This window comes from Cyprinodon tularosa, unplaced genomic scaffold (assembly GCF_016077235.1).
Source record: "Cyprinodon tularosa strain WSP-4 unplaced genomic scaffold, ASM1607723v1 ctg7, whole genome shotgun sequence".
Taxonomy (NCBI): Eukaryota; Metazoa; Chordata; class Actinopteri; order Cyprinodontiformes; family Cyprinodontidae; genus Cyprinodon; species Cyprinodon tularosa.
Genome location: NW_024039451.1, coordinates 1,469,157 through 2,013,986, shown reverse-complemented (window position 1 = coordinate 2,013,986; position 544,830 = coordinate 1,469,157). Strand labels below are relative to the sequence as shown.

Here is a 544,830-nt window from a genome sequence, read left to right as displayed (position 1 = left end):
GAATAAGCTTATAACTTTCGATACATCGTATAGTAAGGGGGGGCACTAGTTATCCTAAGCTACTCTATCTCTATAGTTGTAGGCCTAGACTGCTGGAGGGCATAGGCCAATTTTTCATCATTCTGCTTCATTCCATTTCTATTCTGAGATTTTGAAGCATCCGTTCATTGAATTTTATGCTCTTTCTGGTTTTTCTTGTTATAGTAGCTCCATCTGATCTGTTACCGTTTGGCTGTGAGACCATCCTGACGAGAAATGTTAGCTGGGCTCCTTCCGACAACACCTTTGATTATAGATGATAGAGTTGGCCCTGCTTTTTAATGTTTATCCTGTTTCCCTCCTAGGCAAATGTTATGCAATTTTACCAGTTTGATTCAACCAAAAGTTGGACCGAGGTTTTGGAGTTTCCACCAAGTGTTGCGTGCCATCTGGAATGTTGGGGGTCTAAGTGAAAGACGACATGTAGTTCCTGCATTTGGTTTATAGAACGCAGTATGCCGGGATGTGACATCAGAGGGAGAGCTGTATTAAACCATAGCTGTCATTCAATCCCACAAACATATCTATGGGCTCAGCTATTGCCCTGCTTAACTGTATGTGCTCACTTTCAGCCCCTTTGAAATGAAAACTGGCTCAGAGCTCATCTGTTTACCCCTTTTTTTCCTAGAAAAAGCCACCTTTGGAGCTATTCTATTCTAGGGGTTAAAAATATCTATATCTATATATATATATATATATATATATATATATATATATATATCTATATATATATATATATATATATATATATATACTGTACACTACCGTTCAAAAGTTTGGGGTCATCCAAACAATTTTGTGTTTTCCTGAAAAGTCACACTTCCTTACCACCATACGTTGTGAAATGAATAGAAAATAGAGTCAAGACATTGACAAGGTTAGAAATTATGATTTGTATTTGTAATAAGATTTTACAAATCTTATTTATTTATTTTTTTTACATCAAACTTGGCTTTCGTCAAAGTATCCTCCATTTGCAGCAATTACAGCATTGCAGACCTTTGGCATTCTAGCTGTTAATATGTTAAGGTAATCTGGAGAAATTGCACCCCACGCTTCCAGAAGCAGCTCCCTCAAGGTGGGTTGGTTGGATGGGCACTTCTTGCGTACCATACGGTCAAGCTTCTCCCACAACGGCTCAATGGGGTTCAGATCTGGTGACTGCGCTGGCCACTCTATTACCAATAGAATACCAGCTGCCTGCTTCTGCTCTAAATATTTCTTGCACAATTTGTAGGTGTGTTTAGGGTCATTGCCCTGTTGTAGGATGAAATTGGCTCCAATCAAGCGCTGTCCACTGGGTACGGCATGGCGTTGCAAAATAGAGTGATAGCCTTCCTTATTCAGAATCCCTTATACCCTGTACAAATCTCCCATCTTAACAGCACCAAAGCAACCCCAGACCATCACATTACCTCCACCATGCTTAACAGATGGCGTCAGGCATTCTTCCAGCATCTTTTCATTTGTTTTGCGTCTCACAAACGTTCTTCTTTGTGATCCAAACACCTCAAACTTAGATTCATCCGTCCACAACACTTTTTTCCAGTCTTCCTCTGTCCAATGTCTGTGTTATTTTGCCAATCTTAATCTTTTTCTTATATTGGCCAGTCTCAGATATGGCTTTTTCTTTGCTACTCTGGCCCGAAGCCCAAAATCCCGCAGCCGCCTCTTCACTGTAGATGTTGACACTGGTGTTTTGCGGGTACTAATTAATGAAGATGCCAGTTGGGGACCTGTGAGGTGTCTGTTTCTCAAACTAGAGACTAATGTACTTATCTTCTTGCTCAGTTGTCCAACGCGGCCTCCCACTTCTTTTTCTACTCTGGTTAGAGCCTGTTTGTGCTCTCCTCTGAAGGGAGTAGTACACACCGTTGTAGGAAATCTTCAATTTCTTAGCAATTTATAGCATGGAATAGCCTTCATTTCTAAGAACAAGAATAGACTGTAGAGTTTCAGATGAAAGTTCTCTTTTTCTGGCCATTTTGAGCGTTTAATTGACCCCACAAATGTGATTCTCCAGAAACTCAATCTGCTCAAAAGAAGGTCAGTTTTGTAGCTTCTGTAACAAGCTAAACTGTTTTCAGATGTGTGAACATGATTGCACAAGGGTTTTCTAATCATAAATTAGCCTTCTGAGCCAATGAGCAAACACATTGTACCATTAGAACACTGGAGTGATAGATGCTGGAAATGGGCCTCTATACACCTATGTAGATATTGCACCAAAAACCAGACATTTACAGCTAGGATAGTCATTTACCACATTAGCAATGTGTAGAGTGTATTTCTTTGAAGTTAAGACTAGTTTAAAGCTATCTTCATATAAATGTACAGTGCTTTCCCTTCAAAAATAAGGACATGTCGATGTGACCCCAAAATTTTGAACGGTAGTGTATATATATAAATAAATCGGACTCTACAATCAGAATGAATTTTGTCTGTAAAGTACCTTGAGATGTCACATTTGCACTATATAAATAAACTAAATTGAGCTGTGTTGGATCCCTTTCAGAAGCTGAAAAAAAAAACAATCAACTCTCTAAAAGCAACACAAACAAACTCAATCAAACACAAAATGGGGAAAACCTGCCAGGTATGCTGACTATCAACCGAAAGACTTAACTGAACTACTCAGTTTAAAGGAATTCCCACACCTCCTGGCAGACCTCCAGTCTGCCCATATAGGCAGACTGCTCAGTGAGGTGTAAAGTGTCCAGAAAGGTTTAAATTAGGGATGCACAATATAATCGGCCCCCTATCGTTATCGGCCTGTATCGGCCTTAAAGCTGAATATCAGACATCGGCCACCCCACCGATATTTAACCCGATATTTGATCAGCGTCTGAGTTTCTAAAGTCTAAAAAAAAAAAATTCTACTTCTTCTTCTTCCTCAAAAACTTCTTTTTTATAGACTTAAAAACTTCCAAAGACGAGGGAAAAAATATTGATACATTAAAATATCACAATATCTTCATATGCTGATATACGTATTGCCATTTAAAAACACCACATAAATCTCTTTTACTAATGAAATATTGCTATATGTCATCGTTATGCTACGAAATCCCCCGAAAATTCATGAAATTTTGCCATATTTTTATATGTTGATATATTGACGCGGTATAGATCTATTTTACCAACAAAATCTCACAAGAATTTGCAAAATATCACGAGAGTTTGTAACAGAACGATGACATTTCATGAGATTTTGAAAGTAAAATAGATCGATACCGCGTTTTTAAAAATCTATTTGATATCAGCACATGAAAATATATTTGAGTTTATTATTTTTCAAAGTGTCAGAAATGGATAACAAAACTGCTATTTTCAATGACTACTTATTTTTGTCCAGCTTTAACATCAGTATCGATATCGGTTATCGGCTACATAAGTTTTAAAATATCGGATATCGGCCAAAATCCCAATATCGTGCATCCCTAGTTTAAATGTTTAAATGCTGAGAAGTCATACCAACATCTGTAGTTATGTAGAGAAATAATTTTCAAATACACATAAGACTCAATATGACTCATAGAAATTATTTAGGTTTAACAAAATCAGTATGATTTTTCATGATGAAATTGATAAAACACCCTACTGTAGATATTAAATACATGTTAATAGTATAAAGACTCAGTTACCTAAATAGTACTAGTGTGAAAGAGTGTTTAAGTGGTAGTCTATCACTACACCCAGATTTCAAACTCTAAAGCTGTGTCCTAACTGTTGAACACTCTTCTTTCGGTCAGAAAACTATTACTCAGTTTTCTCTCGACTCAGCTGTTGAAAATTTTGTGACATCCACGCTTGATTCCTTTTGCAAGATTTGCATTTTCCCAGTGCATGAATGGGTTAATAGTCACCTGGTGACATTGACATGTACAGCTACACTATATTGCCAAAAGTATTTGCTCACCTGCCTTGACTCACATATGAGCTTAAGTGACATCCCGTTCCTAATCCATAGGGTTCAATATGACGTCGGTCCACCCTTTGCAGCTAGAACAGCTTCAACTCTTCTGGGAAGGCTGTCCACAAGGTTTAGGAGTGTGTTTATGGGAATTTTTGACCATTCTTCCAGAAGCGCATTTGTGAGGTCGCACACTGATGTTGGACGAGAAGGCCTGGCTCTCAGTCTCCGCTCTAATTCATCCCAAAGGTGTTCTATCGGGTTGAGGTCAGGACTCTGTGCAGGCCAGTCAAGTTCATCCACACCAGACTCTGTCATCCATGTCTTTATGGACCTTGCTTTGTGCACTGGTGCACAGTCATGTTGGAAGAGGAAGGGGCCAGCTCCAAACTGTTCCCACAAAGTTGGGAGCATGGAATTGTCCAAAATGTCTTGGTATGCTGAAGCATTCAGAGTTCCTTTCACTGGAACTAAGGGGCCAAGCCCAGCTCCTGAAAAACAACCTCACACCATAATCCCCCCTCCACCAAACTTTACACTTGGCACAATGCAGTCAGACAAGTACCGTTCTCCTGGCAACCGCCAAACCCAGACCCGTCCATCAGATTGCCAGATGGAGAAGCGCGATTCGTCACTCCAGAGAACGCGTCTCCACTGCTCTAGAGTCCAGTGGCGGCGTGCTTTACACCACCGCATCCGACGCTTTGCATTGCACTTGGTGATGTATGGCTTGGATGCAGCTGCTCGACCATGGAAACCCATTCCATGAAGCTCTCTGCGCACTGTTCTTGAGCTAATCTGAAGGCCACATGAAGTTTGGAGGTCTGTAGTGATTGACTCTGCAGAAAGTTGGCGACCTCTTCGCACTATGCGCGTCAGCATCCGCTGACCCCGCTCCGTCAGTTTACGTGGCCTACCTCTTCGTGGCTGAGTTGCTGTCGTTCCCAAACACTTCCATTTTCTTATAATACAGCTGACAGTTGACTGTGGAATATTTAGGAGCGAGGAAATTTCACGACTGGATTTGTTGCACAGGTGGCATCCTATCACAGTTCCACGCTGGAATTCACTGAGCTCCTGAGAGCGACCCATTCTTTCACAAATGTTTGTAAAAACAGTCTGCATGCCTAGGTGCTTGAATTTATACACCTGTGGCCATGGAAGTGATTGGAACACCTGATTCCAATAATTTGGATGGGTGAGCAAATACTTTTGGCAATATAGTGTATGTCATCTACATAGGTATGATAACTTATGTTACTGTGTATTGAGATATGATTTCGAGGAGCATTTAGCCGTAAGATGGACCCTTGTGGAACATGTGATTTTTGTAATCTCTGCTGTGAAGTTATATGCTCATACAAAACAGCTGTCCTTCAAGTAACATTTCAACCAATCCACTGCTGTACGAGAAAGGTTGACAGAGTTTTCTTGTAAAATTGAGTTATCAACAGTGTCAAATACTGCACTAAGGTCCAGTAATACCAGCATTTATACCAATGTCATTGAACACCTTTGCAAGGGAAGTCTCTTTACTGTGGTGAGCATGGAAGCTTGACTGAAAGATGTCCAAAGTGCTGGTCGTTGTTAGGAATCTTTTTAGTTGTTGAAAAATAGCTTTTGAATAATCTTGATATGGTCCTAGACTGTAGCTCTGCAGTTGCAGTTTGTCCAAGTTGCTCTTTTTCAACATTGATTTTATAAATGCTGTTCTTAGGATTTGTAGGGAAAACACTTGAATTTGAAGACGTTTCACTCCCTATCCAGAAAGCTTTCTATTTTAAAAATGTCTGAAGTAGCGCTTAGCTCCAGGTTTATAGCGTGGCCCAAACAAAAGCCTTGTTACGACTTAGAAAACATGCAAAATGAACCGAAAAAACAGGTCCACCCCTTAGTAATGGGGAGTAATTAAGGCCTGGTTGTTGGCCTCTAAAACCCGATACTGGGCCATGCCTCTGAAAAGGGAGTCATTAGGGTCGTTGTTGGCCTGACTGACCAGGCAAGATGTTGTGGTCTGCTGCATGGCAATGATGATTGAGATGATAGCGGGCCAATTCTGCAAGTCAGACCTGCTAGTCACAGTTAAAGAAACAGGACTACACTGGAAACAGGCCAAGCTCCAATATCTTTAAACCAATATGTCAATGGCAGGAGCACAGCTGATATTTCAATTCAGGATGGAGTCACAGCCGAACAGGAACAGACCAGATGAAGTTACTATGATGAGAAAAAGCAGAGAGAACAAAGTTATGATTGGAACTTGACAAATACCACAAAATGAAAGAATAGAGATAGAATGAAGCAGAGTAAGGAAAAGTGTTCCCTATGTGACCCATCAACCCAAAAATAAAGCACTAAAAATACATATCCTTGCTATTTTGCACAAGGTGGTTTGATAAGAAAGGTACAGCCATAATATTGCCAAGGTAGAGCCAAGGAGAAACGTCTGTCTGGACTGAAATTCTCCCCCGCCGGATCAGACTGTTAACACTCTACCTCCACCCACTTCTATACTCACCCAGCTACTAACCTAACAACACTGTTTTTTTTAACTCTAAGCTTTATCAAAAAGAAAAGTTTTAAGCCTAGCCTTAATAGTAGACAAGGTGTCTGACTCAGTGACTAAAACTGGTTGCTTTCTCCACAGAAGAGGAGCATGATAACTACAAGATCTGCCTCCCATTCTACTTTTAGAATTTCTGGGAACCACTAGTAATCCTGCAGATTGAGAGTGAAGTGCTCTGTTGGAAGATCAGATCTGTGGTATAAGATGGTGCTTGGTTATTTAGGACTTTATATGTGAGAAGTAGGATTTTAAATTCTATTCCAGATCTAAGAGGAAGCCAATAAAAGAAACTAAGATAGGAGAAATATTATCTTTTTTTAATCTCTGTTTCTACTCATATTCTGTAATGCCACTTAAGAAAAAATTAAAGAAAAGAAAGTTAACTCCTGCAAATAATTCTGCTAACAAATAAGCTCATAATATGTGATGTGTTTATTTTTTTCTAAAGATCAAATTCAAGCATTTTCAGAGAAGATCTTTGACACATATTTATCTTAGCTGAATAAATGTTCTTTCTTAAATGTAATAGGTAATATGTAATATTAATATCTCTTTAAATTATGCAATTGTTTACATTAATTTTTTGCGGTCAGAGAACTAAATGGAACTAAAAGTCATATTATTTCTCAACCCTACTTGTTTTTACTGCTGGGGGTAACAATCTGCTGTCTTTGGGATTGAACAGCAAAACTGAAAGCCCTGTCTTTATTGTTCACATCTCATTTGCATGTTTGAGGTTTCCTCAATATATCATATAGGAGCAAAAGAGGAGATGGGCCCATCGTCTCTTTTCTTTTCTTTTATCCATTCTTAAATGGATGGACCTCGTTTGATATTATTCCACTGATTATTAACCTTTTAATTGCATGGATTGTTTTGGGGTTCCAAAAACAGGGGCTTTTCTTCCTTTCTAGACATAAAAAAGAACATCACAACATTCTGTACATCACTCTGAGGAAACTTAAAACAAAGTCAGTTTAACAAGCCAAGGCAGCTGCGTGTTTAGAGGTCCATGATTTGAATGCTTCCTTTAGTTTAAATAAACATCCACTACTTATTCTTAGGCTCAGTCCATATAGCAAATCTATGAGGGCACTTCAGCCAAAACTCGGAAAAGCGTAAGCTGTTACTAAAATAAGTGCGGTCTGAATAGTACTATTAGTGAGCAGGGAGGTAGGATAAGAAGATCTCGTAATTCTTGTCATACCCTCAATCTAAAGATAGCCTTGTGTAGCTCCTTGTGGTTTTTCCCATCTATTTTTTAATCCATTCAGTTATTCCACCCTATTTATTTATGTCTGTCCTTCTTTCATTTCTGTATGCTTTTCTGCCTCATTATGCAAATGAGAACGAGTAGTCTGAAGGGGACAGCTTCTGATTATTGGTTAGTTACACCGCATAGTAACTACATGACTATAGGCCAGCCACAGTCACAACTAAGATGTCTGACTATCATGAGGTTATCAGTTAGCTGAGCAGAGGCATTTACCACCTCTATTCATAAAAAGTGTTATGAAGTTCCTGACTGTATTTGTTGTATGGGTCCTCTGAGAGGATATCTGTTTCTGTTACCTGCAAACATGAACAGCTTTAGTTGTATTTTATCCTCGATCATCCCCAACAGAAACTGCTTTCCCGCTTCAGGAACGTGCATTCAGCAAGAGTAGTGAATTCCATCTCTATTTCATTTCTGAACAGTTATGGGGATATAATGATGTTTATCTTTTCTTAAAACAATACAAAGGTATACTTCTAATCTAATTGTTGAGTTAGTGGGGTTCAGGACAAGATGAAGCTTATTTTTCTACTGTTGTATAGTTTGAGAATGTTTGCCCAAAATGAGGATAATCCAAAACTCACTTTATTTAAACATTAATATTCAGTTCTCAACAAGTAAACAGCTATACGATCATTTCAATATGTCTGAGTACTACAGTCTGTGCTGTGATTGCTGTTCAGCTCCAGAATTCCTCTGCTGCAGGGCGGGACTAAAACATTCAATCATTTATTCCAAACCACCTGCTGAGTGGTATATCCTGGTCTCACTCGATTGTGCTGGTATTGTAAAATCGACTTCAAAATAGTGTTTTTCTCTTCCAGCATCTGCTTACAGGGCAGCCTTCGAAATACGTAATAATGTGCTCAAATGCAACCTGTGCAACTGAGTATAGATGGAGCAGAGGCTGACATAACAAAGCTGCTACTTTAAATATTTACAATAAAAGTTGTGTATTATAATGCTATGGAGAAGCAAGAGAGATTAATATATAAATAAGCAAAATAAATAAGCATATTAAAATATTTTAATACATTGCATCATTTAATTAAGGTTTACATTTATTTATTGTATTATTTCGCCTATGTAATTGTATCCCTATGTTTATTGTGATTTATGTATTATTTCTGTATTTGATTTTAAATATGTATGTGTTGGTCCTCAATCATTTTCAGGGTTTAAAGTTGCCAACATAGAAAAACTTCTGGACATGTACTGCAGTCATCAAATCTAATATTATCAAGATTAAGTTTTTAGAATATTGGTCAGAAATTGAGATGAAGAAAGCACAGGTATTTATTGTGGTAACTATTTGCTAAGTAAACTACTGACAAGTATGTGCTTGTACAGGGTTCCTACAGCATAAGGCAAGTTAAATTCAAGACTTTTTAAGACTTTTTAATGCCACTTAAAATAAAAATTTAAGACCAAAGAAGAAACACAAGAAAAACCTGCTTGCGACAACTTAACCCAAAGGTTTATTTTAACATAAACCACTGCACTAATGTTTCAAATTTTGAAAAGCTTCCCATACAGGAAGAAAGCTAAAAACACACAAATGACAGATATATTTTAACAATTATTTAACTGAATTCACAAACTTTATTTTAGCCGGGAACAAAACAAATCAGTTTTAAAGCCACAACATAACCAGTGCTAAGTCTTTTTTGCAGCTATTTTTCGTTTTCTTTGTATGCTTGATTTGGTGATAAGTGGAGGCGTTGCAGAGACAAGGGTGGAACAAAACTGAGAAATATCGTCTGTTTCTCTGTAACTCAATTTTGACGCTTTGTCTGTCGCTCTTCGCATGTGCGAATCCACTGCCTTAATTCCCATCGTTCTGAGCTTGAATCGCTTCTTGCACAAAATACACTGTGCCTCATGCATGTTCCCTGGTTTTAGCCATGGAGAAAACTCTTGGCTGGAGCTAATTTTCATTCCATTTAAACTTGCTCATATTTTCCAGACAAAAAGTTAATGGTGCATCTCACAAATGTCCCGGCCGCAACAACGCTTTTATTGGTTCCGCTATCGGGACGGAACCAATAAAGGCGAGACGTTATTTTTTTTAAATAAAAAAAAAAGGTCAATTTTAATGTTTTATTTAGATTACAAAATTAAATCATGATAAAAATAATCCTATTTATGATGTTTTAAAAAATTAAGACCTACGTGTTGGGAGCTGGAGAAATTCCACCTTTCTCCAGCAGAGTCCGCCGTGGATCCTCTGAGGGAGCCTCCTGCACAGCTGCAGCTCGTCAAGATCATCAGAGGATCCACTACTTAAGCTGTCTTCAGACCTTGCCTCAACGCCGCAGTGTTGTTCCAGTTGGTCAGCGCTTAAGCCTAGATCCTCAGAGTAATTCGATGACTTTTGAATCCAGCTAGGATTCTAACCCCTGTGTCTGTTTTCCAGGAAACCTGTGCCTCCTCTGTGAAAGCTCAGGAAGAGCTAACCTGCCGAGCCGACCCTCTGAGCCAAACCTGAAGATTCACAGAGAACCTCCAAGCAGCTCTGGACTAGAGCTGGGAAACCCAAAGCCAAGGTCTGTTCTAACTAGACGTGAGACGCTGAAGCAGCTAACGGACTCTGCTGATGAACTCTCCTCTAGAACCAACAGTGACTCTCCCAAAGCTAACCTCAAGAACCCTCAAGGTACAATCAGTGAACGTCTGGAAATCAAACCTCTGTTGGCAACGCTAACTGAACTATCTCTCACGCAGACTCCGGTGAACCAGAATCCAGGCCCCGAACCAGAACCCGTATATTCAAGTGTGTTTGTGCATTAATAAAACTCTTTCATCCTTGTGTCAGTCAGCTGTGTTCTGCATTCTTGGGTCGCTTTCAGTGAACCCATCATGACACTACGAAAGATGGATTTGAGACATTTTAATGCCAATTAAGGCCTTAGTTTTATTTTAAAGAATTCAATGCCTTTTAAGACTTTTTAAGGACCCGCAGGAACCCTGTTGTACGTCGTTTACATAGTAAGTAGTTATCCAACTATGTAGGATATGGTAAACTGCATTTCTGATGTGGCTGAGTATGGCTTCTTAGTGCATTGATCCATTCATGGTAGCCAATTTTAAAATCAAGATACAGTGATTCAAACTTCCTCTGTTCAACCAGTCAGTAATAAGGAATTCTGAATCTTATAAAGTATTGCTAGCACCTTCAAATAATGGTAAATGGTTTCACAAATTTTGAAATCAACAAAGAAATTCAGCCTTAAATGAAGATGAATAAAATAAATATTTACAAATAGCTATACAATATGGAGATATCCAAAAATATTAAAAGAAGCAATGTTACAGACAATAGTAGCTGTTTACATTTATAATATAGAAAACAGAAACACTAAGTAAACTTAAATATACAATTTAGTTTGTTAAAGACTGAGTGTTTACTACTCCACCACATGGACAGAGAAGGCTTTGCAGTAATTTCTAACCCTATGGCTGTGTTACTGGGGGAGTGGTGGCCTAGTGGTTAGATCCTGCGCTTGGAATCCAGAGGTTCTGAGTTCACACTGCCACTCTGGTTCCCTGAGCAAGACCCCACACTACTCCCTGGGCGCTGGACAGGTGCAGCCCATTGCTCCCCAAGGGGATGGGTTAAATGAGGAAAGTGAATTTCATTGCTTTGTATTTGTGACAGTGTAATGACAATAAAAATTGAATTATTTTCTCTTCTGTCCTCCTTGTAAGAGGTGTTCTCTACTTTATCATAGCAGTTATTGGTCCCACTTGTAAGCTAGTCACTTAGCAGCTGCTTTGTTTGGTAATTACTCTGTCTAGGCTATAACTAAGTGGCTCTCTCTGTATATGCATGGGTCACACTTGTAGAAGTGTTGTGTAAAATTACATAAGATGGGGTTGGCCTATATGTCCTGTCACACAGAAGATTTTGGTATTTCTTATGGCTCCTAGGCAACAGATAGGAATATTAAGAGGTCCCTATGCTAAATGAACTATCAATTCCTTTTTCTAATTCCTACCTCACTGTCAGCACTGTTCGGACTGTACATCATTGCCATTGCTGATGCTGTTTCACTTTGGCTTAAAAGTCCTAAACGATTTACTAAATTTGGATGGTCCCATACTTCATTTAGCATAGGAAGCTTACAATTTTACAATGTGGTGCTACGAAGCTATAAGGAATTCCAGAATGCTTTTTGTGACATAAGAAATAAGCATGGTCCACCACACAGAAATTAATATAATCTCTTGAGCTGCTACAGTCTTTTTCTCAAGAACTCAGACAGTGCTTTAGCTCTCACGGTCACGTACAATTGCACCTAAATCAGAATTAGGAAAAATGTAAAAATTTTTACAACAACTACATATGATTTGAAACATTTTTATATGTTTCAAGTATTTTTGAGAACTAATAATTTCTTAGTTTTGTTCACCTAAATTTCTTAGTACTGTTTAAAGTGATATTAAGATATTTCATGGGCTCTTCACATTGTGTTACAATTTATTCAATCAACTCTATGAATACACAGTTAAGATAATAAAGAATAATCGCTTTAACTGATTCAATTGAAAATAATTGCTGAGGAGAAATAATGGATGAGGAGAAGAAATAAGAAGATTTAGTCCTCCGACAACAAAGACTTGGAGCTCAAAAAAGATTCTCAAAAGACTGTCGAAAATACCATGTTTAAAAACCTTCTCAGCAACTGGAGAAATCATTTAATTTTAACATACCAGTTCAGTTGTTTTCATTTATATTTATGCAGGATCTAAATATTTCATTTCTGTTCAAATGTAAATAAGTACAGTATTTTTTTTTATAGAAGCCGCTTGTTTATTATGTTCTTGGTTAAATGAAAGCATCTTTTTATTTTGACATTTTCAGGGGTTTCTTTATTTTGGGCTAAACCATATACATTGTTTTTACAGAAATGAACTTCAAGTTCAGGAATCTGCTGTGAAACAACTCTATCTTAAAAAAAGGTCAAGAAGTCACTTGCTTCTTCTTATGTCCCACCTTTGGCAAAAAAAAGCAACAAATATTGGAGATACAAAGAGGTCATCTCATCCTTTTGGGTTTTTCCCTCAAGCGTGTTATGCAACATTTTGTTCATGGAAAAGGTCGGCTCAGTTACAAAGCCCAAAACCCACACCAAAGGGAGTTATTCTCTCCCACGGAAGACACCGTTCCTGAACTAACAGGCTTATCCTCCCTCACTTGTCTACATAACCATGAGGTGGTGGAGAAATACATAACATAACCAAAATTGTATGTGTTTAAAAATTTATGTAGATGTATGGTTAAAAACAGATCCTGTGGATGCAAGGCTTCAGTTTTAGAAATGTTTTTGTTGAGGAAACCATCTTGTGGAGAAATAAACTGTACATCCTTATTACCACTTTGGGATTTAACCATCAAGGAGGTACTTATCATATGCTCCTGAATAAATAATTAATTTCCATGCTATCATCTTTATAAATGGTTGTTTAATTAGCTTGTTGATGTGTGGAATAAAGATTAAATTATTTTGACCCCTCGATCAAATATTGCAAGTGAAGATCTGCTAAAAGTTTCAGAGTTCTTCAGGTCTTAGTTATAGGAAATACCGAAGTTCATGTCAGGAAAAGTTCGAGATGCACAAATGTTTCTTGTTTTGTATGCTGCATCTTATTGAAGCAGCAGCATCTGGATCAATATTGTTAAGATTGAAGAGGCTGAGAGTGAAATATTTGCAAAATCCAAGCACAGCATATCAGCACAAAGACCTCACACAAACTGTCAAACATGGTAATAAATTGGTGATGTTTATTTTTTTAAGCCATCAATCAAGCCTGTTCTCCTCTGTATACCAATGTTTACATCCCAATAACAATGTATAATAGACCAAAATAGTCAGGTAGAGAGATACCAAGAGCTGTTACTGCCTAAAAGTAGTAGTAGATTATTGAATATTAAGGAGCAGTTACCTCTGAAGTGCTCTATTGCCTCCATGCCCCGTCCATGGCCTCTCTTTTTTCCGGGGAATGGCTCTCCCTATTTTCGGCGGGGTATTGGAGCTGGGGTTGGGAAGCGGTGGGGGTTGTGATGCATCTCCGCTTGTAGTGTGGTTCTGCCTGGCTGCCTGCCCTTACCCCGCCACAAGACTTGTGCCTTCAGTCTGTGGGAATGCTGGGGGGTGTTTGGTGCCGGGGCTCAGGTGGCTGCCTCGCTGTACTTGGTCTAGAGGGGAGGACTGCCTGGATTCAGATTGCCTGGTTGCTTTTGGTATGAGAGAACCATATGGATGTGGCGGCTGTGAAGGACTGTGACTGGCTGGGGGTAAGTTGGGCACTTGGGGTGGTTGACTACCTGCTCTGACGTCTATGGGTGTGGGTGTGCGGTTATGGGGGTATGCTGCACAGGGACTATGGCCGGCCCCATTGGGGGGCTGTGTCCGTCCTGGGGGTCGGTGTGGGATGCTGTTTGGGTCTAGACCAGGGATATACAGCTGCTCTCCTCCTTTAAGTGGTGTCCGATAGCCATTTTTTTTTTCTTTAGAGCCCAACCTGATTTAAAACTTTTATAAATTACCACATGTTGTCTTACGGCAGTGTCTAAATATCACTTGCGCCATTTCTGTTCCCCCGAAATCCCTCATCCTCCGCTCCGCCCCGCAGAGCTCCAGACCTCCTGCGCAAAGCAAAGCCTACAGCCTCTGCTGTTCCTCCCCTATTGCTGCACTCTGACTTATCCTCGGCGCTCAAGGAGAGCATGCGCAATATTATCATTAAATTCATAGGAGCAAAACATACAGAAATGAACGCTTACTTTAATATGACATATATACAAAATTCCCATCAGCATCCAGCATATGTGCAGTTTCTGATGGAGATGAGAAATCTGCTCCCTGGTCTGTGGAAATACCAATAGTTTGCATCCAATCTTTTAAATAAACGGTATTAGTTTTTCAAATATACAAGAATTATGCTCTAATGTGTAGTTATTATCAATCTGTTGTTACTATATTTTAATTTGATAAACCGGGGCTTCTCGACGTTCATTTTCCTATTTGCTGCGATTGCAATAGCGGAACTTGACCTTGACCTGGCCGTGCCGAAGCGGAGCCTGAACATTTAGAATATGTTTGGCTCAACCTGCTGCTGTGAAGCAGGATTCTTCACCATGAACAGAATCAAAAATCAATATGGATCCAGGCTCAAAATGAGCCCCTTGATATGTGCTTGAGAATGGCTTCATCTCCATTCAAACCCAGGTTTAAAGCCTTGCAGGGCAGCCTAGAGCCCACTGCTCTCTTTAACCCAGAAAAAACAAAAGTTAAAAAATAAAAATAAAAGGTCAGTTCAGTTTTATAAAACATGTGAATCAGGGAATTGTCAATATACCAAATTGAAAGATTGTTGTTTTCTACTTCAAAAAACACTTTAGATTTTAAAATGGAAAAATGTATATATATATATATATATATATATATATATATATATATATATATATATATTTTTTTTTTATAGTTTTTTTATTTTATTTAAAAATTCAGTGTATAACATTAATGCATAAACACGTCATGTTATTTCACTGTTAAATTCTGTTTAAAGTAACAGATCATTAAATGATTTTCTTAATTCGGACCCTGCTGATTTTTAATTGGTTACCTCGGGTTTAATGTTTATAAATTTTAGTTTCACGTCATGTGGGCCATCCAATGCAGATCATTGGCGCCATCCACATCTAGTGAAAACTAGTGTAATTGGATGAGTCATATAACGCAAACACTCATTGGTTAGCTAAAGGAAATCATCAGAAGCAAGCAGGTGTTCTTCAAACTGCAAACAGGAATTTTCTATGCCATGCTACAATGTAGGATTCAGAAAAAGATATTGAAATGTCTGAAAGGTCGGACACAGGCGAGAGAGTATCGGGAGATTGAGACGAAGACCAACAAGACCTCCCTCATCCTTGGCCCTATGTCAAAGAACTTTTCAAAATTGTCGTAAAATTGAGCTTTCAATTCATATAGTGGCATCTGGCTGTTTTTTTTTAAAGGTTACTTTATACTTTTATTCCCTAAGTAGTTTTTGGAGCACATACTTTTTCACTTTTACTTGAGTAAAGAGGTCAAGTTGATACTTAAACTTTTACCAGAGAGTTTTTAAACTGCAGTTCCTATACTTCTACTTAAGTAATAAATGTGTGTACTTTTGACACCACTGATTTTGTATAATAGTGCATTGTAACAAACACCAGATTAAACACTGGAATTTGCTTAACAGCCGATACCGCAGCGTGTCGTCACAAACCGATAGGTGGCAGTGGATATTTGCCAGTCAGTTCTTTATTTTGACACATAAAACAATATTTGTTTACACGTATAAAAAGAAGTAAAATTAATCTCCTCTTATGATTGAAATGAAAAAGAGGAACTAACAATATAAAAAGATGTTTCCATTAGGGTTTATGCATATATCTCCTCCCTAAATTCAGACCCCTGAGAGTCTGGTATAGATCTACTATCCTTGATTGAAAGTTGTCCAAAGTTTAGCCCAGGGGTCATTTTCTGCCTACTCTCTTCAATTCAGGAATGATTCAAATGTGATTTGCCAGCACAGGTGCCTAATGCAGATGAAGCGTTTGTTTTTTTCTACTCAGCAAATAATGTTTACAGACAATATAAAATCTCCTTAAGAAATCTAAAAATAAAGTGGTTATTGGTTTAACCCGTTTTCTTGAGTGCTTTGAATGCATTTACACAATACAACACAATCAATGCAATTTCTTTCCTCATAATATAAGGGTTAAAAACAAAAACTATGTAGTGTTTAGTACTTTAGTACTAATTCTAATTAATTTATTTACATTGGCTATATGCAAATCAAGTTTAAAGAAGAAGTGATCAAAATCCCCTCCTAATAATTAAACTAGACATAGCATAGCATTTTCAATATAGCCTAAATGATTGTAAACAAACAATAATAACATAACAGGCTGTAAATGTTGGTGACCAGGGTATAAGTGCCCTGTTGGGTTATTAGATGTATGAGTAAGGTATAAGTCAACATATTTACTTCATATAAACAAACAAATAAAAAATAAACTTGAAATCCATTTCTCAATAACACAATAATGCAAAACCATTTAGGTGTACAAACTTCATCCCTTTTTTATAACATTACTTGTATGTGACCTAACTAGATGAACATTACCTGATTAATGAGCCATACATTTAGTATGTAATATTTTTATTTTTCAGCACTCACCTTTCCATGCATCCCTGCAGCTATTCAGAAAAGCTCCCAGACTTCGCATCAGCCAATGTTTGTTCAGGACTCCGCTCTAAACACCGCAGCCTTTCAAGGACATCCTCGCTATTCAGCTGACTGCAACCCTCCAACCCCCTCGCCACCTTCATTCCACAAGCATCTCTACTGCTCCCCTCATTTTTCAGCATCAGGCTCCGAAAGGAAAGACGTCTCTAACCTAGATCTACCTGCATGCGCAGATAAACTGTGGTATAGTGGAAGAAATACATTTCTTCTCCCGGGGTCTTAGCACCAAAGACCTATTGATGTCTTTATGTCAATAAAACTTTGCTTGCTGTTTTTTCTCCAGGTTTAACTTCATTCTAAGAGATGCAGGATTGGAATAAGATTGGCACAATTAAACTGAGATGTGTGAATCAAAAGTTTATCTTACATATGAAGGTGAAAGAGTTGCTACTATAAAAAAATATGATTTTTATGATTATATTTGACAGGGATTGAGCTACTTTAGGCAAGTTAATTGGAGATAATCAAACTACTGGAAAGGGATCAACAAGAGATGGCCAGAAAGACATCCAGTCCTGAGTGAAGGCTCTGCTGCACTTTTAATCCCAGCACTCTGATGAAGCTGACAAGCTCCACCTGCGTAGGCAGCCCAGGTACTCCACCAAGATCTTCTCAGGGGAAGATGCATCACTCACACACACACACACACACACCTGATCCTGACATTATTGTCAGCAAGAACATTCAGGTAGATTGTATATTTCTAAAATCTAATAAACCCTCATGCTCTCTTACCTAGTTTTTAAGTGGGCTATGGCTAGGTAGACTATCTGTATGGATACAAAGTGTGGAGTATATCTGAAAATATAAAATAAAATTGCTGCTACAGAGTCTGTTTCAAGCACGTTCACAGAGCCACTGTATACTGTGAGTCTTTTACATAAAACTAGCGTAAATAAGTTTAAGAAAGCTTTCTATTTTCTATCAATGAAGGATTTGAAAGTTTTATTGCATAGGATAAGATTGCAAAGATGATAATTTATTTCATCCATTTAGGTGTCTGAAGTTAAGAAACAATTGATTGAAGGGAAATACTGCAACAGATTTGACAATTACATGTTGAAAATCAATATCAACACACATTGCACAACGTTTTGTTGTTGTTTTTAAAATAATTTGTAATTTTTACTCTTACAATATCATACACATAGTACAATGATTTACAGCAACTTTCTTGCTTCAGTTTAATAAAAACAATACTACAAACCACATACTACATGCCACAGACAACACTGTTTTATCAAACCTGATGCTTTTTGCCTCAAGGAAAAGCACAATATTTTCAGTAGCTATAATTACATGAAACTATCTTCATGAGGGTTTAATGGGACAGTAAAAATAACAATTTTCTTGGTGCAAAGAATTGAAATGGTTGAAATGTTGATAGATATTTATTAGCATGGATGATGTCACCAGATAATTGGGCCATGCAATAAAATGTAGCGTATTTGTGCTGTTGCTGTTTTTTAAGGATCTGATTTTGGCCCCGTCCACACGAAGACGAACCCTGGCCTAAACGCACAAATTTTTCACCAAACCAGCCTCTCATCCACACGAAGCCGGCATTTCGGGGGTCTGTAAACGATCTTTTTTTTATTCAGCCTTCAGAGTGGGAAGATTTCGAAACGCTGTTTTCGCGTTTCCATCTTTACGCTCTAACCGCATATTTTTTTTTTACACGCATGCGTCATAGCGTCGCCTCTAAACACGCATGCGCGAGACAGTATCACAACAACAATGGCGCCGTTGCTGCTAATGCTACTCACCCTGCTGTCGGGCTTACAACAGAATCTTCTTCTTCTGGAATATCTCCAGGAAGAACGGAGCAATATCGACGACATAGTTCAGCACCTGAATTTGACTTAACCACGAAAATGGACCCGCAGGGCAACCATGTATAAATATTAGTGCGCATGCCCAGCATTTTGTCGCTTATTTTTGCTTTGGCACCACAGCGCCACTTACAGGCCTGGAATACATTTTGCAGCGTTTTCATGCATTCGTGTGGACGCTCACATTTATTTTACGTCTCCGTCTTTACGGCAAACGTTTTGGAAAATATCAGCGTTTCGTGTTCGTTTTGACTTCGTGTGGATGGGGCCTTTGTCTCACTGTACAAATATATGTGTGTTCAGGTATCTGCAGGTTGAACTGTGTCACAGAGAAAGACAGACAACCTTTTCTACATTGCCTTAATCCCTGTTACAACAGTTTACAATCAATTTTCTTTCAAAGAGAAAGTTAATTATACAGCACAGGTGGATATATTCAAGTTGTTATCACAGTACCTTAACATTTCCAGGGCAATTTTGTTAGGATAAGAATCTCTTTGAGTGATTCTGCCATGAAATTAGTTTTGACAACATTTTATCATATTCAGGATGACAAAGAGCTACATCAAATCTAAAACTTTTGAATCAGGCTGGCGTCTATGTTTTTTATCATGTCAACAAACCTGTTATTGTTGCATAATCAACATGAAAGATTTATTCTGCAAAAGTGAACAAGAGACAGCTTCATTATTAAAGCAGTTCCAGGCTTTGAGTTTAACTCAAATTGATAATGCTTGTAAATAGCGATGTAAAGTGATTTTTATAAATCATGTATAAGATTTCTACAGATAGTTTTTCTGTTGCTTTTTTTTGTAGAACAGAAATCCATCCATCCATCCATCCATCCATCCATCCATCCATCCATCCATCCATCCATCCATCCATCCATCCATCCATCCATCCATCCATCCATCCATCCATCCATCCATCCATCCATCCATCCATCCATCCATCCATCCATATTTCTCCCTTTCTCCATATAGGCTAACATTTGATTGTTCACGCTCTCCGTAGTTCCCCTGTAGCGTGAGCCCAGGGCGGCATCCCCGCTTAATAGTTCAGAGTCACAGGGTCCTGCAGCTGAGAAGCCGGCCTCCAAGGTTCCTGCTGCTGAGAGACTGAACGTCAAGGTTCCTTCCGCTGAGACATCTGCCTCCGGAGTTCCTTCTTCGTCGTCGGCCTCCCGGCCGTCCTCCTGAGGTCTTTCTCCATCATCAGCCTGCCGGCCATCCTCCTGAGATTCTTCTTTGTCATAACTCAAATTTTACAATTCAGTCTCAATTAAATTTCAATTCAGTTTATTTTTATAGTGCCAATTCACAACACATGTCATCTCAAGGCACGTTACAGTTCACCATATCATACAGTGGGATTTGAAGGGTTTTTTATAACTGTGGGGTATTAATAGTGTGTTGTGCACCATTTCTGACTCAGGAGAGCTAAAATATAACAAGCTGCTATTATAATGATGTGCTGATGACCTGAGTTTTTTAACTGTTCATTGTTCAATCTTTGTTTAATAAATGTGTTGTTAAAAATCTTTGTCATTGGCCTCTAAGCCATCCTCCAGAGACTCTTCTTTGTCGTCGTCCTCACGGCAGGCCTCCAGACCCCATACTTCATCTCCAGCCTCATGGCTATCCCCCGAGACTGCTTTGTCGTCGCTCACCTTTGATTGGCTGTTTGTGGTTGGATTTGTTTCTTCTTATTTAGTCATTCATTGTTTAGAATATTCTTTAGGTTATATTTCTCAGTTACTCTTTATTGTCCCCTAGTGTCACCTCCCTTCACATTGGTTTTCTTGTTCTTTCTCTGCACACCTGTTCCCACTCACATCATTGCTCCAATCTTAGTCCTGTTAGCCTCCTCACCAGTGTATATATACCCATCCTCGGCAGTTTGTCCATGCTGGATCATCGTCTTTATTTCATGTCCTCATCAGTTCCTGTCAGTCACCTCCCATGTAGCCTGTTCTGGTTCCCCTGTTCTTTACCTGATTACATTGGATTTATACTACTGCCTCCATCATTAAATCCATAAGAAATCAACTCTGCCTCCGCCTCAGCCTTTTATGGACCAGCTACAAATTTTGGCTTACCTTGACAAGGGCATGAGAAGGGGAATGTGGAGTCAAAAGGTCATCTCCATGCCATCTATTTGTTCTGCCAATTGTGTAGATTGGACTCCCCTGTTTCGGTGGCTGGGCAGAACAAATACAGGGCAAGGAGCGGACTTGTTGACTACACTTCTATCACTGCCACAGGGTCAGAGGACCCAAATGCAAGCAGGAAAGAGGCAGCCTTGTGGTAAAGAGTGTGCACTTAATAGAAGAATAAAATCTCTATATAAAATACACAATCATTTAAGAATAAAAATACACATTCATTTGATTTATCATGGTTGTTTTCTTCTTTTTTTATTTTACACAGCAGCTGCACCACAGCCATACAAAGTTCAGTATGTCAGGTTTGGTATTTTGCAGACTACTGCTGAGTTCGAAATTGGAGCTGTGACCTCCGAAGGCCAGATTCGTCGACCAATAACATCATAAAGCAGCTATGTGGAATGTTCCCATTGGAAGACTTCTCAGTTTTTGGCCGAAAAATGCAGCCTTCTTTTTGTCCGTTTTGAAGGACTGAGTCCGGTGAATCCTACGTAGCCTTGCTTATCCCATGATTCATTGCAAGTCCAAGAAAGCGGGCCGCTCCGTGCACAGAGGAAAAAGGGAAATGGAGCCGAACAGTGGTGAATATAATAAGTGCAGTTTAATAAAATGCAAATATGTGAATAATTCCCTCTTAAATAATTGAAAAGAGTTCTTTTGAATGGTTATTGAGTGAGATATGTGGCGGGTAATGTTTGGTTTATTGAAATGTTTATATGTTTTGTTTTTTTTCTATACCAAATTAATCTTATGCTGCACTGTGGTCCTCTTCCACAACATCTTCCTCCCCACTTTCCTCCTCTAAATAAAAATGTATGATGGAGGTGACTCATCCACATCCTCCAACGCAAAATTCTCCTCCTCTTGCATGTTTCCGCTGTCCATAGCGTTCCTTGACCACGTCGTTTCTAAGTCACCAATTTAGTGCTACTCGGTCCCAGTGTAATTTACCATTGGGGAACCTACTAGCACTAAGTTGCTAACTGGTTAGCAAGATGCTTCCGAGAAACCGGCCGTAATCAAACTTGCTTGCTTGCGAACCTTCCACCAACAATCCCTTCAGGGATGTTGATAATTAGTGTTCGTGTTCAATACATATCACAGGTTAAGTTATATTGAAATAATTAAGAACATTTGTTTTCTACTTTGGAGGCCTATAAACATTCAGAAACATGGCTTTAACGGGGCCTTGTACTTGGATAGTCAGATATTTAAAATATTAAGAGTCATGCAGGATCACTTTTCTACACTTTAATGAATCAATAAACAGAGTAACGATCCAAACAGTCTGTTCTGATGGACAAACTTGCAATATGGAGGTGCGGTCTCCAATAAAATCATCATCTCATAATTTCCTCTAGCGATGTATCCAATTGAAACATAAAATCAAGATTTTGCTGAATAATTAAGTCATTGATGAAAAATTATTTTCCTGACAAAGATCTTATGTTAGTTAAAGCTGGTTGAATTATCTCATTTGATATTGTCTCTCTGGCGGGTTGAGCTGCACATTGTATAGTTTTCAAGTTGAATGGTTTAACAATAAACAATAGGTTTATTGTTTTGGCTCTGTTCTTTTTGCCAAGTGTTAAAACTGAGATTTTACATCCATCTTCCTTTTAAGGCCCCAGCTTCTCCTGGAGAAGTACCAGTTATCAGTACCAGTTAAAAGACCAGTTATCCTTTTCAATTTTAGATCAATAGTCAAAAAGCAAATGCCCTGAATATGTGTGAGGATCACAGTGGGGAGCTCACAAACCCACTGGGCAGCATTTAGCAATGCTAACTTTGTTTTCTGGCCTACTCGCCTCGCATAACATTAATGTCGGGTCCCAGGTCAAACACCAAAAATTAACACATGTCCTATTTTAGTATTACATTGAATCAAATCAACATAACAACACAAGTCTAAGAAGACCATAACACCAACATAAACACACTTCCAGGAGGAGAAAAGCCAGCTCAGGGTCAAACCGAGCTTTCCACCTTGGAAATGTTTGGCCAGTGTAAATCCTCATTTTGTCCCTTTCCTTATCTGAAAACTAAGAACATTTGTCCTCATTTTCCTTACTGCAAATCTTGTTTAATTCTGAATAAGGAGCAGTTCTTAATCCTCTGCAAGGAAGAGTAGGCTATGCAGTAATTGCTCCACAGGCAGGAATAAGAGCATCAGGAGCTGGTCACAGTGTGATAGCTTTCTTGCCCCCGTATTACCCAAACAGTTAACTCGCCTGGTGTATTTGTTTCCATGCTTCCACCATTTTATTGAACACAGCTTCTACATGTTTTTTTTCCAACAAGATAAATGGAAATTGATAAACAAAGTTAATGATAATTAAATAAGACTGCAGGTAAAAAGTAATAGCTAACTCTTTTGTATTAAGTATTATTGGCACATATGAATAACTGTTACATAAGAATTTTTTTAATCTGTGCAAAGTACCTTTTAAATTATTAATCTTACAGCATATAGAAGAAGCATGTTAGATAATACAAAAAAGGAAAATATTCATATATAAATGTACTCTGAATGCATGTTTTGCCTCCTTTAATGTGCAACATTTGGCAACCAGAACATTTCTAAATGTTTTTTGTAGCCTTTTTGAGGGTTCTAGCATGTCTCTTGGCACTTTCTTACCTTCTTCTCCTACTATTTAATCCATTTCAAGTTTGCAGTCATTTTGAGCAGGGGCATTTCTGAGGTCTCTCCAAAGCATTCCAGTGGGATTCAGGTCAGGACTTATTGCTGGGCAGTTTAAAGCACTGCTTTTCAACTATTCCTTTGTGCTGCTGGCAATGTTCTTTGAGTCATTGTTCTGCCGCAAGACCCCTCTCTGCTCTGCGTCTTCGTCGCTGATTAACACATTTCTTTCTAGACTTCCTTTGTAGTATTCTGATTTCATAATTTCCTTTCACATGAAAGCGGATAAATCAAAACTGCATAATGACCATGTTTTTTTATGTGTGGGCTTTTATAAGTGACTTCCTTTCTTGTATCCACTGCATGTTTTAGAAATTAATTTTATATTTTATATATATATATATATATATATATATATATATATATATATATATATATATATACACCAAACATATTTTCCAATCTGATCAAATACAGCAGAGACCTTTTATATTTCAAAGTCTTTATAAATACTTTTTGTTGTACCTAATAATGGTTATGTGGTAAATATCGAAGGGCTCATTGTGATCAAACTATACCCACCATGCTTTACAGTATGTTTCCAAAAATATTCCGAAAATGTTTTACATTCTGTAATTACAGGAGCACTTTTTTTTTTTTTTTTTCATTGACGGTGAATTTTTTGACCATTCTAACAGAGGTGCATTTTTGAAGTCACAAACTGATGTTGGTCAAGCAGTAATGACTTTTAGGTTTAGCTCTAATTCATCCCAAAGGTCAAGACTCTGTGCAGGCCATGTTTAAATGGACCTTGCCTTGTGCACTGGTGTACTAAGTGGAAGAGGAAAGGGCAAGCTCAAAACGGTTTTTTTTTTTTTAATGAAGTTAATGTTTGTAGAATCTGATGTGGCGCACTTATAGGAGTCCATGGTGGGAGAAAATGTGCAAACAATTTATGACAAGAATATGAAAATTCTGTTGCATGTGGCCTAATGATATTTTTTTTCATTGTTAAATTTCTTCAACACATATTTAACAAAACTCTTCAGAGATGTGGAATTCACTGTTTCTGTTGATGCCCCACTTGTCACCAACGACTTCAAGTAATAGATGGCGTCAAAAGTAAAAGATAAAGGAAATTAATAAAAAAAATTACAAAGATCCAATATTTTAAAATAAACAGTGTAATCCAGAGAGATGCTCCCTTGGATGTTCAGGAATGTACTTTGTTTTTCTTTTAAAGAAAACATTCTTGCTATATTCTTTAAAGTGTAGTTTTTGTCCTTTCATTTTAAAAGCTTATTGGTAGGTTAAACAGGGTGATATTTTGACCTTCAACAGTGTTTTAAAAGATACTGAGTCACAAAAAAGATCTGAAGAAGTAAGGAATTAAAGAGGGATGAACAATAGTTCCAGAATAATTATAAGTGCATCAAACCTACAGCGCCTTGCAAAGGTATTCACCTTCCCCTTGAACTTTTCAATCTTTTCAGGCTTCAAAATTGAAATAGCTATATAAAATTGGTATTCTTTGTGAAGAATTAACAAGTGAGATACAATAATGAAGTGAAAAAAAATGTACTGGATATTTCAAACTTTAACAAAAAAAAAAAAATGAAAACTTGGGTGTGCAAAATTATTCAATTCCCTTGAGTCAGTACTTTGTAGCACCACCTTTTGCCTCTATTACAGCTGCAGGTGTGTCTGCATTATCTAATATCAAGAGGCTGACATTTCTGCCTATTCTTCCTTGCAAAACAGCTGGAGCTCAGTGAGGTGTGATGGAGAGCGTTAGTGAACAACAGTATTCAGTTCTTTCCAAAGATCCTTGATTCTAACACTTGGATATTTCTATTTGTGACCCATTCCATCATAGATTTGGCTTTATGTTTTGGATCATTGTCTTGTTGGAAGATAAATCTCAATCGCAGTCTCAAGTCTTTTGCGGACTCCAACAGGTTTTCTTCCAGAATTATCCTGTATTTGGCTCCATCCATCTATTCATCAATTTAAACCATCTTCCCTGTCCCTGCTAAAGAAATGCAGTCCGAAACCATAATTCTCCCACCACCGCATTTGACAGTGGGGATGGTGTGTTCAGAGTGATGAGCTGTGTTGCTTTTACATTTGTCTCTCAGGCTGCTTGTGTCAAAATTTAAACAATTTTTTTTATGGATATATTTGAAAAATTGTTTTCTTCCATAAAGGCCAAATCTGTGCAGTATACAACTGATTGTTATCCTATAGACAGTCTCCTACCTTAGCTGTAGATCTTTGCAGTTCATCCAGAGTGATCATGGACCTCTTGGTTGCATCTCTGATAAGTCTTCTCCGTGTTTGAGCTGTACATTTACAGTGATGGCCGTCTTAGATTCGCAGTAGGCTGATACTCCTTCCATTTCAATATTATCATTTGTACAGAGCTCATTTGAATGCTTAATGCTTGGGAAATCATTTTTTTTTAAATCAAAATCCAGCTTTAGACTTCTAAACAACAGAATGTTGGACCATCCTGGTGTGTTCCTTGTTCTTCATGATGCTCTCTGCTCTTTAAACAGACCTCTGAGGCTATCACTGAGCAGGTGTATTTATACGGAGACTTGATTACACACAGATGGATTCTGTTAATCATCTTCAGTCATTTAGGTCAACATTGGATCATTCAGAGATCCTCACTGGATTTGTTTGCCGTTTGTTGCACTGAAAGTAAAGAGGCCGATTAATGTTGCATGCCTCAGTCCTCAAACAAAAGTTTAAAATTTCCAATAAAATTTGCTCCATTTCATGATTGTGTCCCACTTGTTGATTTTTCAAAAAATAATTAAAATTTTATATCTTTATATTTGAATCCTGAAATGTGGCAAAATGTCAAAAAGTTCAAGGGGTGCGAATACTTTTGCAAGCCACTGTATCATGTAACCATTTTTCGACCTTCAGATAACAAAACAAAAAATTGTACATTTATTTCTTAAATTAAAAGTTAATGATGATTATTTAAATGTTGGATGCGATTTAGTACTTCAGGCCAAAGCTGATTCTTTACTGAAAAAAATGGAGCATGTATAATTTGACATGAACTGTGAACAAGCACATCAATTATTCAAGATGAGATCAAAGCTCAATCAACCATATAAGGTCACATGAAAAAACAAACATCCCACCATCCATCGCCTCTGGTCAATTTTCAGTGATAACTGATAGCCAATGATCTTTTCAGATCAGTGTTTGGTGTAATGGAGTGGAAGACATCTCAGGAAATGCAATATTTCTAAAATATTTGTGACAGGTTTCATAATATCTATAAAAAAAAGTTTTTCTTTAGCAGAAAAAAAACTTATTTTTAACTGTTTTTAAGATATCTATGTTGTGATGAGATTGGGCACTGTGAGGTGAGGAAAATATAAAAAAGTTTAAGGGTATAGACACTTGTCATGTACTGTAGGCCATTTCAAAGCTAAGTAAGGTGCTAATCTTGAAGAGCTCTTATACTTTAGACAACCTGTTCCAGTTGTCAACCATTTCATATGGAAGGCTGTGCATATATGATCTGTAAAAGCTGTTAATAAAAGCTTTTTGTGGGACATAGTATTTAGCTTTGCCTTTTGCTCTTTCTGATTGCTCTGCCATGTTAATACGGCAGTGTTTTCCACAAGCCCTCTTAAACTCTGTCAAAATGCAAATGCAATTAATGTATGTTCTGATTTCATCTAGGGGGATTGAAAGTTAGACAATGGTGGCATTCATTATAGCAAAGTCACTGATTAGGTGGGAACAGGTGTATTGTAAACGGGATTGAGGGCTATAAAGTGAATATTATTAGAGCACAAAGTAAAAAATATCACACTTGCACTGTTAATATTTTCCAGCTGCGACAATTTTTTTTTTACACAAAAGTCTCTGAACTTATAAGCAACTAAGAGGTTTGGTTCTACTGTGGTAAAAGTCAGACATTTTCTGTACCTCTACAGCAATAATATCATAGTGTCTGAGAAACAACAGACAGAAAAGGACCAACCACAGCAGTAAATGGGTGAGAACCGTTAACTTGCAGATAAAAAGCCCTGTTTAATCAAAGATTGCAGAGTGAGAGACAGTTTTTTTTTCCCTTTTAAAAATCAAATGGAGGTAACGTGTATTTGCCTCTTTTACAAATATCAGGTTTCTTAAAAAAATAAATAAAAAGGATGATCATTTTAGTCTGCTACTAATATTTATATGCAAATTGCCATTTAAATGACTTGTGCTTCTCTTTCATTTATCCGTCTCCTGGAATAGATAAGCAAAAAGGTGTGAAAACTTTGTTGGTTTAAAGTGATTTAAATTGGTTCAGTTTATCTGGACATCTTTCCTTATAAAGAAACAAACATCTGTATTATTGGTGGTCAGTTGTTAAAAAAAAACAAAAAACACTGCATTTGTCTGATTGTGTGAATCGGGGTTTTCAAGAACAAATATATTGCACTCATGGTGCAGAGGTCTCAACAGCTTATTTGTCAAATATTATACACTTGGCTTTAAATGGTTAAAGAAAAGAGAGGGTGCCCTGATCATTATTACTGCACTAAAACAATTTTTTAAACAAACTGTGGTGAAGCAGTTTATAAATACCTAAATTAAACAAAAATGTTAAAGCCTGCCATCGAAAAATATTGGATAGTATATTGTGGTACATATGCACAAACCTTATAAGCACTTCATATTCACTTTCAGCCGCTGCAAATGGCAGCGAGAAATCCCCAGCAGCCTGGCCGGCTTCAGACAGCTTTCACAAGGGAGTCCCAGCACTGTCGCCCACTGGCATGCTGGGGGTTCTGCTGCTCCGAATTAGAACTACATATTTTAGTACGATCATAACACTGATGAACTAACTGCACAGATAACGTTTTGAGGTGGACTTTATCTCTGATAAATGTGTTAAAACTATTTTTCCAAGTAAATAAAGTAATAAATAAAGCCAAGTTGCTATCCAGCTTGTAACGACAGAAAAGATCGGATGAACAACCAGAACATCAAACTAGAGCATTGAAGTGAACCAGTGTTTGACCCAGCATCCTAATTTTGATCTTTAAGCATTTTTGACGCCCAAACCAGGTTTTGGTTGAACGCATCATTCGCCTCATATTACCCCAAAGCTGCTTATGTTTCCCTAAGGGTTGGGGGAAATGCAGTGGTTACATTTTATTATAATGCACATTTGCTGTGAAAAGCGGATAATCTTCATGATTGTTCTTTCAATAGCAGGGAAAGAGTGTGAATGATCTAAAGGGAACCTTGTTCAGTTTGCTGAAGCCAACAGGATGCAAACAGTGGAAGAGAAAGCTACGAACATCTCAGAGACTAGCATGCACGGTTTATAAAAAGCAATTTTTTAAAGCAATTAGTCCATGAGATCATTCAAAACTGGAGATTTTTGCACAATAGGTATCTCTCACAGATGTTGTTGTGGTGTTGTTAGAGAGAAAAAACAGGGAGATGCAAATAACAAGTGATTAGTAACAAAGCTCACATGTTGATCCCTGAACAGTGACTGTTGTTTTTATCTTTTTCTAGATAATGGAGGGCGAATAATTTATGTCAGACTTACAGTAATAATACGATTTAAACCCTGCATTTTTATGTTCATGCCAGCTTATTGATGCAAATCAATTTTGCCAAATTCTGGACTATTAAACATCACTAAATTTTAATTAACTGAAGGAAACCTTAAAATACATGAAAAATCACATTGGATGTGTTTGCACAGTGTTGCTAATGATACTGCAATAATTTATAACCCAGCAGTTGATCTCAGACAATACCAAATAAGCATTTTTCTACTCCTTTTATGGCATTCAAGTTCACACATACATAAGCTCTCAGTCCTCTGATGGCAGATGGATTTTTCTTTTTCCTGTTGAGGGTAAAAATTATTTTCAGTGGCCTGATAACACTAGAACTCATGGCTTCATCCCCTTTAGAGACAAAGATTAAGTTTCACTTTTTTCAATTTGTGCAATTTCATAGGGGTTAATCTTAATGGAATCTTCATTGTGTGTGTGTGCCTCTGTATAAGTGCGTATGTGGGTAACCTTGTTTGCAGTTGGAGACAGACAGAAAAGGACGACAAAACGAGAAAAGACTACACAACATCAATTGAACAGACAGTCATCAGTATACCATTTGTATGATTCACCAGGGGGAAAACATCTGAGTATAGTTTTGTGTCAAGCAAACAGTCAAGAAAAAAAAGACTGTTATTGTGTTTGTGCCAGATACAGGCATATCTGATCATTTTATTGCTCATCCTGAAAGAACACCTGCGTCCGAATAGCTCTTTCTTATACACTCTGAGAGGCATAAAACACTTCTGTCAAAGACAGCGGCATATCAGAGCTTTTTCTGAAGCATGTTTTATGAATTTGCTGTAACTTGCTGCCTGCCTAGTGAAAAAACAGGATGTTTATGGTAAACAACAGTATTGGGAAGCATGGGCGTAGGTTTGCATAGGGACCATAGGGACATGTCCCTACCAAAATTTTTAACCGACCTAATTGTCCCTACCAATAATTGGATGTGAGCAACATGTTTATAATTTACAGCAGTAGTTGTTGCAGCAGTGGCTTCTTTTCCTCTCACAGCTCCTCTGCCTGGTCTCTCCTGTCCCTTTCACGTAGCAGTGCATGGAACTGTGCTGCGCTGTTTAACTCTACTCTCATTGGTTGTTCTGCCTTAGGTTCCGGCTTCTCTCTCTCTGATTGGCTGTATTCTAGTCCGTGCGTGCTTGGAGCACAAAATGTCAAATTTATTTACACTAGAATGCCGCGGTTACCACAATTAATATTAGGCTACAAAATAAGTCCCAAAAAAAAAAAAAAAAAAAAAATGAATATCATGCACACTAAAAGACAAAACCTTTTTTTTTTCTTTTATAAAACTAAATATTCTGAGTCAGCCAGGAGTTCTGAAGACTGCTGGAAAAAAAGGGCAAATAAAGGCTGTAAGACATCAACATTTCTGATTCTTAGCCACAGCCAACTAAAAAAGAAAATGTGAGGGTTTCCTTTTTACCGATATTTAGTTGCTATTATTGTTTTCATTTTTTGATGACTCTTTGAGGAAGTTCAGGTATAATTATTAGTAGGTGTTATTTCTCTTATAGAGTATAACAACAAGAAATGGCATCTAAACAGCTGCTGTTTTTCGTTTAAAAAGCATAATTAGGGCTCCACATAATAATAGTAATTTAATTGACTATTTATACTTCTAGAAATAGGATAAAGACAAGAACAAACAAAGGAAGAATATTAACATTGATTTTATCTTACATAGATTTCCACACAGTCTATAAGTAAATTAGTACAAACATTAATGTCTGGTAAAAATGCTTGAATCTGGCTGTTTATTTTGGATATTATTAAATTACAGATAAGATAGTGTTATATTGTCTTTTATAATTGTTAAAAGTGATTTTATATTTTAATACACTTATGCTCATTCTCAGTATTGTGTTTGTAGATGATGCCACTAAAAAAGAAAATAGACATAAGGAGCTATTTAAACAGTCAGACAGTTAGCAATATAGGACAATGATAAAAGGTTGTGTTACATTTAATCTTTTACTATTAAAAATGCACTTATACATTATATGATTATACAGATATCCAGTAATAATGATGCAGGGCAGCTTGTAGGTGAAGCAGCTGGCCCTTCAGTGCTTCAGGTGACGTCTAAATAAACCAGGTGATACTAAAATATTTCCACATGAGGAGTTCTGGATGGAGAATATTGACAGACAAAAACATTTTTTTAATCTTATATATTATATATATTGTATTTTTACAATTTTGGTATAATTACAATTTTGGTATAATTACTGATCTTAGTGGGTTGCTCTGCCAGGGAAAGGCACATTTTACATTTATATGATGTTTTAGAGTCTCTATTCTCCAGTTAATGATGAATCACTTTTTAAATTAGGTGACGATTATTGAAATAATTGATTAATACGATTAATTTTTTCAGCCCCAGATAAAATACATGAAATGGGCTACACAGAGTAACTACATCCCAGATGCTCAACTTTTATAGTGAAGTTAATACTTTAATGAATGTATTATTTTGCTTGATACAGAGAGAGCATAGTAGGTAAAAATATAAGAGTGGGGTTTAACTCTGCACAATTCTATATCTTCAAAAGAAAATACTGCATTTACCTTCTCTCTTAGCCGTTCAAATGAAACCATTTTCAAAGTGGAAAACAGTCCTAATTCCACATTCATCAGAGCCGGTGATACTTCAAACATTGATAAACAGCATCTAATGTGTGTAGTGCTTATAAATTTTTTATTAATGTAGCAAAATTATGCTTTTCTCTTTTAACAATGAATTCCTCTTATCAGTACGGATGCTCACATCGAGCATAAAAAAGGGCATGCATATTGCATAGTACCAATGACACCCGACCAATGGTGTCCCTACCAAAGTTCAAATCAAACCTACGCCCTTGTTGGGAAGTGAGACCAAGTCACAGCACTTTTTCTACACATTTAATTCTTGTTAGCCAGTTTCTAATTTCAAGGCATATCAAACCACTAGGTTGTATGTCTTATGATGTTGTGGTTCATATACTTTTCATAAAGATGTCTGAGATTGTGAAATACTTATTTCAATTATTTGGATTTAACTGCTGTAAATTCACCAAGGAACTGATAAAACAATATCACAATCTAATCATTGTTTAAGCCTGTACTCTTGTTTAGGAGCCATATTACTTTACTTTCTCTCTTCGATAATTTACCCTGTTGTCGTGGCATATGTGTGCAAGGCGGCATTTGGTCCATGGGTGGTACTTTGGGTGTGGTGGAATTATGAGTATGTGCAGGTGCAAGCAGAGAAGACTTGGATCTTGCGTAAGGTATGCGTTGGTGAGCAGTCTTCTGTGAAATGTTTGATTATCTCTACTAGAAACACCATTGCATGGGGAAATAAATTCTTTCAACAAGGTAAAAGTCTGTTTTGCTATTTCAGTGAATGGGGCACTAAGTCCAAAGCAAGGGAGATTTGACATGTATCTACTTTAAACCCACATCTTAGCCTGCAGTGGTTTCTGTTATGTTTTGAATTATATACAGTATGCTGTAATTTTTTTTTTTTTTTTTTTTTTTTTATTTTTTTTTGTGGCTTGCAAGCATTCAGAGAAGCGGCACAAAAAAAAAAATAATTGACAATACTGAATTTAAAGAGCTGAAGAATATTGTAGGAAAAAAATTACATCTCAAAGCTGAAGGTAAAAAAAAAAAAAGAATAAAAAATAGGAAAAAGATTTCAATGCAATAAGCAGATTGATGTCACATCCAAAACAATGAGATCTATGGGCAACTGCAATTTCAGACAACAGGCATTTACAGCGGAACTAAGTAAGGTCCACTCTTGGGCTGTCCCTACTGGTGCATTTCAAAAATGTATTGTTGTAAAGGTCGGAGCTCTTTCTGATGCACAAAGCACATCAGAGAAGAAAAACACCAGTGCATACTGCGGTATTTTGAAAACTACACTGTGTTAGATGACTATGCTAATGATAAATTAGAAGCTAATATGTCCCATGGCTTTTCTATCTTCGTTTGTAGTGGTTAGTTAGACTTTAGCCTATGGACAATGCAGCCTAGTGCCTTATAAAAAAAGTATTTGTAGTTTTACATTCGTAATTTAATTTTTGACACATTCAAATGCAAGTTAATATATCAAATGACAATATAAAATTAATTTTAAATAAAATGCAAATTGATCAACAGGAAACAGAAACTAGATATGACCTAACCTTGCAGTTTTTCCAAATATTGCTACATTCATCAAATAAATGCCAACTACAAAGGGCCATCTTTGCGGCTCAAAGATTACTATACTCAGTATAGACATGAGCACCATAACAAATGACTTATATGTCATATAGCAACGTTGCCGGCATATTCATGCCACATCTTTACTTGTGTGATCGTCAGAAAAACGTCTTGTCTGTTTTTTATTTGGTTCTGCCATCCATAATTTGGTAGGAGTAGTGGCATAGTATACGTATATATGTGATGTCCAGTGCTGCAAATACAAAACTTTTATTAAGTGTGTATGGGTCTGCCGTATGAGTGCCGCAAAGCAATTGATATTTCTGCTTGGTTGACAACAGACAAACTTGAAAGTGCTGCATTCGGGCCTAAGACTGTGGGAGGACATGCAAAAACAGAATCATCGCAAAAACTGTCATGTATCAGATTGAGGACTTGAACCTGAATTGAGCAAACAGAAAATAAAGCCACTACAGGTCTCAGAACAGAATCTGTGTGGGAACGAGGATTCTTAACGTGGTTCCAGAACAGCACTGGTTCAGTGGTGCCGTCACTGCTGGCTTGTGAGCCTGCTGCTCACATGAACAGGTGGGGAAAGAGGAACAATCAGAAATTCACTTTAAGGCAACTCATTGGTCAGAGCCAAGAGGGTAAAATCAGATGGAGGTATCCAAGGGGAAGGTGAGAATCAGAAGTCAAGGGCAAAAACCAGGTCAGTGTCCAGAAATCAGGAAGCTGTTCTCTGTGAACATGCATGGGTTCTCTCCGGGTACTCCGGCTTCCTCCCACAGTCCAAAAACATGACTGTTAGGTTAATTGGCTTCTCTAAATTATCCTTAGGTGTGAGTGTGTGTGTATGGTTTTTTGTCCTGTTTGTCTCTGTGTGGCCCTGCGATGGACTGGTGACCTGTCCAGGGTGTACCCTGCCTCTCTCCCGTAGACGGCTGGAGATAGGCACCAGCACCCCTCACGACCCCACTTGGGATTAAGAGTGTAAGAAAATGGATGGATGGATGGTTCTGAGAACAGTCCAATGAGTGCCCTCCACAGTGAAGTACACTCAATGAGGGAAGTGCAAGTGAAGATTTTGTCCCTAAGAAATGGGACACCACTAGTAGTAAAGTTACATCCCAGCCCAGTAGATGGTGGTAATAAGTAGCCTGTACACTTCAGTGATGTGTTCACCTATGTCATGCGTAAACACAACCTGAGTCACAACCTTCTGCATGGAAACTCTGCCATACTCATAACTTTTCACCTAAGATATGCATAATATTGAACAACATTTATATTACAGGATGTAAAAAGTGCATTTATGAGCCACCAGGGATAAATAAAGGTATCACAACCATCTCTACATTAATAGACAGACATGGTAGTATAATTAGCTACAATAACTTTTTGATGAAATATCCAATAAGATACAGGGAATACAGATCAATTATACAGAGCATCCCCAATGGACTAACAATTATTAAAATCATCACAATTTACTCCAACTTTGACCACTAAAATGTTTTTAAATGGACTGTATTTTCTTGGCACCAAATACAATAACAAACACATACAGAACACATTCCAACATTCCAAATGCCTCGCACCAACAGGCAAATTCTACTGGAACTCCATTTTTATTTTAATAGACCACAGCAAATTATGATCACTACATCATCAATACCCCATTAACCATAAATCCATTAAATTTTTATTTTAAAATATTCTTTATAATATCTATCCTACAAATAATGAAATAGCTAAACATCTTGAAATAAATCCAATTCTTCCTTCAGCATTATTGAACCTGAAATAACCCCTCACCTATTCTTCACATGTTTTATAACCACATACTTCATGAAAAGCAATAGAGCAGTACTTATCATAAAAATTAAACTCCAGTATGACCCTCTCTGCGAGGCTATCAAATAAATTGACAAAAGTGACTGGTCAGCTGACTGGTTATGGTGGAAAGCCGATAAGAGCAGTTGGATCTGCACAAATCAAAAGTTGAGTGAATGAGTAATCAGGGTGACAAGATAGGAGCTGAAAGTAGACAAACCAGCACTATTGCTAGAAACATTACCTAAACACTTTGGTTATCCCTAGACTCCCGGAAAAGCTCTTATTAAATTAAAAGGTTACTTTGTTTGGCTTTAAAGCTGTAACAAAACCTAATTTAATAGTTTATCAAATACAGTTTAACATAGAAAACTGAATAACCAAAGCTAGCTTTCCACACATGCAGTTAAAGGTGGCTTAAATAGACCTCCCAAACCTATGCAATGCAAATGTGCAAAGTATTGGATTTTTTTTAAGCTCTTATCACCTATATTGAAGACTTAGTGGATCAGTAAATTAGCAATGCTATTTGCTGATGCAATATCTCTGTTCTTCACCATGAGATTATGGTAATTTCCTCTTTAAAGTGACTCTGTCTCTGCAGTTCGCACTAAAATTTCAAATTAAGTCAACCCCAGTTCATAATGCAGACTAGCTCTTCCATTATATGATTCAATTAAGATATTTCAATGCCCCCCATGCTTTTTAGATATAAAATTTTTAATACAATTAAATCAAACACTGGCCATATTTGGTAGTATTAAATACTACGTAATAATTACATTCACAGAGGCACACCTGATTGAGTAATAAGTAATTTAGAGAGGAATAAATAATCTAATAAGGAGCCTGACACAGTTCTCGAATAATAAGTTACTGTGGTTGAACAGGTATGGTGAGTGTAAAGTCGGAGTGGATAATCTTTTATAATGATCTCCTAATAAGTGTGAGCCAGAAGATGCCCAGGGAGCTGTCAAATAATTATTTTCTGGACAGGCAAGAGAGTCTCGTTGAAAAATATGGCAGGTCAGTCAACTAGATTAAACCATGAGATGATTAACAAAAAAGACTAGCGAATGACTTGTTACAAGACAAACACATTATGTTAGTTACACGGTAAACAATTAAACACAAACTCTTTTTAATTTATCATATACAAATCGAAATTGTCCATATCAGGTCTATAGTGTTATAATACAGCAACATTCAGGAGCTCATAAAATGACTATGCCTTTAGAAGTTTTTATAGAACAAACAGGAAAGACTTATGTATTCAAAGCCCCTTTTTGTTAAAGCATGAAAAATATAATTAGACATTAGAATGTGAATTGTGCACACTGATGGAAGACATTTAAGTATTCATACTGTACTATCTTACATCAAGAGGACAAAGTAGCTTTATATGTTCCAGTTGAAAATACAGACCTATGCACTGTGTGTATCCCTGAGCAACTGGATATGCAGGTTTCAAGCTGTCATGTCGGCAACTGCTTATCATATTTTAGCAGTGCACATGGTGCAAAGAGCAAAAAAAAAAGAACTTGAATACAATCATGTTTTTGATTCTCTCAAGTTTAGTTTGCCATCCTTGTGTGCAAGACGAATGCAAAGCTGGAAGCTGTAGATTTGGTTGCTAGGATGCAGAGTCTTGGACGAAGGAAAAAAACAGTGACAGAAAGTGCCTTTGAACACTGTTATTTTCCTGAGATTGCACACTGACACCTTCCAGTTCTACTACAGCCCCTGCACTGCACATTTACCAATTGTCAAACCCACTGTTTCCGTTAATAGTACAAAGAGCATACAAGGAAAGAGAAAGTTCGAAACTTGTTGGTACTTTAAATTGCTTAGGGTAAGTCAATCATCAAGTGAAAACATATTTAATAATCAGGTCTTGGAAGAGTGCATACATACTTTTGAGGTGTATTTTTCACATTTTATAATGTTTTAACTACAATTTGTTTAATTTTTCTAACATTTTATTTGAAAGACTAACAAATATTGTGTATAAATAAAAGTAGAAACTGATAGTATATGACTTAAATGAAAAGAAACACCAAATTATAATCTGTTTACTGTTAAATTCTCCCACAAAATATTTTACACAAGCACCCCAGTTTGAAGAGTATTTTTGCACCTTTTATGTACATTTTGCAACCATATGATATGTTCTGATCTAAACAATCATATATTTTGTCCAATAGTATGTTTAGGTTGAAGGCTAAACTAGATTAAAGTCTTAATTCTTTTGGAGCCTCTAACTGCTTCCCCCACATGTATTTAGCTCTGTCCATCTTCCAGCTTGGACCTTGAGAGTCACTGAAAAAGAAAGCCAGCCATTTCAAATTTAACATTTCATTCATGCAATTGAACATTTAAAAATGAATCATTAAAGTGTCATTGTATTTATTAACCATGACCCTAAGCACACTGGAAACCAGTTAAACCAATAACAGTTGGTCCTCAAATGTAAAAGGCTCCCTAATTGGTAACTTGGTCAACCAACTGTGCAGTCTTTGGAATTAAAAGGTTTAACTGGTTGCCAGTGTGCTTGGGGACTAAAAGGGTAATGGAAAAGGTAAATGGAATGGGTCAGGTAAAAAGCAAATGCGATTTTAAGAGGAATAAAAAAAATGGATGTTGAAAAATTAAATGGAAATGGAATAAGGAATAACCAGTGATGGGAGTAATGGCGTTAAAAGTTACCTTTTTTTTGAGTAACGAGTATTCTAACTAATTACTTTGACTGTAACTATAACGCAGTTACCATTGCCGACTCGCCGTTACTGTACGTTACTCAGGTCGCACAATGAACCGCCGCCGTGTCATGAGAGTGGAGGATGAGATTGGCTGATGTATAGTGAGATTCCGTCTGTCAGTTGGGTAGGTGGGTGTTTCCGCTGGCGGGTGCTAAAGTACAGCACACACAAAGAGATTGAAAGTGAGGATGACTCCAGCAGCAAAACAGCGTTTTCCATATAAAAATACCGGTGTTAAGTGGAGCTGCGTTTCCCCATCAGATTCGGTTTCCCCTGCATCTCTGCACAGCGCAGGCAGCACGGTGAGAAGGTGGGGGCCGGGTGGTGAGGGTCAGGGGGCGAGAAACGCAAAAGTACTGTAATAGTTACTTTTACTAGTAACTACTTACTTTTATTGTGGAGTAACTCAGTTAGTAACACAGTCACTTTTTGGGAGAAGTAACTATAACTAATTACTTTTTTTCAAAGTAACGTGCCCAACACTGGGAATAACCTTTTTAAATGTGGGATTAGGAAAGTTATTTATGATGAGATCTATGAATTTTGTTTTTTAAATCTTCATGTTGAAATAGGTTTTGAAAATACATTATGGAATTGCAGTAATAATAAATGAATAAAAACAATAAACCTTTAGTGATTCAATTTAAAATTTGCAATTAGAAAATGCTTTTCAAAGTAGTTTTCAAATTGCACAATGAAACATTGCGTCATATTAGTCTGGAATGTCAGGCTAGCACCGCTGGCTTTATTTCGCCATTGATTTGCTGCGTCCCAAAATGATTTTTTTTGGATTATCAGTAACATTTTCTAGTTTTCTTTAACTATAGTTCCTTGTTGCAACTCTTCCACAAAGATTAGATCTCTGTAGCTCCTCCGCTGTTACATTTTAACTGTTCAGCTTAGGTAGTTGACCATTTTTGGGTAGGTTTGCAGTTTTGCTATACTTTTCTTATTTACAGATAATGTACTAAACAGTTTTATGTGTCACATTTAAAAATTTTTTACCTGGTCATGATTTAAACTTTCTCACAGAAAATTTATCTGAGACCTGTTTCCTGTTTTCCTTTGTCCTCTTGGGCCAATGTCTCAGCAGGTTCTTGTGAAACTATTCATAGGTTCACGTTTAGTATAAGTGATTACCACAATAGTGTCCTCATAAATCTGCCAAGAAGTTGATAAGTTGTTCGATAATGCTGCTGCTGCCCATGTCCTCACTGAACCTAGGAAAGTGGAGCATATCACCCCAGTTATAAAGTCCTTATATCGACTCCCATTCGAAGAAAGAGCTCTAAAATACTTATGTCGTCCTGTAACTCTGCGAATGGTTCAGCTATGAAATACAAAACATTACAGCCTTGCTGTCAGTATAGGAACCTCTCAGGTCCTCTAGCTTAAAGCTACCCAGAACCAAACATGAAGCAGCAGCTTGTGTTTCTTATGCCCCAATAATGTGGAATAAAATCCCAGAATATTGTAAAAGCACTGAAACTCTCTGATGCTTCAAATCTAGACTAAAAACTGATTTGTTGAGAATGTGGGCTGCAGGTTTGTAGCACTCTTACCTTGCAGCAAGGGGGTCCTGGGATTGATTCCCAGCCCAGGTTCTTGCTGCATGTAGTTTGCCACCCCGTGCATGCATGGTTTCTCTCTTGGTACTATGGCTTCCCCTCACAATCCAAAAAATATGACTTGTTAATTGTCATCTCTTAATTGTCTTTAGGTGTGAGTATTAGTATGTGCATGGTTGTTTGTCTCTGTGATGTCCTGTGATGGACTGGTGACCTGTTTAGGGTGTTCCCTGTCTTTCACCCATCGACTGCTGGATATAAGCTCCAGCCCTGCCGTGACCCTGATGGATGAAGCAGGAGAAGATCAATGTTTAGAGTGAACCTTGACTGTGCCATCTATACATTATTAGTTAAGTTATATGTCCAGCTTTATGCAGCACTTTTTGTGCCGATCATATAAAATCCCATCAGACACAGAAGAAGTTTGTTGCTGTTACCATAACAAGCTGTTAAAAATATAAATTGGGTGTCATTACAAATGGAAAGATTGAGTTCACTCATTAACCTGGCTTTTTTAAATGGCAGTTTACCATGATTAATGCACCTGTCTGCCATTGTCAAGTAAAGCACTACTTCTCTAATTCACCATTTGGTCTAATAAGCAGACTGGCAGAGATGGGAAGTAACGAAGTACAAATACTTCGTTACTGTACTCAAGTAGATTTTTCTGATATTTTTACTTTACTTTACTACTTATTTTTATGGCGACTTTTTACTTCTACTCCTTACATTTTTACACAAATATCTGTACTTTCTACTCCTTACATTTTAAAAAATTGTCTCGTTACTTTAGTTTTGAATCATTTCAATGGAGTTACCGTTATTATTTTTCACGCCATCAATACCAAATTCAATCTAATTGGATGGGAATCTACGTTGCATTTGACGCACCACTACAAGATGAATCGACAGATTCGGCGGTATTCATTCGCGGCAAATCATTGCAGCTTGGTGGCGGTGGCGTTAGCATAGTAGCATGGACGACGAGATGATTGAAAATGAACACAACGGAGATCTAGTCCTATTGGCAGACATCCATTTAAAATGTAGGCAACGGCATGAAAAAAGTGGTTTCTACTTTTACTTTTATACTTTAAGTAAATTTACAAGCCTGTACTTTGTTACTTTTACTTGAGTAAAGAAGTTTAATCAGTACTTCCACTTTTACCAGAGTATTTTTTAACACAAGTATCTGTATTTTTACTCAAGTACGGAAAGTGAGTACTTTTGCCATCTCTGCAGACTGGGAGCATTAATAATTCCCAGCTGCAGCCGTGTTGGGACAGTGTTGTGTTGATCGCTATTTTAAACAGGACAAAATGTGTGTGGCAGCCTTGTACCTTGCCACAAAAACAGTTGCAAAAACATACTGAGAGATTTTTTTCCCTCTCTGCTTTCGTGAACGTGCTTTGAAAGAAACATATTATTTTGAAAAACCCATGGAAACAGTGAAATCCAGAGGCAAGGTCAAGATGGAGATGGAAACAGAATCTAACAAGTCACCAAGTTCTAATATCAGCCATGTAATCAAAGCATAAGTATGCAGAGTTTCCCAGAACACTTACATGGCATGCCAGAAAATGTCTTCAAAATTATGATTTGGTGCTTTTCAAAGGCATATGAAAACAACCTCTGCAATCAACAAACAGGTCTGCAGGATGTTAGCTGGAAGGAACAATGTTGTTCCTACATGGAATCATCCTGCTTCATTCACCTACAGCTTTACAGTCAGAACTAATCAGACAGACTAGTGGAAAACACAAGGAGATGTTTATTTTTACACTGTGCAAAGCAAATATTGGATCTTATTTTTTGTAGTGTGAGACAACTAATGTGATTTAATTCTGTATATTTCTTTAGCCCCAACATTTACATTGCAGCCCGAATGTCATTTCAAGGCATTTGACATAACAAACATTCAGTTAATATTAATAATAATATTTACACAAATGCAATACCTACATAACTGTCTTTGTTAAAAGAAAGATATGTAAAAGAAAAGCAGTTATTTTAACTCTGGATGAAAAAAATACAAACTAAACTTTCATGTTTATACTAGGTTTGTGATAACCGTGGAAATTTTGGAATCTCTTCACACGGACTGCTACTTCAAATTAGTCTCCAAGACTGCTTAAAGGTATAGAGGATGATCTTTATTTTCCGGTTGGATCATCTAAATAAATGGTCCTCCTAATTATCAAACCGGTGATATGTTTACGTAAGGCCGTCCTACGTGCTCGTCACCAGTTAGCTATATTTTTCTGCGCATCTGTGGTGAGCTACGGTTTCAGATAGTCATTAAAGCTCACCTTTCTCACCGCGGTTCTCTGAAAATGGCCGAGGGTCATAAGAGAAAAAGTGTCAACTAAGTGTATTAGAAGAAAAGAAAGGCCTCAGAATATGCAGATATATCCCGGAATGCTTTGCGCGGAGAGCCCTCCGCTTGTTGTTGTTGTTTTTCTTTAAGTTTTCAGTTTCAAGTTTAGCCAGGTTTTTCCTTGTTTTCTAGCTTTATTGGTGTGTCTTGTTTCATTTAACTTGCTTAGGTTTTTCTGTCTGTCCTCTGTTGCCCCCTTGTGTTCTTTTCTCTTGGCTTCCTCATCAGCTCTAGTCACACCTGCTCTTTATCAGCTCATTAGTCCTACCTTTGTTCAATCAGCCATAAATAAACTCCCTCTGCAGTAGGGCTGGGCGATAATTCAATAACGATATATATCGATCGATAGACGTGTGGCGCAATAGAAAAAAAGAGGGTCGATAAAAGTTCGACAAAAAAACGCAGTTTTCCTTCCTTCTCATTGTAGCCTAGCATGTAGGTTTATGCTAGTCACTACTACCTTCCAACCAATCACAATCGCGGACCCAGGCACGCCGTCACCAAGCGCCGCCCTTTCAAACCACAACACAGAGCACATGAGGATGTCGCAGCAAGGAGAGGCGGAGGAAATTGTTCCAAAGGAGGGTTTTTGTAGTTCGCCAGATTGGCAGTATTTCGGTCATGGCAAGTCGGACAAAAAACAAACCACTGACATCTGTAAAATGTGTCGGGAACCAGTGAAAACGAAGTCTGATAACACAACTAACTTTTTTTATCATCTCGGCCGCTAACATCCGCAGGAGTACGAGCTGTGTAGGCCCCGGCGCGCATCTGCGCTGTCCTCCGAGGAATCTTCGGGAATTTGGGGAAAATTCAGGTTAAAGCAGGAAACTAAGCTGAACCAGGTTCAGCTTAGAAGAATGCGGGCGGGGGGAGGGGGGGCGTCCATTTACTTATTTGTTATATTTATTTTGGTCACTTTTCTGATCACTTTAGTTTATTCTTTGTCAGTATTTAATAACATAACTCAGGTTTTTTAAGTTATTTTTCTTTAAAACAATTATGTTATGGTGAAAAAAGTTGGTTAAATAAAGATTTAATTCGAAGTCTGTGTTTGTGTTCTTTATTAAAATTAAATCATTTAATAATATCATAAAAAGTCCAGGCAGAGCTGCACATAAAATATGGTTTCAAATCTTTTCAATAATTATCGATATCGATCAATATGCATTTTTTTAATCGATAAGCTTTTTTTCTATATCGCCCAGCCCTACTCTGCAGTCCCTCTTTGCTGGTTCCTCGTCTTACCTCTTCTCACCCTGGCTCCTTGATGGTTTTCCCTTGATGTCTCCATGGTTCTGGTTTGTTTTTTATTTTTATGTCGGATTTTTTGGACACCTGTTTTTGTTTAACATTTTAAGTTGGATTTTTGGATTCCTGTTTTTGCTGCTTGATCTCCATTAAACCTTTTAAGAACTCACCCCTGCCTGTCAGCCTCTGCATTTGGGTCCTCATAAAAACCTCCAAACAAATCGTGACATAACTAAGGCACAGCAGAGTGAAGGAGGAGTTACGTATCCAACGGAGCAAAAAGCAGTTATATGTCCGAACTGCCAGTTAACCGAGTTTGCTATAAAGTCCACTATATATTCCCCACTCCATATAGTGATTGAGAAATTTAGGGGTTAGAGTGGATGTTAGGGTTACACAGTAAGCCTATTGTAAGCACAGTGCTTGTCTGAGAGCAGCAGCTTTTAAGCAGAGTGTGCACAAGCAGAAATGGGGTTGTGCATGCTCTCACACGTACATTTTTTTTTTAAGTGGAAGGGTTGAGTCTTCGTGAAAATCTTCCACAACACCTTTACCAATGCCAAAAAAAATTAAAATTTTAATTAAAATATGTAAACTAAAATGTAAAAATTTCAAAAAAAGAAATAGTGAAAACCTTTTTCCTCATTAAAATACTATGAAATATTAACATTCCTTTTGACTAACTAGAAACAGAGGGAACTATGAAGTATGCCGATTCATCTGGATTTATATCCAAAATTCCACCATAAAATATTGTAATATTTATTTAGAATATAGTTTAAGCAATCTGATATCAAAGAAAGGTTTACATTTCCTTTTGGGAGCTCGAACAAAAAAAGAAGCATTTTTCACACTTGTCTGATGGCATGGTTCATTTAAATACAGTTGATCAAGTAGAGAGTGCAGAGACAGCGGATGTTATGGGGACTTTCAAACAGAATGTGCTCTGTACACCGCTGTGCTTTGAAACTCAATGTTTTCAATGCACTGCACAATTTGATCCAGCGTGAGCACAGCATACTGAGTTTTCAGTATACACAAGACAGGTGTTGAGCAAGAATGTATGAGATTGGAATGGATGCTAGAGACTAATGAAACTGTGCACTGAACTTAGTGCATTGCACAAAGAAATGCAGCATATAACAACAGGCAGGGGGTCTTTCCAGTACTGAGTATTACTGCTGACTCTGTTAGTAGTATTTGATACCACTTTACTTTCAGCCCTGTACACAACATAGCTAGCTATTTTAGTTAGTCGTTTTAAAGTTGTTTTGGGTCTGCTAACAACACAACAACCCCAATATTGGTAGCGGCAAATAGTAAATGGCCTGTACTTATATAGCACTCTTTTAAGTCAGGAGACTTCAAAGTGCTTTATACTACATTCAGTTATTCACCCATTCATGCACACATTCACACACTGATGGTGGCAAGCTACATTGTAGCCACAACTGCCCTGGGGCTCACTGGCAGAAGCGAGGCTGCCGTACACTGCTCCTGGTGCTTGACGTCTTGCTCCCTTCATGGAGCATGGAGAACAGGGTGCCTGTCGGGGTCAGTAGGGGAGCTGGCTGCTTGAGATTAACCCTGTTCCCAATTTCTTTGCCCCCCATCTCATTTTTATCCTCACCTGCTCTGTTACACCACCACACACACGTAGGATCTTGGGGAGGAAATCCTCACCAGGGTGTGTCCTCCTATGCTGGTGGTGGCCTATTCCAAAATCTATATTGGCAAAACAAGACACTGTGTAATCAAAATCACAATAAATGTTGTCTAAGTGATTTGTTATTTATTATTTCTTGGACCATTGATGTCTTTGCATTCCCATTCTCATAATAGGGTTTGACCTAACAAGTCCTCCTTACCACATGTGCAGTAAAAGTACAAACTCTGCATTTACTGAGAATTTTCTATTGTGAAGCACAACAACAAGAGAAAAACTGGTGAGTAACTGTATAAATGTGAATTGGGTCCATTGGTTTATAAATCAAAACATAAATCACCAATTAATTACAGTTACTTACACTTAACTAAATTATCTAGCATGAAGGATTATTTTAATATCAGATTAAAAAAAAACAGAACAAACTTAGACTGGGGAAAAAAAAGGTTTAGGTCATATGTTTTCACTTTTAAAGTAGATTTTGGTGTTTGTCTGGAGAGACTGTTAAAGTATTTCTCCTCTGTGAGTGCTTCTTTAAAGGTCACTATTCACACAGTGGTAATGACATGTGTTAATGGATCCAGACAAGGGCTGGTGGGAGGGTGGATTGTGTTCAGAGAAAATACTGGCAGATGTAAAGTCTTGTTCTCTAACTTGAAGCATTTCTTCAAAACCAAATGGCTTTTTCTTCATGGACCATAAAAATCAATACACAGATCAAGCATCTCTGCTAATGGAGCTTTTAAAATAGCCTATAGAATAAAAAGTTATTTTTATGTGTTTATTTGTTCACATAAACAGTTTTCTATTTTAGCCAACAAAAAGAGATTGGATGTGCACCAGTAAATACTGAGCGTGCCAAATTTATTTTGATTCTGACATGTGGTTTTTGGTCGGCAGTGTGGGCAGTTAGATCGCAACAGAACGTCGGGCCGTACAGTGTAAGAAGATGCATCGTGTGCTGTGAACTTTTAAACTCTACGGTTTCGTCGCACAATTTCAGCTGTAGCTGAGTACAATGATTGAAAATATTGTTGTGAAGCACTATGATATTAATAAACTCCAGAAACCTAAGCAAAATCTCCTCGTTGTCTGGTCACTGTCAGTCCAAATTCTTAAAGTAGTGTTAGCCAATCATCACTGAGCAATATTCTTATGGTATGCTCATACTGGACGCACAAAAAGCACCTGGTGCTTTATTTTTTAAGCTTGTGCACATAAACGTCAGACAGGCATAAAGGATGCTCTTGTTTGTCCTGAAGCTCTCAGTAAACAGTTTATTAATGCCTAAATTAACTTAAAATAGCGAAATCTACTGGCAAAACATGTTCGATTTCATTATCCTGGTGCCTGCAGTTTGGATTACGTACATGAAAAATTTTGTAAATTTAGTGAATCAAAATGTCTTTAGTTATTTGGTTTACCAGGCATTAAGCTATCACTCATTACACAGGTCTTAAACCAGCACAAATGCAGCAGAGTCTGTGGTACGCTGCCAACACAAAGCATTGGGTAAATACTTTGTAGGGTTTGACTTCATAATATTAGGCACTTTTATAAGCAACACTGTCACATTTGCATGTCCACAAGTGTCCAGTGTTTCTTTTAAAGTTAAACAAATACTAAAATTTTCTTGTTATTGTTGATGTTTATGACATCTTGAAGCCACTTCTGAAACCGCTAAACGTAATCAAGAGACGCAATGGGAAAAGTTATTTCCGCTGGCTTCTCAGCAGATGGGTTATACCCTGGGTTGATTCTGGCTAACACAATATTTTGTTGAATTGGCTGATTGTGAAATGTCTGTGTGGATAAGTATTTGTCAAAAAGTAAATTTTATTTTCCTTCTCTGCAGTTAAAAGCTGCAACTTAACTTGCACTCAGTTAAAAAGCACTATAGGGAGAAAGGAGAGAGCATGTTACAACTTTGGTCTAACATTAAATATATTTCTCTCACACAGATAGATAGATAGATAGATAGATAGATAGATAGATAGATAGATAGATAGATAGATAGATAGATAGATAGATAGATAGATAGATAGATAGATAGATAGATAGATAGATAGATAGATAGATAGATAGATAGATAGATAGATAGATAGATAGATAGATAGATAGATAGATAGATAGATAGATAGATAGATAGATAGATAGATAGATAGATAGATAGATAGATAGATAGATAGATAGATAGATAGATAGATAGATAGATAGATAGATACTGTACCATGGACTCTCTTTATTGGTCCAATGTTTCAATTACAAAAAACTCAAGTAAATTACATACATATACTCATATACAGCAACCCAAAAGAAAAAAAAACCAAAAGACATAAGTCTACCCCCTCAGAAACTGAGAATAAGCATTTCATTATTTACATGACATAAAACATCTTCACCTCCCCAAATAGAAATAAAATCATTCAGATCTGACACCATTCTATAATTTGCAAACTCTGTCCTAATATATGCCGCCACCAGGTCCTCTGAACATCAGTTCAACTGAACAAACCTCCTTCATTTTATTTCTCCTGGTGAGCCAAATGCTCATCTTTGCCTGACCAAACAGAAAATTAACCAAACAAATATTCCTCTGCTGTGCTTGTGAATATCTAGGACAAAAAATTAACAGTTCATTATTCGTTAAAATGCTGTTTTAACAAAGAGAGGAGAGGAGCCAGTCTGAGGAATCCAATCCAGAGATGCTGTAGTGTTCCCTCAGCCTGACAAAAGGCATACTGACTTCCTGATCTGTGATTAATACGTGCCACATATCTGTTCGTGGCCACGGCCCCGTTCACCACCCTCCACTGGAGATCCACACTGCATCACTCTATGGTAGGTTTGTACAGGGACCTCCAGCTGCCCCTGGGGGATAAACCTGGCGCCAACACATCAAACCACCTGGACTCTGTGAACCCGAACAACATCTCGCTGCTTAGGACCTTTATGGACACAGCATGCAAACTCTTTTTAGATACTTCAGAGAACTTCCTCAGCTCAGGTGTTCTGAAGTATAACAGAAGTCCGTCTACTTTTTCCTGCTACTCCACTGTAGCACAAATGGACAGCTCAGGAAATCCTTCTGTGTGTTCCTCTGCCTCTAAGGCTCTTCTGAAAGAACCAGGAAGACTTTTCATCACCTCTTCCACCAGTTTATCTATGAGGCGCAGAGACTTAGTACCTGTGTCTTGACACAGCCTTGCGGCACTTTTCCATGGACCTGCTGACCTCAGTCCTGTCAGCTTCGTCAGCCCCGTTGCTGTAAGGATCCTCTGAATGCTGTGAGAGTTGAGAATCCTGCTCTGTATGGTTATAGAACAAAGGTTCTTCACCCACAGTCCCATATAACTGAGAGCAATCTCTCTTACTGTTTAAAACTGTTCTCCAGTCATGCAGAACCGACTGGTAAAAACTGGAAGTCTGTGTTGCATCCAGCCTCAAGAGATCATAAGCCAGGTTCCTCACTCTGCAAAGCAGCAAGGATGCCGTTTCTTGAAATTATATCAATTCTATCCATAAAATAAATTTTTCTCCAAAACCAAATGCTTTAAGTGTTTTAAACAAATAATTATGATCAACTTGATCAAAGGCCTTTTCTTGATCTAGAGAAAACAAACCAACATCAAGTTCCTGTAATTGAGATAAATGAACAATGTCTCTAAGCAAAAACAAATTAACCATTATTGTCCTTTCAGGGACACCGTATTTCTGATTGACATGTACAATCATGTCCATACATCCTTTAAGTCTATTTGCCAAAACTTTTTCCAGAATTTTATAGTCCGTGCACAGTAATTAAACAGGCCGCCAGTTCTTTAGGAAACCCAAATCTCCTTTTTTTGGCAACAAGGTCAGGACTGCCCTCCTGCAGCTTGTTGGTAATGCCCCAGAGTCCAAACATCCATGAAAAACTTCCATTAAATCTTTTCAAAATAAATTCCAAAAAGTCTTATAGAACTCTGCAGGTAGTCCATCAACGCCTGGGGACCGACCACAGCTGAGTTGATTCACCGCTGCAGACAGCTCAAACAGCACAAACAGACAGACAAATGGTAGATAGATAGATAGATAGATAGATAGATATTCAAAAAACAAAGCGAATACTCAAATAATACATCTTAGATCTGAATGAATGAAATATTCTCATTGAATAGAGATCATCAGACGTATGCCTGGGCATACGTCTGATGAGGTTGCCGATGTTCTCCTGAGGTATCTCCTCCCAAGCCTGGACTGAATGATCAGCCAACTCTCAGACACTCTGTGGTGCAATGTGACATTTGTGGATGGATTGAGACATGATTTCAAGAACTGCTGACGCACTCAAGCCACAGGAGGTCGAGCAATGTTCTGCATTTAGAGGAACCCAGGGTCAGCTACACCAGCATATGGTCTCACAAGAGGTCTGAGGATCTCATCGCGGGACCTAATGGCAGTCATTCTACCTCAGGCGAGGACATGTCAGGCTTTGCAGCCCTACAAAGAAATGCCACCTCACACCACTTCTTACCCACTGCCAAGACAGTCATGATGAAGGATGTTGCAGGCAGCAGATGGCACTCCACAGTGTCTCCAGACTCTGTCAGACTCTGTATCTTGATTTTTTTCCATACCATGTCACTTAAGTTAAAGTGTTTCAGGAGAGCAATTGTTTTTAGCAGTTAGTGTGTTGGATTGTTTCCATGCTGGAAGTGTTGCGCAAAGGAACAAAAGAGACAATTTTTTACTCACCCATCTAAAACCTTGTATTTTGTTCTGTAGTGTTCTTCCAAATGCCTGAGCTGTCACAGAAGCTCTGATAAGTGTTGATAACCCATTGATGTGTAACATCCTGAATTGTTTTCACAGATAGATGGTTCTGTACCTCCTAGATATTGCTGACACTTTTATTTTGTCATTGGGCTTCCATATCTTCAAAGTGACTTTTTTCAGGATGTCATTTGTCTTCAATCTATTCAAAGTTTCAGTACTCCAAAGTTTTTACCACAAATAACTAACAATTTATTGTACTGGAGAGGACCCAATAATCTCCGGGTATCCAAGAGGCCATTGTTTTTTGCTTTTTTTTTTTTTTGCAAAATTTTGCATTCTGGTGAAAAGCTTCAATTTAAATATATATATATATATATATATATATATATATATATATATATATATATATATATATATATATATATATATATATATATATATATATATATATATATATATATATATATTACATTTTTTTAAGAATTATTTTTTCTTTGCTACTCTACCATAAAGAGCACAATTATATCATAGATGATCAGGTGATCTCTTCAACCCCCACAAAGTAATCATTGTCCTGTTTACTGCTTCTCAAATTATTGCTCTACGTACCTTATTATCAGGTAAGGCGAAGCAAAAAGTTGGGCACATTTTTTAAGCTGATAGATTGACCAATGCTGCGTAAAGTGACACAATTTTAAGATATTGTTTAATAATAATGCTGCTACTAATGTTTTTACAACATGAAGTTCTCCTGTGTTTCTTGCATAAAGTTTTTCACCGATGTTCTTTAAATACCTGAGGTGTTCACAGAAAAACTTTGTTTATACTGGGATCAAATAATACACAAGTCTCTGTTTAAGAAATTAGGCTGAAGTTAGTCTGATTCGCAGCAGTTGCCCTGCGTCGACTTATTCATTTTGGTTATATTTAGGGTTTTTAGTTTCAGAACAGGCGATATCGAAGTTTTGATCTGAGCTTGGGTTAAGATTTTAAACACTGAAGGCAAAATTATGTTAAATCACATATAAACACACTATTTTGATACAATTTTTATTTCTTTCATTAAAATGTTTATATAACATTAGCAAATTCTGTAACTTTAAACATTTTCCTAAATATATTTTGTACCATCAATTTCCATGACTAAAATATACTCTGTTACTGGTGATACCGTTATGATAGTTTTTTGCAAATACACTTTATTTATTGGTTAAATGTACAAAAGTCACCTATCAGGACCAACTTTTCTGCATGCTTAGCTAGTTCCCTGCCTTAATAAATGGTAAATGGCATGTACTTATATAGCTCTATTTCAGGTCAGGAGACATTCAGTCATACATCCATTCACACACACACTGATGGTGGCAAACTACATTATCGCGACAGCTGCTCTGGGGCTCACTGACAGAAGCAAGGCTGCCGGACGCTGGGCCATCGGGCCCTCTGACCACCATCAGTAGTGTGAAGTGTCTTGCACAAATACACAACCAGACTGGGACCGGGGTCTTGAACTGTCAACACCTTGATTCTAGGGCAAACTTCTAAATCCGATGTGAAACAATGAGTGATAAACAGGCCTCTGCACCACTTGGTGGCTGCTGGGCAGGAATGCAATAATCTAGTAGAGATATAAAATGCAAAAAGTGAGTCCCATATTTCAAAACAATGGCTGTATCATAACGAGAGGCTCTAAATGAAAATTTAAGATCCCTTCAAATATTATGTTAAATAAATAAACTCCATATTTATTGCACTAAATTGTCAATATCCAAATTTTAAAACATGAATTAAACAATTAAAGCTAATTGGACTTATTTTATTTAGCAAAAGTGAAAACTGCTAAATGATGTAGAATATATATTGTTTAAGTTCACAGAAGCTGATTTATTACAGGTGCTCTGTCTGATCAATATATTCAAATTTAATGCTTAAATATTACTTAAATTGAAAAATTCTGCCACTGTTAAAAGCTGAATTATTGCAGGTATTTCCTTAAATCCACATATTTCTTCTCTAAATTTTTTTGTTACAAATTTTATGAATATGAATAATTCCAAAGGTGTTTTGTGCCATTTGAAGCTCTACGTATTCTCACTCTGTAACTGCACTGCACCTGCCTGGGTCTAGTAGCAGCAGCACCTGTACTCTCCCCTTATGTCCTCTTCATCAGTTCTGTATATGATTTGTTTTCTGTTAACCTCCAGTGTTTCACAAGGTTGTTGTGTTGCAACAAATTCTCACTGTTTTCCCACAAACTTCATAGGTCCTGTTTTGGCTATTTGTGCAGCAAATAACTCCTCAGAAGACTTATTTTATGATCTTCCACTGTTTGTTTGAGCACATCACACTGTGCTTGGCATTATGTACTGAAGCACTATGCTCTTACCAGGAAGATAAAGTAGATCCCATCAAATGATTTATTTTTCTTGTAAACATGCATTACCTAAAATTTGAGAATTTGAGATTCTCTGTTGAATTCTTCAGTTCTGGTATCAAATAGGGCTGAACAATTTTGCCAAAAATCAAAATTGTGATTGTGATGCAATTTTATTTTGATTTTTCCTTGCACTAACCCCAAGCTTATACAGTAAATGTTTCAGCCCAGGATTTCAGCTTTTTAAAGTTTGCTTACCTAGAGTCCATTTTTACTTGAAATCACCGTAAATATTGTGTTACAAAGTTTTTATTTCTACTTCCATGCATGGACCTGTGAGCCAGCTGCTATGCTCTCTATCTTTGTCTGTGGTGACAAACCCACTTCAAGCTTTTAACCACCTCCTAAAGGACTTGGAGAAATTTAGTGTCTTACTCAGTGCCTCTGCCATTTGAACATTGCATTTTGTTAAATTGTGATTATATTGCAAAGGCAGACCTAGTATCTGAGGTATCCATATTTTAGTATCAATCCACACAACATTGGTGTGCATGCCTTTGGTAGCCTATTTCTTGTAGCAAAAATATATATAAAAAAAATTCCTTAAAATCTCAATGTTTCATAATCAACTCAGTTATTTTCTTCTCAGGTACTTACAGTTGTGTGGAAATTTTCTTTTATTTACATTAAGGATTTTAGAGTACGGGGTATTGGGTAGAATCATGAATTAAATTACTCTACAGCTGATTCAATCAACTTTGTTTTGCTTAGGGCCCTGTCACACCTTGCTGATTTAGACACCGTATGGCTGATGTCTCAGAATCTCCTAAAACGCGGGCATATGCTGAACTTTCTATGTATTTTTTTAATTTTAAGCGTATGAATAGTGTATTCACATTCATAATTTATTCAGAATTTTCACTTATCTAGCTTTCTGAAACAGGGCCCTAGTAGCCCCTGTAAGCACACTTCATTCTGCATCATTATCCTCCTCAATAGCTTTTTACCACCTCTTAAAAGGGAAGGTTTGGGTGTTCAAACAGACACAGACCTATGCATCAGCAAGAACTGCAAGTACTCAGTGTGTGGTGTGTATATTACAGCTTATGGAAGATGCATGATGCAATTCATTTTAAAGAGGCTGTTGTGCTTGTCTTGTTAAGAATTTCTTTTATTTTTTCGAGTAAACTGTAACTGCCACATCATTACTTTTTCACCATTGTGGAGTGTTCATATTATTCAGAGATGTTTATTCAGTAAATTTTAATTGCCTGCAACTGTAGATGTCGCCTCATATTCCACATCTGTGTTTGCTTTGTAAAAGTCCCCTTAAATTTCAAAGCTGGACATAAAAAAAGACAAACCCCCCCCAACACTTTGTCAAGCAAACATGAAGTTAGGCAAGGCTAAAAAAAAACAAAACACAGATGTTCCAGATGCCAGTGATGCCAACTGTTTGTCTATGAAAGAACACTGCGATTTCATGCTGCACTGAGATCACACTGTGTGTGGGAGGACGCAAGGGTGGGTTTCTGATTATAACCAGAGGGAAGACAGCTTGCATATATGACACTCATTATTCCAAATATCCCTGTTTCTGTACGAGTGGTTGGTGCATGGTGTGGCTGTAAAATGCCAGTTAATTGTCAGCACGGATGCCTTCAGTTAACATTCTGCACATAGCTTAAACTTTCTGCTGTCACCTAAGCTTGCTGCCCCATTGAATTTGCAATAAATAACATCATATTTGTGGCTACATAATGCATTCTTTCCTTGACTCAGTACTAATTTGGAATGACATTGTTTCAATTCTCTTATTAGCATAAACTGTAAATGGCATAAAACTGTGCAACACTGAGTTTATTTTCTTACCAGACAGCAAAGACCGCATATTTACCTGTCTGCTTGTGAATCACTCTTGACATCGTTGAAGAAATGCACATTCCAAGCTGCTGTTTGGTGGTGTGACAGCTGACAAGATGTAACGATTTTCAGCCCTTTGGCATTACCTGAATGAGAAACCTATATGTTGATAAAACTGCAATCTACTTCTTCTTTGTTATGGGTGAAGAGCATGTGAGATTTCAAATAGAAAGCAAGCGTATGGCAGTGAGAAAAATATACTGCTGTGATTTGAATCATCAGGCTTGTTGACTCATCCTTCATTCAAAGTGGTGTCATGTTTAGGTTTTCAGACTCTGAATAGGAGCAATCACGGAGGCAATGATCAGTTAAAGGTTTTATTGAAGGTTTGTGGAAGTACAGAGAGGAGTCCGGCAGGCAGGGTTGTCAGGATACGGCTGGAAGAGGTTAGGTGACAGGTGAGCAACCGTTCGGTGCTGGTGGATGAGTGAGGGATGTATGAGACTCACAGAGAGGACGGCTTGGCGTCTGTTTGGGAGGATGGTGTCCAGTGATCCAGCCTATTGGTGCAGGTCCGGTTGGCGAGATCGGATGGTGGTGTCTGAGGGTTGACTGGCAGGTGCGCTCAGGCAGGAGGGCGTCTTAAGGTTCTGAGACCAGAAGCTTCACAGGTTCCTAGAGGCTAACTGAATGGTTCCAGGGCTTGGGATCCTGGGTTCTAGGAGAAGGGAGCAGAGAGGACAGGGTTAGATTCAGGCAAGGCTTAGGTTCAAGGCTTAGGTTCAAGGCTTGGTTCAGGATCAGTTGTACCAACGCTGAAGCATTAACGAACTGACGCCCTCCTCCTGGTTCCAGCTCCTTAAAAAGGGTGGAAATCAGCTGATGAGGAGCACCTGCCCATCCAGCCCTGCAGAGAGAGAAAAAAGGAAAAGCAAAACCCCAGCCTGCACCCAGGACTGGGAGTATGACAGCACCCCCCCTTTAACGGACGCCCCCTGGCGGCCGTCCAGACGAAGAGGACTCAAAATCAGAAATGAGAGTAGGGTCAAGAATAAAAGAGCGAGGAACCCAGGAGCGTTCCTCAGGGCCATAACCCGCCCAATCCACCAGGAACTGGTGGCCTCGACCACGGCGCCTAGAGGCAACAATCTTGCGGACTGTGAAGGCCGGGTGACCATCCACAACCCGGGCGGGCGGAGGGGGCTCGGCAGGAGAGCACAGTCGGCTGGAGGAAACGGGCTTGATCTGGGAAACATGGAAGGTGGGGTGTACACGAAGATGTGGAGGGAGTTTGAGACGGACAGCTGATGGGCTGATAACCCGGTCAACCTTAAATGGACCGAGGAAACGGGGAGCCATCTTTCTGGAAACAGCCTTCAGTGGGAAGTCCTTAGAGGAGAGCCAAACCTCCTGTCCAGGCAAATAGGTGGGTGCAGGAAGGCGTTTGCGATCCGCAAACGCCTTGTCACGGATGGAGGCACGTTCCAGGGCTGCTCGGGTCTGGTCCCAGATTCTACGGCAACGGGAGAGGTGTGATCTGACAGAAGGGAGGACAGAGTCAGGGAAGGATGTGGGGAGGAGAGATGGCTGGTAACCCACAGAAGCTTCGAATGGGGAAAAACCAGTGGCCGCGGATACGTGGGTATTATGCGCGTATTCAACCCAAGCGAGATGCTGACTCCAGGTGTTGGGGTTCTGGGAACAGAGACAGCGGAGGGTGTTCTCGATTTCCTGGTTGAGCCGCTCGCATTGCCCATTGGACTGTGGGTGAAATCCTGATGAGAGCGAGACCCCAGCTCCCAGACTCTGACAAAAGTCACGCCATACTCTGGAGATGAACTGTGGACCGCGGTCAGAAACAATCTCAGTGGGGAGTCCATGAAGCCTGAAGACGTGGCTGATTAGAAGCCGGGCTGTCTGATGGGCAGACGGGAGTCCTGACAGGGCCACCAGGTGGCAGGCCTTGGAGAACCGGTCAATGATGGAGAGGATAACTGTCTTGTGGTTGGAAGGAGGAAGACCGGTGATAAAATCTAAGGCAATGTGAGACCAGGGGCGGCTGGGTCTGGGTAAGGGTTGGAGAAGACCAGTAGGTGGTTTGCTGGAGCCTTTATTTCTGGCACAGACAGGACAGGCAGAAACAAATTCAGAGACATCTTTATTGAGTGATGGCCACCAGTAATACCGCCGGATAAGGGCGATTGTGCGACGAGAGCCAGGATGACCAGAGAACCTTGAAGAATGACCCCAGCGGATAACTTGGGAACGGACTGTGGAGGGCACATAGCGTCTTCATGGGGGGCCGCCTCCAGGGTCTGGTTCGCCCACCAGTGCTTGCTGCAACTGTCTCTCTAGCTCCCAGGAGATAACTCCAACAACGCAGGACTCAGGGATAATGGTTTCTGGGTTTCCGGGGTCTTCAGAGGAGGAGAATAGCTGGGACAGGGCGTCAGGCTTAGTGTTCTTAGAGCCAGGGCGATAAGTGATGGTGAAGTTGAAACGGGAGAAAAACAGAGACCAACGACTCTGGCGGGAGTTCAGACGTTTGGCGGACTGGATGTAAGAGAGGTTCTTGTGGTCGGTCCAAATGATGATGGGTAACTCTGTCCCCTCCAGCCAGTGGCGCCATTCCTCCAAGGCCAGCTTGACAGCCAGAAGCTCTCGATCTCCCACGTCGTAGTTTCGTTCTGCAGAAGAGAAGCGTCTAGAGAAGAAGGTGCAGGGATGGAGTTTCCCGTCGGAGGCTGACATCTGGGACAGAACCGCTCCAACTCCTGTGTCTGAGGCGTCAACCTCCAGAGTGAACTGGACCAGTGGATCAGGGTAGGTGAGGATGGGGGCCTGAGAGAATCTCTCCTTCAGGAGTCTGAAGGCCTGATCTGCTTCTGAAGACCACAGGAACGTCCTTTTGGTCGAAGTGAGAGCTGTAAGAGGGGAAACAATGACACTGTAGTTCTTGATGAACACTCTATAGAAGTTTGCAAACCCGAGGAAGCGCTGAAGCTGCTTTCGGGACGTGGGAGTGGGCCAATCAGTAACGGCCTTGACCTTTCTGGGATCTGTCTTCACCTGTCCACCCTCAAAGATGAAACCGAGGAAGCTGATGGATTCTTGGTGGAACTCACATTTCTCTGCCTTTACGAAGAGTCGATTTTCCAGGAGGCGCTGTAGGACCAAACGGACATGCTGCTTGTGTTGTAGTGGATCCTTAGAAAAGATAAGTATATCATCAATGTACACGAAGACAAATTGATTAATGAAGTCTCTCAGAATGTCGTTTATGAGAGTCTGGAAAACAGCAGGGGCGTTGGTCAGACCAAATGGCATGACCAAATATTCAAAGTGGCCGATGGGGGTCTTGAACGCCGTCTTCCACTCATCCCCCTCTCTAATCCGGACCAAGTGATAAGCATTGCGGAGGTCCAGTTTAGTGAACAACGTGGCTCCCCGAACCGTATCGAAGGCTGATGCCAGGAGGGGAAGAGAGTACTTGTTTTTAATAGTAATCTGATTTAACCCCCGGTAATCGATGCAGGGGCGTAAGGACTTATCCTTCTTCTCAACAAAGAAAAACCCTGCCCCGAGGGGTGAGGATGACGGGCGAATAATGCCTGCATTTAAAGAGTCATTAATGTATTTCTCCATGGCCCCCTGTTCAGACTGGGATAATTTGTAAAGACGGGCCGATGGCAGCGGAGCCCCTGCTAGAAGATCTATGGAGCAGTCATAAGGCCGGTGGGGTGGAAGACAGAGGGCCAGATCTTTACTAAAAACCCGATTGAGGTCGTGGTACTCAGAGGGTACCAGGGACAGATCAGGAGGGACCTCAGGACAGACTGGGGCGGCCGAAGAACGAGGAAGAGCTGACTGAAGACATGAAGCCAGACAACTGGAGCTCCAGGTCTCTATTCTGGATTCTCTCCAATTAATATGGGGATTGTGAGCTGACAAGCAAGGGTAGCCAAGGACTACAGGTGAGTGTTTGGTGGGAAAAACAAAAAAGGAAATGGATTCATGGTGATTACCAGAAGTTATAAACTGAAAAGGAAGTGTCTGTTGGGTAATAGTTGCTAAAGGACTACCATCTAAAGCTGCAACAGAAATGGGAGACGGTAACGTGCGAACCGGGATCTGAAAACGATTAACCAAAGTGGGATCGATTAAATTCTGCTCAGAGCCCGAGTCCACTAAGGCTGAAACATGGTGGCGAGAGTCCTTAAGGTAAATAACGGCCTTTAACTGAAATCTAGGACTGGGGTCTTCAATACACGCGCCCGCCAGTATCCCCAGAGTTACTGGCGGACCTCGTCTTTTGGGCGGAGGGGACACGACAAAAGGAAATGACCGGTACCGCCGCAGTAAAGGCAAAGTTGGCCCCTTATGCGCTTATCCCGCTCCTCAGCTGACAGGTGGGCTCTGCCTATCTGCATGGGCTCCTCGGTGGGCTGGCTAAAGATGGGCCGGGCTTGGGAAGGCACGGGAGGAGCTGAGGGGAAAGAACGCTGTGCCGGAGACTGATCGTGACTCCGCCTCTCACGAACCCTCTCCCTGAGTCGCTCGTCTACCCGAATAGCGAGGTCGATTAAATCCTCAAGACTGTCGGGTTTGTCACGGCTTGCTAGCTCGTCCTTTAATTTCTCTGACAGAGCATTGAAGAACACGGCTTTTAAAGCGCGGTAGTCCCAGCCAGCTTGAGCTGCCAAAGTGCGGAAGTCGACTGTAAAGTCGGCGACCGATCGACTTCCCTGTTTGAGCGACCATAATTTCTTAGCCGCCTCCTCCTCCCCCATGGAGGAGGCGAACGTTCTTTTGAAGCGGTCCAGAAATTCGGCATAGCTGTAATCGTAGATTGTTTCCTCATCAATAAAAGCCTCAGCCCATCTTAAGGCTCTGTCTCGGAAAAGACCAATTAAATAGGAGATCTTGTGGGAGTCGTCAGGAAAAGACCGAGGTGAACGACTGAAAACTAGAGAGCATTGTAAAAGGAATCCCCTGGACTTACTCAGATCTCCAGTGAACGGTTCGGGGGCCGGAGTGGAAATCCCCACGTCGGGCGCAGATGACGCTGCGGGGACAACGGGAGCACTGGCTGCAGGCGGAGGAACAGAGGTAGGTGGGTTTACATTCAGCAAGGTCTTCACATCCTGCAGTTCCCGGGTTAGGGAGCTCATAGTCTGCATAACCTGTGTCTGCTGTTGTATCATGGTCTGAATCAGGGCTTCATGCTGGCCTAGCAGTAAACCCTGGTGGGAAATAGCGCTGCGTAATTGCTCTCCAGAGTCAGCTTGGTCAGTTCGTTCTGTCATGTTTAGGTTTTCAGACTCTGAATAGGAGCAATCGCGGAGGCAATGATCTGTTAAAGGTTTTATTGAAGGTTTGTGGAAGTACAGAGAGGAGTCCGGCAGGCAGGGTTGTCAGGATACGGCTGGAAGAGGTTAGGTGACAGGTGAGCAACCGTTCGGTGCTGGTGGATGAGTGAGGGATGTATGAGACTCACAGAGAGGACGGCTTGGCGTCTGTTTGGGAGGATGGTGTCCAGTGATCCAGCCTATTGGTGCAGGTCCGGTTGGCGAGATCGGATGGTGGTGTCTGAGGGTGGACTGGCAGGTGCGCTCAGGCAGGAGGGCGTCTTAAGGTTCTGAGACCAGAAGCCTCACAGGTTCCTAGAGGCTAACTGAATGGTTCCAGGGCTTGGGATCCTGGGTTCTAGGAGAAGGGAGCAGAGAGGACAGGGTTAGATTCAGGCAAGGCTTAGGTTCAAGGCTTAGGTTCAAGGCTTGGTTCAGGATCAGTTGTACCAACGCTGAAGCATTAACGAACTGACGCCCTCCTCCTGGTTCCAGCTCCTTAAAAAGGGTGGAAATCAGCTGATGAGGAGCACCTGCCCATCCAGCCCTGCAGAGAGAGAAAAAAGGAAAAGCAAAACCCCAGCCTGCACCCAGGACTGGAAGTATGACAAGTGGGTGTTCCCAGTTTAGACTAGTTGGTTAGAGCTACAACCATTCAGGACAGTATAATATGTAATTCTTTTTTATTGTTTTGTTTATTATAAAGGCTTGATTGTAGCTGTCAGGGTTGGTTTATGTTGTGGATCCAAATGCAGGGTAGAGGAGGCAGAGATGGTTCTTGCAGTTTTGAAGGTGAAGTAGATGGTACAAAAACATAAATTCAGAAATAACATGATGGGAACTTAGGAACCAAAAACTAGAGAAGCTTGGGAGAAACATGTAATAAGAAATGAAGAGAATTCAGAACTGAGGGACTGCAGAGCAAGGGCTGCTCAGTAGCGCAGTGGGTAGCACTGCTACCTTGCAGCAAGAAGGTTCTGTGTTCCATTCCCGGCCCAGGGTCTTTCTGGAGTTTGCATGTTCTCCCTGAGCATGCACGGGTTTGCACGGCTAACCCTTTCTGGGTACTCCGGCTTCCTCCCACAGTCCAAAAACATGACTGTTAGGTTAAATGGCTTCTCTAGATTCTCCTTAGGTGTGGGTGTGTGCGTGAATGGTTGTATGTCCTGTTTGTCTCTGTGTTGCCCTGCGATGGACTGGTGACCTGTCCAGGGTGTACCACGCCTCTCGCCCATTGACAGCTGGAGATAAGCACCAGTACCCCTCGCGACCCCAATTGGGACAAGCGTGTCAGATGATGGATGGGAGAGCAGAGCAGGTGAATATACGGGATACAGAACCAAGAGTGAAGTAATCGATTAATTGGGTGCAGCTGTGGACAGAAGCAGCTAGAAAGAAGCTAAGGGGAAAGGAAAGGAGCACAGGGGGGCAACAAAGAGTAAGCAGGGAAAATAGGGTTTCACTGTTGCTAGAAAATAACTTGAATAAGTCTAAAAGGGAGTAAAACTATTGACTAAAAAATAAGGAATACCCAAAAACTAGAAGATAATAGAAGGAAGTGGAGATAACTTAAGCTAGCTGGAAAATATAACCTAAATATAAAAGAAAGGGTAACTAACTAAAACTAGACTAAGGAATAAATAATAGGGAAAGAAGTGCAGAAAATAGATAACATGGAAGACTAAAACTAAGAATTAAAAAATATATATAAATCTTGTAAACACAGAATAACATGAGAACAGAATGAAAAGTTACAAAGACCCAAAATGTCCAGAATGGCAGATTGTGACTTAACTCTTTATAGGACAACTTACCATTTTTGAGCACTTGCATACCTCTTACAAATGGACCCCCCCGTCCCACAATGAAGTCTAGAAGTACAAGATCTATGTCCAGCCATTCAGCAAAAACCCTGCTACATGGCTGACCAATTACGCCTAGTTACCATTTGTATTTAGGTTTATAGACTAAAAAATGGAAGTGCCAGTATCAGCATTAATCCCTCTAAGGTTATGTTGTACCAAAAAATGTGTTTCTTTCAATCTCAGTGTTTTTCATTAATTTCTTACAGAAGCAATTTTGTTATTTTTCTTAATATATTCTGGCAAGTTGGTGTTTCTAGTTATTACATTGACATATATTTTTGCCATCAAAAAATCCATATTTTTTTAATTTTGCAAAGGTAATAAGGTCTTATCCTGGATTCCAATAACGCTATTGGCTTATAAATGTTGATTTTCAAAGTATTTCACAGTGCCCTATAAAGGATTAAGCACTGCCTATAAAGGGTTAAGCATTGCTAAATAGTTTTACTTAGCTATTATTACAGGTATTAGGTATCCCATAAGTAGTTGTTCTTTTTTAAGAAAAAGAGAACTGTATATAAAAAAAAAACACAACTACAGTTTCCTCAAATTAAGAAATCTGCTATTGCAGTGACTCAGCGCTTCAAGTAAATACTGCCACCTGTTTTGAATATGTGATTGTTATTTATGTAAATCCGTCAGTGTATCAGTATTTTTCTTATTTTAAAGTCTAACACTGCAGACCTGCAGCTGACAGCTTTTAGAGCAGGTTCAATAATGTCAATATCAATGACTCAGTGTTGTGGGGCTGTTTTTTTACTCTTTCATTTACAGTTTTGATAACCCATAAAAAAACAGAAAAGAAACCCCGACATTGTATTTTTTTCTGTCTGCCAGTCTTTATCGATTTGTACGTTGGCCCTGAGGCCAGGACATAAAGACTTTCTGTTATTCTGAAATTTTCAGGGCCATTTTGTTGTTGGCTTTTAGTTTATTTTTAAGTTGTATCCCAGGAGTACTCCTAGGCATTAATAATAAAAATGAACTGTTTAAATGGTAAGGTTTTGTCTTTATCTTGGTGAAAAAAAACATTAATGAACACAAATGAAAGAAAAATTATAAAAGTGACATTGGTTGCAAGGACTAACATTTTCTGTTTGTAAAAAAAAAATGGATGCTATAGGCATTTTTCTCGAATACATTTATATGGTTCCCTTTATATTTGTTGCAAATTAATACTTTTATATTCCCAGCTTTTATTAGCATAAAGAAGAGCTGTGACGGATACCTGACTTTGTGAGAACATTTTGTATAATTATCCCTGATATCATGGGCAGCAGCCTTTGTGAATAACACTGTGGAAGTAACTGTTAGTGTGTTTGAAACATTGAAGCGGGCATGTTGATTATTTGAATAGAAAATAGGGACGGAAGTTTCAATTAAACTCAATCTGCCTTATCCATTCATCCATCTTCTTAGAGTTATAGCAGGGCTGGTGCTTATCTTCAGCAGTCTATGGGCAAAAGGCAAGAGCACATCCTGGACAGATCATCACTATCACAGGCAAACTCATAGACATAGAACCATTCACATCTCCGGGCAATTTAGAAGCCCAAAGTTACCAAATGGTAATGTTTTTGGACTGTCGAAGGATTCTGGAGTACCAAGAGAGAACCCATGCATGCACAAGGAGAACAAGCAAAATATGCAGAAAGACCCTAGGCTGGGAATCAAACCCAGGATCTTCTTGTTGCAAGGCAACAGTGCTACAAACTGCACCAACATTCAGCTGCCTAAGAACCTAAATGACAAAAGCATGTTAAAGAATATTAGGCAAGGCAAGGCAAATTTATTTGTATAGCACAATTCAGTACAAAGACAATGCAAAGTGCTTTACATGATTCAAATACAGGAAGATAAAACAGAATCAAAGCAAGTAGGAAAAAATAAAAAATAAATAAAATAAAAAATGCAGAAACAAAAAAAGAATATTAAAAACAGTTGGATTAAAGAAAATATGTTTTAGTTGAACTGTTTAACTAGAACAGTCGAAGGCAATCCTAAACAAATGTGTTTTTAATCTTTATTTAAAGGAACTCAGGCTTTCTGAACTTTTACAGTTTTCTGGAAGTTTGTTCCAGATAAGTGGAGCATAGGAACTAAATGCTGCTTCTCCATGTTTAGTTCTGGTTCTAGGTATGCAGAGCAGGCTGGAGCCAGAAGACCTGAGTGGTCTGGAGGGTTGATAAACTGATAGCAAGTCTGTGATGTATTTAGGTGCTAAGCCATTCAGAGATTTAGAGACTAACAGAAGTATTTTAAAGTCTATTCTCTGAGATACAGGGAGCCAGTGCAAGGACTCTAGAACCGGGGTGATGTGCTCTACTTTCTTAGTCTTAGTGAGGACACGGGCAGCAGCGTTCTGGATCAGCTGCAGCTGTCTGATCCACTTTTTAGGCAGACCTGTGAAAACACTGTTGCAGTAATCAATTCGACTAAAAATAAATGCGTGGATTAGTTTTTCCAGATCATGCTGAGACATTAGTCCTTTAATCCTGGAAATGTTCTTTAGTTGATAGAAAGCAGACCTTGTAATTGTCTTTAAATGTTTTTGGAGGTTCAAGTCTGAATCCAGCACTACACCTAAATTTCGGGCCTGATCAGTGGTTACTAGCTGAAGCGACTGAAGCTGTGTGCTAACTTTAGATCTCTCCTCTATTGGTCCAAAGATTATTACTTCAGTTTTGTTTTTATTCAGTTGAAGAAAATTATGGCACATCCAGGCATTGATTTCTTCTAAGCATTTCCTCAGTGCTTGAAATGGTTCATAGTCACCTGGTGACATGATAATGTTATGGTAGCTGTACCCTTGGGGAACCCCACATGTGATTTTTGTCATCTCTGATTAGGCATAAGGTATTGAGTAAAATTAGTTTGAACTGTAATTTTGTAAGAATATATAATACATTTTTTTTAATCTCCAATATATTTTTATATTAGAGAAAAAGATGGTAAAACTGTACTTTATTGTATGATGCTTTTACAGAGGAAATGAAAAGCTTTCTCTTTATGGAAAATTGCACATAATATGAAGCTGTAATGCTTCATATTCCGTTTAATCAGTTAATCAAGTTTAATTAGAATATTACTATAAACTTCATAATAAGTCAGTAACATACTTTACTAAGTGAAACATTATAGGACAAATAACCACATATTTATTTGATTTAATTGTGATTAATTTAGCATAATTTTAATGAAAACATGACATTTATGATTTGAATTTTATATCACACCAATGGTTAGCAGCATTTTCAACAGAAGCTATACATTATACAGTCTGGATGCCCTCAGCAGCCAGAACATATATTTAACATATGAAGAAAAACAACAGGAAGCACAAAATAATCCAAAAAGGGGGCAGTAAAATATTAGGCAAAATAATAAAAAATCTCCAGACCAACCAAAAAAATGTGTACTTCATTCTGCGTCGCTTAGCCGTGGTCCATAGTCAACATTATCCCTTGTATCAGTCATGGCAAAAGCAGGGGCTACCAGGGATGACTAGTCCTAGATCTTCTCAATGGCGGCCATAACATGAAACAGCAAACACAGATTGTTCTCAACTCACTAAAAAGCAGCCGTTTTTAGGCACAGTCAGTTGGTAAACATCCAGTTTTTATGTGCAGAAAGAGACGTGTTTACATTAGTAAAAGAGAGCAGTGGAGTAAATGAAGATCTGCACATATTCCATGGAGCAAACAGTTGTTTGAATATTATATATGTAGGCACTTAAATTATAATTAGTCAAATTAGTCAAGTTTGACATGTGAGAGAAAAGGATAAATTATATGTTTTGATAAGGGCTTTATAAGAACAACGAAGGGATTATTATTATTATTCATCTCTTCCAGTTTAAATAGTATTATTGTATTACTATGTTACTACTACTACTACAGCCTAAAAATAAACATAAAGCTATCATAAAGATGGTTTTGTGAAAGTTCAGGGAGTAGAATACCAAAAAATACATTTTATCAAGATACTGCATCTCCTTGAAACATGGATGAGGCTAATTTCTAAAGTTCTGCCCGACTCTACCAATTTAATATGGGAAAGAATGTAGCCAGTGATGGAAACAACCAGGTGATGCTAACCAAATAACCTTTTATTTATTCTAGAATAACAGTACATAATTGTTACTAATTTGAACAAAGTCCAGTGATGGAGATGACAAAGATTGCTAAAGAGGTCAAAGATTCAAGCACGTGGGGTAGTGTAGTGGATTCAGTGCAGGAAATAACGATTAAGAAAAAAATAAAAGTACCATTTCTTTCACTTAAAATCATTTATCCTTCCATTGAATAGAAGTGAAAATGCCTTTAAGTTTATCTTGCAAATCCTCCTAAGGTTAAAAGATTTTTTAAGATCAAAAGAAGTAAGACAATTTCTATTTTATTTGTCTTCCATAGACAAAAATCTTAAAAAAATATAAGGAACACATTTTTTAAAGAATGAATACAAACTTGACCCATTATACCATTTGATTTAGCCATGATCTCTCGCATGGATGTAATTTTATGATGTTTCTTTTTTAATCATTGAGTTATGAATACTAATGATTGTTAGTCAAAGTCACTGCATAGCCATGCAAGTAAGACTCGCTGCTATTTGAGTGTAAATGGCTTCTTTGTGAACACCTGAATAAGTTTGCTAAAGTTTTAAAAATGTTTTGATATGCTCTTATGTTTCTTTAGATCGAATATGAAATTTCTTTTCCCTGACCTATTTGCGTACTTTGCTGTTTCTGTTCGATGAATTCTTGATTTTACAGACCATACATCACTATGGAGCCTAGGCGGAAGTTCAACTGCAGAAACTGATTGCTCTCCTACGTCCACCTGCGTCACAGCCAATCAGCTTTGAACCACACTTCCACGAAAGCCAACTGGCATCCAAAGTTCATCTTAAAAGGCCTCTGATCCGTAACTTATCTGCTCCTAGTGCGCAGGCGGTGGTTGCTCTCTGCGACTTCATTCAGATGACACCGTTTCAACCCACCTCCAGCCCCTCCTCCGCCATCATAGCTAAAACTTTATCAGAGTTTCACTACTCCTGGACTCTTACTGCATTCAGCATCTCATTTCAACCGGTCCAGCAGAAGACCGCCAACGGGAAGTTTTTCCTCTCCATTGTCGCTTCATGCTTGCTAATCATGGACAGGTTCTCTCAACCTGTGTAATCCAACTGGACTTCCTTCTTCCAGGTCCCTAAGTGAAGCCCTAGTATCAGCTCACGCAGTCCACTGGATCTTCCCATAAAGCTCAGCACACCGTCTCACTAACCAGCAGTCTACAGACTGACCAACTTCATTTATCTCCACTCCACCACCAGTTTCAGGCCTGGTGGGGAAACAGCACTATTCTTCAATTCAAATCCGAACCCGACCCAACCCATTGATATTTAACCCGCAACCCAACCCGTTAACACATCAAGTAATAGGCTATAGTACGCTGCGCTGCAGAACAGCGCCATTAACACTGCAGCAGACATGTATGCACTGACTGTGGCCTTTTTGGAGGGAAGCCCACACACTGCCGGCAGGGCTTTAAGCTACAACAAGGGTGACCCCAGTGCCTGATTAATATAACATTTCTGATGACCATAACAACACACACGCATAAAAAAAAATCACCAACTACCCGCCCACACTAAAAAAATATCCGCCCGACCCCCGACCAGTTTATTTTTTATTAATTTATTTTTCACCCGCAAAAGAGCATTTTAGCGGGTGACCCGTCAGGGACCCGCGGTACCCGACCCGTTGCAGGACTCTACATCAGACCCATCCTTCAAATTAGGATACATTTGTAGGCTGCATACTGAGTCTTAAATCCGACAAGACCTCGGCGCTGCGCTATGATGTAAAAGGCCTTCGAATCTGACCTTTGGAGGAAACAGCCCATGAATTCGAACAGAACCTACGGGCAAAGATTTTTGCGCCCTAGGGCTGAAATACGTCACTAATCTGACGAAAAATTAAATGACGCTTTACTAGTGATTAAAATTTTAATATTTATCTTACACATCTAAAAAATATTGATTTTGAAATATTTAACATTTTTAATTAAAAATTAAATTATAAAATAATCTATTATTTTTTTTATGTCTTAATCAGGGTCATTGGATGTGAGGCTGCATCATAGCGCCCTCTGTTGACCAGTCGCTACTGGTCTTAATGCATTTGAAACGACAAAAGTATTCACAAACAAACAATGTGTACTGTACCTCCTTATAAAGGGGAAGAACAGCAAATCTTTTAGACAGCTAAATGACATTCTTTAACAACAGCCAAGGGTACTTCAAGGTTTTAGAGCTTTAAAAAAAAAATTCTTATACATATGTACATCTATTGGGAAGTATACACAAATCAATATAAAGTGAAGATGTAAAAACAAAACAGAGCATGTAGCAGGGTTAGATGCCCACCACTTTACATTCTGTAACAAGGAAATGTTGGAAATGTTCTGAAAAACACACACATACACAAACAAAGTTATTGATTGTAGAGCTGAGAGAGATGGAGAAGTTTTAGTTTGGTTTTGAATGTTAACAAATCTGTGTATGACCTAAGGCAACAATCAAGTTATTCCAGACAGCAGCAAAAAAACAACTGTTGGAAGATAAATTTATTTTAACTTTATTATTCTCTGTTACTGGTCACATGTATGGTAGCATGTCAGCCAAAGAGAATTTTAAACACTTAAACTACGATGACCTGATAGGATATACAATTACCTTATATGGTAAAGCTGGGTTCTTGGGTAAAACACACGATACAGCATCGTCAAACTTTGGAAGAGGCACCTCCTGGCTGGGTGTTGCATTTTTGGATAAATTGCAACACTCATGGAAACACATACAAAAAGTTGTCTAAACATACTTCAATTCTTTAATTCATGAATTTATATGTGTTTGTTTTCCAATTAAATTTGATCATGTTATCTTGTATTTGGGTATTGTATCTTAACTGTAAACACAACCACATTTATTGCTAAACATTAAAAATAAAATTTCATTGGAGGTCAACACAATTTCAGCTGTTGTCACAATACTGTGCGTCCAGAATATACAGGTGCTGGTCATAAAATTAGAATATCATGAAAAAGTAGATTGATTTCAGTAATTCCATTTAAAAAGTGAAACTTGTATATTATATTCATACATTACATACAAACTCATATATTTCAGATGTTTATTTTGTTTAATTTTGATGATTACAAATGACAACAAATGAAAATCTCAAATTCATCATATCAGAAAATTAGAATATTGTGAAAAGGTTCAAAATTGATGGCCCCTGGTGCCACACTCTAATCAGCTAATTAACTCAAACCACCTGCAAAAGCCTTTAAATGGTCTTTCAGTCTAGTTCTATAGGCTACACAATCATGGGGAAGACTGCTGACTTGACAGTTGTCCAAAAGACGACCATCGACACCTTGCACAAGGAGGGCAAGACACAAAAGGTCATCGCTAAAGAGGCTGGCTGTTCACAGAGCTCAGTGTCCAAGCACATTAATAGAGAGGCGAAGGGAAGGAAAAGATGTGGTCGAAAAAAGTGTACAAGCAAGAGAGATAACCGCACCCTGGAGAGGATTGTGAAACAAAACCCATTCAAAAATGTGGGGGAGATTCACAAAGAGTGGACTGCAGCTGGAGTGAGTGCTTCAAGAACCACCACACACAGACGTATGAAAGACATGGGTTTCTGCTGTCGCATTCCTTGTGTCAAGCCACTCTTGAACCACAGACAGCGTCAGAAGCGTCTTGCCTGGGCTAAAGAGAAACAGGACTGGACTGCTGGTGAGTGGTCCAAAGTCATGTTCTCTGATGAAAGTAAATTTTGCATTTCCTTTGGAAATCAAGGTCCCAGAGTCTGGAGGAAAAGAAGAGAGGCACTTCATCCACGTTGCTTGAAGTCCAGTGTAAAGTTTCCACAGTCAGTGATGGTTTGGGGTGCCATGTCATCTGCTGGTGTTGGTCCATTGTGTTTTCTGAGGTCCAGGGTCAACGCAGCCACATACCAGGAAGTTTTAGAGCACTTCATGCTTCCTGCAGCTGACCAACTTTTTGGAGATGCAGATTTCATTTTCCAACAGGACTTGGCACCTGCACACAGTGCCAAAGCTACCAGTACCTGGTTGAAGAACCATGGTATCCCTGTTCTTAATTGGCCAGCAAACTCTCCTGACCTTAACCCCATAGAAAATCTATGGGGTATTGTGAAGAAGAAGATGCAATACACCAGACCCAACAATTCAGAAGAGCTAAAAGCCACTATTAGAGCAACCTGGGCTATCATAACACCTGAGCAGTGCCACAGACTGATCGACTCCATGCCACGCCGCATTGCTGCAGTAATACAGGCCAAAGGAGGCCCAACTAAATACTGAGTGCTGTACATGCTCATACTTTTCATGTTCATACTTTTCAGTTGGCCAACATTTCTATAAATCCTTTGTTTTTATTGGTCTTCAGTAATATTCTAATTTTCTGATATGATGAATTTGAGATTTTCATTTGTTGTCATTTGTAATCATCAAAATTAAACAAAATAAACATCTGAAATATATGAGTTTGTATGTAATGTATGAATATAATATACAAGTTTCACTTTTTAAATGGAATTACTGAAATCAATCTACTTTTTCATGATATTCTAATTTTATGACCAGCACCTGTATGGTCTTGTAGATGATGTTCAGACAAAACAGACCTAACATCTAGAGACATGCATTCCATTAGACGATTGACAATCTTCTATGACCCCTAGAACCAAGATGTCAGCAGAAATGCCTTAAACCTGTTATGTGGCCACACCAAAAACACCTGAAATAGCATAAATGAAATCAGCTGCTGCTCTTTAATCCTTGAAATGTTCGTACATTCTGAAAAAAAAAAACTGTTGTAATGACAAAGAGTAGCCTTACTGTGACAGTATGAGGCTACAAACGTGGAAGCATCACATATGTCTCACAGACGGGACATACAGTAACAGTTAACATGTTAAGGCTTTTTGAGCATGACTGATTTGAATTGTTGTCCAAAACATCCAACAGATGCATATTTGGATGGATATTTTAAGAATTTGAGGCTAAGACAACAAGACAAAACTGGCTGATGTGACTTTGTAACATAACATAAGGGATCAAGGTTCCATGCAATGGTATTTAGGTTAGTGGTGTATATCATCATGGAGGCTATGTGGACAGTATGGGAAGCCTTGTGAACATAACACTACATAAAGCTGTCCAAACCATCAAGCCATCAAGTCTTTTGCCTTCTGTAAATGCTCTGTGGTCGAGTTCTGATGCTCCCATTGCATTGCTCATGCCCATCCTGCAGATAAGGTTCAGCAACGGCACCCAACAGCTCTGCAGTTTTGTAGTGCCTGACACCACAAGCTGTGAAGCATTGCATATTCTAACAACAATCTATCAGAACCAGCTGTAACTCAAACATCTTCATCTGTAAGGGTTACTGTAGCTCTGTTGATAACCCATGTAGTCCTCCTTCGCTCTCCATGTGTGGGTCTTGACCCCATAACCCAGTCTTGGTTCACCACTTCCTTGGAACACCTTTTATAGGTGCTACTGTCAGGTTTAAACACCCAAAGACTCATCAAATAAACTGGGGAAGAAGTACAACAGACATTAGAGGAGAACGGACAGAGATGTGTTCAGTTAAAATCTCCTTAAACTCTGAAGCACACTCCATCGAGCTCTCTCGTTTTATTACCTATTGGGAGGTCCGTTGTTGGTCTAAAGGGTGGGGGAAGATAACCTGACTCCGCCAGATGGATTTGCTCCGCATATCCATCTGGAAACCTTCCGTTGAAGTAATTTTGGGAAGGGGCGAAAATACTGGTTAGCTGATTGGCCTATGTTGGTGATAGACGGGCCAAATAAACCAATCAGATCAACGAAGCATATGGCGTACTAACAGAGCGACAACAAAAACACAACCAGTAGCCAGGCGACTCTTGCAGAAACCAGTCGGGAGAAGAGCAAAAACACCTTTTCCTCTGAGAAAAGCCTCTAGAGCAGTGTTTTGCTCTTCTTTCAGTGAAGAAATACTCTGTAATTCCGATAAAACTTGCTCGATAGCCACGCTAACGGCAGTTTCATTGTCTGAAGCCGCCATGTTCTTTAGAGTGAACTGTCGCGCTTCTCGTTGCGTCACACCTCAACCCGCCTCAAAGCCAACGCTGATTGGACGTTCGTTTGGTGAACGGCTCCAAATTTTCTTTAATGGAGAGTCTCCAGACTGATTTGCGAGTGAAACCTTGAAAGCTTGCGAGATCAGGATGGTCTCACAAGGCTAGGGGGAAGAAACAGCAACGTTACCTATGTGATACAAGCATAAGGAGTTTTAAAAGGTTCCTCTTGGGGTCAAAGGCATGTCAATATCTTCTGGTTCAACGAACATGTCTTTCTGCTTCAAAAGCAAACTTGTGGTTTTGCTTCACACTTCTCTATATTTTTTAAAACACAACCCACTTCTCTGGGGGAAGTCAACAGGTGCAGTTTCGTAACCCTGCTTCTACAAAGACACTCAGCACAGAAATTAGTAAAAAGGCCATTCTAGGGCCATTGCGTACAAATAGATATTTCAGTATAAAAGTAGAAAAAGTATTAGAAATAAGTTGTTATGGTTCCTATTTGTTGTTACTCTGAGTTTTCTGTTATCAGTTGTTTTGTTTTTATTTTCCATTATCTTCAAGCATTCTTTAGTTACTCTTTGTTGCCCCCTTGTGATTGTTTTCTTTTCCCTTGGATTCCCTCTTGCCAGTTCCACCCACACCTGCTCCCCATTCAGCTCGTTAGTCCATCCTTTGTTTGGTTGTCCTTAAATACTCCACCTCTGCAGTCACTCAGTGCTGGTTCCTTCTTGTTGCTGTGTTTTCTACTCTGCTCGTCTCTCCCTGGCTCCTCAGACTCGTCTTTACCCTGATGTCTCCATGATTTTGGTTTGTTTTATATTTTGAGTTGGATTTCTGGATTTCTGCCTCTGCTGCTTTTTGGTCAACAATTAAACCTCTCAGAACTCATCCCTGCTTCACTTGTCTCTGCATCTGGGTCCTCAATCAACCTCACCACCCATTGTTGACATAAGTAAGTATGAGATAGCTTTATATACATTTGATCCAACAGCTACCCAGAGTGGATATATTCTTTTTAAACATATTCTTACAATTGTTGAGGTTTTACTTACTACTTAATTTACTCTGTCTAACAGGTTTTATGATGAAGAGATAATCAGTGGCCTCATTTATTAACCTGTCAGTTATGAATAAAGGTATGTTTGAATAATAAACTACTTGCATGCACAAACCAGTACTGGTTCATAAAAAATTTAAGTTTATGCATACCAATGATGCACAGGAGATACAGTATATTATACAGCCTCTCTGCCAAAACGTATCTAAAATAAGTAAATATGGCCCCTAAAAAATCAGATATCTGTGTATACTGCACTTGGAAAACAATAATGAAGATGTTTCTTTCTCATTTGAAGTGTAAAACAATGATTCCATGGGCAGATCATTTTACTTACTTTCTTATTGAAAAAAAAAGTGCAAAGACAGCTATTTTATGTAAAAAATGACTTAATTTTTTTTGGTCTAGCTACAGCTGAGTTCATCATCCGCTTTTCACTTTAGATTAGCCTGTTGCATTTTTTGTGTGTTGTTGAGAAACAAGTATTTCCAGTAAATTGTTCATGGTGACATTGCTTCTTTTAAGAGATGTGCCTGCTGTCATCACACTCCTTAGAATTTGTACTGTGTGAATCTAACAGAATCATTAACTGTCACACAACATGTGAAGTCAAGGTACACTATATTGCCAAAAGTATTTGCTCACCCATCCAAATTATTGGAATCAGGTGTTCCAATCACTTCCATGGCCACAGGTGTATAAATTCAAGCACCTAGGCATGCAGACTGTTTTTACAAACATTTGTGAAAGAATGGGTCGCTCTCAGGAGCTCAGTGAATTCCAGCGTGGAACTGTGATAGGATGCCACCTGTGCAACAAATCCAGTCGTGAAATTTCCTCGCTCCTAAATATTCCACAGTCAACTGTCAGCTGTATTATAAGAAAATGGAAGTGTTTGGGAACGACAGCAACTCAGCCACGAAGTGGTAGGCCACGTAAACTGACGGAGCGGGGTCAGCGGATGCTGACGCGCATAGTGCGAAGAGGTCGCCAACTTTCTGCAGAGTCAATCACTACAGACCTCCAAACTTCATGTAGCTCAAGAACAGTGCGCAGAGAGCTTCATGGAATGGGTTTCCATGGGCGAGCAGCTGCATCCAAGCCATACATCACCAAGTGCAATGCAAAGCGTCGGATGCGGTGGTGTAAAGCACGCCGCCACTGGACTCTAGAGCAGTGGAGACGCGTTCTCTGGAGTGACGAATCGCGCTTCTCCATCTGGCAATCTGATGGACGGGTCTGGGTTTGGCGGTTGCCAGGAGAACGGTACTTGTCTGACTGCATTGTGCCAAGTGTAAAGTTTGTTGGAGGGGGGATTATGGTGTGGGGTTGTTTTTCAGGAGCTGGGCTTGGCCCCTTAGTTCCAGTGAAAGGAACTCTGAATGCTTCAGCATACCAAGACATTTTGGACAATTCCATGCTCCCAACTTTGTGGGAACAGTTTGGAGCTGGCCCCTTCCTCTTCCAACATGACTGTGCACCAGTGCACAAAGCAAGGTCCATAAAGACATGGATGACAGAGTCTGGTGTGGATGAACTTGACTGGCCTGCACAGAGTCCTGTCCTCAACCCGATAGAACACCTTTGGGATGAATTAGAGCGGAGACTGAGAGCCAGGCCTTCTCGTCCAACATCAGTGTGCGACCTCACAAATGCGCTTCTGGAAGAATGGTCAAAAATTCCCATAAACACACTCCTAAACCTTGTGGACAGCCTTCCCAGAAGAGTTGAAGCTGTTCTAGCTGCAAAGGGTGGACCGACGTCATATTGAACCCTATGGATTAGGAACGGGATGTCACTTAAGCTCATATGTGAGTCAAGGCAGGTGAGCAAATACTTTTGGCAATATAGTGTATCATTCAGACTGCTATTGCCAGCCTTGGCAGAATGTGTAATTTGAAGATACAGTATCTGCAATATCAACAATACAGTGAAAAGCAGCGTGCAGACTAACAAATAACAGTAGGAAACAGATCATTTCTACAAAAAACAACTCACCCAGCTTGATATCTAGAAAACTGCTGTTTTCTTTTTGGGCATAAATGCATGTATTCTTTGTTGCAGGAAGCTGCTTTTTTTATTTGAATTATTTAATTTCCTCCAAAAGATTATTGCCAAAGAATATCCAAGCAAAAAGAGAGAGTAAAATACAGCATTGTTGCTATTTTATGAACAAAGGAAACATGCTAAGAATTTTATATTCAAACAAAATATATGTATACATGCACAGATCTGTTGGATATGCACAACATTAAAATAAAGAGCTCCTTTGTTGAAGTTAGTCCAGGTCAGCTTTTCTTTGGTGTAGTGTTTATTTTTTTTGTGCAGCTTGAAAGTGTCCAAACCCAAATACACAATAAAAGTTAGTAATCAAATAGACAGCTGAACCAAGAAAATATATGGTGTATACAATACAGTTTATGTCAACTAGAAAATTCAACATTACTTACTATTTGATAAATGCTAGAGTAATATTTTCATTTTTTTTGTCATTGTATATACAATAGGAATACTATATCTTTAACAATATGTTGAAGCCAAGATCAGGATACAATGGGTTTTTAAATTTATAATATACTATATTTCGGTGAAACAAATAAGTACAAATCAATCAAACAAAAAAGTTAAAATTTAGATTTATTTCAAGGCAACGCCTTAAACACAGTTTGCAACTCAATAAGTCTGAATCTTATGTATATTTTCCAGATGCCTGAAGGTGTCGTGTAATTTGTAATCTGTTAAAGCAGCAGATCAACATGCTGTCTATAGTTGCAGTAAATATCAAATAAACTAATTTATTAGGTTCTTTGTCCCTGAGATAAATATGTTTTGTGCAAAAGTAGAAATGATCTACTGAATAAAGGCAAAATATCCTAGAATATATGTTTTCTGTCTATTAATAATTACTGATTGCTTTTGAATAATTCATACAAACGGACAGCGACCATGAACACACTGCGAAAACTAGCATATAATGATTAAGATACTGTAAGAGCTGGCCCAGTCAAAGTCCTGACATGACAGTCTTTTTTGCAAACTTCTGTAAGCTTCAAAATACTTGATGCTCACTGCTAATCTCAGCCATTTTGCAAAATGAAATTATGACACATTTGCTCATTAAGAGTACAAAGACGGATTTTTCAACTTTTTCATTATCATGCCAGGCTTTTACTTGTAGTACTACCAGAAATTATCATTTTCTGGTGTTAGACTTTTGCACTGCTTTGTTTTAGTCAGTAACATGAAATATCAATACAATGCATAACAATTTGATTTTTAGGTAACAACATCTGCAAGAGATTGTTAAAACTTGACAGGAGTGGCAAAGCATATAACAGTGTGCATTATAGCATAAATGGAACCAAGGTTGTGGGACCCAAACAGTCCTCATTAGCTCGGGGATGTAGCAGCATTTATTTTCCCGTCCAACTCCTCTGACACCTCAGTGTCTCTGGGCGTTCTGTTTTCCACAGGAAAATCTAGTGAATGTGCATTTTTAGTTGTTTTTATTGTCAAGTGGTTGACAAGTTTTTGGTATAATGTTAGAGTAACCACATCCTAACTGTATCAATATGAGACAAAAAAAAGGAGCATTCTAGACTTTGAGTGATATACAGTATAATAGAAATATCAAAACACTATTTCCATTCTGGTGGAAATAAAAAGGAGGTGATGGAGAACTATTAATGCAAGAGTATTTATTTAAACATAGCTCTGCTAAAACAGCCTTTAGAATTTTGGTTTGATACCAACTCCTACTTTGGACCTACAGCTTCTTAAAAAAAAAATAAACCTCCTTTTTAGAAAGCAAGTATTATGTAAACATTGGCTCCAGGATGAGCAGGTATTTTGTCTTTGACCTAAAAACCTGATTAGAAATAAATGTCTTACAAATATCTTCTCATTTGATTCAATTTAGAAGACATACTGCAGCTAAAGTTAGCTCTTAGAAGCAGGAAATTCATCACGCCAGCTCCTTTGGCAAGTAAATAAAATGGAAAAGAAGTTATATACAGGGAGTTGTTCACGCCTCTATAAACGGCATACTTTGTAAATATATTTAAAAATACACTCAGAGGGCCGGATTTATCAAGATCCAATTTTGCGTGCAGTAATTTGCGCTCGCAAAGTGGAATTTTGCGCGAGGGGCTGAACCATGGTTTGCGGGTGATTTAACAAGAGCGATTGCGTAACTGGTGGCAGGTGCAAAACTGTTGGAGACGCCCTATTTAAATGATGGTTTTGCGCGTTTTGTGGTTTGCGGCAAAGTAGTTTGTAGTTTGTGCAAACTAGTGCATTAAGAAATTTTAATCTTACAGTGACACCACCCCCTCCAAAAAAAGAAATATATATATATATATATATATATATATATATATATATATATAAACTTTGGCAACCTTTATTCCCTAAGGAGGTATGTGGCTGAATTTCTACTTCACCGCAGTAAGAAAAAAACACACAAAAAAAAAAAAAACAGGTGTTTTTTATCGGCCTGTAGAAAAATGCACATACCAAATGGCTCACAAGAAGTGACTGTGGATAAGAGGACTGCATTGGCATGTTGCTCCACAGGCGCAGGGTGTCGGGGTTCTCCGGTAGGGCGTCAGGGCGACATGGCATTTAGATCGGACAGCACTTCTGAAAAACGAGATTGGGAGATCCCAGATGCAAAAAAGTGCAATGTTGCAAGGAGTTTCGTGATATCTGGTATTGCGTGGGTCCTCCTTGTGCCTGGCTCCAAATCCATTCGGAGTTCCCCCAACAGCTCCAAAATGGCAATGCTGGATAAACGATATGTTTTGATGATCGTTTCCTCGTTCATTCCAAAAATATTCACACGGAGTGAAAAAATGCGTTCTCTGCGTCTCCTTGCTTCATTTCGATGTCTCCTTCTTGCGACAATAACCGCTGCCATGTGTGCGCAATTACGCATACAGACCATTTGCACCTTCTTTTGAAACATGTTAAATATAGAGTCAGATACCGTTAGCAAAATTGCTTTCAGGTTTGATAAATCACTTTGCGAGTGCTAAATTAATATATTTACATGTTCTCCTCCCACAAGACGCACTTTTGCGTGTAAACGCCCGATATTGAATATTCATTGCAGAAAAAGTACTAAATGGATAAGAGACGCTATTTAGCACGTTTTAAAGACCAAATCCTTTTAGCACGCTGTTGATAGATCAGTTTGTACATTTTTTAGCATGCGCAGTGAAATAGCTCACGTTTTAATACACGCAAACCTTTGATAAATCCGGCCCAGAGTGTAGATAATATATGAAGTATAAATTAATTTATCATGTGCTTAAAGCCTATAGCATATTACTTTCTAAAGGATTAATTTGTACTCTTTATGTTTTTCCAGGTTCAATAAATATACAGCATGTGGTTTTAACACGTTTTTCTGATTCACTCAGTTTCAAATATACGTACCACTGTTACTGCTTTAATAATAGCTATGTTTTTTCACTATGTTTTTCAAAATAACTCTACCACTAAAATAAGGCATTATTTTGTGTTCTTAATGGAAAGCTGAAAAAGGTGAAATTATGTCTCAGAATTCAGTTTAAGTAGTTTAGCAGATTTATACATTCAATACATAATTTTTTTTTAGATTAGTGCACCTGGGTATATTAATAATTATTTCTCTACCAAACATAATACCCAAATTATCTACCATGTAGAAATATGATTACTACCAAAATGTGGCAAGTGAGGTTGACTACTTTATTTTCCAGCATGAACTATAGAAATGTTGAACATAAGAAATCTTCATTATTAAACGTTGATTTAAAAAAACATGGTAATTTAAATGAAGCTTAAAATATTTCAGTTTAAAAATCGTTGTCTTTACTGTTCTGGCGAATACCAGTTTATAAAGAATTACAATTTTATGACAAAGACCTGAATGCTGATGAGATTCAACCTCAATGCGTTTTGGTTATGAAAGCATCAGAAATCAACTGTGCTACTCTTCTTATGTAAAGCCGACATATTTACTAGGACGCACAGGAATATTAGTGCCAGCAGGCAGATTGGTAGTGATGCTGTTTGAGCTCCAGCCCTTAATTGAGCATGCTGCGCCCTGGCAGTGTTCAGACTGCTGCTGAGCTCCGACTTGATGTTTGACTTGTTAATATTGTTATCACATCCGTAATAAAAGGAGATTTTACTACAGGATATTCAAGGTGAGTTGGCCTTCTTTAATTATACATCTTAATGAAAGGCTGTCAGAAAGTAGCCATTACTTTAAACCAGGCATTATGAACTTGTGAGTTTAAATCAACTGCAACTGATTTTTTTCCCACTCATATCTGGTTATTAACATCTTACATCATGACTTGAGTGGTTTCTTAAGAAATCCTTTTTCTCAGCAAGATGCTGTTTTTATTTAGTGCTGATAAGGGTAAGATGACACGTGTTTCAGCTCTTGCAAAAGGGTTAAAAAACGTGTCTGAAAGGAACACAGATATGAGTGTTTTAATGTTCTACAGATTCCTATCTGCTGTCCTGCTAATTTCACAATCCAAAAAATAGCCTGAAGGCCTTTAGCAAAGTTTCATGGAAGTAAGTTGAACAATTCAGAAACATTAAAGGATTTTACTGCCTCTGATTTAAAGTTTTGACTGTATGAGTTTGAGCTCTTAATGTTACTCTTTCTTTTTAAAGAAATATTATTTGCCTGCTCTCTTGTGACAGTGAAAATTTTATTCCAGCAGGATGAAACTTAGAAATATATTTGATTACAAAATTGAGCTCTCTGACACCATGTGATGTTGCTGCCTGACATCTTAAGTGTTTTAATTTTCCTCTTTTTGTGCTATTTAATTTGTTTGTACTGAGAACTGCAGTTGAAACATTGTTATGATAGTCCTTGAATACAGAATACCATACAACTTTTTGAACAACTTTCTCCCAACACCTCATCTATATTCTCCCTGTGTCAGATGGTATTTGTTATTCCTGACATCTAATTCTTCTAAGATAATAAAAGATACAAGTCAAAGAGCTTCTGAGATTCAGAGTGAAAAATTCCTGTCCTCTCTGTTATTCTTTATTTTAATCTCAAAGCAGCACCTCAACAAAAAACTGTATTTGCCCTCACAATTTAAGACCAAAATGTATCACTTCCCCTGTGTGTGATGTTTTGTTTTAAGCAGTTGCTTAAAGCGATCAGATGGGTTTTTTTTGGAAAACATTGTAGAACAAACAGTATCATGAACATCATGGAACACATCAGATCGGTCAGGAAGAATAGAGTGGAAAAAGGGCTTGGTGTTAAACATTTTCTCAACTTTTAAAGATCTCACAGTGCTGTGTTCATTATTATCTGAACAATTAATCTAAACATTTCAGAGCTCTTTTAACTAAGTTGTCCGTAGACCAAAATGACATGACTCCTAACTTAACCTTTTTTGTTTTTGTTCAGTAGATGATTTCTACTTTTGCACCAAACATCTCAGGGACAAAGAACCTGCTCCTTTCATATTAAAACAGTTAGAAAAGCATTTGCTCAGGTGGGTGCAGTGATGGGTTTTGACATGCACCATATTTGCAGCTACACAGGGCAGCATTTGACATGGGGAGTATAAGCACTAAATTAAAGCGATAAATATTACTTGTCATTGGGCCCTGAGAAAGTTTTCAATTGGTTTTGTTGTGCAAGTTTAATATATTTATTGCCCACCCCAGTAGGGGTGCTAAATATTTAATTATTAGTTATTTAATCACATATTTGTGTCAAGTTAGGTGGAGGTATTTAAGGACCCAAACGTAGAGATGAGGAGGCAGAGGTGAGTTTTGCTGATTTAATAGGGACTCACAGGCAACTGAGGTAAAAAGGCAAAAATCGAGGAAAAACACTGAAAGCAACAAAATCCAATAAACATCAGGTGGGCAAGAGAAGAGGAGGCAAGAAAACAACAACAAACCAGCACTGAATGAGGCTCTACCGCTCTTTAAAGCCCAGCAGTGATGAGACTGATGCGCTCCACCTGTGTAAGCTAACCAGGCTCTCCACCAAGATCCTCTATTGAAGGGATGCATCACTATCACTCAAACATATACACACCAGGGTTCCCGTGGGTCCTTCAAAAGTCTTAAAAGGCATTGAATTTTTCAAATTAAAACTAAGGCCTTAATTGGTATTAAAATGTCTTAAATCAGACTTTTGTAAGTCTTCATTTTTAAAACATCATATATAGGATTGTTTTTATTATGATTTATTTTTGTAATCTAAATAAAACATTAAAATTTACTTTTTTTTTATTAAAAAAAAATAATGGCTCGCTATTATTGGTTCCGTCCCGATAGCAGAACCAATAAAAGCGTTGTTCCGGCCGGGACATTTGGGAGATGCGCCATTAACTTTTTGTCTGGAAAATATGAGCAAGTGTAAATGTAACCAAAATTGGCTCCAGCCAAGAGTTTTCTCCATGGCTAAAACCAGTACCAGGGAACATACATGAGGCACACTTGTCTCTGCAACGCCTCCACTTATCACCAAATCAAACATACTAAGAAAACCATACAAAGAAAAATAGCTGCAAAATAGACTTAGCACTGGTTATGTTGTGGCTTTAAAACTGATTTGTTTTGTTCCCTGCTAAAACGTTTGTAAATTCAGGTAAGTAATTGTTAAAATATATCTGTCATTTGTGTGTTTTTAGCTTTCTTCATGTATGGGAAGCTTTTCAAAATTTGAAACATTAGTGCAATGGTTTATGTTATAATAAACCTTTGGGTAAAGCTTTCGCAAGCAGGTTTTTCTTGTGTTTCTTGTGAATTTGGTCTTAAATTTTTATTTCAAGTGGCATTAAAAAGTCTTAAAAAGTCTTGAATTTAACTTGCCTTATGCTGTAGGAACACTGACACACACAGGAACCCTGACAATTTGGACTGTCATATAGTGTTTAGAAACACACACCCTACTGGCTGTGTATTAGAACAACAAATGAAAGTGCGAATCAAGCTCAAATCATGGTCATGCATCCTCTTCTCCAGTGAAGATGTTATTATTAAACATGGAAATAGGTCCTCAATAAATAAGCCATGTGTTTCCATCAAATATATAGACTTGTTTATTTTGCTCTATTAAAACAAAGTGTCAGTAAAACAATAAGAAATGTCAGATCCTTAAATTCTTTCAACAAATGAAATCAGAATAAAAGATTCTGAGATTAATTGTGCCGTTGGAGATTTCAGTTCGGGTTATCATGCTGATTTCTTATAGGTGGGACAATTTAACTTATGTTTAAGAAATTAACTACTGAAAACAATTTGTTGATGAGATAGAATGTTAATGACTAATACGTGAATTAAAAATAGAAAGATGTGATTAATCATTCAGAAATGGCAATCCTTTGTACCCATGATGAAAAAGTAATATTTAAACAAACTCCAACCAGGTTGATTTTGTAGTTGGATAATTGCTTTTTTAAAACTCTGTTTTGATGCTAATTCTATAGTTTCCAAAAATTCTTGACATTTTCTTTTTTTTTTTTCCACAGTTGTAAAATTAAAGACACATGTTTATGTAATTGAGTTGCTTCATCTTGATTAAAGTCGCTGAACAAATATTACACTTTTAAATAGTGCAGAACCTATTCTTGTTAGTTTGTTTACATTTGGTGTGAACTATATTATTTCTGACACATTTCAAAAAGCTCTTGCTTCAGGGTCCTCAGGGTGTCATATGCTTTACAATTTGCAACCCTTTTTAGGGCATAAAAGGGAGTTTTGTAATACCACTGACTTGACAACAGCTCATTAGCAAAATGCTGTTTTTGGCCAGAAAGGGGCATATTTTACATTACATTAAAACGTTTAATTGCAGTTCATGAACAGGTCAGGCTTATTTGGGTTATTTTGGTTAGTGTGTGACTCAACACAACTCCTTTCTAAATATGAGATTACAGACCATAACCTCATCTTTCTCACTAAAGTGACACAACTTAGTGGAAAGAAACAAAGGACAGATCTAGAAAAAACTAAATAAACAAAATGGGCCTCAAGTCTGGAATGTTCTTGTTCTGAGTCCATGTTCAGTTATTCTAGGAACCTCACTGTCTTTTGCCAATAACCGCAACAAGAAAGTGCAGCCTTATATAGTTTAAGGTTTTACAGATGCAGACATAAATTGACTTTTTATTAAGCACATTCTATACTTGAAGACATTGTAAACCAACCTTTGTCGGTAATGATTTCTCTTTGCAGAGTAACTTATTTCATTGAGGTTTGAAAAAATGTTTTCATGAACTGCTCTCTTAATTAGGCATTACGGAATTTTCTAATGATAATCCCACATGTGTCCATAACACGTAACTGCATTACTCTTCTGTTTGTTCTCATTGCTCCTACTCATACTGGATATGATTTTGTTTTTACCTTTTTCTCCTTACCTGAAGTTGCTATCCATCGCTGAGTTGAGCTGGATGCCAGTCACTTCTGAGTATCTACTGTACATAATCCATCTTGAATTTCATATTAATTTATGACTATTAATTTAATAAAATAATGGTTGTTTTCAAGGTCAGACCCATTTAACATCCACACGCTTGATGTCACATCTGCCAAACAGTACGGGGACTTTTGACCAGCAGTAAATTCAGGAAAATGGGGCCGAAACTACTAAGGTGTCAAGCTGCTCATCTAACAAGGGCAGTTTCTAAATTCACAATAATGTGAGTACGGACTTGTGTCCTCACCAAGTATGTTCTTGACAGAACACAGAACAGAAGCGTACTCATGACATTACCACACACTCGGCTCGTCTGGAGCTGCATTTCACCTCATGTTATTATTAGTCTCTAGATAATAATACATTCTTCATTTTTCTTTTTTTTTCCTTTAGTGGAGGAATAAAAATTAAAATAGTGAGATAAATAAAACTCAAAGAACATTTTGCCAAATAAAACCAAAAAAATCTTCATGAGAGTCAGCGGCACTTCACACACGTCTATGCTGCAGACAGGTTGAGGTTAGCCCTGGCTGAGGTTAGACTCAGAGGTCCGCTAGTTGGCACGGTTCCCAATCTGAACTTTTTTTGAATTACGCACTAAATTAGTAAATGGGCCATATAGTGATGCTTAAAAGTATAATATTCTCGCCTCAAATTATCTTAAAACATACTTTCATAGAACAATTTTTTTCCCATGAACATACTGTTGCATTCTTTGGTCTCAATCGTACTGTTTCTGTTCTCAACAGACCTCTGAGACTTTTGCATGAGGGCTGTATTTATACCATAAATGCAAAATAAATCAAAACCATACAATCACAATGCAAACTTTTAGAATCTTGGTATCATAAAAGGACCGAAGGTCATTATGTTGCACTGGTCTGTCAGAAAAATATGTAAAAGTTCTAATGGAAACAATATTTTTAACAGTGAGAAACAGCACTCTTATCTGTTTTTGAAGTAGAGACATGATTCACCTCAAAACCCCTGAAGCATGCTATTACACTGCTATTACAATGTCAGAGTTCAATCAAGAATGGCGATTGAGAAAGGCTTAATATGGCGTTCACATCTTATAGTTATTTTTCAATACCATGCTGAAAAAATAAAACTAACCATACCGTAAATTCTCTAATATTGGCCTGTATTCCAATAGCGGCCGGGTCTCTAATAATGGCCGGTCTCGCTGTCAGAGGAGGTAAATAATGGCCGGTCTCTAATACAGGCCGGGGCTATAAACGTTTTTTCTGGGCATACCTCAACATTATACTTGTGGTAGTAACATACAAGTACCACAGCCCTGCGCAGCTGGACGACAGGCCCTGACTGCTGCCCGTCTGCGCGAGGAAGAGAACAGACACGCAGCAGAACAGGAGGAGCGCGAGTGATGAGGAGATTAAAGGGAGAGATGAAGAGGAGGAGAAAAACTGAGGAGGAGAATTAAACAGAATTGGAGGATTTTTTTTTTTTTTTTTACTTCAAACCAAGCGAGACATGGTAACTGTACTTTTTCAATAAATGAACCTAGTGTTTTATAGGTTCAAATAGACACAAAATCTCATTTTTATTCATTCCACTGGTAGTCTGTTTTGCTCAAATAGCAATAGAGGCCTGTCTCTAATTCTGGCCTCTATCCAATAAAGGCCTGGACCGCGATGCACTTGAGTGAAATAAAGGCCCGGGCCTATATTAGAGAATTTACGGTATTTATGTTTTTCTCCCCTCTCTGCCTATTGCTCTTACCAGTCTGCCTTTGTTTATTTTGTCAAGTGGATTCACACATTCAATACTCGAATACAATGTCTGCCCGATTCTTTTTGTTTCAAAACTAAGGAGGGGCATATCAAAATCCTCCCCATTCAAACAACAACAGTTGTTAGAGAAAGAAATGGTCTTAGCTTGCTTTATATTTGCTAAAGCTTAGGAGAGTGTTCCAGGTTGTAATTAAAAGATGATATACAAATATATTACCTAATTAATCTTTGCCATATTTCCAGGTCTCAGGTATCCACACCATTCCGATTAATCATGAAAGACATTTGCTCTTTTATATTAAGGTGCTGAAATTTGATTGGTTGCCGGGTGGTGATTGATGCAGCAGATTGTCTCCATATTCCCTTTAAGCACTGCTGTGCAGAATACAAAATGAAAGGAGATTATCTCCCATACTTGTTATATTAATGGAGTTTTGCACTCAGTGACAACAGTGATAAAAGCATTAAGCATTTTGACTGATTGAATATTTTGCTTTCACTCATTTCTTTTATCTCTAGTTGCAAATTAACATTTTTGTATTTCAACTTTAGCTAATAACTTACAAGGGATATTTTTAGATCAGAAACCACTTAATAAATACAGTTTTGGGGACAATTCAACTTCCTTTTAAACTTTACCAGAGCTAAAAAAAGATCCATCTAAATTAAAAACAATGTTCTAAATATTTTTCACCCGACTATATTCAGCAAACGTGCCTAAACAGAGTCCTAAGACTGTGTAAAACAAAAACGATTTAGGTCTTTGAGTTTAGCAGGGATGAAAAGCAGCACAAACATGACCACTTTTAATAAATACTCACGTAGTAGAATTAATGTAATCTTTGTTGAGCCAGATGACCCTGCGTTATGACAATACAGGAAGATGCTCAACCCCACATGGATCCTACATTTGTAACACAGACCAGCTGTCTTTATTTCATGGGCAGTTGGATTTTACTAGTACAAAAATATTGCAATCATTATACTCCAAGAGCTGACCACAGCCTTTAAAAGAGAGGGTTTGAAATCGTTATCAAACAGAATGGCATTTAAGGAATAGTGAGACTACAGTGTGGTTCTGAGGAGAAGAAGAGACAAAGTTTAAAGCAGTGCAATATTCAGTGCGTAATTATCAGATGTTAAACAGGAAGACTAACTTGTAGATCCATCTCTTTACAGATGGACTCCTTTGACAATCTGGAAAGAGGCCCGAATAATCCAAATAGGCAGAAATGAGAAGAGAAAAGACTGGTTAGCCGAGGGAGAAGAAAAACAATTCCATTGTCTTTTTAGTGCATATTATCAAATGATCTTATTCTACGAGTAAAAATATTAATTCAATTGGCAAATCACCTTATGTACAGTACCTGCTAAAATTAGGGCGTAAATACACTTAATTTAAAAATATTTGTGTCATGATCTTGGCACTAATGGTTTGTTTTTTTCCTTTGCTCTTTGCTCTCCTGTCTAATTGGTCCAGCGGCTGATTAATGCCGATCATTTCCACCTGATTCCTCTGCTATTTATGTTGTGTGCTTGCCTTCCATCAGCGCCAGGTTATTCAAGAGTTTGAGTGAGACTAACTCTAGCATTCTTTAGTCTGTTCTGTTTTCTTGATTATGACCAGTTTCTGCACTGTGGATTCAGAGTTTTGCTTTTCCACTGTCTGCTCTGTTTGTCTAATCTGTTTTGGACTGTCTCATGGATTCTTCCGGCACTATGGACACTGTTGCTGCTCTGCGTCGGCTGACGCCTGCTCCACTCACTCTCTAGGAATTCTGGGGGCCCAGTCTTGATTCAACACTTCCTTGGAACACCATTTATACCAGTTTGTCTTATAAAAGAATCTGAGCCACAGGCCAGTCAAGATGCTTATTTTAATCCCTGTCCACTGGTTAAAGCAACCACGAATTGGCTCTTGAGCATCAGTACTCAACAGGTGCATATTGGAATAAGGTGGCTTTCTTGGAGCAGTATTTTCTTAAACTATAGAAGGTCAGGCAATTGTGCATTTTTTACCTGCAGAACATGTTATCTGGATACACTATGGAAAGGATGGACACCATTAAATGTTGCTTTAGGTAATATTCTGATAAGACACCATGTGGATGTTATCTTAGCCTTTACTGCATACCAAACAATGCTTCAGATATTAGGTATCCTTTCTTGTAAACAGTATTGCTTGAAGACAGTGGTCCCATTTAGCAGGATAAAGCATCGTCCTATATGACTTTGTGTCTAATTTACTTGATAAATCGCGATCCAATTGATTTCTGGGAGCTATGTTTGAAACCCCAAATAGTACTTGAAGGAGTTAATTGTCATGTTTGGCTTCAGGTGCCTTACCCACATGCAGAACACTCCGAGACTGGATAAAAGTTCAAAAGTTTATTTAGAAGATGGAATACAATAAATAAACAGATCCCAAGGAGAACTCGTCTGGTCACGAGTGGATTCTGAAATGCACACAGAGTTAACAGGTCCAGGACTGGTCACGAGTGGATTCACTGCAGAGGGGGACAGAGGAGTTAGTGGAGGTCCAGGTAATTTGCAGGATGAGAGTGTTCAGGGCTGTACCTGTACAGGAGTTGAGCTGAGCGGCTGAGGGGGGGAACCTTGAGGGTCCAGAGGCTGTCGGCAGGCTGAGGGCTAGGCGGAGGCAGAGCTTGGTTTGAGTGTTGGCAGGTTACCGATTTGAGTTTCCCTTCCGGTTTCTTCAGAGAGCGGGCAGGCAGGTCTTTGACAGGAATAGTTTTCCAGGGTTCTTCAGAGAACAGACAGGCAGATTACCAGCAGAGATACTCTTCTGGGTTTCAGTTTTCAGACAGGTTCAATCTAGGAAGCAGAGAGGAGAAAACGGATCAGGTTCTGGTTTTCAGGGAGTCAGAGATTCAGACAGGCAGGTTGGCTCAGGCTTGCTAACCGTAACTGGCAAACACTCTGGCACTGGAGAGAAGTCCTCAGCCTCTTTAATTACAGATCTCCTGATGAGCAGATGAGCGACAGGTGGTAGCAATCAGCTCCGGCTCCAGGAGATCTAGCACGCCCTCTGGTGGAGAAAGTGGACAGACCTCCAGATCCCAACATTAATGGTTTTGCTCCTGACCTTTCGATGTCAAATATTGCACTAGACTTGTGGAGTACTACAGTTTTTTATGTTTTTTTTTATTTGTTTATACACAAAAACGTGTAGTTTAGGCACAATGAACAAAACATATAACTCATACATTAACTCCTTGAACCAGTTCTGCTGACCTATAAACACAATTCCTGCCCTCTCCTCTCTCTATGTGGTTCTTAAACACACTTAAAAACTACACAGTTTGGATGCATTTGCATAATTTTTAGGAGAAATATATCCTGTTTTACAAAAAGGCACATGCTGTCACTAAAAATGATGAAAACAATATGCCAGACTTAACAAATGACACATCACATAGGAAACACCTGTCTTGCAGTTTTAGGAGAAAAAGGCCCACAGGCGAGACCTTCTGTTTCGTGCAATGGAGGCCAACATTGATGCATGGAAAGATACAGCATAGCTTGTTTGTTTTTTGCTATTACCACAGTACATTAAATTTCATGTTTCTGTATCAGTAACACAATCTTAAGCTTTGTGCAGGTTGCATGTCAATTTGTTGTGGAAAAACAAAATACAGTACTGTTTTTTGTGTTACGAGTTTGTTAAAAAAAACAATAGTAGAAAAAGAAAGTAAAACTTGTGCAACACACTTGCTTACTGTTGAGCAAATATAACTGCAGAAAAACAGGTCTAAGTCATGATTTGTGATTCTCATTCATCATAATGTCTTACACCGAGCTCATTCATGTTCAACACCTCAAACGGAGACAAATTAGACTTTCTGAGAGGAATTTTACATTGTTTTGAAATTTAAGTTTCATTTTACAGGAGAATTTTAGAATTTTTGACGATTGTGTGCATGATTTATGTTTGCAAAAATGTGTGTAGATGTTTAAGAAAAACTGAAAAAGGTCTATGCAAGAGTTTTTAGTAGTTTGTGAATTTACAAATATTCTAACATTGTGTCTTTTGCAAGACTCTTCACCCAACCTCACCTGATGTTGGTGTTCAGATCACTGGTGGTGCTGATTGTATTGTATGGCAGCCTAGCTTCTGTCAGTCTGCAACAGGACAGCTGTGGCTACAATGTAGCTGCCATCAACAGGTGAATAACTGAATCACTACTCTAAGAGTTTGTTTTATGTGACTGTACTATTTTTATGGAACCAATGCAGCTCAGAACTCAATTCTGTAACAAAAACACAAGATTAAGCATGAGAAATAAAAAAAAGAACATATTCAGATGTGTTTATGAATTGATTGGGATTGTTTATGCTTTCATTAAGTTTCTCCTTTATTTGACAGACCTGTGTTTATTCTCGGCCTGCTCCTCTCTGTCTTTTATGTTCTTCATATTAGGCTGCAGCCGTGTCTCAAGATAATGAAAGAAGCAAAGATTGAGGAAGCCTGATGGCTTGGAGATTGTTAAAAAAATAGCATAATTGTGTGGTAATGTGGCCTTTTTGTTTAGTTGTTGCATGTTTTCTAATTTTGGATTTTCTTTATTTTTGAACTTGTTTGCTTGTTTTTAATTTTGTGTGTTGCATGTTTTTTTGGGATTTTGTTTGGAGGCCACATTGCCACTCACACCTGGACACGCCCACAGCAACGGCACAGGTGTTCCCCATCAACCAAGCAGCGTGCCGACTGGGACACTGATTAAAAAGGCAGCTGTTTGGTTGGGGAGACAGACACCGGACATGGGAAGGTTTGGTTGGGGAGACAGACCGGACATGGGAAGGCCGTTCTTGGAGGGAGCCGGACGGAGCGGGTGAGAGAGAAGCAGCGGGAGAGGTTTGGGGACTGACGGCAGGAGGCCGCTGGAGCAAGGTGCAGAGACGCGCACCGGAGAGACGCGCACCGGAGCGAGGTGCAGAGACGCACGCCGGAGGGACGCGTACCGGAGCGAGGTGCAGAGACGCACGCCGGAGAGACGCGCACCGGAGTGAGGTGCAGAGACGCACGCCGGAGAGACGCGCACCGGAGCGAGGTGCAGAGACGCACGCCGGAGGGACGCGCACTGGAGCGAGGTGCAGAGACGCGCACCGGAGCGGGGTGCAGAGAGGCCCGTCATGGAGTGAGAGGCGCGGAGGCACGCTGGGAGAGGCGCGTGTTGGAGGTGACCTCGCAGGCCAGCTACGCTGGAGAGGCCCACATGCGCAGCGTGCCAGAACGAGGATCCAGCGCTGGGGTGGAGGCGCGTGTTGGAGGTGACCTCGCTAAGGCCAGCTATGCTGGAGAGGCCCACACGCGCAGCGTACCGGAACGAGGATCCAGCGCTGGGGTGGACGGTGCCCTCCATTATACCCGCCAAGTGCACGTCTTTTAACAGACTCGCCCATTGACTCTGCTGCTCTTCACCATCTGTGTTTTTATCTTTCTTTTTAATCTTTTCCCTTTTAACTTGTCTTTTTATCTCTTTTTTATTGGATTTTAATCTATTAAACTTTTTAAAGCCCTGCTCACATTCGCCGCAGTCTTTTTGGTTTTTATGTTTTTTTTTTAAGACGATCGCACCTCTCGGGTGCCACAGAATCTGGCGTTGCTGGTAGGATTGCGGGGTTGTGAGCAGTGTTTTAACGGATTTTATTTTATTTATTTTTTTAAAATAAGATGGGAATGTGCTCACTTAGGACTATGGATCGGCCGGGACGGGCCTTATTAAAGTGTGGGGGGATGTGGTAATGTGGCCTTTTTGTTTAGTTGTTGCATGTTTTCTGATTTTGGATTTTCTTTATTTTTGAACTTGTTTGCTTGTTTTTAATTTTGTGTATTGCATGTTTTTGTTTGGATTTTGTTTGGAGGCCACATTGCCACTCACACCTGGACACGCCCACAGCAACGGCACAGGTGTTCCCCATCAACCAAGCAGCGTGCCGACTGGGACGCTGATTAAAAAGGCAGCTGCTTGGTTGGAGAGACAGACACCGGACATGGGAAGGTTTGGTTGGGGAGACAGACCGGACATGGGAAGGCCGTTCTTGGAGGGAGCCGGACGGAGCAGGTGAGAGAGAAGCAGCGGGAGAGGTTTGGGGACTGACGGCAGGAGGCCGCTGGAGCAAGGTGCAGAGACGCGCACCGGAGCGAGGTGCAGAGACGCACGGCGGAGGCACGCTGGGAGAGGCGCGTGTTGGAGGTGACCTCGCAGGCCAGCTACGCTGGAGAGGCCCACATGCGCAGCGTGCCAGAACGAGGATCCAGCGCTGGGGTGGAGGCGCGTGTTGGAGGTGACCTCGCTAAGGCCAGCTATGCTGGAGAGGCCCACACGCGCAGCGCACCGCAACAAGGATCCAGCGCTGGGGTGGACGGTGCCCTCCATTATACCCGCCAAGTGCGCGTCTTTTAACAGACTCGCCCATTGACTCTGCTGCTCTTCACCATCTGTGTTTTTATCTTTCTTTTTAATCTTTTCCCTTTTAACTTGTCTTTTTATCTCTTTTTTATTGGATTTTAATCTATTAAACTTTTTAAAGCCCTGCTCACAATCGCCGCAGTCTGTTTGGTTTTTATGTTTTTTTTTTAAGACGATCGCACCTCTCGGGTGCCACAGAATCTGGCGTTGCTGGTAGGATTGCGGGGTTGTGAGCAGTGTTTTAACGGATTTTATTTTATTTTTTTTTTTTAAATCAGATGGGAATGTGCTCACTTAGGACTATGGATCGGCCGGTACGGGCCTTATTAAAGTGTGGGGGGATGTGGTAATGTGGCCTTTTTGTTTAGTTGTTGCATGTTTTCTAATTTTGGATTTTCTTTATTTTTGAACTTGTTTGCTTGTTTTTAATTTTGTGTATTGCATGTTTTTGTTTGGATTTTGTTTGGAGGCCACATTGCCACTCACACCTGGACACACCCACAGCAACGGCACAGGTGTTCCCCATCAACCAAGCAGCGTGCCGACTGGGACGCTGATTAAAAAGGCAGCTGCTTGGTTGGAGAGACAGACACCGGACATGGGAAGGTTTGGTTGGGGAGACAGACCGGACATGGGAAGGCCGTTCTTGGAGGGAGCCGGACGGAGCGGGTGAGAGAGAAGCAGCGGGAGAGGTTTGGGGACTGATGGCAGGAGGCCGCTGGAGCAAGGTGCAGAGACGCGCACCGGAGAGACGCGCACCGGAGCGAGGTGCAGAGACGCGCACCGGAGCGGGGTGCAGAGAGGCCCGTCATGGAGTGAGAGGCGCGGAGGCACGCTGGGAGAGGCGCGTGTTGGAGGTGACCTCGCAGGCCAGCTACGCTGGAGAGGCCCACATGCGCAGCGTGCCAGAACGAGGATCCAGCGCTGGGGTGGAGGCGCGTGTTGGAGGTGACCTCGCTAAGGCCAGCTATGCTGGAGAGGCCCACACGCGCAGCGCACCGGAACAAGGATCCAGCGCTGGGGTGGACGGTGCCCTCCATTATACCCGCCAAGTGCACGTCTTTTAACAGACTCGCCCATTGACTCTGCTGCTCTTCACCATCTGTGTTTTTATCTTTCTTTTTAATCTTTTCCCTTTTAACTTGTCTTTTTATCTCTTTTTTATTGGATTTTAATCTATTAAACTTTTTAAAGCCCTGCTCACAATCGCCGCAGTCTTTTTGGTTTTTATGTTTTTTTTTTAAGACGATCGCACCTCTCGGGTGCCACAATTGCACTCATTCTAAATTGAAAGACAAAGATCCTACATTTGACTAATTTGGCTTCAGTGTAGTTTGTGGGTATTGCTTATTGCACTTTAGGAATCCAATTCTTTTTTTTGCTTTCCTCTGCCTAAGGGTGCTGTAAGTCCAAACCTCAGTTACTAAACTCTTACGGCTTCCCATTCCTCTAACACCTCATCTTTTTTCTCAGCTTCGTCATAAAGCCATCTGCTCTTGCATGACCAAACCAATGTTTTTACAATTTAGTAAAAAAAAAAAAAGCTTTTTTTTTTTTAACAAAATTTGCATAAAGCGGCAACAGTCACGAATCTACCATCTGTACACTGTTGTCAAAAAAATTACAGCAGATTGATAACCGCAGCAAACGTTCTACTTGGTCAAATGTTGTTGCTGCAACTACAAATGACAAGAGAAAGTTAATCTTTAGAACTATTAAAGATTATATCTGGCCTTTTAAAAAAAAATAAGTAAACTTTCAGAGCACGTTTCTTGTTGCGTTTTTCTATTTAAGGCAATGATAAACTAAACACATTATTTTTTTCAGCCTTTTTTGAGTTTTATGAATAAGGAGAGAATAGAATAATCTAGTGGGTATAAACACAGATTCCACCCGGATACATAATTTAATCAAAATCAAATTGTGTGGAGAAACAAAGCACATCCCATTATTGACCTATCTTTAGAACCATATTTAGGATGAGTTATTCTTAGTAGCTGGTTCTGTATGAAGTTCCTTTCATTGTGAAGAATTTTGGCACATCCATTAACATTGCTACATCATTGATTTCTACCAAGCTTCAGTGGGTGGCATCACAGTTGATTCAAGAATACTTTTATGCACAGAGGAGTTTTGGTTTATCTTAAAGGTTCTATATCCGGCTATTCTAAAGTAAACTATAGGCATATAGAAGATTAAATATTGCCTTTGGTATTACACAGTCTTTATTTGTTATGAAATAGTTTATGAAATAGTTGTCAATAGTTACAATTTTCAGAGCTTAAAGAATCAGTATGCGCTGTCAGTGCCACACAAAGATACCAGTTTGACACTTACTGTAAGGTGTGGGAAAAGAAAGATTTGCAGACTAATCTGTTGATAACAGTGAAGCAGCATTTAATGACAGTAGTCAGAGATGTTAGGAGGATACACATTATTTCATCTTTGACAGACTTTGTTCATGGCTATCCATGGAAGCCTATGTATGCATGTGTGACCTGTTTGGGGTTTCATTTGAGAGTGACTGGGACAGAGGCGGAGCTAGAACATTTTTATAAGGGTGGCCAGGCAGTAACCAATGTACACTGAGGGGGGGGCAGAAAGTGGGTAGGCGGAACCTCAGAGTCGGTCTACACTGATCCAACAGGAAAAATAACAAGCAAAACATCCATAAATAAATAAAATAAAGACTAATTATACTTTCCTACAGCCTTTTTGTAACAAATAGATGCATATATTTAAACATCCATACTTTCTAGATGAACATCTTTTCCAGTATCATTACTCACCTACTTTGATCAATAATCATTATGCATAAAATTGACATTTACAAGTAATATCTGCAATTGATTATTTAATACGTTTTTACTATAATAGTTATCTATGATTTCACTGAAGACTACTTGATAATTTGCAGAGACGCATCATTTTCTCTTTACACCATATAACACAAAATCTAGATCTGAAAAGAGCAGGAATTCTGTTCTTATCATCTTTCATTTTAGTACAGCGGTGTGCATAATTAATTTATTAATTAACAACAGTAGCTACGTTTACATGGACACAACTAATCGGATTGAAGGCCTGATCAGATCAAAAATGTTTCATGTAAACATGTCAGACTGAAGATTCTAATCCGATTCGGTCCGATCGGATCTAAATTTAATTCCGAAAGAGAGAGGTGGTTTTTGCCGATCGCCATTCCGATTGGCGTCCATGTAAACACCCATTCGGATCTTAAGAGTAAAATAATCTTCACTGCGCATGTGTGCGACGTCAGCGTGACGTTTTTCCGCCTTGTCAACAACAGGAAACCACCGGTCGCTCTCGCTCTCGCTGTGAACAACATGGCGGGGGAAGTCTAGGAACGCCGACTTATACACTCAAGTTCATTTAAAGCTGCAGGAAGCAGGAATTTATCCTCTTCCTCTTTTCTCTCTCCACAGCCCACTCGCTCTCCCACGCCGCTTCAATCGCTCATTCTCTACATTTTCTCTCGGACATTTCGCTGCCAAGCGCTTTTTTCCTCCTCTCTCCTTTTTTCTTTCCGCTCGCTCCGAGCGCATCGTTTGTCAGGCCTCCCAAAAACCAGACGCAGACAGAACTGCCAAGTTTGGCAGGAAGTTCTGCGCATGCTTAAAAGATTTAATCTGATCCAACGCTTGGTATATGTATACACACGTCATGATCGGATCATTTCATTTAGTGTCCATGTAAACGGACATTTTGAATTTCCGATCAACCAAGGTTTGGATCGGATCGGGGAAATTTTGTGCATGTAAACGTAGCTAGTGTTTTTCTTGTCAAGTAATTGTTAATGTATGAAAAATTTTAACTTTTTGAATATTCCACTTTAGAGTATTACTGCTGCCATCATCTGTAATAAAGGGAAAAAATGGTAGGGGGTGGCCACAGGGGGGCCAATGATTGGTTAAGGGGGACCATGGCCTGGACCCCCATCTAGCTCCGCCCCTGGACTGGGATGATTGTGGTGTGCGTGAAATAACCGCTATACTGTGCTCCACTTATCCAACAGGTTTGAATAGTTCCTTGTCAGGCAAACTTATTCATTTCAAGCAGTTTGTGCTGACTGAGGCTTCACCTTTACATCTGCTGAAAGCATTTGAGAGAAACTTACTTAAGACAACATTTCTGAATATTTATGATGTACTGAGACTGTTTTTTTGTCCTTGCCTGTGTCTAATTGTGTGGTTAAGAGGTATTTTTCTGTTTTAAACACGATATAAAATTAGGTAAGGAGCACGATGTCACATATGGGTCTCTGCATTTTTTTCTTGGCCATCAAACATTAACTTGTTAGTGCCAATGACTTAGAAGATATTATCTACCAGTTTGCATCCAGAAAAAAAAGCCAGAGTGAGATGTATTTGCCAAATAAAAGCTATGAAATGGAAATGTTGTTTAGTACTAAAATTGTTAATTTTCTATTTTCATTGAGAATAAGTCTTGGTAAAAAGTATGGTATTATTTCATCTGTAAAAATAAAGGACACTTCCCTTCTATATTTTTTTGCATATATGCGAGTGAGTGGCCTCAATAATAAGACATATTATTAGTATTTCTATGAGCATTTTTTTATTTGTATGTCAACATACAATTGATGGTCAATTTTGAAATATTGAGTATATTTTTTGCATATTTGAGATAATCATTCTGTCTTTTCCCAGATGACGGTGATGAAGGGACCTTGAACATTAGTACCGATAGTACAGTTATGTGTTGTGATGTGACTCTTTACATTTCTTCTCCAGGTCAGCAACCTTTAGAACTTTCATTGAGGTGAATATGCTGGTCACGGGAAATAATAATATGCATTTATGGATTGTTGGCCACTTGTGTGAAAGGTTATCACTGGTCTTTCCCCATTTCGCAGAAAGAAAAAAAAATAAAACAAACCATGGTTCACTGGACTTCCAAAGTCTTATAAATGGCTCTTTAAAACTTTCCAGACCAAGATAATTAACTTTTTTCTTAGCTATTATAGAATTTCTTAATTTGGGCATTATACTTTGCTTTTAGATATGTTAGAGACTAATTCATGTTATCAGAAAGGTCTCATTCTAATAAGTTATTGATTCCATAGATCTTACAGTAACCTGGCCTGGCTTCAAAATTTGAATCAAAATTTCGAAAAAAGAGTGGTTTATCGCAGTTAATTCACAATGTTAACAGATGTAATAGCTTTGTACAGTAAGCCATTTTGGTGTGAAGAGCTTTTTGCTTGATATGAAAACATAATCCAAAAATATATTTGTATTATTACAGGTTGTCTAGTCTAATATAAAAAAAAATTGTGATTTGAAGTAGTTATATGTGGATGAAAGCAAAAAGATAAAATAAAAAAAAAATACCTGCCTCTCAATAGGACTGTTAACAAGCTAGGTGAATCATCAATCACAATAAGAAACTCTGGCCATGAGAGAAGGAATTTTACTTGTATCCTAGTAACCTTAAAACTACCACCAATGGTGATTTTTAAGCCGATCACCATGCCAAGAGAAGAGATCTCAAGCGGCATCTCTGTTAAAGTCAACAAGAAAGGGTGGAGGATGGAAAGCCTAATGAAAGAGTGACGCCAAGAGTGCTATCGGTCTTTGTCAGACACGTGACTGACACGCCCCCTAGCGCCATTTTTGTGGTGAGCGGAAGAAAAACAAAACAGCAGAAAACAAGAGGAGAGCGCTGCCAGCAGTGAGGATTATCAGTTAAATGGAAAAGAACAAGAAAACTGAACGGATACCCTACCCAGACAAACTTTCTAAAGCTGCTAGGGAACGATATTATATATTATTATTATAGTGACAAGGCAGATGTTGTGGGCAGTTGCACAGATAGCTGCAGTTATTAGAGCAGTTTGTGCTGCTCATCAGGCTGAACGAAAAAACTTGTCATAATTTTTGCACATTGATAAGTTGCACACTGTATTTGCTGTTCACTTTATCCAGGCCTGTTTTCACTGGGATCTGCAGTCTTCTTCACAGATATCACCTGTTAGGTCATATCTCTACGGAAGACCACAGTGAAAACAAGTCCAGGGAAAATGAAAATCTTCTAATTTAATCTAAAGAGCAATCTGCTATATACGAGGGAGGAAGAAAAAGTAAAACATTTGAAGCTTTGCACTGTTCTGCATTATTTATGTATTTGAGATTTTGTATTGCATTTTCATAAATCCTCTGCTTGATTGAAAAGATAATAACAACGCTTGTTTCAAATTTCAAATCCACTCTTTATTGTACACACATTTTTACAACCTCAGAAACATTGTTAATATTTGAAGTGATGGTGAAACTTATATTTGTTTTGCTGTTATTTTTCAAAAGTAACTTTAAAAAAAGCAAAATTCTATTTGTGTGAAAAGAAGAATAAAAAAGAAGAATAAAGTTGAAACAGTACTTGATCTTGCATTCATTTATTAGCTGGTTTCTCTGTGAAAATTTCAAAACAGTCAATAATCACTGTGACTCTATGTCCAAAGGCATCCACAAACTGATGAGGCATAATTTTGTGCAAGGTGTCTCTATCTGGCCACACAATTGCACGCTTTAGATTTGCATATAAAAATGACAGCATTTCATTGAATGTTCTGTACACTGTCTTTGATGAAACACGGAAGAGATAAGCAAGGTGTTGTGAGGGCAGATCCAATCTCAGACGCATGAAGGTTAACAGAAGCATTTGAAATGGACTGAGAATTTTATTTTGAGCAGACATGAGAGGCCATAAAGATTGCCAAGTTTGGTAGACCCGTATAGTACTTGACTTTTTCATTACTGTCTCCAAAGAAGCAATCAGAGATCTAGCTCATCAAGTTCACGCCGCAGCTCTCTGTTTTCTTCCAAAAGACGGTTCATCTCTGCACACCTGAGCACACACAGGTTACATTCTGTCTGTCCTTCCTGTCCTTTCATCAGCCTGATGGAGCCCCGTTTCAGTTGCTTGCAGGGCATTCTTTTTCAGCTGTTCCCGATAACCACGTCTTAAAGAGCGGTCTGTGTCTGTTGGTCTGATGTCAGTGTGGCCCAGATGCAGGGATGGAGCCCAGTCTGGGTCAGTCTCCATCATCTCATATGCGGGTTGACCTGCAAAGTAGATGAAAGGTTGAGTGTTTTACACATCTACCCAAAACACTATATAAAGCACCTTAATAACAGAGCCCATTAGATTAGATGAGTTATAAAATAAGATATGCTTATGTTTCCCACAGTGGGGAAATTTGCTATACCGAAACAGCACAAGTACATCGGACTAGTAAGGCCAGAGGTAAATAAATAAACTGAAAAGCTTACAGGACGAACAAAGGATTATAATAAATAAACTTAAGTAGATTGCACAGGATGAATAAATGCAGTGAGTTGGCTGATGAGTGGGTATGTACAGTGTTTTTATATGTACACTGTATTTATATATATTTATTCATAAAAAAATATATTTGTATTGCAGATTGTGTAAATGATTATATACAGATAATGCATTATTTATTAAATTTTAGCGGTCTAAAAAAGAAATAAAACAAACATTACTTTCCGCTTCTCTTCCACAGCATGTTTCAGTAGGTTTACATGAACTCCTGCAACTTTATAAGCAAACCATTTCAGCGTGTTGATTTCTGTTAGTGTATATTTATAAGGACTTACCTTTGTGAAAATGCCGAGAGCAAACACGAACATGAGGAGATATTTTATGAAACGTGATGTCTTTCCTTCTTACAGCAACGACCCACGGAGCCCGACGCCTCTTTGTTAAGTCCTCTGTCTGCGGTCCGTATTTTTTTTCCAAGTGGGGAATACGAAAAACCGTTAGGCACCATCTGCTGTTTTCTGTTTAGAATTACTATTGCATCCTTTGACGCAGCACCAGTGTCCCATTATTTCCAAAGAAGCAACTAGAACACGTCTGCTCTCTGTTAGTTTTCTTTTCTTCGTTGCTGCTGTCTCTTCACCACAGAAATGGCGCTAACTACCCTAAATGAATTGCGCTTTTGCGGAAGTGACGTACACTGTCACAGACCGATAGGAAGCAACCTGGAAGATTCTTTCACCAAAAAAAAAAGAACTGCTTGTTTTGGACAGCATGGGGGCCCATATCACAGATTCTGTGAAACCATCCATTAAGAGGATAAACTCGATTCCAGTTGTGATTCCTGGAGGCACCACAAAGCTATTGCAGCCACTCGACATTGTTAATAGTGTGTTCTAAGTAGCACTATGGGCCGGATTTATCAAGATCCAATTTTGCGTGCAGTAATTTGCGCTCGCAAACTGGAATTTTGCGCGAGGGGCTGAACCATGGTTTGCGGGTGATTTAACAAGAGTGATTGCGTAACTGGTGGAAGGTGCAAAACTGTTGGAGACGCCCTATTTAAATGATGGTTTTGCGCGTTTTGTGGTTTGCGGCAAGGTAGTTTGTAGTCTGTACAAACTAGTGCATTAAGAAATTTAAATCTTACAGTGACCCCCAACAAAAAAAATAAATAAGTAAATATATATATATATATATATATATATATATATATATATTTATAAATTGGCAACCTTTATTCCCTAAGGTGGTATGTGCTGCAGTAAAAAAAAAAACAAAAAAAAAACAGGTGTTTTGTATTGGCCTGTGACTGTGGATGAGATCCCCGCAGCATTTGGCACGTTGCTCCACAGGCGCAGGGGGAGAACCTCGACCCCGTCGGACAGCACTTCTGAAAAAACGAGATTGGGAGATCCCAGCTCACGCTGCAACCGTACGCTGGAATGACCCAGATGCAAAAAAGTGCAATGTTGCAAGGAGTTTTGTGATATCTGGTATTGCGTGGGTCCTCCTTGTGGCTGGCTCCAAATCCATTCGGAGTTCCCCCAACAGCTCCAAAATGGCAATGCTGGATAAACTATATGTTTTGATGATCGTTTCCTCGTTCATTGCAAAAATATTCACACGGAGTGAAAAAATGCGTTCTCTGCGTCTCCTTGCTTTATTTCCATGTCTCCTTCTTGCGACAATAACCGCTGCCATGTGTGCGCAAATACGCATACAGACCATTTGCACCTTCTTTTGAAACGTGTTAAATATAGAGTCAGATACCGTTAGCAAAATTGCGTTCAAGTTTGATAAATCACTTTGCGAGTGCTAAATTAATATATTTACATGTTCTCCTCCCACAAGACGCACTTTAGCGTGTAAACGCCCCATATTGCATATTCATTGCAGAAAAAGTACTAAATGGATCAGAGGCGCTATTTAGCATGTTTTAAAGACCAAATGCTTTTAGCACGCTGTTGATAGATCAGTTTGTACATTTTTTAGCGTGCGCAGTGAAATAGCTCACGTTTTAATACACGCAAACCTTTGATAGATCCGGCCCTATGTGTTCAGTGTGAGGTGTAGGTGAACAGCAGCAATAAATCATTCACCAAAACTAGTAGCATGCAAAAAGCACGTTTTACCCAAGGCTGCCCGTGGATTCTGACAGCGTGACAAAACATCCAGGATCGACTACAGATCTGGAAGGGCTGGACTGCTGTGTGATGAAGAGGACACCACCACAGCCCTTCAGAGGGTGTTCGATTCTGACACTGAAAACAAGTTCTTTGGTTTTGAAATCGACAGTGAAGGAAAGAAGCAGAGAGTGGATGACAAAGCCAATCTGAGCCTGTTCTTTTCAGACACTTTGTTGGTTTTAGTGGGCAGGAAGATGACGATGAATTACCGAGGGTTTTAATGAATGACCACAATTAACAGGGGCAGGAATCCAGAATCCAACTTAAAATATAAAACTAACCAGAACCATGGATACATCAGGGAAAACAAGCACGAGGAGTCAGGGAAAGACTACAAGAGACAGGGAGGGTATTTATGGCTGACTGAACAAAGGCAGGACTAACGAGCTTATTGGGAGCAGGTGTAAACAGAGGCTTATAGAAAAGAGCTAGGCAAAACGAAATAAATGCAAGAGGGCAACAAAGAAAAGCCTAAGAACTCAAATACATCAAAAAACACAAGAAAATAGGCAGTAAACCAATAAAACTTGAAAAAAAAAAACATAAATCAGCATGAAACTGAAAACTCAAAGAAAACTTAACAGAACCAATAACAAATCAATAGAATGGATGTTTTCCATACAGCCATCTCTTTCCTGACAATCCCCTTGGTGCATATTCAATGACAAATTGTAATTAAACATTAAAACACCTGCGGCTATTCAGGTGTGGCTAATGTATAAACAAAACAGGATTTTCCTCTAAATTTTGCTTGTGCGTCTAATATTCAGGTGTGCCTAGTAGTCAAGAAAACACAGCAATTTGGATAAAACCTAAAAAGGATTGTTAAACAGTTAAACAATTGTGAACAAATAAACAATTTTAAACAGAAAAAAAATATTTTCTTTGTTTTGTGTTGCTGGTGAATTTTTCAGCACAGGTCTATAAACTGATGACTTTTGACTTAAACCCATCTTTTCAAGCTGTGTGACTAAAATTGTTGGAAAACACCATTACCGGGCATACTCGTCGATAGTCTGCTGGGGCACCTCAATTTTCTCTGTGTAAATGTGTTGTTTATAGCACCCTGTGCTCAAAAAATTACCATATAAGTTTAGAGAGGCAAGATGCAAAAATGTTTTGGGCACAATGCATGTAAAACTGAGCCAGAAGCTGGAGGATGACAGGGGATGCTCACATTTCTGATTCCACAGGCTAGAGCCACAAATAAACCTAAATGAATTGAAAACTGCCCTTCTTTGTTGTTTTGATTATTCCTTATGATGTGGCATTCCCCATTTGACTGAATTTATTTAAAAAGAAAAGGCTATCGGATAAGTCTCGATTAAAAGGTAAATGTCTCTTTAAAGTTTTATAATAAAAGTCCTATCGAAGGACATAAAATGTGTCAGATGACTTATTGTATGCATCAATGCATGTGTTCAGAGTTAGTTAAAGTATTTGGTGTTACAGTTACCATATTTGGTGTTAGATCTCACTTTAAAAAGTGTGAGGTGCTTTGTTTACGAAGAAGGCTGTGATCTGTCCTCTTCAGTATGAACATGTTAGGTCAATGTCATGTTGGAAGACAAACCGAAGACCCAGATTCTGTTGTGCTTTCAACTGTTTTCTTTAAAATTAAAAACAAAGCAACTTAACATATCAATAATCTTTCCCACCCTCCTTAAGAAGTTGTGGCACTGGTGGCACTCTCACTTGCATGTGACAAAATTTTCTTTTGTACTTTTTCATGACATTTCCATTTCCTAAAGCAGTGTTCTTCAAGCAGTGTTGTGCATCAACGTGTTCAATGAGCGACGTTCACTGAATATGTTTCTTTAGTGAACGGGGAACAGAACAGATCAGTTTTAAAGTAACAAATATGAACAAGAGCGACATTCAATGGGGCTGTGTCCAAATGTCCACCCTAATCACTATATAGGGCACTATATAGTGGTTACGCCATTTTTAATGAGTGTTCGAACGTCTAGTGGATAAAAAAGTAGTGAACTCAAAATATCTCACAATGAACTTTGAAAAGTAGTGATCATCCAATGACACTAGACGAGCACAAATATCCCTGAATGCTTTGCGGGGAGAGCTTGCCTCGCAAAGCATTATGAGATTTGCTATAGGCTGACGCCTCTTTTAGGACTGTATTCGCAAAACTATAAGTAAGATAATGATTAAACCTTAATCTCAATTTTATAATAAAAAGATAGGGAGTAGATATTTTTGCAATATGACTTAAACTTTTATTGTCATTTAATTATTTATTGTCAAAATTTAAATTTCGTTTAGAACAGCTTTTCAGATAGTAAATGAACATTTCTATTCCATAAAGTGCAGCAGTGATGAAATGTAAACAGTATGGGAGAAAAAAACCCATCATGCACAAAACAAAAAAAAAAAACAACAAAAAAACATTGATATGGAAGTTCAGAGCATTAATATATATGCTGCAAATATGCAGTACTTTTCGTTTGTTGTTACTGTCATGCTGAGTTTGAGACATGATTTAGAGATTTTTTTTCAACAGGTCAGCAGTCTGATGGTAGTGGGGAAGAAACTGTTGCAGAATCTGCTGAACCTGCATCGAATGCTGTAAAGCATGGAGAAGCAGGGAGTCCATGGTGGGGTCTAAGGGGTCATTGATGATGTTACGGGCTCGGGACACGCAGTGCTGAGATAAAAGGTCTTTAATGGAGGGAAGAGGAGCCCCTATGATCCTCTCTGCTTTTCTCAGTACTTTTCTCACTTTCTTCCAGTCTGAGGCGCTGCAGCCTCCACACCACACAGTGAAACAGCTGGTCAGAACGCTCTCTATGCTGCTTCTGTAGAAGGCTGTAATAATGGGTGGGGGGAGATAGGCTCACCTCAACGACTGCAGGAAGTACAAGCGCTTTTGTGCCCTTTTTCCTAGTGAGGTGGTGTTTACAGTCCAGGTGAGGTTTGGTGCTGGTAACCACCTCTATAGCTGAGCTGTTGATGAGTAGTGGAGCAGGGTTAGGCCGGATCAGGCTGTTATCTTTGCACCAGCCCAAAAACGCTCCACCTCCACTCCGTAGTCCTAGTGTTTGTCATCTCTGATAAGGCCCAGCAACATAGCGTTGTCTGCAAACTTCACAATGTGACTTCTGGTGAACCTGGGGACGCAGTCGTGTGTCACCAGAGTAAACAGCAGGGGGCTCAGGACGCAGCCCGGAAAGGAGCCTGTGCTTAGGGCGATGATATCAGAGGTATTCTGTCCGACCCGGTCTGACTGAAGTCTCTTTGTGAGGACGTGTAGCATCCAATTGCAGAGGGGTGTTTTGAAGCCTGGCTGGTGCAGTTGCCTATCAGTTTATGTGCGATGATTGTGTTGAAAGCTGAACTGAAGTCCAAGAACAGCATCCACACTTGAGTGTTCATATTCTCTAGGTGTGCTAGGCTCAGGTGACAAGCAGAGGAGATGGCATCTTCAGTGGAGCATTTCCGTCGGTAGGCAAACTGGGATGGGTCAAAGTTTGGGGGTCTGGAGACGATGTGTTCTTTAGCCAGCTTTTTTGAAGCTCTTCATTATGATAGGAGTCAGTGCGACAGGTCGATAGTCATTGATTGAGTTGACCTGAGGCTTCTTTGAGACCGAAATGATGGTGGCAGCACTATGGCTGACTGGCACACTCCTTGTGCACTCGACCAGGTATGTTACCAGGGCCTAGGACCATCTTAACTTCACTGTCAGCCTGCCTCTCTAGCCCCTGTTATGCAGTCTCGCACAGCACGGCCTGCTTGTCCAGAAAGGACATTTTGTGACCGAAGCTTCAGTAGGCACTGGCAGTCATAGATTCAGGATCAATGTCTACTTTGTACTGTTCCCACCGGCGTATTTTGTGTATTTGTCTGGAGCTATAGCAAGCCACTGCCTTCAGGCGAACCTATCTTGGATATTAGAGCTAGTTGCCATATTATGGATAAAGGCAGGAGATATAAATGTGCTGAAAACAAGAATAAAAGCCACTGATCCCCCTGAGAATCCAAAATATATATAACAGCACAATAAGACGTATAGAAATCTGCAGTAAAAGGTTAATAAGCATACTTCTAAGTTCTTTTTCTGAAAGTTCTGTTGCTGACTAAAAAGACAAGTTCTTACTAAGGCAAATGATTCTTAACGTGGTAGTTTCCTTTTCTCAAATAAATAAAATAACGTGTGTAAAATAACGTGTAAAATATAAACATTGTAAAATAAAATAGAATAAACTGCTGTGTTGCAAACATTTTTTTAGTCCAGATATAAAGCTGTCAATCCTTCACTGTGTCCTATACAGTCACAAATGCATCAGGCCATAACATATGTCAACCATATGATTTTAAGTCTTTCCTCTAATTAAGGTGCATTAATGATGTGCTGTATTGAACCTTTCATTTGATCTCTAATAATAGCCTGCACAACGGTGTGGGAAGAAAGTATGGAGGCGAGACGGATGGAGCTTTCTTTAAATCAAGCTTCTCTCATTCATCCTAATGATTGAGAGCTCAAAATGCCAGTCTAAAAACTAACATTGGTAATTGTATTTTCAAAAAAAAAAAAACAATGCAGAAGGTGGGGATAATCATATTCAATTAAAATACTATCATACTCTTAATTGGTTCCATGTAATAAAAACAAAATAAACATTTAGCTTAGATAAAAATAATACCTTGCTGCAAAACCTCTTTCAAAAATAAGGTTTATTCTGTGAAAAAGCAAATATCCCACATTGTGATCATGTCAAAGACTAAGCATTTTCTTGTCTTTAATCATCTATGAATTTTTCTGCATTATATCAAAGAGTGCTTAAAGATAATGTGAGCCCATCTGTTCATAAATGGAAATTTTAGTGTAGTTACCTTCAGTTACCAACAGCATAATGAGCCACAGAGCAACTTAAGATCATCACCTTATCTAAATCAGACTGAAAGCCTTAAAAAGACAGTGCATATAAGCAAAGAAAATATTCTTTAGCAGACACATTTTATACAAAGCTTTAAACTGTTTTGACAAGCTGCTCTTTAAAATTGGGAGAAATTATGGAAAACAGCTAAAGAAAGACTTATTAAGCCTCAAGCAGATTGGACTGAGACAACTGATCTATGCAAAAATGAATGACACACAACCAAAATGAGTAGAAGCTCATGAATATCAAGCAGTGGTAGATGAAGTACTCAACAGTAGTACTTGAGTAAAAGAACGAATACTCATAGTCAAATCGTCTTCCATTACAATTAAAAGTTACTCTGTAAAACATCTACCCAAGTAAAATTGAAGTACGTACTCACTATTGAAAATATCTAAACTTTGATATATTCAGAAACCACCATTGGTGTTGATGCGTAGAACCACCTGCTACAAATTCTACACCACCTTTAAAGAACTTCAGCATAAAAAGGCCCCAAAAAACCTAAGGGCAGCTATTTTGCTGATTACTTCTTATTTAAAAACAAACCAAAGAGAAAACAGGAGAGCCTTGATCCTCCTCTGCCTTTTACTATGAAATAGAGGTTTAAGGTTGAATCTATTACCACAAAGAAACTACAACTCTGGTTTGAGAACTCATACTACTGAACATCTTGGCCACATGGCAACAATGAACACCTTAATAAAATGTATACAAATCTTTGCAGACATATTTTTACCCTATACATTTTTTTTCCTTCTTTTTGTTACCTGGCTATAAGATTAGGCTAAAAAATATGTTTATATCTCTACAAGCCATTATAGTTTACTTTCAGGTGAAGACACTAAATCATTGATTTTATTGTTCTCAAGCCTCCTTTATCTAATTTAGTGGTATGCATCATCTCATTTTCTAATTTGGAAGACTAATATCTTTGGCAGCTTTAACTTCCTGGCAGATACGTAATACGTAATTTTCTTTCCTCATGATTTCCATTGTGCAGAATACCTGTCTCCTCTACAGCAATGTTTGCACACATGATAATTCCACCCCACTTATCAACATTGGGCTTTTTTTTTCAGGTCTGCAAACACCCTTCCCCCCAAGTGTAATGATGGACAGTAATCCTTAATTTTATTCAATCAGATGACTGGAGTTTCCCCCCGAAATAAAGTTTTTATCCCTGAGTACATCTAAAAACGAATCCCAGCTTTCTGTATTGCTTTTAGGAGTAATGCTTTTTTATTGTTGTATAACTGTCAAGTCTCCTGTTTTGGCCGGGAAACTACTGTATTTTACCCCAATTTCTTGCCATCCTTCCATATTAGGAGTCTCCCGTAAATTCCCTGTATTATTGTGTTATAAAATTGTACATAAATAAAAAAAATTGTTGTGCGATATAATTAATACTGGAGCTCGACTGGATTAATCAGATGGCTCGCTGCGGATGTTGTAAAATGTCAAGTATTTTCAAATCCAAAGCTCGAAAGGTATATTTTTGGGTGGTCTCTAAGTTCATTTTGGAACAGGACTTCTTTCACTGTGGACAGTTAGACTCTGTTACCATCTCTAACCAACATTGCCAGAACCCCCCACCAAGGGTGGAAAACCCCCAACCACCACAATGCCGGAGCCGCAGGGAGCTTTTCTTGCTTTCCAGCATTTTTTGTTGTTACACTGTCACATTGTGTCTTAAGGGTCTTTGCGAACTCACAGTTCTGAAAAGTCAACCATCATGGCTTATCCTTGGTCATTCTGGAGATCTGGGCCTTTTTTGTGGATCTCCATGATGGCTGCCTCTTCTAATGTGGACCGCAGGCAGCTTCATGGAAAGAGAGAATGAAATCTTGTGTGCTTTGTTCTTTAATGTTCTCAACATAGAGTGGGTTGGCAAGTCAGTCTCAGTCTCAAAGCTGCTCCATGAGCCAAAACTGCATCCTCTTCTCTGGTCATCATGTCAAGATGAAACATGGACACTGGTTCCCAATGCCAAAAACCACAATCATGGCAGATGGCACAGCAACCAGGTACAAGAAAGATTTATTTTCCCCAGCTATGCCTCCATTAGTTTTTTCATTGGCTTCCATGGCACATACAGTACACCCCACATACACCTATGACTTCACTTAATTTTTGTGCTGCTGCGATTAGTGGAAGTAGTTGACATAATCAAAGATGAAAATTTGTCAACGGATATTTTTTTTGTTGATGACTATTTTTTTTTTTGTCAGCCTTTTTATAACCTATTTAGTTTGGTCTGACTGAATGGCTGATCTGAGTTCAAGTAATTCTGCTCCAAAACACTAGTTTTGCTGTGCGCACACCGCTGGCTAATTGGCTCCCTTTTCCTCTCCTGTCCTGAGATTCTGTTGCTGTTGGTTCTGGTTTTGACCGTGATATGAAAATGGCAGTGGTGTGTGAGTCTGAATCGAGGATGGAGGCATCTGCTAGAAGACCAAAAGTATCCAAAGTTTGGGAATACTTTCAGGCAAGTGCTGATCGAGTGGTTTGAATGCTCTGTAATGCTGCGTTCACACGAAGGCGTTGTGGGCACCAAAAACATGCAGACGCAGAAATCAAACTGTGGTCAAGTTGCTTTGCTGCTTCAAGGTTCTGGATCAGGCATCCCCAAACTCGGTCCTCGAGGGCCGCTGTCCTGCAGGTTTTAGATGTTTCTCTGCTCCAGCACAGCTGATTTTAATTGATAGTTGATTAACAGGCTTTTGCTCTACTGCAATCATCATAATCAGCTGTGGAAACCTCTAAAACCTGCAGGACAGCGGCCCTTGAGGACCGAGTTTGGGGATGCCTGCTCTGGATGCTTGGCGCTCTAGTTTTTTTATCTGCTCTGTTCTGTACCTTCAAGCTAGAGAGCAGCTTGGCTTTATTTACTTATGAGTTGGAAAAATAGTTTTATCACATTTTTAACCAACAAAGTCCACCTTCAAACATAATCTATGCAGTCAATTCATCAGGATTATGATCCTACTAAAATATGCAGTTCTTGTTCGGAGCCGCAGAATTCCAGCATGCCATCGGGAGGCAGTGCATCCCCTGCTGGGAGCTCTCTGCAGTTACCGGCCTGTGGCGGGTTTCCTGCTGCCATTCGTGGCGGCTAGACGTGAATATAAAGAGTTTTTAAGGTTTGTGGTTAAAAACTGCAAATACTAGAATATATGCTGATGAAGATTCTCAGTCATCCAGGTCAAAGTCATTCCGTAAAAGTTCAAAAAAAAAAAAAAAAATCCACTGGACTTTCTCTCCTGGAAGCTTTCTCAATTCAAATGTCTGGATCCGCAGTGAGTTTGATATAGACAAGGCCTTGTATCGCTTGGAAACATGCAAATGGAAACCAATGAGTGGGTCGTTTGGTTCCATTGTTAGCCTGTACTATCTGGAAACCTGTCTGTGATTCTGAAGGACGGTCGTTAAAGGGGGGGATTGTCTTTAAAGGCGGGGTTTTTTTTTTCTGTAATACCTGCAACCTGTCTATGATTGTTAAGGGCCGGTTGTTAAGGAGGTATTGTTCACCGGCTGAAGCGGGTAGGTGCTTTAAGTAGGTATTTTACGGAATACTAGAATATACAATCAAATATTTCTTGTTGGCAGATTTGAACATTACCAGGTAACAATCCATTCTTCTGGGTTTTTTTCAACCTTTGGAGTTTAGCTCCTGTAATATTCAGAATGAATGTTGAAAAATGCTATGCATGTGCAGTGACAGTAATTTCTGTGCTTTCGAGATAGCACCAGACTCAAGAAAGGGTTTATGAGCACACAGTATGAATGAACTATTTTTTTTTTTCTTAACTTGCCGTCACCATCCCGCAACTACTCTGCAAACCTCCATCAGTGGGAATTTGTTTGAAAAGTAGTCGTTAAGATTAGTCAACTTATCCAAAAATTTGTCCAAAGATCAGTCGTTAGTGGCAGCTCTACTTAATTTAGCATTCATATTGATGACATTACCCCGACCAAACCCTAACTCTACCCTCAATATATTCCTAACTCCAAACCTAATTTTAAGTAACTTTCTCCATGAGGATCACTTGACTGGCCCCTACAAGTAAGTCTCAACAAAGTAGCATATTCCTGGGAAATAAGCCTTACGCTGTTCCAACAAGGTGACAAATACATACCACATACAGTATCAATTACTAGCAGTCTCACCAAAGGACTGCTAGCAACATCACACAACCTTTTCCCTAAAACCCCTGCATGGAAATGTGAGTAAAGATGTCATTCCACCATTGTGCAGCAAAAATATTCAGTATTGAGGATACATTTTTGGTTTGATATTTATTCTATTCAGTTTGTGGCAGTAATTAAAAACCCTCCTTGGTAACAAGCAGCTGCTTTTCACCTCATATTTCTCTATGCTGCTGGGTTTTTCATATCTTCCCTCTCTTTTCTTGGTTTAATACTTCCACTAATAGCATAATGAGTGGTGGCACTCCGCCTTCCTCTTACTTTCCCACTGCAGCCGCACACAGTCATCATGTCATCACTGCCTCTCCTCCCAGCATGCAGCCAGTAAGTGTCAGTTAACAGGGTATTTATCATTTCAATTTGATTCGCATTGCAACAGCTTCAAATCACACAAAACCACTATCTGTGGGTTGGAGGGGTATGTAGGTGGGTTATTGTGCACTTTCGCTTGGCATGCCTATGTTTGGGAGGATTTCGGGCATCTCCTCAAACCTAATCCGTTTGTTCCCACTGATAAAGCCACATACATAGATAGTTGAGTGGAAGCCACCGACAGGCAGAGAGTCAGTGGAGCATTTTTTATTTTTTCTGTGGTATTGCTGCGCTTCATGTTGCTGTTCTGCATCAGCCAAATGCTGCAGAATGCATCCATGGAAACTCTGTCAAACCACAGTTACCCTGGCGGCTAAGAGAACACTGCTGCTGAAGAAAAAAATAAATTTTTTCGAACCGAAGCACAATTTTCAGGGTGTTGTGGAGGTTATGGTGGAACACCATGGTAACAGCAAGGGATAAAAGGTAATGGATTCCCAAAGCACCACAAATTTAACTAATAAAAACTGTGAAATAAGGTGCAGTAAAAAAAAACATATGACCAACACAGGTAACATATCTTCTGAGATTATATACAGCATAGTGTTAATCCTTTGCATTTAAACTGTTGCTCTGCACATTGCATGCTGCGGAGCGGCTCTCAGCCATCCCACTGCAGCCATGAATACTCTAATGAATGCTGCTGCCTGTTCTCTAGAGAAAGCACCCACTGTTCCACTGTGTCTCAGAGGACGAAGCAAGGTGCTGCTGGCTCGCTCTTTAAAACCCACCACTGAATGCAAAGCCTTTACAAAGCTATCTCAGAGGGATTAATCCACTTCAAAAACCAATTAATATGAACCACGAGTTAAAATTAAGGCAAGCAAAGAACAAAGCGGTAAACAACACAGTTGCTGTCGCACTCTCAACAGCTTCTTTATTTTACTTATGTGTTTGTCAGACTGAGATGGCAGGCCAAAATAGAAAAAAATTACTTTTGAGTAGAAAATTGTGTCAGCAGACAAAGCCAGGTTCATTGGCTGGCGATATAAAAATATTTAAAAAAGTCTTAAGATATAGTTTTATCACAGCAGTATAAGGGAGGAGAAGTCTTTTTCCTTGCACACAGACCTCTTTTTTTTTTTTTACTGTGTATCCTATTTCTGATGCAATAGGGATGCAAATCTGGGTCCCCCATATGAAAGATGCAGACATACCCAACTACACCAAGAAGGGGACTTATTGTGGTAGCATCTCAGTTATATTTGGGGAAACATTCTCATTTTAAGAATTAAGAATCTGAACATAATTATTGGTAAATCAGTTATTGGTACCTTTCATTTCTTTTATTTTTATAAATGAAACTAAATTAGAATAAAACCTTTGGTGGGTACAACTAAGCACTGAAATGTGAAGATGTATTTTTCTAAGTACCTTTTCAAATAACATTTATCTATGATAATGTGTTTTTCGTCATTCTCTCAAGAGTAAACTTGTCAAGTCAACTATTTATTTGTGGTGAAGATCTGACCTACTCAAAATGCTGAGCCCGGATTGTGGCTGCAAACAAACTGAACAAAGATTTTGAATATCAGTGTGGAGTTTGTAAAGCTTAAGAGAAAACATGGAGAAGGAAAAAAAAATCTTTTTCAACTTGCATTAAGGACATTGAGGAAAAATATAAAAGCAATCCCAACCAGATCACTGCACTTTGCACAAAAGTGATTAGTCTGTTGACCCCAGTATCCCATCTAACAGATACATTAATCTGAATTTCTAGGAGGTTTTGGCAGTGGCAAAAAATTACTTTTTATGTTGTGACCCAAAGATCATATTGTATTAGCCATTGTACTAAACAAAAACTCAAATAGAACATGAAATGCAAAGTGAGGTTGAGCAAATTGGATTAAACGCATTTTCCCCTAACAGTAATGATAATAAACCCAACTAGAAAAGCTGTCGAAAAGCGCAGACCTCCGAGCAGCAAATTTTGGCCCAAATTGTGACTGAACACCTATAGCTAAAACACAAAGTGTATCTGGATCATTGCCACATTTAAATGGATAGCTCCTTGGCATGAGGTACACCTCTGGTAAAAAAAAAAAAAAAAAAAAAATATATATATATATATATATATATATATATATATATATATATATATATATATATATATATATATATATATATATATATAGAGAGAATATGTTCATTAGTCGTCAATTGATCCTGTTAAAAAACCGACAACAAGCTTAGTGGATGTTGTTGTGGACCAAAATGCAGAGTAGAGGAGGCAGAGATGGTTCTTGCATGTTTAATGGTTAGGTACAACAATATAAATCCAGAAATAACAGAATGAGAACTCAGGAACCAAAAACTAGAGGAGCTCGGGAGAAACATACAAAAAGGAAATTACGAGAATCCAGCACTGAAGAACTGCAGAGGAGGAATAAGTATGGGAGACAGAAACATGAGTCAAGTTATTGGGAGCAGGTGTGGCTAGAAGCAGCTAGAAGGGAGTAAGGAGGAAGGGGCTCTAGGGGGCATCAAACAATAACCAGTGAAAACAGGGTTTAACTGTAACTGGAAAAGAACGTAAATAAGGCTATAGGGGAATAAAACTAATGACTACAAAATAAGGAATAACGTAAGGGAAAACTAGAGGATAAGAGAAGGAACTGGAGATAACTGGAGCTATGGAAAACATAACCTAAGGATAAGACACACAATAACTAAATAAGACTAGACCAAGGAATAAATAATAGCAAAAATACTGGAAAGCGATAACAAGGAATAGTAAAACTAAGAAATAAAAAATGATAATACAGAATAACATAAAATAAAGCATAACTGAGAACCCAAAATGAAAACTTACACTGAACCAAAAGTCTAGAATGGGAGATCATGACAACATCCCCTTTTTCTTGTGTTTTTGTCTTCAGTAAAATACCTCCGGACCTTTTGAGTCAGATGCGGAGGCTATCAATAGTCACTTCTGCTACCCTCTGGTTTTAACAGGGAAATGCTTGTTCCGACAAATATTCCTATATCACTGTATTCAGATTATTTACTGCATCTTCACTAACATGTAATGGATGGTTCCCCTGGCATGAGGGACACCTGATAAAAATGTAATTCAAATCCGTCCATAACTTTTCAAGTTATCCTGTACAGACACAGGCTGACAGACAAGCACACACAAACTCTCCTAAAATATAACCTCCATGGCGGAGGTAATAAAACAGATAAAACAAAGAAACTTTTTTATAACATAACATTTTCTGCAATGAAAACATGTAGGAACAGAAGGACATTCATATAAGGATTTACACACTGTTACCACTGGAGCCAGTATATGTGGTCGGCCCTGCTGGTAATCAAAATATGCAAGCTGAAGGGTTGAATTTAATCCCTAAATTGGTAAACGTTTGCTCTTAAGATAAGTGATATTATAAAGCGTGAGGTCAACAAGCAAACAATGCTGCAGCCATGCAAAAGCAAAGCCATCAAACTGAACAAGGAGTTCAGGCTGGGGAACTAAATTAGTATCTCCATCTGTGAGTCAATCTGACTTACTGTACAGTAACACACTTGAGCCTCTTACACCCTAAGGGGGTATAAATAAATTTCTGCCTGACAAAAACACACAAAAGTAAATAACTTATAGCCTCAAAGCTATTAGATTTAAGAAGAAACCTTTGGTACGTCTGTAAAGGTAAGATGTCATAGAATGGTTTTCTGGTGTCAGCACCATTGTAGCTTTGACCCTGCCTGAAATATTAGGGACAAAATACAAAATATTTTGCATTTTTTGAACCTCGCCAAAATTTTCTTTGAAATAAACATTGCAAAACACTACCAAAATATTATTTATAGCACAAAAAAGTAGTACAGACTTTTAAATCTAAATGTTGTGTAAAAATATACCAAATTTGGACTCAATCAGATGAATCATATTTATTTTAGAATGGTATTAGTGAGAAATTTCTTAGGCGGAGAGGCCATTTTGGCACATTTATCCATAAATGTCACCAAACTGTGCCAAATATGTTTTTTACATCAATACTGGGGGTTTGGTAAAATTACGAGGTCACGTAGCAGCTGGACCCGCCGGTGGGTCCGTAGGGTTCAAGGGGTTAGATAGCAACCAGCTAATTGAAACCAGGCCTGTAGAATTAAAAGCAGGGCAGACTTCTCTGTCTTGAAAGCAAAAAAGTAACTATTGGTGCTTCTCTTGATCAGCTCTAAAATGTTTTTATAATTTATTTGAAAAACCTTCAATAAGTACAAATAATTATTCTGAGACCAGAAATTTGTTTATGCACCATTTTTATCCGACTAAAATTTTTCATTTCAGAAAGTCCTCTGCTGGTCAAAGTGACTATATATTTATTTTTTGTGAAATGTTGGTAAGGTATTCTGTGACGTACATGTACCTTGGGCTTGTTTTCCAGGAGAATATGAGTTTCTCTAAAGGTTGAAGGACATCAGCAGAAGCTGCAGGGAGGGCACTAGCTGAGTTATTAATGAGATGGATCGAAGCCCTGATTTAAGCTCCAATACATTTAGAAGGCTATATGATTCAATAGTGGCATCAATATTGTTTTATGCTTCAGGGGTGTGGGGCTTTGAGGCTGCCCTGGAGTGTATCTCTGTTCAGAACAGAGCAATGAGGCATTTCCTCTGGGTTCATGAGGTCAGTCCTCGGGCAGCTATAGAGGGGGATGTGGGCTGGGAGCCCCGTATAGTGAAACAAGTTGGAAGTTCTCAGAGTGTGGAATCATTTAGTGCCCTTACCTGATGATAGACTGCCTAGGATAGCTTCCACTTGGGATAAAACCTAAAAGTATCCTTGGTCTAAGGATATTTAGGATACATTTGAATATTTTTAAATGTATATATTTACAATCATTGTTTATGAATCGGTTTCAGTCTAAAATACCAAACCTCAAACAGAAAATATATATTTATAAGGAGCAGCGAAAAAAATTAGGTAATAAATAATCCTAATAATGCTAATTTAAGGAGCAATATAGAATTTAAAGATTACATTTCCAATGAGCTCTTTGTTAAATGTCAATTAAAAAGAGGACCAAGGTGTTTGTGTGCACAGCTGAGAGCTGAATTGCTGCTTCTAGATGTGGAAGTTTTTAAATATAAAGGAATTATTTTAGAACATCGATTGTGTAACGTGTGAGACTTGAATTGAGTGGAGGATGAATTTTGTTTTGTATTGTATTGTCTACTGTATAATAACTTAAATGATTTGTTAGGGAAAAAAAAGAACAATACATGAATCCTGATTTGGTTGGCTGAAGGTCAAATGTTGGGCTGGTTGAGAATGCAGTAGCTCAATAATGTGGAGCAAGCACGTAAACTGAGATTGAAAACTCTCTACCTTGTCACCTTGTAAAAACAACCGGTATATTTGAAATTATGTTAATCTAAGATTATCATTCTGTATATATATATATATATATATATATATATTTATATCCATCCATCTTCACCAACCTATCTGTCAGGGGTTGCAGTGGGGCCACTACCCTTTTATATATATATATATATATATATATATATATATATATATATATATATATATATATATATTTTTTTTTTTTTTTTTTTATGTGTATTGGCCCCACTGCGACCCCTGACGGATAGGTGGGTAAAGATGAATGGATGGATGGAATTTCTTTTGACAAGCTGTCCGACATTTGGTGATTCCTGGCACAAGAGTCTGCTCGACTTGCAATAGCTTGTTTGTGTTTCTTTTGATAAGTCGTTAGCTGCTAAGCAATCGGTTACCTTGACAACAAAAACCTGTTTTCCTCAGAACATCACTGGGTTCATAAACACCTATGCTGTCACATGAATTGAACTTAATTGATTCGACAGTCACAAAAGACTACAGCTAGCTATCTGTATGCAACACAATACATCATCTGTGTAGCTAATCTTATGTACATTTTCTCAGTGCATCACAAAGTCTCAGCTAATTAATTTAATATGATCAAAGACTCTACCTCAAGGACTTATGTGTTTCCTTCTATGTTAACTGGTTCCTTCATGTAGCCTGTGTTCATTTTAGTAGTTTGTAGTGTTCACATTTGTTTGTTTACAATGGACATCACATACAGTGGTGCTTTAGTGTGTTAGCACACGTTCTAGTTTTCAACACCAGTCCATACAGTAGGAGGATATAAAAAAGCAACAAAAAAAAAAAACCTATTACAGATAGATTACATACAGTAGGAGACAGTTTTAAATGTAGGCAAACAAATAATTATATACATGCAGACTAGCTTCTCTAGGGAAATGTTTGGTCCCTGGGCTGCAGCTTGTTTGATCAGTCTATTATAAATCTACAGCAAAGACTGCTTTAATGTTCTGGTTAGAAATGAACATAGCAGTATAAAACATGACAATACTGTGATGGAGATTATTTGGTTTAATAAAAGTGCACTCTAGTTTAATTGCAGTGTTCTGTGATTATTTTAAACAGTGTCTCTAAGAGCTAAATCAACTTCCTGTATGAATTTACAACATGAAAACACAGTGACAATATTTTCCTTGTGGTGAATGATTAACACCTTTCCTTGAAATTATAATCAAAGTTTTCGACATTTACTGATGGTGTGATGCACTGGATTTTAACAGCCGATCCAGACGTCCAGCTTCACAGGTACATAAATTATTAACATCAGGTAACGGAAATGGGGCCTGTTTACACAGTTGTAGTCTTTTCGCTTCACTCTGTGTACTCCGACGTCGAGAATCAAGAATCCACCTTTCGTATTCCATTTTCATAGTTTTTTAAAGTGTTTAACAGAGACGTTAGCACCTCGACGTCGGAGTACACAGAGTGAAGCGAAAAGACTACAACTGTGTAAACAGGCCCCATTTCCGTTTCCGGTGGCAGGGGAATATTGACTATTCCAACAGAACTCAATGGGATTTACAAAATGCTAAATAAAACACTACAGGAACGTTTTTTCTTTACGAAACTTTTTTTTGGAACGTCATTGAACAGCGCTGACGACCCGGTGAGTAGCATATTTAAAAAAAAGAACGTTTAAGGTTGTTTTAAGGACATTATCGGACATGCCCTATGGAAGCCATTCTGAAGCAGCCAGGGGTGGATTCTAAATGAGCCAAAAAGCAGAGACAGGACCAATTGTCAAAATTTTGGTGTCGATCATTCGATTTCATCCTGGACACTACAGAAAATGGGCTAAAAGTGTTAAAAACCGGAATTCTCCTTTAAAGTCTGGTGTATATAGGCAGGGGAGAATACCTAAAACATGCATGACAGTGGCCCCTGAGCACGGAGTTTGAAAACCACCGTGTTACACAGAAGGGTAGTTGGATCTTGAACTGGCAAGGAGATACTTGACAACATAATCATATTCTATGTGCAGGTCAGCACAATCTCTAAACACATTCTCTGCATTCTTCTACTTGAAATCTCTTCCTGAAGTGCAAAAGCTGTCATCCTTGAACATTAATGCACACATTTCCAGCTATTTATGACAAGGCACAATTGTCTGCACCTTTTCTCTCGGTATTAATCATCACAGCTGACTTTTTTTAGAATGAGTTTGCTGACTGGCCAACTTTTTTTTCTGATATTTTAAAGTTCTCCTTTTAAAAACACATTGATGTTTTGCTCATTAGCGCCCAGACTGATGTGCAATTACATGATATTAACAGAAATTCTCTATAAATATGCATGATGTTTTTTGTTACATAAAAACTCAACTTTGCTGTAAAACAAGAACATCTATCAGTATTTTTCAAACGACACAGCTGGTATAAAGTTTTTAGATGTTTTTTGAATCTATGCTGAACACCGGCAAGTGATGGATCCTTCATCACAAAAGTACATTTACTCGTTTATATAGATGTCTCAGCAAGTTTAGTGGAAGAAATCTTCAACCTTCCCCTCACTTGATATGATATAGCAACACAAGAAATCTGAAAAACCAGCTCTATGTTCCAAAAACCAGAAAAATGAAGCCTATATACAATATGGAAAAAGGGTGCACTTCCGCTTTGCAAGGACCATCCTTCCTTTGAGAATCCAACAATTACAAAATCAGATTACAGTATGTCTAAAGATGTAATTACTGTAGGTGTGTGCATTTCAGCAGCTATTATTTTGGTTGTAGTTAGAGTATTGTGACATATCCGAATAACAGCTCAGCGACATAACAACTTCAATTAGATCACTTTGATTCCTGCTATTACTGTGTGGACCTGAGATGACAGCAGTTTTGTCAGTAGAGCACAAACCAATCCTATTTCTATCATCGATGATTGTTCCATGTCATTACAAATGAGACAAAAGTCATAGATGAGCTATCTCAACTACCATGCTCCTCTGCATAGAATCCAAGATTAAAAATCTGTCCAATGAAAAGTTATCCCAAAAAAAAAACACCATGGCCCAATGATGCGACTATGATAACAAACTCTTAAATTCTCCCCACAAAACTATTGTGCATGATCAAAACAGTCTAACTGTCATGTTTCCCTGTGATCTTAACACAGCACAGACGATATTTCCAAAATACTGAAAAGGCTTTCTGCCTTTCAGTTAATCTCTAATTTTTGGAAGTAGTGTTTGTCCAGCAAATTTCTCTAACACTGAAGAGTAGAGCCATTAATTATTCCATGTACAAACTGCTCCTAAGGCAAATATTTATTTTCATAACATGAGTTGAAGTGCATCCCTGCCAGGTGTAAGGCATCGTCCAAGAAAGACAGCAGAGCAGCAGGGGAACAAAGAGGGCAGGGCACAAACCCTCGAAAACAATTACCCAGCCCTCAATGAGGTCTAAGGCTTTAGTGAGAAATTGTATTCCTAAATTTAGCACATACAGTTTGCTAAATTTATCTTCTATATCTTGGTCACATCAGTCGAAGCTGCAGCTGTATTTTTAACTTTAACATTTTAGCAAAAATGCTTTGATTTTGAGTTGCACAATAGAGAAGCTGCTGCCATCCCAGGAGTGAAATCTTTATTTTAAGATTTGTTTTGAATTTAAATTTAGAAGAGTGGGATGCTTATTTGGCTGAAACTGGTCTAAGTTAATCTTTTTTGGCGGAGCGTATTTGTCAAATTCTCTGCCAAGTTGTAACTGGACTGATATTTGGATGCAATGACCTAAAGGGTGTTTTCTGCACAAGTCAGACTGTATTTCTTCAGCAGAAAGCGTGCGTTGGTCAAAGACTCAGACAGCCTTATTAGTCTTTGTAGAAGGCCTCATTTCCCCCTGCATTTTGTGTGCCTACTTATTACATTAATGTAATAATGGGATTTTTTGGAGCTTAGAAGTTTAACATTTTGTCCTAGTCTAGCTGCCATTTACATTGATGTCTTCTGCAAGATTTCATTTTTAAAAAGAATAAACGCCTATACGAAACTCAATAAAAAATTTAATTAAAAATGCCAAAGTCTAATGCAAATTACTGTTATTTTGACAACGAAGTGGATGTATAAAGGAAATATTCACAAAGAACTTTATGCATTTGCTTTTAAAAATTAAAACATCAAATTTCACATGTGTTCCTTAGAGTTTAGTACAAAAGGAGGGACAGAGTAACAGCTTGCCAAATTTACATTATCATCTTGGCTTGATTAAGATTCAAGCTTCACATTTGTTTGTGGGAGGGATGCATTTTTTACATTGTCGCATCTTTTCACCTTCATTTAACATGAGTAATTATAGCAGAGAATGAAGTCACAAACAATTTGTCTATGAGATACTCCATTTTCAAATTCAATTAGCATTACCCAAAGCTTGTGAGCTTGTTTCAACACTTGCCTTGCTGAATTATGCATGACAATTAGCTGTTTGGTTAAATTAAATGTGAAAGCATAATGCTGCTCTCCTAAACCTAAACTTGCAAAAGGGAATTAAGATCTAGAATTAATAAAAGAATGGATAATGAGCATCACTAAAGGAAAACAAATCCTGTTGCCAAAATGAGATCATGTATCCATGTGTTCTGGGTCAAACACTGCATAAAAAGGCCTTTTTCTATTTACCTAAAATATACAAACAAATCAAAAATCAGAGTGAATCATTTTTAAGGTTCAATATCCTCTTTGAATAAGAATAAAAGGAGAAATCAATATATGCAGCATACCCAAGCTGTAAAATCACGTTTGATCACAGGTGGAAGAGCTAGTGCATTATGCAAATAAATTTGTTTTAGGACCATTAGCACTCTCATGAAGTGCCAGCAAGAGTTAGTACAACCCCAATGTTTTATTGCAAAAAGTTGAATCAGTTTGTCACATCTTGATTTCAGAGTTTTATATAAAATGTTTAGTAAAACTTACAAAGACTAGTCCACTGATTCTTCATGTTTTGTAAGAAATAAAGCAGAATTGACATATATATATATATTTATTTATTATTTATTTTTTTTGCATTTTGCAATAGCTTGTCTAGTGGATATACGCTAGAATGTCACTTTAAAACTACAGTAGTAGCCATTCAAAATGTCCCCACTTTCCTTGATGGGCCCTTGACTGGTTCCCTACAATTCCTTTTTAAATATCAATATTTGTAGTAAAATATTCTGTCATGATTTGTGGACAAAAGGATCTAAAGAAAAGCATCGTCTCCCGGTCAGACCCTTTCATTTAGTGAAAGAGTGGAGTCAGAGTAAAATAAATTTGCAAGAGGGGGTCACTTCAGTTGCTGGAAGTTGAAGGGGATTTTGCTGGGAGTTGGAGGGAAATTGGCAGCCATTCAGCTGGCGTTTGACTGGGAAAGGCGATTTTGAATGGCTGGTACTGTTTGAACATGTCATGATTGGTTACAGAGTAAACCCAATATGCAGAACACACACGGAGGCTGATGAAAAGTTTAACAAGGTTTATTGTTAACACAAGCACATGAATATTGCACAGGAACTGGTTCGGGCCTGGGGGCAGGTTCACTGGAGTCTGCAGGGATGACAGTTCAGTTAGCGCATGGACAGATGAGTAATTAGTCTTTGAGTTTGCTGATGAATACCTTGAAGGAGTCCGGGTTTCTCTTTGAGAGAGGAAACTGTTGGGTCCAGAGACTGTTTGTTCAGCAGAGTCCAATAACTGCTTCAGCGTCTTACTTCTGACTTTGAGGACAGACCTTGATTTGGGTTTCCAGCTCTTAGCCAAGAGCTGCAGGGGAATCCAGAGAAGAGTCTTCAGGTTTGGCTCACGAGGGCAGGCTAGGCAGGTTAAGCTCATCCAGAGCTTCACGAAGAAACAGGATTCCTGTGAGGCAAAAAACAGGAAGAGTTAGAATCTTATCTCAACTGGAGATAGCAAGATTCTCAGGTTACTAGGCTCAGGTGCTAACCAAACTAGATCAACACTGCGGCGTTGAGGCAAGGTCTGAAGGCAGCTTAAATAGTGGTGGGTCTTCTGATGATAGGATGGGCCACAGGTGTGTTGGAGGCAGACATGTTCACAAGTCATTTTTTGCAAGTCCAAGTCAAGTCTCAAGTCTTGAGAGCGCAAGTCCAAGTCAAGTCTCAAGTCTTGAGAGCTCAAGTCCAAGTCAAGACTCAAGTCTTGAGAAGGCCTGTCGCAATAATCAATTAATCGCACAAAAAATTCTAATCACTTGATTCATTTAAAAAAGTGCAATAATTTTCGTGCTTGCTTGTTTCTCCTTGTGTTTTCATCTCCGTCACTGAGACGGTATAGCTTAAAGGTCGCTATTATATCTATGGAATTATCATTATCTTGAACTGCTAAATGAAAAATACAATTAAAAAAAGCACACGCAAATTTTTTTTTCCAGATAAATTTTGCATTTTCTTACAGTATTTACCTGACATTTGTGGTTACAACTTTTTCTAGTTTTAGCAGTAAATGTCTGCTCTTTTATTGAAAATGAGGACTGTGGAAAAAAAAACAATCACAATCCTGCCGTCCACGTACTGTTGCGTCAGTGACTTCAGTGTGTTGCACAGGGGAAAAATATGGTTTATGGTTTTCTTTCATTTAAATGTTAGTTTTATGCTTTGCATGTTTGGAGAGGAAGATATGATTTGTTTTTCTTTGTATTTTCTTCTTGAGCTTTGCATGTTTTGATGTTTCTTTTTTATATGATTGTTTTCCTTTATTTTAGACTTTTGAATTTTTCCTGCATGTTGGGTTGTTTTGGTTTGTTTTTCCCCTGTGACAATCCATGCGCACTGGACTGAAGTAGTTGTCTGAGGAGGCGGAGTGCATTAATTGCGCTGCGTAATGCTGCGCTCAGGTGTGAGCAAGGGCTGATTAAAGCCGACATAAAAGGAGTCTGAAGGAAAGGAGAAAGAGAACGGAATCTGCAGGTGACAGAGACGGACGCGCTGCCAGGGGAGATGCAGGTGGGATCCGTGCGCCAGGAGGGCGCACAGATGGCCCAGTAAGAAGTATTAGGGCAGAGGAGGAACCTCGCCTGTAAGTAGCGCTCCCCCTCGCTTAAAGCATAAACAGGAATATATCTTCCGACGGGGTTTTGGCGCGTGGATGCTGGCGTTCTCCTTGCTTCTCTTTTTAGCTGGATCGGTCTGGAAAGGGGTGTGGCACGCTAGGGAGTGGAACAGTGCTGGAGCGCCGCAGAGTCTGTGGATCAGCCAGTGGGTGCTCCTGGCCGATCACTCGCACCAGAAGCAGCATAACAAGCGGAGCCAAACTTCCAGCCTGTGATTTTTAAGGAAAACTCTTGAATTTTAGGTTTTATCAGGAGAAGAAAAGGACAGTTTTATTATGCCACTTTTGCTGTGGCTTTTTGTATAAATAAAACACTTGAACTTGAGTGCTTCACGGTTTGGGTCTTTGAGGGTTTTTTTTTTTTTTTTTTTTTACCTCTTCTGTGTGCGGGTAAGGCGAGCGGCGATCAATCAAGTTAGTAAAACAAAAAACACTTGAATAAGTGTTTTTACACTGGAATAAAATATTGTTCACAAGTCGGAAATCACGAGTCTCAGTCGAGTCTGAAGTCCTTTAAATGCAAGTCTAAGTCGAGTCTGAAGTCATTTAATATGCGACTTAAGTGCGACTCGAGTACGAGTCACAAACTCGAGTCCCCATCTCTGGTTGGAGGCTCAGCTCAGGAGGACCCACGGCACACTCTGCTGGAGGAAGGTGGTACAGCTCCAGATCCCAACAGAACACAAATTAAAGACATAATCAAAAAATGTACATTACAATAGAATTATGAAAATCACTCAGAAGTTTTTTTTTTTTACAAAGCAATTACTTTTCCAGGTTTTACAGCCCAGAAAACCAACTACCGGTAATTAAAACAGATTCCATCACAGCATTTAATGTTGAGTTCAATGAGTTCAAACTTTCTATCAGTTATTGTCAGTCGAGTTACCCAGAAGTTCAGATGTTCTCCTAGAACTTTACTGACATCTGCTTATTTGTTTCTTATATCGAAGGCCATAGTTTTAAGAGAGTTTACAAAGAATTTCAAAACAATGTTTAAAAATGCTATATATGATATTTTTATGGCTTATTTGAAAGTCGGACGTCTAAATACACTTCTACTACAGCTTTTAATGATCTGTGAAAGTGCAAATGAGGTAAGCATCGGAGGTTTACTCACAATATTTGAGCTATTTTAATGTATTGTTATGGAAAACCTAAAAATGCTTTATATTATAACATCATAAAAAAGACTTACAAAACCCCAACAAGTCCTTGAAAATTTTTTCCAGATCATTGAAGGTGCAACATTCATCTGTTCAAATAGATGCATCTTAAAAATAGCATGGGGATGTCCAGTTTTCATATGCCGGGTGGAAGAAAGGGACCAAATCGGATTCAGAAGCCCAGGCTGATGGAAAAAAATTAATTTCATGAAAATACTGATAAACTTAGAAAACACAAAGAATACACACTACTCACTAGAGATCAACCGGTAAGCAGGTTTTTCAGGGCAACTAACTATTATTTTTGGCATCAATCTAACTGATCCAAATATGTGCTGATGATTTTTTGGTTCTGATTCTAAAGGCCAATATAGCTTTTTCTTGTAATATACTTGATAAAGTGCTAACAAATGTTAAACATTTTAATAAAGACACAGAATTAATAACACAAATTAGACAATACATTAACAATGGGTTGTCAATGGACATGATTAATGCCGACAGAAGAAGAAAAATGTGTCAATAATGTTTGCCGCATGGTGTATTGGTCTATCTTTACTAATAAAAACACAGAATAATGAAATAACCAAAATGGAAAGATCAACACAGAGTAGACAGGGCTAAATATAGATAATACAGAAAATAAAAATCAAATTTCAAGACCCTAGATATAAAACTAGACATGAAAGGGAGCACAAGGTCCATGGTACAATAACATTATTTAGCAAATCACGAAGGCCTTGTCATGCTGGCTGAAGCTAGTTAACATAGCTGCATCATCCAAACGGCAGCAAGTTCTGTATCCACGACAGCTCAAATGTCCCTCTTCAAAAAGCAGCAGATAAGTTGTCTAATGACCATCATTTGATTTGAAGGGGAAAAAGCGGAAGCCTTACCAGACCATATCTGTGCCTGCTTTAATCCAGCTGAGGCCCCAGTCCATCTATTCCTTTCCTATCCTACCAACATTTTAGTTGGAAGACTAAACTAAAACGTCTCTTACCTCTAATGGTTCTTACCTCCTCCAATTTAGGCAGACACTGACTTTTGACCTGAAGGGAAAAGCCTAAGAACATTGTTTTTAGATATTTACAGATTCATTTTTGTCATGATTTTTAATGTATTAAAGATTATAGTTCAGGGCTTAACTATCTAAACTGTAGCATTGTTGATGATTAACATGCTCTAATTCTGCATTTGAATAATCACAATGGACAATCTTTTTCTCTTCTGTGACCCTGTGAGCTGCCTCTTGATGAGTTTCACTGCCTGGAGAAAAAGATCCTCTGAAAGCAGATGGTGTGTGTGGGACTCGACAATGTGCAAAAGCTAACATGATAACAATGTAGTAAACAGATGATGGCTTGGACAAGTAGGATCTGAAATAACATGTTTTTTTCCCACGAGGAGAGCAATGGTTATTGAAAGCACGGTTTTGGTAAAAAAAACAAGGTTTGTATCTACTCTGATCTGGTTTGGATTTTTCATGGCTTCTGATTTTAACATGCAGGGCATTATAACCTGCAACAGACTGGAAACTCCGCCTTTCGCCCATGGGCATCCAGACATTGGCAGTGACCCCACCATGATTCTGACGGAATAAGCGGGAGAAGATGGATGAGCCTTAAATATTAACTATCTATATAACAAACACTTCTGATTCCTCATTGTTGTAAGGAGCTTTGAATATATTCATGCCCTTAAATTACAGGATTTGTTCAGACACCTACACAAAGTAGAACATGATGATGAACTGGATGAAAAATAACACTTGCCGTGCATTTCTATACACCCTTCTTTGCTCTAATAGCTCTAATTAACTCCAATGTGAATTTGTGTGATTAATGCAAAAGCAGGTCCATTACTCTGCAAAAGCCATTGGAGATCTACAGGTTGTGGTGGGCGAATATGTTGACAACTGTACCACAAATCTGGTTTTATGGAGTAGTGGCCATAGCTGCAGGTGGTCCATATAAATTCATATATTTTAAATCATATTCAAAACCTGTAGGCAACCTGGGGATAGAGTTGCTCTGGTCAACTGAACGAAAAATAATTTGTTTCAGCCTCATTGCAAACCTCTATATGTGGTAGAAAAATAAGCACTGCAGATGAATACATACCAATAATGTCAAAGGCCCCTTGAGACGTTTGAGTAGGTACATGACATTAACCTCACATAACATAGTGGCACATAATACGTCAGACTTCAAGTTACCTTAGAAGCTTTAGGAGGGCTTCAAACTATGTTCACACATGAACCTAAGATATTCTTCAAAGAATATTAAGTGTTATTCATACTCATATAGTACTACAAAGTTTTGTATTGTGACAATATGCATTTAATAGTTCATTGTCATGTATGAAAATCTTAGACCTCCCAGGTCTTCAGAGATAGCATACTCAGTGTTTTCAGGACAAGTACTAAACAAAGGGAAGCAGTATTAAGTTTCTACTCATCTTAACTCTGAATTTTTTTGAAAACCTGTTATCTACACCGACATGCCCAAGGCCACCAACGCTAGGGACACATTCACACAGTGGTCCTCTAACACTGTCTGAGCAGAAAGGCAATTGGGTAATTGTACACAGAATGGGTGACATCAAATCCTACCTTAAACTGCTGCCTAAGGATAAAGTTAAATACAGGAAGATTGCTCTTCATGCTGGCAGTAATAAAACCCATTTACACAAATCGGAGGTCATTAGTGTTGTTTCGGTATGTAAGTTTTGCAAAATAATTTCGGACTCCATAATTTTCTCTGGTCCTCTCCCTAATCTAACCAGTCATGACATGTTTAGCCGCATTTTGTCATTCAACTGCTGTTTGTCTAGGTGGTGTCCTGAAAATGATTTGGGCTATATTAATAAATTGGCTTTTTTGGGGAAAGCCTGGTTTGATTCAGAGAGAGCGCATCCATCCGTCTTTGAATGGAGCAGCTCTTCTTTCTAGGAATCTGGCCAGATTTGTAGTTTAACACATCTCTCTGCAGCTTCTCTACTGTTACCTACTCATTACTACATCCAAACAGTGTCTTGTCCATGAATCAAATAAATGAGACAAGATTCCTAAAGAAGTAAATTATGATAATCTAATTAAAATTAAATTTATTCCAAAAGTTAAAGCTAATAAATGTTGTTTATTTGACATAAGAAAAACAGTCTGTTAGTTAATTACTTGATTTTTGATAATATTCTTTTTGAAAAACTTGAATATTTTGTCGGAATTACAGGAACAGCACTAAGCTGGTTTAAATGTTTCTTTTATCTGACATATTTCAGTTTGTTCATTAAGGATAAATCTATTTTATGCTCCAGGCTTACCTGTAGAGTACCACAGGGTTCAGTGCTAGGGGCCCTATATATTATATATATATATATATATATATATATATATATATATATATATATATATATATATATATATACTGTATATGCTACCAAGTCGTAGAGTGTTTTCTGAGCATAGGATTAAATTTGGGATTAACTGTTAAACTGTTTATACCTAGCTATAATCCCAATGAAATGAATCTATTACATAGACTACAGGTCATGAAGACATAAAAATCTGGATGATTCTTAACTTTCTGCTTCTGAATGCAGACAAAACAGAGGTTATAGCCTTTAGACCAGAGTCTTTTATCAAAATTAAAAACAGAGATTCGATCTCTCCCGTAAAAGCTTCTCTTTATTGGATTCATATTAAATCCAGAATAGAATTTAAAATCCTCTTTCTCACATATAAAGCCTTAAATAGCCATGCTCTGTCATATATCAGAGATCTAATTTGATCTTATGTTCCTAACAGAGCACTTCACTCTCAATGTTCAGGTTTATTAGTGGTTCCTACAATTTCTCAAAAAGTAGAATAGGAGGCAGATCTTTTAGTTATCAGGTTCCTCTCCTACGGAACCAACTAGCACTTTTAGTCCGTGAGGCAGACACCCTGTCTACTTTTGTGGTTAGGCTTAAAACTTTCCTTTTTGATAAAACATATTGTTAGAGTGGCTGAGGTTATCCTCAGCTATCTCAATAGTTATGCTGCTATAGGTTTAGACAGCTGGAGGACATAGGGACCCCTTTTCATCATTTGCATTCTTTCTATCTCTATTCTCCCTTTCTGCAGTATTCTGTTCTTTTCCTGTTTGGCTGGGACCCCTTCCAAAAGAGAAATATCTCCTGTGCTGCTGCCATTAACACTTTTGTTTATAGATGTTAGAGCTTAGCTGGTTTTTCAGTGTAGTCCTGTTTCTCTTACTATGACTAACTGCATTTGCTGCCTTTCATCCTTCAACATGTGAACTGTCTTGGAGCTTGGCTGTGTTTCCAGGAGAGGGCTGCCTGAGGAGCTTGTTGACAGTTACCTTTTGTATCTCTGCGTCCTTCTGTAGGTCTGCCTCTGTCTCCTTGAACCCAAGTCGGCCTCGGAAGTTGGCAGCTCACACTGAGCCTGGTTCTGCTGGTGGTTTCTTCTTGTTAAAAGGGAGTTTTCCGCTCCACTATCGCTATATGCTTGCTTGGTGTGAGGGATTGCAGAGAGACAATGAGTGTAAATCAGCTGGTTTTCCTTAGATAGAAAACTGAAAAAATCTGACTGTATGATCTGGTTGAATTGTCTCTGTAAAGTGCCTTGATGTGTTATAAATTGGCACTATATAAATAAACTTAATTGAACTGAAATAACACTGGTTCTTCTAAATCATAGTACAATTTATTTTTGGAAATTTTAAATCACTGTGTCTCAGTTATTTCTAACCCGCTGCCCCATCATCTGTAACTGAATGAAACCTGATATTTAAGAACATATCTAGTGTAAAAATGTTTTTTGTTTTGTTTTTATTAAACATTTCTTTAGTTTTATACAATATTGGGTACATTAAAAATTTATTTAAAGCAAAGGCATAAAAGTTACATTTTTCTTTCCTCTGATGTCATAGAAGGCTCTTTGCTTGTGTCGTGTGGGACTGATGCTATATAAACATGCGTTGCTGTACACTGTATTAGTGTAAGGTTAATGTACACATATTTGACCCCTGCTGAAAGTAAATGTCAGATTTGTTTTGACAGGGAGGCATGCACACACATCCCACACCTTTATACCAGCATTCTATTTTATCCTGGATTTAATCAGCCAGTTGGTTAATAGGATGGAGCAGCATCATGATTAGGAAGCTTTTTCTCCATATAATTTATCTTGAAGCTTCCAAGAAGGGAGTCACAATCTTTAAAACTTCCTTTTTGTGTTTATGACGGGCTAACTAATAATGTAAAACTAAAGGGTGAAATGTGCAGTCTTCTTAAGTCCCTCCTCGTTGTCAAAGTACTTCAGTTTTTCTTAAGTATGTTGTAGGATTTTTGTTGATTTTTGTTGCTTAAGAATGACAATTAAAATGTGCTGTTTTGTTGTTTAATTTCATAACATATAATATGGTTCCTATACACCTTTTGAACCAAAAGCTGTGTTCCTCTCCTCTCATTTCTTTGTACAGCCTCCCACATAACAGCCCATATCTGTTTTAAGAAAGGTTTGTGCTGCTCAGATAGTTATTAATTTGGCACGTCAGAGATATTATTCATGCTCCTGGATCTACAGTAGGGTCAAATTACAAAAAAAGAACCACTATTGTGGGATGATCTCAGCACGGATGCCTGGTCTGATCACTCATTTCACACATCTGCTTAGTACTGCCGAGTTCTCATTACCTGCTCACCTTATCCACATGCATTAGTCACTATTTAAAGGAGACCAGCAAGGATTAATCGATGGATCATTTTCTATACCTAAAACTAATACGTTCACTGTGGTAAAAAAAAAAAAGAAGGAAAAAAGATAAGAGTTTTTGACTTCCCAACAGCTGATACCGCACCTAGACGTCACAAACTGGTAGGAGGCAGTACTGTTCTTTGACAAACATGGATGCCTTGAGTAAAGTACATTTATTTGAAAATTACTCTTAATTTAAAACACTTATCATTTATTGAACAGTATGTAATAATTTCATATTTAAAGTAGTTTCAGAAGTTGTAATTCTGAATATGACCAGACTTCTCCTTTAACCAGCCTTCAGACCAGTCATCAGTGCCAGATTATTTTGAGCCATTGGTGAGAGTTATTCCAGTGTTCCTGTGTTCTGACTACCTGATCCTGACCTGTTCTGCCTAAGCTGTCTTCAGACTCCTGCCTGATCTTTGCTTGTGTACTGACTGGAATAATTTCCTGACCACTGAGCCTGCCGTGTCCAGCATGTCAGCCGTACCATGTACTGTACCTGGAACTGTGACTCGACTATGTCCTGGATTCTCCTTTGACACCTCACCATATCTCTGACCTAATGGCTCTGACAACCTACCACATCATCGAAATCAGCTTTGGATCACCCTGTCTACATTCGTCTCCTCAGTTCTGATCTCCTGCCTTTCCTCCGAACAATGATACATCAGCATCTGGGACTTTTTGTGTCGTGGCCGCCATGTCACGTTGACAGCCAGCTGGCTGGAACCATACTCTATCAGACTGAACTATAAGACCATAAGTTCTTGGCTTAGACGCTGATGCCGTTCACTCCGATTCTGTTGTCAATTGTTTGTCTGCCTTGAGTAATGGATCCTTCAGTTTTGAGCTGACATATTGAAAACATGTTGTTAGGTCTTTCTACCATCAATTTAAGAGTATGTAAAGAAAGATATAAGACGCAATATACGGTATATGTGTGCATATGCAGGTTAGAAATGTACATTTGTCTATTGTAAAAATAATGCTCCCCCATATCAGATATTTGATCCTTTTAAGACCCCACATAAAAACATTATTTTGTTTTAATACTTTTTAAAGTTTAGTAGCAGTTATTAAAGTTGAAACAATGACCTTGCCTTGTAACAACAAGTGCTATCCACTTTGGTAAAAAGAGATATAAAGAGTATAAATAAAAACAAATGAGATGCTTCTTGCAGCCATCAACCAGTCTCTGACATCAGTCTGTTGAAAATTTGCAACATTTCTCAAGTGTGTGATGTTTGAAAAGTTTCTTGCCTGTACTGCCAGCCACAATTTAGCCCAGATCATATCAGTAAGATATGATCTGGGCTAAATATAAGTACCTCTTGGGTACTTGCTTTTTAATTGCACCTTTTAGGGCCTCAGTCAATGGACTCACTTCTTTGTGTTGCTTTGATATTAGCCTCCAGCCTTCTTTTCCATGGTGGGTATTTCATCACATGGTTGTTCTTATAGCTAAGCATGTTTAGGATCATTGCTGCTGTGCAGTATATCAGCTTATCGGTGTCAGTGATGGTTGATGTAGGAATTGCTTGCAGGGCTGCATTCACATCTTGTAGTAGACTTTCTGATGATACTTCACTTAAACTCTGTAACTGGCTTTGGGGTTGACTGGTAGACATTTTTGCCATGATCTTATTTTTCAGGCTAGTTGCTGCCTCGTTCAGCATACTTGCACTTATTGTGGCATTGTACCCAATCTCTGGTGCAGAGGTTTGGTGTAAAATCACCTGGGGTCCGGGTTCCCCCTTGCCAGAACAGTGGTTCTGTATCTCGTCAATCTCAAGTTGTGAGAGCAGTTGCCATTTATGGATATTGGAATATTGAGCTAGTAGTTACTTCACCGTGAATTTGGACTGTGGGTTTCAAAGTGACAACTTCTCTCACATCTTTGCATGTAACCTCTCTGACTAGGGTTACTGGAGTAGCAGCATTCCGACAGAGTCCTGTTATCACAACTCACCCATTTCCTTCTTGTTCCAGTAACCCATTTTTACATCATGATATATATATATATATATATATATATATATATATATATATATATATATATATATATATATATATATATATATATATGTGTGTGTGTGTGTGTGTGTGTGTGTGTGTGGCTGAAGGCTGAATTACTTAGCAGCATATGGAGTCTTCTGATTGTAACAGGCCACGGTGGTGTGGTATGACGTAATCGGCCAATCAATCTTGGCTTTGGAGGACGCAGCCGCCAGATTCTTACAGAACTTCTGTCATTAGCTGTTACTCCCCCTTTGTATGATTCTCTTTACTAAATGACGTGGTTACCAAAAAACTATTTTTGCTGCCTCCTAACCTCTGGAAATCTTCTACAAAGGTCTGATCCTTCTTTGCTCCTCTGACCTGTCTGTATGCTCACCCTCGCCTCCCAAATTTATCCACCATCATTCACAACCCCAATAAAGAAGGATTTTCAAAACAAACAAATGCAATCTGTCATCTTTAGAATCGTGGGCTACTCAACTTTTCCTGTAAATTATCTATACAGTAACTGCTTATCATAAGCCATACCAAATTTCTTTCACTAATTTTAACAAATCCACCCTGCTTTCTATCAATTCTTCTATGTCATCCCCCAGCTCTAAATCGACAAGCCTAACAGAATTTACTCTGACGGCTTTTACTTTGGAATAATAAGGTTTTTAACTTATTCTCTTCATGGTTGTTCTCTCTGTTCAGTATTTTACCTAACATTATGACAGTTATTGTTTATGGTACTTGCAGCATTTTTTCTTTGCATTTGTTCGTCTGTTTTTGTGACACCATAACTTCAGAATAGGAAGAACAAAGAGGATGAATTACCTCCAAATTTATTAAATCAACAAAAATAGTTTAAACTTTGTAGAATTTATGATGTTCCTGTAGCGAACACTAAATAGGACCCAAGATTCTACAGGTCAGTGCAACGCAACAGATTTTATTCAAGGGAGAGTGGGTAAAGTTTGGCACTGGGACCGTGCAGGCAGCTCTCGTACTGGAAATCCCCTGTGGCGACGACAACAGGTTAGTGATCAGCAAGAGGAAAAAACTAGCGAGTGGTGAGTCTTTATCACTAACCTGTTACTGGGTCTCAGAGTGGCGGTAGGCTCCCTGATGGGTCCGGGGCAGGAGTCTGTTTGAGGATGGGGCTTGTGGCAGCAGTGGCCATTGAGCAGCGGATGGTTTGCAGAGGACTGAGACTGATAAGCTCCAGAGACCGGTTACTGATTCCATGGTTTGGGTCCAAGCGAAGGTACAGAGGGGCAATCCAGAAGAGAGGTCCAGGTCCGATTCAGGGTCTGTTAACTGGCAGGTTCAGATGAGCACAGGGGTTAGGCAGACTCGGTAACTCGTGGACAGAGTGGGGGTCAGGCTCACAGGCAGGCAATCCAAGGCAGAACTGACAGGCAGGTAGACAGAATCAGATAAGACATCAGGCAGGCTCGGTGAGAAAAGAGAGAAACAGGTAAGGTAACAGGTTGGCAGGCAAAAAGGTTAGAAACACTGGAAGGTACTCAGTGGCTAGTCTGAGACGATCTGGCACTGGGAACAGATCCAAATGAGGTATATATGGAGGTGAAACCACTTAGTGATAATAGCAGGCAGGGTGGAGTGAGCAGGTGTGTCAAGTTGGGAATTAAGCCAGCACCAGTGCTGAGATCGTCACAGTTCCAACAAGACAGTGGTTAAAAGCACTGATCAAATCTTGTTTGGAAACTAATGAATAACTTTCTAGGATCAGCCTTGTTAATACCATAACCTATAGGCTTACAGACGATTTCTTGACTGTAAAAAAGTGAAAAACTAAGTCTGACAAAAAAACAACAACAAAACACTATGAATGAACTTTACCTACAGTGACTCCTCATAAAAACTAATAACTTATACCCGATATATCAAATAAACTGAAATAGTCCATATCGCTTTGCCATGCCCAACATTGACTTAATTAGCATGTTTAACAGCCCCCCCTCCCTCTCCACACCTCCTTTTTTCTGTCACGCTCAGTATTTATATCTAATCAATATCCATGGATGGCACTGAGAGAGCTATTTTATCCATCTTCCAATCAGAAAAGCGACCGCTGATGTCACAGACTAAGGAAGAAACACTAATGCACCATTAACAATTTTTTTTTTCACATTGCATACTGTGCAGCATATTGCTTTGCTGCTGAGAGGTTTGGGCACAGACAAGAAGTGCTTGTGGACACTTATTAGCGTTCAATTTTTTTTTACTGAATCATTGATGAAGATATATTTATATTCTGTTACTTAAACTGATGCTGGCTTGTACACTTTTACAGCTCATCTACTTACGTCAAACTCCTTAGAGGAATTGTGATGCCTGTTGCAGAGTCTGTAGCAAAGGTTCTGTAACACTCATAAATCTGCATTCACATTTCCCCCTGTAGGTCTTGACCAAGAAAAGCACCTCATTAATCTTCCTCAGCTAGTGTTCCCACCTTTCCCCATCTGAAGAGAAGGGTTTAAATCTCCCATCATTTCTCCTATAACTTTAACCCTTTCTCTCTTCCATTCCGATCAGTCAAAAAGCTCAGTCAGTAGATTCCTCAAGTCTGGGCCAGTCGCCAACATCGGTGAGATCAAACACAATAAAATATATAGCAAGACCGTAAGAACACTGACAGTCTGTGTTTTCAAGATGGATGTGGAGAGGAACATCTGCCAACAAATGCATACTAAATTTCTGTTATACAGTCTGTCAACTAATTAGTTGTCCTCTCAATGCAGTTGGTTGCACTGAATTTTTAGGCCTTTTCATATAAAAGTGGATAAATAAATATGCATGTCTTACTGCTTTTTCATATCTATGCACTACTGATTGTTAGTCTATCACACAAAATACTTTCCATGGCCTTCCATATTACCTGCAGTAACTACTGGCCAGTAACTACCTACAGATAAGATAAAGCCGGGCCTAAAGGCCAACAGAGTAACAAAAACTTAGGGATGGTTACTGAAATTATTAATTGTAAATTCATGGATAAAACTTCTCAGACAGCACCTAAATCAAATAAAACATCACTTTAGAATACCTTTTCCAGAAGATTTTCTTTTATTTGATGTGTGTGTGTAAGGATGACTGACAAGTTGGATAAAATGCTGTGCTTTAGGAAACTTGATGGATTTAAAAAACACTCTTCTATTTTATAGAAAAATATATTATGCACTATAGGTGTTACTCAGCAGCAAAAGCCGGCAGTGCTAGTGACAGCTGTAAAGAGCAATATTTCTAAAGACCAGGCAGGGGGGCAGGATGCAAACTGTCTTACTGCTGTGGCAGCTTTTTCTCAGAATGAATAGTTGGTGAACAAACAGCATCACAAAGACCAAGGAACACAGCAGACAGATTGGAAAGAAAGTTGTGGAGAACTTTGTAAGCATGGTTAGAGAATGCGATAAAATACCAAGTTCTAAACATCTCACTGAATAATAACCCATCATCTGAATAATAAGAAGATTGTCCAACGACTGCAAACATACCAATATATTCAATTGATAAAACACGTAGCAAATAGAACCGTAGTAACTGTACAGTAAAAGCTGCAAAGATTCGCAACACATGTGGAAAGATCTTTTGGCAGGATGACTAATAGTAAGCAAAAAAATAAAATAAATGTCATTTACTGAAAAGTGGCAAGAAGAAAAGTCATTGTTGAAAGAAAACTATAAAGTCTGTTTCATAACTCAAGCCCGTTCCCCTCAGCATCACCTTTTTCAGGTAAAGTGACAAGGCACTGGTTATGGACTGGAAGCACCTGAACCGAAAGGTTCCATACACAAAGTGCTTGTGATTGTTTTGTTAATGCACACAGATATAGGACTTGGGGCCTAGGTTCAATCTTGTTCATGCTGGTTTATGTTTTGTTTAATTCTTGTATAACTGGATTTATTAAAGGTAACCACATCAAATATATGCACATTTGCACTGAACATCTGCCCTGCGATAGACGGTCCAGGGTGTATCCCGCCTCTCACCCAATGAAAAGTGGAGATAGGCACCAGCACCCCTCACGAGCCCAGCAAGGATAGGCATGATGGAAAATGGATGGATGGATGTACTAAACCTCCAAACTAAACTGTATTTTATTGATTTGTTGAAGCTGACATGCTCTACTTTACTTTTTTTTTCTCAACACCCGACTTAAGTTAAAATTAACCTAAGAAAATAAATATCGAAATGATAACTTGCTATTAACAATGTCTAATGCTTGTCTCATCTCATCATCTGTCTTCAGACTGCTGTTGGGATTCTGCCGAGTTTGGATTTCCCTTTGGTACCTCTTCGGTTTTTTGATCTTCTGGCCTGGACATCTGCTCCTGCATCAAGTTTTTTCAAGAGTTTTTACCTCTACAGAGATTCCCAGCTGACGAACTGCAGATTACAGAGCAATCAATAAAATGTTTTGTTTTAAATCACTTCTGTTCTGTCTGTCTGAATTCTGGGTCCTACCTTCTGAGCCTTGACACATACATTATTACTTTCTTTAATTATGCCAAATCCCTGTACGTTGGAACATAGCCTGGAATGTTTTGTGTTCAAAATGTTAGGAATAATTAAGAGAATAAACAAAAAAAAAATGTGTTTTATGTTACAAACAACCTTAAGTAAAGATTTGACAAGAATGCATTGCAATAAAAGTAATTCAAACACAAACTGTTAATCATTTGCTGGAAAGATGGCCAGAAACATGAAAATGAACCACACATGAAGAAATACACTCAGGAATTACATAGTGTAATGTAAGAGTGTCACAATGCTGCTTTTACACAGCTGTGTTCATGTGTCTCCAATTGCAGCTTTGCACTGCTGACTACATTTTTTTTGTTTAGTGGAGCAAGAATATAATTGTTTTTGTGGAGAATGCTATGTAATTTGATCCCATTAAGCCCCATCACCAACGTGTTAAATGGTAAATAGCCCACATTTATACATCACCTTTATAACATCATCTGAGTTCTCTAAAGTGTTTTTAAATGTGTTTCTTGTTCATTCATTCAGGAAAAAAAACCTAACACCTCAATTACGAACAGCTGGAAGCAGATATTTACATACACAGTACAGCCTTTGTTTATTCACTGGTTGGTGTTAAATCATAAAAAAAAAAAAACATTTTCTGTATTAAACCAATTAGGATTACTGCAATTAAATAAATCTCAAATATACACATTTCAAATAGTCTAAAATTTCAAAATAAATACAAATATGTTTTTCTTATGTAGTAACCTGATTTTGTAAATCTGTATATTTGACTTTGGTTAAGAGAATAAAAAAAAAACATTATTTTATTACAGAACAAAGTATAGATTTAATGTGTTTAATACATGAAAAAAAAGACTAAAAAGTTATTTTATTTCATTATTCATGTTTATTTTGCATTTTGCATAATGTTAAAGTATAGATGTTTCTAAATTCATAGTTTTATTCTGAGAAAAAATGTTGATTTAAGAGCTACTTCATTTTTTTTCTTTTATGGTTCTTATAATGTTTTTACGTGCACTACGAGTGACCGGAAACGTAGAAGAAGAGAACAGAGAAAACGGAGAGATAAGAAACGAATGGAAGCACGACAGAGACATGGCGCCGGAAGAAAATTAAGTGGCTTGAACTAAGCTACATCAGGGCTGGGCGCTTGGTGCTTGTTTCTTTAGGCTGCTTGGGAGTTGATTCAGCAACCTGCGACGCAACGGAGCGAGCTGAGCAGTGGTTTCCAGGACTGAGCCGAGCAAGCTAAGCTAAGCTAACGTCGGGGCTAACGCTGCTACGTCTGACGGTCTACCTCGTTGAGAGCCGCCCAGAGAAGAGAGACGTGGTGCCGCCAGAGGATCAGCGCTCACCTGAGTTGATGACGACCGGGAAGAGGGATTCTGTTGCACACATCTGGTTTTTTGATCGGGAGGACGAGGATTAGCTGCAGACTGGTAGGATTATTGCATCCAATGTGTTTTCCCACACCTAAGAGCTCCAACGCACGCCAACGGTCTTAAATGCAAGCTTGCTTAGAGAAAAAAAAAACTGAGTGCACTCTAAAAACAAACTAAAACTCTGGGTTAAAAAAAGGGGGTTAAAACATTTTGTGTTCTAATGTAATTTGTTTATTGTCAATTTAATATATTTGACATCTAAAACGGCATCTATTGTGTTTTTTTCATTATTTAATTCAAGCATTACACTGGAAAAAATAATTCCAAGTTAACTGGTATCAGACTTAATTTTTTTTTCTTCTATTCATTATTTCTTCTGGGAGATCCTTTTTATTAAGTTTGTGAGTGAGAATTAGATTTGACCCTAGACGTTGTTTTTTTTTACATCGGAATGTCTCTTTTACCATAGAGTTTATTTGAGTTGGGTAAGAAAAGAGTGTATTTCAGTATTCACTCCCTTTCATCATAACAAGCCGGGTGGTAAAAGAGTTACATTTTTGGGGGCTCGTCGTCCGGGATGTTGTTATTTTTTTTTTGTTATTGTTGTACTAACCATGCATTTTTGGAGTTAGTGTATTATTTTCTCTAAAGCTAAGATATCTGAAATATAACTGACTGTTCATTGGAATTTTAGTGTGATAATTGAGTTTTGGGGTAATTTTTCTTGCTGTGAACAGAGGAAATGGAGGCAGTTGAGATTAAAGCTTGGTGCAAGAGTCATCAGTTAGAACCTTCTCACGCGTTAGTCTTAAGTGGTGTATGTAACGTAACAGATGATGTGTTACAAGAGGTTCTCAGTTCAGTTAAGATTCTGGGAAAGACCAAAATAGTTGACAAACGCCTAGACGTGACCTCCCGGACCAATTTTGTGTTAATCCAGACTTTGGTTAATGTGACTGAACACACTTTACCTGACCAAATGGGTGTTCCGGGGGAAGTTGGTCCCTGGCCTGTTCATGTTATCCCACTAGAAGCTGAAGACCAAGGAGACTTTCAAGCAAAGCTGATGTCATTCCTTGAGCATGAGGGCAAGAGTATGTCAGACGTTAAAGGACTCCTCAACCCAAATCCATCGTCCTTTGATGTGAACACTGCTCTCATCAATGCCATTAGTTCACTTGTTGACAAATGCAATGCCACGCCCACTGATACTCAAAGCTACAGGAAGCTCAGGATGTTTTCTGGTGTGAAACCAACACCTAGTGGTGAAGAGGAATATGACGCATGGGCAGAGCAAACTACACACATGTTGGAAGAGTGGCAATGCAGTGACAGTACAAAGAAACAACGAATTGTAGAGAGTCTTAAAGGACCAGCTGCTGACATAATAAGATTCCTCAGGGCACAAAATCCAAATGCTACTGCAAATGACTATATGCATGCACTTGAAACAGCTTTTGGAACAACTGAAACTTCGCCCGACCTTCTGGTTAAGTTTCGACACACATTCCAAAGTGAAGGTGAAAAACTGTCCACATACCTACTGAGACTTGATAAACTGTTGCACTGTATCTTCAGAAAAGGAGGATTGCAGTTAGCAGACATGAACCGACTTCGTGTTGAACAAGTTGTACGAGGTGCATTACCACAAGACATGATAGCCATGCGCATACGCATGACACACAAACTGAGACCACCACCTTCCTTTAATGATCTATTAAAAGAAGTCAGAGAGGAAGAGGACATGTTACAAGGCAGAACTGATGCAAAGAGTGTCATCATGTCCAAATCAATCACCTCAGTCCCAAAACCAGCACCTGAAAACAAAGCTGATCCTGAAGTTGAGAAACTCAAGAGAGAACTCAGTGAGATCAAAGCTGAAATGAACAACCTCAAGGTGGCGACAGTAGCAACAGTGGCTGCTCAAGCTGACGTCCAGAGTCCCAAACTGGATAATACAACTGAAAACAGACACCCAAGAAACATAACTCCTCAAAGATCTAAGAACACTGATCAGCCTGGAATCTTCTGTTATAGATGTGGAGAGGATGGACATTACATGAGAGAATGTGATGGAGTTGAGAATTTAAAAAGAGTAAACAAACGGCTCATCAAACTGACAAAGAAATCGGGAAACTACCATGGGGCCCAGTAGGGGAACGACCTGGCGTCCCAGAGGTAAAGACACGTTCCAAGAGCATCAAAACTGAGGAAGTAGTGGAAAGCACTATCCCAAAAGGTTTAGTGGGCCCAAGCTCTGCTGTACCAGTCCAGATTGAAGGCGTTTATGCAAAAGCTATACTCGACACTGGTTCTCAAGTCACTCTACTCTACAGATCCTTTTACGATAGATATTTGACACACCTGCCATTGACATCTATCAGTGCGTTACAGATATAAGGTCTCAGTCCTGCTGATTACCCTTACAATGGCTATTTGTCGTTGAAGCTGGAGTTCATGGAAGCTGATGTTGGCGTGACAGAGACCATTGATGCCCTTGTACTCGTCTGTCCTGACCCTGTTGTCAAAGATAATGCAGCTATTCTAGTTGGCACAAACACACCCACAGTGAGGCGGCTCATTAAAAGTTACAAAGATAAGGAGGGAGAGAACATCACAACTGTGAAACACATTCATCCGGCGTTTCAAAAAGCTGTGGCCGAAATGTCAAGGTCCCCACCTGAAGCTGACAGCCAAACACGAGGATCTGTATGGTTTGCTCAACAGAAACCAATAACCATACGTCCAGGTTGTTCAGCAAGGGTCAAAGGTGTGCCAAGGTTTCAAGGTATACCAAGTACTCAAGCCATTTTGGTAGATTTACCGGATGATCCAGCGGAGGAGCCAAGGTTTCCAGATCAGCTCCTGGTGAGACCTGAATTGCAGTCAGCAATTGTTGTGAACTCCAAAAGAATCACTGTTCTTGTTAGTAACTGTTCGTCAAAAGATATCCTACTGACCCGAGGTATGCCGATTGCCCACCTTTTTCCAGTTGATGTGCTACCGGCACCTGCTGTAAACAAGGAGACTGATCTCAAGCCATCAAAGGCACTCACCTCGTCATCTTTTATTTCGGAGCTTCACCTGTTCCTGAGGAATGGAAGGAGAGACTTGTGAGTAAAATGTTGGAACGTAGCAATGTTTTCTCTACTCATGAGTTTGATGTAGGTTGTAGTAAGAGCATGCAGCATGAAATCAAAACCACTGACGATAAGCCCTTCCGAGAGAGATCCCGTCGCCTACCACCTGCAGATCTTGAAGCACTTAGAGAGCATCTGACAGAACTCAAAGGAGCTGGCATAATCACAGAGTCCCGCAGTCCATATGCATCCCCTATAGTGGTTGTGCGCAAGAAAAATGGCCGTATTAGGATGTGTGTGGACTATCGTACCCTCAATAGGCGTACTGTCCCTGACCAATACACAGTACCAAAATCGATGACGCATTGGCATGCTTGAATGGAAGCAAATGGTTTAGTGTATTAGACCTTAGAAGTGGGTACTACCAAGTGCCGATGAGTGAGTCAGACAAAGAAAAGACCGCTTTCATATGTCCACTGGGATTTTACCAGTTTGACAGGATGCCACAGGGAGTGACTGGTGCTCCCGCAACTTTTCAGCACCTCATGGAAAAAACTGTTGGAGATATGAACCTGTTGGAAGTATTGGTCTACTTAGATGATCTCATTGTTTTTGGAACAACACTAGAAGAGCACGAACAACGGTTACTAAAAGTCCTCGACCGCCTACAAGAGGAGGGCCTCAAGTTGTCCTTAGACAAATGCCATTTTTGTCAGTCTTCAGTGTCCTACGTTGGCCACATCGTGTCACAGGATGGAGTGTCTACAGATCCGAGGAAAACTGAAGCTGTCACGACATGGCCTAGACCAACCACTGTAACTGCCTTAAGATCCTTCCTTGGGTTCTGCGGCTATTACAGACGCTTTGTCAAAGATTATGCAAAAGTCGCATTCCCTCTGACTCAACTTTTGTCCGGCTACCCACCCCATGGAAAAAAATCCAAGAAAAAGACAGACCAGGTCTATCTTAATCCATCAGAGCCATTTGGTCATCGGTGGGATGACAGATGCGAAGCTGCTTTTGAGGAGTTAAAACAAAGACTCACTAATGCTCCTGTGTTAGCCTTTGCAAACCCACAACTACCCTATGTGCTACATGTCGACGCAAGTCGAGAAGGACTTGGTGGAGTGTTATACCAAGATCAAGGTGAAGGTTTACGACCAGTCGCATTCATCAGTCGTAGTTTAGCTCCATCTGAACGTCACTACCCTTCTCACAAACTGGAGTATCTGGCTTTAAAGTGGGCGGTAGTTGACAAACTACATGACTATTTATATGGAGCGAAGTTTGAGGTCCGAACCGACAACAACCCTTTGACATATGTGTTGACATCTGCCAAGTTAGATGCCACGGGCCACCGCTGGCTTGCAGCCCTGTCAACATATAACTTCAGTCTTAAATACCGAGCAGGGGTCCAAAACATTGATGCTGACGCCCTTTCAAGGCACCCCCACCCAGACCCATGCCAAGAGAAACAGTGGACAGACATTTCCGCAGATGGCGTTAGAGCAATGTGTCAAGTGTCTCAAGTCAAGAAAAACACCGGACATGACAGAGTAATAGATCATTTAGGCTTGTCAATGGATGCCATACCTAAAGCCTACTGCAACTTGTCCACCCTTCGTTTAAAGGGGATGCCAATCCTGAGTCCCTCCGAGATCTCGAGAGCTCAACAGGAGGATCTGTCTCTAAAAGAGATATGGAGAGCTTTAAAGCACAAGGAAGCACCTCATATCAAGTCAAGGAACTCTGCAGCTTCACTTCTGTTGAGGGAGTTTGGAAGACTAGAACTGCAGCAGGATGTTATGTACAGAGTCACAGTTCCACCTGATAGAAACCGCAGGTCACAGCTCATCTTACCAGAAAAATTCAGAGAAACAGTCATGAGATCTCTTCATGATGATTTTGGACATCTGGGAACTGACAAAACTTATGGGCTCATCAAAGCTAGATTTTATTGGCCTAAGATGAAGTCTGATGTAGAAGAGTACTGCAAAAACTGTGCAAGGTATATAAAAAGGAAAACCCTCCCAAAGAAAATGGCTCCCCTGTTTCACATGCAGAGTGATGGTCCAATGGACTTAGTTTGTATGGATTTTTTATCAATCGAGCCAGACAAAAGTAACACTGAGAATGTTCTAGTCATTACTGATCATTACACCCGGTACGCGCAAGCTTTTCCCACCAAAGACCAGAAAGCTGCTACCGTGGCCAAAGTTCTGCTTGAGAGGTATTTCATCCATTATGGTCTGCCAAAACGCATGCATAGTGACCAGGGTAGAGACTTTGAAAGTCGTCTCATTCATGAGTTACTGAGTTCCCTTGGGGTGGAGAAATCAAGGACCACTCCATATCATCCTCAGGGGGATCCTCAACCGGAGAGATTCAATAGAACTCTGTTGAATATGCTAGGTACCCTTGAGCCCAATGAGAAAAGACACTGGAGTAAGCATATTTCACATCTGGTCCACGCTTACAATTGCACGCCAAACGAAGCTACAGGTTTTTCGCCTTATTATCTCATGTTTGGGCGTGAAGCAAGGATGCCTGTTGACTTATGTTTTGGAACGTCAAGCAACAACACATGCAAAGAAACTTACCTCAAATATGTGACAGACATGAGGCGTGATCTAAAAGCTGCTTACAAACTTGCAGAGTCCTCTGCGGCTAAACAAAACAAAGGAAACAAAGATCGATATGATCGAAAGGTCAAGTTCACACAACTTTTACCTGGAGACAGAGTTCTCATTCGTAACCTTGGCTTACAAGGAAAACATAAGCTGGCAGACCGCTGGGGTTCAACACCTTATGTTGTTGAGAGTCAACTGTCAAACTTACCTGTGTTTCGGCTGAAACCAGAGGATGGTGATGGTCCTGTTAAAATCCTTCATCGTAATCACATTTTGCCTTTGGGACAGAAAGTCTGTTTGGAATCAGAACAACAACCAACCAACACTCCAAAGCAAAGAATACGAAGGAGGAAAAGACCTGACATCAGAACTATTGACAAAACCTCCGTCACAGATCCTGACTTATCAGAACATGGTAACAGAACAGATGTCACAGATTCAGAAGATGAACTGTTTTACGTACCATTTTTGATGCAGGACCAATCAAAAGACAGAGAAAGATCTGAACCGTTCAGTTTAGACCTTGATGTGCAACCTGCGGAACAGACTGTAGATTTTCAAGATGTTCAAGACACCCAGTATGTCGCGAGAGAGACTAGCCCTGACATAGTTGACCAGTCAGACACGCAAGAGACAAGCAATACCGAGACAGAGACTCAAGACTTGATTACTTTTGGTCCAGAGCCTGACTCACAAGAAGACTTGGAGATTGATCGTGAGACCAGAAGATCTCAGAGACTTAGGAAAGCTCCATTTAGACTTACCTACGATTCTCCAGGGAATCCTAGTATTTGCCCTGTAAAGTTTGTTTCTTGTTTCTATAAGTGGATAAGTTCCCCTTTCCCAACTTAGTTTGGGTTGTTTTACTTTATTTTCTACCAAGCCATGAGGGCATGTCTTTATTTTGGTAGGGGGAGAGTGTAGTAACCTGATTTTGTAAATCTGTATATTTGACTTTGGTTAAGAGAATAAAAAAAAACATTATTTTATTACAGAACAAAGTATAGATTTAATGTGTTTAATACATGAAAAAAATACTAAAAAGTTATTTTATTTCATTATTCATGTTTATTTTGCATTTTGCATAATGTTAAAGTATAGATGTTTCTAAATTCATAGTTTTATTCTGAGAAAAAATGTTGATTTAAGAGCTACTTCATTTTTTTTCTTTTATGGTTCTTATAATGTTTTTACGTGCACTACGAGTGACCGGAAACATAGAAGAAGAGAACAGAGAAAAAGGAGAGATAAGAAACGAACGGAAGCACGACAGAGACATGGCGCAGGAAGAAAATTAAGTGGCTTGAACTAAGCTACATCAGGGCTGGGCGCTTGGTGCTTGTTTCTTTAGGCTGCTTGGGAGTTGATTCAGCAACCTGCGACGCAACGGAGCGAGCTGAGCAGTGGTTTCCAGGACCGAGCTGAGCAAGCTAAGCTAAGCTAACGTCGGGGCTAACGCTGCTACGTCTGACGGTCTACCTCGTTGAGAGCCGCCCAGAGAAGAGAGACGTGGTGCCGCCAGAGGATCAGCGCTCACCTGAGTTGATGACGACAGGGAAGAGGGATTCTGTTGCACACATCTGGTTTTTTGATCGGGAGGACGAGGATTAGCTGCAGACTGGTAGGATTATTGCATCCAATGTGTTTTCCCACACCTAAGAGCTCCAACGCGTGCCAACGGTCTTAAATGCAAGCTTGCTTAGAGAAAAAAAAAACTGAGTGCACTCTAAAAACAAACTAAAACTCTGAGTTAAAAAAAGGGGGTTAAAACATTTTGTGTTCTAATGTAATTTGTTTTTATAGTCAATTTAATATATTTGACATCTAAAACGGCATCTATTGTGTTTTTTTCATTATTTAATTCAAGCATTACACTGGAAAAAATAATTCCAAGTTAACTGGTATCAGACTTAATTTTTTTTTCTTCTATTCATTATTTCTTCTGGGAGATCCTTTTTATTAAGTTTGTGAGTGAGAATTAGATTTGACCCTAGACGTTGTTTTTTTTACATCGGAATGTCTCTTTTACCATAGAGTTTATTTGAGTTGGGTAAGAAAAGAGTGTATTTCAGTATTCACTCCCTTTCATCATAACGAGCCGGGTGGTAAAAGGGTTACACTTAATACTGGTAATAGTCTTTGAATTTATTTTCTTGATATTTTTTTATATGATTGGTCTCTTTAAACTTATGTGCTGCATCAAAGATTCTGTCAAGATTCTCACAACAATTATTTAGAATAGGGGGCCATTCCTTAGTAGAGAACTGTATAAACTGGTAGATTTTTAGGCTGTCTAGCTCTCAGGGTTCTTTTTTTTATCATTGCTGCTTTCATAAAATCTACAAATTAATTTAGAACAATTAAATGGCTTAGTTTATTTATCTTTAGCAGATCGAACTATATTAATAAAAGCAGGACTATGGTAACATACAAACATAAACAGCAGATTATACACAGCGATAAATCAGAAAAGGAAAGAATGAAGGTGTTGCAATAACGAGTGAAGTCCAAAGCCCAGTCTGATCGGTATCCAGTGGTGAAACCTCAGGAGAGCTGGGTAGAAATGAATGTTAACAATCCAGAAGAGGAGCGGTTCAGTCTTCCTTACAACAATGTGACAGACTGATTCAGTCAGACAGAAATTGCCTGCTGGGACATAATGCTGCTAAGGGTAGCCCTGCAATCATGATTTACTTGTAATCACAACATGGCCAGCCCAGGCCTCCATTGGCCCTAAGCAAAATTTAATGTTGGGTCCTCTATTTCTGCCAATAATACTGATTCCTGCAATCAACAGTGTGATGATCAGATCTTTAACACCCCTAATATAAAGTTATTGTAGCTCTGTCCATGCTATTTGCAATTTCTACTGGTATTCTTTATCTAGTCTTAATAAAAGTAATAAGATAAATTAGTCTGCATTAAAAGTAAAAGTGTTATATCATTTAAATTCTTATTTTCAACACCAATAGCAATGTGCAAAAATAACCTTAAGTACACAAAAAATGCAATAGCTTTACAATTACATTGTATAAGACCAGACATATATGAAATAAACAATAAAGTTTGAAGCTTATATCTGTTCTTCAAACATAAGCTTTTCTTAGAGAAGTTTACGCTTGTTTATTTTCTGTGTGTCAATCAGTTTCCTATACAGCATATATATATATATATATATATATATATATATATATATATATATATATATATATATATATATATATATACACAAGTATTTGACCTACTGTAGACTTAAAAAAATCTTTATTCTAAAAAAGTTGAAAAACAATCCACTGGACTTGGTTTCCAACTCTGAGGACGTTAAGCTTCCCATCCAGGAAGCATTTTTAATTCAAAATGTCAGAATTTGCTTTGAGTTTGAAACTTTATATAGCAGCCCAAACACTTGTTTTGGCTTGGAAAACGTGAATTAAACCAGAAGAACAGGTCCGCCCCTTAGGAATGGGAAGTATTTGGGTTCTTTGTTAGCCTGCAATACCCAATACTGGTCTATACCTCTGAAAGGGGGGGTTGTACGCAGGCGAGATCTTTTATCCCCTACATGCAGGTCGGGGGCTAAAAGGATAGCACAATAAGCATGCTTGTGGGACAGTGGAGAGGAAAAACTCCCTTTCAACAGGAAGAACACTCCAGCAGAACTAGGCTCAGTGTAAGTTGCCATCTGCCGAGGCCGACTGGGGTTCAAGGAGACGGGAGCAGAGGTACAAAAAGCAACTGTAAAAGGCGGCCCCGTCTAGGAAACACAGCCAGGCAGACGAGCTCCGAGCCAGCTCCCATGTCAGAGGATGAAGAGAGCACATCCAGCCAGTCACAGTCAGAGAAACAGGACTACACTGGAAAACAGGCCAATCTCCAACATCTATAAACAAAGGTGTTGATGGCAGCAGCATAGCTGATTGACCTTCCCCCATCTGATTATAAAATCAGATAAAGTTGGTCTGAAATTGTCTAGGTTTTCATTTTAAAACAAATGTCCCTCATATAGCTTTTTGAAGCTTCAGCACAGTCTGTTGATTCTGTGCAAGAGGAGTGTAGTGAGGTGCATGGTCAAGGATATCAGGAATATGATTGTAATCCCTTTGGAAGAAAGCAATTTCAAACAACTGGCTTAGTGTTCAAAGGATCAGCAGTGATTTTTGATGATTTTGTTAGACTTAGCAGGAAAATCATGTTGATAAAAGGTTCAACAGGTAAAAAAGTGGCTTCTCAAAGATACAGTATATTGGCTCTTTGTTGTAAGAAAACATGGAAGAAATAAAATGATCAAACAATAGAGATAAAATATCTAAGTGTCTGTATGGAGCAGGCTGATGAAAACAATGGCTAAACCATTTAATCAAGCAACCTTTATAAACCCCCAGGGGGATCATTTCTAACCAGGCTGGATCGTACCCAAGGGGCTACTTCTGCTGCTTCACTGAAATCAGCAGAATAAATCATTTTACAGCTTTAGAAAATAAGCATCTATGGTTCCAAGTAACACTGTCTCAGCAAGAACGTAAAATATTTCAAAGGTTGCTTTTCTAAAGAACAGGCTTTGCTTTGGGACTTACCGTAATAAATAATACAATTATCTAATCTGAGGAACAAAAAAATTGTAAATTAGCAAAGTCAAAATGACACAATCATGTCTTCTAGTTTAATAGTAATGCAAGTAGTAGTCATAATATACCCAGAATGCCAACTGTAGTCACACGGTTAAGATACATTTTATTCTGTTTGTGTTCATTTTAATGCTACAGAGCAACAGAGAGTGGTGCATAATTGTGAAATAGAAGGTTAATACCAAATGGGTTTAACAGTTTCCCATAATTGGAATCTAAAAAAGGTGTTTCTAATCTGTATTCAGCCTCTATTGCTCTAGGTCCCAATAATAAGATTTTTTTAGTCCTTTCCAATGGAGCTAGCTCATATCATTATATCCATCATGCTGTAAGGCTACTTTTCTCAGGAGTGACAGGAATGTAGGCTTGAGTCTTTGCTGTTTTTTTTATTTATTTATTTTATTTTTTAATTTAATAACACTTTGAATTTTCCGTTTCTCATCTTCTTATGAACAACAAAGAACACTGTTGTAATGAGCTCAGAATATAGGACCCAATATTCATGGCGAGACAGACAGTGGGAAGATTATGAACATTTATCAAAAACACAAGTAAGTGACCATGATAATCTGACGGAAGATGATTACCCATGTGAGGCACTTACCTGGTTTACCAGTTCAGTCCATCCTCTCAGAGCGAGGCAGGATCCAGCTGATGGAAGGCTAACGAGATGTGCCAGACGCTGCCCAGGGTTAAACCAGATGCAGCAGCCCAAGTGAACAGGAAGGAGTCAGAGCCAGGTCAGGGAAACAGTCCAGAACAGGAAGGTTCTGAAATCCAGTGATTTGTATCCCGTTAAGGGGTTCCAATCAGAACAGCAACAGACAGATCCTGGGTTCCAGGAATCCACGGAGTGTTCAGGCAGGTCCAGGATTCCAAAATTCATACAGAGAGTCCAGGCGGAAAGTTCAGATGGGAAACAGGCAGGCTCAGTGGTTAAGAGACAGGTCAAGGCATGATATCAGGAAAACTACGATACATTAAAACTAGCTACCTCCACTGAGCCAAAACAGCAACAGGGCATGCTCAGTGAATAAGTGACAGGACATGATCAGGAAAACTTAGACAATACTAAAAATCTCTCTCATTACTGATCTCCGAGAACAAGACCATAAACTATGGCAACGAACTCAAACTCAAAAAAGAAAGTCAGAAACAGCAACAATGATCTCGACCCACTAGCTGAGCCATATATACATTGCAGCAGGAGCAGGTGGATAAGATGAGCAATAATTAGTAATCCGGGCAGAGTTAGGCAGGTGAGTGAAATGACCAATTAGGTCAGCTATCAGGGCAGTGATCATGACAACTCTTGAATAGGGCTGAAACAATTAATCGGATTAATCGTCATTAATCGATAATTGAAATAATTGTCAACTAATTTGGTAATCGATTAATCGTTAACTGGAGTGTAGAGACTCTAAAACCTACCTTTAGCTGACAGAGCGACCCACTTTGAGCAGCAATTATATCAAAGTTATAAACAAAAAGATATGTAAACATTTTGCATCTAAGACAAATTTCTTTTTGGCCTGTCAATAGGCTCTATCCAGAACTCCTTAAGTAAAAAATGTTTAGGTTTACTGGTTTGATTTAGCAAAAAGCCTTCTTTAAGGAACCTTTTGCTAACGATTATTGATCGATTAATCCAAAAAAAAAAAATGGACAGATTAATCAATTTGCAAAATAATCGAACATTGCAGCCCTACTCTTGAATAAAGAAAATAACAAAAAATCTGAAATATAATTACTACTCTTTCTCTCAATAAGTAATTTTACTAAAACAATTAAATACTAATCAACCATTCCTATATACACTCCTAAAAGTACAGGCAACAAACATTATTTTTCAAATGATAAAGCACTCCATTTTGTCATAATGTCTAATTATACCTCAATAACATCTTAGTTAAAAAAAAAAAAATGTAGAACTTTTTGTAGATTTGTTAAAAAAGGAAGACTGAAATGTCCTTTTTATCATGTTGTGGAGATATTGCTCTATCTTAAAAATTCCTAACAGGGTTGTGGTGACGTTATCACAAAAAGTAAAAAAAAAAAAAAACATTACAATACTGTATTAAAACTTAGAAGATACATTTCCACAGTGTGTCTGGTGTTAAAGGCCATAATTATGCTTCTCATTCTATTTGTTATTTGCCACCAAAATTATTGTTTGCTTTTCAAAATCAGTTTCAAATACTGCTCAGAAAATGTAACACTAAGGGCACGTTTTTACAGCAGCAGTGTCAAAGAAATTATTCAACATATGGTGTAATTTCATGGTTTGATTGTCTCTTACAAACAGTGGTTGTTGACAGAGCTAAGCACAGTGAGTCATCTTCCCACTGTGCCAGCCGAACAATATCAATTGACTGTCAGTTTGAGAGCAGATTCACTTAGTCTGAGTAATGTGACATGATGGATGAGTAGAAGGAGGTTTTAGACAGAATGGCATTGACTGAAGCTGCTTTCTAGTGAAGATTCTTGTATAAAGAAAGTAATGCTGCTGTCATCAGTCACAAAAACCTGTTATCTAAAGCAGATCTAAAGAGTTTACAAATTATAGATAAGATATGATTAATATACCTAATTCCCCATTCAAGGGAGCTTTTACTAGCTTCCCGGTGACCTAAATTGCCTGATATCTCACTTGATAAACAACAAAACAAAAACAAAACAGGACTATTTGTCCCCTTGAGAAAAGTGCATGGCGTTTACATGTCCACCCTTTGCCTGCATAGGTTCTTTCTAGTTACTCCAGCTTCCTACTACAGTCCATAAACAGTACTATCACAAGGTAGGTAACATGTATGAATTGCCCTTAGGTGCCCATGGTTTCGTTACTGATGTGTTGCCCTGCAATGGAATAGCAAACTGTCCAGAGGGTCCGCCACCTTTCAGCTGGGGATTGGGATGTGTACAAGTACCCATGACCATGACAGATAAGTGGTAAAGGATGGACGTCTACATGAAATAAAATATTGGGGTGACAGATGCTACTGTTGCCACGGTGACCAATAGTTTAGAGGCAAAGACAGCTAATCCACAGCTAGCAACACCTACAGCTTTAGCTAGACTGAGATGAAACATCCAAGCTCCAAAAACACATAAGGAAGATGGCCCCAAGAGAGGAAGCCCTCAGATAATGCCTCAGACAGTGGAAGCTGGAAATGAAGAAACTGGAGGAACCATCACGGGAGGAAAAACACCTGCATCGGATGTACAAGCAACATATAGCTGAAGCAGCTGATATGACCAAATACTTTTAATAGCTAGAGAGGGCCGGGATGAAGGATAGGGAAGAACTAGAGAGGGCCTGGAAAGTAAAGGAGACTTAACTGCAGAGAGGATCATCGGTGCTCCTCTTCCCTCCATAAAAGAGATTTCATGCCAGCACTGTATGTCCAGAGCCCGTAACATTATCAATGACCTCTTACACCCCCACCATGGACTGTTCTCCCCGCTGCCCTCTGGGAAGATGCTTTACAGCATTCAATGTAAATGGTAAATGGCATGTACTTATATAGCGCCTTTATTCAAGTTAGGAGACTTGACCAAAGCGCTTTACACAACATTCATTCACCCATTCACGCACACACTCACACACTGATGGTGGCAAGCTACATTGGAGCCACAGCTGCCCTGGGGCTCACTGACAGAAGCAGGGCTGCCGTACACTGGCGCCACCGGGCCCTCTGACCACCATCAGTAGACAATCCAGGTGAAGTGTCTTGCCCAAGGACACGACGACACTGAAAGTCGGAGTCAGGGCTTGAACTGTCAATCCTTCAATTTGAGGGCAAACTCCTACATCCAACGCCACTGTAGGTCCAGCAGATTCCGAAACAGCTTATTCCCTACTGCAATTAGACTGCTGAACTGTTGAGAAAACTCCACATCATATCACAGACTCTCCATTACACTTACAACACCAAACCAAAACACTGCATATTTGACCCATTTATATTTAATGCTCTGAACTTTTGTTTTTTTATATTTGATCCATGCTGCACAACAAGAAATGAAAATGTTATGAAAGCTGTATAAAAATGAAATTTTGTTTTGTTTACATTCTGTGAATACAAAATGACAATAAAAGTTGTTAAAGTCTGTAGTGCCTGTGGTCCTTGGAGCACTGGGGGTAGTAGCACCCACACAAGAAAATGGCTCCAATGGATACCTGGAAAACATCAGGCATCTCAGTCCAGAAATGGGCAAACCAATCCGTCCGTCCGTCCGTCCATCCATCCATCCATCCATCCATCCATCCATCCATCCATCCATCCATCTTCTCTTGCTAAATCTGTCAGGGTCGTGGTGGAGCTGGTGCCTAACTACAGCAGTCTATGGGTGAAAGGCACTATCCTGAAGTTTATTAAAGACTTTTGGCCAGCTGCTGTGTTGAAGTTATCACCTTCAATATAGCTTTCTCTGAACTGACTGGGAACTAACTGTTCTACCCAGGACCCTTGTCTGTTCACACAGTCTAATACACCAGTGAGCATAAAATTAACTGGAAGAATATAAAACAAGCAGCGTGTCTTGTGTGCTATAAATCAGTGTCAATGACAGTGGAAGAGACAGTGAAGTATTTAATTTTGAATAGGGTCCTGTGAGGGTTGGAGGATGAACAGACTTAAAATGTAACTCTCTCAAGCTGCTCTCGTGCATCATAAAATTCCCAGAGCTGAGTGGAAAAAGCAGATGAAAAGAGAAGAACATAAACACAAGCATGCTTCTGAGGTCGGCTCAGCTTATGAGCTCCAGCCCTGATCTCATATGTCAGCATCAGATTCTGTCAGAGGAGAGATGTGTGCGTGCACATAGCCATCTCTTTTAGTCAGATGCACTGAACAGTTGCTGAAAGGCAATTGTTATGGGTTTGATTTATGACATATTATGGGCAGGGAAATTGATTTGTTTTTTTTACATGAATGGTGTGGGTATACCTGTTTGTCATATTAATGACAGACCACATAGAAAATAGGCTATGTGAGAAACTCTAGGTTTTAGAAACAAAATAAAACATCCACAACTTAACCTGCTGAATATTAAAATGCTTTTATGATATTGACCAGATTGACAGCTTAGAGTTATAAAAAAAAGTGTGTGTATGATTTGCTGCTTTAGTTTTTCTTGAAGGTTAATTAAAAAGAATGTACTATAATGATTACTGAACCTAAGCCGAAGAAGCAAAAAATTGACATTTATGTCACTATATCTTAAACTACATAAATTAAAGATGTGCATTTCTTTACAGTAATTATAGAAAATGTGTTTAACTTCTCTGTCTAAGCATTACATGTTAGTCAATTTTTATCATAAGAAAACATGAGTCTGAAAGAAATTACGTCCCACAGTTGGTCAGACATATTTGTCTAACACTCTGCTTTGCATCTTGGGAAGAATACCCTCTGCATTAATCTAAATGGGCTATATAACAACACGTATCCTGGTAGACATTTTGAAAAGCCAATCATGTTTTGATTTGTATTTCCTTTGCATGTTCAATTTATTCTATCTGGCCTGCTGACAACAGTTTTATCCGCTACCACATTTACAGTTGTAAATCTTAATATATGCAGCTCATTTAAACGTTACAGCACTTTTGGTGTTATTGAAGGAGATGTTGGCTTCCAGTCTCTGCAGAGAAGTCATCCCACTGAGAAATCACTGTAAGCTTGAAAAATATGCTGTAGCTTAAAAAGAATCTGTATGTCAAAAAAGGGAGAGAAGAATGCAGAGGCGCATCTTTATGTATTGTTGTTATCTATGATATTAAAAGTTGATGACCTGGAACTTGACAAGGAACTGAACGAAACCAGAAGGAAATCTGTAAAGGGGAAAGATGTATTTCATGGCACCATTCTACTCAGAAGAGACAGGATTTTATGTATTACACTTTTCTTATTTTTTAAGTTTGAAGATGGACAAAAAGGACACAGATTTAACCCCTGAAGAAACAGAGTCTTAGTTTATTTTTTAAGATTGCAAAATTTTATAGGCAAATTTAACAAATATAATGCCAACCGTTCATTCTGATAGGGTTTACTTAGTCTTATTTGGGCCTTTAAATAGTTTTTCCACCTAAAGCACTCATCAAAGAAAAATATTTTTGTACACCATCACCAACTGTTGGCTGTACTTAGGTTTTCATTAATTTAGCTCAGTTTAATAAAAAAAAATAAAAAAAATCATGTTGTGCTCTGAATGCTACTTATATCTTCTCTCTCTGTGCATCCTTTTTTCTTTTGTGTTTGTTTAGACTCACTCTTGGAATTTCATTTTCCTTTTTACACCTCTGCTGTAAAATGTTGACTTGCTTGGGTACATTACTTCTTGTTTACTATGCATAAGGAATGTAGTACCTCCAGTCAAGTGGTGTCGTTATGGAAAATAACAAAAATTCTAAAGCTTAATAATAGATAGATCAAGCCAAAGGGTAAAACAAAGAAAACCAGTATAGCAAGCTAAGATGGTGCCAAAATGGAATTAGAACGTGTTTGTATGCATCCAGAGTAAGCTTTGTAAAGTCATAGTGCCACTTTAAAGGGGCAGTTTCCTGGATTTTGTGGGTTTATAGTTTCCTCCTTAAATCCAGAATATAATAACTGTAATTAAGCAGTAGTCAAGTTACTTCTAAATAAAAAGCAATTTCTGTTTCCAGCTAGGCTTAAGGCATAGAAATGATACATTTTGTTTTAGCACACTTATTATTCTGACTATTTGAGGTCCTGTATTTTTTTATTTTTTTGTTCTTGTTGTTATTTAAAGTAAGGACCAAAAGGGTTGGTATTGGTCAAAAACATTTTTCTGCCCTTCGTGAACTGTGGTTGTTGCCACACAAAACAATTACGAGGATAAACAGCCCATTATTTGGCTAGCCATCCTGAAACTCCCATGTGTGATACTTTAAATAGCTTAAAGAAGAGAATCTATTTATGTGTTTAAAATGATTACATATTACCTTCTTCGTATTGTTGATGTTTCTAAACTAATTATCAGCTCATCATCCAGGCAGCAACTCTGCCCTGCCACCAAGCCCCTTTGGATCTGCCCTACTTCTGCTTTGACACTTTGAAAACATACACCTTTGGGCAATACAATGTTAATCAGTCCCACTTTTAAAGTGGGAGAAGGTCCTTTAAGCCCTGTCCTCTGGGTGATTTCATAACCCACATTTTAAGAAGCAAAACCTCAACAAAGAATCACATCCAAGTTTGTGTAGCACTTCTGCTCTGAAGAAGTGCACGATCTCATGGCTTTAAAAAGTCATGAGGTCTGAGTGCATTGTCATGTTGTGGGTTTGACAAATCAATGCTCTCAAAACTTCATTTGGAATAAATCGGGTCCCTTGTTTTTAATTTTTTTAAACGGCGTTGAGAACAACTCTGAAATGTGTACAGAATAAACAACTCTATACCCACTACTTCACTTGTATGTATGCATCATTCATACTCGACCTCCCCCCCGGTGTTCCATGTATATGTTTTGCTGTCTTTTTAATATAAAACATCATAGATAATCAAGTATAGAATAGAATGATACATTAAAATACGTTGTGTAAGATTGTACACTTCAGTAATGTCAATACCACAGAGAGAGACCAGACAGGAAAATGCACTCACCCCATGATTGCCTCTTCATTAACATGCTTCTCAGTCTTGATTACATTTTCTAAGCAGTGAGGGAACTTTCAGGATTCAATGATTCAATCTCCAAACACCAATGTGTGCACAAACTTAAAAACACACGAGATCAGTGTCTTAAATTAGAGAAAGAGATTCAGCTCTCAACAATTTTAGCTGAAAGATATTTTATGTTTTTTTTACTAGATAACACTGATGTACAAACAATGTAATTGGAAAAATTAAGTTTTACTGTTTAATTCCCTTCTGTTAAATTCTGTTTACTCATAAAGTACAATCTAACAACAAATATCATTCCAAAGCACTTAAAAAATTTTATTTCAATGTAATTATACAGAAAGAATCAAAGTTAGCTGCATGTACACCTCGCAGTTTATCTAAACATAAACACTGTATGGTCAAAATTAAAGCAATGTAAAGTCAAACTCAGTTTGTTATTGAAAGTCACATTACTTAGCTATTGATACTGAGCCAATTTCATCTACTATCTGATGATCTGAGGGCAAACACAATAAAATGCTTACACAGGACTATTTTCTATGATAGAGAAAAAGTTAGAGAGTTAAAAGCAGTAGTAACTTCAATGAGAGAAATGCAGGTAAACAGATAAGCCCTGATCTACAGTAGTTATCCAGTCCTTATGATGAAAGAGGGGAAATACAGTTAGTTGCACAAAAGGCTTAGTCATTTACTGTGTCCATTTCTTTAAGTCTTTGTTTACAGTTTGTGATAGCTCTAATGTATGTTTCCTGCACTATAAATTTGTGCTTATTAATGTAAATAGTTTTGCACATTTTGTTTCTATATTTTAACCTTTGTTATGGTTCAACTTTGCTGCTTGTACACAAGATTTCCCCCTGTTGTACAATAGTTCTTCTATATATAAAAAAAGCAGTGCCTATGCAGTGCAGTACATAAAAGGAGAAAGTTAAGGGTATAGTGTAGGATTTTAGCAAATTTTTTAAAAGACAATGCAAAACATTGTACCCACTCTGAGAGGGAAGGCCTAGTAAACTTGTGCGAGAGAGTGCACAAGCCCATTTCTCCTTGTGCACGCTTTGTGTAAAAGTTGCGGTTTGCATCGCTCATACTGTACAAGCTTATTTTCCCAAAGAAGAATTGTCATGTTTCCACTGTCTGGAATGGGGACGAGCACATAGGACGGCCTTATCTAAACATATCAGCAGAATGATTGACAATTAGGAGGACCACTTATTTTGATGATCTACCCGGCAAAAGAAAATTGTCCACTATCCTTTTAAGTTATTCACGACAGTAGCTAACAGCGCTGAATTGAATATACAGAGTATACCACACAAACACTCAAACATATTGTCAGGTTTATTCAATGATGATTATAAAGTTAATGTGTGTACATATAGAACATTGAAGAAATTAGATGCTTCACTCTGTTTACTGCAAACTGTCATGCAACGGTGGTAGAAAATTGCTGATGTTTGTGCAAGGATAATCACACAGAAGGAGCATTTTGTCCTATGACCTGATCAATTGCCTTGTCAAAAGAACACTATTCTGTAACCCACCCCATGTGTTATGATCTGCTAATAAAAAGGCTTCTGCTGAGGAAACCCATCAGAGAGCAGATGTGGCTGAACGCGGCTCTCTCCCTCTGCAGAGGCCAAAAATCCCTATTCTGTGCAGACTCAGTTTCTCTTTTATGAACCTACATTTTTGAACGTAACACATATTACAACCAAAAGTAGCAAATCTATCTGTAATAATGGCCCAGTCATAATCTAAGCATAAATCCCACCAATCATATTTAATATATTGAAAAAAAAAAAAAAAAGATCTTCTCAGATGCCCCCAATCCCCCCTTGACCAAGCGTGGTGTAAAGATAAAACTGGGTAAAAAAGAAAAAAAAAAAGACCTACACACTACTGACTAAGGCAGGCTGAATATAAGCTAAGCAACAAATTTCCTTACTTTGAGCCAGTCTGTTACAATACAAAATAGAGTGAATAAATGAAAGTTAACAGTTCTGACTTGGAAAAATTAGAGAAAGTTCAAAGAGGTATAAATACCAACTATAATCAAGCTGAATAAGCCCATAGAATAATTAAGGAAGCCTTGCTGTTCTTAATCCCCTTCTTAAATATCAGGTTTCAATCAAGTAAAGTGTTTTTTTCTGATCCAATAAACAGTTCATTTGTCCATGGTAAATATACTAGTGATTATCATTTTGTCGATTTGATATAATTAAGATTGGGTCCCTGAGTGCTGTTGCCCCCTGAGGGTATTAATCCTCCTTTCTAATTCAGCTTCTTCGTGCAGTTTGAACATTTTAGCTAAAGCTGAACCACCCCTGTAGCGTGCTTGTATTCCGTCTTGGCACTCGCAACCTTTGAAGCCAGCCCAAAACAGATGCCAGCTGGGACTGGCTCCAGCCTACACAGGTAAAGTCCTGTAAAAGCTCCAGAAAATAAAGGGTTGGATGAGTTTAGTATTTTAATGTTTTATTTGTTTACTGATGCGTTTCTCTTGTATTCGGATGTGAAATTACCCAAAAGTCAACTTTTAAACCTCTTTTGGAACTTGCTGACCTCAAGCTTTGGCCTTGTCATTGTGTTAAAGCAGTGAGCGGAAAATGTTTGGCTGGCATTTGATCCTCATGGGCAGGGTCCCATTTGGAGGAATCCATATTTTAGGTTCTGTAAGTAAGCCTGCATCAGTCCTGCCAACCAGCATGTTGTGAGTGATTATTGAGGGGAAGTACGGGGTCAACCTAAATGGAATGAGTCTGATTTATGTTTTCAAAGTCAACTTAAGGTGGTATCTTATACCATACTGGCAATAATTTTTGTGTAACTAATGCATGTGATCTTTTACTAAGTCAAATCAGTCACATCTTTGATAAATAATGATCCAAACAGGGTCCTAGGAGGCTGAAAATTTTACTGAACCTTTCCTTTAGGCATCATCACATAAAAAAACTTGCATGTCATTTCTCTCTCTGGCAATGTTCTTCAAGGATTGTAATCATATTTAGGAATCATAGACACATTTCAAGACATCTAGAAGCCTGATATATTGCATTAGCTCATGTAATGACTGCTCTATGCTGTTATGTTCATATGTATTCTTTGTCATATTTTCAAAGCTAATGGGTAACTACATAGATATGCAGTACACACACCTGCATGCATGCAAATTATGAAAGGATAATTCCTCTGGTATATATGGAATATATGGGCAGTGAAGTGGAATTAGTTCCTGTCTGTCAATTTTGATTGGCAAAAATTGCAGGCAGCAGCCTCAAGGAGAGCTTTGTTCTCTTGGATGTACTACTGAACAAACATTAGGGCTTGCTAAGCTGCACTGTAGAGCACACCCTCAGCTGTTTAGACATGAAACAAGTAAAAACCTTTTCTGGATGCAGGAATCATACTGTAGCAAAACACGCAAACCTCAGATTTCTACCTACATATTTTTATTTTTTATTTATTTATTTTTTTGCAGGCCAGTTTACATGATTTTGAAAAATACACTAAATACAGTAAGAACCAGTCAAAGCAAACACTGATCTGTCTTGATTGTTCTGTAAAACCTTGAATGATAAAGTTTGAAGATGTGATTAGTGTAAATGCTTTGGATCAGAGGAAGACAAATGAATTTGAAAAACATATAAGTAGAAGTGAAGGATTGGTCTTATTTCAAGTTTTTTGTCGAGTTTAGAGAAGTTTCTCTCACATCAGCCAAAAAAGAAATATAGAAATGACAACCTTGTGTTAACTTTGACTGTAGATACGCAGAGCCGGCACAAGACATACCATATTTAGCCACTTGGTAGGAAATCCCAACCATCAGAGGTCCAGTAAAAAGGTTTATACCCCATAGACCAAAAATTTATTGTTGATCTTAATAATATTATTAAAATAGATTTTAAGTTTTCAGTATTCATTTATTAAAAGAAGCTTTATATTTTAAATCTTTATCTAAGATATTTAAGGCATTGGCAAGTTTACTTAGTAAATGGGCAGAAAAGGAGAACTAAATTATACTTGATTGATGTGCTACAGTAACATGGCTAAATTTTCATGTTAAAAGTTTCTTTTAACTCAAATACATCTTATGAAGCAATACCCAGTCACTCCTGATTGCTTCAAGCCCCAAATCTCACTGTGAATCCTTTTAATGGTATTGTTCTTAAAAGGCAGAGCTGTCGAAAACAAATGTTACCAAACTGACAGATTTATGAGCATAACTCAATGTACATCAATGCAATATGTACAGAATCTGAAGCAAGCATAATAATAATACAAGATTTAAAAAAATCATTTTAAATAAACACCAAGCAGAACATGCTCTCTGTTTTTTATTAAGGAGGAAAATCAGGGGGAGTAAATCCTGGACGCCATGAGGAGACGGTGGGCAAAGCTTAACTCAGTGGATTTCTTGGCTCAGGATGACTGCCTCCTGCCAATATAGCAAAGTATTTCGGGCTGAGGACCACTACAGGAGGGAGTTCACTTTTTGATCCCTCTTCCTCCTCCTGTGATGAGTTCTCTGAAGTGAGGATTGAAGTACACAACACCAAAGACAGAATAGATTTGACAGGATTCGGGACTTTAATCTGCAGCCATAGGTCATCTTAGATGGAGCAGTCAATGCAAAGAGGAGCAAAAACAAATAATGACAACTACTCATGCCATCGAGAATGTAAGAAGCATGCAACCATAAAAGAATAAAAAACAAAAAAGAACAAAAAAAGTGCTCAAAGACCTGGATGTGACAGAGAGATTGGGCATGGGGTTCAAGCATTTCAATATCCTAGGTTTTAGTAACTATGACCTAATATTTACGAATATTCATTTTGCAGTTACATTACAACACAGTTTTAGTCCATGTGTTAGATGTATGATTTAACATAGATGCTCTGGCACCTTTCTTAAAATCTCTCTTTAAAAACTAGAAAGACAAAAGAACATGATTTTTATTTGGATCTTCTCACTTCAGGCTATTTCTATTAAAAACAGCTACGCACCCATTATTTGATCTCTCAACCTCCAGTCAGTTTTTTTTCCAAGTCTGGAAGTATGAAAAACAAGCCATCTGAGATACATTGACACCATGCTTAACAAGCAAAATGGTAAAGAAATCAAATACATTTTTAAAGCTGACTGCCTGAGAACTACAGGAAAGAATGGATTCAACAATGACCATAAAGACTAACGTTTGGCCAGAAGAAATAAAAGAACTGAGACATTAACTAAAAGTTCCTTCTTAGATCAGATGGGATTAATCTTTTAAATACCAGGAGGATTTATATAGAAAACATGGTGCCCTTTGCTAAAAAACTGAAAAAAATAAATAAAATAAAATAAAAATGTGAAATATGAGATAAATTAACTGAGACACAAAGGTTTCACCAGACATAAAACCACCCTTATTTTTTTTTATAACAATTTTAGTCATTCTTATCCAAGGGCTGTACTTAGGTGTGAAAGACCATGTATGCAAGAGACCATTTCCTGCGTCTGTGTGCTGGTGCCGAGACAGACTTATGTTCTGTCCCAGGTGTTCCCATGCTCACCTCATTGTCTGCTAAAACAAGCTTCTTTGATTCTGAACAGGATTAAATGGGAGCAAAGAGTGAGTGAAGAATGAAGTTCTCACACAGTTTTCTTCTGGGAAAATTCAAGAAATCACATATCAAAAGAAGGGCCCTTGTTAGTATGTGGTAAAGTTATCCGATCTGCTCAGAGAACACAAACAACCCACACTTCTAATAAGCACCATGGTCAGTTCAGCCCCTATCAAACCATTGCAGAAACAATACACCACTTGAGTTAAATTTGCAATGCACTCGGTTCATCGAACAGAAAAAGAGAAATACTGATTCCTACAAAAATGCTAATGTAATCAAATCAGATCTAACTGGATGCAGGGCAGACCACTGAGCCAATCCGTCTTTGCTTTAGTACCTCCATCACTGGAGCTAAAGTTACTTGAACAAATGAAACTCTTCCCTGTATCCCACCAAAGCCTCAAATTTACACTGTCAGTCAACCCTTTGAACATCACCTAGCTGGTCTACCTCAAATGTGAGATCTTGCTAATTTTAGCAATAAACACAGAAACCTATAGGAATAGACTGAGTCTCTGCACTGCCATCAGAGCGTCACCGCAAGCAAGCCTGTTATCTGTTGCCAGACTTTAACCCCTGCCGCAGTGGCAGCTTTAAACAAACAAAGCCATGTTTTATTTCAGTGCTCAAAACTTTTTTTTCTTTCTTTTTTCTTTTTTTACTAAAAAGTGTATATAATCCCAACAGATATACACAAACACCTTTCAAAAAGAGTGCCATTTCCTGCAGAGTCAAAAATATACCTTTCAGTAGGCTGTCATGCAGAGATGAGTAGGGGATGGAATAGATATTATCCCTCCTGAATCGTATAAAATTATCACAGCTGGCCTCAGTGAAAAGAATGACACTGACTGCATCAAGCCAAGGTTCAAAATGCCTAAGTGTCTCTTTATTTATTCACACACTTCAGAGATTTTTATCTGAAGGCATTCTTTCTACCATTACAAAAACAGTGTTTTTAAGCTGTTTAACATCTTCTATGCAAATCTAGTCAAAACATATTAAAGACATTGTTGAAAAGCTTTGAAAAGTCTTATATATTATATAAAAGTCTTATAAGCTTATATATTGCAAGTCATGTGTCTTAGGGTCAGATCCAAGTCATGGCTTAGTTTTTTAAGAACAAATATATGCATCAAGTCCCTCAGTTAAAAGTTTAAATGAAGGCTTACTGTAAATGGTTGAGTGAAAAGTGCATAACACGGCTAAAGTCATGAGTTAGATGTTTAAGAGGAAATTTAGCTCACAGGTCTTTCAACACAAGACCAATTTAGGGCATTGATCAGGTCTCAACGATCAAGTCTTTCATGCCAAGTGATAATGAAGTCTCACGTCACAAGTTCTGCTTTTAAAGGGCAAGTTTAAATAAGGTTCTGGAGGGATACGTAAAAGTCAAGCCTCAAATCTTTAACGGAAATTCCAAGTCAGGTCATAATCACTACACCTGTTAAAGTGGATTTATCTACAGCTCTGGTCGAAAAAGAGAGACAAATTATCAAAAGCCCTGTGTGAGTAAATGTTCATGTTTCTTCCTTCTCTGCCTCCTGGGTTTCTCTGCTCTACTTTTCCCATAATGGGTATTCTCCTGGGTTCTGATCAATTCAATTCAATTTAATTCAGTTTATTTATATAGAGCCAAATTCCCAACACATGTCATCTGAAGGCACTTTACAGTTCAACCAGATCATACAGTCAAATTGATTCCAAGTTTTCTATCTAAGGAAAACAAGTTGATTGCATTGACTCATTGACTCAAATAAAATCCCTCACACTAAGCATGCTTGTAGCGACAGTGGAGAGGAAAAACTCCCTTTTAACAGGAAGAAACCTCCAGCAGAACCAGGCTCAGTGTGAGCGGCCATCTGCCGAGGCCGACTGGGGTTCAAGGAGACAGAAGCAGAGATACAAAAAACAGCTGTAAAGGCGGCCCCGTCCAGTATTTCCTGGACGGGGCTGATCACTGGTCATCAACCTTGTTTCTGCTTCCTGACTACCGTTTCCTGCATAACCCCTGGATCTGTTCGCATGAACCTTCCTCCTGGTGTTCCACCTTGTTTCATTTCACCATGTAAGCCCAAGTTACAGTAAAACCAGAATGTCAGATCCTGTAGGCTGTTTCTCCTTTAAAGGTTTCACATAAGTTTCTGTCTTATGGTGACAGATTCCTAACAACCTGCTATACTGAGGAGCAAAAATCCAGCATCTGCTTTTTCCCATAGAAATGGAGAAGTGATTCCTGATCTCGCTGCTGGTGACTTCCTGCCTATTTATAAACACAAACAATTGAATGTTCATCTTTTGTGTCCGGCTAAACGTTTGAGTTCTCTTTGTTATCCTTTACCCCAAATGCAACCCTAGATTTATTATCATATATATCAATAGTACAGCAAATTGATGGTGCTTAAAGGTATCTATGAGAATTAAGTTGTTAAATAAGGTAACCGGGCCAGTTTTAAGTGAGGATCCTCAGACTTGATACTTCACCAGTGGCTTAATCTAATTTTTTATTTATCTCCACAATAGTGGAAAGTACAAAGTGTTTTTGTACAAAAAAAAAATAAAAAATGGCACCTAAATAAATGCCAAGATCCTTGGCTACGGAGCTCTTGCACGCTGCCTCTTGAGGCTCAAACTTGAAACTTTTATTTAAGGCTTTGTAGTCGACACTTGCTTAAAAACAAAAAAAAAACCTATTTGGAGTTCAATCATCATAGTAAAATTAAAGTCAATCAAACCAGAATAAATAGCAATGCAAGAAGTTACTAAAATATGAGGTTATTAGATTTTTTGGATTAGATGGGCATTTGTTTGGTCTTTTAAAATGGTGTGGCATACACTAACATCCCCTACGTTTTGAATCACTAATTAAGCTACTCAAAATCAACTACGCGTTTGGAGGCACCCTGGTCTGAGTTGATATTATTTTGAAATAACTTAAAGGTAAGGTGATTAGATGTATATCAAAGGTATACCGGAGGATTATCACTCATTTAAAAGCCCTCTCCACTTAAAAAAAAAAAAAAAAAGCACATGCACAACCCTATACCCGCTCCTGCGACGGAACATATATTAAACACATGCGAGAGAGTGCACAAGCCCATCTATCATTGTGCACGCTCTGTTAACAAGTTGCTGTTTGCATCACTCATACAAGCTTACTTTCCAAAAGAAGATTTACAATTTTTCCCACTATGACAGACTGACCACTGGTAACGCTTTGCTGACACTTTTTCTCTCATGACCCTCTGCCATTTTCGAAGAATCGCGGTGAGACAGGCGAGCTTCAATGACTGGCTGAAACCGTACTTCAACACACACATATATATATATATATATATATATGTGACGCAGAAAAGGATAGCTAACTGGGGGTGAGCATGTATAGACAGCCTTATGTAAACATTTCACCACATTAATTGACAATTAGGTGGACCACCTAAATTAGGTGATCCACCCGGAAAAAGAACCTCCTCCCCTATACCTTTAAGTAACTAACAGGCCATCTGGATAATTGTATTGACAGAATATAACAGACAAAGCAACAATACTCAGTCAAATATAACTAAAGTAGATAAATCGTGACATTAGAGGTTAATTGTATTTTTTTTTTAGGCTACTTATCTGAAGGCATGGGTTAACCCATGCCTTCAGATAAGTAGCTTACTTGCTACTTTGATTACATTATATTGTTAATGAGACTTATGTCTTGAGAACTCAAGTGTAATTTAGTCTGAAGTGTTTGGTTTTGTCTGAGTGCCATTCAAAAGCAAGTTTTCGACTTGAGTCTCCATCTCTATTTTTTGCCACCTATATTCACATCCATTGCAGTAAACTGGAGCTTTGATTACATAATACAGAACTGTTTGTTAAGGTATGATTTCCAATATAAAAAAAAATCTGCCCTCACAATTGAAAATAACCCAAGAGGTTATAAAGAGAAAAAAAGCACAATTTGAACTGTTTTATTGTGAGAAATAATCAAAAGCTAGAAAATGTGGCACCTGTTTTCTGCGGTTGCTTTGTAATGAATGAAGCCAACCATCACTCAGTCCATGCTGCTATGCTTTCCCTGCCAAACGAGTGGGTTTCTCTAACAGGTGTTGCTGTTCATCAAGCAGACTGGAAATACCTTTTCACGTTGTGTTTTGGAAGGCAGTACAGTAAAAATAGATGTGCAAGGAAAGCAGGCATGTGGTTGGTTCATGCAAATGATCAGCCTCTAACCAGGTAGGTGCAAAAATAGGGAGTTTTTTTTCTGTTTAACATCTTTAAGTAATGAACCTAAGGATGTTTTTTCCATTTTCTGTGGATAAGCAGTCCTAATGATGCCCGCTAATAAATGGTTGAATGTTAAGCATTCATCAATTGTTCTATATTTTTTTAAAATTCTTCCTTGCAACCCTGAACTCATTATTGTCAGAAGTTCTAAACCCTGTTGCTTGCGTTTACTTAAATCTTTTACAACGTCAGCTGAAGCCTTTCAATGAGAAGAGCAGTGGTTCTGCTAAGTGCACCTCTGGAATGACAGAGACCTACTTTTTTAAAGGCAGAGCCCAGTAACTTTACAGAATAATTTCAGCTTCTTAAATCCACAAACTCTTTCTGTCTGGTTTGAATCAGAGCAAGTGCTGAAATCTAGATAGACCAGTATATTGAGAGTTGAGTGCAATGCTCTCATTATTGCTAATAAGCATCAACCAGTCTGGCCATCTCACACTCCGTTCTGTAATTTTTTTATTGAATACTATACCAAGATACCTTAACTTCTCACTTTGAGGTGGAAATGTATGCTAAGACAGTGGAAAGCATCATTCTTCCTTTACTATTTCAGAATGTCATGTCATCCAGTTTAACTGCTTTACTGAAATACGAGGGAATACAAGACAAAGACAAGATAGGAAATATGTAGTGTGAATATTAAAAGGTAAAATCCAGAGAGCTGATCCTTCTCATTGTCAATGATTGCTTAATGCTTGGGATTGCAACAAGTTTTAGCTTAACTTCACTTTAACACGCTGACAGATAAACTCTCAGCTGCATTATGTGTTTTGTTTAAAACTGCAAGAGGTTTGGTGGGTAACCAGGCAGATACACAGTATTTCCACAATGTAAACATAAGGGTCTTGAATCAGTGCAAACAGCTCCGTACACGTGGCTTTCATACAACACATTTCTGTGTCCTTTTTCTGACTGGCAGCAATTATTATTACAATACATTTCTTAAAGTTGCTTAAAAGAACACAATAACATAAACAGACGGGAAACATAAAGGAGCTTAATCAGTGTAAATCACACCTCAAATGTGGCTTTTATAAAGTATGATACAAAAGAGAAAGACTTTAGCATTCTATTTAGCATGGTGTTTTATTAACGGCTAACACTTAAAGGAATAGTACACCCAAAACATGATTAGCCTTCATTTTCTACTCACCCCCATGCTGAACAACACTCTGGAGTACTTTTTTGACATCTCAAATACATCTGGAGATCTGGGAGGCTTCTTGCTGTCTGCTGACATGCAAATAATAGAGGTCTATGGCGCCCGAGCCAGAAAGGTCCATAAAAGTCCACAAAAAACGTGTCAATATTCCTCCATACTGCTCGTCCAATGTAATCCAAGTGTCCTGAGTGGGTAGCGTCCATAATTTACTCGAAACAAAGTCATTTAGAATGTTTTAGAGCCTAAACAGTAGTGTATAGGATTTCCTAAAGGCGCGCGCCTGCGAGTTCACGACTCTACGGAAACCGCGGCAGACGAAACCAGATGAAAGTGCGCATTCAGCGTCTGCTCTGCCGATAATGCAAGCGTAGAAGAAGAAATGTGCTGTTTACCTGTGCAAAGAAAGAAACAACGAAAGAAAAATGTCTGAGGACTTCAGTGTTGAGGAAGAGCATGAGTTCTTTGCCGAGCCTTTTCATCTGGTTTGGTCTGCCGCGGTTTCCGTAGAGTCGTGAACTCGCAGGCGCGCGCTTTTAGGAAATCGTAACGCTTACAGTTGAAGCCATTCAAAATGGTCCTTCCTAGCCAAACGCCAGCCCAAGCAGAAAGAATATTTTAGTACACATATTGATGTTTAAAAAGGAAATTTAGGGGACCAGCCAAGGCCCCCTAAAGGAAAGTTGGAAACATTTGAACGGCTACTACTTTATCTTCACTCATGCTCCACAGTGAGACTGACAGTGATTACACTACTTTGGCTACCAGCATACAAGGAACTAAACAGAGAGGAGCAACTATTTCTGCATTACACTGACTCATAATACAAGTAGAAGATAAACCCGGTTACATTAGTAGAGTCCAAAGATGTTTTGATGTCTGTATAATGAGTAGTATTCTAATGTGGAGTAGATGGTGAAGCATTAAAAGACAGACAGGTCAAGCTTTTGGTTTCTTTGGAGAGAGTAGCCTATATGATCGACAACACAAAGAGCCCATTCACATGGAGGTGTAACCGTGAAGATATTTTTTCATTGTAACTGTGTATCCCAACTAAGCTGGGGTTTTGGGACAGTGATTACTTTTGAAACTGAGAAAATCAGTGAAAGCCTGTTTCATCTTCCAGCATGTACACGTAAGCTGCATCTTTTTTTATTTTATATATTTTTTAACAATGATGTAGTTCAACCTACCTCTGTAAGATGCAACTGTAACATGCACCTGTTTACCCCTATGCTGCTGTCTTCAGCTCTCATGAGCCGTCTGTGCATACCCAGTGTTATTGTCAGGAGTTTGAGTTTTATTCTGTGTTTTTTCACAGCATTACCAAAGCATGCATACTACAATGTCTTTATTGATGGTGTGTACACTGTGGACACCACTTATTTTTTAAGTCGTTAGGGAAAATATACCATGTTTGTCTTTGTGTGGACTTTACCTAAGTCTGAGGTGCTTCCAGCAGTGCATCCTGAAGGCAATGCAATGAGGCAGATCCAGGAAAGAAATCTGTTGGTAGACTGAGACAGAGGAACAGAGAGTGTGGTTACCATTGTCATGATTGGTTTAAGGAATCTGACCGACATGCAGAGAAACCACTCAGAGAACACAGGGAGAAGTTTAACAGGTTTGTTTGATGTAATGTATACAGAAGTAGGATCTGGAACTCAGTGAACTGGTGAACCGGAACAGGAAAGTCTGAAGGGGAGATCACAGAGATCAGTTCGGGGACCGTAGGAAATTTGACTGCGGCTTGAATAATGCTGGACAGGGACTCATGTTTGAGGGGGCTCTTGTCAATCCTTGAATCCAATCAGTGTGGGGGTAATCCAGGGAAGGGGGGAACTCGTTGGAGACAGGACAGGTAGACATTTGTTGGACCCAGAGGAGTAATGGAGCGGACTGTCACTTGGATTTCCGATGGTAACTTGATCGGATCATGTGGAGGTTTCAGTGTATTCTGAGTATTTCCTTCCAGGGGGAGAAGGTCCAGGCATTCAGTTTTCACAGGAAGGCTTCCTGTCGAAGAGCAAAGACAAAAACACATTAAAGTCGGATAAACAAAGCTAGGTTAGACTCTGCTAATCTCAGCTTGGCTAGAGTACCCAAAACTGGCAAACACTCTGGCGTCGAGGTAGTGACAGCCCACTGCTCAAATACTCCATCAGTAAAGAACCCACGAGCCGCAAGGGTGCAGGGAGGCCCAATGAGGACAGGGCACCACCTGGTGGTGGAGAGAGAAGAAACACACAAACAACCCACACAAACTGGATTTCTAACAACCATTAATGAAGTAAATAACCACTTGGAAGCAAACTAAATCATGTCATGAAAGGCCAGAGGTAACAGCTGGGTTGACACTCAGGCATCTTTATCTACCATCTTTTTTAACACTCAAACTGATGATCTTGAAAAGAAGACATTTCGGAGTGTACTGCTCATCACCACAGAGAAATCATGACAAAACACAAAACATTCTGATTCCTGACAAGTGAGCACCAAGCAGTTTTCAAGCACACAAGCAATATCTAGAAGTTGGCTAACAAAATGTGTATAATTATCAGCACAGATTGGGATTTATGTCTATATCAAGGTTATTCAACTGGTTTAACCAAGCTTGGGTTGTTTAAGTCTAGAATGAGTTTGTACAATTATCAAATTTTATTGTTATCTGTACATTTTTCTGAGCCAACTCAAATTTAGATGAGACAAACAAAACAAAAAAAATGGGTAAAAAAAAACAGCTGTAAATGAGACAGATGACCTTCAAAGATATTTATATGATCTTCAGTTTCAACATTTCATACTAAAAAAGTTTCACCTTCAGAACGTATCTATACTGAAGTTTGGACAACATCTCTCCAAGTGTTAATATTATTTCTGTTAAATCTTCATTGGAATCTGTACTTTTTTGTAAAAGCTTAGTGTGTTTGTAGAATATGCAATGTATTAATCATTTCAAAAAAGAAAGACTACTTTTTCTTGTGTTATCTAAATTGCTTGATTGCTTAAGCATTCATAATGTCATTATAAAAAGGTTGATTTTTGCTTTGTTTAGGTGAAACTTCTTTAATCTTGATCACTTGTCCTTGCAGTTATTTTATAGCTGAAAAATATTTCAGAAGGTGTGTAATGCTTTGCTGTTCAAAGAATCACACACAGTTTTTTCCTGATTATGTTGGATTATGATCCTACCATCTTATTATCCTTTCAAGGTCCTTAAAATACAAGAAATTTATTTTTTTCTAAACCTTAAAGGCCTTCAGAAGGTCTGGAATGTATACGGAGTACAGTTTGTTTTTGATCATAGGCACCAGTTAAGCAGTTAGCAAATACTGTTTCTGAAGAGCCATCAATAAAATCTCTTACTAATAACTACCAATAAACGCAGCAATGTCAAATCTAACAAAATATCTAAAAGGCATATTGATAAAAGTTTGAATTGTGACTGGCTAAAAGGTGTTCTGGTTTTTAGGGCCCTGGATTCAATTCCAAAAATAGCTTTTTTTCCTGCATTGAGTTTTCATTTTCACTTTATTCCCTTCCACTAATCAAGCTTCCTCCCACAGTCAATAGCATGCATGTTAGGTTAACTTGTCTCTCTGAAGGTCTGAGTGGGTGGGTGGCTGGTTGTCTGGCACAAACATACGCCAAAAACAGATGTTAGGAAAGGTGTCATCTACTCACATCATGACTTTCCTCAACTCACTAAATTGGGGGTTCATACAGTAAAACATATTCAACACAAAGTTGTTTTTATTTTTCTTTATTTGTGAGCAAAGCCTCCTAGACTGTAGGTACGTCTTTCATCAGTCAGTTCTTGCTTCCTGCAAATGCATCTGTGCTTATCCATGGAAAACAGATAAAGAAGACATAAGAGGAACCATCAAAATGAAGGAGCAGTCAAACAGCTGTCCTTAGGAAAAAAATTAAGTGCTTATTATGCCAATCACCACTATAGCCAATATATTAAACCATGTTTGACTAAAGCAGAGGCTGATAACCAGTATCTTTTATAGGTGAAATAAAAGTACCAATACCGAGACATGAGATTTTCTGATAAAAAGCTGACGATTTAACTTGATAACAAACGGACAAAGTAACTGGGGTTGACGCATCAATGTCCTTTTTTATTTGTTTAACGTATTCTTTTTTTTTATTCTCTGCTTAGTGATAAGTTGAGAGCATGCGCAGGTTAGACTTCTGAATTGGGAAAATTAGGGCTGCAATTAATGATTATTTGGCTAATCGATTTATCTGTGTTTTTTCAATTAATAATCAGATAGCAAAAGGTTCCTTGAAGTCGATTTTTTTAAAGAATTAAAAAAGTGAAACTAGAGCTTGTCCACTTGACAACTTTTTTTTATGTTATATGCGAAATATTTATGTCATGATGTTACAAAGTTCTGACCCAAAATGCAGAACACCAAACAGAGAGACCAGGGAAAAGGTCCTGACAATTTATCTATTTTTTATTATTGCTGCATGGCTTTGCTCTGTCAGCTAAACGCATGTTTTAGAGTCTCTATACTCTGATTAACAATTAATTGATTACTAAATGAATATTATGGTATATTTTTCAAAGTAGTGGACAACCCAAAGCAAACAGATATTCCATTGTAGATCCTTTAGTGAACAAAGAACATAATGTTTACAATCTACAGAGGACAGAACCCAGTTGTTGGCAAGAACCTGGAGAAAATGCAAAGTTGTCGGCCGTTTATGTCTCAGCGTGCCGGCCTTGCTTGCCTGGATTCAAAGACTACTTCATATGTGGCCCATGAATGCAGCCTTCTTTTCACCTGGTTGAAGGGTCAGGTCTGGTGTGACCTCTGTAGCCTTGGGTATCCCGTGATTCATTGCGAGTCAAGCAGCACAGGAATTGGAGACATTCAGTGTTGAACATTGTACCTACATTTTAATATAACACAAGTATGTGAATAAGTTTCTTTCTTCTTTTTCTACAGTTTTGTGATGGTTTACAAGTAGCTTTTAGGTGCTCATTACTGCCACCTACTGAATAGGAGTTTTGAACAAACTTACCCTACATCCAGTGAATAATCTTAAAAAAGATCAAATGCAGAGACATAAAAGATACCCTGAATCTAATTGAAGTAATTTTAAAACAATAAAAAAAAATTCTCAGTATATGTATATCTCAACTTTTGATGTTGTCTGCAGTGAATAAGGATATGTTCTAATATTCAGTCACATCATAGTAGTCACAGCTCCCTGTTGCATTCCTACATATAACTTGGACTGTCTCAACAGTAATGTCTATACTTTCTATAATGTCCTCCTCTCCTCCGTCTCTGCTTTTCCTCCTTATTCCATTGAATAAGGGGATGGGAATCTGTAGGATGGGAATTGTAAAGCACATGGTCACCTTCTTTGTTCTTACAAGACAACAGATACAGAACCCCTTAATTCCTTCAGGGGGAACTGAAAAAATAGGTAAAAAATTCATATTCCTAGTGGCAGTTTTTTTCATGATTGATTTCAGCCTCTCTGTATAAACAACTTAACAATTAAATAGTTGGAAACAGCAGTTTCTTGCTTTCCAAAAGGCATACCATAGAGAAAAATAATGTTTTAAGCAAGCAAAGCTAGTTTAAAGACAGCAGTAATGTGTAGGGGGCAGATACAAGTTTACAGTGTTAAAATTTTGCCATTCAAATATGAATATCCTGTGAGAAATTGAGGGCAAAGTAAAAACTGTTGCAATGTCAGATCTAAAGGATTATGTCACACACAAAGAATGGAACGTTACCATATGTGGAGCAATTGTATGTCCACAGAATGTTTTACAAAACACTGCCCCCTTATTTTAGGTAAAACAAATCCATAAACACCCACAATCCAACAATGCAAATCAAAACTATTTTTTAAACACCTCAACCAGGTTTAGTTTGGTAGGAAAATGTTTTGTAGTAAATTGGGATTAACATTCATTATTTTACAAAGAACTATATATTTTACATGGGGGAGTGGCAGCCTACTGGTTAGGAAATAGAGCTTGGAATCCTGAGGTTGTGAGTTCTAGTCCCAGTCCCACAGGCTGCCACTCTGGGTCCCTGAGCAATGACCCTAAACCTAACACTGCTCCCTGTGCGCCGCACAGTGACAGCCCACTGCTCATCAAGGGATGAGTTAAATGCAGAGAGTTAATTTCTTTGCTCTATATTTGTGACAGTGTAATGACAATAAAACACTGGAAAAAAAGAAAAAATATTTAATTATGATTTTGAAGTTTTGCCAAAAACATTGCTTAAACCCTTTAATACACTCACTGTGATATATTGCATGGAAATATTATGCTGATAAAATGCAATTAAAATAAGGAAAGTAATCATTTTAAGCAACTGTAGGGTAAAATTTGATTAAAAAAAACATTCAAACTGAAATAATACTTTTGAGTTGCTGCTTAATCTTGATTTACTGCAAAACTGGAGTTGGTACTTCAGCCGCTCATACTTAAAGAACAAACATAGACAGAAGAAGCGAGATCAGCAGATCTTAAAATGGATGACAACAATATAAGCCCATGGGCTTCACTTTCCCCGCAATTATCAAAACCTGGTAAGCTCAGTCATGGACTAATGATATGCTGCAGGATGTATCTCTGCATGTGCTCTCAACAGATGGAGCCACTTAAAAAAATAACACCAAACTAATCTAAACTATTCTAAACTGAAGTGTTTCCTGCTTTCACTGAAGCCTGCATCTGCATCATTCTGCATAGTGCTTTACATCAGTCCATTCATGTATATAGCTGTATATAGCAGTGCCAACACGGTGCCATTCTCTTGTAAAGAGAAGGGCATTTCAAAGACATCAATCTACTCCCAACGTTGAAGAGGTATTCTGTTTGAGCTCTGAAATTCCCTGAGGGGAACAAGCAATCATCCTCATTCCCACTTAATACACATGGCATCATTTAATGACACACGATTACATAAATGTCTCTAAATTAAGAAAATAAATTAAATCATTAAGAAAGAAAAAATCCAGTTTCACAACAACATAGAGGTTGACAGTATCTAATAAAAAGCTGCAGGACAAAAAAGCAGTATGAGCTGCTTTTTTTCACTCTGTGCCTGTATGAGGGAGCAGCTAATTGAATTTTAATGCATCCGTTTATGCTCTAATGGAAATAATGATGCAAATGCAGGACAAACAAATACTGTGGACAACTGTCAGCCTTATGAGTACACGTTTATGTAAATAAGACTCTGGAAATATAAAAGAGGAGAATATATTAACTCATAACAATATTTGTACCTGAGGGAAAAGGGATGAACTAAAATAATGATTATTTTTTCATAGAGGGAGAAATAAGGATTCCTTGTTTTTTTTATTCTATTTGATCCTTTCTAAGGTTGAATCCCACTTTACGCATTTTACCTACACTTCCCTAGGCTGTCTTCACAGCTGACTGAGAGCGCCCTGTCTCCACATTTCCTAAAACCATTCAAATCTCCCTGGATCATGGCAAAGTTCAGCAATTGTCTACTCTAAGTACTCCCCTATAGTAACATAGGTAAATCTTTTGCACTTATAGACAAAATTTCAAACAACTGATTATATGGAAGGTATCCGAAAAAGTTAGGAAAATCATCTATGACATCATTTAGTGCAGGACCCCATATTGATGGAGATTACGCCATGAATGGGTGGGTGGGTATTAATGCATCTGATTCAGGGGTTCAGGCAATAGTATCACCATCAGAAAAAAGGGGTGGAAGTGCTCATGACCGAGGTTTAACCGCTTAAGTCTGGATTATTTAGAAATCCTGCCCCATGAAAATGTACAACAAAATAGATCCTAGATCGATCAAATTATTTGACAGCTGTGTAAAAGCCAGACAGATATTTTTTTCCAGTTTAAAAAATGTTGGAGATGCTGTGGAGGTATTTCCAAAGTGAATCGTCCTTCGCACCTTAAGGACCTCTGGTCTGGGAATTCTGAGCATAATCCCATAATGAGGTGTACCCTTTTTTTAAACACCTTCCAATACCTCTCCAAGGCTGTGTCTGAACATCCCCCCTAAATCCTTCAATCACTATATAGAGTGGGTACTATATACTGGAGGAGAGCTCTATTCGCAAAGCGATATGGGATATATTAAACTTAAGCGTAAATTTAATCTGGAGGACTCTGATCAGCCTCACCTGGATCAACTGCTGAAGTCCTACATCCAAACCTCAACCAATCAGCCTCTGTACTGCCCCCTTTCTGGAGCCAATCAAATTGGAAGGTCTCCTTCTCCCAGCATCGTTCCTGACATTCCTCCTGCTCACCAGCTGTCTCTTTACCCATCTCAACCTCTTTTCCTCACCAAGAAGTGAATCCTGGGACAGGCTCCATCACATTCATCCTCGGCTTATTCCAACACCAGTGTCCGGACACCGGAAGGGAAGACTAATACTCTCTCACCTAAATTTACCAATCTGATCAACCATGAAATCTGAACACAAGGTTTTCAGCAGGTGGCCCTGCACCAAAGAATTTATATGTTATTCATGTCAATAAAGGCTTCTAATTACAACTTCTCTTTCTGTGAGTCTATCCAGGTTGAAATATTTGCTAGTCTAGTAACCATGGAAGATCATGCTTTTCAAGGTGCATTGTGGGAAATTTTGAGTCCATACTTTTTCATCCACGTTCCGACACTCATCTAAAATGGCTTAACCTCTATATAGTGCCCTATATATTGATTATGGCGGACGTAGTGACACAAGAACACCACATTCCAACATTATCCAGGTTAGTTTAGGTACAAATGTGTCCTTAAAAAACTGCTTTCCTCTATAATCCTGTGAAACTATCTTTCCCAGCACGTCTTTAGAATAACAGGTCTCAATTTGGTACCACTAAAAATGTTCTCTATCATAATAGATAAAAGCAAAGCACAGCTTTTTATACATAACTGAAGGTTTGGCAGCTGTAATTCAAACATTTTTCTTTATGCTGGAATAGAACAAAAATATATATTTTTTGCAACACAACTGGGAAATTTAGTTGTGTCAGTGACAAAGCAAAAGGACAAATGGGAGCATAGAAGCTTCACACATTATGTAACATTATTAAAAACTTCCAATGTATACACAATTATAAAAATCTGCATAAGAAACCAAGTAATAAGACCTTGGAACAGACTGTAAAGTAAAAAAAATAAATAAACAGGACTGTAAACCCTCAAAATAAATATCTCTTGCAGTGCTTGAGAAAAAGTACAACTGACCAATCAAGGAAAATAAAAGATGTTAAGCAGATAAAAACTGTGCAAAACATCTATTTGTTTTTTAGGTAGCAGTGCTGTTATAAAGTCTAACAGCTCCTGAGAGGAAGGAAATATGATTGTTTTTTTTTTTTATTCAGGATGCAGCAGTGTTTCACTTAAGGAGCTCTACACTTCCTTAACTGCTTCATGCATGATAGACATTGTATAACAATCCAACTCAACTGTGCACCTATGTAGCCAATAGACATAAAAAACATGTTAAGGCTGTAATTCTGTCTCAACAAATTACCATAAGGTTTGGTATATTTGGTATATTATGATAACTGTTGCATGTGAGTGTTTTTTTTTTTTTCATTGGCAACATATTCTGTGGGCTTCATAATAAATAAGAGGAATTATATGGGCATAGTGGAGTGATACGCATTTTTAAATACAAGCATTCAGCATCCAAAAATGACATACGATCTTATTAATGTTTCCCTCTGGAGAATGTGAGCAGCTATTCTTTCTGATATTAAATAAGGGCCCAAGGGATTGCTGTATAGGCATAGGGGTGAAAAACTGGGGACTATGATTTATTAGAAATGAGGTTTATGATGCTTGCACCACACTGAGAGATGATCAAACCAATTCCTTTAAAACACAGAAAAATATATACCAAAAATAAAGAAAACAAATATGCAAATATAAGTAAAGGAAAAGAGAGGTGAAATTTTTCCAGCCAGCTGATAATATTCTTTTTTTTTTTTTTAGATTAGAAATCAGAAACCTTTGGAGTATCTTGAAATAATATAGGCTTTTAGGATGAAGTGTTTTTCATGTGAAATGTTACAGTGGAAGGAGAAAGGAGAAAGAGAAATCTTGATTTAAAGTGGCTTCCTAGGCATTGAAAAGGGACTCATATTCACCGAGTCAGAGGAAAACCTCAAATAAAACACATCAAAATCTCTCAGGAGAACAAAGGTAAATGTATTTGCTTTCATGGGCTATGAGTTGTGTCGTTAAACATTATCATTGTTTACAAATACATCATAGAAACAACACCGAAGTATCACATGAAGAGGTTAGTATACAGTACCTGATATGTGTCTAATCAATCAGTTTTAAATGTTAACTTTTTTATATGCAAAGGAACTGAGTAAAAATGTCAAAGACTGAACAAGTATTTCTAAGAGAAGGTACAAAACCTGTTTTCTACCTTATTGCTGTGCAATAAATAAAGAAATATGTGTATGCAGGCAAAAGTTAAAAAAAAAACTTCGGTTTTGTTGCTAACTTTGCAGCTTTCCTTTATATGTAGCAACTTTTTTGACACCCTTGTCTTGACTGAATATCAAAAGGGAGCCAGGAAACAAATCTGGTGGTAGTTTAAGTACAGTAGGTGTCAGCTACTTTCTTTCACCATTGCCCATAGTTCTACAGCTTACAAAATGCTTCTGGTAAGCAAAGCTTGCAAGAAATAAGAACAAAATGCTGGTGTGAAAATCAAATAAAGTGAACAACTGAGGCTAGCAATCGTAAGGAAGCTTCACAAATTTGCCTCATAAACCTCCATCATTTCTGCTTGCAAAGGCCAAACGTCAAAAGTATAGAACAGGTTAAATTTTTTTAAACTCACACATCTTCAGCAGTAGATATTAAATTAGATTTTTTTCCTTGGTTAAAAAATTGTTCCTAGCCTGAAAAATTCCTAAATCAGGTGATGTCAAGAAGACTGCCTGATGTAGTGACACGTTCCTGAGATCAAATCTCTGTGCAGGTGTGGTTTCTCTCTGGGTATTCCAGCTTTTTCCAGCAATGTGTTTTTTGTACTGAGTGTCTCTTTGGTTCCACTCACACTGGTTTGTTGCCCAAATCAGTTTTTCTGGATGGGTCAAGGTGACTAGGTCATATTTTTCACACAACAACAAGATCATGTCAGACCTTTTTTAAATCAAATATGAACTGTTTCCATATTTGGCACTGAATCCACTCATCTCTAATGGTTTGAAATTAACTCCAGTTGGACCAACTGAAGAGGATTTGTTGTGACTTTGAAGTCATGTTTCATCTAAACCTGTCACAGTTTTCAAGACAAATAACAGCTGCAGTAGTCCACTGATGTAAGACCTCATCAATAAATAGAGAGAAACCTTTATTCCCGGGCAAACTAGAAGACTTACCAAAGACACAACCTACATGTACTACTCTGCAGGAAAGGATTCGCAAAGCCAAAGAGGGTACTAAGCATTTATTATTCTGCTCACACTGAGTGTTCTGCCTTAAGGTTCGAGAGGAGAGGTACTGACATAAGCCCTATTTACACTACCCTCTGAAAACCAGTCCGAGCCGAGCCTGGATCAGTTAACCAAGCTGAGCTCGGTTCATTTCGACCATTTACATGCCACGCCAGAACAGTTCCTCGCCTCCTAGTGCCGATCTACTGTACTACTGCTCTCTGTGGGAAACAAGTAAATCAACATGGCAGCGCTCTTAACATTCAGGAAGTTTGCGGAGACTCGAGCAAATAAGGCAGCCATTGGCCAAGTTACTTGACAGTCGGCTTTTGGGAAGTGTATACGAAAAAAAAAGATTTCTAACCAAGGCTTACAGACGCAGTAGGGAAATCGTATGGCACGGTAGGGAAGCTTGTATTTTTATGAATACCATGTTTTATGAAGGTTCATTATTTTGGAGTCTGACTGTAAGGAGGTGACACGGTCTCCTCATGCAATCTTTGTTACCTGAGAACCAAGCCAGACCTGTACTGTGCCGAGCCCTACTGCTAAACTAGTGCCATGTTATCGTGGTTTGGTGGTGTCTGGTGCGGTCTGGTTCAGTTTTGCATGCCATTTACTCTCAAAAGTTATCTTGGTTACCGTGCTGTGTCCGATCTCGGCATGGTTTCAAAAGGGTAGTGTGAATGGCGTTATAGTATATAGTTAAAACACACAAGTTCTGAATGAAGTAGGCCTCCAAAAAGTAATCACACTTCTACCTCTGAGTATTTATACTTCAAAACAAAATAATGGCTGAGACATTTCTCATATTCATAGGGAGGGGGAAAATCAAATGCTTTATAGAAAATAGAAAATGAGTCATAAAAATGTCCCTAATTTGTCTCTATATTTCCTAACCGGCTTTGCCAGCCAATCCTAAAACTATCCATTGGGCGAGAGGTTCTAACCTGAAAACAAAAAAGGAAAACCAGCTTTGCTTTTCCTGCTTAAAAATGCCCATCCAGATCATCTTGGACATGTTGCAAGAAAAACGTTCTACCCACATGTTGTGTGGAAAACAATCAGCGAGAACCTCCAAGACGCAGGAAGAGAGCAAAATGGTGTCATTCACTAATGGGGTGAGATAATATGTATCGGTTCTTCTGGAGTATGTAGGAGCATTTAACAATGAGGGACAGGTTGGCCTTGAGGTGGTTAGCATTAAAGCTGCAGTCTGTTATATTGAGAAGAGAGCAGACTTCGACTAAAAATGTGAAGAAAAACAGGTTTCACGCCACTCCCCCACCCTCTCTGCTTCACTCATGCCCCACCTTCAAGCTCCACCCCTCTCACAGCATCTGCACGGCTACCGCAATCTTCCATTGACATCTTCTTTTTTGAAGTCTTTGCCGTGTAAGCAGTTGTCGGCAGGGGCAGTAAGGGCAGTTTCTCTTTCGCTGGTGGCTGTCGCTCCGCCATGACTTCCACGCGTCCTCCTGACTGCAGCAGCCGGGCAGCAGCGGCAGGTTCAGCGGTGAGAGGGAGGGGGCGGGATTCAGCGTGTGTGAGCTGTGATTGACACTCCATCAGACGCTCCTCTGGCTGTGATTGGTTGTTTTGTCTCGTCCCGAAATATTCTTTCCAGATTGCAATACAGGCAGTAGGCGGGACCAATTGAAGCAGTTTTTTTCACAGGTTACATATCACATGTACTGCTGTCTGGGCATAGGGACAGTTTTAGCCAATATGACAAAAAAAACTGATTTTTAAAAACTTACAGACTTCAGCTTTAAGCTTCAAACACATAATGAAAATCATTGCTAATGGAAAATACTACGTAAGTGGCATCATGGTGCTATTGTTGATTACACTGTATTTCTATTAGACAACAGAGACATTTTTCATCAAAGCTACATCTGGAAATCTATTGCGCCCTACGCAATCTAAGCAAGCTACAGAAACACACCCTGGGAGCTGGGAACAAAATGTTTCTTATTTTCCTATTTCCTATTATTAATACTCTTTTATTATAATCAGGTTTCTGTTTGACACAATATTGGCTCTGCATCTTCACTGCAGTGGTAAGAATAAATTAATATTAGATGATAAAGAACATCCTGACAAAGTATCTACCCTTATAACTGAACCTACAGTGCGATACAATGTGGAAGAAATTATGATAAAATTAGAAAAAGACAGGTGTTAAAAACAGACAAGATCAATTTAAAGTCAATAAATAACACTTACCCTTGAAAGTTTCTTATGATTATACAATAAGCCATCTTGGGAATTTTAATCCTGAGGTTAGAAATGGTAAGTTACTGATTTATTTATTTATTTTCGTGTTGTTTTTTTATTTGTATGAAACTTCTTTCAAAGACTAACATTGAAGATAAAACTCAAAACACTTTTAGAGTGTAGAGGTTAACAAGGTTAAAATGAAAATGAATACATGTAAGTAATGCGGTAATATATCTTCTCTGCCTGATGTCATCATTCAATCTAAATAATTGTCACCTTCTGTCCTTGCTGTTTATAAACCAAGCGTTTATTTAGCTTGTTATTTAGCAGTTGTATTCATGTTTTAGAGAGGACAAAATCTGTTTTTAAGGAGTAGTCAGACTAATACATTTTGCCTTCAGTTTCACTTTACATCAAATTTATGAGTCTTGATCCCCCTAAAGAAGTGCAAAAATGTGTGCTGTAACAACCTATAAGTATCGGATGACTTGTTTTTTATCATCGTAAAACAATCAATTAAAGTGACATCATCCATCAAAATTGTCAACTGTAACATTATGTATGTATTAAATCAAGTAGAAGCTTTACGGATGAGTAAGCCCAAACTATGTTTCAGCAATTCCCCAGAGAGGACCACCTTCGATCAAAAACCTTATCAGAACAGTCTGAAGATGATGTGATCCACCTCTGTGCTCAGAAAATCCCTTTATCGCCTACCTTTTGACAGAGCGGTCAGCGCTGCTGGAGCCCGCAGGAACTCAGGAAGCAAAGTTTACCTGCTGTCAAATGAAATCTCAATCTCACATTGTAACCTTTTGTTTATGGATCCTGCATAAAAAAAAATGACTAGGTTTATTGCAACCAGACAGCACACACATGTAATGAACACAATAATGAAGTGTAAAAGTCAGAAAAGTTGGGAGCGAAAATGTATATTATTTGTCATTGTGTTTCGTCTATCAGTAAAATCTTCACCGATTCCAGAGGAGCATGTCACATGCTCATTAGCTGGTGACTAAGTTTCCTGCCTGCTGTGTGGTGCTGGGAGGATATCACACTTCTCTACAAGAAGGGCTGACTGAAACAGATCAAATACAGAGAAGAAAAGACTAAAATAAGAAGCAAATGTCTCCCACAAAACTCTGCAATTGATTCATATTGTGGTGATGTTAAATTTTAGAAATGCTATGTAGAATCGAAGAAAAATTTTTTCTTTCTTATCTTTTTCAAACACCAAAAAGGCCTTTTTAGGGTATTTATTTGTGCAGCTTTTTACTAATTTCTTTTTTCAGTCCTTCAAGCTGGCCATGTCCGCTTATTGTGCAGTGGGCTTAAAAAGCTGGAGATTCATAAAAGCCTCAACCAAAAAGGAACGATCTGCAAGAAAAAAGGTTGTTTTGCTTTTACTTGAGGTAGAAAGGACAGAGTTCTTTTTGGCAAGGACATTTTCTTATCAAACATGTAATATCAGAAAGCAAACAAGAAAAATGTTCTGCACAGAATAGTTGTTAAGAAAAAGCTGCTAGAACTTCCAAACAAGGGCTACAGGACATGGTGACATTTTGTTTTTTATCCATAAAACAGAGAAAAAATAAAATTTTCACTCAAACTATGTAAATTCTTTCAAAGACCACTACCAATATCAGATTACCCTCAGTTTTAGATTTCTAAACATCGCAGTCATAATAACAAAAGCGCCGATCGAATACTTGGATCAGATATAAGATAAATGACAATCATCCAGCATCCCAGTCCATTCATTTCTATTCTTATTGATATCATAATATGCTGATTACTTCATTGTGCAGAGCAGCACGGCAGCTAGTGAGGTTTATATCTGCTTTTGTTTGTTGCGTTTTTTTTATCAATGTTTGTACGTCAAGCCCAATGCCTTTTGTCACACGGCAAGGTATATGGTTAATTCATTCGACAGTAGTATCTTATATCAGTCAATACTTTCAGCCCATGGATTGTCTTGGACTACATAGGAGGAAAAAAAAAGACCTCTAGTCAATTTGACCCCTTCTTATTCTCCATGAGCTCTTCTTTAGTCTGCTGTCTTCAGAGTTCTGACTTAGACTTGGATTTAGATAAACTTTATTGTAATTTCCTATACACAGAGTGTATACAAAACGAAATGTGGATATATACAGCTTACTGTACAACAGTGAATGAGCAACTCACAACAGTGAAGTACATTACCATTCATAAAGTGCAGCAGTGATCAGAATGTAAACAGTGTAAGAGCAAAAGTCATGGTGCAAAAGGCGTTATATGGAAATAAATAATTATGGTGCAAGATGCTTTAGAAAATTGAGTTGTGTTCTATTTAAAGGGATTATAAAAAAAATATTAGCAATGTTGGTAGTACAATGTATGATATTTTCAAGTGTGAAGCAGAGTCTAGATTAGAGTTTCAATAGTCTTATGGCAGCGGGGAAAAAGGTGTTACAGAACCTGCTGGTCCTGCAGCGGATGCTGTGAAGCCTCTTCCCAGAGGGCTGCAGAGAGAACCGTCCATTGTGGGGTGTGAGGGGGTCATTGATGTTACGGGCCTGGAAATGCAGCATTGGGATGAAATCTTTAATGGAGGGGAGAGGAGCCCCGATGATCCTGTCTGCTGTACCCACCACTCTTCTAATGTTCTTCCAGTCTAAGGCGCTGCAGCCTCCACACCACACAGTGAGACAGCTGGTCAGAATGCCCTCTTTTGTTCAGTAGAAGGTCGCGAGGAACAATTTCTGTGCCATTTTGACTAGTGAGGAGGTTTTCATGGTCCAGGTGAGATTGTCTGGGATTTGCACCCCCAGGAATTCGGTGTTGCTGACCAACTCTACACCTGAGCGATTGCTGAGCAGTGGAGTTTGGTTAGGCCAGTTCTTCCTGAGGTTGACGATGAACTCCTTCATCTTCTCCACGTTCAGGATCAGGTTGTGATCTCTGCACCAGCCCACTAGCTGCTCCACCTCCTCCTAGACCTAGTCCTGGTCGTTGTCGTTTCTGATAAGGCCCACCACCATAGTGTTGTCTGCAAACGTTCTGATGTGATTGGTGGTGAACCTGGGGGCGCAGCCCAGAGGGATGACCTGCACACCAATACCTTGGTTTTATTTAAAACATATTGAGTCATGGGCCTTATCAAACATATTTGGCCCCAGGACAAAAGAAACTACAGAAAACTCGATACGATAAACATTACATAGGCTTGACCCCTTCATACTTCCTGTATTTAACTCATGGACCCTTTGAATTTTTCACCTTTATATGGCATCCCTGTCTGCCCCTGTGTTAAGTCACCCTTTAAACTTTGCCCTGTGGTGTTAAGAACCTCTTTAAAACTCTATGACTCTCATTTCTTATTGCAACCATAGAAAATAAATAAATAAATAAAAATCTATAAACAAATTGACAATCAAAAGCTGTTTTTTTTTCTACAGTATATTCCATCAATGATCCATACAAAAATATATTCTGTTCAAGCCATTTGTCCACCTTGGATGTGAAGCCACTTCACAGTGTTTCATGGGACTGCAAAGGCAATCCCACCTGCTGTTATCTGCCGCTGAAAGCTTTGGACTGCAAAGTGCTTGGTCTGCATTTTTCTTGATTTAGGCACGGCTTATCTCAGGCTTATAGAGATGTCAGCAGAACCCTCTTTTAATAGTGCAAGACTCATAATTCATTACCAAATGTAAGCATCACAGAGAGAGAACTCGAAGGGCTGGGGGTAAATTGAAGGGTGCAATCCTATACTCAACTAATTACTCTATAAAATCAAACCCATTTGCTCTCAGGAGGAAAATAAGTATCAAAACACTCTGCTGCATTTCTGCTTTCATATACCCAAAAGGTGTCATGTCATTTATAACTCATATTTCACTTGTTTTATTATATCACATCAGGAACAGGCCATTTTCTTTATAGTTCAAAGTTTCACTTAAAAAAAAAAAAACAGGAAAAATAGTCAGCTCTAACTGCCTCAGCCTTGACTTGAAACAATTTCAGTGATGTGCGTTTGCTTCCACGCAGATCTCAGCTTTCAAAAGAGGTTTCCCGCTGTTGGCCTTGTTTCTTTAATGATGCTGCCAGGGCTACAAAGCTGAAACATCCAGCTACCTGTCTGTGATAACTGTGGTGATTAATACTCCTTTGATCCGGAGCTGCTGCCCTGTCTGGCTTGAGGATGAAATAGGTGAAGGCAGAAATCCCTCAGAATTGGTCATTTAGCAGGACACCGCTGAAGATAAGCCAAACCAAGTGCTGCTCCTCTCTGCAGCATGCCTCCACACCCTAAGGTGGTCTCAAAGCCAAAATTGTAAACATACAGATAACACCAAAATAAATATAGCCTCATAACTATAGTTGGTAAACAGATAACAAATTGAAGGGAAACAAATGTTTCCCACAGTCTTTCTATGTAGTCCCGCTGGCTGGGATTACTGCTGCCTAATAGTGCCTTGTTTTGTTCTCATGTCCATGGTCTTTTTGTTCCTTCAGCCACTTCTCATCATAGTGCCCTGGTCCCTCGACACTTGACACAAACCTTGTTTGACCGGGCAGTATCTGAGTTTGTATGGTTCTATGTTTATGCTCTCATAGCATGAAGTAGAGGGTTAGCCTTAATGGCCAACCCTGTATGATGTTATTACCTTGTATATGTCATGATTTTATCTAAGGCTCGGACCCACATGCAGTGAAACCAAACAGAGAGACACGGATGAAAAGTTTGATGGATTTTATTGAAGATGATAAACTCGGTGCAGAGTTTCCCTGAACTCTGCTCAGCCGGAACTGGAAGGCGAGGGGAAGACAGACTGTTAGTTCAGGCTCAGTGGGAAATTTGATTCGTTGATCTTGAAGGAGAGGATCTGATTGTTGACTCACGTTTCCATAGAAGTGAAAGATCCTTGACTCCAATCTGTGTGTTGGTTTCCAGTGTTTGTCTGACTCGGTGGAGGGCGGAACAGGGTTTACCCAGAACTCGGACAGAGTAGGGGAACGAAGACGCTGATTGCCACTCAGATTTCCTGCTGCACTTGAACGGGTCGTGGTTAAGGGGATTCCCTCTTTCAGAGAGTAATTTCAACATCCTCAAAGGAGACTGGATCCAAACCTCCTGTTTGAATCCATGGCTCAGTTTAAGACTCAGTTGATCCCTCCTGGGAGAGGAGGTCCGAAAAGGTCCAGTTTGCAGGATGACTTCCTACTGAGAGGCAAAGACAAAAACAAAGTTAAAACTCAGGTAGACAAGAACTCAGTCTTAATCAGTAAAAACTAAGCTTAGCTTGAGTACCAAAAACTGGCAAACACTCTGGCGTCGAGGTAGTGGCAATCAGCAGCTTAAGAGCACTCGTTAATGAGGTAACCGTCAGCAGGTGTGTGAGCAGGCAAACCGGAACCAGGCGCCTCCTGTTGGTGGAAGGGAGACAAACACAAAAAACAAACACACAGATAGGAGCCCTGACAGTATCTCTGATGTAAAGCAGGCTATATATCACTGGTGGACTTCCCCATGCAGGATTTGAAGCCTGGTCTCCCTCATGGGAGCTTGGTAGAGCTCTGGTAGATGACTCGAGCTGGAAATAAAGAAGCCACCCACCCCACCCTGGTGGTCACAACTATCTATGAATACTTTAAGTAGCAGCAGTACCATCATCTCAAATTATGCTTCTAATTTGGAATAATAATTAAACTCATACCTTGTAGTGAAACTGTTTTGTTTTCAATTAATGACAAATTGAGGAAATTAAATCCATCATTTGATCCAATGTGCTACAGTATGATACCATAAATGAGACCCCTCCTGTTTGTTGCATGTGGTGCACTGTGGGAGTTTGTCTAGTTAATAGCATGGATTAAATGTATGAATTCATTTAGAAATAAAAAAAGTTTGTCCAGCTGAGATATTCACAAGTTGTTTTTATTCAGATCTCAGGAGACGCATCCCGTACTAATAATTGCATCATTTTCAGAAGTGTTCAGTATCTGGCATTCTGCAGGGGTGGAGAACATGCAGGGCTTCTTTCTGTACTGTGTGGCTCAAGCAACTGGACTGACCTGTCAAGGTTTTCATTTTAATCTGGTTTATGGAGTATTTTATTTTGAAAAGTATTATACTTTTCAAAAGCATCAACACTCTCCTCCATTCCACTTCTTTCTGCCACAACATTTTACATGTCAAAAGATTATTGAGCTCTTTTGTAATTATTTTAACTGAGGGACTATTAACATAGTTATACTAGAACCTTTTATAACCTCGTGACAAAACTCATGTTCACTTACTAGCGGAGAACGCACATCCCCCTAAACCTCACTCCCTTCCCTGCCACTCAGAAAAAAAAAAAGATAAAAGAAAGTTTGCAGCCTCAAATATTTATTTGCAAATGATCTACATATCTAAATATTGCCGGGTTGCGAAACCATTTATTTCAAGTTAGGCTGGAGTTTCAAAAATATAAAATCTTGAAAACTACACTTACAGTAGGAAATGTATGCATATTTAAACAGAAACAAAAAAGTTCAAGTAAATGATTTTATTTTCTAATGCATTTTCACTTGCCTTCCAAATGGGACAACAAGCAACAAAGCTTGTTTTTTTACATCTGGGACATCTGGAGCATTTTGATTGTTTTGTTCATCATTATATCAATAAATGGAGGTGAGCTGAAAGAAATAGGTAGTGTTACAAAAATAACACTTAAGCAAAAGTGAAAAGTATCATGCATTAAAACTAACATAGAAGTATGGTTTGGTTATTAAGTTAGTCAAGTAAATAGAACTAGTTAATACCCACCACTAATGGTCAGGGAGTCAGAGAAGGCAAAGCTAAATGAAAATATGAAAAGAAGCATAGAACATTTTAATCTATATTAGAGAAACTATATATCTTGTGTAAAATAAATAATAACCTAACATCCTTACTATGCTTATCATTGTTACATTTCAAAGTTCAAATCCACTGCACCTTTTTTGCAGCTTGGCCTGAAGATGAGAAAGGAACCCTGTCTTTGGTCATGATCCTGAGGACATTTTGTGACTTAAGCTCAAGAGATCAGCTAAGAAATAAGATGACTTGTATGAAAATATGAACATGTTTAGGTTTTTTCTTTGCTAGTATTTTGGCTCCTGATGCTGAACTGGTTGGCCACCCAAGGCATTGCTGAAACTACTCATACTGGATAAAGAAAAACCAATGCATTTTAAAGACTAATGTGGTTTTGAGGGAACAATCACATTCAGTTAAAACCATGGGGTCAAATTCCTGTCCTTGAGAGAAACTATCCTGCAGCTTTTAGATAAATCCTTGATCCAACAAATCTGAAATAAACAAATGTCTGTTTGCCAGGCTTCTGCAGAGCTGAAGAATTTGAAAATCAGGAAATTCAGTTACTTTATTCAGGTTTTGGGGAGAACAGATGCATTTATCCTTCAAGAGTATAGGAGTTGGGAATCCTACTTAAACATTATCGGCCTTGCAAAGATGTGTGTTTGTGTGTGTGTGGAGGGGTGGGGGGTGGGGGCGGTTGTGTGTGTGTGTGCATATGAGTACCTGAGAATATTCTAGCTGATCTGAAAATATAACACAAAAAGGGTACCCAAACAAAACAGCAACAATCTGTGAGAAACACAATACAGTTAAGTTTGAAAACCTAAACTGCAGCAAATATGTAAATCAAAACACAATCACCTTTAAACACAAATAATTAGTTTACTACAAAAATATACTTGACTGGAAGAAAATAGAAGGTTCCCTCTCTCTAACCATTCAATAAACATATATCATATTAAGATGTATCATGGTAGATGCGTGAATAAAGATATGTACACAAGATATAGAAATTTTCAGGTGTAGCCATGGTTTTGGCCATTCCTGTCAAACTCGGAACAAAAGGACCCAGTATTCCAGGCGGAAAGACAATTACATTTAATAAATTGTTTATTAGAAACCTAACTGCAGTGCGCAGTGTGGGCGTCTAAGGCAGGGACCTCTGCAGTAGAAGACAGCAGGTTAGTGACCACGTCTATCTGGCGGAGGATGATAATGAACATGTGAGTCACCAACCTGGTCTTATAGTTCAGTCCCAGCCCAGAGGATAGAGGTGGTTCTAGCTGGTAGGCTGCCAACAAGACAGGGCTGGCACCGCCCAGATAATCCCAATTGTTGGCGTCTCTGAGATGTGGGGAAAGGCAGGAGGTAAGAACCGAGCAGATGATGGAAGGCAGGATAATCCAGAGGACAAAGCCAAATCCAGTGTCGAAGATGTGCTCGGGAGTCAGAGCCAGGAGACCAGAGGTCTGAAGAGGTACCAAAGGGAAATCCAGAACAGAGTCAGGGAACAGTTCCAGGTTTGGTTAAGAGGCAGGCAGATATCCTGCAGGAGTCTAAAAAAACAGGTCAGGCAAACAGATCAGAATGGGCACAGGCAGGCTTAGACGTCCAGAGGCAGAAAGGGCCAGGACTGGGCAATCTGAAACACTCAGGTACAAAAGAGAACTCTCACCAAAGGCTCAAATAATCGGGCACTGATGACTGGTTTAGAGGCGGGTTAAAGAGAGGCTGAAGCAGTTGGATAATATGAGTGGTAATGAGAACAGGGTGGAGATGGACAGGTAAATTAAATGAATAATCAGACCATGAAATCAGAATGATTACTCATCAGAAATGATTAATCAGACCAAAATCATGACAATCCCATAGAGTAAAGCCTGGGTTTTGGAACAATAACAAAAACTTGTTTTGTTAAGTTGTAGAGTGATGCATTTGGATAAGAGCAGTGCATGAAGAGATACAGCCAGTAGCAATTTTTTTGGGAGCTGTTATATGATCTTCAGACATACCCAAAAATATCATAAACCATAATAATGAGGTCAACTGACTACCAGAAAATACTGAATAAGCAGGTTACTTGATTAGGGACAGCAATACTTCCTTATGGTAGAGGCATATTCTAGGCTGTCAACACCAAGATTCATAAAACTAAAATTGTTGCACAAAACATTGCTATGGAGTCCACACTTTAACCAGAAAAAAAATTCCTTGAATTGTGCTGGATTTGTCCTATCACTTCTCCAAGATTCTGGAACAACTTCTCTCAGACCCCTCTGACATCATTCCTTGAGGATATAAGCCAATTATTGAATGCAGATTGACACACTACAAGAAATATGTTCAAATAAATAGCAAAACATATTCTAAACTATGATTCCTGAATGCACAGGATATGTATGTGCTATTTCTCTTGAATTTATTGTTTATCTTGATCTTATCATTGTAGTACTCAGACAATGCGAAATACATGATAGGAGGAAGGGGATATAAAGCTGACTGTTATCTGATGTTAATGGATTTTATATGCAGCAGCCAGTGTTTGTATTCAAGACAAATTTCCTTTGGACAATAAAGCTATAGTATCTAATCTGATCAAAATTCTGGATGGGAATAAAGGTTGTTGCAATGCAGAAGCTTATCGAAACCATGCTACAATGGATGTGTGCCATAAACCATACCATCAGAAGGTGTTTTCAGAGGCGCTATGTGTCTGTGATTGATGAAAATACAACTCCTGCTTGGATTTCTCTCTCTCTCCGAATGCATGTCTGCATATCTGTATGTATGTATGTATGATATCTTTTTCTCATGAAATACCAGCATGCTTTTTTTTATTAAATTCTTGAATAATACATACTGATCAATTACAAGCGGTGTTCTATAAGGATTTTATTAATTTTAATCTAGCCTGTCATTTCAATATCAGCCGTTTTTAAAATACTGATCAAATTAAATTATATTAATGAACATATCCTTCTTTTAATATTAAAAAAAAAGAGAAAATATGTTTATAGTCTTGTTGTTTTAATTTGAAAATGCTGAAAATGTACAAGGTTATGACTTTTCTGCGTCCTGTTACACCTTGCTTATAGATCAGATCACTAGAGAAATATGGAAAACGAGTGGAAGCCACAGACGAAATAGAATTGTATGGCCTTTATAAATATTTGATTAGCACACATCTTCTATGTATTAAATTAAAACGTGGGTTTCTTTTTTTTCACAGATTTGCAGAATATTTTTATACCTAAAGCACAAAATCTTTTTCACTACAAAAAGGTGAGGTTACCTAAAGCTTCAAATCTACACGTGTGAGAGCAGTACGGGTAAACAGCAGCATAAGAGTCACAAAGACAAACTGAAGTTGTTGTTTCTGTATAGATTCTGCAACATGCGTGATGTTGGCTTTAATTACAGCTTGTGGGTATAAATAATGTCTTTGTTTGCTGCAGTATTATCAGTGACACCACCTTGCACGGTCAGGCTGCATGCTAAGCATGTGAAGCGGCTGCAGAGTGAGGGAAAAAAAGACAGAACTAAAGATGGTGGGGGATGGGAACAGAGAAGTAAACAGTTATCTTACTGATGAGACTTGAGATGCCTCGTCTGGAGTAAATTACCTCCTGCAGCAAAGGGGAAGCCGCCTGTGCAGATGGGAGTTGCGATGTGAGGGATAAATGGAGAAGAAGCAAATGCAACTTAGACAACTGAGGTTGGAGGTTAAAACAGCAGAGACTCCTGAAGTCTGCAGGGTGGCAGACAAAGCACAGAAGTCTGATTGTATCCTGTATGTGTCTCTGTGTACTACTGTAAGAGTCAACTGTAACACAACAAATATATAGTTATCCTGGCAGAGCTGCGGCTCCACCTCCAGCAATGAAATATACCATAAATATCACCACTTTAGATGATTTCATTTTTTATCTTGTTTACAGCAGCTCTGCATCATTAATAGAGAGCCTGTTTGAAATGAAGATCAGTGGGCTGATCTGCATCAAAGCGTCCTTGATGATGGCACCAAAGAGCTTATCAGAGAAATAATGCAACCTGTATTTATTTAGCATGCACTCTGTGTAAAGTAAGGACAACAGACATCATAGCCCTTGATTCACAAAGGCTATAAAAGGTTGTTCCTGTTGTCCAAAAGAATAAAAATGACTTACAAGCTTAATGAAGATTATGTTTAAAAAGAAATAGGATCTTCAAACTCACACATACTTTCAGACAGGAGATTTTAATCATTAATTTTAGCCCTTAAGCAGGGAGTATGATGCTACTTAGAGCTTCAATAACAAAATCATCTTCAAATGATTGTGAATTCTTTCTAATTCAGAAATCCTCATTATTATACATGCAGGTTTATAAAGATCAATGTGAATATTTTTAAGTAATGATGAGGATCATAAAAGGTTGTTTAACGTCAGAATAATTGGATTTAATTGAGCGTCTTCTGCAAGTTTCTGGACTTTCTGATATATACTCATTGTCACAAACTTGAGTGGACCTCTCAATCTTCATAGTGTCATGCTTCAGTGGCTCAAAGAAGTATAGTTTTTTTTTTTTCAGTCATGTCTCTGCATTTTAATTATAAATAGAAAATGTTAAAAAAGAACTTTTACTCGGTTATTGTGGTACTATGCCAAAAGCATTATTTGGGAAGGAATGTTGTCCATTAAGGTTGTTGTTTTAGGTACCATAGGACCTCAATCGTATGGGGACTAATAAAGACAGTATTCATTTAGACGCAGATGAAGTGCTTTTGTTGCAACTCTCCACAATATGCCAGGCCTGCTTTTAAATGCCTCTAAGCATCTGTACTGCCTCGTGCTTAATTTACTAAAGGAAGTGAGATTATTTTAAGTAACAATGGGCATTTATTTAACCATTTATTTAACTTAGTAAAAATGTTTCTATACTGTTTTTTTTCTACCAAAACACCAAAGTCAAAGATGCTTTTTTCACACACTCAATCTTTAACCTTTTAATGTGTTTTGCTACTTCAGTTAAGTACAAAACGGTTTGCGTGCTTCAGGCAGAGGGAGAGAAATCTACAGCCTCATTCTGTCTTTCAGTTCCGGTTAAGGTAGTTCCATCTCTTGGACATAAAGAACTGGCATTGAGATAGCCACCTAAGAAACACACCTCAAACCGCAGGTGCAGCTTAGCAGCTGGACATTTGTCCTCCATTCATGTCTCTGCTCTAATGGCCCAACCAACCAGTGGAAGTTATAACTGAAACACGTCCAATATGTTATGGTTAGACGCTGATGGCTGCACTTTCTCATAACTTGCTGTAGACTAAGGTTTCTGCCAGGCTCATCCTGACTGCAGCTAACTTAATGTGTGGCTGGAGGGGAGCAGTTTATTTGAGGATGTTGTAGAACCTGAAATACTCAGGAAGGTCGAGTCCTTACATCACTATATGAAATAAGATACGTTTAGGCTTTCATTTTTACCTAAAACCTGTTCTTAGAGGGAAATGAGTTGAGCATATAAAACAAAAGAAAGGAAAGAGCAGAATAAGGGACAAGATCTAACAAGGAGTGAGAATACAGTACAAACTAGGGGTGTCCCGATACAACATTCTTATCCAAAATGAGAGACCAATAGTCAACAACTATAAGAATGAGAAAAACGGACACTGTTACATTAACTAATGGGTTACAGACACTTTAAACAGAAGCAGATGGTTTTTATCAGCAAGACATCAGATGCAGGACTGTAAAATACAATATTCATTTTATTTTTATTTTTACCAAAATCAGAACTATATCTTATATTTGATATCAGATCGGGACATTATCAATTATGTCTTAAAAAGGTAAATATTATTTTTCATGTAAGATTATCTCTCCTGTACCTTGATAAGGCTGTCAGCTCGCCTTGGTGGTCCAATTATAAAAGCACTTGCTAAATGATTTAAGCCATTAAGATTTAAGAAGGCCTGAAGAATTTAAAGTGAAATATTAAAATGAAGAAGAAAAGGAATACGCCGGACACATTTATGATAGTGGCTCAACAGCCTACTAAATATGATGCTCACAAAGACCCTCAAATTAATTTGAAAACATTTGCTTTCTGGATATGCTACCATTTTGACTTTCATGTTCAAGGTCATTCAGACTCAAGTGTCCTGAGTAAGTGTCCTCTGGGCTATGACCTTTTCTAAATTAAATTTTATTGGCTTCTCCTCGGCTGCAATTATGCAGGAAGCCTGACTAAATTTAGATCATCACTTCCAGGCCAACAGTTATTTCCTTATTTTCTGGTGTCCATTAGGTAGAGCACTCATATGTCAGATATTACTTCTGATCCTAACACCATCATGAGGGGACTTAAGGAATCATTATAGTTATTGTATAACATCTCAACTCACATTATTTGAACAGTGTAACCTTGCTATCATAAAAGCCAAGCTTACTTTATGTGACAGGCTCTGTAAAACCTGTATGTTATCAAAGACAATGCTTCTTTCTCATCACATTATAATTGTGACCGTGACCATTCAAGGACATTTTAAAAATAGCCTTGAAGAAGCTCGGTGCTCAACTTCATTAGTGGTTTCTGGTTCAATCCTGTAATACTGCACCATGTGAATTACCTGCTGCTTGTCCAAATAGATCATGTTGCTGTCTCAGGCTGTACAGAACAGTGGGCTACAGTCCAGATAAGGAGAACAGCATAAAGCTATTTAGTTTTAGGGTTTTCAAAGCATCAACCAGGCACACATAAATGAAAATATTCTAGATTGATTGTTATCTTTTAATAAAAAAGACACGAGCTTGTGTATTCTATTTAAATCAAAATGTTGCTTATACTCAGGCTATAGGAAAAAATACAAAATAAGTTGTACCATATATTGAAACAATATCCTAAGCTACACCAAGAAAATCTATGACACACTTATCCCACTGTAACTATTACCCACCTTAATACCTGCAAATATTGAGGATTTGAACTTTAAAAAAGGATTAAATGAAGAGTAAGGAAAAACAATTCAGAGTCTTTAGCTCCTACAGAAATAGAATTAACATTATAAATGATACTGGAAAAACAAAAGCATTTGTCTTTCTTTTGTTTAGATGTTCTATTTTCTATCATGTCTCATTAGTTATATGTCATGGGTTTTATCCTGAATTTAGATCGGTTTCTCTTATTTCTTATGTGCATTATGAAGTACTACTGTATATTTGAAGAGCTTGATGGAAATGGAAAAAATGAAAATCAGATTACTTAGCTTTACAAAGTTTTAACCTTCACTTAAAGTTGTTTTTGAAATTTTTGAAGAAAAAATAAAATAAAATAAAAAAATTAATAAATAAATATAGAGGGGATGGAAACATACACTATATTGCCAAAAGTATTTGCTTACCTGCCTTGACTCACATATGAGCTTAAGTGACATCCCGTTCCTAATCCATAGGGTTCAATATGACGTCGGTCCACCCTTTGCAGCTAGAACAGCTTCAACTCTTCTGGGAAGGCTGTCCACAAGGTTTAGGAGTGTGTTTATGGGAATTTTTGACCATTCTTCCAGAAGCGCATTTGTGAGGTCGCACACTGATGTTGGACGAGAAGGCCTGGCTCTCAGTCTCCGCTCTAATTCATCCCAAAGGTGTTCTATCGGCTTGAGGTCAGGACTCTGTGCAGGCCAGTCAAGTTCATCCACACCAGACTCTGTCATCCATGTCTTTATGGACCTTGCTTTGTGCACTGGTGCACAGTCATGTTGGAAGAGGAAGGGGCCAGCTCCAAACTGTTCCCACAAAGTTGGGAGCATGGAATTGTCCAAAATGTCTTGGTATGCTGAAGCATTCAGAGTTCCTTTCACTGGAACTAAGGGGCCAAGCCCAGCTCCTGAAAAACAACCCCACACCATAATCCCCCCTCCACCAAACTTTACACTTGGCACAATGCAGTCAGACAAGTACCGTTCTCCTGGCAACCGCCAAACCCAGACCCGTCCATCAGATTGCCAGATGGAGAAGCGCGATTCGTCACTCCAGAGAACGCGTCTCCACTGCTCTAGAGTCCAGTGGCGGCGTGCTTTACACCACCGCATCCGACGCTTTGCATTGCACTTGGTGATGTATGGCTTGGATGCAGCTGCTCGACCATGGAAACCCATTCCATGAAGCTCTCTGCGCACTGTTCTTGAGCTAATCTGAAGGCCACATGAAGTTTGGAGGTCTGTAGTGATTGACTCTGCAGAAAGTTGGCGACCTCTTCGCACTATGCGCGTCAGCATCCGCTGACCCCGCTCCGTCAGTTTACGTGGCCTACCACTTCGTGGCTGAGTTGCTGTCGTTCCCAAACACTTCCATTTTCTTATAATACAGCTGACAGTTGACTGTGGAATATTTAGGAGCGAGGAAATTTCACGACTGGATTTGTTGCACAGGTGGCATCCTATCACAGTTCCACGCTGGAATTCACTGAGCTCCTGAGAGCGACCCATTCTTTCACAAATGTTTGTAAAAACAGTCTGCATGCCTAGGTGCTTGAATTTATACACCTGTGGCCATGGAAGTGATTGGAACACCTGATTCCAATAATTTGGATGGGTGAGCAAATACTTTTGGCAATATAGTGTATCTGTTGAATCATTAGCAAACGTCTGGAAGTGTTTTTCCAACAATCATGCTTATTGCCCTGTTTTTTTTGTGTGCTTTTTTTTCCATATGCTTGAAACTCTCTTTCTTTTCATTTACCTGAGAATTTCTAACTCCATCCTCAATATCCTTTTTTTTAATGAAAACCACCCATCAGTCTTTCTTTCATGATGTGTTTTATCTTTTGCTATAAGCATTAACTTTATTGTGGGGATTTTAAATACCATTTAGTCTGGCATGTTTCAGAAATCTTTCTCCTGTCTACTTTTTTTTGTTTATTTTACAATTAGCACATCTGAATTTTCCTAATGGGAAAAAATAAAGCCTTTTGAATTTAAAAGTACATGTATTCTACATTAGATGAATTTGAAATTCTTGCCTACTCTGATGGCATCTCAAGAATTAACAGCTGGTAAAGACAACTTTGGCGAACAGAAGATCAGTTGCCATACACATCTAAACAATTCTGAAAGAAGCAAAATACAAAACTTTACCCACCAAGGTGATCTAGAAAAACAATCATAACAATTACATTATGATGTACTACACACTAACAAAGTAGAACATACCACTCTGCAAGCATGACAAACTCAATAGCTCTTAGCACACCATCTTGATTGCATTTACTTTTTATCTAATTTATAGCTTGGCAAGCACAGTCGACCTCAATAACCCATTTGTAATCAATTTGACTAATGGAGTAATCTATTTGTCTGAAGCAGTGAACATTCAGTGTGTAAAATAGTCCTCAGACGGCTGTATATAGCGGGTGAAAACAGATCTGTTGCGTTGTAATCATCATCTGCAACGCAATGCATCAAATTTATTTCAGTGCTGTCCAAAAAATGTTTGCGGTGTCTTTTCATCCTTAGACAAGTAATTAGAAAGTAAGATTGTGTAAACAAGCTGTTCCTTCATGATTTCCTGCAAAGCATTTTACTTGCTGTTTGTGCCTGTTTGACAACTCACCTTGACACCAATGTGCCGTTAGTTTCCTGTTGTAATCCAGTTCCCTTTAATACATGCAATTCTAGCAAGCCTCTGTGAAAGTGTGCTGTTGCATGAGGTTATATTTTTAAACAGATTATATAGTTTGGTCCCTTATGTTTGCTGTCAGCCATCTGATGCATTTTGATAAATGTGGAAGATGGAGCAAATCAACAGGTTATGGAGATTGAGAGGATGCGTCACATTTTGCAGGTGTTATGACTGAAATGAACAGCTGCCTACAGCCTGGATCTCATGTGAGTGGAGCCCAATCATTATGGTAGTGACAAGTCACCAGAGATGAGTAGAGCTCCTCAAGCTGCAAACATATAAAAGAGATATAGAAAGCACTGAATACTAAAAAGTATAAACAATTATTTCCAGTCCTGACATTAAATCAGATATAAAAGATTTAAAGTAAGATAAAAAAAATACTTGCTTCCAGTTTCGGACACGTTGTTTATGTTTGTTTTTTTCATATCAGACTTAATTTATTATGCAAGTTCCCTGGTTTGATTTCGGTGCAGCTAAAAAATAATCTCATTAGCATCTATGTTAATACCTCAGCAGAGTATCCAAAAATTAGTGTTGTGTTTGTTACTTAAATAAGTTTGTAATTGAAAACTTACATTTTCAATTTGTGTATGAGATGTGGTTGAGAAGTTTACTGTATTGAAGTGTTTTTCTTCCTGCTTTTCAATTATCTTTTCCGAAATCCTTATTTTAGATGTGGACTTATTTTTTATTGGTGAGTCAGGAAAGAAAGGGGCCAATTTGACATTACTTACTTTATACCAATTTAAAAAATTCACCTACAGATAAGAGTTGATGAGGGTTAAGCCATCTGTTAGATACTAGCATAATTTTCCAGTACTTGCAATGTACAATGTATATTTCTCATTAATGTAAAAAAAACACAAAAATATATGAATTAGTCTAGAAGAAAAAAATATTTAAAGGAATTATCAAAAAGTTATGTCAAGTTAAGTTAACTCTTCTTGATGGTCAACCTCAAGGAAAACCAGTCTAAACAATGTTTCAATATTCTGAATAATAATAGTCCAGTTACTTCTATCAATCTCTGTGTACCAATGGAACGTGTATAATTTATTTTTTTTATTATCAAAATTAGAACTTGAAGCCAGTCTCTTGTGCTGTTCTCATATGTACTGTCTATAATTAAACAAGACACATCTGGCAGGTTCAATGCTGTAATTACTGAGGAGGTATAAAATTGCCCACTCAACCCACTGGTAGTGCACATAGGTGAGCAATTTGTTTTATTTTACTTCAAATGTTCTGTTGAATCGGTGGTCTATTTTAGCAACAAATTTAAAATTTATGATGTGCAAATTATAGGCTAACAATCCACTACAATTGCGAGAGCTTTAGCGATTTCTGGAAAAAATAAAAAGATAATTTTGTCAGAAACTATCATGGCTTCATCTAAGAACGTTCACTATGAAAGAGATGCATGTTTTCCATAAATTAAGTCATGGGACTTTCTCACTGCTGATATATAGGTATGCTTGTAAATGATCAGAAAAAGAGGCTTACCTTTTGCATGCAGGTAAGAAATTCTGTTTATTTATATATTGCCAATTCACAATTAGTGTGAACTTTAAGCACATTGCAGAGAGAGTTAAGTTACATATTGGAGAAAACATTGTTGATTGCATCCATTCAATGGCTTTACAAGATACACTCCCCCTGGATGACCATGTGGCAGAAGTAGATAATTCTTTGCATTGTGTCGTTGACTCGCAGCAATCCCTCACACCTAGCATGCATGTAGTGACAGTGAAAAGGAAAAGCTCCTTATTAACAGAAATAAAAGTCCAGTACAACCAGGCTCAGCGTCCTGCCCAGCCAGTTCTTCTCAAGCTCGAAACCTTGGACCCAATATTCAAAAAGACAAATCCGAATGAGTTTAAACAGTCTTTATTTATAAACAGCGTGCAGCTGCTCGTCAGCTGGAGTGGATAAACCGGATCCTCTGTAGAAACAGAAACTCAGGTCAGTGACAAGAATAAGGGCTGATAACGACTAAGAGCAATAGTCACTGACCTGGTTCAGAGTTCATTCCGACCACAGAGGGATGTAATGAATACAAGAAGGAGATTGTTCTCTGCTTGTGACGGGCGCCACCCCTGGAGCTCTGGGTGATCAGTGGAGGTGATGCTAACCAACGCCAAGAAGCAGCTGTGTCTAGAATGAAATATCTGAGCCGAAGTTGTAACAGAAACAAGTTCATAAACCAGACGATCAAAGAGCAGATGAGCTACAGAAGAGGGAATCCAAGCCATGGTCAGAAAAACAGTCCAGGTTCAGTAAGCCAGTGGAATCCAGAAATCAGTCCAGGAAAGATCAGCCTAATAGAGCAGACAGGGGCAAAGCAAAACTCTGAATGCAACAAGACAGAAACAGGTCACAATCAGATAATCAGAACAATAGTGAAAACGCTACAGTTACTCTCACCAAACAGCTCAAATAATAAGGCACTAGTAGCTTGAAAACAAACAGTATATATAGGAGTTGGAAACAGGTGGATCAGAAAAGCAATGATGATAAAACGAGTTAAACAGGTGGATGTAATGAGCAATCAAGCCAGCCACCAGTGCCAGGACCATGACAGTTCTGGTTCTCCTGCTTTTAGCACCTGGTCCCCCTTGGAGGGACTATACCAAAACCAACTAGAGCGCTTTAGGCTTGGGGACATATACAGTTTATTTGACAGTGAGCGGCCTTTTGCCAATGCCAACTGTGGGTTCAGGGCATGTGTACTGAACATAGAAGCAGTAATCAATAATAATTATCTATAGTAACAATAAAATAACTTTATATGGAGTGCTGTCTAGGAAAGAAACAGTTAAGACAAGCATAGACGATATTTTTCAATCACTGTATTCAGCTACAGCTCAAACTGTACGAAGAAACTGCAGGGTTTAAATGTTCACAGCTCACTGTATTTTCTTACACTGTATGGCCTGGTGCTCATATGCGATCTAACTGCTCACACTGTACATCGAAAGAACACACGTCGGATTCAGCGCCAAGAGAGAAGAAGAAGAACTCTCCTGTTTACACATTCACAGTGTGTGATGTTCAGGTAAATCAGCTCGTAAGGCAAGGCAAGGCAAGGCAAATTTATTTGTATAGCACAATTCAGTACAAAGACAATGCAAAGTGCTTTACATGATTAAAGTACAGGAAGATAAAACAGAATCAAAGCAAGTAGGAAAAAATAAAAAACAAAAAAAATAAAATAAAAAATGCAGAAACAAAAAAAGAATATTAAAAACAGTTGGATTAAAGAAAACATGTTTTTGTTGAATTATTTAACTAGAACAGTCGAAGGCAATCCTAAACAAATGTGTTTTTAGTCTTGATTTAAAGGAACTCAGGCTTTCCGCACTTTTACAGTTTTCTGGAAGTTTGTTCCAGATAAGTGGAGCATAGGAACTAAATGCTGCTTCTCCATGTTTAGTTCTGGTTTTAGGTATGCAGAGCAGGCTGGAGCCAGAAGACCTGAGTGGTCTGGAGGGTTGATAAACTAATAGCAAGTCTGTGATGTATTTAGGTGCTAAGCCATTCAGAGATTTATAGACTAACAGAAGTATTTTAAAGTCTATTCTCTGAGATACAGGGAGCCAGTGTAAGGACTTTAGAACTGGGGTGATGTGCTCTACTTTCTTAGTCTTAGTGAGGACACGGGCAGCAGCGTTCTGGATCAGCTGCAGCTGTCTGATCCACTTTTTAGGCAGACCTGTGAAAACACCGTTGCAGTAATCAATTCGACTAAAAATAAACGCATGGATTAGTTTTTCCAGATCATGCTGAGACATTAGTCCTTTAATCCTGGAAATGTTCTTCAGGTGATAGAAAGCCGACCTTGTAATTGTCTTTAAATGCTTTTGGAGGTTCAAGTCTGAATCCAGCACTACACCTAGACTTCGGGCCTGATCAGTGGTTACTAGCTGAAGCGACTGAAGCTGTGTGCTAACTTTAGATCTCTCCTCTATTGGTCCAAAGATTATTACTTCAGTTTTGTTTTTATTCAGTTGAAGAAAATTATGGCACATCCAGACATTGATTTATTCTAAGCATTTCCTCAGTGCTTGAATTGGTTCATAGTCACCTGGTGACATGGTGATGTAAAGCTGTGTGTCGTCTGCATAGTTATGGTAGCTGATGTTGTTGTTTTTTATTAACTGAGCAAGAGGGAGCATGTAGATATTGAATAGGAGGGGACCCAGAATGGACCCTTGGGGAACCCCACATGTGATTTTTGTCATCTCTGATGTAAAGTTGCCTACTGACACAAAAAAGTCCCTGTCCTTTAAGTAGGATTTAAACCAGTTGAGAGCTGTACCAGAGAGGCCGACCCAGTTTTCCAGGCGCTCTAACAGGATGGAGTGATCGACAGTATCGAATGCTGCACTGAGGTCCAATAGTACCAGCACTGTGGTTCTTCCGCAGTCTGTATTTATACGGATGTCATTAAACACCTTGATAAGGGCGGTCTCTGTACTGTGGTGAGCACGGAAACCTGACTGGAACACGTCAAAGCGGCTGGTCATATCTAAGAAAGTGTTTAACTGTTGAAACACTGCTTTTTCAATAATCTTACTGATAAAGGGGAGGTTTGATATGGGCCTGTAGTTCTGGAGTAGTAGTTTGTCTAAACTGTTCTTTTTCAGCAGTGGTTTGATATTTGCTGTTTTTAGGGACTGCGGGAAAACACCTGACAGAAGGGACGTGTTTATTATCTGAGTCAAATCAGATGCTATGACAGGCAAAACTTTCTTAAAGAAAGCTGTGGGTAGAACATCAAGGCAGCAGGAGGAGGAACTTAGCTGCTGAATGATTTCCTCTAAGCTTTTATAGTTTATTTGGCTGAATTGGGACATTTGGCCAAGATCAATTCCAGTTGGAGACAACTTTGGTACTGAACTTGATATGGATGTATAAACTGATCCTCTGATCTTTAGGATTTTCTCAGTAAAGAAATTAGCAAATTCATTGCAGGCCCGGGTGGAGTGGAGTTCAGGAGCCACGGACACAGGAGGATTTGTTAGCTTGTCAACTGTGGCAAATAAAGCACGAGTATTATTAATGTTCTTGTTAATGATTTCAGAGAAGAAAGATTCTCTTGCATTTTTCAGTTGTAAGCTATATCTGTAAAGTCTCTCTTTATAGATGTCATAGTGAACCTGGAGTTTCGTCTTTCTCCACCTGCGTTCAGCTTTACGACACTCCCTTTTTTCACTTCTAACTGCTGGAGCACTTCTCCAAGGAGATTTTTTCTTACCGGAAAAGACTTTCACTTTAATTGGAGCAATGCAGCTAATGATGTCTGAGACTTTAGACTGAAAGTTATCAACTAGCTCTTCTACTGAGTTGCACCCCAAGGTTGAAGTAGCAGAGTAAGCTTGAATAAAAGTTTCTGTGGCATTTTCCTTAAAGGTGCGTTTTCTTATGATGTCCCTTTGGCTAAATGAGTCACTGGAAATGATGCCCTCAAAGGTAACAGAAAAGTGATCGGATAGGGCAACATCAGTAACACTGACTTTAGAAATCTTCAGACCTTTAGTGATGATCAAGTCTTAAATATGTCCCTGTTTGTGTGTTGGTTGTTTAACATGTTGAGTTAAGCCAAAGTTTCTAAGTGTGTCATACAGTTCTTTTGCACTTCTGTCTTCAGGGTTGTCAACGTGAAAATTAAAGTCTCCCACAATAATTAAACAGTCATAATCAACGCATATCACAGACAGGAGGTCACTAAAATCATTAAAAAAGTTTGACGTGGACTTAGGAGGCCTGTAAACATTTAGAAACATAGTTCGTACCGGGCTCTTTACCTGCAGAGCCAAATGTTCAAAAGAGTCAAATTTTCCCAAAAACACCTTTTTACACTTCAGTGAGTCATTAAACAATGTTGCCACTCCTCCACCTTTCCTTTGCTGTCTGCTCTCGCAAAGAAAATTGTAGTTTGGAGGAGACGACTCCAACAGAATATGTGCTTCATTAAGTCCATGTAACCACGTTTCTGTTAAAAACATAACATCAACATTATTGTCAATAATAAAGTCATTAATTAAAAGGGATTTTCCTGACAGAGATCTAATGTTTAATAAAGCCAGTTTATATGAATTAGTGGTTGATGTTGTCTCTGTAGCAGGCTGCATCTGACAGTTTATGACTCTTAAGTGTCTGTTCCTGTTTGTTCCCATTTTGTTTTTCTTATTTCTGCCACGTATCATCACAGATATTCCATAAGCTCCAGTGTAAGGCCCAAGCTGATGCTGGAAACTGTTATGTCTGATAAGCTTGTTGCCGGGGCCCGGTGTGTATCACGGAGAAGTTATCTGAAGGTCCTGACGTTCCGTGATATGTAGAGGAGGATCTGGGGCTCTGCTGCTTTTAGAAGATGCTGGTTTTTTCACATAGCTGCGGCTTTCGGAATGGCTATGTGGAGAGGATGTCAACTGTAGGCCAATCTTGAAAACTTTGTTCATGTTATGAGAAAATTCCAGAAAAGGAACATCTGGGCTTTGTGGGGGAGAGGGGGAATTGGGTGCAGTCTGGACTGGTGTCTGTGGGGATGGAGGTTTTTGATAATTTAAATTTAAAGGGGAGTCCTCTTTTTGTCCTGCTGAGATCTGGGATGAATCCTCCTGTAGTTCTGATGTAGGCTCTTTCTGTGTCATCTTTTTGGCCATCTTTATCTTGGCTTGTTCGGGCTTTACTGGGCTTATCGTTTGTTTAGGCACTGGTTGTACTTTGTTTTGGAACAAAGCTGATGGTGCATGGTTCACAGAATAGAAAATGTTTGATATCAGCCGTTTCGCTCCTGACCTATTTAAAGAGAAACCATCTCTGTTGAACAAATGTCTCCTCTCCCAAAAGATGTTAAAATTGTCTATGAACGTTACAGTTGTTTGTTTGCATGTTGCATCCAGCCATTTGTTTAACATCAGAACTCTGGAAAAAATTTCATCTCCACAATTAATGGGCACGTGAGGGCCGCTGAGAAACACCTTGACATTAAGACCATCAACTAAATTCAGCAGACGAATGTAATCCTCTTTCAGTATTTCTGATTTTCTCAGGGCTGCGTCGCCCAAGGCTTCAGCTTGTATGATGAGTTTTTCCAAGGTCGGGCGTTTTTTCATGATCTCTGGAAGGATGTCTGTTACATTAGACACCAGGCCATAGTTCAAAGGGGTATAAATCAACACCTCTGTGTTTTTCTTGTTACAGAAATGTTTAATCCCACGTATAGATCCACTGCATAATATCAGGGTCCTTGGCCCTGTGGCCTGTTTTTTCTCTGGTAGCTTAGAGTGAAGATTGTTGACATACCTTTGATTGTCTTTGTGATCCTTCTGGGTCTCATCTTGAAGTGGAGCAAATCTGTTTTGTAACGGAATTCCAATATTTCCAGCAGGTTTACTCCTATCATTTGTTGTGAGAACATCCCGTTTTTGTTTCACTTTTCTTGGGATATCTCTCTGTGGTCTCGGCCAGTTTTCTGTGTCTAGGTGGGTTCGTTGATCCCTCGTAGATGCTTTAAGCTCTGCTTTAACACCAGGATTTGCTCACGAACACCTTAGCAAGGCTGACTGAATTTGAAACATGTTTGATTTTCCAAGACCTTACAATTCCTGACTGGGAGGTGGTGATGAGAGGCTCGCCACTCTTTACCCCCCTGTATACTACATTATGCAGGATGCACGATAAAGCTGAAACTCAACCCAATCAAAAAATTCTCGCACGACCAGAGAATTGGCCAAAAAAGGGCAAAAGTTGTACAATGCTTGCCCGCCTTTAAGAAGATGAGCTATGAGACACTTTTCATATCAAACGGGAGGACAAAAAACACATACAGTTAGTCACAGTAAAAGCTACTAACAATTTCTAGAAGGTTAAGTGTCCTAACTTCTTCTTCACAGTGAACGGCACAGTGAAGGTATCAACCAAAAACTGTAGAAAGTGAATGGAGATGGACATGAAAAACTGAATAATTAAATTGAAAATATCAGACAGAAACTAGTTGGGGAGGATGCCAAATGGCAGAAAGCATCACTGCAAGGGGTTCACTGCAAGTACAGAACACACCTTAAATAACATCATTTGTTTATATGACCAGATAAAAGTGGTTGTGGAAACTCATACAAACATCTTGTCTTAACTTTGTTAGTTTAGTTTTATATAACCCTAATTATTTCACAGTGTTTTTTTGATTAAGTTGCAGGGGTCACAGTTTACCTACTTAACCTGGCATCATTAACAGGAGCACTACAATCTAAATAAGCCTTTTTTCAATCTTTTGTTCAATTTCTTTAAATTGTGTATTTTCTAACCATTTTTAAATCAAACAAAGTTGTCATTATTGTCATGCTTAACAGTCACTGTTAGAAGTTGGGTTATCTTTGTTGTATTTGTAGATTCTCAAGGACACAGTCACACCACCCATTTTAATAAGGTCATTAATTCTGGTTGAACTCAGAAACACTTACTATAAGGATGTTAACCCTAGGATAACTGGAACAAGGATGTTTGGCTTTTTTTTTCTTCACAAAAAGTGCGCCTCTTGGAGAAATGTGTAATTAAAGTGGAATAGGGGTTAAGAGGCTCTGCTTTACTCTCCAACCAACTCGACAACATGGAAAATCCTTTTCTCCCCTGATAATATTATTCCACGCTCTGCTAGGAGACAATCGGTGAGGTAATTAACTTCACCAGAAAATTGTGGATTGTCTACAGCTAAACACTGGATGTGAGAAGCCCAAACAGAAAATGTCTGTTTGGGCTTCTGTTTTTACATGATCCACTTCCAACCATATTTCTACTGTAATTATGACAATAATCACACTTATTTTACACTTGGTTGGAGATAATAGTTGTAGCTATCCTCCGCTACAAACACTAATTGCTGTATTTATGGGCTCTTTCATGCAAAAAATAATACCTGGAAATACAAATTAGCATGCAAGGAAAGAAAAATAAAAATAATTATCAGCATCTGCAAGGTTAAATGAAACATGGACACAGAAAATGAAAATGTCACCTTATTACATGAAAAAATAATCGTTTTTCACTTTTTCCTCATTATTTTACATCACATATATGATACTGAAAAGAATACAAATAATCTTTTTCATTTAAGATAGATTACTTAACTTTTTTTCTAAATGCAGTCTTGTCGGAAAAAATTAACTCATTAAAGCTACTCTATTTTTTTGAAAGAATACAAACTTTTAATTTTCACTTAAATTAGATGTTGAGGTAAACTAATTTGTGCAGATGTACAGCTCGGCACAGCAAATGTACTGTGCAGTTCGGAGGAGCCTGTGGCTGCAGATAATACATTTAAGGGTAACAGGCTGGAATCTGTCTAGCTGAAAAAAATGTCTACAATCAGTAGTTAGCACTGAAACTATATTGAAGGACATATTTTATAGCCATAAAATCAAAGAATATTTAAAAATCTATTTAATTCTTTATTTTCAATACTTTTAAATGTATCCATCCAGCTATTACTATAAGTGCCTGTCCTTGTATAGTCATAGCGGCTGGTGCATATCTCTAGTGGTCATTTGGTAAGATGAGGGGTAAACCCTGGACAGGAGCACACTCATACCTAAGGGCAGTTTAGAATAATTAACCTAACAGTTGTGTTATTGAACTGTAGCAGGAAGCCTTGTTGCTCTCTATGGCTTTAGACAGATAACAGAATGTTTCCTAGACCTTTCAATGGGAATATGACAAATGAATGTGCTGTTACTTAGTTGCGACACGGAAAGAAGATGTAGTGGGTACTTTTGTTACAAATATCCTCCACACAGAGAACCAGTGTGAGCTCACTGGATATAAGCACATGTGGGGACAGCAGAGTTCTCTATTGTCAAAACTCTGTTCCATTTTGTGGGGAAATAGTTGGGCCGTTCCCATCAAGCATTAGAGTAAAAATACCAGGTTCCATCAGAAATGATACTGTCCAACCCAAATACTGTCAGGAATACACATTTTTAATGAGTCTGCTATGTTTACAAGAAGGAATTTCAATATGTAAATAACTAGTTGTAGACGTGAGAGGAAACTGGGCAGGCAGGACTCAAGAGTTTCCAAAATTCTGTAGTTTAATGATAGTCCAAAGGCATGTATACTGCGAATCACTCGAGAGCAGAGGTAACCAAAAACACTGAGCATAGGCAGAGTCAGAGCACAAAAAGCTGAGAAAATGTCACTAGAATAGCTTGGGAAAAAGATCTGGTATGCTTGCTGGGAGAAACAAAAACAAACTGGCATGAGAGGAAGGGAACAGACTGCTTAAATACCCAGGAGGAGATGACTGAGGACAGGTGTGTTCAATCAGGCTGGTTTGGGTGTTGCAGCTAGCAGAGGCGGGGGAAAAAACAAAGCTGCCACGTCACAGTAGGAATGAAAGTTAAGATATTTGACAGTACCTAAAAGGCTTAGGTGGTTATCTAACAATTTCATAACAAAACTCAAAAGTATTCTAGAAATGTTTCTAAATCTTTTATCATTTTATTTTTTTACTCTAAAGAAAAAATAGATTTGACCATTTTAGTCCAAAGTGTGCCGAAGCAAGCTCAGAAAAGACTCGGCTAAAGTTAATTTTACTTTGTTTTATCACAAACAAAACAAACATTGTAAGGCCTGCAAAATGTCCTTAATTAGAAAAAAATATATACTTTTATAACTTACCAGTAAACAGCTACTTGTATTAAACCTTATAATTAAACTAACTCCAGAGTTTTAGTGTATTATGTGATCTTCAACATAACAGTAATGCAAATGACTGCAACTCTTGAGCAAAACAAGCAAATTACATTTTAATTATGTTTCCCTCAACTGTTTTTTATATTGATATGTATATGAATATGTATTTTATATTCAATCTTTTCTATTTTATAATTGCTCTGTATTTTATGATTGTGTACAACACTTTGGTCCTGTCGGTGTATAAAGTGCTTCATAAATAAACTTGGTATGGTATGGTTTTGAGTGAATTAATCAGGTTACACAAAGCATCATTTGATAAAAGGCTAAACATTAAATACAGCTGCAATCAACAGGAAAGCAACAAGTGGTGGCTCTACATTTTAAAACATCTTTAACTTTTTTAGATTAAAACATCTTTTTAGGATTGTATTTCTATGGCACATGTTGCTCTTGTTACAAGTGTTCCTGATGTTATATGATATCCTCAGACATGGAGAAAGAAATGCAATTCTCACAAATACAGTAAGGACCATAAAACAACAGTGGGTACCATAAATATGGGAAGGACAGCATATTAAGAATAAAGTGAGGTCATAGTAGGCACGCGTTTCTTAGGGAAGATGCCAAGAATGGAAACAGATCAGTCATATGAGATAATCGCTCCCTATTTTAGAACCTAATTGACAAATGGGTTTCCATCCTCCATCCAACACATTAATTTATTTTCAGGTAAGAGTAAATCCTCCTTCAGTGAATGTATTTTGCCTTTCACATCAACGTTTTCTAATGCTATATTTCAAAATGCACGTACAAATTCTTGGAAAGAGCTTAGTTCCAGTTACAACTAATTGTAAATGTTAAAAAGATAATGACAACAAAATATTCTTTATCAGGATGACTGAGCATCAGGAATACCAAAGGTTTTCAGTGTGTCAGATTAGTATTGTTATTCAGTTCCATATACTGGTTGGTACATATGCTGCTTTATTACAAAACATCTTTGGTGCAATGCAATACTTCTCTGTCAGTGTGTATATTCGAATTATCAAACAGGACTGTGCATCACATCTACAGGCTTATTTTACCTTCATTGAAACCCATACAGTGCCTTGCAAAAGTATTCAGTGCCCTTTAACTTTTCAGGCTTTCGCCTGAAAATATATATATATATATGTATATATATATATATATATATATATATATATATATATATATATATATATATATGTATATATATATATATATATAAAATATCCAAGACATTTTGTATATATATTATAAACCTTTTTAACAAATAAAAAACTGATGAGTTAGACATGCACAATTAATAGCCCCCTATAATTTCAGTGCAGCAAACTCTGGGTCATTCAGGATCTCTGAATGACCCAGTATTGACCTAAATGCCTGATGATGATAAATAGAATCCACCTGTGTGTAATCAAGTCTCTATATAAATGCTCCTGCTCTGTGATAGTCTCACTGGTATGTTTAAAGTACAGAGAGCATCATGAAGAACAAGGAACACTCCAGGCAGGCCCGAGATACTGTTGTGGAGAAGTTTAAAGCCGGGTTTGAAAGAAAAAAAGATTTCCCAAGCTTTCAAAATCCAAAGAAGCACTGTACAAGTGATAATATTGAAATGGAAGTAACATCAGACGACTGAAAATCTACAAACACATGGCCATCCCTCTAAACTTTCAGCTCAAACAAGGAGAAGACTGATCAGGGATGCAGGCAAGAGACCCATTATCACTCTAGATGAACTTCAGAGATCTACAGCTGAGGTTGGAGACTTTGTCGGTAGGAAAACAATCAGTTGTATAATGCACAGTTCTGGCCTTTGTGGAAGGAAATATCCATAAAAAATATTGTTCAAAGTTTGCTACATGCCACCTGGGACGCACAGCAAACATGTGGAAGATGGTGCTCTAGTCAGAGGAAACCAAAATCACACTTTTTGGCAACAATGCAAAACATTATGTTGGGCATAAAAGCAACACAGCTCATCACCCTGAACACACCATGCCCACCGTCAAACATGGTGGTGGCAGTATCATGGTTTGGGCCTGCCTTTCCTGAACAGGGACAGGGAAGATGGTTAAAATCCATGAGGAGATGGATGGAAGCAAATACAGGATCATTCTGGAAGGAAACCTGTTGGAGTCCGCAAAAGACCTGAGACTGGGACAGGTTTTAGAATAGCCAATCCAAAGTCCAGACCTCAATTTAATTGATAATTTGTGGAAAGAACTGAACACTGACGTTCATTAACGCACTCCATCCAACCTCACACTGTTATGCAGCAAGAATAGGCAAGTTTGTCGATGTGCAAAACTAATAGAGACATACCAAAAGCGATTTGCAGCTGTAATCACAGTCAAAGGTGGTGTTGTCCTACAAAGTATTAACTGTAACGGGCTGAATAATTTTTCCGTTTTTTATTTGATAAAAAAAAGTTTAACAGGTGCAATAACTTTCATTCTACTTTATGATCGTGTCCAACTTGCTTATTTTTTCACAAAACAATTACAATTGTATTTATTTATATTTATGTTTGAAGCCTGAAATGTGGAAAAAGGTGGAAATGTTCAACAGGGCTGAAAACTTTCGCAAGGCACTGTAATATAGTCTCTATAGTTCATAGTTTGGAGTCCTATAAACTTGCTATCGTGGATTATAACAACGCTTTTACAAAGGAACTAAATACATAGTTTTTCAAAGAGGCATTTTTCTTCACTTGTCCCTTGGGCTGCATGCAGTTAAGATATATATATTTCCAATGGTTATTTAATTGTATTTTCACTATAAAGCACTTCAAGGATGCCGCCCGAGAAAGGTGTAAGGTAAATACAATTTTATTTATCCACTCACAACGTGCAAAACTAACAAAAGAGATCTGCATATTCAAACGTGTTTACAGAAACTGCAATTCCTTCTCCGTGCTTCATTCCTGCAGTTGCTCTCCACCCTACTGGATGTGGCAGCTAAAATTAGATTTGCTTCCAGAGAAAAAACAAATGCAGGGAAATCATTAGCTTTAGTCAGGAGAATTCTTAAACATTGCAATGTAAAGAGGGAAACAATTCTGTAAGAATTCTTAATCAATTAGGGTTAATTTGATATTTGTTTTTAAAAAAGTGAATATTGTGGGTTCATCCTGTTTCTGTGGTGAAAATACGGTACTAAAAATATTTATTTGTACAAGTAATGATTTATTTGGTGCCACTAAACTGTACGACTAGAAAAGGGAAAAGCTGTTAACAATATTGTTTTGTACAGAACTAGTGTCATAAATAACAGTGACTTTAAATCGCAATTACTTATTTAGAATGAAATTGTTTTATTGTGTAACAACAGAAATACTAAGTAAAGTATTGATACCCTAAAGTAAAAAACTGTCCATTTTATTTTTCCTGTGTTGTACTTTAGTTGTAAATTGATGACAATAAAAGCTGGGATAAATTAGACAATCCAAAACGTTTGTTTTTATCTTCACTCGTTTGAAGCTTTTGTTCTTACTTTTTTGTGCAGCAACATTTACAAGTCTGCTTGATGTAGTCTGTGTTGTGAAAGAGATCAGATGTAGAAAACATTTTTTTTATAAAAAGGCTTTTGCTGCATTAATTTCATCAAAAGAAGAACTAAATCTCAAGGTATTTACCAGTAAAAATGTTGTTCAAGCACAAGCCAACTGCAGTTCATTCCGTTTAAACTTAAGTAAATTTTTCCGATCGTGAAGTAGAAGGCAGAAAACACAGAAAGGCTTACTGATACTTCTACCCGCAGACAGTGATCTGTTTCTATCAGTTTGTTTTCCTTTCCCTTTCCTCACATGCACCCTCAGGTGTGCAGCAGATTGGCTCTCCCTTACATCATCCCTACTTATTTTACTGTTGTGTGATGGAAAGTCCTGCAGTAAACCCAAGAAGCTATGCTGCTAATAAGAAACCCTTTGTCCACCATGACTGCCATGTTAATTCTGCTTAGCTGTCTGATGTCAGGGAGCTTAGAAATCTTTCATCACTTATGGACCCTGCATAGACTGGAAACACAGAGTTGACTGCAGTATGAACTGCAGTTTACTTTGCCAGATAAGAGGAGGTGTCAGATAAACCATCTAAATCCAGTGCAAGACCAATTGTGTGTCATGGAAGACAGAAAATGGATATAGCTGAACGATGATGACTGTAGGAAGAACAGAGACTTCTGGTTCTATACTGGATGTATGAAGAATCGATCAAGGTGCAGATGATGTTTTATTGTGGTGTGGCGGACAGCAGATCATTGGTAGGCTAACAGATAGGTAGATCAAACAGCAGCAGAAACAGGAAAGTATCTGTGAGAATTCAGAATACGAATGTAAAAAGCAAATGTTAGAGTTCAAATATATTTACTATGTTCGCTGAGGTGCCTTTTAGCATGTTTTTATTTATCTTCTTTTGTTGACTTTCCATCCATTTTCTTCATAAATAGCCCAAAGATCATAAACACATATTACCATAAACTAATAATAAAAATATAATGGATGCGTGACAATCTACCATGGTACACTTTCATCTTTTGGCTGTTAGTCAGTCTATCACAAGGGGACAAGTATGATTTTATTGTTTATGACCATATTGTTAGTTTTCATAGTTATTTCATATGCAAAAGAGTTCACGAGATGAGAAACCATGGTGATTTTTGGTCCTCAAGGATAAATATGATAATAAAATATCTCACATGATGTTTATCTGTCTGTGTGAACTATAATTAAATTTGTCATTTTATTTTTACTCTGACAGTGTACCGATAAAACTGATTTTCAAGCTTTTCTGATGAATTCCCTGACCCTTTCAATCTGACATTGGCTGTCCTGAAGTTTCACAGCAAATGCAATAACTCCACCTTAATTTGTTCCTTTACTTTTGTATGGTTGTCCATCCTTTAAGCATTGTAAGGAAAGACAGTAAATGCAGTCTTTTAGTCCTGTTTCCGAAATGCTCACCAGTAACACGTGTTACTGGACTGATTTGTTAGCCTGACGTAGTCCGACTCAATTCTAGTCAGAATATGAGTCTGATACTGCTCCATAGAGCTGTGATTATGGGGCGTGTTTTGAACGAACCAGGAAAAAAAATGCCTCTGCACTCAATTGGATAGACCTACAACCAATAAGAGCAACTGAGTGTGTGACGTATGTTAAGCGACGCATAGTTGTTGTCAACAAAAATCAAAGCGTGCAGTTGCACGCCTAGAATAAGAAGATGGGCCTTGATCGCGTTTCTCTGTTCCTTTTTTAAAATTAATTTGCTGTCGATATCTTCTAGAACAGACCTAATAGCAGAATCTACTCACCTCAACTCTCCGGCGGCAGCCATTGTTGTCGTCACCCAAGCGCGCTTTGGTCACATGGTTGATTACGTTACTGTTGATCATCTGTCCATCATCGTATAAAGCCCGCCCTGACAATTTGATTGGATCGCCAGAGAGTGGGCGATAATACTCGCGCTACTATGGAGCAGAGCCAGACCGAACTTCCCGACCTCATACCTTGTGGGCGGGACTAAGTTCGGAATGGCACCCAGGCTACTGATTTGTTATTTTCCCTGAAAAAATTGGTCTTGGGCTGTGTCTAAATGTCTGACTTAATCACTGTATAGGGCACTATATAGTGATTACTGTTTAGGGCACTTAATAGTGATTACACTATTTTAAGCGTGTCTGAATGTCTCGTGGATGAAAAAGTAGTCGACTCGAAATTTCCCACAATTCACCTTGAAAAGTAGTGATCAGCCGAGATATATCCATAATGCTTTGCACAGAGAACTCTCCTTACACAGCATTATAGGATTTACTGTCACAGCGGCCCACTGTCGCCATAGGCAGACATCGACTGCTAGGGACAGCCTATGAGGACAGCGACTAATAACAAAAATGGGACAGGTACCGCCTGCTGGAGGCGGAGTTACGTGACCAACAGGTAGCTAATGGTCAGTTAACTGAGCTCTTTATTGTGGTTGAGGGTTCTAGCGGTTAGGGTGGATGCTCAGACACATCCTTAGTTTTGTGGTCTACTGTTTCCAAAGAGAAATGCTGAAGTTCCTTTGTCTAAAGCCTTTAACCGAGTTGTTTGTAGTGGACATGTTCTGTTATAAGCACTGTTTCAATGGACACTTCCCACAAATGTTTGAGATTCAACAGTGAGTCATACTGGTTTCTCAAATTCCTTCAGCTTGGTGTCACATATTAAACAGTGTGACCCTCCATTAAAGACATTTCATCCCAGCGCTGCGTGTCCTGAGCCCGTAACATCATCAATGACCCCTCACACCCCCACCATGGACTGTTCTCCCTGCTGCCCTCTGGGAAGAGACTTCAAAGCATCCGATGCAGGTCCAGCAAATTCCATAACAGTTTCTTCTCCACTGCCATTAGACTGCTGAATTTTGTGTAAAATGGGTTATTTTATTTCTCTAAAAAAAATTTAGATCTGTAAATATACATTCATTTGTTTATATTACTATTTTTTCTATTTTTTATGTTTTTATTAGTTTTTTTGAAGGCTGCACTTTAAAAATGAAATTTTAAACAAAATTTATTTTTGTATACACTCGTGTATGCAAAATGACGAAATAAATCTGTCTAAGTCTAAGTGATGTGAAGACTAATTGGAAAAACTGAGCTATGTGCAGACATATTCAGCAAACAGTCACATCAAGTGCACATCAAGTCTGCTTCTAGTATCAGTGACGTCTATAGAATCAAAAAAGCCAGACTCAGTGGGAACAACATCTATTTTATTATTTCCCACCAAATAATAAAATGTTTGCATTAAGTAGATCTTCCATACGGTCTAGATCTGAAACTCTGATAAACAGAAAACCAGAAAGTCTTGAAAATCAAAGAAAATATTTTTGGGATCCCGATGCAAAGACATTATCCCCAACAACATCATTCTAACAGAAGTGGAGTGAACGTTTGAAACAATGAGGGATGGATCCAGGTGGACAACATTACTAAATTCGGACTCTACCAAGTGTTTTAGCTAAATTTCAAAAGTTATCAGATTATGCAACATTTCATTTGTTTTTGCCCAGTTTCAGTAAGCCTTTGTGAACTTTAACATCAGTTTCCTATCCTTAGCTAACAATTCTGATTCATGATCAATCTGTTGCGCTTAGGATACCTTGACTGTAATGAGCGGTCACAAATATTGTCTTACTGATGTCTCTGACCCATTATAACCATTCTGCTCTGTCTTCTATTCTCATCCACAAGACTGACTCATACTGGATATTTCTGCAATCTGAGAGCTGGTTCTTCATGAAAAGTTGAGTAGGGCAGTAGTTTCTGATACACTCAGAAAAGCCCATTAGGCAACAACAAACATGTCAACATTTCATACTCACTTAAATCCGTTTCTCATTTTTAATGATCTGTCAGAACTTCAGCAAGCTCTGTTGTCTACTTTAATCTGCTGCCATGTGATTATCTTAAGAACTATTTATGTTGATAAGCCCTTAACAGGACAAACTGAATGATGTGGCCGTTGAGTATAAATTACAAAGACAATAAATGTATTTAAATTCATTTTTATCATAGAGTGCCAGTGATGTTGATGCTATTTCAACTCGCTGGGCCAGTTTTATTGCTGAAAGCTCTGATCCTTCTATTCAAATATCAATGTACAATATAGACAGATCACATTAGTAAAGTTTATATACATATATATATATATATATACACAATTGAAGACTAAAGTACTCTTTTACAGGAAACATAAAAACAAAATCACAATTCAAAGTTAACTTGAAACAAAGCAAACTACAAACAATGACCTGCTAAAATAGGAAGCAGGTAGACGTTTTTTTTTTTATAAGCCGAAAGCTAATCAGAGTCTTTGAGCTGGAAGTAAGTTATAGCTAATTAAAGAAGACTCTTTGTGACAAAGTAAGATGAAAGTCAGCACACCTACAGCTTTGTTTCACACCTAAAGCTTCTTTATGAAAGGCGGTTATCAACCTAATGCAGAACTACTTAGGACAAAAGAAAAGAATAAAATAAAATCTAATTTACTGTTTTTGGAATACAGGGAGAAAACATCCCCTAATGACGGCACAATTTGAGGAAAAGAAAGGCGATTTTGTTGCACAGTGCAATTTCTAAAATAGCAGCTATACTTACATTGGAATAAAATAAAAATAAGATTAACAAGAAAAAACGATGTGCCTCAGATGGATTCCTCCAGATCGTGGTATTCTGCTGGTGCCTGGATTATACCAAGTATTTTCATCAACCAGTGAAATGAGCTGCCCACTCAGTGTCAAAAGAGCAGCTGTGCCTCAGTATGTCATCAAAGATTGATTCTATGCTTAATGTGCAAAAGAAAAAGAACAAGATGGAATTAATTCCTGATGCATTTCTAGTCTCAAACTAAGCTTTCTTTTTTGTTTTTGAGCCCTAAATGGAAAAAAATTTTCATTTAATTTCGTTGCCATTGTTCATCATATAAAAGATACAAAGAAAGGAAAAAATAATTTGGAATATTTCAGCAGCAGACATTGGTTGGAAATTGGTTTCATAATTGACACGTTTTTTGCTTTAAAAGGTTTCCAAACCTATTTTGTCTGTTATTTCTTAAATGCACTTTAATTCTTGCATGTCTCGTTCTAAAAGCTTGTGGCTCAATCACATATCCCAGGGAAAAGGAGTACTTGATATTTGAAGAGAAAAAAAGGAGAGAAATGACCAGCCAAGCAGAGGACAAAGCAATAAGTGGTAGATATAAAGTAGGAGTCAACATCAGTTGGACGATTTTTAAGTCAATCTTAGATTAAATGAAGACGGAAAATCTAACAAAGACCTCAAAGAATGACTGCGCAAATATTCATCCTTTAGGTGATTATATACAGCAGGGGTGCGGAAGTCCACTCTTTGTGTGCTACTATCCTGCAGATCCATCCTTTTTCCAAGGAACCTGCATCAAAAAATGTCTTGTTAGCCGGCCTCCGCAGAGCTGAATGACACACTGATGAGGGAATTCAGATATTTGGTTCAGATGCTTAGGAGCAGGGATGTGTCCAGAAGTTCTACGATGTGTTTCAAAAAATGTAAAATAAAGACCAGGCTGTCCAAACTGTAACCAATTTGAGATCAGTTATGATTTCCAAAAGGATTTCTGTTAGCTAATTTACGGATTTTTCATGAGTATCTTCATATTCAGAGGATTATGTACATTAGAATGGCAATGCGTTTATGCATGTGTAAGAAAAACTGTGTGTGTATGTAAATGAAATACAGATTATTGAGTAAAATTGTCGAAACAAAGCCCAAGAGAAATCTTGAACTGGACTTGTTGGCTCATCTTTACATTTCTAGAAGGCAGCTTTTTTGGTAAGCTTTAATTAAAAAAATAAAAATTATTATTTATTTTTTTTACCTCAGCAAGCAGCAAAAAAGTTTAGTTTGGAAAGAGCCATGTGCCCAACTGGGCATTTACTTGTTTTCTGTAAATACTGCTGAACATACTGTAGGACTTTACTTATTTATTTTTCCTCCCTTGCATAATCAAACAACCTTCATTTGAAAGTTTTAGCATTTAACACTGCAAAACTAATTTCCTGCTTTCAATAAGGGAGCATTTAAACCATCACTGAAACAACAAGCACCATATGGTGAGTCTTCACAGTTTTCTATGTGATATTTTCTTTCACGGGAACTTAATTGCTTTCATGCTTCTTGAGTGACTTTCTGCCATTTGAAAGTAATTCATCCACTGTCTTACAGCCACTTTACAAAGAACCACCTGCTTTAAGCAAATCCCCATGAGTGCATGCAGCAGATGAAGTAGATAGCCTTATAACAACTCTGTTTATGTTTCTTTGCCATTTTCCGGAAACCCTTTTTATTATTATTTTTACAACACTTCATTCTATTGCATTGACCCAAGCCGGTCGGATGTTTTTCATTTTCCTCAAGATCATTTCACCATTGGATCCTTAAAAGCACTCAAAGTGTGGTGTATCAAAGACCTCCTTTGGATTTAGCTATTGAGTCAAGCCTTATCCGTCTACAAAATTGCTTTGAGAGAGCATACACAGTATATAGAAAAAGATTATGTTCGACATATTGCAAGCACGGTTTCGAATTTAATTCTAACGGTGGAGAAGTAATATACAGTGATGACAAATCCTCACAGCAACACTGTTAAGAATTGAAAGAGCTGCAAGAAGTAAAGCATTGATTTGTTCTTAATGTGGCCTTTATGAGTATCAGTTATTGAATGAATATCCCACAATGCTTTTGTGCACTGGGGAGCTCTGAGCTAATTATTCGCCTGAATAATTTGAGTAAAACTCAAATTTTCTATTTATGAAAATACATGAGCAAAAGGCCTCAGCTTTTTTTTCTCTTGTGGTTGAGAACATTTAGGGAAAAAACAAAACTTCCAGAAAGCATTGTGGGGCAAATGTTCATGCAGTTTGTTTCTATGAAAATTCTAAGTGCTGCACCCCTAACAAACACTCCCCCAAAAAAACCATCAAAGGAAAGGCAAGTTCAGCCGCCTCTGCAAAAACACTGAAAAATGCATTTCTATTACCCCTTTAACACCGGCTGAAAAAACAGTTTAAACCTGAAAACCATCGGCTTTTATCGGCAGTTGGAATAGCTTACTGATGCGTCTACCCGCATCAAACGACTTTGCACAAAAAATAGCTTTGGCTCTAATCGGCATGCTGTGGAACACCAGACCCGCTAAATTATGGGACACCATTGAACACGTTAATTAAGGTTTTTCCTTTAAAGTGATTCCCCATGCTAGCCATTACCTCCATTGTCTTAGCCAAACCTAGCTAAAGAAACTACCGCTTACAGGGTACCCAGCCCTAATTATGTCTTAGGAACAATCATGGATGGTCAGGAATCAATTATCAAAAGTTACTGATTTGTGATAAAGCAAATTATTTAATAAATGTGATCTTACTTAAGTATTTTATTCACCAATTGCTTTTGCTTTGAGAATTCATTACAGCACATTGCAATTGCTCTAAATAAGTTTGAAAGCTTATTTGACCCAATTCCAAAAACTAGAAGATAAACTTTGTTTTCAAACCAATGTAAAAATCCATGCAAAACTGTGATATTATTGTATCTTTTATTCTATTTTTTTTGTTGTTTTTTTTATCAATTCCATTTGCCTTTTCTTCTATGTCTAAACAGTATTTAGTTGAGTTTCACTGGATTAGTTAAATCAGCTAAGAAAAAAATTCTTATATTTTGAATTGAAGTTTTCAGCTATTCCATAGGTGTGCAATTGGCACATGTATGTGTTATCGTAACAAACAGCGAGTTAGGCATGGGTTCACAGAACAAATCTCACAATCCAAAATTTATCTGTTGAAATAACATAAACTCACAACAATATTTAACTGCACAAGATTGGTCATCTGCAGGTGACTAGATGGATGGATGGATGGATAAACAGACTAGAAAGGAACACATTTGGATGAATGAGTGAGCAGATAGACAAATGGATGAATGAATGAGCAGACAGATGTATATGCCGTTGTTCAAAAACATTATTTGCACCACCAGTAAAATATTGATACATACTATTCCAGTTCTATAAAATGTTTTGAATAACTATATAGTGCTTACCTTGATATTCCTGTATCTATTTTTAGAGACAGATACAGTAGAAGGTGGATTCAATAATTTACTACAAAGGCCCTTCCGTGGCTCAGATTACCATTTAGATTATATGTAGCCCTTTTGTTGTTTTAAAATAGCATTACTTTCATAGTACCATAGTAAACCTAAACCTGCAGTCCCCTTACTCAGTCTCTGTGATCTGCCTAATATCTTTATTTTAGAGATCGAAAGAAACCCAAAATATTTTATGTTTTTAAAACCTACAGCGTGTGAAATAAGTACTAGACAAGCCATAATTTTTCTCAGTAAACATATTGCTAGAACTATTGACATGACATTTTCACCTGATGTTGGAAACAATCCCTGCAATCCACACATACAAATTAAATATTAGATGTCCAGAAATTAAGTTATGTGTAATAAAATGAAATGTCACAGGGAAAAAGTATTGAACACGTGTAGAAAGGGAGGTCCAAAAAGGCATAGAGAGCCATGAAACCAACCAAAATCTCTCAGTAATTAGAAAGTAATCCTACCTCTTGTCAGTGCAAATTAATACCAGCTGGTTCAGTCCCAAATGATGGCCTATAAAAAGATGTCTCTGATATCACACAGCACAGGAAACATTGCCTGATGTTTAAAAATTAGGAGCTATCTCAAAACCTTTGCAACCTTATTATTTAAATCATAATTTGTTACAAAAAGGATTTCTAAACTCTTCAATGTTCCAGTTAGCACTGTTGGGGTCATAATGTAAAAGGGGAAATAACATAATTTCACCATAAACCAACCACAAGCGAGTTGCTCCTTGGAAGATTTCTGACAGAGGTGTGAAAATAATTATCAGATGAATTGTCCAAGAGCCAAAGACCACTCATGGAGAGCTTCGTAAATACCTGAAATTAGCAGGTACATTTTTTTCAAAGAAAACGATAAGTAATGCACTCAAACGCCTTTACCTGTAGGCACTGCACAAGACTCTATTGGTGAAAAAAAAATAAAAAGCATGTTGAAGCTTATTTAAAGTATGCTGCACAACATTAGGACAAGTCTGTGGAATACTGGGATGATACGCCAGGCTCCATCTTATATCAGAGATAGGATTTTTCCTTATGCTCCAAACAGAGCACTTCGCTCGCAATCTGCAGGTTTACTAGTGATTCTTAGAATGACTAAAAGTAGAATGGGAGGCAGAACTTTTTGTTACCAGGTCCCTCTGGTGTGGAACCAATGAGTTTTAGTCCATAAAGCAGACACCCTGTCTGCTTTTGTATCACTGCTTCTTTTTTTATAATTGCTTCTGTCTCCTCGAACCCCAGTCGACCTCAGCAGCCCCGCTGACACTGAGCCTGGTTCTACTGGAGGTTTCTTCCTGTTAAGAGCGTTTTTTTTTCCTCTCCACTGTCGCTTAGATTGAAAACTTTTAATCAGTTTGACTGTATGATCTTATTGAATTGTCTCTGTAAAGTGCCTTGAGATGACATGTGTTGTAAATTGGCGCTATAGAAATAAACTGAATTCAATTCAATTGAAGATAGTCTGGTCAGAGGAGACCAAAACTGAACTCTTTGGATGCCATAATACGCGTGTTTGGAGGTTAAATGGCCTAGCACATCAGCATACCAACAGTGAAGTTTGGAGGTGGAAAAATTATTTTTTAGCATATGGTACTGGCAGACTTCAAATACAGGTGCTGGTCATAAAATTAGAATATCATGAAAAAGTAGATTGATTTCAGTAATTCCATTTAAAAAGTGAAACTTGTATATTATATTCATACATTACATACAAACTCATATATTTCAGATGTTTATTTTGTTTAATTTTGATGATTAAAAATGACAACAAATGAAAATCTCAAATTCATCATATCAGAAAATTAGAATATTGTGAAAAGGTTCAAAATTAATGGCCCCTGGTGCCACACTCTAATCAGCTAATTAACTCAAACCACCTGCAAAAGCCTTTAAATGGTCTTTCAGTCTAGTTCTATAGGCTACACAATCATGGGGAAGACTGCTGACTTGACAGTTGTCCAAAAGACGACCATCGACACCTTGCACAAGGAGGGCAAGACACAAAAGGTCATCGCTAAAGAGGCTGGCTGTTCACAGAGCTCAGTGTCCAAGCACATTAATAGAGAGGCGAAGGGAAGGAAAAGATGTGGTCGAAAAAAGTGTACAAGCAAGAGAGATAACCGCACCCTGGAGAGGATTGTGAAACAAAACCCATTCAAAAATGTGGGGGAGATTCACAAAGAGTGGACTGCAGCTGGAGTGAGTGCTTCAAGAACCACCACACACAGACGTATGAAAGACATGGGTTTCTGCTGTCGCATTCCTTGTGTCAAGCCACTCTTGAACCACAGACAGCGTCAGAAGCGTCTAAAGAGAAACAGGACTGGACTGCTGGTGAGTGGTCCAAAGTCATGTTCTCTGATGAAAGTAAATTTTGCATTTCCTTTGGAAATCAAGGTCCCAGAGTCTGGAGGAAAAGAAGAGAGGCACTTCATCCACGTTGCTTGAAGTCCAGTGTAAAGTTTCCACAGTCAGTGATGGTTTGGGGTGCCATGTCATCTGCTGGTGTTGGTCCATTGTGTTTTCTGAGGTCCAGGGTCAACGCAGCCACATACCAGGAAGTTTTAGAGCACTTCATGCTTCCTGCAGCTGACCAACTTTTTGGAGATGCAGATTTCATTTTCCAACAGGACTTGGCACCTGCACACAGTGCCAAAGCTACCAGTACCTGGTTGAAGGACCATGGTATCCCTGTTCTTAATTGGCCAGCAAACTCTCCTGACCTTAACCCCATAGAAAATCTATGGGGTATTGTGAAGAAGAAGATGCAATACACCAGACCCAACAATTCAGAAGAGCTAAAAGCCACTATTAGAGCAACCTGGGCTATCATAACACCTGAGCAGTGCCACAGACTGATCGACTCCATGCCACGCCGCATTGCTGCAGTAATACAGGCCAAAGGAGGCCCAACTAAATACTGAGTGCTGTACATGCTCATACTTTTCATGTTCATACTTTTCAGTTGGCCAACATTTCTATAAATCCTTTGTTTTTATTGGTCTTCAGTAATATTCTAATTTTCTGATATGATGAATTTGAGATTTTCATTTGTTGTCATTTGTAATCATCAAAATTAAACAAAATAAACATCTGAAATATATGAGTTTGTATGTAATGTATGAATATAATATACAAGTTTCACTTTTTAAATGGAATTACTGAAATCAATCTACTTTTTCATGATATTCTAATTTTATGACCAGCACCTGTAATTGAAGGATCAATGGAAAAATGTACAGATGCATTCTTAATAAAAATCTGCTGCCATCTACCAGGATGATGATGAAACGTGGGTGGACATTTCAGAAAGACAATTACCCCAAACACACAGCCAAGAAACTCTCAGTTGGTCTCTAAGAAAGTAAATAAAGCTGCTATAATGGCCCAGCGAATCATCCAACTTGAATCCAAAAGAAAATCTATGGAAAGAACTAAAAGTCAGAGTTCATAGAAAAGGCAAAATAAAGGACTAAATAAACTATCCTTAAAATATTTATACATATAGGTTAAAGTTTTTTTTTCTGCTATTTCTAATTGTTTTTAGGTGACTTAGAATAGCCTAAATTTAAATATGAATTTCCGGCGAGAATTCAAATGAATTAACTATTCACAGATAATATCCATCCAATTTTACTGAGATCGATTTTTTTTTTAAGAGGAATGGGAAATAATTTCACTATTTGTCACTATATGTGTTAAGTTGGTTTAAACATAGCCGAAGATGTTGCTTCTGTAATTACAGTGAAAGACTGTTGGTCTAAATATAGAATCACAGAAGCTGAATGTGCCTTTGTGTTCTTCGTGTAAAAGTTAAAACATAAACACACAAATGTTTTTGGCTGCAATTTGAAAACATGTCAAAATGTTTAAGAAAAATAAATAGTTTAGAAGAAAAGGTAAAGTAAATCAGAACTTATGTTTTGTGGTTTGAATGAGCTCTAAATGCTCATATTTCTTTTGGATAGTGACCTCAAACTAGTTTACTGTTCTAATTAATAACATTTGTGATTGAAAAGATTAAGGTTGAACTAGTTATGAGTTAATGTTGATGAGCATAAAGGGGTACCGCTTTATGCTATCAAAAGCTAATTATATGTTTTTAATGTTAAAACAGATCCGTGCACAAGTGGTGAGACAGGACATAAATGAAGCTTGCATGTATTGCAAAATATAAAAAACATACTTTATTTTTTTACAGCCATAAAGCAACTTTGATTTAAAATAGTTTGATTTATCATAAAGTCAGATCAAATACCACATTACAATGTGGCAGCCAGTGGTTTCATAGTTTAAAATAAGGGATTCCAAATGTATTCCAGTCAGAAAATGACAATAAACACAAAAACATAATAACATGAACCTTTAAAATCATAAAAGCATCAACATATCTTTAAAATAATCACTTCCTTCATCTACCAACGTATTATGCTAGATTTAAATGATTTTGTTTTGTTTATGATCAGATGAATCAGAGCTTTGGCTGCAGTAATGTGGGTGTTGCTCCAGGCTTTCTCTGAAGGAAGGTAATCAGCAGCAGAAAAGTCTAGAAGAAGAGCAGCTGGAGCGAGTGGGTAGAGTTGCTGCTCAGGGTATCCCAAGGATTCAATGTGAGGTGGCTCAGGTGTCTGATCAGGATGTCTTCATGACAGCCTTTTTGTGGCTTTATAACCACGTCCAACAGGGAGACTCATGGTAGTACGATATCATCCCAATTCCCACATCTGGTAAAATAAGCTATACATTTTAAATCAAATTAATATCTCAGTTATCTTATATCTCTTTCTAAGTCCTATCTTATGGCTTAGAAATCTGTAGCTAAAAAAAAATTTATTCTATATATTTATTTTGATAGTTTTACATTTTTATAAGAAACATATAAAACATAAAAATAAGTAAAACAGAAAGCCGAGATCTGCTAACCCTGTGAAGCATAATTACTTATTTAGAAATAAGCCTTAGACTCCTCTGTGTGAAGGATTACAGTACGCCTCTCGCACTTAACCTTCTCATTACAACCAAAGCTTTATATTTTAGATACTAAAAACACTTTACAATAATCTCCATGAATTAAACTTTACACAAATTGATTTAGCCTCTGCAGATGAATCAGATACTTATGAATATCATGTATAGTTAAATGATTTTGGGCCTTGGTTTATCCTTTTTTATACATATTTACACCCTCTAAACACTCAATGTAAGTCGCAGGCAGTGAAACTTGGAAGAAAGGATGGATGGATGGCTGGAGCAGAGAAAATAAATCTCTTAAATGACTCAGCATTAAAAAAAATATATTTCAAAGTGTGTTATTAAATAACCTTTAAACCAATTTTATCTAATCATCTAAACCAAAAGCTAGTAGCATAACGACTAAAATTAATATGTACTTGTGACGTCTGATTCCTTCCTGGATGATAGCGGTGTGATGATTCATTCAGCTCACACCACAATACACAGCCTAAGGTTTAAAGATCAAGGCAGATGCAGATTTGGGCAACAAAACAAAGACAACCCCTTTTTCTTCCACATATCAGAATAAAGCTGCTGTAATACTGTTTCCCAGCTTGCTATGTATGCTAAAGTAATCACATTTTATAATATAATTAATCATTTTTAAACTAAGCATGTAGAAAAGCAAATCCTTTCATGTCTTTTAAGTAAGCACATTACTTCTGATGCTCTCCCATTCTGAACAGTGCATTTGTATCAGGACCATTGCAAAGACCAGATGTGAAATAAAGATCTCCACTGGATGAATACAGTCAGTAATCTAATCAGTCAATGGATTGAGAGATATATAATCTGAAAAGAAAGTGTTAAAACTGAGATGAATTTGTGAAGCCTTGCGAAAAAGACAAAACAAACCCCAAAAACTTCTGTTCATTGGTTGTCATCTTTTTTCCCCACTACAAAAAAAAAAAGAAAGGATGATCTTGATCACAGAAAAGCTCACTTTCTTCAGCAGGAGCTTTTGTCACCCGGTGATCTTAGCGGAGGTGTGAAAGGACACACCAGGTGAGATGAGGCGAGTGGAGAAGCTGTCAGAACAGCACGGCATCTGGTTCTGGCTCAGCAGAGCATCTGCTTTGATGCCCCGGGAGCGAAGAAAGCTTAGAAGAACATTTCTCTGCCTTCTTAAAGCGCTGCATGCTGGGAAGACTCCGGTTTGCAGCAGGCTTCAGTGGATTCAGAGTTGGAAGAATGCCTGCGGGTACAACGAAAAGAAATTTGTTAAATTACAACCTGTGAATTTTTAATATTCTACCTCAGATGGTATTTGATATTTAAGTTTGATCATTTTGATAATGATCCATGTTATGAAACAGTCACCGTTTATGTGCTGGATATTAAAAACTGGCTTATTTTATCATAGACAAACTTGACCTTTTTCTAAATTTGTTTGAGAGAATATTTTCGCAAATGTCACCAAGACACAATTAAAGCAGAAAGTTTTATACGAATTAGCTTTTTTAATGCCAACTGCCATTGCACACCAAAACCATTTCCATAAGGCAACAAATGTAGGTTAAAGATAATTTGAAAACTTTTATTTTTGCAATATTCATTAATATAACTGTTAAGATTTTCCCTCTGGCTCATGTTTCATCTTTGTTTTTGATATATTTAAACATGAAACAGCCCTCAAAAGCACAACACATGTTTATATCCAAACTTATTAAAATATTTGGAAAAATGTTCCTGCTTTTAAATGTGGTGTAACATTTTTATGAGGATAAATGACACTGGAAAGATGAGATTCATTTTCTAATTTACTACTGTCAACAGTTTAGGCAGGTGCTTTCATTTGTTTGTTTTATTAAATTATTTTCTCATGCATCTATTAGTCGCAATAATCCCCAAGCAATTTTAAGAGACACACATAACAGTACTTCATATATTGATACATAAATACTGAAATGGCAAGTATGAAATTGAATCATATTGATTTTCAGACTTGCAAATTTAATTCACTCAGAACCGTATCATGACAAACATTGCAATATTGACAAACAACCTGTTTCAATCTAAAAAAATAACACCTTTATAGATAGTAACCTACATACACCAGGGCTTGTGTTTACCTTTTTGCTTTCACTCCCCTTTTTGCTTAGCCGCTTACAAACCTTAATTTTCTTACTTTAGAATAATGAAAGGACTTTTTTATATTCATTTGTATTCTAATATTTAGATTTATATCTAGAGTTCTTTCAAATATGCTGGTGAAGATTCTTAGTCATCCAGTTCATAGTAATTCCAAAAAAGTAAAAGAAAAAAAAAACAATGGACTTTGTTTTAACCTTCAGGATTACTTTAACAGAGTTCTCCTCCCCCAAAAGAAGGTTCAATTTTAGTAGATCTTTATCAGATAGTGCAGTTATAAATTTTAAAGAATCTGCTTCACTTTCTCTCTGCTCTGTGTCACTGAGCAGTGCTGCAGAGTGCAAAAGCTTAGCTTATTCCCCTTCACAGGTTGATGATTTTGTTGATGGGGTTGCTAGTTCTCTGCGTATTGCCTTAGACAACGCAGCTCCTTTGAAAATGAAAACCGTTAAAAATAGAAAGCTTGCTCCTTGGTTTAATGCAGAGCTGCGTACTTTGAAGCAAAATGCTAGGAAACTGGAGAGAAAATATCGCTCCACAGGCCTGCGAGAGTCCTTCCTAGTCTGGAAAAATGGTTTACTGCTGTATAAGAGGACCCTTTGTAAAGCAAGAGCAGCATACTTCTCCTCATTAATAGAGGAGAATAAGAATAATCCTAGATTTCTTTTTAATACAGTTGCCAAACTCACCCAGAGCCATAGCTCTGTTGAACCGTCCATTCCACCTGCTCTTAGCAGCAATGATTTTATGGGATTCTTTATAAATAAGATTGATCTTATTAAAAATAAGATCATAAGCACTCCTCTATCCGCGATTGTACCTGAGGTAGTCATGGAATCTGAACCGGGTTTAGACTGCTTTGATCCAGTTGAACTCTCTGAATTAGCAAAATTTTTGTCTTCATCTAAGCCTTCAACTTGTATGTTAGATCCAGTTCCAACCAGGTTATTTAAGGAGGTATTCCCTTTGATCTCCTCCTCCATTTTAGATGTGATTAATCTATCTCTGTTACAGGGATATGTACCTAAAGCTTTTAAGATTGCTGTAATTAAACCTCTGCTTAAGAAACCGTCTCTTGACCCAGATGACTTGGTCAATTATAGACCTATATCCAATCTTCCTTTCTTATCCAAAATTCTTGAGAAAGTAGTTGCCAAACAAGTCTGCGATCACTTCCACCATAATGAACTTTTTGAAGAGTTTCAGTCTGGCTTTAGAGCTCATCATAGCACTGAAACAGCTCTGGTGAAAGTCACTAATGATATTCTCATGGCCTCAGATAATGGACTTGTATCTGTGCTCGTCCTGTTGGATCTTAGTGCTGCATTTGATACAGTTGACCATAATATTCTTTTAGAAAGACTTGAATATTTTGTTGGAATTAAAGGAACAGCACTAGACTGGTTTAAATCTTATCTATCTGATCGAATTCAGTTTGTTCATGTTAATGATAGATCTTCAACACGCTCAAAGGTTACCTGTGGAGTACCACAGGGATCAGTGCTAGGACCAATTCTCTTTACTTTATACATGCTCCCAATTGGTAGAATTATTAGACAGCATGGGATTAATTTCCACTGTTATGCTGATGATACCCAGCTATATCTGTCTATAAATCCAGATGAAGCTAACCCATTACATAGATTACAGGCATGTCTTGAAGACATAAAAACCTGGATGACTCTTAACTTTCTGCTTCTGAATGCAGACAAAACAGAAGTTATAGTCTTTGGACCAGAGTCTCTGAAAAAGAAACTGATTAGCCAGTCACTTCATTTGGATGGGATTAAACTGATTTCAGATAATAAAGTAAAAAATCTTGGTGTTATTTTTGATCAGGACCTGTCATTTAAATCCCATATCAAAGAGGTTTCTAGAATTTCCTTCTTTCATCTGAGGAACATTGCAAAAATTAGAAATATCCTGTCCAGGGGTGATGCTGAGAAACTAGTCCATGCATTTGTTACTTCAAGGCTGGACTATTGTAATTCTTTACTATCAGGAAGTCCACAAACTGTAGTTAAAAGCCTTCAGCTGATCCAAAATGCTGCAGCCAGAGTTCTAATGAAAATGAAAAAGAGAGATCATATCTCTCCTATCCTGGCTTCTCTTCATTGGCTTCCTGTTAAATCAAGAATAGAATTTAAAATCCTCCTTCTCACATATAAAGCCTTAAATGGCCAAGCTCCATCTTATATCAGAGATCTGATTGTTCCTTATGTTCCTAACAGAGCACTTCGCTCTCAATCTGCAGGTTTACTAGTGGTTCCTAGAATTTCTAAAAGTAGAATGGGAGGCAGATCTTTTAGTTATCAGGCTCCTCTCCTGTGGAACCAACTACTAGTGATGGGTCTGACGACACTGAAACCTCGGCGCATGCGCCGAGCAAACAAGGTGAAGCCCCGTGTCGGTGCGCGTGACCGATACAGTTCCTGTGTCGCTTGATTGTGAACGCGCCAAATTGTATTTATAAACAGAAAATGTATCGACACATTTGTGGGTTTTGTTGGATGGAGATAGTTTGTGTTGTTTGCTTTACATTGGTTTTTGGCTTGTCATCTAAAACTATGGATCAATCAAGGAAGAGGAAGTTTTCACCCGTGTGGGATCATTTTGATCTTATCACTGAGAATAAGGTAAATTATTATTCCTTTCTCTTTTCCACCATTGATCATTCTTCTCTTGGTTATTCTAATTTCTTTCTGAAGAATATTTTAATTAGTTTACATGGATTAACTTTTATTTCTATTGTAGGTGAAATGTAGGATTTGCTCCCAGGTGCTGTCTTACTCTAACCGGAGCACTTCCACAATGCTGAGGCATTACCGTGCCCGGCATGAGATGGAAGAACGAGTTAATACTCCCGTGATTAGCCCTGGTGCTTCCAGAAAGCAGGCGATTGATGAGGCTGTAATGAACATGATCATTACAGACTGTCAGCCGCTTAGCCTTGTGGAAGACAAGGGGTTCCGAGAGCTGGTCCAACTCCTTGAGCCCTCATATGTTCTGCCATGCAGAAAGGTACGTGAAACTAACTGTTATACATGTTAACAAAGTATATGCATGTTATTTGATATCAATCATTAAGCTACTCCACTTGTGTTATTAATTTTAGGCTATCAAGACCATGATTAGCCAGAGGTATGAGGAGAAAAAGGAGCAAATTAAAAAAGAACTGAAGAGTGCAGCTGCAGTCAGCCTAACAGCTGACATGTGGACATCCATGAACATGGAGGCTTACCTGGCTGTGACCTGTCACTATGTCAACAGTGAGAACCATACACTGTGTACATCAATGTTGGGAGTGGAACACTTCCCTCAGCAGCACACTGCTGAAAATATGGCCCAAGTAAAGAAAAACTTAATGCAGGAGTGGGCCATAGCAGAGAAAGTTACATGTCTTGTCACAGATGCGGCTGCAAACATGGTTGCATGTGTCAAAAAGCTCCAAATCAGGCACACGATTTGCATAGCGCATTCTTTGAATTTAACAGTTCGAAAATCATGTGACCAAATTGAGACGCTCACTGAAATCCGAAATAAAACAAAGCACATTGTAACATACTTTAGAACCAGTACTACAGCCAAAGAGAAGCTGGCACAAGTCCAGCTACAGATGGGAGGACCAGTGAAGAAATTAATCAATGAGGTGTCAACTAGATGGAACAGCACATATTTAATGCTGGAACGCATGGCGGAACAGAAGGAGTCGGTGTTGGTATCACTAGCTTCTTTAAAAAGTGATATACCTCAGCTCACTACAAATGATTATAAAATCATAGAGGAGACACTCCGTGTGCTTGCTCCATTTAATCAAGCGACAGTGGAGCTGTCTGAGGAAAAAAGAGTGTCTGGATCAAAGGTAATCCCAATGCTCAAAATGTTGCACCTCTCACTGCAACGCAATGCATTAAATGTAACCACGGAAACCGCAATTAATCTTGTGGAAAACCTAAAAAGAAGACTGCTAGAAACTCTGTGCAACCTGGAGTCATTGAGTGTAATGACAATGCCAACACTGCTGGACCCTCGGTTCAAGACCATGGCATTCTTAAGTGCGTCAAAAGCCAATGATGCAGTGAAAAGACTAAAATCAGAGTGTGCAGCAGTAATGAGAAACGCTATACCAACACAAATGGAAGATGCCCAAGCTGGACCTTCAACTCAACCATCTGATTCCAATCCAGGTATGTATGATTCTTAATTTTGTTCATTTGTATTTTAATGTTCATGCAAATCATTCCATGTGAATACTATGAATTAGTAACACAGATGCATTTTATTATTTCCTCAGATGACAACCTGTGGCACCAGCTGGACATAGAAGTCAAGGAGAGCAAGGCCAATTCAAATGTCACCACCGATGCCATTATCGAGGTACAAAGATACATCTCCGAAGAGAACACACCAAGATCACAGGATCCACTACAATACTGGAAATCGCAAAGACTAAATTATCCTACGTTGTACAAACTTGCAATGACATTTTTATGTACGCCGTCATCATCAGTGCCCTGTGAAAGGGTGTTCTCAAAAGCAGGAGAAATGGTTTGTAAGCGGCGCAATCGCCTTGGCCCAAAGATGTTAACGCAGCTGATGTTTCTAAATAAAAATGTGTGAAAGAACCTTGTTCAGTCTGTTTCCAGTCTTTATTGAAGTTGCCTGCAATTGCTTTTTAAATCCAGCAGATGTCGCCATTCAGTGATACAGCAAAACAGTTTCAACACAGTGTCGACACAGTTTGGGAAATGTGCCATACACCCAATGGGGCCTCATCTGCCCATCACTACCAACTACCAGTTTTAGTCCGTGAGGCAGACACCCTGTCTACTTTTAAGGCTAGGCTTAAAACTTTCATTTTTGATAAAGCTTAAAGTTAGGGTGGCTCAGGTTATCCTGAGCTATCTCTATAGTTATGCTGCTATAGGCTTAGACTTTTGGAGGACATAGGGACCCCCATTTCATCATTCTGCTTCATTCTCTCTCTGTTCTCCTATTCTGCAGAATCTGTTAGTTCAATCTCTAACCTTCTGCTCTCTCTGCTTTTCCTCAGAGTAGCTTTGCCTCGTCTGTTCCTGTTTGGCTGTGACGTCATCCTGGAAAAAACATCAGCTGTGCTGCTTCTATCAACACCCTTGTTAATAGATGTTGGAGATCGGCCTGTTTTCCAGTGTGGTCCTGTTTCTCTGACCGTGACTGAGTGGATGTGCTCTCTTCGTCCTCTGGCATGGGAGCTGCCTTGGAGCTCGTCTGCCTGGCTGTGTGTTTCCTGGACGGGGCCGCCTTTTACAGCTGCTTTTTGTATCTCTGCTTCTGTCTCCTTGAACCCCAGTCGGCCTCGGCAGATGGCCGCTCACACTGAGCCTGGTTCTGCTGGAGGTTTCTTCCTGTTAAAAGGGAGTTTTTCCTCTCCACTGTCGCTACAAGCATGCTTAGTGTGGGGGATTGTATTTGAGTCAATGAGTCAATGCAATCAACTGGTTTTCCTTAGATAGAAAACTTTGTATCAATTTGACTGTATGATCTGGTTGAACTGTAAAGTGCCTTGAGATGACATGTGTTGTGAATTTGGCGCTATATAAATAAACTGAATTGAATTGAATTGTTTTCCAAGTCTGAAGACATTTCAGTTCCCATTGAGGAAGCTTTTTCAATTCAAAATGTCTTGATTAGTGTTGAGTTCCAGGCTTCATAGAGTAGCCCAGCAATGCCTTGTTTTGGATTAGAAAACATGCAAATTGAACCGGAAGAACAGGTCCACCCCTAAGTTATGGGGAGTTGGTGTTTTGGTTTTGTTAAAATTGGTTTCCTAAATTAAATCATGATGATTAATTAATAGTAAAATGGATTTTACTATGTTGCCAAATATGAAAAGTGTCTTAAAAACATCACTTTTGAAAAGAAATGAAGCAGATCCTTGGTTTAAACACTTTGCCTTAAATCACATCAAAGAAAATCAATGTTCTCACCATTCTCTTCTCCGGGCTGTGAGCAGATATCTGCAGCATCCCATTCATAATTCTCATCTACTGAGAGCTGTCTTCTAAAGAAGAAAAAAAATATGAGATGTACACATTATTTCTAGAAGGCTATTCAATTCAATTCAATTAGGCTGCCTAAATTACTGTAGCTCTAAGATTACAACTATGCATCACCATGCAAAGCCTCCATGGATTAGTTTTACTCTTTACTTTGTTTTGATTAGAATTTGGTAGATAATAAAGGTAATGTTGGTCCTTCAAACTACAGTATAAAAAGCTGACTGTAAGGTATCTGGTAAAACGGTAAATGTACTTACCTTCGCCCTGGTTCAGTTTGGCCATTTTCCTTGTCCTCTGACCTCCGCTGGGTGTCTTCTGCAGTCTCAAGTGGATGTGTAAGAGTTGGGGACAGGGCACATGAAGAGAGGCGCCCATTGGTAGTCTCCATGCTGCCTCGGCCACTGCTTGCATAACTGCTGTAACTTCCGCCAGAATCTGGCACTCCCTCGTAGCTTGTTGTCTCCACTTCCAGTGCATCTAAATCATTGGTGACGGGTGGCAAGTATGTGGATACTTGCTTCAAACTGACAACAAAACCTGGTGATTTTGTTGTTTCCTGATAGGCAGTCTGATTGTTTGCAGTTTCAGCTGAAGGGGAAGGTTGGCAATAGTAAGGCACGTCAGGATTTGGAGTCAGAACCTGTGGACTATGACTTTTAGAAATATATCCCTCAGCAGGTGAGAATTCAGGTTCAGTTTGAGAATATTTAACTGAACAGTTCTCTTGGCTTAGTGAATCTATCCATGCAGTTGGTGTGAGAAAAGAGGATTTCTTCTGTCTCCTCAAGTCCAGACTCTGACTCCGCTGCTTGCGGTCTAAAGTTCTTGAACCTTGGTGCCTAGCTTTCCAGAACTCTGTTTCTGAAAGTTGCTGAGAATAACGGGCTCTGTCAAAGCTGTCTACAGAAGCATTTCTGCTGCAATTAAAGCTGGTGCTCCTCCTCATGTCTTGATGCCTTCTTGTTTGAGACAGTGAGCAGCCGTGTTGAACATGAGAAGCAGTTCTGTGGTGTAGCATGGGCTTTGTAGGTTGCAACGTTGGCCCTTCAAACTCTGGCTCATCTACACTCATTTCAACACACAACTCTTTGCTAGTAGGTTCAGCAAGCATTTCTATTGGTCTCTTAGAATATGGTACTGTATCTAGAGAGGCTTTATTGCTGTGAAAAAATGTGTCAATACTACGATTCTTTTCCTTTTGTGGTTTAAAGAATTCATCCATTGTTTGGTGGTCATAGGATGTGAATCGTCTTGGAATGCCAGATCTCTGTATTGTATCTATTATTTTACCTCTCTGATGAGGAGGGGTTGATCTTTCACCTAAGGAATTTCTTGCCCCGTTGAGTTGAAGCAATGGGTTTGATTCAGAAGAATAAGGAGACAAAGTGGGACATAAAGGTGGAGATTTGCTCATATGCTCCCTAAATGGATTCAAATTTAATTTGGAATCAAAAAGATGGGGTTCCCAGTTTTCTGAGGAAGATGTAAGGTGGCTAGATCTCTCCTTGCTACCTTGTCGATAGCTGTTGGGCAAGGTCTTGCTTTTGTATTCCCACATGAGCATCCCATCACTTTCCTCCATGTTGTTGGTTTCTGTTTGACCTGTCTTGCCTTTAAAGGAGTTTCTCTCTAGCGTATACCTCCTTAGCTCTCTTTCCAGTTTCTTTCTCTCTTGAGCCAAGCTCAGGCATCGACTCAGGTTTCCGGTCTCACGTTCATGTTCCATTTGGAGAACAAGAGTGCTAGCAGTTGTCGATGGCTGGCTGAGGTTGGCCCGGAGATGTGGGAGCACAGGAAATACTGAAGGTAGCCCTCTAGTCAGACGAGGCAAGGAGCCAAGACTGCTGTTTGAGTACAGGCTGCCCTCATCAGGAGAACCCACATAGCTTTCCTTAAGTGGTGGGAGATGGCCCATGCTGCAAATTTGAGCTGAATCCCCTTCAGGTGTAAAAGGAGGCACATCAACAGAGAGCACATATGGTACTTCTTTCTTTTCCTCCTTTTCTAAGTGAAGCGATACAGATCTTCTGATTCTGGAAATCCTTTTGCTATCAACACTTATTGTGTCATAGTCACTGAGAGTGAACCGACCATCTGGACCTCTAGAGATTAACTCAATGGAGGGAGAAAACAAAGAAGTTGTCTTAGTAAGACTGCCTCTACTGTAGAAGGACTCAAGATTCTTGCGTTGGCGATTGTTATCTGTCCTCAACGAGGAGCAGTCTGTCTGTGAGGAGGAGGTGGTGGAAGACATTGTGGGGTAGAGGTTAGAGCTGGCTGGCAGGAGGCTTTTCTTCAACAAACTGTCTGGAGTATTGGAGCCTGAAGTCTTCCTGCGAGAGTGAGGGGAAAGATGGGGAAGGGCAGAAGAAACAGAGCTGTAAATGGAAGAGAAACTGACTGCTAAAGTGAGACTGCATGAAAACACAGTGAGCAGTGTGGACAGATCACTGTAAGGAAAATAAGAGTGTGAAACAGAAAGTGGTTGGCATTTTCAGCACATTTAAAGTAAGGAAAAAGGGAAAGGTCACCAGCTTATATTACTATGGAGTGATAAAGGGGTACTCACATTGATGGGGAACACTTATAGATGGCAGGAAGGGGCTCTGAAAGGGAGTGAGGAGGAGTGAGATGGTGTATGACTCACTGCTCAAGACGTAAAAAACATATTCGACCCTAAACAGAGCCCATTGAAGGACTTAAGTCCTTCAATGGGCAGTCACATTGTCCTAAAGTCACTTAACTCTAGATTTATTAGCAGCTAATGAGACAACACTCAACTCAGCAAGCAATGCGTATGACATCTATGACTTCGCTAAATTCTATGAAAATAGGTCTGACACGGATATGATGTATCTTAGTATTTTATCACAAGAAATTTTCATATATAAGATTCAGATCAGTTCGTCAAAACCAATGTCTGATAAATCTTCAACGGAAGAGGGATAATCACCATTATCTTTCTTTCTGCGGCGCTGGTCTCTCCTGCGGCTGACTACACAGGCAGAACCAAGCAACAAGACCATTGCAAGTAACATAAAGCCCATCCCAGCAAGAATACCGGCCAGTAATGGTTCTGGAACAAACTCCAGGATTCGTGAGTCAGCTGCATAGCTCTCCATATCTGTGAAAACAAAGAAAAATATATTTTCGGAAGATATAAATATAACTGACCGACCTTAGATCAGGGTGGAGTATAAAATTATGAGTTTGATGTGACTAAAACATGTATTGACTTCAATTGACTGTAATTTACAATACTTGCGTGCATCACTTTTCTTGTTGTAATTAGGACATGTATATAGCAGCTGTGCACATGAAATGAAGATCTTTCCTTATTATATGAAATCCTTTTGCATTGAACTTTTTATGAATTCAAAATTACACGTTTTATCAATTCTTCTGTTTTTTTGTTTACTAATATTATCTCTATTATGTGATTTCATTTTTTTATACTCTATAGAATTTGGTTTTTTTATTTTCTGTCTAACTCTACTGACTGATCATTATCCTAAATAGCATAACTGAGCTGTCCCTCTGACTAACATCACTTTTGCTAAAACCACTGTTTCATTCTTCTTTTCATGCTTAGCCTTATTTAACTATTATTTTTTCTGTGCTTTTTTTTTTTTTTTTACTACTTCATTGACTACTGCATTGACTTTGCTTGTATGAAAGGATTTCTGTAGAGAACATGCAGCTGAAGTCAGCCAATCACGTGACACCTGTGACTCCAACAAACACAGTCAGCACCTCTTGCAGTTTTTCTCCATATTACCTTGAAAACACCAACAAGAACATGGTAATCTCATATTTAGAATATGGGTTGTCATGGTCTTGGTTCTGTTGTTCTTTACTTTGCTCCTTGTTTTCTAGTTTTATTGGTTTAATTCCAGTTTTGTTGTAATTTCTAGATTTGTTAGTTCTCATGTTTTTCTGTTGCCCTCTTGTGTGTGAGTGTTCCTTTCCCCTTGGCTCCCTCGTTGTCTCCTCTCACACCTGCTCCTTGTCAGCTCGTTAACCCTCCCTTTGTCTCTGTCAGCTATATATGCTCTCCCTCTGCTCTCACTCTTTGTTGGTTCCTTGTCTTTGCTGTCTTACCATGCTGTGGTCTACGTTCCTCGTCTCTCCCTGGCTCCTCCTGTTTGGTTTTCCCTTGATGTCTCCATAGTTCTGGTTTTCTTTATATTTTTCATGTTGGATTTTGGATTTTTGGATTCCTGCCTCTGTTACCTGTGTTTATTTCATTAAAGCTGCAAGAAATCTCCTCAGCCTCTCTGCCTCTGCATTTGGGTCCTCAAGCCACAACTAAACACTGACATGGGTATACCAACCAACAAAGAAGAAAGGATGCCATCTCCTTTTATCACTCCCCTAAAGACCCAGAGAGGTAAGTAAGATAGGTGGCTGCTATGAAGAGATGGAGCTGGAGTCCAACTTCAAATAGCACAATTTGCAGCAATCACCTCTGAAGTGGTTAGTTGTTATGCACAAAGTAAGGTTGTAGAAATTGTTTTCATTTAGACAGATGTGTAAATTAGCTTTGTTGCTTGTCTAAACCAAGTTTCATCTTTTGATAGGCATGCAGGGTTTCCCCCAGCATATTATAACTGCTGTAGGGTGGCCAGGCTTTACTCGGCCCCCTGCCAGGATAAGTGTCATCATCTTAAGGCGTCAATTTTGAAAAGCGACATAAAACAATAAGTGAGGTTCCAGTTCAGGAGAAAGCCTCTCTGACTGAGAGGTTTTCTGAGATGCAACCTGTTATTATATGTTCAACATATGTAGACAATGTTGAAATGCCAGAATATCCACTCATTTTGTATTACGATCTGTAGTACATATCTTGCTGTATCATTATGGTACATGCAGGTGGCTTTATGCTGTCCAGTATGGCAGCAGGAACAGACAGTGTTCACTTAACTGCATGTCCTCTTTACTGATTAATTTATTCTTAAACTCCAGTCTCAAAATTAGGCCCAACCAAACAAGAACATGACTAACAAACCTAACCTGGTTTCAACATTTATATTATATAATTATTAATTTATTTATTTATTTCAAACTGGTAATCCATTTTTATGATAATCAATCAAACCTTATAAACCATGAACATGTTTTGCAGCCAAATGACTGATACTTAGCACAGCTGTTTAAACAAAAAAAATTGAGTTTGGGCCTCAGTGACAGGCTACAAATGAAGTCCTACATCTAATTTAACATTCATCTCACATAAAAATACAAGTTGAAAAAATTCATAAGTTATTAGGGGAGCTATTTCTATCACCCAGGCTTCAAATGGGCAGGGTTCCCAAGGGTCCCTCTCTGATTCCTCTAGTGCAGGAGGGACGACAGAAGAAACATGGGGCGAAGAGAAAAGCTTGCAGAGTGTAAGGCGTCACTTTGAAGAAGAGAGGGTTGCTCTCAAACACCTACCTGTGGTGGAGACATTGACTGATGGACTGGGCTCACTCAGCAGCTCCCCCCGACGAGAAAGCATCCGCAGCTCATACACGCGTTCCTAAACCCAGCAGCCATGCACACAGAAACACACACGCAGTGGGGAGGACAGAGGATGAAACCACACTTTGTCAACACATGGCACTGTCTGCAATGCTAATGAAGTTCATTTGAATTCATGTAGACACACACAGGAGGGGGAAAGGGAAGATGAAACGGTGAAGGGAAGGGGAAAAAAAGGAGTCAGACGACAAGGGAAGTGATGGCTGTCATGTAGGGTTCCAAACTGAGTCTACCAAATAAAATCAGTGCAGTAAAGACAGCACACAGCTATCCAAAAGGGGCTGATTAGACACATAGGGAGGAGTGCAACCGGTGCTTTACCTTCTGTAGACCCACAACCAGTATTTGGCTGCTGTTGGCACTGATGTTCTCCTTCAGATTAAACCACTCCTCTTCTGCAGAGCGTGATTGGAGGACAAAGCCTGTGATGGGAGGCTGCTGAGCTTCAGGAAGGGACCACTGCAGAATAACACCCGCTGAGCTCTGATTAGCTGACAGCGACGTGGGGGGCTTTGGTTTATTACTCCTCCCTGGAGGATCTAATACAGGAAGAATTAAAAAGACTTTCAGTCAATCAGTGGAACCTTTCCACAGGAAATAATTAAATTAAGACAGAGGAAACTGGTGCTGAACACAGAGTGTTTTAGATGAGTAAGACAGAGAAGGTTATGAATGTCCTGCAGTCAGAAGTTTTCTACATCCCTGATAAGAAATATGTTAATATGCTTCAGTTTAAGTTATAAATAGCAGAAATATAAAAATATATACAGTGCACAAAACATTTTATTGATACTTTTCGTATTTAATCCACTATGTTGTTCTAAAGCTCTCAGCTTTTAGGGCCTGAGGTGCATTTGAATAATGAATCCTCTTGTGAACTCTGCAATTAACATTTATTCATTTCTGCTGCAATGCATATTAACTTAGTGACCACTTTATTGTGTACAAGTTGCAAGCTTGGACTTCTTTATGCACCATTGGGATGAAATATTGTGATGCGGAATCTATTGGAGTATAGTTTAAGGAACCAGTCTGAGATTGTTTCAGAAATGTGGAGACTTATCTCGCTAGAGGTCACCATATAAAAGTGGAATAATCTGTTTAAATAAAGCAATGGACAATACTCAAGTAGGCTGTAGTTCACTTGGTAAACTTTAGGATCCTTAGTACCTGGGTAAAATGGTTCCATTGGTACTCCAAAAACTTGCACCAACAAAAGGACCTCATATCATTGTGCCATTTTGCTTTTTATTTAATGACTAAATTTAACCCTACTGTCTGTATATTTTTATCAGGATTGGGAATAATGTCCTAATAAAACACTGTCTTTTTTATAAGATTTACTGTTATTTTTAGGATTTGATATATTTTCCAAGAAGGGTTTTTCAACAGTCTATGGGATGCTCTCAAAATGTTAGATATTTTTTATTTAAATAATCTGAAAATAAGTCATGGTATCCCTTTCAGTTTTAAGAAAACAGCATAATGCAGAGAGTGAAGAATTTAGACAGTGTCACTTGAGTTTAAGTGCCACTAATTTTGGTCAATTCTCAAATACTTTGTTACCTTACTTAAGTAGAAATTTTGGCTATCTATATTTAACTGGAGAAATTATTTTTTTAGACAACTTTTACTCCTTCAACAACTTTTTTGCATTTATCTCTACTTTCTACTCCTAACATTTTAAAAAATACCCTCATTAGTTTCGTGTCATTTAAGCTCGTTTTTCATTATGGAATGTTGGTATTTAAAAAAAATAAAAACCATCAAAAAAATTTCAGACAGCTAATTTCTTTGTGGTTGGACCCGCTGCTGCATCAATTTGTTGATGATGGATGATGCAAAGTTAAATTTTACACTGTTGCCATTATTGATTAGAATTGTAAAAAAAAAACATTTAACCAGTACAAGGTTTAAAGCATCTGTCCTTAACATTTTTTCCTGCATTACTTTTACTCTTATACCTTAGTTTTAAAAATGGTACTTTTACACTTTTACTTAAGTAAAAGTACTCTCTAACGTCTTCAAAAGTGTTTTTGAACAGTATGAATTCTACTTCTACATCAGTAATAAACATGAATACTTTTGAAACCTATGGTTATATTTTCAGATATGTTTTTCAGAGCATTGGATAAATCTACAGGTATTTTCAAGACAATTCTATTGACTTACTAAACCAAACTAAGCATATCTGGCCACTGAACAATATGTCTAGTCATTAGACCAGAATAATATATACCTACTTTTATTTATAAATATGTGTAAGTTATGATATGGGGCTTCTATGCATCAGGAATTGCCCGTGTTGGATTTTGTACCTGGCCTCATGGATTCTGAGAAGTTCAATGGCAAATTAGGGCCTTCTGATGAGAAAATAAAACCTTGATTATTTAAGGACTTTCCTGCATTTCAATGCCAAAAAGCACATCTCTAAGTTTATCGCATGTGAGTTGACTAAAGCATCCGAAGTTGTTCAAGATTGTCCTTCTCAGCCACCGGATTAAAAAAGACTTCCATTGAATTTGAAGGAGACAGCTGTAGCACAAGGACTTTAAATATTAATACACCTTGAGGCTTTCACTCATACAGAATAAAGAAAGATTGTGACTGAGGTGAAGGAATGCTGTCTACACTAAATGAAAACATTTGTTGTAGGTTAGAAGGAAGGAATGATTGTTCAAAACAAAGCAATATCTGAAGATGAAAAAAAAAAGTTTGCAAAAAAGTTTGAATTGGTGAAGTAATGTATAGTACGTATACTACATGTGTGTGTATGTATGTGTGTGTATATATATATATATATATATATATATATATATATATATATATATATATATATATATATATATATATACAGACAGGTGCTGGTCATAAAATTAGAATATCATGAAAAAGTAGATTGATTTCAGTAATTCCATTTAAAAAGTGAAACTTGTATATTATATTCATACATTACATACAAACTCATATATTTCAGATGTTTATTTTGTTTAATTTTGATGATTACAAATGACAACAAATGAAAATCTCAAATTCATCATATCAGAAAATTAGAATATTACTGAAGACCAATAAAAACAAAGGATTTATAGAAATGTTGGCCAACTGAAAAGTATGAACATGAAAAGTATGAGCATGTACAGCACTCAGTATTTAGTTGGGCCTCCTTTGGCCTGTATTACTGCAGCAATGCGGCGTGGCATGGAGTCGATCAGTCTGTGCTGCTCAGGTGTTATGATAGCCCAGGTTGCTCTAATAGTGGCTTTTAGCTCTTCTGAATTGTTGGGTCTGGTGTATTGCATCTTCTTCTTCACAATACCCCATAGATTTTCTATGGGGTTAAGGTCAGGAGAGTTTGCTGGCCAATTAAGAACAGGGATACCATGGTCCTTCAACCAGGTACTGGTAGCTTTGGCACTGTGTGCAGGTGCCAAGTCCTGTTGGAAAATGAAATCTGCATCTCCAAAAAGTTGGTCAGCTGCAGGAAGCATGAAGTGCTCTAAAACTTCCTGGTATGTGGCTCAGTTGACCCTGGACCTCAGAAAACACAATGGACCAACACCAGCAGATGACATGGCACCCCAAACCATCACTGACTGTGGAAACTTTACACTGGACTTCAAGCAACGTGGATGAAGTGCCTCTCTTCTTTTCCTCCAGACTCTGGGACCTTGATTTCCAAAGGAAATGCAAAATTTACTTTCATCAGAGAACATGACTTTGGACCACTCACCAGCAGTCCAGTCCTGTTTCTCTTTAGCCCAGGCAAGACGCTTCTGACGCTGTCTGTGGTTCAAGAGTGGCTTGACACAAGGAATGCGACAGCAGAAACCCATGTCTTTCATACGTCTGTGTGTGGTGGTTCTTGAAGCACTCACTCCAGCTGCAGTCCACTCTTTGTGAATCTCCCCCACATTTTTGAATGGGTTTTGTTTCACAATCCTCTCCAGGGTGCGGTTATCTCTCTTGCTTGTACACTTTTTTCGACCACATCTTTTCCTTCCCTTCGCCTCTCTATTAATGTGCTTGGACACTGAGCTCTGTGAACAGCCAGCCTCTTTAGCGATGACCTTTTGTGTCTTGCCCTCCTTGTGCAAGGTGTCGATGGTCGTCTTTTGGACAACTGTCAAGTCAGCAGTCTTCCCCATGATTGTGTAGCCTATAGAACTAGACTGAAAGACCATTTAAAGGCTTTTGCAGGTGGTTTGAGTTAATTAGCTGATTAGAGTGTGGCACCAGGGGCCATCAATTTTGAACCTTTTCACAATATTCTAATTTTCTGATATGATGAATTTGAGATTTTCATTTGTTGTCATTTGTAATCATCAAAATTAAACAAAATAAACATCTGAAATATATGAGTTTGTATGTAATGTATGAATATAATATACAAGTTTCACTTTTTAAATGGAATTACTGAAATCAATCTACTTTTTCATGATATTCTAATTTTATGACCAGCACCTGTATATCTCAAAACCAATAACATTTGATGTCAGATCAAATGTATTTAGCTTCACGGTTACAGGGAACATTTCCACACACATTTTTTAAAAAGAGCAAGATAATAGATGCACCAGGAATTAATATCTTACATCTCTCGCCACTGAGTCCGACATCTGGTTATTGGATTTACAGTGTGAGCAGTTAGATCGTATCAGAGCGTTGGGCCGTACAGTGTAAGAACATACATCACGAGCTGAGAACTTTAAGACCCTTCTATTTCATCATACAGTTTGAACTGCGTACAACAGTTGAACATATCGTACAGTGTATGCCCTGCCTTAGTTGATGGCAACGTTGATTTAAGAATTTACATCATTTGTTGCACCTCTAGCCTCAATCCGTAGTTTTCTTGGACTGTCTTCAGATCAAATGATTTTTCTTTTTACATTATTATTGTTTTTTTATTTCATTTCTATGTCTGTAACAGCACAACCATGTTATTTACAGCTCTTGTAATTTATTTGGCTTTAAACTGGTCCTTTAAATCTGCTGCTCAGCTCTCATTCAGAAAAACTTTGGTCTTGTTTGTTTTCAATGGGATTTCTATGAATAAACACCTTCTGTAAAGCACAGGAAGTCTGCAACTATCATGGTAGTAATGATGCAGATGTACATTTCTCTGGAACCTGCGCTGAATGCACAAACGGACTGGATCAGGTTTACGAGGATCAATTAAAATAATTTTAAAGGCACCCCGCTGACTTTGTGACCTTATGAGTTGAGCATTGTGAGTTATTTTAAATGATTCCTCAGGGAAATATACAATGCTTGTCACTATCAATGCTGCGAATGGGGCTCCCCTCTTGAAATAGTGACCATGTAAGTTGGGAGATGATGCACCGCCATTGGACAGGTCATGCTACTTGGAAGAACATATTGCTTTTTGGCCGCAGGCTCTTATATAGTCATAGAGCTAACGCTTTTACTCTACTATTTTTCTGCCTGCCCGACAATTGGTCATGGCTGAGGCAAAGAAAAAGCTTAAAAAAAGAGAAAACGTGAAAGGGATCATACATGATGAAAAACAAGATTCGATCTTGGAAGAAGTTTAATCATTGGAGCAGGCTGAAAGAAGAAGCCGGATGTAAAACCGATTCTCTTTTCTCAACTTTATTATTAGACTGGTAAATTAACACTTTGCATACAGTCCTATATCTTTATTATTGTCGATATTTAGTAGAAGCAAAATGCTGGCAGAGAAAGCTAGCAGGCTTTGGCTGTTCACTGGAGCATTGGCTCCCAGTACACAGTCATATAACTTTTTTATTATTTTAGATGTTTAGTAGAAGCGATATACAATATAGAAAGAAAGCTAGAAGGCTACAAAAAAAAGCTAACAACCCCACAGCCTGAATGTGTAAATATCAGGCATTCTGCACAAATAACTGTTTCCTACTTTTCTCAAGACAAAACCAGTAGAAAATGGTAGTGATAACATTTTAGGACCATAATTCTGTTTTGTTGATTTTGTTTTATTCTTGCCATGGCAGAGAAGCTGTTTTTAAATGTATAGAGCTAGCAGACATGCCAAAAGTCGCTGTCCTGTAGATTTAAGAGGTTTCTCTGCTTCAGCAAAGCTGATCCTGATAATTGGAGATCAGCAAAAGCATGTTAATCAGCAATCAATAAAAGTCAGCTGTGCGAGAGCAGGGAAACCTCTAAAGACAAGGGAGGCTGGCCGGCTGACTGTGTTTACTATTGCGACAGCACTGCGGCACTAGCACCCCTAGTGGCCAACAGAAAAAATCTGATGTGGCGTGTTTGTAAAAGCCCACAGTAGAAGAAAAGTAAGAGAAATTTACGACCAGAATACAAAAATGTTGTTGTGTGAGGCCCAGTGACCCCAAACATGTTAAAACTGGTTCTGGGGAGGACAAAACAAACCTACATTTAAGTTCTGGAATAGTTTGCAATTTAACCATATAAAAAATTTGGAGATTTGGATTTGGGAGCAAATCAACACCAGGAAAAGTCTGTTAAAATGAGCTGGCAGAAAAAAAGTTTTCAAAGAGGGAATTAAAATTAGGCCAGGAGCTTGCCTGAAGCCACAAAACCTTTAAGTCAAGTTTTAATTTGACATAAAATCACACTTTTAAAAGTCCAACTTCAACACCCAAGAAAAGATAATATAATATTATCCCCGTGGTTTACTGTAAATGTACTCCAGCGACAGGACAGACAATGTAAAGGGGTTTTCATTAATCATATGAAAAATAAAGTTGCCCCGTCCCTCCAATGGATTGCATACTATCAGCCAGGTGTGTATGATGATTAAAAAGAAATAAATCTCCCAACAGTGTATAGTAAATAGTGAGTTTTGTCTTATTCTTAAGGCACTTTAAACAAAGTCATTGTACCCATCCTTCTTTTGAATGCTCTCAACTGAAAAAAAATCCTCATAAGGTGAAACATCTGAAAACAAACTAATAGTTAAAAATGTAGAAGGCAAAGGCCCTTAGCAGCTAGATTCTGTAGCTGTACAGAGATTCAATTCTAAGTAAATTTATGAATACTTCACATTTTTCCAGTGAGAAATCCTTTCTCCAACAAGCAAGACTTCAAAAAGAATCGGCACATAGAAATCAGGTCCAGATGCCCTTTCTGACATTACTTGAGTTGAGTTTTATTTTTGTCCTTTGGGCAAGTTATGAAAAAGTATTTTCGTTTGTTAAAGTTCATATAGACTTGCTGCTGGAAATGTTTGTCACAATAAAGATCACCATTGGCTGAAAACAGGAAATATTCCACTTTCTTTATTATGAACATATGCATACAATGAAAAAATAAATAAAAAATTGCAACTGACACCAGACAGGAAAGCCAAAGAATTTTCTCTATGCTAAATGCCAGAATAATAGGACAGAGATCTAATTAAATATTTTTAATTTATTGTACTTTTTAAAAAAATGCCATACCTTTAAATAAACCTAATTGATCACTTTGTAGTATTGCGTTTACATTGCATGCCATGTGCTAAAAGTTTTTGGTGTCTTTCCACTAGCTCCTTACAATAAAATACTGCATATGCCTTATAAACAGTAAAAGATCTGGTTGTTTTGATGCAGTTCAAATCTTTTAATATTTTGACGATGTCACTCCAGATAGCGCTGTCCTTAGGTGTTGCCTTGAAATACATCAAAATGTGTGCAAAACCTTTAACTCAAATGTTGTTAGCCTTAAGAAGCTAAGAATTCCTCTTCATCCCAAATTATTCAAGGTCATAATAATTTTAGTGTATGTAAACTTCTGGGTTTAAAGAGAGTTCTGCAAGAAATGTGGTAAATCTGAGATATAAATAATCTAGGTAATCCTAAATATCCTAAAAAGTAAGCAATGGTTTAGTCTAATTTAATACCAGACATCTAGAAAAGGAGGTCATGTTTCTTTTATACTGTGAATGTAAATATTTGGTTTTAGCTACAGTTGAAATGAGGATTTTTAACTTTAGAGACCTGGTTTGAGAAATGCAAAGACAGACAGAAAGGAAACTAAAGGAAAAGTACTGACCCAAAGTCCTTGACGTGGCAATCTCACTGAAGGGTCCTGCTCCAAACAAATTCTGAGACATGACGCTAAACTGGTAGTTGGTGGCAGGAGACAGGTGAAACACCTGAAAGCTAGTGCCAGAGGAGGAGGGAACAGTCATGGTAATCCAGTCCTGCTTTTCTTCATCGTCGCTGGTAGAAACCTTCTTTACCCTGCAGAGTCAGAGATTTACAGTAGAAGAAAAACAGAGCAGCTGTTATTTGATGGACTTTGTTTCTCTTGTCTATTCATATTTATTCTGGATGTCTGGCATTTTTAGTTCTGTTTTTTGTTTTCATACCTGTTTTATTACTATCCCTTAATTCCCTATGGGGATTCTGAAGAATGCAAATCTGTGAAGACACTTGAGCCAAAGCAGAAGCTGGAAGTACGTAAGAAAGGAGGTAGGAAGAGGAAGCAGGAGGCTTCCTTTTGATAGTTCATTTAGGATAGGGACTTTCTAAAGAACCTACCTGCCACATAGGAGCTATACAGTTGCCCACAATTCATGGCATGACAGGAGAGCCCCCCATGCAGAATTTTACAAAAATACATAATTTCTTCATGTGTGACTTTAGCTGTTTACTTTGTTTGTCTAACATTTGTTTTTATGTAGTTTTTTTCCCGAAAGGTTGTAGTTCTAATTTGACGAGCATCACCCATGTGTGTTTCCATGGTGTAATGAACTACAGTAATCTTGCCTTCAAGAATAATCGTCTTACTTTTGACCCTGTGAAAAGGTGGCTTGTGAGTATTACATTTAGTCATGTTCTGGTTTATTTACTGCTTATTAGTTCTGGACGGTGTTCATTTCCAAATTCTGTCATTCATTCCTTTTGATTTCTGCGGTCTCTATTCTCTGACTGCACTCTCAGCTGCTTCCACTCTTCTCATTAGTCTTTTATTCTTCTTGTTCCACTCATCATTTCTTCTCTGTATAGTGCCTCTTGGTTCTTTTGTCACCACTGGTTCATTTGCTCAGTAGAGCTCCTGTCTGCCTCGTAACAGTCTTCCCTCCAGGTTCTTTTTTTTTTTTTTTTTTTCCACTTTCTTTTTGTTTGTATCTAAACTTGAAATTCTTTGGACCTTGACTTTGCTTTTGTAAGTTGTTTTTCATGTCATTACACGTTTGTATTTTGGCTCCTCTGCTCCCTTTTGCCTGCATTTAAATCCTCCTTTCTTTTGAGACAGCAGCTAGAATTTGGGAATCTGGTTATATGAAACATGACAGAAAAGTAGGTTTCATTAATCATGTATGCTCATCATCTTCTCAAGATACTGTGACAGAGGCAGCATTGATGTATCAAAGATTTTCCACAGAGAGCTTGTAACTTCAATTAAGTGCAATTCTCCTGTTTCTACCAGAGCTATGGCCTTCAAAGCTGTAGGGTAAAAATACTTCACCGATTCAGAACGATAAAAAAAAAATATTCAAGTTAGCCTGACAAAAAAAACATACTTTAAAATGAAAACCTTGATACAAGTGAAGTAATTTGCTTCTTTAAAAGAAGAGGTAAAGTGGAAAAGCACAAAGATGCTGCGAGGCGTTAATTACTGAAAATTAAATTTCGGGTTGAATAAATACAAATGCAGGAATAAACTCCTGGTTGGTGCAAAAGGAAACCGTTTTATTCTTTTTGGCTCTATAGTCATAGCTTTTCGACAGACCCTCACACAGAAAGTATTTATGTATCCGTGTTCCATGTTCCTTTTTGTATGTCCGCTTCTCCTCGAGCCCAAGTCGGCCCTAGCAGAAGGCTGCCTACACTCATCCTGGTTCAGCTGGCAATATCTTCCTGTTAAAATTGAGTTTTTCCTCTCCACTATCGCCCCATGCATGCTGGGTAAAAGATTGCTGAAGAGTCAACAACAAAATGCAAGCTATTATCTACTGTCAAAACAAACTCATCCAATCAGCTGGTTTTCATAAAATAAAAAACTTTTAACCAATCAGACTGGATGATCTGATTGAATAGTCTCAGTAAAGTGCCTTGAGATGTGGGTGTTGTTAAATAAATAAACTGAATTGAACTTTAAATAACATCTACAGTACATTATCAGTTGAAGTACGGTAGCAAAACACATTTCTACCAAAGCTGAAGCTTTATGTATTTATCTGACCTTCATATGTTTTTTGTGGAAAAAAGTAACATCTTCACCTTTTAAAAACAGTGAAAAATGTTATTTTCAGGCAGAAGAAATTATGAGCCTTTTAAAGGCAAAGTGCAAATAAGGATAAACACAAAACCAGGCTGGGATCATTACCTTTTCACATGTTAGGTGTAACCTCAGTTTGGTTCTAGTTGTTAATTTTAGGGCACATTAACAAAAGACACAAAGAATACACTGAATCATATTTGACTTGGACAATTATATAAATCAAAGCTTTTGTTTTTTAAAGCATTTTTTGTTAAGTGGTTAGCTCACACACCGACATGGTTTAATAATAAGTCGGAAATAACCAGCCCGAATCACAAAGCATATAGGCCAGTCCTACTTTTCTGTCAAATAAGAACACTCTATATCTTGCACCTTTTACGAATTCTGCGTTTATTCTTTTACAGGTTTTCTCTGTTCTATTTGTGTATTTGTGTTTGTTTTGGAGTGTGCATCAGTGCATCAGTTTTTAAAGTGTCTTTCTACCCATCTTACTTTGTTACTTGTGTACACAGCACGGGAAATTTGGATGTTTGTAATACGTTACACACAGGAATAATTTTTTAAATTCTGTTGTTTTAGAAAACTTACTGTAAGTTATTGTGTACATAATAATTAGAAACTGGGACTGATCGATTTTGCATTACATAAAATTTTGATATTTTTCAACCAAAATGCTATTTAATTTAGATTATTAACTACATGGAAGTAATGTCTCACTCAAGCATTTCAAGCATGTTTTTCCATAGTCCAAACTGGCAGCACCTTACTGTTGTGTGGAAAAGCTCTTACTTCCACTAGCATGCATGGCGTGATAGTTGCCACTCTCTCTTCTCTTCTATGTGGTCGCAAAGCTATTTTATGCATATAACTCTATAACCATCACTGTTCCAAAAAACCTCAAGTTGTTTCATTCATGCTGATTTTTGCACAGTTTCTGTCTTGGTCACTTATATAACATGCTGCTTTCATTTTTGCACATCTTTGGTGTTGCTGCCATTTTTTCACATATCCATTAGTGTATAAATGTCCACAAATGTATATTGATTTTTTTCCCCTAAAAATTCACAGTATTTATATTGTAAAAACACTTTACAGTTTCTTAACTCACTTATTCTGTTAATTTTGTACACTTTTTTTAAGGTCCACATTTGTGTGACTACATTTGCTGTAATCTTTTCCTGCTGTAACACCATCATTTCCCCATTATGGGACAATTAAGAGATTTTCTATTCTTGTTTTCTATTATATTATGTGCTCAAAACTGAGTTCCTCTGCGATTTTAAAATTACTTTTTTTTGGGGATTATATTGCAAATGCAATTAATTTCCCTCACCTAATACAAAACTAAACAAGTTGTTTCATTTTTCTTAAAGAAATCATGTAGACCTGAGCTTTAGGCATATTCAATTGTAAAGAGACCAAGCCAAAGTCCAAACTTAAACCCATTAAAAATCTTTAGGAAATTTTATAAACATTTTCAAAAGTACACACTAGCATTCTTTATCTCTTGCCTACAGATTGTTAGATGTTTTGCAAAGACAAATGGGTAGTGAGTTTTCTTAGTACTTAAAACGCTAAACTTATTAGAGACTCAATAGTTTCCTTCTAGCTTTGGTTTGACGTTATATTTATTTAGAATATTAGAACAAAGAAGAGGGGATTCAAATATATGCACCATTTTCTTTATACCAACAACAAGCGTAAATAAGAGGCTACCAGCTTTTTGTTCAGTTTCTCTGAAAACTTTTCTTGACCTTGATGACTCAGATATTAACTGAGATTTCTAAATACTGAAAGCCAAGGGTTTTATTTTTCCTCATAATTGTGCAATACCTGATAAATATATCAAACAAAATCCATTTCAAACTCTGATTTTCTGACATAAGGGCAACAAAAGGCACTTTGAAGTTGGAGTTTGTTTTAAATTCAGGTTTTTGGTACTTATGAACTATTTATCTGAAGGTGACAGCCTTGCTGATCTAATGAGGAGCATGTCCTCTCTTTACAAACTCAGTTGTCCCTGTGATAAATTGCTCTTAACACCTTTGTAAAACATTTTATGACGCAACCCTTTTCATTTACCTGTGTGGCTCTATTCAAGAACATTTCTGTCACTGAGGTTTTTCTTTTTAAGTTTTTCAGCCTCAGAGCAAATAAACTGTGTGAATTCTAAGGTAATAAACACACAGTTTGACAAAAAAAAAAATAAAAGCCTATTATGCAGGCTTTTATCAGTAACCCTCTATTGTACCTCCCAGGGCCTCAACATTGTAATGTTACACTCCATAGCAGTGTCTTATATTGTAGCTGCCAAGAGGTGATAACAGATAAATGAATTCCTCATCCAGGGGATCAATAGAGTAATACCAGGGCTGTCGATGGCTGCTATGGTTACAGCCCTAGAAGAAGGTGGGAGGCTTTACACCCACCAAACTGAAAATGTCTGCGTTGATCCTCCATCAAAGCCTGCCTCCCAGGATAAGTTGGCCTGCTTCACCCCTGGAGAGACGGACAACGAAGTAGCCGCATGGGGACTGGTTCCTGTAATGGAGCGAGAAGAGAGGAGTTGATGGAAATCGGCCAGCACTTCAGCTACCTGACGGAGCAAAAGTTGAGAGGCCATCTCTTGATGTACTACATTTATACATTGGAGGCGGAGTGGAGGCACCGGCACCGGTTTGTACAGGTATACAGAGAAGATTTTAGGAAAATAAAGTTACACCTAAAAAAAAGTTAACCGCTCATGTAACCTTGATACACTTATACAGGTGCATCGTAATAAATCTAAAAATCCTTTTGAAGTTAGTTAAATAACTCAATGAAAAAGCGAAAACTCATTTCAAATGAATTAGTTATGTACAGAGCTTTAAATCTCTTGCATGTATTTGTGTTGCTATTGATAGAAACTGCTCTATGCTAATCAAGAGCCAAAATTGTGTCTCTCAAAATAATATCATAGAATCATGAAAATAATACGAATATCATAAAAGGCTGATCAGGAATGATGTAGAATAGAACATTTATATTTTACAAAATGGAGAAGAAAACTGCTGGTTTCTAAGCTGTCCCTTCAGAGCGCTGCATCCAAGTGCATACAGCGACAGTTTAGTGGAAGGAGAAAGTGTGGCAGAAAAAGGCAAACATCCAAGAATTTGCAGGAATAAAATAATGTGAAACAAGAGTTATGAGTCTACCTGTCTGCATATATCGCCAAAAAAACCTGAGGGGCTTTAAGCTGTATAACATAAACCTTCCATTATGACATCTTGTAAATCCCTTGGCATCTTTAAGAAAACCATTTTAAAAAGTATTACCAAATTGCTATTTACATAGACCCCTAGCACAATTTATAAGGCAATGCAAACACCTGAAGGGAGTGAACATTGCAATAGAAGACCATACAATCGGACTATTTGCTGATGATGTAGTTATATATTTACACAATTCTAATGTAACACTTCCAGCATTGTTTTTAAAACCGGAAGAATATGGGAGGATGTCAGGTTATAAAATTAATATCTCAAAAACACAGCTACTACCATTAAACCATACTCCAAGTACGGAAATTACACAAAGGTACACACTTAAATGGGAAAATAAATAAATGAAATACCTGGAAATCACACTTATGCAAGATCTGGACAAAATTCAGGAAACAAATTATTCCACAATTAACAATACAAAACAAAGAGATTTCTTGAAATGCTCAAAGTTAGTACTGGGTTTTAGCTTGAGAATAGAAATATTAAGATGAATATACTGCCTAGACTACTATACCTCTTTCTATCATTACAATTTAAGATTCCAGAAGCGCAGTTTAATAAGTGGAACCAACAAAAACGTTCTCGCGCACCTCGCTCTACTAGCTGGTCAAACTTCACGAGTCGTTTTCCGCAATTGCGGTCATAAAAACAAAACAAGCCTGCCCCCTGTCTGCGGTTACCTATAATTTGGGAGAGGAGCAGCAGAGTGTCTGCTGAGGGTGCGGGGATGTCTTTTTGTTTACTGCGACACCTATGCAGATGACCTAGTTTCAAAGTATAAATCAGCCTTAAGTCCAGTTCAGTATGCATGAGTCTGTAATGGTGGCTCTAGAAGCATTACCTCTACCTGCAATCAACACATTTTAGTCCTCTAAAGATGAATTACTGTTCAGTCATCTTTTCCTACCACACTTCCTTCTACCAAACTTTCCTTGACAATACATCTAGCTTATTTTATTAATGATCATTTGTGCATAAAGAAGGATTCTGATAACTTGAAGGAAAACTGTTAAGTCTGCAGCTGTCCCCATAGTATTGACCATAACATTTTTATAGTTCTGATTTCGTGTAGAATTACACTTTTGTATAGCCATTACCTTTGATTACATTTAATAACTATAAAACTTGAAATATATCTCTATGAGTTTAATTACCAAAGATTTACCTGTATGACAGTGTTTAATGGGACTCACCCAGAACAAAGACCTGTGTGCGGGTCTTTATGGAGGCTACACGGTTGGAGATGCTGCACTCCCACTCCCCCTGGTGGTCCTTTAGAAGAGGCTGCAGCAGCAAAGAGCCATTGGGTTCGATGGAGTAAGAAATAGGACGAACCGGGTCAACCTATTAAAACATTAAGATCATTTAAACAGAGCTGGTCAAACAGAATAAAAGCAGCACCAGTAGAGAAATATACAGAGTGGTCTTTATTGATCAGCCCACATGTCTTTATTGTTCAATAAATCAGCTATTTATTTACAGTTTGATATAAGGACTCTGGCTGTCTTGTAAGATTTTAAGTGGCATTGGATCAATGGTTCTCCAGACTTTGGATCTCTGGCTTCTTTTGACTTTACTGGTTTTTTTACCCTCTCAGTCAAATGACCAACATTTTTCATTCATTTTATTCATTTAAGGAATGTAACTAGGAACAATGATTAATTTAGGTATAAAAAGGATCCAAAAATCAGAGGACTCCTCTTTGTGTCGACATAACCTTCCTGCCGGCAGCCCATTATAAAGACAGTGTGCTGTAAATTCTTTGGTCGAGTCTAGGAGAAATCCCAGAGATAACATTTCGATAGACTGAAAATAGGATTTCAGCTCCAATAAGCTGTAAACTTGGCAAACAGTAGATGATAAATTTAAGGATGATGCGCCTCTCAGGTCTCTTCTTGATTATGTTTTTTTTTCTTTCTGTTATAGAAGTATCTTTGAGATATCAAACATTTTCATATTTAAAAAATGATGGAACCTGTAATCGGCCCTTAAAAAATCCATTAAAAAGACCAATTGTAAAGAAAATTTTTGTGTAAAAGAACTGTTAAAAGTGTAAAAGAAATTATGAAGACATCTGGGAAAGATATGACATCTGGCTGCTTTGAAACTAAATTAAATAAATGTAGTTTTCCTTGAAGATTTCTGGAATGTGTCATACACTTTTAAAGGGATAGTTCGGGATTTTTGACATGAATCTGTATGGCATCCCCATCACCAGTGTCATGCAATCACACTGACTTACCCCTGGCAGCATCCTGTGAGCAGAGTTCTGGTCCAGCTTTGGTCAAGTCGAAAGTAGTCCGGCAGGTTTGCTAGACCCAGCGAAATAAAACGTTTCTCTTTCCAAAACATTATGTGTTCAAAAGAGTGATATTTTTGCATCCCAAAAACATTGTAGTGGAAAAAGTCACACGTCGTTATCACTTGGTCCTATTTTCTCTCTGTTCGTATCAGTGCGCGCCGTCATTCTGACAGCGAGCTCAACTTTTCCAGCTCATTTCAGTGCTAACTTAGCAGCTGCGTTTACAAGCAACGCCACCGAGCTAGCTTTAGAGCTAACCAAGTTCATTAGACATTTGAGGAGGGCAGGGAAGTCGCTGTTGTTTGTGATGCAGACAGCAGCTGCTGCAACTCCGACATCCTCATCAATGGAAAGGTTCTCTATCCTGCGGCTCCGGCTTCAGCTTCCATCACTTCTCTGTCCACCCTCTCTCTTTCTGCCCGATCTAACTCCATTTGTCGAAGTTCATCGTTAGCGTACTCGGGTTCATAAAGATAACCCTTTGGCTCTAAGTGGAAGTCGATGTTTTCCTCGTCGCTCTCGTAGTCAGACATCTTCCCCAGTAGTAAACAATCGCGAATCAAACAGGTAGGCCCTAGCTGTCAGGTCATGGTGTCGCGCGCACTGATACGAACAGAGAGAAAATAGGACCAAGTGATAACGACGTGTGACTTTTTCCACTACAATGTTTTGGGAAGAGAAACGTTTTATTTCACTGGGTCTAGCAAACCTGCCGGACTACTTTCGGCTTGACCAAAGCTGGACCAGAACTCTGCTCACAGGATGCTGCCAGGGGTAAGTCAGTGTGATTGCATGACACTGGTGATGGGGATGCCATACAGATTCATGTCAAAAATCCCGAACTATCCCTTTAATACATTTGAAAAATAGATATATGACGTACGTGCAAAGTAAAGTAAGAAAATACAGCAACTGCATGAGAATTTAACAGTCATTTAGATAGGATAGAAACAGACAATCACCAAAATGGAGGAATGATCAGAGATGAAGTTATGAAGATGGGTCATAATCTCTGAGCCAGGGATTATCCTTACACCAAATTTAAGGCGGTTAGAAAGTCATGTGTAAACCATTACATTGAGAGCAAGTCTTGTCAGATTAGACTTAGAGCCTTTTTCTAGAATCCGTTTACAACAAAAAGTGTTTAATTGGCTCTTCAGCGTAAACTTCCAGACCAAATGCTCAGATAAATCTCTATGTTGGAGAAAAACTGATCTCCCATGATTTAAAAGAACTTTCACTAGTGGCTGAACTCATCACCACTTTGGACACCGTTTCTCTGTAACCGTCCTTTTTGGACTACTTGGCTGACAAAGTAGTGAGCCTTTTATCCCTGAAACATGGCCTATATCCAGGTGAAATGGAGGGTGTGGATGAAGCAGGAGATTGTGTAAGATCCCTTGGGCTTTAACTGGATAACCAAAGGGCGAGTGTATCAAATGACTAATCTTTATCGTACTGCAGAGCTGCACAGAGCAGTTTTTATCCAACAATCCAAATATACTCCTCATACTGTACTCAGAAGAGAGACTCTAGGAGGATTTAGAAATTAGGTTATTAATCCTTGCACACACCGCTTTGGCAAGCTGTTACAAAGTTTTTGCCAGCTGCTATCTAAACACACACCTCCCACATTTTATTGTTCTAAAAGCTACATCTACCCACAAGCTGAGGTCAAGTACAGTTTTATAGAATGAGCAGGGCTGCAGAGCCACCTTATACCACTTTTGATTGGATGCATTTATAAAATACAAGCCCTGGGGGCAAAATGAGTTATCATGAGTCAAATGGATGTAGGATTGGACTGTGGGAAACAAGTTTCTTATTAATTTAGAGAAATCAGTGGAAAACCAAATAACAAATAGACATATGGATCGGTGAACAGATCATTAAAAAAAAACGCAACTTAAAAATAGTCAAATTTGTTTTTTTAGGGTAGTTCTATAGAAAAGGGATTTAAAATCACTTTGGACATGTTTCGACATTTATAGAATCCAGTGTTGAAGATGTACTTTGATGCACCATAAAAACCACAGCTGTTAGGAAATCTCCCACTGTGCTGTTGGATCTATAATGCACTGCAGTGTCTGGCTATGGTTCAGTGCTGCAGGCAGCTGCATTTTAACCTCAGCTGATTTCTCTCCACTGTCAGTGATGTTTAAATTCAGCATTATGTTGTTTTAGATGAAGAGTTGAGTTGAGAGCAGTGTAAGCTAACCCCCTAATTGCTGTAGTAAAAAGGTGTACATTGACAGAGTTCAGGTGTTGTTCACCTTTCTTTATCCACTGGAGCTACAAACGTTGGTTTTTTCCTAAATGCAGAGTTTAGTGATGGCAGGAACCCTGCCTTGCCTTGTCTCTTCAGAGGGATGCATTTCCCATTTTGTCAAGCACAGGAACATTTTGCATGTGTCTGGGTAGAAAACAATGCTCCATTTGTGTGGTAAATGTGTGTACTGAAACACCAGGGCATTAATGCATTTTTTGGTTCAAATACTTTAGGAATCGCAGAAATATTAATAGTGACAGCTGCTCCTAAGGCACCAGATATATTAAGCCTATTAAGCACCAAATCATGTGGGGTCTAGATACATCCCTGAGTTGCTTGTCAGATATCAAATGTCAGGTTTTTAGAAATCTTCTTTTTCACTGTTCTTAGCACTAGAAATAAACGGGATGAGGCATCTCTTAGTTCCTATGATTCTCAGTTTTGGAACAAACTCCTTGAAAACTTTGAAGAAACATTTGGCTTCTTTAAATCTGGACTGAAAACAGGTTTTGTTTAAGCAGTCTGACTATTGAAGTATCTGCTAGTTTGAAGTGTGACACAGATTTAAAGTTATACTTCAGCCTTAAGTTGTATTTAAATCCGCTTTTATTATCTGTATATTAAAATGTTTCTTTTACACTCTAACGCTTCTCTTTTCTGTAAAGCACTTTGGACGTCCCAGTGTATAAAAGCTCCTAATAAAACACCTTCCCTTATATCATTTCTAATTTCTGCTATCTTGTCATTTTGCAGCAATGTGTGAATCAGTCGTCTCAAGGCAGTGATTCTCAGCTGGGAAAAGGTGGACTATTTCCTCTGGGTGGGGGGTCAGTATATCAATGTCCAGTTCACAAGTAATACTAAGGTTTAGATGGACAGGCTGATTGGGACTTCATCTCAAGTGAAGTGTGTGCCACTCCAGTCTGCTCTGGTGAGGAAAGAGCTGAGCCAGATAGTAATTCCCTCCAATTACCAGTCAGACCATGTTCTGACCTCCCACCTGTGCTCATAAGATATGAATGGAGAACTAAAAAACGAGATGGCAGATTGAAACAGCCAAAATAAACTTCCCCTGCAGGGCGGCCGAGCTGAGCCTGTCATCTGGAGGCTGCTCTGTTCAAATTGCCTACTAGCCACTTTCCTTTGGCTGCTTTCTGAGGATGACCCATTTGGAGAAGACCCAGCGTAAGTATAGACTCCAAATAAATTAGCATGTTGAGTCAAGTAAAACAGACAGTAATTTTTTGAAAGTTTTATGACACAACCATAACAGAATAAAAGCAACTTATCCAAGTGTTAATAAAACTACTTTTTTAACTCAACTAATATCCTGTCTAGAAGTGTGTCAATGGCTTGCTGAGTAACATTATTTCTCTTTCATCAACTGCCACATTTTATTAACAGGAAGAGCCTAACATCATTGCTGTGAACTGAAGATTCCAATAGTGTTACAAGTCCCAATATGGCCACCAGTTAATATAAGAAATCTGAGGCTGATCTTACAGTGACAGCAATGAATAGTAAGCATTTCAAGCCATCTTCGGAGTTCTTATCCACTGTTAACTTTTTGTGAAGAAGCTTTCTTTGCACCACTTTCCTTAGAAAGACAAGTAGCAGTGGTCGGTCTGATTCAGTATGAATGTTCCAACATTTCAATGAATGCAGTGGCTGCTATTCAGTTTTACTTTTTCATTTAAAATCTATTTCATTTAGTTTCATTTATATTTAATGCTGAATGTTGGAAAATTATTAAGTATCCTATCTATTCTATACATTATTTACCTTGCTCCAAGTCACTTTAGCTGTCGCATCTGTGTTTCCTTGGCAGGGGATCAGCAGCCTTCTCCCAGCATCCAGCCTGTATACCTTCTCTGGAGTGATGCTGAATGATGGGGGGTCCTGTGAAATGCCAAAGCAGTAAGCTGTATCAAGGACACTGCAGCAACGCAAAACAATGGATTTTAAGACCGGATTACTGCAGCCTTGGACAAGATTATCTTAATAACAACAGGATTAGCCACACAATTAACCCCCCACTAACTGCCATCATTGTAGTGGGGCTATGTTGACTCAGAGGGCCTCCATGTGTTAGTGGGAAAAATGTCAATAGATGTTTCTGGTGTGGACTTTTTAAAATCTAATCAGTGAAGAAACATGTTTAATTCAAATATAGTAGGACAGCTCTAATGAGAGTTTATACTAGTTATACCAACTGGAGGGTTTTTGTTCCTTCTTCCCTCTATTTTTAGAGGCAGGTCTCTGCATGAATATCTTTGAATAAGTAACATATATAGTAACAAATACTTGACAGTGCTTTGTTTTTTGTTTTCCTACACGATGAACCTGAACTGACTGAGACTATAACTATATCAAACAGGGTTCTCTTTGGAGCAGAGCACTTGGTTTAAGATGGAAAACTTTCAAGATCAAAGCCGTCTGCACATCTAGAATCATCAGTTGAAAACTGGATTGGTTTTACAATTTCTGCAAACATTTTTTACATGAAAACTTCAATTTAGATGTCCATGCAAAGAACTTAATTGTAACGTTAAAAATCATGCAACTAGTAAGCTGTATTTTCTCAGAAACTCAAAGACAATCCAATGCATATAAACTCCCTACTTGAAAGTACCAAGACTGAATAAAATTGCAGAATAGATGAGACATCAAATGTTTAAATGGACAAACAATGAGGTTAAAATGTTGCTTCAGATTATTTTTGATTATAAAACCACCCTAGTCGATTTTAAACGGGTCAGCATCCATTTTGCTAGGGGCGTACACATTCATTTCTTCTAACTGCAGTCATATTGCGCCTGTGCCAGGGCTTCTCCACAGAGCCAGGTTCTATTCTTCCAGTTGACATGACAATAGAGGCAGGGATGTTTCTGAATGGTACAATCCCAAACCTGTTTTCATACTGCGCATTTTTTAGAGAAAACGCACAGAATTGACCTAAACAACAGAAATCCCTCAAAACTTTTCAGTTTTTAACCAAATGTCTGCACATGGCACAATTTCAATTACCTCAAACAAAATCAATTAGGTCTATTTTTCAGAACAAAGGTCCCACTGCAATTATTTCCAGTAAGCAAGAACCCTTATACAAATGACAAAAAAAGCATAAATTCGGTTTGCTTACTGTAATATAACTTCATGTTCAGGGTCTAAAAAATTCTACTGGCTAAAAAAAAAAAAAAAAGCGAACTTAATTGGTTCTTAATTAATTTATTTTTTTTGTAATTTATTTTTTCATTTATTTCAGTCTTTTCATTAAATTTTTCGGAAGTGTACTCCAACCGCAGAGACAATAGAAAAGTGAAAGGACAATTATTGGCTCGGTGTCTTTCTGCATGGAGTTTGCATGTTCTCCCTGAGCATGCGTGGGTTCTCTCTGGGTACTCCGGCTTCATCCCACAGTCCCAAAACATGACTTTTAGGTCAATTGGCTTCTCTAAATTCTCGTTAGGTGTGAGTGTGTGCGTGAATGGTGTTGCCCTGCGATGGTCTGGCGACCTGTCCAGGGTGTACCCTGCCACTCGCCCATAGATAACTGGAGATTGGCACCAGCACCCCTCGCGACTCCGCTTGGTGACTCGTGACGGAAAATGGATGGATGGAAAATTAGCTTTGATATTGCTCTGATTAAGTGTGAGCTTGCAGAATGTTGCTAGCAGGTGACCCAGAGGACTGTGTGAATACTAACCTGTAGAATCACACGGGTGGGCCCAGACGGCCCCATGCTACCATAACTGTTGTATGGAGTACACGTGTAGGTCCCTTCAGCATCCTCATTGACAGTTGCCATTACCAAGGAGCCATCAGTTTTTAAAGTCCACCCCGGATACTGAAAGAAAAGCACAGTTATCAGGCTGTCCCATAGCTACTTCAGAAAAAACATACAGGACCAACTAATGATGGCACATGGATCTCATTACATTGGAACATTTAATTCAAGTTCTAAGTAAATTGGGTCAAAATGTGAAACTCATGTTCAGAGTAATATTTGGAAGGATATATGGAAGGATCAGCATATAGGTCAAAAGTTTGCAATGCTGCCACGTATTTTCAGAGCAGGTTAAAAGTACATTTTCTACATGCAGATTTGTGCTTAAAACATTGTGCCATAAGTCTTTATTGTGTGAGTGGGCATACCTCTAATATGAGGTCCCTTTAGTCAGAGATTTAGTCTAAGCCATTTCTATCAAAACGAATTAGTTTAAAAGCATAAACATGCAGGCAAATGGCCCTGATGAGATACAAGTTTCAAATTTTAAACCAAATTACATAACTAAATACAACTTTTACTAAAATTTTACTAAAACAAATCACTGAGATTAATTTGTATGTGTGGGAATTAAATGAATGAAACTAAAAGGAAATGTTTGAGCTTCTATGATGTGTTTTAAGGTTTTCTACAAAAGCTCTTTGTAGAAAACTCTCATACCTAGAGTAAGATAGGAAGATTTAATTCACGTTTAATACCAATGTCTAAATTGTCCGTCTGTATACAATAAGGATGATAAATAGCTGCTGTCTGAAATATGGGTCAAAGAATAAGTGACATGTCTTTTCTTTTAAGAAAAAAGAAATCTTTCTGGTTACATTAGCGAAATGTACCTGAAATAGCTTTTATGATCCATGTTTGAAAAACAGAATTAAAAGCACTCAAAAGTAATTTTTTCCATTACGCTTTCATGAAAAGCTTTCACCGTGCTTAAATATCCCCTACTAAGTTTAATGAAGGCAAAAGTGCCATTATTCTCTGTGGATTGATGCTGTAAGCATCACAGTGGACGTGCAAACCCGTGAAAACTACAAAAGGACGGGAATAATTGGCAGAATAAGAGCACATTTCTGGGCCTCCTTGTACCGCCCAGCAGGAATCTCCTGTGAAGCATCTCATTTACCGATGCATCCGCTGCTCCGACTAAAGTTTAAAGATGGTGGAATTGGGTTACATTTCAACACGTGAAAAGAAGCAGCAAACACAGACCTTTTACAAGAAAACCACAGATGGTGAGTTTATTTTCAACCAAAAAGAAACCGATAAGAGAAAATGAGGATTTCCAATCAGGAAAAGTGGAAGAGGAAAAAGATTTCTAAATGCAGGGAAGTCCTTTTCCAGCTCCCTAATCCGTAATGGTTTCTCCACTCATTTCTCCAATGAGGGGGGAGGTAAAAGATCGAAGTGAAAGTGAGGGACAACAGGGAGGTGAGGAATTCCTGAGGGATTGCTTCCAGAGCTTTTAAGACGGAGCAAATTAACCATATCCATTAAAATGTATGTGATTGAATGGCCTCGCACTGAAAAGCTAGGAGGACACTTCAATCACGGGCAGAGAGAACATCAGTGAGGATGTCCCAGTTAACCCCAGAATTATTCATACCCCAGGAAGATTTATGTTTAAAGTAATCATTTTAAACAAAAGAAAACATTCAGAAAAGGCCAAGCAGATGAAAATTAGGGTGATGGCAAATTGGCCTTTCAAACTGCAAAACCCGGAGGTTTTTCCCATGAATAAAAAGTCAACATATATCAGTTAAAATATGCAAGAAGCTGGTTGGCAACTCTAAGGGTTTGGCAGCTGTAGTACAATAAGAAATTATATAACTAGTGCTAAAAAAGGTGTACATATCTATGAGGAGTATTTTTTTTTAAATCAAATAAGATTCATGACACAAAAGATGATATATTCATTATATATGTGTGTGTGTGCATACTTTCTTTTTTCGCACTCAGTTTCCCAGCATGAGGCATGCAGATGTCAATAACTTTATTTTTACATATCCTTCAAACACACAGCTGCAATAGTTTAAAATACACCTCTGCTGAGAGAAAATGAATAGGTTCAGCCAATCTACCTGGAAGCCTCATTTAAAGTGTTGCTGACGACATCGTATAAACAACAGAATTTTCTTAGAACCAGAGTTGAGCACTGCTTTTAGGAATTGTACCTAATTCTGGGAATTATTGCCTTTTATTTACCATGGAAAGATCCAGAGGCTCTCCGTCTTTTATCCAGTTCACATGGAGCAGCGGAGGCTGAGCTGCCACCGGGCAGGGGATCACACCACCCATACCTGTGGGAAGGTATGTTTCCTGGGGCACTGGAAGAGCCTTGGCTGGATCTGAGTGTAGTCAGAAAAATCAAAGTTAATAAAATCCATCATGATTATATGAAGTGTCCTTTATACATGCAGAGAGACCCGCATTCTTTAACTTGTTTATTTCACAACAAACAAACTTGAGGAAAATACATTATGCGTGTAATAGAAAAAAAGCTGAAACTGCAGAAAAGACGTAGAACTAGTTGTTGCGCAATTACAGAAGAGGATTAGGGCCACTGAAAAAAAGAAAAGTTAACTGATTTTTAAATTTTATTTCAGTTTAACATGGGAAAAAAGTTAGAATTCTGACTTTGTTCTCAGAATTCTGACTTTTTTATTGTCAGAATTCAGTCAGAATTCTGAGATAAAAGGTCAGAATTCTGAGAAAAAAGTCAGAATTCTGAGAAAAAAAGTCAGAATTCTGAGAAAAAAAGTCAGAATTCTGAGAAAAAAGTCAGAATTCGGACTTTTTTCCCATATTAAACTGAAATAAAATTTAAAAATCAGTTAACTTTTTTTTTTTTTTCCACTGGCCCTAATCCTCTTCCATACACAATACCTGATAGAAAATTAAAATGAAAAAAAAAAACAATTGGGCTGCAAAGAATTTATAAAATCTAAATAAAAACTGAATTTTCTATTGCATGGTTGTTGTTTTTTTCCTCAATAGAGTTTCTGAATGGTTCTAAATATTCAACAAGCATTTTTTTTTTAGAGTTTGATCCTTTTTTCAGCCCATTTATATAAACCTTCCCTTTTGAAAACTGATGGTTTTCTTCTAGTCCAGGGGTGTACAAGTCAGTATCAGACTCAGGAACTCATTTGTTATGGAATTAAGTCTACAAATATTTATATCCAAGAACGTCTTTACTCTTTTTTATTAATGCAGACCTAAAAATTAACTATATAAAATTTTATACGACTTGGGACACGTAGGAGGAACTAGGAGGAGCAGCAGAGCTGGAGGAGGCTCCCACCGCGGCCTGATCCCGGATAAATGGGAAACGAAGAGTAGGAGTACAAAGGTTGGTCTTCTCCATATGTATGCAGGTTAATTTATAACCCTCAGTCAAAGGAGAAACAAATTTATGTCCTAAAGACATTTCTGTGACTTGCATGAAAATCAAGCAAAGTTTAACGCTTCAGACTTTCTTCAGAACAGCACAGGTTTATTTATATTTACAAATTTCCATATTGTGACTTTGAAAGTGGTGTGGACTGAATCGGTAGAACCAATATTTAAAAAAAAAAATCCAAGGACTGTTGTAAGTGCAGTACAGATATCTGAAATAGATTTTTTTCCTACCATTTATTGTTTCTCTTATTTTTTTGGTGACGATCCGTTTTTTAGCAAATATCTCAAAGTGATCAAAAATGTTGTTTACATAAGTAAATGGAGGAACATCTCAACGAGTGAATAATACCTAAAACTTAACTGATGCAAACATAAGCTGGTCTTTGCTCTACATTTACTCCACACTGTTTACCTTCTCCAGTTATGCCCCTGAGGAAGGCAAAGAGGATATAGATTCACAAAACTCCCACTTGGACTCAGGTCTTTATCAATAATCAATATGGAGAGTGCAAGCAAGTGTAGTAAGGTGTAATTTGTGTTGTCAGATAGCCATTATTTAAGGACTTGCATCCTTTGTGCTATTGATGAGCTGGTCTTTTTAATTTGCTATGCTGTCATTGTTAAATGTGCTCTGAACTAGTTCAGGACTTCCTGCTGCCCAAATCAAAATATACTACTTTGTACTCTTGGGTCACTCCTCATGTTGCCTTTGATACCCTCTGCTACCGCACTGGAGAACTGTCACTAGATTTCCAGCATGGTAGGTAGATAATAAAAATGAATTAAAGGGTAGGTGTTTCAAACAGACAACATCCTCTGTGAATGTGTCAGACAATGGGTAACAGAAGATGAGGTGCTAGAGACTCCCACATGGGAGGATAAGCCCCTACATGGGATGAACCACCGAAACATGATCGAAGTGGCAGTTATTAGGAAATCCTACGAATGGCTAGACAAAGCCGTAATGAAGGACAGCACAAAGGCACTCATCATGGTTGCACAGGAGCAGGCCCTAAGCACAACAACAATAGAGGCCCTAGATCTACCAGACTACACAAGACCACATGGTGCAGACTGTGCAAAGAGGCCCCTGAGACAATCCAGCACATAATTGCAGGGAGTAAGATGCTGGCAGGAGAAGCTTACATGGAGCACCATAACCAAGTAGCTGGAATAATGTACAGGAACATCTGTGCAGAGTATGAGCTGGAAACTCCAAGGTCAAAGTGGGAAACACCTCCAAAGACGGTAGAGAATGATCAAGCCAAGATCCTGTGGGACTTCCAGATACAGACGGACTGAATGGTAATGGCAAACCAACCGGACGTTGTGGTGGTGAGCAAAAAGCAGAGGAAAGCCTTTCTGGTTGACATAGCAATACCAAGTGACTGCAACATCAGGTAAAAAGGACATGAAAAACTAGAGAAAGGACCCAAGCTTGGAGGAAAAAAGGGGGGAAGACCGCCAGTGATGGGTGAGGAAGGGTTTATATATATATATATTTGGAATAAGCACAGAAATAAATGTTACATACGCATAACTGTTAGGATGGCCGAGGCAGTAGGTGGAGTTAGCAGCCCATTGGTCGGGATGCAGGTATAGTTTCCAGAGTCTTCTGGCACTAAGCGGGAGATGTGCAGAGTTCCATCCACCTGGATCCTTACACGTGACTTCAGAGACCTGCAGACCACACACAGGAGACATGAGTAACATTCAACCTAAGCCTGATTTATCTGAACAGGGAAGGGAACAGACAGATAAAAGTCAAAACCACAACAATGGAGGTTTGTTTTTCTTTGAAAGGAAGAAGATTTTACTTAATGAAAAATGTGAGAGGAATCAGTTGGGATGACATTTATCAGCATAATTTTATCTCTTTAAAGTAATGTAATCTCATTTAATGATAAAGTCTCCTTTATTACTCTTTTTTTCAGTCTAAGGCAATCTAACAAAGTCACTGCAGGCGTTCGACAGAGGATCAAGAAGCAGAAGAAAGCAAGCTGATAGGGAGAAGAAAGGGTATGAACAGAACAGTTTCCTTCAGCTCCTCTAGTCATAGCTCAGTTGTGTTTTTATTTTCCCACAAGCAGCAGCAAAAGGACAGGGTAGAATCACATGCTGCTGTCTTGCTTGGCAGTAAATCTCCTGAGTTCAGTGCGCTGTTAAACCACAGAGGCAGGGCTGCCATTAACGGGCATGCTCTCTGTTTGACCCCTGCTCCGATTCCCCGCGAAGACACTGACTGGAGTGTTGGGCAAACAACATTCAGGCATAATCTTTTAGACAAGACTGTCCAATGGGAAGAGGAAACGAGTTTAAAACAAAAGCATTTTCAATTTACGGACAGATTAGAACAGAGCTTTGCAATCAAGGATGACAGGTGAATGTCTTTTTCATCTCTTTTTGCTGTTTCCTTCCCCCTTTCCTTAAAACATTTCTTAGATTTTATTTTCTTGCTTCCTTCTAACCCCCATCCTGTTCTTACTGCTGCCCTGTAGTCCATCCTTTTCATCTTCCTTTCAGCCTTTTTTCGCGGTTTTCTCTCTTCCTTACCTCAGATTTTTCCTCTATTTTTGCTTTCTTTTCTTATTAACTTACATCATTTTTCCCCCTATATCATTCAGTTTTCAGTCATATGATCAATTTCTCAGTTTTCTCTCCTCTTCCCCTTTTCCCCCATTTAGACTCCTCGGTTCTACAGCTTAGCTTCAAAATAGAAGTTGATTCAAATTAACTCACCAAACATAGATATAAAAAGCAGATAAACCACCTTCAGAGGATAGTTAAAGAAAAACCTTGTTTACCAGTCTGGCACCAATACTGAGTACATTGGCTGTTTTTTGAATGAATTCCCGAAATAGTCAATTTTCAATGGTTGGTGAGAGATAATTGAATCATCTAAAAGTTTTGAACTCGGCTATTAGCAGCTATTTTCTCCACATCAACTCCAAATGCCCGTCTGAATAGCTCCCCTCATTAAAATCATGTAGGGTATTAACCTGAGCACAGCTGTTATGAGTTGTGGTGCGTTCGATGTAGAAATGTTAACGAGGGGACCTAATGGAAATTAGCCTCCACCACCCATCTGCTCATCTGACCTCCTCCTCACTACTGGATTCACTTAAGCCTGCTGGATGACAGACGGTGGATATTATTATCTATTTACACCAAAATCAGACCCTCTGTCTGTTAGTCTAACATTTGTAACAGACAAACTTGTCAGTTATGTAGAACACTCTTTTTTACTTGGAAATGTCAGTGACATTACTGTTTAACTTTGGCAAAAGAGCGGAAAAAACAAGAATCTCTTGAAGCATTTATGTCAGTAACCTAATGCAATCCATGTAATTAACTCCAATTATCACATTCATTATAAACAGTTTAAGTGATGTACTGGGCTGTCAAAACGTATTGACCTTACAGATTTCTTCTGTTTCTGCTTTTCACACATAATTGTTTCAGATCATCTAAAATGTTAATATCACAGAGAGAAAACACAAATTAAAAATAACAATAAAACAAAAGCTAATTAGTGGCTATTTGCATTTTTCATCAGAATTTTCCTTATAGTAAAAACTGAGTTTGATGTAACCAGAGGTTGAGGTATGATAACTGCCAAACCTTTGGAATCATTCCTTCAACGGTTTTCTACCGTCTTCTTGCTTGTCCATGCAAGTTCGTTGGAGCTGTGGGTTCCATCTAAAGTTTTAATTGGTCAAAGGCCATCCGACACAGACACCCATGCACCTCATTTCTACACTCATTTCTATGGGTAACAAGGTAGAAAGAGCCAAGGTCAGAACTCAAACCTAAGACCTTCTTGTAACTATACCACTCTGCAAACTACTGTGAAATCAATAAATTGAAACAAAATTCAACAATATATCAAAACGAATTGCAGAAGCATGTCCTTAATTAAACAAATTTAGGGTTAAAAAGCGAGAATGACTACTGCCTATTACTATACAGCTCATCAACCACTCATTCAGGAGGCCAAAAAAAAAAACCCAGAGCAGCATGTAAAGCTCAAAGCATCAAGGTTCAGCAACAAGAGAGAGACAGATCAAAAGAGGCATCCATGATTCCAATGTCAGAACCAATGATGTCTGAAAAGCAGATCAAGGCATGTCTTGGTGATCTGGAGGATTTCTTTGCAAAACAATATTCAGTAGATTTTTGTACAGTTGATTTTTGAAACTCACGTTGTGCACTCTGCACCATCTGATACAAAATTAACAGCATTTCGGGCAGATATTCTCCTGGAAGAGTAATGTGTGTGTACATATATATATATCCCTCACTTCTATCATTTTGTTTCTTCCATAGTAAACCATTTTACCTGGTTTAACTTTTAAAAAGTGGGCCAAGAGCAAGAGTCAGCCACAAAGACCAAAGATTTAAGATATCCAAGAGTGTCCACAAAATCAAGGACTGTACACCTATAAATTATCAGAGAAGATCTAGCAGTAGGTGTGTGTGACTGCATCTGCACACACACTGAGGCACGAAGTTTTGAACACCAGAAGAAGCCACTGCTGCGGCAGCAACATCAACAACATAAATTCTCCAGGAACTACAAAGGAGGACGGCAGAAAGCTGAGCTTCTGTGATGGATCCTTCTTGGGTTATAACCACCAAAACATTTGTCATCCAACTCTGTGGATCAGCACATGAGCATACTTAACAGGCTTTTAGGCAAATGTTTTCATGGATTTGCTGTGAGAAGCTTTTTATGTGGATCTATTAAACAAAATTACAGACATTGAACTCAGGACACAAATTATATCTAAAAGGAGAGAGGAGAAGCTTTTCACTTACTCTATGTGATGGACGTTCTCACCACCTTTCTGCCACACGTAGGTCATGTTAGGCGGGTCAGACTTTGCCTGGCACTGCAGCAATGCATTCTGGGACATGTTGAGGGTTGTGTTTTCAGGAGAAACAATGATAACAGGTGGACCTAAACAGAAGAAAGTAGAAGGTCTATAGAAGTTTGTTTTATTTTGATCTCACCTTTTCCGTATTTTTTGAAACAGGAAAGGAAGGAAGGAAGGAAGGAAGGAAGGAAGGAAGGAAGTAAGGAAGGAAGTAAGGAAGGAAGGAAGGAAGGAAGGAAGGAAGGAAGGAAGGAAGGAAGGAAGGAAGGAAGGAAGGAAGGAAGGAAGGAAGGAAGGAAGACACATAATTACTCTGCCTTAATCAAATTAAGTTTTCTTATTATTTTATTTTTAAGTTATTTTCATGTCTTTCCATAAAGATCAAAATAGAAATCTAGACTTTAAAACCTATGCAGCATGTAATCAAAAACTAAAGTTTCACAAACTAAAGGCACAAATTACTTTATCTAATTGATTGATTGATCTGATCTTTTCTCGCAACAAAGGTTGATTTAAATGTAATTTACTCTACTTTGGAGGCTTTAAAGTATATTGTGGAAGAAATAAAGATTTTTTTTCTCCAATGATGAGATGTGAGTTTATCTAAATCTGTTGGAGATAAACAAATCCAATGTACCATCAACGAATGCATATAAAACAAGGACCAAAATTAAATGCGCTTAGATTTTTCTTTTTTGAAAAGTACAATACTTCTTTGACATACTGTACAATTATACTGATATTTTTCCAAGTATTCTTATCTACACTTTGTTTGTAGTAAAACTGAGTGGCATCTTGGGTTCATTAGTTCAATAACAGCTATTAAAAGTTTTCTACATGCCAATTGTTTTGTTTGTGCGACCTTTACAAGAGTAAAAACAGATGTAATTCATTTTGCTGTAACTTAACTAGACCTGTGTGTTTCATACACATGGGAATAATATTAAGCAGCATCTTCGATGCCGTTTTAGAGAAGAGCTACAGGTAAGTTTGAATATGATCAAACTGTTCAGTTAATTGTCTCACTGTTAGGTAAGGTGTAGGATATGTGATGCTGTGGGCCTGTAACTCTTACAAAGACCTCTGTAATCCTGTTAAGGGTCACTATATTATTTAAAATACCAGGACATTAAAGTTCAAAGTAAGATGGCTTGGAGAAAAAAATAAAAATTTGGGGGTTTAACTCAGATATGAGTCAAATGATACAAAACAGACCTCAGAAAACCTGCTGCATCAGCCTGAAACGGGACCTAGGGTTAGAAGGTACGTGCAAAGAGGATTGGGCAACTATTCATTTTCTGACTACCAGAACCAAGGATTGTTAAACAGTTCACATGATTTTACGATAAAATACACCTTTTTTGCTTAATGATAGTTGATTCCTAAAAGAGTGAAAAAATAGTTAATAGATTTAGGGCGAAATTTGTTTTTCCACTCCGAGCCAAGCCAGTTTGAATAGCTTTCTTTCCTTTAAAAAAGGAAGTCAGCATTGGATTTTTTTTTTCATACTTATTCAAGATTAATTTTTTATTTTTATATGCTATTTTTTTGTGCTATTTATATGGAGGCCAGGTCAAAATAGAAGAAAGAGCAAATAGATCAGGGGAAGTTTAAAAACCAGGAGGGTCTGAGTGAGGTTTGACATTCGGCTGACACCTGACAGAGGGAAGTTGTTGGACTGCTCTCTATCTAGACAAGAGGCAAAGTGAACAAGGTGGCCAGGAAACTAATAAAAGAGAGTGGGCAGTCTCATGGGCTGGAAAATTCACAAAGACAAGAAGAAAATCAAACCATGACACCTATGGGAAGTGATTATTTGAAAAAACAGGTTGGGCCCAAACAATGACAGAGAGGAGACAGCTGGAACATGACAGGAATAATTTCTTTCTTTGTGTGCTTACTGGGAGTGGTTGTTTTAGTTTTCACACTTTTGTGGTGTTCTTAGCTGACTATAGTGTTAAGATTAAATGTTTAGAGGATAGAAAAAAGACTCAAGCTGAAGTTTAAAGCATTTCATCCATGTAGACACCTAGGGATGAGAATTACTCATAAATATGCCATATCCTGGAACAAACAAGCAAACAAGATGGCATTGGCTGCCTTTAGACAATCCCTTCTGAGTGATAGCATTTCTACTTTATTGTATTTACAGGGAGGAGCTTAAGTAATTTAAAACAGACTTTAACAGTCTGAGTTTTATAACACATTTGTACCAAATATATCTAACAAACATTTAGATATGTCATATAATTCAGGCAATGTTGATTCATATTAATGAGTCTGGTAAAGAATTTTGAGCCGTCTTAGTTCAGTGTATTAAAAAACGAGCTTTGAAGTGGAGAACGATCAAAACAAATGTGGAAAGAAGACCAGTCATCACGCCACCAGGAACCTACAGCTGAAATTTGATATGGTTAATATGAAACAGCTGGATCAAAAAGAAACACTGAATAGGTTCAAATTTAATGGGAGGTCTGCAGGTAGGAAAAGTTGTCCTTTAAAAAAAAAAATAAAAAAAAAAACATAAAGGCTAGACCAGATTTAGCCAGAAAGCAAGTGGCTTATGTTTACATAAGGGCTCTTGATATATATTCTAAGCAGATTGGTCTAAAAATAATCATTAGGTCTCCAGAAAAAGGGGCATAATTACAATGAGCAAGACATATCCTTCCAGAGAAAGAAACAAATATTAACTGTGGAGGTATATGTGTCATGATGGTTCAGAGATGTTTTGCTGCTACAGGGCCTTTGAAAAACCAACTGTGATTCAACTGCATTATATCTAGTCATCTTAGATAAAGCACAAAAAAATACTTATTCCATTAGTAGATAATCTTATTGGTCTTATTTAAAAATATAAAATCTTTTTTAGAACAGTAATTGCAGTATGAACAAAATACATGAACATGCTTTAATGATGCACTTAGTATTAAGCGAATGTCCATTTAAGCTTATTTTGTTTTTTTCTCATGTGGAGAAATCTCTCGATTTCCACCTCAGCAGTGACCATATAAGAGGAACAGAACATAAACAGACCCTAGACAAGGAAAATAGGCAATGCAAACCAATTTAGAAATTAGTCATGATCTGCTCTGAGATGAAAGGCTGCTTTGAAATACTCCTGGTTATATAATTGGGATCTATGTTAGAGGCCTACATGTAAGCAATGATGAATAACATAGCTAAAAGCTGAATCAAAAAAAAAGTTTAAAGATGATCAAAATACAAATACGTCCATTTTCATCCAAAGTGTGACGTTAAGACTGACGTGGACAAGTAGTAAACCGTTATGGCAGAGGACTGTCTTGATGTTTTATTTATCTGAGGTGCTTTAAAAGGCTAATAAACAGCAGCCTGCCCCTCCACCAGCTTTACGAATAAATAACATCATAATCTCTGCTGCAGTCATTACACATCAGGGTTATAATCCAACATCCGTGAGGGATCTGTACATAAGTAACAGTTTAAAGGTTACTAAAGGCTTTTAGACTCTATTCATGTTGATCAGATATTACTCAGGATTAATCCACCCGTGTGGGAACGCAGCAGGAAACCACTGCCAAAGCTCAGATAAAGTGATTTCTGAGAGCCCATGGGGATTATTAGGTGTAATGTCACCACTCTCACTGTAAAAATCCAAAATTAAGTTAAACCTGGATCAGACTCTGTGCTAAAATCTAAAAGAATTCTATATAAATATCTCCCCATGCAGCACGCTGCAGAGCAGATGAGTCCTGGTTCTCCTGAGGAAAGAAATCTGCAGTAGGAGTTGGAGTAGGTGTACAGGAGAAAGTCAGAAATAAATTCCACTGTTTGTTATGCAGAGCTGTGTCGGTGTAATCCAATGATGCATGGATGGATATTTGCATATTCTTCATGCTTTGTCCCTAAGATTTACTTATTTTTATTTTTAATTTTATTGACAGTCATGATTTTGGGCAGAAATATTTTTTGCATTTAACTAAAATTAAAACTGCAAGACTTCATGATGCCAAAATGGCTCTTGTTTCTTATCTGGACTTTTCTTTAATTACCCCTGCTTTTAAATCTAAATGAAATAATGGCAATGTCAGTTTGGATTTATTACAACTGCCGGTGAAGAAAGGAGGAAAAAGAGAAATTCAAATTAGCTGAAAGAAAGACAGGCAACAGCTGACCTTTGATCTTCACGGTTGTCACGCAGCTCACGTTTCCCTCAGAGTTGGAGGCGTGGCAGGCGTACAGTCCTGCTGATTGTGTGGTCACTGCTGGCAGAGATAAGGCTCCTCCCTGGAAAACACGAAAAGACACAGAGAAAGATGTTACTAAAAGATGATTTCACATGGGAGGTGTTTAAAAAAAGTTAAACACATTAAATATGCAACATTCAGCTCTGTGAGCCAAAAACTTTCTGATATTTAGTGGAAACCATCATTTTCTCTTTCCATAGAGGATTTCTTCTGCCAGCGGCAACAGCACAAATAAATACTTTATTTATTTGCATTACTTGTCCAAAAATGGGAAGAGTCTAATCTGTGACAGTTTTTTTTGTTTTTCAGCTGGGGTTTCCTTTTTGTTGCGCTTAATTAAACATTCACTGCTCAAAAAAATAAAGGGAACATGTAAACATCATAATATAAGTTCAATTAATCAAATATCTGTGAAATCATACTGTCCAATTGGAAGCAACACTGATTGACAATCAATTTCACATGTTTTTCACATGAAATAGACAGCAGATGGAAATTATCGGCAATTAGTAAGACACTCAATAAAGGAGTGGTTCTGCAGGTGGGGACCACAGAACACTTCTCAGTACCTATGCTCTCTGGCTGATGTTTTGGTCATTTCTGAATGTTGGTGGTGCTATCACACTCATGGTAGCATTAGACAGACTCTAAAACCCACACAAGTGGATCGGGTAGTGCAGCTCATCTAGGATTTAACATCAATGAAATGTCGGGGCGACAGTGGCATTGGAGTCTACCCTGAAACTGAAGGGTTGACGGTTCAAGCCCCGGCAGCTTTCAGTGTCGTCGTATCCTTGGACAAGAGTCACTGAGCCCCAGGGAAGCTGTGGCTACTACGTAGTTAGCCACCATTAGTGTGTGAGTGTTTCCATGAGTGTAGTGTAAAGTACTTTGGTCAAGTCTCCTGGCTATATGAATACAGGTCATATACCATTTCCCATATAAATGTGGCAAGGTTTGCTGTGTCTGTCAGGGTAGAGTCCAGAGGCTGGGGGCGCCACCAGGAGACAGGCGAGTACACCAGGAGACATGGAGGAGGCTGTAGGAGGGCAACAACCCAACAACAGGAATGCTACTTCTGCCTTTATGCAAGGAGGAACAGGAGGAGCACTGTCACAGCCCTGCAAAATGACCTCCAGCATGTCACAAATGTGCATGTCACGTTGCAAAATATACAAAAGTGTGTAAAGTAAAAAAGTTTTTTTTTTATTTTTTTATGAAAAGGTACAAATTAACTTTAAAGCATTCCAATGGCAATTTCTTTTTGGCACTTTTCAAAACTGGAAAATAAAGGGAAAAAAATTATCTATGAATAACAACTAGCATCACCTAACTACAGAAGTTCTAAATTTCACTCGATCTTCTCTGTAGGGTTTTTTTTTGGGTTTTTTTTTTTTGGCTGCACAAAAGATGGAATAACAAAACAGAACTGTTATAAGGATACATAATAGGGATGGGACAATTTATGAAAACCGTCAGAACCGTTCGGTTCGACTGTCTCGGTTCGATTCGCGTGTGTTTCGTTCGGTTCATGCGCTGCTCCTTTTTCTCATAGGCGAAGCGTTTACACTCCAGAGCAGAAGGTGGCGGTACTGCGACCAAAGCCAACCACCAGCAGTAGTAAACAAGAAGAAGAAGAAGAAGCGAAGCAGCTTAGCCAGGTGTAGCAGGGAAAAAAATCAGTTGTTGTAGAGAATTGTGTCGGAATGGCGAGTGGGAAAGAACAGGAGTTGGAAGACGCGCCAGCAGCACTTTATAGGTCTGCTGTATGGGAGCGCTTTGCATTTAGAGTGACCTACGATGACGGCGGAAAGAAAGTTCTGGATAAAAGCATTGTGCAACACGTGTTGTTTATGCTAACAGCAACATGACCAACATGTCATGCTAACTCCGAAATCCCTCATACTCCGTCAGCAACCCCCGCTCCACCCCGCTGCGCTCCAGACCGGCTGCTCAAAGCAAAGCCTACAGCCCCCACTGTGGCTCCCGTCCGCTCCCCTCTGAGTTCCTTGGAGATGGTAGAGAGCATGTGCGAGATGATTAAATTTAAAGCAGCAAAACATACGGAAATGATCCAGGGTTTCCGCGGATCATTTAAAATAATTACAATCCATTATTTTTTGGGGGATTTTTACATTAATTCCATAAATTTTTATGGGTATTTTATTTCGGTGTAACAATCAACATGTATCGAACCGAACCGAAAACCGTGACCAGAAACCGTGAATCGAACCGAACCGAACCGTGGATTTTGTGAACTGTTCCACCCCTAATACATAACTAAATATTTGTAAGGAAAACTACAAAAGAGAGATACTGGGTAACACTACGGTTGCAGCTATTGATGCTTTGAGTAATCATGAATGTAGAAATTTATTTTTTCAATAAAAGAAATCATCTTAAGGTACTCAAAAACAAATGTTATTTTTGTCTTAAAACCAAAATGTAAAATTTTTGATACCTCTTGCTTAATTAATGCACTGACCAGGTTGTCCTTTAATCAATTAGCATGCCAAACCAGATGAAAGTGCGCATTCAGCTCGGCAAAGAACTCATGCTCTTCCTCAACACTGAAGTCCTCAGACATTTTTCTTTCGTTGTTTCTTTCTTTGCACAGGTAAACAGCACATTTCTTCTTCTATGCTTGCATTATCGACAGAGCAGACGCTGAATGCGCACTTTCATCTGGTTTGGTCTGCCGCGGTCTCCGTAGGCTCGTGAACTCGCATGCACGCGCTTTTAGGAAATCCTATACACTACTGTTTATGCTCTAAAAACATTCTAAATGACTTTGTTTCGAGTAAATTATGGACGCTACCCACTCAGGACACTTGGAATACATTGGACGAGCAATATGGAGGAATATTGACACGTTTTTTGTGGACTTTTATGGACCTTTCTGCCTCGGGCGCCATAGACCTCCATTATTTGAATGTCAGCAGACAGCAAGAAGCCTCCCAGATCTCCAGATGCATTTCAGATATCAAAAAAGTACTCCAGAGTGTTGTTCAGCATGGGGGTGAGTAGAAAATGAAGGCCAATCATGTTTTGGGTGTACTATTCCTATTAAGTCTACATACTCCAGATATCCCCTAATTCCCAATTATTTGACAATAATTTAATCACCAATCAACCTCATTATTTACTTGAGCTTTTTTGTTTTTTAACAATAATTGGTTAAAAGTATCAATGTAATTTGAAAGGTGTGACATTACAAGTACGCTCATATGATGTCAAAAACCAAGACAAAGGGATGCCGCAGCAAAGGAATGAGATTCATATTTCAATAATAGCATAAATAAATGTATTTACCCCCTACTTCTTCTAATGTTTCCTTTTAAATGCACTCTGTTATTCAGTATTACCCTTCTGATAATGCAGCTGTAATGACAGCAAATTAAATTAAACTTTACATTTTAAAATAAACATGATGAGAAAATAAGTCTTTAAAAAATATGCCAGGTATTTACACCCCCCTTATACTTCAAAATAACTTGAAGTATAAGTTGTAAAAACATAAGCGCTGCACTCTACCCTATTCCCGACTGAAACAGGAATGTTTTATTGTTGAACATTACTCTTAGCAAAGATCTGATTTGTAGCAGAAGTAAATCCAAAGAATTCAGACCTTGAAAAGTTCCTTTCAAGTCACAGTAAATTTCAGCATTAAATGTTAAAGCGTAATATGTCCTTCAGACTTCAATACCAAGCAGGGACAAAAAAAAAAAAAAAACTTTCTACAATCAAACCTCACCCACTTTTAACCACATGAAAGGAAAACAAATCACTGATGTTCAGCATTCAAGTGTCTTATTTTCCCATAAGATTAAACACAATTAGAAAAGAGAACTTGTATAAGACCTGGTTGGTGAAAATCTATTCTCAAGTTCAGTTTTGAGAATACAAAGTCCTAACAAGACGAGAAAAGATGCAACTGTCTGCAAAAATAATGATAAACAGAAAGTGTTAAATTATTGTGACGTCTTCAGAAGGGGAAAGTGGCATGATGTCAATTTCAATCAGCTTTTCACAGAGACTGGAATGTTTCCGTGTGTTCTTAAAAAAAGTGAAGATAACAGAGTGTTTCAAACATGACTGTTTTGCATGTTCTTCTAACAGCACGGTGTTGCTTTCATCTATCAAGAGCCCCTTCAACATACAGTAATCTGTCTCTGTGTTCAATGATGTAAGGATGGACCACATGGACAAACTAGGTTACAGATAAAGATAGTAGGTCAAAATAGATTTTATCTAGCTTATTAATCTCTAGTCTTACAATGTTATTTACCTGATAGTTTATACTGGGGATGACACTGCCATCTTTTAGCCATGTGATGGTTGGTGCAGGGTTTCCATTAGCAGCACAATCGAGAGACAGGAGACTTCCCACCAAGGCCTGGACAACAGGGGGTGGAGCTTTAGTGAAGCTGGGTGGGGCTGTAAAAAAAAAACAAAAAAAAAACATGTCAAATGTTAACTTTTTTTCCCATGATATTATGAGATTAGCGAGCAGATCAAAATAGTAGCATAATCACTGGCAGGGGAATTGCATAAGAGTGATTATCTCCTCATCATTGCAGGAGAAGATCATACCTGCAGGGTATGGAACAACGGTTATTGGGTGCAATATATCAGGCAGAATAGGTCATCAGCATAGGTCTTGGAATACATGGGTCATCTGCAATGCGGCCTTTTACAGTTTTACTTGTGCAATATTATTTTTCTACACACTTTAGCACTCCGTATTTGATTTTATTGAAGACCAGGTATTAACAGTGTGACAGCACTCCAGACATAAATGCAAGCATCATTTCCTTGCCTATGAAAAAGTAGTTGTTTTTTCTTGCATAGGAAATTCAAAGATCTTTGAGTTATGCTTTAAAGAAACCCTCTGCCAAACTCTCAACACTGTTTTGTTTGGAGGGGCACAGGCATTATTATTAAGGAAAAGAGCAAAAAAGCAGGTGAAGATCATACCTGCAGGGTATGTCACAGAGGGCCTGGAGTACAAAGTCAGAATTTATTATCGTTTCCATCTCTAACCCGACTCTCACACAGACTGGCTCGCAGAGACCGCCTCGCTTCACTTTGATCTGGGGCTCGTTGATAATTTCTTCTGTTCGCTTGTGTGCAAAAAGATAGCGAAAGGTTTTCCAAAATACAGAAACTTCAAAGCACGCACACACATAAGAAAAGATAATGATCCATATTTCATACCCAGATTTAATATTTAAACCCGTCAACAGGCATAACTCTGCAGTTGCCCATTATTTTATCTGAGTTTAACTCTGACTGTAAAGCCAGAGATTTTTAAATGTATCCATATCACCTGATGTTTATAGCAATTTAACACACTTTCAATTTCTTTAGTTTGAAAAGTTTGAAAAGCTGTCTTTTTTAAGTTGTTTATACAATCTGTCAAAATATAATGCTTTTGAAAGCAAAATGAATACAAGATAAGGGGCAATGTCATGGAAGATTCACATTTTAAAAGCAGAAACCTAAAGAGGCTATGAAACATTTTGGAGTTTCTTAAGTTTAAATAAATAAAATTTGGACTTTGATGTATTTATATAAAAAAAAAAGAAAATGTGAAATTGGATCAAAGCAATGTACTTCTGAAGAGGAGCAGGGAAGCCCCCCATCATACGGAGAACAATCGCAGTTGATATCTTCATCTGGAACGTTTTCCCTTAAATCATTACCAGTCATTAGAAAGCCCTACATTTAGGTGGACTTTAGATGTAAGTAGCTGATTGGGGCTGAGTAATCCTGCAGAATGAAAGACAAGTTTCTGTTTTTGTTTTAATCAGGATAAATTTATATTTAATTTGTTTTCATGCCACAGCAGTGCCCTGTGATCAGCGCCGTAAGGGTAAACACTGGATTTTTTAACTGAATACAACAAGATGGTAGAAATATGATGCAAGTTTGAACCAGGGAACAAGACAAAGCTAGTATGATAAATTAAAACATATTTTTGATCTTGTACTCAAAAGTGAAAAAAATATGAACTGCAATAAAACATCACGTTGCCTATTTAGACATATATGTATGCAATATGATTGCAGTGTATTTTCTACTTTTTTATTCCTCCTGCAACACCAGACTCTTTGCCGAAGGAATTTTTCATCACTGTTGCTATCATTTGTTAATAATGCAATTTATAAATATTCTCAACCAAAATATTCTTTTAAATAGCATTTAAGCCTCTACAAAGAAGGGTAGCTTTAAAGTAGCTTTAAAGTTACCAACATTCATACAGAACAGTGTGTCATTTTCCTGTCTTAACATGGCAGGATAATGAGAACTAACTATGCTATTGATAGCTGATTGTTTAATTGTTTGATGGTTTACAGTGTTTGAAAAGTATGTAGAGATATTAATCAAATTTCAAGTAAAATGAAAATTACAAGCATAGATAGTAATCAGAAAACATTCAATCCAATCAAGATATAACACTGAGAACCAGCTTGGCCTCCAAGTTGTTGTTTGTCAGTTAGAACTTCAAACGTGTTATTAAACATAAAAAGGCATCAAATTTAGCATTAATTTTTTAGTCTGGCTTTGCTCCATGAAATGTGTCAGAAGTAAGTAATTTCTCATAATTTCTTTCTTTCACATTGACATGAAGAGAAAAGGCAGCAATCTGGGTGGAATTTTCTTCATTAATTTGATTCCAAGACGTCTCAGGCTTGTATGTTGTGTTGATTTTGAGTTGGAATATTTCTGAAAATTGTTGTTCTCATCTTGCCAATTATAAAGTTGCAATATAGAAAAATCTGGGGCTGATTTATAATCCTATGGAGGGTGACAAGGCTTCTTTTCTCTCATTAACTTTAGAGGCTGCAGTGGCTCACCCATTCTGTTGTAAATATATTGGAATGATTAACAGAACTGCTTTTATAGGGTCCAACAGTTCTTGTTAAAACTCATTAAATATCAGTGTTGTTATAATATAAGAAACAAATCAAAGTGTTCCTTCCAAGATTTGACTTCTATGCCATTTAAAAAAAAAAATTCTGATCCTTTAAAATATCTAAAAAAAGAAAAAATCATATATATGCATGCGGCAAATAAGAGGTGACTTAAGTGCATTTTCTTGAATTGAGGAGGTAAGTGTGACACTTTGCCAATGGAACAAGACAATTTACATTTAAAATAAGAAAAAAACAATTGTTTTATCTTATTTCAAGCGTATATTATCTAATTATCTTATTTTAGGAGTAAAAATACTAATTCCATTGGCAGATCATCTTATTTACCTGCTCAAATTAAGGGTAAATACACTTAACTTAAGACATTTTTTTACTTATTTCTAGATGTTTTTTGCAGTGTATATATTTTTTTTTTGTTTAAATAAAACTTTGAAATAATTTACAATTATGAATGTAACCTTAAATATTGATTATTAAAATATCACTAGGTGTATTATTCAATAAAATATTTATTTTTTAAAAGTAGTGTTGCGCCGATGCCATTTTTTCACCCCGATACCAATACCTGGCTGTGCAGTATTGGATGTAAAATAAAATAATGGAATCCAGTAGAGCTTTATATTGCCTACTTGGAATGGCTGACAGTAGTTGAATAAACTTTTGGCTCTCAAAATGGTATCGGTGCCCTATTTGTTGGTACTCGCCAATACCACCATTTTAGTGCTGGATCAGGACCCCGACCCGATACTGGTATTGGTATCGGTGCAACACTATCTAAAAGGGTCCCATTCTCTTGTCTATTTTTGTTACATCTGATAGATGTAGAAACATTCAAGTATTTTTGCAGTCAACAATACTCCAACTTCTACAGGAAGAGTGAGATGTATAGAGAAAAACAAAAGTATTGTTTTGAATACACATCCCTGTGGTGCTCCTGTACTGATGACCACCTGCTTCAATCTCCCTTAGATTGAACAGGTATTACTTCATTTTTAGCTTATGACTATTGAGTGGGTAGATTATTTAGCTGTTAATGTTAAATTTGTTTGTTTTCTTTGCTTTATAATAAATATAATTATAGATCTTTAAGAGCACTGATCCAAAGACATATCTTACCTGTCACAGAAAGCAGGGTCCAGTTACTGCTCTGCACTTCCTCTGCAGGTTTGTCAAGCACAAGTATTCGACAGTCGTACAGGCCCTGGTCATCCAGCTGCAGGCGCTCCAGCCTCAGGTTGGTGGTTCTCCCCAGAGATACTCGCCCTGCAGAAACAGGGGAGAATGGAACAAACATGCCATAAACCAACTATTTGATGCAGACTTCAGGTCAGAGGTGTTTGAAACTTTTCCGTCTGTGACACTTCATTTGTGGAGAAAACAAAAGAAAGGTCTTGCAGTGTTACCTGAAAACTGAATGAACAAACAGACCCACAATAAACGTTACACACAAGTGCACACAAACTTAGAAATCAGATCTCTCGGTTGCCAGGTGATGGCTCCCTCGAGCCAGAGCCGCTTGTAACATCAGCCCTTTATCTTTCCAAGGCTGCAGACTAACTGTCCATGTAGATTTCACACCTTAACAGACAGACCCAACAAAAAAAAGAAATTCAAAGAAAACAGTGTTAAAGAGCATGAAAACCTCTGTGCACCCTCACACAAATAAAATAAAATATGAACGCTTCAAACAGACTGCAGTATGATTCTGTACCACAGGGAAGCTACTGTTGTGATGGTAATTATTAACAGATGCACTGGACTGGAGTGAGCCTGGCAGCGAGGGACTGACAGTGAAAAAGATTCAGGAAGTTAGACCCAGGTATGCTTCCAGAGATAACACACCCTGTTTATTTTTCCTAACCACCAACAGGGACTAGAACCAGAGGGGAGGAAAACAGGAATGGAGCGAAAGTGGAGCAAACCACACATCAGCATACACTCAGGGGATTAGCTTGTTTCAAAATCCTGCCCTTTGACCCCCTTTCGTTTTTTTTTTCCTCTTTATCTCCACTATCACTCTTTGTGTGATATGGGTTTGTACAGCACTGTTAGGAAAGGCTTTCCTTAGGTGGAAATGCAGGCTGCACATTACTGAATTTCATCAGGGAAAATGGACAGGAGAGATGGGGAGAAAAGAGGAAGGGCATGACCTCATAGTACTGCTTCTGAGATCTTAAGAAAAGAAATCATGATTGCAAACAATCTGAGTGATGTGAGATGGAAACCAGTTAAGGGGTGCACAGAAAAAAAAACATCATCACTTTATTGATGAAAAATGTAGAACTATTAGACAGTAACATGGTTTTCAAGTTTCTTGGGAATATGAAGTTGACTTGCTGATGTAATTAAATGTTTTCATTAATTATAATAGCTTTCAGAGGTTCCTGCATTTGTTTCCAAAATTAAGGACAATTCAATTGAAAAAAATAAAAGAAATCTGTCAGAAGAAGTCATTTAAAAAGTGAGATAACCTGACTGCATAATTGTGAGCTTACATCAACCAATAATTTCTTTCAACGTTTTGACACAGTGTGAGCATTCAGGCTGTCTTTTGTAGGTGTCTAAATGCATCCCCCATCCTGAGTTGAAATCATCGGCACTATTTTAAGCAAATCTTTTCCCAATCTATCCGATTTTTTCTGTTTGCAATGTTCTTCCCCACAGATTTTCGATCAGATTTTAGCTCTGCAATGGGTTGTGCCTTTTCAAAACTTTAAAAGTTGTTGCTAAACGTTTTTCATCAATACAATTGATCATTCAAACATAATACATCCATAGAATATCTAGAGTTGTGCAGATTACAAGTATTTATTTTACTGAAAAATAAATGGCATATAAATATCTTTTATACATTGTGACGGGTCAAAAATACAGTATAAACATCTACTTCTGCTTATGATGCCAATGTTGACATGAACAGATTTTGCACCAATAGGAATGGTGGGTTGAAGTCCTGTGAGATGCAGCTCAGCTTCTTCCAAAAAAAAAAGGCAATAATGAGGTGAAATGACTGTGAAGATTGATCAACCTTTAGGTGTTGGTGCCAATTTAGGGAAGCAAAGAGGCTCATAAGCCACGCAGAGGCCCTTTCATTATGGACAGGTCGGCTAAATTGCAGAGCTGGCAACTGGCTGGCAAACAGAATGAGAGGATGCGAGTCTACCTAAAGGAATTTAACTTGTAACTGTCACCTTTTTTTTTCTGTTATGTCATTATTTTTGAAATTTTGCCAGGACCACGTAACCAGGGATAGAGTCAGGGTCAACAGCAAACCAATGGTTGGACAGTTTTTTTTAAAGTCGTAAGGAAACGGCTGTTCCAGCCATTGCATTTCCGAATTCTCCTCAGTGGTGCAAGACTTTTTTTCACTATATAAGTGAATAAAGTGAATGTGATTGGTCGATTATCAAGGGGGCGGAATTGTTGTGGCGCAAGGTTTGCAAGCAAGTTTGGTTGAGGCCGGTTTGTCGAAAGCATCTTGCTAACCAATTAGCAACTTAGTGCTAGTAGGTTCCCAATGGGAAATTTCATTGGGACCAAGTAGCACTTAGCAACGACACAGTTAAGGAACGCTATGGACAGTGGAAACATGCAAGAGGAGGAGAGTTTTGTGTCGGAGGTCGGGGATGAGTTTCCTCCGTCATATTATTTTTTTTAAAGGACCAAAGTGGGTGGATGAAGATGTTGTGGAAGAGGACGCCAGGGCGGCAGAAGCTTGGTTTGGTGTAGAAGGCTTCCAGCCGTACATGTTTGAGCCCTTGCCTCGCAACGCTGCCAGTTCTGTTAGCTCTACGCCTGCTGAAGACACAGACGTCCATCCCCGTGAACACTGGGACAGAACTCAATGCTAAAGTAAATTATTCTTATTTCTTATTTCAACCGTTGCGTATATTAGCTGCCACATATCAATCAAGATGCTATGACCGAAATTTGAATGACAGATGATCATTGATATATGATTGGTCAAATTTAGGTGTACAGCTTTAGTCTACCTGTGTAACTGTATCATGCTGGGGCATTGCCAAGAAATGTAAATATGTATAATTACTGCCCCAATAATTCCATATAAGGCCACGACTTTAAGAGTAGTGGAAATTTGTTTGGAAATCGAGGTTCTGCTGACTGAGAGCTGAAAGCAGAATTAAAGGAATTATAAAAGCCAGGAAGAGGGGAATAAATCATAAGAGCTGTAAATGACGTGTCACATATTGTATTCTCAAATAAGTCCAAATATAAATTAATGAATCCAAAAATAGTCAAAATAATGTCCACCAAAAGCAAGACATTAAATGAAAGCTACTGGTGCTTCAAGAGGTGCAACATATGATGTAAATGTTTAATATGAGTTCAACATTGACCAACACAACAACATTCCCTTTGGCAGAGGGGCGGCCTAGTGGTTAGGGCATAGAGCTTGGAATCCTCAGGTTCTGAGTTAGAGCCCCATTCCCAAAGACTGCCACTCTAGGTCCCTGAGCAAAACACCCTAACCCTACACTGCTCCCCAGCCGCTGAACAATGGCAGCCCACTGCTCCCCAAGGGGATGGGTTAAATGCTGAGAGTTAATTTCATTGCTCTGTACTTGTGACAGTGTAATGACTATAACAGCTGTAGAAAAAAGAAAAAAAAGAATTCTGCAAAATCTTATTTTAATATATACTCTACATCTTCAGACCACATCTGTCATCCCTTCATTGCACTCTCCATATCTCTCAAAGTATAAATGTAAAAGAAATTAAGGGCTAAATCTCTAATTTAATGAATTCCGACAGTCCCAAACCCAGACATTTTTACATTTACCATAATAACAAAGCCAAGGCGGAGCCAAGAAGTGGACTGAATGCATGTCCTTCCGTTAGAAGAATTTCAAGCAGCAACATGTTGCTGGAACTTCCTGCTGAACTTTCCTTTTCTGTTCCACATACTATTTCAATTATTGTTTAATCTCACATAAAGCTCACAGAGTGTTCTTTCTTAATTAAATTAAACCAGTGTCTCCTGGATACCAACATACCAGCTCCAGGTATGTGAATGAAAATGTAATTCATAATTTATAATGTTATTTATTGCAGAGTTGCATAATAAATAATTATATAGCCTAATGGACAATTGCTTCTAAGGTAACAACAAATGTTTAAGAATTAATTTGTTAGTATGAACGATTCTTTCATGAGACCAAATAAGGGGAAATGTAGGCTTACAGTAGATTTATCCGAATCTTTGTTTTACTTTCTGTTGACACAGTGCAAGAATGAAACAAAATGAACAAGGATCTTCAAGAAGCAATTGCTTCTGCCTGTTAACCCACAACGGATATTAATACCATCTTCAAACTATCTTATCTATAACATATTGAAGTGATAAAAAAAGAATATCGCCTTTATTGTCAGGTCATGAAATACACAGGGAAAAGAAAAATATTTCCATTGTCTAAAGAATACGAGACCTACTGTTAGTTCAAATGTTATTTATTTTTGAAACATTAAAACTGTTTCACTCCCAGATCTTTAAACACAAAACTATCAAGAACATAGTATTCATTAATTAAAGACATACATCAAAGTCAAAATAAATCAGAGCATGCAGGTCTCTACCACTCGCACAGAGAGTGGAAACAAACAGAGGAGGGAACTGGGCGAGACACACGATTTATGGAAGGGACCAAAAAAAAAAAAAAGGCATACACAGGAGAAGTTCTGTAGTGAGGTACTTAAATCACTCTGTGTGATTATAATTAGTATTTGTTTAACATAAGAAAGAAATTAAATTTTTTTCCTAGTTCCTTGTTACACACAGGAAGCAATACTAGCTGAACTTGAGCTGTCAAATGGTAAATCACAAATGTAGTCAAATAAGATGGCTTTGTTTTGCATTATAGATGTAAATAAAACAACAACATTTCCATTTTCATCTCTGACAGAACTACCACTTCACTGTGAAAATCTCACTGATTTTATCCCCTATAATATCACTGAAATGAAAGTGGCCAGTAAAAAATATTGTTCCTCAGTTTAACATGGAGGGAATGCTTAGATCATGATGTAGGAGGGCTTCTTTTCAGCAGTTGGGTTCAACTAAGGTCAACAATCTTGTGTCTTTCTGGTTTTCTTTTGAGGCTTTATTTGTATATAATCGGATCCACTTTTGAAATTAAATTAAATAAACAAAAAAATCTCTTTAGTAAAGTATTTTAGCTTATAAAAAAAGTAGACCAAGCTCAATTCTTCAATGCAAGGTACACTGAGGCTATAAAACGTCCGTTTCAAACCATCATGTGATTTAACATTGGTTGTTGAATTAGGGTAAACTGCTGTTTATTTCACATTAACTGTGATCATACAGAGTTTCCAGAGTAGTTAGTTGTGTCCCAAAGTTAAGGATAAAAAAGACTATACCAAATTTATTGAAAAAAATTGATAATTTTTAAGCAACCTCTTTTATGTGGCAGTAATGTATTATGAGCCAGACAGAAAGAATGAGCGAGGCTCACTGAGCACGCAGATCCTTACACGGTAGCATGAAATAAACAGTTTTACGCCGCAGTAAAGTCTTGCAGCAATGAACTCTGGACAAAAGAGCATTAAAGAAATAAAGAAAAACAAGCAGATGTTCAAAAGTTAACTGTTAACTTGTTCTACAGGTCGCTCGGTCCAAGAAAGACACAAAATGTTGGACAGCAAAAAAAAAGACACCAAAATGTGATCTGATTGGTTTTATTACCAGATCTAGTTCTGTAAATGCACATGTATCATTACCATAGTTTGATGCATTTAGAATGTATTTTCAATATAGCATTGCTGCGAAACTTGCATCTTGCTCTGAAAATTACTTATTGCCTAAAATATATTTAACGTAAAAAAAATTCAGCAATAAATAAAAACAATATTTGAATCACATAGGTATAAATAACACAAATGAAGGCGTAAATCTTCTAAAATCTAAAAAACTGACTAAGGAAACTGAACTACAACTTACTCATCAATACCACTAGCATTGCCAAACCTCCATGCAAATATCTTCTGTTTTTTTTTTTTAAAAACAGTGTTTATTTCCCTCTGTGCTGATCTGTTCACAACAAAAAGAGCAGCTTCGTAGGTTTTTCAAACACCCAAAGCCACACAATACCCTCTCTCTGGAGAATTCAACCACACAATACTCACCGCACACACTCTCACACAATGCATTTATTTTTCAAACCGTCCCTGACTTAAGGCTCCCTAAAGACTCCTTCCCTTAATGCACCCTGTGGTGACACTTAAATACAAAACCATCTACTGCTAGTGAGAAATAAAACACTCAAAAAATATTTTAAAAATCAACCTGTTATGAAATGCCCTACTTGATGACAGAAGGATAAATTATAAAATGGGAGACACATTCTAATGGTTTCCTAATTTCAGTTTATTAACTGCTATTATTCAGAAAAATAATTACCAGAGCTGTGCTAAACCTCTTTGTTACTCTGAGGGGAAAAAAGTCTTTTAAAACTTTAAACATTCTTCTCACTTCAGGTGTCCTTCTTAAAGCTCTCAAACGAGTCAGAAGCAATCCTGACAAAAGGAGTGATTTTTCTAAACATTTTATTGAGACTGAAGGACGCACCAGACATATTGATTTTCAAACCTCAAAAAATGGGTGTGCAACATTTTGGAGATAAAATAAAGAATCTTTTCTGGGAAATAATCCACAAAGATTCTTGTTTGCATTGACAAGGGACTGTAGAAGAAAAATATTTAAATTCAATACCATTTTGTAAAACACAGACATTTATGTTCCTGAAAATGGGATATCTATGGGCATAGAGCCCACACTGTCTGCAAGAGATGTCGTCAGCTCTTGGCAAGTCGAGGAGAGGCATTCAGGTTTTGGTTAGAGAAAGAAGAGGATAAGGTTACACTCCGTCTTGCCTGTAGCTCTATGTAGGGCTACCGTGTCATGGTTTGAAATTTGAATTCAAGAACTAAAGCATCTAAATAAGAGGCCTAACTTGATGCTCCACTGAACACAAGCAGTCCTAGTGCAAGGCTATCAGCTTTCTCCACATGGGAAGGAAGCACATTAGCTACTTTAGCTGTGTTTAAAAGGTTACTCCTGCTTACAGAAGGACAGTGCATTTATACAGCTGTATTTGTTTTTAATAAAGTCAGAAGAAGCATGGGTGCTGAGGGACCACATTTCCTGTCCATAGAGTTGACATCGATGCTTTGATAATTTGCCCAGCAACAACAAACACTTAACTGTCTGTTTCCTCCTTAAAAAAACCTAATCCTAATTCAATAACTATCTTTTACAAAAAAAAAATAATAATAATCTGAAAATCAAAATAATGCAGAAAGGGACATTTATGTAGGGTGACCAAACGTCCGTATTTCCCGGGACATATCCGTATTTCACGTCCTGTCCCGGGCGTCCCGGGTTTTTTTTAGAAAGTGAGGAAATGTCCTGATTTCACTGCGCATGACGCTCCGTGTAACGTAATCCCTGAGCTGCGTCAGTGCGGGCAGCCCTGTTCTTAATCAGAGGCTCTGTTCGGAAACCTGGGCTGCATCCTCCAAGGACGCGGTCTACCTAGACTGGATCCTTCGAAGTTCTTGAAAATAAGGAGGCCGGAAGAGTTTTGGCTGTAAATTCGAACAGGTCCTCCCTTCGGCGGGTTTTACCACCGTATGCTCTGTTGCTTAGCAACCGTGAACGTTGACACACAAAGCAGGAAAAGAATGAATACCGAGGTTTTCAAAACTGTTTGTTTATTTATTTATTTTTTAAAAAGTTAAAGTGAACAAAGACTACACACACAAGAATCCAGAGTGGAATAAAGGTTCCAACCACCGTGAGCAGGAACAAATCAAATCAAATGTAATGATAGAAACCTTAGTCAGTTAAATAACCTCCTGCTGTCATTCTGCACATCTCTGATGTTGCTGCTATTTTCAAATATCCATTACTGTAAAAATGTCAATAGCTTAATATTTGGTTATTTATTCTCCAGTTTTATATTGTTAAAACACTTTACAGAATTGTATTTTTTATATTTTAACTCTTCCCTATTATGTTATTCTTATACATTTTTCTAAGGTCCTCATTTGTGTGACCATTTTCAATAATCTTCCTGCTGCTGTAAATCTGCCCATTGTGGGACAATAAAGGGATTTTCTATTTTATTCTATAAAAGGGGTAGAAATATATAAGTAAATCTAAACAATGTATCTACAAAATATATCTGCAAAATCTCTAATATTCATCAACAAAAAATACTTAGTTAAGCATATTGTGCAAAACAACAATAAAAAAATTAAACTCTTATCAGATTTATAGTCCCCACACTGCAGATATATTAGAATCTGTCCTTAAATTACAGCCAAACCCATTTATACAGTAAGAGATAAAAACCTTTAGATAAACCAAACATTACCGCCACATATCTGACTCTATAACCATTAAATCAACTATTTTCATTCATTTCATATTATATTAAACTGAACTTCCAATTTTCACCACTGTTCAAGTAACATTTTCCTCTGATCACGGAGCAAATCCCGATGATGAGACATTTGATTCTATCAATCAACCCCCCCCCCCCTTTAAGGTGTCCTGGTTTTCCCAAATGAAAATATGGTAACCCTACATTTATGTAAAAGAAATAATCTTAAATTGACTTTTATAAAAAGTTCAGAGAAGATTTTTCTTCTTTTTCCTTTTATTTTTTGTTGGAAACCAGGACAAATCCCTTTAGGTAGTAATTTAAACTACTATAAAAAACTAATAACTAATCAAGCTTACAGATGGATAATCCAATAGCCTAACATAATTTAATGATCATTTTGACTGATGAAGATTCTCAGTCATCCAGGTCATAGTCATTCTAAAAAAAGTTTTAAAAACAATCCACTGGACTTGGTCAGGTTCAATTTGCATGTTTTCTAATCCAAAACCAGGCTTTGTTTTTGGTCCATTCTATAAAGCCTCAAGCTAAACGCTATTTCTGACATTTTGAATTGAAAAAGCTTCCTGGATGGGAAGTAAAGCGTCTTCAAACTTGAAAACTTTCTTGGAATGATCATTTTGACAAAATTTAGCGATTATATTTACACAGATAAGGCTTTATATTTTGACTTAGCCGTTAGTTAGATTCCCCATGAGACTCTTGCTTATTGCCCTTAGATACTAACATCTTATAACTACTCCACACAACCTTACTTCATAAAAAAAACATTTGCCTCAGCAAGCAGATTCACTTGAATAACTAAAAGGAATTATACCAGCTAGACAAAAGTTGAAGGCTGGCTCTTGAAGTCCAACTGCTTCGACAACCTAGAACCCGCCTCAGGGGTTGAAATGCACACTGCTCATTTCAACTCTAAGGGGTCTAAGTTTCCCATGATGCACCTGTAACCAACCCAGCAACCAGCACCTAAACGAAAGCTCAAGCTGAGCATCAGAGGCAACAAAGCATCTCTTTTAAGCCCTTTGAAACAAGAAGAAGCATTCTTCCCGTTTATTGCTGGGAAGTCGTACGAATAGCAAAAATAATACATTTAAATATGAAGCTTTAAAAACAGACTTAGTAGGTGGACAAAACATATCATTTGTAATTCAAACGGTAGGCAAATGTTCAGGTTACAAAGAGCAGAATATTACCCTGCTTCCTCTTCCATCCAACCTTATTAGGTAAGACAATAATATATGCTGCAGCTCGTCTTCTGCAGCAGCAACAAAAGGCTAGTGTATTTTATGAGCCGGGACCATAGAATTAAAGTGCATACTGCTCCCACATTTGATAATTCAGCCAATCAACCTAAGGTTTACCCTGACTTTATTGCTATGTAAATCTCAGTATCAAATTTCCTGGTTTAGGCTGGGAGAGGGAGTGGCTCCTCACCCAGAGGGGAAAGGCTGTGACTCAAATGAGAGCAGGTTCTGATCCTTTGACAAACACAAATCAAAAAGGCAGAGATTACAGAGCATTTCTCTGTGTTAGCACAAGAGATCAATCTGAACAGAAGAACACTGTTATACACTAAACAAATATAAGGCGGACACTAGATATGTACGCCTGGAAACGCTCTGCATTAAACTCATAACTACTAGGAGCACCTTTTAAGCTTAATACTTAAAGGATTAGTTATGAGTTAATTCTTAGATTAAAATGTCCTTAAAACAAACAAAAAAAAATCTAATTTTGGGGCACCATTTGGTCCCATTTCAGGTCTTTGCTGGTTGTTTTTCTTATAGGGATGACTATCTGTTAGCATCTGTTGATAAACTACAAGCTGGAATTTCCATGCTTGAACTGCCTCACATTTTGACACTTTTATGGGTTTATTAGGATTTTATTTGATAGATCGACACAAAATACTGTTTATATTTTACAAATATATATCGGCATGCATGTGAGTGTTAAATTTCTTAATGGATATTGGGCTATTTTCTATCATAAACATGAAAAATACTGAATAATTAATTTTAGCTCTACCACAAAATACAGAGCTAGAAAAATAAAATGGAAAAAAGGATGGATGGATGTACAGACTGATAAAATCAATGTGACTTTCCCTGTATGTTTTTAAACTTCTGCATTTTGCCTCTGGGCACAACTTTGCTTTGGTAAGAAAATGTGGAGAAAAAAAATCAGATTATATAACTCTATTCTTCTGAAGAAATTCCCCTTAACTTAAACATATCAGATGTCTCAGCTGGATATAGAAAAAAAAAACTGGGAGGGATGTGAACAGTTTTCGTTTGCACAGCATGGGATAAATGATGCAAGAGTGAGTAAGGCATGTGTTCTAGATAATTTAGAGAGAAATAATTATGTGGTTAAATGTTGATTGGTCTTTGTCAGTCTTAATATTGATGGAGATTAACAAATCAGGTTAAATGCTATCTTACTGCCATGGTGCTGCCTGCTTGCCTCCCACTAATTTCACTTTTTGAAGTTTTAGTTGTAAGCCACTTCAGACACTGTCTATAAAAAAAAAAATGCACCTCCATCAGAACTTTTCATGGTGCTGCACCAAATATCCAAAAGCAATGCCCATGTCCAGAATAAAAATCTTTACAGACATGTCTAAAGAGGCACAAAATGTGTGTTAACAAAGAACAGATCTGAGCCACCCAGACATGTTTTTTGTGTGTTTTTTTGTCCACATTTGTTCCATTGTTTGTGACTTTAAAGGATAACAGAAGCCTCACAAAGGTAGGCCTGACCCATTCAGGTTATTTTTTTTACCTTCGACCGCCTTTGTTCATGATGCTCTGGGTAAGAATGCGAACAATAGACGATGATGTAATGTGAGAGTTGGTTTGAAAGGCCACCAAGGTGTGGTGCTGAATGTAATCTGAGAACAAGAGTCTTGTTTCATCTTTGACTTCAGCCAGAAGTACACTCACCTTACTCTGTATATTACCTTTAATGAATGAGAACTTCACAGACAGACATTAGTATAAGGATGGTGTGAAAATTTTGATTTAAAGCAACACTGTATATGTGGGACTGTGTTTTAAGTGTTTTAAGATTACACCTTTTTTTTTTGAGGGGGGGGCGGTATTTCGTTTTTATACAGGCTGTAAATGAGATCACAGTCAGAACTCCCCAACCCCTCCATGGTTATTAATGTAGTCTCATAGGTACAAACTATGGTAACACACAATTCATTACAAGTCCTACACTATATAGGATTACTGCTGAGGATGATAAATCTTAGGCTTTTTTCCCCTCTATGTTTTATAGCTAAAAAAAGCACAGAATTCATAGAGGAACACATAGAATTAATGTAGTAATGTATGTGACAACAAACAAGAAAACTCTTAATGGTGATATGTTGTGTTAGAGACTTTTGGCCTGGATAATCAAATACAAGCCCATTTGTTTTTGGACCTTTACTAACTAGCAACAAGGACAAGCCTTAAAGTATTTCCACAAAGAGCTGTATCCAAGCATATTAATGGAAAGTTTAGGTCAGGGGTCACCAACGTGGTGCCTGTGGGCACCAAGGGGCCCTCAAGGACAACATGGGGTGCCCTCAGCATCTTTTGAAAAAAGAACAATTCACCAGTGGACTAAATCTGAAATGTTATTTTTTACTGAAGCTCTTATTTTGAAGTATTTATGAAGCATTTTATCATATCAATAAATTAGAACATTTGAGGATTTATATGGATTTCATAATGAGAATATCTAAAAGAAAATTACAAATGAAAAGAAACAATAGAAATATGTTTATTATCTATGAAATTCAGGTGAACGCCGACTCCTCTAGTTCATAGGTCAGTATTGGTAGCCCGTCCTATGACTCAATACCCATAAAGTAGCCCTCAGCCTTAAAAAAGTTGGTAACCCCTGGTTTTGGCTATGTTCAAACTGTAGGCCTTAATGCTCAATTCAGTTTTTTTGGGTGAAATACGAATCTTTTGTGCTGCTGTTCACATTTCCAAATATATGCGACTTGTATGTGACCTCAAGCGTGAACTGCATTCATACAACACAAGTGTCCCACATGCACAGTGGAGGACGTGATGACGTCACAAGCGAGCGTGCCCTGTGTTTAGACAAATAAACATGGATGGTAGTGCGATCTTTTATTTCTTTTCCAACCTCAACCCCTGGATTAACAACACAGTCTTTTCAAGAGGATTGAAAATAAAGGCTGCTCTCTGCATTATTGTCCGCCATGTCAAGTATTAATGGCGTACAGTTCGGATAAATGCGACCTGTCCGTTCAGAAACAAGTCGCATTTGAGAAGATCAGATATGTATCGGATTCAGGACCACATAGCCAAGTGGCCTGGGTCGCATTGGAAAAAATCTGACATGTGTTGTTCAGACTGTCATTAAAAGATCAGATACAGGACGCAAATGTGAAAAAAAAAATCGGAATTTGGTCACTTCAGGCTTCAGTGTGAAGGTAGCCTTAGTGAAGCGAAAAAGCATGCATCTTTACCCCACATTCTTAGTTGGTAAAAAGAACTACACATAAGTACACATTGATTAACATACTTTTCCAGTTATGGAGTTCTGAATAAAGCATATTGACAGACGGAAAATTATTTTTTAACTTAAATTTAAGGTACAGGTACTGATCATTTTCTCTTTGTTTTTGTTTTTTTACATTTTGGTATAATTACTGCTCAAAGTAGATTGCTCTTTCAGGCAAAGGCATGTTTTAGAGTCTCTTTACTCCAGTTAAAGGATTAATCAATTACTAAATTATCTATTAATCATTTGAAATGTCAATTAATTACGATTAATCCGATTAATTGTTTCAGCCCTAAAATAAACTACCATGGGTTATTTGGTGCAAAGACATCATCAGCAAAAATATTGAAGACTTTAAATAACAGTGACATGCGCCATATGTCATTTTTATTCATTCACTTTAATAATTTTGTTATATATTAATATATTATGAATAAACCGAAAACTATAGCAAAAGCTTTCATTATGTAGCATCCAAAGTGCTAAGCAGGAGATTATAGCAGCCTCCTGTTCATCCAACTCATTGGAAACAAGAAGCAGAAAGATGATAAAGGCATGAAGAGCTTTTATTGGGTGCACACTATCAGTCAAATCGGTAACTGATGTTAATCGTCTGACTAATGTTTTCTTGTTGTTGGCTGAGAAGATTTAGAAGATATCATCATTCATTTTTAACGTGGACAGTTTTCTCATTGATATTAACAGTTTCTACATGCATTAGGTAAAATTGTAGCTCCACAATGTTTCAAGATGAAAGGAACTAAGAGTTATAGCTAGAAAATGGCAGACCAACTTACTGAGATTTACAGCTGCAGCGACTCTAATAGCAAACCCATTCCTGCTTGCAGGATCCATCAACAGCTCAGGAGGCTTATCTACTATCAGACAATCTTTATGAAAAAGCCAATTTTCTGGTGGCTAATAACACCTCCAGTACATTTCCAAAGGAGAAATTATTTTAAAAATATGATCAAATGTCTGACTTGCTGAGCAAATGTTCCCTGCCTTTACTCAGGTTTGAATATGGATCTAGAAAATTTAATTTATGTATCTTCCCATTTTATAAAAACAATCTTCTGTACAAGGAGTTTTATTGTCTTCTCACCCAATTTCACATTCATCTCTTGATTTCGGCCAGCCAGTCCAAAAAAAATGTGGAAAGTAAATGTGCAGAGTGTCTAAACCTTTATCCTGCTGGTCTGCTGCTTCTCCAACGTTTAACATAAAGACATCAGATTTAAATGGTGTGTCTGCTTTGATTTCCACCTTATCAGTAGTCATCTTCCTCAACTCAGGTTCTGCTTTTCATTTTGCTCCATCTTTCCTCCCAAACAGATTTCTTGAACTAGCTGTGCTTAAAACTACTCACGTGTTTGCTTAGTTTTATAACAGGTACTCACCTTCAAAATGTGGATGTATATGTGCTGGGTAGGATCCATACTGAATCAGGACAGGAATTTCAAGCCCTTGTCGGACCCATTCCACCACATGAGGGGATGCAGACGAGGCAAACTGCATCTCTGGTGGAAGGAAACTGCACTCCAGTTCCACTGAGTTTCCAACCTTTCCACGAACTTCTGACTTGATGCCTTCCGTTGTTACTGATGAATTTAAGCAGTGAAATAAGTTTTAGTAGTTTGTCAAACGTTCTTTACATGAGATAATGAAGTGATACTTACAAAAGTGGCAAATGACTACAACTGCAGTGAAAGTCTGCCGGTATGATCTTCCTGACCCCATAGCTGTCACTCACACAACCTGCAGCCTGTTCACTCTGTTGGCAAAAGAGACACAATTGCCACATTCCCATTACTTCCTTGGCTGCACATAGGATGACAGCCATCTGTGACAGCTTTCCAACCTAAAAAGACTAACCGAGCTGTCAGTACTGTCATCATTTTACAGGAAGGGAGAAAAGAGCATTTGGATTTTTCTATAGTTTTCCAATAACTGGAATTCATCCCATATCATTTCACAAATGGGAAGAGCAGCCTCTGCAGCCAGACAGCCTGGCCTCCTTCTCCTTTTTCTACAAGTTGATGACATAAACGCCATATCAATCTTAGGAGTCACGTGAGCAGCAGCAGCAGCTTAGTGTTTTATTTAAAGCACATCAATGACGGTACCTGGCTGCAGCATTGAGACTATATGCGGTCAAGGACAGGATAAAATTGAGAGGATAGGACCAAAAGGAAATATTAAGGAATTCTAATTAATGTCAAAGTGCAAAAATGCTTCAATTTTGCTTTTTGTGTTTGAAATGTACTACAGTACGCCGACCTGGAACATCCATTTCAATGGGAATCTTTCATTACTTCTGGTTTAGGAGACACCAACGGACATATTTGCAACACATTTTTCATGATTGTTGAGTTGTTTGAAAAAAAAAAAACAATAAAATAGCTGCCAGCAACCATCTGTTCCCAGTAGAGCAAAGTTGTGCCTCCAGCCCTGCTCTATATATCATGCATTTCAATGCAACCGCAGTCAAGTAAGCAGCTGATGTTGGTTTCCAGGTTTTTACACAGCCTGTGTTTTTGGAACTTTTTTGTTTCCCCAGTGCAAAATAATCACATTGGGACCTTTGAATTTTTAAAATGTATTATAATACCAGAACTCATTGAATAAAGCATAATGTTCTAGAAATATATATATATATATATTTTTTTTTAATTTCAACCATTTTCTAACAGAATTATTGAAAACAGGAGGACTTGCGGTTATTGCTATGATCCTGTGGGCTATGTTGGCCTTGGCCTCAATAACACTTTGACCTCTGAGAGAAACATAACATTGAGGGCAATTCTAAGATCTCTTTAGCCTCTTTCCCACTGAAAGTAGTGTGTTAATGCGTGTTTTATAAACATGGATCGACCCACTAACAATTGACATTTGGCTACCTTCCCATTGGCAGAAGAAACTGGGTCTAACCCCTCACTGGCAGCTGCATGGCCTCTGTCCCGACACAGCTGTGTGTCTGGTCACACCATCACACAAGGTTAGCTTTGATGATTTACTAGTGCGACAGAAATCAGGAAAGTAAACAATGGAGAGAAACATGTAAGGAAGCCAGGGCGTAGTCAGTATTCTTCATTATTTTCCTCTTATCTATTTGAATCCCTCTTACCAGCGCTGCTCCATGTTTATCGAATGTAAACACAGTGGTTTCGGCTTGTTAGATCAGATGTGATTGGTGCGGCGTGTTGACGTCCATACGTTGCACTCAATGGTATCAAGTAATTTAGCAGGTAAACCCAGCTCTGGCTATCCCACAGCCTGCCAATCAGTGCCTATTTTAACACAGGTAGCGTGCAGAGTCGTTTGACCCAGGTAGACACGCATCAGTGAGCTGTGAACTGCCACTAAAAGCTGATTGTTACCAGGTTTAAACAGGTTTTTTCCCCCTTGACAAAGGCTTTCTGACTGGCTACACCTCCCATTCAGAATGTATGTCCTAGTCTATGGTCAAGGACCACAAGAAACCTTAGGATATCGGGAATTAGAAAATCCAAAAGGTTGGATTTTTACCAATTTGCAATCTGACTCATCCCAGCATTTTCTGCACAAAATGTCTGCAGGGGAAGCTCATGGCAAGAATCGGCATGATTATCTTGTTAACAAGGCATTGACTGTGAAAACAAATTGGCAGACAAGTTGGGACCCAGCCTTACTAATTTACAGTGTAAAAACCAAGCTATTTTATGTTTTTAGTTTAACACAGTATCTTAAAGCCTGCAGCATGGAGATATTTTAGTATTTAGCAAATTTGAATTATCAGATTATTGATGGTCTTGTTATAATTTCCAATTGCTATCCAGAGTGATTAACACTCTACCGCCACATCAGCAGTCATGCACACCTTATTTCCTGTTTGCACCCCGCACATTTATCGCCTTTCTTTAAATGTGGGTCTGGGGCAAAGTCTAAACCAGTGGAAAACAATTACGTAGGCTGTCAACAGTTGCTGTGCTTGGTTCAACACACTCCCATGCTTCAGCAAACAGCGCACCATACAAGATTTTCTCTAGAATTAATGTGAGAGTGAAAACTCAATCTGCAGCCCTTCTGTTCATCACAGTCAGCTGGAACGTAAACACTCCAATCCTCAGTCCTTCACCTACCTGACTTTTTGCTGTTGCATAGAAAACTTCATGCTCAATCGATTACATTTGATTTAGATGTAAAGTGTTTGAGAAGAGAGGACAAGGAGACAGGAGGAGTAGCTGACACATTATGGTTATGCTTCAAAGAAGTAAAATCTGATACATTCAGCCCGGCTGTCCATCACTCATCTTCATTCTGCTTAGAATGAACAGATGCTCAGTATACAGGCGCATCTCAATGAGTTTGAATAACAGAGAAAATGCTTATTCATCTTAGTGATTCAGTAACAAAATTATCATTTATCTACATTTTTTTTTACAATATTTCTTTCTTTTTATGTCAAAAGAGAGGGATGATGGTATTGCATAGGGTGATTATTGCATAGATACGAACAAAGGGAAGTGAGCAAAATGTAGGCTTATCACAACTCACTTAATCTTTCCAATATAAAACAATAACTGTCATAATAATTGTCAAAGTATTTTTTTAACATCATGTAGCCCTTCCTGCAGCCTTGAGGACTGCAAAGCTAAGCCATCTAAAGAGAACTCCACATTCATTGCAGCTTATTACCAGGAAATCTTGGAGCTTTTGTTTACACTTTTTCTGTCAGAAATTTTATTCGCTCTCAACTTTCCATAAATAAACAATCCCAGAAGTCTATGCCAGAAGTAAGTTAATACAGCCGAATTTTTTAATTGTTTTCATTAAAAACGTTTTTCTTCAAACTTCAGGCAAGTCAAACTTGACCCTGACTGCTGCTTTTAGAGATCCTGTAAACATTTCTCTTTTCTTCATTTAATCATCTATATTTTGGCAAGTGAGATTCTGTGAAACTCAAATAAAAAGTTCACACAGAAAGTTTTCAAGGAAATCTAAATTTAAGATCTGGGTATTCAATATGACTTCATTTTATACAAAACAGGATTGACTTCTGGAGGTATCTTTAGACTTCTGGTGTTTACTTCCAACATGGATGGTAAATGCAGTTCAAGTTAATATGCTGCATGCTGAAAAAGGGATGAAATGATTAAATTACTTTAATTAAAAATATGCTACACAGACTCTAAAACATGCTATTTACTGAAAGATGAACCTTTACAGCTTCAATAAAGCCATTGCATTTTCAATCTAAGATAAGAAATCTAAATTTCTTATTACATCTTTACAAGTATATATATTGTACTTTTTTTTTTTTTGCCATTTACAATTAATTTACTAAATTCCAAACATATAATCAAAATTAAATTAATTAATAAAAAAATACTAAATGAATCAATAGCTGCAGTCTGACATTAAACAGCCAAACTCTTTATTAATAATCTTTTACAGGTTACACTCCTTATTGGAAGTGTCAGTCTACTAGACTATCGTACTCTATAACACCACTCCTGTCAATTAGAAAATCAAATTTCTAGGTTTGGATTCTCTGTAAACTCATATCTGAATTACTACCATGTGTAATGAATCTAGATAACATGAGTTTTAATCACTGACACCCTCTTTTAGGAAGGTTCGCCACGGAACGTCAATATTGAGGAATCTGGCTTTTGACAAACTGCTGTATCCGAGGATAATAATGAAAAACTTAGCATGAGAAAAAGCCCCTCCTGAACCAGAGAGAGACAGTTAAAAAATAAACCTTTTGAAATGCATAATTTGCTGTATTCTCTTTCCTTAATTAGGAAGAATAAAGACGGTAAGGACTGAATGCTTAAAAATGATGTCTGTCATCTGAAGCTGTCAAGAGGCATTAGAAGAGAGAGTTTTTTGTTTAAAAAGACTTTAAAAATAAAACTTTCTTACAGTCTGATTGGTCATGATTATGCTTGTATATGACTGGCAAAACAGAAAACAATAAAGTGGGGAAAAAAAGACAGCGAGGAAAACACAGCAAGAGGAAAGATAAGAGTAAAAAAAAAAGGCTCATTAAGCTGCAGGACATTTTCTGTCATTAAATCAGAACTAAAATACTAAGAGCAGCCAAACAACACACAGCCGCTTTGTTTAGACGCCATAGTGAGTCAGACTCTCTGTACATTTCCCTCAGACATATTCTGCCTCCGTCCTGCCACTGATAGCACAGCTTCAATGGTCGTGCACTCTGGAAAAGCTTTAAAGATATAATGAACGAGCAGGTAGCCCTTAAAGGAAAGCAGCTGGATTTATCACCTGAAAAAAATAGAAATGTCAGTGACAGGCGTGTTGCTGGAATTCTGTTGCTGCCTTTTCAATCTGTGTAAGAAGACGGGCCGAATAATCATGACTGAGGCTCAGATTTATCAGGCTCCTCAAACGACTGCTCCCTTAAAAGCCAAAACATGGACAGTCTCCCAGACAAATGTTTTCCAGTCAAATTGAGTTTCTCCTCTCGCAAAAAGTCTTTCAGGAATCCACATTGTTGGCATCAAAACAAGCTTTTTTTTTTACGTCCATACCAGTTTATCGATTGAAGTGGCACGGTGACTGTACCCTTTAAGGAAAATGAAGCACTAAACTTTCCCTCAGAGTGTGGACTATTTCAAGACTGCTTCTATCTGCCAGCAACAGAAATTGGACATTAACCTCTGAATAGATTGCAAACAGAAACGATGGGAAAAGGTCAACCACCAATGTGCTGTGACTGTAAAAAGGTAAAAACAGGCCCATAAGATGTCTACTTCAATACCAACATTAGGAATATTCAGCATCAACTACCAAGGCGTTATAATGGCCATAAACAAAGCTGTAGATGCAAATAAAAACACGACTTGACCTTTTATCTACAAGATCTGCTTTGCTGCAAGTCAATTCAATGTGACCAATAGATCTAGTCATAAAGGTTTCAAAAATATCAGATTTTACGACCTTTAGTATTTTGCACCAAAGAAGTGTACCTGTCAATGCACACCAAAATTTATATACACAGTCCTGGGAAAAAGTACTTCCCCATGACGAGGATTTCTTCAGTTTCTCCTTCTTGGTCAGACTTTATTTTTCTTAAGAGTCAAGTTAAATATCACAAAAAAAATAAAAATAGAAATATAACTGTTCTGGCAACAAAGCGTTTGTTTTATGCTTACAGAAACGTCATGAAAGCACCCGTTTCTGGTATTTTGAGAGTGGAGTGGTGGCCTAGTGGTTAGGGCATAGGGCTTGGAATCCTGAGGTTGTTAGTTTGAAACCCACTCCCAAAGACTGCCAATCTGGGTCTCTGAGCAAGTTCCTTAACCCCAGATTGCTCTCTGGACGCTGCACAGTGGCAGCCAACTGCTCCCCAAAGGGGATGGGTTAAATGCAAAGGTTTAATCTCTTCAATGTCTCCAATAAAGTTCAATTTATATATATATATATATATATATATATATATATATTTTTTTTTTTTTTTTTTTTTTTTTTTAACAGTAGCTATTAGAGCACATTATCATTTACCATTACAACTGCTGTTACACATTTGCAACACACCTACATTTCTATGTATTTATTGTGAAAAAGTCAGAGTAACAAAGTCGATTTAGCAACTACTTTAAGGCAAAAAACATTAAAAAAAAATTGTATATACATGTATAGAAATGCAAGTTTAAAATGAGTAAACTAATATTCTTTTAGAGCTTTTTAAAACAGAAGAAGCTTTCCAAAGTAGACATAACATTATCAGTTTCATCTACCTCAGTAATTGAAGAATTTCTTATCATTTAGCCATTATTACATTCAGGCCATGGAAATCCACAAATCCCTTATAATGAAGCAAAATAAATCAATCTTTAATGCCAGATCTTAAAAATGTCAAGAACTATTGAGAAACAAGTCAGTGAAATATTTCAGTCAGGTACTGGGTTTAAAATTAATTTAAATGCTTTGGGATTCAATCAAACTACAGTGAGACCCATTATCCACATAAAATATAAATGGACCAGCAATGATCTCTGGATCAGCCAGTCTAGCAAAAGTACTTCAAGAGTGGACAAAGTACTCATCTAGGACACCATAACAACCAGAATATTTATAACACTAATGGCCTTACTTGCATTCAGTTCGGGTGAATTCGTATGAATAAATGGTAAAAAAAAAAAAAAAAAAAAAAAAAAAAGGGAAAAAAAAAGAAAAACAATTACAAAAAGAAAAAAGAGTAGGGGAGAATTTAACTCCAGGGCTAAGAACAAAATACTAACAAAAACAACTTAAAGGGAAAACTCCGAATTGCTGCACACAAATATGTTCTCTTTAAACTGCATGTTAAGCTTGTCTATTTTTCATTGTGATGTGTCCATTGTCATTCAATTCTCTTAAGAGTAAATTCCCTTCATGCCCAATGAAATTCTAAAGCTGCAGTTAAAAAATAAATAATAAGAAATGCCAAGACATTTCAAAAGGACTAACCATGATGGAAAAAATAGGAAGTTGTGTCACCCTAAAGCCAAATAAAAAGGTCACCTAACCCAAATTAGAGCATGTTTTTTTAGCTCTTTTGATGGATAGTTTAGGTGTTTGAAGCTTACAATAGAAGGTGGATCTAAACTTGATTCCTCTTTCTTTTTTTCTTAACCACTAGGTTAAAGTTGGGACTAAAATTAGACTGCACACCCTCTCTCCTTAGGCTTATAATAAGTCCATAAATAGATGAAACAGTATTGTGAAGATTATATTTTATTAATAATAAAACCTTCCCTTATTACCTGTAGCAGACAAAAGGTAGAACTGGTGTTAAAACAATTAATATCCATTTGCATAGTCTTTGTGCTACCCTGTTCAAAGTTCAAATCTTAAGCGTAACAAACTAAATGAAAAAAGCATCTGCAAAAAAATGTGAAAAATAGATAATTGGATTCATTATTGTGTTATTTTAGCAGATATGAAAATAAAGGTTTACTTGAACTTTGTAATGTAAGCAATGAAAACATGGAAATTAACAAAAGCATAAAAGCTGTGTTAATACCAGTTTTTCATTTGTAAAGCAAGATATTTTACTTCATATATTTTAATGATTAAATTCAGTTAAAGAAGGATTGAAAAGCACCAAGCTTAAAGTATGGTTGTGGCTTTTAAGGATTATCATCTTTAACCCACATATTTCACCCGATAAGCCAGAGAAAGCACTGAAGCTATTGCAGTTTATCATTTCAGGAGCTGATTTTATGAAAACTAAAGGCTGCAAATGGCAACCTGCAGTCAAAAAAACAAAGAAAAAAAAAACATTTTGTTAAGAGAGGAGAAAACATGCAACCTTTAAATAAATATGCCCTCAATTAAATACTTAAATTCATGAGAGTGGATTTTATTTACATGTCAATGTATCAAACTGAATTAGAGCAAAATAAAGTAGTACATAATTGTGACTTTAAAGTGAAACTATACATATTTCATCTATTAAACAAATTTAAATCTAGAAGGTGTGTTCATTATAATTCATTCTGTCTCATTGAGTCAATAGAAACAGCTTATGCTGCAAAACACCCGCAAGTCCTTTGTGGTTTGTAGCGTTGGTCCCAATTCTGTCAGTAATTGTTCCAGATTTTCATCAAAAATGAAACCCAATTAATTAAAAACATAATCCAATTATTTTTCACATATTGGCAACACCATTACTTCACTTCAAATCTAATGCTTTATTCTTAATAGAACTCAATCAATCAAAGGGACTTTTCCTAAGCTCAGTGTATCTTTGGCAGGATGAGGACTGCTTCCAGATTTCACTGATAGGATTCTAATGTGCATATGGCTTGATCTAAACCATTCAGATGTAGCTCTGGCTGGACGCATAGGGTCGCTGTCCTGTTTAAGTCTGAAGAAATCTGTAGGCTCTCTCAAAGAAACATCCCATGATTTAACATAAATATCTTCTATGTCACAGCAGAAGAGAAGAAGCGAAAACTACGTCTAAAACTGAAAAATGTATCTGTGCCATTTACATGCAAGCTAGCACTGCAGCTAAGCTAAAAGCTACAGAAAATTAGAAAACTAGCTTTTTGCAGATTGTAATTTACGGTACTGATTAAATTTTGTGATTTTACAATTATTCTGGAGGATTATAGTATATTATATCAATCAGGTTTAACATTTAAACATTGACAATGACACTGATCAGGTTTTAGCTGCCATACTGTAGTTAGCTCAAGTTTTCCTTACAAAACTCTGTCATGTACAAAATCACTTAGAAATATATTTAATCAAAAATTACATGAAGCAAATGTTGATCATAATGGGCATGAGTACAAGAAATTATATGAAAGAGGCAGTAGAGTAGTAGCAAAATTAAAGGATTACTAGATTATCTGATCATTATTTTTTTTATTATTATTGCAAGAATTAGAATTTGCTGTTTACTGATGCATTGAATAAAGATGTCTACTTTCAGGGGGTTTCATGATAATCCTTTAATGATAATAAATAAACTCATATTCTTAAGTATTTGATGTGCCAGTAGTGAACGAATGATGGCAATTAAAACAGTAAAACCTAACATTAAACAGTTAAAACATTGTTTTAATACAAAAAAAATGTGGGTTCAAAAAAAGGTAACGCGGCTAATTTTACAATTATGTCAAAATATATAGTTATAGGTCTCGAATGGTTTCTGTCAGGGTTTGGTGGAAGTTGCTTTAGGACCCAAATGCAGAGATGAGGAGGCAGGGAGGAGTTTTTGAAGATTTAATCAAAATCCTATGAGCAACAGAAGTAAAGTCCAAAAAGAAAAACACTGAAAAGCAAAAATGCAGGAGACATCATACAAAACACACATGGGAGCAAAGAAATGACAAGGAACAAGCAATGAGGAACTACAGAAGTGGTGTATATATGGGGAACAGAACACAGAATGGGCTAATGAGCGGATATGGAACAGGTGTGGACAGAAGTGAGTAGAAGGGAGCTAGGGGAAAGGAAACAGGCACAAGGGGGCAACAGACACTAACTCAAGAATCACAACACTGCCTAAAAATAAGAAAAGAACTACAATGACACAAATTGAAAAAGAAGCAATAACCAAGAAACTAGGAAGACATAAATTAAAATGTAAATGAAAACTCAAAAAGTCCACAAAGGGCAGAATCATGACAGTTTCCCTTTCTTTTATACCTCCCTATTAATACATCTTGTATTTAAAATTCATTTTTGGCTAAACTCATAATCCCAGGAATATTTGGCTGTGAAATGTCTTTTAGGAGCTCCTCCTGTCAGCCATCTCTCACAGAAAAAAGAAAATAGAATGGTCTTCATTGGCATTCACTCTACTCCAGCCCAGTTCGTCTTTGTTACTGTGATAAGTAACTTTACCACTGAGTTTCCCGCCGGGAGCTTACGTTATTCACCCTGACCGCTCATAATCTACATCTTATTTTCCCCCCATCTTTCAAATGTGTTAGAAAGGCAAGGGTTTTATAAATCCAGACACACTCTTTCCATCACAAAGAGAACCCTCCATCTGGTTTGGTTTGATTAGCACTTAGGGGGGGGAGGACAGGGAAAATAAAGAGGTCTCCATTTTAGCAGGAATCTACAATTGGAGTGAAAATGTTTGGTTTCTCTTCTGTGAATCAAAGTGAATGTTAAATTGTCTTGTCAAATGAACCCAGGAAATAGCGACTATAATACCCTGTCATTCAAAGTAAAGCAATATACAGGTCAAACTTAAGTCACAAATTCAGTTTGTGACTGCATTTATTCAGTGAACATAATTTTCGTTTGCTATTTTGTATTTTATACTTTTTTTTTTCATATGATAGCATGAATTGTGATAGAAAAAGATACCCCTCAAAAGCCTGGTCTATCCTTAGGCAAAAAGGGAATGGGTAATTTCCCAAAATAAATGCACAAAATAAAATATATCACTAAAGAACCATCATTTTAAATAAAATTCCACCAAATGATAATAATCTGTATAAAAACTTCTGAATATGAAGAGAATAATAACAGTAAATCAATAATCTGGAATTAATACAGAATTACATTTGTTATCCTGGGGCTGCACAGGTAGTGCTGTTGCCTTGCAACAAGTAGGTTTTGGGTTCAATTCCCAGCCCGGGGTCTTTCTACATGGAGTTTGCATGTTCTCCATGGGTGGGTTCTCTCCGGGTACTCCGGCTTCCTCCCACAGTCCAAAAATATGACTGTTAGGCAGAGATGGCAAAAGTACTCACTTTCCGTACTTGAGTAAAAGTACAGATACTTGTGTTAAAAAATACTCTGGTAAAAGTGGAAGTACTGATTAAACTTCTTTACTCAAGTAAAAGTAACAAAGTACAGGCTTGTAAATTTACTTAAAGTATAAAAGTAAAAGTAGAAACCACTTTTTTCATGCCGTTGCCTACATTTTAAATGGATGTCTGCCAATAGGACTAGATCTCCGTTGTGTTCATTTTCAATCATCTCGTCGTCCATGCTACTATGCTAACGCCACCGCCACCAAGCTGCAATGATTTGCCGCGAATGAATACCGCCGAATCTGTCCATTCATCTTGTAGTGGTGCGTCAAATGCAACGTAGATTCCCATCCAATTAGATTGAATTTGGTATTGATGACGTGAAAAATAATAACGGTAACTCCATTGAAATGATTCAAAACTAAAGTAACGAGCCAATTTTTAAAATGTAAGGAGTAGAAGCAAAAAGTCGCCATAAAAATTAGTAGTAAAGTAAAGTAAAAATATCAGAAAAATCTACTTGAGTACAGTAACGAAGTATTTGTACTTCGTTACTTCCCATCTCTGCTGTGAGGTTAATATGCTTCTCTAAATTCTCTTTAGGTGTGAGTGTGACTGTTTTTTTTCCCTGTTTGTCTCTAAGTTGCCCTGCGATAGACTGGCCACCTGTCCAGGGTGGACCCCGCCTCCCGCCCATTGACGGCTGGAAATAGGCAGCAGCATCTCTTCCGACACCAGCAGGGATAAAGCGTGATGGAATATTGATGGAATGGATGAATTTGTTACTCACAGAACTGAAGGTTTCAGATTTTCTATATTAAAATATTATTTTTTTCTTTCAAACACTGTCAAAAATGCATTGGTGTAAAAAGCACCATGGAGTCTTTGAAATATCAGCATTTTGGATAAAAATCTGGTTCCTCCTACCACAAAAACAATAATGGGTCTCTCAGCTTAAAATTCTTCCAAAACATAAGGTAGAGTGGAAATTATTCACTAGGCCAAACCAACGTTTTCCCAGTGGTATCTCATTATAATGGTGTTAAAATAATAAAAAATAATTCTTTATGATTTGCAGGTATCATTTATATTTCCTGTGCTAAGTATCCAGCATTTTGGCATCTCTATTGTGCTGAGAAAAGCAGTATCTGAACATATGAAAATAAAATGACATGAATCATCTATCTTTCTGCTGATCTGAATTGCAAAAAGCACCTGTCCCCATAGAGCCCAGCTGCTGCAGCATTGATTCAAGGCAAGGCGATTGTATGAAATATTGAGAGGTCGTTATGATTAAGCTTTTATTATTTCAACCAAAGGGTGTTTCAGTTAAAATGCAAAATGAAAAAGGGAATTAATTGGTTTTAATTTAAAGTCAGGGACCCCTTTTCAACCTGAAAGCCAGAAAGAAAAACAAAAACCTGCTCAAGGCCACATGTTTGTCTCTTTTAAACTATACTGATGTCCTAACTGAAAATGTTCCATACATAATGTTTGAAAAGCCATATTTTGTAACTCAAGAAGCAAGGCAAGGCTTATGTGAAAATCCTATGTTCCATTTATCCAAGATTTCAACCAGATTCTGTCAATATTCTGTCGATATAATTAAAAACATCCACAGCTAAAGTGCTGATTTGTTAAATTGGTAATTTTAGCCTACTTTAGAAGTCAAACATCCAGTGTTTACTGTACTGCAAATCAAGAGGCACCATATGGGCTTTCCTCCTTCTTAGGTTAATTAATTGCCACCGAGTTCATTTTTTGATGATGTAAACTTTGAGGGAAATATTATCCATGAAACCAAGAGCCCAGCTGGTGTCCTGAGAGGCTCGATAAAAACCAGCAAGAGAGCTTTTGAAATCATTTAACGGAGCTCATCTGGGAAAAGTTATGAGAAGATTTTTTTTTCCAATTATCACTGCAATGAAGATGCACTCCAGTTTCAGAAATCAATATCCCAAACAAAATTATACATTTCCATTCTATAAAAGAAAATAAATTACATCTTTTGCAAATGCATTTAATCTTTGAAATTTGTGTGTATATATAGCAAAGGGATCAAAGTCACATAAACACCACATATTCATTAGAGTCCAAAATGCTCAATAACATTATAACCAATTAATTCCCAATTAATAAGATGGCAAAATAGAAATTTTGAGGGAATTCAAATGTAGACATTAAAATGGTTAAATTAGATACATTAACATCAATCCAAGGCTTAACTTCTGCCTAAAAACAGTATATAAAAAAAGAAAAAGCTGAGTCATAGAAACAGCTGCAGCAACACAAACAAGGTGAGCAGGGCAATTCCATTTATGATCTTTCCTCATCAGAGATGGAGGAAAAAAGGGTTTGTGGGAAGGTTCTATGCAGAAAGCCAGCAGCTCAGTTTAAGCCCCTGGCTCTAAGATACTACCAGCAATAAATACACACACCAAACACTCTTGATAAACAAAAATCAATACCTTTTATGTATTGTGTCCCATTGGCACAAAATAAATGCCAAATCATCCTTTAGACTGGAAAGACAAGGCACTTTCCTTCCCTTCCAATTTGAATACATGTTCTATTCTTTCTCTTCAAAATTAATGTTGTTTTCCAAAAGCTTTTAACTTATTTCACTAAGTAACAAAACACTAAAGCCAAATCATTATTCTAGACTGGACGGATGAAGCAGACGTGTTTTATCCAGTTTCAAAGCTTTGAGGGATTGTATTTGAGTCAATGAGTCAATGCAATCAACTGGTTTTCCTTAGATAGAAAACTTTGTATCAATTTGCTGTATGATTTGGTTAAACTGTAAAGTGCCTTGAGATGACATGTGTTGTGAATTTGGTGCTATATAAATAAACTGAATTGAATTAAAAGCTAATAAAGAACTTCCAACCCTAACTCCTCTAGAACTGCTGATTATTTCACAAAGAAGAATTCTTTAAAAGGAGAAGAATATTATGAACAACTGTGAGCATCCTCTTCATCAGACGGTTACACAACAACAGTTTCTTTGGTAAGAGGCATCTCCAGATCAGCTGCAACACAGACTGATACATTGGATCTTTCCTGCCTACAGCGGTCAATGTGTACAACAACTGGAGCATTTAATTTACCTTTGGGATTAATTAAGGTTTGTTTTAATGGAATTTAATAAATTTTTTGAATAAATTAACTTTGTATTAATTTCATTTTACAATGAGGGGAATCATGATTTTTTTTAGAAGAAAAACATTTATTTATTGTCAGTCTTTATGCAGACCACCTAGTATATGAGGAGCCAGTCAGAGGCGTAGCCAGAAATTTTTAATAAAGGTGGCCAGGCAATAACCATTGTACACTGAGGGGTGGCCGAAAGTGGATAGGCACCAGAACCTCAGAGTCAATCTACTCTGTTCCAACAGGAAAATTAACCAGCAAAACATCCATATTTTCTAAATAAAGACAAAGTATACTTTCCTACAGCCTTTACTAACAAATAGACGCATATATTTAAACATCCGTAATTTCTAGATAAAAGGTATAGCGGATAAACATCGGTTTTAAGTTCTGGGGCGTAAATCAATCATCATTGTCATTTATTACCTACTTGTATGAATAAACATTCTGCATAAAATTTATATTTACAAGCACTATAATCTAAATAAATTGATTATTTAATAAGCTTTTATTAAAATACTGTAGTTATCTATGATTTCACTGAAGACTCCTAGATGACTTACAGAGACACATATTTTTCCCTTTACGCCATAAAATACGAAATCTAATTCTGAAAAGAACATGAATTCTGTACTTATCATCTTTGATGTTAATATATTGATGTCTATAATTAACCACAAAAAAATAAAATGTTTAGAATATTCCACTTGAGAGTATTACTGCTGCCACTGTCTGTATTGGAGGGGAAATAATGGTAGGGGTGGCCACTAATTGGCTAAGGGTGGCCACCCACCCCTGGAGCAAGTCTGCAGAGAGCAGCTACCCCTTAGTGAGGTCAGATCCGTAAGAAAAAAATCAGATATAATAACCCCTTTTTAACCTAAAGAGGGCACCAAACATGCATATTTTCACACAAAAGCAGAGTTTAAACAAAAGTGCAGTAAATTGTTAATAATAATGCCAGAGATAAATATACGGTGCTATAAGGCATCGATTCATACAATCAATTAGCAATAAAAAAGGAATAGATTTATGGATAAGAGGTCCTTTAATATTCAGTAGGCTTAATAGGTCAGTTCATGTTGTATTGTGTTACAGTAGGAGAAGAATTTATTTTTACATCCAGCTTTAACAGTTTTAGTTATAGTAAAAATGGTATAGTCAAGCACATAACTGATTTAATAGGGAATCAAGTGAGGGAAAAGCCTATTCAATTGTTAAAGTGAAATATATAAAAACAGAGCAGGCGGGTCAGGGCCGCAGAAAGTGGGGGTGCTAGGGTGCCCCAACACCCCCTAGTTATGAAAGAGAAAATTTAATAAATTATTAAAAATACTTGCACAATTTATACATTTCTTATGAGTATTTTGGGAAATGATTTAGACTTTTTTATTTTATTATTACATGCATTTGGATTTTGATTAAAATATTTAGCAGGAAGTTCACGGAAGTTATGTGGTCATGGCAACGTCAAGCTAGTGAACGCTGAGGTATTCCGCTCGAGGTATCCCTAGTAAATGTACATAGTCTAATGACCAAAACACATTTCGGATTTTTTTTGAAAAATCACCACCAGGGAAGAAGAACACTAGTACCGCAACCAGGACAACGGAGAGCAACCAAAGTGAGGAGACTGTCCACACGGCGTGTCAGATGGTAGTTGCACCAGCAGGCACAGTTCCAGCACCCGCAACCCAAGCTAGACTGCTTGGATTAGACCGGCCCCAGTTTCAAACTTCCTGCACAGCATTGGGGTAATAACCTTCTCACGTTCTGTGGCACCGGCTTTGTTTGCTAGAAGGCAGTGGCTGCATTATGTGGAAGACACTGATCAGATTTTGTGTCTCGTTTGTATGAAAGCAGTCAGAAAAAAAGTCATACCTAAAGTCAAATATAAAAAACCCAACCGTTTCATGAATGCTGGATTTTAAATTGACGTAAAGCCACTGAATGTTTTTTTTTTTAATTATTGTTAAGTTTAATTAATATTTAATAATTAATGTAATTTAATTAATTATTGCTGTGTGTTACAGACCCTGGTTGCGTGCACTGAAGTGCATATGAAAATAAAGTAGTGAATCTCAATCCATTTATTTATTTCTGTTTATTGTATTTTAAATAGGCCTATAGGCTCATAGGTCTTTTTTTTTTAATAAAATAAAATAAAATGTCACAGCAGCCCCTTATCAAAATGACTTCCAGCGGCCCTGGACAGGTTTGCTGTTTAAAGGCACCTTATCTTCCGGTGTTATAAGTCCAAAGTGCTGAAGAGACGCAGTTAAAACATTAACTTTTCAATACTTCTACTATTAACGCGGCTTCTTCTGTGCCTGTAATAATACTGGAAATGAAATAAAATTCAAGAACCACTTAAAATAAAACAATACGCAGTGTGATTTAGGAGGCCTGTTTGGTTTTCAGTATCTAAATCCATGATATTAATATAAAGCGTTTTTTTTTTTCACATTATAACGTAATTTAAGACCTTTATTAGTTTGGATTAAACAGCCTAAGTACCGGAAACAGCTTATTAAAAACTCCAAGGATTTATTTCACTTTCCCAATGTACATTACCTTGTTGCTGGATTTCCCTTTAAAAACAAATCCTCTGCATTTTTCCTTCAGTCCAACTGGAGCGACAGTTTGAAACAGAGTAGAAAGAGCGTCTTGTTCATTTAAACAAAAACAGGAGAGGGTCCCAGTCCGGCTGTAATACGAGCGTTTTCTTTCTCTTCTTGAGCGTCTCCTTCTGCCCACCGGGCAACAGGTGTTCGTTTCACGTAAAGGTGACGCTCAGAGCCTCACCCCTTCTCTCTGTCCCTCCCCCCGCTGCTGCTTCCTTCTTCTCTCTAACTCATCATCATCCTGACCACATCCCAACTCTGAAAGCTTCTGAATTTTAATCCAGTTTTTTTTTTTTTTTTTTGTCTTGTTTGACATATTTTCCGTTGCCAATCCCCCTGATGAAGTCCAGCTCTGAGGCAGCCAGAGGGCGCCCTTCACCTCATGTTGGAGCCCAGACAGCACCCAAGAGACTCACAGGGAAAAGGTCAAATCTAGTTTCCCTCACAGAAACTTCCAAAAGTACTACATAAATGTACTCTTTTACATTGTCTTACATTAAAATTAAAGTAAACTACAGCAAATTAAATGTATTTTAATTTGATGTGATCTGCCAACATAAGAAGTAAATTAATATATTTTGTAAAATGATGAAAATCAGAAGAAAAACTGAATCGAACAAAAGAAAAAAAAAATTGAAACAATATTTTTAGTAACCACATATCCTGATAAGGATGAGTCTTAAAAAAGTGTTAGTGCTCATGTTAAATCCGTGCATTTTTGCATAAGTGGGCACTATATAGCTTGTAAATTGTGTCTTAAGAGGGTTTTTGAGATTGCCATAAAAACTACAATCCTGATTTAACTAAATGCAACAAAAAAAGAAATCCTGTAATGCTACTTTCAGAAAATATGTTTGATTTCAGATTAGATGGAAGGAAAATACATTTTTTATGCAGAATATGCAATTATCTAGTGTCAGTTGTTTATAAAATGAACAAATTTAAAAAAAAAACTGTATTTATAAATCTGTTTAACTCCCAGGAAAGGAGAATCTAAGTATGTAAAATTTAAATGAGAGCCGTCAATCCATTCCCACGCTCAAATTTAACAACCTTCAGTTTATCTGAAATACATCCTTTATTTTTTTTTTTGATACAACACTAGAAATAAACTTGAAACATTCAAAACATTCAGTCTCTTTATTTTAATCATCCCAGTGTACAAAACAAAACATCTCATCTAATCATTCTAAAAATAAAAAATAAAAACAAATACTTCACACACAGCATTTAAAAAAGAAGACCATGAAATATCTACTTGTGATTGTGATCCAAATTTTCTCAGAAGAACTTGTAAAAATAAAACTGGATAAAGATATGATTTATTATAAAGCTACATTGCAAAAGCCACAGATGATCTGAGCTATGGCCTTGGAGCAGCACTAAATAAAGTATGTTATGATTTATGTGTTGTGTGAGAGCAAACTGTAGCAGGCCAGCAGCTGGTCTGGCATCCTCTGCTGCTAATAAACCAGCACCAATTCTCTTAGGTCAGTCGTGCTTCTTCGTGGAGGCTAATAATGCGTAGAAGACACAAGAGCAAACAGAGCAAAGAAAAAACATGCGTCAGTCATACATTTCTGCAGCATTTCATTAAAGCTTTGACATGATGCACTCCAGGATGAACATTGCTCTCTGCAGCTTCAGGAGGAGACTTTGATCCCTTTGCTATATATGCTCAAAGAGTAAAGAGTCCATCTGATCAGTCGCCAAAATCCGGGATGTCATCGTAGGAGTACCCTCGGTGACCCTTGGCGGCGTAGTAAGCTATCCTCAGATGGTAAAACCCAGGCAGGAAGACCAGCAGGCCGATGACGATTACGGGAATGGTGCGATCCGGATTCTGGAAACAAAAAAACAAAATTGATAAACTGCTAATGATAGGAAGACAATTAACACACTGTCTGCAGTACAAAATGTAAGGGTCAGGCAGGAGGCTTTGCATGCATGATGGCTTCATTTGCTTCCTCTAATGTAAATCAGCAGCAGCTTCTTACAGAGGGGCAGAGAATCTCCAGAAAATAACTATGCTGTGTTTTCTTCCACCACTAGATGGCAGTATAATGCTCTGTGTCAGAACAGGCGTCCAACTGGTTCTCAGAGGTGCACTGCAGCATTAAAGCTTTAAAACAATCTGTTATAAGGTTTTTTATATATATATATATATATATATATATATATATATATATATATATATATATATATGCAGAGTTTCAATCTTGTATCAGACTTTTAATTCTAAGAGACTTCTTTTTCTGACTAAAATTAGGCTGTTGTTCAGTTAAATCATTTAATTAGTGTTGGCTGCTCCAAAAACTCTTACAACCTTTATTGAGATTCGTCAAGAAAAGGAATTAGACAAAATTGCTTTATCTCTCAACTCCAGTTTTTTTTGTTTCTCCCCACAAAAAGTGCTTTCTAGCGAACCTTTTTAAAATATATCTTCTCTTATCTTTTGATGTTAAGTACACAAATAAATCCAATAGGTTTTTGCAAACCTAATCAAATACATCACTCGTGTTACATTCAACAAAGCTCCTATATTTTTTATATTTTAAACTGTTTAAGATTCACATTTCCTAATATTTGGCAACACGTTTTAAAATGTAAAACAACTGTTTGTTTTGGATTTATGGTATTTTTTGTTTCTAACAGACAGATGTTGAAAAAAGAATCAGCAAAAACCAGTGGGTAAGAAGGTGAGTCCTTAGGAAAATGGGTGAATAGATGGTCGGCTGGATGCATCAAAGGGTGGATAGATATGCAAAGGTTAGAAAGGCTGCCTGGTTGGATGCCTGTACAAGAAGGAAGCTGAGTGAAACAATTTATTTTTAGGAATTCAATATTTTTCAAGTCCTAAAACATGAGCAGAAAGAAGAAGGAAAGAAAAAAAAAATCATTACAGCTTTTTGTTCTAACTGACACTTGGCTGTTCCAGCTGGTGTTTTAAAGGTGGTGTTTAATGTTAATGTTTGTCAGGGTGTCATTAGGAACAGGCCCTGGGCGTTTTGACTTTACCAATCATAAAACTAAAAGCAGCCACGTCTCGTGGAGGTGAGCCAGCTGACTATCTTCAATTCCTGCAGGTTTCACAGCTCACCGAGTCGTCTAATGGGACCAAGCCAGCGTTAACAAATTCCATCTCACCTGGGCTTTTACAGCTATGATAAGTAAAAAAAAAATATCTGCTGTAGGAAGACAGATCTATTAGTGTATTTAGCCTAAAGTGGTATAGATTCTAAAAGCAGCTTCTGGAAGCTTTACTTTATAGAGTGGTTCAATAAATATATAAGAAATGTAAGAAACTACTTTATATCAACTACCAATTTTCTCAAGCTCAAGGGCCACTATTTGCATCATTTATCACCTGCTACTGCTGAATATGTTATCAATGTATTATTTTTAAAGCAATGCAAATTAAATAAAAACAATGACCGGCATAAAAGGTGCTAAATCAGAATCAATAAAGGTTGATAAATGTACAGCTTACATTCAAAGAGAGTTCCTTTCACACGTTCATTCGTTGTCCTAAACACACAGGCAACTGGGCGTATTTTCACCAAACAATATACAACAGTCTGAATATTGTTAGATTAAATATGATATTTCCCACCCCCACCAGGGGGGTTATGAATATATGATATTTTCACAAACAGCCAACAGCAAAAAAAAACAAAAAAAAAACAAAATGCTTGTTTATTTAAAAAAAAAAAACCTTTAACAGCCACCAAGCATGGCTCTCCCTGGAATGCTCCCTATAATTTACATGTGCTCAGTGGGGCACTGGAGTTGGACCCAATTACTCAGATTACTGGAAATTAAAAATTGAGAAACACATGGATACATGTGCGTTTAAGCACATTTTAACTATGTTGATCACAAAAAACGCCATGCTGAGCAAAACAGAAAATAATGACGTGTTCACAGCAGTAGGAATCACTCTCTGAGACCTCAAACCCTGAAAAACTTTCAAAGATTTTCAAGAGACCGCTGTCTTTTACTTTGCTGATTCCTTTCTTTATAACTAAACTTTTTTATTTTTTCACAAACATATATGGAAATTCAGTAACATGATTTCAAATTCCAGTAACGCTTTAAATTAGACTACCAGGGACCAATCAACAGTGTTGCATAATTTTCCTTTGAATGGCAACCGGCTGGTCATTATGGAGACCACTGATTTTAACTGCTGGTCAGTGTCTTGTTGATGATTTTTTTTCTGAGCGGACATGCATCGTTCTACACTTCATCAATGTTTGTTAAAGCCAGTGCCCAAAACAGAGGGAAGAATCCCCTGTACAACAAAGAGAAGACAAGACAGAGTCCTGAGCTCAGACAGAAGCAGCGGGGATTCAGTGTGAGAACAACAGGAGAGAGAGCTCCATAACCAGGATGATATGGCTAGTCGTGCCCCTCCTCTGGAGCTAAGGAACCACAGCTGTAGATCAGAGGAGCCCACTGGGCAGACAGCGTGCCAGAGCGGAGAGATAATGCAGCGAAAGAGGAGAGTGGAGGAGCACAGTGCTAGATCAGAGAAGCGGCAGGGCAGGGAAAGGCTACAGCTCACCAAGGCTAGCAAAGCTAACGGTGAAGGACTAAAGGAGCATGGTGGAAAGTTTAATAAGTCCCCCTCTGAGAAAGTATGCTGAATGTGGGGCAGAGGCTACTGCTGGCCGGGAGTAAAGGCTGATTTATACTCAGAAACCAGGTTGTCTGAGTGTGTGTCGCAGCGAACACAAATGTGTCCCCGCCCTGTCCGCAGAGACTCTGGTGCACCTCCCAAATTCTAGGTGACCGCAGACAGTGCTGCAGATAGGAGACCTGTGATTGGTCAAATCTATATCCACTCTACACTATGCATTTTTCCTGTTTTGTACCTTACAGGCTCTTTACGTTTTTATGACGAAATGTTTGTGGAAAACGACTTGTGAATTGGGACCAGCTAGAAGTGCGAGGTGTGCTGGGACCCTTTTTACCACAACTTCACTGAGGGTGTCAGATTACGTCTGTGTTTCGACACAGCGAGTCCCACTGACATCACATCTTCCAACCATGTGCCGCAGCTTCTATAAATCCACAAAGAAAACCTTTTTCCCTCTCTTATGCCAGACCCCCGGTATTGATGAAGGAGAGACCTGATTTTGCAGCTGGACATCATGTTACATGTGGTGCAATCTCCGGAACTGTAGTCCGTTTTTGCTAAATCCCTCTTCGAAATAGCTCTGAGCTGAAAATCCAGCAAAAGCCTGCCGGTGCGCCCGTTCTGAGACACCTTTCTCCCAGTCCCAAATCAATTTCTTGTATACACTGACACTCAAATGCGTGTGTGCGTCATCGTTCTTGTGAAAGGCAGCTTGGTTTATTGCCCAAAGATATTTCTGTGCCGTTTTTTGTGCGGTCCGTTATCTTGTGGCAGGGTTCCTACAACATAAGGCAAGTTAAATTCAAGACTTTTTAATGCCACTTGAAAAAAAAATTTAAGACCAAATTTACAAGAAGCACAAGAAAAACCCGCTTGCAAAAACTTTACCCAAAATTTTGAAACCAATGTTTCAAAATTTAAAAAAAAACTTCCCATACAGGAAGAAAGCTATAAACACATAAATGACAGATATATTTTAACAATTGTTTAACTGAATTCACAAACTTTGTTTCAGCAAGGAACAAAACAAATCAGTTTTAAAGCCACAACATAACCATTGCAAAGTCTTTTTTGCAGCTATTTTTCTTTGTATCGTTTTCTTAGTATGTTTGATTTGGTGATAAGTGGAGGCGTTGCAGAGACAAGGGTGGAACAAAACTGAGAAATACCGGCTGTTTCTCGGTAACTCAATTTTGACGATTTGTGTTTCGCGCTTCGCGTGTGGCTCCACTGCCTTAATTCCCAACGTTCCGAGCTTGAATCGCTTCTTGTTCCCTGGTACTGGTTTTAGCCATGGAGAAAACTCTTGGCTGGACCCAATTTTCATTACATTTACACTTGCTCATATTTTCCAGACAAAAAGTTAATGGCGCATCTCCCAAATGTCCCGGCCGCAACAACGCTTTTATTGGTTCCGATATCGGGACGGAACCAATAATGGCGAGTCATTATTTTTTTTAAATAAAAAAAAAAAAAAAGTCAATTTTAATGTTTTATTTAGATTACAAAAATAAATCGTAATAAAATAATCCTATTTATGATGTTTTAAAAATTAAGACCTACGAAAGACTGATTTAAGACATTTTAATACCAATTAAGGCCTTAGTTTTATTTTGAAGAATTCAATGCCTTTTAAGACTTTTTAAGGACCCGCGGGAACCCTGTGTGGTTAATAGCCTGTGGCTACCATCATAGCTCGCTGCTAATATACTAGCGTTAGCCCAATTGCTGTAGCGTATTTATGGCCTCTTGGCTAGCTGTTGCTACCTCTGGATTAACAGTCATCTCTGCTAAGCTATCGGTTGCCGTGGAAACAGAAACATGGCGTTTCCCACATCACCACTCGTTTTCATAAACACTTCAATGCTGTCACATTACATTGTGTTTATTGGTAAAAATCATTGGATTAAGTGAAACTTGACTGATTTTACCATTACTAAAGACAATTGTCACACATCTGTTTGCTATATATCATTTCTGCTGCTAATCTGATGGACATTCCCACAGTGCATCACAGCTCTAACTCAATATCAGACTCTACCTCAAGAACTCATTCAAAATATTTAATTTTTTCTGATTATTTCATGTATTCTGTGTTTATTCCAGTAGCTTATAGTGTTTGCATCGTTTAATAAACATAATAATACTGTGATAGGGATGATTAGGTTCCATATATAAAGCACCCCTTCTGTTTTAATTATGGTAGTCTGTGATTATCTATACAGCAGGGATCGGTTGTCTAAAAAGAGCAAAAACTTGAATAGACAAACATAAATATTTTCCTTCTGGTTAATGATGAATAACTCTGCTTGTAATGTAAAAATTTTTTTTTGACATTTACTGATAGTAAACACTGAAACATCCAAGCACAAAGGTTAGCAGTTAATAACACCTGGTAATTGAGTTAATAGTCAGTTATAATCATTTAACTAAAGATCATTAATTGGTTTTACTCTTGATTAGAATAACATATTAAATAATTATAACTTCAGGTTCTAGTTTATATATTCATTATCTGCTTGCCCAACAAGGGTAGAAAAAATATATATAAAAAAAAGTTCAGCTCGAAAGAAAGAGGCCATGAAAATCAATTAAAAGCTTATCATGCTGATTGACCAAACTCACCTCGACCTTGATCATTCCTGCCAGAAACAGGGCCCCAAAGATAATCAGCAAGGAGCCAATCAGGAACAGGATTGCAGCCACACCAATTGCTTTGTATGGAATCTTTGGGGGATTCTTCTTGAACTAAAATCAATATTTGGTAAACAGAATTAAAGGTTTGCTGAATTTCAGACAGGATGCTGAGCTTATATGCAGCACACTGTATGACTTTTTTATGCAGTCTATATCAACAAATTATGAGACAGAGAGATTTTTATCATTGTTTAAAAAAAGAAAGAACCCTTAAAACCATAAGTACCACTGGATCCTATTTGAGTTTTTAATCACTTTTGAAAATACACCAGATAAAACACAGGCCTGCTGGTTTAGTCTCTCACCTGCAGGTCGATGTATCCATCGTCATCAGCAGCTACTCGGGAATACTTGACCTTGTTGTTGGATAATCCACCAGCTAACATGTTGCTTTCAGCTGCTGTCAGCGTGGCATAACAGCTGCTTGGGAAGAGAGATGCAGACCAGTAATACCATTTACGCACTGGTTTTATATGTTGCATTCATTTGGTTCTGATCTATTCAAGAACCAACCAATCAAAGTATAAATAAAATCTGAATTTGATTCAAGTATCAACATTGACATTTAAACATATTTCTGTCCATCCATCCACTAATCCAACTATCTGCACTGGAACAAATTGAAATCTAGATAATTCTTTTTTTTTTTTATAAGTGCATTTGTTCTTGGATTGAGGAGGTAAAAGAGACATTTTGCCAATGGAACAAGACAATTTACACTTAAAATAATAAAACACAATTGCATTGTCTTATTTTGAGTGCATATTATCCAATTAACTTATTTTAAGAGTAAAAACACTCATTCCATTGGCAAACTATCTTATTAACCTACTCAAATTAAGGGTAAATACACTTAATTTAAGAAATGTTTACTTATTTCTAGATCATGAGGTTCCCCATCACTCTATGCTTAATTCAGTCCAAACATGCATACATACATACATCCATATGTCCACTCCAATTTCCAACAGGTCAAAGTAGTTTTTTTATGCATATTCAAAATTAAAATACCCTCATTGCCATTTTTACCAATAATCTACATGCGAATAAGAGAGTCTGGAACAAGCAGCTCTCAGAGATCCCCTGCAGTTTGCATATCATCATGGAGTTGAAGATGCCATCATACACCTGCTTCTGCAAATCTACCGTCCCTCGGACGAGGCAAAAACAGCACTGTGAGGATCATGTTCTTTGATTTCTCCTTTGCATTCAACAATATTCTGTCTGATTCTCTTTCAGAAACTCCAGAAGACTCAGATGGAGGCATCAACAATCGCCTGGATTTAAAGACTACCTGACAAACAGACCAGTCTATGAGAAAGAGGCACCACAGGGGACAGTACACCTTAGACTATCAATACATTACAAACTCATGTGATTTGCAGAAATACTTGGATGACTCTGTGGTCAGAGATGGACAAGAAGCTGAGTACAGCGAGCTGGTGATTGGCTTTGTGGTATGGTATGGAAACAAGCATCTGATCTTTAACATGGACAAAAGAAGGAAGATGGTCATAAATGTAGAATCAGGAACAGACCAAACACTATTAGCATCATGGGAGAAGAAGTGCAGACGGTAGTGGAGCATAAATACCTCAGTGTTCACCTAGACAACAAACTGGACTGGAAACGCAACTATGAAGTCGTCTGCAAGAAGAGTAAGAGCAGATTTTACTTCTTAAGGAAGCTAAGGTCTCTGTGTTTGCAGCAAGATGCCACATATCTTCTATAAGTCCATTGTGAAGAGTGTGATCTCTTCTGCCACCTTTTGTTGAGGTAACAGCATCAGAGCAAATGGCTTAAAGATTTTTTAAGAGCTGATTTAACAAAAAGGCTGGCTAGAATGTATGTATATAGATAAGGTTCAAGCCTTCTATGGTGGTTAAAAAAAAACTGATTAAAACAGTTTGTCCTTAGAGCTGTAACTTCCTCTGCTTCAAATAAACATGCTTTATCAAAGTTAGGTTCAATAAATGATTTTTTTTTCATTTTAACTAATTATTTCCTTTTTCATTCCTCTTTTATCAGTGGAAATTTTAAGCACTAACGCAGTGTAAGAGCTATCAGGAGATATCCTCGATTTGTTGAGCTTACATCCTGTTTTAACATGTTAAAAACCCAGACATAAGCTAAACATTATTTTAGGAAGAAAACGAAAAGAAATAGCTGCATCATATCCTGGAAAAGGCCAGTCGAGTAAGGACACCATGAAAGGCACCTATTATTCCGTCTGTTCGTTTCCACTGTGTCACTAGTGCATAATTATGTAGAGAGTTGAGGAAAAGTAATCCTTTCAACTAACTGCCACATTGTTTAATATGCTTACAAGTGTCTACAGAGATGTTTAGCGCTTCTTTTATTCATCGGAGTGAAAGAACAGGGAATACCGGTAAGTTATTTGATTTTACTCTTAAATGGTTCCATAGCTTCCCCAATGTTTATGTGCAGATAAAGTTGCATATGTATGCTTATTTAGACTCAAATTAGGCTATTTAATCTTATAAATACTGAAAACATCAACATAATGTCAAATGTTTTGATAACTTGTTCTTTTTTTCTATTTTAGCAGTTTAAAAATAACATCACTCTTATGTGAATTTAAAGTAGCAGTAAAAATGTTTTCAACCATTTTGGTAGTTAGGGCCGAAATTGGAGCTAGACCAATACATCGGCCAGATGATAAGATTAGCCTTTTTTTCTTGTATCTTGATACGTTCATCTGCTGACAGATGACTTAGACTAAGCCAACTTTTATTGTCATTTTGTATACAGAGTGTATACCAAATGAAATTTCGTTCTGTACAGCTCTAATGACATTTCCATTTCTTGAAGTGCAGCAGCGATCAAATGTAAACACTGTGGGAGAAAAAAAATGCTGAATGATTCAAGCATTCAGCGACCTTGGAGGAGTTTAAGTATCTTGGGGTCTTGTTCACGAATGAGGGGAAGATGGAGCGGGAGATCGATAGGCGTATTGGTGCGGCCTCTGCTGTGAAGCGTGGACTGTACCGTCTGTTGTGGTGAAGAGAGAGCTGAGCCAAAAAGCAAAGCTCTCGATTTACCGCTCGATCTACGTTCCTACTCTCATCTATGGTCATGAGCTTTGGGTCATGACCGAAAGAACGAGATCCCGGATACAAGCGGCTGAAATTAGTTTTCTCCGTAGTGTGTCTGGGCTCTCCCTTAGAGATAGGGTGAGGAGCTCAGTCATCTGGGGAGGACTCAGAGTAGAGCCACTGCTCCTCCACGTCAAAAGGAGCCAGTTGAGGTGGCTCGGACATCTGATTAGGAAGCCTCCTAGATGCCTCAATGTTCTAGGCACATCCCACCGGGAGGCGGCCCAGGGGGAGACCCAGGACAAGCTGGAGGTTCTATGTTTCACAGCTGGCCTGGGAGCACCTTGGGATTCCCCCGGAGGAGCTGTCCCAAGTGGCAGGGGAGAGGGATGTCTGGGCCTCCCTACTGAAGCTGCTACCCCCGTGACCCAACCCCAGATAAGCGAAAGAAGATGGATGGATGGATAATATATAATTTTGTTTTAATTGAGGCATGTGTAACATTCGCTATAATTGTATCATTCATATCATGTAAATGAGGAAAACCAAGAAATATCAGCCAAAAAAATATCAGCAAGAAATGTTGGGATTGGCCTTAATAATGACTGTTTCTTTTGCACTTCTTCTGCCACTTATATCTGTCCTCCAAACACTATATTTATAAGCAGGCCTGAGCACTTTGAGAACACTCAGGGAGTCTGTAATTCCCTGTTAGATAACCATTAAGGCATCAGTATTCCTTGTGGTTTTGTAAGGCATAAAAAAAAATCCACACTAAATGTTTAGAACTGTCTTTTATCTATTTTCATTTTCTTATGCATTGATATAAGGTTTTAATGTATTTATCCATAGGTGTATTATCTGTGTTTCACCATCTGTGATGTCACCAGAAGCGAGTTTAAACCGGTTCTTGGAAACACAGTCGAACTCTTGGTCAAATAATTGTAACAGTATAAACACAATGTTGTGTAGTAAGTGTCGCTAGTTATTTTGGGTTTTATTCATAAATATAGCTTTGAGGGGAAGATAGTAAGAGAAGGATGTAGTTGCACCGTTTAGGATTTTAATAGGAATAATTTGTCGAAAGTGTCGACTCAAATAATAAAGTTTTTATTTTTTTCTTATAACGTTAGGACCACCTCCTGATATTTAATCAGGAATATTTTTCAAAATGTCTAACACATTTAAAGCTCTACAAATCCGCCATAATTATAAAAGTATATGTCTAAATGGTGATTCCCTCAGTACAAAGTTTATCTTATCTTAGTCGTTCGGGTTCACACCGTTTAAGCCCCCTAATTAGCTGCAGCATTAGCCTCCACGAAGTTACGCAGGTTAAAAAAAAGCAGAGGATATAAATGGACAAACGCGACTGCTTTCGTTAAAAAAAATGTCCTCGTCTGTTCTGTTACTGATCCTCTTACCTTTATATGAGGTAGATGTAACACTGTTAAACTCGGAATACTCCTCCTCAGTACTGTCCCATCCGCAGTGTTTACATTGGGAGAAAACTTCCTTGTTATTCTATCACTGCGCATGCGCACAATGAGACACACACACATACTTGTTCTGCAATCGTAGTGAGGACCATGTGTTGACTTCCATTGATTTTCAGTCATTTTCACTCCTTTCTATGCCCTAACGCTAGAACTAACCATTACCAATGCATACCTCACCCTAACCTTAACAAATTGACACTTTAACCCTAAACCTAACCATTAGCAAAATAGCATTTGATGACCGGCAAAATTTCCTCACTTTCCAACAACTGTTCCTCAATTTGATGGTGAAATTGGAAAAATGGTCCTCACTCTGAGGGCTTTACAGGTACACACACACCATCCCCTTCGTCTGGCAGCAGGTCATGATGGCCCAGTCTTGTGATTTAAAAAGGAAGAAAACAAAATTGAACAATTTCAAATGAAATGTAATTTAAAAAAAAAAAGGCAAAAAGCCATTTTTCTTCCTTTGTGTTTTTTATTAGTGTCCTGTCTGGCACTGTGGCAATACGAATAATTGTCTTGATGCCAAAAAGAGCCCAACAGATTTTAATTTCACAACTGGAGCAGTAGGTCTATCGCCATAGTGTTCCGCTTGTTTTATGCATATAAATTGCTTTATTATAATTATGGAGGGAGTTTTACAGATTATATGGACACTGCAATGTAAGTAGAACAGGAAAGGAAAAACAGAAAAAAGGAGAAAAGATGAAAGAAAGAGGAGATAAAAGGGAGATAATGATAAAACATTTTCAGTCTGCTTCATCACCTGCAAAGAGATGTAAAAAGAACAGCACAACCAACGGACATGGTACGAGACATATGATAAAGTAACACCAAGATATTACCGCTGAAGTATAAGTAGTATTATTTAATCTGACATGTATACTGTGGTAGCTCAAGATAAGAATATGGGCTTTCTGTATGGAAGTGAATCTTCCAGTAAAACAAACCATTTTCAAAACCTTTTTTAAAAAAAAGAAATATCCACTTTTTAAAGATTTTTTTTTTTAGGTTGGATGGATGGATGGATGGATGGATGGATGGATGGATGGATGGATGGATGGATGGATGGATGGATGGATGGATGGATGGATGGATGGATGGATGGATGGATGGATGGATGGATGGATGGATGGACAGAGAAAATGACATAAATAATTGGACAGATTCATGAACAGGTGGATAGAAAGATTCAAAGCTGGAGGAACAGGTGGAAAGATGACTGAAGCTTTGACTGACCTATAGATATTATGGATGCATTTTTGTGGGATACACTGGTAGATGGACAGACAGATGGATGGAGGGAATGCAGCAGTATTGACAATGAATACAGCAGTTTTTTATTTTAAGTTATTAGTTTCCCTGGAAACCACAAAAGCATCCTTGAAAAACCATTTTTCTTTTCAATCCAAGTGAGCAAACCTCCCACATTCAGCTTGAAGGAACAATCTCAAATTTACTGTCTGTCTCTTCACATGGCAGGAAATCACAGAAGTCCAATAAGAACTAACTGCCCTCAGATATAAACTTCTAGCCGTCATAAATAAGACCGCACTGTTAAAGCTCCACCACTTAAATCATTATGAGAACCACAAATAGAATTTGGTGAGCCAAGTTAAAAGATAAAATCTTAAAAGCTTTACATCAAGGCCATCACTGGTGCCTTTACTGTATAAGAATGAAATACTACAAACTCCAAAGAGAATATCAGCAATATTCTTTTCTTTCTACATTAAATCAGAACCAACACCTGCACAGCTGAGAATTTATGAAGGAACATAACAGTCCAAGTCTACAAGTCCTATTATTCCTTTACTTTAAAACCTCTTACGGGTGGATACACATTGTAGCTGACAGTTTTAATCAAATAGATAAAATCAAATTAACTAAAACAGTTGAGCACATGCAGTGAACCATCATTATATTATCTCAAGCACTTCAATAACACTAACACCAGATTTTGGTTCCCACTTGTCAGAAAGTGCTGAAAAGTTGCTGTCGTCAATAAATACCAGTGTTATTGTCAGGCCATATTTGTTATATAGGAAATATTCAGTGGTTTACAATGTCCTGCTCTTACTGCTTTTGGCTAAGAATAAAGTTATGAGTATTCTTTTGCTGTGGAGGGACTGGGAGGAAACTCTGCTCACCCCAGGGTTCCCAGGCTGTTGTGTTGTAAAATCCCCAACAGCTTTTCCTTTCCCAAAGTGCTTTATCTTCAGAGAAGGTCCTAGCCTGTATGGCACTGTGAGAAAAAAACAGCTTCTCTTAAACCAATAAATAAATAATCAAATGTTCATATTTGATGGTTGAAAATGAAAATGCACAGCCATTCTTTATCTTTTTAATATATTTTACGATCTGTTTTTCAAATGTCATGATTTATTCACATGCTTTTATAGATTAAACCTATTAGGGATAGTCAGGCTGATGCAACACCTTTATGAAGAAATCGTTATTAACAAAAACTAAACTTAGGGTTATAACACTTTCAATGATGACATCAACATTCATTCATTTTTTTCTAATCACATAATAATGGCTTGATAATACAAATTACAGTGAAACTTTCAGACTGCTTCTAATGATAATCTGGAGCTTGATTTAGGAAATATGTAAGCTTAAATGCTAAAATAGTCAAAGGAAATAGAAAAAAATATTAATAAAACATTTTTATTACAATATAAGGAAATGTTTTGCATCACCTTGCAAGACTAATACCTAAAACTTGGGAGGAATATGATGAAATACATGTAGCACCTACCTGGGTTATAATATATGTTGGGTCTAAGAATATGTTGTAACACTGCACTCACTCCTTAGAAGAGACTTTGAAAATGTTAAGTGTGCATTCTCACCATTACCAAGGTAAAAACTGATGGTGGCAGCAGTATGCTGTGGAGATGCTTTTCTTTTGCAGAAACAGGGAAGCTGTAGTCAATGAGAAGACACATTGAGCTAAAGTTAGATATTTTCAGCAGTCCTAATGTATGCTTTCATATAATCCATTATGCACAATTGTACTTGACTGCAATTACATAAAAAAATGTATTCCAATCAGGGCAATATACTTCTATCTTTTTTACTTTTATCCAAATATCTGTCTGTGCAGCCAGCCTGTCTTTCAACGTTAAAATCATTTTAGTCACTCAGCCAAACTTGTTTTTATCCTTTCTGTAAAAATGTGCTTTTTTAAACTAATTTTCATCATTTAACTGTCTGTAATGTAGCTAAATTTGGGCTTTATTCCTTTGAATGCTGAATGTTTCCATGTGAAATTATCTTAAACAAAATTTTGGAATCTTTGATACTAAAAATAATTATATTTTGACAAAGATAGCACAACACTTTCCTTATGCAAACCCATTTGTTTTCTAACTAGTCTTACTATGTCAGATTTTACTTGCAAACAAGAGTGTAATCCCCTGTTTGCAGAATTTAATAAAGTCCTGAGGATGGTTAAGATAAATCCCTGCTATTAGCTTGCAGCTTTAAGCAATGTTGCCACTTAATTTTCTTCTTACATCATTCTGTCTTTAGTAAACCCCAGAGTATTTTTAAGTCAATGAAGCCAAAGGACTTACATCAAATCCTGTTTGCCTCATCTCTAAATAGATTTGTTGATGAACTGGATCTATAAAATACTTTATTTCAACAGATTTAATAATACTGTAGAGGCTCTCTTACATCTCCCCAGAGCCATCTCTATCTCATGGAAAGTAGGTTAGAATTGACATAACTTTCTCTGAAAGTTATCTGTCTTTGCAAGGAGAAAAATGCTGTGTAGCGCAGTTAATGAAAGTAAGCGCATGATTAGTTTAACTATAATATGAAAAGCATAACAAGGCTCACTCTACTACTTTCAGACCTAAAACATTCGATACATCTCTGATAGCGGGTCTTAGAAAAAGATGTTAAGACTGGAACAACCTTGTTTCTGGTTGCATAATTAAAAAAAATCTGACTGCAGTGTTGTTGATTAATGCGGCAGTGTTGATTCAACAAATCCACTTGTGATTAACTATTGACTATTTTTTAGTCTCTTAATTAGGTGTCCTAAAGATGCATTACTGAGTTTTCTAATGATACTGACACCTATGGCAAGAACACATAACTGTAGCACTGCTCGTTCTCGTCGCTCGCTCGTTCTTAACAAGATTTCCCTTTCTATTTATTTTTTCACCTTACAATGAGTTGATATTGGTGTGTGAGTCCAGTTTGATGCCGGTTGCTTCTGAGTATCCACAAAATCCATCTTGAATATAACTCTTTGATTGTTTGTTAGGTTGGATCCATTTAACATAGACATGCTTGACATCACATCTGTAGGGAAGAATGAGAACTTCGGAGCCGAAGTAAATTAAGGAAAATAGACTACAGGCTGATAGATGCATTGGTGCTGAGTTACTAAGGTGTCAATCTATTATTATGAGATGTTGACAGATATCTTAAACATGCTACTGTAACAGGCAGTGACAGGCTTGAATGAAAATGTTTGCTATAACATTAGTAGTCATGAAGTACTTTGAGCGGATAATCATGACCCAAATGAAGGACTCAATCAACGTCACTGTGGACCACATCAATCCGCCAACTGGAAGAACTGATCCTCCGCTGATGCTCATTCATAGTCCACACACCCTTTACTCACCCAAAAACCTCTGAAATAATGTGTAACAAACTGATGAGATCATGTTGGATTGGAGAAGGGGCAAAATGCCCTTAACCCCCTGTACCTCAGAGAAGCAGCTGTAAAGGTGGTCTCCAGCTACAGGTATCTGGATGTGCATTTATCCAGTGACTTCACCTGGAGTGCCAAATATTTCTCTCTGGCCAGGAAAGCCCATCAGAATCTTTATTTTCTCAGTAAGCTGGAGAGAGATGGTTTCGGGAGCTCAGTCCTGAGGGACCTTTATCACTGTGTGCTAGAATGCATTCTCTGCGCTGGCATCACTTTGTAGTATGGCAGCGACACTGCTACTGAGGGGAAAGCTCTACAGACGGTGATTAAGACAGGACAGAATACTGTAGGGAGCAGTCTTCCCTCTATCTTGAAGCTCTACACATAAAGATGTGGTTGGAGGGCACCTATTTTGCACACAGACTAATCCAGCTTCTCCCCTCAGAAAAGTGGGTAACATCCAGAGTGTGACCAGGCTCAGAAGCAGTTTCTACCCTACAGTTGTTTGACTTCTGAACTAAATCTTTGCTTAATTCAGCTAAATCTATTCCTCTTTCTTCTCTGAATATTTGGTTTATTTAACCGGGACCTGAGTCCAAATTTAGTAACATTCAAATGTGAACTGGTATGAAAATGAAAATATCCTTGAATCCTTAACTTGCTAATCAAGGGTTTGAAAATTCACTTTGAAATTACATAGCAGTGGAACAGCTGGTAGGCTGGTGCAGAGACAAACAGCCTGATCCTAAATGCGGAGAAGATGGAGATCATGGTTGACTTCAGGAAGAACCGGCCTAACCATGCTCCACTGCTCATCAACGGCTCAGCTGTAGAGGTGGTCAGCAGCACCCGATTTCTGAGGGTTCACATCACAAATAACAGCACCTAGAGTGTAAACACCACCTCACTGTTCAAAAGGGCACAGAAGTACATGTACTTCCTGCGGAGGATGAGGAGACCCCACTGTGCCCGCCCATGCTCATGACCTTCTACAGAAGCAGCATAGGGGGCATTACGACTAGCTGTCTCATTGTGTGGTGCGGAGGCTGCAGTGCCTCAGACTGGAAAAACCTGATGAGAATGATGAGAACAGTAGAGAGGATCATCGGGGCTCCTCTTTCCTCCATTAAAGAAATTTCATACCAGCGCTGCATGTCCCAAGACAGTAACATCATCAGTGACCTCTCACACCCCCACCATGGATTGTTCTCCCTGCTGCCCTCTAGGAAGAGATTTTGAAGCATCCGATGCAGGTCCAGCAGGTTCTGCAACAGCCTTTTCCCTGCTTCACATTTTGAGTATGTTTGGCTAGACCTACTGCTGTGAAGCAGGATTCTCCACCATGAACATATTCAAAAATAAATATCGATCCAGGCTCGCGAATGAGCACCTTGAAATGTGCTTGAGAATGGCTTTGTCACCATTTAAACCCAGGTTTAAAAGCCTTGCAGCGCAGCTTAAAGCCCACATCTCTCATTAAGCCATAACCCCACCACCACCACCACTTTAAATGTCAGTTAAGGTGTTTTATAAAATATGTGAATCAGGAAATTGTCTATATACCAAACTGAACAATTCTTGTTCTGTACTCTGTACTTTTTCTATTTTTCTCTTATAATTTTTTTTTTGAAAATTCAATGTATTTCATGGATGCGTAAAAACCTCATTTTATTTCAGTGTTAACTTCTGTTTAAAGTTACAGATTATAATTAAAAATGTCTCTGGACCTCTACTGGTTGGTGATTTTCTTTATTCGCCACTGATGATTTTTATTTGGTTACCCCTGCTTTAGAACTTATCTGAATTTCTCTCCAGCTTCGGTTCTTCTTATTCTTCACTTCCCTTCAACTGGAGATATCTCAGAGTTTAACAGCTGAAATGTACTTATTCCCTCATAAACGTAAAACCTAATTTGCAATTGCTCCTAAAAAAAACTAAGATTACAGTTTGACCTGTCTAAAAAAAAACAGCCCTGGCTTGGATGTTTGTTAAAAACATAAGACTCGCACTGCACTTAATGCTCAAATACATAACAAATTTGACTTTTCCCTGAAAGTTAGGAGTTGGGTTTCGAAAATTGTCAAATACTATGTTGTATTTAACAGATCATTTGAAGAGGATGTGTGCATTAATACACAAATGTTATATGTTTGGGAAGCTTCCATATATCAGGGTTGGAGAAAAAAAATCTACTAGCTGAAAGAGATGCTGAAATAGATCAACAATTATTGACTGAAAGATTTCTTTCTCGCTCAGCATGAGAGAAGCTTTAAAACTGTAAATACAAACTGCATACAGGATGCTTAGACTGACTCTGTAACCAGGCATATAAATCCAGCCATGAACATTTGAAAGGCTTTTTTGTCTTCATTTATATATTTTTTTTATATCAGAAGTAGAGAGTTATATCCCACAGAAGTCAAATAAACTGCTTTCCCACAGTGTAAGAATAAATCCTTCTTGGATTTGTGTCAGTGTGTTTATAGAAAAATATGAATAATGATAACTCCACCGTTCAAACCAAGCCTCTCAACTGGATCCGACAGAAATTCCTCAGTCTTAACATTCTGAGATTCTCCTCCATCCCAACACAATCCTGGATCATGTGGATGTCAAAACCCAGCTTCCCTGTGGATGTCAAAGCCCTCCGGTTGATTGGAGGTTTGAAGAGGACCCCAATGCAGAGACTGAAGCTGAAGGTGGTTTACTAGCATATTGAATAACAGAAGGGTTGCAAATGAATAAAAAAAAAAAAAACACAAAAAGAAAATACCTAGGGACATCAAGAAATATACACACAAGGAGCCAAGAAAAAATTAGGAACCAGCAAACAGTGACTAAGCAGGATATGTATAAATCTGAGACTGAAAAGGAGGTGTATGAATGGGAGACCGATCAAAGACCAGGATAATCAGTAGATTGGGAGCAGGTGTGGACAAAGGAATCAAGAAGGGAGCTAGGAGGAGAAGACTAACACAAGAGGGCGAGAGAGGGTAAACAAGAAATACTCTCTGTTGCTAAGACAATGGAGAAGGGAAGACTGGCTTGCCACAGGGCCCTGGCTTGGGGACTGGCCAGCTAAAGGGCCCTGGCTCAGGAACTGGCCCGCTAAGGGGCCCTGGCTCGGGGACTAGCCCGCTTAAGGCGCCCTGGTTGACCCGCTAAGGGGCCCTGGCTCAGGAACTGGCCCGCTTAGGGGGGCTCGGGGACTAGCCCACTGAAGGCGCCCTGGCTGCGGGACTGGCCCACTAAAGGGCCCTGGCTTGGGAACTGGCCCGCTGAAGGCGCCCTGGCTCCGGGACTGGCACGCTAAAGGGCCCTGGCTCTGGAACTGGCCCACTAAGGGGCTCTGGTTGGAAACTGGCCCGCTAAGGGACTCTGGCTCTGGAACTTGCCCACTAAGGGGCTATGGCTTGGGAACGGCTGGCTAGCAGGTAGCTGATGAAGTTAGAAGGAAAGGAGAAAGTCCTAATTTTCCCCCCCAAAAAATTCAAAACGATTCAGATGTTTTAATTTGTGGGGGATCTGATTGTATGATTAGAGATTGTGTGGGGCCAAATGAGTCTTTTAAAGTCCTAAGAGGTGAGGACAGCAGGGGGTAATGAAGGTGGCGGCTGAGACCACAGAGGAAACTGAACTGGCTTGGTGGCGGCATAAGGCTAGCAGCAGGCTGACCCACAGTAGTGGTAGCGACAGGGTCGCACTGATCTTAAGGCAAGGAAGCTGCGGCATCAGACCCACCCTATAGAGAGTGAGTGGTAGCATCACTCATTGTTTTTTCACTCTTAAAATCATGCCTCCTATGAGTGTACTGCATGTGGGTTAGAGCAATCTCTAAAAACATGACATACAGCTTAGGCAGTTTTAAACATAAATCCAGGATGTTTTGGTAGCTTCCTGATGTCTTACAAAATAAGATCATGAATTGATAATTGCTTTGTTATTCATACAGATTATGTTTTCATACAGATGGGCTGTTTTTGCAAGTTATGTGAAATATTCTGCAGGACTTTTCTTTGATATTGGTTATTTATAATGAACGGTTCTCTGCTTTTGAATAATGTTCTGTCAGTGTTAATCAAATCTGTCTGTCTGTGAAAACAACAAAACCTTGAATCTTTTCCAGGTGTTATTAATGCTCTCCCTGTGCCATAATCTGTAGATGACAGATCTTTAAATCATACTGGTATGGAACTTGCAAAATGCTAGTGCTTGTGCAAGGATAAAGTGTTTCATATCCATTAATTGATGTTTAATATCAATCAAAGCCATTGCAGTCTCACAGGTGAATATAAAGCTAAATCCTAATATAGTGCACCTTTAATCATGTATTGATGGTTTTGGCTGTGTTGAGAGTGCCATGTTGCCCTTTCTGGGCTGTGCACATTGAGGTCGATGGAAGTCTTAATGCTGAGGTTTACCAGAAACCTACACATACAGACCAATACCTTCATTTTGACTAACATCATCCAGCGGAACATATACTTTCTGTGATCAAAACTCTGAGTTACTGGGCTGACAATATTCCCTTAATTGCAGAGGAAAACAAAAGGGAAAAAACACATACTAAGAAATCACTTGAAGCATGTGGTTATCCAAACTAGGCATTTGTTAAGTCAGCCAAACAACCTGCAGGAAGAACAACACTGCATGCAACACACAGGAGAAAAGAGATTCAAAAACATTGTAATTCCATAATAGTGAATTTCAGAGAAATTCAGAAGGTTTCTCTTTAAACACAACATAGCGGTGAATTTCAAACCCAACTACACACTCAGACATATACTGCTTCGTCCTTAAGACAGAACAGCCAAACCTAAGCTGAGCATTGTGTTTGAGATCCAGTGCAGTGAAGACTGTAGACCCTCTTATATTGGAGAAACCAGACAACTACATTAATGCATAGTACAGCACAGGAGAGTCAGTAACTCTGGGCAAGATTCAGCTGCACACTTGCACCTCAAGAAGAGTAGAAAAGAATTGAAAAATGACAATAAATCATGGCACAATATACCACCAACTCACCCCTATCGATACATAAGAATGGATGATCCTTCTCATCAGGTAAAACCTCCATTGATACAGTGTGTGAGTCTAGCGAGCAGCAGGAGAGATCAAGAAAGAGAGAGATAAAGCAGGGTATGAAATAAGAAAGAAAAGAAAGCAATATTTAAATAATACTAATATTAGCTAAAACAAAACTGTTTTATAAATAGTCCCACATCTCACAAAAGAAGGCTCCTGTCTAGTTAGAAAGACACATTAAGTCCCAAAGTGCATCAAATGCAAATACTTATATTTAAAAACAATTAGATTCGTTTTTATCGTTTTCCATTGAATGACAGCTCCCTTCCGACCAAAATGGGACATTAAGGCTGACATGGAGGATGGCCCCCTGACTAAAAGTTCTTTTGGGGGAGCCAAAATGGCTGACTCCGCCACTGGCTGAAAGCCATGTCTTGTTTGTTTATGGCAATCCTTTATGCACTGACTCAGCCAGAAGTCTTGCTTTCTGAATCTCCACCATATTTTTAAATGGGTCTCGTTTCATAGTCCACTCCCGGGTGTGGTTATTACTGTCGCTTGTACAGTTTTTTCTAGCACATCTTTTCTTTTACCCTGCTCATCTGTTAACATGCTTGGACACAATAATATGTGAACTGCCAGCATTTTCAGCAATAATTTTTGTGTGTTGTCCTCCTTGTGCAAGGTGTCAATGATTGTCTTTTGGACAACTATTAAGTCAGCAGTCTTCCCTTTGATTGTGTCATCAACAGAACTAGACCATTTAAACAACTTCCTGTGTAAACGTAAAAATTTAAGTGTAAGATATATGGACAATAATTAAGATAGTTGGAAGTTCTAACTTTATCAAGGTAGCCAGTACTTACACATTTATGTTTTTGGTTATTTCAGCACAAAAATACAGATAAATAAATGCTGCAAAAGTATTGTACAGAGAAAATAGAAGCTTTTATGCAATTGGATTAACTTTAAGTTATAATATCTTATACCCTAGTTAGGTCACCTTTGATTATGGATTGAAGCTGCAGTCTGATAACATAGTTATTGATTGATCCCTTTCATAGCAATCATAAAAGTTTGAGGTTTGAAACTCAGCCTTTGCAAAAAAAAAAAAAAAGTATATGACAAATTTTCCAACTAAGGGACAATACGTTCTAAATGATTAGTGTGATTCTTAAGTATGATCTTTACGATTTGTAGTTTATTCATTACCTTCTCTAAGTCAGAAAAACCTCATTACAATTTCATAGCATTCAGTATTTGGCAATCATTAAAAAAAACCTAAACAACCAATTTATAGTCCTAAATGTACAAAAATTGTACATTTAAGACACAATTGTACAAAAGTTTGTTGCCATAACATTCCGAGTTCTGCCAGTGAGTTTCCAACTGTTTGTGCAGACACATGCACATTTGTGGCTTGCTGGAGGTCATTTTGCATTTCGCTCTGGCAGTGCTCCTCCTGTTCCTCCTTGCACAAAGGCATTGCTAGCGGTCCTGCAGCTGGGTATATGCGCTCCTACTGCCTCCTCCACATCTCCTGGTGTGCTGCTCTGCCTCCTGGTAGCACCTCCAGCCTCTACGCTGACAGAGACAGAAAACCATCTTGCCACAGCTCACACAGATTTACCATCCTAGATAACCTACACTGCCTGAGCCACTTGTATGGAATGTAGAGTCCGCCTCATAAGTATGAAAGCAGCACCATTATTCAAAAGTGACCAAAACATCAGTCAGAAACAGAAGTGCTCTGTGGTCCCCACCTGCAGAACCACTCCTTTATTCGGTCTGCCTAAAATTTCCAACTATTGTCTATTCCATTTGGACTAGGGAATGTGAAGTTGATTGTTAATCTGGCCCATTCCTAATTGATTTCGTAAAACTTTCATGTTATCGAAGTTATACTATGTTCCCTTTATTTATTTAATAGGAAGTGTAACAAATGAATCTATACAAATTCACTTTTGGAACAGCATTATTGAAAAAGAAAATCACTTTTTTCAAAGGATATTCTAATTATATGTCCAGCATTTGCATCTTTATTTATGTGCACTTTTCAGAGTAAACATTTTTGGCCACAGTTTTTCCTTCCACTCAACTCTATGTTTAGATACAGCTTTATGTGAATAGCCAGCTTCTTTAGTAATTGCCTTTGTTGGTAACCCTGACTGTCTGCTAGATAATTATTTTCCGTGCAGTCTTCCTCTTATTGAATTGTATACATTCATAAGGAGCTGGATTTCCTTATTGCATGTGCACCTTTCGCAACTTTTGGAATATACTTGGACAAAACCTACTGTTAACAAAAAATATATTTTTGGCTTACCATCATTTTGAATTGTTTCAGTAACTAGCTGATTAACAACTGCACCTTTTTGTCCATTACTCTATAGGACATTCCATAACATTTCTAGTATAAATCTTTTTTATCGCTTTTGTGTGACATCTTAATTCAATTCTGTGTGTTCTATGTTTAACTTGTTGTATTGCATTACCAAGATAAATCTGCTAAAGCATTTGTTTCACCTGAGTTGCACTGTCTCTTTTTGGGGTGGTATTTAATCTTGCTGGTGTTTGGATGCAAAATAAAGACATTTTCCCTCTCTGAAGAAAAATGATGTGGGAGTATGTCTCAGCTTGACTACATGAAAATCCACCAACAACATCAAATAGCCCCCAGATAAAAGGTATTCAAAAAGGTATGACATATGCCTATGGCTTTGTGAAACATTTACTTGATTAGCATGGGTTTTGCTCCTCTAAAGAAGTAAAAGGAACATTTGGTTCCACAGATTAAACTAACTGCCTAAAGGCTGGTGGTACTTGCCTTTTGCTGTGCAGAGAGCACATCACCACCTTAACGGAGGTTAGGATGTGCCAAATGCATCAATAATATCTAAAGGAAGATAAATAGGCAATTTCTTCTCTCAGGTTATTGTTCAGGCTGATGTATTTACTGCCTCCTCAACAGTCCAAGAACTTTACGATGAGAGTTTTAGTTAAAACTTAGAGCTCAGGCATCCGTGATCGTTTTTACCCCCCTCCCAAACCCACCTGCCACCATTCCTGACCAAGGTGCAGAGATGACACATTTATCTTCAGTGACAGGGATGTCTCATATGTCTGCTGCTCCTGGGTGTATTGATCAACTTATAGATCTTTCTGGTGTGTGGTTTGTTGTTACAACTTTCATTTTTTTCACATTGTCCTCAGACTGAGCTGAACACATGAATTATATTTATTAGATTGAAATTGGTGGAAATGATGGAAAACATTTTTAAGAAGGGAAATATTTTGGTATAGAAGGGCTGAAAGTTAACTGGCTAACTGTCACACTTGCAGCTGTGGTGGGCATCTTGTTTAAGGGTGGAGGGTATAAACGAGAATGGGACAGCCTCTTCTTTCCATTGTAAAGAAATCAACCGTTGCTAGGGCAACACAAATACACCACATATGCATTGCTGTAGCTTTGAGATGCAGTTTGACATGATATCAAACATTTGTTCCTTTCTAGAAGATAATACTTACAGAGTCAAAAAAAATCTATTTCAAATAGGGCTTTTTAATGGCATAATTTTTCTTCTTCCGAACCTCTGATTTTCTGTGACAAGTGTGACAAAGATGCAGCTACATTTAGATGCAGATGTTTTCTCCGCTATTAGGCTGCCGTTGCACGGCCGTTGCATGGCAAGGCTGTGTCCAAACGTCCGCCCTAACCCCTTAATCCCTTAGTCACTAGAGTGGGGACTATACAGTGGACTTTATAGTCAACTCAGTTAAGAAAGATAATCACTACTTTTTGCTCTCCGTTGATCAAGTAACTCCGCCTCCCTTTATAGTGCCTCTGACATTTTTGTTATTTGTCAACACCACAACATATACCATGATGCTTTGCAAGGAGAGCTCTCTCAAAGCAATCTGAGATATATCTACTCATCCAGTGACAATGGAAAATACTTAGTTTTCAAGGTGCATAGTGTTAAATATCAAGTCCACTCGATTCATACTCTATATCAGAGGTCTTCAACAGGGGGTCCGCAACCCCTAGGGGTAGGCTGAGGTACTGCATGAGGGTTGTGAAAGTTTTAATTGATAAGACCTTTTGTTTTATATTCCCCCCTGCAATTTTTTCCACTCATTGAAATGTCTTTAAATCCACCATAACATGAATTCATCACACTGTCGTAAACAGAAAAATGGAGGCAGAAGATGTCTTTCAGTCATCAATGCACACATTCAGTGACACACAGGAGCTCTTATCAGCTGGGCACCGTTTCATTCACAACACCTGTCCCATCAATGAGGAATCCGAATCAGAAATACTTTAATAATCCCAGGGCGAAATTACTTTCGTTACATGACATACAATATATATATATAATTAGGCGGTCCCAGCTCCATCTCGCCATCAGTTTGGGGGTCCTTGGCCTGGAAAACATTGAATACCCCTACTCTAGATGTCCAGACACTCATCTTAAATGAAGTAATTACTAGTGCCCTATTTAGTGACTTGGTTTTGGACGGCCCTTAATATGGCACAGCCTCCATAGAAATATATATATATGCGGGGTTCGGAGCCGGCAATTGCCTGCCATCTCAGGCCTGCAATCAGGTATTTCAGCCTTTCAACAGCAGGATCCACCTTCACCTGCCAGCTTAAGCCTGCTACGTCTCTGTTTGTCACCCAGTTTTTTGCACATTCTTTGCTCAGAATTCTACCATTCTGCCTGTCAATATTCCAGAACATTCATTGCAAATGTCTAAAACTTATGGAACTTGTGTCTGTTCGGGACTTATAATTATAACATTATTGGGGAATAAAGCTTAATCCTTCTAGATTCCTTTTAGAGTTTGCTTTAGGTCACTTTACAGAGCCTTCACTCCTATTCAAGTCAATTGATGTAGCAAAAATATGATAATCTGCTTGTTATGAAGACACAAGAGCTCTGCATAGTAGATACTAAATTGATCATGATCTTCTTCTACCAAACAGCTCTCTTCTTTGATACAAGAGGAATAAATCCAAATGTTGTAACGTTGTAGTTAAAATGGTGGAAGGTGACGTTAAATTTCAATGTCTACAAAGCTGCATCTGAATGAACCGCAAGAATTATGTACAGTAGTCCTTTGAAAGGACAATGCTAAAGTTTATGGTCATAATTGCATGTTTGGAGAAAATCAAACCAGTTGTAAAGACAAACGGGGCACAAATTGGTATGAGAAAGCGATAAGTCAAAGTGAATTTAAACGATTATTGCTGCCAGAGGTATTACTGAAAACCTATTAAACCATGGAAGGTGTTTTATTTTTCCCATGTCAGTCAGTATAGTCATTATGAGACATTAAATAGATGATTATGAATGAATGATGGTACAGTAGGGTGAAGCTCTAATATCAAAAGAAAGAAAAAGCTAAGTGAAAAAAAATAAACATTGACTGCTTGCTGTAAATCCCCACAGTCACTGGACTCTCCTCACTTTTACTTCAAAAAAGACTTGAGCTGAAAACAAAAACACTCCATATCATGGGAACATGGCTTCAGTGTATCAAGCTTGTCTGCATTTGGATCTTTGAGGTGTGAACAAGGAAAGAGGTACAACAGCTTTTTTTTTTGTTTTTCTGAAAATCACCGCTGAACAGCCTTTTATTTTCCTCGGGTCATGAACTCCTGTTAGATGCTGTTTTAGAAATGACAACCTGACAGCGTTTCTGTGGTTTGAAGAATGGCTCAGTGTTTGAAATGCATCTACAGCAATACTGCAGTCAATGAAACGTTTCTCCCCTTTTCTATGTATTTCGCAACAACACTACACTTGCAACTATCAACTGTTTTCATCCTACAGACATGCCAATTTTGTGGCAGTTTCTGCACATTCTTTGCTCAGTCTGTGCTAACTCTAAAGAAACAAATATCAGAACTGCTTAAAGGTCAGATTCCTTGCCTTCCTGGCGGATAGGCATCTTGAAGAGACATTATTGCACCACAATTCTCACTGCATCCTCTCATAACTGATGTTGTCTCATTTTGGCTGACTGCGGGCATTAAACCGATTACAATTTGGCAGTCCTGCTCTCTCTCCGCTTTGTCTGCCAGGGGAAGAAAAAACACTTCCAGCTCCAGCCCCCATTTGGCAGAGAGAAATATGTTTCGTTGTTATCAGCTTCAGCTGGTTAAGTACTGAATTATTCATAGGTGAGTAAAGGCTTGCTTTAGTGAGATTAGTGCACCTAATTGTTCCACAAGTTTGTTTTGCCTGAATGCAGCAGAACACCACCATCGTGAAGGATTTTGTTAATGAGAAAAAGAGACAATGGGACTTCAGACTTTTCTAAACTTTTATGAAACTTTTACTATCATGATAATTAGTTCTCATAACAAGTTATTTGCGTTTGATACTGAAAAAGGTCTGCTGATGATCAACAATCTGACTTCACCTATCATAAATGTTTTTTTGCCACAACTTGGCAAATTTACAATAATCCCTTAGTTTGCTGTACATATACATATACCATTGCTGAAACTAACGATTATTTTGCAAATTGAGTAAACTGTTGATTATTTTTTAATTTAATTGATTAATAATGCGATAGCCAAAGGTATCTTTAAGATTTTTTACAAAAGAAAACCAGATGAAACTAAAGCTTTTCCCCTATTTGAGTTCTGGATAGAGTATATTGAAAAACTTTTTCAAAAAAAATCCCACTTTATACGTTTTTCTACCACAATTTTCCCTTATGCTTAATTTTTCCTTTGATTTGACGTCTGAACTGCCTTTTTTTTTATTTTATATTTCCCATAGCTCACACTCCTCATGGAATGTGTCATGACTGCCTGCTGAGTAACTAGTAAAACAGTAGCCCTTTCCAGTGCTGAATATAACATATGCATACTTTAGAAATATAATTTCTTTATAATCTTAATATTCTTAATATAAGAGAAACTAGCTTCCCTACTTTGGGTGTGTATCTTTTGGTACCAAACTTCTTCTTCCAATCAACTCTTTAATTACAAAAGGCATTTTAGCAATAAACTTCCATACCTTTAAGTGACTCTTATGAGAAGCTCTCAAGTTAACAATCTTCCCCTTGATTGTAAAAGCTGTGACAATTGAGTTTGCATTGTTCTTATTCATTATTTTCCCCTTAAAGTAATTCATAATTCATAAATAGTTTAAACTTTAATTGATGTAACACTAGTACTGTTTCATGGCTTAATATGAACAATCATGGGTTTGTTTATGCATTACTTTTTAAAGTAAACCCAATAGAACCATCACTTATTTTGATTTGTCCCTCTATTTGTCAGGTGTGCTGGAAGGTAGTTGAGGACCTAAACCCCAGTGATGAGTTCCTACTGATTTAGTTATTTAGATGGCAGCAGAAACCGAAATCCAGGAACAATAAACAATAAATCAAAACTAGGAGCTGCCAGAGAGAAAAATACATGAGGATCACAGCAATGAAGAGAAACCAGCACAGAGGAACTGCACAGGAAGAGTATATATTGAAGACAGAACAAAGACTGGGTTAATCAGCTGATAGGGAGCAGGTGTGGATAGAAGGAACTAGAAGGGAGCTAGGGGAAAGGAAACTTGCACAAGAGGGCAACAGAGAGCAATACAAAAAAACACAACACTGCTCAAATTATAGCTATAAATCAACTAAAATGCTGACAATTGGAAAAAAAAACAATGACCAAGAAAACATAGAATAACATAAATAAAAATGTAAATTAAAAACTCTAAAAGAAACTTAAACAGAACCAAAAAGTCCACAAAGGGCAGGATCATGACACTTTTAAAATATTTTACTTTGCAAACCATTTATTTATATAGATAGGTTTATACATTTAATTAATCGCTATATTCCTGTTTCTTTCTTAAGATTGTGTGGTTCGGTTTAACTTATTATCTGGGATGATGTAGAATGATGATGAAGTTCAGTGTATCAGTGTGTCAGTCCTGATAAAAGCCATAAAATAAAACAGCTGGGGACTGAAGAAGAAAATTGGCAAGAAAATAGTCAATATAATTTTTCCTAAAAAAAACAGATAGAAAATTGAAGATGTCTGTGAATGTCTCAGCAAAATGCTCAAAATGTCAACCAAGGCTATTTCCTGACCAGCTCCCTTTATATTTGTTCTACCTCACATGGCTATTGTTTGATACACTGTATTAAAATATTTTTATTGTTATTTTTCCTAAATTCCAAGCCATAATCTACAGTAAATTGCCATGTGTACTATGATACTTTTCATAACCTTTCTTTTAGTGATATTTTCTCACCTGTAAATGGTTGCAGACAGGTTCATGAAGAAAAAGTACATTTACCGACCTACAGACAATACAAAAGATGAAGCCTTACTCCAATGATCAATAGGTGACAGTTAGGACAAACTGTGTAGAGGCAGCCTTTCAATCACAGCCACCACAGACGTACCCACCCACGCTAAAGGGCAATTTAGAAACAGGAGCTAACCAAACAATGCGAACTCAATCTAATGAGACTCCTGTCACTGTGAGTCAACCACCTTAACCACAATCCAGTGCAAATATTTTTTACAGAATTGATGTGAAGTCAAAATTAACTTAAATTTTAGCTTTGTGTTGCGTTTACACTTGTTCTTAAAGCTTACATACATTCCCATTACAGAAAACAATGAATTCACACTAGCCTTCAAATAAACTATAAAAAGTAATAACCTAAATGTACTCAATTTTAATTTAGCAGAATAAATATAATTTAGAATATTTCTTTAAAAAAAATCCAAAAAAATAATCTGTCCCAAAGAAATTAAAGTAAGTTGCTCATCAAGAGGGAACCAGCATACCTGTCAACAGGTGCAGAAGCCAGACTGAAAATTTCCTGAACATTACAGAAAACACCTGATTTCATTGCCTTAAAGTGTTAATCAACAAAATTTGAGTTCATAAGCTCCACCATATATATACTGCAGAGACAGGCATGACCCTGATGGAACAAGTGGAAGAAGATGGATGCATGAATATTCCTATTAAATAAAGTTTTCATCAAATATAAATCCCAAATATATAGAAGTAAACAGCAATGCAATCCGAAGGCTATTTCTCTTTTAGATTTCATAGACATGCTAAGTATGCCTTCGGTAAGGTTAAAAGAAAAAAAAAATTATCTGTGTCAATATTAGACATGTAGGTAATCCTAAAAGAAAAAAAACTATATCTTATTTTCACTGTTCCCACATCTTGCCCAATAATTCAAACTGAGGGACATTCAGTGGTCCAAAATGTTTAATCCTCTTTTGGCACTAGTTTCCTTTTCATAAGATTTTATTAAGAACAAAACAGCAGAAACGGAGAATAAATACGTAAAAAGATATGAAATGTTTTATCCCATCACCCTGTTTAGATGGATTGACCGTGCCTCACATCGTATTAGGGTGTAATAAGCGTCTTTATTGTTATTTCTATTTCACAGAATAAGATATTATAGCTTATCTTGCATATTATGTCCTTTTGTAAGCAGCAATGAAAATGGTCACATTTAAGGAAGATTTCTTCCAGATCATGACCTAAAAATTGGTTTCAGAATATTTGTGAATGTTATCAAATGAATAAACGAGAATTGCACATGTTTACACACATTAAATGCACATCTGGCAGAGATTGTAAAACCAACAGGGAGGGAATGAGTAAACAATCCCAGCCGATGCAGCTGCGTCCAATGTCTTATTTAATGTAGATTTAGAATTATGGTTCAGAGATAAGAATGCTGCATCTCATTATAAATCCTCCTCTCTTGCTGTGTATCATTTCATTATCTCAGCTTTGCTGCAGGTAAAAACATTGCAAGAAGAGAGGAGTCAAGGAGATGAAAATAGGATGTGCAAACTGTGAAATGAGGAGAGGGTTCTGTTTGTCTTGTTTTACTTTGTCTATGTGCTTTTCCACCCACACGACTGATTGTTTTTGCCTTAGTCTCTTTAGACCAGCCTCCCTATATATTTAAAGCCCATTTAATTTAGCCTTGCTTCAATTTAAAATTCACTTCCATTCCATCCCCAGTTAATTCTTTGTTTCTCCACACAGTTTGTAAGACATGTTCCTTATACCTAATTTAGTTTAATAAAATTGCTTATTTTTGTCTGTGCTGATCCTGGTTCAGGGTAACTTCGGATTTTTCTTTTTTTTTTTTTTTTTTTTTTTTCCAACCTCTTAGGATCTCAGCTTTAAGAAACTGCAGTTACACTCATAATCATAGAGTTGCTGCTGCCAGGGTCACTATGTTTTTTTTTTTACGTAAGTAATGAGGTGTACACTTCAGATTTGAATTAAAGATTTCCTTAAAACTCAGACCCACGCAGGGCCATACAAAAGCAACTTTCAGCTTTAAAAATGTTCAGACATTTATGTCACACTGTTTCAAGGCCTGAGTCAGTATTAGAGGTGTAAAGCATCTTGCAAAATCATGTTTTTTTTTATATAAACTATTCAGTGTTCATAAAGTGCTAATCTCATCTTACCCAATAATGCGAACTATAAGTAAAATTGAAAAATTAATACTGACTACAGGTCTAGTTACCCCCATATTAAAAGAAAATAATCCAAACAGATGAGCTTAGAATAAATTTATGTAAAATAACATGGAAAGAAAAATGAAATATGAGAAGTAACAACAACAAAAAATATGTTTTTGAAAATAAAACTGTTTTTTTAAATAGCCTTCTTTTGGATTGAAAACTTCCAGACATGGAAACTTCTAGTATAGAGGGAGTGGTTTTGGCCATTTCTTTTCGCATAACAATAGCTTTAGAGGGGCTGCACGGTGTGGGAGTTTGTAGCACTATTGCTTTGTAGCAAGCAGGTTCTGGGTTCGATTCCTGACCTGGAGTCTTTCTGCATTGAGTCAGTGAGCCCCAGGCCAGCTGTGGCTACAATGTAGCTTGCCACCATCAGTGTGTGAGTGTGTGTGTGAATGGGTGAATGAATGTAGTGTAAAGCGCTTTGGTCAGGTCTCCTAACTTGAATAAAGGCGCTATATAAGTACATGCCATTTACCATTTACCATTGAGTTTGCATGTTCTACTCTGTGCACACATGAGTTCTCTCTGGGTACTGGTTTCCTCCCACAGCCAAAAAACATGACTGTTAGGTTAATTGGGTTCACTAAATTGTCCTTAAGCCGGTGTTCTGTCAGCTCAGCATACCGCATCAGGCCAGCATACTACATCAGTCCAGAATACCCTTAGTAATATGCATTACAAAGAGTATTCTCTGTCTCTGTTTTATTTCCCGATTTAGTCAGGTTTTTGTTTTATGCATACCTGTATGCATAAAACCTGTAACCACTGTAACCTGTAAGCGCTAATACTGCACAATTTTTTGCCCTTTTTGGGCCGATTCTCAAGTCATGTGAGAATTTTTTGATCGGGCCGACTTTCAGAATGTTAGTGCATGGTGTAGTATACAGGGGGTAATGAGGGGTGATCAGCCTCTCACGACCACCTCCCGATCAGGAATCGTGAGGTCGGGAGGAATTCAAAATTGTTTGAAATTCAGACAGCCATTGTAAGGTGTTAATGGGTAAATCATTCTTTATGTAAATTGACAGACTGTAGCAACCACGTTTGCTCAGCCATGTCTTTGTCCAAATAAGTCGTCGCCTTTTATTTTTAGGGCTTTCAGCACACAAAATTGCACAAATAGCCAAGGCAGCGTATTTCACTCTATTGAGGTTCATATTCCTCTTCTACTCACATGGCCCCCGGATAGACGAGTCCGTGTAGCACCACCCCACTGCACAGCTGAGTCTGACATGGTTTTTAGACGTGCAGTGTGAGCAGGTAGATCCCATCAGAGCATCGGGCTGCAGTGTCAGAACATACATCGTGAGCTGTAAACATTTAAACCCTGCGGTTTCGTTGTACAGTGTACTGTAAGCTGCAGCTGCGTGCAACGATTGAAAAAATTGTCCAGTGTATGCCCGGCTTTATGTGTGAGTTTCTGTGTGCATGGTTGCGTGACTCTGTGTTGCCCTGCGACATACTGGTTACTTGTCCAGGGAGTACCCCGCCTCTCGCCCATTGACTGCCAGAGACAGGCCCCACTGTGACCCCGATGGAATAAGCAGGGGATGGTTGGTAAACTTTCCATTTCTTTCTAAATTTCAACTACTTCATTTATTGGAAAGCTAAGAAAAAATAAATTAACTAGTTTTATGAAGTGTGAGGAGGGTTGGCGGTGGTGGTGCTTAGAGCACTGCGGTTTTTCTCTAAGAAGGTTGCAAGTACTCGGATTGATCACCACAGCCTCCACTCTGGGTTCCTGAGTAAAACCCTTAACCTCTCACTGCTCCCCAGGCACTATACAACGGCAGCCCTCTGCTCCCCAAGGGGATGGGTTAAATGTGGAGAGGGAATTTCCCTATTGTAGGACAATAAAAGGATTTGCATTTATTTTACATTTAAGTCTATAAGAAAATACTGCAAACCTACTCCGTTGGGTAAGCTGTTCTCTGATTTATGTTCCATGCTCTTTCTCCTTCATACATGGTTGTCTAGGAGGCATTCATAGAACTAAGTTTCAGTCTCCTCTGATGGTCAGACTACAATTGAATATATCTTCAAGCTTCAGCTTAATTTTTTTAAAGCAGTAGATTCCTTAGATTAACTGTTAAAAGGTTCAGAAATACACCTGGAACCAGCATTTACAGGACATGTTTGTTGTTCCATTGATATGGGCCTGTATTTACCTATTATTCAAAGTTATTGAGGCTTAAACAAATAATTGATAACTGCAGTTAACACAACCAACTACCACTATTGATCAATAACTGAGGTTTAAGTTCTCCTTAAATGATGCCAATGCACATGGTGCTCACTGATACTCTGTCACCACAGCTATAGCGTTTCATCCAGGACCTTAATGAGGTGTCACAATGGGGTGAACCACAGTGATATTGCTACAGAGCTCTCTGTAATTTTTAATCGGGAGCTTAATGTGTTTTTTTATTATCCCCAATCTTTCTCCCATTTGCATTCTCACTGATTTATTATGCTTTTTCAATGCTACTTTGGGGTTTTCATTTTTTAAATTAAACATGCAGACGCTGACGCTACTTCATCAAGTGTTTGAATGCAAAAGTGGTTACAAGTCAAAGATAATCTGTTAGTTGTTTTATATTCTGCTAATTTATCCTTTCATGGGCACTGCGATGCTAAGATATTAGCTAAAGTCCCAGACAAGGAGGTTTTCAATAATATTTCAAAATGAGATGATTGGCTGCTCTATCATATCTCACTAGGAGGTTTTGCATTGACTTATCTTGTCAAATTATATACTTAGAATATTACATAAACTATATAAATCAATATGACATAATTTGCTAGACTTTTAATCAGTTTTCTTTTGTCTGGGTTTATAAGTATTACTGTAGTTGTTGAATTGGAGCATTTTTATTTGGTCAAGATAAAAAGCTTCCCTAAGTCTACAGCACAGTGAAAACATTACGCCCACATCAATAGTGATGCTAATCTTTACCAGAAATATCTTACAATGTTAAAACTTGGACTTAAATGTCTTCTCTAATGAGCAATAATCTGAGCAGTGTTTTTTTCAGCATTTTTCACTTTTCATTCAAACACAATTGAACAAATGTGTGAATTAATCTGAGAATAATTCCAGCTGCTTTGTGATTAACTCAGATTTGTGCAAAAATATTGAACTAAAACGATCAGCAGCGTTAGAATTGACTTTGATTCACACTATTACTCTAAGGTCCCACCTGACCTTTTTTTTCCCCTGAGGCTCTGAATGACATGATTTGCTTATTTATCCTTTTCCAGTAATCATAATTTTTTTGCTTATCATTATAAATTATATTTTGTCACAATCGAATTTACAAAATCTTCTGTATTGAAAAGATGATCAGTTTTAATCAAGATGATCCCTAAACTATTTTATTTCCTAAAAACCCCCATTAGTCGGAGCACCGACTGGCCTCATTACACCTCATTATGGTAACCTTAATTACCAGATCCATCTATAACTACAGTAGGGCAATTCTGTTGTTAAATATGCTTAAATAAACTAGAAGAAGACACAAAACAAGAACAGAATGGCTCCCTTGGTGGTTATTTGCTTATGATAGTGCAAGGATGCAAACAGCCTCTCACACCTCAGTTATCACAGCATTTGAGCGCCTTGGTGGGAGGCGGAGTCAAAGACGATCAGGTTGGTGGTCCACTCTGATTGTATTTTCCATCAGAGGAGGCAAGAGGACTGACTGCAGAAAGGAGGAAAGCACTTCACTGCATTCTCCGTGTTGTCTGTAGCTGCCTCAATGACGAATGACTGCTCTCAGAGAAAATTAGCTGAATTCTCCTCTGGGCTCACACTCACATGTTGGCCACTCTAAAGCAAAGGTAAGACTTTTTCCTGTTTTTTGTGCTTCCATTCAACAGCTTCCTCCTCTACCAATCAGCCAGGCTGTCAGATTCTCATACTGCATTTCTATAAAGATTTTTTATTTTTAATTTTGTCCCCTCTAAATTTTTTAACTGCCTTTTTTTAAAGGTAGCAATATTAAATCAAATTGATATTAACAACCTTTTAATCTACATTACAAGCATATTTTGAAAAGATCAATAATCTTTTTTACTCTTTCTCTTTTAATCTTTCTGATCCATTGCTGGTAAACTCCACCCCTTCAACAGGTAGTCTGGATTTAAAATACAAATCAAGCTGGAGTCTGAAATATGGATTATAATTCCTTAACAAACCTAAAAAAAAAAAAAAGATAAATAATTTAGATTTAGCAGCAGTGAGAGTTGGGATAGATTCCCCAGTGAGACACACAAACAAAACCTTCCTGGGTGGATTAAAGCAGTCAGATGCATTCTATCAGTGGCATGGCCTAATGCTTAAGGCAACATAATCAAGGATGTCATGCAGGTATTGAATTATGAACTTCAGGCAGTGACTCATCCCTGAGGAGAATGGCCAACATTTTAGGAAATGGACTTCCTATGTTGTAATCCATCATGTGAGTGCTCTCTGGGGACCGGGCACCAACTGTTAACATTAGAGTGTTTATAGACACAGAAAAGCATCTGAACTGGCCCTTTAGATCTGGCATGAGTAGTGCAAGCTTAAGTGGTGTGATGTGACTGAGGTCATGTTTGAAAACTTGGTTTAAGCTGCTGCTGTGTGGAGGTATTTGAAGTTTTATGGTAACACATCTCTCCCTTAGCTGTAAAACTATTCAGATTGTTCCCTCGTTGATGCATTTTTTTTATATATCATTCTGAATTGCTGATTTGTTAATCAAATTCATAGAGCTTTCTTTCTCATAAGCTCTATCCATCCTTCTATCATTTCTAAATTCCACCCCCATACATGTTAAAGATACCCACCACTCCTAGCACTACCACAACACAAAGACAACATGATGCTACCAGAATTTTGTAATACAGTAATGGTGTTTTCAGGGTGATGTGCAGACTTAGCTTTCTGAGACCAGTTTACATAGACCCCAATATTCTTGTTGTAGTATTAAAAGAAAATAAAAAAATTTTTTTGCTTTACTTACTTAGTCTAAAATCCCAATATGATGCAATTAAGCTTGTTAAATGTGGTTAAATGGAAGAAAGCAAAAGGAACTTGGAAAATGTTAACATGCCGAGTGGCTAATGGTGTATAATGTATATTATGTTATTTTAATCTATTTGTTCCAGTGGATGTAAAAGTAGCATTAAGGGTTTGCATGAGTCAGATCATACAGTAGGATGTGAGACATTATGTTTAATCTGCAGTTTTGTACCTGCTTCTATATATATATATATATATATATATATATATATATATATATATATATATATATATACATATATATATATATATATGGGTGATTCTCTGAATTCGGTGCACTTTTGATCTTGTGATTACTGAAAAAAATGTCACAAAAAATGTTGCTTTTGATCATGGTGTCTGATTTAGGACTATTTTAACCTCTGAGAAAATATGTTTTCCCACCTTAGGCATGCAATCCCAAAGATTATTCTCAATTTTTTTGTCACATATGTTGTTTTAAATTCAACCCTGTAACGGGACAATTGAGTTTCTGTGTGGGTACAATCCCAAAACATATTCAAACTAATTCTTCCAGTGCCTTAGTAATCACTTGTCCCTTATATAAAATAACTAATTGTAAGTAGATTTTTTTCATTGTAAATAATCATTTGTGACTGTCAGGTATGATATGGCCTCTTTATATACCTACAGTCTTCATTAATCACAAAAATATACTTTAATGTAAACATCACATTAAGTTTTCATATATTTTCTCTTTTGTCCTCTAAACTTTACAGACAGTTCAGCTAGCATTTATCTCAAATTTTTTATTATTTTCACAAAAAGTCTGAAAATGTATCAAGTAACAGGGTTGAACACATTGTAACAGGGTGGCTCACACTGTAACAGGGTTGAAAGAATCACAAAACATTTAATCAAATTTAAATTTAATTTAATGCATTAAAACAAACAAGAAAAGAAACATTTTGGATGTAATATTGAATACTCTAAAAATTATTTAGATGAACAGTATAGGCTGAATGCTGTAAGCAAAATCTCTCTCTGAAATCCATTTAACAATGCTCAGGTCTTTATTTTCACACAAGGTCCTACGCTTCCTTGAAAAGCCCAGTATTTTCTCAGACCAACTCTGCAGCCTGTATTTCTTGACTATCTTCCCAACAACCACCTCTGCAACTTTTTTTTTTTCCTTTTTCATATTTGGCATTCTTGTACTTCCTCCTGATGTCACAAATTATGGCTTCATGGTGTAGTAAAGTTTTCCTCACCTTGCTGTTCACAGTACAGTTTTTCAGCAACTGACAAACTTTGGATCTTGGAGAATCTTTATTCTTAGTTGCTCGCTGGAGTCTTTTTTTATATTTTTCTTTGAGCTTCTTCTGATGTTTGAGTTTCCTTTTTAGTTCTTCTATTTCTTTGCACAGTTTATCTCTTGCTTTTCTGGATGCTTTCTTGCCTGCTGAATGACTAAAATGAAACCATAAAATAAATGGAAAAGAAATGATTAGTTCTGCATATTAGTAGTTACATGACTAGAGACATAGCAATTATGGTGCAATGACTGACCACAAGGCTTACTATATATGTGTGTGTTTATATACACTCACCGGCCACTTTATTGGGTACCCCATGCTAGTAACGGGTTGGACCCCCTTTTGCCTTCAGAACTGCCTCAATTCTTGGTGGCATAGATTCAACAAGGTGCTGGAAGCATTCCTCAGGGAGTTTGGTCCATATTGACACGATGGCATCACACAGTTGCCGCAGATTTGTCGGCTGCACATTCATGATGCGAATCTTCCGTTCCACCACATCCCAAAGATGCTCTATTGGATTGAGATCTGGTGACTGTGGAGGCCATTTGAGTACAGTGAACTCATTGTCATGTTCAAGAAACCAGTCTGAGATGATTCCAGCTTTATGACATGGCGCATTATCCTGCTGAAAGTAGCCATCAGAAGTTGGGTACATTGTGGTCATAAAGGGACGGACATGGTCAGCAACAATACTCAGGTAGGCTGTGGCGTTGCAGCAATGCTCAATTGGTACCAAGGGGCCCAAAGAGTGCCAAGAAAATATTCCCCACACCATGACACCACCACCACCAGCCTGAACCGTTGATACAAGGCAGGATGGATCCATGCTTTCATGTTGTAGACGCCAAATTCTGACCCTACCATCCGAATGTCGCAGCAGAAATCGAGACTCATCAGACCAGGCAACATTTTTCCAATCTTCTATTGTCCAATTTCGATGAGCTTGTGCAAATTGTAGCTTCAGTTTCCTGTTCTTAGCTGAAAGGAGCGGCACCCGGTGTGGTCTTCTGCTGCTGTAGCCCATCTGCCTCAAAGTTCCACGTACTGTGCGTTCAGAGATGCTCTTCTGCCCACCTTGGTTGTAATGGGTGGTTATTTGAGTCACTGTTGCCCTTCTATCAGCTCGAACCAGTCAGGCCATTCTCCTCTGACCTCTGGCATCAACAAGGCATTTCCGCCCACAGAACTGCCGCTCACTGGATGTTTTTTCTTTTTCGGACCATTCTCTGTAAACCCTAGAGATGGTGGTGCGTGAAAATCCCAGTAGATCAGCAGTTTCTGAAATACTCAGACCAGCCCTTCTGGTACCAACAATCATGCCACGTTCAAAGTTACTCAAATCACCTTTCTTCCCCATACTGATGCTCGCTTTGAACTGCAGGAGATTGTCTTGACCATGTCTACATGCCTAAATGCACTGAGTTGCCGCCATGTGATTGGCTGCTTAGAAATTAAGTGTTAACGAGCAGTTGGACAGGTGTACCTAATAAAGTGGCCGGTGAGTGTGTATATATACATATATATATATGTGTGTGTGGGGGTGTGCGTGTGTTCTACAAGCAATAAACCATAGCTTCCATGTTACAAATATTCATTTCTTAGGAACTACTACAACAAACATATTAGTCATGTATAAAGCAGAGTAAAAAGTAGTGTTTCTAAAACTATCATCATTAAAGTCAAATATACTTCAAACTATATTTCCCTCACCGTGAGGACCCTGGTCTGGCTTGGACTTTGTCTTGAATATCACATTCATGAGTATGTGGAGGGGTTAGAAAGGCAGACCCAACATTTTCAATCTCAGCCTTCCTTTTCTGTCGCTCCTTAGCTTTCCACCACTCCCTCTGCTTACGTCTTCAAGCTCTCGTACTCAGGTCACTGATTGATTTCTTTGCTTCTCTATCTTTTTTCCATCGCTCACGCTCTTTCCTGAGGTATTCTTCTCTTCTTTGTGAATCTGCATTTCTTCTCACCCTGTATTCTCTTTGCCTCTCTGCATTTGATTTAGCCATCAGATATCTGAAAATAATGTATGAAATAACATTTAGAGAAAAGGGACTAACTTGCTTAACAACAGAAAAAGCTTCAACCCCGTAACAATAATTCAACCCCGTAACAGTGTTTTTTGTTATGGGGTTGAATGTTACAGGGTTGAAGATTAAAGCCAAAAGTGGTTATAAGTCCACATTAGCTAGCAGTATGGTGTAGCTTATGGCATGTGGAAAACAAGAAATTCAAGTATTTTTCAAAGATAATTGTTTTATTTTTCCCAAACAATATTAAATATCATTTATACATGTAACAGTGTTGAAAGGTTGAGGTTGACGATGCAAATTTATTGATAAAAACGATGAAATTTAGGTGAGAAAGTAAGCTTTACACTTACCTCTCTTCACAGTTTGAGAGGGAAAAGAGTTGAGGGATGTCACTTCCTGTGTGTGGTTGAAGTTGGACTGAACCAATATTTTAAAAAAGGGAACATTGGTATGCCGTTACGGGGTTGAACAAAAACTGAGGGACATGATCAAATAGTGCTATTTTGTCAATAATTTGTTTATTTTTCTCATATTTCTTTTATTCAGCTTTGAGTAAACATGCAAATAATAATTTTAGCAGAAAAAAATTAGATTATTCTAGCTATTTTATTTGTTTTACATTCAGTGAAAAAGTACTTTAGGTGCGAGGGGACATGCTCATCTCACTTACCTCTGATCTTCTGCAGCCCATAAAATCTTTAAAAATTAAAATTTCAGGATATAGATGTGTGTTATAAAGCAGAGACACGTGGATCTTTCCATTTGTTCTTTTTAAATTCTCTTCAGTGTTTACCTTATATGAAAATCTTTGAGGTAAACCTTTGGGGACACAAAGTGCACCGAATTCAGAGAATCACCCATATATATATATATATATATATATATATATATATATATATATATATATATATATATATATATATATATATATATATATATATATATATATATATATATATATATATATATATATATATATATATATATATATATACATATATATATATATATATATATGAAGCCATATTCATTTTGGTGTACCCCAGGGTAGTGTTTTGGGGCCTTTCTTGTTTTCATTTTGATAGGTCACTTTACTGTATATTTTGAATGCTTTTAACGTGTCTCAATTCAATGTCATTATTGTAAGTTAATTATAAGTAAGTTCTTAAATAGTAGTTGTTGATGGTGGCAGACAGAAACTAACTCCAGTAGCCTACTATCTTACAGCTGCTGAAGACTGAAGACCTACTGTTGCTGCTGTTGTATGATGATCTCTTCTTACTGCTATATGTGTGATATTCAGTTAAATATGTATTTTAAGTATAAAAACTTATGGTGCTACTCAAGGGCTTAAGCTGTGGAGAAGGTTAAATGTCTCAGAGGTTTCTCCAAATGAATAAAACTGAAATTCTTGTTTAAGTTCTAGAGAAATCATACAAGTCACCTAATGAAAACTCTCAGTCTTCTTGCCTTTCTTGCCACATGCTTTATCAGTACCCTTAAAGTAAATTATGCCTCTATTGTGATGTTAAACAGTCATATTTAATCTTAGATTTGCTAATGTTTTTATTAAATATTGCTAAGTTAATCAGTAATCACCTTTCTAGACAGAGCACAACTGGACCATCGAAAGGTTCTGTAGAATAGAATAGAATAGAATAGAATAGAATAGAATAGCCCTTTCCCGTCCCAAAATGGGGAAATTCTGGTATTTCTAGAACCCTGCTGCCAAAAGTCTGACCAAATGAGAGAAGTTGTCTCTTTTCATGCCATTACTCATTTAGTTGCATTGATTCCCCAACTCACTACAGAGTACATCTTGGTTCTCTTGTCTGGAGGATGAACATGAACATACAGGTGCTGGTCATAAAATTAGAATATCATGAAAAAGTAGATTGATTTCAGTAATTCCATTTAAAAAGTGAAACTTGTATATTATATTCATACATTACATACAAACTCATATATTTCAGATGTTTATTTTGTTTAATTTTGATGATTACAAATGACAACAAATGAAAATCTCAAATTCATCATATCAGAAAATTAGAATATTGTGAAAAGGTTCAAAATTGATGGCCCCTGGTGCCACACTCTAATCAGCTAATTAACTCAACCCACCTGCAAAAGCCTTTAAATGGTCTTTCAGTCTAGTTCTATAGGCTACACAATCATGGGGAAGACTGCTGACTTGACAGTTGTCCAAAAGACGACCATCGACACCTTGCACAAGGAGGGCAAGACACAAAAGGTCATCGCTAAACAGGCTGGCTGTTCACAGAGCTCAGTGTCCAAGCACATTAATAGAGAGGCGAAGGGAAGGAAAAGATGTGGTCGAAAAAAGTGTACAAGCAAGAGAGATAACCGCACCCTGGAGAGGATTGTGAAACAAAACCCATTCAAAAATGTGGGGGAGATTCACAAAGAGTGGACTGCAGCTGGAGTGAGTGCTTCAAGAACCACCACACACAGACGTATGAAAGACATGGGTTTCTGCTGTCGCATTCCTTGTGTCAAGCCACTCTTGAACCACAGACAGCGTCAGAAGCGTCTTGCCTGGGCTAAAGAGAAACAGGACTGGACTGCTGGTGAGTGGTCCAAAGTCATGTTCTCTGATGAAAGTAAATTTTGCATTTCCTTTGGAAACCAAGTCTGGAGGAAAAGAAGAGAGGCACTTCATCCATGTTGCTTGAAGTCCAGTGTAAAGTTTCCACAGTCAGTGATGGTTTGGGGTGCCATGTCATCTGCTGGTGTTGGTCCATTGTGTTTTCTGAGGTCCAGGGTCAACGCAGCCACATACCAGGAAGTTTTAGAGCACTTCATGCTTCCTGCAGCTGACCAACTTTTTGGAGATGCAGATTTCATTTTCCAACAGGACTTGGCACCTGCACACAGTGCCAAAGCTACCAGTACCTGGTTGAAGGACCATGGTATCCCTGTTCTTAATTGGCCAGCAAACTCTCCTGACCTTAACCCCATAGAAAATCTATGGGGTATTGTGAAGAAGAAGATGCAATACACCAGACCCAAAAATTCAGAAGAGCTAAAAGCCACTATTAGAGCAACCTGGGCTATCATAACACCTGAGCAGTGCCACAGACTGATCGACTCCATGCCACGCCGCATTGCTGCAGTAATACAGGCCAAAGGAGGCCCAACTAAATACTGAGTGCTGTACATGCTCATACTTTTCATGTTCATACTTTTCAGTTGGCCAACATTTCTATAAATCCTTTGTTTTTATTGGTCTTCAGTAATATTCTAATTTTCTGATATGATGAATTTGAGATTTTCATTTGTTGTCATTTGTAATCATCAAAATTAAACAAAATAAACATCTGAAATATATGAGTTTGTATGTAATGTATGAATATAATATACAAGTTTCACTTTTTAAATGGAATTACTGAAATCAATCTACTTTTTCATGATATTCTAATTTTATGACCAGCACCTGTACATACATGAACCTTTACATCTGTACCCAAACAAGCATGGAGGTTTAAAACTAGAAGTGAAACAACCTTCTCGACAGTAGCGCCAGAATGCTCTCCCCATTAGTTTCAGGTCTTTGGACTTTCGAGTTTTTTGTTACTAGAGACAAAAAAAATATATCTTTATGCATTTTCTTTTGATGAATTATTTGAATATGTGGACGTTTAATGTATCAGATCCATCTTGGCAGATATTGGAATCAAAATGCATGGTTGACCAAAGTTGCTCGGACCAGTCGACCAATTTGATGTAATCTACACAGATTACTGTTTTGCAACAAATATGGCACACTGAAGATTTGGTTCAGATTTGATCTAGGTATAAACATGCAGATTAGTCATGAGTTCATTAATGCCTTGTTTTGTAAAAAGCTAACACACAAAGGCATCAGTGTTAGAAAAGAGTTAAAGTGTTATCTGGCTGTTGCTGGATCATCTGACAGTCGTTTAAACCAGCAGGTGGAGAGCATGGAGGAACAGCACAAAGCTGAGTGAAACAACTCAGTGATGCTCAATGTTACAGTCAATAGTTATGTGCACAGGAGATGTCATCCTGCACCATACTGTATCACAAACTTTAACAAAAAACAGATTAAAACACTATAAAGCATCTATTAACTAGAACTATTAAAACATCATTTGCTGGAAACTGTCTCTGCTTTTAGATGAATGTAGTTTTACTTTGTTCTTACGGTTTATTGAGAAGAGAGGAAAGTCAGTCCAACATATCAAACCTGTCAACTTGAAGGCCACAGGATCAATTTGACATAATAAAAAATAATAAATAATAAATATTATAAATCATATTCCCTAACTTTTCCCTCTTCTCTACCTCCTCATACAATGCAATGATAAAAGTCTTCCCTGCTTAATATTAAAAGAGAGGCAGCCTTAAATTATCCTTTTTGATGGAGACTGAACATTAAGTAGATTGCATTGGTCTGCTCTTGTGAATGCATCTATTTTGTTCAAAAATATTCAAACATCATAGAAGTTATTTTCTGTTTAGATGAATATAGTTTGATGTAATCATCACTTCCCTGCACCAGGCTGGGAAGTCTGAATCTGCAATAGGTAAACAGCTTGGTGTGAAGAAATCAACTGTGGGATCAATTATTAGACAATTGAAAACATACAAGACCACTGATAATCTTCCTCGATCTGGTGCTCCACGCAAGATCTCACCCCGTGGGGTCAAAATGATCACAAGAACGGTGAGTAAAAATCCCAGAACCACACGGGGGGACCTAGTGAATGACCTGCAGAGAGCTGGGACCAAAGTAACAAAGGCTACCATCAGTAACACACTACGCCGCCAGGGACTCAAATCCTGCAGTGCCAGACGGGTCCCCTGCTTAAGCCAGTACATGTCAAGGCCCGTCTCAAGTTTGCTAGAGAGCATTTGGATGATCCAGACGATGACTGGGAGAATATCATATGGTCAGATGAAACCAAAATAGAACTTTTTGGTAAAAACTCTACTCGTCGTGTTTGGAGGAGAGAGAATGCTGAGTTGCATCCAAAGAACACCATACCTACAGTGAAGCATGGGGGTGGAAACATCATGCTTTGGGGCTGTTTTTCTGCTAAGGGACCAGGTCGACTGATCCGTGTGAAGGAAAGAATGAATGGGGCCATGTATCGTCAAATTTTGAGTGAAAACCTCCTTCCATCAGCAAGGGCATTGAAGATGAAACGTGGCTGGGTCTTTTAGCATGACAATGATCCCAAACACACCGCCCGGGTAACGAAGGAGTGGCTTCGTAAGAAGAATTTCAAGGTCCTGGAGTGGCCTAGCCAGTCTCCAGATCTCAACCCCATAGAAAATCTTTGGAGGGAGTTGAAAGTCCGTGTTGCCCAGCGACAGCCCCAGAACATCACTGCTCTAGAGGAGATCTGCATGGAGGAATGGGCCAAAATACCAGCAACAGTGTGTGAAAACCTTGTGATGACTTACAGAAAACGTTTGATCTCTGTCATTGCCAAGAAAGGGTATATATCAAAGTATTGAGATGAACTTTTGTTATTGACCAAATAATTATTTTCCACCATATTTTGCAAATAAATTCTTTAAAAATCAGACAATGTGATTTTCTGGATTTTTTTTTCTCATTTTGTCTCTCATAGTTGAGGTATATCCATGATGGAAATTACCGGCCTCTCTCATCTTTTTAAGTGGGAGAACTTGCACTATTGGTGGCTGACTAAATACTTTATTGCCCCACTGTATATATACACTATTGTTTCGAAAGAATGCAATAAAATCTTCGTTTTGCGGCAGAAACAAAAAAATAAAAAAAGCTAATGATACACCATCCTGTAGAATTGCTGTACAATTCTAGCCTCTAGTGCAAGTCATGTTATATAGCAACGCTGCCTAAAGCAAGACTCAGCATTTTTCAAGCTAAATTAGTCCAACTAATATCCTGTGTGTTTCAAACAAAAGACCTGCGACAGCTGCCTGAACTGGATCATTTCTTTGATGGTCCATAAGCATCAAGGACAAAGCTTTAGTCCATTACATCTCCTAATGCTGTAACGTGAACAGATCAGCTTTTACATTTCACATGTAAATTGGAGAAATATACCTTTGGCTGAAGGCTTTTAATCAAATCTTATCTCTAGAGGCAGAGAGGAGATGAGCAGCCTCTGTTTCCATCGATGCAAAGAAACTTCCATTATGGTGGGAATTGTGCTCATAGTACCTTCATTATTCATGAGGTTTTAAGAATAATTTCAAGAGAACCGAAGCCAAAAAACAAGGAAAACTGAATTGGCAGAATCAACATGTAATTTCTTTGGCCAGTGGTGTTATTCTGCTCTCTGTGAAGCTATGAAGGTTGGGAGGGGAAAGAAGGGATGACCAGACTGAAAAGGTCATTTCACACATTATACACCACGCCATTATCATTTCATCTCTATGCTACACTGTCCATGGTCACACTGTACATGAATGAAACATGAACTAGAGAGAGTAACAGATTAGCTATATAATGCAACCCAATATACTGAGGGAGGACTTAATGCAGCTGTGTAATCTCCTTTTTGTTTTGCTTTGTTTCTGCACCAGAATAAAAAAAGCATATTGCTTCAAATGAATGTAGTAGAATTCTCACCTATCAAATTGTGATACATTGAGTCTTTTTTTTTTTTTACCTTTTTTTCTTTCACCCTCCATTTTCTTATTGTATATTTCGTTATCCGTTTCATTTCTGGATAATATCACATTTTTTTTTGTGTGAGTGGCACAAACTTTTGTCATACTGCGTATTTAATGATGAACTAAAAAAGCAGAGAAGTCTTTCAGCATATTTTTTCCATTTGTTCCATTTTGTTGCCCTGCGATGGACTGCTGCCCTGTCTATAGTGTACCCCGCCTCTCGCCCATAGACAGCTGGAGATTGGCACCAGGACCCCTAGCGACCCCGCTTGGGATAAGCATGATAGAAAATGGATGGATGATTAAAGAATTCCAAATTTGTGTATACATTTGATTGATTTGGGGAAAAAAACTATTAGAATATTTTATTGTATGAAATTCATTTTGTGATATGTTACTTATATCTTGTTAGCCAAATTATGTCACTTATTTCCTTTTGGTCATTACTGTGCCCCATGGCTGGATTTCTATTCAATAAAGTTTTTTATTTAGCACCAATTCACAACACGTCGTCTCAAGGCATTTTACAGAGACGAATCAACAAGATCATACAGTCAGATTGGTTCAAAGTTTTCTATCTAGGAAAACCATTTGATTGCATCGTCCCATTGACTCGAAGGCAATCCCTCACACTAAGAATGCATGAAGCAACAGTGGAGAGGAAAAACTCCCTTTTAACAGGAAGAAACCTCCAGCAAAACCAGGCTCAGTATTCAATGAGGGATTCAAGGAGACAGAAGTCACCATACAAAAAGAAGGAGAGATACAAAAGGCAATAGTCAACTGGCTCCACAGGGGGCCCCATCCAGGAAACACACAGCCAGGCAGACGAGTTCCGAGCCAGCTCCCGTGTCAGTGGATGAAAAAGAGCACATCTAGTCAGTCACAATCAAAGAAACAGAACTACACTGAAAAAAAGGCAAGCTCCAACCTCTTTAAAGAAAAGAACCCAGGTTAGGCCATCCAAGCCTGGGTTACCAACTAAGCCAGTTTTATGAAATACCCCTCTGGTGAATGACTCTGAATGATAGCTGCTTTTTATTACCCACTCTGAAGGAATTCCTGCTCAGTGAAGCATCTTACTTTAGAAAGTAATAAAAAATCCCATACAGATGTAAACCAAATTAAATAGCAACATGCATGGAAACACCAAATCTCCACAGCAGAAATTTGCATTGCAACAACAACAGCGGCATAAATAACTTTACCTGCCAGTGGTCATAGTTACGTTTTTTATGCTTTGCTTTAACCTCAAGAGTATTTTTCAAAGCTGCAAGCAGACTGAATAGAGCCATGCAAATAAAATCCAACATGTGCAGAGCGTCACGGAGACAGCCTCGCAACATAAACATGTCACCTGGTGATGACTTACTGCAATGTGCATGAATCGCCTTTAAACCACATCTCCCCACCTGAGAGCAAACAGCACATTACTGTGGAGTGTAGGTGTAATGCATGGCTCTATAGATCCCGGTAATGTTGCTACGTCTATTCAGCATTCATTTATTTCCTGTTTGACCCCTATTTCTTCACTAAATCCCCCATACAGGTAAAACCTTTTTATAAAAAAGGAAAAAAAAATCTCATTACAGCTGAATATGTATTCTGAGCAACACTTCATTCTATGAAATCCAGGATATTTCATTTTTATTCTCCCTCAGGCCACTGAAATCCCAGCATCAAGTGATTGTGGGTGTGTGGTGTCAACCCGCAGTTGGACGTGCAGCAGAAGTCTCTGATCTTGCACAAACGTGAGACAAGCATAACTGTTCTCCCACAAAGCTTTATCACAGCTGGAGTTTTTTTATTCTTCCCTGTGCTGCAGCTTATCTCACTCAACGCCATCCTTTACTCTCAGAGAGGTACAGAGTGAGGCAATGGGCACCTGAAGCTCTCACAGGGGGAGGGCTATGCGGTGTCCTCCTTATGGTTCAATTCTCCGCCTGTCAACCGACGGATGACATAAAGCCCAACACACACACAGCAAAGACCTTCAGCAGTGCTATCAAAGGCGCTTGGCCGACTGTTTGCCCTTAAAAACATAATTATATGTGCTTTCATTTATCTTCTCACTGCATGGTTGGTTGGGTTTCTCATAATGCCACAAATGATTTTCCTGTTACTCCCTTAAGACTAGGTGTCTTTTTGCTTACGTCTTATTTTAATTTAGAGTAATGATGTTTAGCACGCCTAGAAAACATCAATCCAGCTTATTAAAGTTAACCTAAAGTTGATGTATTGCTGTTAAGCTCCTGGTTCACAAACAGACCACTGATGCGGATGTAAATGATGGATATTCAACCATAGTAATCAATAAAAAACAGCTTTGATTACGGTGAAAGCTGCAACACTTTCTACTAATTTTGCAATTCAAAAATTTCCCTGTCTCCCATTTATCAGAAATGAAGCTTAGTCTGATTAGATAAAGGCCATTTGTGAGCATCAACTTATAAATATTGGAAAAAAGCCGCATTTCAGATCTGGCATTTCATTAAACAGTTTTAATATGAATAGCTTACACTTCAATCTAAACTAGGACTGCAACTAATGATTATTTTGCATATCGATTAAGCTGATACAATTAATAATCGGATATAATAAAATATAACATTTCTTTTACAAAATGAAATTAATTAAAGTGAAATTAAAATGTTTCTACTTGAGATGTCCTGAACAGAGCACATTAATAATAATAATAATTGAACTATATTGATCTCACATTGGAGAAATTTATCTCTGCATTTAACCCATCCCTTTGGGGACCAGCGGGCTGCCATTGTGCGGCACCCGGGAAAGCAGTGTGGGTTTAAGGGTCTTGCTCATGGACCCAGGGTGCAGGCTGTGGGGACCGAACCGGGTGCTTCCAACCTTCTTAGAGCACAAGTGCACTGCTCTAACCACTAGGCCAACACTCCCCTTAGACAATAAACATTTTCATTATATAAAATTCAAAATGTTTATAAATACATTTTACAATTTTGCTGTAACCACTGCTCTAAGTGGGTTGCTCTGTCAGCTAAAGGCATTTTTTATAGTCTCTATACTCTAGTTAACGAATAATCACTAATTAAATAAGTTGACAATTATTTAAATTATCGATTATCATGATTAATCCAATTCATTTTTTCAGCCCTAATCTAAACATAAGGTTTTCAATGTAGGGGTTGCAACCCCCTACAGGATTATCAAAGTATTGCAGGGAGGTAAGGGTTTAAATAGTTCATTTTATCAGAAAAAAAAAACAAAAATCGTTACAACTGCAAAATAATTTAAACAGGAAATAATGTGTTAATATGTTACCTTCACACATGTCTCAGATGTTTACATTAAGACTATATAACTGTTGATTTATTCTTGATTATTTTTGCTATATACTTTTAGATGGAACATGGAACTTGCTGTTAAAATTGGACATTAAAAGAAAACTCTTTTAACTCAAAGGTGTCAAGCTCAGTTCAGTGCTTCATGAGGGCTGGTGTCCAGCACTTTTCAGATGTGCCTCTGCTTTAACACACCTGAATCAAAAGTTAGGTAAAGAGAAGGACTGCAGGGAAAGTTACTGAGGAGGTAAATTCAGCCATTCGATATAGGGGTATTGGACCAGGGCCATCTTTAAAAGTTGCAGGAACATGCCCTTCAGGACAAAGGCTCCAGAAGTTGGTTTTCCTACATTTCACAATGAAAACATGAAAGTTTGCAGAACTTTCATCTGCTGAAATACCAAAAAACAAGTTAACAAGTATAAGTACTGGTAACTCACCTAATAATGTTAAAGATTAAAAAATACCTTGGTTGTCTGAATTGAATTATTTGATTATTCCTATATCTAACACATTGTTTTAAGTTAAAAAATAAGAATTCTCTTTGAGCTCAAAAGATGCATTTGTTATCTGAGAGTCCAACAAACCTGTGTCTAATGAGTGCCTCATTTGATGGCAGCTTGATGCTAAATAGATGATCAATCATTTGATTCATCCTTATTGGAACATAGATTCCCCCCAACAACCCTCTGGACAGACATGGTAAGGGAATGTTTGCTCCATCTCTCCAAAAATGTGGGGGTTAAGGATTAAATAAAATGTTAGATCTAAACAATCCCATTGTACCTCTGACTACTGGAAGGTAAACACCCTTCATTTGACCTCATCTGGGAATTTTACTTAGTTTTTTTGTCAAGTGTCTGAGTTTGTTTGCAGGCAAAGATACTAATTGTGTGTGTTCTCTACATCATTACTTTGTTTCTGTCTGCTACAGATCTAATGAAGGGAGAAGACTATTTTTACCTTTTAATCATATTAGGAAAATGTGCAATGAGCTTTGATTTGATTTATATATAATGTCTTTTGTCATTTAGCTTCTTTATTTTCACTGTTTTTAAACTGACAAAGTAGAACCTCACTTTGTTTTTAATGCACTTTTTTGCAGATAAAATCCTGCTATCATGAATTTGTTGCTCAATACATTTTATCTCTCCTCTTTTACAGATATCTCTTGGTGGGGCCCTTTTAGGGTGAAGAGCTTGATCTCAGATCCAATAGGGACTACATTTGATCTGCTTTTTTGGTATTTCTAGACTTTATATGATAAATGGTGACAGTTTTATTGCAACAAAATCTGACTTTCAGCCAAAGAATCTGGACCAGATGATCTATGGATTGTTGGCAAGAGTCAATGCATCTGCAAATGAAGTGGATGAGCAGTTTATGCAGCAGGAAAAGGGTTTGTCCTCTGTTGGAGTTTAAAAGCATCTTTTGCCTCAGAGTTTATAATGGTTCCTACTGAGAATACAAGTCAATTTTCATCAGCTGATTTCTGCCCAAACTGCAGCTCCTCCAGCCATTCAGATGTGCACATAGCCAAGGCGGTGGTTTTAGGGCTTGTGCTTGTTGTTTTTTTATTGTTTGGAGTTCTTGGAAACATCCTGGTGATCCTGTCTGTTCTGCTCCATCACCAGTGGCGATCTGTGACGCATTATTTTATCGCCAACCTGGCAGCTGCGGACCTCCTGCTCAGTTCGGCCGTCCTGCCTTTCTCTGCCACCTCAGAGGCTCTGGGCAGGTGGGTGTTTGGCCGTTCTTTCTGCAACGTGTGGGCGGCCCTGGATGTCCTCTGCTGCACTGCCTCAATTCTTAGCCTCTGTGTGATTTCCATTGACCGCTACCTGGCAGTGAGCTACCCTTTGCGCTACCCGGCCATAGCTACTGGCCGGCGAGGCCTGACAGCAGTGGCGGCTCTCTGGGGACTCTCAGCCGCTATATCTGTGGGGCCTTTGTTTGGTTGGAAGGAGCCTGACCCAGAAGATGAGACTGAGTGCCGAATCACACAAGAACCTGGATATGCTTTGTTCTCAGCATTAGGGTCTTTCTACATACCACTGGTTATCATCCTGGTCATGTACTGTCAAGTGTACACAGTAGCAAGAAGAGAAACCAAAACCATTAGGAAGAGCTCAAAAGGAGAGGGGGTGGAGATGGAAGGAGTGACATTGAGGATACACAGAGGAAATGCAGCTCAGGCAGGGAAACACGAGGGTGATGAGGAGACTAGGATGCACAAGCGCTCCTCCTTTCCTTTGCCAAAGCTGCTGAGGTTCTCAGGGGAGGAAAAGGCAGCCAAGACTCTGAGCATCGTGGTCGGATGCTTCATCCTGTGCTGGCTCCCCTTCTTTCTGGTTTTACCAATAGGTAGGTTCAGCCGACATTTTTTTATATTTTTTCTTGCGATCCGAAAATTAACAATGCTATTAACAATGAGCTAGTCTGAATTATTGATGCTCCAGGTAGAAAAAAGACACATTTACTGTGTAAGACAAGGGTATTTCCAAATACTTAAAAAAAAAAAAAACACACAAATGTATAAGAAAGTTACTTTTTTTGTATTTATTTTTTTTTTATTTTGTGCATTTATGTAAAGTAATTATCCCAGATAGAGTAAAGATTCAGGTCTCTATAAAGAGGGATTTTCCGTTAACCCAACACATACGAATTAATTAACAAATGAAAACTTGCAGCTCTTCTGCATTATTTCATGTTCTTATTCCTTCTTGGAAATTTCATTCCCAATAACGTCCTGTAGCTGCTGGCTATAACAGAGATAACAGAGACCTGTAGCTACCTGCAGTGCTTTAGTGGTAAGGCTGTTTGCATAGAGGTACATATTTTTTCCAATGTTCATTCCTCCATTTTTAGATGGCTATTCAGCATGTTGTGAGAAGACTCTCCCCTTAATCCTTAGAAATAAGGTTTCCAGTACAACTTGTACAAAGGCATTAATAAAAAACAAACCCTTAAAGGAATAGTGAAGTAACAATAAAACAAACAAAAACAAAAATACTGGTGTAACCTTTTCAAAAGACAGTATATAATAGTAAATTGCTGTCGCTGTACAATTTGTTTACAGCTGCACCAAACTTGAGTGATTCAACCACAGGGAGCAATTAAGCTCTGCTTTTCCAAGCAAGTCTTAGCTTTGATGTCCCTGCCAAGAAAACAATGTATTATATCAGATGATTTATGCAGAAGAAAATGGATAAGTCACCAATCTCTTTGTTTGCCTCAGATGAATACTTGCAATTGAGCACTACTGTTCAATACCGCTAATGTTGTTGTTTTTTTTTCTAATCACAGACAGACTTGGAGGAAATGGATTTTCCGTAGTGATTTTCAGAAGGAATTTCACTTCAAGTCTGTGAAAGCAGTTCCAAAAATTTTTACAGATATATATTACCGCGTTTTCATTGTGATTTTCTCTCTTCTTCCTTTATAAGACAACTGTCTGAGCTGCAGAAAACTGTTTAAAAAAATAAACATTTTGTCTTGGGAACAGCAGATATTTGCTTAGATAGTGCTGCACTCTTCATACTCTGAAGTTAGAGTTTCATTTGAAAATAAAAACAATGACCCTTAAACTATGAATATTACTTTGATGGACTGAAATTCCAAAATAATCCCAAAAGCAATACATAAGAATGCTGAAAGCTGCAAAAGTAAGCTATTTGTTTCTCCATCTTTGGGTTTTTTCTCTTTTATAATTAAGGATACATACAGGTGCTGGTCATAAAATTAGAATATCATGAAAAAGTAGATTGATTTCAGTAATTCCATTTAAAAAGTGAAACTTGTATATTTCATACATTACATTTCATACATTACATACAAACTCATATATTTCAGATGTTTATTTTGTTTAATTTTGATGATTACAAATGACAACAAATGAAAATCTCAAATTCATCATATCAGAAAATTAGAATATTACTGAAGACCAATAAAAACAAAGGATTTATAGAAATGTTGGCCAACTGAAAAGTATGAACATGAAAAGTATGAGCATGTACAGCACTCAGTATTTAGTTGGGCCTCCTTTGACCTGTATTACTGCAGCAATGCGGCGTGGCATGGAGTCGATCAGTCTGTGGCACTGCTCAGGTGTTATGATAGCCCAGGTTGCTCTAATAGTGGCTTTTAGCTCTTCTGAATTGTTGGGTCTGGTGTATTGCATCTTCTTCTTCACAATACCCCATAGATTTTCTATGGGGTTAAGGTCAGGAGAGTTTGCTGGCCAATTAAGAACAGGGATACCATGGTCCTTCAACCAGGTACTGGTAGCTTTGGCACTGTGTGCAGGTGCCAAGTCCTGTTGGAAAATGAAATCTGCATCTCCAAAAAGTTGGTCAGCTGCAGGAAGCATGAAGTGCTCTAAAACTTCCTGGTATGTGGCTGCGTTGACCCTGGACCTCAGAAAACACAATGGACCAACACCAGCAGATGACATGGCACCCCAAACCATCACTGACTGTGGAAACTTTACACTGGACTTCAAGCAACGTGGATGAAGTGCCTCTCTTCTTTTCCTCCAGACTCTGGGACCTTGATTTCCAAAGGAAATGCAAAATTTACTTTCATCAGAGAACATGACTTTGGACCACTCACCAGCAGTCCAGTCCTGTTTCTCTTTAGCCCAGGCAAGACGCTTCTGACGCTGTCTGTGGTTCAAGAGTGGCTTGACACAAGGAATGCGACAGCAGAAACCCATGTCTTTCATACGTCTGTGTGTGGTGGTTCTTGAAGCACTCACTCCAGCTGCAGTCCACTCTTTGTGAATCTCCCCCACATTTTTGAAGGGGTTTTGTTTCACAATCCTCTCCAGGGTGCGGTTATCTCTCTTGCTTGTACACTTTTTTCGACCACATCTTTTCCTTCCCTTCGCCTCTCTATTAATGTGCTTGGACACTGAGCTCTGTGAACAGCCAGCCTCTTTAGCGATGACCTTTTGTGTCTTGCCCTCCTTGTGCAAGGTGTCGATGGTCGTCTTTTGGACAACTGTCAAGTCAGCAGTCTTCCCCATGATTGTGTAGCCTATAGAACTAGACTGAAAGACCATTTAAAGGCTTTTGCAGGTGGTTTGAGTTAATTAGCTGATTAGAGTGTGGCACCAGGGGCCATCAATTTTGAACCTTTTCACAATATTCTAATTTTCTGATATGATGAATTTGAGATTTTCATTTGTTGTCATTTGTAATCATCAAAATTAAACAAAATAAACATCTGAAATATATGAGTTTGTATGTAATGTATGAATATAATATACAAGTTTCACTTTTTAAATGGAATTACTGAAATCAATCTACTTTTTCATGATATTCTAATTTTATGACCAGCACCTGTATGGTTATCTCCAACCTCTGTAAACAAAACTTCCTAACTGCTTAAAATGCTGACAAACAAAACTGAAAGAAGTTCACACTCTTAGATGTTAATTTCAAAACCAGGCAAAAACAATATCATGTGCTTTTAACTGACTGATTCGGGGCCAGTTTTGCTCGAGTGTTATGCCAAGCAGGAACATAAAATGCTGACACCGGCATCTTTAGCAGTCTGTATCACAGTATGGAATGGTTTCCCCTTCAGAAACCAGACCTAATGGTTTTCCCAAAGGTTGAATGAAAAGTACTCAGACTGCTTTTATTTATATGCAAGAGTCAAATAGCTGGTTAGCTGCAACAGTAAATCAGCAACGGCTACCTAATGCATTTACACATCAAGATTGAATGAATCCGTCTCGGCACAGGTTAAACTGATTATAAGAATATGGAAAGACTAAATTAACTATGAACATGGGATGATTGCTGGATGAAAACTACAATTTTCTGCCTCACAGAGAACGGTGAAGAGAGAGAACTTATTTAGTAAGAAACTGCAGAAACAAATCAAAGGAGGGGGGGATACTCTGTTTTCAGGGGGGTACACTCTCTCTAAAAAATGTTTTGTTTGGGCTAAAAAAAAACTGCTCTCAACTACTCCTACAGTCCTTGGAGGATAAAATCTATCAATAAAACACCAAAATAAAAAAGATCTGTTACAAATAACTTGGTTAATACTACGATGATTGCATTCACTAAAAAGGTGAAAATCAACCTAAAAACAAACATTGATAAACATGAACACTGATGTCAGGCAGAGGTAATAATTCTAGTAGAGCAAACTATTGAATCATCACCTGGGCAATGCACTGTCTGTCACACTTCAATCAGGAAAACAGTTCATGAGTATTGCATCAGAAACAGAGGTGGGTAGTAACTACTTACATATACCCAGTTTCATTTACTTGGGAAGTTTAAAGGAATAGTAATTTTTACTTTTATATGAGTAAAAATATGATAAAGTTTCTCTTACATGAGTAAAATTTTTGGCTGCTCCATACATTGTTTGTAACTTCACTTAATGAGAACAGGCTTGTTCTAAACAAATATGTACAATTAAGATCAATACTTTCTTCTTATAAGTACTCAGTGCTTATTGGTTAAAGGTTATCGTCGATCTGTTGAATCTGCCAGTATACAACAAACAGTATATTGACATTTTAAATATTCTTACCTACTGATTTAGCAAAGTTTATAAATAAAAAAAAAACATATTTTTTAAAGCAGTGTTCATTCCACCTATGTCTTTATTGTGTAATCTCTGTTTGTTATATATTTAATTTTATCTTATTCTTTGAAACACCACGATTTCTATTTTACTTAATATTTTGTTACATTTTTATATAATTTTGTTCGTGATCATTAATAATAAGTAGATCAGTTACTTGATACTTGAGCAGCCTTTTTGCCAAATACTTTTTACTTTTACTTTACCAAAAAATGTGAAGTACTGTTACTCTTAAAGGAATAGTACGCCCAAAACATGATTAGCCTTCATTTTCTACTCACCCCCATGCTGAACAACACTCTGGAGTACTTTTTTGATATCTCAAATGCATCTGGAGATCTGGGAGGCTTCTTGCTGTCTGCTGACATTCAAATAATGGAGGTCTATGGTGACCGAGACAGAAAGGTCCATAAAAGTCCACAAAAAACGTGTCAATATTCCTCCATACTGCTCGTCCAATGTATTCCAAGTGTCCTGAGTGGGTAGCATCCAGCGCATTCAGCTCGGCAAAGAACTCATGCTCTTCCTCAACACTGAAGTCCTCAGACATTTTTCTTTCGTTGTTTCTTTCTTTGCACAGGTAAACAGCACATTTCTTCTTCTACGCTTACATTATTGGCAGAGCAGACGCTGAATGCGCACTTTCATCTGGTTTGGTCTGCCGGCTTCCGTAGCGTCGTGAGCGCGCATGTGCGCGCTTTCAGGAAATCCTATACACTACTGTTTATGCTCTAAAAACATTCTAAATGACTTCGTTTCGAGTGAATTCTGGATGCTACCCACTCAGGACACTTGGAATACATTGGATGAGCAGTATGGAGGAATATTGACACGTTTTTTGTGGACTTTTATGGACCTTTCTGTCTCGGTCACCATAGACCTCCATTATTTGAATGTCAGCAGACAGCAAGAAGCCTCCCAGATCTCCAGATGCATTTGAGATATCAAAAAAGTACTCCAGAGTGTTGTTCAGCATGGGGGTGAGTAGAAAATGAAGGCTAATCATGTTTTGGGTGTACTATTCCTTTAAGCTCAATTTATGGATACTGTACCCACCTCTGATTAGAAAAACAAAAGACTCAAGAAAGGTTTATGTCCCACAGCTGCAAAGATGATCATCTACCTGCTGGCTGTAACTAAACATCCCTGCTAAAAATTCAGAAGAAGAGATTAGGCAGATATTGGGAAGACTGGTACAGTAAGAGACCAAAGAGAGACTGGTTGCTGCCAGGGTATGAGAAACACTCTCTCTTTACACCTTTATTGAATCTTGAATCAGATTTCCTACATCACCAGAAGACCACTTCTGTTAACATCAATTACTGTATCATATTCCTGAGTATTAAAGCTGACCTCGTTCATCCCTTGATGACCTAATTGTACCCACCTACTAAATGCTACTTATTGCAGGATATTGCACCATTTCACAAAGCTCAAATCATCTCAAACTGGTTCAATTTACTCCAACAGCCACAAAAGTTACCAAATCCCAATCTAATGGTGCAGCTTTAAGATGTTTGGGAAAGAGAAAACTGTTTTAGGGAAACAGTAAATATATGATGTTGCCCAGTTGATTCAGATCAAAATCTCTGAGGATTTCCAAAGACATCTTGTGAATCTAAGGCACACAAAATACAGCCGTTCTGGAAAAGGAAATTGATCCAACCCTGTACTAACAAGGTGTTCCAAATAAGGAGCTGTTTCATTTCCAGTACTTCCAGCTTTGTTTGCTGGTGACAGAAAGCCTGATAAAAGGGTAAAACAATTAGCATGTTTTGCTCCTTTTTGCTGTTTTCCATTGTTCAGACTTCTAAGCTTGAATTCAGTCTTGTATAATCCACTTAAACCAGGAGTTTTGCCTTTGTTTTGAAATTCCTGCACCTACTGATAGAGACAGCTTTGTATTTTTCTGATTAAACCTTTAACATACAAAGCTGTAGCATAAATTAATACTTAAGCATCAGCTGTTGTCAAGGCTTAACCGTGCACCTTGCTAATTAGTTTGTTGTGCACACAACTACAAGGAGGACCTTTTTCTTTGACTCGCCAGTCTTGACCGAACTGAGTCTATCACTTCTCTGAAAGGACACAAAGAAATTAAATTACAAGCAAGCAAATAGAGCAAACAAAACAGCAGAATAGCCTTCTTCTGTGAGATGAAATTGAATAACCCAACTATTGCTCTCGCCTAAGAGAAAGCCATTATAGATAACAAGCATGTGGTTTAATGGACTGCAATGCCAGGGAGGCTTCCAGAGTCACCATTGACTCCCAAGGGAGCCCGGTCATATATGGATGGTTATGCATTTCAATTGAGACAGACCTTCACAGCTCACGGCGCAGAACTCAAATCTGTGGCGATGATTGTCTGACATTCATAGGGTGAAGGTTTGAAAAACTGCAGTCTTTTCTTTTATGTTTAAAACTCTGCAGATGAAAAGCTGTAGCGGTTATTGATGGCACACCTTTCAATGAAGCTGAAGATTTATTGCAGAAGCACCGCTTCTATATGTTCCTTACAAAGTGTTTACAAGGCTCATCACACTGGGCAGCTCCATCTTCTGAACATCAAAGAGTCCATAATACTCCTGTGAAGCACTGATTATAGAGGAATCAAAAGCCTAGAAAATAACTCAGATTTATGAATTTTGAGTAGAAAATATAGCCTATTTGGTATTGCAAGATGCAGCTTTGACTTGACTTCTTGTTTCTGGATGGGTTTTATATAAGATTCTGCAAAATACGACATGCATTTTGAAACTGCAACAAAAAGTGACAAAGAGCCCTTGCAGGATTAATAAAACATTTTTTTTGGTCAATGTCATTTTCCAGTTTTGGATGGGTAGGAAAATTTAACATGGGGTAAATATTCTTATTTTCCTATCCTTATATTATGTCCCTCTGTCTCTATCTTGAAATATGATTAAAACCAGTTAGTTCTTTCATTCAGATGCTGTTAAAAAAATCTATGTGCATGTATCTGTCATCCAATTATTGATCTAACAGGGTTTAACTCCATCTATCATTGCATGAATTGGCCTCTCTGTTTGTTGATCTCCCCATCTATCACATACAGAAGAGTATGTCCAGCATCTATTTGTCCATCTATTTTGATTTTTTTATATATTTCAGCTATTATAGAAAGATCTACCAAAACATTTAGGAATTTTTCCATCATGGAATTGTACCGCCTGACAAATATTGAACCTGCAAAAGCTGCAAATTAAGAGAAAATCTTCTTTTGGGTTTAGAAATCCCTTAACATGTTACAGTTTCTAAACTGCAGTTGTCTGTTTTTCGTGTGTCAAAAATATTTATGTTTATTACTCAAGTAAAAGTAGAAATCCTACTGTTTAAAAAAACGTTTGTAGACCTTAGGGTATTGTTTATAGTGTTTTACTCAAGTAAAACTGTAAAAGTACAATTTTTAAAGATTTGCAGGGAAAAAAAAATTTAGGGACAGAAGCTTTAATAAGTAGCCTATTAAAGGAAAATTTTTATACAATTCTGCATGATAATTCCTTAGACTTAATTTTCTTAGTTTTATAACTATTGTTTAGCACTGTAAAATTTAACCTTGTATCATCTTGATAAACTATTTATCATGGTGCAGCACCAAGTCCAACCACAAAGAAATGAATTGTCTGGATAAAATAAATAATTTTTCATGTTTTCTTATTTTTCTTAAATTCCAACAGGTTATAATGAAAATGGGCTTAAATCAACCAAAACGAACGAGCCTATATTTAAAATGAAAGGAATAAAAAGTAGAGATAATTGCAAAACAATGTTTTTGCTATTATTTTGTTTTTGTACCAAGTTAAAAATAGAAACAAAAAAATACTTTTTTTACCATCTTGGATTTATACAGCGATAACAGAATATGAATCCTAAATACCTGTCAAAGCTTTTTTTAAAGTACATAAATAAGCCCAGCATTTAGTCTTTATAAAGGCTACCCCAGTCCTTCTAAACATCTGTGACAATGAATTATGGTCCCTTATACTCTAAAAGCTCTGGAAAATAAAACCCCAGGTTTCTATTTTACAGCTGATAAGAATCATGGGTAATTTGTTTTCATGCTTTCCAGTTGCTCTTAAAGCCCTGAGACAATCAGCCTGAAAAACTCTCCTACACTTTAATTATAACGAGCAGCGATATTGAGAAGATACAACTACTTCTTCATTTCCTTACTGTGCCCATCAGCTAGAATTAAATCCCTAAGAGATTTTACTTAATTTTTCTATCAACCAGCTTTTGGCCAGAATTGCATTATAACTGCATAACTCATTTAAAACGACTCTTTAAAACTGATAAACACCGTTAGTTTTCATCTATTATAATAATAACAATTTAAATCTTAAAACAGTTTTCAGTCAATAGGTCAGTTATTAAAGTTAGTCCAAATGTACAGGGAATTAAAAATCTTGCCTTAGAATATGTATTTATATCAAGTAGAAGCTGTAGACAGCGGAGTCACAATAAAGACTTCAAAATGAATCTCGAGAAGATGACAAACAGCATCCAACTGCTGATCTCTCTCAGAGCGCTGACAGCAAAGAACCATAAAAAATAAAATTGTATAGTTTTACAGATATACATATATGTAGATCACACTAAGTTTACATGGAGAACCAGTCTAAGGAGAATATATGTTGTTTCTATAGGAATCAAAGTGAAAGTGTTCCATCAGATCCTTGTTTTATTTAAACTGTGGTGAAACAGTTTAGAATTAATACAATTATGAACCTAAAATGTCAAAACTTTCCGGCCGAAACAAACATATTCTACCATCAGGAGTTCTTACGACATAGCTCAGGATTGCTTTCATTCACTACAAATAGACATCAGGCAGCATCAAATTCAAGCCCCTAGCAGAGTTTGACTGTGTAGGTACCAGATCTGTGGCAGTGACATTTAACTGTATGATTCGCTAAATGTTGCACGGTGAGGTAAAACAAGCTTTCAAATACACAGTCGGCTGAACGGCTGAATCTTGGAGAGAATTTGTCATCCAAGAAAGACAATAATACCAAAAAGTATTCAGAAATGGTTTGGACATAATAAAGTAGACGGACTAGATAACAGCTTTCCCCAATCTACAAATGAGCACCGTGTGCTTGGCATCTGGATCATTGAAAAAAAATCCAACTAACTAATAAAATTTAGTCAGAGAGGACAAATATCCAGCCATAATTATGAAATGTCTTTGGTGATCACAAGTAAAAAGGTCCTCAGTCTGTTTACAAACTCTATAAGATGTGATTATGCAAATATCAATAAAGACTGTATGTGCGTTCAAAGCATTCATCCGACCATTAATCTCGTAGCGCTTGGCCTTTAGGATCATTGTGGCTGGTGTCTATCTTTAGTAGTCTGGAATAGATGTTACTTCACACTGAGACCTAAAGGCAATTTAGAGTCATCAATCAATCTATCTATATGGATAGAGATATATAGACATAACATTTCTGAACTTGAAAACTTAATCCATACATGATTCTTGTATTATAATTTCCTTATGCATGTTCAAACTTCTGCAGATGATTTTTCATCTTACTAATACAAATTTTTTCCCCTTTTCCAGGGTCTATCTTCCCATCTTGTAAGCCCCCTGAAACCATCTTTAAGATAACTTTCTGGCTGGGTTACCTCAACAGCTGCATCAACCCTATTATTTACCCATGCTTCAGCCAGGAGTTCAAAAAAGCCTTTCACAACATGTTGAGAGGGCGCTGCATAAGAACTGCAGTTCCTAGTGCCAAACAAGGACACCCCACAGCTCATTCCTTTAGTCCCGGCCCGTCATCTAATGAAGCCATCACCTCAATCCAGGACAGTGCTGCTGCTTCCTCGTGGGCTTGCTGCAGGATGCTGTCGACATCAACATCATCTGTCGGTGCTCAGGATCAGGCTCAAAGTGGACATGTCCAAGGGAAGGGTCTGTTGAAGGCTTGGTGCCTTTCAGCGAGGCGATCCTCTGTAGCACACAACCCCTCCACAAATGGTTCAGCTAAAGTGTTACGCCTGTCTCTTGGCATTTCTGGGGAGCCTGTTTAATTGGCTTCAGAGAGTTCAGGACTTTCAATCTTGTCATCCGCCTCCTCAGAGGAAAAGTATGTACAAATCTGTCCACAAATGCAAAATCCAAGATAAAATGACTGCAGCAGGCTTTTGAATTGGGAAAATGCATGCTCAGCAGGAAACCTTTAGACTTGTTGTATTGCTGGACTCAATGGAAAAGGACTAAACCAAAAATGTCACTTTGCAAGCATAAACACACAGAAAGAAGACATACCCTGAAGAGCTTGGGAAGGATTAAAAGAGATACCAGCAATCTTCTCCAAATGAAATTGAAAAGCAACCCCAGACATGATTTAGTTAAGCATTAGTGGTGTTTCTCCAGTTTTCTCTAAAGGGAACAACACCAAAATCCTGTAGGGATAATTGCTATGAAGTAACAGCTCTGAGTGGGAAGATGTTAGAGTGTGTTTCCTCTCAATTCAAGGGAAACGTTTGAAATAACAAAGTCAGAAGAGAAACATGCAGTGGCTGCCAATTTTTTCATGCCCTTTGTCACATTATCACCACACACCTAAATGTGGTTCATTGTGAGGATTTAACATGAAATAACACCACAAGGCATTGCATAATTGGAAAAGAAAAGAAAAATGGAAACATGGTTTCCAATTTTTTTTTTTTGTGCAAAAACCTATAAATTGTGGCTTGAGTATGCATACATGTATAGCCCCATTAATTTTACACTACTAAATAAAAATTCCGTATAGTCCTGTTGTGACCATCTGCAAACCTACATGTAGACATGGCTGTTCCACTACAGTACACTCATTGGCTGAACAAGGAGACGCAGTAAGGGGTCCGTGGTATCTGGAGGACCTGCAGAAGGACCTGCAGCTCAGCTGTAGGAATCTTTTGAAGAACATATTTTAGGTTTTATTGAAGATTGACCAAAAAGATTACCAAGCAGGGTTCATGTTTGCAGCTTGTCTCAATGTATTTAAACACAACCAAGAAACAACGTGCAGTGCAAAGCTTTAACTGCTATTCCCTGAACACGCTATTTTACTAGGGTAAATTGGAGGTCCAGGTACATATCTTCAGCAGAATCATGGAAGCTGGTCAGAGTTTAGCTGAATAAAAAGCTAAGTTATCAGAGTCTTCCCATTAGATGTTTCAAAAGACTTGAGGCAGGGTCATAAGTTCATCTTTCAGCAAGACAACAACCCCAAACATACACCCAAAGCCAGATCAATGCAAAGTCACGCGTTATGTATTTAGTATGACTAAATCGGATAAACAAAACTCAAGTAAAAAAATTTGAAAAGTCCGCAGAGTTTATGTTCTTGGGGTGTCCTTGTTCTCTGAGCTTAAGCTCTTTTGCAAAGAAAAACGTGCAAAAAAATTCAGTCCCTGAATTTGCCAAGCTGATCAAATCATACAGCAGAATATTAAAGCTTTATTTGCAGACAAAGGTGGACTCATAATATTTACTCAGAGGAGGCTAAATGAAAATGCATCATCTCAAACTTTAGATTTATTTCACTTCATAATTATGCACAATTCTAAAATGATTAATACACTTTCAATTAAATCGATTAAAGCGTGTGGTTCTAGACTGATAAATTGGGAAGTTAAAGGGGTGTGAATACTTTTGAAAGGCACTTAATAATTCAAAAATGGAAAAAAAAATCTGAAGCTTGACAAACTGTTCTGAAATACTGCTGGTGTAAATATTGCTGCTCTGCCAATGAGAGGTCTGGTTTTCTGCTCAAGGTAATGCATGAAGAAATTGAAGCAACAACAGTGACACAATATTCTCTGAGATCAATCCATTTTGTCAGCAAGTCTTTTGTTCCCAGCACATTGACTATTTTTTGCTAAACTAAAGGAGTAAAGTAAATCTTCATGACTAGAGAAGCAGTGGTGTGATGAATTCAATTTGAGTAGATATGAAGTATCATGCCTGCGACACTTCAGTTTATGCGGGAAGGAGACAGGTCAGTTGGTATTTTTAGTTTGAGTTTTGCTCACATTAATAATTGAACCGAAGCACAAGAAAACAGAAAAAAAGGAATAAATAAATCTAGAACCAGCAGCAACATAGTATATTCATATTTATGAAATAAGGCGGAGATGACTAAATAAAAGCATGTGTGACAGTTGCAAACTAAGATCAAGAGGCACAGACAACTGAGGAATCTGGATACTACAAAATTAAACAGAAGAGGTGGAACAAACTTACAAATTAGGAATCACTTAGAATTCATCAATGAAACCATTTTGTTGTGTAGACATGCCTAAAACCAGGCTATATGCTTTTACCAGAGATAGATAAGATACTATAGCACATAGAAATGCAGTTAGTTGTTGAATTTATTTGGGGAGGGTTTAAAAGGCTCTGTTCATGCTGAGAAAGGGCAATGCAGATAAAAAAGTTTGCTTTGAAGTGCTGATTAATGTGGACAGAGAAGGTCAGAGAGAGATGCACTGCAACTTTGGCGTACATAATGGGATAGCTGGAAGAAACGTTGCTGTTGTGTTAGAAAGTCAGGTAAAGAAATCTGTGGGTTTGGTGCAGGACATGGGACAGCAAGACAGAGGTCAGGTGGGATTAAATCAGGGATTATTTTAGAGTGCTTATAAAAGCAGAGTCAATTCCTGTTTGCAGGAATGACTATATATTGTAGGTAGGGGACCTTTCCTTTAAATGCCAGCTCAGAACCCCCAACTTCCATTTCATACGTTTGAACAACAATTGTTTTAAAGGAAAAGTCCGGTGACATTCAGAATAAAAACTTCTGAAAGTACTTTAAGTATGAAATTATTACATACTTTTCAATAAATGACAAGTGTTTTTAATTAAGAGTAAATTAATTTGAATGTGCTTTACCGGAGACATCCATGTTTGTTAAAGAACACTACTGCCACCAACCAGTTTGCAACATCACAGTGCGGTATCGGCTGTTGAGCAAGTCCCAGTGCTGTATCTGGTGTTTGTCACATTATTCATGGTGGTGATGACCAGTCCACTATGCGAAGCAGAGAGAAACTGATTAATGACGTGTTTTTTATGTGGCCAGAAGTTTGATGGCAAATCCTCCCTCTTGATCTGGTGGATCATGAATTGGAAAGGTGAAATAAAAATGTTTTACCCTATGAATTACAACATCCAACTCTCAAATTCAGCTCTCGCAAATTTCAATGGTGTCCTCTCGAAATCTTATATTATATAATTGTAATGTCTAGTAGCTCCCATTGATTTTGCTTGTAAAGCGGGGAGAATGGCGCTAGGCTTACCAAACCATGACATCACTGCTGGAAGATGTCAGGATTCAAGTGTTACTATAGTTGGCAAAAATGGCCATTCCCGGACTCAGTGATCGTGAAGAAAAATAAATAAAATAAAATAAATTCATGAAATTACTGCAAAAATATTAGTTTTAGGTATAAATAATGACCAATCGGTTATCCATTGCTGACCAGACTTTTCCTTTAAATTCTGTCCCTCAGTGACCACCACCTTACATATTTTAGGGCTTGATCTGAATACCTAAAATTGTAGCTCCTACCACCTGTTCCTATCTCCTATCCCCTCACATTTCATTGGAGAAAAGGTTAGAACACTATCCAGGGCTGGAATGATGCACAGACTCAGAACAGGACTGCTGTGCTGAATCCAGACAGCCTTCAGTCTTATTGGGATTGAGCCCAAGTTTCTAATTTGTGCCACAGACCTGAGTTATGCATTTGATGTCAACTGAGAGCTGGCTCTCCCATATTTTATTTTATTTCCCTTTGGGATTAATAAAGTATTTCTGAATTGAATTCTGAAGAGGAACTCCCATCTTGCATCTGAGAAACAGGGAGAATGGGTTACTACATTAAATCCAGAATCATAGTTAATGTGCTGCATTTTATTGTTTGGTTTGAAAAGTGCCTATAGAAGGAACTAGTCCAGGGGACAATTGAGACAAGAAAGGCACTTCGTATAACTCTGTCATTTTGACACATAAATTAAATTAAATAGAATGGAGTTTGGATTTCCTTTGGTTAGTATGACTAAATGTATAGCTGGCACCTTTTCGTAATCAAAAAGTTGGGTACCACACAATTATCAAGCATAAACAGGTTGACTAGATTAGTTTAGGCCCAAGTCCTTAACATACTGTGATGAATACTGAGGAAATTGTGATAGTAAAAGTAGGGAAGGGGTGGACAGGTTTGAGTTGTGCCAAGAGGAGTGAAAGTCAACTGAAACTAGATTATATGTGTGTAGTAATGAGATGTGTAGAAGTGGAGCAGTAAAGCCAAACAAAAGTAAAGATGTTGAGGTTGAATGTAAGTATCTTGGGTTGATCATCAAAGCAATGGGCAAAGCATACAAGTGAAAGAGGGAGTTCAATCTGTGTGGAGTGAATAGACAAAAAGGAAATTTGACAAATAAGCAGCAGCACAAAGGAGAATAAGCTTGATGAAAGTCATGCAGATTTGTTGGCATATAATCATAATGTGAATCTACTGTTTTATTACATGCCAATGATGCTTCAATGGACAAGGATCTGGTGACCACATCCATCACTTGTGAGTGTTATGTAGGCTGTGATTGTCAAATGATACAAAAGGCGCCAAAGTTGTTTCAGAAAAATATTCCCCACACCATTAGCCCAACGCCAACAACAACTGTTGATGTAGCAAGCATGCCCAAAGTCGTCCCTCAAGGGAAGCTGTCCTGCAGGTCTTAGAGGTCCCCTTGATTAGCACGGCAGATTTCCATTGAACTGAACTGCAATCATCAGAATAAGCTAACATTGAAAACCTTTAAGAAACTGGCCTTCAAGGACCGACTTTGGGCATGCCTGATTTACAGAATTCTGAGGATATCATCCAACTGTTGTACCAGATGTTGAAACTTTTCATGTTATTTAACAAGTTACTGTCTAATTTTGGGAAGTCTGTGTGAACAGGAGTTTCCTGTTCTCTGACAGTAATGGAACTTCTGTTATAGCCTTTCTGCTTCAAGCTTTTAACTTCTATGTTCAGAGTTTGTGTTCTGCATTGCTTAATTGTAACAAGTAGCAACAGTGATGAAAATAAGTATTTGAGCACCCTGCTATGTTGCAAGTTCTCCCACATACAAATCATGGATGGGGTCTGAAATGGTCATTTTAGGTGCATGTCAACTGTGAGAGACATGATCTAAAAAAAAAAGGCAGAAATCACAATATCTGATTTTTTGAACTGTTTATTTGTAAGATACACCCGCAAATAAGTGTTAGAGTACATGTCTATCAGCTAAAATTCTGACCCTTAAATACCTGTTCGTCTGCCTTCAAAATGTCCACCTCCACTCCATTTATTATCCTAATTTAGAGGCACCTGTTTGAGATCGTTAGCTGTATAAAGACACAAGTTCACCGCATACAATCAGTAAGAAACCAACTACTAGCACGGCCTAGACCAAAGAGCTGTCCACGCACACTATAGACAAACTTGTAGACCTCCACAAGGCTGGAAAGGACTATGGGGAAATTGCCAAGCAGTTTGGTGAAAAAAGGTCCACTGTTGGAGCAATCATTAGAAAATAGAAAAAAGCTAAATATGACTGTCAATCTGCCTCGGACTGGCACTCCATGCATTATCTTACCTTATGGGTTCTCAATGATCCTAAGAATGGTGAGTAATCAGCCCATAACTATATGGGAGGAGATGGTCAATGACCTGAAAAGAGCTTGGACCACCATTTCCAAGGTTACTGTTGGTAACACACTATGGTTCCATTCATGGTTTGAAATCATGCATGGCAAGGAGGGTTGCCCTGCTTAAACCAGCACATGTCAAGGCCCTTCTTAAGTTTGCCATTGACCATTTGGATGATCCAGAAGAGTCATGGGAGGAAGTCATGTAGTCAGATGAGACCAAAATAGAACTTTTTGGTCATAATTCCTTGGTGTTTGGAGGAAGAAGAATGACAAGTACCATCCCAATAATACCATCACTACTGTATAGCATGTGGGTGGTAGCACCATGCTTTGAGGGTGTTTTTCTGCACATGGGACAGGGCGACTGCACTGTATTAATTAGAGGATGAATGGGGCTATGTATTGCGAGATTTTGGGGAACAACCTCCTCCTTCCTTCAGTTAGGGCATTGAAGATCGGTCAAGGCTGGGTCTTCCAAAGTTCAATTATTATTATCATTAGCATGACAATGACCCGAAGCATAGGATAACCAAGAGTGGCCCTGTAAGAAGCATATCTAGGTTCTGGCATGGCGTAGGCAGTCTTCAGACCTAAACCCAATAGAGATGTCTGTGACAGCAAAGAAGCCTGACTGATCTACTGATACAGAGAAGATCTGTGTTGAGATCCCTACTGCAGTGTGTGCAAACCTGGTACAAAAATGTAAAAATATTTTTACCTCTAATTACAAACAAAGGCTACTGTAACATATTTTAACATTGATTTTATCTGGTTTTCAAATACTTATTTACAGCTGTTCCATACAAATAATTAGTTAAAAAAAAACATGAATTGGGATTTTTTTTTTTTTTTTTAGATTATGTCTCTAACAGTGGACATGCACCTACGGTGACAATTTTAGACCCCCCCATGATTTTTGAATGGGAGAACTTGAAAAATAGTAGGGTGCTCAAATACTTATTTTCCTCACTGTATATGAGCTGCTGTTGCTCTTCTTTCAGCTCAAACCAGCTTACCTGTCCTGGTCTCATGTCTGACATCCACATTTCCATCCACACAGCTGCTGATCACTGGATAATTTTTTTATATCTCAAACTATTTCTCTGTTACCCTTTGAAAGTGTGTAAAAATCTGAGGATATTGTCAGCTAATGAAATACTCTGACCATCATGCAATGTTCAGTCTCTTTAATCACATCTTTTTCATCAGGCTGACGGACGATTTTAACTTCAACAAGTTATCTTCACCACATCTAGATGCCTAAATGTGTTTAGTTTCTGCCACATGATTGGCTTGTTTAATATTTGTGTTATTAAAGCATATGAGCATATATGACTTATAAAGTGATGGGTGGATGTATATTTGAGACTACAGACAACAAAACGAAAGCCCCCAAAGCCTCTAGAAAAAAAACAACGGAGAACCCAGGACATTGTTTTGTTTTACTTAGTGTCATTTAGAGTAGTTGGTGAAAAATAGATTTAAAAAAAATACATATAACCTGTAAATGATTTATGAGTACTATAAAAACATTACTGATTTGTTTTGTGTACCCCTCTATAAAAGCTTTAAAAGTTTGTGTGCTCAAGTGCATCTACTAAGAATCCTAATACACATGATTAAGTGTGCACTTAAAGCAGCACTAAGTAACATTTTGACCTCAATATATTCTCTTCTTTGATGTTATTCTAAGTGTTTATGAGATGACCCAGGGTTCTATCATCTCCCCCAACTGGTTCTGGTAATAAAGTCACACTTGCAATGTTTGTGCCACCAAATTGGTGGATGTCTTTTGGCTATGTTCTAATTCTCACAGGAAAAAAGGTTTAAGCAATTGGTATTATTGGAACAGTTTGTTTTCTAGGTATTTTGGAGGTTTATGACATGGCAGAGGCAGCAAAACCAAAAGAAAATGCAAAAAAAAAAACGTTCTCAGAAGAGCAAAGGAAGAAAAAATGAGAATTGGATCAGGACAGGTTTTGCAGAAGAGTTCAATTTAGGCAAGGCGTTTGCTATTTGGAGAGTCCTGAACAAAAGGATGAAAAACTGATGTAGACCTGCTGCTGAACTTTAAAGTATCCTATCTGCTAACCTCTTTTAGTGTTACTATTGTGACTTTATAATGATTGATTTTAAGCTGAATAGCCTTATGAGAGCAAATGAAAAACTGCTTACTAGAGAGGCAGGCTTAAACTTAAATAATCTGTATTAAAGCAACAATTAGCATTTAAAAGGCTAATGTAAAATAAAATTAGATTAAAGAATGTACAATGCTACCTACCTATGATATGTCTGCCAGAGAGTAACAGAGCTGAGGATGCACAGCTTGCTGATGGCAGTCAGTGTTTACAACAGTGCTATAATCAAAAGTTCCTGTAAGGGCATTACAACACAAAAATAACATAATGATGGATTAATAATACATATATATATATATATATATATATATATATATATATATATATATATATATATATATATAGTATTTGAACATCCTGGGAGTTCTCCAAGTTAACAATCACGGAGGGGTCTCACTGGAACTAAATACAGTTTGAGCTCCTTTCAAAGATTTCTCTACTGGGTCTAAATTTGGAGACTGGCTAGGCCACTCCAGAACCCTAAAAATGCTTTTTACTGAACGACTCCTTGGTTAGCCATCTATGACCCATCTTCATTGCTCTGACCAAGGAGCGGAGGTTGTTCCCCAAAATCTTGCAAAACATGGCCTAATTATCCTCTGTCATCTTGTTTCATGAGCGGAAAAACACCCACCAAAGCATGAAGCTTCAACCCCCTTGCTTCACAGTAGGCAAGGTGTTTGTGGGATGCTACTCTGCATTCTTCTTCCTACAAACACAAGTAGGCAGACTTAAGCCTGCATTTGTCCTAAAGCAGCTTCCATGCCATGCAAGGTTTAAAACCATGACGTCTTAGTGTATTACCAACAGAAATTTTACAAAGAGTTGTGACAAATCTCTTCAGGTCATTGACAAGCTCCTCCCATGCAGTTCCGAGCTGATTTCTCGCCTTTCTTAGAATCATCGAGACCCCATGAGGTGAGATCTTGCATGGAGCCCCAGTTTGAGAGTGACTGACAGTCATGTTTAGCTTCTTTTCTAATGATTGCTCCAACAGCGGACCTTTTTTCACCAAGCTGCTTGGCAATTTCCCCGTAGCCCTTTCCAGCCTTATTGAGGTCTACAAGTTTGCCTCTGGTGTCTTTGGAAAGCTCTGTGGTCTTAGCCATGTTAGTAGTTGGAGTCATGCTGATTGGTTGGGGTGCACAGGTGTCTTTGTTTAGCTAACAACCTCAAACAGGTGCATATAATTTAGAATAATAAGTTGAGATGAGGTGGACTTCTTATATATATATATATATATATATATATATATATATATATATATATATATATATATATATATATATATATATATATATATATATATATATATATAAATTAATTAATTTTTTCCCCAACAGCTTTTTCGAAATTCTCTAATGAGACCTGATTTTGAGTGGAAACTCAGCTTCAATTTCATGCTTCTTACACTCAAATAAATGCTTGAAAAGTATTGCTTTGTGTTATGTTGTTTATTTAGTGGTGCATGTGCTATTTGCCAAATTCCTGCCTAATGAAATATTAACCACCATACTTTCTTTACTTCTAGTCCCTCTACTAAGCCTCGTTTAATTCTGAAACACAATTAATTCCATCACATACTTTCTCCCTATTAATAATACATTCAAAATATTTGGATGCATTTCGATAAACTTGCCAAGAACTTGCTTCCACTCATGAAAAAGATAAATGCCTAGTTTCTTATTATGCAAGGAAATTTTAAAGCAGCTTTTGCAGTGAGGAAAGCTTCAAAATTGTTGCATCTCCCCACGTTTCCTTTACTCTTGCTTTCTTGAGTGTTTGTATCAAGCAAAATTAACAAGGTGTAGCACCTGCCTCTATCAGTTCTGATTATATTAATGGAAATAAATGCAGGATGCTTATATTAAACATTCAGCTCTCATTTTTTATGAAGCAGCTGATTTAAAGGGTTTCGCTGCCGTTGTCACATTAAGGCAAATGCTGTCATGATGAATGTATCCAGGCTCTCGTCACTGAGAAGGTGAGCTTTAACCCAATCAGTTGACTTAGGATTGTGAAGTGTCATCACAAAGGGTGATTATGATTAATAATATTGAGGCAACTGAGCGAAGCAGATGACAAGAATGGAAAATGAATCCAGAGGTGAGAGAGGCTGGGTTGTTCACAGAGAGCAAAGTAGAAAATGTGCTAAGTTTTAAACTGGAAGACTTCTGAAAACCTTTGATTCTTCTACAGGAAACAAGGTTTCTCTAAGTGTACCAATGTAACATTTCACCGATATCCATGAAAAAAAATCCCATCTGGATTTGATGGCTTTTTAATGCAAGATGGAAATTTATATTTGTCATTTTCATTTTCTGAAAAGGTTTACCTGATTAAGTTACCAACGATCGGTTCAGATATTTGTTGGAATTAATATCTGTCTCGTTTAATGTAAGAATTATATTTTGCAATGCCTGGGTGGTGGCCCCAATTAGTTTAACAGAGCACAACTTAATACCTGGGTAGATGAACTGCGAAGCAAGAGTGAAGAAAATTAAACTATATGAAAATAAAAATCAATATTCTTCTAGCCACAGTGTGAGGTATTTTCTGAGACACAGTGTCTCAGTGTTGAGTAACAAAATCAGTTTAAGATCTAAAATCAATATTTAGTTAACCAAAATTGTGCACGGTAGAATATTAAATAATAATCCTTCAGAGTATGTTACGTATGTATGCCACTTATTTCACTGTGCATAAATGCAATTGCAGATAAATGAAGATTTTGTTTTTTTGTTCTTTTTTAGTTGTTTTTTTCAGGTCTACTTTGAATGAAGGAATGAATGAATGAAATTAATTTCACACATTTAGCAATTTATAAAAATAACAGATGAATCAATTTCAGAAAATATTTCAAACAAACAACCTAGTACCACAAAAAAAAGGGGATTGATTACAGGTTTAACATTAAAATAAATGAAATTTTCAGTTCCAAATAAATTTAATTCATTTGAACATTGGCAGAAGCTAATAAAATAAACAAAATGTTCCACTAAATAAAATCTGACATTGATCATGGATTCATTTATGATTAATGATTATTCATTTATTCATTTTTTCTGAAAAGGGGTATGAAGAAGTAAAGCCCTTTTGAAATACCCTTTCACCCTCTCATTGCATGTAAAGCATGGGCGTAGGTTTGCATAGGGACCATAGGGACATGTCCCTACCAAAATTTTGAACCGTCCTAATTGTCCCTACCAATAATTGGATGTGAGCAACATGTTTATAATTTACAGCAGTAGTTGTTGCAGCAGTGGCTTCTTTTCCTCTCGCAGCTCCTCTGCCTGGTCTCTCCTGTCCCTTTCATGTAGCAGCGCATGGAACTGTGCTGCGCTGTTTAACTCCACTCTCATTGGTTGTTCTGCCTTAAGTTCCGCCTTCTCTCTCTCTGATTGGCTGTTTTCTAGTCCGCGTGTGCTTGGAGCACAACATTGAAAATATATTCACACTAGAATGCAGCGGTTACTACAATTAATATTAGGCTACAAAACTAGTCCCAATTAAAAAAAAATGAATATCATGTACACTAAAAAACAAAAACCTTTTTTTTTCTTTTATAAAACGAAATATTCTGAGTCAGCCAGGAGTTCTGAAGACTGCTGGAAAAATGGGCAAATAAAGGCTGTAAGCCATCAACATTTCTGATTCTTAGCCACAGCCAACTAAAAAAGAAAATGTGAGGATTTCCTTTTTACTGATATTAAGTTGATATTACAGTTTTCATTTTTTTTGTTTTTATTTTTACAATTTTGATATAATAACTGATCTAAGTGGGTTGCTCTGTGGGGAAAGGCACATTTTACATTTATATTACTGTATGTTTTAAAGTCTCTATACTCCAGTTAATGATGAATCACGTACTAAATTAGTTGACGATTATTGAAATAATCAATTAATATGATTCATTTTTTTCAGCCCCAGATGAAATACATGAAATTGGCTACACAGAGTAACTACAGCCCAGATGTTCAACTTTTATAGTGAAGTTAATATTTTAATGAATGTATTATTTTGCTTGATACAGAGAGAGAATAGTAGGTAAAAATATAAGAGTGGGGTTTAACTCTGCACAATTCTATATCTTCAAAAGAAAATACTGTATTTACCTTCTCTCTTAGTCGTTCAAATGAAACCGTTTTTAAAGTGGAAAACAGTCCTAATTCCACATTCATCAGAGCCGGTGATACTTCAAACATTGATAAACAGCATCTAATGAGTGTAGAGCTTATAACATTTTTATTAATGGAGCAAAATGTTGCTTTTCTCTTTTAACAATGAATTCCTCTTATCAGTACGGATACTCACATCGAGCATAAAAAAGGGCATGCATATTGCATAGCACCAATGACACCAGACTAATAGTGTCCCTACCAAAGTTCAAATCAAACCTACGCCCTTGATGTAAAGTAACTTAAGTGACCTTACTATTTATCTTATCTGTTTTGAATCCAAAATTCACAAAAAAATATAAAAAAAATTGTATAAATATATACCTCTACATACAGTACATGCTTGTAAATTAAAGAACCAAAGCCATCCACAAGATTCCCAAGTAATAGAAACCAGTATTCAACAACTGCCATGTTGGGCTGCAGCAACAGAGCAAGTGAAGAAGGACAAGCATCCCACATGCAGACACTAAGCATATACACATTCACAAAACACACACAGTACTCAATTTTGATACCATTCCGTACTGTGGGGGCAGGGCTCCGCCATTCTACAATCAATGTTAGAAGTATAAACCCTGTCTAATGAAACCACAGGAAGTTGGTTTCCATTAAATTAAATAGCCTCAACTTAGGTTTAGGTTTTGATACTGGATTTGTTAGGATTAGGACTAAGGTAATCCCTCAGGGGAGTGGATAAACCAGTATAACTAAATTAGGTTTAGGTATAAAATTCACTTACTAAGGTTTCCTTATTCTCAGTCTCCGCATATCATACAATAATAAGCAACAATGCTTTTTTTTGGCAGCACCTTTCAAAAACGCTCAAGCTCACCTTACAAATTAAGATTTAAAACAGCAGCAATAAAACAGATAACACATTATCACAAATATTCAAAATCCATAGAATAGACAGTCTTGAACAGGTGTCTATATTTAAAAAGATGAAAAAGTGTCAATATTACGGATGTCTGATAGGAGAGAGTTTCAGAGATTGGGAGCAGAGCGAGAGAAAGCTCTGCTCTACTGAGGCAAAAAGATAGTGGAAAGATGGATTGAAGAAAAAGATCTATGGGAGTAAGAGGAGGAGGTGACAGGAAGGGGATCAGATAAGTAAAGGGGGATGGATGACCTTTAATGTAAACATATACACTATATTCGACTGGAGGCCAGCAAAGTTGCTGTAAAACAAGGGTGATGTATTGAAATGAAGATGTGCCCATAATGATTTGAGTTCTGGATCAGCTGGAGCTTATGGAGAGTTTTTTTTTTTTTTTTGCATGAAATCAACGCTTTGGTCTCATGCAAATGGAGCATCATCAGTCAATACGAGAAAAGAAAATACTATAAATGAGTATGGAGGCAGAGTGAGGGGGCAGGGAAGGAGAGAGGTGTTTAATGTTACAATGATGGAAAACAATATATATAACGGATTTGAGACATTTAACATATACAGGTGCTGGTCATAAAATTAGAATATCATGAAAAAGTAGATTGATTTCAGTAATTCCATTTAAAAAGTGAATCTTGTATATTATATTCATACATTACATACAAACTCATATATTTCAGATGTTTATTTTGTTTAATTTTGATGATTACAAATGACAACAAATGAAAATCTCAAATTCATCATATCAGAAAATTAGAATATTACTGAAGACCAATAAAAACAAAGGATTTATAGAAATGTTGGCCAACTGAAAAGTATGAACATGAAAAGTATGAGCATGTACAGCACTCAGTATTTAGTTGGGCCTCCTTTGGCCTGTATTACTGCAGCAATGCGGCGTGGCATGGAGTCGATCAGTCTGTGGCACTGCTCAGGTGTTATGATAGCCCATGTTGCTCTAATAGTGGCTTTTAGCTCTTCTGAATTGTTGGGTCTGGTGTATTGCATCTTCTTCTTCACAATACCCCATAGATTTTCTATGGGGTTAAGGTCAGGAGAGTTTGCTGGCCAATTAAGAACAGGGATACCATGGTCCTTCAACCAGGTACTGGTAGCTTTGGCACTGTGTGCAGGTGCCAAGTCCTGTTGGAAAATGAAATCTGCATCTCCAAAAAGTTGGTCAGCTGCAGGAAGCATGAAGTGCTCTAAAACTTCCTGGTATGTGGCTGCGTTGACCCTGGACCTCAGAAAACACAATGGACCAACACCAGCAGATGACATGGCACCCCAAACCATCACTGACTGTGGAAACTTTACACTGGACTTCAAGCAACGTGGATGAAGTGCCTCTCTTCTTTTCCTCCAGACTCTGGGACCTTGATTTCCAAAGGAAATGCAAAATTTACTTTCATCAGAGAACATGACTTTGGACCACTCACCAGCAGTCCAGTCCTGTTTCTCTTTAGCCCAGGCAAGACGCTTCTGACGCTGTCTGTGGTTCAAGAGTGGCTTGACACAAGGAATGCGACAGCAGAAACCCATGTCTTTCATACGTCTGTGTGTGGTGGTTCTTGAAGCACTCACTCCAGCTGCAGTCCACTCTTTGTGAATCTCCCCCACATTTTTGAAGGGGTTTTGTTTCACAATCCTCTCCAGGGTGCGGTTATCTCTCTTGCTTGTACACTTTTTTCGACCACATCTTTTCCTTCCCTTCGCCTCTCTATTAATGTGCTTGGACACTGAGCTCTGTGAACAGCCAGCCTCTTTAGCGATGACCTTTTGTGTCTTGCCCTCCTTGTGCAAGGTGTCGATGGTCGTCTTTTGGACAACTGTCAAGTCAGCAGTCTTCCCCATGATTGTGTAGCCTATAGAACTAGACTGAAAGACCATTTAAAGGCTTTTGCAGGTGGTTTGAGTTAATTAGCTGATTAGAGTGTGGCACCAGGGGCCATCAATTTTGAACCTTTTCACAATATTCTAATTTTCTGATATGATGAATTTGAGATTTTAATTTGTTGTCATTTGTAATCATCAAAATTAAACAAAATAAACATCTGAAATATATGAGTTTGTATGTAATGTATGAATATAATATACAAGTTTCACTTTTTAAATGGAATTACTGAAATCAATCTACTTTTTCATGATATTCTAATTTTATGACCAGCACCTGTATAGCTATCAAGAATGACACCTAGATACTTAACCTGAGGAGAGGGGAAAACTGTGGTGCTGTCAATGGAAAGAGAGAAAATAATTTGGATAATCTGACATAGTTCCTACAAGGAGAAACAGTTTTGCCACAGTTTAACTTCAGGGATTTGGGGTAAAACAAAATTTTATAACAGACACAAACAAATTGAGGAGGGAAGGTAGAAGCGCAGAGTTAAGCTTGCAAGATATGTAGAATAGGGGTGTCATCTGTGTAGCAATAAAACAGAATTTTAAAATTAATGAAAATATTTCCAAGTAGAAAGACACAAATGAAGTGCAGATGTTTAAGTACAGAGCACTGAGGTACACCGGAAGTTACAGAGGAGGGACGGAAACTTTATGACTTGGGTTGGACAGACTAAAGTCATTCAGTTACCAAGCCAATAAGAAGAAATTTCTGATTTGAACTCTTGTTGTTTGCATTTTAAACACCAGTCAGGGTTCATTAAAAAAAGGTTGAAATCAGAGTATAAGTAAAAAGTCTGACAGAGATTTAAACAAAATTAGATAAATATATACAGACAAATGAACTAACTGGAAATGTGTACATCCAGAATGGGCACCCTGGAACCCAGTCCTGCTATTTGAGTGCAAACTTTCTTTTACATGTATTACCTAAATATAGAAACTGAAAAATGCTGTAGCTATTGACTTAACATATATCAGACAAATATGCTCGGTCTCATTGGATTATTGTATTTATAGGTATGTCTTTGCAGAATTTCTTGGGTAGGGCAGGAAGCAGGATAGACTCTGGACAGATCCTTAATCTTTTAATAAGCTAGCAAGCATTAGCAAAATTTGCTACAAATTTTGCGCTGTAAATTATATGTTATTTTTTTCCATGATTTGTATTAGATGTTGGTAGCTGCAGCAAAGAATCATCTCCTCTTGCACTTACAGAGTGTAAGAGTGTCTTACAGAGTGGAAGAGGAGAAGTCTCTGACCAAAGACTAAAGTTGTATAGCAGTCTGATAAGGATGTCAATGGTTTTCTATAAGTTTCTTCGATTGATGAAGAATAATTTCTTCATAAGATCATCCTAAGTGTTTCTAGGGTGTTCCCAGAACCCCGGATAAATATATCCTGGCAATAGGTAAACCTGCAATATGTAACCTGCAAAAGTGGCCTAGAACAAGGTAAAGCGGATAAACTAATTAAGGACTTAGAATTAGCCATGTGCAATTAGCTTAATATGGTTAATGACAAAAAGGGCCAATGAAGTGCTAAGAATGCTATAACTAACAATGATGTGTAACTTTAGCCAATTAAAATGACCCCCACATACTCGAGATGACTGTGATGAGCCCGCTGTGTCTTCTGTACGTTTCATCCTCTGTAATTGAACTGACCTATCCTTACATTTCTTATGACAAACACCTTCATTTCACCCAATGACTTTGCGTCCTCAGAGGAGATTGCCTCCTAAGTTTGAAAAAGCATAAAAATGAAAGTCTAACTGGGGAGATTGTGCTGTTTCTTCTCCCTCTGCACACCTATGACTGAGCTGGAGAGAGCAGCTGAGGCAGAAGGAGAGCAAACTTGCGACTAGCTGCTCAAAGCAGTGCATCACTGCAAACTACCTGGGGAGAATTGTCATTTCTATGTTGCATTTAAAAATCAGTATTGCATAATTAAGATTAGTGAGAATATATGAGTTTTTACTTAATTTCAAATAAGATGTATTGAAACTTCCAGTGCGAATGATAACTGTAGAGATGGTCTCATTTCTAAACCAAAAAAGTTAATCTGTGTGCATTTTAATCCGAGTACAAATCAGTTTCTATGAAGGCCCTAGAGGCTTGTTACATAGGCTAAACAACATCTTGAAGAAGTCTAAAGCAGGGTAAAGTTTTAAAACAATGATCCAAAGCTTTGAACCATAACCAAGAACACTGAACGATTATGAAGCAACAGCAATCCTAATAAAACATGACATCTCCCCTTTTACATGTAATGCCATTAGGCTAGTTTGAAACTGATTGCTTTACCAGTAAGGGAACAATTTTAAATCAACCAGATATAGGATCCACAAAATAAGTAATGAAAGTGTGAATAACAAAACAAACACTGTAGGAGGTTTACACCGGCTGTATTAAATAACAAGGTTTAAAAAATATAACAAAGATATTTAACAATATGTTATACATTCAAAAATGTATTTAATTATAGAATTAATATAACACAGTAAAATCCAGCCGGAGGGTTGCCAACTAGATGCGGTGGGCGGCGCCCACAGTGTCCCAGATGCTGCAGTGCCAGAGGGCAAGCAGGACTGGGAGCCCAAACAGAGAAACAGATCAGAACAGGAAGGCTAAGAGGTCCAGGAGTCAGAAGCCCACTAAGGCATACCGATGAGAACAGGAAAAAGCTTGTCCAGAGTTACAGGAGAGGTTACAGAGAGTTGAGGCAGAACATTCAGATGAGAACAGATAAGCTCAGTAGTTGAGAGGCAGAACAGGGCAGGATCTCAGGAACACTAGAGTATGCTAAATACTCACTATCTCCACTGAGCCAAGACAGGACTAGGGCATGCTCAGGGGATAAGAGGCAGAACAGGAACCCAATGAAACACTAACCCCCCCACCCCCCAGAACAAGAACATGGCTAGAGTAGAGCATCAGCAATGATCTCACATCAATAATCTCGTCGTGATAGCTGGGACTGAACCGTATATGAAGAAGCAGGAGCAGGTGGGTTAGAGGAGTGGTAATTGGAAACGGGGCAGAGTTAGGCAGGTGAATGAAATGAGCAATAATGCCAGCTCTCAGAACGATGGTCACAACGTTTGATGGGGGGAAAAAACCTCATTGAATGCATAATTTAATATTTTGGGGGTTTTGCAAGGTGAAGATCTCATCTGGATATTTTAACAAACAACAAAGCAAGACCCTGGCACTCTCTGTTGGGTAAAATAGCAGTTTAAAGGTCATATGGATTACATACACATCTGGCCAGTAGGTGAAAAATGGAGTTGGACTTTAGGAAAAAGGTTATCTGGTCTAAGAAGATCAAACTATAAATGGTTGTTGTTTGCAGCACCTCTCCTAACCTTCATGCAATATTCCAACTGTAAAACATGGCAGGGATAATGGAAGCTGGACATAGACAGTAAAATACAGGGAGTAAATCTGTCAGTGGCAGCAATAGAAACTTAGAATGTTGTGGAGGTTAAGCTTCAAGCAGAAAAATACTCTTAATATATAATTAAAGCTACAATTCAATTTTTAGGATCAAAGGATATGCAGTAGAAGTGATAGGATCATACAAGAAAGGGAGCTTTTACTGCAGCTAATTTTGATCTAACGATGTAAATAAAAATTCATGCTTTATTTTTCAGAGTTTTTTGTTGTACAGTAGTTGCTGCTGGTTGGGGGATATATATATATATATATATATATATATATATATATATATATATATATATATATATATATATAGATATATATATAGATATATATATAAGTTTAAGGTTGCAAAAGATGACTATATGTATGTGAAAAAGTTAAACTGGTATACAGAGTTTAGAAGGGCGCAGTGTTGTCTGTGCACCGCTCAGCAATAGGACTGCAAGCTGTCTGCTGCAAGATGACTCACCATTGTCTGTAATTAGTCCCAAATTGTGGTGTCACCAGAAAATGTGCCGATTAGATTGTTAGAGGGAAACACAGGGATGCAGTCATTAGTGATGACAACTAAAAGCACCGAGCTGGGAAGAGAAGGGAAGAGATATTTGGACAAATATTCCTCTGTTGTGGCATTTTTTAGGTGCTCAGCTTCGTCTTTGCAGATAATAGATTCTCCAGATGTCTGTGTAAATTCTCAGTCATTAGGATCATAGCAACCACAAAACAGTCTTAAATGAGTTTTCAGTGATGTTTCGACAGGTGTCGAAATGTCTTCAGAAAAATTGAGCAAAACTCTGGTTGCCTCCCATTTAAGCTTGTTTTGTGGATTTTCCAAATAAACAATGAGAATTGGGATTCAGATAAAAAGTCTTTTGTACTTTTAGTTTCTTACGACACCTGCAGAATGTTAAACTTCTCCCTGTGTTGTTCATGGACAGAAGTGATTTTTTTTGTTTCCTTTCTTTTCACTGTTTGGTCTTGACAACCTTCTTCACAGCAACTGAACCTCTTGGCTCGAAGTATTTGTTTGACAAGAAAAAAAAGGTTGTTTTTTTTCCAGCCGATGTGAGTGCATTTTGATTTCAAAAGATGATGAAGGCTGCATCTGTTTCTTTCATTGCCAAACAGAAGATGAGAATAACGTAATTTATAATGATCATTCTGTTAATTAGATTGATAGCTTACAATTGGACTCCTTCACAGCTAAAAATGGGCTTAACGGCTCTTCTGATATCATGTATTGGATCATTTAGAGACACTGGAAGATGTAGGTTAAGCATGTTTATTAAATTATGGAAAGGGGTATCTTACTTTCTCAGAACTGAAATGCTTCTTAAAAATCTCACATAATGGTTTCCAGGAGATTTCAAAGAATTAATAATTGTTCCCTCCCTTGTACTGTTTAAATGATTCTGAAAATCAATTTCTTTGGTTGGAACTCAATAACACATGTAAGTGTAAATCTCACCTCCTAGATGAAATAATTAAGCCTGACCGGTTGCTCAGGGTGTGCTGGAGGGATAAAAAGATGGGTGTGATTTTGTTACACAGATTGCCCAATAGGGGTCACTAAAGTCTCATAAAACTCTTTTTTTTTTTTGTGGAAGGAGCATTTAAGTTGATAGAAAAGTCACGAGTCTGGTATTTATAAAATAATAAAATCCAATCATCCACCTGCTGCCACTTATCCGTCAGAATCATGGGTGGGTGCATGGTGTCCATCTCCAGCAGTCTATGGGTGAAGGGCAGAGCACACCCTGGACAGGTCACAAATCCATCTCTGGGCAACAGATTCACAACCATGTATAAAAAAAATAAAATGTTACAAATTTAAGGTTAATCCAAAATTTCAACTGACTTCAGATCAAATAGAATCACAGCAAATATGAATATGATTCATTTTTACTAAGCACCTGCTGTAAATAAGAATAAGGGAAATCAGGAGCCAAGCCCTTACAGCCAAGGGAACACATGTTTGGCTCCAACAATTGTGTGCAAATATGTGCATCAGAAGGAGCCTGAAGTAATTGTAATAGCAGGACAACACTGCCACCTAGTGAAGAAGCTTCAGCATACCCCTTTTGAATCTTGAGGCAGCTCTTTGAAGCCACATATTACTGTTTTGTTTTTATTCCTTTTTTTCCCTCCTCCAACCAGAGTGCCTCATTCCACATGCATGTGGAGTCCTGAACATTGTTCTGGGAAAACTGCACAAATTACTTCTAATGTCTTTTTGTTTTTTTACCCCACAATAGTTGTGAAACAGAACTTTATTTGAAATTAAGATCCATTAGAATATTTATCACTATTTCAGGTGAATGGATAGATTGCTCCAGTGTGTTATGAACACGCAGACAAACCAATAGCCATAAATCAAAGGTTCTTTATTTATATGATGTAGATCTAGAGTTCTTGAGGTTCATCAATGATTTCCAACATTTCTCAGAATAGTCTTGCTGTAGGCTCATATCTTTAATCACTTTAATCTACAGTATTCTTCTAAAGTGGGCACTTATGTCAAACCTCCATTTACTGCTGATTATCTTTTCTCTTCCACTTAACATACTAAATATACCTTTTGCTAATCCCTCCAATAATGTCAGATACTCTTCACAGAAACAAACTTGAAAATTCTAAGAGCCCACTGATTTCAAAGATCTCCTCAACCCTCAACAACAGCTTTAGTCTTACTCTATCATGAAGACAGTTTCTGGAAAAGCACATATGTTCATGATGTGATCTGCCTTTGAACCTTTTGGGGTAAGTGTTTCAAAAATTTGCTGCATATTTTCCACCAGTTTGAATGTTTGCCCTTTGTGAAGGACTCTCCCATAGAAGTTAGTTCAGTCTTTGAAATTTGGACTTTTATTTATATTGTTTTTGCATTTCTGTACTGTTATTATTTGTGCAAGGCTGCAACCTGACTTAATTCTCTCCTTTTCATTCTGGCTGGATATTTGACCACTCGTCTTGGTCACAGAAGTTTGTTAAAATTGATAGGTCTGCTTTAAAGGATAGCGTACACATTTTCCACAAGCTTGAGAAAAAGCCTTGGAGAGTTCCCTCCATAAGGTTTTTCTGTTTCCGAAATTGGCAGGCCTACTAATGCGTGTTTGAATCACACCCCTGTTTGGTCAACAGAGAGTGTGTAATGTTGAGGCAACTAGCAGTCGATTTAGGAAGCAGACGAATTAAGTGGCAATCTCTATTATTTTATTGACTTTGTGCAACAGGCAATGCAAATCAGGAGCTGTCACATTGATGTCAACATGGGCTGGTTCAAACATTCTCATCACTGACAACTTTATTGTGGATTTGGGGCTTACCTTGTGGGGTTGCGGCCTAGTGGTTAGGGTATAGAGCCTGGAATCCTGAGGTTCTGGGTTCGAGCCCCACTCCAACAGACTGCCACTCTGGCTCTCTGAGCAAAACCCTAAACCCCACACTGCTCCCGACAATGGCAGCCCGCTGTTCCCCAAAGGGATGGGTTAAATGCAATCCAATGTGAAAACAATAAAGGTCAATTACAAACAAAAACATTCTTCTTTCAAATGAAGGAGTTATGGTCACCAACTCTGGGATTTTATGCAATCTGTTCAGAAAGAGGATGTTCTATGATCGGAATGATAACTAGAACTTCGTGATCAACTATATATTCTATTCAGAAGTAAATACACGGTGGTCTAATTTTCTAGCCCTGTTGCCTGCAAGAAGGTCCTGAGTCTCTCCAGAGTTTTCATGTTCTTCCTGTGCATGTGTGTATTATCTCCAGGTACTCTGGCTTCCTACCACAACCAGAAACATGACTATTGGGTTAACTGGCATCTCTAAATTGCCCTTGGGTGTGAGTGTATGTGGTGCATTGTTGTATGTATCTGGGATAGACTGGTATCTGTCCTGGGTATACTCCTGGGTATACTCTGCCTTCCACCGTGACCCTGACAGATAACCAGGAAGAAATGGATGGATGGATGGATGTACATATTTGTCTTCTTTTTTCTAAAATCAACTATTGTTATAAATTGGTGCTATATAAATTAACTTAAGCAGCTTGTAGGGTTAACAAAATAAATATAACCAGGGAGCTTCAGTGTGAATGTATGCAGCTTTGGGGAAAAAAAGCTATGGGCTGTGAAGAAAATCTAATTATGCTGCCATTCCAGCACCTCTCCTTGACCCCTCTAAACATGCTTTTCACTATAGCCTGTAGTCAAAATGGCGAGCGAATGAATAAACTATGCTTCTTGAACTGTTTGAACAGTTGGGTTTTCTAACGGTTGATGAAAAGTACTCAGAAACAGTTAAGTAAATCAACAATTCTTAGCTCTATATCGACTTCCTTAGGGTTTCGTATTGTTTAATTAGTACAGTCCACAAACTTAGAGATGACTATTAGCAGTTAATGTTAAGACTTATTTTCTGACTTCATTCAAATTGTTTTTTCTTTAACCTGAGGGCAGCAGCTTGGGTCTTATTTCAGACTTTGGTGAAGTAGTGTCCAGTGAAATTGTATTAAGGTACTTTTTTTTTAACTAGCGACATTGGAAACAATAGGAAAGGCTGTCTACTCAGTATAGTCCTTCTACTCAGGAATGCTTAAAAGTCCTACATTAACCCCAGTTATAAACCAAGCGCTTTGTGACACAAACAACACACAAGAACAACAAAGAGTTGTGCTATTTTGAAGTCCTTGTTTTGTTTATTTTTTTCTTTACATTGCTGTCCACATGATCTTTTCATCATAACAAGCAAGTGTCCTAGAAACCCCACAGCCACCAGGACTAAAATCATCACACAGTTTCACTTTCACAAAAGTAGGGGTAAGAGCTTACAGAGGAGGAGGTGTGGGGTGACTACGGGCCTTAGGGGGAAAGGTGGTGTTCAACAGCATCAACAACCTCAGAACAGAAGGAAGAACCTGTCAGTCTGCAGCATGTTGGGTACAAACATGTCACTCATATATTATTAGCATAACATGGCATAGAAAGAAAGCATCCAAGCTGACAGAGCATCAGAGGAGTAAAACTGTGTGTGTCGATGGAGGAGGCAGGAGACACAGAGGGACGCCGGTGGAGACAGTTGACTTTTTTGAGAACAAAGTTAATTTTTCTATGTATTCCTAACATTGTGTGCCATTTTAGAAGTTCAGCACAGTTTGGAGTCTACACAATAAAGTAATTCAAAAAACATGTCAGCACAGTTTTCAATAATAGCACCAGGTTGCCATGAGAGACGGCTGAAGAGTGTAAGATGTTTGAGGTTTGTAGCCAACGCTACAGCCAGAACCAACCAAAGGAGTGGTGAGAGAGAAGGTCCAGAATTAGTGGATATTATTATCAATCTATTCTGTGTTTAATTCAGGGGCAAAACAGCTTGTGGTTTATCCAGTAATGTGATGTGAGGGGTGTTTAAATCATTTTTCAAAAAACCTCTCAAATCAGATTCACGCCTATAGCAAAAGTCATACGACTTAAACTTAGCAGCTTCAGCATAAATGCTGTCATAAAGTCAAAATCCCAATTAACAGCTCTTGGTGTTAACATGATCTTGTTAGCTAACATACCATGATTTAAATATTAATAATAGCTGCAGTTAAATATAACCTATGGAAGTAAAGTCAGCCCTATACTGCCCGCATGGTAACAATATACCTATGTTACCATGCAAGCACTGTAGCTATCACCTTGGAGATTACATCACCCTGACTTCCCACTTTTGAGGTAAATCGAACGGGCCATTACGATTAGCTACCGCTAATATAAAGTATTTAATTGGCAATAGCCAAATATTATTCTGAAATTTAGCATTACAATGCATGTATGCACATAAAAAACCTGCTAACATGGTACCTGTAGTGTTCATCATTATAATTTAGCAAATTTAATTGCCATTTAATTGTCGCCATCCATGTTCATGTTTCTGTGATATCAGGCTTTTTTATTGTTCAGTTTCAGTACAACTTTACAAATTTGCCCTAGATAACTGTTGGAGAAAGACAGCAACTTTAATTAAATATCTACGTAATGGCCTTATATTAATTGTCTCATGTCTTCCCAAAGAAACATATGATTTTGAACACTCATTCATCCTTTGATGAATTTTCTTTTTTTAACAGGCGCCTCCTTTAGGTGTCTCATGCCTCACCGAAAGCAACACAAGATGTCAGTCAAACTACATTAGCTCATGTCTATGTTCAAGCATAAAGTAATAGTGCTCAGCCCTTAGGCACCTAGTTACAGATAACACTAAAAAGCAGTTGACAACAAGGTAAGAACTCTAAAACATTAGAATATTTAAGATATTGATCTTTTTTGCCTTTATAGAGGGCTCAATCGAGTTGGATAGGCCCTATGAAAGCACAAAAATCTGGCACCTTTGAATCGGTTAATCCTGGCTATTTTACATCTTTTTTTATCTTACATCCTTCACTTACATCAACAAAAAATAAACAATAAAATCAAAATATCAGTACAACTTCTGTTGGTTCAGGCACATAAAGAGTGGAAATGAAGGAGGGATTTTCATGAGTAGAAAACAGTCTTTATGCAAAAGCAGCAGTTGGTTGATGGAGGACGGCTGTGAGGAGGACAAGAAATGTTCACCTTAGTAACGCAGAAATGCAAAAAAAAAAAAAGGATAATTAGTCACTTCCCAGCCATGACGGATATCACAAAAGGAATAATTAGGGACATTAAGACATGGGCAAGGTTTGACAGTGAAACTTTCTTAATCAACCGTAACTCCAAACCACCGTTTCTGCAAAGCATGTATGAAAATTGAGAGGTGAAGCACTCTGCTTTTTCCAGCTTGACTTTATCTGTGGCAAAGCCACAAGTGGAAAACTACTAGATATACTGCGGTGAGAAACAAATAAACAAACATGGATAAGAAAATCTCTTGAATTATTTCAACTCTTAAGGCAGCCTTCTATATAAAAACAAGACAAAGTAAATATTTCTGACCTGGCTGCAACTCTGTTAAGACCGTTCAATTTGGTATCCATTCTCCATTCTAGCCACAACAAAAACAAAAGAAAGAGACCAACTGAAATACAGCAACTTGCCTAAACTTTACTTTTTCTGTTGTCTGACTCACCTGAAACCTTAACAAAAACAGCAAAGCAAGTAATAAAAGAACATGGATTAAAAAAAAGTTCAATATATATAAAAAATGAAATAATGCTGTCAAAAGTGCTCAAAAGCAGTTTGTTGTTTTTTTTTTCTTGATTTTTGTTTGCTTATTCATTTCTAACTGGGTTCGATCGAGGTTTGGGAAACTGGAAAGTTGGTGGGTAAGAAATCTGCAAAGGAGGAAGTGCCGGGGTCAATGCTGAACAACTGAGTGGCTGAGGTGAAGGATGGGGTTCAGCTTCATGTGTTATGGCATCTCCTCTCCACCTGATCTCACCAGCTGAACCCCTCCTATGACAAATTTCCTCCTCGGCAGGGCACAGGGTGGGGGTGTGGCGGTGGAGCTTTAACCCAGACTGGTGATGTTGGCTCTGCCACCTGGTGGCGCAACAATGCGCTGGGTGTTCCTACGGGGAATGTTGTCATCAATCTGAGCGCCTGTGGGGACAAGTGAAAGGTTCATTTGGACGCATTCTTCAAGTTTAATCTGCAGTTTTTAATTAGACCATTTGAAGGATTCCTCAACATTTGTCATGTAAAATCCAAAAATCTTCAGAGTTCCTCATGTTGAGCATTTTTTTAGTCAGTTAATTTTGGTGCATATACAAAAATCCACCATTACTTTACAGAGGCAAGACTTTAAACAAGGAACTGGGAATTACAATGCAGAAAAGGGTAAAAGAAAAAAAAGATGTATGGAAATTTGTGCTTTAACATAGTTAAGTGGGTTGGAAATAAACACAAAAATATGCATCTTAACCCTTTAAAACCCGATCCAAGAATAAAACAAAACAGAAAATTACTTTTTTTTGGTTTGAAGTCCTTATTTGGCCTTTTAACAAAATATGTAAAAAGAAAAAACAAAAATTAATTTTTGATATTAATAATTTATTACTATGTGATAAGTCAAGATTATTTTTTGTGTAGTCTTCTGCCCTCTGTTATCAGGTATATCTGATTGTGTACAATAGGATTTTGAGCAAGATTTTTACCATTAAATTATGCAAAAGGTGTCAGACGCAAAACATTTCAGAAACCGTATGTATCAAATATGATACATTTGGCATTACAGGGTTAAGAGAACATTGGAGCTAAAGGTCAGTTTTCTTGACTAACCAGAAAGACTGAAGCCAGACTGGTGAAGGTTGCGGACAGGCTGGTTGGGTTGTTTGGCAGGTGAGGTCTTGGCAGATGAAACGGGTGTCATGGTTTTTGGGGTTACGGAAACCTCACAGACTGGACCGTCATAAAGTCCCCTGGGTACACCTCTCAGCTCAGCCAGCTATGGTATTGGAAATAACGTACAACATTCAGATCAGAGCGAACCAAAACTAAGCTTTTCCCCACAATGTAAACACACTGGATAGAGCTTTTACAATAATGTAAACATTATAAATTGAACTAAATGATTTTCATTATAAGAATAGTGGCTTATCAGCTTTATAAGCTCGTAATAATTACCAGTAGGATAAAAACTGGTAATTGTTAAAAACAAAAAAACAAATGATCATCAGAAAGAATATTAAGGACTGTAGCACTTTACCCTGCTGCGAGCCTTTATCCTCTTGTAGACGTAGTCAGGGAAAGGTTTGCGGGCAACGAAACGCCCAGAGCCCTCAGTGGCATGGAGAACCCCCTCCTCTAAGACAATCTTACCCTGACTGATGACCACGAGAGGCCCGCCGCGCACCTCTAAACCTTCAAAGATGTTATACTCTACAGTCTGAAAGAAAAATAATTATTTTGAAAAAAGTTATTTTGAATGAACTTCAATATTTTTTATTTACTTAGCTAAAAGGACAAGGTAGAGTAGAGTTCACACTTTCTGACCTTCCTCTCAGCCATTTCCAAAAAATAAACCTGAAAGGAGCTTAAAAAAAGATAAATACATTGGTTGATCACCTTAATACTGTATAGATGTTCCTTTTTATCATCCATCATGAAATCTTTCATGGACATCCATGATGGACAACACCTCTCACCCCCTGCACCAGACTGTAGAGGAGCTGAGCAGCTCCTTTAGTGAAAGACTTAATTGAACTTTGTTGATCTCACATTGGAGAAATCTACCTCTATATTTAACCCATCCCCTTGGGGAGGAGTGGGCTGCCATCGTGGGGCAACCAGGGAGCAGTGTGGGGTTGCTCAGAGAGCCAGAGTGGCAGTCTGTGGGGCTTAAACTCAGAACCTCAGGACCTCAGGATTCCAAGCTCTATGCCCTAACCACTAGGCTTGTACACCCCGTTTGTAAAAAGGAGCACTATCACAGGTCATTCATCCCTGCTGCCATCAGAGTTTACATCGCGACACTGTAACTGCAATAATTAATGTGCAATTGCTATCTACTACCCTGTGCAATAGCCTGTTCAATAAGAGACTTCAGCTGTTATAATTATCTTACCACCTCACTCACTGCAAAAATGATCTAGAAATAAGTAAACATTTCTTAAATCAAGAGTATTTACCCTTAATTTTAATAGGTAAATGGGATGATTTGCCAATGGAATGAGTATTTTAACTCTTAAAATAAGATAATTAGATAATATGCACTTGTAATAAGACAATGCAGTTGCTTTTTTTTATTTTAACTGTTGACTAAGTTCTTCCATTGGCAAAGTGTCTCACTTACCTCCTTAATTAAAGAACAAATGTACTTAGTTTAACAAATAATGACTTATTTAGATTTCTATTTTTTGCAGTGCTGTTCTTTACTTGGTACCACTTCAATGTATAACGCCAAATCCAAATGTGAATAAGTCACCTTAAATGTACATAATGAACCTTAAATCTCTGCCTTATTTCTTTCTTTTCTTTTTCGATCCACTGTATATATATGGACGCATTGTGTAAATATCCTATGTACCTTTTCCTCCTTTTGGCATCTTCTTTTGACTATTGAGCCAATCTGACCAGTGAATTTCTCCACTGTGAGATCAATAAAGTCTATCTTATTTTATCTTATTAGGACTATATAAGGTCATATCATAACTCATTATCCCTTTATTAGTTTACAGATTTACACTCCATTCTGAGAACAAAATGGAATAACCTTGCAATTACAGCTTGAACAGAACTTTTAAGCAAGACCAAGGAGTATATCTGAGTTTTAGTCTTTTTACAGCAGTAAACAGGAGTCTAATTGATAAACTAGTAAATGAGCTACCTAAATTAAAAACTATTTAGGTTAAAAGCTACAAAAGCTAGCAACTGTCTAAACTAGCAGTATTTTATGGCAGTTGGCAAATTAATTGTAGTGCATTAGCACCACCAACTGAAATAGAGTTAAACATGGAAACAGGAGGCTAAATTCATACCCAAAAAATACAAAATATAAAAAATAAGTAATAATAATTTAGCAAACCACTTAAATCAACCCCCAAAAAATGCATAGTAAATTAAATTCCTCCTCATAATTTTTAATTTGTCTTTATGTTATTGTCACTCTGCCAGTTTCTAATGGTCCTACTTGTTTTCCCAGCATTTTCTGCAGTTTTCATTGTAATTTAGATTTTTTTTTTGTCTAAGCAGCACAATTGATAACTTTTACCATGAAAAGGAGAAAATCCTTCTTTTTTTAGAATCAACGAGTCCTGCAATTTTGCGGCACTCTTGCAAAGGTTAACTTCCAACGCTACCAGCTAAGAGGCACTTAGGCTAATATCTATTGGCACTACTTAACAGCTACTCCAACTGACAGTTATCAAAAGTAATGGCTACTTATTGTAACAGCTACAAAGGCTAGGAACTATCTAAAACAACATCTACTGCTTTTAAGTAGCTGTCATCTGTACTCCTTAATATTTCTTTCTAGATTGTTCACAGTAAAGATCACTCCATCAGCTGATAGAAAAGAGAATTATTCTACTCAACTCTACTTTAACAGTGCTCAAAACTCTTCCTTTAACTGTTTTATGGAGTTACACAGTGTTCCCTGTGGTTCAATGCTAATAAAAAGAGCTGATTGTATGGATAAGAGGGATAAGCTGATGGGAAACACAGTCATTTATTCTTATCCCAACAGAGGAGAAGGCCTGCTCATTAAAGGGCGTTTTGAGTTTGCGTGTGTCCATTATGAAAGCTTTATAAATTGCACTTTCCTAAAAGCTACTGTAGCTAAGGGTGAGGTCATGGCAATCTTGCTAACTTTATCCCAATATGAGATCAGCAGTAGGATTAGCCATCCCATTACTCAAATAGTTGTATACATTACTTGTCCCATGGAACAAGAAGAACTTGAAGGACATAACAGGATTAAATGAGCATCCACAGCAATGGGCTCTCTGTTTTACTAATACATACACAGACATTCAGCCTGCAAACAATCAGACGATGATGTGTTTCAGTTCTCTGGCAGATTTTATGAATGACATCACTCCCTTGACACCATGAGAGGCCCACACCCTGTTTAGCAGTTAGACAGCCAGAAGTCTTCCCAACCACCGAGAAAGTGGACTAACATCCCCCTTCCTCTGGCTGACACTGATTAGAAAAAAAGAATGGGAACGTACAGAGTTGTGGCTCTTGGCAGAGATGATCTTCGTTACGTCAGGGTCCCAGAGCACAAGGTCTGCATCCGAACCCACAGCAATGCGGCCCTTGCGGGGGTACAGATTGAAAATCTTGGCTGCATTGGTACTGGTCACGCCCACAAACTGGTTTTCGTCCATCTTACCAGTCACCTGGAAGGAATGAGAGCTGAGCATGAGAACCGAGCAGGGGTCCCTTGATGCTTTAGTCTATTTATGTTCCATGTTTTCTACATCATTCCTGACCAATTGTTTCACTGCTCTAATTTTTTCTGCCTCTTTCATGACACATACAACACACTTGTCCCAGATGATCGACATTCTCTCCTCTGTGCCATTGACACCCTCAGGAATCAAGGTGAAGTCATCTTTCCCCACAGCACGCTGGGCAGTGTTAAAAGGACAGTGGGCACTTCCGGTCACTTGCAGGTCTCCACTTTAACGATTGATAAGGAAAAAGAAACATTTAATGAGAAAATAGTGAAATAAGTCTTAACGTGGAAGATCTGATCCAGTTTTTTTACCAGGACAGCAGGGAGTTGAGATAGTCTGGAGTGGCCGGGTCAGGGCTCAGGGGAGGAGATGTGACGTAGGCTGCAGCCTTGGCCCAGTTCTTACTCCAGTAGTGTGAACCATCAGTTCCCAGGCTAGCAGTGATTGGCTCTCCGTAGACAACAGTACCTGTAAAATGTTTGAAAAAAAAGCTACTGATTAGACAAGCTACAAGTATGAAAACCCAGGGTTTTAAACAAGAGATGGTATTTCCTAAAACCTGGAAGCAACAACTAAAGTCAATTCAAAAATACTTAATTGATCCCAAAGTATATTAAATGTTAAAACTCATTAATAAACTGAAAAACATATTTTTTTAAGTAAAAATTATTTACCAACTTTATAATTTATTGATATGTTCTATATTTGCTTGATCTAATGTAAAATAGGTGATCATAGTATTAAGTATATAATATAATGATATGAACAGTATATATGCCCTTTTATATATTTTTGTAAAGACCCAAACATACCTCTATTTAATAAGAATTCAATTGCTAAATAAATATTCAAGGCATGATTTTGAAAGTATATGGATACATACATTCTGTCCTTTATCAAGCTATATAATACTTAATGATGAAATGATCCCATAATATTTGTGTTCAAAATATTTGAAAAAATAATATTACATTTTTCTAAGTAATTTTCTGTTTATTAATTTCATAGCTCTGTGTTCTAAAAAGGAACAAAGTTAGAAGTAATACAAGAAAATCTTAAGTTGTTTAAATCATCTTTTCTAAAAAATACAATAAAAAAAATACTCTAAATATACGTTTATGTAATGCATGCATTAAACATCATAAATATTTAAGCCATACATTCTAAAAATAGAAAGTCTGTAAATTTCAGGGTTTTTTTTTTCTTTTTTTGTTCTATGACCAGTACAAATGGAGAATAATATTGACTTGGTTAAACTGGCATTATGGCCTTGGCCAAACTGCTACACCCTAAAGGTTTTCATCAGCTTTCACACAGCATCCATCTTCTTTTTAACACATTTGGTTCGCAATAAATCACATCAAAGGATGAATAAAAGCCAAGCAAGGAAAATTGGGCTTGAGCTCCTCACCCTTCTTTCTCGCCTGTGCGATGACATCAGCGGCGCTCTTGCTCATCACCTTGGTAACGTAGAGTGGACAGTTGGTCTGATTGGCCACAGTAACCGCACGGTTTACAGCTTCTGCCTCCACCTGGAAAATATTAGAAGAGTTTTGCTAAACACATTTATTAAGCGATACAGTCCTCAGACCTTTCCTGACCGATACAGAATTAATTTTTCCTTTTTCTTCCAACTTGGAGTTTTAGTTCTTCGATAGAAATAGCAGTTTTAATCTCGTAGAAACCAAATGATTTATAAAATTATTCCTATTTATGCATAAAAGCTGAATATTAATTGTATTAAACTCAAGAAAAAATGTTAAAAGGTTTTTAAGTTGAAAATGGTGTGATGAATGGGATGATAAACAATATAGACCCCACAGCTCAGTGTAGACCTAACATCTAGTGTTTCAAAACCACATATATCATCATTTTGGAGGGGATTTAATGTGACGGACCACCATCAAGTACGTCTCTGTTGTTGACTGTAATGATAGGGACATGTATGTTTTGTTTTTTTCCCCAAATCTTGCATATCTTTGGGGAAAGATATATTTTTTAAGGCAACTGATTATCCCTGACTTTATTTAGGTGTATCAGACTTAGTACAGATGAATACAAATGAAATAAAATAAAACATTTCTAGTCCGATTTCTGGTTTGATCACAATACCACATTTAATAATCAAGAATAACACAGCCAGAACATTAACATTCTACTTTTTTCCCCAGGCAGAGTGGAGTTATTAAGAAAGAAAAGGGAAAATCTGAAAGAAGAAGAAACTAAATGTTTTAGCAACAACACAGTGTGTTATCTTTATAACAGATGTCCTGATGAAAAATCCCATCCTTTGTTTTGGCATCTTGTTTTCACATGCAGAGAGAGGAATCCAACGACTGTAAAACTGTCAAACACTTTCTACCAAGCTGTGAAAAACTGGAGGGGGTCAAACAGTCATGTAACAGAGCAAGAGGCTTAAGCGCTGGAGGCTTTCCTCCAACTGCTATATAGAACTGGACCCACCTCCTCTGGATGGCTCAACACATGTCCTTCAGGCCCAGTGATCCCCTGCTCCAAAATCCGCCTCTGCTCCTGAAAACACATGAGCACAAACAAACACTGGAAATGTGAATTGTTGAGTCATGTACAGGTGTTCCTGATCAACAACTTTGGCAATAAAAAACAGTCACTGGTTTGACCCCTATAACCGCTTGTCCTCATCTGTTTTTAATTATGAGCATCCCATGCATGGGGTGGGGGGGGTACATTACAGCCTCCGTTCTCCATGAGTGACCAACAAGCACAAACCTTAGACAGGCAGTTTATTCCGCTTAATATTAACGTAAAAGTCCATTGTTGTACCTCAGCAACGATGTCCCCGTTCTCGGCGTGAACCTGAGCGATGGCTCCCAGATCTCGGATCACGCTAAACACCTCGTACACCTGGATCAAAGAAAATGATATGGGCACATATTCCAGTTGTGAATACACTTCTCCACCTTGTCGAGCAAAAGGTCTCAGAATTAAATCTTTGTACATCCACAAATATTGATAACTTATATGTGTTTTTAACAAAACGTATTGGCATTACATTTTGAAGATGGAGGACGGCGCGTGCATGTTTGCAGCTCAAGCTGCAGAAATGACTTCCATATCAGCAGAGATGGCAAAAGTACTCATTTTCTGTACTTGAGTAAAAGCACAGATACTTGTGTTAAAAAATACTCTGGTAAAAGTGGAAGTACCGATTAAACTTCTTTACTCAAGTAAAAGTAACAAAGTACAGGCTTGTAAATTTACTTAAAGTATAAAAGTAAAAGTAGAAACCACTTTTTTTATGCCGTTGCCTACATTTTAAATGGATATCTGCCAATAGGACTAGATCTCCGTTGTGTTCATTTTCAATAATCATGCGTCCATACTACTATGCTAACGCCAACGCCACCAAGCTGCAATGATTTGCCGCGAATGAATACCGCCGAATCTATCGATTCATCTTGTAGTGGTGCGTCAAATGCAACGTAGATTCCCATCCAATTAGATTGAATTTGGTATTGATGACGTGAAAAAATAATAATGGTAACTCCATTGAAATGATTCAAAACTAAAGTAACGAGCCAATTTTTTAAAATGTAAGGAGTAGAAAGTACAGATATTTGTGTAAAAATGTAAGGAGTAGAAGTAAAAAGTCGCCATAAAAATAAGTAGTAAAGTAAAGTAAAAATATCAGAAAAATCTACTTGAGTACAGTAACGAAGTATTTGTACTTCGTTACTTCCCATCTCTGCATATCAGCTAGCTTTAGCAGTTAGTGGAATAAAACAAAACCATTCTCCTTGAAAATCAAGGTTTTAAACGGTGAAATGTCTTTGTTTGCAGCAGGTTAGTGAGTTCCAGTGTGACACAGCCCAATCTTATCACTGAAACGTGTCCCTGAACCTTCATTCAACTTAAACAGAAAACAAGCGGCTACATTTGAGCTGAAAACTACAACAGACTGAAATGTTTTTCCCAAACTTTATGCAAGTCTTCCACAATCTTCCTGCTAATGCAATATAATGGGTTCACTGAAGGAATTATCACCTTTCTGCTGCCAAACATGCAACAATTCATCTTCATCAGAATTTAATAGAAACAAAAAAATGGGTAGCCAGCATTCCTCCCACAGGTGCAAAGACCAACATGGATCTGCTTCAAAGCTGCTTTCAAACAGGATTAATTCATTTCAACCATGACTCAGAATGAGATGTGCAACAAGATATAGCCTTTAGTAACCTCTTCCAAGAGAAGCAGACTCTAGGTTTGAGACAAACCGACACGCACTTTAGTCAGATATGCAGGTCGAGGCATGATTGTTTTTATAAAACATCATCATAGCGTTTCATTTTCCTTATTCATTCTGAGAATGTTGGCAACAAATTTACTAGCAAAAGAAACGCTGATGTTGCTGCAAAGGTTAAACTTAATTCAAGGAGAAATTTCTGTTTAAATCTGGTCTACGAAACAAGCTGAACTGTCACAACATAACTGTATCATACACAAACATTAGATGTGTCGTAATATAGCTTAAAAAGAAAAAAAAATCAGCGATGACGTAAATATCATTTGGAGAAATAAAGGAAGTGTACCTGAGCATCGGTAAGCTGGAAAATATCTTTGTATGCCAGGTAGACAAGGAAAGAGTTGACACCTGAGGACATTAAAGAAAGTGAGCAGAAGCGAACGTTAAAGCAGGAAACAAAATTAAGATCTCAGACTCACATTCTTTAACATTAGTAACAGGCTTTGTTTGTGCCAATGAAAGCAACTAGCAAATCAATTCGAATTAGGTGGTTGTTTGATTACAATGATTGTGCACATTTAACCCCTTTTTTCTTGCTCTTTTACAAGTTTTGGGACTTAAACAAAATCTGATTTCTCAACTCAATATATGTCAGATCATATATTTTGCATTATACCCCCTTAGATAAGCTATCTGGGTCAAATATATGTATATGGATTTAGAGACTTAGAGTTGACAAATGTCAGAAAAACTCCTAAAACATGTAATCGACTCTGCAGGCAGAGGTTTCTATGAGCAAATCCAAGTCTCTGGAGTGACACTGCTCCACTGACTTGAAGGGCTTAAGTCTCAATAATACAGCAGAGGAAAAGCTGCTGATACGCATCAGAGGAAGTCAGCTGGGCTGATTTGAGCCCGGACATCTCTCTTTGGGAATTTTCAGGAATTTCAAGGGTAGTTGTAGAGGTGGGATATTAAACCTTAGTGATAAGTAGGCCAAAATCAACAAAACATTATTACTCGTAGCAAAAGGTATAATTATATAAATAAATAAACAAAAATATACTATGATTTTTTTGACTCTTTAATAAAATACTAAGCATCAATTTAAAGAAACAAAGTTTGCAATTTTTTGTGGATGAAAGTGATCTGTTAATCATGTATAAAAAGGGTTGTTTCACATTTCACTGATTGGGGGGAAAAAACAAGCAAGGCATCAATCTTGCAAATTATATTGATTTCAATTTTAAAAATAAAATTTCAAAAGAAAGCACGAAAATGTTTATGTTCAGTAGTAAGAACAGGATTTGTGTCAACTTCTCAATCAGTAGATGTTTTCCTGTTTATTGTAATTACAAAATTAGCAAAAAGTCTATTTAATACATGAAAAATACGATTTCTCACTTTTTCTGTCAGATTTTAATTTATCGTTGATTATTTTGTCCTAATAAGAAAGAAACAATCCTTGGGCACTTTATTAAAGTTTAAAGCTAACACGATGAGCCAATCCCATGGCAGCAAGTTAATTCTTTCATGAAGCTGGGGTCACAAAGCTGGATTGGTGACATTTAAACTCAGCATCAGAACAGATAAGAAACTGACTTTTGAAGTTGCCACAGGCTGGCCTGAATTTTTCAGAACCTGTTGATCTTTAGGGATTTTAGACTTAGACTTAGACTTCTTTATTTGTCATTTTGTATGCACAGGGTGCATACAGAACGAAATTGCGTTACATACAGCTTATGAACGTTGCATTGATATTTCACAATGGCACGAGTTATAGAAAAATACAAAAAGTGCAGCAGTGGTCAAAGTGTGAACAGTGCAGAGGATAAGAGACAGTGTGCAAGTTGCAGTGGTTCAGTGCAAAATGGCATTTGTGCAAAAAATGCGTTATTGAAAAATACAATGAGATGAACAATTTAAAGGGCTAAAAGTTAAAAGTTCAGCAGCATTTGATGCCCGATAATGTGCAATAGGTGCAGAGTTCGGATTGTGGATCAAAGGTTCAACAGTCTGATGGCAGTGGGGAAGAAGCTGTTGCACAACCTGGTGGATCTGCAGCGGATGCTGCGGAACCTCTTTCCAGAGGGGCAGCATTTTATGCACATTTGTTAAAAATAATCAGACTGGTTTGGGATGACGGAGAGGCAGCAGTACATTAAATAACAATGGATGGGCTACATAAGCAGTAATATGGCACTTCTGTCAGCTGCGAACTAAAAACTTCAGTTTATAAAGGTTCATTGGATAAAAGACTAACTGATTGCAAAAGTCTTCTCGACTCAGACCAGTCTGATTAAATTCCAATATTTTATAATATGGTCAGATTTTCACATAGACTTGATCCATCATGCCAAGAGCTGCTAGTGATTTCATGGTCTGGGTTATAGTTTCTTTAGGCTTCTTATGACCAACTGATAAAAACCACAGCCTTTCTTTAGATTGTTTCTGACCACACCCATTCGTTAAAGGAGCATAGTGAAAGATCCAGAGTTTTAGCAGAAGCTCGCCCCCTCTGGTGAAAAGATGTAAAACCACCAGTGTTGTAAATGAGCATGGGAGAAAACATCTGCCACTGAGACTGCACAGATCTTTTATGTTGAGGCCTAATGTCTTCTTAAGTAGGAAAGTGTGGGTTAACAATTTAGCTTTTTAGCAAAAGAAGGCCAAAGAGCTCTGTCTATTTGATGAAAGCTACCCCAATATTTACTCTCATCTTATTCAGCCAATAAATTCAGACAAAATGTAGATTTTCTTACTCTTGTTTTGAGTCTGACTGCTTTGAGGTAGTTTTGTGGTCATATTTAAAAACTGTGCCTTAATGGTGGCAGAATATGAAGAAAGTAGGAAGGTGAACGAGAGCGTAGGCACATCATACCCTCACATACATCAAGAAAGTACAACCTGAATAAATTTCTCATGAACTGATTAATGAAGCCTATAGAGGCAACTGCTGTAAACTGAGGAAAACTCATTTCACAAGTCCGGTAAAATCATATTTAACCTTTAAACTTGTACAATACTCCTTTAACAACTTCACTGTAGCCAACCACCGCTTTCAGCAAATCAAAATATGTGTTTCCAACACTTTGTTGAATCCATCTAACAAATAATGAAACAATTTTTAAATGTATAAGGGGTAAGAGGGTGTTAGAACTTTCCTATCCTGACACCCACTATCAGGTGAGTGGATGGAAATAGAAGAAGGGTTCTGATGCAGGTTCTGATTATTTATTTTTTTTATTTTTTTACATGGTTCTCATAAAAGTCCTCAATAAGTGAGAAGTCAAATTAGAAATACTTGGTTTTTGAAACCAAGTAGAAATGTGTAGAAAAGGGTTACAAAAACACATGAAAGAAAACAAAATGTTCCTTAAAAAAATTGACCCATTTTGTATGCAATAGGCTGAATGAGAATATTATAAATGATCAGAATAACAGTGTTTTATTGGAAGCTGCTTTCATTGGGTTTCTGAACATTTTTGCAATAATAAGCGGGTAGATTAGATATTCGGAGCTCGTACCGTGATCCTTCGCCAGCGTTTCCATCTCCTCCTGGATTCCCTTGTGCCACTCGGTGATATCGACGTGCAGTGAGTAGTCGCAGCAGGACTTGCTGTCGGCCCATTCACGCCACTGCTCGAAGGCGGACATGAGGCTGACGCCAGGTTCAGGGACCACATGATCAACTGAATAGATGCACAAAAACTTTGAATATCTCAGAAGCAGAAGTTCAGCTTTTAAAGGCTAGTTTAACAGGCTTTCATAGTCTTTATGAATATACGTAAACTAGGATATTCCAAAGTGGACTTGGCTTAGCGTTTAACTAAGTCTCCAACATCAGCAGCATGAGGTATTTTCTCATTAATTCTAACAACTTGCTCTGACTGTGAGGTTCTGTGTGGCCTTCCAAGCAGCGCCGGTTACGTTCCAGACCTCACTGACCATTCCTGGGTCTGCAGCAGTCAGCGTTTCGCCTGAGGTGACAAGAGCATGCTGGGAGAGTTTGTTTGGCTGCCAGGGAGGGCTGCTGATTCAGCACAGGGAGCCCCAGTGTGACATTTAACTCAAGTTTATTTAGCCGCTCTGTTTTTTCTTTTAATTCAAACAGGCTTGAAAAATATTTAACATTTTTAAAGCTTTAATAACAAGGAAAATTAGTCCGAAAATTAAAGTTCTTCAAATGAATGATTTAGCCTCACATTTGATGCATTACGCATTTATGGTCATGTATATTTATCAGCTTTTTCCCTATTAAAACATTTTATTTTCATGATTATAGGGAAAGTACAAATTGGATCTTGGGTTAATGTTTGCAAAGAAAGGAAAAGGTTTTTTGTTCTAAGTCGTCTGTTTTGTATTAGTATATGTTTCAGTATATTTCCGTGCTGATTAAAAAGAAGGATAAAGCTATAAAAGGCAATAATCGATGCTGGAGTGAAGACATCATCATTTGCATTTTCAATACATCCAAAGATTTCTTTCTATCGTAGGAATTATTGATATGGAGAAAATAAATGTATAGCGCCCAAACAAGCCATGCTCTTTTTAGAACTCACTGATTAAAAGCCTCTCATCAAATTAGGAATGTATGGTTGGGTGAACGACTCACTGATCATGGTGGTGCCGCCAGCCAGCGCCGCCTTGGTGCCTTGGTAGAAGTCGTCGGCTGATGTCATGCCCCGGTCAGGCATCTGGAAACGCGTGTGCACGTCGATCCCACCTGGCATCAGCATGCGGCCGTGGGCATCGATGGTTTTCACCCCCCCGGGAACGATGAGGTTTTCTCCAATTTGCCTGGAGACAGAGAGGAGCATCGACATTAAAGTATTAAAGTACCAATTATCAAATATCCTTTAACACATAAATATAAGTGCTTTATAAAAAAAGATTTGGCCAAACCGTGAGTCTCTTCAAAGTTTATAATAAATGCCCCCATTTTGTTTTTTGTTTTTTTTTGTTTTTATTTTGCACCTCTGTTAAGGTAGAGGGAAGATAATAAACTATCAAAGGCTTGAAAAAAAAGTAAACTTACTTAATGACCCCATCCTCCATGTAGATGTCAGCGCAGAAGGACTGATCATCGTTCACAATCTTTCCTCCCTTAATCAAGAGACGGTCACTCTGGAAAGGAAAACAAAGAATATTAAATACTAGAGGACAAGTCAGTAATCTCATCTGGAAAAGAAGCCAAGGCTTCAGGAATCTGCTTGTGTTTCCATAGATACACATACATTTAACTGGAAGAAAACTCATTATGCAACCAGTAATTTCCCCCGACTTACAGGATGCTCTCCTGAGACATGAAAGAGTACTTTCCTGTAATTTACAGGATACTGATCTAATAATTTACTTTAGTTTTAATTTACATAGTGCCAATTCATAACAAATCTCTCTTAGGGCTTTATTTAGAAATATATAAATCAAACCAATTTTGATGCAGTCAATTTGAGTTTATTAAACCAACATGGTAAATCTATATATGAAGGCCAATCTTGTTGCTTGAAATCTCTGACTTTGTAGAAGTCCCTGGTGCTTAGCAAGCATGTGGCAACAGTGGAAAGAAATGACTCTCTTTAAACTGTAGGTAGATCCAGGTTACTTCCAGGGATGGCAAAAGTACTCACTTTCCGTACTTGAGTAAAAGTACAGATACTTGTGTTAAAAAATACTCTGGTAAAAGTGGAAGTACTGATTAAACTTCTTTACTCAAGTAAAAGTAACAAAGTACAGGCTTGTAAATTTACTTAAAGTATAAAAGTAAAAGTAGAAACCACTTTTTTCATGCCGTTGCCTACATTTTAAATGGATGTCTGCCAATAGGACTAGATCTCCGTTGTGTTCATTTTCAAACATCTCGTCGTCCATGCTACTATGCTAACGCCACCGCCATCAAGCTGCAATGATTTGCCGCCAATGAATACCGCCGAATCTGTCGATTCATCTTGTAGTGGTGCGTCAAATGCAACGTAGATTCCCATCCAATTAGATTGAATTTGGTATTGATGACGTGAAAAATAATAACGGTAACTCCATTGAAATGATTCAAAACTAAAGTAACGAGCCCATTTTTTAAAATGTAAGGAGTAGAAAGTACAGATATTTGTGTAAAAATGTAAGGAGTAGAAGTAAAAAGTCGCCATAAAAATAAGTAGTAAAGTAAAGTAAAAATATCAGAAAAATCTACTTGAGTACAGTAATGAAGTATTTGTACTTCATTACTTCCCATCTCTGGTTACTTCCCAGTAAAGCTTGCTTTCAGGAATGAATCAGTTACTTTCATGAACTAACATAGCTTACATGTGACTTCCCCCAAAATATAGATCAGCCTTCTTTAACCCTGTAATGCCAAATGTATCATATTTGATACATACAGTTTCTAAAATGTTTTGCGTCTGACACCTTTTGCATAACTTAATGGTAAAAACATTGCTCAAAATCCTATTGTACACAATCAGATATACCTGATAAGAGAGGGCATAGTAATAAATTATTAATATCAAAAATGTATTTCTGTTTTTTTCTTTTTACATATTTTGTTAAAAGGCCAAATAAGGACTTCAAACCTAAAAAAGTAATCTTCTGTTTTGTTTTATTCTTGGATTGGGCTTTAAAGGGTTAACATGAGGATACTTTCACATCATTTGCTGGTTACTTTCCAAAACTTGCATGTTGTGTTCCTAAAACTAGTAATTCTGAGGTCCAAAAAGTGAAGTCATTTCATAGTATTTACAGGTAACTTCTATGGAATTTAGAGAATATGTTTCTGGTATTTACAGCTTACATTCAGAAAAAAGAGGTTTACTGGAACTGACAGAAATAGATTTTAGAACTTGCAGTTTGCTTCTCTATAACTCACAGCAAACGTTCTAGCTACTTACAGGTTAGAGTATCTATGGTGTATGGCTCACCTACATAATTTTTTGCCTTTTACTAGCAGGCTACTTATTAGAAACTAACAGGCATTCATGAGACTGTCGTCTTTTACAGAATTTTTAGGATATTTTCTGCAAAATTTATAGGTTTATTTTCTAGAGGATACAGATGATGTTCAGGAAAATTACAGGTCACTTTTCTAAAATTGACATGTTAGTTTAGGCTCTGAAGGTACATTAACACAGAGCGTGTATATAAAAAAAAAAAAGTAATCTGCAGGCGGTAAACTCTAGACTTTTAAATTCTGTATAAATATTTACCCTTTGGTTACATATTTAGTATGATTCTACCATACAACATCTCTAATGACGGCAAGTATTGGCATTTTTAAGAGTTATAGAGCTAATATCAGAAAGCCATGGATTAAAATTGCCATAAAAGTATTGAATATCCCAATAGGACTTAGAGAGCATCTTCCTCTTGATGCCGTCCAGCTCTGCTTTGCTTGAGCAACAAAATGAGGGGACTATAAAACAATCAACCTGTCTCTGGACACACCCGTCCATCCTTTGCAAGCGGTCAATGTGCTGCAGTGAAAGATGCGAGAGCAGATCAATGAAAAGGCCGCTTTCCACGCCTTCTGCTGTGGCACTTCTCTCTTTGCAAGAAAAGAGGTAGAGGAGGAGGTGGCGGGGAGTCCACCATATCCACCAGTGTCCCCTTTTCTCCCTCTCTCTTCTGCCCCTCCAGCCTCCCCGGGGGCCCCCTGGCCCTTTCTCCAAAAAGGGAGTGGCGGGTCTGGTCACAAGGACTCTGGCGTCCCCGACTAACAAAGGCCTCTCTGTTTGAGCCGGGTTGCAGCTCTGGCTCTAAGCACAACTGCTGCAAACCCCCACCCGGTGGCTCCGACACCAATTACAAAAAGCGATCCAGTCAGGTTCTACAAAATGGAGTAGTTCTGCAAGATCCAGTAAGTTCGTCATGATAGGTTTAGCCAGTAAGTCATTGCTGCTCAAACGGCAGATTCCATTTAGATGTTGCTTTTTAGGCTAAATCTGGTCAGACTGTCATACGCTTGATTTAGTCCAGAAATAATTGTTAAAAATTGGGCTGTGTTTGGTCGCTCTGATCTTTCCCATTTTAGGTCAATAATACACATTAAGAAGACTTATCAACGATCTAAAAATAACGACTTTTAGCCTTTCACTTTTCAACTTTGCAACCAAATGTAGACCTTGTTTGGACGTAAATCATGTCATCTTTTCAACCAATTTTTGCTCAGATGATGACAGTTCTGAAGATATTGGCTCTACTTTAGAGCTGACTGCAAAAAAGCAGAAGAATACATTCTTCCTAGATACCCATTGAATTCAGACATTTCATCTTCATTATTAATTACTTGAAATGAACACCTTTTCATCCACAAAGTTGCTGTATTTTTGGAATCACTAGAGATGAATCAGTGATGCTTTTCCTGGCTGATACCCATTTATTTTTTTCTGGGATCCAGAATCTTACTTTTCCTGAGGAATATAACCTAAATTAAGAAGAAAAGGCAATTTTCTATAACAGCATTTTAATAAAAAACCTTTTTTTTTTATATTCCTATTAAAATATCAAAGCATAAGTTGTTAACCTTTATTTATTTTTATAAACTTTGAATAAGTTCAAGGAAGTACATGCAGTTTAAGGACATTTTTTATGGACTAAAAGCTGTTAACAATAAGGTTTTTGCTACCTTTCATAAAAGTGCATATTTGAATAGGAATGCCAGGGTTTAACTTTGATAGAACAAAAGCAAAGGAGGAAATATTTGATCTTGAAGAAAAACATTAAGGCTAGACTGGAGTTTGCCAGAGTTAACATGGACAACGGCCAGGACTTCTGGAATAGCATTCTTTAAACAGAGCCTCTAAAACACCAGAACAGAATACTTTTCTGTTTAACATAAACCAAATAAACCATTTCTGGAAAAACTCTGGTATGAACTGGGGGTGTAAAAATACATTGATCCACTTTGATAGAACAAGAAATATTCCAGTCAAATTCAATGTTAATAATTTTAAAAATGAAAACATTGGTCCACAACGTCATCTTAAAGATAGGCATTTATTTTAAAATTCAAAAGGCAAGAAACTACAGAGAACAGATGATCTAATATAATGTCTATATTAAAGTATTCTGTTGTTGACCTGAATGCCTTTTCGCCTTTAAGAGCCTAGAGATAAAATTGCCACAACACAATTAAAAACGTTTTTGTGAGTTGATATAGAAGTTAATTGCTGAATCAGATGGACATAATATAAACCGGCAGACCTATGAATTAAACAGAATTTAAATCGTATTATAAAATAAAAATAAAAATAAAAAGTATCATGGTTTTTGTATTTAGTGAGAAGAAAAGTCATGGTTTGGTGAATCTCTGCTGCAACTAAACCAGGTCAGTTCAGCATAACAGAACCCATGATGATTTCAAGCATGTATGTAAGGTGAATATCTGTAAAGATAAATAAATACATAAAACCAAAATAAAGCTGGACCCTGCAAAGAACCAAAAAATAAAAATGAAAGCTCTATGGATTGGGCGTGCTTTGGTGGCGCAGGGGAGGGCGCACACGACCCATGTATGGAGGCCTTAGTCCTTGATGCGGGCGACCTGGGTTCGAATCTGACCTGTGATCCTTTCCTGCATGTCTCTCTCTCATTACCCCTTTCCTGTCAGCCTACTGTCCATTAAAAAAAAACAAGCCACTAGTACCGTAAAAAGCCCAGATCTTGATCTGACAGGGATGCTATTAGGTGACTTTAAGTCAGCTTTTCGGCTTTTAAATGTCCCATCACTGAAAGTGAAGAGCGGGAGAAACTTTCTATATTCATGTTAACTGAGGATTTTCAGCTAAAGGGGATAACAGTGGTTTTTAGGGGGGAAATTGTTTTTACAGACTTTTGTTCATAAATGATCTTTAATGAGAGAAATAAGTTTACTGTTGGTGTTAAAGAGAAATTAAGTGACGTTTTTCCAGAAATTAATGAAAATTTAGATCAAATGTCTTTAGTAGTTGCGATAAAGGAGTCTCTATGTTTACAAATACAAACACATGATCCACACATGCTCAGGGTGCACACATGCATTCATATATCTGTGTATGAATCAGAAATACATTCGTGCATCTTGTCCTGTGCATGTGTGGATCTTGATGGTTAAAATATCACTTGACATTTCTCATTAAAATCCAAACATATTTATTAGAATATCCTTATGTTATCACAGTACATGATTTCATGATTAAAAAGTATAACTTCTCTGATGTCTATTAAAAGGTGTGGACCTGTACTGACAGGACCAAATTCAAACCATCATGAGGTAATCATCACTTCTGTGGGGCGAGGGTCTCCCTGAGCCTCACTTCAGCCGCAGCTGGCACACGTTCATCCTGCTTTAAAATGTACCATTACATCATGGCTGACATTTTCTCATTAGTCAGGATTTTCAGTGTTCCTAAAGATCCTGAGTTGGACTTTAAATATATTAATGTTTGATCATTTACAGAGAGATAAAGATGGATTTTATTAACTGCAGTTAGTTTTTTCCTGATGGCTAACATCCCTATAGTTTGGCTCTGCAGTGTAAAGTTATCTGATTGTTTTGGAGCTTGTGGGAGGTCGGTGGGAGATTGTTAATGTTCTGGATCTGAGCCAAGCATGCCAGTGACCTTTTCCTGCACGAGATTCAAGCAAACAGGATGTGAACAAAGCTCAGTGGGTTCACTGTCACAGTTCTCATACCCACACTCACTGATACCCTTCAATGTTCACCACTTTGGTGAACAAGCAAGTTAAAAATAACCAAAATTCCTTCAAAATAGTAAGCAGGCATGACTTTCACCACTCCAGCCACTACTATATACATCCCCTATTTACATTTTGTGTGAAACGACTTGCATACCTCAAAATAAAAACCATTGGAAAAAGTTCCTTGAGTTTTCTAGTTTAGTAAGAGTTTGCGTAAACAAACAGCATTTTGAAGACCTAAGAACCAAACAAACAGGAAAGAGGGGACGCTTTGAAGCTTTAAACACATCTGAAATTTGAAGAAAATTATGAACCAACTGCAGACCTAAAAAAAGACAGAGTCAACCACCTAAAGTGACAGGTTGAGCAAACTGAGCAATAATCAGAGAAGCAGGAAACAAGCTAATGATTATTTACATAAGATGATCAATCAGTCAGGATGACTACTATAATTAGGAATTATGGAGGACGTGAAAGAATATGCCAAGTTTTAAAGGGAATCATTAGAGGTTCTGCCCATAGTTTTCCATATGCCATGTAAAGAATTGATTGAATAACACCAACAGTGGATTTTAAAACGGTGGTGGCAGCATCATGCTGGGGAATGAGAGGGAATTTGGTCAGACTGGATGACAGTTAAGTTTCTGCGGATGACTCAGGTAAAGGCAACTTAACAAAAAATGACCTTGTAAAAGTAAATTAGGAATTGAGGCGCTAACAGTGAAACCCAAGTAAAGTTGAGCTATTTTTTTAAAGAATAAAAGGACAAATAACGGTTTTGAAATCGGAAGCTGGAAGAGACGACACCCAAAAGACCTGGAGATAAGACTACAGAAAAAAGTTTGTTCAACTAAAAATCAACTCAGAGGGAATAAATAAAAATGTATCCTGCATTTTTTCTTCTTCTTAAAAAATGGACTACCTTTTTCCTTCCCTTTTATTAATCTTTGGTTTTTAAACTTCCAAATATGTCCTTTTCATAGAGACCCCCAAATTAAGGGGGTGAAAGTTTGACTGCTCAGAAATCTAATAAAAAGCAAGCATGCCTTTATTTTGGTGCCGGACATTAATTATACAATTGTTTTTGTGACGAGAACAGCTGCAGTAAAGTGACGACTTGGTTTATAAGAGTCAATTACAACAGCTGCAGCTTGTAAAACCAAAACAATGATGGAAAAGATGCTAATATGCAGCATTTAGGGAAGAAGGATGGGTTTCTCTAGAAGCTTTTACATCCTAAGTTCCATGTTTCCTATAGTTCTGTGGCCCTTTGTCAAAATAATGTTATACAGGATTTCTTACAGAATAAAAAAAACAAACAAAAAAAAACAAGGTAAGAATAAAATGAAGCTGACATGAGGACAAACCCTGCTTCTAAATCAGTATGCAGAGTAAAACGTCTGCCAGAGTTAGACGTAACCTGGCAACATTTTCTGTTGTGTTTCCAAAGGGGAAAATATCCCGGGAAACATTTAGGAAGTCAGGTAGAGAAAGCAGCCAGCTGAATTACGTGTGTCGTCCTGGATGAAGCGAAATAAAACGACCTGCATTCATGTTCAGACAGCTGCTGTGAAAACTGTTTTTCCATCCTAACTACCCCTGAAAAAGGTCAAATAAAAATCTACAACCTGGCAACAGAAACTGAGCAGAAATCTGGTTTAAAATATAAAACATAACCACTTCAGGATGAAAATATTACCTAAGTTGACCCCATATGAAACATCCAAGGACATATTAAACATATTAAATGTTCAGATTAAAACATCAACATTGAATAATATCTAAAAAAATTTTTTATGTCTGCCAGTAACAAGAATCGGTTTGCTGCAGTTTTACTGCATCTTTAATTGAATCATGTTAAAATGTTAAATCTTATTTTATTTCCATTCATTCATAATTTTCTTCTTCTTCTATTATTTTTCCCCACAACTTGTAATGTTTTCCACAACTAGCTTCTTCATCTTTGCAAAATGAAACCAGTAATCTTAATGACCCTAAAAGTCTCAGATTTGACTTAATGAAGCCATTTACTTCGATTAACATGCATCTCTTTATTGATTTATCATAAGAATTATCCGTTTTATAGTCTAAATCAGTGAAATTCCACGTTGGCTCCTTATAGTACAGAGAAAGAAGCGTCTGTTTGACGAAACGGCAAACCACAATATCTTTTTTACACTATGAAAACTTAAAACACGGTGTGTTTTAAAACTCTCTGTCCAATAATAAAATGTCCCTCCTTCACTCTAGAAGTTGCTGTGAGGCATCAGGATCTAACAGCATCTCTCTTGTTTAGAGGATGATTACAGCAGAGAACCTCTCTAGTTTCTATGAATGAAGAAGTTCATTCTGAAAGGTCCCTAAAAGTTCAAGCAGATCCAGTCATATGGTGGCAGATCGGACCAGCAGGACGTAAACTGTAAGGCATGTGAGTCAACAGCGTGTCAGAGTTTTAGGCTCTGGTTCTCCACAGGCTGCTGGTAACTTACTAATCACTAGAGATCGACCAATACCAATTTTTAAAGTCTGTCGCAGATACCAATTATTTTGACATCAGACTGACTGATCTAAAATACCTGCTGCCTATAGCTTTGAGACAGCTTTTTCTTCTTCTTCTTACATGATAAAAATGACATAATGAAAACAAATGTCACCTATTTTTAAAAAAAATCCAACATTTAGTGATAAATGAAACTAAACATTAACTATGGATATCAAATGGAGGGAGCAGCAATGCCTGTGCTTCAGATGATCTGGAGACACACCTGTTAAATGCTCCAAATTCTTCTTGGTAGACCCCCTTTCACTAAAAAGTAAAAAAAAAAAAAAAAAAACATTCCACTGGACTTTGTTTTCCAAGGTTGAAGACGTTTAGCTTCCCATCCAGGAATCTTTTTCAATTCAAAATTAAAAAATTACTATGACCTGGAAGACTGAGAATCTTCCCAAGATAATATAGACCCCATTTTGTTTACACAAACATTTTTTGCCTTCCCTCTAATCTCTAACCTGCTTCAACCTTTTAAACAAAGAAAAGTTACCAGCAGAAAATAAATATCGCAATCGCATGAACTACAATTTCATTTGAATGGCTAAACCAACCACTTTAAATACAATAATCTTTACAGTTTAGCTGTTTATTCTACTGTGGAACATATTTCAACAAATAAAATTTTTAAAAATCTCTCAAAATGGGTCATTTACTCAGTTAATTTCTACCACACAACCCTGCAATTACACTAAGCCACCCCTAGGGGCTGCATCCTCCAGTTTGGGAACCACTCCCCTAAAGATATGCAAATATCGGCCGATACTGAAGACAAAAACTGCTTATATCAGTTAAAAATATCAGCCAGCTGACGTAATGATCTCTCTCTACTGAGCAACCCAGGATGTAACAATGCTTAATTGTTTGATTTAAAAAAAAAAATAAAAAAGATTTTTAACCATCTCTGTTTGCAATGCTGTACTAAAACTGATGCATTTACAAATGGTAAAATGGTTCTTTAATCATTTGAAACACATTATTCAGACACCAAGTTCAGCATCAGCCAGCAGTGGTGCATGTAACAGGAGGATGCCTGTTCCCCTTTGACTGACTGGACATCTCACATATCAGAAAATGCCACAATACAGAGGCTGCTGCTAACATCAACAGGAGCTACTCTTGCAAAAAAGGCTGCGAGTCTGATAGATCTGAAACCACTTAATGCTCCCTCAGTGGATTTATCAGGATGGATCAAAGCACTGCCAAAGAGGAAATTTCAAAGAGCTTTAAAAATAGAGAAGCTATTTTCATCCTCCTTCATCTTGCAATATAGCTTCTTCTGTTTATCCTCTTAAGGAGATTTTTTACTTTTTTATTTGCTCCTGTATAAATGTATAATTCTCATAATTACAAATGCAAATCGGTCTAAAGTTTTCTACTTAAAGGAAACAAATAACTTGGTCGGATGCATAGATGAGGTGGTTAGATTTTATAAGAATACTATGTTAGGTTTCTATAACCAAATATCCAAATCTGATGCCAAAATAATGAGTTTATAATAAACACCAAAGAATCTGAATCTGAAATAAACCGTTATTTCTAAAGTGAAAAATAATGAAGAAATTTAATAGAATGGGACACAATAACAACTTAATTTAGAAAGTGTAATAAAAGAAAACAGCCACTTGATTAATTTCTTCAGTTACTACATTTCTTTTTGGCTGAATGATGATTTTGATTTGATGGTATTCTCTAACAAATGTGCTTCTGATGAGAGATAATATGCAGTCAGTGGCCTACCTGTCTGTAGATAACTCTCTGAAAGACAGATACCTGTGCAAATTGGGAGTTAGCGAGGCCCAAAGCTCAGTCAGGGTAAAAACCAGATAGGTTTATTCACGTTATAAAGAAAATATGGATGAAATAATATAATTTGATAAAATATGACAGAATTTGTGATATGTGATATTTGGGATTTTATTTTTACAGCTGATTTTGAATTTCTGGTGCTCTGACTCTATGAAGTGACCGATGTCTTACCGGAAACTTTTTATTGTCACTTTTATTGTCATCTTACCACAATCCACAATAAATACACATTTATTTTTATTTTATTTTTGTGAGAACTTAGCCAGTTAATGCCAACAGTTCAGATGTATTAGTCTGTAGGCTGCAGAACCAGGTGGTGGACATGCAGAGGGTTCATTCATATTTAATCAAAGCAGCTTGAAGATCAGTCCTATCTGTGCAGCTGACATGACTCCATCTGACTGACCAGTTCTCCACCCAGACTACAATGGGAACAAGGATTCACCATTCAGATGCAGCATAATATTTAACCCAAACTGATTAATTAAAAGCATAAAGGTCAGGCAAACAGTGATATCTTTTGTCTTTGCTCTAACTTTTCCTCTGTAGGTTTTAATTCAATTTAACGTTCATTTCCTCTGCAGCGTCTGTTGGGTTTAATGGGCTAATTTGCTTTCAATCTCAAAGAAGAAATTGGAAAGAGGATTGTCACCTAAAGCCAAAGAAACATTAGTTCTAAAATATGTAGACATAGATACAGACCTTTGATGATAAAGAAATTTCAGTCAAACGTATTTAAATCCGACTTCCAGAGACATGAGCTTTGGTCTCTGACCCACTTTTTCTGCTCAAGAATAAGAACGTCTATCCATTTACGTCCGACTGCAAGAACCCCCCTAATCCTCTGATCTCTCCACCAAGCAGCAGCTGCTCCTGAAATGCTTCAGAAAAGGACAAAAGTCCATAATGTTGCACTCGGAAACAAGTCGAGAACTACAGGGCGTACATTAGAAAAAAAATTAAGTTAAAAATATCTTCATGTTCTTCAATAAATATTTCCGCTTAACCAATTGTTGTTTTTTTTCCTGGCTTTTTTGTTATTTTTAATTAAGATTACATGTTTCCGTTCAAACACATTGGGAAAAAAACGGTTCAAATTTTCCTGGTTCTTTGTGAAAAAGTAATCACTTGAAGAAACGTTGATTAATCATAATTTTGGAAAGGGGAGGGGTTCAGTTTTCTTAGCGACATCCAGACTGGAAGAGTCAATTAATAAGTTAAATATGTAGCACCCGTCTGACAACATAATGTCGGCTAAAAGATCTCAAAAAGTAGCACTGTATGTATTCATCTAAAAGAATAAAACATGAGGGGAAATGGCTTTTTAAAAAAATCTTTCAAATTCTAATATAGTCAAGTAAACCAAAAATAAAGAAAATCATGGGACAGCAATGATCTGAAAAAAATGACTCCATGAGAGCATCAATCGCTAATAGAGAACAAAGGAGAACCCAGAAGAACATCTACAGCACTGCAATGAAGGTCAGTTTTTATGATTAAACTATAAGAAGAAACAAAGACTTTCCACAAAAGGCTTCAATGGGAGAAAAAACACAAAGGCCGGTCTCTTTTTCTAAAAACACCTATATTTTCCCCCAAAACTTTGGAGAAAATATTCAATACACGAGACAAACCTCGGATTGTTATAAGTTGCACATCCTGTAAAAACGCATTTTTACATAGCATTGAGAGTCACACATGGGGGTGGAAGTGTGATGATCTGGGGCTGCCAAGAGGACTAGCTGTAATTGGGTGAACCTTCCCATCCATCAGTTTGTGATATAAAGTTTTCAGATAGCCCTAATCAAAGTCACTCAAATCTGATAAATGCATCACTCCAAGAAGCTGTCAGTTGATAAACTCTCTTCACCATAGCTAAAATGACATAATTTTGCAAAAAGATGGACAAAATTCATCCACATTTACTCAAGACTCTTTGCCAGATACAGCAAACACATTGGAAAAATGATCTAGAAATAAGTGAAAATTTCTTAAATCAAGTGTATTTATTCTTAATTTGAGTAGGTAAATGAGGTAGTTTGCCGGTGGAATTAGTATTTTTTTACTCATAAATTAAAATAATTAGATAATTTGCACTTGAAATAACACAATTCAATTGTGTTTTCTTATTTCAAATGTAAATCGTCTTGTTCCATTGGCAAAATGTATATTTTTCCTCCTAAATCCAAGAACAAATGCACGTATTTTAAGAACAAAAATGACTTATCTAGATTTCGATTTTTTTCAAGTGCATTTTGTAGTTGGAGCCTAAAAGGTCGGAAAATAAGTAATTTGTTTTTTCTTTCATGAATAAAATCATAATTTGAAAAGAAACATTATTTATCTATTCTAGTTATCTTTGTAAAATGTTACTTTTCTTTTATGTTGACAATGTCCCACAGGCTTTAAAAGAGGGTGTAGAACATGCTGGTTTTATTTTTGACAGGGAACCATATATCATCAGATCTTGCCTGCAAAGATGCAAGGAATATTTGCATTTGGAAATATAAAGAAGCAAACTTTAGAATTTGTAAATACTTTTTCTGACCCTTTTTATCAAAGAGATATCAAAGATACATACATACAAGTAGCTAAAATGCTCTTCATATTTGGGGTAGCTGTAATTACGTCAAGATAAATATCAACACTTCTGAATAGATAAGGTTTGAAAAGGATCTCCAAAGAAAAAATGTGCAATTACTGGAAAACAGATGGCCTTATAAAGATACAGGTACCTGTACCAAGATACCTGGATTTGAGTATTCTGCACTATTGATTTAACCCAAGCAACTAGGCTCCGCCTTAGAAATAAGTCTCTCTCATCCAGCAGAGCCACGACAACTCCTGCAGGTATCAACATGCTTCCTGGATGACTCCCTATGGAGGTTCAGTCCCACCGGGGCAAACCCAGAACTCACAGGAGGAACTACATACGAGTTCTGGTCTGGAGATCTTCCAGAATCAGCTGGAGAGAGGGATGAGTGGCTATACATCATGGATGTTCCCACCATTACCCAAAGAGTCAGAGAAAATAATAATGAAGAGAACAGCTTTGTTCTACTGAGGTATGAGGATTTATGCGTCTGAGATCCCAGCACACACATCAAAAGCAACACATGCACTTAAAGTACGTTAAAAAAAAACTGGATTTTCAAGAAACAGTCTCCATCATTTATTCATGTTTAGACACATGTAACACGTCTTTTCTTCCTAAAATACAGAAGTTAACAAAAATTAAAGCCCCGCAACAATTAAACCCTGCTTATTTTCAAGCTTAGAACCAGAAAACACTTAACCTTGGTAATGTGGTTCCAAACCCGGTTGCAGTTTTGGAACCAGTAGATTTAAATTGATTTTGGAATTGTCCGTTTATTTTTGCTAAACTTCGTTCAGTTCAAGTGACCTAATTCTCTGCACACTTCTGATCCAAACCCTGAAAAGAATCTGAACCAGCCAACTCATTGCAATCGTTTTATATATGCTTCATCATTCCTATCACTATTTTTTTTTCTGTGCACATCAAAGCTTAAGAGAAATCTGAAATCAACCAATAATAGTACAACCTGTGCATTTTATTGATGCCTCTGCAGTCAGTTTGAGTCAGGTCTTAAAGTACCACCTCTAAAGCAGTAGCAGGGTCCTGATGTTGCACTTTTTGTGCTGTATGAAATCCACTATAGGGCTATATAGACAGTGGCCTCCTCCCTGCTCTGCCAACATGCATCCTCCCCTCACTGCACAGCTGAAAGAGCATAGAAGGAAATAGGACCCTCTGTCCCCTCCCTTCCCTTCTCTGCCCTGCCTCCCCTCCCTGTTCTCCACTTTCCATTGAAATCACCACCATCACCATCCCTGTTCTGCAATGAATTCAGTGAAATAATCCGCTTCCACAGAAGCACAGTTAATGCCTTCTAAAAATAGATCAGAAGTAGAGAAGATGACTGTCCTAAAGGAGAAATAAATAAAAAAGGAGAGTTTGAGGAGGGGACGCATTTGCTCCCACCAGTTGTCGTGCAGGGACACCCGCCTAACAAAGACCGCCAGCGTGAAATCACCACTGGCATGCATACCACAAGAGACAAAGACTTGTGCAGAAAAAGGGTATCTAAACCCAGAGGAGTAGAAGCTGAGGGTTATGCAGACATGTGCGCACTTGCCGCAAAGATGCTGCAGAAACCAGGACATTTGCAGTCACCTCTGCTCTCTGGGCGCATTCTTGATCTGAGAGAGAGAGATGCAGATTTTTAAAGTAAGAAGAAAAAATGCTATAAAGAGATGAAATTCCTGCAGCCATGAGCTTAGATTTGTATCGGAGCGCAGCGGCGCGGGGAACCAAACCCACGCCGGTGACATCCTGAGTCCACGCCCGCAGGCCCACACCAGTAAAACCTAAAAATCCACCAGCCGGATTTACCCTCAGAGGGCTCGGTCTGCAAACACTCAGCCGGACACTCACTGTGATGCGGGGGATGTTCTTCTTGCCTTGGTATCCAGACATCTTCACCGGTGTTTGGGTTCTTTGCGCTGCGTCTTTGGACGGTGGAGTGCGGATTATACTGCAGACTCAAGCCGGTTCTTAAAGGGGAGAACAACGGAGCTGAAACCCTCAGGGGAACCAAACCTGGAAGATCCAAACTGCCTGAACTTCTAACCCGGATCCTGACAGCCTCCCTGCTCTCCGCCGGCGCGCCGAAATCTTTTCCTTCCCAAGACGAAATCAGACGAGAACAGAAAGGAGGCGCAGCCTACACAGCCTCTTCCCCTGGAAAGGTCCGCACCGAGCATGCGCAGAGCCTCGCCCTGCTCCATTGACAGGCGAGCAGCACTAATGCCATCAATTCCCTTCATGGATTAGGATGGAGAGGGGGAGAGGCTGCAAACATTCCCAGGAAGAAACGCCCAGCAGCCATCTTATATCCAGGCTCTTTTTACTCTCTGAGCTCCAAAAACTGAGAATTTTGCTCCAACAAAGAAGGTCTTAAATTGTTGTCAGTTTCCAGGCAGAATGAAACATAGGAAACGACAATGGAAACTGTTGGGGCTAAGGAAACAGGAGCCTTCAGGGGCCTTGATTGGAATCAGTTTTCATTTTAATTTGAATAAATATTGAATTGGAAGTTGGAGTTCAAGCAAGGAGGGGAAAAAAACTGTTTTAAAATCTCCTTTTTGATCAGTCATGACTGTGTCAAAAGGCTAAATTTAGTCTTTGCTAAAACATATTTGATTATTTATTTAGTTAACAAACATGGTCACATTATATCTGATTTGGGTAACTAGACGGAGGCTGCATCATCAAACCAGGTGTGATGTCATTCCTTCCAACTCTCCTGTGACCTTTAACATCTCGATCATCTCTGTCTAGTGTGGCCATCTGCTGAAACAACGTGATTATCTTATGAATATGCAGAGTTTTTATTCATGATAACCCACAAATATTGCTTTTCGAACTGAGTTTTTGATATAACTGATTTTGTGATGATGTATTCTGCTGCACTTTTACATATCGAGATCTAGCTACTAAATAGTGAATTGGTATACTGCTTTCCTAAACCTACCAACTGCTTTTTATCACTAGAGTCTCTTTTTTTCCAGTAATACTAACATTCATACAAGCATTAGGGTTCAGTGCCTTGCCCAGGGGCAAACCAACCTATGGTGAGATCAACCTGGAAATTAACTGACAACTTTCCCAGTACTTGTTTCTGAAGATAAAGGCACAATTTTGAATGTGCATGTATAGTAAACATTTCATGGAAGTTAATTTAGGGTCTTCTGTAAAAAAATTTTAGATGTTGATGATGATGATGATCATCATCATCATGCTATGGAGACGGTCTGGGAGGGAAACCCACATATGTTCCCTTCATATATATTTCACTAATTATAAATAAGTTAAGTATGCAGGATGATACACTTTCTAAATAAAAACAAATAAACAAACAGAAAGATGAATGAGTACCTTTAAAAAATGTATTTTAATAAAATATATGGTCTACATAGATATGATCTAGATGTTAAAATAAAAATGATAAACCACTGATCTAAATAAAACTATTAGAAAAAAAATGTATTCCGTCATTGACAGTATATAATCAAATTACCACAACTTCCCCATTGTGGGACAATAAAATATTTTCTATTAAAATCTATTCTATTCTAATTCATATGAATACAATAAATCCAATTACAGTATAAATATGTTTTTATAAATGTAGTTTTGTTGATCAAAGTTACTCTATCAATTATCAATAGAAAATATATAGACAGACAGACAGCAGGCTCTACTATCCTTTACTTAGTTTATGCAGACTGTGAGGTGCGCTAGTGACTGCCTGACGGTGTTTGTCGGTACGCCCCCTGCTGTTCATTACAAATATGACAGCTTCACCTCATTTACATGCTCAATATTACTGGTTTGTGTTTCTAAATCATTCTTGTAACTAAGTTCAAGGCATTCCGGAAAATATTACCACTTCATCTCCATCACACTGTGCTAAACTCATGGATGAAAAGACTAACTAGCATTCTAACAATGCCTGCTCAGAGATTCTATTCCCAACAGGAACCTAAACAAATAGCTTCCACCAATACAACCTGAATGATTTTTAACAGCCCATCAGAATTATTACATGCAGCCCACATATTAGTAGTATAAGCAAAATGCACTTTAGAAAACTATAATTACATGTATATTATTTCACTAAAGTGAAAGGCCAGTGATCATGGATGTATTTCTTAAGTATGTATAAGGATGAAGAAGGCTTGGCTGCTTTAATGCTATAGATCAATATGTAACATGATACAATGATTTACCCTCCCCACCCAAAGCTTTTAACAACTGGAAGTAGAAGCTGTTTTTTTCTGAAGCCAACCCAAACTCTTAAAATGAGAACCAAGAAGCTGCTAAACAGATCATTGTTTGTCTACATTCAGAAACCGCAGGTTCATGTTTCATTATTGCTATTATCAGCATTAGTATCCTTACCTAGGACCAAAACTATTCATTCACTCTAATAAATTCAATAAACATAACATATATAATTAAAATGTATGTTTTAAGACTTTCTATATCTTAATTCCAAAATACAGTAAGGTTTACATTAATATTTTTTAAAAACGTCTTAATGATGATGACAATGATAATAATAATAATAGTAATAATAATGTAAGATTGTTCTGGCTTTAACACATTTTCCCAGATGGTTACATGATAGATTTTTTAGCTTCTTCTGATATATATTTCCCAACATTTGCATTAAATAGACGCACTCAAGTGGATGTATTTAAAAACACCTAAAAAAGACAGTGTCATCAAGACGTCAAAAGTAGAGAAATATGGATTTCCACAAAACTGGTTAATCTGAAGGAGCCACATTGATATTTTTAAATAATTATATTACAAATATAAACACAACTGAAACGTCCAGCAATCACACTTTTCGGGAATTAATCAGTTCTGTGTCTCAGAGATTAATGTTCTCTGGTGCAAAAATGTGTGCATACATACCAGAAAAAATATACACCTTGTGAAAAATAGCAGTGTACAGTTTGTAGATGCATTCAGGGACAGAAACCTTTCTGGAAACACCTCCAGTGAACTGATGAAACTAAACAGGTGTCCTTAGATATAAGATGTATCATTATATTTGCAGGAAAAAGAAAAAGCTTACAAGCCTGGGAACAGAACCACTAGCTGTGAACGGTGTGTTGATGTTTTGCTGTAAAATAGACGGAATAGATGGCATCATACGTGAATAACATTAGGGGTAATGTTTTTAAGTAATAATCAGCAAAAGCTTAGACGAAAATGGGTCTCATAGAATGACCATGACCCAAAGCAGAGCACCACATAAGTTAGAAATCAAAGTCAAAATACTATTATGATTTCAGCATTAGAATATGTCATTACATGATGTCAGTCACATAAAACATCTTGTGGCCAGATCTGAAGACGTTTGGGTGAGAAATGCAGCTTAGAATTCTTACAGCAGTTCAGTCAGAAGAAAAGGGCAGAAAGGTTTGCAGAATGACACACATATTTGATCAGAGTCATGCAGTTTCGATGCAATTATTCAAAATGTGCTCACTATATATTCCCATTATTCAGGCGTTGGGCAAAGATAACTGATTTTGGTGATTCTTACAGGCCTGGAAAGTTTAAGTTTAGTCCAATTTCCTTTGAAATGTTTTAATGTAAATAGATACAAATGTGTACATATCAATTCTTTATTTAAAGATTTATTAATGCATTATATTGTGTCACTATGGTCTTGCTACAAAATAATGTCATCATCAGTGAAAAGACAGAGCCACTCCCTTTATAGCTTCTGCATGAGATTATTTGCCTTCTGCTCTGATACATTGCGATGCTTTCTGGGAAATGTAGTCCGGTTAAGTTAACCGACTATACTCTATTAAACTTCTTTCATTGAGTGTCTGTGATTTGCACACGTTTGTATTTAAATAACTGATTGCTGTATGCAAGATTTGAGTGGATCATATTGACGAAAGGAAGAGCACGGCATGGATAAAATTAGGGTTTAAAATAGAGGGAAATTACCCGTTTATCATCCAGGTTTTGGAGCACCTCCTTGCCCGTGCTTTCCCTGATTTCCACCTTCCTGGGCTGGGAGATGTCGCTTTGCCGGTCAATGACTTTCCCTCCGGAGCTCCTGCCTCTGCACGCTGACAGCGCGTCCAGCGTCTTCGCCTCTGAGGAGCCTTCCACCGGGCAAAACACGCCACAAAATTTCTGCCTTGGCCTGGAGGGACTGTCAGAGCCCACACTGTGGAAAAAAGGTGACACTTCCCCGGTGGTTGACATGTTTAGATGCTCCTAGTCGCTTTTTTCCCCCTTCTTCAGTCTTGTCTGTCTTTCTTCTGTTGGACAGCCACCGCCTTAAGGGTTGCAGAGCGCAGGTGGTCGCACTGTGACAAAGGGAAAACAGCGTGGAGGGTTAATACTGGCTGAAATCACTCCCACAGCAGAAATGGGAATGTGATTAAAGAGGGGGTAAAAAGAAACCCTCAGCTGCTGAAGCGATCTCTGCAACAATCCTGAACTGCTTACTCATCCGTCTAAATAAACCGCATCATAAGGTGGGGAGCGAGGTTTTGCAAAAAATAAAACAAACCCCGATTCAGTTAGACAGGTGGATATATATTTTTTTCTTCTATATGAAATGACCTGTAGCTCCAGGAAGAAGAGGAAAATCAGATTTGACTGGATTGTTCTTTAAATCCTCGACATGCGGCGATCCTAAACGTGCTGAACGTGCCAATCATAACCTGTCCTGTAAGGTCAAGGAGCGATCAGAACCTTGGAGAGTTCCTCAAAGTCACACCCAGTCCAAGAATGAAAGGCGCTATCCCTTCAGCACCACACCCACACCTTACCTGCTGCTGACTTCTGCACGCACAGCCAAAAGTTTTGGCAGCTAAGCAGCCCTGTCTACAGCACAGGAGAGACTTTCATTTAACCAGACTGAAATTATGATTATCTTAGAGGATTGTGTAATGAAATCATTGTCTACCTCAAAAATAAAGCCTGGAGTTAGCTGGAATTTGCCTAAAGGCTCTCATACAAGAGACTGTAGCTAAGATTACCATAACTACAAAAGAATGTTTTCTGAATAATCCAGAACTTTGAGGTTTTAGAATATTCTGTAGCTTACAAAATGATGCTTCCACCAGTGTAGAGCTTGCATCAGTATGTAGCTCTAAGTTCACTGCAAATAGAAGCTTTTTAGATGTGATTACAACCCTTTCCTTACCTAGGATCTTTGCTCCAGACCATAGCTTCCAACAACTCTGCTACAGGACTAACCTTACCTACAAAAGTAGCTAGAAGTGATTCATTGCAAACCTCAACAATGATCACATGCTGTTATTTTCAACTTAAACTTCAATTATTAGGGTGTTGCGCTAGTGCAAAAGCTATCTGGGCCCAAACTTTTTTTCTCTCATCTAACTGTTTTAGATTATTTGACCAATCTTGATAACAGAGCCCCTCCCGTTTACAAATTTCTGTTTTACGTATACATGAAAAACCGCCTGTCCAAACAAACCTGAGTCCAATTTACCTTGACTTGATAAATTAGAGCCAAGAAACTGTGTTTGATGAAAAGCTACTAAAGCTACTAAAAGATAAGAACGTGGATCCATCAGTCAGGATCTGACTGGTGAGTTTATTTATTATTTTACCAAGCCAGATTATCTTATAACTTTTTAAAGCAGTCATGAAAAATAGTTTTTTAATGCTTCTACAGATCTAATTTTAGATTTCTTTAACACTCAGATAGCATTTTATTAACTATGATTCATTATCAGCAAAGTATCATAAGTTGAGGGTTTTTGTAAGTTTTGAATAAACTGCTGCTGCATTGCAATCGATAGCAGCACACTAACACATGTTGTCAATGTCTGAGTTGCATTACAGCAGACAAAAGCTCTCCCTTGCATGAGGCCATGAAAAGTGTGTTAGCAGTGAGTCCAAGCCGGCCCAGTTTCCATAACAACGTGGTGGGCAACTAATGGTTTTACTTCTACCATTAAATCTCCCGGGGGGGATTGTGTGGGGGTGGTGGTTTCTGTAGGGAAGAATGACACACATCTGAACATCAGAGGTGAATTCTTAACAGTTGGGAAACCAAAAAAAAAAACTATGCGTTAGGCAATGCCCAAAGGTTCAGACAGGACCCCAGACGTCCACATTCTTTGTCCCATAAAAAGAAAACAAATGGTTTTTGGAGCAGGGACAGACAGACGTGTTGGGTATTCTAAGGGGAGAGTTGGCAGCCAGCCTATTAAATAGTTGGAAGATAGATAGAGAGTGTGCTCTCTGGTGTGGAAGGGCACAGCCCTGGCATCCGCAACAGATGTAGGACAAACAGTGACATCAGCAAAACAGGACATGGCCGTCTTATTAGAAGTGTAAACAAGAGCCATTTGTTTTCTTCTGGTCCTGTTCAGTCTGAAAGTAGTGAATTCAGAGAGCAGAGATTGTATTCATCTTTCATTGGTGTTTAGTTTTTATTTTAGAAACAATGATGAGGAGATGTGTTTTGGTTGCTGGGTCTAAGTCTCCCCCTATGTAAGTTTAAAAACTTTAATGCAACAAAAATCAGAAAAGAAACAACCAAAACTTTTTGTATAACAGCCAACAACAAAAGCTAATATAAATATTGTAGCACTTCTAGCTCCTCCTGTTGAAATTTAGGTTAGTAACATGCCAGAGTTTTCTGCTAAAGGAAGTCAGCATTACGAGTGAAGCTATATGTGATCTGAAGCTAAAGACGGCACTACAGCAAAGCCAACTGCTTTAGTATTGCAGCACAACCATGTTAATGGTTGAGCACTTCGCTCTTAGTCTGCAGGTTTACCAGTGGTTCCTAGAATTAATAGAAGTAGAATAGGAGGCAGATCTTTTAGTTATCAGGCTCCTCTCCTGTGGAACCGACGACCAGTTTGTCCGTGAGGCAGAAACCCTGTCTGCTTTTAAGGGTAGGCTTAAAACCTTCCTTTTTTATAAAGCTTATAGTTAGAGTGCCTCAGGTTATCCTGAGCTATCTCTATAGTTATGCTGCTATAGGCTTAGACTGCTGGAGGACATAGGGACCCCTTTTTCATCATTCTGTTTCATTCTATCTCTATTCTACCACTGCAGAATTTGTTAGTTCTATCTCTAATGCTATCCTTTCTCTGCTTTTTCTCATAGTAGCACCATCTGGTCTATTCCTGTTAGGCTATGACACCATCCTGGAGAGAAATATAAGTTGTGCTGAGGCCATAAACACTGTTGTTTATAGATGATCAAGTTCAGCCCGTTTTTTTTAGTGTAGTCCTTTTTCTCTGACTGTGACTGGCTGGATGTGCTCTCTTCTTCCTGTGACATGGGAGCTGGCTCAGAGTTTGTCTGCCTGGCTGTGTCTTTCCTTGCCACCTGTAGAGCTGGTTTACAGTTGCCTTTTGCATCTCTGCTTTTGTCTCCTTGAACCCCAGTCGGCTTCGGCAGATGGCCACTCACTTTGAGCCTGGTTCTGCTGGAGGTTTCTTCCTGTTAAAAGGGAGTTTTTCCTCTCCACTGTCACTACAAGAATGCTTTGTGTGAGGGATTGCCTTCGAGTCAATTAATTGAAGCAATGAACTAGTTTTCCTTAGATAAAAACTTTGAATTCATTTAATTTTATGATCTGGTTGAATTGTAAAGTGACTTGGGATGACATGTGTTGTGAATTTGTACTATATAAATAAGCTGAATTGAATGGAATTAGATATTGTGGTCATATAATTTTTTTTTAAGAAGATATTTGACTCAGCTTTTAAATATTTTAATGGACCTCCTCATTTAAAAAGGTTTTAAAATTTAAACATATAAAAAATATGCATTCTTTGTGTTTAGCAGTAATAGCTAAATATTACACTTCAGATAGAGTTTCATAAATAAAAAAAGTGCAAAAAATGACTTAAAAATCTCTGATATTGAATAATTATAGAAATATTGCATTTTCTGCACAAGAAAATTAGCTTTTAAAAATGCAAGCTATCTTTTAATACATACTGTAAAAAGGAAAATCAGAGATCTGAGGAAATTTCACCTCAAGGTAAGATTAAAAATAAAAAGCATCAGCCTCATTAAGAAACGTTTTAAAAATCAAAAAATGTAAATACTCTAGTCGTTCATTTCATTCTTTACCCTGACTCCTTTCTCAATCTTCTTGTCTCCTCATTCACAGTTAGCTTCTGGCTGAGCAGTTTTTGGTTACTTATCAAATACGCTTAGAAAGTATTTGCCAGAGGTCTTTTAAAAGTTATTTTACAGGAACAGTGACTCGACAGAAAGCCGGTTCCTGTCCTTGGTCCACTGGGTCTGCTTCAGTTAGAATACCGTCTTTAATGTGTGCAGGATGTGCAGAAACAAACTATAGCAATCTTAAATTATACTGAATAGAGAATTTTGCTTTTGGCCTTCTCAAAATACTTAGTCAACTTCCGGCGCTCATCAATCCTAAGCGTACTAAGCCAACTCACACAGCCTTTTTAGATTTTTCTTTGTCCATATGAACAACATCATCTATGGCACCTTGGTCATACTCAGAAACACATATTTCCCAGCTATGAATGTGATGCACCCCGCAACATATTGATAAAAACAACCAATGAAAAACAGCATTTTTCATATCAATCTGTGAATTCCCTATCAATTTTCAGACAGAACATACAAATGGACAAATGGTACATGCACAAGAGGATGTTTGGGTACGTTAATGTAGGCATTGAGTCACAGTTAGCTGCTAAAGATAGCAAACTGTAGCAATGAAGCACAGCTAAAAGCCACTGGTTAGCAATGCAAATAAACTGGCAAAAGGAATTTTTTTAATGTATTGTATTATAACAATTTATTTCTATAGAATTGCACCTGTGGGCTGCTCTTAACAGGGTTTAAGACTTAGATTTTTTTTGCCTCATCTGTTTGACCTTAGCTTGAAACATTGTTTTGTTTTGTTTTCCCTGACAGCCTCTTCTTTGAGTACAGTATGTTCTTTTGCTGCCTGTAGACTTCTTTGCAATTTGCTTAGCATCTCTTTTGTATTGTTGCACCTTGATTCACATGAATCCCACTACAGAAATGCTCCAATTACTGTGCTTAAAGACCACACAGTCATACTAATCCTCAGATCAGGGGTCTTCAAACCTGGTTCCCAAGATCTACTGTTCTGCAGGTTTCAGATGCATCCACGCTCTAACGCAGCTAATTCAAATGACTGAATTACTTCTTCATCCAGTTTGGTAGTATGCCGTTCAGTTGATCTGGCTGTGTTGGAGTCAGGGGCGGATTTACCATTAGGCAAAACTAGGCAGTTGGCTAGGGCCCCAAGTTCTTGGAGGCCCCATAAAGCTTTCACATGTATGGTATTCATTATTTGTGCACATTAATTATGTTTTTGATAAAAATCCTTTTGTTAAAATTGCATCAGAATGCTTATAATATTAAGCGTGTCTCAGATACAGTAGAACAAATAATGTATATCTATTCTATAAAAAAATTCTGAATCTATCTATAAACTGGGTCTGTTTTATTTGTTGTCTTCTCAATTCAGAGGGCGCCATGCCTGTCTTTGCCTAGGGCCCCAAATTTCTTAAATCTGCCCCTGGTTGGAGCAGGGATGCATCAACTAGAAACATTAAACTAGACATTGTTAAGCTGCCAAAAGAACTCAAAGAGCTGTTTAAATGAAAAGAAAAAAAAACATAAAAGTGGCATGAATTTATATTCAGGCCCCTTTCCTTTGATTCTATCAAATAAAATCAATTGGGGCAGTGGCAGCCAAGTGGTTTGGGCATAGAGCTTGGAATCCTTAGGTTCTGAGTTCAAGCCCCTCACAGATTGCCACTCTGGGTCTCTAAACAAGATCCTTAACCCCAAACTGCTCCCTGGGCGCCCCACGATTGCAGCCCACTGCTACCCAAGGGAAGGGGTTAAATGCAGAGGTAAATTTCTCCAATCTAAGATCAATAAAGTACAATTATTATTATTTACAAGCAGATGCTTATAATTGACTGCTTTGTTATTCAGTCTCAGTATAAATCAAGTCAAAACATTAGAGGCTTATTAGAGAATGCTGGTGAACAAAGAGCATCATGAGAACCGAGCAACACAGCAGAAAGGTAAACCAGAGGAAAGATCTGGAGAAGTTCAAAGCATGACTTTGCTATTAACCAACATCCAGACCTTTGAGGATCACACAGCTCTATTCAGTCCAACATCTGGTAAAGATGTATGGTGCCACTGCAAACCTACCAAGACATTGCTGTCTACTTCCGCTAATGACCAATTAAGGAGAGTATTAATCAGAGAAACAACCAATAGAACGGTGGTAGCTTCAGAGGAGCTGCAGAAATCTTTAAATTATGTGACAGAATTTTGTCGATTGGACAACTTTTTGTAGACAACTTTTAAGGGAAGTGTAATTTGCAGTAACAATGAAGAAATAAATAAATAATGATTTAAAGTCTCTATCAAAACACTCAAGGGCACTCTACGATAAAAATATAGAAAAAAAAAGATAAGTGATGCTCTTTACTTTACACTGTTTGAACTATGCGTGAAATTTTGAATCAAGCATAATAAATATTGCAAAAAACCGACCCCCTTATAAAACATGGTGGTGGCACCATCATGCTGTGGGAATTCCTTCACACAGCAAGGACATGGAAAAGAGTAATGGAGTTATAACTATATGTGCTTGGCAATATCAAAACATTTGCTAGAGGTTTTTATAGTTGAGAGAATGTTTAAGGGGTATTAATACATTTGCAAGACTCTATAAAAAAAATCTTTTGGTAACTATAAAAAAAAATTCAAGGAGAAAAAGGAAAATCAGAACACACTGTTGCTCCTTCATAAAAAAACCTTTTAGTTATACATTGAATAAATTGAAATAAATCTATAAATCATTCCACCTTGCCTTTTTCTGTTTCCATGTGTTTGTTAAGACTGAAACACAGAGTCTCCTCACCAAAGAGATGGAGCTGGCCACCACCCTGTAACCCATAGTAACGCCATCAGCTGCAGTGGGAGGAGCTGGGAGTCTTTAAGCATTGGATTGGTTGATAACAGGTGTTCTGACATTCCATGTAGGGAGCGTTGAGAGGGAGTGGAGGAAGCTTTGTTCACAAAGGTTCTATTTTCAAATGATACCCTGAAAGATTTGGTTTAATATTAGGCCCTATCGGTGCTAAACACACTTGATGACCCTGTAATGTCATTACACAGTAATTACTAGCTCATGCATCTTTTTTTTTTTTTTTTTTTTTTACATGCCAAGGAATTTGCCATATCTCTGTTCTCTTTATTCTGTCTTAAAACATGGAGAATTATTTTCATATTTTAATTTTCCTAATTTTGACAGGATTATGGAAAACATATAATCACTTTTGAATAAAGGATATTAGTAGATCTGCCACTGGAGTGCAGTGTTTCCCTCCTAAATGAGGCTTTACTGTTGTTTTCTGTGTTTAGACAGAAGGAACTTTACTGAGCAGTTTCAAATTTCCCATAGCAGCACTTAGATTGATGTGAAGTCTTCAGGATCTGATATCAAGCTGCTACACATCCAGAACAAACTGATATTAACAGCATAACGTAGCATAATGAAGATAAACAACTCCACTGGGATACTACATGTACATCCCATTACTAGAGAGAAAAACTCACTAAAGCAATTAGTAAGTTTTAAGATTCCCTGAACCCACAGTTGTATTTTTTTAAAGCTTTGAGTCAATTTAATTGTTTTTGTTCTACATCCAATAAGGACCAAATATTTTATATTACCCGGGAATATAGATTAAACAACAATAAGACAAAGACATCAAAATCTAATAATAAATTGTGAAAATGTTCCACTTTTAGAGTTGACCTCGTGAAATAAATCCTTTGACAATGTAATGATTTATTAAGATACACCACTATTATTATTTAGCATATCTCTAAAAATGTGAAATTTTATTTTTTTTAGTTTCTGTAAAAAAAAAAACTTCTTTAAAAGACAATATTCTCTGAACTACTGGGTAATTCTTTAGATGTTTTTTTTCTTTTTGGCATCTCAGATCTCATTTACTTCTGTATCACAACCTTTGCCTAAGGCAGGGCATGATGAGCGGGACAGCTGCTCATTGAAACAGACACGTAAATCATATTTATTTTTCAATTGATCATTTACCAGATGGACAAAAGAGCTCAGCTGTTAAAGCTCCTCACATTCAAAATGTCAGCAATAGGTTTTATACAGTAGCCCAACAAGGCTGCTGTATAAAACCTGGAACTCTATTCCTGACATTTTGAATGGAAAAAGCTTCTGGGATGGGAAGCGAAACGTCTTCAAACTTGGAAAAAAAGTCCAGTGAATTTCAAGTGTCCACGGATAGACCCCAATACTAAATACTAAGTTGCAGCTACAAATATAGACCACCCTGAGTAATGTTATGTAATCACCATAGGTTTTGCTTTCCACACACATATACTAACTGTATATTTAAGGGATACCTGCTGCTCTGGAAACTTTTCTTGATGTTTACTTTGATTGTCTGTCATCTTCTTTTTGTTGTTCTCTTCTCTGTTTTCTTTCTCTCTGTCTCATGCGGGTGTGAAAGCAGACTTCTAGGACTTGCTGTATATCTTGTTTTATTTCCTGTCCCTTTTTTTCTCTCTCCCCTTAGTTCTTATCCGCCCTTTATTTTTCAGCCTCCTTTCCGTATCCGTGGTTTTACGATCTTACTCCCTAAGACAATTTAAACTAGAAAAGCCCTCATTGAGTGCAGACCCTCACAAAGCACAATTTTGCCCCATAATGTGACTTACACCTGTAGCTAAAATTGCACATGATCTGGATCATTACCAAATTTTAATGAATGTTCCTTTGCATGAGGTGTACCTTTGGTAACAATTTCAATAAAATCCTTTCATAGGTTTGTAAATAAGGCACAGCGTGTGTCTGCAGCCTGTGGTGTTTGTTCTGCTCTCACCCTCTTTATTCACTCTTTCTTTTTTGATCAGCAGATTAAGTGTTTGACCTTTTGAAGTCTGATGCTGAAGCTCCTTTTGGTTCAGAGGAGAACTGCTTGTCATGTTAAAGAATCCTTTAAAATAATTCCTGCATCCAGATTATGACGTGATGATCACCAAAAACTTTATGGATTGTTCCTTAGATTAAGGTGGACCTTTTTGGTAAAAAATTAATTTTAAGTTATCCTGCACACAGATTGACAGACACACTCAACTAAAACCATAACCTCAGTGAAAGAGGTTATGCAGTAAGCAGAACCCTAAAAGGCAACAACCATAATGGTCTGCTTGTGAATGCTAATTTTTTTGGCCTATTATCTAGTTATGGAAGATCGATTCCTAGAGCTATATTGGCAAAAAAGGAAACGCTCATCCACAAAAGGAAAACAACCAGAACCAGGTCAAAAGAATGATTTCACTCAGGTCATCTTTATTGACAAAATGTTTATCAATGTCTTCATGTAGCAGGAAAAAAAATGAAAGCAAATGGATTGATACAAGAAGTACTTTCGGACCATCCCAGTCTAAAGGAGAAAATCTCTCTCCACGCTTCTTTTTCATCCATCAGTCCCTGCCATCAACAGAAACCAGTTTCATCACAGTTTTCCCACTTTCTAAACATATACATGTCAAGCTTGATTCCCAATGTGTGCGTTCACAATCTCAATGACAGCAGGAAAATAAAAACGACTTAAAACAAATAATGGGAAAGAATACAAAATTTACGGTTTGAATGCAGCAGGAACAAACACAACCACAAGCAATGGGGGCTGAAAACGAAAATAACGTGAGGTTAGCATCTGCTGGTTGTTAAGTGTTTAATGAAAGAGGCATGCTGAGTTTTTTTTAGATTTTTTAATGTATCATGAGATCAAACACTGAGATCTTTTTGGTAAAGGAACGGGGGAACGTTTTTGATTTGTTTCGGTCCAACAAGTGCAAAAAAGATTCATATTTTCAATCAATTTCCTCCTAAAATAGAACGCATCTGCTAACGCTATAGGGTAAACCCACACTGCAAACAACAGGTGCATCTCAGCTAATCAAAGTATCATTAAAAATAAAATTTCTGTCATTTTGGATGATTATTTCCTAAAGTTCATGGAAAAAACATTATTCAGTCCTTCGAAATTGTGAGACCAATAAAATATATTTAGTGGAGATAAGGTGGAGAATTGTTTTCTTGGCTTATAAAGGATGTTGATCAACATCCTTTATAAGCCAAGAAAAAAAAAAAGAATAATTGCTGACAGAGGGGTGTAATACAAAAAATATTAAAGGAAAATTGAATGAAAGGAGGAAGTGAAATAGAAACAGCTCACATGTTTCCTGAAGAAAATACTTTTAAAGAGCAGCTGGAGTCAGAACTTAATGAGCCGCCAAACACAGACATATACAGGACTGTTGAATCACTGGGTTTTAAAACCTCCCGAAAAAGACTGGATTGTTTAGATGAAAGTGCATTTTTCATTTAATTTGGAATCAAGTCTAAAACTCTGAAGACACAGCTGAGAACAGCGGTCGAACTTAAAAATCCTTTTAAAGGTCCCATAGTTTTCCTGAGTTTCACATGCCTAGGCGTTTCTGACATTCTAGACATTTTACCACAAAGATGTTTTTTTTTTTTTCAGGTTTCTGATCTGATAACTTAATATGGTTTCTAAAATATTATAAGTGATTTTGATGCTTAGAACCACAGGGTTCAAAATGATCCGAACAGGTCCTTGAGGTCGAATATGAGTAAATGCTGAGTTTTTGAATCGGTATCTGGGTTCTTTCACTGACTTAATTCACAAATGTTATTAGATTTGGACAAATACTGAAGGTATGGTGAGGTTTAAAAAGGTAAAAGATAATATAAATATAAACAAAAGTTAAAAGCCCTTATGTTTCATACATTCAGATGTTTATGGTTTAGGGAAACTAATAAGGAATAGAGTCTTTAAAAAAAAAACATGTTTCTAACCCTGGAAAATTAGCAGATCAGTTTCCATTTATTTTGAAGATTTCATAATCATCCAAATTCACAGATTTAAACACTCAAAATAAATCACTCTCTGAGAAATGAGTGATATATTTATGACTTTCTGATTTGCTGAGATGCATCTGTAGCTCTAGGGAAACCCAGTTTTATCTGATTTCAGATGCTGCTGCAGCAAAGACCAAATCACGGCGACATCTGTTCAACCTCACTGAGGCCAAAGTTTGTTTTTGTTTTTTTTACTATTGAAGCTCTACAGTTTGGGACTGAGCTTCAGGTTATTGAAGCCTGCCTACCTGCTGCTACGTCTCTGTCGCAGCATAATGCCGGCACCATCTCTTTGTGCTTTTTCACGTTTGCACAGTCACATTCTTCATCTGCAGGTTCATGGAGTATTTCACTGTTTATGACACACATTGGAGTGCAGGAGTGAAGCTTTCCTTAAACAAAAGCATCTCTAAAACAATACATATATCATAGAGGAAACTCCTAATAGAAAAGTTAATTTCTTGGTTACATTTTTTCTTATTGAAAATCTTTCAGGAGAAAGTCAATTAAAAAAGTTGAGCAAGACTGAACGTCAAGAGTTGGACAGATAAGCGACCCAAACCGGTTTCCAGTTCGTGTCAGAGCAGCACACGCTTCGCTTCCCAGGCGCAAAATCTTCCTGCTTCTTCTTTCAGAACTGGTCCGAATGAAAAGGTCATGTTTGAATTGGCGGCTGTCAAAACCTTTTTATAAACAACTACTGGTTCCAAAATAAATAAAATAGGCAATATTAGCTAAAGAAGAAACAAAATGGCCACTTTCAGGAAAAAAATATATATATATAAAAGAAAAAAGGCATGATCACACTTTCAGTGTGCTTTTCAGTCTAAATTTGGTCGTGATCGAGCTCTGGGCAAATTCACGCATGTGGCACACTCCCTGGTCAGTCTCCGTTTTGAAATATTCACATGTGGAGAAACAGGAGTTTAGTTAATGCTGCAACCCTCCTAGTAAACCCACCCTTTATAAACTTATAGACCTATTAATAGGGGGGGACATGACCTTAGATCAGTCTTTAAACGCTCCAATGAGTGAAGACTACAAACAGCTAGAGGGAAGCTAAAATTCAGGGAGGAAATATGGCAAAGACGGCGTTAAAAAAACAAAAAGCAAAGTCATGTCTCAGAGTGGAAGAGAAGGGGAGGGGAGGCAGGCAGGAAAGTAAGAGGGATGGGAGACGGGCAATCTTCTCACAACAGCAAAACTTCCTCCATAAACGGCTCGTGGCAACTTCTCAGGCAGTTTTCTTCAAGTTCAGAAGGAGCTGGCCGGCGGCGTGGTCAACCTCTTTCCAATGTAGACGCTGAGAAGGAGAGGGAAGGAAACGACACTGAGAGGTAAACAACTGTTAGAACATGCAGGCTTGGATTAAGCCTAAACTGACTGGAACCTGTTTGAGATGTGCAAAAACGTTAAAATGATAAATTTTTTCACTATCATCAAACTGAAAACACACTAATAGCTCAAAGAGTTTATGATGTCATAAGTCCTGACATAGGAAAGGAAAGCCCACAGCATCACAGATGCATCATAATGTGGGCATTAGAGTATTTTCCAGTAGAGATGCCCAAATCCAATACCAATATTGATCAACTAGCATTTGATATCGGATATCCAAGTTAGTCCACATTGCATGGAACTATTATTTCTTTCTCTTTGCTGCTAATCAGTTAATAAATAATATAAAGTATATTTATAACCATGTAATTGTGTAACCTTTATTTAACAATGCTAATCTCAAGGCAAAATATATAGTTCTTTCGTTCAACAGTTAAATTGCATCGTATGGGATATTGGCCAATAGGCTCAGCCCAGGTATCGTATCGGGAAAAACTACATCGTAGCATCTCTATTTTCCTTCCTTTGTTTGATTTTACATGTGGACCTTCTGTAGCTGAGAGGTTTAGTCCAATTCTGAGTTAAGCACATGGATCCAGTTAAAGACCTGCTAAGGTTTCGCACATTTTTTCTTGATTTGTCATCCCCTCACATCCACCACACCTCCAACGGTCTCAGGCTTTTTGATGTTTACTCTGAGAGCAGATATGGGTATTTTTAAGTAAGATCATTGTCTTATTGATAATTTCTTGACTTTTGAGGATCCACAGACATCTTTGTATGAATCTTTAGGACTGCCAATAGGTGCAACACCAAAAATCACTCAATTATTCCACTAACATAGGATTGTTGGGAATAAATGTACACTGACTGCTGGTTGGGTTTTTCTATTTTTCTTTATTTTTCGGTACTGAATTAAGCTGCTGTTTATAACGCATTTATAGGAGTTTAACTGTCTATCAGCTGTAAAAACAAATCCCATATAAACACATAATTTTAATAATCAAATCATTGATTTAAAATCATCCTTTATGGTTAATTTTATCCCCATTGTGCTATCACCACATCCCTACATGGACTAATTTAGATCATTGCACCACATGTTGTCACAACCAGCATGTTTCTGCTGTGTCTGAGGGGACAGGTGTCCCACAGCTGCTCTGCTGACAGGAAAACACACAGCTGAGAAACTGCTCCCAACTCCCCCTGCTGGTAAAAAGCACCGTTCAGGTTTAATAACCTGACTGTGTAAAACATCTTATGCAAATAGATAAATAAATAAATAACATCAATTAATGAACATAATGAAATGCTGCTATCCTGATAAAAAACACATTTCTAAGAATAACAGAAGAACATTAAAAGCATGACATAGGTCAGCACAAAAATAAATAGCACCATTATCTTTAGGGGCTTTAAAAGAGAATGGAGATTTTAAAAGTAAATGTTTCTTTGTTTAGATCAGGATGGAGTGCAGTTCTGACTGGTAGAATGGGGCAATAGGTGGGGGAGGGGGACTATAGTGCTAATACCACTTTACACCTTGTAAAGTACCTCTACACCTTGAACCTTTTGGCTTTTGGTGACATAACAAGCTCAAGAAATACATTTACTTTTAGTACTATTTCTGTAATACACAGTGATGCCTTATTTTCTAGTTGATGGAGGTCTAGATGCAGTTTCAAAAACTTTATTTGTAATTGGATAAAAATCTTTTTCACCAACGACTCAAGCTGAATCAGAAAGAATAGATGGATACAGCATATGATGATGGTTCTCCAGTCTGACCAGAGAACCATCTTCATATGCTGTATCTATCCATGGCTTCTAAAAAAACTTCAAAAATGAGTTCTCTATGCCCCACCTGAACAGCGACATCCTTGTTCTTACCCTCTCATTAATCTGATTCGTGGTCATCCTGACTAAAACATCTCTCGCCCAGATGAACAGTCAGTTCTCTGTGCAGATAATCATCATTTTTCCATGTTCAGAGGATGGATCAAAATGAGATCTGGGGAATAATGTTTTGGGACCTAATTACTTTAATTTCCTCCCTGACCAGTCTGCTGCATTCCTTGCACTTCATGATGCTGTACTTGCACGCACTGGGACTACTAAAAGAAAATGCTTGCAATGGACTTCATTCAGATGGATCAGAGTATTTTCTTTTGGCAACACTTTGGAAACCATGTAAGATTTTTACTTCCACTTATAAATCAGATTTAATGAAACAAAATGTGAAGAACTATGAGAGTTAAGAAGGGTCTATACACTGAAGCCATAGATAATTTTTCATATGAAGAAACTCTGCTAAATTAATCTAAAAGAACATGACGGTAAACCTGAAAACAAAACAGTTTAACCAAGTAGTTTACCAGATTTACTCAATATACATGATCTTTTCTTATAAACTGGCACAGATCTAAAATACCTCCATGTACTAAATTGTCGCTTGCTGCAGCTTTGGAAGACCAAACATAAAGCCCTAAATAATAAAGCTCCATCTTATATCAGAGATCCGATCATTCCTAATGTTCCCAACAGAGCGTTTTGCTCTCAACTTGCAGGTTTACTATTGGTTCCTAGAGTCTCCTATATTAAAATGGGCGGCAGATCTGTTAGTTATCAGACATCTCTCAAGTGGAATCAACTATCAGTTTTAGTCCGTGAGGCAGACAGCCTGTCTACTCAAAACTGTCCTTTGTGACAAAGCTTATAGTTAGATTAGCTCTTGTTATCCTAAGCTATCTTTATAGTTATGCTGCTATAGGCTTAGACTGCTGGAGGACATAGGGACCACTTTTCATTATTCTCCATCTATTCTGCAATTCCGCATCATTTGTTAGCTTAACCCCTAACTTTATGTTATCTGCTTTTTCTGGTCATAGTAGCTTCATTTAGCCTGGTTCTTTTTGGCTGTGACACCATTATGGATTTTATTGTAGATGATAGGGTTGGGTCTTTCTTTTCCATTGTTTAGTCATGTTTCTCTCCTAGATATAGCTATGGCCTCATCTTTTCCTATGACTAACTATGTGCTCTCCTTTATCCTTTATAACATGAAAATGAGCACATAGCTCATCTTTACTTTTATTTTCCTAAACAGAGCCACCTATGGAGATATTTTACCATTACCTTTTCTGCTGAAGGTTTTCCTGTCGCTACATTCTCATCTAGGGGGAGCGAATAATGATAAGTCAATGACTGAGCAATCAGCTGTATTTCCTTAGACAGAAAACCTTTATTCAATCTGTCTGTGTGATTTGAACAAATTGTCTCTGTAAAGTGTCTTGGGATGACATGTTGTACATTGGAGATAAATAAGTAAACAGAATTGAATTAAAAGCACTATAAAGATAAAAGTAGATGACTGAACATACTTACTATAAATAAAAAAAAAAAAAATCCAAGAGATGGGAACAAGATTTTTTTTTTTAAGAATATCGATGTGATTCCTTGATAAATGACTAAAAGATATTAAGATTCTTACCCCAGACCCAGAGCGAGGATGTGCGATAGCAGCAGTGAGGGGATGAAGACTTTGAGAAATTCAGCAGAAAAGATCCCTCCTTTCTTCATGGCCCCGGTCTTCCTCATACTGAGTGTCACTGAGCGGCGAGGGTGGCGGAAATGAAACTCCCTGAAATAAAACAGTACATGGTGAGATGTGCTGCAGGTTTCATTCCATTTTTGGAAGATCAACCCTTTTTTCCTTACCTGTTGTTAAGTTTAAAAGTTATCACCATGGCAATAATTAATTAAGAGTTTTGTTTCTGTTCCTTAAAGAGCTGAAGGAGCAGGGAAGTTTCTAACAACCCTAAAAAGCTTGCATTAGCACCCCCAACAGGTAACATGTATAAACAGTAAAATGTTCTGTTTCTTCAGAAGAAACACAAAGAGCAGGAGTCCATCACTGCAATTTAGAAGTAATTTAAGATCATAAATTTAAACCCTTCAAACTCTATTTATGAAAGGACTGAGCTCAACCTACCAGAAACCAAGACCTTAGGTCAAATGGTCTGCAGTATTTTCCTGCAACTTTTATAATCCAAAGATTATAAAAGACACACCGCTAAAGATTATTTACTATAAAGATTATTTACCTTTAGTCCAGGGAAATAAAACTTGTGGAAATATTCAACTGTTTCATGACCTCAAAAGGAAGTTTTTTTTCTTCACTTTTTATAAATATAGTCTGTAAGAAATCATGTAATAAAAAAAAACAACACCTAATTCTTAAATTTGGTGTTAATGATATTAGTTGTACTTTTAGTTTTATTCTGTTGTGTCACTGCAACTGTTCCACAAGCAAACTGAAAAACTGCTAAAAACTGGCTTTATTACTATATTATATTTAAGAACTTTTTATCTCAATCATTTTAAGTAGGGTTATTAGGAGCCATTTTAGAAGACCCAAAATGCTGCAGGTTGCTAGTCTACAGCATTCACTAAGGCTTCTCCATGCTTCACAAGACAAATACATATAGTTTTCAAGACTGAACCTGTTAAGGAAGGACAGTTTTTTTGTGTGTTTTTCTTTTAATTTAAGTATAAATTTAAATCACAATGGATCTGCAGCAGGTCTAGAGGTAAAACACAACATTAAATCAATGAATGAATGACAACAAAACGCTAGTTTTAGAACGTCCTTGTTGGTTTATTAAGGTTATCAAAGCTTCTGCTGCAGATGAGCGAGCTCAAACTCAGAGTCAGCGTCACAGTCAGATGGCTGACAGATTCATTTTTTGCTGATCTGTATAATGACTGACCATTTCCTCTACACAAACATGAAACCAAACCAGGTTGCCACGGGAACAGGGGGAATGTGTGTTTGAAGAGCTACTCACTTGGGGGGAATGTTTTCCGGTCGACTGGACCAGTCGGCAACCCAGTCTGCATCCTTCATCAGGATGTCCATGTCCCTGTCCCTGTCCCTGTCTTTGTCCAAGACATCCTCTTCAGACTGAGGAGGCAAAGACGTGTGTTATTCTATGAACACCACAAACAGAATATATTATGAATTTCTTCATACGCATGTTCTGTTGGCTCGCTCTAACTTTTAACACGAAACACAAGATTGGACTTTAAAGGGATAGTTCGGGATTTTTGACATGAATCTGTATGGCATCCCCATCACCAGTGTCATGCAATCACACTGACTTACCCCTGGCAGCATCCTGTGAGCAGAGTTCTCGTCGAGTTTTGGTCAAGCCGAAAGTAGTCCGGCAGGTTTGCTAGACCCAGCGAAATAAAACGTTTCTCTTTCCAAAACATTATGTGTTCAAAAGAGCGATATTTTTGCATCCCAAAAACATTGTAGTGGAAAAAGTCACGCGTCGTTATCACTTGGTCCTATTTTCTCTCTGTTCGTATCAGTGCGCGCCGTCATTCTGACAGCGAGCTCAACAACAGCCAGATGCATGTCTCGCTCCGCCTAGCTAGGAGCTAGGCGGAGCGAGACATGCATCTGGCTGTTGTCAGGTTAGTAGGCCCTAGCTGTCAGGTCATGGTGTCGCGCGCACTGATACGAACAGAGAGAAAATAGGACCAAGTGATAACGACGTGTGACTTTTTCCACTACAATGTTTTTGGGATGCAAAAATATCGCTCTTTTGAACACATAATGTTTTGGAAAGAGAAACGTTTTATTTCGCTGGGTCTAGCAAACCTGCCGGACTACTTTCGGCTTGACCAAAACTGGACGAGAACTCTGCTCACAGGATGCTGCCAGGGGTAAGTCAGTGTGATTGCATGACACTGGTGATGGGGATGCCATACAGATTCATGTCAAAAATCCCGAACTATCCCTTTATTGGTGGTAAGAGAAGTAGCACAAATAATGAGATAACATTTAAATAAAGAAATTGTCTGTTTGACTGATGTTTCTATGGAAACTATATGCAGGCCATTTAGGCCGTTTAGAGCAATGGAATACCCCTAGAGCTCTGACCTGACTGTCTCTTCTGCTGGTCATGTCCACGTCGAATATGATCTGTCCCTCCTCCTGGGGGGAGTGGGGCCTTGGGGGGCTGTGTATTGAAAAGCAACAAAAACCAGAAACAATGATCCTAAATGTGGATAAAGTTTGTGACTAAACATAAAAACACAGAAACATAAAAAAAGCATATTTTATTTAACTTTTTTAGAGGTCTGGGAAGAAAAACGATGCAGTTAATACTATGGAATAGTAATAACTCCATAGCTAAAACTATGGAGTGTTGGCTTTCAACTGAAATATCAGCTGTGCTGCTGCCATTAGGGCTGCAACTAACTATTATTTTGAAAATCGATGAATCGGTCGATTATTTTTTCGATTAATCGATGAATCGGACACAAAATATTTTTTTTATATTAACCTCTTTATTCCAAAATAAACATTTTAGACAGAACAAACAAGCACACAAGTACAGGTTGCTCATTAACTGTACTGGTGCTATATGAAAAATAAATGTTTGTGTTAAAACTACGCAAACTTACATGAGAAATGTAGCTGTACATCCACAAAATATAGGGTACTTTGTTTCATAAAGCGCAAAAAGAGACAGGCATTTTTGTTTTTTAAAGCCCCTAAGGGGTTCAAACAATAGGTCCCCCCATTTCAACAAATGAGGTTTTTTTAGACTAGAAGAGTTCTGCCTTTTAAGACAGTAAAGTATAGCAGTTAAAGTTGCTACTTGAGAAAATACTGAACCATAGAGATAAAAATAGCCCTGTGATTCAAATTATAAATTGTATTTGGAATAAAAATGAGAGAACTAGGGGTGTTAAAAAAAACACATCCTCCAAAGACAGATATTTACATGGGAATGTGGCATATAATTAATTGACATATTACTGATCTTGCTGGATTTTATTCTGCTTTACTTCCATAAATTGCAGGATCTTCTTTACTTTATCTTTGCCAGAAGATTTAAACTTTAAAAGCCTTGCCCTCATAATTTGCAAATTAATTTATTTATAAAGAAAATGTAAACGCTGCTTAAGCTAATTCAAATGAAATTAAAAGTAAAATAAGTAGCCAACCTTATCACTGTCTGTAACCTACTAACACGGTAAGGAAAGCATCAGATGAGCTACCTGAGAAACTAACGTTACGTTTCCGCACTTTAAAATGAAACAAACATGGTTACACATCCTGCTGATCAGCTCTCTTCACTGCCATTGAAGGCTCCAACGTGTTTTCTTTTCAGGTGCTGCGTCATAACAGTGGTGCTTCCGTGCCATGTTCATTTGTTTTTACAAAAGTTGCATGTTACGACTTTTTTCACTTTACAAAGCGCAGGCTATTTTAATTATTGTGATCAATTTGCGCCGTCAATCCCGGGGCATGCGCGCTTCATTTGCAGTCTGGACGCTGAGGGTAAACTCCTCACTAAAATCCTGCGGCTCGGACTGCAGCGCTGAGAGGGATTCTGTGGGAGAGGGAGAAAGGCGTTGGGATGGGGGAGGCGCCCCACGGCAGCAGCTGCCGCTGGAGGACAAGAGTAGGAACGATACATGCTTTCACGTAAGAGTCTCCAAAAGCCGCCAGTGACACCGTAAAAAGTCGCCAGATTTGTCGCTAGTCGCTTTTTTAAAAAATAGTCGCTGGAGGGGTCTGAAAAGTCGCTGAGTTGTCAACACTGCAACTGCGGCGCTGACTCGCTCCGCCATATTTTTTTTCTTCCCCGGGATGACGGCGGCGGCGGATGACGCATTAATCGCGCGACACAACTAATCGATGATTAAATTCGTTGCCAACGCTTTTAAAAGTCGATTTTTATCGATTTTATCGATTCGTTGTTGCAGCCCTAGCTGCCATTAACACCTTTCTTTACAGATGTTGGAGATCGGCCTGTTTTTCAGTGTGGTCCTGTTTCTCTGACTGTGATTGGCTGGATGTGCTCTCTTCATCCTCTCACATGGGAGCTGGCTCAGAGCTCGTCTGCCTGGCTGTGTGTTTCCTGAATGGGGCCGCCTTTTACAGTTGCCTTTTGTATCTCTGTTTCTGTCTCCTTGAACCCCAGTCGGCCTCAGCAGATGGCCGTTCACACTGATCCTGATTCTGCTGGAGGTTTCTTCTTGTTAAAAGGGAGTTTTTCCTCTCTACTGTCGCTACAAGCATGCTAAGTGTGATGGATTACATTAAAGTCAATGAGTCGATGCAATCAACTGTTTTTTTCTAAGATAGAAAACTTTGAATCAATTTAACTGTATGATCTGTTGAAGTGTAAACTGCCTTGAGATGACATGTGTTGTGAATTGGCGCTACAGTCGCTATAAACTGAATTGAATTAATATTAATTTCAGTTCCACTATATCAGTATTTAGTGAATCTTGCAATTAAAATGCAGTTAATCAAAATCTAAATGCAAAACTGAGATCCCTTCTGAATGTATTGCTCATTACATAATACATTTTCTTACATCAATAAATAATGTTTTTCAGTATCAAATGTTTGTTTAACACAATCAGCCTAATTTACTTTGTCAGAAACTCCACAAAACTCAGATGAAAGCATCAACAATTGCCTGGATCTGAAACAGATCACAGTTTGTTAGACTGAATTGAGTCAAACTTGCAGAACCACAGGTGACATTACTCTCTGTTTGATGTGACTCTCTACACCTTAGATTTCCAATACATGACAGACTCTTGTAATTTACAGAAATACTTGGATCACTCTAATGTCGTTGAAAGCATCAGAGTTGGACAAGAAGCTGAGTGCAGGGATATGGTGAACCACTTTGTAGCCTGGTGTAGAAACAATCAACTAATGCTGAATTTGAATAAAACTATGAATATGATCATAGTTGTAGAAGCAGGAACAGGCCAAACACTGTTATCATTGGAGAAGGGGTGAAGGTGGTAGAGGAGTATAAATCCCTCAGAGTTCAGCTGGATTACAGACTGGACTGGAGACGTGACTATAGGCCTTCTACAAGAAAGGACAGAGCAGACTGGACTTCCATTTTGCAGCAAAATGCTACACATCTTCTATCAGTCTTTTGTGGAGAGTTTGATCTCTTCCTCCAACATCTGCTGGGGGATAAAAGCAACAAAGCAAATGATTTAAAATAGCTCAACAAGCCAATGAAGAAGGCCAGCCGAAATCCTCCAGAACCTTTGGGGATTATTAGACAAAGAAAAAAAAATTTCAACATCTTTGCCAGTATAACATGAGTCAGACCAGCCTTTAATTTCTGTTTGGCTTTTTTCAGTTGAACTAAATATCAAATTACACCATGGTGTTCTGGGTGGGTTTAAATGCATTAAGTTCCGTTACCATGGTAATCTCAGTATCCAGGTGAGCCCAAATGAGTTTTGTTGCCACGGCAACCTACAGTAGGTAGGCTCACATGCATCCAGCTCAGTTTTAATCAAGCCACATACTTTCAGCTTAACATTACTGGGAGATAACATTACAAATAAATGGATAAAAAAGTCAAATAATTTAATTTGGTTTGCAGTGTATATCTACTAAAAAAAAATTTAACAAAATAAATGTTGCCTGTATACCTTCATAGGACTGGGTTCATTATAAAATGTTCCCGTCCATAGCTTTTGAGTTCTATGTGAATCTTGTACAGAAAACTTTTCGGACTGTACCATGTGAAAGCACGTTGTTGATTGAATGTTCTTAGCTTAAAAACATCCTAAAGATGACTCACTGGTAGCTGAAAGTCCAGCTTGCTGATAAGGTCCACTTTATCACAGTTACACACCAGCACATGATGTGGCCACAGGATGAAGGGTCAGATATTTTGAAAGTATTAAATGAAATAATGAGCAAAGCCGTGGCAGACAACTTCTTGTTTGTTTTAGAACCAAAAAACACGACTAAAGGAAGCGTCTGCTCTGATTTCAATACATCAGGATCTATTTCCTATTAATGGGTTACTTAGTGAACAAGCACTTCAATATTTCACTTATTTTCAAAATGACAGAAAATCTTTTACTGATTTATGCAGAATGAAGACAAAAAAAAAACATCCGGCTGGAGAATATGAATTAATTTGATTCTTTAAATTTTCTAAGTCAATTTTTCCTAATTTTACAGCCAATGTAGGTGTCAGTGAAATAATTTATTTCTTGGAAAAATGTATGTTTATTTCTAATAGTTAAGACAATGTATTTTATGTTGTTTGGTTCACGTTTTGGGAATGTGTAAAATTATTGCATTGTTTTTTTGTGTTGAGCTATTTTTTGTTGAAAGTTATCACGAGATTTGTGTATATGTGAAAAGCAACGCGACTTGAACAAACACAGAAGGAGCAGAAGCTTGGATCAGAACCATGTGGAGCAGCCTTGTGTTTACTGTAGCTGTTAAGGTATTTGTAGTTATGTTTGTAATATTTTGCAATGTTATTGGTTATGGTGTTTTAATTACTTAATATTTTCATTTAGAGTGGACGAGGAAGAATTAAACTGTTAAAGACCTCTGAAGTGGCAGCCGGTCATGAAGTAACTTCTGTTAAAGCCAGTGTCACCTGATTTTCTGTAAATGTATCGATATCTAAAACTTTGTCTTCTATTTCTGTAGTTTTCACGGCATTTAATAAAGAGCCCGTATAAAGGAAACCGTGCCAGTTTTGTCACTTTGGAGTTACAGCCAACATTTAAAGTTTTTAGGTAACATACAAAATCACATAGAGTTCTAGATATTTCCACTTTCCCACCCTTTAAATATGTAAGAAAGATCAACTGCCAAAGCGTGTATGTATGGACCGACAAAAGAAGGATGAATCAAAACTGACTGGCTGATGCAGATCTTGAAATTCGATTTTTTTTTTATCAGAACTTCTTAAGACATTTATGGATTATTAAACAAATCTGGAACACTGATGGTCTAATATTGAAAAGTTTGGATCTTAAAGGAATAGTACACCCAAAACATGATTAGCCTTCATTTTCTACTCACCCCCATGCTGAACAACACTCTGGAGTACTTTTTTGATATCTCAAATGCATCTGGAGATCTGGGAGGCTTCTTGCTGTCTGCTGACATTCAAATAATGGAGGTCTATGGTGCCCGAGGCAGAAAGGTCCATAAAAGTCCACAAAAAACGTGTCAATATTCCTCCATACTGCTCGTCCAATGTATTCCAAGTGTCCTGAGTGGGTAGCATCCAGAATTTACTTGAAACAAAGTCATTTAGAATGTTTTTAGAGCATAAACAGTAGTGTATAGGATTTCCTGAAAGCGTGCGCCTGCGCGTTCACGACGCTACGGAAACCGGCAGAACAAACCAGATGAAAGTGCGCATTCAGCGTCTGCTCTGCCGATAATGCAAGCGTAGAAGAAGAAATGTGCTGTTTACCTGTGCAAAGAAAGAAACAACGAAAGAAAAATGTCTGAGGACTTCAGTGTTGAGGAAGAGCATGAGTTCTTTGCCGAGCTGAATGCGCTGGTTTGGTCTGCCGCGGTTTCCGTAGACTCGTGAACGCGCTTTTAGGAAATCCTATACACTACTGTTTATGCTCTAAAAACATTCTAAATGACTTCGTTTCGAGTAAATTCTGGATGCTACCCACTCAGGACACTTGGAATACATTGGACGAGCAGTATGGAGGAATATTGACACGTTTTTTGTGGACTTTTATGGACCTTTCTGCCTCGGGCACCATAGACCTCCATTATTTGAATGTCAGCAGACAGCAAGAAGCCTCCCAGATCTCCAGATGCATTTGAGATATCAAAAAAGTACTCCAGAGTGTTGTTCAGCATGGGGGTGAGTAGAAAATGAAGGCTAATCATGTTTTGGGTGTACTATTCCTTTAAGTCTGAAAGCTTCAAACTGAATTTCACTGTCTTCTCCTGGTACCTGTCACAAGAAGAGTTGCTGCGGCTCGACTCGTGTTGGGCGTCCAGTAGGATCTTCTCCATGTCTCCGTTGTGGATTGATGAGGACGATGGGACGTGCTCCAACCCCCCCACTATGGCCTCCTCTTCCTCCACCTGAGTGAGAGGCAGCAGACTTGGCCCAGGCGTGGACGAGGACTGGGCCTGAGGATTTCTGTTCATCCCCAACTCTACCCAGGACCCTACGTGGAGAAACCAAAAGGGCAATGTAATCCTTCCTTAGCCCTGTTTAACTTTTATCATTGTAATGTGCACTTTGAATAAAATAAGGTGGCAGAGAGAGGCACTGTGTGACTACTGACACGTACTGGTTTAGAAAACCAACAACTCCAAATAAGAAGATCTATCCTGACATTCTTCACCGCTTTAGAAGGTTAAGCCAGGATAAATCACATCCAGAGTCCAAGCAGGGACCACTTATATGTCACGGTTCTATTGTCATGTTATATAAACAACAGAAAAATGTCAGCACGATCCAGATTAAAAGTGTAATTATTAAATTCCTCTGACGAAAAAACAAGCTGAGGTAATCACCAAAACATCCTGTGTTTTTATTGACATTCATCTTTATTTGTTTAAGATATGGGTCGATCTCAAGAAGGTTTTCCAGAGTAAGTGTGTGATGTGGCAGCTTCAAGTGAATATAGATCCCCCTCCCAGTATGAAAATTTTAAAAATTGCACATGCTTCTTGTAGGTAGGTGAGTTTAAAGATGGTGGGACACGAAGACTGTGGGAGCTCTGATAAGATTTGAGCCGAGATACTTGAGTCAATAAACCAATAAGTCAACATCCTGCTTAGGAAAAAGAGAAGTACTCTCCAAGGAGCAGGACTGTTTCACTCTAAATTCAGCAGAAAGTTGAAACTCTATATTTTTGTCACTAATCCAAAAAATAACTCATTCTTAGTAAAAAAGTGGGTTTCAATAAGGCATCTTAGGGGAAAAAATTTTTTTTTCTTTCGTATTTTTATGTATGAGGTCAAAGGATGAAAAATACAGAAAGACGTTTCTTGTTCCTGAGCTGAAACAAAATCAACAAGTCAAACAGTCAGACACTGACAGGGTTCTATTTATTGCAGTGTGATGAGCTGGCAGTAAACAGTTCTGTATAAGCAGCTATTGGCTAGGGGATACAACGCTCCCACCGGCTGGTACGTGAGCTCCAGCATGGACTGGCAGCCGAGAAGGCACAGCCCGGCAGAGTAACGTTACAAATATAGAGGAGGAGGAGGTGGAGGAGAAGGAGGGGGATGGCTAAAAATCTTCTTCACCACATAGTTACAAAATATTTCCTTAACAGGTCACATAAAATAAGTAAACATCATAAACAGGATATATGAAAGAAACGGCGAAGCTACTCATCAAGTCAGCAATCGTGGTTATCCAGTGGATTACACAGCAGACCAGGGGCCATTGTGTTTGCTCGGAGGGCTAAAACCACGTTACCATGGCGCCCCTGAATCTGAACATTCTGGCCGACAGACAATATCAGCTGCTGGACGGGTTCAGAGACATGATGTGATCCCTCTCTCTCCCAGGACCAGAAACTGGACCAAAGGGGAAGATAGAAGTTTTTTCTAAAATAACAGAACATGTTGGTCCAAAATAAAGGACAGGAAGCGTGTGAACCAAGGTGCCTTCAAAAAATATCCATACCCTTTGAACGTATTCATATGTCATCCCTTTAAAACCTCAAACCTTTGTGCAGTTTTATGTGAAAGACTAATAAAAGTGGTTATTCGTTCTCTAAAGGAAAATTTCAATGATATTTTTGTACATTTTTTACAAAATCTAACAATGACTTGTGTTGTATTCAGCCCCTCTGAGTCTGAAACATTGCAAGTATCAGAAAGAGCGGATACATTGCCTGGAACCAATAGTCTTTTTTTTCTTAGATCGACCGATATGTGCATGTATTCGCAGATTCATCAGTGCTTTCCACAGCTATGCTTTAAAATCAGATTAAGCGCATGCATTACTGCTCCCTCTATTCGCTACTCATTGTTACCGTTCTGTTGATTTGTAAAAACATGTTGATTATTCCTTCAATTGACATTAATGTTACATTTGATCTAGTTAGTTCATTGTTATAATCTAAAAAGAGGAAGATAAAGCAACCCCGGCCCCAGAAACTGCACCCCTCCCCCAGAAGAAATAATTTAAAAAAAATGGATAAAATAAATCTATAGAGCATATCAGTTAAACTGCTGTCAAATTATATAGTACACGACTTAAAGTCGTAGGGAAACGATTGTTCCAACCGTAGCATTTCCGAATTCTCCCGAGTGGTACACGACTTTAGTGAATAAAGTGAATATGATTGGTCATTTATCAGAAGGGCGGGATTGTTGTGGTGGAAGGTCCGCAAGCATGTTTGATTGTGGCCGGTGTCTCTAAAGCATTTTGCTAACCAGTTAGCAACTTAGTGCTAGTAGGTTCCCAATGGGAAATTCCATTGGGACCAAGTAGCACTAAATTTGCGACTTAGAAACGACACTGTCAAGGAACGCTATGGACAGCGGAAACAAAGTGAAAGCCCTTTGGGAAACTCCTCCAACTCCCATTGTCATTGTGACACAGCGCACACAAGTGAACACTGCACACCATGAAATTGCATTTATGCCTCACCCGTGCAAGGGGGCAGCCTTCAATGGCGCCCCAAGGGAGCAGTGTGGCAGGACGGTACCATGCTCAGGGTACCTCAGTCATGGAGGAGGATGGGGGAGAGCGCTGGTTAATTACTCCCCCCACCAACCTGGCGGGTCGGGAGTCGAACCGGTAACCTTTGGGATCCAAGTCTGACACCCTAACCGCTCACCCACGACTGCCTCCAGGCAGCAAGAGGAGGAGAGTTTTGTTTCAGAGGTCATGGATGAGTCTCCTCTGTCATACATTTTTTTATTTGAAGGAGGAAAGCGGTGACGAAGATGTTGTGGAAGAGGACGCCAGGGCGGCAGAAGCTTGGTTTGGTGTAGAAGGCTTACAGCCGTACATGTTTGAGCCCTTGCCTCGCAACGCTGCAAGTTCTGTTAGCTCTACGCCTGCTCTAGCTGCGACACATGAATCAAGATGCTATGACCGAAAAAATTTGATTGACAGATGACGGTTGATATATGATTGGCCAAATTAAGGCGTACAGGCTGAGGCTATAACTAACTGGCCTACATAAAATACCAAAAAAAAATACACAGATTATAAGACAGATTTTTTTTTTTAAAGAAATTTTCTAAATTTTAGGACAAAACTCTGATAAAGAGTTTTTTTATATACACGTTTAAGCCAGAATTATATGACATTTAAGTATGACTTCCCTACAACTTTAAGGAACCTTTATCAGTGAATCTCTAGTAGGTATAAGAGGTATAAAACTGGACACAAATAGCTTTCCAAAATAGCTCATTGAGATTGGATGGAAAGTGTCTCCAAACATCAATTTGCTAGTTTTTCCACATATTTTATTATAAAGTGTGTTGACCGAGCTGTCTAACACATAATCCACTTTGGTTTAAGCTATCTATTGTAGATATGGAAGAACAGTTATGATCACTGTCCCTGAAGAAGAAAAGCTACCAGCTCTGTATAAAATCTTTGGTAGTGTCTAGCAGGTTCTGATCCATTATTACTCTTGATTTAGCTACACCCTAACCAGCTGTGACAATGCCACCACCATACTTGGTTATGCGCAGTAATAATTTTTTGCAATAGCCTTTTTTAAATACCTAAAAAAGTTTAACTCTGGTGTAATTTGACACAACTCTAAAAGAAGGTGTTTAAGAGAAAGCATGGCAGTAATCATGTTTTACCATAGAGAGGGTCTATTCAGGGTAACATTGCACAAAGATGTATTTGTGTATTTCAAACTGAGTAACTTCAGAACTAATTGACTGACACTTAGGTATATGTACAAAGATAGATTTTTGTGTCAAGAGTTGCGTCCAAACTGATACTGATAATGGTCCTGGAGTGGAAAACTTTCAAGTGTGATTTCATGTATACTTGTGTACAAAGAGTTGTGTCATTTCTTAAACAATGTCTAGGCCGCTTTAGTCTATTTGCCACCATGGTTACTTTGTGAATTGTAAAACAAGGTGTTTGAGAGAAAGAACGCCAGTAATCATGTAATCAAAAAAAAAAAAAACTGAATGTTTGAACTGTAACTGATATGTGTACATCACTTTTTTCATCTCAATGTTTTTATCACTGGTGCTAACCATTATCAAGGCTGCACTTAAAAAAAATTAAATAGTCTAGAGAGCTGTACTTAACGCAATTTCTTTTGTTTACACTTGTGTGCACATAATAAAATCTCTCTAAGTCTATATGTCTGTTCACGTCTGGTGTTTTTGGTATTGGTTTTGGTGTGTTTTAATTGCCAAAGGGCCCCACATGCATACTTCAGTGTCTTCAAGCTGGTGATGTCTGCATATTTTGCAATCCATTTATCTCTTCCTTCCTTTTTGCACTGATGTCCTACTATGTTCTGGTCACATAAACTCCAAATAAAACACATTCAACTTTATCATAACATCACAAAAAAGGTTCCAAGGTTCAAGAATATGAAAAATTCTTGATTGCATTCAGATATGTTTATTAGCTCTGGATTACCCTATCCCTATTGACAAAAAACCACAAGACCCATTATACTTCCTCAATATTTTGCATAATCTAAAAATTGTCCCATGTCGCTGTGCCATGTCCCTATATAGGGTGGGCCCCACTACGAGTCAGAGCAGCCAGTAAACATGCCATTGTTTACTGCCATGTAAACATGACATTATATATATATATATATATGTATATATATATATATATATATATATATATATATATATATATATATATATATATATATATAAACCATTGTTATATCTCGATAAATCAACTATTAAAAGCCTCGACTTTACAGAACTGGACATTCTCCAGGCTTGTTGACTAGACTCTAGCCTGCCTCCACCTTTAGAGACAACCCCACCGATTGGCTATTTTTCCCGTCACTCATATATAAACTGAAACACCATTGGTCCATCCGCTGTCAATAAACAAACTGGACATAATGTTCAAGCCCCTCCCCTTTCGGTGAAGCTTCGCTTGAAAATGTGCAAATAAAGCACTGTTGATGCAGCCCGACTAATTTAGATTTTTTTTATAAATAGATACATACTTATTCACGTTGAAATAGGAAATAACATAAAATCCGTAGGGGTAATTCAGGGCATCTGGTTAGCAGCAGTTAGCTTACCGTTAAGCCCCGACTCTCCGTTATTGTCTGTTGAGGTAACGTTAGCCGCTTCGGACATTGTGGTTCCCAGTAAGGGGGGAGGTTGCTTTAGCAGCAGAAGCTATCCCTCTCTCTACACATTCAGATGAACTTTAATATAACCAAGCCGAGGTGTTTTCAGCCCTGGACGACAGAATGAAAAACTGACACGCCAACCCAAGGCGCCGCTCAACCCGTTTGTTTTCGTAGGGTTAGCTGGCCTACAGTAAGCAGCAGACGACAGCCAATCAAACATCTTCAGAGGCGGGGCTTTTGGGAGACGTACCACCGTATGTTTGATACAACTGGGGTGGGTACGGAGTCAGATTACGTAACGAGTTACAAAAAACTTGTTAAGGATATTATGAAAACAAGGGAATGGTTAGCCGACTTACCATTTTATAGCTATAAACAGAAGAGAGTACGAACTAATTATAATTACTCAGTTACATTTATTTGAGTAGATTTTATTAAAAAAAAAAGAAAAAAAACTTTTTGGAGCTGTTGTACTTTACTGTACTTTGTACTTTTATTTAAGTTAAACCTTTGTCAGAGTAACTCTACTCTTACTTGAGGAAAATACATAAAAAAATAGAATTGGAAAAATATTGCTCTGCCAGAATATACACTATATTGCCAAAAGTATTTGCTCACCCATCCAAATTATTGGAATCAGGTGTTCCAATCACTTCCATGGCCACAGGTGTATAAATTCAAGCACCTAGGCATGCAGACTGTTTTTACAAACATTTGTGAAAGAATGGGTCGCTCTCAGGAGCTCAGTGAATTCCAGCGTGGAACTGTGATAGGATGCCACCTGTGCAACAAATCCAGTCGTGAAATTTCCTCGCTCCTAAATATTCCACAGTCAACTGTCAGCTGTATTATAAGAAAATGGAAGTGTTTGGGAACGACAGCAACTCAGCCACGAAGTGGTAGGCCACGTAAACTGACGGAGCGGGGTCAGCGGATGCTGAAGCGCATAGTGCGAAGAGGTCGCCAACTTTCTGCAGAGTCAATCACTACAGACCTCCAAACTTCATGTGGCCTTCAGATTAGCTCAAGAACAGTGCGCAGAGAGCTTCATGGAATGGGTTTCCATGGTCGAGCAGCTGCATCCAAGCCATACATCACCAAGTGCAATGCAAAGCGTCGGATGCGGTGGTGTAAAGCACGCCGCCACTGGACTCTAGAGCAGTGGAGACGCGTTCTCTGGAGTGACGAATCGCGCTTCTCCATCTGGCAATCTGATGGACGGGTCTGGGTTTGGCGGTTGCCAGGAGAACGGTACTTGTCTGACTGCATTGTGCCAAGTGTAAAGTTTGGTGAAGGGGGGATTATGGTGTGGGGTTGTTTTTCAGGAGCTGGGCTTGGCCCCTTAGTTCCAAGGAAAGGAACTCTGAATGCTTCAGCATACCAAGACATTTTGGACAATTCCATGCTCCCAACTTTGTGGGAACAGTTTGGAGCTGGCCCCTTCCTCTTCCAACATGACTGTGCACCAGTGCACAAAGCAAGGTCCATAAAGACATGGATGACAGAGTCTGGTGTGGATGAACTTGACTGGCCTGCACAGAGTCCTGACCTCAACCCGATAGAACACCTTTGGGATGAATTAGAGCGGAGACTGAGAGCCAGGCCTTCTCGTCCAACATCAGTGTGCGACCTCACAAATGCGCTTCTGGAAGAATGGTCAAAAATTCCCATAAACACACTCCTAAACCTTGTGGACAGCCTTCCCAGAAGAGTTGAAGCTGTTCTAGCTGCAAAGGGTGGACCGACGTCATATTGAACCCTATGGATTAGGAACGGGATGTCACTTAAGCTCATATGTGAGTCAAGGCAGGTGAGCAAATACTTTTGGCAATATAGTGTATTTTTTATCATGTTATTTATTTTTATTTTCTTTAATACTTGAGATAGCAGAATTTGCACATAACTCCATATCATTGACTCAGTATTTGAGTAGTGATTTTAACAAGTATTTTTTACTCCTAATTGAGTAATATATCTGTGATCTCTACCCAACTCTGGCTCTATCTATAAATTAGCCAGACTAAAGTAAAAAGTTAGTTGTAGAAGCAGCACATTTAAAAGGGTTTTGCTCTTACTTTTTTTCAGTTGTCAATATCAATAACAAATATATCACCTGTTTAAAACCAAAAAGTACCCATCCCACTAGACCTATGATACAGTAAAATGGTATATTCTGTAACTGTTAAAAAGTGCTATACTGACTCATTAATAGTGTTTATGTGCATTATAACAGAATGCTTTTCTTGCATGTTGTGTGGATTTCGGCAAAATAGTGTTGAATGAAGACTTTAAATATGTTTTAGCAAACAGAAAGACAATGACATTGGTTTCAAACAAAGAAAATCTGAACCATGAACTCATGGATATTTTTCAAATACACACTCAGTGATTTTGGTCATGTGGGGATTAAAGTAATACAAAGTTGAGAGTAATCAGCATAGCTATGGTAATTCTGTGATATGACATAATAGTTACTGAATCAAAGAGTCTAAGGATGGAGCCTTGGTACATACATACAAACACCTAAAACAAATGCATCTTTCACTGCAGTAGAAAATTACGGAGCCCCTAAAGGGACATGGAGGGGGAAAAAAGAACCTTTGCAAGATTCCGCAATAGTTTTGCGAGATCTCGCAAAAGTATTGCAGGATCTCGCAAAAGTTTATTTTTTGCGAGATCTCACAAAAGTTTATTTTTTCCCTCCATGTCCCTTTAGGGGCTCCGTAGAAAATCAACCCTTTTGTTAGAGTATGATTATTTAGTGGGAAAGCACACCCACCTTTAAGGCCTATTTAATATCGTAATTATTGGCAACACCTTCAGCCAACATGACATCCCTTGGTTAACATGAAAGAATGTAAATTTTGTATCTGCTGAAGCATTTTGCTGAGTTTATTTGACCAAATGAGCCAGTGAACTACCACAAGACTCATCAGTTTTCTGACACTAGGGTCACAATATTATTATTTAAAATGTCGTATAATGTTGAAAATCGGGGCAATGCCATTTTGTAGTATAATTGAGGTTTAACAAAGCCCAAATTTTAAGGATCACCTCATGTATGTTATCAAACATATAACTCCTAAAACACACCTTTGGCCAAGTAAGATCTTAAAATCTCAGAGGTTTGACACAATTCAAGACATCTCTAATATAGCTCTTAATGCAAATAAGTTGAATAAAGATTGCAAGCAACACATCAAAAATGATCTTCAAAGAGTTTCATATCTGGGGCACAATGTTCTGGATTACTAGCATTCTTAGATTATCTACATTTCTATCAATTTTATAATTACTTTTATATGACAAGTTTACTTGCCATACTGTAGTTTCACTTTCATCTCCTTTACCAAATAATCTTTATATGTATATATATCTATAAATTATACGTTGTTGATTAATGTTATAATGTCTTTCCATACACAGCTACCTATTAGCTTGAAAAATATAAACATGACATCAAAGCTTGCTTAAGGAGGTGGAGACATGCATGCCCCCACGTACACAGTCAGGACTCTAATCTTGTGAGTGCTTACTCACAAATTTCTTTAACCGACCCCCACTGGAGTAGCTTTAATCCTCCACTGCTTCCAGTACAACAACTTTCCATGATGACTTTGAGGAATCCTGTTACATTAGGCTACTATATTAAAACCTAAAAAGTTGTTCTCAGTGATGTATATTGTATACATGAAGACTTTAAAATGTGAAACATTTAAAAGTGTTTATTTACAGGTAATTTAAAATAAAATGTGTATTTTAGAAACTTGTTTCAAGCTGACTAGTATGTCCTATAACCTGTGGGAAAACATCTAGTCCCTGACAGAATTTTCCTTACAATAAAAATAGGATCTTTAATGCTGACATATACTCTAATTTAAAAGCCACAAAGGTAATTGTTAAAATGACTGTTCAGATTCATAGCCAAGCAAGTTAATGGAAAGTTAAGTGGAAGGAAAAAATGTACACAAAGATAATACACAACATGGATATCTGAAACACTAGTGCCAGCGGCACAGCCTAGCTAAAGGCCACTAATAAATTAATCTTTACCAACCCCAGTATCACAACAGGTTAATATATTTCTAAGTATGCAGTGCCTTTATCTACTACATGTTTTCCTTCCACAAAACTTATTATGCTTGGGTACACCTCTTTTCTTAATCAGCTTCTTTAATGACATTACTTGGTGCTTCTTTACCTGACGCAAATAAAAACCACTGGTATAACTGGCATGTTATGATCTCCAGTGAAACCGAATTTTGGTGAAGCTGTAAGCACCAATAATCAAAGCTAAAAATATACTTTAACATCAAAGCATGTAATAAAGTCAACTTTCACCTTTTTAGCTGGATTGCTAATTTCTTTTAATACATTTTTAATAAACTGTACAAACAAAAACAAATCAAGCACCACACAGTGAAATGAATGCAGAACAACAGTCACTCAACCAAAACGATGCAAAATAATTCCTTTATTTTTCCTTTGCCCGTCACCATCAGGGTAAAATTGAATAACTCATTACTAGAGGCATCCTGTCCTAAATGTCCTTGTTGCAGGTATTGTTTGCAGTGGTTAAAATAAGTTATTCAGTGCCTCAAATAATGTACATCTTTTTAAACTGCATTTATACATCACAGATGTCCAAAGTACTTGTTCTGTGCTCAAAGGGTCCAGTGTCAAATCCTTGATGTTAAACACCAGCGACATGAAACCTAAGATCGCTCAAAATAAGCTGTAGGTCCAGCATCGTTTTACAGAGTGGGACGGAACAAACCTGGACACATTTTAAACTTTTTTTAATATAAATATTACAATCATAATATGAATGATAATATCTTTTTATAGCCTCCATTTCCTGACTGTCGCTGCACAAAAACAAAGAACAATCGCACAGAGGGGTTCATATTAAAGGGTAAATAAGAAATGTCTTTTCGAGTTTTGAGATGGTTCTGACCCTCAAAAACAGACATGGGTCACATCTGAGGTTGCACAAAATTTAAAATGCTGTGAGCAACCGTTTGGCTGTATAAAGAAACTGAGTGCCTAGAGGTCCATTATTGATGGTAATCAAAGGAGAAAAATGAAAATGAAAAGTTTTAAAGTTACAGTTACCCCCTTCTGAAAAGTAGAGGGTTGGTCAGCAGGCAGAGACAGGACGAAAGGAAAAAAAACGTTGGCACATGACTAACAACAAGGCAGACGTTTCTGCAGCAGACAGGCGGATGATGGGAGACAGTCACCCGTCCAGATCTAGAGCAAAGTGAATAGTCAGCAATACCACGTATCCTCTTAAATCAACCCGCAGGTTATTAAAACCAAGCTCTCATGTCGGTCCCATCCTGTTAGTTCACTTTGTCCTGGAATATGTAGAGGTTGTTCGTAGTTGCCACGGCGATGATGTTGTCCTGTGGATGCCAGGCAGTGTGTAAGATTTTCTTGTTGAAGTCCAAACTGTCCACGCTGATTTCGTCCTTCTTGCGCTTGCCGCCGGTGCACACCTTACGAGGCCTGAGGACCTGCAGGGGCTTGCCGTTTTCCCGGGACGCCTCCAGCGTCGTGTCCCGTCGATGGCCGCGGTCGAACATCCGGAAAAAGTTGTTATAGGAACCAGTCATCACCACGCTGTCAGAGGAGGAGGAGAAAGAAAATCGGCTTTAAAACCTGCTCCCATATCTACAGCACCACCCATAGCTAACGGCACCATGGGTTAAGATGGGTGCAAACACCTTAAAACAAATGCATCTTTCATTGCAGTAGAAAACCAAGCCTTTTGTTAGAGTATGATTATTTAGCAGGAAAGCACTCCCACTTTTAAGGCCTATTTAATACCGTAATTATTGGCAACACCTTCAGCCACCATGACATCACTTGGTTCACTTTGTTTTCTGTAAGATTTAGTTCTGGGGGGTGAGCTCGCCATAAAAGAAGGTTGATTTTTTTATCAGCTGAGGCATTTTTCTGGGCTTATTTGCCGAAGTATTTTGAGTCAGTATATTTCCACAAGACCCATCAGTTTTCTGACAGTAGAGTCACAAGTTTATTATTTATAATGCCCTGTAATGTTGGAAATTGGACAATGAAATTTCATAATAAAATTGAGGTTTAACAAAGCCAAATTTTCAAATGTCATGGGTGCACAGTTTTAGTAACAACATTTAACATGAGTAATACACTTACTTCCACATTCCCTTAAATTGGGTCTGTTATGCCATTTGCCATGATCATACTTTTTGGACAGTGGGAACCAGTGTCCATATTTCATCCTGATAGGATGACCAGAGAAGAAAACGCAGCTTTGGTGAATAACAGCTGGGGGACTTCAGCAGCCCCCCTTTTTCAGCCAAAGCAGTCACATGGAAGTCACAGAGGTGTGAAAACCTACCCCCCTCTGTGAGGGCAGAACAAAACCACAGAGCACACAGGATTCTTTCTCTTTTGCCTTTTCTTTTTCTCCCTCGTCTGATCCAGCCTGCTTTTGCTCCTGCTCTCAAAGCTGGGGCCCACTGTGGCCCACAGTGGAGATGCAGGCCCCAGGGAAACCAGATCCCCAGAACCATCAAGGATGAGTCAGAACTCTTCAGAACCTAACTGCTGCAAACAGAACTTTTGCAACACATTTCTCATGAGTTTCAGAACTTACAGAGCCAAACTGGATGAGGAGCATGCCCTGGTGTGAGACTGAGAGGACCCCTGCTGTGAGACTGAGACAATGAGTCCCTGACTGCAGAGCAGCAAAACTGGATGAAACTCAAGCTTTCCAAACGGACATGGAAAAAGGTTTGCAGGTCTGGCATGATTAGGGACAGAACAAGCAATGTGTCTTTTGATGATGCTAATCATATCGTGTGTTTACTGCGGAGTAAAGACAATTGATGCTAAAGAATGGACTGCATGCTACGCTATGCTACAGGAATATGTGTTGAGCTGTTGCTAAAGCTTAGACAAGCTTTATTCACTAAGGATTTAAACACTGATGTAACATTAGTGTTCATGTGTTCCTCAGATGCTCATTACATTTCCAATACCAAGTCTTACCAAGAGTCATTTAGTGGAATCCTGATGTCTATTCGCTGCTAGCTATTTCAAAGAGGGTAAAGAATCATTTAGCTAAAGGTTATTGGTTCTTGATTAAGCAAATCATTCAATAGAACATTATTTGGCCAAATAATGTTTTATTCACCTCATGGATTTGCATTGTGAATTGGTCTGAAAACATTCCAATGTCCTTAAAATTAGTGAAAAGCTAATTTGATCACATCCCAAATTCTTCCAGATAAACTTTGGTTTCAAACACAGAATCCATCTTAAACTGTAATATGGTTTTCAACCGTCTTCCCCTTCCTCTTTGTACATAGTAGTTAGTTTAGTTTAGTTGAGTTTTACTAGTCTTAGTTGAGAGTGTTAAACTGAAATATGTTTGACGTGGAGCTGAATGATTTTTGTTAATAAAATCTTATATTTTGAACAGAAGTTGTGGTGAATTTATTCCATGTATGTGCAGAAATAACTGTTTGACCATGATTAGTGCTCGAATCACTCTTTCATTTATTGTTCTAACACACAGTTAGTAGGACTGTGTGTCATAAACAGTATATAACAGCTGAAATAATATCTGATTAAATAAGATATTTTACCACCCCTACAGGGGAGGGCAATAAACATCTTAAAGTATCAGAAACATAAATTCCCAGCGGGCTGGGAATAGAATTTAACTATAGAATCACAACATAAATATGGCGTCCCTGATTGCTGGGCCCATTAATTGTAACATTTATTTAGCATCCCATGCGACTGGGCTCATTGAATGTAACATTTAATTGGTGTCTCAGTTTGGTGGTCATCGAATATAACAGTCATTCTGCACATATATGAGAATAAACTTAGAGCCATTATTGAAAACCGTGTGAAAGCATTAACATCAGCTCTCACCACTCAATAATGAAATCTTAAACTCACAACTTAAGAATCCAATACTAAATGTCTTAGCTTATATGAGAAGAAAATATAACCTTTGACATTCTTGGAGAATCAAAATATAGAAAATGTAACTAAATCTAATAACTCCAAAATATCTCTTCAGCTAGTGATAACCAACCTTACTTCAAAGCAAAACTCAGATGATTCAAATCAATCTGATCACTTTGGTCCAACTAAAACTAAAAGATTTAACACCCAAGTTAATCTTATCGTTCGACCAAAATTTATGCACATCTATAACTAGATGCTGCCATTTGTGGTTTCTATAACCACATCCCAAAAATGAAAACTCCCAAGTTATGCTATTTCAAAGTCACCTCCAGTCCAAAATAGGTTAGATGCCTCGGAATTTAACCTAAATCCCTTAGTCTATTAGTCTGATAAGACTCCTAAACACTTATTTTATATTGTGTAGAACAAGATTTGTTGCCAGATTTAACGTAAGTTAATCTGTGATCCTACCCAACCGAAAGGGGGTGGATTCAAATTAAATTGCTTAAAATCCCTTAAAGAAAGGTGAATCATAAGCTAATTTGCTAGTAAATCCTTAAAAAGGTAAGCTTTGCGCCAAACTGCTTATAAATCCTCCAAGACAGGTAAAGCATGCGCTAAAATAGCTAATAAATCCTAAAACAAGGTATAGCATTTTTAACACTGAAAGAAAAGTGTTTCTTTGATATCACAGAAAAGGGTGAAGCATAAGCAAAATTGCTTGTAAGTCCTTAAAAGGTAAGCTTTGCGCCAAACTGCTTATAAATCCTCAAAGACAGGTGAAGCATGCGCTAAAATAGCTGGTAAATCCTAAACAAGGTGTAGCATTTCTAACACTGAAAGAAAAGTGTTTCTTTGATATCACAGGTTTAAAGATAACCCGTGACCCATTTCTACACACATAAAAATAAGTCCTTACAATATGTATATGTAAATATACAAGTATAGTGGGTACTGACTGGATTGTGTTCTTTTGAAATTTCTTCATAACTTGTGTTTTTGTGCCATCAGCTGAAAATGGATCCAAGCATCCTCAATTCTGGGCGCACTATTGAATCCATAGGCATAGAGAAACAGAAACAAATTGTTGCAAAGCTTATCCACTTATCTCCAGAAAAGCAGGATAACCTAAACAATTTTAACCTCAGCCTATGTGAAGAAAAGATTCAAGAATTAATTAACTTAATTCAAAACCCAAATGGAAACTTTCTGATAACAGATGTACTCTGTGAGCTCACGCTTCTTTATCAGCTTAAATCCCAAATAAAAGCTAAACAGTACTCTGAGTTAGAAGCCAAATATCAGATGATCTGCCACAGAGTAAGTGCTGCAAACATTTTATTGTCAGGAGCTGACAAGATCAAAGACCCATGTGGCCAGACTGACCATGCCTCAGAACAAAAGGTGACCCCCCTCTCTGAGGACCTATGCAATAAACAAAGCAAGCAGACTTTGAATCAGCAGGAGGTCACCCCAGTCGAAAGGAGAACAGCTCCTGAAGCAGATACAAAGTCTCTAAACTCTGAGTTAACACTAAATAGATCTGAAGATGTTCAAAGTCAAAGTAGTGTCGCAGACAGAGAGAAACAAGTAGATCACTTGGTAAACTCAAGCGGTTTAAAATTTTGCAAAGGACAGCCATGCAAACCAATCTCTGTCTCACACTCTGCTGACCGAGCATCAAGTGCCAAAGTTCACACCTTGAAAAACTCTGAGGAGAACCAGTCTCCCTTGAGTCATCAAAGGTTAGCTGAAAACCCCCCACCACTTAATGAGCAGAACCAGCTTCCTGACGGGCCAGGTCCACCGAGTGACCATAGAATTCAACAAATTTAATTCTTGGCCAAAGACATTGATATTTTTGACCCAGAAAATCAACACTCCAACATAGCTGATTATCTGCAAGAAGTTGAGCACTGTCTAAAAGACTTGCCATTTCCTTCTTCTCGTGAGAAATTGAAGCTGATTTGGAAAACAACAGCTAGAAGCGTCCATGTTTTCATAAAATCTCTTCCTCCAAAAATCAGAGAAAGTTATTCAGCTCTTTGTCAAACCTTAAGAGAAGAATATTCTGGTTACAGAGATCCGGCGTTAGCAACGCTTGAGGCATCTTTAGTTCTCCAAGGAGAACATGAAACACCCAGAGAATATTACTTTCGCTTGAGACAGGTTTATTTTGAGGGCTGCAGTTCTCCAGATATTGACGAAGAAGATCACACATTTAAAGCATTGTTCATCCAAAATCTTCATGAAAGTGTACGATATGATGTAGCAATGCATTGCAGGATAGAAAACCTTTCTATGCAGGAAACTCGCAGATATGCTCAGCTTGTTTGGGAAATAAGTCTCAAATCAGATAGATTCCAAAGCAAGCTTAGAGTCTTTAACCTTCAAACAAAGAACAGGACCAGAAACAGACACAGATTCACTTCCCCAATGGTTCACCAAGATGAAGGAATTAATGACTTGAAAGAACGAAAACCTGAACCCCCAGATAAAGGTCATAAACCTTCACATCACAGTGCAAAATCAAAGGTTTACACTGGTAAAGGGGGGTATCAACAAGCTACAGAAACAACAACAAAAGAAAACTTAGAACAGATCTGCAAAACAGTTCTTACAGAGCTACTGGCTTCTCTGACCAATCACAAGGTACCACAATTCCAAGCTAATGGTAAAACTTATCATATCCAAGAGTATGATAGTTGCTGATAATTTCTAACATACTTTAACCTGTTTTATCCTTTCTTTCTTTTGTTTCACAACTTGAGAAATGATGAAGGTTGAACAACAGCATCATGAAGGTGTTAGGAAATTTTGTTTGGAATGTATATATTTGTGTATCAGGGTCAGACTTTCCTGCCAGACCTGCTTCAACCAGACGCAAAACCTCAGGAGAAAATGAACTGTTTTATGATAAGATAGGGTCAGCTTCTGCCAGACCTGCAACAAATCCTCCAGGGACAAACACTGGAGAAGATATGAACCCTAAATGAACTTTCTTCCTGCCAACAGGAACCTGACTCATCACCGCTCCAGATATCATGGCTTTATGGACTTATTTGTTGATCTGAAAACAAAGAACTGCATCTTTTATTTCCAGATCAAAAAGGGGGAATGTTATGCCATTTGCCATGATCATACTTTTTGGACAGTGGGAACCAGTGTCCATATTTCATCCTGATAGGATGACCAGAGAAGAAAACGCAGCTTTGGTGAATAACAGCTGGGGGACTTCAGCAGCCCCCCTTTTTCAGCCAAAGCAGTCACATGGAAGTCACAGAGGTGTGAAAACCTACCCCCCTCTGTGAGGGCAGAACAAAACCACAGAGCACACAGGATTCTTTCTCTTTTGCCTTTTCTTTTTCTCCCTCGTCTGATCCAGCCTGCTTTTGCTCCTGCTCTCAAAGCTGGGGCCCACTGTGGCCCACAGTGGAGATGCAGGCCCCAGGGAAACCAGATCCCCAGAACCATCAAGGATGAGTCAGAACTCTTCAGAACCTAACTGCTGCAAACAGAACTTTTGCAACACATTTCTCATGAGTTTCAGAACTTACAGAGCCAAACTGGATGAGGAGCATGCCCTGGTGTGAGACTGAGAGGACCCCTGCTGTGAGACTGAGACAATGAGTCCCTGACTGCAGAGCAGCAAAACTGGATGAAACTCAAGCTTTCCAAACGGACATGGAAAAAGGTTTGCAGGTCTGGCATGATTAGGGACAGAACAAGCAATGTGTCTTTTGATGATGCTAATCATATCGTGTGTTTACTGCGGAGTAAAGACAATTGATGCTAAAGAATGGACTGCATGCTACGCTATGCTACAGGAATATGTGTTGAGCTGTTGCTAAAGCTTAGACAAGCTTTATTCACTAAGGATTTAAACACTGATGTAACATTAGTGTTCATGTGTTCCTCAGATGCTCATTACATTTCCAATACCAAGTCTTACCAAGAGTCATTTAGTGGAATCCTGATGTCTATTCGCTGCTAGCTATTTCAAAGAGGGTAAAGAATCATTTAGCTAAAGGTTATTGGTTCTTGATTAAGCAAATCATTCAATAGAACATTATTTGGCCAAATAATGTTTTATTCACCTCATGGATTTGCATTGTGAATTGGTCTGAAAACATTCCAATGTCCTTAAAATTAGTGAAAAGCTAATTTGATCACATCCCAAATTCTTCCAGATAAACTTTGGTTTCAAACACAGAATCCATCTTAAACTGTAATATGGTTTTCAACCGTCTTCCCCTTCCTCTTTGTACATAGTAGTTAGTTTAGTTTAGTTGAGTTTTACTAGTCTTAGTTGAGAGTGTTAAACTGAAATATGTTTGACGTGGAGCTGAATGATTTTTGTTAATAAAATCTTATATTTTGAACAGAAGTTGTGGTGAATTTATTCCATGTATGTGCAGAAATAACTGTTTGACCATGATTAGTGCTCGAATCACTCTTTCATTTATTGTTCTAACACACAGTTAGTAGGACTGTGTGTCATAAACAGTATATAACAGCTGAAATAATATCTGATTAAATAAGATATTTTACCACCCCTACAGGGGAGGGCAATAAACATCTTAAAGTATCAGAAACATAAATTCCCAGCGGGCTGGGAATAGAATTTAACTATAGAATCACAACAGGTCCGAAGGGAAGAGAGTTGCAGCTAGCACTCAGATCTATGCAAGTGATTAGAACGAAGCAGCTTTTTCAGACAGAGTCAGTAAAGTCCTGTGATGATGGACTTTAATATTTATGAAAATAAAAACCATTCAACCCTCATCCAAAAATGAGTGCACTGTAACAAAGGACAAAAACGTTACATATTCCACACTGGTTATGCAGCGCTTCTTTTAAATTCTCATCTTTTTTTCCTCTTTTTTTTTTAAACCTGACCAAGTGGGCTCATTTATTACTAAATAAGGCCTTTTTTCCCTTTTAAGGAGAGTGCTTTAAATTAGAAATGAAGTTGTTGAATCATTGGTTATCATTTAGATATCTGGTGTGTATCTTAATTTTCTGTTTTTCCTGTAGCACTTTAAATACTTGTCAAAATCTTTAACATCTTGGGCACTGAAATCTGTAGGTTTGGGCATCTATTGCAGTAAATCCCAAGTTGAATATGTCACTAACTGAGAGCTTTTATTTGGTTTATATCAGTCAGAGAGGATTAAACAGTCTGAAGTTACAACAGCAGGAGTTTATGGTGGTGTTGTAGGATTAAACAGTGCTTGAAGACAAGCATGAACGTGCAAAGTAGGGAATGGCAGATTTCAGACTTCATGATTGGCCAGGATTGGAAACCGGCTAGTCTGAATCATACGCTGGATCTAATTAATGGTATTGGGGTGAGAAAAAAAAGAAAGTAGAAAGATGGCTTAGAAGTTACAAGTACTGCTGAGAAGTACAAAAAAATACATTTTCAGAAAAGCACAGCTGCAGTAAAAGATTTAAAAGAAAACCGTTTTCTATACCGGGAGACATTACAGATTGCATTAAAGTGAGCAATAGAAAAATCTAAAACTGCCATTTATCCTGGCAAATGATCACATCTAAAAAATAACTATCCTAACTCCTATATTGTGGATTAAGAACAATAGATAGAAAAGCTGTATGTATCAGTATGAGATACTGATGTTCTATAAACATCAGTATCTCATACTGATGTTCATTTTGTCCTTTTAAATAAATACAGATAACAGGTAGACAAAAAGACAAAAAAGGGGTTTTAGTTTTACATTTTAGTAAGAATTCAAAGCAGAGGGAAGCTTGGTTTTTGTGACACTAACCTTGCTAATTCTTACATAAGCAAAATTCTTAATTCAACATTTGTTTCTATTTTGAAATATCAATAAAACCCTATCTTTTTTTTACCGAGTATAGCATTCCTGCAACCTATTTTAGCTTATAATGTTTCTTAAAGAATAAGACAAGTCTATGAAACTAACAGATCAAAATTAGCTGCAAAACTCTGATATCATCTGTGCCTGAAAAGCCTCGTTTGGTGCAGTTCTTCAACAGTAAACTTTGTATGCTTTTTTGTCCATTGAGAGTGCAGAACCTCTGAGTATTTGGAATAAAAATGCTCCTTTTTTGATTGAAGTGGTGCGACTTCCTTTAAACGGGCTGTTGTTCAGGAATCCAGTTTCAAAGCCGATTTGACTCCGGGTCTCATTTATCCTGTTTAAACAAGAGTACTTCTAGGCATTTCCACACCCTGAACTATACAAACACCATAAGGAACATCCCAACAATTTAGTGCATGACATGATAGAAAACAAAAGGTTTCAGAGAAGAATCTACGCCCAAACTTCTGGAAAATGATTTATGAAGCAATTCTTAGAAATTATTAGCATCATGCTTGTACCTGTCATCTCCATTCCAGCAGCACTCAAACTTGTCAAAGATGCAGTCATTCTCGTAGAGCGAGCACAGCTTGCTCCTGAGGTACTCATGAACCTGAAATAATTGAATGGAGCAAAAGAGTGAAGAAGCAGAAGAAACAATCCTAAAACTCTGGATCTAATCTGATTTTTAACATCTTTACTGAAAAAGTTCTTTATAAATCCAACTATTAAACAAAGTGTTTAGCCCGACCCCTAGTGGCCATTACAGAAAGTTCAGTGGCTTTAAAAAAAAAAAAAAAAAGAAATTCTTGTCATTTCATTGAAGGCAGGGCTCATATTATTAGACTTATCTCCTTTGTACTTGATAATATTTACTAATTAATAATTAAAAACCTCTATGGCTCATGCTCAGAAAAAAAAATTAATCAGAGATTTAATAGTTCATCAAATCCTTAAGGATAAGTAGTCTCTGGTCATCGTGTAGCATCTGTTGTGGAGAATCCTGCCTCACAAATTCCAGAATATCTCAGATTCTCTGATAAACTATTAAAAATATTAAATATACTTTATCTTTAAATTTAAAAACGTATTTGAATCCTTTGTAGCTTGGTTTTAATATGATAAAAAGCCCTAACCAAATGATAAGAGTCTGAAATCTGATCTTTGTCCGCTACAGTAAAACAAGATTATAAACTCTAAATGCCCAACCCCACTCACTGGGGCTGGATGGGTTTTAAAATCTCGTTTCGTTTACAGCCAACTAAAAACCTCAAAGCAACACTTCAGTATTACTGCTCCTTCTTACCTGGTACGTCTCCACTGGCCTGTTTTCCATGTTCAAGTCCCATATCTTTACGGATAAGTAGTCTCTAGTCATCATGTAACGTCCGTTGTGGCTAAACTTGACATCCGATATGGAGGATATGATCTCTGAGAAGAAGGAGCGGTTGCTGGGGTTTTCAGGCTCTTCAAACACTGGAGGAGAGAAAGACAGACCTATAGAGATCAGAGGCTTCTTCATCAGATAAAGAAAAGCAGTAACTGATGTCCCAGCATCAAACAATTACCAAGCGGAAAAAAATTAACATAACTAAAATCAATTATGATCATTTTCTTTTGATGATTTAATTTCCAACAATCAACTCCTTGAGCTCCTGTAGCTCAGTCTCATCAGGCCATCACCTTTAGGTCATACATGTTAAACCATAACCTAGCTCACTGTGTGATACCAGTTGCTGCAAATATTTACTTTGTTATATTTTCATTGTTGTGAAATATGATCATTTTCATATCAATTTTCACTGCTTGAACTTTGTTGCCCTTTAAAATTAATTAATTATCACCTCCCAGAGGGGCTGATTCAGTTAAAAAGGAAAAGTTTTTTAAAGGAATATATTTAATTGCTATTTTCTAATATGAAACTTAAAAGCATAGTGGAGGATTTTGGTGAATTTTTGAGAACTGCTCTCCACTTCAAAAAAATGCACATGCACAACCCTGTACCCACTACCAAGAGAGAATGCCTATTAAACGTGTGTGAGAGCGTGCATGAGCCCATTTCTCCTCGTGCACGCCCAGTTTAAAAGTTGTTTGCATCGCTCATACAAGCTTACTTTCCAAAAGAAGATTTCCAATTTTTCCACTATGTCAGACTCACCACCGGTAAGTGAAAATGGGGACAAGCACGTAGGACGGCCTTATGTAAACATATCACCAAAATGACTGAAAATTAGGAGGACAACCTATTTTGATGATCCACCGCAAAAAAAGAACGTCCTCCACTATACCTTTAAGTAGGAAAAATAAAAATTCCTTAATTGGATAAGGTTTGAAAAAAACTTTAGATTACATTTTTAAGCCATATCGCTTCAGCCCTAGTTTCTATTTAGCTTAGCAGGGCAGTGACTCTCAGCCTTATAACCTCAAGTGACATTCAAAGAACAACAGTGTCTGAACCAGCGTTTTGGGATTTTCTGTGGAAAAAGTTCCGACTTGAACTCTGCGACCGATGACGTCAAAATAAACAGCTGGAAAATGACAGACATACAGCTGTTCCTCCAGAGTGGCTTCAGTTCTTGACTGGTTTAATTTTTAAAACCGTCTCATCTCTTCAACACTGAACCTCTTCCTGTGTTACTGGGAGATTTCATCTGAGTTTCAAAATAAAGAAAAAAATCTTCTAATTTATCTAAACATTCCTGCAAACAGAAACCTTAATACAAGCAGCTTAAATTATGTTTTGTTAAAGAGTCACAATCCTGATCAGTTGATCCGTCTGTAACAGAACTGCAGAGTTTGAGGAAAACTACACTATATTGCCAAAAGTATTTGCTCACCTGCCTTGACTCACATATGAGCTTAAGTGACATCCCGTTCCTAATCCATAGGGTTCAATATGACGTCGGTCCACCCTTTGCAGCTAGAACAGCTTCAACTCTTCTGGGAAGGCTGTCCACAAGGTTTAGGAGTGTGTTTATGGGAATTTTTGACCATTCTTCCAGAAGCGCATTTGTGAGGTCGCACACTGATGTTGGACGAGAAGGCCTGGCTCTCAGTCTCCGCTCTAATTCATCCCAAAGGTGTTCTATCGGGTTGAGGTCAGGACTCTGTGCAGGCCAGTCAAGTTCATCCACACCAGACTCTGTCATCCATGTCTTTATGGACCTTGCTTTGTGCACTGGTGCACAGTCATGTTGGAAGAGGAAGGGGCCAGCTCCAAACTGTTCCCACAAAGTTGGGAGCATGGAATTGTCCAAAATGTCTTGGTATGCTGAAGCATTCAGAGTTCCTTTCACTGGAACTAAGGGGCCAAGCCCAGCTCCTGAAAAACAACCTCACACCATAATCCCCCCTCCACCAAACTTTACACTTGGCACAATGCAGTCAGACAAGTACCGTTCTCCTGGCAACCGCCAAACCCAGACCCGTCCATCAGATTGCCAGATGGAGAAGCGCGATTCGTCACTCCAGAGAACGCGTCTCCACTGCTCTAGAGTCCAGTGGCGGCGTGCTTTACACCACCGCATCCGACGCTTTGCATTGCACTTGGTGATGTATGGCTTGGATGCAGCTGCTCGACCATGGAAACCCATTCCATGAAGCTCTCTGCGCACTGTTCTTGAGCTAATCTGAAGGCCACATGAAGTTTGGAGGTCTGTAGTGATTGACTCTGCAGAAAGTTGGCGACCTCTTCGCACTATGCGCGTCAGCATCCGCTGACCCCGCTCCGTCAGTTTACGTGGCCTACCACTTCGTGGCTGAGTTGCTGTCGTTCCCAAACACTTCCATTTTCTTATAATACAGCTGACAGTTGACTGTGGAATATTTAGGAGCGAGGAAATTTCACGACTGGATTTGTTGCACAGGTGGCATCCTATCACAGTTCCACGCTGGAATTCACTGAGCTCCTGAGAGCGACCCATTCTTTCACAAATGTTTGTAAAAACAGTCTGCATGCCTAGGTGCTTGAATTTATACACCTGTGGCCATGGAAGTGATTGGAACACCTGATTCCAATAATTTGGATGGGTGAGCAAATACTTTTGGCAATATAGTGTATCTTTAGAGCAGATATTTCAAAACCACCTGGGGATTCTCAAAGGTTAACTCTGTTAGAACCGAATTAAAAGTATTTATGGATTCAGATGAAAAAAAATAGCTTTTGACCCAATTTAAGGGTTAAATTTAAAGGTTCAAAACATAGTTCATGAAGCTCAGAGGCAGCTTGATCATTCTGATTGATCATCAGCTTTATCATCAATGAGGTTTTTAAAGTAAAACCTCATTGATGATAACTTAAATTTTACAAGAAAAAAATTACTTCATTGGCGGCAGGATTCTCATGAGTCTTTCTCTAGCTTCTAACAGAAGGAGGTTCATTACTTTGATGCATTGGCAAACTGGGACAGAACCAGATTTTCAGAATCAAGGTGGGAACTTCCAGAGAACCGGTACTAAAGACGCTCTAAAGGGCTGGTTATCCTCCCGCAGCAGTGTGTCACAGTGAGCTTGTCGCAGATATTCTTGATTTTTGCCCAATATTGAAGCGTGGTCTGCACTATGTTATTCCACGCTACAACGCAAGAGGGATAGTCACGAACTAGCTGTGGGTCTAGATACAGCCGAAGCGGTGAGGAAGTGGGCGCAAGTTTGTGTCACAACTGAGGGACATGAGGGCGAAAAAGAGCAGGGATCCAGGTGGAAAAAGGGTCCTAGTGTTCTCCTGCTCCTTACTCTTCTAGCTTGTTCATCTTCATGAGTCGTTTTCCACAATGGCGGTAAGGTAAGGTACCAAACAGGAAATATGCAGGTGCATAGTTACGCACCTGGTTTCTGAGTAAAAATCAACCTTAACAGCAGCGTGGTGGAGGTTTATCCGAATTTTACCCTTTTTTATTTTATTTATTACCTTTTTCTGCAAGAGGTTGAAGTTTTTAAGGGTTCTTTTCAGTGTGATACTTTTCTCAACATTTCAGAAACCCTTAAGGCTCTAGAAGCAGATGATCCGACAGCAAAGTATCTCCTAAAGGAGAACAGAGATAAACTCACACTTTGAGTGCTTGTCACAAAGCGCTGAAATTCTCATGTCACACAGACGAATGGTTCCTTTACTGCTGCTGTAGACGAAGGTGTTGCACTGGTGAGGATGAAACTCTGCTGCTGTGATCACCTCAGTCAGCTCCTCCATGTTGGTTGGTTTAATGTCCACAATGTCTGAGGAACATGCGGTCAAGGAGGGGCAACCGTTGCACCGACATTTTTACAGTAAAGAAAGAAGGTTAAAAGTGGAGTAGGTTGGTTGTTAAGGATACTGAAGCTGCGGTCGGTGATCTCCAGGTTCCAGAGGTTGATGCGGAGATCGTCTGCAGACAGGTAGGTCTCGTTGTCGCTGTTGACCGAGACGGAGTTGATGTGGTAGGTGTGAGCGTTGGCGAAGACCCTCCGAGGACTGGCTTCCACCATCAGGTCCATAGGTATTAAAACGGGTACCTGCACCCAGAAATCGCTTTTGAAATAGTTTTTTTTATTTAGATCAAAATTAGCGATCTGTCGCTACGTTTTAAGGCCAATGCAGATAGATTATTTTGACCTGGACATGTGCTGCTTATTTTCTGGACAAATATTGGTTGATATTGCTGTCTTCCCCATTTACATAAAGAAAATAACACGATAAAAAACTTTGCAGAAGTATCGATTTAAACAAAAAAATAATATTTATCAACAAGTTAAAGAAAATGTTAATGCATCTCAAGGAGTTTGTTTCCAAGATTGAAGACGTTTCGCTTCCCATCCAGGAGGCTTTTTAAATTAAAAATGTCAGAATTGGGAAGCAAAACATCTTCTAACTTGGAAACAAAGTCCAGTGGATTGTTTAACTTTTTTTGGAATGACTATGACCTTGATAACAGAGTCTTCACCAGCAATGGATCTCAAAGTATGTCCGCTGAAAGCACTAATGAATCAGCGAATGTATACAAGGATCAGCTGATACCAAGAAAAACAATGCTTAAATAGGCCAAAATAATTGGCTGATCGATCAATCCGTCAGTCTCTAGTCAAAATTTACTGATACAAGCAGAGTTTGTGGTTCTGACTGACCCGCAGTGCCGTGATAGTGTTAGGATCTCTGTATCGGCCATCCTCCTCTTTGAGATTGTAGCCATCTGGTCGCTTGTCCCGTTCGCTTATTTTCCACAATTTAATTGTTTTATCTGTTCAAACAAAGAGAGCACATCAGATTGATGAAAAAACGTCATTCTCTTCCACATTCAGTCATGTTACCACCACAGATGTATTTTATGTCACACTAATGCAAAGCTGTGCATAGCTAAATTGAAGGATCACAAGATAAAATCCATTGCAACCAACTGACTTAAGGAATAATCCAGTTTTTAAGAAAATAACAGTGTGGAACTGTGGTGATCTCATTCCTTTGTAGATGTCACATTTCAAAATGCTGAAAACTCTCATCATTAATATAGTAGCATTATTGCAAGATGTTAAACATGTCCCAAGCTTTAGCTTAGCCACATTAGCTGGCTTCAGCTAGCTCCAAACAATTAACTACATCACATTTACTGGACTTTTAACCTGAGCTAGGTATTTATAAGAAATAAATGTTGTTTTTTTGCTGCTAAAGCAGATATATATATATAAAAAAAAAAAAAAAAAAAAAAAAAAAAACTAACAAGCTGTGGGAATAAAACTCAACTTAAATCGACACCCTCAATTTTTAGCTTATTCAAAACAATTTTCCAAAAGATAAAAAAAATTTTAATTTTGTCATGAAGGTAAATATATAAAAGGGTTCAAGCCAGTACAGTCAAAGCGAGACAAATCTCTGGTACCCTGATCTAAACATGTTTTATTGCTGCAGTCATTTTATTTTGTAGATTTAATCATTTTTCAAAGATAAGTGTTTGTATTAAATTCATCCAAGGACCTTTGCTATGACATTTTCTATAAAAGACTAAGTGAAAACAGTTTCGACATTTTAATCAAGCAAACATTTCTGTTCAGGTCTAAGGAATGCGATAAAAAATGAATAAAAACTTCTGAAAGGGGGTGTTTGAAACCAATAAAAGCTGGAGATTTACCATTCGTGGACAAGAGGAACTGAGCAGCGTTCTTTTGAGGAAGCCAGCGGATCTTGTTGATTTTCTCCTCTATTTCTAAACTCTTTAAGTAGTCAAACTCGGGTTCGTGGCTCTGGAAGGTGCTGTAAACGTTGTATTCGCTTCTGAACTGGGGCAGACTCTTGTTCTAAGAGGAGAAATGCAGACATTTGTTTACCCGTTTCCTGTTTGATAAAGTTTATTTCCTCCAAAAACACTCAAATATTTGTAACCATCTCAAAAAAAAATAAAAAATCCTACAATACACTTGATATACAGTGTCAATAAAAGGGAAAACAAATGAGGCTTTACTTCTATTTCCTGCTGGAAGATGACGACACGCCCACCCTTGTCTCCAGTGGCGAGCAGCTCTCCTGTGTGGTTAAACTCAACCGTTGATATAATGTCCGCTGGGCAGAGAGATGACGGGGATCAGGGAGGTGGAGAGGAGAGATTCAGATGTTGGAAAACAGAGTCAAGAGAACAGGATCAGTTTTCTTTTCACCCCAGTTGCTAAATCTGCCTTTCACGTCTCCCCCAGCTGTACTGTACTCCACAAACTGAATCACGCTCACATATCCTTGCACACTAGCTTAGACCTTTGTTGCCCACTGGAGCAGAAAGACAATGAGCGACCAGATTGTAGCGAGGGGCCTTTGTGCTGTTGGAAGCGCCTGAGGCCCAGAATGGGGCGTCATACAGGAGAGTCTCAGCACTGATCAAGCGCATTTAGTCATGTTGCAAATAAAATCTTCAATGCATTCTGCTGAGGAACACATACATGTGGTGTCTAATTGCTGTTTGAAAGAAACTAAAATTAGTAGGGATGCACAATATAATCGGCCCCCTATCGGTATCGGCCTGTATCGGCCTTAAAACTGAATATCGGACATCGGCCACCCCACCGATATTTAACCCGATATTTGATCAGCTTCTGAGTTTCTAAAGTCTAAAAAAATAAAATAAAATACTACTTCTTCTTCCTAAAAAACTTCTTTTTTACAGACTTAAAAACTTCTAAAGACGAGGGAAAACTATTGATACATTAAAATATCACAATATCTTCATATGCTGATATATTGCCATTTCAAAACACCATATCAATCTCTTTTACTAATTAAATATTGCTATATGTCATCGTTATGCTCTGAAATCCCCGAAAATTTGCCATATTTTTATATGTTGATATATTGACGCGGTATCGATCTATTTTACTAACAAAATCTCACAAGAATTTGCAAAATATCACGAGTTTGTAACAGAACGATGAAATTTCACGAGATTTTGAAAGTAAAATAGATCGATACCGCGTTTTTAAAAATCTATTTGATATCAGCATATGAAAATATATTTGAGTATATTATTTTTCAAAGTGTCAGAAATGGATAACAAAACTGCTATTTTCAATGACTACTTATTTTTGTCCAGCTTTAACATCGGTATCGACATCGGTTATCGGCTACATGAGTTTTAAAATATCGGCATATCGGATATCGGCCAAAATCCCAATATCGTGCATCCCTAAAAATTAGTAAGAATCACAATTTTACATATTTTTTTAAATATGGTCAAGCCTCTTACGGTAATTTATTCAGGTAAGATAAAAAAAAAAATCCAGAGACTATCAGTGAAACATGGTGGTGAGTCCATCATGCTGCGGGGATGCTTTCTTCCAGCAGCGACAAGATTGCAGACTGCATTATCTTTTGTCAAATAAAGTCTAAAAAAAACAGTGACATTTTTTTTATTGTAACTCAGTAGAATGGGACAGAAACTCAGGCTCCATAAACAGCTTTGTTAGCCAAGAAAGGCTGTCACCACGAGTGATCTCAAATGCTTACATAAGCTCATTTTTAGTCACTTTTACTGAAAAAAAAAAAGAGACTTAATTAAAGGCAGGACTCTGCCTGTTTGGGTTAGGTTAGGGTGGAGGGACAATGAAACTAAGTGATGAGTCTCTAACCTGAACGGTAGATAAGGGAGTGTTTTCAGTCACAAAGAAGTACTTTCATAGTGGTGGGCAGGGTTTAAATAAAGCAACAACGCCATCATCTGTGTTTACTTTATAGATGAAACCATACAAAAGAAAAAGGCTTGATGCATTTTGTACCAAGAGCTGAACATTGGAGGGTAGGAAGTAAAAATGTAAAAAACACTGCACAAAATGGATCTAAACTCATAAGACTAAACTGTAGCGTTGAAATGTTTAATCGGAGTAAATGCAATTAGTAGGTCAGTTAAAAAAAGAACTTCACACATGACCTTTATCTAACCAGGTGGTTAGATAAAGGTCATGTGTGAAGTTCTTTTTTGTGTGGATTTTTTTTTTCTCACAACATTGACCTCAAATCAATTTATTTTATTATTCTATGTGAACTAGCTTTAAACAGCCAGCACTTGTGTTAAGTTCATAAGACACTTTATTTTATTTATTTGTTTCCTTTGTCTGGTGTATTTTATTTGTTTTAATGCAAGCATTTTTGTCTTAGAATCTTAATGTTCAAAATAAATAAAGAACATCTTTCATGTCTGCATGTGTTCCTTAAAATTGTGTTTTTTTTAATCAAAAAGATGAGAGAAAATGTTGAAGTGTGAAATAATTTTAGGAAATGTTAATTATTATCTGCTGACAAAAAAGAAAAATGTTAAAATTATGTCCCGACTAAAACTAGACCTAAATGTTGACAGTTTTTGTTGACTAAAACTAAACGAATAAAATTATGTTTTCTTGGACTAAAATAAAGACTAAAATGCTCGACTTATAGTCGACTAAAACTAGACTAAATATAAATGGGATGATGTCGACTAAATGTGATAAAAACTAAAAAGCGATGCTGAAACTGGACTAAAACTGAAACTAAATTTAAAAATGGCTGCTAAAATTAACACCACCATACGGAAGAGGATTAGGGCCACTGAAAAAAAAAAAAAAGTTAACAGATTTTTTTTATTTTATTTCAGTATAGTATGGGGAAAAAAGTCAGAATTCTGACTTTAATCCCAGAATTCTGACTTTTTTCCTCAGAATTCTGACTTTAATCTCAGAATTCTGACTTTAATCTCAGAATTCTGACTTTAATCTCAGAATTCAGTCAGAATTCTGAGATTAAAGTCAGAATTCTGAGAAAAAAAGTCAGAATTCTGAGATTAAATTCAGAATTCTGACTTTTTCCCCCATACTAAACTGAAAATTATTTTTAAAAATCAGTTAACTTTTTTTTTTTTTTTCAGTGGCCCTAATCCTCTTCCGTACTACCAGGTATGTCTTACCGAGATTAGAAATCTCTTTTACAAGAGAGACCTCTATATAATGTGACAGGTATGAAGGGGAAATCTGATTAAAATGTACAATTATAGCAGCAGTTTGTATAAAATACTACAAAACAATAAAATAAAATAAACATTTTCAGTAAGGCAGATGGATATTAACATCTTTTCCCTATTTACAAAAGCGCAAAATTTTCTCTCTAAATTCCAAACATTTATTTTGAAATGTTACATTACTAGTATTTATTTTTTTAGACTCATGAAAAAATTTTTTTTATAACTGATGAACAAGAATCAATAGCTGCAGCCCTAATTTGGTGCACAACATTAAGAGGATCTCTTCATATTTTTCACATTAGTTGCAAGGCATCCCCTACAAGCAGTCAAGTTTTGTTAAAAAAATTTCCTAATGACATGATTGGCCATCTTAAATCATAACATACCTTCAGCTACGTCATCGTCAATGGCTCCCTTCACCTGCGAGAAGCACCACTGCATGTCACCTCCAGGTCCTTTAGCAAGACAAAAAAAAGAATATTGATACAGGTTTATTGCATTATTAGGATGAGAGAATCTGCAATAAATACTTCTGATAACAAACGCCTTTGATAATAATAAGACTCATAAGATAAGTCAAAGAATTGCACCTATTGTGATTGGTATTTCTCATTTACAAAAAAAAAAGAAAAAAAAGGCCAAGTTATGGCAACTTCATGCGGTGAATCAATAAAATGTAAAACAGTTTGGAGCTGAAAGTGTTGCAAAAGCATGTGTAGCCAGATATGTGCAAATATCCTCTTTAGCTTATGCTGCATGTGTAGCCCTAAAAACAAAAAAACAAAAAATCAATATGATCCAATATTGCACTATTACAAAAAACATGAGCTACCCAAATCATTTCTGTTAGGGTGAAGTCATCTTTAACTTTAAACCCAGATCACAGTAAAAATAAGCGAAGAAGTTCACCATGAGAAGCTGCTTCAGAGCCGCTTACCCAACAGAGGCTGGTTTGGACAAACCGATAGTACTACAGAAAGCTGCTGGCATGCAGGCGCTTTCCCTGATCATTGTGCACAGTAAATTAATGATGCATTGGGAACTTTATGCAGGCATAACGTCACATGCTTTAGAGAACATGAAACACTGCAATGAAGGTTAAATACAGCCAGAGTTTAGTAGCTCCAGCATCAAACCCCAAAGCATGTTTTGCTTATGATGACACATCATTCTCTACAGACGTCTGTTGTTTACATCGATATAAATCTGCATATTTTTGTGACTTTCAAACCATTAGTTGATAAACATAAACCTTAGAATTTGGTGCGTTTGTGTACCATCTGATTTTATATAGACTAAACTGTTCCTGTTTTAGGTCAGTTTGGATTGATAACATTATTTTTATCTTCTGAATGTTACTAAATTTTCAGTGCATAAACTCACTAGTTCATTTTCACTATGATTCAGTTCAAAAGTGTGTAATATATCCAATAGCAAATCCTTATTGCAGTATCAGAGTGCAATATCACAATCAGAAAGGAGAGCTTGGATGATTATGCATTCTGCACAGCCATGCAAGCTCTGTCAATAATATATTTTGTCTTTCGGTTGGACTTTCACCGTCCTTGGTGCCGACACTTAATGCAAAGTTTTACTGGGCTATAGATGGTTTCCTGTTTCCTGCTGTAATCACCTTGCTGTTTGTCTGGGGTTCGCCACATTAAGGTTTACACATAAGCAAACCTGTGGATCTGTGAAAGTGCCACAATTCTCCATTCAAACAAGTAAATGCAGGTATAAACAACGTGGGAAACAACTGTTTAAACTAGAATTCATACCTGCAAATATAGTGCAGGACGGATGCACTTCCTATGTCCAAGAGATGGAAGTATTTTGGTGAGCAATTTGGGATTCATTTGGCCCCAAATGAAGTTTAATATCTTGTGTAAATGTTGAATGAATACAGTTCTCTTAAAGAAATATAAAAAAATAAACATGCATATGCTTGCAGAGGCAAAGACGTTGCATCAAGTCAAGTCCAGTGGTCTAAGTGAAGCTTTTGTCTATTATAAATACAGGAAAATGAAAAAGGCTTGCATGAGACCCTCAACTGTGAAGTACAGTGGTGGAAGTGTGATATTGTGTGGGTCTAAAGATGGTATGAAGTAAATCATATCACCTTTAGACATCAGCCTGGAAGTTAAAGCACAAGTATGTCTATCAAGTGGACAATGACCCTTAATCACATGGTGTAATTGGTTACAAAATGGCTCCTGGATAACAAAGGCGCTGCTTAGTCATTGCCAAAGAAAATGTGTGGGCAGGGCTGAGAAGGTGTGTCAGCAAGTTTTAAAAGGCAATACTACCAAACGATAAAGCAAAGCATGTCAAGTTCTGATTTTGAACAAAGCAGTGCAGGAAACGCTTTCACAACTAAGAACTATTTTGTTTATTTTGACCAACCAAAAGCAGGAAAAATTTCAGCGAAACTTTGTGGTTTCATTAAACAATAGAAGCTGTGTAATATGCTTGTAAAGATTATTTATTTATATAGAGACAACTCACAACCCATATCATCTAAAGGTGCCTTACAGAGAAAAATCTATAAAAAACGAATAGGTTTTCTATGCAAGGAAGATCATCTGATTGCATCCAGTCACTGGTTGCAATCAGGATTCCTCTTCCTAGACAAGCATGTGGCAGCAGTTGATATTTTTTACTTTCCCTGTATTTTTGTTCATCCCTCACACTGAGCATGCATGCAGTGACAGTAGAGAAAGAAACAAAACTCCTTTTAGACCAAAACAATCCTGTGAGAGTGGCCTCCTGCAAAGACCAACAGAAGAACACACACAGAAGGAACATAGAAGCGCTGTCTGACATCACAGAAGGAACGCATGGCTGAAAACAATTCAGCTTTTCCAAAAAAATCATAAAACGGCAAATTCAATTAATCAATCCAGTCAATGTACCATTCATCCATAATTGTATGCAATTTGTTTGTATATGGTGTATGCAAACATCCTGTTTCATTTGATTAGACCTAAGGGCTGGTTATACTCCCCGCAGCAGGGTGTCGCTGTGAGCTTGTTGCAGATATTTTTGATTTATGCCCAATATTGAAGCGTGGTCTGCTCTATGCTATTCCACGTCACAACACAAGAGGGACAATCAGGAACTAGCTGTCATGCGACATGGGAGCGAAAAAGAGAGGGGATCCAGGGGGAAAAAGGGTCCCAGCGTTCTCGCACACCTCGCACTTCTAGCTGGTCCATCTTCACTAGTCGTTTTCGGCAATGGCAATCATACAAACAAAACAAGCTGGTAAGGTACCAAACAGAAAATACGCATAGTGTGGAGTGGATATAGATTTGACCAATCAGATGCCTTCTGTCTGCGATCACATATAATTTTGGAGAGGTGCAGCAGAGTGTCTGCAGAAGGGGCACATTTGCATTCACTGCAACACATACGGAGACGACCTGGTTTCTGAGTATAAATCAGCCTTTAGACAGTCTTTATTGTCATTTTGTATACACAGAGTGTATTTTTGTAGGGGTGTAAATCACACCAATCATGACAATTCGATTCAGTATCAATTTCCTGACAGAGCGATTTGATCTGATTAATTGGTTAAATATTTTTACCCAACAGGCTAGACGATGTTTCAAATTTGAAATAATATAAATTAAAGCTGTAATATTGTTATGCATTTTACTTGAGAAACAACAGCAAATAATAGAAGCAGCAAAGTCGTACTCCATCTAGACCAATGAAAACCTGGTTCACTGAAAAATAATAATGCCTCTGTTATAGATTCTGCATCAAAAAATACTGCAAGCGCAAAGAGGGTATTGGCTAAAGGAAGCGAGGTAGGAGGGCAAAATAGATTTAGTGCCACCACAGCGTGAAAAAAAACATGATACGGACGTATCAATGCATGGATAAAAAACAATTATTATTTACACCCCTAATTTTTTGTATAAACTTTTGTTTTGTACAGCTTTTGTACAGTGAAAGAGCAGCAGCTTAGCAGTGAAATGAACATTTCCATTTCATAAATTGCAGCAGTGATCAAATGTAAACAGTGTGGGAGCTTTGTTTACATCTGTCCAAAGCACACTGCTGCTTTTTTAAAGCTCAAAAGTGGCTGTACTTAGGTGTCCAGAAACAACATTTTGTGAAAAAAGCTCCAGCAGACGCTGGCAGTTGTAGATGTAGGATTATTGCCTAGTTTGTAGAGTTCTAGGCAGTGTATTTTTATAGTTAGTGTAGTAAGCCATCATTAAATGTGATGATTGTTTTCCTCTACGCCATCCTTGACAGCATCCATCATAACTTATGGGTTAGGATCTAACTCTTGCTCAAACATAATATCAGAATCTTATAATCTGGTTAAGAAATAATCCACCCAATCAGTAATTGCAATCCTTTACTGAACTTTTTAGATAACAGTCCTCATTACCAAGCTGTGATCATACTGTTCCATTTTCTGTTGAGAAACACCAAAGGGGCGAGGTAAAAAAGGGAGGCATGAGAAGAGTCGTTCAGGAACCGTAAGAAACGGTTCTTTTAGGTGAACCGAGCCGAAACATCCGGCTCTCTAAATGTAACCTGAATTCCCATCTGTGGCTACAGCTCCTCTGCGCTGTCAGGACAGTTGGGGTGTGTTCCACAACAATTAGACATCATTTTTAGTTATTTTACTGAAACAAACCTCAATTTTTAGCACCGTGGTTTGCAATATTAAAGCGCAACGCTTCTAATAAGCTGCGGAAACTGAAGCGGCGCTTAGGCGAAAGCGACAGTTATGCAGAAAATAGTCCCAGCGATACGGATACCACAGATCACCTGCGAGCAGCAGCTGGGTGGTCATTTTTAGTCGGTAAAGGGAGCTCGTCGTGAGGGTGACACTTGTTTCTACCGGCTAGCTAAGGGTTAGCACAGCTAACTTTGGTTAGCTGCTTAGCTTCCGTTAGCGAAACACAGAACAAGCCGGAACGAACCACAACCCAGTAGCCGAGCGGCAGTGGAACACATTCAAACCACCAGCTCCACGCGTCCGTGGGAAGGGTTGGACGTGAATTACCTGCCATGACAGTGGAGCTCGATCCTGCTCCCTTCTCCCACGCGCTGGTCCGTGGGATCTGAACTTTTGCTTCCGCTCAGAATCCACCGGCTGTGTGCGCAAACCTGGACATTGAGCCTCGAATGAATCGTATAAGCGGCGAATTTGTTCCTCTCCTCTTATTTCCCGCTCTTCCTTCAGCTGTTTCCTCTGAATGTCACCCACTCTTCCCCCCCTTCGTGTCTCTTTCAGCCGCCCGGCTACTTCGCATCCCATAAGTCACTTCTTCTTCCCCACCCCTCACAGACGCTCTTCCGCACGTGAATCAGAGGGCTTTTATTATGCGCGCGCACGTATCACTGGAAATACAAACGCACGCGCACACTGACGTAAATATCTATCTATCTATCTATCTATCTATCTATCTATCTATCTATCTATCTATCTATCTATCTATCTATCTATCTATCTATCTATCTATCTATCTATAGAGATACACTGGTTATATCACCACCTGTAGATATAATATATTATTTAAAAAGAGCTGACGTTAAAGCAATAGTTCATCCAAATGCATGCATCTGGTATTTATAGAATTTAGACAAAACTTATATAATAATTACAAAAAAATAATGATAATTTAACTATTTTACTGATCTCACATTGGAGAAATGTGCCTCTGCATTTAACCCATTCCTTTTGGGGAGCAGTGTGGGGTTTAGGGTCTTGCTCAGGGTCCCTCGAACCGGGTACCTAAATTTCACTTAAAATGACTAAAATAGGATTCAAATGAGCCACTCAAAGTAGCAACATGCCTAAACAGGGAGAATCAGGATGTAAGTATTATGTACAATTAATAAAAAAAAACTATGTTAAATGCAAAAAAACATTGCATAACTTATAGGGTAACTATATATAGTGTCATCAACTACATATTGATCTCTTTGGTTTGTTTTTAAGCTCCTCAAACCTATTTTCCATGAGTCATGTTAGGTTTAGAAAGGATCTTTTTAGCCGATGGACTCTAGAGGAACCGATAAGCTCCATAAATGTCTTAGCACCAAAAAACATGCAGGCCTTGACTTGGGTGAGCAATAGCTTCACCACCCACATGGATACAGCGCGTCAGAGATTTTCTTTTTTTTTATCCTTGAGAGACTGAGCATGCTGACTAAAGAAGACTAAAATACAGTGTTTTGTATCCTGCTGCAGAAACAGCAGTGATAGAAAGAAACAGAATTCCACTATTAGCTGCACCTAAATAAAAAAGAAAGAGAACTGCATGTTTCTCTGAGGAATCCTTCATCTGGAGGCAGTGGTGGTTCTAGGTAAAATCAAGGGGTGGGGGGGCAAAGAGCAAAATAATAACAAACACAAAAAAAGCAGAGCTAAAACATATAATTTAGTATCTTAAGTGAGCCATAGAGCCAAGGTTTCAGCTCCTGATCTAAGAGATGAAAACTGATGTTTGTGAGCCTGAAGCTTAAAGCTGACTGTAATTTCCAAAACATTGTTTAATTTTAAAGGTATAATATCCAATTGGTCTGAAGGACTCTCTTCATCACTTATCATAAGAAATTGATTTAGTATTAACCTGTAAAAACTGGTCTAAGAAAGTAAAAGTTCCTTAAAATAGCTGTATTTTCTCTTAATTTGAGCAAGTAAATATGATGATCTACCACAGAAAGGAGGATTGTTGCTCTCATAAAATAACATAATTTGATATGATAAACAAAAAAATTAAATTTTATGATTTTTTTCTGTTTTTTTAGACGTGAATTTATGATATTCCATTGGCTAATTGTTTAACTTAGCTGCTCAAATTAAGTAAATGTAAGTAATACTGACTTAACCAGTTCTACAGGGGTAGTAACCTAAGTTGGCCCCTGTCTAGAGCCGCCCATGGCTGGAGGGAAACTATTACAGAAAACTTTATGGGATTTTTACGTGACTCTGAGTATTTTTTTTTTTTTTTTTTGGAGAATCTCTGTGAGAATATCTTTTTAGAAATATCTGGTCCTCGTAGACTCCAAGAAAAAGCCTTGTCCTGATTTTTGGCACAATGTCGACCTTGTTTCCGCTACAGGATTGAAGCTGAATCTTAAGCAGTTCTTGCTGAGTTATGTTAGTTACCTGAAAAAATTTACTACTCTCTAAAGCTAAAAGATCATCAATAACAATTTTTAATTCTGACTATAGATTTGTTTTTTTATTTATTTAGGTCTCATTATGACCAGGTGGTTCTAAAACACTATCATGCTTTGATTTAAACCAGCTCACTGTATCTCTGGCTGCCTGTTTGGGGGTTTTATCCAACTGGAAAGAGAACACCCACTCCGTCCTTCTCCGGCCTCGCGACGGTTTTCTTTTTTAGCTTACACTTAGCTCCATCTATCTTTTCTCATTCTACTTTCACTGAAGAAAAGCATGGAAGGCATGACGGGTCAAACTTGTGGGTCAAAAACAATATTTTCTGAGAAAAGTAGATTTTACTGTGTCACTGTGGGTTGTTGCAGCTTAAACAAATTACAACACACAGCTTCTTCCTTTCACTGTTCCAGATTTCAACAAAAGTAAACAAGGGCTTGAATGAATACCGATACATTTTCTCACCTAAATTTTTAATCCCTGTAGCAGCCCATGCAGATATCACTGTATTAATGCTCTCAGTTCTAGGTGGGTGTCCACATCTTGACAGGTTAGTGGTTGTGCCATCAGTGTTTATTGTTCACATGATGGGTTGGATATATTTATGGGAGATGTTCAAAGCTTAAGTGGTCATCTTAGAACCTAACCCAGATTTATACCTCTCCAGAACATACTCCCTAACCAGTCTGTAATGTCCTCGGCAGATTATTCTCCAATGTTCTCTAATAAACCACATAGGCCTTCAAACGGCTGGAAACATATTTAGATTAAACCACACAATGGTGTCCAATGTTTAATAAATTGTTTGTTATTTATAAGTAGCCAATTAAAGGTGATTATGTACAAGTTGACAACCCTGTTTTAACATTTAATTTATAAAGAAAAAGAAAAAAAAAGTTAAACACAAGAAATTATTTCCTTGCAGATATGAATGACTTTGTTTTCGTCTGTAAAATAAAATCTAAATGAACTACACTGAAGTCTGCCCTTGTAACATAAAAAAATAAATAAAACTATGAAGAGATGTAAAAGCTTTTACAGCAGCGTATTTATGGTATCTATTGTTTTTTTCATCTCCTAACCTACCACCGACCGCTTGCAGTTTAGTTTTTCCGCCACTAGAGAGCGACAAAGCCTTGAAGAGCTGTGATTTAAAACTGGACCAGATTTTGGAAGTAGTTTTTGGTAGTTTTGCAGGCCTAATAAGGTCATTTTATGTTAGATGATATTTATATGTGTTCTACACAATAATTTCCCATAATGTACTATCTAAAGCTGCACCATAACCACTGCCATCATCTATATTTTAGAAATTATACATATATGACCAGCGAGGACATTTTCTGATTCCAATAAAAAGGGAATTATTTTTGTTCAGCTTAAACCTCTAGAAAACTCTACTGTCTGTTTGGACAACTGGTCCAATAAAGCGAAATGAATGCTTTGATGGATAAATACAGCAATAACAAAATTAAAACATAAGGAAAAAAAGCATGCATGCAATATTCTGTTGTAGTAATGATGCGTCAGCACACAATTAGTTTGTGGGTTGAGGGTTTCAAGGGCCTCTGCCCCTGCTGCTGCATGTGGTGAGGAGTTTGCAGTCCAGAGTAGTCTATTTGATACACTGATATGATTAATATACATTTGTTTTTTTACCATGAGAAATAGAAAGAAAGAAAGAAACAAAGAAACAAAGAAACAAAGAAACAAAGAAAGAAACAAAGATGCGCGAACCTCTAAGTCTGAAGTCTTCGCCTTTAACAAGTTTTCCCCGAGAATTGTTCAGAACATTGTTCAAAAATATTTCCATCACCTCTGACCAGCATCTCTGTGTCTGCTGGAGAAAAAAAAAATCCCACAGCATGATGCTTCCACCACCAGACATAAGTAGTAAATCGTTACATTATTCAGTTACATTTACTTGAATAACAATAAAAAAATAAAAAAAACTTTGAGGAGTAGGTTTACTCTGCCATACTTGTTACTTTTACTTTTATTCTTGAAAAGTATTGCTACTTTAAAATGTCTTAGTTCTCTGTCCTCTGTGAGTAATTTGAAGTATTCCAAAATCAGGTAAACATACAGTAATCAGTAGAAATTAACAGTGAAGTTCCTTTCCCTGTCCTAACATATATACAGTTTTCATTGCACTGTAAGGATTGGTTTTAGAAGTTTTATGTTGAAAAAATGGTTCTTCTTCTGCATGAATTTGTTTTGTTGTATGCAAGCTAGAACTTGCGCATACATTCTGTTTCCCAGCATCATTTACAAACCTTAAATCTGATGTTATTATGCAACAGTTACCCTGTACTTAATATTCTTTCTACGAATACCTGAGTAATTTCTTGGATGACGACTTTTTACATTTTTACTTGAGTAAAAAAAACATATAAGTAGTGACACTCTTACTTGAGTACAAATTGTCCACCTGTCCACCACTTTATTCAATTCAATTTAGTTTATTTACAGTATATAACGCCAATTTACAACACATGTCATTTCAAGGCACTTTACAGTTCAACCAGATCATACAATGAAATTGATTCTAAGTATCCTATCTAAGGAAAACCAGTTGATTGCATCAACTCATTGACTCCAATGCAATCCCTCACCCTAAGCATGCTTGTAGTGACAGTGGGGAGGAAAAACTCCCTTTTAACAGGAAGAAACCTCCAGCAGAACCAGGCTGAGTGTGAGCGGCCATCTGCTGAGCCAAATGAGGTTCAAGGAGACAGAAGCAGAGCTACAAAAAGCAGCTGTAAAATGCGGCCCCGTCCAGGAAACACACAGCCAGGCAGACGAGCTCCGAGCCAGCTCCCACGTCAGAGGATGAAGAGAGCACATCCAGCCAGTCACAGTCAGAGAAACATGACTACACTGGAAAAACAGGCCGATCTCCAACATCTAAAAATAAAAATGTTGATGGCAGCAGCACAGCTGATATTTCTCTCCAGGATGGGGTCACAGTATAGAGATAGAATGAAACAGAATGATGAAATAGGGGTCCCTATGTCCTCCAGCAGTCTAAGCCTATAGCAGCATAACTATAGAGATAGCTCAGGATAACCTGAGCCACTCTAACTATAAGCCTTATCAAAAAGGAAAGTTTTCACAACCACTATTGAGCATTTTTTCTTTGGATAAACTTTACATGCACAAGTGCACTTTAACAAACAACTACAGGTGCTTGGTTCAAGGTACTAAGAGATTCACTTCAATACAGAAAGTCCATATTCTTATCTTCAGGTAACACAGAGTACATGTCAGATTAAATAACAGTACTTATACTTCAGCAATAGTATCTAGGTGTTACTTTATTGTCTGTCTTGTACCATGTCCGTTGGTTGTGCTGTTCTTTTTTACATCTCTTTGCAGATGAAGCAGACTTAAGATGTTTTATCGTTAACTCCCCTTTATCTCCTCTTTCTTTCAACTTTTCTCCTTTTTTTCAGTTTTTCCTTTCCTGTTCTACTTACATTGTGTCCATATAATCTGTAAAACTCCCTGCATAATTATAATAAAGCTATTTATATGCATAGCTGTAATGCTTCACTTGTGAAAGTAAAATCTGTTGGGCTCTTTTTGGCAATTATTCTTATTGCCACATTGCTAGACAGGACACTGCTACAAAAAAAAGGGAAAGTTTTAAGCCAACCCTTAAAAGTTTATTTCCTTATTAGAACTGATGTTGGCAAATTATTTCATCAATGGTATTAATTGCCTTTTATTGGATTCATCCGCATCTTCCTTGGTGTTTGTGTTGTTTACATAAAAAGTTGATTTGTTTGGGGTTTCTAAAGTAAAGTGGACTGGAACAAATGACATGTAGATGTTAGGGCTGCAGCAGCTGACAGGTCAGGGTGGGGACTGTTAGGGGAGTGTCCCGCAGCATAAGCAGCGGCTCTGTGCTCTCTGCAAAGCCGACACGACGCCTCTCTGCTCCCGTTGCAGCTCGGAAGCGCTCCCCATCGGCTCTCTCACACCAGCACCCGAACATCCACCCATCCGTCCGAACATCTCCACATTCAGGTATGGTCTGCAATATAAACAATCTCTGATTTATCCAAATCAAACGCTTGACGTGGCGCAAAGGCAGATTACAGAGTTATAAACCGGGCTTTACTGTAGCCTAATTATGGCCCCGATCGGAATAACGGACTGATCTAGAAACAAAGTCATTTATAGGGGGCTTTTTAAGTTCATTTTTCTTAATATTAAATGTAAATAGAGACAAAAAGTCATATTGTATTGTATTTTCTTTTGTGCGACGCAGCATTCGTCATGTCTGTGGAGCTGAAACTGCAGTTTGATTTCTGTGGTTGATCACTTTCTTGCTCACTTCCACACAATGCATGTCAAAATGTACAAATATGGCAAGAAATTCTGCCTTAATTCGAAATCTGTGCCATTAGTTGGCATTTTCAACTACTGCACTAGATCCACATAAACACACCTTACCAACTATATGTCTTCATTCAACAACTTTGAGCAGCATTCCTATTAATTATGTTTAATTGAATTTAGTTTATTTCTATACATTTAACTATGGTAATGATAACAGCATTATAACAACAGTCTGTGGTCACAATGAAGATGCACAATTCCCTTTAGATAGGAACAGTTCTCAGCATTGGCGGTTCTAGAGGAATTTCATCAGAGGGGCCCGGGTGGGGCCAGTATTTTTACATGTGGGCACAGAATTAAAGCATTGAACAAAAGAAGAGCAATAGTTAATTCCTTGATATATTAAAGGTATTGTAGAGGATTTTCGCAAATTTTTTTTAAAAGACCTGCTCTCTCCACTTGCACATGCACAACCCTGTACCTGTTTCTTAGAGGGAACGCCTATTTAACGGGTGCAAGAGTATGCATGAGCCAATTTCTCCTCATGCACGCTCTGTTTAAAAGTTGCTGTTCTCATAGCTCATACAAGCTTACTGTGCCTGAACGACTGCTCTAACTCCTAAATCCCACAATTGCCATATTGATCGGGGAATATATAGTGAACTTTATAGTGAACTTAGTTAACTTACTGTTCGGACAGATGATCACTGCTTTTTGCTCCCCGTTGGTCATGTAACTATCCTCCACTGCGCGGTGCCTGCGTCATCTTTGTTATTAGGCGCCGCTGTTGGGTAGAGACAGCCTATGGCAACAGCAGGCTGCTGTGACAGCAAATCCCATAATGCTTTGTAAGGAGAACTCTCCGCACAAAGCATTCTGGGATATCTGAGGCCTTTCTTTTCTTCTCATACACTTCATAAACACTTTTTTGTCTTACAATCCTCGGCCATTTTCATAGAACCACGGTGAGAAAGGTGAGCTTCAACGACTGTCTGAAACTGTCTGAAAACTATCATAAAAATGTCACCAGAATGACTGACAATTAGGAGGACCACTTATTGAGATGATCCACCCAGAAAAAGAAAATCCTTCACTATACTTTTAAGTGGGACGCAGAAGCAAAGAGCCATTCGCTGCTCAGTCACATTCCAGGTATAGCTCAAGAGACCCAAATAAACAATCAGCTACAATGTCTGTGCCATAGCATCACAACAGATATAATTAGCATTATCTCTTGAATACAGAGGCCAGGATGAATTCTACAGGTGCAGTGGCCCCTGGTGCCCCTGTCTAGAACCACCCATGGTTCTCAGTAGAATTCGGTTGAATGTGATTGTGAGCATTGTGAGCAACTCACTGGGTCACTTGCACCTACCCCCACAAAATGTCACCCTTGAAAAAGCCCAATCGTAAAAATTATATTTCAGCTTGACAAGTCCAAAATTAATAAACAAATAGTTAATTAGTTATTATCAAAAACGTTGTTATTAATTAATACGTGTATATTGTTTTAATGCTGACAAGTTTTATGAAAAACTAGTTTAAAAAGCTGACTTGGACTTGGGCCATACTTTCAGCTCACCGGTCTATTATAGCCAAAATCTGACCCAAACATAATAAATAATGTCAACTAAGTGTTAATTTGCATGTACTTATTCTTGGATTTGTAATGTTCCTATGCATGAGTGCACCTACAATTGAACTATTGGACTGGTAGCATATTGTTTGCCTTACAAGACAGCTAGAAAGACCAAAGTTCTCACCAATTGATTTGTAATAAATACTTTTGTCTTAGAAGGAAACCAGTTAAGCCTTAAATACACATTAGGGGAGTATTTTAATTGTTTTGTATTAATAGATTACTGATAAAACTGAAAGCTTATTTGTTTTATTAGCTAAGTATATTCTGGCTAATTCTGGAGCCTCTGCAGCAGTGTACCCTAACTTTTGTTTAGTGACCTATTTGGTTTCTATGGAGACAGTCTGACTGCTTTGAGGAAGTTTAACCTCAACATCCTAAAAGTGTTTACCACAAGCCTCTCAGAGAGTGAGATGCAGACTACATGACTAAGAAGGAGGTGTTGTAAGGCTAATCTGAATGTGAGGGACGTTCTGAGCTAAGCAGCAGTTATGTGTCCAAAGTGGCTGCAAGTCGTGTTTTCCAGAAGCTTAGACTCTGGGGTGTGTCTCCGACTGTTGACATGAAGGACACTTCCTTTCAGCTGTGGAGTTGCAGAGGCCCTAATTTGGCATCCTGCCTTCAAACGCCTTGAACTTGTCAAATATGGGTAGAATTTAAAAGTTCCTGTCTGCTGACTTCATTCAGTGGCCAACTCGGTACCCTACAGTTTCAGAGGTGTCCTGTTAACTCCAATCAGCAAAAGGTGTGAGGGAGGAGGTTGGGTTGGTATCCTGAGACATTGAAAGCTTGATTTTTTTTTTTTTATTGGTCATAGGAATCCACCATGCTTTTGCCATGTTTCATTCTAATTGTTGAATCATGAAGTCTGCACTTAGGTGAGGTCTGCAGTAACTTAGGGCCGGATTTATCAAGATCCAATTTTGCGTGCAGTAATTTGCGCTCGCAAACTGGAATTTTGCGCGAGGGGCTGAACCATGGTTTGCGGGTGATTTAACAAGAGCGATTGCGTAACTGGTGGCAGGTGCAAAACTGTTGGAGACGCCCTATTTAAATGATGGTTTTGCGCGTTTTGTGGTTTGTGGCAAAGTAGTTTGTACAAACTAGTGCATTAAGAAATGTAAATCTTACAGTGACCCCCAACAAAAAAAATAAAATAATAATTATATGTATATATATGTATATATATATATATATATATATATATATATATATATATATATATATATATATATATATATATATATATATATATATATATATATATATATATATATATATATATAAAACTTTGGCAACCTTTATTCCCTAAGGTGGTATGTGGCTGAATATGTGTGCTGCGCGTACGCATACCCGCAGCATTTGGCACGTTGCTCCACAGGCGCAGGGGGAGAACCCCGACCCCGTCGGACAGCACTTCTGAAAAGATGAGATTGGGAGATCCCAGCTCTCGCTGCAACCGTACGCTGGAATGACCCAGATGCAAAAAAGTGCAATGTTGCAAGGAGTTTTGTGATATCTGGTATTGCGTGGGTCCTCCTTGTGGCTGGCTCCAAATCCATTCTGAGTTCCCCCAACAGCTCCAAAATGGCAATGCTGGATAAACGATATGTTTTCATGATCGTTTCCTCCTTCATTGCAAAAATATTCACACGGAGTGAAAAAATGCGTTCTCTGCGTCTCCTTGCTTCATTTCGATGTCTCCTTCTTGCGACAATAACCGCTGCCATGTGTGCGCAATTACGCATACAGACCATTTGCACCTTCTTTTGAAACGTGTTAAATATAGAGTCAGATACCGTTAGCAAAGTTGCTTTCAGGTTTAATAAATCACTTTGCGAGTGCTAAATTAATATATTTACATGTTCTCCTCCCACAAGACGCACTTTTGCGTGTAAACGCCCCATATTGCATATTCATTGCAGAAAAAGTACTAAATGGATAAGAGGCGCTATTTAGCACGTTTCAAAGACCAAATCCTTTTAGCACGCTGTTGATAGATCAGTTTGTACATTTTTTAGCGTGCGCAGTGAAATAGCTCACGTTTTTATACACGCAAACCTTTGATAGATCCGGCCCTTAGTGTTGTAGCCACTTATGCAAAACTTTTTTCATTTGTTATTTCTACCAATTTAGTTTTTGTCTTTTGGAATGTAAAATATATTTAAGTTAATTTAGAACCAAAATGTGTTATTTATTTTTTATATTTGGAATTGTTTGGAGTAAGTTTTTAATTATTAGACCCTCCCATTAATTTGAGTGATTAAGAGCACACCAGGTATTGGAGGATGGTTTGGTAAATGTCTGGTGTGGACGGGAGGTTTTGAAAAATTATTTTTTGACTTAAATGTTGCAGCCATCTGTTCCACCAAAAACAAAAATCACCTGTTACCACCCACGGCCTTCGTTGGAAATTTTGGTATTTTTTTTTTGTTGGAACAGAAGGCTGCGACACTTAGATATTGTTCAGTATTCTTTGTAGCCCCCCTGGATGAGTCTGAAGTGAGTGTTTTTTGTTGACTGACCATTCGTGGGAAACTTCAGCACCCTTCTTTGTTTTATCCATTGGTGTTCAATGGCTCTCTCTGCCTTGCTATAATCCCAACGTCGTAGAAAAACTATGGTAACCATTCCCGAACTAGTCAACGGGTATTTTTGGAGATTAGTTGACAATGTTCTTTAGATCGGGGTATGATATTTTGCTTATTGAGTTTCTGTGGCCTTCTTCCTGTTGTCAGACAGGTTCTATTTAAGTGATTCCTTGATATTACAGGCCCTGTGGTAGTCAAAAGAGGGGTTGATCCATACTTTTAAAAAATGGCAGTTATTTTTTGATAAAAACAATTACAAACAGCTATGGAATAACAAATTAAGCCTAATACAGTACTTGAGGTGTTATCTCCTAACCGTTCTACAAAACTTCACTTCAAACAGGGAAGCTTTCACCTTTAGTTAGTGATAGTAATACATCAACTGTTAGGAAAGATGATATGTCAGGCATAAAAAAATATATTTTTATGCCTACATGTTGTATAAACATGGTTATGTTTACAGTGGCACTTCTTCAAAATGTGAGTAACCATTGAGAACATCTACTGATGCATAGTTTAAAAAATATTCTCACCACTAACTTCAGTTTGTAGTCCAGATTTTTTCTTATTATGAGAAAATGCCATGGTCCTTTCTAATCTATGGTTGCTGCTTTTTGGAAGAAATTAAACTTTTTAATGTTTACAGCCTTTTTTCCCCATTACTGGTTAAATTAATACAGCTACAGGAAGAGATTTCAAGGCACCCTTACCTGGTGCTGATTCTCAGAAATGATTTTATTTTTTCTCAGATAAGCCTTTCATATCCTTTAACAACCAGTCATACAACAGATTGGTTGTTTGCAAAGTCATAAACAGCTGTTCAGTTCATTGTGCAAACAGATGTTAGGGAAGCAGCAAGGCTGTTGATAAGAATGTGGAGTTTTGTTTCTGATGCAGCCCAATCAGGCATGCAGAGAGCCACAAGAGGCTGAGAGTGGCATGTAAGGAGAAAATGAGTCATAAGGAGCCCCCTCCCACCCCTTTGCTGAAGGAAGGCTCTTATTTTTACCAGGTGGGGGATGGAAACTTAGGACAGGCATGCTTATAAGGCCTCAAAAATCCTGATTTTATATATAGCAATTCATTGGGGGAATTTTTCTCACCAGTAGATCACAGTTCCTCCTAAGTCGGTGGTTTCTTGTTGAACATATTCACTGTCTTTCCACAGTGGATTGCATTTTGAGTTTCAACTAGGCCTTGAGGGAAGGGAGACACAACAGTGAGAGAAGCTTGTGAAAAATGGGGGAGGGGATGAAATATGCAGGCCTAGGGTGGCACGGCTGTGTCTGTGAGCACAGGAAGGGCTGATGAGTGGGCCTTTGGAAGAGGGGACTCTGCAGAGGAGTGAGGCTGACACATCATCGACTTTCCAGCCAGCCAGTCTGCAGAACTGCAATGACCGATAATCATATGACCCGTTCTATTTACGCATGCAGTGGTGTGTTTTCATTCAAACAGAACTACCCCTTCATGACTCACAGAGGCGGATCAGTCAGGGGTTTATTTACTTTACTGCCTTTTACTGTCATAGCTACCTCTTTCACTTCTTTACACCTTTATATTTCTTTTTACTAGTTTTATGGATTTTGTAAAAAAAAAAAAATTCTTTCTTCCACCTTATTTTGCAGAGTAAATCAATTCTCCATTGAACACATATCCATTTTAAAATATTAAAAGTTATACATATCACCTTTAATAATTTTCTTGACCCAAAAATTGACATGCTACATATTTTTTTACCTTTGAATACTTTGATTTAGATTCAAATTCGAAACACTACTTCAGTATTATATAGTTTGAATTATTAGGACTGTGCATGAGATTGAAATGTAAAACATATTACTAGTGTACAAATTATCAAGCTATTTTGTTTAAAAGCTACTAACATATTTATCTTCTTAAAAACAAGCTTGCAGTTCCAATAGTGTGAGGCTTGTTAGCATCATGTCAACAAATTCAAAACAAGTTGATGTCAAGATGTCAATGCTTATTAACGTCAAAGAGGCTCCTATGACTTCAAGACTCTTTCGTTTTGATCTTTGGATTAAAGGTTAGCCATATTCATGAAAATTAAAAAAAATAACAAATTAAAGTCGGGTTTTATTGTTTAACTTCTTCATTTTGTCAGAGGGTGACCAGACAGCTACAGATTTGTGAAAACATCCAAAAGAAGAAGAAGACTGGCTTGTTTTGAAAAACTCTTAAAACTCTAATTTTTTTTCCAAATTTTTTGGATGCAGCTTGAAAAGTTTGAGCTTTACATTTACATAAGAGGAAGAGGAAAAATGAACCGGAAAAAAAAGGAAGCTCTCTCTGGTTCAATGGATTCGGAGTCATGTCCCTCTTCCCTGTTGAGAAATTCCTACCATGTCTGTGGGCAGGCAGCTGCCTCAAAGAATGGCTGGCCATGTTTTTAAGAAGGCAGTATGTTCAAGCAGCATTCCTGTGGAAAAAACAAAACTGTTGCCTACAAATCCTCCAGTTTTATCCAAAACAACCCAAAGTTTTATTGTATCCACGAAACTTTTGGGTGTTTTGAAAACAATTGATTTCCTAATCAAGCTAATAGCAGCAAATGGGTCATGTAAAAACGATCAACTTCAGTATGTCAACAAAGCTTCACTTCAGTCTAATTGTTCTCAGCTCACATTTTGTTGAGGTAAAAATTAGTTGTGCATAATTTCAGAAGTAGTTTTACCAAAATGTCAGTGGTGTCAAAAGTACACAAATTTGTTACTTAAGTAGAAGTATAGATACTGCAGTTTGAAAACGCTGTAGTAAAAGTTGAAGTATCAACTTGACCTCTTTACTCAGGTAAAAGTGAAAAAGCATGTGCTCAAAAAAATTCTTAAAGTATAAAAGTGTAAAGTTACCTTTAAAAAAACAGCCAGATGCCACTATATGAATTGAAAGCTCAATTTTATGACAATAAAAAAAAATTATTTGAGATAGGGCCAAGGATGAGGGAGGTGTTGTTGGTCTCCGTCTCCATCTCCTGATACGCTCACACCTGTGTCCGACCTTTCAGACATTTCAACATCTTTTTCTGAATCCCACATTGTAGCATGGCATAGACAATTCACGTCTGCAGTTTGATGAACACCTGCTTGCTTCTGATGATTTCCTTTAGCTAACCAATGAGTGTTTGCGTTATATGACTCATCCAATTACACTAGTTTTCACTAGATGTGGATGGCGCCAATGATCTGCATTGGATGGCGCACATTACATGAAATAAATATTAATAAACATTAAACTGAAGCCAAGAGTAACGAGTAACATTTGTTTTAAAAATGTAAGGGATAGAAAGTACAGATACTTGTGTGAAAATGTAATGATTAGAAGTCAGAAGTAGGAAGTATTAACTCTGTAAACCTACAGCTGTTGGACATTTGGCTACATTCAATTAGAAACAGACAAAATAAAAACAAATTTCATTAGCTTATCTTGTCACTGAGTAGTTCTACATCATATCCACAATAAATGGTTTATACCGCTTTAATTTTTGGTATTGCTTTAAATGTTTATATTTGTTAAATTACAACAGATTCCAGAAATGCAATTAAAAGCGACTTTGGCGTCTTCGGACACACACAGCAGGTTGTAACCCTTGTTCGTGCAGACGGCTATTTAAAACTCTCCAAGTGGCGCCAGCTGTTTACATTGCTGTCAGTTATGGGTTTGCCATTAGTGTGCAGATGTTTAGGATATACTTGTGTGTTTGTGTTAAACAGCTGATGATTTTTTTCTCTTTTACACTGTTTAGAAAGCTATTCATTTTCTCTGAAATCAGAGTGTTTATTTTGAATGACTAAACCGCTTTTGAGTTGATTTTAACATCAAATTTAGATTGAACTTGGTGATTTTATGTGAACTTTTAACACTGATTAGAGTGAAAAATTAACCAATTTTTTCTTAATGCAGATTATGTAATAGATGTATTTCCTTTGTATTTACTTGCTTTTTAACCCAAAAAACCCTAAATAAAATCCAGTGCAACCGATTATCTTCAGATGTCACCTTATTAGTGAATAGGTTCCACTTTTGCATAAATTAATAATAATAACTTAACATAATTAATCTCACACCGGAGAATTCACCTCTGCATCTCGGTAGAAATGCAGCTATTCTAATTCTAGCATCAGGGGTTTTTATTATGATAATATACCAAATTAGCAAACACATAAAGTTCAATTATTATATTGGGGCCTCCCCAATATAATCAAACACTTGTGACTCCAGTGGGATTGTTACACATGCATGCCACGATTTAATTTTTTATATTTTTGCTTACAACAAGACCACGTTTGAAACCCAAACATGTTTAAAGACCATGTTTAGGTTTCTTTCATTTTACTATCATCTATAACTCTATTTTGGTCTATCATATTAAACATACATGCCGGTTTGTGGTTGTAAGGTTCCAAAATGTGAAAAGATTCAGCAGTCATTGCTTTTCTTTGGGCAGTAATTGGTTGTAAGTTGAGGCCAAATTAAGTTAAGTCCTTGTAATTGTGTCATAAAATTGCAAAGGGCTTGAAATCAAGTTTGTTAGACTGAAGGGTCAGCTGCCTAATCAACTAGTTGGCAGCACTGGAGCACCAAAGGGGATGGTACTCTCACCATTCCTTTTTACTCTGTACATGTCTGACCTCCAGTACCAGAGAGAGACCTTTCATCAGCAGAAATACTCAAATGACTCTACAATCATTGAGTACATCAAAGATGGCAAGAAGCTGAGTACAGAGAGTTGGTGAACCACTTTGTGTGGAAATCATTTGATCCAAAATGTCCACAAGACAAAGAAGATGATTGTAGATTTCAGAAGAAACAGGAACATGTTGAACCCTATTAGCATCTTCCCTTGTATACAGTGTGATCTCTTCCTCCATCATCTGCTTGGGTAACAGCGTCGGAGGAAATTACTTAAAAACAAGCTGCTCAACAAGCTAACTAAGAAGGCCGGCTCTGTTCTAGCAATTCCTCTAGAACCTCTTGAGATTATTTCACAAATAATCTCAACAACTCAATGAAAAAAACAAACAGAAAACCATATTAGTTATTGCAACATTTTATTTCCCTTTGGTAAATACATATAATAAATTAGAAAATATGTATTAATAATAATAATAATAATAATGGTATTTTTTTTTTTTCAATGAATTGAAATTTCTTTTATTCATTCTTTACTTTCTGCACACACAATGTTTCAGTTTCCATCTTAGTCAACAAATAACAGGATTTCCTCTTGCTGCTGTCTGGAGGAAACACCTACCTTACAGTGTCGATTCATTCCCCTGCTTATTAATGAGTAACCTAACCTTTATCTGAGTAACCATGGTAACAGCTGAGCTTTAAAAAGGTGTGGCTTTGGCATAAGCAAATAGGTTATTAGCCAGGCATCCCCGTCTTTATCCCAAAGGGCTTTCAAACTGCAGCCTTTACATCGTTGTGTTTTGCATGCAGGCAGGATGGCAGCGCATCACCCAGAGTTTGAGCGGGCCGGTCAGAACCCGGGTCTCCAGGTGTGGAGGGTGGAGAACTTTGATTTGGTTCCCGTTCCAGAGAACCTGTATGGGGGTTTTTACACCGGAGATGCCTACCTCATCCTTAACACCATCAAACAACGCTCAGGAAATCTGCAGTATGACCTCCACTTCTGGCTGGGTGAGTCCATTGACACAAATAATCTACCCAATGAGACCAAAATAAGTTATATCTTTAATTCCCGTTTTCTGTAAAATTATTTTTTTTTATATCAAAAAGAAAAATATTTTTTTCAGATATCCGTTGCAGCTACAACCTTGTTTGACTTGCAAATCAGTTAATGACTCTGTTACTGTGTTCCTTTGAGGGATTCATGGAAAAAAGTGTTGCTTTGCTGCTTTGTATGTTTCTCAGAAATTCCTAAAACCTGTCTGACCTGAACGGCATTTGCCTCTTAGTCTCAGAAACATCAATAGTTTAACCACAGAAAGGTTCTGTAGGGATGAATTAGTTTTTTTTTGTTTTTTTTTTGCAGAGCATCATGCTAGGATAAAATGGAAAAGTCAATAACTTTATCAATTACTGAGTTTTTATGCAACATATAGGTAGCTATACTTAATCACCAGGAATTTGGTGACACATTAGGTTAATCTCCTGCTGTAAAAACTGGATTGTGTTGCAGAATGTTCCAAATATCTAACATCCAGTTCTAATTTATTACACTACATTTGAATAATAGATGTTAGTTTAAACTTGTTTTTACTGCATTATCTTAAGCTCTCTATTTGAAGCATAATTATCTTTAGTTATCTCTATTGGAACTGACTGTTTGGTTTTATAGATCTCTACTGTTTTAGTCAGTTGGACTGGTTATCAGAAGTCCTAATGATTGACTAACATTATTAGAGTTGAAAGATTGTGACTTTTTACAGTTTGGCTCTAGGTAATTTGTCCCTATATTCATTCAACACATTCTCATTTTTTTTTTTTCCATGGAGAGTCTGTTTTAAGAGAGCGCGGTTACATTTGCTACATCTTTGAAATACTTTGAAATAAAAAAATAGCAATACTAAAAGAAAACATTTTAAATATTTGCAAGGTTTTAAATGCATAGGTACAAAATGATCGATATGGAGGTGCAAAATGGAAATAGGAAGGGAAAAAATGTCTGCTGGAGTAAAAATCGGCTAAATGACCAGAAGCTGTTTAGAACAAGTAAATGTGAGTATTTCACATGGTCCCTTTTTGCTGTTGTGCTAACCTCGCATTGAACCATGACTTTAAAACGTATCTACACATTCAACCGTGATCCAGGTGTACCATTATGACCAAGATGTTACCAGACATAGATTATTATGGGAAGCAACATTCTCTGCCTGTAAGTCCTGGACCATATTTTTAAAGCAATTCCAACATTCACCACAAAACCTAAAGTCTTGTAAGGTAACTATATTCGCTAGACCATGAAAAAACTAGTGTTGCACCGATAAAGATACCAGTATCGGACAGGCCCCCAATACTGCACTAAAATGGTGGTATCACTATTGGTGAGTACCAACAAATAGGGCACCGATACCATTTTGAGAGCCAAAAGTGTATTCAACTATTGTCACCCATTCCAGGTAGGCAATAAAAAGTTCTACTAGATTCACTTTCTATTAGTCTTCACAAAGCAATGATGGCAATTATTTTACATCCAAATAGTATGCAGTTCTTCATATATACACACACACACATCAATTTCAAACAGATGGTATTGGTATGGTACCGACTGATACTGCACAGCCAGGTTTCGAGTATCGGTATCGGGGCCAAAAAATTGCATCAGCACAACACTAGAGAAAACATTAACATGGAGAACTTCTTGTTTGTTGGATATAGGTGATGTCTGCAGCCAGGATGAGAGCGGCTCTGCAGCAATCTTCACTGTCCAAATGGACGACTTCCTCGGGGGGAAACCGATCCAATACCGTGAGGTGCAAGGGTACGAGTCCAAAACCTTTCTGGGATACTTCAAGTCTGGAATCAAATACATGGTATGATGTCTGTGATTACATGGGAAGCAGCCGCTGCTCGTCACTTTTTAAAATGATAAAAAACTTAAACAAACACTGAAGGTTTGCTCTCTTTGTGCTGAAATGTGAAATGTATTTTTCTAGAAAGGAGGCGTAGCGTCTGGGTTCAAACACGTGGTCACCAATGAGGTGTCGGTGCAGCGGGTTCTCCAGATCAAGGGTCGGCGTGTCGTCCGGGCCACGGAGGTGCCGGTCAGCTGGGACAGCTTCAACCAGGGAGATTGCTTCATTTTGGACTTGGGAGATGTGAGTAGGAAAGAGAAAATTATTATTTTATGTAAAACATGATATCATCTGACCATTACAAGATTTTTCATGTCATGGAAATTATGCATGATTGAAAATAAGTGAAAAACAACAAAGGAAAGAGGCCGCTCTTGTTAATTGAATTTGTTTGTCTGATGCTTTCATTTCACAGGAGATTTATCAGTGGTGCGGCTCACAGAGCAACCGTTTCGAGAAGCTCAAGGCTACTCAGGTCGCCAAGGGCATCCGTGACAATGAGCGCAGTGGGAGGGCCCGTGTGTACGTCTGCGACGAGGGAATGGAGAGAGAGAAGATGACAGAGGTCTGTCCAATAGAGCCGCTGAAGCAAATGAACTAACAAACTGAGAGTTTTTTTTCTCACACTGCTGCCTCTGTTCACAGGTTTTAGGTCCCAAACCAGATCTGCCTCCTGGGGCTTCTGATGACATCAAAGCCGATGCTTCAAACAGGAAGAAGGCAAAACTGTACAAGGTTAGCATGAATGTGTGCTTCTAAAGCTAGATAGTGGAGGCGAGAGAGAAAATTTCACATAAGTTTAAATGTTTAGTGTCCTTCAGCCCAAGAATTCAGTGTTTTCTTTTATTAGCTGTGGCGACAACAGTATATCTAAACTGTTTTCAGTTTAGCAGCTAAAAGATAATACCAGAATGTTTCTTTTATCTCTTATTTAAAAATAAAAATAACAAAAGAGAACATTTTCAAGATGCTTAGGTTTGGATTAGAAAAATAATTCAGATTTCCATTTTCTGTTGTAATTTTTTTAAATCGAAAACATGTAGCAAAAAAATTTACAAATACTTCAATTAAAACTTTAATTGATTTTCCTTTACACTATCCACAATAATCAAAAAAAAATTCAATACAGGGATGCATTGTTTTCATGAGCTTAAAGCTCAAATTTTAAGAGTCAATTGTTGCAGGAATTGTTGCTTAACTCTACTTACATGCATGGAAATGCAAGTTAGCTGCAACTCTTTTCCCTTTTATTTAGTAGAAAACCTACTTTTAGTGCATTACCGCCACCTAGAGGGCTGGATTGAGACAGTGAGTATCGTACTCCTGTTAAATATAATGTAACTAAAATTGAGCTCCTCTGCTATTTGTTAAACTGAGAAAATATTGCAAATGCTATTTAATTGCCCAGCCCTAATAAAATCAAACAATCACTTTCTTTGTTCATATTTTCTACAGTTCTCAATCCTTCATTAATTATTTCTAGAGTTACAAGAGGGAACCTTATAAAGGATCCACATGTATGAAGGTTATATAGACCCAATCAATAGAGAACAATAACTCTAAAAGCTAACTTCTTCTTTCTGAACATTTTACAATGTCAAGACTTCCCCTGATTTATGAAGAAAGAGGTAATAAAACACATATATTGTTTAAGGATGACACCTGTGCTATCAGTCCAGCCAGTAATAAACCAACAGAGTGGAAGCTTTCGGATGTGATAACAGGATTAGTTCACATGATATCAAGTATAGGGTCAGTAGAAGCTGAGGTGCAAGCTGTGCAGATGTGGCTTCAACTAATAGCCATGCAGCTCCAGATTTTAGGCGATCCATTTTAGAAGGGAAATTCATGAAATGGGCTTTACGTTCAACTGATTTTATCCAAGCCTTAGATCATAAATGCAATATAAAGAACTCCACCAACAGACTCTAAGACAAAGTAGACATGCTTTCTGTAGTGATAAATCATTCCTCTGTCTAACTGTCCAGTGGATGAGTCTGATTTTGGGCAGCTGCCTAAAGACTGGATGTGGCCTGACAGAGCTGTCTCCCATCTAGAGTTTGGTAAAAAAGGGAAACATTGTGGCCCTTTTTTTTTACAGAACTTTGACTTAACTTCTATGTTCCAGAGAATGACACTCTTAGTGCTTTGGCACAGCCAAGAATTTTGCACAACGTTGTGCTTTTAGGTTTGTTTCGACCATTTAGGAATGCCCACTTTGTGTTCTAACAAGACATAGATCTCTTTGACACTGGATGGAGTCTGAACCTGAACCCAATGGATCATTTTTGGGATCAGTTAGAGTGGAGAGTGTAAGCTGCAGGGTCTTGTCTGCCATCGGTTTCTGACTTCTCAATTTTTTTCCTGGAAGAATGGTCGGAAGATCCTATAAGCATATTTATAACCTTTTGAAAATGAAGCTCCGTTAAATTGGTTTTCATCAGCTTTAATATTTCTTGTAGGAGATTGGAAGCTAACAAGCAATTTATTTCAACCTCATTAGACATTTGTATTTCAACCAAAACAGCAGTTTCATACATTTGCTTAAGAGAGTTTTATAATTCATAAAAACACAAACAGCATTAGAAATTGATACATATTTTTTTTTACTGGCAAAACATTATTTGCAGATAAAAAAGAATATATCTTCTTCAAGTATTAATGTTAAGGTTTGTTAATGTTAAATTTGTCAACAACCTGTTTAGTAAAAACTTGTTCGTAGTCCAATTTAAGGAAACATAAACAAAAACAATATTTATTGCTTTGCTGCTTTGTTTGCTGCAGGTTTCCAATGCTAGCGGTGGCATGAATATCACTCTGGTAGCAGCAGAGAACCCGTTTGCCCAGAGCGCGCTGGAGTCCGGGGACTGCTTCATTCTGGACCATGGATCGGATGGAAAGATCTTTGTCTGGAAAGGTCAGTTTAAGCTCAGTCAGAGGAAATATTTCTCCCAGCAGTTAAAAAAAGTAAATAAGAATATGTTTTGGTGTCTTTTTTAAACTCTCCAGGCAAAGATGCCAACATGGATGAACGAAAGGCGGCGATGAAGGCAGCTGACGAGTTCATCAAGAAGATGGGCTATCCAAAACACACTGAAGTCCAGATCCTGCCAGAAATGGGCGAGACGCCGCTCTTCAAGCAGTTCTTCAAAAACTGGCGCGACAAAGACCAGACAGAGGGTCTGGGTGTGGCATACATCGCTAACAGCATTGCCAAGATCGAGAAGGTGCCTTTCAACGCCGCCAGCCTACACCAGTCCTCCGCCATGGCCGCCCAGCATGGCATGGTGGATGACGGCAGCGGAGAGAAACAGGTGAGACGCGGATTGGCTCATTATGATGATCACCTCTCAACATGTCAGTGTTTTAGATAACAGCAAATACAGCAAGGCGAGTTAATACGAAACATGCAGAAAGACGTCAGAATATATCAGCATATGGATGCAGATTGCAAATGAAAGCTGATTCAGTTAATTTTTTTATATATTAAGTGAGAAACAGGACCAAAGAGCCGATTGCAGCTCTGGAGATGCCAAACATGGAAGAGAAAATGTAGATTTATCGATTTTCTTCATTTTGATAATTTGCCAATACTTGAAATTGATATTTTCTACCTCTGCAGTGGTCTGAAATAAGTCTCTGTCAATGCTTTCAACTTTTTTATAATTAAAAGTGTTATCTTATGTAATGAATACAAGCTTTTGTTGTTTCACAGGTATTGCTTTGAAAAAAATAATAACCCTTTTACTGCCTAGTCAGCTATTTGCTCAGAAAAATCAGAATCAGAATCAGAATTAGAATCAGAAATACTTTAATAATCCCAGAGGGAAATTACTTTTGTTACACGCTCCAGTTACAGTTTTATGTAATATACACGCATCCAACTATACAATATAATAAAGATAAAACAAAAATAAGAATAAAAAGTGATAAAATATATACACATATAGCTCTTCTGTATATATACACTATATTGCCAAAAGTATTTGCTCACCCATCCAAATTATTGGAATCAGGTGTTCCAATCACTTCCATGGCCACAGGTGTATAAATTCAAGCACCTAGGCATGCAGACTGTTTTTACAAACATTTGTGAAAGAATGGGTCGCTCTCAGGAGCTCAGTGAATTCCAGCGTGGAACTGTGATAGGATGCCACCTGTGCAACAAATCCAGTCGTGAAATTTCCTCGCTCCTAAATATTCCACAGTCAACTGTCAGCTGTATTATAAGAAAATGGAAGTGTTTGGGAACGACAGCAACTCAGCCACGAAGAGGTAGGCCACGTAAACTGACGGAGCGGGGTCAGCGGATGCTGACGCGCATAGTGCGAAGAGGTCGCCAACTTTCTGCAGAGTCAATCACTACAGACCTCCAAACTTCATGTGGCCTTCAGATTAGCTCAAGAACAGTGCGCAGAGAGCTTCATGGAATGGGTTTCCATGGTCGAGCAGCTGCATCCAAGCCATACATCACCAAGTGCAATGCAAAGCGTCGGATGCGGTGGTGTAAAGCACGCCGCCACTGGACTCTAGAGCAGTGGAGACGCGTTCTCTGGAGTGACGAATCGCGCTTCTCCATCTGGCAATCTGATGGACGGGTCTGGGTTTGGCGGTTGCCAGGAGAACGGTACTTGTCTGACTGCATTGTGCCAAGTGTAAAGTTTGGTGGAGGGGGGATTATGGTGTGAGGTTGTTTTTCAGGAGCTGGGCTTGGCCCCTTAGTTCCAGTGAAAGGAACTCTGAATGCTTCAGCATACCAAGACATTTTGGACAATTCCATGCTCCCAACTTTGTGGGAACAGTTTGGAGCTGGCCCCTTCCTCTTCCAACATGACTGTGCACCAGTGCACAAAGCAAGGTCCATAAAGACATGGATGACAGAGTCTGGTGTGGATGAACTTGACTGGCCTGCACAGAGTCCTGACCTCAACCCGATAGAACACCTTTGGGATGAATTAGAGCGGAGACTGAGAGCCAGGCCTTCTCGTCCAACATCAGTGTGCGACCTCACAAATGCGCTTCTGGAAGAATGGTCAAAAATTCCCATAAACACACTCCTAAACCTTGTGGACAGCCTTCCCAGAAGAGTTGAAGCTGTTCTAGCTGCAAAGGGTGGACCGACGTCATATTGAACCCTATGGATTAGGAACGGGATGTCACTTAAGCTCATATGTGAGTCAAGGCAGGTGAGCAAATACTTTTGGCAATATAGTGTATATATGTATGTATATATATATGCATATGTAAAAACTAAATCCAAATAAAGGGAAAATCCAAGTAAAGTGATAAAAATGCAGGTTGAAGGATGACTGGGCAGTCAAAGGGTTAAAAAATGTAAAGTCCACTGTGATCCTGTAACAACTGTTAGAAAGGAAATGTCAATCAAAATCAGAATCAGCATGTCTTTTTAACAATCGGTTATCATCACGAAAACTGCAGTTGGTGAAGAACACTGTCATCTAATCTCAATACAATTGGATCTAAAAGTGCAAAATCTTCATTTTTAAATAATTTTTTAAATAAAACTTAAAAAAAATAAAATTGGTCCAAGGATCCAGTCAACAAAGAAACATAGAAATTGATTTAATATCGCAGTGGAATAGGACGATCCCAGGATCAGGTCTACTGGGGCACTGGCCCCTGCTTGCCCCTGTCTAGAACCGCCCATGAAAGTGAAAGTACAGACACCTGTTAAAAAACTATAGGTTCTTTATTGTACAAAAGTAAAATAATTAATAATTATTAATGATTAAGTACAAAAGTAAGATGATTATTTCTCCACTAATTGATACAAACTTTTATAAAATATTCTTAAAGTTCTATACACACACAAAAAATATGTTCCTCTTTTGCTCACTGTGTTGGTAGAGAGAACATTAAAAAAAACAGACTTGTTCTAAATTTGCTCTAAATTATAATTTCAGACTGAATAATATAGATCATCCATGTTTCTATCAGTTTTTTTCAGTAAACAAAATATACTGATCCAGATTTTCCTTCTGTGTAATTGCAGCTGTTTTCTCATGTCGTCGTCAATATGCATAGAAGTAACGAGCCAGTTTTGAGAAAGTAAGGAGGTGAAAGTACATATTTGTGTTTAAATTAAATTACTCATAATAAACAGTCAAGTAATGCCCAGATACTAGAAGAAGCCACTTAAATAGAGCAAGAAAGTATGTAAACAAGTATATCACAAGAACAGACATAAAAGTTTCAAATCATTAACTTAAAACTTATTATTAAAAGCTCGTTGCAGCTGGAAATAAGTGATCGCACATTAAAGTGGTTCTTGATTAAATGGGATATATTTGTTCCTAACCTTGGCAGATCTGGCGCATCGAGGGATCCGATAAGGTTGCGGTTGATCCGTCTACATACGGACAGTTCTACGGAGGTGACAGCTACATCATCCTTTACAACTACAGCCATGGAGGACGACAGGGACACATCATCTACATGTGGTGAGAAGTCAAGCTTCAGCTTAATGTGAACTTTTTGATGTCTTTTGCCCCAAGACGTGAATTTCTTTGGTGATCCAGGTCAAACTGTGAAAGTTGTTTATTAGGCAGACTTTTGCACATGTGTAGATTGCAAGTATATATATAAAGATTTACATTAGAACAATAATCTGGATTTTTTTGGGGATAAATCCTTATGTCCATTTACCAAGTTATATTTTCTTAGTATTTGGTTGCAACTCCTTTTGCATAAATACAGCAACGTTGCAGTGTGATATGAAGGCAATAAGCCTGTTATTAAACCAGCCTTCAGCTCGTCTGCATTGATGGTTCTGGCATTAAATTTTCCTCTCGACAATCTTGCATAGATTCATAAAAAGTTAATTTTGGATTCTGCACCTCTCTTCTCTTTCTTCACACTCTGGGATCTCAATTTTAGAGTCTGGATCGGCCCAACAGTCTTCTCTTTGCCCATCAGCTCTTTTTATTTTTCTAAAGTTGCCCCAGGTTGTGTTATTGGTTCTCACACAAACATTTCTGTTTTCAAAATCATTATTATCGTTCTTTGTAATAGTCCGATTAAGGAATTTAATTTCTGTTAGCTGTAACCCATGATCATCCACTCAAGAAGTTTGCTTTTTCAGGCAGGGAACAGACTCCAGTCAGGATGAGATTGGCACCTGCGCCATCCTGACCTCCCAGCTGGATGATGAGCTCGGTGGAGGTCCTGTGCAGGTATAACCTGTCCTTCATGTCCTGACTTTCTGTTTTCAAAGACTTACATTCATATTCTCCTCCATGGCCTACTCAGTGCTGCCACCTCCTGTTTGATCTGTGCATCCTTTCCTTACCATTTCCCTTTTATTGTTTTTCTCCTGCTGCTTCTTTGCTCCTTGGTTTCTGCCCTGCCTTCCTCCTCAGGTTGTTGGTGCTCCAATAACCACTCAGGTATTTCCCCCACTCCCTCCTGCTACTCATTACTCCATGCAAAGAGACTCTAGTTTAACCTTCTTAGTGCATGTTTCACCTGAGCGAACAATAAAAAGGGGTGTGGTAGTGAGTAAGACGCTCCCACCAGTTCTGATTCCAACCTCTGAACTCGCTGATGTGGAGCCAACATTATAAACTTATATTTTTTTTCCTTTGAAGCAGAAGGTAAAGCTAACCCATTTAAAGCTGATTATTGATTCATCCTTTTTCTGATGGAAATCCTATTACAAAATATATTTTCGCACAGACATGTGGAAAAAAGTACACTCTCTTTCAGTAATATCAAGAAAATAACTTTTTTTTTTTTTGCAATATAAGCCAATTATATCCTCGCCGCTTCCATTACTTAATAACATTTGATACTTTAGCCATTAACAGTGGAGGATCTTTTCGGTGTTAACACAAAACGGGTTAAAAAGACATCAGGAATATCCTTAAAGAAACTTCTTTTTGCTTGAATACTATTGAAGTCCATCATTCTACAGCAAGAAGGATTACTCACAAGTGGAAAAAATGAGCTAGCAGTATTTGCAGAAGTGGATGTCTCAGTAAATTCATCCCGAGATCAGAATAAAGCTCAGAAACTGAAGGACACAGTTTTGGTAACTGTAGTCAATGTTCAGGACAAGGCAAACAGAAACAAAACTGGGGAGGAAACCTATTGTTTTTAAAAAGAAAAACTCTGAGGATTCAAGATCATTTCCTGTAGGACAGAAGAGACCAAAGCAGAAAAATCTGGCTTTTACACACAGACCATGACAGGAGAGAACAGAAAACAGTGAATCAGTTAGGCACGAGGGTGGAGGTGTGGGAATGTGGGCACTTTGGAGTCTTGAAATCAACAGTGAAATCTTCTGTTCACTAAAATATTCTAGGGGAAAATTGGGGGGCTCTCTGTCAGAAGCTGAAATGCGTCTTCAGCAGAACAATGATCTCGATAGCTGCAGAAAATTAGAACAAAAAAAAATATAAATAAGAAAAGAAGCTAAAACAAAGTCAGGATCTCTATCTGATTGAAATACTTTAAATATTTGATTGGGGCTCTGAGGATTCCATGTTGGTTTGTAGTTTTTTGACCCATATGCAGTGAATTTTAACATTTTATTTACTAAAGCAACAACAATCAGGAAGCGTAGAACTGCAGGAAATCCATTCATTTCTGATTGGTCTGATGCCAGAAAGCAGCCTGGTCAGGAAGGAGTTGGTTGATGACAATAGATCACTGATTTACTTTCTTGAGAGTTGAATGGGGAGGTAGCATGGATTTGTATGGGTTTGATTCATTGAGCTTTGCAAGCTGCATCCCAGAGTACCAGGAAAATGTGAGTGAGATCCGAGAGCATTGGTACTACTGAGAACTGTTGCACACATGTAAGGTATTTCCATGAAGATTTGAGACGAATTTATATTTACTGGTTCTCTGGAACAATAACAGAGTCCGCATTAAAGGAGATTCACAAGAAGAAAATGTTCAACATGAAGGATTTTCCTGGTTTAGGTCTTTGGCTAAAATACCATCAGGGTAATTATCCAGCAAAAAAAGATGATCTTTGGCCTCCTTATATACACAGTAGTCATCTTGATTGAGAAATGTTCTTAGGTGCAGCAACACGACTCGAACCCAGCCACCAGCAAAGATCCTCTCAGTGACAGGAAGCTCGCTCAAACCAGAAATACAGCCAAACCCCAGAGACCCTAACAGAGAGACAGCTAAATCTATACAATAAAGAGGAGTGGTCTGTGCCTTCTGTCAACCAGGACTCAACATTCAGGCACTGAGAAATGTCATCTCTGTGTTTTACACAAGTTCAGTTTCGCCATCCCCTTGTATAAATGTAGTTTTGGCAAAACAATCCCTTAAAATGTTGCAAAAAGGATCAATTTCACTACATTTATCTGAGCTTTCTATTCTGTGCTGAAAATATGCTTGAATTGAGAAGGAAACTAAATCACCAGCCACTACAAGTGCATGTTACAAATATTTGATGCAAATGTAGAAAAGGACAAAACATGTCAGTCTGCTCTGTCAAACTAAATACTGAACCGATTCTTCCTGTCTGATCTGATCCACACTCATCTCTAAATATTTATCTTTCCTCGGTCTGCCTGTGCACGTCAGGATAAGCTTCATTTGAGTTGTTGACAGTGTGCTACTGACTGTAGCGCCTCATAACTATAGATATGCAGTAGAAGAGGCATATATTAGGATGTTAGACATAACTTTAGAGTCCTAACTGCAACTTTTAACAGCTCTCATCTGTAGAACTGCAATGCTTAACTCTGTGTTGCCATCTTGTGTTGGTAAAGAAGATTGCAGCAGAGATCTGACAGGTACATTTCAATAAGTTGAAGTATCATCAAAAAGTACATTAATTTTGGTAATTTATTTGACAATGTAAAAAAAAAAACATATACTCCAAAAAATAAATACAAAAAAAGGATATATTTGGAAAACAATTCTGCAAAAATGGTTCAAACAAGGACATTAACACATAAATCTAACATGACATATTAATTAATACATGCTTTGCAGATTATTAGGGAAGGTTGTTGACTTGACTTTTGTTCGACAAACAGTCATTTAAACCTTCCACAAGGAGCTCTTTAAGCTTTGGAGGCATATTAATAAATAGTTGAGTGGAAGGAAAACGTTTGGGACAAATAATCGGCATAAGCAAAAAAGATCATGGTAAAGTTGCTGCACTTCATTAGCTGAAAACCATGACTGTTAAGGTAATATCACTGTCTGTTTGATGATATTCCAATTAATTGAAATGACCCAATATTTCTTTTTAAAGTCCTGTGATTAAATAACCTGCAACACCAAAGCTGCATGAGGTCTGTGTGATGTATGTAGCAGCTGACTCAACTGGCTCCAGAGTTTAATGTTGGTGTTTGTGCATCAGGTGAGGGTGGTCCAGGGCAAGGAGCCAGCCCACCTCATGAGCCTGTTTGGAGGAAAGCCCATGGTGGTCTACAGGGGAGGAACGTCCCGGGACGGAGGTCAGTCCGCCCCGGCGGAGACTCGACTCTTCCAGGTGCGCTCCAACTCGACAGGGCACACCAGAGCCGTGGAGGTAAGCAATCAGACATCATTCATCGGCTCACCTCACAGCAGACTGTTTTTATTTTTCTTATACCAGCTTCAGTGTAAATTTATCCCATGAAAAGGACGGATGCCAGCAGAGAGCAGCTCCAACCTGCTGAGCTGCGGGAGAACTCAGCCCTTTGTGCCTCAGAGCAGATTAGAAACACATTTGTGAGGCACAGTGTTGAACTAAGAGGTCTGTTCTGTTATTATCAGAAAGGCTGTGGTCTATTTTGAAGCACTGTCCTGCTGGCATATTAAATCTGCTAGATCTGTATTAATCCGCTGCTGAAAATAGTCCCCGAACACCATTTGCTCTTGTTTGACTGTGGATTGACAACGTGTCCCGTTAGGACATTCACTGCGAAGCACGGACTCTTCTGTCCTCTATAATCTCCATGAGGCGCTGAAAGAACCACGCAGACATTTTATGTTGTTTAGGAAGAAGGAAAGAGCTTTGAAGGTTTGGATGTTAAACTGCAGAATGTTTGTGTTCCCCCAGCTTGAAGCAACGGCGTCCAACCTGAACTCCAATGACGTCTTCGTTCTTGTGACCCCTGATGGTACCTCCATGTGGGTGGGAACGGGTGCCAGCGACACAGAGAAGCAGGGAGCTCAGCAGCTGTGTGACATCCTGGGCGTGTCGGCCTCCTCCGAGCTTTCTGAGGGAGGAGAAACTGGTGAGGCATCGGCATTGTTTCTTGAAACCTTCCTGTTCTTTTGCGGTACGACTGTCAGACGCAGGTCTATTTAAACCGGTCAGTTTTTAAAATGAATTCAGGTGTGAATTGATTTTACATCAGGAAGTTTGAAAAATAAATGTTTCAATAGTTTTCTTGACAGGAAAAGGATGACTTGCTCCTCCCAGGTGGGGTTTTAGGTTTTGTTCAGGTAGTTGCTTATAAGTGTAATTTTTGTCACGTTTTTCTTAAAAGGGCTTTGAATTTAAAGCCTTGCAGGGCAGCATAAAGCCCACTGCTCTCATTAAGCCATTAAAAAAGATAAAAAGAAAAATAACAAACTGTCGGTTCAGGTGTTTTAAAAAATATGAATCAGGAAATTGTCTTTATACCCAACTAAACCAAACTGTTCTCTGCTTAAAAAACTTTTCTAACAAGGATAAAGAAAAACTCATTTTATTTCAGTGTTAAATTCTGTTTAAAGTAACAGATTATAATTAAAAATGACCTTTACTGGTTGATGATTTTCCTTATTCGGACCCTGCTGATTTTTAATCGGTTACCCCTGATCTAGAATATAGATCACAGTTATCATCGGGTCTTATAAGAGGATAATGATCCAAATGATACAATCAATGCAGAAACAAATGGTTCTCAGAACAAGAACCAGCCTGCTGGGTCTGAGTCCACATCCTTTAATAATCCTCAGGGCTGGGCATCAGGCAGGACCCAGGAGATTAACAATCTCTCTCTGTTTGCCCCAATCCTGTAAATTGTATTTTTGTAGGTGAAAACTAAACGCTGATCTGCTTCAAATGAAAATTTGCACGAAGCATTAACCGACCATGCAGGGGTGTCAATAATTATAACTTTATGGAGAACTAATAGTTCCTACAGTGACTGTCTTTAATAGGTACAGAAACACATTCCTGACCCATCATCATGTTGTTTTTCCAGATCAGTTCTGGTCCGCTCTGGGAGGGAAGGCAGAATACCGCACCTCCACCAGACTCAAGGACAAGATGGATGCTCACCCACCACGACTGTTTGCCTGCTCCAACAAGACAGGGAACTTTGTCGTAAGTGTTTCCAAGCTACTAAAAAACATTTTAAGATATATCAGACATAACAGAAAAAAAAAACTCCTGCAGACTGGATTTTAGCTTCACCTTTATAATGAAAACCAAAGGTTATAAAGCGCTTCACCCCTGCATTCGTCCCTCCACACAGATTGAAGAGGTACCCGGGGAGTTGACCCAAGATGACCTAGCCACTGATGATGTCATGATCCTCGATACCTGGGAGCAGGTAAACAACAGGAAAACCTCTCGATTCCTGTAGGCACTGTGAAAATAATGAGGCAAATTAATGCTGAGCCGGATCTTTTTCATTTTAGGTGTTTGTTTGGATCGGGAATGAAGCCCAGGAGGAGGAGAAAACTGAAGCCATGGCGTCTGGTAGGAAAAAAAACAGACCTGGGCGAAGAATATGCACACATTATAACCACAAACTGATTGATTGGGATTCATGTCGCAGACCAAAACATAGGAGAAGGAAAAAAATAAATGAGATGAGAATTTGGATTCGGTGCTCCTGGATCAACACTTTGTTGAACCACCTCCTGCTGCCTTTCCAGCTTAGAGTCCTTCATTTTGATATAAACCAGCCCAGTGGAGCTCTAGCTGCATGGCTAGGATTATCCAGCCTTTATTGCATTCTCAAGTCTCTTCCAGGAGCTTTTCCACAGCATGATGCTGCCACCTCTATGTCTTTAGGTTCTTTTTCTAATATAATAGTGGCAGCACACATTAATTAACAGAGTCATACTTTGGCATCTGACTTATTTCCACCTACTGTAATTTAGCACATTTAGACATAAATAGACATAAAAGAGCATAAAAGATACTGTTGCTCTTACATATCTGCAGAACTCATTATTGCACACTTCATATTAGCAATGGCATAAAGTTTGAAATTTCGCACCGATCTGATTCCTGAGTTGGCCACTGAAAAATAGGACAGGCAGGTTTTTTTATAGAGCTCATTTCGGTGGAGAGACTATTCAAAGCGCTGTGCAGGAGAAAAAGAAAAGCAACACAATAGTTAAGGAGAATAATAAGAGAAACATTGGGCACTGCGGTGGTGCAGGGGTAAAACAGGCGAACCATGTAGAGAGGGTTTGATCCTAAACAAGACTGTCACAGCTTTGGATCCCGGCCTGGTGACCTTTGCTGCATATCTTCTATGATCTCATTTTCTGTCTGACTAAAGGCCTAAAAACGAACCTAAAGAAAGAAATGCGTAAAAAAAAAAAGAAAAAAATGTTAACAAACCTGTTTTTAATCTCGAAAAAAGCAACAAAGGGTTTCTAACGGAGGTTTGCTGACAGAAGATAGTAAACTATTCCAGAACAAACTGCCAAAAAAAACCCACCAAATCCAAATGTTTTGCTTGTTGGCTAAAAAAAGTTGCATTTTAGGCCCACGGACCTTCATGTGTTCGATTCGATGTTTCTGCTAGCTTGACTGAAACAGTGAAACACAGGTTTCTGCAGCATTTTAGGTGATGCAATTATTGAAGTTGGTTCTGCTGGAGCAGGGATACGGGGGGTTAAAAGGAGCACAGAGGACAGCTCCTCCAATCACAGAGTGCCCCTGGGCTCCCTTTCAGTTCAATCCTCTGACTGTCGACTTAGGAAGATGGCCTTGTTTGGGTCTGCGCATTTTACCTCAAATTCCAGATTCCGATGAGATGTTTAAATTTTGAGATATTATTTTAAAACTTTGCTCTGGCTTATTTTTTAAGGATTTATATTAAAAGGTGCTGAATAAAAATCCACTCATTACAAACCCCTAATAGAATATCTCACTGAGCTTCCTTAATGAGAGATTCTGATCTAACATCCAGTCACATTTTCTCTCCCCCGTCAGCCGTCCGTTACATCCAGACCGACCCGGCTAACAGAGACCCTCGGACTCCTATTGTCAAAATCAAGCAGGGCTTTGAGCCGCCCACATTCACCGGCTGGTTCCTGGGCTGGGATCACGACTACTGGACCAGTGACCCATTGGAACGGGCCATGGCAGAACTTGCTCTGTGAGCGCTCACCCTATCATCCCTTCCCCCCCCTTTCTGCCTCTGCTAGCATTATTTTAAATACCAAACTTGCTTTTTAAGTAAAAGATTTTTTTTTATTTGTGGTTTTTGTGCTACTTTAGTGCCTTCACATTTATATCCGAACCAATGGTTAGAAGAAACTTTCACTGATAGGTAGCAATGCTGTTTTGCACTAAATATATTTTAAAATAGTGACTTTTATTCAAGATCGCTCTAATTTTGTATTGAATCCACAGCTCAGATGGAAAACAAGCAATGCCTTAATATCATTTCCTTTATGAATTTAAAGGTACAGCTTCAAGTGAAGAACCCGTTTGCCAATTTATTGTTTTTACCTTCTTCTGTATTTATTTCTCACAACCAAACTGTAATCCACAGAAATCTTCCTTCAGTGTCAAAAACAGACTCTGGGTCTCTTTAAAAAAAACATCTGGTTCTGTTTGAAATAAACCAAATTCAAGATGTGATGAGTTTTATGTCTTCTTTTCATTCACCTGCCGATTCAAAAAAACAAAAAACTGCATTACCGTAAGATTTGGATACCATCTTTATTTAAAATCGTGTACAGGCATTGAATGTTAAAATCATATCAAACAAGCTGGTAAAAGGCAACAGCACAAACCTAAAAGAAATCATCTTTTATCAATAATAAACTTGTAAAAACGTGATAAACCAGCTTAAATAATTGCATCGAAAGGAGACGCGATCATAAACGACACTGAGCAGTTGATCTGCAGGGTGCAGAGAAGCTACTGATCAATGTTTGCCTTAATCAAACCTTCAGCTTAAAATGACTGAACAGCAGCTCATACAGGAAATACTACTGTAAAATGTAACGGCTTTATGATAAAACATGTAATAAAAGGTGATTCTACTCACTACCCACACAAAACTACTAAACAACACACACAGATCAGCCAGAATATTATGACCGCTGAGAAAACTCTCCATATACAACTTTATTGATTATGTATAGATTTCTTTTCATAGATTAGATAAAATATTTACCTCGAAATGCCAAATGCTTTATCATTAATCAAGGTTTATTATCTACAGTATGGGCTGAAATTTTGAAGTTTTCATAATATTATTAATGAAATTTAGGATATTTGAGCAGAAGATTTACAAGTTTGCTTTCCCCCCCCCAAAATAATACCCATAAGTGAGGTAGAAATAAATGATCTGAAGGGGTGAAAGGCTGCAGGTACAGAAAACCAACATGGACAGACAATTGTTTTCGTCAATCTAAGACAGGGGTCTGCAACCTGTGGCTCTGGAGTCAAAATGTCTCCTTGGATTCTCTGCAATGGCTCTTAATGATGGCTGAAAATGATTAGATGCTAACTAATAATTTAGAATATGGTATAATAACAAATAGCAGTCTTAGATGCTTGGTATGCTGTTGTATTTTTCTTATTACATCATAAAACCCTTTTTTTTTTGGGTCATAGTAGAAAATCCATGCCTTTGTTGGGGTGTTTTGGCCAAGTGGGTTAGAGCAGTGCGCTTGCACACTGATAAGGGCGCAGCACAAATGCAGAGGTGAATTTTTTCAGTGTGAGATTTATAAATATCAATTAATTAAAAATGCATTCTCTTTTTTCAGATTTCTTTTTGTTTGCACTTATTTTAAAAGCTAAAATAGAAAACAGTAGGTTGTTTAGAACTGTAACAGCTTTCCTATGGAGGATATTTATCAAAAATTAATCTGCGTTTTAACATAAGGTGATGTCATGTTTTCAGCTCTAAGCTGCTTTTATTTAGATGGAATTGGGGATAAATGGCTCTTCAGATTATAAAGGTTGCAGAACATTGATCTAAGTGAACCAAAAAACAAAAAAGCTCTGATCCATGGAGGCTTTTACTGATTATCCTGGTTTAAAGGAAGTGGTGATAATTTAAAGGCTGATCTGCGTTTTGAAAAACACAACAGTTAAAACTTACAAGATGCATAAACTACATTTACTAACAGTCTAGCTACTGAAGATGCATCTATATTTTCACAGGTTAGTATAAAGGTTAATACGTTTTTGGTTTGTGTTACACTCAGAAAATATGGCATAAAAAGGGTTACATTTGAGAAGAGTGTAATATTAACCCAGATGGTTGGTTGGCAGTGAGTTAAGGCTTTTGGCTGAAAGATTCGTAGCCCCTGATTTTTAAAGAGTAAGAAATCTGAGGATAGGATGAAATGAAAAGGCACGACTGATATTAATGAACTATACTATTAGATATATACTCTGGGTTTTGTCAGCTTAATAGATAACAGGTATTTAAAGCCTGTATTGTCCACTAAATACTTCATATACTGTGAGTTGATAGAAAGCTTATAGTAAATATGTACAGCCAGATAACATAAAACTTTTCAGCTTATAAGTGGATTAAAGTAACAGTTTATCTATTTCCAGGAGTGCTGGCTGTCCTCCCTGTTTTTATGTACAGAGCCCACTCTTCATACCCCTTGAACCTCTCAACAATGTGTCCCAATACAACCCCGATCTTTTAGGAGTTTTATGGGATGGATCAACACAAAGTAGAGCAGAATGGATCCTACATTTTTTTTACGTATAAAAATCCAGTAGTGTTGCATCAATAAAATCCATTTCGAATACCATGAGAAAGAAGTTTTGGTTTAAAAAACAGCTGTTTCTGTTGGATTGAGGACATCAGTAAGAATACAGTGGGGGCTGCATCATGCTGAGGGGACTTTCTTTAGCAAGGACAGGAAAGCTGGTCAGAACTGATGGATGACATTCAGCCTGCAGGAAACTGACAGAGGATCAATTATCCAATTAATCCTTCTTATAATTAAGTGTAGGTCTTCCATCCGTTTTCTTTCACTCCGTTATCATATATCACTCTGTGTTGTTCCATAACATAAACACCAAAAAAATCACTCTGAGGTTTGTGGTTTTTAAAGTGAGGGAAAGTGAAGAAGGTCAAGAGGTGTGAAAAATTCTACAAGGCACTGCAAGAAAAGAAAGAGAGCGGTTAGCATGATGCATCTTTTTCACTGGCTGAAACACGACTCTTTTTGACCCTTTGAGGTTAAAATACTGAGTTTAATAGTTTTATAAATCATTTGAAAATGATTCCCTTGCTGTTTGGGCAGCAGTGGTAACAGTGTTACAATATCAGGATAGATTTGGAGTATGTGTGCGTGTGAGAGCAGAGGCAGCTCACCCATCCAGCAGGAGCTTTAAATTAAAAACAGAATATGTAAAGAGTTGAGGTTAAACAGTTGCAGTTCAAAAATTAAAATCAAAGAAAAGTAGCAATTAGCTACTTTAGAAACTCTGCTGGTTAAAAGCCTAAAGCCTCATTGACCTATAGGTGTGTGTGGTTTTTTTTTTTTGGGAGGGGGCATAGAAGGAGTTTTCCCTCAGTGTTTTATGAAGCCCTGCATCATCTCCAGCGGCAGCGGGAAGATGATGGTGGAGTTCTTCTCGGCGGCGATGGTGTTGAGGGTTTGCAGGTAGCGCAGCTGCAGAGCTGAAGGGGACTCTGCGATCACTAGGGAGGCCTCCTTCAGGGCGCGGGAGGCGTTCATCTCGCCCTCGGCAGCGATCACCTACAGGAAGACAGGAGAAAGAGGGGAGACCCTTCATTTCACGGCTCAGAGGGAAATAAAAATTAAGATCTGAGTCCATTTCAGAAGAAAAACTATTTAAAGACTACCTTAGAAACACTTTTGTCCCAAAAACAGCAGTAATAAATGTCACCTGTTGCTCATTTTCTGGACTCATTAGAAACAGTATTTGAACCTACATGTGATCCTCCTGGTAAAACTAGGGACAGAAAAAAGCTGGGTAGAGAATCTTTGTCGTAAAGGTGCTTTGTAGATCATCACAGCGTTGGAAGAAACATGCAGGTTCCTTTGGAACCTTTTTACTTTTGCTGGTACAGAGCTGCAATAATTCCTTTCTTTGTCTTTTTAGTCACAATGACATTTTTAGATCAGACCAATCCCTATATTGGCTCGAAATTCTTTCAAACATGCACAGCCTGGTTAAAGGAATTGTAGAAGTCTTTTTAAAAAGACCCGCCCGCCTTCTCCACTAAAAAAAAAAAAAAAAAATGCACGTGCAAGAGCATTCACGAGCCCATTTCCCCTCGTGCACGAAACTGTTTAAAATGTGCTGTTCTCATAGCTCATACAAGCTTACCGTTTCCACCAACAGTGGGGACTATATAGTAAACTTTGTAGCAAACTCAGTTAACTGACTGTTTGGACAGATGATCACTGCTTTTTGCCTCGTTGGTCATGTAACTCCTCCTCCACTGCGCGGTGCCTGCGCAATCTTTGTTATTAGTTGCCGCTGTCGGGTAGCAACAGCCTATGTGGACAGCGGGCCGCTGTGACAGCAAATCCCATGCTTTGTGAGGAGAGCTATCTGCGCAAAGCATTCTGGGATATATCTGCCTCTTCTGAGGCTTTTCTTTTCTTCTCAGACACTTTTTCTCTTACGACCCTCTGCCATTTTCAAAGAACCGCTGTGAGAAAGGTGAGCTTTAACGACTGGACCGCAGCTCTGGTTTGGCTTTAGGGATGCTGTGTGGCTGACTGAGGTGTGGGCAGTGCTTGAACAAAAGTTTTACTATTGTCTGATGGGTCACTGATATGTCTGCGTTTTCCCCTGGGATGGTTCATCATCCGCGGACTCGCTGTCAGAATCTGAGCCGCTTTCTACCCAGTTCTCCTCATCGGTCTCTCCTTCTCCGCCCGAATGGGTATCATCCATATTTTAAAGCATTTCTAAAGCCTGTTTCGCTGTTAGATTTCTTCTGAAAGCCATTTTTCCATATTAGCCAAAGAGTTCTAGGTAGGGTGTTGGTTGCTAGGCAACGGTACCGAATGTCAATCAACCGGGGGAAGAACTTACAGCGCAACTAATAGAGCCGTCAATATGACGGCTGTAGGAGATCGAGGTAAAATTTACCATATTTATTTTTTTACGTTTTTATTTTATTTTAAAAAACTATGTGAAAATGAAGGAAATATAGAAACAGAAAAAGTCGATTAACACGAGCAACATGATTTAGTTCTTTCTCTTTAAAATCTCAGAACCGTCAAAATGAAGGCCTTAGGAGTTCTAGTGTTAAAACCCATATTTAATCCTAATCTAGTCTGTCCTACGCTAATAATGAGCAAAGGATAACTTTACTGTTCAGTAGGATGAAGAACAAAAATGAAAATAAAATCCTGTCTACACAAATGATTTTTTAATTCACACTGAGATCCACTATAGCTCCAAATCCCTTCCTTTGTTTAAGAGGAAAATCACCACCTCTTCCTGTGAGAATCTGACATTTCCTCTCTTTAAGCATAAACATCCTGCCTAAGTGATGCATTTCAGATGATCTGTTAGCTGTTCGTCCTTACCTTGGCTCTGGCCTCACGGCTCGCCTCTGCCTCGGCTGCCATGGCTCTCTGGAGCTGCATGGGCAGCTTCACGTCCTTGATCTCCACGCGCTCCACCTTAATTCCCCAGTCGTCTGTGGCGTCGTCCAGAGTGGACTGAAAAACACGGCAACATTAGATCAACACATCTTTGTTTTAAGCACTGTCCAGCAGATAGACAAATCAAAGCTGCACCTTACAGAGGAAACCATCACTCTGCTGCTGCACTGAACAGTCACAGGAAATCACTGAGCTGATCCTATGAAAACTTTACTGGAGAAACTGAATTGAAGGCTGCATTTAGTTACAAAGTATGATCTAGTATCAAGTTTATACATTGTAAAGCACTTTACCTTCAAACCGAGAGCTTTGTTGGAGAAGGATGATTTGTTTCCTTTAATAACTAATGAACATTTTAAATCAATTCATATTGTACACAAAGAATCAATTAACAACAAAGATCCCCTTCAGCGTTTTGTAATTATGCTAATGTCACACTTCTGTTTACCTTTTAGCACTAAAATGAAAACCAGAAATATTTTCCCTGGATTTTGATTTAAAGTTAAAATCAATGTTTTTATCTGAGTAATAATGTTATTGTAACTTAATGTTCTTGCCAGTTGCCAGCAAAAATGATGTTGGGTGTGTTCATGGGCACTGTTTATATTTTCTTTTTTTTAAACTGTGGAGAAGTTAAACACGGTTTTAAATGTTTTATTATTTTGTTTTTTTTAAAGCAGAAGAAAGAACGAATTTCAAGTATGTAATTTTCTTAACTTGCCCTCGTGTGTATTCACTGGCAGCTAAGAATGATGGCTCCTGGGATAAATATGTTCATCTTATTATCTTGTGATAACAAAATGAAAATATCTTATCACAAGATGTGATCCGTGTGATCCTTGTCCTGTTATCTATGGACAATAATAGTGATTTTCTAATGGGCCAAGCAGATTGTTACCTGAGGTAATTGCTGTTTTGAAGATCCAAAAATTCATTTCTGTTTAGAAATCTGTCTTTTAAGCGGATGCAGATAGTTTGACCCTTTGGTAGCTTTGTGTTACAGACCAGAACCTTTAAGTTACATACTTCATCTGAAGCTTATCAAGGACAGAATATCCATACTAAATGCCTGATCCTCCAAGAATAAGGTGCACTAAATTGCAAATGAAATTTTGTTTTGTCACGTGCAATAGGTCGGTATGTTTTAATAATAATAATAATTGAACTGTACTGATATATCTTCTCAGAACACGCTGTTGTTCAATAAAGGTACATTTGAAGATCATTTGAGCTGAGAACATTACACCTTTAAGCTTCACTATATGGCCCATTTACGATTAAATGCATAATTAAAAAAATTATTTCCAAAGTTGAGAGGAACATGGCAACCAGCGGACCTCCAAGGGTAACGGCAGCCAGGTTTAATCCTAGCGCCTCTGCAGCAGCCCTTTCTCAGCATAGCCGTGTGTGAAGGCTATGATGGCGATATTTTTGTTTTATTTGGCAAAACGTTCATTTGATTTGTGTTTATTTGACTGTGTTAATTATTATTCCCCCACTAATTGAAAAAAGTTAGAATTTCTTATTATCTAGAGACTATTAATAACAAGAGGTAAAACACAGCTTCAGACGAGCTGAGGGTGTGGTGACGTCACAAGTACGGTTCTGGTCCAATCGACCCATTTTTATGCTGCATGCTCCCGTTCTTCCCGAGTCCATACTTTTGTTCTTCTCAAGAACATACTTGGCGAGGACACAAGTCTGTACTCGCATTCTAGTGAATTGAGAAACGGCCGTGTGTTCTGCTTGCCGTTTGAGAGTGGCTGGAAAATAAAGATTCTAATCAATGTAGTTGGAGGTCATGATAAAATAATCAAAATTATTCAAAAAATAAAAATATCAATGCCCAGTAATATCTATAGAACATTTTATATTGCTAGCCTAATTTCTAAGGGCTAATGCTAAAAAAAAAATTGATGAAGTGCTGAAAATAATTAAGGTTAAATATAGATAACACAGGGTTTGCAGTCTTAAAAAAGGAGCAAAGATACAAAACAATGCGCAGGAAAAGATGGAAGGATGGATGGTAAATGTTCACTTTTGCATATCCTCCAGCCATGAATTTTGCACAGTTTGATCATTAAAATACTATCTGAATATTGATTAAGGGCAAACATGCATAAAAAGGTGTTTGGATACACCGTCTGCTGGGTTGCAAATCAGGGTTCCTACAGCATAAGGCAAGTTAGTTTAGTTTTAGTTTAGTTTATTTAGGATCCCCATTAGCTGTAGCAAGCTACAGCTATTCTTCCTGGGGTCCAACAACAAAACATGAAATAAAAAAAAATTACAAATTAAATAAAATTATGTGGACATTAAAACAACATCTCCCATAATCTATACATATACATATATACATACACACATATACACATACATATACATACCCATATACATAAACAGAAACAATCCAAACTAATCAAAACAAACTACAAAGCACAGCAAGTGAAGAAGACAGTCCTAATCGTGTTTTACCTCTATATTTAATAAATGTTCTTTCAATGATTTTTTAAATTTCCTTAAATCAGTTATCAGTTTAATGTAATTCGGCAGTAAATTCCATGCTTTCATACCTCTATACATAACAGTTCTTTTTAAGGCATTTGACTTTACTTTAGGCAAACTAAAGTTTCCTTCAGTCGCATGCCTAGTCCTGTATTCGTGATTCTCTGAACTAAAAGTAAGGTTTGTAAATAACATATAAGGTGTTTTTAATACAGATATGTTTCTAATCATAACAGTCAATGAGTATGAAAGTCTGTCTTTAACCAACAACCAGTTTAACTTTTTATGCATTGTTATGATATTTGTCCTTAAATCACACTTCAATATTATTCGGGCAGCTCTATTTTGTACACGTTGTAGTTTATTTAGCATCTCTCCAGGGGCATTTGACCAGACGACTGGGCAGTAATCCATTTGAGAAAAAATCAATGATTGGATTATCATTTTAAGAATATGTGGGGACATAAAGGTTGCATGTCTTCTTATGACTGTGATTCCTCTACCCATCTTTGCAATCATGTTATTAATATGTTTTCTCCATAATAACGTGTTATCCACCGTCACTCCCAGAAGCTTGGACTCATGCACATTCCTTATCGAGACGTTATTGATATTAATATTCAATATATGATTACTGTTTACGTTGTAATTTGACCTCACAATCATGCTGTTAGTTTTTGCTGTATTCAATACCAGCTTATTTGCTTTCACCCATTTATCCACTCCCACTAGTTCGTTATTCATAATAATTTCTAATTCATTATTTGTTCTTGCTGATGTATATATAGTGGAATCATCTGCATACATAATTATTTTAGTTTTTTTGAGTATGTATGGTAAGTCATTAGTAAATATTGAAAATAATAAAGGACCCAGGCAGCTCCCTTGAGGTACACCACATGTTACAGTTTGTTTTTCAGAAAATGCACCATTAAAATATACCGTTTGCGACCGGTTAGTTAAATAACTGTAAAACCAAGTAAGTGCAGATTGTTCAAAACCATAGCAGGAAGGTTTTTCTAATAGTAGATGGTGGTCAATTAAATCAAAAGCAGCTGAAAAATCTAGAAACACAACTCCCACCATATCTTTTATTTCAAAACTCCTAAGCCAGTCATCAGACATACTAATTAGTGCTGTTGCTGTAGAATGAGCCTTTCTATAAGCATGTTGAGAGTGACAAATTATGTTATTAATCGACAGATAATTATTAATTTGTTCATATACTATGGTCTCTGTTATTTTTTCTAACACAGGTAGTAGACTTATCGGACGACTATTTGAGCTGGAAAAGGGCAGTTTCTTATTTTTCTGTAATGGGATTATTTTGGCTGTTTTCCAGGCTTGTGGACACACTGAAGACATAAAACTTAAATTAATAATGTGAGTAATTACAGGAGCGATTTCATCAGCAACCAATTTGAGAAGTCTGACATCCAGTTCATCAACACCCGGTGGTTTATCTTTGCACTCTTTCAGGCAATCCTTTACCCTCTGCAAGTTAACCATTTCTAATTTAAACTTGGACCTTTTCCCTTTCATTATTTCGTTTCTTATTAATAAGTGAGATATTTCATTACTTAGGTTAGGCATATTTTCTCTTAGTTTTGCTATTTTACTAATGAAATAATTATTTTAATAATTAGCAATTTCTCTAGATCCAGTTATGAAGCCATCATTTGTCTCAAGGAATAATGGATGCGTTCTATTTTTCCTACCTGTCAAATCATTAACTATCTTCCACATTTTTTTGCAATCATTCCCCGCCTTCTTTACTCTATCTTCATAATAATTCTTTTTTTTCTTTTTATTTAGCTTGGTCACAGCGTTTCTTGTTTTCCTATAGAGGCACCAGTCTTCCTTATTACCAGTTATAATTGCAGTTTTTTTCATTTGGTCTCTCATTTTCATAGCTTCTTTCATTTCTTTGTCCAGCCATGGTGTTTTCGATGTTCTGACGGTAAACCTTCTCAAAGGTGCATGTTTCTCAATCACAGGTAGAAATAAATCATCAAACTTTGACAGTGCAAGCTCAGGATTTCTTTCAGTCAACACTTTAGACCAACATATTTCTCTCACATTGTCAACAAAAGAATAAGGATTGAAAGATGCATATGATCTCTTAAAAATTATTGTAGGTCCTTGCCTATCTACCTTATTGTTTTTTTCTACTATAATCAGATTATGGTCACTGCTTCCAATAGGGACCGATGATATCTTGTTAACTGTTTCTGGAGAGTTTGTAAAAATGTGATCAATACATGTAGCTGTTTTAGTACCATCTTTTTTTACACATATTCTTGTTGGCTTATTCATAATTTGATCAAATCCACCTGCATTAGCTCCAATTTGTATCTTATTCTTCAGTGGACAGTTATGAGCAAACCAGTCAATGTTAAAATCTCCAAGTAAATAGACATCCAGACCCACATTCATATTAGCTAACATTTCACAGATTGTGTCAAGATATTCATTGTTAGAACTTGGAGGTCTGTAACAGCAGCCTACTAGTATAGGCTTTCTGTGAGGAAAATAAACTTGTAACCATAATATTTCAATATTATATTTCATCATGTCAGTACACATTTTCACAGGTAAATGATCTTGAATGTAAAAAGCTACTCCACCACCATATTTATTTCTATCGTTTCTATAAATGTTGTAACCCTTTATATGTAATTCACTATCTTCAAAGGAGGAGTCTAAATGAGTCTCAGAAATAGCAAGTATCTTCAGCTTATGTTCTTCTAACAATTCAGCTATATCATTTGTTTTGTTTCTTAGACTGTTTATATTTATATGTGCATTAGTTAGTCCACTTTTTAGTCGCTTGTGTTGGGATGTCATTGCCATATATTTTAAGAAGCAGTCCTGTAAGCATATTTCCGTTTGTTTATCCTATCTTGGGGTGCTGGTAAAAATTCAAGACTTTTTAAGATTTTTTAATGCCATTTGAAATAAAAAATGTAAGACCAAATTCACAAAAAACACAAGAAAAACCTGCTTGCGACAACTTAACCCAAAGGTTTATTTTAACATAAACCACTGCACTAATGTTTCAAATTTTGAAAAACTTCCCATACAGGAAGAAAGCTAAAAACACACAAATGACAGATATATTTTAACAATTATTTAACTGAATTCACAAACTTTGTTTTAGCAGGGAACAAAACAAATCAGTTTTAAAGCCACAACATAACCAGTGCTAAGTCTTTTTTGAAGCTATTTTTCTTTGTATCGTTTTCTTAGTATGTTTGATTTGGTGATAAGTGGAGGCGTTGCAGAGACAAGGGTGGAACTAAACTGAGAAATACCGGCTGTTTCTCGGTAACTCGATTTTGACGCTTTGTGTTTCGCGATTCGCATGCGACTCCACTGCCTTAATTCCCATTGTTCTGAGCTTGAACGACTTCTTGCACAAAATCCACTGAGCCTCATGTATGTTCCCTGGTTTTAGCCATGGAGAAAACTCTTGGCTGGAGCCAATTTTCATTATATTTACACTTGCTCATATTTTCCAGACAAAAAGTAAACGGCGCATCTCCCAAATGTCCCGGCCGCAACAACGCTTTTATTGGTTCCGCCATCGGGACGAAACCAATAATGGCGAGCCGTTATTTTTTTTTTAAATAATAAAAAAAAATTGCCAATTTTAAAATTTTATTTGGATTACAAAAATAAATTGTAATAAAAATAATCCTATTTATGATGATTTAAAAATTAAGACCTAAAAGAGACTAATTTAAGACATTTCAATACCAATTAAGGCCTTACTTTTATTTTGAAGAATTCAATGCCTTTTAAGAATTTTTAAGGACCCGCGGGAACCCTGGTTTAACACATGAAAACAATGCTTGTAGGAACATTGATATTCTTGATCATTCAAAAAAATGACTTCTCTAACTTTCTAGAAAGAAACAATCTCTATGTTCACATTGGAAAATTCTCTGGATTCACTGTTTATCTCTCAGGGTCCCAAAGCGGATGGTCACACTAGAATAAAAAGTCTCATCCCAGCTGGGATTAATCAAACTTTATTTATAAAGTCCTTTTCATAAACACAGCAGTGCTTTAAAGGGTTAAAAATATTTCGACACGAAACCACAAAACCCCCAGAGTAACAGGGACACTAAGAAGGTTAAAACTGACAAAAAAAAGTTCATGTTCATGATGTGAAGAAATAAAATGCATTCACTGAACAACTGTAAATAATCTGGGATTCATTTAAAACACACTAAGATCATCGATGGGGTTGTGACCAAATGTGGAAAAGTTAAAGGGGTATGAATAATAATAAGAATAAATTAAAATAAAGGATCTTAAAACTGGGTAGTCAATTTGTTTCTGTTTTTACATGACTTATTTTTTAAGTTTTAAAATGTTACTCCTCTTAATCAATTTTATCTTTTGCAGCAGCTTATCGCAAATGAAAATTGGATTTTAACTGCCTTATCATCGGGATTACAGTTGGTTAGTGCAACCTCTGCCAACATGTAGGTAACGGTTGAAAGCTGGCGCTGACTTCTCTCATCACGTTTCCTGAATGAGTCGGCCTACATATAAAGTCTCAGATGGTTGAAAGAGCAAAAAGGCTTCATAAAACAGAGAGCCAGACCTCAGTAAACAATCAAACAAAACCACAAGCAGCACAGAGAGGAGAACGTCCACACAAAGAGAGTCATAATTGAGTAAAGTGCGTAATGGAAATAAACAGCTGCAAAAACAAATCTATTTATATAACTTGCTTGAGAAAATGCTCTTCTAAGTAAAAGAAAGATAATGTTTCTAACTCGAGGGGGACTCTGTCCTCTACCTGCATGCTGTGTGCGATCTCCTCACGGTCAGACAGGATCTCTGCCAGGTTCTTGGTGCCCAGGACGTTCCTCAGGGTGGTCTGAGCCAACAGACGGGTGGCGGCGTCCGCGTTGGTGATGTTAGCTACAGCCAGGGTGGCGTTCTGGACCCGGTAGTACACCACACCATCAACACTCACGGTCACAGAGTCTTTGGTCAGAACCTTAGAGAAAGGAAGGTTGGATCTAAATAACTTCTGTTAAAAGTTAAAATATTTCTGGAATTCAATTCAAAAGAGAATATTTCTGTTGGTTTCGATGTTGTTTCTCAGATTTTAATATAACATGTTTTTAAGACAGAATATTTAGTTCTGTACACAGCGACAAAGTAGGCCTTAAAACCTGAACTAGATGATGGATCCAACAATAATACTGGAAAGCTAAGTGGAAGGAAAAACTGTGTTAAGGAAAAAAAATGCAGTTTAACATTTTTTTTAAATGGTAATTTCTTATATTAAGTCAGTGATTTAAGAGCCACTACACTGAGATGTAACTTAAAATGTGTTCTAGAAAGCAGATTTTTTTAATTTTATCTCCAAGTCACAGCCATCAAAATCAGAAAAAATAAATGCTTAAAATGTATCCTGTGTGGAATAAATGTATGTTTCACTCCACAAACTGAATTATAGTAGAAAACAAACTCTATGACCCTTGAAGTGGGAAGGATGACTGTCATACCTCTTGTGGTGGGATGTCAAAGGTGATGGTACGCATGTCCACATTAATGAAGCTGTCAGTGCATGGTAAGATGAAGAACAACCCTGTGAGTACAACAAGAATGCAAACAGTTTTGATAAATATTGAAGTCAATGCAACCACTGTATTATAGAAGCCTAACAAAAATGTTTGGAAACACCAGAAAAAAGGAGCTTCTGAATGGAGGAAGTTAAAGTGAGCTGGTTCAACTTCAGCTGTGCAGACCGTGAGGTAAAGCTGTGATCCTAGCAGCGCTATCAACCAGTTTAGGTCTTTTTATGACTAAAATAAAGTAGTAACTGGCCAGCATTTAAATCCATGCTTTTGCATTGGGGACCACATTATCATACAATCACTTGTAGCAGCCTTAATTTCCTGTCCCAATATCTGGTGAAACATTTATAGCAGGGAGCTGAAACACACTGCAAGGATTTAAAGACATAAAAAATAGAGAAATCAAATTTTTTTGGAGGGATAAGGATAATAAAGGATGAGATGTATGTGTTGAAGAAACAAAAGGCTCACCTGGGCCCTTGGCTCCTCCTTTCAAGATGCGCCCGAGTCGAAAGATAATGGCTCGCTCATACTCTTTCACAATCTGCAGCGAGGAAACAAAAAACAAAGCACACTGTTATAAAAAACACACTTTAAGAATCATATTAAAAGTTGACGGATCTAGTTAGGCTTTTATTTCTAGGCTAAAAAAAATTCAGATAACCATTAGAGTGTGACACAGAGTCAATACTGAGAAAAACCTTTCCAGAGGATCTGCCATAAAAAAGCAGGACTTTCATAATAATGTAGATGGTGAAAAAAACAAAACATAAAAAAAATAAAAAAATAATACAGCCAGGAATTGCCATCAAAGCGAGGACCTCTATAAAGGACAGGTTTGTCAGTTTACATCCTTCGGACACACAGGGGGATGTTGAGAGAATTACAAAAAGGAAAAGTCTCATTAAAATAGTTAATCTTTTAAGAAAATTCCCAAGGTTTAGAGAAAGTGCAACCCCCAAGAGGTCAAGAAGGTTATGTGTCTCAAAATATTTGAACTATTTCCTTTGGAAATATGAGACTAAAGAAGATGCCTGACCCAGGGTCCTGCGTCGGATCTGGCCTGTACAAAAAGATCATATATGGGTAGAAAAGGCCCATATTATTTCACGGATATGCGGTAAATGATCAAAATGTGGTCAAGTATCATACAGAGTTAAAGCATGAATGAAACATATTTATATATTATATAAAATAACTTGATTCAAGAATTTCGGGGAACAGTCGGTTCTCGGTTGTGAGCACAACGGGTGCAGCAGATTCAGTTTTGAAAAATCTGACCCGGACTGTCTGGCCACTGAACAGTGTTCTTAGAAACCAAACACAGCAAATTAGCAAAAAGTATGATGTAAGTCTTCGAGCATGAGGTAGGTCTAAGTTTCACGACCTTTCACTGCCCTTTCTAGCATTTTAGAGTCAAATATGAGGCCATCTGTCCAAGAGGCAGAACTCGATCCATCAGCAGGACAACTTAAAAAAAAAGGCGCTAATCTACTGATGTCTGTAAGAGAAATGAATCAAGATGTCAAAGCGTGTCAATCAAGGTAGAAGCGACTGAAATGGTGTCATGGGAACCCTGAGAGAGCTGTTAAAGAAATGACCACAAACCACAAGGCAAAACCGCATGATTAGAGCGAAAAATGCATTTAAAAAAAAATCCCGCAAACTGACTGTCATGAAAAGTTAAGGCAGGGTGATTGGTTTGAAAACTGTGTCAAATGTAAGTCCGTGGGCTAAAATCTGCAATGCATGAAAACACTTCTAATAAACTTACTAACAACATGATTTCTTCCATCACAACACACAGACAGTTCAAACTGTAAGAATCCTTAAAGAAATTGTTAGGAGTCAGTAGTACAGAATTAAAAATGGAGGTCTAATTAACCTTTGAATTACTCAAAGACAGATAAACTTTTAGGATGCTATTTATTTACTCCATTATATCACATAGTGTTTGATTTAAAAACAGGCCTTATTTATAGAGAGCTGACCTTAATGCACATCCATATGGAGAGGGGGAGAGTGAGTAGCATCAGGAGGAGAGAAAGTCCGACCAGCAGCCAGCCACACAGGCCAATTCCAGAATCTGGATTCTCCAGAGCTAGAAGAAAAAAAAAAATGGACACACACAGACATGCTGTGAAAACAAATCTTCATCCTTTTCTGAGGTTTTATTTATCAAAGAAAACGTAGGATCTATACTCAAAGTGTACATATGTAAGTAAGGATGTTTCAGATTTATCGAACCATGCGCATGCACAAAACAAGCAAGTTTCCGTTAGTCCAACCAAAACAAAGCATGAATTGTGTATTTAAATAAGCTGTTTGTTTAATGTTGTGTGTCCTGGTTATGGCAACCACAGGGGGGAAAACTAAAAAAGTAAGGTGAAGAGTCGGATAGATTTGTTTGGTAGCAACTAGGGCTGCACGGTTTTGCCGAAAAATCTAAATTATGATTATTTTCAACAAAAATTATGTTTTTTCTTCAAACTTGTAGATGTTTCACCCCAGGCTTTCAGTTTGTGAAAGCTTGCCTTCCCAGAGTCCATTGTTGCAGGTCTTTACTGTAAAATTGGATAAAAATAAAAAAAAGTATTCCATTATTTGCATGCATGGATGCAGTTTTACTGCCACCTAAAGGGCTGGAGTAAAAAAAATTAGGATGATTGAACTGAGTGTCTCTGTGATTAGAAAATTGCGTTTTGTTAAATCGTGATTATATTTCAAATGCAATGAATTGCTCAGCCTTTGTAGCTGGGCAAGACAAATCAAAGGACATATTATGAATGGAAACAGAGACAGACAGATCGTATCAAGGACTTCAGGACGACAGAAAGTATGGTGCTTTGAGCTTAAAGTTTCTTTAGGCATAGGTAATCAATAGTTGATTACGTTTAATAGTAGATCCAGGAACCCCAGAGTGGTTAACAGCTGTAATTCTGAACAAAGTAACAAATGGCTAGAGAAGCACTCAGATAGTGCAGACCTCCATAAAGCAGCTAATTTTGACCAATATTGTGATTTAAGCCTGGTTTATGCTCAGATAGCAGGTCCTTTGCGTGTGTCGCGAAAATTGTAGGTGACCACAGACAGAGCCGCAGAAAGCGTTGCAGGGAGAAGAGAAAGGATCGGTCAATTCTACATCCGCTCTACACTATTTGTTTATACATGTTTCACTATGCATTTCCTGTTTAGTACCTAATGGCAGAAACTACAGCTGTAGTGCTGTCCACAACGCATGGCACACCTCGGAAACTACCCCAGACACCGTACAGGACGCCGATTTTACTTCTGTCTCCTTGAACCCCAGTCGGCCTCAGCAGATGGCCGCTCACACTCAGCCTGGTTCTGCTGGAGGTTTCTTCCTGTTAAAAGGGAGTTTTTCCTCTCCACTGTCGCTACAAGCATGATTAGTATGATGGATTGCATTAGAGTCAATGAGTCGATGCAATCAACTGGTTGTCCTTAGATAGAAAAGTTTGAATCAATTTGACTGGATGATCTGGTGAACTGTAAAGTGCCTTAAGATGACATGTGCTGTGAATTGGCGCTATAGAAATAAACTGAATTGAAATTGAACTGAATTAATTTGTAGCTCTGTGCTACGGTCTGTTGCTGTGCACTCAAAGCAAAAAATGCAGCACCACGGCCAGTCTTCCAGGAACACTAACGGGTGAACTGTGTGTCATATGGCATTGGATGAGGGGTTGTAGACGGTGAACAAGCTTGTCAAATCGACGCACGGACACCCGTAATCCCAGCTAGTTTGTGATGGTCTCTCTCACATTGTGATTGGGCATAAATCAAAAACATCTGCATCATATCTATGATGAGCTAACTGCAACACACTGCTGTGGAAGTGTACTCACAGCCCGTTACACCTATAGCTAAAACTCACATATGACCTGGATCATTAAAGCATTTTCGTGATGTGTTCCTAGGCATGAGGCACAAATCTGTTAACTAGTTTTCAAGTAATCCTGCTAACAAACCAACAAACAAACAGCCTTAAAAACACAGTGTACCTGCAGCCTCTGGTGCCTGTTCTGCTCTCCCCTTTATCCGCTCTGCTTTCTTCTTTAGGCATTCATTACGTCAGCTTATCAAATTCAGATGTTTTATGAATTATGTACGTATAGATGCATGGATCATCTTGAATCTTTAACTGCGACCTGAAGTTGCATCGGTTTTTCACTATGACTAGGCAACTAATCGATAAAATTGCGACACAGACACCAGAGGCTGCAGACACACAGTTTTGTTTATCAAATTTTCTGTTTATGAAGATTTCATTTTTGAAAATTATGGACTGCACGCAAACTTAATGTTTGATAGATCCTAACCTTTGTGTGGAGAATGAGGTGGGCGGGTTTCAGGTCTCATTTTGTGCCTAGGCAAGTTCGATAAATCGGAACCCTTGGCTTTTTACTAAACATTCGCCCTAGATCATTCATGCTGGTAGTTCTATAAACACCCCTAAACATAAACAGTTGTATTTCTTTTTTGTTCCCTGTTAGTAAGGATTAATTTCACCTTCAACCATTTTCAGTTTGATTTTATGTTAGGCTACACCCAGACATTCAGAGTTATTGATAATGAAATGCACTAAGACAGTGGCTGAGATCCATACCTTCAACATCATATGAAGTGTAACGGCCTGGACCTACAGACAAAGTTAGAAGTCAAAACGCAGTCCAGCGATGTACAACATGCCCCAAAGAAACTAGAAAAGTGCCAATGCAGCTATGCAACACTTTTTATAGGAGAGGGGGAAAGGAACGTCAACAACAATTTAAGATAACATAATGTGGACACCAGATGCATGGAAAAAATAGATGACAGCGGGAGTTCTATTTCTTTCTTCAAGCATCTCCTATGATTATACAGGAAGTATGACAGATTAAAATCACACACCAACTTTGTTTTAGTTTAACGAAATCATATTACCAATGATTGGAGAGCCTGATGCACATTTCCTGTATTTTGTACTGAATTAACAATAATCTATATATTCAATAGCAGTGAAAGGTTAAAGAATGGATGGCTAAATTATAGCCACAGCTGTCCTGGGGCAGGCTGGCAGAAGTGGGACAACTGTAGCATCGTGCCGCTGTGCCCTCTGGCCGTTGGGGTTTGAATAAGACAAAATTCTCCATCCTAATCCACTGTACTGTCAGAACAACTGCTTTTTAAACTATAGGACTTTGGATTTCCTTTCACAAGCTACTGTGAATGGTTTGCTGAATCGTGACCCACTTTTCTTGACATAAGAGGGGCAAAGGAAACACATTTGTTAACCAGTTGTTTTCACACTCCTGTTATGTTCTGACTTGAACTGCTTTAGAAGTGCAACACCATCCTGCAGCAAAACAAGCCACACAACATGATGCTGAACCCCCTTCCCTTCATACTTCACAATCAGGAGGGTGTTCTCAATCTGAGTACTGCGTATATATAATGCAATCAAAGTTGTACTGGTACTCAATTTCTCAGCTGTAACCAGGTTTTCTATTCAATTACTTTGTCCGAGACTTAAAAACCTATTTTGTGAGTACATTCTTCTTGTACCTGGTGTTGGGATTTTTTTAGTTCCCCAGTAGAAAATGTAAACTTCCCCCTTAATTAGGGTGACCAGACGTCCTACTTTTCATACCTAAAAAAAATGCCCGGGGGGAATTTCTAAATCTTCCGGGATTTTGGCCGACTACAGTCCAGCATATATTCAAAACACACACCGGGTACTCGGAACCGAGCCATCAGCTGCGGAGCCGGGAACCCTGGCGGACGGGGGCAGGGAGCCAGCGGGGGACGGAGCGACCGAATCCGACCCGTTGACACTAGCATAGACACCGGTGGCCCCGTGCCTGAACTTACGGGGCCCCCAGCCCCCCTCTCCTCCGGCTGATGATGGGCTCTCATGGTTCCTCTCGCGCCCAAAAAAGGGTCCTCTTTTTCAGAAACCCAAACCTGGTCACCACACCTTATTTTGGAATAGCAATTTCCTTAATATCCAATGGCTGCCACCCATATTAAATGTCTTGAGTGAATCATCTATTGAATCAATCTGAACTTAGCTTTAGTCTGAGCTATCAAAGGGACACGGTTAGGTATGATTAACTCACTTTATCCTATACTTCAGTTTCATTTCTGCAAAGTAAAGATTTTATACCTATGCCTAGCCTTTGCATCAGTAGTTAGGGCTGGAAAAAAATTATACAAATCGATTAATCCACTTTTCTGTTTACGAATATTACATTTTTGGAAAATCAAGGTGTTTTTTTCCAACAGTGCTCTTCGTTTTGTTATATTTTCATTGTCTGTTTCAAAACATTGTTTTAAAACTGTTTTCCACAGCTTAATTTTTGTTGCTTTACATTAAGGTCACCCATCAGCAGTCAGCTTTGGGAGAACAAGTTAATGCATATTAGTCTACAATAACAGCACATTCCTTAAAATAAAATAGACAAAAGCAAACTAAGAGAAAACAGTTGGTCGTCAAATCAGGCACAAAACAGCCCACAACTTTTAAATTGCCATATGAATGGAGATAAACAAATAATAGTCAAATATTTTAAAATGTTTGCTGCTCTAGCATTGGCACTCTTAACCCAGGGTTTAAATGCTTAACGTAACTAATTCGATCAATTTAGATTACATTCACGGTAATCCAATTTACTTCTTATTACGCAGTTTAACTGAAACCTTGTTGTAAAGCTTCATTTATAAACAACACATGCAATTTTCTCCCATTCCAAAGAGTCTCTTTAACAAAATTCGTCACAGAAGTCGTTCTCTTTATAATATAGCTTTAAAACACTTTTATTTTTACTGAACATTTATTTTTTCTTTAATTTAGGAGAACCTTTAGGTTATAAAGCCGAACCTGATATTATCGCTCATGCAATTTTCTCACATTCTACTAAGTGTTTAGTATTCTATAAACATCGCAGAAGGTCGACTAAAAATAGTCGTATTCTATGTATTATAGCTTTATTACATTAAATTCTAACTGTTTTTTCTCTATTTTTTTACTCTCACTTATAAAAAGTAGGTAATGCTACCGTTAGCTTTCAGAACACTGAGCTGTCGGTAAAGCAACTGCTTTATTTGAAATAATAAAGCTAGTATTACATTATGTAAAAGTAAAACTCTAGGTTTGTACTTTATATTTTTGAAGGAATGAAAAACAGGCGTCCATATGTGCATTGTGTGGACCGCTGAGGCTGCAGCCTGAAAACCGTTGATACATTCTTATTTTATTTAATGCAATTATTGATCCACAAAGTGGACCGAGCCTCACCGGACTGGCGCTCCCTTCTTTTGGATTCTTTCATCGAAACCACTTCGTTGTCGCTGTCCATGATTTAGACCGACGGAGATATCCTTGGATTTCTACAACAGTTCTGTAATGATCTTCGTACTGGGGTCTGACGCAATGACGCAGCACGTATTTTCTTTCCTCGAGAAGTGGGCGCGGCCCCCTTTTTCTTTTCTTTTTTTTTTTTCTTTTTTTTACTTTATTGATTAGAAAACATTCATTTACATTTTCAAGTGGGAATGATACGGAAGAGGATTAGAGCCACTAAAGAAAACTAAGGAGTTAACTGATTTTAAAATTTTATTTCAGTATAATATGAGAAAAGTCAGAATTCTGACTTTTTTCTCAGAATTCTGGCTTTACTCTCAGAATTCTGACAGCTAGCAAACATGTTAGCATCAAGCCATAGCCATGTCTGTTTTAGAGACTAAACTAGCTCTCTTGCTAGGGCATGTAAAAAGTCACCTAATTCCGTCATTTTCCTCCAATGTGTCACTGGCCCTCTCAACCAACTCACATCTTTGTCATTGAAGCTGAATGATCCTACATCTCTTCTTTCATGGTGCCCATCTACATTAAGATAAAAAATTCTGAGATTAAAGTCAGAATTCTGAGAAAAAAACTGAAATAATATTTAAAAATCAGTTAAATTAT

General features: G+C 38.0%; 9 protein-coding genes across 14 annotated transcripts; 3 read left to right on the top strand and 6 right to left on the bottom strand.

Moving 5' to 3' along the window:
* Positions 1–223,101: 223,101 nt before the first annotated feature.
* On the bottom strand, positions 223,102–311,075 carry LOC119772066 (protein turtle homolog A-like). Of its 2 annotated transcripts, XM_038268347.1 has the most exons (21): positions 310,785–311,073; positions 294,516–294,610; positions 294,237–294,437; positions 279,977–280,123; positions 276,211–276,359; positions 271,851–271,962; positions 267,635–267,776; positions 264,351–264,496; positions 261,620–261,762; positions 259,337–259,477; positions 257,413–257,529; positions 252,253–252,403; positions 250,226–250,337; positions 245,619–245,809; positions 237,927–238,144; positions 237,519–237,603; positions 235,036–235,206; positions 234,652–234,688; positions 232,340–234,415; positions 232,011–232,084; positions 223,102–225,145 (listed from the first exon to the last, which is right to left on the bottom strand). In XM_038268347.1, exons 2-21 carry the CDS (start codon positions 294,574–294,576, stop codon positions 224,982–224,984), a joined length of 4,638 nt encoding a protein of 1,545 aa, XP_038124275.1. In that variant the 5' UTR covers positions 294,577–294,610; positions 310,785–311,073; the 3' UTR covers positions 223,102–224,981. The 2 variants fall into 2 exon arrangements, with proteins under 2 accessions (XP_038124275.1, XP_038124276.1); XM_038268348.1 differs by lacking the exons at positions 223,102–225,145; positions 232,011–232,084; positions 234,652–234,688 and having other exon boundaries at positions 234,242–234,415; positions 310,785–311,075.
* On the top strand, positions 228,468–230,666 carry LOC119772067 (E3 SUMO-protein ligase ZBED1-like). 2 transcript variants are annotated; one of them, XM_038268349.1, is made up of 4 exons: positions 228,468–228,677; positions 228,796–229,062; positions 229,157–230,228; positions 230,336–230,666. In XM_038268349.1, the coding sequence occupies exons 1-4, from the start codon at positions 228,522–228,524 to the stop codon at positions 230,659–230,661; spliced, it is 1,821 nt and encodes a 606-aa protein (XP_038124277.1). In that variant the 5' UTR covers positions 228,468–228,521; the 3' UTR covers positions 230,662–230,666. The 2 variants fall into 2 exon arrangements, with proteins under 2 accessions (XP_038124277.1, XP_038124278.1); XM_038268350.1 differs by having other exon boundaries at positions 228,468–229,062.
* Positions 311,076–311,958: 883 nt separating the features above from the next.
* On the bottom strand, positions 311,959–322,776 carry LOC119771998 (transmembrane protein 230-like). The gene is made up of 4 exons (XM_038268237.1): positions 322,654–322,776; positions 318,479–318,593; positions 318,102–318,224; positions 311,959–312,677 (listed from the first exon to the last, which is right to left on the bottom strand). Exons 2-4 carry the CDS (start codon positions 318,557–318,559, stop codon positions 312,537–312,539), a joined length of 345 nt encoding a protein of 114 aa, XP_038124165.1. The 5' UTR covers positions 318,560–318,593; positions 322,654–322,776; the 3' UTR covers positions 311,959–312,536.
* Positions 322,777–346,693: 23,917 nt separating this feature from the next.
* Positions 346,694–376,773, top strand: adra1ab (adrenoceptor alpha 1Ab). Its single transcript, XM_038268271.1, has 3 exons — positions 346,694–346,838; positions 362,500–363,699; positions 373,532–376,773. The coding sequence occupies exons 2-3, from the start codon at positions 362,784–362,786 to the stop codon at positions 374,002–374,004; spliced, it is 1,389 nt and encodes a 462-aa protein (XP_038124199.1). The 5' UTR covers positions 346,694–346,838; positions 362,500–362,783; the 3' UTR covers positions 374,005–376,773.
* Positions 376,774–396,888: 20,115 nt separating this feature from the next.
* dpysl2b (dihydropyrimidinase like 2b) lies at positions 396,889–432,320 on the bottom strand. Of its 2 annotated transcripts, none has more exons than XM_038268245.1 (14): positions 431,894–432,320; positions 413,344–413,432; positions 412,921–413,105; positions 411,833–411,997; positions 408,652–408,713; positions 406,886–406,966; positions 406,547–406,615; positions 405,495–405,615; positions 404,395–404,551; positions 404,165–404,306; positions 403,853–404,023; positions 400,888–401,067; positions 400,461–400,626; positions 396,889–399,782 (listed from the first exon to the last, which is right to left on the bottom strand). In XM_038268245.1, exons 1-14 carry the CDS (start codon positions 432,155–432,157, stop codon positions 399,691–399,693), a joined length of 1,944 nt encoding a protein of 647 aa, XP_038124173.1. In that variant the 5' UTR covers positions 432,158–432,320; the 3' UTR covers positions 396,889–399,690. The 2 variants fall into 2 exon arrangements, with proteins under 2 accessions (XP_038124173.1, XP_038124174.1); XM_038268246.1 differs by lacking the exon at positions 431,894–432,320 and adding an exon at positions 427,790–428,112.
* An 8,986-nt stretch (positions 432,321–441,306) lies between these two features.
* On the bottom strand, positions 441,307–461,593 carry bnip3lb (BCL2 interacting protein 3 like b). Its single transcript, XM_038268335.1, has 6 exons — positions 461,346–461,593; positions 456,068–456,287; positions 450,214–450,292; positions 449,111–449,226; positions 447,754–447,903; positions 441,307–444,228 (listed from the first exon to the last, which is right to left on the bottom strand). The coding sequence occupies exons 1-6, from the start codon at positions 461,401–461,403 to the stop codon at positions 444,180–444,182; spliced, it is 672 nt and encodes a 223-aa protein (XP_038124263.1). The 5' UTR covers positions 461,404–461,593; the 3' UTR covers positions 441,307–444,179.
* Positions 461,594–466,492: 4,899 nt separating this feature from the next.
* LOC119772060 (serine/threonine-protein phosphatase 2A 55 kDa regulatory subunit B alpha isoform-like) lies at positions 466,493–490,953 on the bottom strand. Its single transcript, XM_038268334.1, has 10 exons — positions 490,688–490,953; positions 486,045–486,113; positions 482,647–482,744; positions 482,317–482,482; positions 481,319–481,431; positions 480,532–480,709; positions 480,269–480,433; positions 476,526–476,695; positions 475,741–475,832; positions 466,493–467,024 (listed from the first exon to the last, which is right to left on the bottom strand). Exons 1-10 carry the CDS (start codon positions 490,692–490,694, stop codon positions 466,745–466,747), a joined length of 1,338 nt encoding a protein of 445 aa, XP_038124262.1. The 5' UTR covers positions 490,695–490,953; the 3' UTR covers positions 466,493–466,744.
* A 5,736-nt stretch (positions 490,954–496,689) lies between these two features.
* gsna (gelsolin a) lies at positions 496,690–523,756 on the top strand. 2 transcript variants are annotated; one of them, XM_038268310.1, is made up of 17 exons: positions 496,690–496,846; positions 506,858–507,058; positions 508,760–508,914; positions 509,038–509,199; positions 509,372–509,521; positions 509,602–509,691; positions 511,741–511,873; positions 511,966–512,270; positions 515,284–515,417; positions 516,059–516,149; positions 516,336–516,362; positions 519,311–519,481; positions 519,995–520,172; positions 521,130–521,251; positions 521,403–521,480; positions 521,569–521,629; positions 523,103–523,756. In XM_038268310.1, the coding sequence occupies exons 2-17, from the start codon at positions 506,863–506,865 to the stop codon at positions 523,270–523,272; spliced, it is 2,223 nt and encodes a 740-aa protein (XP_038124238.1). In that variant the 5' UTR covers positions 496,690–496,846; positions 506,858–506,862; the 3' UTR covers positions 523,273–523,756. The 2 variants fall into 2 exon arrangements, with proteins under 2 accessions (XP_038124238.1, XP_038124239.1); XM_038268311.1 differs by lacking the exon at positions 516,336–516,362.
* Positions 523,757–523,818: 62 nt separating this feature from the next.
* On the bottom strand, positions 523,819–544,316 carry stom (stomatin). 2 transcript variants are annotated; one of them, XM_038268312.1, is made up of 8 exons: positions 544,159–544,297; positions 541,489–541,521; positions 538,850–538,959; positions 537,330–537,402; positions 536,787–536,869; positions 536,069–536,272; positions 528,673–528,807; positions 523,819–526,860 (listed from the first exon to the last, which is right to left on the bottom strand). In XM_038268312.1, exons 1-8 carry the CDS (start codon positions 544,217–544,219, stop codon positions 526,672–526,674), a joined length of 888 nt encoding a protein of 295 aa, XP_038124240.1. In that variant the 5' UTR covers positions 544,220–544,297; the 3' UTR covers positions 523,819–526,671. The 2 variants fall into 2 exon arrangements, with proteins under 2 accessions (XP_038124240.1, XP_038124241.1); XM_038268313.1 differs by lacking the exon at positions 541,489–541,521 and having other exon boundaries at positions 526,672–526,860; positions 544,159–544,316.
* Positions 544,317–544,830: the final 514 nt, after the last annotated feature.

Excerpts from the sequence above, each read along its gene's own strand:
- LOC119772067 (XM_038268349.1), top strand. The coding sequence starts at position 228,522 with ATGTATCGACACATTTGTGGGTTTTGTTGGATGGAGATAGTTTGTGTT. Across the intron at positions 228,678-228,795 it reads ATCTTATCACTGAGAATAAG|GTGAAATGTAGGATTTGCTC; the intron begins GTAAATTATTAT and ends TTTCTATTGTAG. Across the intron at positions 229,063-229,156 it reads ATGTTCTGCCATGCAGAAAG|GCTATCAAGACCATGATTAG; the intron begins GTACGTGAAACT and ends TATTAATTTTAG.
- LOC119772066 (XM_038268347.1), bottom strand. The coding sequence starts at position 294,576 with ATGGGGTCAGGAAGATCATACCGGCAGACTTTCACTGCAGTTGTAGTC. Across the intron at positions 264,497-267,634 it reads GAGAACGTCCATCACATAGA|GTCTCTGAAGTCACGTGTAA; the intron begins GTAAGTGAAAAG and ends TGTGGTCTGCAG. Across the intron at positions 245,810-250,225 it reads ACGCAGACATTTTCAGTTTG|GGTAAAGAAGGTTTCTACCA; the intron begins GTGGGTGTAAAG and ends CTGACTCTGCAG.
- LOC119771998 (XM_038268237.1), bottom strand. The coding sequence starts at position 318,559 with ATGTTAGCTGGTGGATTATCCAACAACAAGGTCAAGTATTCCCGAGTA. Across the intron at positions 318,225-318,478 it reads ATGGATACATCGACCTGCAG|TTCAAGAAGAATCCCCCAAA; the intron begins GTGAGAGACTAA and ends TATTGATTTTAG. Across the intron at positions 312,678-318,101 it reads CAGGAATGATCAAGGTCGAG|AATCCGGATCGCACCATTCC; the intron begins GTGAGTTTGGTC and ends TTTTGTTTCCAG.
- adra1ab (XM_038268271.1), top strand. The coding sequence starts at position 362,784 with ATGGTTCCTACTGAGAATACAAGTCAATTTTCATCAGCTGATTTCTGC. Across the intron at positions 363,700-373,531 it reads CTTTCTGGTTTTACCAATAG|GGTCTATCTTCCCATCTTGT; the intron begins GTAGGTTCAGCC and ends CCCCTTTTCCAG.
- dpysl2b (XM_038268245.1), bottom strand. The coding sequence starts at position 432,157 with ATGTCAACCACCGGGGAAGTGTCACCTTTTTTCCACAGTGTGGGCTCT. Across the intron at positions 411,998-412,920 it reads TGGCGGCACCACCATGATCA|TTGATCATGTGGTCCCTGAA; the intron begins GTGAGTCGTTCA and ends GCATCTATTCAG. Across the intron at positions 401,068-403,852 it reads CTGCCAAGAGCCACAACTCT|ACTGTAGAGTATAACATCTT; the intron begins GTACGTTCCCAT and ends TTTTTCTTTCAG.
- bnip3lb (XM_038268335.1), bottom strand. The coding sequence starts at position 461,403 with ATGTCCGAAGCGGCTAACGTTACCTCAACAGACAATAACGGAGAGTCG. Across the intron at positions 456,288-461,345 it reads CGGAGAGTCGGGGCTTAACG|GGTCCTGGGTAGAGTTGGGG; the intron begins GTAAGCTAACTG and ends TTCTCCACGTAG. Across the intron at positions 444,229-447,753 it reads ATCCTCGCTCTGGGTCTGGG|CGTCTACATTGGAAAGAGGT; the intron begins GTAAGAATCTTA and ends TCTCCTTCTCAG.
- LOC119772060 (XM_038268334.1), bottom strand. Across the intron at positions 480,710-481,318 it reads ACACTATCACGGCACTGCGG|GTACCCGTTTTAATACCTAT; the intron begins GTCAGTCAGAAC and ends TTCTGGGTGCAG. Across the intron at positions 480,434-480,531 it reads GATCACCGACCGCAGCTTCA|ACATTGTGGACATTAAACCA; the intron begins GTATCCTTAACA and ends CATGTTCCTCAG.
- gsna (XM_038268310.1), top strand. The coding sequence starts at position 506,863 with ATGGCAGCGCATCACCCAGAGTTTGAGCGGGCCGGTCAGAACCCGGGT. Across the intron at positions 512,271-515,283 it reads ACGGCAGCGGAGAGAAACAG|ATCTGGCGCATCGAGGGATC; the intron begins GTGAGACGCGGA and ends TAACCTTGGCAG. Across the intron at positions 521,481-521,568 it reads TCCTCGATACCTGGGAGCAG|GTGTTTGTTTGGATCGGGAA; the intron begins GTAAACAACAGG and ends TTTTCATTTTAG.
- stom (XM_038268312.1), bottom strand. The coding sequence starts at position 544,219 with ATGGACAGCGACAACGAAGTGGTTTCGATGAAAGAATCCAAAAGAAGG. Across the intron at positions 536,273-536,786 it reads TTGACATCCCACCACAAGAG|GTTCTGACCAAAGACTCTGT; the intron begins GTATGACAGTCA and ends CCTTTCTCTAAG. Across the intron at positions 526,861-528,672 it reads GCCGTGAGGCCAGAGCCAAG|GTGATCGCTGCCGAGGGCGA; the intron begins GTAAGGACGAAC and ends GTCTTCCTGTAG.